The sequence below is a fragment of the Notechis scutatus genome, chromosome 6 (assembly GCF_049901735.1).
Source record: "Notechis scutatus isolate UNSWTSFEM ecotype Mainland chromosome 6, rNotScu1.2, whole genome shotgun sequence".
In the NCBI taxonomy this organism is placed as follows: domain Eukaryota; kingdom Metazoa; phylum Chordata; class Lepidosauria; order Squamata; family Elapidae; genus Notechis; species Notechis scutatus.
Window position 1 is genome coordinate 61154111 of NC_142014.1, and position 450138 is coordinate 61604248.

General features: G+C 38.7%; 11 protein-coding genes and 2 long non-coding RNA genes across 36 annotated transcripts; 7 read left to right on the forward strand and 6 right to left on the reverse strand.

Annotated features, from left to right (window-relative positions):
- Positions 1 to 14565: 14565 nt before the first annotated feature.
- Positions 14566 to 43161, forward strand: LOC113432832 (cystine/glutamate transporter-like). Of its 2 annotated transcripts, XR_015750141.1 has the most exons (13): positions 14570 to 15054; positions 17094 to 17220; positions 18705 to 18820; positions 23173 to 23298; positions 25758 to 25857; positions 26526 to 26570; positions 29150 to 29273; positions 31982 to 32085; positions 32821 to 32917; positions 33302 to 33451; positions 34152 to 34329; positions 39326 to 39463; positions 39567 to 39688. XR_015750141.1 is itself a non-coding variant. In XM_026695051.2 (12 exons), exons 1-12 carry the CDS (start codon positions 14841 to 14843, stop codon positions 39388 to 39390), a joined length of 1446 nt encoding a protein of 481 aa, XP_026550836.1. In that variant the 5' UTR covers positions 14566 to 14840; the 3' UTR covers positions 39391 to 43161. The 2 variants fall into 2 exon arrangements, 1 of the variants encoding a protein (XP_026550836.1); XM_026695051.2 differs by having other exon boundaries at positions 14566 to 15054; positions 39326 to 43161.
- On the reverse strand, positions 40973 to 97527 carry KDM7A (lysine demethylase 7A). The gene is made up of 20 exons (XM_087968496.1): positions 97342 to 97527; positions 74594 to 74679; positions 70011 to 70128; positions 68627 to 68787; positions 68125 to 68266; positions 66358 to 66544; positions 65795 to 65957; positions 64173 to 64260; positions 61905 to 62011; positions 58352 to 58443; positions 58155 to 58244; positions 57469 to 57675; positions 56466 to 56590; positions 55182 to 55324; positions 54323 to 54420; positions 52709 to 52857; positions 52374 to 52579; positions 48594 to 48676; positions 47457 to 47730; positions 40973 to 45570 (listed from the first exon to the last, which is right to left on the reverse strand). The coding sequence occupies exons 1-20, from the start codon at positions 97455 to 97457 to the stop codon at positions 45476 to 45478; spliced, it is 2730 nt and encodes a 909-aa protein (XP_087824622.1). The 5' UTR covers positions 97458 to 97527; the 3' UTR covers positions 40973 to 45475.
- A 113-nt stretch (positions 97528 to 97640) lies between these two features.
- On the forward strand, positions 97641 to 139555 carry LOC148130236 (uncharacterized). Of its 3 annotated transcripts, XR_015750143.1 has the most exons (5): positions 97678 to 97782; positions 101200 to 101334; positions 109475 to 109527; positions 131327 to 131643; positions 138057 to 139555. It is a non-coding gene; the product is annotated as an uncharacterized LOC148130236 (long non-coding RNA). The 3 variants fall into 3 exon arrangements; XR_015750144.1 differs by lacking the exon at positions 131327 to 131643 and having other exon boundaries at positions 97641 to 97782; positions 138057 to 138140; XR_015750145.1 differs by lacking the exon at positions 131327 to 131643 and having other exon boundaries at positions 138731 to 138824.
- An 803-nt stretch (positions 139556 to 140358) lies between these two features.
- SLC37A3 (solute carrier family 37 member 3) lies at positions 140359 to 175273 on the reverse strand. 3 transcript variants are annotated; one of them, XM_087968493.1, is made up of 15 exons: positions 175240 to 175273; positions 171311 to 171491; positions 169665 to 169779; positions 166784 to 166876; positions 164854 to 164937; positions 163915 to 164060; positions 161920 to 162016; positions 161595 to 161679; positions 160354 to 160550; positions 158604 to 158745; positions 157307 to 157408; positions 155910 to 155957; positions 154639 to 154790; positions 147924 to 147989; positions 140359 to 144874 (listed from the first exon to the last, which is right to left on the reverse strand). In XM_087968493.1, the coding sequence occupies exons 2-15, from the start codon at positions 171403 to 171405 to the stop codon at positions 144782 to 144784; spliced, it is 1515 nt and encodes a 504-aa protein (XP_087824619.1). In that variant the 5' UTR covers positions 171406 to 171491; positions 175240 to 175273; the 3' UTR covers positions 140359 to 144781. The 3 variants fall into 3 exon arrangements, with proteins under 3 accessions (XP_087824619.1, XP_087824620.1, XP_087824621.1); XM_087968494.1 differs by having other exon boundaries at positions 175060 to 175273; XM_087968495.1 differs by having other exon boundaries at positions 174351 to 175273.
- Positions 175274 to 179035: 3762 nt separating this feature from the next.
- RAB19 (RAB19, member RAS oncogene family) lies at positions 179036 to 187965 on the forward strand. 3 transcript variants are annotated; one of them, XM_026695052.2, is made up of 4 exons: positions 179036 to 179117; positions 183511 to 183734; positions 184409 to 184592; positions 186672 to 187965. In XM_026695052.2, the coding sequence occupies exons 2-4, from the start codon at positions 183540 to 183542 to the stop codon at positions 186935 to 186937; spliced, it is 645 nt and encodes a 214-aa protein (XP_026550837.2). In that variant the 5' UTR covers positions 179036 to 179117; positions 183511 to 183539; the 3' UTR covers positions 186938 to 187965. The 3 variants fall into 3 exon arrangements, with proteins under 3 accessions (XP_026550837.2, XP_026550839.2, XP_087824623.1); XM_026695054.2 differs by having other exon boundaries at positions 179116 to 179391; XM_087968497.1 differs by lacking the exon at positions 179036 to 179117 and adding an exon at positions 182283 to 182360.
- Positions 187966 to 190978: 3013 nt separating this feature from the next.
- On the reverse strand, positions 190979 to 215798 carry MKRN1 (makorin ring finger protein 1). 3 transcript variants are annotated; one of them, XM_026695057.2, is made up of 8 exons: positions 215564 to 215798; positions 203129 to 203257; positions 201503 to 201723; positions 198508 to 198734; positions 194800 to 195014; positions 194054 to 194097; positions 193389 to 193527; positions 190979 to 191941 (listed from the first exon to the last, which is right to left on the reverse strand). In XM_026695057.2, the coding sequence occupies exons 1-8, from the start codon at positions 215767 to 215769 to the stop codon at positions 191857 to 191859; spliced, it is 1266 nt and encodes a 421-aa protein (XP_026550842.1). In that variant the 5' UTR covers positions 215770 to 215798; the 3' UTR covers positions 190979 to 191856. The 3 variants fall into 3 exon arrangements, with proteins under 3 accessions (XP_026550842.1, XP_026550840.1, XP_026550841.1); XM_026695055.2 differs by having other exon boundaries at positions 193987 to 194097; XM_026695056.2 differs by lacking the exon at positions 194054 to 194097.
- A 1816-nt stretch (positions 215799 to 217614) lies between these two features.
- On the forward strand, positions 217615 to 267717 carry LOC113432839 (uncharacterized). Of its 4 annotated transcripts, none has more exons than XM_087968503.1 (19): positions 217615 to 217745; positions 221634 to 221755; positions 225628 to 225742; positions 228673 to 228847; positions 230521 to 230632; positions 232117 to 232223; positions 233339 to 233465; positions 236530 to 236650; positions 238442 to 238527; positions 240327 to 240457; positions 241111 to 241170; positions 249646 to 249712; positions 251628 to 251722; positions 252739 to 252867; positions 259744 to 259858; positions 260913 to 261050; positions 262407 to 262573; positions 263395 to 263483; positions 267563 to 267717. In XM_087968503.1, the coding sequence occupies exons 1-19, from the start codon at positions 217720 to 217722 to the stop codon at positions 267576 to 267578; spliced, it is 1998 nt and encodes a 665-aa protein (XP_087824629.1). In that variant the 5' UTR covers positions 217615 to 217719; the 3' UTR covers positions 267579 to 267717. The 4 variants fall into 4 exon arrangements, with proteins under 4 accessions (XP_087824629.1, XP_087824628.1, XP_087824630.1 ...); XM_087968502.1 differs by lacking the exon at positions 267563 to 267717 and adding an exon at positions 265687 to 266316; XM_026695060.2 differs by lacking the exons at positions 217615 to 217745; positions 267563 to 267717 and adding exons at positions 221058 to 221186; positions 265687 to 266316.
- A 2405-nt stretch (positions 267718 to 270122) lies between these two features.
- On the forward strand, positions 270123 to 273353 carry LOC148130237 (uncharacterized). Its single transcript, XR_015750149.1, has 2 exons — positions 270123 to 270245; positions 273238 to 273353. It is a non-coding gene; the product is annotated as an uncharacterized LOC148130237 (long non-coding RNA).
- A 1106-nt stretch (positions 273354 to 274459) lies between these two features.
- On the reverse strand, positions 274460 to 341684 carry DENND2A (DENN domain containing 2A). 4 transcript variants are annotated; one of them, XM_087968500.1, is made up of 20 exons: positions 341324 to 341684; positions 311481 to 311579; positions 307617 to 308810; positions 306937 to 307064; positions 303454 to 303572; positions 299562 to 299759; positions 298345 to 298438; positions 297435 to 297485; positions 296179 to 296366; positions 294885 to 294994; positions 293332 to 293401; positions 292254 to 292331; positions 290617 to 290757; positions 289874 to 290022; positions 281829 to 282006; positions 280158 to 280199; positions 278309 to 278426; positions 276398 to 276637; positions 275917 to 276003; positions 274460 to 275188 (listed from the first exon to the last, which is right to left on the reverse strand). In XM_087968500.1, exons 2-20 carry the CDS (start codon positions 311564 to 311566, stop codon positions 275157 to 275159), a joined length of 3303 nt encoding a protein of 1100 aa, XP_087824626.1. In that variant the 5' UTR covers positions 311567 to 311579; positions 341324 to 341684; the 3' UTR covers positions 274460 to 275156. The 4 variants fall into 4 exon arrangements, with proteins under 4 accessions (XP_087824626.1, XP_087824627.1, XP_087824624.1 ...); XM_087968501.1 differs by having other exon boundaries at positions 293332 to 293397; positions 294881 to 294994; XM_087968498.1 differs by having other exon boundaries at positions 298345 to 298441.
- A 10817-nt stretch (positions 341685 to 352501) lies between these two features.
- On the forward strand, positions 352502 to 363487 carry ADCK2 (aarF domain containing kinase 2). 2 transcript variants are annotated; one of them, XM_026695063.2, is made up of 8 exons: positions 352502 to 354336; positions 355812 to 355958; positions 357028 to 357156; positions 359003 to 359098; positions 359799 to 360050; positions 360748 to 360876; positions 362090 to 362143; positions 362690 to 363487. In XM_026695063.2, the coding sequence occupies exons 1-8, from the start codon at positions 353386 to 353388 to the stop codon at positions 362819 to 362821; spliced, it is 1890 nt and encodes a 629-aa protein (XP_026550848.1). In that variant the 5' UTR covers positions 352502 to 353385; the 3' UTR covers positions 362822 to 363487. The 2 variants fall into 2 exon arrangements, with proteins under 2 accessions (XP_026550848.1, XP_087824631.1); XM_087968505.1 differs by lacking the exon at positions 359003 to 359098 and having other exon boundaries at positions 352707 to 354336.
- A 2151-nt stretch (positions 363488 to 365638) lies between these two features.
- LOC113430591 (uncharacterized) lies at positions 365639 to 378938 on the reverse strand. Of its 5 annotated transcripts, none has more exons than XM_087968508.1 (12): positions 378678 to 378933; positions 376123 to 376235; positions 374846 to 375205; positions 374107 to 374198; positions 373758 to 373929; positions 372160 to 372388; positions 370521 to 371083; positions 370221 to 370323; positions 368806 to 369002; positions 368456 to 368619; positions 367457 to 367706; positions 365639 to 365997 (listed from the first exon to the last, which is right to left on the reverse strand). In XM_087968508.1, exons 1-12 carry the CDS (start codon positions 378835 to 378837, stop codon positions 365773 to 365775), a joined length of 2628 nt encoding a protein of 875 aa, XP_087824634.1. In that variant the 5' UTR covers positions 378838 to 378933; the 3' UTR covers positions 365639 to 365772. The 5 variants fall into 5 exon arrangements, with proteins under 5 accessions (XP_087824634.1, XP_087824633.1, XP_087824635.1 ...); XM_087968507.1 differs by having other exon boundaries at positions 373752 to 373929; XM_087968509.1 differs by having other exon boundaries at positions 373752 to 373929; positions 376123 to 376318; positions 378678 to 378796.
- On the forward strand, positions 378871 to 383592 carry NDUFB2 (NADH:ubiquinone oxidoreductase subunit B2). Its single transcript, XM_026695065.2, has 3 exons — positions 378871 to 379570; positions 381453 to 381597; positions 383405 to 383592. The coding sequence occupies exons 1-3, from the start codon at positions 379473 to 379475 to the stop codon at positions 383474 to 383476; spliced, it is 315 nt and encodes a 104-aa protein (XP_026550850.1). The 5' UTR covers positions 378871 to 379472; the 3' UTR covers positions 383477 to 383592.
- Positions 383593 to 391890: 8298 nt separating this feature from the next.
- On the reverse strand, positions 391891 to 449224 carry BRAF (B-Raf proto-oncogene, serine/threonine kinase). 4 transcript variants are annotated; one of them, XM_087968513.1, is made up of 20 exons: positions 448790 to 449224; positions 439318 to 439419; positions 429886 to 430149; positions 422557 to 422660; positions 421933 to 422035; positions 420299 to 420447; positions 418277 to 418396; positions 410638 to 410797; positions 409803 to 409839; positions 407972 to 408091; positions 405359 to 405495; positions 404934 to 405051; positions 404669 to 404753; positions 403737 to 403913; positions 402883 to 402929; positions 402065 to 402183; positions 401438 to 401569; positions 399386 to 399520; positions 397803 to 397956; positions 391891 to 393184 (listed from the first exon to the last, which is right to left on the reverse strand). In XM_087968513.1, the coding sequence occupies exons 1-20, from the start codon at positions 448928 to 448930 to the stop codon at positions 393180 to 393182; spliced, it is 2409 nt and encodes an 802-aa protein (XP_087824639.1). In that variant the 5' UTR covers positions 448931 to 449224; the 3' UTR covers positions 391891 to 393179. The 4 variants fall into 4 exon arrangements, with proteins under 4 accessions (XP_087824639.1, XP_087824638.1, XP_087824640.1 ...); XM_087968512.1 differs by having other exon boundaries at positions 391891 to 394681; XM_087968514.1 differs by lacking the exon at positions 407972 to 408091.
- Positions 449225 to 450138: the final 914 nt, after the last annotated feature.

The window sequence follows — 450138 nt, forward strand, 5'->3', positions numbered from 1 at the left end:
CCAAAAAAGCAAAAAAAACAGCTTTAGGCTGCATTAACAGAAGGATAGAATCAAGATCACGTGAAGTATTAATACAGCTTTATAATGCCTTGGTTAACACCACACTTGGAATACTGAATCCAGTTTTGGTCACCACAATGTAAAAAAGATGTTGAGACTCTAGAAAGAGTACACAGAAGAGCAACAAAGATGATTAAAGGACTGGAGGCTAAAAAAAATAAAGAACAGTTGCTGGAATTGGGTACTAGTTTAGTTTAATGAAAAGAAGGACTATGGGGAAGAAGGCGGAGCCTCCTCGCTGACAGACCGTAGATCGCATCTCTCTGCGGCTATGGTCCGTGCTCTTTCGTTGGAGAGCCCCGATCATTACGATTAGGGGCTGAAGCTGCCTTGGAGGGGCGGTGGAGTAAGGGGAAGCCAGGTTAAGGGGAGCTGCATCTCCCCTCCTGGGCCTGGTCTTTTTCCCCCCAAAGACGACTGCAGAGGTGGTTTAAAATGGCCACCCCGAAGAGGAGGACTTAGCTGGATTAAGATTTGTGCAGGAGGGAAGAAAGAGGTGGATAACGTCTGAACCGGGACAATTGGGTGATACAACTAAACAAAAGTACCCCGGGATTAAGGTAACATGGAATTTTTAAGAAAAGAAAAGTGAGCGGCGAAATTACAAAGAGACAGGAAAAAAATATATATATTTCTGACAGCTAAGCCGGGCTTCAAACCAGGAAAGGAAGAAGCCAGAACTAAAGATTTAACTAAATTGTACTAAAATATTTTGGCAATAAACAGGCATAAAATAAAGCTGGACTTAAGATTGTCAAAAAATAATAATAATACAGTTTACAAATTGGAGACTGGACTGTGTTGGAATATTGAGGTTCGAAAAACCCTAAATAAAAAAATAGGGGAAAAAGGTGAAGACTTTGTATAATGGAGAGTGCCACCTTTTGACAAAAACTTGAGCTCAAACAAGGGAAAGCATCCTGGTTCTGAATGAACTTGTGTGGATATAACATTAAAGAAATATTGAAACAAAGTAAGAATCTTAGAAAGTGAAAGCAGAACTAGAATAAAGAAAAAAGCAAGGAAAGACTGATTATGGGATTGATTGATGCTTTTGGTATAGGCTCGGGGCTGGAATAATTGAGAACTTTAGAAAATTGAAAGAAGAAAGAAGGAAAGTAAAAGTGGTTTTTTTTGTGGACTTTAACGATCATAAAATACAAGAGTGTGCGATGATGATATCTCTTCGGGAATTAAAAATGGAACTTAAAAATATGAGAGAATTACTACAGGAAAGAGGCGAATCACTTTGTTCTGTGTTAGAAAAAAATGGAAATTGCGATCGAAGAACAAGAAGAAAGAGCTTCAGAGGAGGAGGAGTCGACTCAAGGAGAAGACATCTTAAATAGACAATTAACACAAAGAACACTACAAAGAAGTGGGGAAAGAAGGAAGGTTAAAAAGTTGAGACTTAAGAAGGCAATCAAAAGGGGGAATACCTGTGAAGTTGGGAAAGACAGAAAGACCCAGCAGAAAAGGAGAAAGGAAGATATTAAGAAAGAGAGGGATATAAATTGGAATGAGAAAAAATATGGGGAAAAGAGGGGGAGGAGAAGCAGTAAGAAACAGGTGCATGAAATAAAGAAATACAGAAATAGTAAAATGTTGAAAAGAAATTGTTTTTTCAGAGATAATGGTTGATGAATTAAAAAGGGGATTCTGCAGGTTGACAAGGGGTAATAAGAATATTTCTGCAATTAAAAATATTTAGAAAATAGGGTAATATAGATATTGATAACTCTTATTAAAAATTAGGGGGGGGGAATATACCGCAGAATCCAAATGAAAAGATGTAATGTTTATTATTGTAACTTCTTAAAAATAATGGTTTTTTGGGAATCAAGACGAGGGATAAAGGTATATTTTAACCACTGAGGTGTCACACTCAAAGCTGTAAAAGGGGAGAAACCTATACTTGTTTTTTTCTTTAGTGTTAAAACTTGTATTAATTTAGAATTTAGAAAAAGAATGTGTAATGGAAAGGGAATATGACAGACTAAAGAATCAACTAAATTAATAAGTCAATATAGACTATTAAAAGCAAGGAGAGACATTGGCAACTTTATTATTATTATTATTATTATTATTATTATTATTATTATTATTATTATTATTATTATTATTAGGCAAACACATATTGTTTATCTTTATTTTTAAAATAAATATTAAAGGATTATATTTGAAATAATTGAAATGAAACAAAAAGATGGTTCGATTGAGATTAATGAAAGAGGCTAGAATTAATGTGTTTGTTTCTCACCTTATTGAAAATTTGGAATGGAAAAGGTAATAATAGAATTAAGTATGCATACATGAATGTATAATTGCTGTCATATTTGTATGTAAAGGTGATGACCCGGAAATATGTTGTCCACTAAAAAGAGATTTTTGTTTTTATGTGAAAAACTGAATAAAATTTATTTAAAAAAAAAAAAGAAGAAGGACTACAGGTGACGTGATAGCAATGTTCCAATATCTCAGGGGCTGCCACAAAGAAGTGGGGGTCAACGTATTCTCCAAAGCACCTGAGGGTAAGACAATAAGCAATGGATGGAAACTAATCAAGGAGAGAAGCAACCTAGAACTAAGGAGAAATTTCCTGACAGTTAGAACAATTAATCAGTGGAACAATTTGCCTCCAGAAGTTGTGAATGCTTCAACACTGGAAGTTTTTAAGAAGAGATTGGACAACCATTTGTCTGAAATGGTATAAGGCTGTGATGGCAAACTTAAGTGGCACACAGAGCCATTTGTGCTGGCACATGAGCCACAGGCAAACTTCCCTCACTGCACATGCGCACGCCTCACAGCTGATTTTTGGTCTTTTTGAGGCCTTTTTCGGCTTGAGGAAAGCCTTTGCCTGCCGAAAAATAGGCCCGTTTCATCACTTCCTGTATTTCCGGAAATACTGGAAGCGACGAAATGAGCCCATTTTTCAGCCTGCAAAGTTTGCAGAGGCTTTCCTCAAGCCTCTGGGAGGTCAAAAAAGGCCTCAAATGGGCCAAAAATCAGCTGGGAGGTGCAATGCAGGTAAGGGGGAGGCATGGGAGGGAGGTATTGCATGCGCATGCGCAGTGGGTGGAGGGGCTCTGTGCGCATTGCTTTCTGGGTGCTGGCATGTGAGCGCACTAGCACAAGCGCAGACACGATTTTTGACACAGGAGCCCATAAAGGTTAGCCACCACTAACCTATAAGGTTTCCTGCCTGAGCAGGGAATTGGACTAGAAGACCTCCAAGATCCCTTCCAACTCTGTTATTCTGTTCTGTTCTATTCTATTGTCAATGGGGAAATCAGATTCAATTAACAGCATGTTACTAATTTAAGAACCGCAATGATTCACAAATGGGGCAAGCAAAGTCGTAAATTGGGGCAAAAGTCACTGAACAAATGTCTCATTTAGCAACATAAATTTTGGGCTCAATTGTTGTTGTACATCAAGGACTACCTGTAAAATCCTCCCAGCAACAAAAACTAGAAAACCTTCAAGCAAATGAGAGGTCTCTTAGGTAGAGTCCTCCTAGCTCCTAATTAGAAGGAAGCAGCCACGTGCTGCCTTCCATGAAATCCCTACCATACTCACACATACAGTACTAAGTTGTCTTGAAATTCATTTGTCACCTAAAGGAGTCACCTGGTGGCTCGCATTTCATTACTGTGGCATACGCTGCCAGAGCGCAACATTATTATTGTAATAATTACATTGGTAGGAATCGCACTTGGAGATTGTTTTTTAATCAGCTTTGTTTCTAGAAGGAAAGGTTTTGCATAAGGGAGCATTTGGTAAGGCAAAGCAACACAGTCATAGGTGCCTAATTGCCTTGGGTGAGATCTACAGAAGCTTCCAAAAGCTGTTACCAAATTGTAGTTTTTAATGGAAGGAAAGGGGAAAATATTATATATGTGATAAGAGAATCATCATATTGGTTATATTTAATTTAATTTTTTTTATTCTTGTTCCACTCATTGCATTCGCTATTTTTTAAATTGGGAATCCTGGCTTATCCGTTAAAGTCCAAGTATGGTTTTCGGCTTAAGGAAAAAAGAAATTGCACTCCACTATTATAAGGAATGCAGTGATTGAATGATTCAGGGGTTCAATTATTCAAACCATGTAATTGCTGAACTGAGAGAGCCTGGAGAAGGAACATATAATTTGTTTATAATCCATCAGTCTTTTAAATAAGCCTATAAATGTTTGTAGCCTGTAATTTAATTTAAATCTATTTATTTATTTTGCCAGCCTGCTGAGGGCTAAAAGAAAATGATTAGACAGTTCTGAATCTTCTGGCTATTAGTTGTTCTTCCACATTAGTGCAGAAGATACTTCTATTTTTAGACAATCTGCTTAGTGTTTATGCTAAATGCAAATGTACCACAGATCAATCACTCCATCAAATTCTCTGATATAAATGAGACATGTCCGTAACCTAAATACTGTACACAGAAGGGAACATTCACATCAATAACAAGGATCCTGGTAGCACCTTTTCCTATGAACAAATTCTATTAAAAGCTATAATCTTTTGTGAACTGCGGGTTTGGTTTTTGGCTTCTGGGGATTTTTTGCATTTCAAATACAAATTTGTATCTAATGATGAGAGCTGTCACTCAAGGAAGCTTATGCCTTTTATTTAAATTTGTTAGTGGGAAAAGGTGTAACTAGCCTCTGCTTTTCAGCTCTGATTTTGTTAAATCGAATCATATTTGAATTGCAAATATCCTGCTAGCCATTGGATGGCAGAAGAGACTTATGATTTCTTTGCTGCTATCTAGCCAATGATTGGTGTTTTGTAATCCAGCTCTGGTACTCCTAGTAGCATTCTTGCATTCCTGCATTCTTGTCACTTTTTTATGCACATGTAATTAACATTTCTGAGGATCTACTTTCTTGCAACAGATGGAGATTCTTTTCCTTGTTGATTGTTGTTGCTAGCACATTTGGAGGCTACATTGAAGTGTTGTTATTTGGATGATTTATATTAATTTAATATGCTAATTTTAGAGCTCTTCTTTCTGTTTAATATTCATATTTTCTTTCTACGAAAAAAATCAAGGGGCATTCCATCCCTATGTGTAAGAATACAATTTTTCACATTTTGTGAAAAAAGAAAAGTATACATAATTATCTATGGAGATTCTCAGTCATCCAGGTCATGGGTGTTGCAAAGGTGCTTTTTCAAGAGGGACTTTCTAGTTTTTCTTTGAAGACGTTTTGCTTCTCATCCAAGAAGCTTCTTCATCTCTGACTGAAGAAATTGCAGAAGCTTCTTGGATGAGAAGTAAAATGTCTTCAAAGAAAAAAACAGAAAGCCCAGTTGCCTCTTGAAAAAGCACCTTTGAGATATACATAATTTTGTAATATCTAATTTGTTTCTGTATTGTTACATATTATTATTATGAACTGGCAAAACGTAATTTTGAAAATTAAAAATATGAAAGGAGTTAAAATTCTTTACTGCAAAATAAAAAACACCGTTCAGGTCAGGGACTGGGGATGGAGGAAAGGAAATCAACACACCTCTGTACCAGTATTTCTGTGTCGAAATGTAAAGGTCTTTTCAGTTAAACTTTGCTTAAGTAATGAAATATATTGGAAAACACTTCCCTGTAAAACACTTCCTCGTAAAAGTTGATGACAGTCAGAAGGTCATCATCTTAACTTCCCTATTAGATTTTAGGTCTGCTCAATTTCAGTTTTCTACAATAGCTGGGCTCTTTTATTGACACTGAGTTAAAATGTTCCTGCTTTCCCGATCTTTGGAAATAAGGATGAATTCAAGTCTTTTCAATATCTTCTTCTTAAAGCATTTTTAAATATCAGTTGTAAAAAAATATAAAAGATCTAGCTTACACAGATATTGAATTGTATGCCCACCGCAGAGAATGTTAGACAGAGCAGAGCAGAAAATGTTAGACTAGATGATATGTGTTCTCTATGATTGTTCCAGTTTTGTGGAACATGGGCTCTCCCAAAAAAATCATTGTCCCCTAGTTGTTGACTTTATGGAAGGCCTTGAAGATACTTGAAGCTGGCATTTGATATTTGATATGCCACCAGACTTGAAATTCTAGACCTAGAAAACCTAGAACTACGCCGCCTTCGGTCCAATCTAAGTATAGTATATAAAATCATACATTGTAATGTCCTACCAGTCAATGTATACTTCAGCTTCAACCATAACAATACAAGAGCAAATAATAGATACAAACTCAAGGTTAATCGCACCAAACTTGGAAATGCGACTTCAGCAACAGAGTGGTCAATGTCTGGAATACTCTACCTGACTCTGTGGTTTCTTCCCCAAACCCCAAAAACTTTAACCTTAGACTGTCTACTATTGACCTCACCCCTTTCCTAAGAGGTCTGTAGGGGGCGTGCATAAGTGCACCAATGTGCCTACCATCCCTGTCCTATTGTTTCTTTTTTTATTTTTCTTATATGTATCCATGTATTCATAACTATGTTTTTACTTATTCCTATTATCTTGTAAGCAATTGACAAACTAAATAAAATAAAATAAAAATAAAATATTGAAGTCTCATGGTGACAGGATATAGCCTTTGTTGATTATGTTTAAATGTGTTTTTATGCTGGGAGGAATTGATGGGCTGCTTTGGGAAGGGGACAAGGGGTGATTGTTAAGGAATGGTTGCTTTAACTTTATGTTCGATCAGGGGTATTTTAGATTTAGGCTGCTCATTCTGAAGGGAAAGTCCGAAATTTCATAAAATAAGTGAGAATATGGAAACAGATTCATTCTACTTACATCAACATTCAGTTGAGGGGAAGGCAGAGAATACCCTGAATCTCTGATATAATATATAATGCAGGGGTGGGCTACTGGGGGTTCGCAGGGGTTCGGGAGAGCCCCTAGCTAAGATTCTGTGCAGTTTGGAGAACCCCCAAATCCCACTCCTGGATGGCCCCACCCACCCTCCCAGGAGTCCCAATGTGGCCCATTTTGGATGTGCAGGGCAGGTGCAGAGGCTCGGGGAGAGAGAATAACAGGCCTCCTGGAAGTTTGAGAAGACCAGAAATGGGCCCATTTTCAGCTTCCACAGAGCCTCTAGAGCCTGGGGAGGCTGTTTTCACCCTCTCGGAGGCTCCAGGAAAGCCTCTGAAGCCCAGGGAGAGCAAAAACGCCCCTCCACACCATGGTGCAGGAGACCGACTAGGCCACGCCCACCATGGCCACGCCCACCCAGCAACTGGGCAAAGAACCCATTGGTAACATTTTTGAAGTCCACCCCGATATAATGCCTAAGAACATAATAGTGTTTTCTTTTATAGATTTGTGCCTTCAAGTCAGGGAGGGAGGGAGGGAGGCAGAGAGGTAGAGAGAGAGAGAGAGAGAGAGAAACAGAGACAGAGAGACAGATTGAATTGAATGGTAGCATACATCCTCTTCTGGTTTTTTATTTTGCTTTGTTTTGTTGTTTTGTTTTATCCATCTGAAGTCCACTGTCAGGAAAACTGTTCTTAGATGGTGGCATGAAAACAAAATGAAAAATTAATTAGTTTTTCTTCTCTGACCTCATAGTTTTCTCTCTAATCTCAGAGCTAGATAGCCTATTTATCCAACCAAAATGAAGGCAACAACACAAAGAAAAAAAATGATGACCAACATTTCCTGCCTTCTTAATTTCCACAATTTAAAAAAAACCAGTGCAAATGAATGAATAGTAAGCCATCTAGATACTTCTGTCAAAGTTGTGTTCCTCTGTTTTTGGAAGAAATCCTGAACTTTAAACACACACAAAAAGGCATGTGTTTAGAAGAAGAAAAAATAATGGGAAGATTAAGCTTTTTCTGAAAAAGCCATGCCATGACCTATTTCTGTAGGCCACTACGCTTGAATTCCAAGTAATTCTGTCTGTCTCTTTGTCTGATTCCTGTATTTATTTTGAAATTTCTCCCTCGTCCCCTGTCCCCCCGGACTTTGAGACTTCTCCATCTCTGTTGTTTGTGAACATAGTGATATCATTAACGGAAGATACTCCGAGAATAAATAAAACAGAACATGATGTAAATAATAGAGCCCGACAGGTTGGAATGAAGCTTGCATGATCTAAAGATGGAAGTATTGATTGCCACGGGAGAGCACTGGTGGTGGTTGAGTTTAATAAATTTTACATTATTTTCATTACTTTGTTAAGATACAAGCTGTTGTGTTGCATGTTGTGGAAATAATATGATCTCCATAGCACCAACCAAGAAATCTGTTCTTATTTCTTCTGTTATTTGAAATAACAGGATAGGTCAGCTTTGCAAAATCCCAGGAATTCAAGACAAATATTTTTTTTCTGATATGCTTTTTTATCCCCATGTCCAGTTATGCCTGGTATAATCTTGAACAGGTAAGGATCCCTTGCAAACCACTCAGCATTTTTATTTTGTCGATAAAAAACAATAATGAAGAATGTAATAATAAACAGAAACAGGACAGATGCACAGGTTTAACTGTGCTATTTTTGTTTATGAGGACAAGGCTGACAAATACAATGTGGCATCATTCGATAATTTCTTACCTTCTGATGTGTGAAAGAATTTTCTAAATAGGTATTTGCACCTGCACTTAGAAAGAATTGCATTTTTGCACATTTGCACACTACAGCTAGTCCCAAAATTCAAGAAAGAGTAGTATTATTTCAGAAACTAAATTTCAGTGGACATGAGATTTTCTGTACAAACATTTTTTTTTCTTTTCAGATTTTGTTCTATTGTACTTTATTAATTTATTTGATTATTTCTATTAGTTGTTATTGTTTTTTGTTTTAAATATGGTTTTACATTCTGTGAGCCGCCTTGAGTCGCCATGGGCAAATAGGCGGCAATATAAATTCAATAAATAAATAAAATAATAAACATTTAGTTAGCGTATTGTTTTTATTTTTAAGAATACAGGTAGTCCTCAACTTATGACCAAAATTGAACCCAATTTTTTTCTTGTTAAATGAGACATTTGTTAAGTGAGTTTTGTCCCATTTTACAATTTTTCTTGCCACGCCTGTTAAGTGAATCACTGCAGTTGATAAATGAGTAATCCGGTTGTTAAATGAGTCTGGCTTCCCCATTGACTTTGCTTGTCAGAAGGTCGTAAAAGGGGATCCCATGACCTTGGGACCAGGGGTGTGTTTCTACAGGTTCTGTCCACCTCTGTAGAACCGGTAGCTCTGAAGAGCAGCAGACATAGAACCGGTTCTATGTCTGCTGATGTTTTTTCCCACCCACCCACCCAGGCTCTTACCTGACCTTTATTTCCTGATTTTTCAACTTCAGCTGCCGTGTAAGGCACAGCTGCAGTTAAAAAAGCAGGAGAAGAGGGCTGTTTCAAAGGCTGCTTCTCTGCATGCAGCGTGCTGATGACGATTTACAGGCACATGCGCAGCATGCAGAAAAGCATATCATAAATCACCGAACCTCATAAATCACCAAACCGGTAGTTAACCCTGTTGTATCCCACCCCTGCTTGGGACACAGCAATGGTCCTAAATATGAACCAGCAGCCAAGCATCTGAATTTTGATTGCATGTTTATGGGGATGCTGCAAAGGTCATAACTGTGAAAAACAATCGTAAGCCACATTTTTCAATGTCGTTGTAAATGAACCATTGTAGGTCGAGGACTTCCTGTATGGCCTCCCCTTCATTGTGAATGAGCAGGATGTGAGGCAGACAATGAAGGCGGTTAATTCCAGAAAGTCAGCTGGGCCCAACTCAATTCCTGGTCGGGTGGTAAAAGATTGTGCTGATCAGTTAGCTGGGGTATGGACTGAAATTTTTAATCGATCCTTGATACAATGCGTGGTTCCTGTTTGTCTCAAGGCTTCCACCATCGTTCCACTGCCTAAAAAGATGCCCACAAATGGTCCGAGCGACTATAGGCCGGTGGCACTAACTTCTATCTTAATGAAGTGCTTTGAGCAGCTAGTTCGAAATTATATTATCTCCTGCCTTCCCGATTCCTTTGATGGGCTTCAGTTTGCTTACAAAGAAAACAGATCAACCGAGGATGCAATTATTACTGTGCTTCACATGGCCTTATCCCATTTGGAAACACCGGGGAATTATGTAAGAATGTTGTTCGCAGATTTTAGTTCTGCTTTCAATACCATCATACCGCACAGATTAATAGCCAAGCTCAAAGATCTAGATCTTCCAGATTCTATTTGTTTATGGATATTGGATTTTTTAACAAATTGTCCACAAAGAGTTAAACTGAATGATTATATTTCTACTGTCAAGACACTTAGCATTGGCACTCCACAAGGTTGTGTCCTTAGTCCACTACTGTTCTCCATCTATTCATCTGATTGCACAAATAAACATCCCAACAATAGGATAATGAAATTTGCAGACGATACTACGCTTGTAGGACTTATTTCTGGGGATGATGAGTCTGCATATCGGGATGAGGTACTACAGCTATCCCGCTGGTGCAAGAATAATATATCTTCTATTTAATATTAAGAAGACCAAGGAGGTTATAGTGGACTATAGGAAAAAAAGAGCAGACATTCAGCCACTGTATATAGAGGGAGTTCGTGTGGAACAGGTGGTTGAATGTAAGTTTCTCGGGACCATCATTACAAATAACCTGACCTGGAGTGCAAACACCGCTGCTTTAATTAAGAAGGCACAACAACGGTTGTATTTACTAAGGATTCTTAGGAAACAACAACTGGCTGAGAGTCTACTGACTACCTTCTATCGGAGTTCAATTGAGAGTATATTATCCTACTGTCTCTGTGTATGGTTCTCGAGCTGCACAGTGGCAGAGAAAAAGGCAATTCAGAGGGTGATCAAGACGGCCCAAAACATCATTGGCTGCTCACTCCCCTCTTTGGAAGAACTGTATAGGAATAGATGTAAGAGGAAGATACTTACCGTATATACTCGAGTATAAGCCGAGTTTTTCAGCCCATTTTTTGTGCTGAAAAAATCCCCCTCGGCTTATACTCGAGTCAGATTCCCTCTGAAAAAAAATGGTGTGGAGTCGCTGCCGCCGGGCGCCCAGTCCCGCCGCCTCGGGAAGGGAAAGGCAAAGTGCTTTTGCCTTTCCCTTCCCAGCTGGGGCTGTTGGGAGTCGCTGCCGCCGGCGCGGCCCCAGTCCGGCCGCCTCGAGAAGGGAAAGGGAAAGCGCTTTTTGCCTTTCCCTTCCCGGCTGGGGCTGTTGGGAGTCGCTGCCGCCTGCCTTTCCCTTCCCGGCTGGGGCTGTTGGGAGTCGCTGCCGCCTGCCTTTCCCTTCCTGTCTGCCCACAGATGTCAGCGGAGCTTTGCCGCTGCTTCGTCCAGGGTCTCTGGGCAAACACGTCCACCCGAGCGGGGCTTGTCGCCTCCGGCACGCAACGAGCGCTGCCCTCGGATTCCCTGTCCGGTTGCCCCCCTTTTGAGGGCAATGGCAGTAAACTGTTCCCGTAGCAGCGGCTGCTCCACTGACATCCGCGGGCAGACAGGCGACGCGGGACCTTCTCCTCCAAGGCGCCCGGCGCCTTTCTACCCACCCCGGCCCGTCTTTTTCAAGCGGCGGCGACTGCGGGCGGGGGTCGTCCTGCGGGGACACCGGTGGGCGCGGAAAGAGGGGCAGGCGGGAGAAGCTCCTCTCCCTGCCCCGCCCGGGGGTCTTCCCCTTCTCCCGGTACAGGGAGCTCCGCGGCACTGGGCGGGCGCCAAAGACGACGCTCGGGGCTCGGTCGGAACCGTCCGGCGCACCCGATCCGATGCTAGCGCAGCGACTGCGCGCAGCTTCGCTCCAGCGGCGGCCTTCCAAGCCATGGCCTTTCCCTTCCCGGCGACGCGGGACTGGGGCCACTCCGGCGGCAGCGACTCCCAACAGCCCCAGCCGGGAAGGGAAAGGCAGGCAGCAGCGACTCCCAACAGCCCCAGCCGGGAAGGGAAAGGCAGGCAACAGTGACTCCCAACAGCCCCAGCCGGAAGGGAAAGGCAAAAGCGCTTTGCCTTTCCCTTCCCGGCGACGTGAGATAGTGAGATCGTTTCCCAAATTAATTATTTTTATTTTTGAAATTTACCAGTAGCTGCTGCATTTCCCACCCTCGGCTTATACTCGAGTCAATAAGTTTTCCCAGTTTTTTGTGTAAAATTATGTGCCTCGGCTTATATTCGGGGTAATATATTGAATGACTCCTCTCATCCGGGACATCAGCTCTTTGAACTATTACCATCGAGAAGGAGATTTAGGGTATTAAGAACAAGGACGACCAGATTTAAGAACAGTTTTTATCCAAGTGCAGTTTTGAGTTTGAATGCAGGGTCATAAGATTTTTGTGGAATTTAAATGGCTGAGAGTAATGGGGTATTTACATTTTTAAATTGCATAGAGATTATTGTATGGTTGGTTGTGTTTAGTTCAATTTTTTTCTTTTAGTGGTGTTTGTCCAGTTTTACTTTGTGGAAGAGCACCTCATTTCGTTGCACCCGCTAGCGAGTGTAATGACAAATAAATTCTTATGTCTTATGTCTTATGTGTTTTGAGATGAAAAATATGTTTATTGATGTCATAACAAGTATCAGTTATATTCCCCCCCCCCAAAATCGGACTCCAACAGTAGGTACAAAAAAGGCAACCACAGGATTAACAGAGTTGGAAGGGACCTTGTAGGTCATCTAGTCCAACCCCCTGCTCAAGCAGTAGACCCTACACCATTTCTGACAAATGGCAGTCCAATCTCTTCTTGAAACTCTCAAGTGATGATGCTCCCAACAACAATGCAAGCTGTGTCATTGGATGATTGTTCTCACTGTCAGAAAGTTTCTCTTTATTTCCAGGTTGAATCTCTCCTTGTTCAATTTCCATCCATTATTCTTTGTCTGGCCTTCAGGTGCGTTGGAAAATAGCTTGACCCCTTCTGCTCTGCGGCAGCCCCTCAAATAGTGGGTGGGTGGGTGGGTGGGTATAGGTGTGGGTGTATTTGTTACAAATGATAAATGCAGCATTGCAATGATGCAACAGATGCCCACTTATTCATGCATCATGTCACTATACCAACCCTTGGATAGATGAAGTTTGCATCACAACAGCACAACACCGCTTTTGTTCACGGTGACAAATAAAACTGGATCGGGTGGATTTCTCTGGTGCCACCCTATACAGAATCTGTCACCTTGCAGCTCTTTCTGGAATCTTTGTAACTGATTTCAGAATGCAACAGGCTCTAACTTCACTCCAAGAACTATTTTGTTCCAATTCATAACCTGGTTTCTGAACTATGTTCTTAATTGACCTCTAATCCATCTGTGGAATCTTTACCAGCAGCAGCAGCAGCAACATCCATCCCCATGTCTAACTGTTGGTTCACACTCATATTTTCTCCAATTATTACCACTCTAACTTAATTTGATTAGCAATTATGGGAATTCCGATCCTCCTTACGCCTTGAACCATCAGCATAATATTTAAAATATGTGGGAAATATGTGTTCCTCTAAGTAATTCTCATTTAAATACAGGTAGTCCTTGACTTGCGATCACACTTGAACCCAAAATTTCTTTTGCTAACTGAAACATTTGTTAAGTGAGTCTTGTCTCATTTTATGACTTTTCTTGCCAGATGTTAAGTGAATCACCACAGTTGTTAAGAGAGTAACATGGTTGTTAAGTGAATTGGGCTTCCCCATTGACTTTGCTTATCAGGATCACAAAAAGTGCTCACATGACTGCAGGACACAGCAGCCATCATAAATACGAGTCAGTTGGCCAAGCATATGAATTTTGATCACGTGACCATGGGGGGTACTGCAATGGTCGTAAGTGTGAAAAACGTCATAAGTCACTTTGTTCAGTGCCATTGTAATTTTGAACCGTCACTAAATAAACTGTCGTAAACCGAGGATTATCTATATGGGTAACATTTTTTTCCCTATTCCTAATGTTCCTATAGTGGGACGCGGTGGCTCAGTGGTTAAGACACTGAGTTTGTCAATCAGAAAGGTCTGCAGTTTGGCGGTTTGAATCCCTAGCGCCACATAATGGAGTGAGCTCCTGTTACTTGTCCCAGCTTCTGCCAACCTAGCAGTTTGAAAGCATGTAAAAATGCAAGTAGAAAAATAGGAACCACTTGGTGGGAAAGTAACAGCGTTCCATGCGCCTTCGGCATTTAGTCATGCCAGCCACATGACCACGGAGACATCTTCAGACAGCTCTGGCTCTTCGGCTTTTTAATGGAGATGAGAACCGGCCCCTAGAGCCGGAAATGACTCGCATGTATGTGTGAGGGGAACTTTTACCTTTACCTTTAATGTTCATATGGCTTATCCTCAAAATGAACTGGGCACATCTTGTTAAAGATAAACCTCTGGAACCATGTTTTAAAACTGTGTACTACCCTGTTTAAGTTAAGGTATGGAATGATTTTGTAATCTGACTGAAGTTTCTTTGAAATATGCCCGTTATCAATAAAACTTGGGGTCAATACCCTATCTGGGAGTTTGGCCTTGTACATACTGTAAATGAAGCCAAGGAGAGTACATGCTGCCCAAACCAAATTCTTTGGATGCAAAATTGAGAATTGGACTTGCACGTGTTTATCACCGACTGCAGTGAAAGCACCAGCATATATTGTTCTTTAGGATTTTGGCCCCTACTTCCTATCCCACATGATATTTTTATTTAAATATTTGTTTACTTTATGCTCCCATTATTCCACAGGATTCCCAGCCAAACTGTGCTCTTCGCTAAGTAAAGAGCAGAATTGCCAGACAAATCAGTAACCCAAGTGGTGCCTGACAGCTGAGACTTTGGAAGAAACAGAGAGGTGAAAAGATGGGAGCCTGTCGGAAGAGAAAAGCTTTCGTGGAGGAGAACAGCGCTGTTTTTCTGAGGAGAAAGATCACTCTTACTCGGGCCATTGCGTTGGCTGTAGGCTCCATGGTGGGCAGTGGGATCTTCATTTCTCCTAAAGGAGTGTTGCAAAACTCAGGCAATGTAGGGGTCTCGTTACTTTTATGGCTCGCTTGTGGGATTCTGTCTCTGTTTGGTGAGTTGTGTAGCTTTCATTTTTTAAAAAAAAAATGTTGATTTTTTTTTAATATTTGAAAAACTCAAAATATTAGAAAATATCTAGATTAGAGGTCTCCAAACTTGGCAACTTTAAGACTTGTGGAGTCTTAATGGCTGGAGAATTCTGGGAGTTGAAGTCCACAAGTCTTAAAGTTGCCAAGTTTGGGGACCCCTGATCTAGATGATAGATGCATTAGATAGATAGATAGATGATAGATAGATAGATAGATAGATAGATAGATAGATAGATAGATAGATAGATAGATAGATAGATAGAAAGAAAATGATAGATATAGATGATAGATAGAAAATGATAGATATAGATGATAGATAGCTGATGATTTTTTACAAAAAATGGGGCTCCAGTGGGAAGAAGGATAATCTAATATTTGAATTGAGATGAGGAATATGTGGCTTTTACTGGCTTCCAATTATCACTTTGGGCCAGTGAAGCAGCAGGGGGCCATTATGGACCACAGGGCAGTGAGAAACTATTGCTAGCAGAATGGGGAGGAAATGCATGCATGTCTATCACGGAAACAGGCCTGTTTATGCCTGTCAGCTATAGCTTTCTTCTGCCCTACAGAAAAGCTTCTTTTCTTCTCAATCTATCTCTTTCATATTAAACATGGGGGGGGGAGAGGGGAGGGAGAAATGACAGTGTGTATGCCAAATAATTACTCTCTATTCCCTGCTAATTCTTCCCAAATGAACATTCATGTCCCTACCTCCTCTTTGCCTGTCACGTGTTGAAGACTTAATGTGTTTTGGATGGTATAGATTAAGAGGCTCACTCCCTTCAGATGGGCACTGTATGCCTTGTTCCCTGAATTTCTGTTTGCATATGAGGTTTCTCTTTTCTTTGGCTCAAAACAACTCCCTCTTTTTTGCATCTATATGCCTCAGGGGTCTATGCTGCTTATCATCGCCAAAGAAAGAGGATGAAAGAGGGTAGCAATTTTCTAAATGTTTACATTTACCGATATATGTCTTTTGATGTAAACTTAGCAGCTCTTCTATCTTTAAATAGAGATAAAATGCATTTTACTATGGGGAGGAAGAGGCTACGTGTGCTCAAATGCTAAGCTTTGATGAACCAGGCTCCTGCTCCCCATTTGTGTGGTTCTTCTTTTTTTAAAAAATCACAAATTGCTAGGTATCCCTTCAAATAAAAGGACATGCTCCAATAGAAGCTTATCCTGTGAAAAGTAAAGCAGATGGGCAGCCTTGTACACCTTGTAATAAGTCAGACTGGTGTAGCCCTATAAAATTGCACACCGTACACCAGGGGTGGTTCGGACCAGTTCTATAGAATTGATTGTTATGATTTTGCGCAGTTCAGAGAACCGGCAAATCATGCCCCTGGCTGGCCCCGCCCTCTCCGCCCACCCCTCCCCTCCCTGCCCAGTCAGTCCTTATCCCGCATGAGCAACATCGCATGCATGCCCGACATCGCTCACTGCGTTCTTCCTCTCCTTGGGGGGAAATATATTCACAGTGATAATTACTGCATCTTTCCAGAAATCAATTTCATCTCATTGTGTTCAGTTAGTTATTCACTTGGGTGAAAATTATTGTCCAATCTTTTCTGGTCCAAGGGTCACTTTTGCTCTTGTATTAGTTTACTGGTGAATCATTTCCAAAACTGGGATGCCGATAAATTCAAACAACCAAATAAACAAAATAGAAACCGAGGGACTATCTCAGGGCCAAAATACCCTCTGGATTTGATTTCATTTACTTTGAAGCATAACAAATTATTAAGGATTGTGCCCCAGTTGTTTTATATCACTCTGTGTTGCATTAAACATTACAGGTACTAATAGTCTCAACACAAAGATATCCCTAGTTTAAAATGTGGCAGTGGTAAACAAGATAAGGTGTTAGGACCAAATATGGCTCAACATGGCCTCAAATGTTTACATTACATGTGGAGAAAGATCCATTGACTTCAGTGGAACTTTGTCCCAGGATGATGGATATGACTTACAACTCAGTTTTTTGGTTGATTTCCAGGTGCTCTGTCCTATGCAGATCTCGGAACATGTATTACAAAGTCAGGCGGGCATTATATTTATCTTTTAGAGACTCTTGGACCATTGCCGGCTTTCCTCCGATTGTGGGCTGAATTTATTATGATACGGTAAGGACAGCTTTTCTTTCCCTTCCTTGTCTAAAAAAAGGAAGGAATGCCAGATGATGGGAAGATTTATTGGGAGCTTTGTCTCTTTAAATCTCTCAATGGGGCATGTTCCAGCTGTGTTTTTAAAGGCAGACAGCTGGTGAATGGAGCACCACTGAGATCTAACAAATGTTTGGAAGGAGGGAGGGAGGAAAGCCTCTGAGAATGACAAGGAACAGTGGGGAAGAACGAAGAATGGAAGCAATAATAGAGAAAGCTCTAGGGAAACTCCAGATCAAAAACAATCACAAACCAAAGACCTCTCCCTTTCAGTCATAAGATGGATGGTTTTCTTCATTTCTTACGGGGCAGTTACCGCTGCCCTGCTTGCAATAAACTAAAGGCCTGCCTCTCTGGCTCTATAAAAATCAATTTGGGATTGATTGAATGACATTGTCCGCCCCTTCCAAGCCAGATCGCTCCTCGATCAACTGAACTGTCTTCCAGGGAACATCTGGGAGCTGCAGACTTGAAAGAGATTCCTGCAGCTGGTGGATGACAAGTCTTGCATCTATAGATCCACTCCTATTTCAGGCCAAGACAATGATTCTGCAAGAATCTTACCTCACCGTGATCAGAACAACCAATCCAGATTTATTTCCTTTCAGCAGAATTCACAGAGAGAGTATGGTAAAAAACAAAACAAAAAACAAGATGGTGATTGTGATGTTGCATCAAAACTTGAGCTTTTTTTATATGCAATGTATACAAAAATGGATGGAGCTATAATCCCAGTCATCTTGACTCGTTTGGCCATATACTATGGACAATCTTGCTCCTTTTCTTTTTGTTATTATATTATCGTAAAAATCATAAGCCAGAAGAGAATAGCACACATTGTAAAAAACTATTATTAATATGTTAAAATTATTAGTTTGTTATAATAATGTCGGCTGAACCTAATGACTTGGGCTTTGTATTTAGTTATGTGATTTATCTACTGACTGAAACCTGCTAGGCTCTAGGTAGCTTATAGAATTCACAATATAAACTAAAATATAAAAGCAATATTTAAACATTAAATGATATAGTATTTTTAATTTAAATATTAAGAACAATAAAAAATGACTAAAGCCAGAAGTAGTTTATTCCACTGTAACTGAACCAAACCATGACTTGGAGCAACGTGTGGACCAAGTCCACCATTTTGATTAAATGATAAGCTTTGGTCTGCCACACATTAGAAGTAGACATTTCTCATTGTCTCATTCTCCTCATAGAGGAGAAAGGATGAGAAAGATCTTGAGTTCTCCTCATGTTCTATCCAATCTTCCAGATGGATATTTCTGAAAGCAGACACTATTTTCACTATTTTCACTTCATTTCACTTACGGATTTTTCACAAGTGAAAATCCACAAGCCCTCAACAGAAGCAAAGTTGAGAGAAACAAAAAAGCAAAATATTTGTATCTGATATTCTGTCATTTCTGATTTTTATATTCCAGTCCTGCAAATATGGCTGTGGTGTCTTTGGCATTTGGTCGATACCTCATTGAGCCTTTCTTTGCTTCTTGCCATGTCCCTCCTCTGGCTGTGAAATTGGTCACGATGGCAGGAATTAGTGAGTATTAGTGATTGCAAGATCAAAGACCTTGTAGTTTATTATCAATAAACAGGTATTTACTACCCAGTCTTTAGTATCATTGTTTTTTTTTTAAGTATCTTTGCTCTGTAGTAAGATAAACAACTGGAAGATTTAATAAATAATTAATAATTTAATGCCACCAAACTCAAAATTCTAGAGCTAGAAAACCTAGAACTATGCCACCTTTGGTCCGATCTAAGTATAGTATATAAAATCATACATTGCAATGTCCTACCTGTCAATGAATACCTTCAGCTTCAACCATAACAACACAAGAGCAAACAATAGATACAAACTCAAGGTTAATCGCACCAAACTTGATTGCAGGAAATACGACTTCAGCAACAGAGTGGTCAATGTCTGGAATACTCTACCTGACTCTGTGGTTTCTTCCCCAAACCCCAAAAACTTTAACCTTAGACTGTCTACTATTGACCTCACCCCTTTCCTAAGAGGTCTGTAGGGGGCGTGCATAAGCGCACCAACGTGCCTACCATCCCTGTCCTATTATTTCTTTTTTTATTTTTCTTATATGTATCCATGTATTCATAACTATGTTTTTATTTATACCTATTATCTTATAAGCAATTGACAAAAATAAATATAAATAAATAAATAAAAATAACTACTTACTGCAGAATGATTCTGATCATATCTATGAAGCTAGATTTGTACAGGAATAGTTCATGTACAGGAATAGTTGATGAACATAGAATCCAAAATTTGCTAAGTTGATATCCCACTTTCTATTTCTAACATGTAACTCGGGCAGGGCAGAGTGAAAATCCTGTAGCAATGATTAATACAAACCTAGCTCATTTATTTTGATGAAGGGTTAACACACATGATGAACGATGATATGGTTTGTTTGGTTTTGGTTTATCATATGGTGTGAACACAAGCTTTGGAGATTTGTAAACCAGGTTTTCTACTTCATGTTTTATCTGTATTCAGCCAATAGTGGTTTGTTCAACCAACTATCGTTTAGCATGATTTGTGAACTCAGTGGTTTTTCTCAGTCCTCAGGGTTTTTCTCAACCCTAGCTGTTGGGGACGGTAGGGTTGTGGTTTGTCTAGAAGTTCATATTTTTTTTCTTTTCTTTTAAAGTACAAGCTGCCTATTATCACTCTGAAATCAGGCGGTCTCCAAATATAATAAATAAAAAGAAATATAAATCCCTTTGTTAATAGAAATATCTATCATTTTCCCAGATATCAATAATTTCATGCAGATGCTTCAAACTGTGCAGTCTCTCAAATACTCAGAATTGTCATATAATTTCCTTAAACTCATTCCATCTACACACATAACTGGGTATATTCAAATCACACATTAGAGCCAAATTCACCCAGCTAATTTATTCAAGGATGCAATTACTTTTTGTTCAGCCCCAATGTTAGAACTCTATTTAGCGTTGTAAGCCAATATTTTTGTGATTTTATGAGCCCTGGTGGCATAGTGGTTAAAATGCAGTATTGCAGGCTAACTGTGCCCACAGTCTGGAGTTCAATCCTGATGGGGCTTGAGATTGATTCAACCTTCCATCCTTCTGAGGTAAAATAAGGGCCCTGATTGTTGGGGGTAATATGCTTATTTTGCAAACCACCTAGAGAGTGGTGTAAAACAGTATGGGGTAGTAAATAAATCTAAGTGCTTTTGCTATTCGTGAAATCTTCCAATCCAACAAGCTCCCAACCCAACAAGACCCATATGAACAGAGGTTCACCAAAAGTTAATTAAATCCTCTAATTATTCTACATTAGAGGAAAGCTATGCTGAGCTCTAATTTCGCCTACCTGATGTTAATTTCTATATAATTATTTTCCATTCTTTGTATTTCATCTTTTTTATTTATTTCCTATTTCCAGTGTTATGAAACAACACTGAACATTTTATAATTACCAGTCATCCTGTAAGTCCCTAATGCCAGAAAATCTTTTCTTACTCTATCTTCCTCTTTAAAATATATATTTGTTCTTTAAGCATCATATCTGTTAATACTTCATACATTCTTTATAAAATAGTCTTGTTAAAATTCTATTCATCTCTAGAAGCATAGAAGCTGTTACTCTTTCTTGTGGTTGAAAGGAACTTCCATTTATACCTTATTCCACTTTTTTATAGTTTTTCTGTGAAAGATTTGAAGGCTTTTCTTCTTTGTAATATGGCCAGATTATAACGTTTAGAGATAAAATATACAGTTAATCAGTCTTTTCTACAAGTTCCAAAATCATTTCTTTTATTCTGATCCTGGGTATCGTTTTAATGTCTGTAATATCTTTTTGAACTCTTATAATATCAAACACATTTTTTGTAGAGGCAACAGAAGTCTGGGCAACTTCTGAAACTTGAGAAGAAAATTATTTTCACTGAATTTATTAGCAACATATCTACTGTCATCTGTTGGATCATATTAGCTAACTTACCACATTCCACCTTAATATCTGTTCAGTTGCTTAATTAGTTTTCCTATCAAATCAGTTTAGAGTTTCATCCTGAACAGTGATTAATTTTTGTGCACTCTTTCAGAACATTCTCCCCCATCAAATCTTCATTACTAGAGCGGAGTGCACTTCAACTACTTTTAAATCAATTGTGTAAGCTTCTGTCTTTTGTGAATTATCTTCGTAAGTTATCTTTTTTATTACAAATATTGCCAATCAGTTGGATAGTAATCAAATACAAACAGTGAAAATTATTAGAAAAGCTGGATTGGTAACACAATCAGTTCAATACACCATCTTCTCCAGAGGCTAACCATCCCTCATCTCCACCAACAACGTAATCCTAAATTTATATTTCCTCCTCTAAAGGAAAGTTAGACAGAAAATTATTTAGTAATCCATGATTGAAGCAAACCATGGCTTAGTAGTGCAATGTGTGAGTAAGAAAGTAATTTGAATTCAGCTTCTTCCTTTGCTCAGCTTAACAGCTACTATTTGACACCATTAAAATCTTAGCATATACTAAATCCTTGTTTGTTCAGGAATTCTAATAGTTGCATTCATGCTACAAAAACATGCTCTGCACTATCAACACCCTATAATGTGGTACCTTTGCCCATCAGAGTTTACTGCATGGAAAGTCCCCTCAAATTGGTATAGAAGTTGTGGAACAGACAACATATATATAAGTACCTTGATGGATCATTATATTCAGTAAGTGAAAAAAGTCATGTTAACTCTCTGGAATGTGGTTGCTTATTCAAGGCAGATCAAAGACATCTCTTTGCATAAATCTATTAAACAACATTGGAAAGATCAGTCAACCAATATGCAGCAACATATTTTTGTTATGTATAGCTAGCTAATATTTTCATTAGTGTTTTTTTTAAATTACAGTAAACAGGAAATAAGAATTTCAAGCAATCTGATTAATGTTTAATTATTTTGTTAACCATTTAGGCCATTTTCTTTTATTTCCTATTTCTTATTCTATCATGTTGACCCAGTATCCATCCTTTTCTATTAGTTAGCTTAATATAATAGTTTCAAAGATCTCACTTGCATATTTTTTAAGATTAAATTATTTGCTGCAAGGGAATCTGGCTTGCTTTCAGGCTTACGGAGTGCTCCTATCCAAATTTATTGTAGAGATGCTCAGTCATCCATGTCACGGTTGTCCCAAAGGTGCTTTTTCAGGAGGCAAGTGGACTTTCTTATTTTTTCTTTTGAAGATGAAAAAAACCAAGAAAGTTTAGTTGCTTCCTGAAAAAGCACTTTTGGGACAACCATGACCTGGATAACTGAGGATCTCTACAGACTTTTAGCTATACAATTTCAGATGAACACCCTGGTATGGGAGTAGGAATGGATTTTCAGAGGAAAAATTGACTACAGGAACCAGGATCGCTACTCAAGTGACCCTGAGGACACAGATAAACCTCCAAGTCCTTCAATGACCCTCTAAAACAAGGGTGTGAAACTCACGGCGGGCTGGCAGGATGCATCATGCGCTGGCCACATCCGGTTTAGTGAAGGGGGGGAAGTCACAATACATCATGTGACAATGCTGTGATGATGCGAGTTTGACACCCCTGCTCTAGAAGGATGCTAATGACCAGCTGTCTGCAAGGAATATAAATCCTTCCACTCCCCACTATCCTGTCAGAGCTGAAGAAGCTTCTTGGATGAGAAGCGAAATGTCTTTTAACAGAAAAAACAAGGAAGTCCAGTTGCCTGCTGAAAAAGCACCTTTGGGATCCAAACTGATTGTTATCACTTTATTTAGTTTTGCAATTATGATATAGGAAAGGCCTAATTGAAAGTATTATTAAATCGCCCTACGAAGCTCTGATTGTTTTCTCTCTCTCTCTCTCCCAATTCAGCCGTAGCAGTAGCCCTGAACTGTTGGAGCGTGAGTTGGGCTGCCAAAGTACAGACGGGGCTCACTGTCCTGAAGATGATTACTGTGGGTCTAATTATTGTGCCTGGGATCTTGGCTCTTGGAAATGGTAAGACTAATCAGAAATCTCATGAGGAATGAGATTAAAGGGAGCATTAGAAGAAACGGAGAATGCCAAAATTATAACAGACAGCAACAACAAAAACTCCAAAGAGCTATTGGAAAGATAAAGACCATAGGAAAGAGAGATAGAAGACACCTAGGGACTGACCATTCTCAGAAACACTTGAATGTTTGCTTTTTGATCCTTTATTTGAAGGGTTATCTTATCCAAATTAGACTTAATTAGTCTAATTAGTTAGTCTAAGGCAGGGGTGTCAAACTCAAATTCATCGAGGTCTGCATCACGGTTGTGTTTGACCTGGGTGGGATGGGGGGTGTGGCCAGGGGGCGTGACCAGCTCGATATCCCTCGTGTGATCAAATGCCACTTTGCTAGTAGTTTGCTTTGCTAGCATTCTGCCAGTGAAAACAGAGCTTGTGCATGGCTCCATTTTTGCTCGCAGAGGCACTGTTTTCACTGTTTCCAGGGCAGCCCTTTGGGCCAAATCTAAGCACCCTGCGGGCTGGATTCAGCTTATGGGCCTTGAGTATGACACCCCTGGTCTAAGGGGCCAAGAGCCTTTTTGTTGTTCTTAAAGATTCATGCATACATTGAACTAATGTAGTTTCAGCTAGCTCAGCTTTCTTGTTCTTTTCCAGAGATATACATCTACAACCCCCAGAATTCCACAAAGCTGTATTATTAGATTCCAGTTTTTAGTCTCTACTAATAGGGTCACTGTTAAGGGTTTTTAAGAAGAGACTAGACAGTATAGGTTATCCTGCTTGAGCAGGGGGCTGGACTAGATGGCCTCCAAGGTCCCTTCCAGCTCTATTCTATTCTAAAGCATGGCTGACTGTGAGTAAGGGAACTGGAACTCTGTAACATTTAGTCTCAATGAAGTTGTCAAAGCAGGACCCAAAGGGCAAGGATCCTTCACACATGCTTCTGAGATTCCACCAGCAATTCTTTCTCCCCTTGTTTCCTGTTCTGGGCAAATAAATATGATATGAAATGGAAAGTTCTTCTATTGTTTAATTTCCTTGCCAGACATTGATGTTGATACTCTCTTCCTCTCTCTCTCTCTCTCTCTCCCTCCCTCCCCCCCTCTCTCTCTCTCTCTCTCACACACACACACACACATACACACACACATTTACTCTACAAGCAGATTGAAATATTGTCATGCACAACAACTTCATTTCTTGAAGGATTATCCATAGATATGCTAAAAAAAAAGTCAAGATGATGGCTACAATGATGAGACTGGAGCTCTATCTATTTATGTGCAACACAATACTAAAAAATATACATGATTTTGACTGCACCATCATCAGGTTTTTTTTAAAAAAATCATACCTTGTGGATACTCCGATAAGGCCTATGGGAGAAGGAGAGGGAAAACACTAGAAGAGAATAAGAATATTTCTACGGTGTTGTTTTTTTAAAAGAAGAGTGCTATTGATTTAGCTAGCCCTTAAATTCCAAGAATCTTAGATTTTTACCTGGTTCTCTTGTTCATTACATTAGAAAGGTTTTCTATTTTATTTATTTATTCATTTATTGAATTTATATTGCCGCCCATTCTCTCATGGTGACTCGAGGCGACTTACAGAATGTAAAACCATATTTAAAATAAAAACAATAAAAACTAACAAAAAGAATCAAATTAATAAAATACAATAGAACAAAATCTGGAAAAAAAATCACCCTCAATTCCCACTCCCCCACCCTGAGGACAGCAGACCACACCAGCCATTTGATGGGCTCCATCCCCCTCTGGGTTCCTCAGGCCCGCTGGCAGAACCAGGTCTTCAGTGCCTTCTGGAAGAGTGTTAGAGTGGGGGCCATTCTAATCTCTGGGGGAATGATATTCCAGAGGGAGGGAGCCACCACAGAGAAGGCCCTTCTTCTGGGTCCCACCAGGTGTATCTCCCTCAGAGATGGGACCCGCAACATTCCCTGACTCCCTGCTCTAATGGGTTGGATAGATGTGACTGGCAAGAGACGGTCCCTCAGATAACCTGATAGTTCTTGACCTACCTTATAATTTACTGACCATTCAAAGTTACAACAGCAGTGAAAAAGGTGACCTATGACCATTTTTCACACTTATGACTGTTGCAGCATCCCTATGGTCACATGATCAAAATTCAGATGCTTGGCAAACTGACTCACACTTATGATAGTTGCAGTATCCCAGAGTTATGTGATCCCAGTTTGCAACCATCTGACAAGCAGTCAATGGGAAAGCCGGATTTACTTAACAATAGTGTTACTAATTTAACAACTGCAGTGATTCACTTAACTGTGACAAGAAAGGTCATAAAATGGGACAAAATTCATTTAACAAATGTTTACTTAACAACAGAAATGTTGAGCTCAGTTGTAGTCATAAGCTGAGGACTATCTGTATTGCTTGTTACAAGAAAGAGGAAAAATATGTTCCCCCTTTTTTTAATCTAGGTCATAATGAAAATTTCCAGGATAGTTTTGACACAAGTTCCTTAACACTTGAAAAGCTACCTCTTGCTTTTTATTCCGGGATGTTTGCCTATGGGGGATGGTAAGTTTCTAAATTATGGACTTTTAAACTTTTTACTTCTGCAAAGGATAGAAGGGACATTGATGCACCCTCAATGTTATAACTGAATATTTTAAAAAAAATATTTACTTGGAAATCATTACATGTAATTAATTTTCACAAAATTCATAGCAGGATGCAAATATCATGTTAAGCCATATGATTGGTTTGTTTTGTTTTTAAATTATGTATGTTGACATTCCAAAAAGAATTTTCCTGGGATTTGAATTTAGCATATTTTATGAGCAACCAGCATTGTTTGTATACTAGGGTTTGAGTTCATGCAATATATCAGCTCAAGCAGTAGTTGGGCAATGCATTAGTAACCTTAATGTGCTCTAGTGCAGTATGTCTGCTATTTTTCCTTAAATGTATCTCAAACTTTAAAAAAAAAAAAAAAAGCTATGAGCTGCCTTTTTAAAGTTGACAGAGCTAGCTGAATGAACTGTGAATTCCATTTCTGAAGACAGAAACCTGACTTTAAATTATAAAGGCATTTTTTGTAATTGGCTTGCTGCTGTTTATGTGGTTAGACAACAATTATGGCTCTCCTTTAAGATAAAATGCAAAATCTGTACTAGCACAACCTATTTGAAGTGAATCCAAACATGTTTTGACTCTTGACTCTTTTATTTGTTTGCTTGTTTCAGGTTCTATATAAACTTTGTAACTGAAGAAATTGTAAATCCTAAAAAGTGAGTGTGCTGGAATAATCAGCCATTTGCATTTATTGTTGTTATCACATGTGACATCTAGAGGGTGTTCTTGCCAAGGAAATTCAGTAGCTACGGATGATACAAACTACAGTCTCAACCCAGGAGAGAATTAAACAATTAAAGAGGGGAAAGAAAGACTAGATGACCCAGAAGTTTCTCAAAAATATTATGTTGTATCTTTATATAATATATTGGAGATCTCTCTCTCTCTCTCTCTCTCTCTCTCTCTCTCTCTCTCTCTCTCTCTCTCTCCCCCTCTCTTTCTCTCCCTCCCTCCCCTTCTCTCTATACATATACGAGAGAGAGAGAGAGAGAGAGAGAGAGAGAGAGAGAGAGAGAGAGAGAGAGAGAGAGAGAGATGCTAATATGTATAAAAATATGGAGTGGATTTATATGCCAATCCAAAAATGCTTGTCATCCACTTCGTGATGGGAGATGGGGGGGGACTTGCTACTGGTAACAAGTCCACTTCCAAGATTTTTTTGAAAAACTTTGGTACTAAGGTCAGGAAACAGAGGGTTGCAGACAGGACAAAATCTGAACTCAAAACAAGGAGCTGGATGACAAAGAACTGCCAAGCCCAGTACAACACTAACACATCCATCTGGTTTTCTTATCCTTTTTACCAAAGGACTAGGATGAACCCAAAGGAACTAGTTATTGGGGCTTAATTGAAGAAAGCCCATGCCTAACAGCTCCTATGTCTTGATTGTCTGCTCAAATCTGCAATCAGTCTATCAAGTTTACCTGCCAACTTTGTTCAGTACTACAACCAAGAGTTAATGCCATCTAGAGCTATCTTAGAGTGCCATCCATTAACTTCTTCCATCAAAGATCTCTTTTTTCTTTCCAGAGTTCTGATTTTGAAGACTCTATTATTTTTTGTCACTTCAGCAGTTCAGCTGAGTAAACTCCTATTCTCAGGTTTTATTTATAACCTCACTAAGACAAAGTGATTATTAGGGATCCTGGACTGTCTTTATGTCAGATTCACAGAAAAGTGTGGCCTCCTGTAGCTGAACTTGGACATTGTTTAATTTGATGCCATTTTTCTTCTTGTACTTAACAGTCTTTCCAGTCTGCTTAATAGGGTGAGTTGACCAGATTAGTAAGAAAAATCTATTGGCATCACCAAAATTGCCATAATTGCCAAGAGCTGTTTCAGTGGAGGCAGTCAGGAAAATAACAGAACTTATTTGGGAGCATCAGGAAGAAAAGGGGAAAATAACAGGTTATGTTAACTGGTTTGGTTGCCTTCTGCTTCTATACAGCTAAGACTAATAGTTTAATGTAGACTACAGTTTAGGCTGCTACACAGTAGGCATGAAATTATGCTGCCAAAAGGGTTGAACTTTTTTGTTGATTCCAAATCTCCTGTTTATGTAGCATGCCTCATAGTTCAACACACTCACCCTTCCTATTTACCATCTACATGAGGCCACTCACTGGGTAAGGTCGCCTGTTGGAATCCAGAATAACAGAGTTGGAAGGGACCTTGGAGGTCTTCTAGTCCAACCACCTGTTCGAGCAGGAAACACTATTCTATTTCAAACAAATAATTCTTAATCTCTTAAAAAAATCTCTTCTTAAAAACCTCCAGTGTTGGAGCACCCACAACTTCTAGTGGCAAGTCGTTCCACTTATTCTGTCAGGAAATTTCTCCTTAGTTCTAGGTTGGTTCTCTCCTTGATTAGTTTCCATCCATTGATTCTTGTCCTGCCTTCAGGTGCTTTGAGAATTGGAACACTGCTATCATGTCATCCTCAGTCCTTCTTTTCATTAAACTAGGTATACCCAATTTCCGCAACCATTCTTCATGTTTTAGCCTCCATGCCCCTAATTATCTTTGTGGTTCTTGCAGAGTGTCATCTTTTTCAATATCCAGTATCATCAACATATCCCAGTGCCAGCCAGGAAATTCTATCAAGTGTTTTACCCCAATGCATGGAGGCTTTATGGGTTTGGAACCAGAGGAACCCATAAGCTCAAGTCTGAGTGGCTGTGGATATTTGTATACCTCCTGCATCTGGAGTGGTTACATTTTTAATACTAAATGGGAATTGCACTTCCCTTTTCAGGACTAGTATACAATTTGGGGAGGGGGGATCTCTTACTCACAGATCCTGCTCAAGCAGCAGATAGGAGCTATAGCATTGAGGGCTTTTACACAAATGCATGTCGTGCACCAATTATTCCCATACCAAAATTGTCACAATTCATAAGTTGATCATCTTGTGGTTGGAGTGTTGCAACACACTTTATATGGGATATCCTTGAAGACTACTAGTTGTAGTAGCAAGTAGTAGCTGTAGCAAGTCCAGATTGCAGGAGCACAATTGCAAGCAGCCTCAACCTATGTAACACCTCTGCTCCGTGCTTTGCACCAGTTGGCAATAGGCTTGTAGGAGCAATTCTGTTTATATACAGCTTAAATAATGGTTACCATGTATAAAGCCCATCATGGCATATGGGCTGGTTAATCTGATGCTGGACATAGTCAAAAGATAACATACAATTATTGCTGGACTGTATTAAAATTAAGTTGTTGTTTTTTTCAGGAACATTCCTCGGGCAGTAATTGTTTCCTTAACTGTTGTTACAGTCTGTTATGTCCTTACTAATGTATCTTACTATGCTGTCTTGACACCTCAAGAAATTCTCAGTTCAGATGCAGTAGCTGTGGTGAGTGTACTTTACTCATTATTTGCAATTCTTTAAGTGCTGTTAGTAAAATCAGAAGAAAACTCATTGGGGAAAAAAATCAGGTTTAATCCAAAAAAATAACTAATTGAATGCCTAAAGTAAACACTGGTTTCATGGACCATGAAACAAGCACACAAAGGGTTCAGTAAAAAATGTTTTGTGCACCTGAAAATAATTAAAATCAAATGGTTTCCATAATATTAGTGAATACATTGCTTCTTGTGGAATCAAAACTCAGGACACCCCCCCAAAAAAATAAAAATAAAAAATAAAATAAAAGCTCACTGCTGTGTTTATTAGATGGTAACATCTTGGAGGGCTTTTCTCCAAATCATGGAAGGAAGACACATTCTGCAGATAAAGAAATGCAGTCATGTTTATACATTTCAGAAAGGGCGGGGGAATGATATAAGCACATATATGCATAAGTAATACAGATTCATAAGTAGTAATGAATAGATTTCAGGCTACTTTCTGAGTCTGAGTGAAGAAATTTGCATTCTGAGTTTCTTATAAAAACTTACAATAGACTGTTGTGAGCTAGAAGTTGCAAGGTCACATTCTTTATGTCTCCTTTTGTCTATTAAGTAGTCATTCATCTGAAAATTGATTTGCCCCATACTCTTCAAAGTAAAGTAATTACATCTCTTTAGTTGTCAAAATGATGGACATGTATATCTTTGATATTTTAACTGTAAGCCTTTGAAAATGCCTTAAATCTCTACCACTTTACTACTCTGGAAAACATCTAGAAATTAACTGCTACAAAACAAAAGTACAAGTATTCTCTAAGAAACACCTTAAGGCTCCATTAAATGAACAATTAATAGCAAACTCAAGCAGGTAAAATCCTTTAAATATCCAGATCTCTATTTTCAATGTTCTTCTACTGATCTATTCAAACAAGAAAGCTTCTACTAAAAGTCTCCAAAGTGTCTTTCGCAATTAAAACACGCAGGTCAATTTGGTAACCATCATGTCCCAGCAGCTATTAAACTATTTAAAGCTCTGGATTTGATGTTATATGGTACTCAGTTGTGTATTTATAAGAAAGCCCCTAATTTAAAGTAGTCCAATCAAAATTCTTGAAAAGCTTACAAGTTTATTCCATTTCTCATCCCCTGACACAATTAGAATTAAGCTGCATTTCCCTTGGAGCTCGATTAAGACTTTGTTTTCCTAAATTTTGGTTGAAGCAAGTCTCCTGGGGAATTTTCTTAGTTCATTTCATCATGCTTGATAGTTTCTCTTCCAATATAAGAAGGCAAATTAATGACAATTTGACATGTCTTGTCAACACTACATGCTTTGGGACTTGACAGAGGATTTGGAATCTAGATATCCAAAATGCCAGAGCCAAACTCTCCCATCCCTTTCATAGCACAAATATTCCTCTTCCCCAGTCTACCCATACATATTTCTGTCACATCTTATGTAATTTCAAGATAGTTCCTTTTAGGAAACAACTGGTAGATACAGGGCTGGGCTGCTAGGGGTTTGCAGCAATTCGGGAGAGCCCCTAGCTAAGATTCTGTGCAGTTTAGAGCAGGGGTCTCCAACCTTGGCAACTGTAAGACTAGCAGACTTCAACTCCCAGAGTTGAAGTCCGCTAGTCTTAAAGTTGCTAAGGTTGGAGACCCCTGGTTTAGAGAACCCTCAAATCCCACTCCTGGCTGCCCCTGCCCACCCTGCCCCTCCCAGGAGTCCCCACGCAGCCTGTTTTGGATGCAGGTAAGTGTAGGGAGCGTGCAGAGGCTCAGGGAGGGTGAAAAACGGGTCTCCTGGAAGTTCAGGAAGGCCGGAAATGGGCCCGTTTCTGGCTTCCAGAGAGCCTCTGGAGCTCAGGGAGGCTGTTTTCGCCCTCTGCAGGAGGCCAATTAGGCCACACCCACCATGGCCATGCCCACCCAGCAACTGGGCAGAGAACCCGTTGCTGAAATTTTTGAAGCCCACCCCTGGGTAGATATATAAATATCCCATCTGAAAGTTGAACTTGTTTCTGTTCAGATTCAGATATAAAAAATTGTCTCACATATACATGAAAATATCCATTGTACACCCAAAGGTGAACACATTAATACTGCCAACAATGCTTGCCCATTGTAACCAGCGTCCTTCTCCTGGGTGACCACTCTTCAGATGGCCTTGCAAAATTCTTGTCAATATCTGTAGCTATTTAAAAATGTCTGGTTCTTCCCTCATGGTAATGATTCTTAGCTGCTTTAGGATTTTATTGCAATTTTAAATTTTCCTTTTATATTTATTTTATGTGTTGTAGTCTTCTGATTGTATTTGATCTTGGACAATAAATAATTTTTAACCGATGGATATGTGATTTATTATTTGTTATTGTTACCCATTATACTGAATTAATTTCATGATTATTATGTGAACAATTGTAAACTAGGCCTTACAGTTACTAGAACTGAAGCAATGAATAAATGATATTTTTAAAAAAGAAATATCAATAAAATAAATTAAATAATACATTTGGAGATGTCCATTAACAATTTTTTAAAAAGTTAATAAAATGAGCAATATATTTGTCTTGCCTTTTATTACTGTGCTAGCTCTCTTGAAAGATACCTATAGAAAGAAAAAAATATGTAAAATAAAAGAGTAATAATTTCTTCTTCTAAATGTTATACAAATATATAAAAAATAAAGATTCTTCATTTTTTTCCTAGAGTTTCACTGATAAAGTTTTCAAGAACATTTCCCCTGCAATTCTAATCCTTGTAGCTCTCTCATGTTTTGGTGCTTTGAATGGAGGAATATTTGCTGCATCCAGGTAAAATCTTGAAAGCATTTTGAGGAAATTGGATTCTGACTTTGGTTCCTGATCTATCAAAATAATATAAAGGTATAAAATTAATTAAAAAATAAGAAGGGAAAGAGTCACTGATATATATAAGAGGTATTAGGAATATACATTTTGGTTCCTTTTTTTCAAATTTTATAGGAAAACTTAAACTCTAATAAAGTATAGGAAAAACAAGCCATCATGATAAATCCTTAATATAAATAAAACACATATATATGTATCCACATTCTTTAAAGAGATGAGATGGCTATAAAAAGAAAGATATGAATTTATGTAACGTTCTGATACACTTTAAAGAAAAACTTAATATAGCATTGAACACACTATAGTTCTTATACTGCAAGTTTTTAAAAATCCAGCAAACAGATACATATAATAAGTTTACATGTGCCACAAACCAGAGATGGTTGGATTCCAACAACATGTAATTTAAAACAAAACACTTTAAAAAAAATCACTAGCATTGCAGTGAGCATTTTAACAAATCTTGCATTGTTCCAACTTTCAAGAAGCAAAATATAATTCAACCACTAGACTTATGAGGATACTATTGGGTTTTTTAAAGCATAGTGTGATGAACAAGTGATAGTTAGCACTTAACTATGGTTTACAGACAACAGTGAAATTAATTTTTGTGACTTCACTGTAACCAATACTACAAAACATTGGCTCTATTTAAAAGCTATCCTCATTATTTTGTAGGATGTTGTTTGCAGCTGCACGAGAAGGACAGTGGCCAGCTCTCTTTTCAATGATACACCTAGAAAGACACACTCCTGTCCCAGCTTTGATATTAATGGTATGATCTTCAGTCTCCCTGTTCTTAAATGAAGAAACTAAGAATTTGAGAATGAAGTCTACATATATCCTTTCTTTAAAGCAAAATTCTATGTATAATCACAGATGTTTCATCTTTCTAAATAACTCCCTCTCAAAAAAGCACTTCAGCTAACATTTGGTACATGTTCTCATAATTGATTTCCCCATCACTCAGATAATTCAATTTAGAATTTGTGCTTACCAAGTAATCAACCTAAATCGGTTTCTCTGACCTGACCTATAATCAGGTTGAAATATCTGTATTGAAAGAAATTTGTTTTGTACTGTTCAATTTTGTTGGGTAAAAGGAACAAAAATAAATGTTGATATGTCCTGTTTTTTTTTTCTTTCTTTCTTGACCCAGTTACCTATGGTCTACTTGATGGTGTCCATTGGTGACCTTTATGGACTTTTGAACTTCTATAGCTTCTCCCGCTGGTTCTTCATAGGACTTACCACACTGGGGTTCATGATACATTGCTTTCGACATCCAACAATACTAAGACCTTTTAAGGTAGGATCAATATCGAATTAGAAACCAGAGTTGTGCTTCTAATTTTCTGCAAGAAAGACATTAACATAGGAACATAGGAAGATATAGGAAGAAAAATAAAACACTGATTCAGCTAAGACATAATGCAAACAAATTGTTTCTTATCCAACACTCTTTCTAGTAATTCAGTGTTGTATCTTTATCTATATTCATGACCATCCTCATTCATTCATAATTATTTATCCTTTCCTTTCTTTCTGGATTGAAGCACAGAAGTAGAGATCCCTAAATCTTGACTGTAGTTTGCTAATGAAATATTTAAAACATAAAGTTCCATCATTCTAGTTTACAATTGATTTTGAATCGTAGAATATACATTGTTTAATATTTAATCAGGATTAAATATAACAATCATAATTACATACATTGTAATTGTGCATTGTCAACAGAAACATCAATTTATGTTCTCATTTGAATCCCCATGTTCTCTGGAAATCAAAGTAAACCAAGGATTCATAAAACCACACAAAATAGAAAATCCAAAAATAGAAAATAGAACAATAGAACAATAGAACAACAAAATAGAAAATGAATAATTTATTGGTCGTTTGATTGGCAGGATTATATAAATATATTTTGATTCTTCTTCATGTTGTAAACATTATAATTGCTTGCATGTTTAAAGATGGCCTGTTGATTACCTTCTGACTCGTTCCTTTAGGTGCCTCTATTCTTCCCACTGGTATTCACAGTAGCCTGTTTCTTCATTGTGGGGACATCACTATATTCAGATCCTGTGAACACCAGTATTGGATGCGCTTTAACTTTATCTGGCTTACCTGTCTACTATCTGGTGGTTCAGAAAACTAGAATACCAGGCTGCTGTACATCAAAGTTCAGTAAGTATAGCCAGGAATACTACTATATTGGGGAGGTACCAGTTCATATGCTCACTACTCTGGCTACTTCATTGCGTAGTTTTTACCCCCATACTCCATGCCATTCTGTCCATGTGCTTCTTTGCATTCTACTTCACCAGTATAGGGCAGTATAAGGAAAGGGGCATAGGTAGGGTTGGGATCCGACAGGGTTAACTACCGGTTTGGTGATTTACGAGGTTCGGTGATTTGAGATGTGCTTCCTTGCATGCTGCACGTGCACCTGTAAATCATCATCAGCCTGGTGCCTGGACAGCTGAGCAGCACTGCATGCCAAGAAGCAGCCTTTTTGGAAAAGTATTTTTTTCCTGCTTTTTAAACTGCAGCTGTGCCTCGCATGGCAGCTGAAGTTGAAAAAGCAGGAAATAAAGGTCAGGAAGAGCCCAGGCAGGCAGATGGGCAAAAACATCAGCAGACATAGAATCGGTTCTATGTCTGCTGCTCTTCAGAGGTACCGGTTCTACAGAGGTGGACAGAACTGGTAGAAACCCACCCCTGGGCCTAGGGTCAGGTTACCTACAGAACAGGCTTCACACTATCTCATCAGCCAGTCTCAATCGATCAGGGAGTGAAAGTATCTATAGACTCCATCAGTCAAACAATTTTGACCGGCGGGATCTAGGAAAAGAGCCTTCTCTGCCACTGCCCCCACATTGTGCCCCACATCCTTCCCTCAGAAGTGAGGAAAGCCCCCAATCTCTTGGCCTTCCACAAAGGGATCAAATCTTGGCTCTGAATCCTTGTGGGGGAGGAACACAGAGGACCATTTAACTGTGTGGCTGACTAATCCCATGAGAGCACCACCACCCCTTGTAATAACCAATGTGAAATCTTAGGATTTTTACATTTGATGTTTGTCATTAATATTTAATTTTAAAATTTGTAATCCTAAATTGTTAAACATTAAATTGTAATGTTAATTTTTATACATTGTTTTATTTATCAATTATATTCATTGTAACACAGCACAGCATCTTCTTTAAGAGAGATGGGCAATTTAGAAAAATGAATTATAAACAAACATGTGAAACAGCAAAAGCCAGCAGAAATATATATATGCTAAAGCCCCTTCTCAGACTTTTTACTGAGTATTTATCTTATTTGACCCAGTCACTCCACCAGTCACAAAATGAGCAATAGATGTAGCAATAACTCACCCACCCCAAGACAGACCAGATAACTTGTGATGCTAAGTTTCACTAGTCTTCATTATCTAAAGATCATATAGACCAGTGGTCGCCAACCGGTAGGCCGTGGCCCACTGGTGGGCTGTGAGAAAATGTTGGTGGGCTGCAGAGAAATGCCCCCCAAAGCCTGCCTACCTGCTGGCTCCCACCCTTTGGCCGAGCACAAACCTGCAAAAAGCAATGCAGTCCTCGCTGGGCAGGACGAGGTAATGGCGCTGTTGCAGCAAGAGGGAGCTGGCGGCACAGGCGGGCTGAAGTGGTAATGGAGATGGCTGGAAGGTGCAGGAGCGCCGTGCTACTTGCATTTGCGCGGCACTCCCGCAACTTCCAGTTTGCCTCTCCTGGCCTGGGCTCTTCCTCAATGGCTGCGGGCTGTAGGGATGGCCTGGGGCATGAAAAGTACTGGCTGGTGGTGGTGGGAGGGGACGGAGTGAGCAAGTCTGTGCTCACCATCCAGTTCAGAGGTCCAAAATGGGGTGGCGGGAGGCGGCATCAGTTTCCTCGTCCCTCTCGGCGCTCTGCTTTCCTGCCGCTCCCCCCCCCCCCATGGCCCAAGCCATCGCTGCCCGGGGAAAGCACAAGAAAAGCGAGCAGAAACAGCTCTCACCGGGGCAAAAGAGCTGAGGTTGAGTAAGGCACAGGCAAGAGAAGACAGAAGCTGCTGCCTTTGAAAAGCGCCACTTTCTGTTGCCTATGCCTTCCGATCTCTGCTCCTTCGTCCCAGCGAGAGCTGTTTCTGCTTGCTTTCTTTTCCTGGGGGAGGGCAGCAGAGATGTCAGGGCTGCTCTTCCCCCTCAGCAAGCCAGGCCTGAAGGAACATGAAGAATTGCAAGCAAGAGCCATAGAAAGGCATGTTGGAAAAGCCAGCACACATTTCCAGTGCCCAGTCCTCTGTCCCGAAGTAAGATTGAGTGGGGGGAAGGGAAGGAGGGAAGGAGAAGCCCGGCTGGCTTTCCTTTGGCATGGGGGAGAGGGAGAGACCAAATGCCCAGATGAAAAAAAGCGCTGAGGAAGACGGGCTCCTAATAACCAGCCTGTTTGTGCAGGCGAGAGCTCCAGCTTTTCTGGACTCGACACCCCACCCCTCTTCAGCCTCCACACAGGGAGAGATCCTTCTCTGCTTGGAAGTGACAGGAGAAACTGGGAGCTTAGCCTCGGGGAGTCCTCTTCTTATGTGGAGGCTGAAGTGGGGGGTGTTGCCTGGTTATTAGGAGCCCATTGGTGATTCCAGCCCAGCCCTCCTTCCCTCCCCCAACTAACTCCAGGCAGCCACACCTGGCAAAGGAGAGAGAGGTTTCCTCTGACTTGGGGGAGATATGAGATGGCTCTGCTTTTCTTCTGTTTGAGGGGGAGCCGGTTCCTCCCCATCTAGATCTTCCCAGCCTCCAGGCACCATGTGGCTTCTTAAATCCTCCCTCTTTCCACCCCCAAGGATGAGGCCCCTCCTTTCCCTTCGCTCTGCCCCAGTTATAATTAAGCATTTATGATTTTGTTATAACAAGCATTTGTGTGTGTGTGTGTGTGTGTGTGTGTGTGTGTGTCTGTATGTATGTATGTATGTATAGTAGGTTTTTGTAGATTTTCACGGGTACAGGTATGCAGGTCTTGGCGTGATCGGGTCTTTTCCCATGCAAGATTGACAGTATCTTGATGACATTTCGACGCCTGAAGATGGCGAGTGGGATCTCATCGAAACGTCAAGATACTCTCAATCTTACACAGAAAAGGACCCGAACACGCCAAGAGCTGCATGTATGTATGTATGTATGTATGTATGCATGTATGGTATTCAGCTTTGTTCGGGTATTTTCCCATGTCATTATAGTTGTACTTTTAAACTTGTAGCAATGTTTCGGCAGAATCTCATCTGCCATCATCAGGCTTCTGTATTGTGTTCGTCTGTGAGTCAGACTTTTACAGTTGTTTCAGTTTTAAATTTGGGGCTAGCCTACTGCTGTGCCAGAATGTTTTTTTCTTCATCCTGATTGGTTGGGAGTCTTGGTCTGTGTTTATTGGTCTTGGAGTTTGCTGTGTTCTGCTTGATTGGTGTTTCTAATATCTTCTGTCTGTTTTGTGGCTTTTTTTGTCTTGGTTGGCTGGCAACATTGTGTTCCTGTATTGGAGGTGTTTAGTGCAGCTTGGCTCCGAGTAAATGGACGGCTATCATTTGTTAGGAAGCTAGGTTTCATCTGGGTGCCTGGTTGGGGTGTGTTTGAGCTGGAGGTATCAGGGGGGATCTGTACCCGCCTGGATGAACACAAAAATGCAGTAAAAAAGCTGGAACACACTTCCTCACTAGTCCAACACATGAAAGCCACAGGTCATAGCATCAACTTCAATGGCACCAAAACCCTAGCCACTAGAGAAAACCCCAGCCACAGAATTATCAGAGAAGCCATAGAGATTGAAAAAAGACCTGAAAGCATGAATAGAAGAGATGATTCCACCAGACTGTCAATCATTTGGAAGCCTGCACTCACAAACAAACAAATCTCCACACCACAAGCCAGGCAAACACCTGGGCACAAACAGATCCCCCCTGATGCCCCAAATTTAAATCTGAAACCACTGTAAAAGTCTGACTCACAAATGAACACTATACAGAAGCCTGATGATGGCAGATGAGATTCTGCCGAAACGTTGCTACAACTTTAAAAGCACAACTACAATGACGTGGGAAAATACCCGAACAAAGCTGAATGCCATACATGTAAGTACCCGCGAAAACTTAAGAATATATATATATATATATATGTGTGTGTGTGTGTGTGTGTGTGTGTGTATAATTTTAATATTAAATTTATATTTAATATAAAAAATAAAAAAAAATATTAAATATATTATCTTTTTTTAAAAATTCATATTAGTGGTCCTCGGGATTTAAAATTGTGAGTTTGTTGGTCCCCGAGGTCGAAAAAGTTGGCGACCCCTGATATAGACCACGGGTGGGGAACGATGGCCCCTTTAAGACTTGTGGACTTCAACTCCCAGAATTCCTGAGCTAGCATGACTGGCTCAGGAATTCTGGAAGTTGAAGTCCACAAGTCATAAAAGAGCCATCATTCCCCACCCCTGATATAGACCAACAAAGTTCATCCAGGGTAAAGAAGTATGCCAGTGCAACACTAAAATTGTTGCTACATTTTTGTCATTTGTTGATCTGACAGATGCTTTGTGTTTCAGTTGCAATTTGCCAGTGAGCACAGCATCGATTATAACAGATAAAAAAATTTACTGAAAATTTCAACACTAACAGTGACATCATTCATTATTATGCTGATGCTTGCAGTCAAGGAATGAAGATAAAGATGGTATCTTTATATAGTCTAGAACTACTGAATATATATACAATAGAAATAAGTTATTAATATTCAATCTATATAGTTCTAGAGAAAATAAAGAATATGTGCCGCAAAAAAAAAACACAAGGAATTCTTGTGAACATTTTTCAGAACCTCTTCACCAACACGCCTATACATGAATATTGTGTTGCTGAAATTCAAATAAGCCATAAGCAACTAATTGCATTAAAATTTAATTGCAAAAAGATAATACCAAACAACATAGGAATATATTCACAAGGAAATATATGGTTCAAGAAAGCTGTAGCTCATAAAAACGTATGTCTTTTAATAAAACGTGCTAGTGTGAGAAGATGCCACCAAGCCAATATTTGAAGCAATCTAATTATTCTTTTTTAATGGAAGAACATCAAATGATAGTTCTCTCTGAAAGGAAATCTTTTATTGTTTCCTCTTTGAACTATTTAGACTCCATGACTGTGAAACTACAGATCCTGATGAAGGTGACTCTTCAGGAAGTCCAGATGTATTGAAGGAGTTGTGTGTTGGAATAAGGAAAACAATATTTAGACTGCAAGGAACCCACAAATTCCTCACACTACTACTGTAAGGAACATACCATTTTAAAGCAAGCAGCAAGTGATACAATATGTGAGAATCCTTTTTCATGAGCTACCCCATATTTCATTTTGTCTTTTAAAGGTGTAAGACTGATCTTCTTCTGCCCAGAAGCTTGAACAAGCAGTTTATAAGGAATGAAAATAAATCAAAGCTCTTTATGAAAAACCCAACAGCAATATCTGCAGAATCTTAAGCAAGTCTTAGTTCAGTATATACAGTAACCATAATATTCTTGTCCAGTACAGCACTTCCTTCTTATGACCACAATAAGGAATCTATTGTCATAGGAAATGTGGGATTGCTCACCCTAAAAGTGTTGGGATACTTCTGATGAGACTGATGTTTCTGAAATCTGGCAATTTAAATCTTGAAATGATCTGCACATTGCTGCTACAGAGACATATTCCAAGTAAATATTCTACATATATGGCCCTAAAAATTTAGGGAAAGTGTTGCAATGATTTGTTTTAAAGTTTGTTCTATTCGTTTCTTTAAAAGTATACTTGTAAGTAATTTCTGTCATGGAGGTCCTCAGATTTTTTAATTCCTTGACAATAATAAATTGTAACTGTGCATTCTACTGTAAATAATTGCTTCTAAGCCTTAAAGAGAGCTGAAGCACTAGCAAGTCATGTGTAAATTAAAAAAAAACACAAAGCAAACAAGATGCTTGTATGGAAAATCTGTATCTTAAGAAATGTAGTTGGGAGTATGCTATCATGGCCTAATAGAAAGAGAAACTGCACAACTTTTGAGCAGTGATTTTTGAATACTACACCAATGGCCCCCAACCTTTTGGGCTCCTGGGCCCGGTTCTGTGGAGAGAAGCTTTTCCGTGGACCAGAGGGGCATGGTTTTGTCTACTGCCTGCATCCTGTGGATGGAGGCGCTGTTTGTTTGCATGGCCTGGTTTCTGGCATGCCGCAGCCCAGTGCGAATCCACAGACTGGGGGCTGGGGGGCCCTGCACTTGAGCATGTAGTCATATTACTAGTTATGTATGGAGATTCACTAAAATCTAAACTTTCACCTTTTTGCTAGTAAATGTCTGCAGGCCCAAATAGCCATCTACCACAGTAAAGTCTATGAACAGTAGCTGAATTTTAACAACCTGAGAAAAGGAAAAAAAAACAGTTTTAAAAATTTTATTGATACAATTGTTCAATTGTTTGCCACATTTGTGGCAAATCAGTCTTCAGATGTTGTTACTTTCAAGACCTCCTTTATATGTTTAAGCAAGTTATTAATAGTTTACGAGCTAATAAATTAAGCTAATAAAGGTGAAGCTGCTTATCCACCATTTTTGAATTAATTACAGTATAACTACTTCTATTATTTTGGGGATATAGTCTGATTTAAATCCTTGCTCAAAATGAGAAATGGTAAAATTGCCAAAACAAAAGTTGCAGAAATAGAAAAGATGGAATTAAGCAATACTTGTATCTTTATCCGAGTAAGCAAACAAAAAAAGAAATTAAACACTTGAATGCGAAGATCAAAAACATAAGTAATACATATTTTAATTTCCATATTATAAAGTACAGAAAGTGAAACCTATGATCAAATACAAATTTAAACAAGCCACTTGTCCTTCCAAACAGTAAATCAGTAAGCTACCTATAAAAACAAATTTTAAAGTAAAATTGAAATAAAATAAATACTGTACATACACTTTCCCTGCCTGCAGGCAAAAATGGAATGGGAAACTTGAGTAAATTGGGTGGGGGGCACTCTTAAAGCTGCAGCCTCCCATTTTCCAACCGAAAACTCCACATAGAAGTGTGTTTGTATAAAAAGGAGCAAGGAACACACAACTCTCTATTCAGAAAGACAGCTATTTCACCACACTGATAAAATTGAGAATTTAGATTGACAGTAGAAAAAGGTATTGGGAAACAGACACATCAGCAAAACTACTACTACAAAACTAGCAAATATAGCCAAGACTTATCCCCTTTTTGCAAATGTAATGAATATCTTAAAAATGCCAAAGCACTGGCAAAGTTAAACTTTTCCCAGCAGAAGTGATAATTCCTATTAATATAATCTCTTAAAGTGAATTATTTCATTCCCTTCTTACATCAAGAAACTATTATGGCTTAAAATTTATATTCAAAGTTTTCTTCCAGGCAAAAAATGCAGCTTTATCAGCAGCTGCATTTTGTAATCAGTGCTAATTTCATTACCATCCTGTTCTGCACAATACAGTCATTTTATTGTAATACAGAATGTTGCTCTTTTGGGGGAAAATGGAATTGCAGCTTTTAATCCAGTTTAAACTACAAAGTGTAAGGCCTTTAAATTCAATTTATATTTCTTTCACAAAATGCAATTGCTCTGGGTTCACCTGCTTAAGTCAATGAACAAATTTTTATGGTCTGGAAGTATGAATGCATGTTAATATAAAAAAGTGAAAGGGGAGAGGTGTTTCTGTTTGTTTATTGCAGCACAGAAATTGTGATTGTGAAGAGGCACTATGCAAGGAATTGTGTAGAAAGTAATCCCTCTCAATTTCCTTCCAGTTACACCAGCTATAAAGTTGGCAAAATCTGGAAGAAAGACTGGAGTTGCTTTCTAACCTAATATTCCTAAATTTAATAATGGAAAATTCTGGTGAATCAAAGTAATCTGAATTATATAAAAAACTTCAGTGAAATAATATATCTTTAATTTGATTATGACATGTGTTGTTACACTGAAGAACATTAATGTATTTTAACTTTGCCTGTATTATTCAATCCTATCAAAATTATTTGAAATGCGTACATCAATTACAATGATTGCATAGGTAAATCTACCACAGAGATCATTTGAGGCTACATTGCAGCCTGAATTCAATAAGCAAAGACTATTGGACAATGAGACATGTGGCTTAGAATGATGCTGCTAAAATTGCTGCTCTAAAATTCGGTTTTCCTTCTGTCTTCAACATAATCCAAAATACTTTATTTTACCCTATTGGTTTAGGGAGGAAGAGGTCTAAACTAATTCTAACCTATAGCTGAAATACTAATGCCTACTTTTATAAAAGAATCTTTCTCTGAATACACATTCTACTGAGGATAGAGCAAAGTTATATCAAATTTGACTTCAATATTCTTTTTGCCCTCAAGAACATAAAACAAGTAAGGGGCTACATAAAGAAATTCAGACATCTGATACAAATGTAAAATCTGGTGCAACAGTGATTTGTATAAATAAAGCAACTAGCATACAAATGAGATGGCCCACTGTAATTTCATTATATTACTACAATAATTTATTTGCTTTTTCAAAACCATTAATTTCTTAATTTGGATATAGATATTTAACTTTGCCTTCCTCAAATCATTCAAAGTCTAAGAAATAGCCTTACTGAGGTGGTAACAAAAGATTTGCTTCAAATTGTGTTTGAAACATGAAAATCCAGAAATTTATCAGCATCTTTATTTTAGTAATCTAAGAAGAGATATCTCTATGCTCATAACAACAGAGAACAATTTATGGGCATGGGCGTCTGGGAAGAAAATGAGAAAAATGGAATAGAAAATAGTCTATCTGAAACCTACTCCTTCTCTCCCTCACTATCTCTCTTCTGCAGGTATGCATTTTAATGATTATTATTCTCAGAGAAATCAGACCAGTTGTGACACTTATCAGTTATTCTGATCAATAAAAATATAATTTTAATGTTTTTATCATTCAGTTAATTGTAGCCTCAATGTTTTTTGCATAACAGATGATGCTAGAATATCACAAGAAGAAATAAACCTCTTAAAAATATGGCTTATGATAATTGGAACTAAATCAAAACCAGTTTTTTTCTAACAGTTTTTCTGCCTAAAAAAAAAGGACAGAATGCAGTTTAAAACACATGGAAAATACACAGTACAAGCACATATTTTAATGTACCATAGCCCAGTTAGAAGATATGACTCTTGAAACTCTCATTTTTTATTATGATAAAAAATGTGATTTGTATAAATATTATTATGATAAAAATGAGTTAAAACTGATTAGTAAATCTGTTCTTTTTCCAATGTTGAGTTTTCACCCTGTAATCAATTCTCTTGGCAATGCCAGCAGTCAAGAGATTCTTCCAGTCTTGTTTTTTTCCTACATTTGACATTTGTATGCTAAGAAAACTGAAGAAGGAAGGAAGGCCAAGAAAAACAGACTTTTTTTCAAAACCTCAGATATATTGTATCTGTTTGATTTTTGTTCCTTTATTCTTCAGTTTCATTCAGTGTATTCTTAAATCTTTTTTATTTATTGTGACAGAGCTTACTTCCTAAAGGAAGGTGAAATCTATTATTACCCAAATGCAATACACTCATGCAATTGAACTTCCCTCTTAACTTCCCCATCTGTTTTAGAAATTATCCTCAGCCCTCCAAAATGATTTGAAAGAGACCTGCTGCATGTGGGATAGAGAATCAGCCTACTTTTCCTTAACGAAAAAAAAATACTTCTTCAGATTTCATTCTAGGAATATTAGCTTAAATTTTTGGCTATCACTCCCTCACAGTTATAGAAACAATCTATTCATTTAAATGGGGCAATGGCAATGTCACTGAGGACTACAACCTTGAAATTCAGCTAAGTCCTCGTACCTGCAGTGACTAGTTTGATATGCAACAAAAAGTATAATTAGTTTAATTCAGATACATTGCACACAAATGCAGAAAATACTGAATATAAAACTATAGAGCACAGAAAGGTCCTACTTCGGGACATCTAGAGATGTTATTTTAGGTAGGCCCGGAAGGCTGGGAAGTTTATTTCAGAAAGTCAAGAGGCTGAGTAGCTTTGGCCATGCTTTAACTCTTGATCAATAAGAAAACCAAACTACTAAAGCAGTATCCCTAATATTCCTCCTCTGGTACTGAATAGCCCTCTTAGTAAAGTGGTAGTCGGATGCTTTCCCATTTTTCCCCAAAAGAGCTTAAATATTCAACTTTATCTTACAAAAATATGATTTTTCATCTAGGTTATATACATGCATTTTAGAATTGGCATTTACTATCAGATCTTTGCCAAGCATGACATAAAATATGTCATACTAAACTTCAAAAGCTATCAAACATATTTACATATTTACAAAAATGACTTAAGACCTTAATCAGCTGGCATGTGTAGACAATAAAACAATACTCTGCCACTATAACAGTCTTTCTTCACAAAATGTATTTAAATGTCTATACTTAAATCATTACCTGTAGTCCTACGTGGGTGACGGCTATGGATTAATTTCCACACCATGGAAATAAAATAAGGGGAAGGGATAAAGCAAATGTTGCTTATGTTATGCTAATTTATAATCCAGAATAAATGGTGAAACAGGAAGAGGAAATGGAAGTAATGAGGGAAGACATTTCAATGGACTAAACTACCAGAGACTTCGTACTTTAGGAGTTAGTAAAAAAGCCATCCATGATGATGTATGGAAACAACAGAATCTAAGATGTGATTTCATGTCCTTAACTTAATAAATCATATAATATATCATGTCCATGTTTTAAATCTATTATCTTTATATCAAATGCTTGAATTAAAAACAAACAATGCAGCTCTCTCCACTTGCAGACAGACATTAAAGACAAATAAAACCTTCACATTTTGACATTTTAAAATTAAAATAATTCCCCCAAAAGGTTTCTAAATAAATAGCTTAAAATGAATTCAATCCTTGACAATATCTGACAAATAAATTATTGATTACCACTTTCATCACTCTTCTGTTCATGAATTAGCTCCGACACTACCAAAGCATCAAAATGAGCCCTGAAAAACAGACCATTTTCCAATTCATAGTCTTTTCAAATATTTTCATTTCCCAAAAGTTATTGCTCAGCAGATGTGGCACAGTGAAAATGCAGCATTGGGTTTTTGTTCATCAGGCAATGTTCAAATAAGATACATGCATTCTGCTTCAAGCAGAGGAATAAAACAGAAGCTCCAGGCACTGTTATCCTCAATACTGGTCTATGTGTGAAGAAGAGCAGAAGCAGCTACTACATCAAACTAAGTATCGTACATGGCCATTTCGGTTCAGTTTTAGAATTTTCCCGAGCCGTTGTTTGGCAGTTGCCATTCCTTTCTTTGGACGCTTGCCTGAAAGAGGAAAGAAATTTATGAACATTATATTATAGTCCATACATATAATTTCAAAACTTAAGAAAACAATCTTGTGGAATCATAAAGTTTAAAGTAGAGATCATCTAGTCAGCCCCTTGCTCAATGTAATATCCACAATAGTATCGCTGATAGATGAGCATCCAGATTGTTTGAAGAGCTCTAGAAAAAAAGAACTCACAACTTTATGTGGCAGTCTGTTCCACTGGCTGACAGCTCATACTGCCAGAGGTTTCTCCATGTTAACCCATTGGTTCTGCATCTGCCTTGTCCTGTGTGAAAATGGGATCTGACCAAACCAGAGTACAGTGAGACAATTCCCTCACCTCACTGCCAGTTATCTTGATTCTATACTTCTGTACCCCAAGAGAGCATTTGCCTTTTTAGTAGCTGCTTTACGCTGGTGGTTCTGCCTTATATTTTTCATTCCATATATAGAACTTTACATTTCTCCGGGTTCAATTTCATCCTTTTTATTTCATCTGAAGGCTCAAGCCTGTGTGGATCTTTTTGTCTACATTTCTTTCTTTCATCTAAGATATTAGTCGTCCTCCTAGCTTTGAATGCTATATAAGCATTTCCCTCAACTCCCTCATCCAATAACTACTAAAAATGCACAACATAAAAACACCATAGAATCCAAGAAACAGTTTTGTGGCACATGTTGAAATTAAAGAAGAATAAATGAAGAGAGATGACACAGACTGTCCATCATCTAGTTACATTCAGTCCTGACATCATATAGCAAAAACACCAAATACTCCTGCAGTAGTGCTGGTCAGCTGTTTATTTAGTGGATTTATATGCTATCAGCCAAGCAGGCCCATGGAAATTTCCAGTGACTGTATTACAAGTAGTACAATGATAAAATATATCATTCTGTTTTTATTGGTTGTTCTTGTGAGCTATCTAGGATCAATGTGTATAGGACAGAGGCACCCATATAAATGTAATAAACAAACAAACGAACATTTAAAACATTATAAATGAACAAATGATCAATATATTCATACACAGTTTATAAAGAATGATAATATCAAAAAAAAAAGTCTACACAGCAAAATTAAAACAGCCAATATAGTTTTTAAACTTCTAAAAAACCTTGCTGAAGGAGCAACAGGAAGGGTTGGGTGGGTATGTGATGGATGGATGGATGGATGGATGGATGTAAGCGGGAGGGAGGGAGGGAAGGAAGGAAGAAAGGAAAAAAGAAAGAGAGAAAGAAAGAAAGACAGACAGTCAGTCAGTGGTTGTCAGGGTGGTCTGTTCTTCTGGGCAGCTATGGCCAAAATCGTCATGGAAGCTGGGGAGGTAGCAGACCTGCCGCAGGCCAACCTGAGCCCTTTGGGTTGCTGACCTCAACAAGGCTGCTTCTTATGAACCAGAATGTTTTCATAGGAGGTTGTGTTATGCTTTTTAATGGAAAATAAACACCACTTTTCAGCTTCAGAAAAGAGTCTCTATTGTTGGAGACAGTAAATTATCTCAGAACTGGGACAAAGAAGATGCATGGATGAAGCCTGGGGCTAAGAATTTATTTCTAATTTATTTAGGAAATTTTCATTGAGGCAAGATCTGAACTGGTGATTTTTCCAACATTATGTCAGTGTTTACATTGTTAAAGAAATTTGCAATGTGATAGCTTTGAAGTTTGAGCATGATAAAAAAACTTTTCCATAAAATAATCCCCTGGGTAAAAAATACTGAAGTTGAAAATTTCAAATCACATTTGAATGGACAGAAATGTTTACATGGATGTACAATGAATCCATTTTCTGAATATTCACATTTTAAGATAAAAATGTGGTACAAATGGCAACAGCAAGTAAATTGGTTGCCAAAAAGAACACAGTTGATTACACTACCTTTTGTTGCCTGGTTGCTAATGGGGGGTGGATTTGATGCTGGCCGCTTGGTTGGATGAAGAGGTACAGTGGATGCTTCACCATATGGTCGGTCGGAGCTGAGATCGCTATCACTTAATCTGCACTCCTCGTCAATTAAGTTGCAGTCCTGCATACATTTGCTATGCTGAAAGTTTATTCCATTATTTTGCACAGGATTCCTGTTTTCTTGAATTCTGTAACAGGTTTCAGATGCAACTTCTTTCTTAACATGTTTCTGAGTTTTACCTGCCTCCTATATATGTAGAAAAGCATTTAAATCCATTATGCTTTTAATAAAATGTTGAATGTATATTTGTAGAGTTAAGCAAACAGCACCAACATTTATTATAAGACACTTAACGTGATTGCTTGTAACTTGATTTATCTACACTCAAAGTTATATGCTGGAAGGGTTATACAAACTAAATAAAATAACATATTTACTATATAAAGTGATGCAAAAGAAATGTAATTAGGAATACTAAACGCATTACATCTTTCAATAGATATTAAAATAAAACTATAAAATTTAGTTTCATATATTTTACTAAACATCATTACAGTGCATTTTCGGAGGTTTGCAAGCTATAATCAGAACAAATTGTTTATATCTGAACTTATTTGTTATTTCATTACTGGTATTAACACAACGGATCTCTAAAAATGGTTAAATCTCCTACTTCATACCTACATTTGCATCTATAGTTTAGTACTGTATACAACAGCACAACACAGAACTCTGTGCCCTATTATAATCCCATTGAGTGTTCTACAGCTTAACTACATTGCAGAAACACCCACATTCTTTCAGTTAATGTAGCAAGATTCACAATGTGTACATTCATATTAAACAGAAATGGATAATCTTATAGTTTTCAATTATACTCAGTCTCAGCTTTGGCAATCCCAGTGGATTATGAGAATTTTAAACCAAAGCATCTACAGATCAGAACCTTGGTTGATGCAGAGATACTTTTTTACATATTTTATGAGGGAAGAGATACATATTTTATCAGGGAAGAACTAAAGAGTTATAATTAGTGAATATGCAAAAAGTGGCATACACATTTTAAAAAGTCAATTTTTTGAACATTCAGTAAATATACTGTATCTCACCTGAGGACTGATTTTAGAAACTGCATGTAATGGTGTAAGAAATACTGAATCTCCCATTTCTTTTTCATCTTTTATGTGCTTGCCTGTATGGAAATTTAAAATGTTCAGAAACATTTCAAGAATTCTGATTTTAAAAAAGAAAAGAATTCTCTCCCGTTTTCCCTACAGTGATAACAATTGTTATGATTCATAGAGTTTTGTTTACTCTATTTCCTATCCACAGTTCAGATACAAATAATCCTCAACTTACAATAGCTCATTTAATGACTGTTCGAAATTACAATGGCACTGCAAAAAATGACTTATGACCGTTTTTATAACCTCTGTAGCATCCCCATGATCATGTGATCAAAATCCAGATGCTTGGCAATGACCTATATGTATGACCTTTGCTGTGTCCCAAAGTCATGTGATCACCTCTGGCAACCTTTTGGCAAGCAAAATCAATGAGGAACGCAGATTCATTTAACAACCCATGTTACTAATTTATCAACTGTGGTGATTTATTTAACTGTGGAAAGAAAGGTCATAAAATGGGGAAAAATGGGGAAAGTTTTGGCCTCAACTGTGTCTGTAAGTCCAAGGCTATCTGTACTGTTATATACAGTAGAGCTTAAATATTAATAATAATAATAATAATATATTCAATATTAATAATAATATTGAATTGTCAATATTTCTGCATATATATGATCTAAAACATGAACTGTTCTTTATGTATGTTCTAAAACTAAATAGAGAAAATATAGAACTAGTATTTACAATATAACAAGGATCTGATTTTAAGACTATCCTAAGTGGCAAATACACCACTCTTTTCTGATCAACAGGTTAGGACTCCCCAAGTCAAATGATATATATGATATATATGAACCATGTTTGGATATTTGGAAGCCAAAATGATATCTGCTGTCATTGCAGGAAGTCCTTAGGATTTGGCTTTGTTTCATGTTCCATGTACTGAGATAAAGCTATTCTACATCTATATGCTAAATCTGACCCTGGTTCAAGATGCCTAGATACACTGAAAGGTGTCACTGTTCCTCAAAGCTCATTTCAAGTCCTCTGAACCAAAAGGGAATGATCCCCATCATTTGCACACTGAGCTTGCATACTGGGCTACAAGCATACTGCACAGTTCACAGTTCTTATATTATTATTCATATAAATGTTTATGGAGATACCGTTTGCACAGATCATAATATGATGGCATTCAATCAGAGGAAAGCTTTTAATATAAGGTGAATTGGCCTCATCTCCAACAGACTAATTGAAAGAATGTATTCCTCTCGAGACCAAGCCCTTGAATTTAATTATTCTGGAAAAAAATTCCCCAGCCCAACATGTTTGTATCCATGGCAATACGGACCTTATAAGATTCTCTCTAGGGCAGATAACAGATAATCAGAGTTGGAAGGGATCTTGTAGGTCATCTAGTCCAACCCACTGCCCAAGCGGGAGACCCTACACCATTTCTGACAAATGGCAGTCCAATCTCTTCTTGAAAGTCTCAAGTGATGGTGCTCCCACAACTTCCGAGGGCAAGCTGTTCCATTGGTTGATTGTTCTCACTGTCAGAAAAATTCTCCTTATTTCCAGGTTAAATCTCTCCTTGTTCAGTTTCCATCCATTATTCCTTGTCTGGCCTTCGGGTGCTTTAGAAAATAGCTTGACCCCCTCCCCCCCTGTGGCAGCCCCTCAAATATTGTCAGACTGCTATCATGTCTCCCCTGGTCCTTCTCTTTACTAGACTAGCCAAGCCCAGTTCCTGCAACCGTTCGTTGTATGTTTTAGCCTCCAGTCCCCTAACCATCCTGGTTGCTCATCTCTGTACTTTTTCTAGTCTCAACATCTTTTTTATAATGTGGTGAACAAAACTGGATGCAGTACTCTAGGTGTGGTCTTACTAAGGCTTTATAGAGTGGTATTAGTACTTCCCTTGATCTTGACTGTATCCCTCTGTTAATGCAACTTAGGATTGCATTACCTTTTTTGGCTGCTGCTGCTGCATACTGCTGGCTCATATTTAGCTGGTTGTCCACTAAGACTCCAAGATCCCGCTCACAGTTCCTGCTATTGAGCCTGGTTTCACCCAGTCTATGTGTACTTTTGGTTTTTCTTGCCTAAGAGTAGGACTTTACTTTTCTCTACATTGAATTTCATTTTGTTAGATATGGCCCAGTGTTCTAGTCTGTCAAGATCCATCGGGATCTTGAGCCTATCTTCTTGGGTGTTAGCTATTCCTGCCAGCTTAGTATCATCTGCAAATTTGGTAAGTTCCCCTTCTATTCCCTCATCTAAGTCGTTAATGAAGATATTGAAGAGTACTGGGCCTAAGACGGAACCTTGTGGCACCCCACTGCTTACTTCCCTCCATGCAGACTTAGACCCATTAAGGACTACTTGTTGAGTATGGTTTGTCAGCCAGTTGCGAATCCATCTAGTGGTGGTGCTATCTATTGAGATATCTATTATTGTATTGGCATTCACCAATACAAGTTGGTTGCTACCACCCCTACTGCAAAAAATGAAATGTGACATTAATGCACTACTTTCTTTTAATGAAAGAAGAAATCAGGGTATTGTCCTTGCATACAATCATACCAAGTCCTGAACTATAGTCATATTCTGCATCTTTATCTGCGCTATAAGTGATTGCTACATATTAACACTTCCTGAATCACAATCTGGATCATTAGTCTTCACTCTTGAGACAGAAAAGCCTTTTTCCACTAAGTGCCTATTATGATTCTCAAAGAACTTTTCTCCCTACTTATCACAAATGAATAGTCACAAACACAAACACTGAAAAGTCTGATCAATAGTCCTGACTGCTTCTACCATGGAGAAAGTTTTGTCTGTCTGTCTGTGTACTTCCTGAGTTTTTAGGTATTGTACCCAACCAAAGATGATGTCTGTGAAGACTCTTTAAGAGTCAAGGATGAATGGAAGAGTTCTGAATTGAAAGTCCTCCTTCCTGTAAATAATACTGAAACACTTTAAGGGTATACGATGGTTTGATTTGGACAGACCTATTGATGCTAGGAAATTCTTGAGGAGGATCAGTTTTGCCATAGAGATCAGTTTCCATTCTGAATAATCAATGACAGATGAATTTTCCTCCTGGCCACAGTTGCCACCTGCTTTTTCAACACAAGCTGTGACTCCAATAGCATCTTCAAATTGTGCAGAAGACTCAAATGAGGAAATGCAACCTTCACTGAAAACTAGCAGCAAAGTAAGCCAGAACTACAAGGCCAAAATAAAAACTGTCATTTGGTCTTGTAAGGACAAAGCCCAAATCTGTTCTGCCTCCTCCAAAGTCACAAAACTTCAAAATACTGAGCTAAGACTTTAAGGGGAACACTCAGTTGGCTTAAGGTAAAGTTACACAACAGGCTATTAATGATACCAATATTATTGAAGACCAAAATTGGAATAGATATATGTCCCCAAATTAGACAGATTATTGGCTTTCAGGATATGCTGAATTGTTTCCTTTTCACTTACAAGTACTGGAGCCTGGTCAAAAGACACAGACTTACAATAAAAAATATTGAACTCAGGCTTTGAGAACCAGGATGGAATTCTTTTATGTATGAAATCCACAATCTGAAAATTATGTAGCTAGAGCAATATCATTTTGTAAATGGAAACTGTCTTGTTTCTATTATCATTAAACAAATGGGAGTTACAAAAACCTTATTAATCCATTGCAAATCACCAAGTTAGAATTTATCTTCAAGCCACCCTGAAATATCCAGCAACAGGACAACTTACCATGTTCTGGTTTATAACTCTGAGAAAACATTTTATCTTTATGCCTATTTTTGGAATAGCTTCTGTGATCTGGAACAAAGCTTCTTCGTTCAGTGCTGTCTGTGGTCTGAGTATGACTTGGTAAACAAGTGGTATAGTGCAATCCTGCCATTGACAGCATGCCCTGAATAGCTTCTTCCTCCATACTTGTTGAGGTAGGACATTCCCTAAAAAAGAGCAGAAAAGTACAGCTACATACATGTGTGTATGTGTGTATTCCTGTTCAATATCATTTGTTCAAATTATCTCCAATATTTTTTGTACCACAGACCTCCTATACAATTACAATTACTCACATTTTATTTGCATTTTCATTCCTAGATGGCTTCTCTGTGATTTGAAACAGGTCCTTTGTTATTTTATTTTCCTCTTTAAAATTTGAAGTTACTTCTTGTTTTTCATCATCTCCTGAGCTTTCTGATTCCTCTAGTGAGGAGTCTTTTTGCTGCAGGGAGAGAAAATTATTTAAGTATTCCACTGACTAAATATAATCAGTGATTTAAACTGTAGTTAAGGGTCATCAAAAAGATAAGTAACAGGGTTTTTTTCATTCAAATAATACTGTAGTAAATGTGAATAGATTGCTGAAATGCCTAAGTGTGAAATCTTAGCTTTAACACTGTTATTTGGGACAACCCATTCAAGAGTAGTCAGCAATTTAAGAATGTTCTTGAACTCACAGTGCGATCAAACATGTGACAGCTATGGCCTAGAGGGCCTTTTCCCAGTTTCATTTGATATACCAGTTCTGCTCTTTCTTTGATCAGAAGACCCTTAGAACAATTGTTCATGCTCTAGTCATCTCATGGTTTGACTACTGCAAAACACTCTATGTGAAGCTGCTCTTGAAAGCAACTCAAAAGTTCCAATAGGTCCAGAATTCAATAGCATAAACAGCAATAGGCATGACTTTGTATTCCTATGTGACACATCTTTTTAAATTAGACTGGTTGCCTTGATGAGTCCAGGTGCGATTACAGGTACCAATCCTACATATAGGACATATAAAGCCCTACATGGCATAGGGCCAGATTATTTGTGGGACCACCTGTCTTCTATAGTTTCTGCCTTGCCAGTTGGTGCTGAAGACTACACATGCTCCACATCTCTTCAGTTAAATAGTGCTTTTTATCAGGACCCAGGAAGCATGCCTTCTCTGTCACAGCTGTCACACTCTGTTACCCTCTGCAACAAGATCTTCCCTGAAATCCATATGGCTTTCACCTTGTTAGCATTTCATAAGGTCTTGAAAAACCTCCCCCAAGCCTTGAGTTAAGATGGCTGGATTCCTTTGTTAGATGTATTTTTGCCTACGTTTTTGCAGTGAGAGATTGAATAGTATTTTGTTTTTGTTTTATATTTTTATTACTTGATATATTGTGAACTATTTAATCAATTTAGAGTTGGGCAGTCCTAAATTTAAATAAATGAATATAAAGGTCAAGTATGATGGAAAATAAGATAAAAATATCCCCATATACATGACTAATCCATATTGAATAACAATTGAGGTGGAGTACCTTGCATTTGGTACAAATGGATTTAATTAAAGAGAGCATCCACCCACTACAGACCCTTACTTGTTATTCAGTATGGATTAGTCATATTTTAAATCATGGTCATATGTTATGATCAGTTAAGAATCAAGAACATTTGAACAGGAAGGAAACCATTTACAGTAAGAAAAGAAAGAAAAGCAGAAACTTAGATTCAGGGGGGAAAAGCAAGGGTTATTTTGTAAAACTCCTGATATTGTATATGTATTCAGTCTAACTCGCTAATCTTTATTTTGTTAGTCATACACAGAAGTATTCTTCAGTATTTTTTCCATATTTCATTTGAAACAAATATTCTTTGGACATTAAAAATATAATTCTTCATTTATTACTATTTTAAAACATGTTATTTACCTGGTTAGTGCAATCAGGTTCAGATTCTTCTGAATCAGAAATATCAGAATATTCTGAGCTGCCATTCCTGAGTTCTGACTTCACACTTTCAAAAAACACTGGAAAGAAAAAGAGGGACATTACCTTTTTCATTATATACATTATCTTTTTTTTCTTGCCAATCTTTTAATCCCACAACAGTTCATTGCTTAGAAGCAAATAGAATTTGATGTCAGAATAAACTGCAGTGCTTGAATTTCTTTTCTAATTTACTCTCTTGCCCCATTCCCATAAGTTCAAACTCAGATCCATTTCCCTACATGTGGATGAATTCACACATCTATACGAGTTAGTATTTAGAAACACTATATCTGCCTAGGTTTAGGTAGAATGTAAAAATCTTAACTTTTGGTTATGTTCTAATGCAGGGGTCTCCAACCGTGTCAACTTTAAGACTTGTGGAACCCTGGGAGATGAAGTCCACAAGTCATAAAGTTGACAAGGTTGGAGACCCCTGTTCTAATGGATTTTAAATTCTACAGATTTGTGTTTAGAATTCTTGATTTTCACTGCTGGTACCCATTTTAGAACTAAAATGATAAAAAAATAAATATTAAATTGTTTTGAAATCCTAAATAATCAAAATATAAAAATTAAAAATAGCTCCTTTAAAACCTTTGCAGCATTTAGTATAGGATATTTCTAATAAATATATGGACACAGTCTTGCTCAGCATATGTAAAAAATATATGTCAGATATAACAAATTCAATGTTCCTCTATTTGGTATATGAAAGAATTAATGTTCTCCTGTTTAATATGTGAAAAAGTACTAAAAAGAAAAAAGTATGAATTACTAATTCAAGAAAAAATAGACATACTGTTCAGTGGTTTCTGTGTATCTGCATGGCCATCTGCTTCCTGGGACTTCGGTTCTTCTGTCTTAATAGTTATTTTCTTCTCACCCTCATCTTCACTGTCTGCTGTGTATAGACTTGGATCTCTGAAGGGTTGCCGTTCATCTCTGTCAGAAAATAATCAGTTGTAAAAGATATCCATTGGAGTTTTTCCTTTATTATTTTCTTATCTTTTAAAAGAGTGATATCTAATGTTCACTATAAATATTAAAAACTCTAAACTAAAAATCAACTGAAATATTTTTCTCCTGTATCAGGTCATACTGTATTTTTGTTGATGAATCTCTGAAGAGAATGCAGAATTGTTAGGGTTTTTTTTTAAATAAAAGGTTGATTTAAGTCCTTTTAAATCACTTTAAAGCACTATCATATCAGTAACATTAGTACTCACACTTGGTATACTGAGTAGCTATCAGAACCTTTACTTGTGTCTTCTCTGAGCCAATATTTTTTCTGAACACAGCACTCCATACAGCATAAACTATCTGGATTTAGCTTCCCTTTTATAACCAAATCTACACAGTACTTCCTTACTTGGCATGGAAACAATAACTTCCATTATTGTTTCCATGCCAAAGTTCATTAATAGAGAAGCAGGGTCCTCCACAAACCTGAATCTGGCCTTACAAGTTAAAAGCACATTTCCTGTCCCACATTCTTTCCCTTTAAAAAATTACATATAAACTACCTGTGCTCCCCCCAAAATAAGACCCTGCCACCAAAAAAGCCACCAGGTCTTACTTTTGAGGGGGGGGGAATGTTGCCCACTGACTCACCTTACTTGCATGCGTCACCCCCGGCATCCTTTTCGCTGTCAGAGGCCTTCAGGAACTTCTTCAGCTTCAGATAGTTGCAGCCAGGCCTTGCACACCTCTGGAGCTCTGTTATCGCCTACAGAGGCCTTTAGGAAAGCCCTGCTGGCTACAGAAGAAATGGGCCAAGGTGTGCGAGGCCTGGCTGCAACTATCCAAAGATACAGTAAGTAGTAGGGCAGCTTCACTCTCCCATCCACATGCTAGCCTAATTTTACCCATGCACCCTGGTGTGGGTGGGGTCTTAATTAGGGTTTATTTTGGGGGTAGGGCTTATATTGGATGCATGTGTAAAAATCAAGTTAGGACTTTCTGAGTAGGTCGTATTTTCAGGGAAACACAGTATATCCATTTCTCACCTCAATTGATCAATTGAAAAGTGAACAGAATTAGCAAAATTCAATAAAGCAAAAGTCATGTAACATTTATTTAGTACCTAATTATTCTTCCATTTGATAACAAAAGCCGTAAATCATTGTCTTTTGTTCTCCATTCTGGAACAGTGGAAGATGGTTGAAGTGGCTTGTTAAACCTTCCATTCAATTTATAATTGGTTGTGTCCTAAAGCAAGAAACAAAACAAGATTCCATTTTAAAAATCTCTATGTAATCCACATTAGTGGTGATGCAAAGTTTGTCTAAAGTAGAAATAATGCATTGCGAATAATAATTATAACACAGGTTTATATGTACAAATTATCATGCCCAAATAGGAAATTATTAAATTCTGTACCTCATAATACCTGATTCTACTTCCATTCTCTAGATTAATGAGGCTTAGCACACATAATTATACATATTGCATCAACATGTCAAGGAGGATATTGAATTAAGGTAAGACAAGACCAACATGCTCAAGTGGAAGTTGCTGGCAGCTAGCAATATGCTGTGAGAATATAAAAAGCAAGCCCTTTTGTTGATCTGTTGATTGAATGCACCGAAAGTGATTTGTTTCTGGCCAATGATAAAGCCAAAAAGGAACCATCATTCTGGCAGTTTAGTTTGATATGGACACAAATTAAATAAAACATGTCAAGAAGATAGCCAATACAAGTACAGCTGGAATTGATGGCCTCTAGCATTATTGCACAATGAGGAACTATAAAAACAACTTTAAGAACTCACATACAGAAAATATTACCGTAGCAAGACTTGATCTAGATATCAGAGTTTTTCATTATTTTCTTAGCATCCTAATGGTAAGTAATAATATGAAACAGTAATGGTATATTGAGGTATCCAATTGACAGAGATGGAACTGGAAATTTATAACATAATCTTTAATACTAATCTCTTATATTTCTTTTAATCTATATTTGCTAAATTATTTGAGCTGATATATTATGCAAGCACACAATATTTTAGCAGCAATAAATTACAATCAGTATTTTGTACCCAAGCCTTTTAGTATTTTATTTCATTCTAACTTGTAATACTTGCCTCTTCCCATGGGCACATTTCTAATCTCTTAAGAACTTCCCTTGTGTGGAGCTCCAGAATATCCAAATTAGAAGGTGTTTTGATAGACTGATCTCGTAGCTTCCTTGCTCTTCTTCTGGAATGATGAATGGAGGCCAATTCACTTGATGACCGTGAAACTTGACACACACCAGTTCCCTGAGTTTTGATTGGTTTGTTGTTCTCTTCCTTTAAGTAAAATAAAGTCATTTAGAATGGATCATTACAATTACAATTTCACATTCAGATAATGATGTACCAAGATAAGAAGGGAAAGATATTGGAAAGGGCTATTCCTTCTTCTTCTTTCACTGTAACAGTGGACAATCATTACAGCAGCAATGCTCCAAGAGGAAGGGCAAGATACAATTGTAGAGCCCTTGAAAATCCAGAATCCTGGCACACCTTGTATTATATCTTGCCCGGTATAACTCTTATCTCATCCCAAATGTACCCTTTGGATGCCAAAAGGATATCCCTACTGTAATGTGTCTTGTAAAACTGCATTTTTCAGACTGTATGCAGTATGAAATAATAGAATATTTAACAATCCAGCTCATTAAACTAATTTCCATTTGATTCAAACCATTATTCAATCCCACCCTAATTGTTTCCCTATAAAATGATGCAAATTTCCACCATCACAATTAAATGTCTTTTATTCATACCTCTACAGATCGAATTACTTTAGAAAGTTGCTTAATTAGCTGTCCAGGCCTAATATTGTCTGGAATTTCAAAGGCATGTTCTGTTACAAGCTGTAAGCAAAATAAAAGAAAATCAGCTAAATTCTAAATATAAATGAGAAATGCTACTGCATTATGAAAAATAAAAATGCTACTGCGTTTTTAGAAGTAAAACTTACATCTTTTTTCATCCATAGCTTTAAAGCAGTAAGTAAAGCTTTCACTCCTTGTATTAAGAACGTTTGGGGCTGAAAACCATCTTCTTTCAGCTCTAGAAATGAGAATTTAAGATTAAGTTAATATTGTTTCAGTAATGTTCCATCAAGCAGTATCTATTGTATCTCAGCCTTTGGAAAAATCTGACCCAAAATTTAAAATTATTATGAAAATAAAATGGGACTTTTTTGCACCAATGCAGGCTAATCAAAACATGGAGTAAAACCAGAAACGTACTGCAATTGAAGTATAAAGTACTTTCAAACTACAGAGGAAGGACAGAGCTCTTACTGCAAACAGATGGTTATTTAAATATAACATTTTAAAGGTTATCTTAAAAACTGAACAGCAATTCTTTTTCTTCTAAATAGCTTTAAATGGGATATTCCAGAACTGCATGCTTCAGAAATTTGGTACCTTCTGTGAAATTTTCATACTATATATAGCCATTATATTTTAATTCGTTTCCATATAATGATAAACTGACGCAGTGCTTGTATACAGTGTTAAATTACTATGTTGTTACAATTACACCTGCTATTTATTATTATAGCCCAAATGGAATTCCTGACTTGTTTTTCTATCAACAGAGTTTAAAAATAAACAACAACACATTTGAAAGAGCCAACATTAGAAGAATTAGGCACTGAAAGGCTTTTTAAAACCCTACAAAGTAGCTTAGTATCAATATATACATGATCTAATCTGCCATTAATTCAAAACTGTCCTAAAGAGAAAAGTTGATAACTGTTTTACTTTAGTAATTCAAACAATACTGAAGGGTTGGTTATGTGTGGCCCCGTAAAATGAAAAACCATAATTGCATGTGCAGTTCTATCTGCATGTCATACAGTATATAATCCATTAAAGCTTATGCAAATTGGTTAATATAGCATAAAATTCTGCTGGTTTTATACAATAAATAGGTAGCTCTCCAGAAATTACAGCAATGAGTAAATACAGATGTTCCATTTCATTAGTTAGATAACACTACTAATGTGAATGAGCCCCTATTCTCAGTAGATTCCAGTTCTTTGGCACAAGCTGTCAGAAAGGACATAGGGCCAATTTGTTTCACCTGCAAATGAAAATGCTTCTCAATTTGGTTTTTAAATTGAACCTAAATTGGGCATGGCTGCCTGATTCAGTTCTGAAGAACAGATGGTAGCCAGATTCATTGTTTAGAAATTTGCATGTTTACAAGAGTATCTCTTCCATATCATAGTACTAAACAATTTTGGTTTAGAAGTAAATTTGACACAAGACTTCCTATTATTCTTCCTTTTTGATGATCAATTTATTTTGTTTTTACCCAGACTACTGCTATCTTGATATTTACCCTGGTGAAACAAACCAGATATCTGAAGTTTTCCTTACTTTTTCTCAGCGACTTGAATTTGGGATAAATATATTTACTATTTGACCTATATTGATATTGTTGTTGGTTTTATTTACACTTCCTACTAGATAATTCTAAATGTACTGTTAAGTATCAGAACCTTCCCAAGGATCTAGGACAGTTAAGATACCATTGTAAGATACCAGTATGTTTTGTAGTGATTATCTTCATTCAGAGCTTACTTTCACAAGAAATCTTGATTCCTTAAGTTTTTACTATTTTTTTCCATCTTGATGGTATGTCTGCCACATTTTGTCCAATCAAAATACCACTGCAATATCTTGGCTGTTTATTATGGACAGTGCTGAGCAGAAATTTTATTTCAGGCAAAGTTTTATCATAATCAGATTGTCCATGAAAAAGAGATGGGATAAACTGGCAGATGTTTTTGATGTCTGATAGCCATGGCCTAGGTTATTCAGTATCATTGGCAGAGTAATCAGTGTCATGACAAACAATGGTGGTGATGGTGAATCTCTTTGAAAGATTCCTCTCTTGATATTAACCTCTCCAATATCACTACTGACTAGGAACCATATTTTTTGTTGTGCCATTTGATCCTTGAAAAAACCTTCTGATGTTTCTATTGACTCCTTCGAGGCACTTTATTATCCAATCATGTGGCAGGGAGTTCAATGCCTTCTTTAATCAATCTATGCTAGATTCAAGTTGGCCTTCCTTCTCTTGTAGTTTTGCAGAATCATCTTGTCAATTAGAAATTGTTTTTTGTTCCTCTGCTGTTTGGGCATTTTGATTCTTCTACTGCTTTAGTTAGAAAGCTCTGTTCTTTCTGAGGAAAAGAGGGTACCTGGTTTTGGAATGAAAACAATTAAATAGCTCTGCTGGCTTCCTCTACAGCCAACTCTCCCTGGTTTACCTTTACAGTCTGAGCTGCTTCTTTTGCAAGGCTTTCTTTGCCCGCGGTAGAGCTTTGCAAATCTTGTAATTCTGCTTCCATTGATACTTTACTTTGTATTATAAATCAATGCTGATTTACTAGCCTCTGTTCTGTTATTTCTGATTCTGGATAGTGCTCTTTCCAGTTCTGGTGCATTCATTTCAAGTATTTTCTTCTTGTTGGACTTGATCTATAACAACATATTATTATTTCTTTGTTTTCTATCTCGGTATGTTTGTGACAGATAAACATCTTTCCTTCTAATAGTTCTGCAGCTGCTGGTCCTAATTGCTCAGCCAACAGTCTTGAGTCCTGCAACCTATCCAAATGTCCAGGAACTCTAACACCCAGCACAGTCTTTGTTGACTTAAGTGACAACTGAGCTAGTATGAGCTTCTGTAAATTACATTTCACAATATCATTTATGGGAGAGACATGCTTTGTCTGACTCTCAAGAGCTGTCCAGAATAGTTGAACCTCTGGCATAGCTCTCATTTTTCTCAATGCACACAAGCCCCACAACCATGCCAAGTTTTATTATTATTACTATCATCAACATGGAAAAGCTAAAGGGATTGGCTAGAACTCTAAATCATGCATGGGCAATCCTGCAACTATGGGAAGCCATCTGTGCAGCCATCTGTGCCAGCACTATAGGTGTACAAATCACTAAAATTGTGCACGGTAGGATAATCTGCAGGGATAGCTATTCCACAGAGTATCTTCACTGTGAATCATGTGCTAGCCAAACTGTTACCTAGCAAGCTTGAGGATCAGGATTTACATCGTAATAACAGCATAATCAAACCTTCCAGAAAGAGAATGGTGTAGAAGAGGTGAAAATGAGTAGGTACTTAAGGAAAAATAGTGGGAATTAAACAGCAGTCAGTTTAGAGTGGGAAAATGTTTATTTTCATATCCATAAAACTGTACATATCCCAAAGGGGAAAAATGCATTTACTTCCATTTTCAAAGCCTTTGAATGTAAGTGCAAAGGATGATATATGAAGGGTTGTTACTATTTGTTCAAGTGCAAACATTTAAATTAATATAGCTTGCATAATATTTTAAGACTGAATAAACTGGCTACCCTGATTTTTCTTAATTGCAAAGTATAAATAACTTGCTACTCTGGCTATGATGTGCTCATAGATCTATTAAATCATTGTAAAGAAAAAAAGCTTACTCTCAAATCCTTCTTAAAATATTAATTAGTTACCTTTCAAAGTTTCCATTAAGTTTTTGGCCACAAACCAACAGATGGCTTCAAAGAAAGGGAATTTGAACAGATCTGGAGTTTTTAATCTTTTCTCCATTTCATAACACCTAAATAAACAATTCAGAAGGATTATTTTATATAAATATATAATTACTGTTCACTTTGTTCATGAAGTATAGCAAAATGAAATATTCCCTAACAAAAAGTTCCATCCACTGCATTCAGATATATGAAGTATGTTTTTATAAATTCCTTGAATTCAACCATTAAGAGACAGATGTTTGCTATTAGAAGTAGTCCTTGCCTGTTGACCAATGATTTAATGACTGTTCATAGTCACAATAGCCCAGGAAGTGCTTTACTACCCATAAAACAGGAGTGTCAAACTCGCAGTCACGTTATCGTCACATGCCGTATTGTGACTTTCCTCCCCCTTTGCAAAAATTGGGGTGGGCGTGGCCAGCGCGTTACGCATCCAGCCCACGGGCGGCGAGTTTGACACCCCTGCTATAAAGCATTTCTAGACATTGTAAAACATTATGCCATCTCTGCTTCCCCCAATCACAGGATTATTTTGGGTGTTTGGAAATCTGTTCACATGTATGACTTATTGACTAAGTACCTTGAAATCATATGATCGCCATATGCTATCTTCTCTGCTGGCTTTCTCAGAAAGTTAATGGGGAAGTTGGCAGGGAAGGTTGCAAGTAGAGTGGACATTCCACTCCATTTTCCCAATACACTAGGAGATTTCTCTTTTCCATGTAGGGAGGGAAATCGTCCCACATGGAAGAATGGAACAGAATGCTAGCATTTGCTAGTATTTTCCTGATCCCTCTGGAAGTGTTCTGAAATGGGTCGTAGGTGAGGTGAAAACACTAGCAAACACTAGGTTCTCATGATTATCTTGGGAGGAGGAAGCAGAAAGAGGGCCCGAGTCTCCCAGGTATGCTTGGAAGTCAAAGTCCTCTCCCTGCCTCATGAAGCCCAGGAGGTTCAGGCCCTCTTCCCAACAGCCAGCTTAATAACCACAACTGGGAGAATTTGGATTGTGGTTGTTGAGTGAAGTGATCATGTGACCACTTCACTCAACAACCAAGGTTCTAGGGCCAATTCTAGTCATGAGTGAAGGACTATCCTTAGTCACAAGTGGAGGACTATCAATAACTTAAATAATATTTTCAGTAATGCTAGTTTATTATTTACTATTATTTAGTGTATGACAACATGACAGAAGAGAAGTAACATATATACAAAGTCCACATAACTATATATAAATTTCTATAGGGGTATGGCAGTTGCCTCATAACTGGATGTCCAATTCAGGTTATTGCCTCTGGAGTTGCTTTGTGCAGAGAACCAGGGAATGCATGTCATGGGCAATCTTGTCCAATATGTTTAACAGTTTACATATCAGTATCACAATCGCAACAAGAGGAATCTTTCCATCCCCACTGATACTGGGCAGGCACTTCTTCCAGTATTCCACCTAATTCTGTTCAATTTCAACCAGACAGTGCAAGAGGGCAAAACTAGGTGGTTTGGTAGAGGGATCACTTATGATCAGGCCACAAGGAGATACCTTGGACCATTCCCCACTCCATACATTCTCAGGGTTAAGCTGGGTAGATGTTAAATGAATAGCTGTTTTCCATGCTCGGCTATGGGATTTCAATCTTGTGATGGGCTGCACATTGTCTTGATGAATAGGGAGGACCTTGTTGTTCAGCACCCTTGACCATAGCCAAATGAGAGCTTGTTGTCTTCTAAAGTGGGGAGATACGATATTGCTAAGTATTGGTAATCAATGCACAGGAATGGAATGCAATGTACCAGAGATAATACGCATTGTCTCATGAAGTTGGACATCGACCATTTGGGCATAGGCACTGTTAAGCCACATACTGGTACAATATTCAGCTGTGGAATAAACCAAAGCCAAGGCTGTTGTTCATAGGGTGTTTGCATCAGCACCCCAGGATATTCCAGCCTTCAATTAACTTTAATTAAAAAATATATATTCCTCTTTCATACCTGTTTAACCAATTTGTTTTTAATGTAATTTTGTTTTTAAAAAAGGCAAGCAATTCAGAACAATCTATTCATTTTAACTGGAGATCAAATAATGATAATCCCTCTATTCTTTGCAAAATATGAGCATGTTGTCTTTACAAAACTAGAAAATGATTTAATACCAATTTAACAAAGACATGTGTCTACATTTGTAGAAGCAAATAGTTGGATAAAAGAGGAAATTTCAACTCTAACCTGAGCTGCATGCCAATATTGAGGTTGTGCAAGAAGTTTCCTCCAAAAGCCATACAGTCCTGAGAAGTGAGTACAGCATGAATCCATCCTGAAACAAAAAGTTAAGCCTATATATCCACAATATTTTGTTCCCAAAAGCACAACAGAGGAAAATTATTTTAACAACCCACATATTGTTCAAATCAAAGTTTTACCATCATATTACTGTTATTTTATTGGACTATTAACATATCAATATCAGTATTGGTTTGCTGTCTCAAAAGCATAACTAAAAATCTCTAAAATCAAATCAACAGCCAATTTCATTTAATGGTTAAGGCACCTGGCCAGAAAGTGGTAGACTGTGAATTCAAGTCCTGCCTTAGTCATGAAAACCAGCTGGTTGACTTTGGGCTAGTCATTCTCTCTCAGCCCAAACCACCTGACAGGGTTGTTGTGGTGGGAAAAATAGGATAGAATATTCAGTATGTTTGCCACCTGGAATTACTTATAAAGTAATAAAGGTGGGATAAACATCTAATGTAAATAAATAAACAACTCTTCCTTCCATAACTAAGTATTAATTTGAAAGCCAAATTCATTTTTCTATCTAGTTTTATCTCAAAACTTCAAAAGTTTTTGGACTACCGAATATACTGAAATATTTCATCATTTTGTATCCTTTCATAAATCTTGCTGGAGGACAGGGATATCCAACTTTGGTGACTTTACGTGTTGTGGAATCCCAAGATTGGAGTTGCCAAAGTTGGAGACAGAGGTCAACTCACTTACAACCACCTCACTTAGCAATGGAAATTCTGGTCCCAATTGTGGTCATAAATTGAGGTCTACATGCATTTTGTTTCATTAACCTTAGCTGCTTTTTGTTCTATATGTATTACTAGTATTACAGGTTATTTATTCAACAGGAAATCTGTCTCATATATAGCAGAGGTCTCCAACCTTGGCAATTTTAATACTTGTGGACTTCAGCTCCCAGAATTCCCCAGCATGGCTATGTCCACAAAATCTCAAAAATTAACTTTTTTCTGAAGAACACACCTGCCAAACTGTATTACAGATGGAACTAAACTGGCAATTAAATTCAATATAACCAATGCCCTATTATATTATCAATGATTATACTAACTTGACGAATTAATAATTCTCCCTATGATATTAGAATAAACAAACATACATTTTTGTAAAAATTAATGTATGTATGTATGTATGTATTTATTTATGTATGTATGTATGTATTTTTTATTTATTTATTTATTTATTTATTTATTTAGCCTATATGCCACCTATTTCACCAAAGGTGACTCTACAATAAATATAATTACTGTATACATTAATAGAGCATGGAATAACAAACAGCAGTATTAAAATTCTTTTACAGGCTTCAATACACAATTATTGAAAATGTGATAGGAAATGAATAGACAAATAAATAATTCCTCAGCTATCTTCTTTTTCAAATTCTTTATCGTCTCAACTTCTATCTCTATAAATGCTTAGTAATATCTGAGTCTGCCTTCTAAATTTAAACTTAATTGTTAAATTAATTAAAAATTCTCTGAACATTAGTTATTAAGTTCCAATACATCGATATGTTAATGGACAGGGAAAGAACTTTTTACCTGTTGGAACAAATAAGGTATGTCCTTGCTTCACTACACATTTATAACATTTGTCAACTTTATCTCCAAAATACACTTCACTCTGGGTAACAGATGAACTCCAGGATTCATAAATTGCCAGATTATCATTAGTAGGTTTGATCAAGTAGAAGATCTTTTCACCCTATGCACAGAAGACATTTCATTACATGTGGTACATCTTTGCAATTTTGTATTACAACCATTAATATCACATAGAACTACAATATAATGAAAGTATAGAACTGTATTGCTATTTAAAAGAAAATTACTGCAGTTAGGAAAAAATGATAGAATGGGAGAAAAATTCTCAAATTTAACCAGTTGGCTAAACAAAATCAGAAATCTATGCAATTTTCCTTGTGAATAGCAAAACAAGCAATTCAATAAGTGAGAAACATGTATTATTTTGTCCAATCATTATTCACACACACACACACACACACACACACACACATCCAGAGATATGTAAAAGAAAACATTCAAAAATTTTAAAATAAGAATGCAGTACTTTTGTACATTAAGGAAATTAATAGTTTTCTTACCCAAAGAACATGATACCAAACAGAAGTGCCTCCAAAATCAATATGAAAATCTGTGTAGCTATCTTGAACTCCCATTAAGCAATACTTCTGAACAAAAGGCTTAGGGAAGACCGAGTCATCTGGCCAGTAATTTTCAACCCATGAAAGTTTTCTGGCAATTTCAGGAACTTCCACTAATTCAGACATCCTTTAAAATTCAAAACAGGAAATGCAATTTGAATATGACTAATGATTTCTTAATATATACAAATACAAAAAATATTTCCTCTAGTAATATTTTGACTCATACTACTATTTAGATTGAACTGTTAACACCAAAGACAGAGAATTAGTCCAATATATGACTTATTTAATTATGCTACACATTCTCTGAAGTGGAACGTATATGGACTATAATGAGATTTGAATGAAGAAAAAAATAGAATGAAAGTCTTCATCTAAATCCAAATTTTAAATTATTATATATCAACACTATAAAATAATTACCGTGTTTCTCATATAATAAGGCGGGTCTTATTTTTTTGAGCCCGAAAAAATGGCTGGCCGTCTTTTTCGGGGTGACTTAATTCCCCCCTTGCATCTTCGGGCAGGCAGGCGGCGGCTTGGATGTTGACCTCGGCGTTGGTGGGGCACTTTCGTATCAGGGTCAACGCAGGCAGCACCATATCTGGGTGTGCAACAAAAGTACTTCCTAACGGCAAGCCCCCACCATTCCCCCATTTCACATGTTTTAATATAGGCCTTAATTTGGGGGGAGGGGCTTAATTTCATTTCATGCCTATAAAACATGCTGGGACTTCCTATTGGGGGAGGCCATATTGTTGGAGAAACAGGGTATATAGAAAAATTGATGGTCTCTTATTTCAAATTAGAACTATTTTACTAGTTGAAATGTTCAAGAAGAGATTATTAGTTAATTCAATCAACTATTTTTGTATATTTTAAACAACTGGTTCATAAGAATATGGTTATGACTACATATGTGTTTGTGTATGTGATTTCAAATTGGGAATTAGAAGTCATGCAAGAGTATGAAATTACAAGGTAGCTTTAGCGGATTATCTTTCTAAAATACAGAATATCCCACATGTTGATCTCTATGCAGAACTACAATATTAAATACAATGTGTTTAGTAGTTAGCATTTGCTAATAGATTAGGTTTAGAGGCATAAACCCAGGCATATTTTCATTTTTTAATTAAAAAATAAACACTATTTTTAAAGTAATGTAACCTCTAACAAACTTTTGAAAAATATTTTTATTCATCTTGCATATATTTGTCAGCCGTCTCAGATAAGCTGGATAGGAAACACAACTAGATGAACTGAATTTTACTTTATTCTAAAGCTACATTAACAGAATCTTGCAAGTTTGAAAGTACAAAAGTTCCCACCATATCTTTTAACTGTTCCATCCATGAGGAAATATCTTTTCTAAGTTGCTTTCTCTGACCTTTAAAGCTACTGGGGGTTCCTGCCTCTCTTGTCTGATTATTTCCTAAATTGTATCTCTTCCCCACTTTCCCAAAGGTCATTCCCACAGTCCACTAAACATATAAGAAAAATATGTAGATAAGCCCTTTCCAAAGAAAAAGCAATTGCATTATTCATCCTTTCAACCTAAGTTATTTAGGATAACCCCAAGCTTTAAGTACATATCAACTTCATATTTCGTTATTGAAACTATTCAGAAAATCTGCAATTATTGTTATATACTACAGTTTTAAATATAAGCATTTTATACATATATGAAAATTGTATACTCACTTTGTGTCTGAGAATTCAAGGCTTATCACATTTAATACTTTTGGTCTCTCAGGGTTTGTAAAATACTTGATGTAATTATGGAGCTTTATTTTGCTATCTGCTTGTCTTGCCACATCAATAACATCAATCACTTTTTCACCACCTGTAAAAATGAAAAAGTTAAATCACTGCATAAACCAGTCAACAAAGGTCTATAGAAATTACAACTCAGGATTATGGGAATATAGTAATATATGCTTACGTAACTATCATTTTTTTCTGAAAATCCTGAAACTGTTAAAGAGAAAATATAGCTAAACATTAATGTTTTGAGTATTCCATTCATTCAGGTTAGATTAATCTCAAGACATGATATATTTAAAGCTTACAACTGAAACCAAAGCTTTCAAGAATTAATCAAGTGTTCTCAGAAAATGTCACAACCATAAAATATTTCAGAAAAAGAATATTTAAACCCGTTTACTTTTCCTTGCCCTTTTGTGTTTGAACCAACAGTCCATACCTACATAATGTTCCACATCTAGAACAGAAAACGTAGAAGGTGGAAGTCTGAGACCTAAGCCATCTAATTTAGGTACCATAATGGGAACGTCAAACCCATGCTTTTCCAGGTATCTTTGTGTCAATTGGCTTCCATGCATTTTCAAAATGATTTCATCAGCACTAGAAAGAAAAAAATATATATGTATATATACATATACATGTATTATTTTTAAAATAGAAGCAGAATTTTTAAAAACCCTGTGAGTGAATGTTGCAGCAGTAGAAATATTTTTGAAGTGAAATATAAAGTTTCTGTCCTTCCCAACATTTATTATATCTGATCATTTTCAGCAACTTGTTTTAACTAATCATAATGTTAACATCTGACACTGAAACAATTCTGCCTTGGTAAGGCCACACGTGGAATACTGTATCCAATTTTGGTCGCCATGATGTAAAAAAGATGTTGAGACTCTAGAAAGAGTACAGAGAAGAAAGAGCAACAAAGATAATTAGGAGACTGGAGGCTAAAACATATAAAGAACAGTGCTGGAACTGAATATGTCTAGTCTTATGAAAAGAAGGACTAGGGGTGACATGATAGCAGTGTTCCAATATCTAAGGGGCTGCCACAAAGAAGAGGGAGTCAAACTATTCTCCAAAGAACAAGAAACAAGGAGAGAAGCAACTTAGAACTAAGGAGAAATTTCCTGACAGTTAGAACAATTAATCAATGGAACAACTTGCCTCTGAAAGTTGTAAATGCTCCAACTGGAAGTTTTTAAAATTAGATAACCATTTGTTCTGAAGTGGTGTAGGGTTTCCTGCCTAAGCAGGGGTTGGACTAGAAAACCTCCAAGGTCTCTTCCAACTCTGTTATTCTAACCTGATTCTAATTCTTCCAGAATGTCTTTAATATTATTGGATATCTAGTTTTAACTTCCGCAAATAAACACTGAAATCCTGATGACATTGATATCCTCTAGAGCAGGGGTAGGGAAACTTGGCTCTTTTATCACTTATGGACTTCAACTCCCAGAATTCTTGAGTGAGCCATAAAGGTTCCCCATCCCTGGCCTACTGGTTTTTCAGTTGTGGGGGAAATCAATTTTTGACCTGAATGGGACTGTTTAACATACAAATGTAGAACGGACTACATCTGTATATTAAACAGTCCCATTAAAGTCAAAAATTGATTTCCCCCACAACTGAAAAACCAGTAAGCCAGGGATGGGGAACCTTTTATGGCTCACTCAGGAATTCTAGGAGTTGAAGTCCTAAGTGATAAAAGAGCCAAGTTTCCCTACCCCTGCTCTAGAGTGATATAGTTAAAGCATGAATTCAGAATCACTATTTGAAGCAATTACTTATACTTTTAAATTTTCAAATTCAACTGATCTTACCTTGGGAATGAACGGGCACGTAGCTGTTTAACAAATGTTCGGGTTCCAGCTTGAACTGGTTTTGAACCATCATCATATTCTGTATAGTCATGTCTGTGCCAGTTCCTCCTCTTCTTCACTACATGGTGAAAAATGTAACCGTCAATTTAAGATAGAAGAGAATCAAATCACATTTAGCTATGAAATTCTCCAGGAGCCTGTCAAAACTATTTCTCTATTAGTAATGAATTATTCAGGGTTTTTGCTAGGATCACATTGGAAGGGGAAAAGAATGAGAAAAGAGGAAAATGTACAATACACTAAACTTTTTGGAGAATAAGGGCATTACCATGACACATAATACAAATGTGCATTCTACCCTTTCTTCAATATACTATAGTCAGATGAGTTCCTCTGTTATTTTCTAACTATTCCCAAGATGTTATTTTTAGCACGTATAATTGGCTCAAGGTCGTTGAGAGAATTTTTTTGTTGAATGGGGATTTGAATTAAGGCTCCGCTTCCTCTCAGCAAATGTAAATGAATTTCAGATCTGATCCTGCCACCAGTAAATTATTATTAAAATCTTTCTTTTTCTTCATCCAGAATTAAAGGAAATATTTTTAAAGATATAAGAAAAACTCTGTACACCTTCATTCAAATGAATGCAGTTTTATAAGCATCCTAAATTGAAACTTTATAATACATAAAAAAATGTTAAATGACAAGATTCAGTATCATGCCAAACGGAATATATTCCAGAGATACACTTTTAATCATTTGCAGTCTGCAGTGTTCATGCAAGACATTTGGTATGGTAACATGTAGCTGTAGGCTTTGAACTATTCCACTTAAATGTTTCTTGCTCACTAAAGCATCCATTATTTCCGAACACATAAATTCTATTGCTACAATTATCTCAATGAACAGAATTGTATTACAAAGTTTAAACTTTCCTTTCAAATGTACTGGTTAAATTTTACTATACAAAGTAATTCTAAAACCTTAATTTGAAAATCCATACTGAGCAAATTCTGCTTGCCAATGTTGTGAACACAACTTTAGAGTAATTGGAGCCTAGCAATAAAGATTTACATTTGCCTGGATATGTCTATAAAAGACCAATATTACAAGATTGTCTGTGCTGAAAACTGTTTTTAATATTTTCAAATAAAGTTGTCCTCATAGTGTAAACCAATTTATTTAACAGCTTGCCATGAGAACTGCAGGATTTTCTGTATATCACAACAGATGGGGATGAATGCCACACCTTCAAGAACTCAAACAGTTTATATTCAATAGCAGTTGCAGAAGAAACATTTAGGCATAGCCCTGTGATATCCATGTTGTATTTTCCAATTTTCAGTATGCATATTTGTATGTAAACTACCCCTATCATTTTATTCAAATGTATACAACTGTTTCTTCAAATTCAACCACCAGTTTAGATGGTGGTAGATAATAGCCAATGGCATCTGACAGTTTTTTAGACAGGCAGCTGAACTACAGAAAATGTCAGACAAAGACTTTGAGGTAACTGATTCCAGCTAAAAATATCTATTAACAGCCACAAATAATCGCAGCTAGAAAATATATCTTTATCTATCTATCTATCTATCTATCTATCTATCTATCTATCTATCTATCTATATTAAAAGGTAAATTATTACCTCATACAAGGTGCTCAATATTTACACTAAAAAGATTTGAGTGGATTTAATAAGCACCATTTCAACATCAAACTAATAAACTAGATTACTAGAGTCTAGTAGGTTTGAATACATCTGTTGCACAGATGAGCATAACATACATTAATCAGCATTATATTGTTTTTGTATTTGAATAGTGATTTCAATTTGAGATTTAGATGGCAATATAAATAGGTGAATTATGTATATAAAATCATATTGGCTTTATCTCCATAGTAGATTTGTTCAGGCAGATCTTGCATACTAGATAGCATACTAAAAACATCACCTAGACGACAAAGGTCTGTATAGTCAAAGATCCCTTTCAACTCTGTTATTTTGTTCTTTCTCGTAGGCCAACTTGGTATCTCCAGTACTCAGTAAGCCTTTATGGTATACTAGTTTCATTGCCCTTCTTCATTGTCCTTCAGATATTCAATGCCCTTTTTTATCTTTAAGTCTCTGGTATACTTGCAACATTCCACAGTCACCCCATTTTGGTTGGTAAGTAGAGTCTGACATGCCTCTCAACCCATCTTTTTACAATTGATTCAGTCTGATTAATGGGATGGAATCAATGGGTCAAGAAGATAAGTGTCAGACTACCTAGAAATGACAAAATGTCCACTTCTCAAGAAACTCACTCTGGATGTTACAATTCATAACAGTTACTGAATAACTACTGGTTAGTCACAATGTCTCTTTCTTATGAAAATTGTTTGAGAAAAGAATAACTATAATTTCAGATACTCATTAAAAACCATTCATTTGGCCCTATTTTAAACAGGATTCAGGACCAGTGCAATTTGATATAACTGATCATGCTAACCCTGTGAATCAACTCACTGTATTAGAAGTGGGGGACACCTAACTTCAAGACAAAATATAAAACATTTTTAAGGGAGTAGGATCATCTTACCTTAGTCTCATCACAACAAAGCTATAAGAATAAATATTATTTATGGGGATACAAACCATTTCCATGCCAAGGGCTACATTAAGAATTCAATGGTATCATGTCAAGCTTTCAAAACATTGGATCTCAAACTGGATGAATCCGTTTCTTCTGCCTATATTTTTTCCCCCGTAAACTCAAAAACTGGGTGAGTGATTCCCAAATTACTTTTGGCATCAGGGAATTACCTTTGTGAAGACTACGATGGCAAATATACTTTATTCAGCATATAAAGATAATTTTTATGAATATTTGCAAAAATAAAAGAATAATTTGATTTTGCCATTAAGCAGTCATGTATTCCTTCATACTCCATACCAAGGTATGATCAAGATAAAGCAATAGGTAATCTGTAATATTTTTATGGCCAGAGTAATAAGTAGATTGAAAGGGAGGAGGAGGAGGAAGAGGAGGAGGAAGATTGCTATTATAATTATTTTTAAAAATCAGCTTTTTAAGTGGCAGTATACATGGCTGTCACATCTTCAGATGGACAATGATGAAAACTAGGGCACTTTGGGGGAGGGGATGGAGAGATGATAAAATGTGTTGTTATATTTGACAAAAATCAAACGGTGTTTTTTTTTTTTAAAAAAAATCTGCTTCTGAATTTTAGTTGTGCATTTGAGATGGTAAAAGAAAAAAATGTAATTATCTTTGATTTTATCCTTCCGGTCTCTTTGCATTTAAGAAAGATGAACAAAGAAAAAGGAACAAAAGACAGTTCACTTGGCTTGAATCCCAGAAGATAACCAGCTATCTGACCAAACAAGTCACTTAAGAAATAAGAAGAGAAACTCTAATTTTTATTACTTAAATATTGATAGATACTATTCAGTTTGCAAAAAAAAAAAAAAAAATCTTAGCTACATTATTGTTCTGAAATGTAGACAATGACAACAGCTGCTAAATTGCAGGAGTACAACAAAGAAGGACAGCAAAATTGTTGTAAGCTTATCTGAAATAAGCTTACAACTATTTGGAAGATCATGTGATTTTATTTTAATGAAACTTCTTTTATTTTTCTGATGTGATATATTTCTGACTGTTTTGAACATTATGAGTGGGCTGCAACAAGAGGAGGAGCAACTTATAACCTTTACCTTTCAGCTTCTCCATTGACTGCCTGTGAGAAGCCAGCAGGGCAAGTCACAAACCACTATAAGCGCAAGCTGGTTGCCATGCATGAAAATCACATGATCACGGTGTTGCAGCAATGGCCATATTTTTAGTTACATGCTTTAATTATATATTCTGCCATACAAATGTTGTAGATAAATCATATTCAACATAATCTCTCAAGTCTTTAAAATCCTATTAGAAATCAAGTGATCTGAAGAACAGCTCTCTTGTTTAGCTCAAGCATTCTGGAAAAATATCTTCCATTCTATTTTCAGAGTTGGGGTTAACACTAGGTTTTATCTACTGAAATTGCATCTATACATGTAGACATATTTCACCAAACATATTGTGATATGTTTCCCAAGTATGTTATTGCCGTGATGGTTAGAATGCAGTGTTGAAGGCTAATTCTGCTGACTGCCAGCAGTTCAATCCTTACCGGCTCAAGGTTGACTCAACCTTCCATCCTTCCAAGGTTGATAAAATGAGGGCCTAGAGTGCTGAGGGCAATATGCTAACTCTGTAAACCACTTAGAGAGGGCTGCAAAGCACTATGAAGCGGTATATAAGTCTAAGTGCTATTGCTAGTATTATACAGCTTAATCTCTTACAATAATCAATAGATATAGTAGATTCCAAAGGGGCATACTTCTTTGTTAATGATGCAAACAGTTAAAGGTAAAATCAGAGTATAAACAACTTTGAAATATAACTTCAAAATAACATTGCATAATTATCTAGGATAACCATTATATCATCAGCTATAAAAATAATTTATATTCAGTATTGAGTCCACCTTAACCTTAATTGTGCAAAATGCTTTAAAATTCATCACTTACTTAAGGAGGGTCCATGTAGAACTGCACAATTGGGACAGTGGTAAAGATCAATATCAACAGCATGGTGTTCTTCTACTCTGACACAACTAAAAAAGAGAGAAGAAACAAATTTCAGGAAACTTTATTTTAGTATCAGCCTTCCGGAACTTATACCAGCAATTTCTTATTTTGTTTACTCTTCAATATCTTCATTAACGACTTAGATGAGGGAATAGAAGGGGAACTTACCAAATTTGCAGATGATACTAAACTGGCAAGAATAGCTAACACCCAGGAAGATAGGCTCAAGATCCAGATGGATCTTGACAGACTAGAACACTGGGCCATATCTAACAAAATGAAATTCAATGTAGAGAAAAGTAAAGTCCTACTCTTAGGCAAGAAAAACCAAAAGTACACATATAGACTGTGTGAAACCAGGCTCAATAGCAGGAACTGTGAGAGGGATCTTGGAGTCTTAGTGGACAACCAGCTAAATATGAGCCAGCAGTATGCAGCAGCAGCAGCCAAAAAAGCTAATGCAATCCTAAATTGCATTAACAGAGGGATACAATCGAGATCAAGGGAGGTACTAATACCACTCTATAAAGCCTTAGTAAAACCACAGTTTTGTTCACATTATAAAAAAGATGTTGAGACTCTAGAAAAAGTACAGAGAAGAGCAACCAGGATGATTAGGGGACTGGAGACTAAACATATGAAGAACGGTTACAGGAACTGGGCATGGCTAGTCTAGTAAAGAGAAGGACCAGGGGAGACATGACAGCAGTCTGCCAATATTTGAGGGGCTGCCACAGAGAGGAAGGGATCAAGCTATTTCCTAAAGCACCCAAAGGCCAGACAAGGAATAATGGATGGAAACTGGACAAGGAGAGATTTAACCTGGAAATAAGGAGAAACTTTCTGACAGTGAGAACAATCAACCAATGGAACAGCTTGTCCTCGGAAGTTGTGGGAGTGCCATCACTTGAGACTTTCAAGAAGAGATTGGACTGCCATTTGTCAGAAATGGTGTAGGGTCTCCTACTTTGGTGGGGGGTTGGACTAGATGATCTATAAGGTCCCTTCCAACACTGATTATCTGTTATCTGTTTTATTTTTACCATATCCAGGATGACAGAGACAGAAATATATTTTCTGGGCAACTAAGACCATATAAAAAATATGATTTACTCATATTCTGCTGGATAGAATGTACTGCAAAATGGAGCTTTTGTACCATTTTGTACCATTTTGTACCACTTTTGTGCTTTTGTACCATTGAAATTAGTTCAAATGATTTTAACTAATTTAAGCACAATTATCTTAAACTAGAGCTAATCCCTTAAATCAGGGGTGTCAAACTCGATTTCATTGAGGGCCACATCAGGGTTGTGCTTGACCTTGGGGAGCCAGGGTGGGCATGGCCAGATCAATGTCATTCGTGTCGGGGGGCCCTAGCGCTCTGCAAGTGAAACCGGGTCCTGAGCTCCATTTTCAGTTGCAACGGCCTCCTGCAACCTTTTGCCAATGAAAATGGAGCTGGCAGAGAGGCACCACAGACCAGTTCTTCGCTGTTTCCAGAGCAGCCTCACGGGCCAGGTCTAAGCACCCCACATGCTGGATCCGGCCCACGGGCCTTGATTTTGACACCTCTGCTCTAAATCAAAACAGAATGATTTAGATTCAAATATAATTTCACTAATTAGTTCAAATGGTGATTTGAGGAAGATCACTATCTTACAGTCTGGCCTTGTAGAGTGGGATTTTTACAATGGTTTTGACTCCAGTGGACTTTGAGTAGATTGTATTTTTAAAAAAAATCTGATCAGTCAGGTGGCAGTAATGCAGGAACACTACCAAAACTCCTATAGTAATCCAGTCATTTATGTAATGATATATGTAGTTCAGGGTTGAACTACTGAGTCTTTGTTGCTCTCTGAGCTTGGTTGTTTGCTTGCAGACATTTCCTTACACAATTAGGTAACACTATCAGTGCTCTTCAGCGTGGGGTTTGTTCCCTGTTTATATACAACAGTTTGCCCTGTCAGTGTTAGTACAGGTGTGGTTTTGTCCTTTTGTTTCTTTCTTAACTTGAAACTTGACTTAGTTTTACTTAATTAAATATTTTAAGTAAACCAAAAGAACCAGCAGCCCAAGAATTAAAAAAAACAGGAGAATTACAGAGTCATACAGAACATACGGTGTAAGGATGTTAACAGCCACTATATTGGACAGACAGACAGAGCATTTGCAGAGCACATCCATGGATACCAACTAGCAGTCAGAAAACATGATGAAAAATATTTATCCTGCGACACATGACAGACTCATCCACTGTTTCAATTGGGAAATTGTGAGCAACCTAGACCAAGCTAAATCCAAAAACACTAAGGAATTCCTGGAAGTTTGACATTCAGACAAATCAGCCATTAATAGACACATAGAGATAAAACATGTTTACCTACTACAAATGAACAATTAAAAAACAAAGAAGGAAACAAAAAGACCAGAGCACAGTATCTGCAGCAGCCTACACCCAGATAAGCAGGGATTAACACCAGACATCAACATCAAACAATATCCTAATCAAGGAACTACCAAGGAGAAAACCACACCTCCAACAACTGGTAGGGCAAGCAACAGTATGTAAGCAGGAAGCAAACACCACATACTTATTAGCACTGATATTACCTAATTGGGTAATGAAATGTCTGCAAACAACCAAGGTGAGAGAGCATCAAGGAGTCTGCCAGTAATCCCCCAGAGGCAGTGGTGGGATTATTATTTTTTTACTACCGGTTCTGTGGGAGTGGCTTGGTGGGCATGGCAGGGGAAGGATACTATAAAATCTCCAGTCAGAGGGGGTATTTGCCAGTTCTCAGAACTACTCAAAATTTCTGCTACTGGTTCTCTAGAACTGGTCAGAACCTGCTGAATACCTGCTGGATCAGTTATACAGTAGGTGGACCTTGTGATCATTGGTAGGTATTAGAGGTTAGAGCAAGTTTGAAAAATGGATAAAATGGATAAATCCATGAATCTAAACATGTATCAAAACTATCCACCAAGCACAGTAACCTATTATTGAAATTCAATACCAGTTTGATCAATAAGTAAATATTCTTTAAATTTAAAGGCTAGAAGTTTAAATTTCTAGTCTTCAAATCCAGAAAATTTTTCCTTAGGTGTTAAGATAAATGTGAAAGATTCCTTCCTTCCCTCCCTCCCTCCTTCCCTTCCATTCTGCTTGCTTAACATAATTATGTTTAATTTCAGTGGGAAAAATGTTCCATAAGGCAGGCCAATGACAGAAAAGGCACATCTCCTGGGACCCATCAAACATAGGTCCCTAAGCTGATATAGTATTCCCCCAGAGTCACCTTGTGGTTGAAATGGGTGACGAATAAATTTAATCAACAAATGCCTTCTCTAGCAGATCTATTTGGGCAGACTGCTGTAACTGGGGACAAGCTATCTCTTAAATAGCCTATGAAATGCCCTGAAAAGTTTTAAAGGTAAAAAATACAACACCTTGAATTGTACTCAGAACCAAATTGGCAACCAATACAGATCACAGAGCAGAGGTATAACATGCACTGTTGTAGGAGTGCATGTAACTGCCCCACCACCATTGTAGCTTGTCCACATTAAAGTTCTTCAACATTGAAGTTCTTCAAGTGCAACCCATGTACAACACATTGCAATAGTCCAATATGGAAGTGACTAGGGTATGAGTAACCCATGAGTAGGGCCTGCCTATTCAAGAGCATTTGCAATTGGTACACATGACAAAGCTGTGCAAAGGCCCTTTTAAACATGACTGCTACCTGCTCAATCAGCAGGAGTTGTGAGTCTAAAAGGATCCCCAGATTGGACACCAGGTCTGTCTGAAGCAGCGTAACCCCATCTAGCAGTAAATAACAAAAATTGTAGCCATCATGAAACATGGTAAAGAGGGGAATTCTGTGGAAGATTTTAGACCTATAGTGCTCTTAAGCGTTTCTTACAAATTACTTATCTTAAACAGTATTAAACCCCCGGCCGAGGAACATATACTTGTAAAACAGTATGCTTTCAAACAGATACATTGAAGTACAGCTAGAGGGTCAAATTAGCCAGAAGTATAGGAAAATGACGGCTTGCCATATTTTATGCTGGCTCCACTATTTTTAATATATAAACATCAATCTACCACGTATGCTGCAAGAATATGTTGATGACATCATGCTGATAAAACAATCTGAAGACTAATACTTCTGAAAGGGCCCTCAAAAATGGTTTTTTTAAAATGGGTAAGTTTTTTTTTGAAATCCGGAGGCTGAAACCCAACATTAACAAAAGCAAAGTTGCCTGTTTTCACTTGAACAACAGACAAGCTAACTATACACCAAAAGTGGAATTTAGGAACCAGTTGTTGAAGTTTAATCGTAATCCAAAGTATTCAGGAGTGACTTTTGACTGGTCCTTAACCTCTAGGGAACACTTAAGAGAAACAATGGATAAAATAAAAACCAGGAACAAGACCCTACATAAACTTTCTGCAAGTGTTACAGCTTGCAGGATATCAGTTCTTGCTTTGGTATATTCAGTGGTTGAATATTATCCTAACACTGTATGGTTAAATAGTGTTCACACAAAAGCAATGGACACCCAGCTTAATCATACTATCAGGCTCATACCAGGAACTCTTGAACTGACACCTTCCAAATGGTTACCTTACTATCTAACACATGAATCCCACACCTTAGAAGAAAATCAGCCTTAAACGGGGAGTGACAGAAACGCGAGGCAAATCAATTATTATCTAGACACAAGGACTGTCATGATCAAATACTCAAGACTCAAATCTTGGGACCTGTGGTGGAAACTTCTACAGCAATTAGTCAGAGAAGGCTTTGGATATTGAGAGTATGGCACAAGGAATGGACAACTTCTAACCAGGTCTGTTTAATTTGTGTCTGATCCAGTACAATGCCCCTCCAGCTTTGATCCTCCAAGGAAAAACTGGACAACAGATCCAATCTAACCATGGCAGGTGCCAATATTGGAAATATAAATGGGAGCTGGCTTGACTAACTGTGACTGTAGGAACATCCCACAAACTTTTCATTATATTGATCCCTTCAAGAATTACATCATCTAGAGGGCACTGTTGTCAAATGACTAAATGATCTACATATCCAGCCATAAGCTTAGCCACTCTATAACTGCCCATACATAATTTAATTTTATTCATTTTTATTATGCATTTTAAAATAATTCACTTTTTTGGTTTATATTTTCATACACATTTTATATGTTGTTTTTGTGAATTTTATGCACTAACACTGTATTCTGTTATGCCTTATGAAATAAACAAATAAACAAACAAAGATGGTATAGCCCTTGAACCAGCGTGCCTCGAAATCCAGAGTCATCCAGCCTTGTCAAGGTTCAGCTGAAGATTTCTATTTCTGATCCAGAATCTCAGAGCCTCTAAGTACTGGGATAAGATGAAAAAATTATCTGAGTACTGATAAAAGTAAACCTTAGTCAGGAAAGTATAATGTGATAGAACATTTAATAAATAATTTATTTCTTGCCCAACTCTTCCTTCCATGAAATCATTAGTTTTATGGAGGGAGGAGGGGTGTTTGCACATATTTTTTTTGATATATGGTTTTTGCAAAGACCAAAACCTCCTGACTGTGCTTCCTGAAGAACATATGTAGATAAACCCAATAAATCATAATAATGTGAATTACTCTAGAAATTAAAAACTACAAATCTGCAATACTTGTACAGAATCACATTACAGGAATAGGAAACTGTTTGAAATGAAGTATATATACTAATTTGTGCTGTACAATTTAAGTAGTTTGAAGGTGATAACTGACCAATATCAGTATCACCAATTTCAGCTGAAGGAAAGCTCAAGCTACTAAGTAGAAAGAACGACAGCCAATTCAATGCTACCACTACTAAATCTAGAAAATATATACTAATTATACCTATTATCTATATCTATTATTGGGTTGTTATGATTCCCATACTGTACTGTAAATTGCCAGAGTTTTAATATTGTGCAGTGTACACATTTCTCCAATAAATAAATTAATATAACTTCTTTCAGGACCCAATCTAGGAAAACAATTGCTATGAACACAAATTCATGTGAGGCTTTTATGATACATCAAAAGTAATGAAACATGATGTGGGCAAAGGGATTTTTAAAAAAATGAAACTGAATATGTGAAGCACTGTATGATTCAATGGGCAAAATCTTTGGGTATAATATAATACTTGAACAATAATAAAACATATGGATGAAGCGTTTAAAAATTACATTGAATATAATTTACAAGAATTTTTATAAAATGAAACTGTTGGTATTTAACACCTAATTATTTGTCAAAAATGTATAAAGGTATTTCAACTATATGTTGGAAATGTAAATGTAAAGAAGAAACTTTTATCATGTTTCATGGACTTCTGATAAGGCAAAGGGATACTTGTGTAAGATTCATATTTTAATATAGAAATTCTCAAAATGATTATAAAAGTCAAACCAGATACTTTTTTTTAAGGTTTAATGGATAAAGAACTTGAAAAAAATTTGGAACTTTGTTGTTATACATGTTGGCAGCAATAAGAATACTTTGTGGAAAAATATCCTAATTCCCACAATGGAAGATGGCTAGATAAACTGATGGAACTAGCAAGATTAACAGAAAATAATACATCCAATTTCATTTCTACTTGGAAAACTTTTCTATCTAGATGTTATGCTTGAGACAGAAAAAATTAAAGTCTGACTTTGGCATTTGCTGAGAAGCTTATTGTTATAAAAAAAACTAGCATACATCAAGCACACAAAAGTAAAAAGTTGAAGCTGGAGTCTTATTGCCATTGTTCTACTGCACTGAAGAGTTGAAAGTTAATGCTTTCTTTCTTGTTTCCCCTTCACCCTACACTTCTCTCTTCCCCTTTTCTCCCTTATCCACTTTCCCACTATCCTTATTTTCACTTGTATTTTACAGTTTGATAAGTTTAATAAAATATATGTTTGTTTTAAAAATCCATATTTATCCTGGTCAGTTTTTTAATCATTAAAATACTTATACTTCACCCATCAAAGGAATATTTTCACTATTACATATTTTATAACACAACTTCACTCTTCTATTTCAATGTACAGAATTAGTACAATACAGCATTCTAAATCTATATTAGCCCAAGGGGCTATTGAGAATCTCTCAAACAAGATCAAACTGAGACAATCTGCTATATTGACAATACACTTCAGTGATCACTCTCTGAATGTTGTTTACTAAAGAGTAGCTCAGATAATGCCTAGACCTTTGAAAGCAAAGTCAGTTTGCCTTTAATAGAGCTTGAAATAAAGAACACTGGACCATTTTTGGAATAGTATTGTACAATATATATCAGGAATGGAAATAATGCTTAAGTGGAAACATATTTACTACAGCACCACCAAGTGACTACATTTAAAGCATCACATGCAGATGTTGGGAATAAATCAGACAGGGCAAAACTGCTCAGTTGAATATAAATTTAAAAGACAGGATTGAACCCAAGTGAACTGTGAAGCTTTGGTGAACTATCTTCCATATAAAATAAACCAGATGCTACATTAAACTCTTTTATTTAAACGACAAAAATATTTCCTTATAGTGAGCTAACAGACTTTGCTTGAGAAACAAGGGAACAAGGTAAGAAAAAAATAGGTGAGATGTATCTTTCCAAACCCGAGAATTTACAAAAACCTATTTGCTTTTATTTTCCCTGCAGATTTTGGAAGCGCTACTAATGCAATCTGTACGATAACCTAGTATGACTCTATCTGCATATTTAAAGTTTCTTTTGTTAGTTCATCAGACTAGTAAGTACAGGGATGGCTCTAATATCATTTGTATTTTTTTCTTTTTCTTACCCTGTTTTTCCCCCTAAGCTACTCTGTTTGAAAAACTTTTGAAACTTATTTTGCCATAACTATAACTTCAGTTAGCATAAATGGGGGTACTGTTCCTATGGATTAAGGCGTGCTTTCCTTTTAGATTTCACAGCTGTTGCTTTTTATATGAATGTTAAAGTATTGCAAGCATGAAATGCAAGTATGTAAGAGTCTTGCTAGATTAAAACAAGGTCCCAACTAGATGATGAGGATGTTCAGTGCAATATCATGTGATTGCATTACTTAACAGTGGCAATCCTAGCAGTCATGATTGCCATCATATAACCCCAGGACCACATGTAGCTCATTAAGCAGGAAGAGAGGGGAGTAGTCCCAGGCAAAGAGCAGGGCAGACTGTGCGTGTGCCTGGGGAGGGGGAGGGGAGAGGATGTTGTGGGCAGGTGCTAGGGAGCCCAGGCAGGCTGGCATCCAGGTCATACTTGTCTCAAAGGTGCTTTTTCAAAAGCAACTGGACTGTTTTTCCCTTGAGGAAAAAGAACAAAACATTTTGCTCTCCGTCCAAAAAGCTTGGGATGGTGGTTGGGGGCGGGGGGGGGAGGGTTGAAAGATAGGTACTGACAATTGAGATGGGATGGTGGGGGAAGGGATGAAAGGATTGTATTTCTTTGCTGTCATCTAGTCATTAGCACTCTCCTTAAGAGCTCTTGAGAGTTCTTGGGGGGGGGGGGTTATCTTTGCCCTGCTTGGTAGTTTTTTCTGCTTGATAGTTCCTTGATTACAATATTGTTTCTTGCTTGTTTGTCTGGTGTTAATCCCTGCTTATCTGGGTGCAGGCTGCTGGAGAGGATGTGTTCTGGTTATTTCTGATCAAAATTACAGAATCTGACTAAACTTAAATCAACTATCAACTGATGCACCTTTACACAGCATTCAGAACAGACAATAAAAAGCTAAGGAAATAAAAGACTAGAGCACAAGCATACTTTGAGGTAGCCTTCAGAGAAGAGCTACTGGGATTGCCCTCTGCCATGATGCCAAGAATATTAGGCAACACAAAAAAAGGCGGTTGGCACGCCAAGGAGTTCAGCCTACCACGTAAACCGGTTTTCCTAAAGTTGGGCCACGTCCCCCTTTTGGAATAATTTTTTTACTTATTTATTATAATTATTAATATTAATATTAATATTAATTTTTTTATAACTATCTACTTAATCTCTATGCCCTAAAAAATTCGCCAAATATTATTAATATTTATTGATTTATTTTATTTATATATTTATTATTATTATTATTATTTTTTTTTGTGGGGGTGGACCCCAAAAAGAAAATCCAATCAAGCACCAAGGAATGTCTATCTAATTGAACCTAAAAAGCCCAAACAAACCAAATGAACGCAGAGGCCAGAACAAGAAACTTATATGCCTAGGAAAAAAGCACAAGGAAAAGGCCTCCTGAGGCAGCCTCCCAGCAACAATGGGAAGTACGTGCCTGCGCCTCTGAGCGAGCTGCGGGCAAAGAAAAAATTACAAACAATGGCAAAAGGAGGAGAAAAACAGGGCACGGAACCACAGTGTCCTCAAAGCCTGGCTCCATGCGGCCTGCCGGTCCTGCTAAGGGCCTCTACTAACGTCGCAGCCCTAATAAATTAAATTCAAAATGGCGCCGGCCATGAGGCGTGCCCAAAATGGCCGCCCGTATCGGCGCGAGAAGCTCAGAGACGCACCAGCCCTGAAAACAGTAAAAAAGTTCAATCGGAAAGCAAGGGCTGGGAGAAGAAGCAGCGCTTCTTCTAAGGGCGTTCGTGGGGGGAAGACGCAACGTAGCGCTAAAAATAGCGCAGAGTTAAGCTGCTGGCTGCAATAGCGCGGCTTGGAGCAAGGCAGAGGAAGAAAGGAGGGGGAGTGGGGGGGGGCAAAAAGCTCCGAAGCCCCGTATCTCCCCCCTGAGGGCGAAAAAATTCGCTCTTAGGTTAATTTGGGACACACTAATTACACAGGGACAAGGAGTAAGGAGAAAAAGGCAAACCTGAACTGAAAATTCAGAAGAAACCTGGATCGGCCAAGGAACAATGAAAAAGCTGCCTGTCAGTCTCGAAGGCTGAGCTAAAACTGGGGGAAACGCATGGGGGAGTCACGTGGAGGAGGAGGAGCGTCCCTTCAATTATAGCTCAGCCTGTAAGAGTGAAGACTAGAGCACCTCCCACTCTCTGGATGCTCGGAGCAGTTCTACGGAGAACATTTGAGTTCCTACAAAATGAATTTGGGTTATCTAAAATGAAAATTGAAGTATATTCAATTAAATTATCTCTTGATTTCACAGTTTGATCCAGATGCATTAGCAACTTTTTAAATTTCTACTTGCTGAGAGTGGCCCACAGCATAGAAAAATGTTTACCAGTGTTTGAAAAATAGTGTAATCCAATTTTACAGCCGTAGATCTAAAATGATATGTGATCAGTTTGCATTTATAAACAGGGTCTCTATTGATGTAATGGGAAGATTGATCAATATCAGTCCATGTGGTCAAGATTTAATGATATATTTAAAAACTGAGATTATTTTAATAACCAATACATTTGTTTCCTTTTCTCTTGTTCATGTTTCTTTTTACTTTTTTTTCTTTCCTGCTTTGTATAAGTAGTACAATAATAAAAAAAAAGTTAAGTACTGGTTCTCAAAGTTCCATCTGCCACAGCACTCTCATAGTCTTATGGTTACAATTCAGAGGCCCAACAACTGGCTCACACTTATGATAGTTGTAGTGGCCCAGTTACATAATCACCATTTGCAACTTCCCTGTCAGCTTCTCTCAAGCCACATCAATGAAGAAACCAGTAGGGAAAGTTGTAAACACTTCCATAAATTGTTCTTACAGGTTCCCAGGGATCTTGTATCCCATAGCACTCTCCTCTCCCTGGCACTCTGTAGTGTGTGCCTGCCTGCACTCTCCTGGGCCCATCCCAGCTTTGCCAGCTCACCTCCACTCCTTAGTATCTATTGGCAACACACACACACACACATACACACACCCAATGGCACACACATCTTCTTGCTCCTTTCCTGAGACTCCCATCTATTCCCACATAAGCAGCAATGTGGTCCTGGGGTTATGACGGCAATTGGGACTGTTGGAATTGCCATCACTAAGTGAAGCAGTCACATGACATGACATTTTACAATTGCATCACGTAGTAATGGCAGTCCCAATTGTAATTGTAACCTGAGGACCAAGTGCAACTGAGTCCATTCACTTGCTGCAAGTCACTCTCTTATTTTCTTTCTTTTTCCCTTTCTGAGCATTATAGATAAGTCTTTGCATCATAGCAATAGCATTAGACTTACATACCGCTTCACAGTGCTTTACAGCCCGCTCTAAGCAGTTTATAGAGTCAGCATATTCCAACAATCTGGGTCCAATATGATAATTTGAGCTTGGTCATGTGCGCCTTAGGTGAGAACTCTGGATTGATTTGTTCTATAACCAACACAAGCTGTGGAAAGGATAACACTGCCATAAATGATATAACCAACAGATTATTACAACCTCATGGCATCACCATAGCACACAAACAAACTTAGAAATCACCAACAGACTATTACAACCTCATGGCATCACCACAGCACACAAACCAACTAAAGCATCCTAAATAAACCAAAAACCCAGCAGCTCCAAAAGAAAAACAGGAGTCATCTACAACATAAAGTGTAAGGACTGCAACAGCTACTATGTAGGGTAAATAGGCACAACACTAGCAGAGCGTATCCATGGACACCAACTAGCAGTCAGAACACATGATGAAAACTCCTTAATATCACAATACATGGACAGATTGAACCATAGTTTTAACTGAAACTGTGAATATCCTAGACCAAGCCATTTCCAAAAATGCTAAAGAATTCCTGGAAATCTGGCACTGAGATCAATTAGCCATCAACAGGAACATAGAGACAAACACACACACACACACACACGTGTGTGTGTGTGTACACACCATTCAAAAAAGATAATAAAAAAGCCAAAATGCCCCCTCACCAGCAATCAATGCCCAGATGAGCAAAGATTAACACCAAGATTAACATTAGACTAATGATCAAGAAGCAAACAATACCCTAATCTAGGAGTTACCAACTTGGACAAACAAGGTAACAATAAACAACAGCCCAATCAAGGAACCTCCAAGACCACTCCCACCAACACTGACAAGGAAAGCCAATAGTATATAAAATGACAGCAAACCTTACCCCCTACTAGCAGTGATGTTACCTAGTTTGGTAATGAAATGTTTGCAAGAAAACAACCAAGCCCAGAGAGCACCAGGGATCCCACAAATCTTGCAAAAGATTGCCTTAATTATTTGGAATACAAAGAGAATTAAGAATTGGTTCTGAACCATTTTCCTCTTCTACCCATTTCTTTTCTCCTTGAATGTGATAAACAAGAACAAGAGCTGTTTTATTACCAATTACAATAAAACAATGATTGAACAGCAATTGAAAGGAGTGCCTATTATTCCTGATTATCCATTCAACACTGAGGGACTTTATTTAATATAATTCATAGTAGTTTTTATAAGGATCCCATTACAAAATTTTGTTAATTTTTTTACCATCTCAATCATTTTCAGTTGTGTAAAACAGGATCTCCAACTTCCAGGCTGTGGATGGGTCTAGTCCATGGACCGTTGGGAACCAGTCTATGCAAGTGCACGAAGCTTTATTTGTTCATGCAGGGGATTAGGTTGCACTCACAAAACCATATCCTTCCCCCAGCCCCGCTGGCACTGTTGCTGCCAGTCCACAGAGCCAAAAAGATTAGGGACTGCTGGTGTAGAAGGCAATAAAATATCATAGATGTGGTACAATTAATAAGCTTAACTGCCTTGCCTAGATTATTTTGGGTACAATAGCCTTGTCTATTATTTTAGGGGACGTTGGTACAGAAATCTGGTCCTTTTGAGTTCTGCTAAATGGGAAATAAAAGCATCTAATCAAAATTTTATTGAAAATTGATTGAAAAATATGGTAAAACGTTTTCAATTACAGAACATGATTCTATTTCACAAGTGAGGCAAATGTAGTGTTTAATTTAAAAAATACAATATACAAACATGAGCTTTTTAGTGGTATGAGATTTTTTTAATATCTCCAGTATTGATATTACTCTCAATTAACATATTTCTTGCAACCTTAAGTAGAATAAAAGTGGAGATGACATAAAGGCAATGTAGAAATACTTTGAGAAGGATACAAGAGGGAAAATAATGAGTCAGGAATGCAAATAATATGTATGTCAACTCCAATTCCAAAAGAGCTGGGAAGAGGGGCAAATGATATTGAGACAGCCTATTGTTTAACAGCCTGATATAATTTAAAAAATGGGCTGGCATCTATTAAAGACATATAGGCCTCACAATGGGAAATAAAAGCATCTAATCAAAATTTATAGTCATAGTCATAGTATCTGACTATGTACAGCTGTTTAATAATCAAGCCAGATTATTGCCTAGCATTCCATCCTTACAGCTCTGTAATAGAACATAAACTTTCATTTAAAAATTCTAGGCTCAATCTCTGGCATCTCCATATATAATCAAGAAAGACACCTGTCTGAAATATTTGAGAATCAAGATCTAGTCAATCCTCATAACACTAAATGAGATGAACCACTGACATTATTGTGTAAGAAAGCTTTTATGTCCTACTATATCTCTCTCACTGTCTTTTTAAGGAGTCAATAATTTGCTGGGCATATGATTAGGATTTTCAACAAGCTTTCTCTGATATTTTAGATAATAAGCTAGTAAAATATAGAGTAGATTATATTTTTTGTGCCTGCGCTGATAAACAATGTTCATTAATGGTGTCCAACATGAAAGACGGAAGATGCATAAAATATGATATGAAAATGACCTTCAAGTATAAAAAGGCTATCATATATGATTATATTAGCAAGTTTATTTTAAACTGTTCATAAGACATTTTTCAAATTATCTTCAGGAAAAACTTACTGATAATACAAGCTGATAACTATAGAAAAAACCAACTAACTTAGAAAGTGATACGGGTTCACCTTGACTTATGACTGGTCACTAAACAATTTGGTAGCAGACACGAAGGGCTTGGAAGTGGTGTTTTATCGCTCATAATCACTTCATAAATCATTGTGCTGTGAGCCCCCTGGTCACAGAACCACATTTCAGACACTTAGCAACCTGTTCACATTTATGACTTTTTGTCAAGTGTCCTGCAATCTTCTTTGCCCTCTCCCTAACAAGCCACTTAATGACCACAACTGAGAGCTCAGATTGTGGTGAGCCCCATCACGGTAGCAAGTGAAGGACTACCTGTAATACTTACTGAGTTTATTACCAGGCTGGAGGGCCACATGACTAGACAATAGAAATACTGAATTTTCCACACTAGCAAGATTAAATGAATTTTGGAGTCATTCCCAAATTCTATGGATTTCAAAGTGCATTTAAGTAACTCATATTTTCTGAATGTGTTGCTTCCAAAACTGTTCAATTAAAACTACCATCATGCCTATGTTGCCCGCAGTAATGAAAACTGCCACCTCAAAAATGCCAAGTTGGGGAATCATGAATGATGTTAATACAATATTCTCTGTTAGTATGTGTGTTATAAACCAAGCAGTAAATCTGCCAATCAAATTGTAAAAAGGAAATGCTATTCACAGTTAAATATTTTATTCTTCTAATTTAAATTGTTGCCTATGCTATCTAATTTCGGACTAGTCTACCAAAGAACTAGAAAACATTCTGTTACGAATTTGGTTCAACAACTATCCAAACCAAACCATTCAAAGTCTTATAAGTGTTAGGTACAGATTAAACAAGATCTCTGGCCTTGTAACCAGATTATTATTATTTTTAATAAAGTTTTATTTGGGTTTTCACACATACAAAATACACTGCTCAAAAAAATAAAGGGAACACTTAAACAACACAATGTAACTCCAAGTCAATCACACTTCTGTGAAATCAAACTGTCCACTTAGGTAGCAACACTGATTGACAATCAATTTCACATGCTGTTGTGCGAATGGAATAGACAAGAGGTCGAAAGCATAGGCAGTTAGCAAGACATCCCCAATAAAGGAGTGGTTCTGCAGGTGGTGACCACAGACCACTTCTCAGTTCCTATGCTTTCTGGCTGGTGGTTTGGTCACTTTTGAATGCTGGCGGTGCTTTCACTCTAGTGGTAGCATGAGACGGAGTCTACAACCCACACAAGTGGCTCAGGTAGTGCAGCTCATCCAGGATGGCACATCAATGCGAGCTGTAGCAAGGTTTGCTGTGTCTGTCAGCGCAGTGTCCAGAGCATGGAGGCGCTACCAGGAGACAGGCCAGTACATCAGGAGACGTGGAGGAGGCCGGAGGAGGGCAACAACGCAGCATCAGGACCGCTACCTCCACCTTTGTGCAAGGAGGGACAGGAGGGGCACTGCCAGAGCCCTGCAAAATGACCTCCAGCGGGCCACAAATGTGCATGTGGCTGCTCAAATGGTCAGAAACAGACTCCATGAGGGTGGTATGAGGGCCCGACGTCCACAGGTGGGGTTTGTGCTTACAGCCCAACACCGTGCAGGACGTTTGGTATTTGCCAGAGAACACCAAGATTGGCAAATTCGCCACTGGCGCCCTGTGCTCTTCAGAGATGAAAGCAGGTTCACACTGAGCACGTGACAGACATGACAGGGTCTGGACACGCCATGGAGAATGTTCTGCTGCCTGCAACATCCTCCAGCATGACCGTTTTGGCAGTGGGTCAGTAATGGTGTGGGGTGGCATTTCTTTTGGAGGCCGCACAGCCCTCCATGTGCTCGCCAGAGGTAGCCTGACTGCCATTAGGTAACGAGATGAGGTCCTCAGACCCTTTGTGAGACCATACGCTTGTGCGGTTGGCCCTGGGTTCCCCCTAATGCACGACAGTGCTAGACCTCATGTGGCTGGAGTGTGTCAGCAGTTCCTGCAAGACGAAGGCATTGATGCTGTGGACTGGCCCGCCCATTCCCCAGACCTGAATCCAATTGAGCACATCTGGGACATCATGTCTCACCCCATCCACCAATGCCACATTGCACCACAGACTGTCCAGGAGTTGGAGGATGCTTTAGTCCAGGTGTGGGAGGAGATCCCTCAGGAGACCATCCGCCACCTCATCAGGAGCATGCCCAGGCATTGTAGGGCGGTCATACAGGCACGTGGAGGCCACACACATGACTGAGCCTCATTTTGCCTTGTTTTAAGGACATTACATCAAAGTTGGATCACCCTGTAGTGTTTTTTTCCACTTTAATTTTGAGGGTAACTCCAAATCCAGACCTCCATGGGTTGCTAAATTTGATTTCCATTGATAATTTTTGTGTGATTTTGTTGTCAGCACATTCAACTATGTAATGAACAAAGTATTTAATAAGAATAGGACATCTTATTTTTGTGTTCCCTTTATTTTTTTGAGCAGTGTACAAGTAAAACATCTTTTTTGAAAAAAGCATGGTCCCGGGTTGAACTTCTTTATACAGACACAAAACTCAATTTCATGCTCCTTTTTGTATTCTATTCCATATCTTATACTATTCTACATTTTCTATATAGTTTTTCCCCTTTCAATTTTCTCAATTTTATTTTGATTATCTCATCTCAATTCAAATCATTATATTTATACTTTTGTCTGTTCTGTTTCAATTTCATATTATCTTTTCTCATTAAACAAATTTTCTCCTGTAGTTACTAATTGGAGTATGACACCTTTATATCTTTTAATTACATCCATTCAGCTCTTATTTAAACTTCAATATATACCTTAAGTTTATGACCTTCAATATAATACATAATACATAACTTCCAATCTAATTCTGCTTGGTACATTCTTATAATACACACTATATGCTTTTTTAAAAAAAGAAAGATTGTAAATATATGTAATTATAAACCCTCATTCCATTCCAGTTCAGTTCTATCATTAATAATCATTAAAATCTTAATATCTTTAACACTTCTTTTCAATTAAATATCATACTTCCTTAAAAACACATATAATCACCATAATTAATTTTTCCTTTATTTCTCTTCACATGTTTTATAAATCATTAAATATACCTTTTGTTACATTTATTTATTGACAAGCATTCCACTGAATTACAATAGCTATTTTATCAGACATTTTAATCATAGTTTCATATTTTCTAAAATTATTTCTGCTTCTAATATAACCATACTATCTTATGTACCTTTGCAGAATCCCTTTTTCCATTAAGTTTTCACCCATTATCTCTAAATAAGCCCTGTTTCTCTATATTTTGCTTCTATCCTTTATAACTTCTTTTCCTTTCTTTCTTCCCTCTCATCTTTTCCCTCCCCTTTTCACCCCCTTGTCTCTCTAGTTCTAATTTTCTCTTCTGCATTTCCCTCTTCTGTTGCTTTCTGATTTTATACTTATTTTTCACTCTATTTTTGGGGGGAGTTGTTTTTCCCAATCTTAAACTTTCCATTCTCTTTCCCCCCTTTCCTTTTTTCCCCCAATCTAAGATTACTTGTTCATTAAAGATGGCTTCTTCTTTGTCGCAATCTTCTTGTTCTGCAGGCATTTCTTGTTGTTTCTCATAATTCCAAATCTCCATTTCTAAAAACTGAAATACAAAGCCAAAAGAACCTCTCCCTTCTTGTGCATCTTCTTTGTACTTTTTAAGTTTCATTTTCAGTTCTTCTAAAAGTGGAGCCATTTTAAACAGTTTTAAACAATCACCCGATTGATTTTAGTCATTCAAAACAATAACCAAGAATCCAGAAATCATCAAGTAATCCAGATAGTCCCGAGTTATATCTTCTTATTTCTTTTTTGACTTTCTCTTCCTGGGGTTTTTGTTGCGATATTTCAGTTAGAATGTATCTTTTGGAAGTCTTGTTGAGATTTTGCTATAAGTTCTTTTTTTAATTCCAGGCAGTCTCCTCCCTTCCAGATCCTGCCCTTTTATTCTTCCTCTCCTTTCCTGTTTTCAAAAGCTTTTAATTATCCAGAAATCTTTATTATCCCTTTGACTTTTTATTTTCAGCATTAAATGCCTATTGATGTCAAAGTGGATTTTTTTCCAATTTCTTGCTTAAGTCTCTTAGCTGTCAGTATAGGAAAAGGAGAAAACCAAATCCTTTCCCTTTTCTCTCTCCTTCACAGCTTAAAAATCTTCTTAGGGAACAATGTTATTGTTTTTTAAGTTTCAATTCCAGGGTACCTTATTTGTTGCTTTTGCTGTTTGACCCAGTCAACCAAAACTTTCACTTCTTGTCTTCCTCCTGCACATTCTTTTCCGGTCGAGTTCTTCTTTGTGGTGGCCATTTCTGACCACCGCTGCAACCGCCTTTGGGAAAGGGAGTAATGGCCAGCTGGGGAGGAGAGATGCGGCTCTCCTCAACCCTGCTGCCAGTCTCCCCCCTCTTTACCACCTCTACGGGGTGGCTTAGCTCTGAAACCAGCCGGCTCGGGGCGTTCCAGCGGCGCACACAGATCGAAACCTCGCAGAGACGAGGTTTCAGTCTGTCGCTGAAGAAGCTCAAACCGGAAGTCCCTTGTAACCAGATTATTAACCAAGCTTTATAGTCACTAAAAGCACATCTGTTTTCAAAGGCAATTATTATTACTGTAGTTATTCAGACATAATATTATTAAAGCAGGATCACTGACATCAGTTATCTGTAGATGACCAGGCTGAGCCCAAGGGTGAGGTCAAACACATCATCAGTTTGGAGTCTTTATACTCCTACAAGAGACTTAAATCCAATCCCCCTTGAATTCTGTTGACTCTTATGTAGGCCCAACTTATCTTGATTATTAGATCAGATTATTGTGTATAGATAGAGCATGTGCTTTAAGTACTTTGAACTAACTCTTCCTGGTTACTTGCACCTGACAGTATCCCAACTGAGGAAAAGCACATTGCTAGCAAACTAGAAATAAGTTTCTTAGCACTGTGGCCAACAACAAAGATATATCTAGGTACATGCTAAAATACAAATGTGACAATTCATAGGGACAGATTATCTGTTCACATTCTGGAATAAGGATATGTCTAATAAAGCCCTTCTATTTTGTCAGAATCCATTTTCAGTTGCATGGTGAAGTGATGTGCTAATATACTTATGGTACAATAACTGACACTTAAGTAGGCATATACAGTGGATTGTGTTTCCTATGTAAGAAGTTTTGTTCCACTACCCCAAAATGCAAGTTCTTGCTGAAATCTTTATGTTACCATTTTCTATACATTTAATGTGGAATAAATAATCTGATTGTAAGACGCCATATTAAGAAGTTGTGCAGCCTACTAAATTAAAAACTTCCCAGTTTAATTCTCTAGAAAAAAATCTAGACTACCTGCTAATTGCAGAAAACATAGACAAAAAGTACTGCATGATTAAAGAAATATTAGAACCAGAACTATTAAGAACAGAACATTTAAGAAAACATAATTTTTCATGTGTATATGAATGGCAATATGCATTGCTCCCAACTGAAACTAGATTTGTATTTCCCAAATTCAACATTCCTAGGAATAATGTTGAGAAAGACAAATGATTGTCAATGTAAACAATAGAGTTCATAAATAATGACAGAAAATGGAGAGGGAATTTGTGGTAGGTGTTGGCCTAGAAACCAGGAGACAGCAAGTTCTATTCCCATTTTAGGTGTGAAAACTAGCTGGGTGATGTTGGGCCCCCCATTCTTCCTAAATCCAACCCACCTCACAGGGTTGTTACTGTGGAGAAAAGAGGAGGAAGAAATATTATGTAAATTTGCTGCCTTGATTTAAAGTAATAAAAGTAGGATTAGAATTAGAATTAGAATAATAGAGTTGAAAGGGACCTTGGAGGTCTTCTAACCCAACCCCTGCTTAGGCAGGAAATCCTACACCACTTCGGACAAATGGTTATCCAATCTCTTCTTAAAAACTTCCAGTGTTGGAGCATTCACAACTTCTGGAGGATAAAAATCTCATAAATATATAAATACTACAATAAGTTAGACAATTCAAACTTCTACCTGTACATACATGAATTATCAAGTAACATGCATGCTTGAAGCCCAGTAGACATGTTGGAGTTTTCTTTTAAAAAATAGCATAGTGGGATGCAATATTGGGTCATGGAGATCATGAAATGAATAAAATTATTGCTTAAAGTGAGACACTTAAAATACTTGCGGATTTGATGAATTACTGTCACTAATACATTATGAACTAAATACTTGATACTTCATGATTTATTTATTCATCTGATTTATTTAAAATATTTATACAGCTGCCCATCTTGAACCAAACTCTGGATAGCTCACAAATCAAATTATGCACAAATGTCTTGCAGGAATAGCAAAACTCATTTACACTCAGATGGGCCATTTTAAACATAATACTAACATAAGAACTTTGTAAATACACTATTCAACACACTTTTTGAATAAATAAGCAGTCTCAAAAATTGTGTGGCATGTTATGCATAGATTATATAACACAGTAGCCAGAGAATAATATATTAAATAAATGACCATGGGATCCATCTGCAAAAATATGCCAATTAATGTAATTTAAATAAATCAATAATTTGTAAATTGCTATATATTTAAATATTTTTATCTACTGATTTTTTAAAGAAGGCATATGTCTTCCTCTGTCTTGTATACAGGCTACTGCAGCTACCTCTGCTGCAGATAACACAGCAGGAGGGAGATAAAATATCTTTGTTAAGGAGTAAAGGTACAATTCCTAGCCTAATCTAACATTTTGCATGTTAAAGTGCTAAGTAAAATGTTAAAATTTAGAGCAGTTAAAGACACTGTAGATAAACACATGAAATGATTAATGATCATAATGCAAACATTTACAATAAGTACAATAAGTACAAGACATATATAGAAAGGTCATATGCTCTTTTGGCTAATTTAAATACATTAATTAGAAAATAATTGTTTACAATTACACTTGTTTCCAGATAATATGCCTAGGAGTATATTACAGTGAAAGAAAACATCATGAAGTATATAAAAACATGTTAGATGTTTATTAATTTGGAAATACAAATTTAGCAGAGATGCAACATTATTAGTTCTTGTTACATAAATTTAAACTAACAGCAATTTTCTTATTGGTCTAGTTGCCAACTATTCTAATGTCAGGAACTAATTATGTGTGAAAGCATATAATAAAATATATACAAGTTACTTAGAATATGCTCCTATATATGTTTATGCAGAATTAAACTCCATTGATTCAACTAAAACTTGCAGGTAATATTTTAGTTTAACTGCACAGAACCGAAGTAGCTGTCTCTACAGTCAAATACATATTGGATGTATGCCAATTACTGTATCACATTATCCATAATGAATTTACAGAAAAACACTAAAGAATGGTTTTTCTGCAAGAACTAACCCCTTCTTTAAAAAAAGCCTTACTGTACTTATTTTCTCAATACAGCAACCATTAATTGACAATACCATCTCACGCATACCTATTTCAGAAGCCTGAACACTACTACATTCACGTAAATGGTAGAGTTGCACCTTTCTACCGTCGCAGACAAACGCATAACCCAGCAGGGAAGCCGCATCTGCAGGAGCAAGCCGGGTGCATTCTGAACTAGGGCTCGTCAGAACGGTAGCAAAGCGTGAACAATGCAACCGCAATAAAGACTGGAGCCTAAGCACCGCTGCAAGACCTGTTCGGTGCCCGCTTTATTTATTTATTTTTAAGGTGCTCCAGGACCTCCTCTCCCACTCTGGCTGCATCTGAATTTCGGGCTCTGCCCCTTTAAAATTAATTTCCCACCGAACGCCAGCAGAGGGAGATTGAGACCGTCTCGCCACTTCCATCGTGACTCTTGTTTTTGTTAAATGGGGGGTATTTAAATGTCGTGCTGTCAATCAAAGAGCACTTCCCCTGAAAGCCGCGACAGCAGCGAGGGCTTCCTCGGCTAAATACTCTCCGAAAAACTGCCTCTCCTGCCAAAACTTCAGCGCCGACGCCCGCCAGCGACGGGTTCCAGCCCGGTAGTCGGAAGATCAAAGCCGAAAGGAGACACAAGAAGTCCCCCGCGTCACCAGCGAGGCAGCCCTGAAACTTGTTCCTTTGTTTCAAGGTCCGTGGATACCACCACTACCCCGCGCTCCCTTCTCCGGGCAGAAGCGACCCAGCCTTTTGAAGCGTCGCGGCGCTCGCATTTGGGAGGGCGCTTCTCTCTCCCGCGGGACGCGCCCACGCAAAAAAAGACACGCGCCTCCGCGGAGGACAAGGTCCCGCGTCCGAAAGACCCCAGAAGCCCACGAAACTCGGGCACCGTGAGCTCAGAAGTCCCCTCGAAGCCCACACACCTAGGTAGCGGAGGACGGAGGCACTAACCCTAACCTCGCTACTCGTTACTCACGCACAAAAGACACGAGAACACAGTCACGGCTCCCCAGCGTTGTTACGTGAAACTGAATGAGGGCACCTAACTTTTCCGCACCCTCTCAAACTCCACCGAAAGCCCCACCGAAAGCTCTTCGTTAACCTCAGTTCCGGAGTCCTTATATAACTCCACACCGAAGGGGGGGGGCTGGGGGAAAGAGAGACAAGAGAACAGGAGGGCGACCGCTGCTTAAACGCCACTGCTTCCTGGTTAGCTGAAAAGCCCCGAGCCGCCTCTTTCCTCATTGTCCTCCGTTGTTCGTTGTTTCCTTCCCCCTCAGCGCACACCGAAGGTCTCCCTCTCACGAGAAAGTGGAAGGGACAGTGTTTTTGTTTTTTGTTTTCGTCGTCTCCCCCGAAAATAAAAGGACGCGTGGCTGCCAGCCAGACCCTTTACCTGCCATGGAACCAGTCCTTGCATATGTCGCACTCGATCATGAAGCGGTTCACATCGTAGGGTTCCCGGCACACGCAATACACAGGGGTCGCGTTCGCCGCCGCCGTTCCGGCCATCTTTAAAGAACTCGCTCACTCTCTTGAGTGACTGCCTCAGCCACCCTGCTCTCCCTTCTCGCGCCCCCCCGCCTTCTCCTCCCCTCCCCACCGCCACCACGAGCCCCAACCAACAGCCGCCGCCGGCCCAGCCAGTCAAGACGGCAGCACCAATAACAACAGCGCGCGTGCGGAACGCCGGCCCTTGACGCGCGCGCGCGCGCCCTCCCGCGCGCGCCCTAATCTCCCACATTGAGAGAGAGAGAGAGATCGCGCCCGCCCCTTCTTCCTGGCCAGCGAACAAACGGGCGAGGGCACGCGCGATGAAAAGGAACCGTCACGTAAGGTACATCTTGGAGCATGCGCTCTAAAGAGACTATACAGCGGTGGAGAAAATGACACTGACGGGGAACGCGGATCCCGGCGGGGCGGGAGGGAAGAGCCGCAGAGGGAGAGATCCTAGGGAAACACCTCGGAAACGTAGAAGGGTTTGTGCGTCTCTTTCGGCTCGAAGAGACGCGCGCGCGAAGAAAAGCAGAGGAAGCGCGGGGGGTTGCGTGAATGAAGGGGCGCGCGCATCGTTGCCGGAAGTATGTACAGTAAACTCTTTTTTCGGACTTGAACAGACAGCAGAGGAAAGCACGTGTCACCACACCACCCTCCCTTCTGGTTTTTTTGGGGGTGGGTGGGCGGGGCTCCAGCTCGTTGGAACAAACGGATAATGAAGTCTCGAGCACATGCTGGCTCCGCCCCATTCCGCCTAGTCCTGCTTGAAAGTCGTCACGTGATGAGGGAAGGAAGGTGCCGCGAGGACATAGAACGTTGAAAAAAAACAAAACAAAAAAAAGCAGGCTCTGTCACCGCGTCGGTCGCTCGGTCCCTCCCTCCCTCTTATGCAACCGTGCGAGGACGGGCGTAAGGGAGCGCCATACCGAAACTGCGCTCTTGACTTTGTCTCTCGGGTCTCGGGAGGCTGAAAGATCTCTGACAGCAATAGCTGAGCGAGCATGTCTCCCGCCTCGGTGACTGATCGCTCAAAACTGAGCCGAAAGACAACCGCTCACTGGGTTGTAAATAAGATTCCGCTGGTGTGTGGCGGGCTGCCTTCCAGCCAAACGTCGTTTTTAAAAACAAAAACAAAAACAAGACAAAACACTGCATTACATTTTGGTCCGTCCGTTCACTTTCACTGCCCCTTAAGATATGTCGTTACACAATTTGGATGGGGTTTCCCCATCTCGTCAGTATTTTTAAGGCACTCTGGAGATGATGATGCTTAATTTTGAACGCCTCGATGATAAATTTGCCCTTGTAGTTTTATGCGGCGATCTCTTGGCAGGTGAGGGGATTCGGTACCCCAAGCGCAGACTGATGACTCGAAGCATTAGATAAAAGAGGGAGGGGGTGAGATTTAGAATTTCCATTCAATCTTTATTTATTTTTTCCTGTTTAGTGCATATTGGGGGTGGAGACCCTTTGAGATGCAATGAAATTTTAATGTATGCCGATTAGTGTGCATTGAGAGTGACAGTTATTTTTAGTTCTATGTTCTGTCTTGTACTACAGAGTCAAAGGGATACCTTGTCAGCTTTTTAGAAATATATTCTGAAAAAAGAATGGAGGTACTACTAATCCACCACATATTATGAAGTGATGATTATATATATAAAAGCAAAATACCACTCATGCATCATCACAAAATCTCCAGAACCGTAAAGCCTGCATACTTGAAATCTGACACGTATGTTCCTCTTGGCTTCTAGGTGCTCACTAAGAAAGGATTTTTCAAAATGACCATCAGAGCATTAGTATTTTGTATATTATTATTAACACACTCTGATGCTAAGGAGTTCTACTCCCCCTCCCCACCTGAAAAGAAATCTGTTCCAAATGCAAAACACAAGCAGAGGAGAGGAGTTTCAGTTTTAGTTTCACAGCACCAAGCAGCTTTAGTACAAAACAGTTGAGCTAAGCCACGCTCAGGCTCCTTGCTGTCTCCTTCTTGCTCACGCAGCAAATACTGTTTCAGTTTCCAAACAGCCTCACACTGACAGGATGCTAGCCAGATGAATACCAATGGATGCTGGTAAGCAGAGGCAGAAATTTTTTCCCCCTTATTTTCCTCCCCAAAAACTAAGCCTCACTACATAGTTCTGTAACAAAGCACGGGTATCGAGCTAGTTTAAATATAAATACCAATGCTTTAGAATAAGGGACAATTGTTATTCGGGACAATCTAATAATTTTAAAGTCCTTAACACTTTTAGGCCTATAGATTTCAGTGAGATTTAAATATCTTTGCAAATAAAGTCTCTTTATTTTACATATTTTACAATGAATGAATGCAGTGGTGGGGTTCAATTTTTTTTACTACCGGTTCTGTGGGCGTGGCTTGGCAGGGGAAGGATAAAATCTCCAGTCAGAGGTGGTATTTGCTGGTACTCCAAATTACTCAAAATTTCCGCTACCGGTTCTCCAGAACTGGTCAGAACCTGCTGAATACCACCTCTGAATGAATGCACTGTGAACATGAATAGAAGGAGATACTCCTTTAAATCAGTGATCCCCAACCTTTTTGACGCCGCGGCCCGGTACCGGCATCAGCTGGGCGCCGCGCCCGGTACCGGCATCAGCTGGGCGCCGCCATTTTTGATGAAAAAGTGCTTCCGTGACCTCACCGGAAGCACGTTTTCATCAAAAATGATGGTGGCGCAGCGCTCGTGAGCTTTTCCGGGTAGAAATGGCTTTCTACCCAGAAAAGCTCACCGAAATCACTAGCGCCGCCATCTTCTTTTTATGAAAACATGCTTCCGGTGAGCTTTCTACCCGGAAAAGCTCACCGGAAGCACTTTCATGAAAAAGATGGCGGCGCCCAGCAAGCGCGCCCGGTAGGAGTTGTTCCGCGGATCGGTACGGTCCGCGGACCGGTGGTTGGGGACCCCTGCTTTAAATTAAAGCAAAGAACTTTCATAAAAAGTTAAAAATAATGCTTTGGGAAACTTTGAATGTCATAAATGAGCTACTGTCCAGCTTGGCGATCAGTCCTGCTTACCAGCATTGAAATTTCAATAGTAAAAGCATAGAAAGTTGGGCTAACGTAGATCTCTCAATGTGATAACTGTTCAAAATGTAAATCCAAGAACGAACTTACATTAGTGCTATCATAACAATGCTGCAAAAATCCAGATGACCAATAGATAGTTATCAAAAACTTTCTGCATATCTTTGTTGCTATGTATCTGGATTTTTTGCAGCACAAATACAGAAACCCTGGACTAAAGTTACAAGGAAATTATTTGAAGATAGAACACCACCAAGCTTTATATCCAGCTAAACAGTATGAATATTCAGTGGACAAAGTGGCTAATATATCTTTGTAGCTTATTTTGTTGGACATACTTCTTTGTTCTAGAAATGACTATAATGCCTGCAAATATTATAAGTTTCATCGATGAAATAGCTTCAAATTTCCTAAAGCTCTCAAGCTATCACCTTGTCTTATTTTTAAACGAAAACTTATTGATTCTCCCACTCAGGATTCAGGAGCAGAAAAAGAAAACTCAAGAGTTCTCACAGATATCAACATCTTAATCTGTGAGCTCTGAAGGAGGGAGGGTTGCACTGTTGAGACCACAACCTGCAGAGTATTTGATTCCTAAAGTTTATTTAAAGTGGCTTGTTGTTCAGTGAAATGATGGCTCTTGCACTTGTAGTATTATTCAGTTAAGAAAAAACAACCTCTAACAGTGTTCTGCCATTTTAGATGATGACTGACAGCCTGCCTCTGAGACCAGTCCTCTCTTTGCAATGTGACAAGTCCCAGCTGCAAGGAACTCACCATCTCATAAACCAAAACCTGCTGTTCAATAAGGCCAGCTGCAATCTGCTCCATTTTATGGTAATTAAAAATAGCATTTGTGCACCTGGTAGGCTGCCAGTGCAGCTGCTGCAGATATGTACTAAATTTGAATGCCTAGATGCCATACATATCATCCTTTGGTTCATCTGGAATATGCAATAGAGCAAATGTCTCTGGCTACCATTTACAAATTGTGTCAAGTTCTGTAATAAGTGATTTTGTAGTAGAAATTTTAGTGGAAATTCAAAATGGTTGTATTTTTATTCTGAGGAATATGCTGTGAATTTATTTTTGTGTAAATGTTGGATCTCGCTATCTTTTGCATGAGTTGTGTTTCAGGTTTTGAAAATCAAGTTCACTGAATTCCATTGGGTTGAACTCCATGGGATAAGCATATAGCCTTTGTGTATCATTTCTTTAGCCTTAGTTATTAGAATAAACTAATTTTCCAGACAAATATATTTCTTTATTCCTTTTGACTCTTACTAGTAGTTGTTCATTGCCTAATTTTTTTTATCATCCGATGACTTGCCTCATTTCTAATTAAGCAAATGTTGCATGTTTCATAATACTACAAAAACTTGTAAAACCTGTGAACAATGATGATACATAGATGAATATTCTACCCATAGGCATGATTGACTGTATTGTATCAGCACATCTAAATAAGCTGTTGCTCACATTTACATGTCTACTATTATAATAAGATGGCTAACAAATGAAACACATTGTAGCTTCTGTCAGCAGCAGGAGTACCACGTATTCCATCTATGGTTTATCATCCTTAAGCATGTCATCTGAACACAACAAACTCTAATTCTGGCGTGGCTTATTAACGATCAATTAATGTCCCATAAACCAAAAGTAGCACACATCCTGTGTTTGAATTAAGTTTAATCTTTAGAATTCATTAAGAGATCAAGGAAGGAAGCAATGCTATTTGACAGGAAATTCAGCATGCCTAGAAGAAACAATCAGACTAAGCAATGCAAGCAGGTGCCCCACATGAATATTTTCTCTATTATTATTCTTTGCGTCTACTAGGGTCTCCCATCTTTCCAGTCTCTTCATTGAAAGGTGTTTTTTGGTCTCAGATGTTGAACTAGTTTTTCAGTATGTCCTTCTGGTGTTTTGTAAACAACATAGCAATTAGTTACTAAGCCAAGTTCAAAATGCTTTTGCTGTATAAGCCTCTAGATACCTTGAGATAATAATACCTGTCACCTTAGTTGCAAAGCTAAAACATCAGTTGATTTTTAAGATAATAAGATGGTACCTTGCTTGTGTGTCCAACTGATATAATCTTGTGATCAGTTCACTGGTGGGATTCCATTTTTTTTACTACCAAAGGATACTGTAAAATCTCCAGTCAGAGATTTGCTGGTTCTCTGAACTACTCAAAATTTCCACTACCGGTTTTCCAGAACTGGTCAGAACCTGCTGAATGTCACCTCTGGATCAGTTATACAGTAGGTGGACCTTGTGATCATTGGTAGGTGTTACCTCAGCTGGCATTGTCACAGTTTGGCACCTGTTCTCTGGAATGCACTCTGTTCTGAAATCCATGCAGCACCATTATTTTACAAAACTGTTGACAATTTATCTTTACTCAGAACATTCCTGACTAAATTATACATTGTTCAGGCTTCATTTGTTTTTTGTTTCTTTTCCTTCAGACCCACTAACACACACACACACACACACACACACACACACCTTCCCCTTCAATGTTATCATACTCTCAAATAATAGTTCTGTCTACTCCTGAAGACTGCACAACTTACTCTTTCACACTGAATGTCTCCAAAAGTATACAGTAAATGCACAACTGTGGCTGTGAAGTTCTATGGTGCTTTGTATATATTCTGATTAATGTAACAACTGAAAGTTCTTTATAATTAGAGATGACATAATCTGTATTTGAATAATGTTGCCAAATTAAATAGAAATGAATGTAGGTGAAGATGGGAAAAGTAAACTTGGTTGTGCTTGTGCAGGTAAAGTTCTTGATGCTTGAAGATCGAGGAACAGCTTAAGAACAAGAAACTCTTGCCAACATCATTGCCGTATTGCTGTTCCTATTATTAAATTTGTGAGTGATGATCTATGTAATATATTAGAAAAAATATAATGTAATAATAAACCAAATATTAGAACATAACAGAAACAGAATAAATAAAACACAGATTACTAAAGGAGAAAATTATATCAGTTATAAAAAAAAACATATCACTTGGTGAGTCTTAAAATCTGATTGTTAATATTGTTGTAAAAACAAATGTAATAAAGGTCTACCATTAGGATCACATTTAAACAATAAAACATGACCAAACTTACCTATGATTGCTACAAACAAAGCAAAATAGGACAATTAAAAGTCTGTAACTAGACCTGCACAATTCATAAAGGGGGAAAGGCTAGACTGATACCCTAAAATAATTGTGAGCACAAAGGAATCCTGATGTACCAATCATTTGGTGGTACGGCAGAAGCACTGAAGCTGGCAATGCCCATAAGGCCTAGAGACAGTGTGTCTTTCAGAATGGAAATAGTTATGAAAATGGCAGCAGTGTCCCTTTCCTAGTGGCTGTGAAGTTGGCAGCAATGGATTATTTTTTAAAAAGTACCAGCACCTTGCACAAGATTACTTAGTGGTACACATGTTGTACAAACCTGGTCTAGAAGATGTTTCAAATTTGGTAAGCAATCTGTCAGAGATATATTGAGAGTGGATTTCATGGCTGCTGAAAAAAAATGTAGTTACTAAGTGCGTAACATTGGCCCAGAGGTCTGAAAGAGCAAGATGTGTATTTCATTTTTTCCATATGATAGATCTTTTTACAGAAAGAAATAAAGTGCATCAACAAATCTGATCATTCAGAAAGAGCACAACACTTTCCAAAATCCTTGAGACAGATTTTGCAATGATTAAAAGCAAGTGTTTTTCATCTGTATTTAATCTTTTTTTGTCATCTTAAAAAGTATAAAACTATCTACTATAGCTCTCTGGTTTCTCTACCACATGCCAATTATAAGACTCATTTAATGATCTTAGGAGAACTACAGTTTTATCCCATTGTACATTGTTAAATTAAATTTATGTATCATGCAGACCAAAAGATTTGATATAATTTTTCTATTTTGAGATTTCCCAACTCCCCAACGACTCTGATGGTTTCCCATGAAAAAAGCATTTAAAAGAAAGCAATGTGTATCAAAGAAGAAGGAATACAACAACCAAAAACCTGATCTTATAACACAGAAAGAACAAATGACACCAAAATCCCAAGACGGCTCAGTGATCATCCTAACCCAAAGCCTAGGAGAATAACCAAGTTTTTAACAATTTGTGAAAAAACAGTACTGTGGTAGCAGTAGAGATCTCTAGGGAGACACTATGCCAGAGGCTGCTAACAAGAAAACAGACTTAAAGTTGTAAAAGTTTGTTACTCCAGGTTATACATATCCAAGATGACGGCTATTTTTATTTTGCACAATGTGCTAAGGCACAAACCTCAATTAAAGATCCATGAACAACTAGATTTTCTCCTCATTCCTGTTGCCTCCACCACCCCATAGAAAAAAAAACATACAGTAAGTCAGTATGACTGCATAAAAAGGTAGAGGAGATGTGAAAACAAATACAAGCGGAGAAGGGACAGAAAGGAGGCCAAGGAACAAAACAATGCATATAGATTGCCTGGAATTGTAGAACTGGTTCTGAGTTTATTTAGATATGTTACAAATGAAAATAATCAGTATACCAGGTATGTAGTGAACATAGGTGCTAACTGATAACAAAATACACAGCTGTTTTGGTTTAGTCTTTTCCCACAAAAAGTGAAGTTCTACCAGGTATGTGAATTGTAGGATGAAAGAAGAAGATTAAACCTAGGGACTGATACAAATATGGACAGGGATTGTTGTATTTTAGAGTACTGAAGGAATTAGCTGTTGGTTTCACTGATACTTTAGGTATCATTGTTGATAAATTATAGAACTAGTGACATGCCAGGTGTCTGGAGGAAAGGAGTGAGCCAGCAAGCTACAAACTAATTAATCTGCCATTGATATTTTGGAAAATTCAAAAAGGTTGATCTATAAACACTTAGGAAACAATGTGGGGATTGATAGAAGTCTATCTGAATTTTTCAAGAACAAATCTTGCCAGATTTACATACTGTAGTTCATTGGAAATGTAATAAATCTTGACTTTCAACAAAACATTTGACAAAGTACCTCATGACACGTTGATTATGTGTGACGTAGCTAGAATAACAAATTGATACACAGATGGCTCAAAACTATAACCAAAGACTATTCATTAATGGTTTTTCATCAAATTAGAGGGCAATATCATATGAGGTACTACAAGAATTAGCCTTGGATCCTATATTTCAATATTTTTACTAATACATTAGTGATGAGAAGTAAAAATTGCTTATCAAATTTGCAAATGATACAAAATCGGGGATACATTACACACATAACAAATAGATTTCAAAATTATCACTTACAAACACATGCTGAAATTTAGCTGCGGTAATAGCAAAGTTTTTCAATTAAAATAATTAATGAATGAATAATGGTTGGTTATGGTGTGAGAGATACTTGGTTTGGTAAGTACATGGGGGAGAAATCTTGGAATACAGCTTATTGTAAACTGAATGTGAGCCAATAATTCATACTACATAGATCAGACTCCATCTGGAATACTATGTCCAGTTCTGGAGTCCATACTTTGCATTTAAAAAAAATTTGGAAAGATTCAGAAATGGGCAATGGGAATGATAAATGGAGTAGAATCTAAATGAAAAGAGGTTAAAAGTGTTGGGCATGTCTAGCCTTTAAAAAGACAGCTGAGGGAGCCTGCAATAATATTCTTCAAATAACTGAAAGGATGTCCTAGATTCCTAGAAGCAGGTCAAGACTGTTTTCTTCCATCCTAGAATACATGATATGAAATAATGAAATATAAGTAACATAATGAAACAGTGCTCATCTCCGTTTCTTAGTTGAGGGAGCCTATGCTGTCCAAGGACATTTCTGTGGTTATGTGGCCGGTATGAATCTTCACCAAAGTGCACTCAACACCGTTACCTTCCCACCAAAGTGGTACCTATTTATCTACTCTCATATGCATGTTTTCAGACTGCTAGGTGGGCAGGAGCTCACCAGCATATTTAATTTCTGAGCCATTTTTATGAGCATTTTTTTGAGGTGAGGATATCGCCTCATAAAGACCAGTTGGAGTGGCCTAGTTCACAGGTTAGGTTAGAAATAGAGCCTTCTTACTGATAGCATCCTATTTTAGATTTAAACAATTCATAAGCAATTTACAGCCTGTTATTAGGGAACTTTGTCTCTAGAAGAGTTCAACTGCTTCCATGCTTTCTTCTTATAGAAAATAATTGACATATCTGTTCATCCTGACATGCAGACTAACAAGTACTTTTAGACCCATGTGATTGTCATGTTTGTTTTTGTATTTTACAAAGAACATTACAGTATTTTCACTTTTATTGTTTTATGATGGCTTTTATTATTCTTTTGTTAACTGCTCTCAACTCTTCTAGGAGGAAGATCATATGGAAATTGAAATAGGTGTGCTAGTTAAACAAGTGTAATAGTTAATATGTCATACAAACAACTTTCAAGTAAGCAAACTTCATAAGTATTCCCCATTTGTTACATTAACAACAGATTGCTTAGACCAGGAGTGTCAAACTCAAGGCCCATGGGCCAGATTCGGCCCATGGGGTGCTTAGATCTGACCCGCAGGGCCCTCTTGGAAATAATGAAGGACCGGCCCGTGGTGCCTCTGCCAGTGAAAACAGAGCTCAGGAGGGCTGCACGTGTCCCTCCCAGGCTCCGTTTTCAGCTGCAGTGGCCTCCTGCAGCTCTCTGCCAGTGAAAACAGAGCCTGTGGAGGCCATCACAGCTGAAAATGGAGCCTCAATTAGTGATGTCAAGCCGGCTATGCCCACCCCGGTCATGCCCACCTGGTCCCCCAAGGTTAAAACTCTGATGTGGCCCTCAATGAAATCAAGTTTGACACCCCTGGCTTAGACCCTCTGAAGTCAGGTTTTAAGTATGGAAAAAGTTTGGATTGAATTTTGGATTGATTTTCCTTCTCAAAAAAGGAAGCCAAGGAAGTAGAACTGTTTGGGACAAGACTAATGTAAATTATTTAAATAATAATAATAATGTGTAACTGAGTGGTGGGTGGGAGATATGAGCCAATAATATCAACAAAGTCCTCTGATGGCAATTTCCCCTTACTTGTAATTTAGCTTCAAAGCTAATCTTTCAATTGTCAAAGAATATATAGCAAAGAAATTAGCCCAAACCTTGTTGCATATACTGAATATACAGTACATAGCTGTGTCAAGGTCATTCAAGGCTAACATTTAAATAAATAACATAAAAGTGACTTTAAACCTTTTAGAAAGAGAAGTGAAGGTATCAAGGTATCTTTAATAAATATGTAAGTATTCGTATCTTATTTAGTTAAGTTGTAAATGACATAAGCTTTCCTCTATTAAAAAGACAAGATTAGAAATAAAGGAAATAAAGATCAGCTAAAAACATTCAAAACTCAGCTATGATGTCTATCTATGGAGCAAAATACTGAGTCATATTTTTCCACCCACGTATTCCTCACAAAAATAAAAAAGCTGAAATTTTTCAAGATTCACCCACATGTTGGTGAAGAAGAAAAAAAAGAGTAAGTTTCACAGTTTTGTCCCCATGCTGCTGATTGCGCTTAGCAAATACTTAATTATAATGAAAGAAATTCTCTCCCACACATGGCCTACACATAGATGTTATTGAAAATAACTCTGCATAGTCTAATTCAACAGCACGTCTTGATTGCGCATTAGTAGAGGAGGCAAGGAAGGGGCAAGAAATAACCACTTTTGTTTAACAACATCAGAAAAGACTCCACTGATCTCAGAAATGGAAATGACATCATAAAAGTTTAAAATGGGAACTAGGACTGAAACTGCCAGTTTTAAAAAGAAGCAGCATCAAAGGGCAACACTCAACTACAATACCAGGAAGCAAAAGTAAAAAAGAAAGAAAATACAAAGATTCTTGCTTAAACAGTATGTTTTCATTCTATTTGTATCATTTACCTGTTCAACAGATCTCTTTGGACATTAAGACACTGTTCAATAAATAGCTGTAAAGAAATTGAAACAATTATGCACAGCTTTGCATATCCTTGTTACCTAGTAATGACTTTCTTTTATGAACAATATCTTCTGTAACATTTAAATAATATGAACATCCCCTGTAATGAATGTTATTTTCAGGAGGACTAACAACTTTGTGATATCCTAAAGACTAATAAATTTATAAGACATTCATTTTATTCAGATGCTTGGAATGTATCTTGAATTACACACATCTTTCCCGAAGTCATAATGGTGGTGGCAGTAGTAGAACTGTCCATAACAAGATCAGAGATAAATGAAAATATGAAGAGCAATGGTTACATTATTGACAAAGACTGTTTACAAAAACATTAGGTAATGATTCACTGGCACATACAGAAACATTTTATCCTAGAAATACCAATTTTCTTTCAATACCATTTTTCTTCCAAAGTATGAAACTGAACCTCTCAATGAATATCAATCTAGTGAATGTATCTTGCATTCTCTCACTGAAATTCATTTGTTTCAGAATAATTGCTCTAAATTTAGATGCACAGAATCCTAGATTATTGAAATGTTATGCTAACAAATATTAAGTAATTATTAATCATGATGACAATGAGAGAGAAAAGATACTTAAAATTCTTATCCGTAGTATGACAATTGAGGTTTTCTCTGTGTGAAATGGTAGTAGATATGCAATGCAGAATTGGAAACTAGAATTTGCTAGACAAACCGTGACCTCTTGGGTCATTGTTTCGGAGATATCAGATTCTTTGCCAGATTCCTCAATGCCTTCAACAATGACAGAACTTCTAATATACGGAAAAAGTTCTTTAAAAATTCAGGGAGATATTCAGAGATGTATCTGCTTTGAAAGTAGCCCATGTTAAACTGCATAGCATAGTCAAACATCAGGAAATGTTTTATGATATATTGTATTATTGCATAAAATGCTTTATGATAATTCTTATGTCAAAAGATGTTTCATAAAATTTGCCAAATTTCCATTCCAGGGGAGTGATGAGTCCCAGATTCTGGATGCACTCTGTAAGTTGGCCTATTTGAGGTAAGGTATCTTGGTTCAAAACATTCTGTCCTATAATACACCATTTCACCAAATTAAAGCTTACAGGCATGAGAGTTTTAGTAATATATAGTATATAGATTGCTTCAGTGGTGGGATTCAAAAAATTTTACTACCAGTTCTATGGGTGTGGCTTGGTGGGCGTGGCAGTAGAAGGATACTGTAAAATCTCCAGTCAGAGATTTGCCAGTTCTCTGAACTACTCAAAATTTCCACTACCGGTTCTCCAGAACTGGTCGGGACCTGCTGAATACCACCTCTGGATTACTTGGGCCATTATTATTATATTCATAGGCACCATAATGGCCCCAGACACACATTTTGGTCCCTATTCAATATCTACTGGGTTTTTAAAAAAATATTTCAACTTTCAAAAATATATAAATAAATGGAAAGCTAATATGATCCAAGCAAAACTTCATGTCCAGCATTATCTTTATTTCCAAGAATATCCCTAGACTTCACATGATCCCAACAGCCTTTCTGTGGCTATATTTTGGCAAATACTTTGCTTGGTAGAGTCCAGAGACAAACAATAAGTGACAGCAGGGAGGAGAACTTCTTCAGGTGCTAGAGTGGACTAGACAACCCACACCCCGTTGAGTCATTGTTTCAAACTTATTTTCTTACTTACACAGATAAACAGAATGACTATGAATAGGCAAAAAAAAAAAAAAAAGCAGTGGGAGCGGGAGTGACTTCTGATTTCCTTCCAGCTTCCCCATTGACTTTCCTTATGGGAAGCTGTCAGAAAGTATTGGAAACAATGACCATGTGATCATGACTGAGGACAGCAGCACTGCAGCAGCTACAACTTTGTCAAATTTCTGCCAGGAACCTATATTTGGTGGGTCCCGGGTAGAAGGCCTTCTCTGCTGTGGTACCTGCCATATGGAACATTTTTCTCCCAGATATGAAGTTATCTCTATCCCTCTGGATGTTCCAAAAGTCCCTCAAGTCCTGATTATGCCATCCGACCTTAGTGTACCAAGGAACCAAAGACTCATTTAGATGGCTCCACCGTTGAGATGGATGTACTCTCTTGGGTGTGCTTGAGGTTTGTACCTACTTTAGTTTTAATCATCTCCACTTCTAATGCTGATTTTTCTATATCTATTTTTTATATGTGTATTGTTTTAATTGACTATTGCAGGCCACCCAGAGTCTCTTCTTATGAAATGGGTGGCTATATAAATTTGATAATAATAAATAAATTTCAATCCCAAGGAAGTAATATAGATAACCAGATTTTGGGTATATTATTTAAGTTAGCCCATTTGAAGTATGCTGACTCAAAAGTTGTAGTCTTATAATGCACCGTTAGCCCAAATGAATGTGACAAACAGACAAACAGGAGAATTTTAGTACTATGTAGCTAAATACCAGGAAATATCTTCATCACTTTGCCTAATGTCTTTGGCTAGCTTTATCCCTCAAAATAGCCATTGTGTAAGGTTGCCAGTAGCACACTCGCAAAATCCCAGATCTGCTATTCAGACTCAGCGGGTTAGAGACCTTTGTCTTACAACTTAACTTAAAGACTTTTATTTCATAGTCCTACTAAATGATATGTTCATGAAAACAGCAAGATTTGTCTGCTACCTTAAAAAAAAAAACAGAGAAAATAGTTATTTCTTTTTCTCCCAATTCTTTTCCCTGGTGAAACTATTTCATTAATTACATTATCTTATCAAGTGCAAAATCACTTTCTTCTTGTTCAGGCTTGGCTGACCAAATGAACCGTTTACTTCTTATAATGGCAGGTGTTTACTGAAAGATTAATGAGCAAGCACAACTGTGTGTAAGTGACTTTCCTGCTGTTCTTTCAGAGGCTTGCTAGTGATGCTTAAATAATTGGTACTCTTAGTATAGTTATGTTACACAACAAACAAGAATGAAGAAACTGTAGATCTTTATTTTAAATCAAGTTTTTAACCTAGGACTTTCTGTTCCTCCAAATTTAAAACAAGATTCCAATTTTCCTATAATTCCAAGCTGTACAGACTACAGTTCACAGTGGCTTCAACATGTATTGAGGACTTGAGGGCAACAGATTAGCTTAGGAGTCAAACAGTATGTAAGACATCTACACTCTGTCCTCAGTGTACAACTTCTTGTGTTTCACACCCCCTACATTGCTTACCTGGTGGCCCTTGCCTCATTCTGCCCAATGGCAGAATTGACCATATAAACTTTTAATAAAATGCAGGAGTTTATTGTAAATCACCCAGAAAACTTTGGCTGCTGTCAGTTTATTTATTTTAAAGAAATAAGATTGAAATATATCTAAATATATTATATCAGAATAGCTATATTTCTCCTCAACAAATGTATTATATAGCTGAAGATATTTGTATAAACAGTTAAGTGGCCTTATGTCATGCATATCAAAAACAAAAAATGATTTCATGTCCATCAGAGAATCAATAACCTACTGTTAAGCTAATAGCATTGCTATTAGTATTATGAAATATCAAAAACTAAAGCCACTGGATTTTAATCTTATTAACTTGATAGCGCACATATCCAGCTGTTGCCCTTCAAACCTTACCAAATATTTCTGCTCCTTTTTATTAAAATTGCCTTGCTGAACTGCATCATATTGCTGAAATGCATAACAAATTGTGAATTAAAAGGTCCCATCCAGTATTTGTCTCTCTCTGAAAAAGGCATTGTTGATATACAAGTAGTTCTCATTTAGCAACTACACTTTTATTGGTGTCAACAACTTGGTTGTTTAGTAAAGTGGACACTAAGTGAAACTGTGATTCGTAGCTTATGCTCTTACTTCAAGTTTCCTTTGCTTTACAGATATGCAAAGGGCGCAAAATGTCAGGTGCAAGCAACCAGATTCACACATGTAGGGTTCAGATTTATTGTATTCTGCCTATATTACAGGAATCTCCCAACACTGTTTGCCTTCCCTTGGGAACAGTCAGATAAGGTTCCATGGAGTTTGTCAGGGAGGGTCATTCCTGGATCTCTTGTGGCTGTGCAATAATTCAAGGCTAATTGCCCACTTGATCCCTGTTGCACGCAAATGTGAGGACTGGTTGTGAAGTTAAATTTTTCAACACCATTATAACTGCAAATGTTGGTCACTAAATGAGAGAGTTGCTAAACAAGGACTAGCTATACTGTGCATCTGTATGTAGTTCTGCTTTTGTTTTACATATACACACAATCCAGAAAAATCCCTCTCTGGGTTTCTAAAGCTAAAATTCTGTCCAATCAGAGTTTTAATACATGTTGTTCAAAAAAGAGAGTGAAAGGCTGCCTTCTTTTTCGATGGATATATGCCTAGGGAAGGAACAAAATAGCACTATGTTGCGGTCTAGCTTCCTTAGCTAAAAAGTTCTGCAAAGCCTTACATCAATTCAATTCAATCCAATCTTTACGGATTGGCCCTTAGGCCACATCAAAGTGCAGAATTCCAGAAACAAAATTACAAAACAAAAATTGATAAAAGCAATTTAAAATGGAATTGGATAAAATACAATTTTAAATGAAATTGGAATAAAATACAAATTGAAATGAAATTGGAATAAAATACAATGATTTAAGAAGATATAGATAAAATATGATAAAATTATATTTCGGTGTCACCCCTGTAATCTGCCCCAATCAGTCCCCCATATGCAGATCTCAACTGAACCATTTTGCTTAAGTATTTTGCTGCGTTAAATGTTATTTTCAGATTCTGGCCACACATAAGGTAAGTTGTTTTGATATGGGGGTCCCAATGGGTCATTCATTTGGTATATAGACTGAGGTACCTGTCTCTCACTCTCTTATATAGGAAAGAATCAAATAGAATGTAAGCTAGGTCTTCTACTTGTGCCGCTCCGCAAATGCAGAGACGTTCATTGTAAGGTATAGAATGGAAGCTCCCATATCTGACCATTGTGTTGAGCTGTTCAAATCTTGCTCACGTAAATATCTCCCTAAGGCATTTTGGCAGTTGTAGCTTCTTTAGCTAAAAAGTTCTGCAAAGCCTTACACCAATATGCTCAGATGCATTTCTTTTCTGGCAAGCAGGTAGTAGCTCTGTTCATCCTCCTCCTAATCCCAATAATCTGATTAGCTAGTAGCAATAAAATGCAGTTGCAGAACTCCAGGTCTCCTCCACCCCCATACACACACATACCTTCCCTGGTAAACCAAAGTTTGGCACTGTGATAAGAATTCCTTATTTAAGAGCATGGGCTGTCCTTGGAAGGCTTTTTAATTTCCAAAGGATTGGGTATAGTAATTGGAAAGAATGAATGACAATTGCTTACAAAACACAAGGTAACCTTAAGTATCTGAAAGGCAACTCTGTACACCATAAATTCCACACCTGGTGTCTGTATGTGTATGTGTTTGTGTGTCTGTCTTTGTGTATTTGCCTGTGTCTTTATGTATCTGTGTGCGTTCTCTCTCTCTCTCTCTCTCTCTCTCTCTCTCTCTCTCTGTGTGTGTGTGTGTGAGAGAGAGAGAGAGAGAGAGAGAGAGAAGGCTGAATGTGCACTGGTTCACACTTTAGCAGGTTTAACACAGGATCAGTTTTTTCCCCTCGACAGTTACCTGCTCGATTAAAGGCAAACAGCAGATTTGTTTCCAAACACAGTAATTCCCTAAGGAGGAGGGGGAAGACAAGGAGGGAAGTGACAAAGCAGAGAGCAAAGTAGCAGATCGCTTACTATTGTTCCAATGATGTATTTCACAGCCAGCATTTTATATAGCCCCAAACAATCTTTTTTTTTTTTAATGCAGCAGTTTGCAATCATCCTCGGATTTGCTTTGTTACATCTCAGAATGTTCTTCAAAGATTGGCCGTCTCAGTATTGTCTGACTTCTAGAATTTCAGTTCCTTTAAAAAAAAATGTTTTGTAATCTGGGTAGGAAAAACCCTGAGAAGGTTTCCAAGGACAGTATATGAAGTTAAATTGAGAAGAAGAAGAAAAAAATGAAGACCTAATATTGGATTGATTGTAACATAAACTGTCCTCTTTTAACACAAGGAAAGAGAATAACTTGGTTTTCATAGAGGGAAGCCATTTATTATGCGCCCTGAATCCATCTCTTTCCTTGAAAACAGCTCCTTCCAGAAAATTGTGATATGTGGAATTCATTGCCCCAGATGAAAAATGTGTGGCACGTGCATTGTATAGTGATTGGCAGGCTCTTTTTCCTATTGCCGTGGAAACCTAGACACCTCAATTAGACAAGAAGTTCAGGCAGCATGGCAAAGGTGCAAATTGCTTAGACGGAGGAAGAAGCATCGCATCCCAAATCCAACAATCAACAATAGACAAAGTCATCTTGACCCATCTTCCTCCCAAAAGGCACCAATATTTATTATTTATTACTACATGGGGAGAAGAAGTAAATTAAGCCAAATCTTTTATTACTTTTCCAGGACCTTTTGTACAAGTGCAGCAGCTGAGCTACGTTAGCATCATTCCATCTCTCTCTCTCTCTCTCTCCTCTCCCCCTCTCTCTTTCTCTCCCTCCCTCCCTCCCCCCGCAAGTAATGCTGCATAATGAAGGTCATATTGGACTTGTCTTCTCCAGCGCAGGATGGTTTTAAAAATTGAACTTTCCACCAGGTCGGCTTTGCATTCCTGTTTAATTCCTATCGGAAACAAAGGATAGGGAAAAGGCCCCCATGGATTAGCTAAAGGCCAGGCGTTGAAGGGAGGCGGGTTCAAGAAACCGTGTGTTAGCTGAAAGAGGTTTCAAGGATGATGTCTTCTTATGTTGTTTTAATTATTTTGTCCTGCCAAATTAAATTTGTGACATAGCTGCTGGAAAGGGTTTTTAGAACCAGATGAAAAATAGGGCTTCAGATAGTTTCTTGCTGCAGAAATATTGATATTAGAAGACAGAGGGAACAAGAGCAAATGAATGTAAATCTATGCAAGATTTTGTTTAAGCATAAGAGGATCAAGAATGCTACAAAGGATTGCGACTGTTTGTTGTTACACTGCCTTACCCCATGGTGCTCTGAAAATAATTCATACAACATATAGAAATTAACTAGCAGAATATGTAGAATATATACTGTCTACAATATATACAGAATATATAGTATATATATGTGTGTGTGTGTGTGTGTGTGTGTATAAACAGACAGTATAAAAGTTTCAATATTTATATTTTTGGTGTAACTCTTATAAGCTCAAAAAATAAAAACAAAAAAGCCACAAACAAGAACAAACATGCTTAAATGATATAAAAGAATGCTGATATTCAAGCTACAAAAGTAAATTGTTCTAATATCATAATTAAATCATCCAGTTTTTAATTAAGATTTGGCATTATTCACCATGGAGGAATGGTTGGTGAAACTGACAGAACTTGATGAGATGGACAATCTGAATCTGACTTTTTTGATTCGAGAAAAGATTATAGAATAGAATAACAGAGTTGGAAGGGACCTTGGAGGTCTTCTAGTCCAATCCCCTGCTTATGCAGGAAACCCTAATACCATTTCAGACAAATGATTGTCCAATCTCTTCTTAAAAACTTCCATTAATCAATTAACTGATTAATTGTTTAAACTTTTATCTACATTTATTGTGTAATAATATCTAGATTTATTGGTGACTGGAAACCCCTTATGGACTTTTTGTGTAACTATAAAAAAACAAATTAGTACTTTATCGTTTTGATGATTAGTCAGAGATTACAGGAAGAAGAGGATCATGATGTAACTTCAAACAGAGAGTTTAAAATAAAATTTGCACTTAAAACTGCTGTTAAGAATATCAGAAGCTACTTCTTTATACCTTTACATCTTTCTTTATATCTTTTTCTCTATTTTTCAATCTTTTATATTTTCTGCTTTTATTTTCTGTTATTTTTCTCTTTTTCATTTTCTCTATTCTAATTAACTTGTATTCTTATTGCTCGTAAAGTTTTCAACATTTTTTAAACAAACATATTTTTTAAAAAATATTTTAATTTACCTACAATTCAGTGTCAACTCTTATTGTTTGGCACTTAATCATTTTTGTGATTCTCTTTCTTTTAAGGCTGGTGAGTGTATAAATTTCTCCAAATATTGAATTTAAGAACTGAAGGCCAACAGAAACCAAAATGGGGGCAAAGAAAGTACTAGAATACTGGAAGAATCATGTATAGTACTACCTATGAATGGCAAAGATTCCTCAAAGTCACACTGGGTAGTCACAGACATTTCTGATACATCTGTGTGTAAGTTTCTCAGCAACAATTTAAAATTGGTTGCAACTACTGTTTTCTGAGTTATGGCCTTGACTGGCTAGTCTAGCCTATAGTCCTGATGTTCCCTCTTGGTCTCTCATCAATGGTCCAGCTCTAGTTATCTTCTGCTAATTCAGCCAAAGTCATTGAACAGAAATGGCTTACACAAGTATTATTTATGATAAACTGTTGGTGGTAGAAGGAAAATTGTTCCCACCAAAAGCTGAACATGTTCAATGGCTGTCATCAGTAAGAAAAATACTGTAGGGAAGTCCAAAGATGGGAGAAAGAATGTCTTCCTTGAAGATAATCATATTAGAATCCTAAACAAGAGTTTTCCTTTCCAGTTTACTCTTATTTTGTAACTGAGACCCAGAGTGGCTAATGGTTAAGGACCAGGAAATCCCAGTAATAGCTTTTTCTCAGTTGTAGAAGCTCACAGGATGTACACTGCTCAAAAAAATAAAGGGAACACAAAAATAAGACATCCTAGATCTGAATGAATGAAATATTCTTATTAAATACTTTGTTCATTACATAGTTGAATGTGCTGACAACAAAATCACACAAAAATTATCAATGGAAATCAAATTTAGCAACCCATGGAGGTCTGGATTTGGAGTTACACTCAAAATTAAAGTGGAAAAAAACACTACAGGCTGATCCAACTTTGATGTAATGTCCTTAAAACAAGGCAAAATGAGGCTCAGTAGTGTGTGTGGCCTCCACGTGCCTGTATGACCTCCCTACAATGCCTGGGCATGCTCCTGATGAAGGTGGTGGATGGTCTCCTGAGGGATCTCCTCCCACAACTGGACTAAAGCATCCCCCAACTCCTGGACAGTCTGTGGTGCAATGTGGCATTGGTGGATGGAGCGAGACATGATGTCCCAGATGTGCTCAATTGGATTCAGGTCTGGGGAACGGGCGGGCCAGTCCATAGCATCAATGCCTTCGTCTTGCAGGAACTGCTGACACACTCCAGCCACATGAGGTCTAGCATTGTCGTGCATTAGGAGGAACTCAGGGCCAACTGCACCAGTATATGGTCTCACAAGGACTCTGAGGATCTCATCTCGGTACCTAATGCCAGTCAGGCTACCTCTGGCGAGCACATGGAGGGCTGTGCGGCCCCCTAAAGAAATGCCACCCTACACCATTACTGACCCACTGCCAAACCGGTCATGCTGGAGGATGTTGCAGGCAGCAGAACGTTCTCCACGGCGTCTCTAGACCCTGTCACGTCTGTCACATGTGCTCAGTGTGAACCTGCTTTCATCTGTGAAGAGCACAGGGTGCCAGTGGTGAATTTGCCAATCTTGGTGTTCTCTGGCAAATACCAAACGTCCTGCACGGTGTTGGGCTGTAAGCACAACCCCCACCTGTGGACGTCGGGCCCTCATACCACCCTCATGGAGTCTGTTTCTCACCGTTTGAGCAGCCACATGCACATTTGTGGCCCGCTGGAGGTCATTTTGCAGGGCTCTGGCAGTAATCCTCCTGTCCCTCCTTGCACAAAGGTGGAGGTAGTGGTCCTGATGCTGCGTTGTTGCCCTCCTATGGCCTCCTCCACGTCTCCTGATGTACTGGCCTGTCCTGGTAGCACCTCCATGCTCTGGACACTACGCTGACAGACACAGCAAACCTTGCCACAGCTCGCATTGATGTACCATCCTGGATGAGCTGCACTACCTGAGCCACTTGTGTGGGTTGTAGACTCCATCTCATGCTAGCACTAGAGTGAAAGCACCGCCAGCATTCAAAAGTGACCAAACCATCAGCCAGAAAGCATGCCTATGCTTTCCACCTGTTGTCTATTCCATTTGCACAACAGCATGTGAAATTGATTGTCAATCAGTGTTGCTACCTAAGTGGACAGTTTGATTTCACAGAAGTGTGATTGACTTGGAGTTACATTGTGTTGTTTAAGTGTTCCCTTTATTTTTTTGAGCAGTGTATTTAAATCAGTCACTGTTGTATAGCCAGGTATATCCCATTGGAGAGGGATAATAGAGGAAATGTCACTGGGTTTGCCACCCTGAGCTTCTGGAGAATACAAATCTATCAGATAAATGAATAAATATAGTAAAGATGCTTACAAGTTGACTGGTTTTACGGACAGCATAAGGGAGGTGCTTTGCCATTGCCTCACAACAGCTCAACTCTGGCTTAATCTTCAGATCCAGACAAAGCCAGCCTGATGCTACCACATGCTATGACCATGAAAATACATAAATAGCAGTTCATGTAAAACCAGCTTTTACATTCTATTTCAGTGACCTGATATGAATTACGGACAGCTTGCATTACAATCAGCTAAAATTACTATCACTAGAACAAGTCTTTGGAAGATACAGGATAGGAAGGACAGGGGAAGATTTAAAAAGGTACATGGCACACAGAAAGCTGTTTGCATATTATCAGTCATCCACAGCATCAAGCAGGGTTTAAAAAGACATCTCTCCACATATTTACTATCTCATTATCCCTGATTCTAACAGCCACAATGGAATGGCATGTCTAAATCACATCCCATGTGTATTCATCCTCCCAAGGTACAAATCTTGTTTGTAGATTTGAGAACTGCTAATGCTCTTTTAGTCTTTAGGTACTTGATTTTATGTATACATACATATGTAAACATACATACATACATACACACACAATCTTAAATAAATAAATTCAATCTTCCAAAACAGTATTTCTCAAACTGTGGTCCTACAACCCCTGGAGTCCTCCAAAATCTACTCAGGGGTCTGCAAAATCAAAATTATTTGCCAGTCTACATTGAAAAATAATACAATATTAAAATCTCAACAAATAAGTGTGAGATTTACTGTTGCTATTAACTTGCAAGTCTCTGAAGTGTGGCTATTTCTCTGGATATTTGGGCCAGGAAGGTAAGTGAAAATCTGTGAAACACATATGAGTTGTATTTGTAGAACATGTTAAAGGTGATTAGTTTTAACCTTGGGTGGTTCATTTGTGGTCTAATAGGTTTTACTAACTGAACTCATTTTGTCAGCTTATGAACCGCTGTATGGTTCAAACTTAAAAAATGGCTTAATAATAAAGATTAGTAAGTTCAGTTTTGGGTAAATTCAAATATGACTCTAAACCCAACTGCTATATTCACAGAATACTATATGTTACAATGTTCCATGACAAATAAATCAAATTATGGCTAAAACAATGGCTGAATTATCCAATGCCAACCCTTTTCACCTAGTCTATTATGTATTATGTCATAAAACTTACAGGTTCTGTTATAGCTAATCTCAATAGAAGTAGTTCTGCTCTTCCTGTGGAGTTAATTTCCTGATCGGGTTTTACTTACTGAGATTGACATGAAGCACAAGTACATTTTCCTCCCTCAGATTTTCTCACCATTCCCAGGGACAGTTGGTCCAACCAATTCTAGAGTAGTGGTGGTGGTGGTAGTGGTAGTAGTAGTAGTAGTAGTAGTAGTAGTAGTAGAGAACAGAACAGAACAGAACAGAACAGAATAGAATAGAATAGAATAGAATAGAATAGAATAGAAAACAGAGTTGGAAGGGACCTTGGAGGTCTTCTAGTCCAACCCCCTGATTAGGCAGGAAATCCTACACTATTTCAGTCAAATGGTTGTCCAATCTCTTCTTAAAAACTTCCAGTGTTCTTGTCCTTCCCTCAGGTGCTTCGGAGAATAGCTTGACTCCCTCTTCTTTGTGGCAGACGCTGAGATATCAGAACACTGCTATCATATCGTCCCCAGTCCTTCTTTTCATTAGACTAGACATACCCAATTCCAGCAACCATTCTTTATATGTTTTAGCCTCCAGTCCCCTAATCATCTTAGTCTCTGATCTTCTTGGTTTTCCCCTTCCAAATAAATCCCAAGGAAAATCATCAGGCAGGGAGGGACTCACAACAGTGGTGGTATTCGACCGGTTCTGACCGGTTCTGGTAAGCCGGTAGGAGTGATGAGCAGCGGAGACTGAACCAATTCTCTTCGCCACTCTGCTGTTGGGCCCACTCGCCAGCCGGGCTCCCATACTCACTTTTATCCGCTGAATTTGAAGTGCAGCTGCTTTGCACGGCACAGAATAGTGCCACGCGGCAGCTGCTGAAGCGATCGGGATCATGCAGGCTTGTAGGAGGAGAGTTAAAACACCTCTGCGCCTGCACAAATGCCTCTGCGCCTGCGCATAGTGCACATTTGGTGCGTGCGTGCACGCAAAGTGTGTGCATGCATGCAAAGCACGCCCACCAAGCCACGCCCACTGAACCGGTGGCAACAATATTTGAATCCCACCACTGACTCACAAGTATTTTTTAGATCAGCAAATAGAAGTTTCAGCTTGGCAGAAATAAAAATTAATACACAGCAATCTCCCTTCACGATGGTGGAATAAACTCAAAAACATCACCCAAAGACATGCAACACTCCTTATAACTGAAATAGAACTTAAGGGATTTGTGTGTGTGTGTGTGAAAGACATACTATCATAAAACTGGAAGGTGAATTTTACTTTACAGTTTCCTTAAGCACTCTTTTTGGCTTCTTGTTGTCTAACTAAAGAACTATTGGTGGGATACTAAGTTTAGATGAGTTCCATCTTTATTGAAAATCAGTGGAGAAAGACAGTCCACTCACTATAAGTCAGATCTCACCCATTTAAGTTAACTGAGAAGATGCAGCTAACTTTTCCTAGATCTGTATCAGTATATACTGAGATAAACAAAATTTCACCGCGAACAGCAGCGATGATTTTAACACTACAATTATATCATCAGCATAGTTAAGGAGCTTGAAATACAAATACTAAGCCCAGAAGGTCCTGTCAATGGCCTAAGTGGCTTGTCAGAAAAATGCTAATATAGCAGAGTCATTCACATGAAACTTGATCACACTCGGAAGTATCTGAAAGCAAGCTTGCAAAGGCTATCAGTGTGCATCACATCAGTCAAACACTCATCAATAAAAAAGAAATATTTTCTAGGGGATAAAAAAACCCTGATCCCGGTGGACATCTTTGATTTACTGTCTGCTCTCTGTGTGCTGTAAATTGATCCTACTGACTTCCCACCTCCTCTTAGATGTAACCCGCTTCCGCCTGGGTGCTACAAGAATCATTTACATTGACAAATGGATCCAGCCCAGGCATCAGTGAATCCCTTTTTCTCTCCCACAACAAAACAGCTTTTGTCCCTTTAAGGCCTGTAGCAATCTATGATTTCAGCAGGAGACGTTCTGTCTCAAAGTCAGCTCTGCTTGAGTTTGTGAATGAGAGGAGTGGATCTGTCCAGACAGAAAACACAGCATTTCTTTTGTGCCTGGAAGTTGCCAAGGCATTGACGCACATTTCCTTCCAACATCCTATTTCCCCCACTCCCCCAAGAATTAATGTCCCTTGAAAAATTAATTTATCTGGTGTTACTCAGTGGGTTCAAAGGCCTGAACTGAGCAACATTGATCTGTGCAAGATGTGCCAAGAGCAGAGAAATGGCTGTATTTTCTTTAGCTGGTAATGTATCTTGTTGCAAAACCATAGCCACAATGACACCTGTGGTAGCCTGAGTCTTCTGTAAGGATCAGGATAAACCCTATCATTAAACAGAGAAAGTTGCCTCGGATAGGAAATAGGAGAGAGGCAGGCATGTGCCTAGCATACTCTAATCTAGGCTGCTGGCCACAGGTGCAATGGAGTTTATTATTCTTCCATCAGTGTTGAAAAAATATCCAATTACCAGTATCCATTCTGCATGTGGAATGGAAAGGGGGGCAATAGTGATGCATGTGGAATGTATGTTTTACTTTAAAATTGATTAATGTCTTGATAAAAACATAGAATAACAGAGTTGGAAGAGAGCTTGCAGGTCATTTCGTCCAACCCCATTTAAGCAGGAGAGTCTATACCATTTCAGACAAATGGCTGTCCAATCTCTTCTTGAAAGTCTCTAGTGACGGAGCACCCACAACTTCTGAAGGCAAGCATTCCATTGGTTAATTGTTCGCACTGTTAAGAAATTCCTTCTTAGTTTTAGATTGCTTTTCTCCTTGATTAGTTTCCATCCATTGCTTCTTGTCCTACCTTCAGGTGCTTTGGAGAATAGATTGACCCCCTCTTCTTTGTGGCAGCCCCTCAAATTTTAGAACACACTTCAATGTCTTCATAAAAACTGCTAAGCCCTTTCTCTAAATTTACAGTTTTAAAACTCTCTCTCTCTCTCTGTGTGTGTGTGTGTGTGTGTATGTGTGTGTGTGTATTCCTACTATACCCAGAAATATAAAGCAAAGTCTGCAAGATATATTTAAGTCCATTCCTGTTATGTTCTCACCTTTTCTATGGTTTGGCCAATAAATGCAAAAGTACTAATAAAGGAGAATATTTGTAGCTCAGGTTTTGCAAGAAAATAAGCAAGTTCAGAGAGCACCAAGAAACCCCTCAAATGCAAAAGTACTGTCGTTACTGAGAATGTAAATATACATTTGAAATGGTTATGAAATTATGTTATGGTTATTGTGCATTCTCGTTGATGAAATAACAAAGAAGTGACATGCATATTAACTTAAACACAATGAGGACAACAGAATGAAGTGAAATGCAAATGGAGTGGACAAAATTTGTTGATGCTACTGTGATTAGCTGACAGTTAATACTGATTTGTCCTATTCTTGCATTTATTGTATTATAAGGTAGCCAAGTATATATATCGATTGCCTCTCTTATTATAATACAGACAGCTTTCCTATAGTTCAGGGCCTCCTATTAATAGACTTAGAGAGACAAAATTTCTCCCATAGAACTTTTTTAGGTTAGAAAGAGAAGGCAGCCAAGGAAGCTGCAGAGTCATCTAAAAGCATACTACAGAAAACAGCAACGACTTTAGTTTTGTTCATTGATTTATTTCTTAATAATTTGTAATGATGTTTACAGATACAAGGATATAAAAACTAATACAAACTAGGAAAAATATAAAAAGAAAAAAGTGCAGAGAAAAAGAAAAAATTAAAGAGAAAAGATAAATGATTTTGCCCTTTATCAATAGAAGTCCAAAAAATTTCAGTAACTTATGACCTCTGATATTTCAACAAAAAATATCTTCTTTCCATATCTCATTCCTTAAAACCGCATCATTCAGTCCTAATCAGCAAAAGTTCATTAAGAGTTATCAGAAACAACAATATATATAATTTTGATCAAATAAAACAACTTTGTGTTCCTTTGGTTAACTTTTTTAAATCTTGATTTTTAATCCCTTTAACTGGTGTCCCAAAAGTCCATTTCTTTTCATTTTCTTTTTTGCGTCTTCTCAAAAACTTATTTATACTATATACCTAGTAAATCTAAAATAAGAAAATTATTCATGTCACTCTTCTGATTTACTGTGTATATAACCCTTTTAGCTAGTAAGGCCTCAACCAATTTCATTTGTATATTCAGTGTAACAGTTTTTCAGTATTATTCTTGTAGCCTGACAATTTAAATAACAGATATTCAGAGTTGGAAGGGATCTTGTTAGGTCATCTAGTCCAACAATTTTATATCCATTTTTAGATCCACATTGAATCAGTCTGTTTTATCCAGTAAAAGTTGTTTCTCTACTATAATTTATTTTAAAGCTATATTTATAAATAGCAGACAATCTTAAGAGTAACTAATAAATACATAATTCTCAAATATCCTTGAATTCAAAGTCAGATTATTTTGCTCCGTTCTGTATTTAACTATAATCTTTAGTTCTTTCTGGTTTCCTTTAGTGACATTTCAAAATCCCCTCTTATCGTTTTAAAAAAAAACATTTTCACACACAGAAGTTTCTTACACTTAATTTCAAAATCTTCATAGGAAGGATTCTTGTAATTCACTTTAATAACTTAATTCAAGTCCTTCTATAGCCTCTTAAACTGTTTACAAGTTTACAAAATTGATGTTCTAATTATCCTTTTGCCAGGTTTTTTTTTTTTTCAAATCCTTAAACTTGCATGAAACTTCTTTCATCAAGGATAAAAAGAAACTCACCTGGTTTAATGAAACGTGCCTTTCTGATTCTGAAGGTACTTAATATCCAAAAAGCCATTAACAAGCAATTTCCAGAAGAGATTAAGAAAGGAAATGTGCAAACCAAAAATTTGTTTGGAGGTATTGTAGGAAGTTATCACCCACCCCTCTCCTAAAAAAATGAAATATTCTAGGAAATATTAAAAAAACAGAATATTTCTCTAAAAAGTAGAAAATCAGAAGCAGAAACTCAGCCCCCCCACCTTTGCTAATGGGCCATTACTCTGGCCTAGGCCAGCCTACTTTATATAACAAAGATCTCCAGGTAGAGTTATAGGAATTGCCCAAAGTCCTTTCATTATATCATCATCCAGCAAGGTTCAACCAAGCCTGGGACTCAGGACAGCCTACAGAGTTGCTCCTGCATGGCCCCATGGGAGTCTGACAACCAATCAGAATACAAGCTCAAATTCAAATCCCAACAGAGGGTATAAAACCCAGGCACACTCAGCACATCAGGCCTTCCTTCTTTTCCTTCATCTTGAAGCATGTGATTGTTCTTTTCACTTTGCTCCAAGCCATATGGTCTTGTCCACCATTAAACCATTTTTCCAAGCAGTCACCATGTTTCCAATGTCTTTGTTCCCCACTTGGAACTGAACCCAGAAAGATAATTCTTCCAACAGTACCAAGCTGCAGCTCGGGCAAAATGGCAGTGTTTCAACTCCTAGAACTCTAAAACCTTCCAGAGACGTACAACTCTCCTCATGGGGACCCCACTGTATGGAATGCTTGTGGATAATCCTGGTTCTCTCCTTGCTCTGGAGAGGAAATCAGAGGAGTTGATCCAGTAACAGCTCCTCCTTCTGCTACAGTCATTAGTCTGCTCTTACAGAGCCATCTTCAGCTCACTGTTGCTTTCCCAAGAGTCAGTTTCATTGACTGATTGATTGGCTTGATTCAGTTTGTCACTGCCCAATTCTAAACTGACTCTAGCCAGTTCTTTTGTCAGCAAAGAAAACTTTTCAGAAATTTTGTCAACCAGCAAAATATGCATTGCCACCTGAGTTTGCTGCCAAGAGGGCTTATTCTGAGTAATAATAGCTTACAGTTAACTCAGCTGATTTTGGTAGAAAATAGATAGTATTATGATAGTCACTACATACTCACTGCATCCAAAAAAGGTCTATAATACTCAAAAACACAATAACTTGACATTCATTTCAGTCACATCAATGTATACTTATGATATGGAAAGGTTGTTGCAGGAGTAATTCAGTTCAAAAGAAATCCAATGACATTATTTCTAAGATACATTTTCTTATGAAAAGAAAAAACAAAGAAAAGACTGCTATCTTCCACATCCTCAGTATCTCAGAGTTTTTCTGGCTCTTAAAAATGTGCAAGAGGCACTATCCACACAAAACATTTGGATTGTTTATTTTAAGGAGGTGATGGACAAGTAATACCATCTATTCTTAAGTTGATTTTCAACTGAAAGAACTGAAAGAAAAAGCTAGAATATGCCCCTTGGACTGGTTTTGTACATGATTAGTGTTGGGTGGCAATAACAAAGAATGAAGTCTTGGATAATGTTGCAAAGTAAACACCTTCAAGGTATCCACCTGGAATGTGTCAAACAAACAAGGACATTAATTTGATCATAAAGAAGGCCTTCAAGAGAGTCAGCAAGAAGTTGCTGTCCTTACTACTGATACTCCTACATAGACTTAGGACCACTGTTGAGCCCAAAATCTCTGTTGCTAAGTAAGACAGTTGTTAAATGAATTTTGCCCCATTTTACAACCTTTCTTGCCACACTTGTTAAATGAATCACACCATTCAAGATCCACATCTCTGGTAATTTATAGGGTATTAGTTAACATATAGTTCTACTAACAGAAACTGCTTCTGAAGGGGAATTCTCTTTTCTTTGCATTTGTCTGCCTGAGCTATTTTAGAGTGCAAGATGATCAGAAGATAAGCAGTCTTCTCATGTTTGTATCTTGTCTGTAGTTACTCCAAGATCCTTTATATTCCCTGATAGACTACAAGTACAATCATGTTTTTAAAGTGCAAGGAGAAGGGGTCTACACCCCTTCATGAAGTTACACCCCTAGCATGAAGTTAGAGAAGATTAGATAATTGGCTTTGGTCTAATTCCCATATCTTTTTATTGTTCAGTCTGGCAGACAGCACAAGTTCCTAAGAGATTTGTTCCTAACGTTCCTTCTCCCACTTCCACCCCACCCGTCACCATCCTTTCTTTTTGCTCTGAGGAGCTGGTTGGTCTGTTTGCTTACTTTTAAAAAAAATGTCTAAGTTCACTTCAAAATGCAGCATTAATGCTAAGGGAAGGAATTGTGATGGTATTAAATAAGCTGTTGTTTAGGGAACAAAGAGAGACAACTTTTAAGAATGGAGGAGTGTTGGGACAAGCTATTATTGTTTACAGCTAATTTCAATAAGAAAAACCAGATCCTCTCTATGTTTTACCATAATTAAAATATGTAACCATGGGCTGGGAGTTTGACAGTCCTGCTCTACAATATTCAGTCTCAAAACATGAGAACATAGGTAGTTATGGCAAGCTTGGAGCCATACAAACTCCTGATCACTGCTAATGCCTGAAGTTTCACAATCCAAAAGGATCCTAAAGTTTGCACTTGGTCTTTCAGGGAGAATGCACCTTCATTAAGAGCTGAAAATATCCATCCAGAATAGTTGAATTCCTTACCTAAAACACCTCTATCTTATTCAGCAATAAGTTTTAACCTGTTTCTTTCATCCATCCAACTTGAACTTCATACTACATAGGCTTTTTGAGATGGAAATGAGATGGAATTGAGTAGCATCTGTATACTGAAAATGCTTCCATATAAAACATCAAGAATGGTCTGTCCAATGTTTGCATACAAATGATGACAAGCAAGGGGGCAGGATGAAAACTTGGGATAACCCATGAATTAATGGCCATGAGAAGTATCTCAGCAGTTCCTTCTGAGATATATAACTAGGAAAGAGTCGAACCTCTTTACACCATGATCAATAATACAGAAATATACCATGGTTCAGAAGTATACCAAAACTTAGGAGAACCAATAAGAACACACTTCTCCCAGCACATTATCTATTGTGGAGTCCAGGGCTGTTTCCAGTCTAACTCCAGACTGGAATAAATGAAAGAATTTTGCACCATCCAATACTACCTGGAACTGACCAGGAAGATTTCTGATAATTCCAGAAACTACCAGAACTAAAAGGTTTCTTTCTAGCAGGCTCATTTCAACTTCCTTTAAGTAAATGGAAATCACAATATTAGTCCAGGAGGCATTGGCTACCTCAGAAATCCAGCTGTCTAATCCAATCTTGACAACTTCCACAAGCCAGAAAGAATAACTGTTTGGTGAACAAGTGGGAGGATTCCAATTCTCCAATATCAACTTAATAGTTATACATTCTGTCATTTTGTAGTTTATACTTAATGGATTGGCTCCCAGTGATTAGTATGATCTGAACTTTTTTTCATTTTAGATATTTTATACCAGTCTATGCCGTTCTGATGTTTGAAGACAGACTTTCCTATTATGTCACTAATAGGCAAAGTTTTAGGAACAGTTTCTCAAGTCACAATCTTAGCATGAAACTCCCTACCTTTGAGGATGTATCTTCACCATTAAACTTTGTCAATATATTTAATTTCAGTAATTTGTTTATGCTTTTGTGTGGACATTTTTCACTGTTATTTTATTTCATGAATTGGTCTATGAATTATATTATTTCCCTTTTCTAAACAGCAGGAATTGTAACACACAGTAGTAGGAAGTCTCTCTCTCTCTCTCTAAAAGATACTTAAGCAGTCAGACTGATCTTTGTTCAGCTAGATAGGTGTTAAATTCTGGATAATCAGCTACACTACAGAACAGAACAGATGGGGGGAAGAGAGAATTCTATACCTTATCAGTTCAAATTTGCTGGGGTCACTGTTCAAGCTTTTACTCTGGCTACAGACAAACTGCCCTCTTGTCATTACCTCTGCTTGTGTAAACTCCAAAGTTAAACAAAACCTAGAGCTGCAGACAACATTTATTACCTACTTTAAAAGCAGGCTTATCGTGTGTCAGTGTCTGCTCCCCAACACATTTTCAGGTACTCCTGACCTGCTCTATCCTCATGCAGAACTTTCCATCCAAAAAGGTTGAAGATTTACAGAAAAGCAACATAAATCGCGTAATAAGTGGGAATGTGCTTTTTTCCTGCACTAAAAGGTCCATGAAAGTGCCTGCCCCAGCCACCCCTAGTTTTTCCTCTTAAGTTAGTTTGCTTTATTGTCATTGCACCTAGTACAACGAAATTAAATACCATCTTCAGTGTACATCATACATAAGAAAACTATAAGAATAACACAAAACACACATCCTTTATATTCTAGACACCCCAATGAAAAGCTTTGTCCCCGTTTGAGGTTCCTCTGATGGCTGCCTCCAGTTTCAATCGTCTGAGCTTTTACTGGGCGCTGGTTGTTTGTCTTCATAACTCATCCTCTTTCCTCCCCCACCCCCAGTCATTCCTACTCCCGATTACAAATTCTATATAATACAATTTAGAAGAAGCCCAAGGCTTTACTTGCTTAAGACCTGAGAGTTGATAGCAATTGGATCTGTGCTGTTAATGTAGGTTCCCTTTAGGCAAGTCGCTTAGCTTTGCTTTCCCCAATTCTTTGTTCTTTGCTTCATTTATGTCACAGAATAAAGCCTAGCCCATCATGTTTTCTGCTGGTCTCTGAAACCAGTTAGATGCATATGCATTTTCCCCCAAGGAGCTTTGTTTCTTTGTTGGCAGACGTCCCTGCCAGTAGAGTCTCTGCATTATTTTCTGTTTGCAGAAGCTGCTATTGTCAGATACATGCCATGGTTCCCATATGAAAGAGTGCAGATGCATAATATCATAACTGATAAGCGTGTTCCTGGATATCTGGCACTTTCTGAAAGGAGGAAGTTGCATACATCAGGTGGGACAGGCTCTGGAGAAAGCATGTTAAAATGGCATGACCCACAATTTAATTGACTGAAGGTGTGTGTGATATGTGATATGAAGGTGTGTGTGATATTCCAGCTAGCCAGATACCGCCTTCTCTGACTAATAATTGCGGGCCCTTCATCAGTGAATCAATCAGGAAATCCTTTCCTGGGTTAGATTTTATAATCCAGATGGTGTTACTCAGATTACGTATCGCCTTAGGTGGAGTTCCAACTTCAGTGAGAAAATTACTGCTTTACTAAATACTCAGCAGATGCTGAATCAGAGGCATTTCCCAGTTGCAAAATTCAATTGTGTTTTTTTATTTATTTCCAGCACACCCAATCATGTGCTACATTCTTACCTGGCCATTATATGCCAACTCAGAAAGACCAAAATAAAACAGCGATGGTTTCATTATAACTGTAGACTTCAGAGGCAAGCTTTTTAATTGAGCTATTGATCCAATTCCAATTCCAGAATAAGAAATTATTAAAATCAAAGGTGTTTTTATTATATGGGTCAATGGAGAGAGTTCGTCCTCACTATAATGTCCCCCCACAAAACAATGAGAGAAGTTTTGGGGAATTAGTGGCTCACAACATGCATACATATAGTAAGGTTGGGGATCCCTGCACTACCAGATACATACCCAGCACATAATTGGATTCAATGTTTCTCCTCTGTATATAGCTGCCCCTTTGTGCATCAACAGCAGCTCCCATAGAACTCAGAATACCCCCACAGAGGCCAGCTAACTGAAAGGGAAAATATAGTACAACCAGCTGGTGGTTTTTTTTAAGCTACAGCCCTTAGAAAAGCCCTTAGAGAATATACAGCCAGGTGTGTAGAAACAGAATCTCCATTGGTGGATCCCTACTCTGAGTAGACTCTTAGAAATGGACAAAGCATGTTTACATCTAATAGGAAAAAAGTGCAGTATTATGTATCACATTTTATAAAAAGGGGAATAAGCAAGAACGTTCCAGTGACTTTTAGACATTTCTTCCAAGTTTTATGCCAAATATGATGTTATGTGCATAAAACAATACTGTTCTACAAACTTCCCTGGCTGCTGTTGGGCTTCCAGGTGTAAGCCAAAGTGCTAGTTATCATCTTGAATATCCTACATGTCAGGCTCAGCCCAAGAATGACAGAACAATCTAGCCAAAGTTCAAGATAGAAGTGGGATTACTCTTAACCTTTGTTAGAATTCACCTTCCACTTCTAAGGTGCTATAAGAAATTAGAAAGCCTTCAAGATCTCCACTTAAGCTGCGGTTTTGCATTATATGTAGAAATAAGTGGACAAGATTTCTGTTTCCTGTCCTACAGTACAATTGTATTCCCTGACCCTTCATGGGAATGTAGTTGCTGGAGCTATGAAAAAAAAAACCAGAGATGAATGTTTTGAATGAGATGTCTGTAGAGTTGCTATTGTGGTACAATCTTCTTTTTTCTTTTTTAATTTTGGTGGCACCATTATAAGAAACATAAAAGCTTCTGCCAGTATAAGTCAACATCAGAAATGCTTCATTCAGGAAGGCTGTTATATATCTCTGCTTTCAGACCATGCCCGCCATATACCTTGGTGGGAAACTTGGTAAACATCCAATGGAACCTCCAAGTGCTTCAATGACCTGCTAAAAGGATGCAAATGACCAACTGTTTGCAAGGAATATAAATCCTTCCATTCCCCACTATCCTGTCAGAGCTGAAGAAGCTTCTTGGATGAGAAGAAAAATGTCTTCAAAAGAAAAACCAGGAAGTTCAATTACCTTCCTGAAAAAGCACCTTTGGGACAACCATGACCTGGATGACTGAGAATCTCTACAGACATCCAATGGAATTGCATCTCTGCCTTTGCAGTGTCAGCTAAGTAGAAGGTATCATCCCTTACATCCTCTACTGCCCTAAGAAGGATGAAATTAGGGAGAAATACTATGTAATGTTGTTATGATCTTTGGTCAACATGATAAACTGGCTGATAAATCTGTGAGCCAATTGGTGGAGAGCCTCTAAGAACAACCAGTTACCGAACTATTTATAAGGCGAATTCAGCTGCTCGGGAAAGATTAAAGCACCATTCTCAGTGAAGAGAGCTGGAGACCAGCTGAGCCAAAGCACAGCAGGAATAAGAACCTCGGATAGCTCCAAATGTTCTGCCAGCAGGAATATCGTTACATCACTCTGAAGTCTTAAGTAGGGAGTCAGGATTTATATTGTAGTCAGATATACTGACTGTTATATACTATTAGAACTGTCAAGAACCCTCCTCTGATTTTGTTATCTTACATCTCTGTAAGATCAGACCAGAGGGGTGGAAATGGGGACACACGGTTTAAGTTTGATGGCTATGCCCTGCAGCTAGGAGATTCTTATCTGTGGGGGATTGGCTTCCATTATCCTTCTGCCACATGCTGCAAAGCCTAAGAGACAGGGATCAAAACAGTCTCCCCATTTGAAACATCTTACGTGGCTCAGCGTTTGCAGGGGCACAGTATTCCCAGCATGTCATCATTCTCAGAGTATTATGGGAAATGAAAAGGGTGTCCACTGCCCTGTTCCAGGATTGCCTATTGCTGAACAAACCTGCCAGTCCTGGACAGCAGTAGTCCAACAATAGACTTCCTAATTGTACTTAGAATAACTTCTTGCAATTATCTTTGAGTAAATTGTTTTTGCTCCCTTATGGTGCTTACTAATTTCTGCTTCGTGGGGATTTGACTTCAGCATGAAAAACCTGTGAGCAAATTATATAATTGCTGGGCTTTTCTATTGAGGTCTAATATCTAAATTTAGATCATCCAGTCCCATATTAAAGGAACAGTATGACACAGCCTTATACATATTTCTTTAGTAAATCAAGAATCACCCCTAGCCACCCCCTTATTCCCCAGTAACTGGACTTTAGAATTGAAATTTAATTGCTTATTTCTCAGAGGCAACCTTTGATCATTTCATGTTCACAATCCCAGTCATAAAAAATGGCTCCTCCCCTTTTCTTCTTATCTCACTAATCCATACCTAAATTTGCATTCATTGTTTATTTCCTAGTTTGTTCTGGCATACAATCAAAAGCATTACAAAATGAAGTATATTTCTTGCATCTTCAGTGCATAAATTAGGAATGTGACTGGCCTTCTTACATATGTGGGTGCTTTCCCAAGAGCAGTTTCACAAAGGAAGATTTCAGATTTGAAGACATGCAAATATCAAAGGACTGTAGTCTGTAAAAGCTAAATCTGCCTGGTTGTAAATTCAGTCTTAATACTAGTAATAGTATAGGCCATTTTCACCCTCCTGGAGGCTTGAAGAAAGCCTCTGGAACCCAGGGAGGGCAAAAATGCTCCTCTCTGGCGTGGTGCAGGAGGCCGACTAGTCCAGAGGTCTCCAAACTTGGCAACTTTAAGACTTGTGGACTTCAACTCCCAGAATTCTCCAGCCAGCAGAGCTGGCTGGAGAATTCTGGGAGTTGAAGTCCACAAGTCTTAAAGTTGCCAAGTTTGGAGACCTCTGGACTAGGCAATGCCTACCATGGCCACACCCACCCAGCAACCGGGCAGAGCACCCTTTACTCAATGGTGGTATTCGACCGGTTCTGCCCGGTTCTGGACAACCGGTAGCAGCGATGAGCAGTGGAGACCAAACCGGTTCTCTTCACTGCTCTGTGGTTGGCCCACCTGCCCACCCGGGCTCCCATACTCACTTTTATGGCCAGAATTCAAAGTGCAGCTGCTTTGCGCGGCACAGAATAGCACCACGCGGCAGCTGCTGCAGCGACCACCATCGTGCAGGCTTGCAGGAGGCAAGTTAGAACGCCTCTGCACCTGCGCAAAGTGCGTGTTTGGCGCGCGTGTGCACGCAAAGTGTGCGCAGGCGCGCAAAGCGCGGCCACCAAGCCACACCCACCGAACCGGTGGCAACTTTATTTGAATACCACCACTGCCTTTGCTAAAAATTTTGAAGCCCACCCTTGGTTACAATGGCACTGAATGAAGGGATTTATGACTTGTCTTTTGACTTTTAACCATTGCAGTGCCCCTGCAGTCATGCAGACAAAATTTGGGCACTTGGCAACCAAAGTTATTACCTAACTACCTGTGGTCATGTGATCACCATTTATGGCTTTTCCTGCCAATGCCCCACAACCAATGTCAATAGGAAAAGTTGCAAGTTGACAAAGTCTTTCCCACCAGCCTTTCTTCTCTGACACACATCCTTTGCCTTCTTTTGTTGGCCTCACATACTAATACACCCCCTCCACACACACTTTCTCTGGCTCTTTTTACTTATGCACACACACACACACCTTCCCCTCCCCCTTTCCCCAGTTCCCCTATACTCACCTCCACCTTGAGTTCCCCACTGCAGTACCACCACCACCTGAGTTGCGAGCAGCCAACGATAGGCCTCCAAGGCCTCTCCCACACTCCCTGCAGCACCCCATATTCCCTACCTGGGACTTCCTCCACTTCCTGCTTAACAACCTGTAGATCTTGAGTTATGATGACAACCAGGCCAGGATTGAATTGTCAGAAAGCGGTGAGGTCACACAACATCACCCTTACAACTGCAACACCTAGTGATGGCAATGCCTGTCCCAACTATATTTGTAACTTGAGAATTCACCTCAATGTCCTCCATCTTGCATTCATTATGGTGTTTGCTTGCTCCCTTCTTGGGTTTTCTAATCAGTGGAGCACAAACTCTCCAATCTAGCTTAAGGAATATAGAATGAATAAGATTCTGTGAAACAATGCTTTAAAAATAAATCTGGCTTCATCAGATGTGATAGGATTGCCTGGTTCAAGTAGCAAAGAGAAGCAAGCAACAAATACCATAGTGACAAGAAAAAGTTCTTCCAAAGATTTAAAAAGAGAGAGACAGAAGCACCAAAATTTAGAAAACAGCTCAGCAACAGCACAGTGTATGAGGAAGAAGTAAAGTCCCAAATATCCAGGAATGCAACATCAAAACATAGAGCTGGAGCTGAACAAACAGAATGCAACAATATCCTAACTTGCCTGGCATATTAATTTTGATGTTCTGCAGAACCAACCATTATATTTTCTAATTCACGGGTTATGGCTTAGCATGTTGTGTGCAATTAGTTGATTGTGGCTTATTAAATGAACCATGGCTTTGTCTGCTGCCTTGCATTCCAAATCACAACAGTTCTGTTGTGCCTTTTAAGGCATTTTCTAAGAACTTGGCACAAACAACTGCTTGTGAAACAACAATTTTACTGACAATGCTACAGCACTTTGGGTCAGGTTGACATTGCCAAACCCGCTGATGAATGTTTTAGGCCAAACAAAAGCACTGTGTTAACAGAGACTTTGAAATGGTCAACACTAAGCTGGGTCAGACCCCAAGCAGCTTGGTTCTTGCAACATCATACTGATATTCTGAGAGTAATCTATGTTTCCAAGCAGTTGATCACTGTTTAGCTTAGCTTGTTTTGTGGCAATACCACAATTAACCATTCAAAATGAGCTATTCTTCTCTTCTTGCAATTGTCATTGATTCCCCCCACCCACCCGCCATTGATTTAATGGTATTTGGAAGATTAGACTTGGTAAGAAATGGGGACCACATTCATCACTCTTGTGAAACAGCATCAGGCTATTTTCAAAAGACATGTTACAGAGAGTTCTACACCTTCCTTTAAAAGAATAAAATCTGTTTTTAAAAACAAGATTGTCTACACAGACAGTCAGTTTCACAGGAATCTGATTTGTTGCTAATCACAATTATATATCTTCTGTGGCTTCCCACCAACTTTTTGAGCCACAATGGCGCAGTGGTTAGAGTGCAGTACTGCAGACTATTTCTGCTGACTGCTGATTGCAATTTGACAGTTCAAATTTCACCAGACTCAAGGTTGACTCAGCCTTCCATTCTTCCAAGGTGGGTAAAATGAGGAGCTAGATTGTTGGGAGTAAGATGCTGATCCTTTAAACCATTTAGAGGGGGCTGTAAAGGGGTATACCGTATAAGTCTGAGTGCTATTGTTATTGCTATATCTGGCTACTTCTATTTCTTGGAGGGGGGGAGGGCCTCTGTAGTTTTTCCCCCTACTTGCCTCTCTCCAATGGTCTCTTCCCCTTCAATCTCTATGGTAACCAACATCTGGCTACCTTACCATAGAGTTGAAAGAGAACAGAATGGCAAGATTTGTATGAAGATTCCGAGCAAGGTCAACAAAGATTCACTCATTGCTGATCACTTTTGTTTTCTGCAGTGTGAGCAATGATGGATATTGGTCTTTATAACAATGTGGCCTGCAATACTTGATAATCTGTCAAAAATGGCATCCTACAGGTTGAAGCAGGAGAGAGTCCAGATGGTATTTACCATTTCATCCTGCGCGCAACCTCTGCTTCACCAAGCTATCAAACTGGCATGCTGGGAGATAGGCAGGGCTGTCTTAACGCATGGGCCTGATGGTCACTTGCCCGTGGGCCCCGTGAGCATAGGGGCCCCATACTAATCTGTGTAGGTTAACCCTTCAATGCACCTTGTATCATATAAATATATTATACATATATTATGCAAATATATGTTCAATTTTGTTGACCATTTGCATTTTTATTCCTGTGAGTAGTTGTCGTGGGGGCCCCAGTACACTGCTTTGCCTGGGGCCCATAATGCTGTTAAGACAGCCCTGAAGATAGGTTGACATGTGTTCACTGCATTCCCAAAAAAATGCCACATACAGGTTTAGAATTAATCTATTACTTGGGCAACTTGATGCCGAATAGAGGCCATCTGTCAGGGCACAGCAATGTACAGTATGGTAGCATATTTTCCTTTCACTGGAGGAAAGCATGTTAAGCCAGCTGTCCGGATGAGCCATTACAGCAGTGTTCCCCAATTTTGACAACTTTAAGACGTGTGGACTTCAATTCCCATGCTGGCTGGAGAATTCTAAGAGAATCCAAACATCTTAAAGTTGCCAAGGTTGAGAAATACTGCCTTAGAGTGATCAGACTCTGTGTAAAGCTAACTATGTATGTTAGCAAACACTACTCAGCATTGATTTTTGCAAACTATAGCAAATTTCATCTTGTCTCCTGTTTGTTGTCATATTCAAAAAGCAGAACCCAAAGAACCTATGAATGTATGAAGGGAGGAGACCGAGGCTAATTCCAAAATATGTAAGCCCACCTTTACATACTCTCCATTTGCAAAGGGACTTTCCGCTATGCATTACAGGCATCTATTCAACTCTAATGTATAAGTCATACTCTAGAAGCTTACTGCAAAGCTTAATTATCTAACTACAGCTAATTGCAGAGGCTTTATAGTATGTTGAAACTCAAAAGGTGGAGAGACTGGAATGAAGCAATAACTTCCACATTTTGGCAGAAAGAAGAAAGTGACACAATTGAGATAGAAGCTATTGCTCTTTAAAATGATACTGGATTCAACAACTTTCTGCAAAGCTTAATTATCTAACTACAGCTATTGCAGAGCTTTTATAGTATATTGAAACTCAAAGGTGGAGAGACTGGAATGAAGTAATAACTTCCATTTGCAGAAAGAAGAAAGACACAATTGAGATAGAAGCTATTTCTTTTTTTTTTTTTTAAAAATGATACTGGATTCAACAACTTTCTGTTTGGTAACTCCACTCCAGTTAAATTTATTGACCATTTTGGAATACGGCACATCTTCCTATCCACAAACCACCGTGTTAAGTTTTTCAAAGTACTGCTATTTGAAAAAGTATCAAAGAATATCTGAATGTATTTTCTTCTCACTTCCCACATTTGGTATTTGAAAGTTAAAGCCAGTTTTCACCAATTTGATATTCTTCACAGGATTAGAACTAAAAGTCCAAATCAATAAATTTGCTAGTAGGAATTCTGGGAATTGTCCCAAAATCTTTGGATGGTTGATTACATTGCTTGTTGTTTTTTTAACTAAAAATCTCCACAAGTGTTTTGTAGAAATGCAGTTTGAAACTAGTGTTAATAAATTAAGGACTAAGAAATACAAATACACAAAGAATTCTGGAAATTACATCTTGTTCAGATTTTGCTCTGGATTATTTTGTAGGTCTCCAGACATAAAATCAGTGCAGAGATAAAGTATAGATATGACCAAAAGATTCTGTATGATAAGCCACAATGTGGTTTGCTGGGTTTCAGCTTAATGTGTGGTATAAATCTAGCCAATTGTGGTTTATTCAACAAACAAATGATCAAGCAAAGCATGGCTTATAATGTGCAAACTCAATTGTTCCATCACGAAGTATATATTTCTCCACTTTTCTTTTCCTCTAACACAGATGGTCTAAGCTGGTAATGGAAAGAAAAAGGATCTTTTATTACCCTTAACAGTTTGAGATACATATTTTCATCTATGCCAAGGTCAAATGAGTGCTTCTTCAATTTGCAGTGTAGTATGTCTTGTCATTCAAAATATCTAGGTGATGGACAAAAGTAAACTCTGGCTAAGAATTTGCTCTTGTGAGAAGACTCCTAGTTACATTATTCTCTGGTCCAATTCTATGCCAGGTTTTCCTAACAATCAAGTGTTTTCTAATAAATGTTGGATTTATAACATGAACATCTACTGATCAGAAACAATGTAATTCCTTGTTGGACCCGAGAAGGATCCAAGTTAAATAAAGTATGTTGAGGAAAAGCTTAGAACAGAAGAAAACATAACAGGCTCTGTAAAAGTTACTCCATTCCACCAGATTATTTAATTTTATCTCTTACTCTCCCTTGTTTCTTCTAAGACCAAGGGTCCAAAGTTGCATGCAATCCTTTGTCTCAAACAGTGGTGGGATTCAACATTTTTTACTACCGGTTCTGTGGGCATGACTTAGTGGGCGTGGCAGGGAAAGGATACTGTAAAATCTCCATTCCCACCCCACTCCTCGTGGAAGGTTACTGCAAAATCCCCATTCCGTCCCCACCCCACTAACCTGCTTTCTAGCTCCATTCTGCTGTGCAGGGCAACAAAAGAAGACCCAGCCAATCAGCTGGGACTCAGGAGGCAGAGAATAGATGGGGACGGAGCCAGTCAGAGGTGGTTTTTGCCGGTTCTCCGAACTGCTCAAAATTTCCACTACCGGTTCTCCAGAACCAGTCAGAACCTGCTGAATGCCACCTCTGGTCTCAAGAGCACTGAATGGTAGATCTCTGCTTTCTTTTCCTGTGGTCCAGAGCCTGTCTTCCTATTGCCAAAGCAGTAGTATAAAGAAACCTTTGGTGATTGTGGGGGGAGAGAGACCAACCCAAAAGGTTCCTGTTCTAAGTGACTTTGCTTTAAATCACTGGATTAAACCTAATAACCTGCAAGCGTCTTTCTAGGACAAGGGTCTTCAAACTTGGCAAGTTTTAAGACTTGTGGACTTCAGCTCCCAGAATTCCTGAGCTAACACAACTGGAGGAGGAATTCTGGGATTTGAAGTCCACAAGTCTTAAAGTTGCCAAGGTTGGAGACCCCTGTCTGATAGTGTTTGGAACTAAAAAGGCTTCCCCATCCTTACATCCTTTTTCATCCTTTACAATAATTCTGTGAAGGTAGTATGAAGAATAATGATTGTCCAAGATCACCCTTTGTAGATGACTGAAAATTAGTGAACATTATGCTTATTATTCTTTGTTCCAGTTCTGAACTCATCTGGATTGAGCTCTTACAAAGAAGATGTAAAATATAGTTGCTGTGAAAAAGAACATCTGATGTTCTTAAAGACCCACCAATTAGATCAACTCCTCCCAGGTGAACCAGCAACAGAAAGGAGTTCCACCAGAGCTGGCTGGCCGGGCCGGGGGAGGTGAGAAGATTAAGCCTCTTGATGTTATATTTCACGGGCTGCCCGTATATTGTCAGAACAACAGATGGGGAATTACATTTGCCAGTTCTGTAGATGAAAGGTTCCTTAAATGCAAGATTAGATAAGCTACACTGTAAATAGAAATCATCATTCCTCCTCCTCTTCCTCCTCCTCTTGGATTGCTACAGCAATAAAAGAAAAAGTAGGAATGTTGAAAAACTGTTTACTCTTTGGGGTCCTGGACATTGCCATCTTATAATCATAAAGCTAAAAGGGACAGTTGAATCCAAATCCTTGCTCAGTTAAAAAAAAAAAAGTTTAATAAAAACATCCCACAGATAGATTCTGGCTTTCCGCTAGTGTTTGACTTCCTGTAACTTAAATCCATCATTCTATATCCTGCATTCTAGAGAGAGAAAATAAGCTCCTTTGGATTCTCTGAGACCTAAGGAGTGCTATCATGTCCCTGTTGGTCATCTTTTCCCAAGATTTTATATATATCCTTTCATGTCTCTCCACAGGATTTAATTTTTAGTTCTTGATCATCTCCTCAGATGCCCCTCTTTTAATACATTCTACTGTATATATGCTCCTTCAATATTTAGGGGTACTGAGCATAAACTATTATAGAGAATGATCCCAATCTCTCAACCACCCTCTGTAGAAAAATATCTATTTATGGAAAGTGTTCCTTTTACAACTTTTAAAAAATACTTTGCTTTATGGTCAACTTAACACAACTCCCGAGATGAGGGAAAGCAACATCCATTATACGTCCAAAATAAAAAGCATGTACAGAATCTTTCTGTTGCCAAAAATAATTTAATAAAATCAAACTCAATTGGACAGTTGACAGCATGTCTTTTTCCCCTACATACTTTCAGAGAATTTAAGTGGAAATATATAAGATAGAAAGAGAAACTATTACCAAGAACAGAACGTTTCATAGCACCCCATGAAGAATTTGTTATTGACAGCATTTAATTTTCATTCATTTGTTCATTCATTCATTCGTTCATTCATTCACATGGCTGCCCATCTCAAATACATGACTCTGAGCAGCAAAATTGGCTCTTTGCAAAGAAAATTCTGTATATGTTTTTATTGTGTTTGCTAAGATGAACAATTTCTATTTAAGTTAACAGCTACCCAGGCAAAAGGCAAACAAGCATTCCCAATGCAGTAGACATGGTTTGAACATACGTGAGTTGCCATTCCTCGCACATAACAGTATTTCAAACGAAGACAATCTGCATTAAAACCAATTCTACCATACCCTGGAACAGACTTTGGCAAACCTGGAACCTTCCATACTGTATGTATTGAACTGCAGTTTCAGCTATGCTGGCTGGAGACAATGGGAGACACAGTCTAACAGTTCAAAGGTGCCAGATCGGGTGATTGCTTCTTCAGAGTGTTGGCTCGTCTTCACCTTCAGCCAGCCAAGAAATCCATAGACTGAGCTCTCACATTTTGATTCAAGGATGTGATTATAAAGTTTCCTGTTATTCTCTCATGGTGAAAATATGCAGGAAGGGTGGTCTTTCTGGCTGCCTCCCATCAAGCTAATCAGAAGTGAGAAAAGTGATTATGTCCTCAAATCTGGAAAAGCTTCTTTAACTAGGGCAGAATTCAACACACATGATTTCGTGCTTAATTCAAATCATTTAAGCATATTTTCAAAGAAAGTACTTTCATGATTAAAAACAAAAGTCAACAGTTGAGAGCATCTCTTTTCAAAGTAAACCATGAAAGAGTTGATGCCACAAATCACGTGGAAAAGGACAGCAAGAAAGAAAAAAGAGAGAAAGTAAAATTTGCTTTTACTGTACTTTTTTTCCTACTCTTGGAGTAGATTTCTAATTTAAAAGTAAAGATGTTGGGAAATGTTCTTTTTTTTAAATGCTCATAAATTAGGCTATTGTGTATTGTGAACAGTGGAATGGAGCAGCATGGCAGGAAAAGAACACACAAAACAGTAAACCAACACAATTAAGAGACTCTTAACTTATCAAAAAATTTCACTTACAGCAGCCACAACACGATTTTTAAAATCTACATGAACATATACATTTTTAAAAGAAACTAACCATTAAGCACATACAAAATATTTAAAACAAATAATTTCTTCCCCTCAAATTCACAATTTGCTTAGTGTTCTTTTTTTATCTCAATCTCAATAACAACCAACATTAGAAATGTAAGGTCAAGATGACATTTAAGTCAGCAGGTAAAAAGCAGTTTTGAAAATTGAGTTGAGGATCCCAACACCCTAAAGAAACTCATTTTGTAGCATTAATCTAATTTTCAGTTCTTGAAGGCGGGATTTGCATTTAAAAAACTACTTCATTTTTAAATTAACTGGTTTTCTGAGTTCCCACAATATACTGAACCGTGAACTAACTAAAAGGGCTATGTTTGCACAACACATTGACTCAGAAAAATGAAGTTTCAGCTGCATGCATGCAATGGCACGGTGCACTTTCAGAAAAAGGTTAACACTGGGATACTTTCATCATTCGCAGACATGTTTGAAACTGGATAAGTGTGCTGTTTGAACCCAGTTACTGTGGTCTGTCAGCCTGTGCTGAAGATTACATGTCCATTCCCCCCCCACCCACCCCGTTTTGAACTAGAGTCACCAGCTAGATCTGAAATAATGCTGAAAAAATCCATCCCTTCTGTAGGAAGCCAGAGCATGCCCTGTTTATTAAACATTCAAGTGGGGGCATAATGAATAAGGCCTGCAGGTACGCGATTGAGGAATACATAAACACGGGATAACACCAGTTATTCCACATAAAAAAATAAAAATTGGAATCTGACTGCTTGATGCACATCAGTTTGCACAAGTAATAGAGTTAGCAAGTTTTTTTAAGCTGGAGGTATTATCCCAAGAACAAGTGCTGCGTCAGAGGTGCTAAAAATAATGTTTTTAAAATGCCCAGAATCTTACATCTTTTGACCCCAAAAAAGACCAAGATCTTACACGATTTGATGATTTCTCAAGATTTGGGCTATTTAAAATCAAACGTTTTGCATTTAATTTTGGGGTATCATAAATGCCACTGAGTACAGCACTTGTTAATATATTCCTGTTTGGAAATTTCCGAAATCTGTAAAAATGGCATCTTGGATAGATTGATTGTATAGTTCAGGGGCCCACAACCCCCGGTGGACTGGCTGTGGCATGCCAGAAAGCAGGCTGCACAAACAAGCAAAGCCCTATTTGCAGGATGCTGGCAGCACATGAAACCACGCCTCCTCCGGTACACGGAAAAACCTCTCTCCATGGAACCGGTCCCTAGCGATCCAAAGGTTGGGGGCCGCTGGTATTGTTATAGGGTCTTAAGGAAGAAAAGATCAGCTTTGGTGGAATCCTTAAAAAGAAATCTGCTTATCTGTAGGCGACAGTGATCTCCAGTAAAGGAGACGTAGTAAACAATCTCAAACGATGATAATTATTCCCTTTTATTTCCCTTATCATTTTCTCAAACCTATTTAAAAAAAAATATTAACAAAAATATAAGGATCCTAATAAAACTGTGATTACTACCCCTCCATATAAAATAGTTGGCTCTGTGCACCTCCAGAGACTTCGCTTGTTTTCACATATTAGACAGTTAAGAGAAGATAAAAATCAAGTACGGAATGCAGTTGCTCTGCTAGAGAGAGAGAGAGAGAGAAGGTTAAATTAACATGAACATCTGGATAGGACAAATATTTGGAGATCAAACAAACACCCTAACAAATGTTCTTTTTACATAAGGACACCAAGGATTTCAGAGCTGCTTTAATAGTAGTACCCTGTTGTATATTTTTTTTAATTAAAAAAAAATACGCAGTTAGGGAGCTACCAAAAAGCTTGCAAAAACCAGCAGCGGATTGGCCCAGGTTGCTCTGAAACGCTCTTTTGATACTAAATAGTTGGAAATGCCTTTCCTCTTCACCAAAGTAAAATGCAAAGAGCGCTGTCCATTTCCTCCATTTGGCAGCTTTTTTTTTTTTTTTTTGGTGCCTGGATTACAACACAAAGATCCAAACTTATTACAGTACAAAGAAATATACAAGGGACGGTTTGTGTAAAGGCACCAGCCATCAGCTGGAGAAGCTTTTTGCTTGATGATTCCACTCTGGTTTGCAAGTGGGGGAAGACAAGGTATCCGAAGGATTTCTCCCTTTGTGAATAACATTATCTTTGTGAATAACATTACATAATAACATTATTATATTGGCATCAGGGCAGGTAAAGTGGCTGTCCTCTTGCCGCTGAACTCCAATTCCCATCAGCCCTAGCCAGCAGAGCCAATGGGGAGACACAAAGGAACCTCAAGTTTAAAAACGTCTGGAAGATTGCCACCAATAAATGAGCACAATAGGAAGAAAGCAAGTATAGTAAGTCCTCTGTTTAATGGATCTTGAATGCAGTAGACAAAATAGGTTGGATCTGGATTTTTGTCTGAATTTCAGGCAGTATCAGAATTCATCCCAAACAATGGATCAAATCAGGTGAGGCAATGTTTTCTGCTGCTGCACATGCATAATTTGTTTTTTAAAAAATAGTTCATAAATAATTCCCTGGTCAGTTAGTGCCTGTCTCAAGCTCTTTTACAAGATTTGGTGACTATGTCTTGTAAGAAAGGGTAGAAATGTTTGTACTTTTAGGTATACCATTTACCTATGGCTTCATAGGTAAAGGCGACACCGAACACTTATGATTATTAAAGTAATTTCATGTATGGGTACATTTTGGCCTTGAACCATCTCATTCAGCTTTAATAGATACCCCTTTCCCCTGCCCGGGTCCCTAATCCATTAAATCAAGGGTTTACTATACAAACGCTTTTTCTAGGCACAATCACTTTCTGCTTTCAAGAAACCTTTCTCCCACACACAAACCCAATGTTTTTATCATTTGATCTTGATAATCGCACAAACAAGCCTTGGGAACAAGGGATAAAAATCAAAAGACGTAACGTCTCTCACGGTTACACTCAACTAAGCCTTCCAAGCATACAGCCAGCTCTTTCCCAGTTGTGGGTTTCCATAGCATTATCTTCAGATGGGATTCAGATGACAATCTTTCAGCGATGAACGTGTTGGTGGCCATTTCTCAGCAAATCCGATCTTTGTGGATGTAAATCAAGAAATGAATGCAAAAGGCCTGAAGTGCCAAGTTCCCTCTTGGAAAAACAAAAGTCCACTCAACAGAAAAGAGAAGAGGGTCAGCCAGCCAACCTGCGCGAGCGCCTCTGCGTAAGGAGCATATTGGTTTCTTTCACGATCAACGGCATGATGAAGACCACTGTTAAACTGGTCTGCAAAAAGAAAGATATGAATAGCTTTGAAGCAGGGGTGGGATTCAATTTTTTTAACAACTGGTTCTGTGGGCGTGGCTTAGGTGGTGGGCATGGCTTGATAGTCATGTGACTGGGTGGACATGGCTTGGTGGTCATGTTATTGGCTGGGTATGGCCAACTCAATATCACTCACATCGAGGCACGTATCTCCTCCCCTGGCCTCTCATGACTGTGGGGATGCTGCAATAGTTGTAAGTGTGAAAAATGGTCATAAGTCACTTTTTTCAGTGCCATTGTAACTTTGAATGGTCACTCCACACAAGCAAAGTACCAGCAAAGGAGGGAAAAAAAACTCCAGAGACGTTCCTGAGACAGGAAGTCTAGTCCTGCCAAGAATGTAATAAGGGTTAACGGAGAGGCAGTTTTTGTAAGCAATACCAGAATGTTTCCTTCCTGCCTTCCTTACAGGATTAGGCCAGTAATTTCTTCTAACAACCGGTTCTCTGAACTGCTTAGAATGTTAACAACCGGTTCTAGCGAATAAGTGTGAACTGGTAGAATCCCACCCCTGCAATTATGGCATTAGCTCTAGAGCAGTGATGGCTAACCTTTTCCGAATGGACTGCCCAAAGCACGTGAATGTGCATGTGTGTGCCCGAACCTGCAAAATGCAATGTGTGCCACGCCCCTGTGCATGTGCCCCACCCCTGTGTGTGTGGCTCCCTGCACATGTGCTCCCGTGCATGTGCCCTCCCATGCATTCCCCACCCCCCATGCATGCGCAGCAGAGACCCGACGACCAGCTGGCTGGTGGGAGGCGTGCGCGCATGCGCAGTGGAGCTAAACCAGAGCAACGGCTCACATGCCCACATGCGTGCCATAGGTTCGCCATCACGGCTCTAGAGGGTATCAAACGTTAAACAGAGGCAGATCCAGATTTGCCGCCCCGTGTACACTTAGAAGGACTTTGGGCCTGTTCTGTCTGTTTGCCCAAATGGCCCAATATTGCTTATTTTGATGGAAGCAGCATCTATCTGAGGCATTTTCTACTGGAAGAGGAGCCAAAATCAGATCTACTTTGATCATGCCTTATATAGGTGATCTATATAAGAAGTGAAGATGAAGTGGCTAGAAGCCATCCTATGCTGTCCTCTATTTGGCAAGACAAAGCATACTTGAGTACAGAATACAGAACAACCGAATTGGAAGGGGCCTTAAGGCAATCTTCTAAGTCCAACCGCCTGCTCAGATAGGAAACCCTACACCACTTCATACAAAGGTTGTCCAATCTCTTCTTTAAAACTTCCAACGTTGGAGCATTCACAACTCCTGGAGGCAAGTTGTTCCACTGATTAATTGTTCTAAATGTCAAGAAATGTCTTCTTAGTTCTAGGTTGCTTCTCTCCTTGATTAGTTTCCATCCATTGCTTCTTATCCTGCCTTCAGGTGCTTTGGAGAATAGCTTGACTCCCTTTTCTTTGTGGCAGCCCGTTAAGATATCGGAACACTGGTATTGTGTCAGCCCTAGTCCTTCTTTTCATTAAACTAGACATATTCAATTCCAGCAACCCTTCTTTATATGTTTTAACCTCCAGTCCTCTAATCATCTTTGTTGCTCTTCTCTGCACTCTTTCTAGAATCTCAACATCCTTTTTTACCTTGTGGCGACCAAAACTGGATGTAGTTTTCCAAGTGTGGCCTGACCAAGGCATTATAAAGTGGGATTAACATTTCACGTGATCTTGATTCTATCCCTCTATTTATGCAGCCTAGAACTGCGTTGGCTTTTTTGGCAGCTGCAGCACACTGCTGGCTTATATTTAAACGGTTGTCCGCTAGGACTCCAAGATCCCTCTAGTTTCTGCAACTTGTCCCTGATGATAGAAGGCATGCACTTGTCAAACTATATAGCCCCTCATGGAAGAAATAGTTAAGATAAGGAAAAAAGAGGGTTCTCCAATTAAAATCCACATGTGTGTTTGCTGAATGACTAGCGCAAGTGAAAACTGCCTCCGACTCTAGTCTACATTCAATTTCCCACCCTTAGTTTAATTGATGGCCTTTCCCCATAAAGGAACAGCCGTACATATTTCTGCTGGGTGAACTTCCATGATAGTCCCCCTTCACATTGAGCCCAGCTTTTCCAATCCAAATATGTGGACTACAGCTCAAAGAATGCCCCCATCAGCTCACGGCTACTGCAGAGAATTCTAATAGTTGAAATCCATGCTTTGCATCCATATGAAGAAAGGATGTTTAGCTCTTAAGAGATGTTATTATACAGTCCCGTATACATTTACTCAAAGTTCTACCTAACCTACTTACTCTAAACGAGTTCAGGATTGCAGCTTCCCTATGAGGCACATTCTTCAAATGCAGGCCGTTGAGACGGCAGACCAATTACAGACTGAAAATTACACCCATTATCAATGATACAGATCAGACCCTAACAATCTCAATTTCACGTGAGAGCTATTTCATATTGAATGTCATGCAACCTATGAAGAAATTATATTCAATGTGTTACAGTTGTCAATCAGATGATTCATACATAATGCCATCTTCTGTGAAATTGAAGAAATGTAATCCTTCCAGGATTAAAAAAGTTAAAATACATTGAAACTACACTGAAAACTTCTATAAGGTTTGATTGCCCTTCATCTTCTTTAGATGAATTTTAGCTAAGAAACGATGTGTTTCGTTCTCCTTATTCAAAATGTTTAAATATTCACCTGCAATTGTTTCCGGTCGAGAGATGGCATCAGAAGGGGGACCAAGGGGCTGGATACCAGCCAGCTATTAGCAATTCAACAGTGAAAAGATTGAGCCATCAATCAAGACATTATCTCATTGGGGCCACAATCCTTTTTTTTTTAACTGAGAAGAAACCCCCATTGATCTCAACTGGATAATGTATAGACTTGTACTCTAGCACTGCAATTTAAGATAATGCTAACCCAGGAGTTTTCATCTGCTTGCTTAACAATTTCATATCTGGATTTTTTTTTTCTTGCTGCTTGGTAGGAAAGGGTATAATCTAAAACTGTAAAAACAAATGTCTTCTTACCATCAGAATGAAGAAATAGAAAACTTGCATCCATCCCAACTTCTCCTGGATCAAAGATACTAAGTACTAGAAGGAAAGGAAATGTAAATGAATTTTAAATCCTAAAAGGAATGCATACGAGTTTTATTTTTCTATTACTGTTTATGCATACAAATATATATTCATCTCTAATACACACACACACAGTTTCCCTGAATAATAAGACCTATCCCAAAAATAAGCCCTAGCATGTTTTTACACATGCACCTTATATATGCCCTACCCCTCCCAAATAAGCCCGACTTATGAGCCTGTGCAGGTGCCCAGCCGCCCATTCAGTCTCGTTGCTTATGGTGCCACAGCCGGAAGGCAGAGGAGTGGAGCTGTCTCTTGTGCCCCAAACCGGCTTACCTCAGGGCCCCCGCAGCCAGGCCATCCATGCCCCGACACCTGCCTCACAGTGGCAGCACCAGCACCCATGTGCAGCAGGAGCTACATGGCCACTGGCTCACTTCTTCTGCTTGCTCACAGCCACAACTGAACAGGAGGCCGAGTGGTGTGCTGATGCCATGGCTGTGAGGCAAGGCAGGTGTCAGGGCATGGATGGCCTGGCTGCAGGGGCCCTGAGACAAGCTGGTGCTGGGTGCATGAGGAAGCTCCACCCTCTGCCTTGTCTCATGGCTGCGGCACTGGCACGTTGCTTGGCCTCCTGCTCTGTTGCGGCCATATGTAAGCAGCAGTGGGCCAGCTGCCATGCAGGGTACTGCTCTTCCGTGAGCAAGCAGAAGTGGGCCTCCTGTACATGGGGAAAAAATAAGATTACCACCCCCCAAGTAAGTCCTAGTGCTTATTTTGGGTCCCAAAAGAAAATAAGACCCGGTCTTATTTTCAGGGAAATACGGGTATATTTCTATGCCTATACATGCATACTGCACGTACAAGGAAATACAAACTTATACAAAGACACACACAGAGGCTCCTTATATACACCTTTCCCTTGCCCTCCCCTTTGTCTAAGTAATTTTTTCAATATTAAGCCACGCTTCACACACAGTTCTTTTCGGAGGTGGACAACGCAAGCTCTGCTCCATCATATCTGAAGCACAGCAGGTAGGAGAAAATGGGCACGCAAATCTAAATCTTTACGAGAGTATCAAACAGCATGCTTGAAAATGCTGTCTTATAATCCCCAAAGCAGGGGAAAGGTGCTCCTTCTCCTGAAAATCCTTTTGCAAATCTAAGCATAAGAAAGGATATAGCAGCAGAGCTACACAAACACAAATTCTCCAAAGGCAGAAGTTGCTAAAGAAATCCACATTTCTTCTCCTCACATCTGAACCTAGCAGGGAGAGAGAACAGGACAGAGACTGAAAAGGAAGCCTAAGAGAGGAAATGGTCCTTAAGATGCCCCAGCCAGGAGCTGATGAGATTTCTAAACGAAAAGCAGTCGAACTTTAATTGCAGCGCTGCAATGCTGCTTCGATTTTAAATGCTGATGGATAAATGTTCTGCTGCTGAGGTCTGCACATTTCATAAGGTTTATTATTCTATTGCATTATGTTTTCATTGGGTTTTTATTGTGGCAACCCTCCTGTGGGACAGCTTCTGCCCTTCAAAGGTGGCCTTGCAAAAAAACAACCAATACACTGTTCGGTCTAAGTCCAACACTGCCTTCTTTGACTTCCACAAGATCAGAGCAATGATCTCACACTGGAAATCTCTTCCAAATGCCGCCTCCTCTAATGAGAGAGCGACATCGTCACTCTGGCAAAGCGCTGCTCTCTTCCTATACTATCTCCACATTCCTCCACATTCCTGTTTTAATTAAAAAAAGAGAGACGGAAAAAAATAGCACAAATTAAATCACAGTGGGGGAAAAAACTCCCACCACTTCACATAACTGCTGACTGGAATCAGGCAGCCTCTAAATTATATATATATATTTATTTATTTAATTTATTTATTTATTTTGTTTTGTTTGTCAAGCATGTATGAGAAAACAAATATAAGTATGAACATAAGATGTAAACATATACGTATAAATAGGTATAAGTATATGCATAATAAATGAGTACGAATCTAGAGGAGAATCTTAAGGAGATATATATATATATATATATATACTGTATGTGTATGTATACACACACACACACACACACACACGTACTCATTTATTATACATACACAAATATATATATATATATTTTAAATATATATATTTAAAAGCACAACTATAATGACATGGGAAAATACCCGAACAAAGCTGAATACCATACATATATTAAAATATTATACATATACATATACATATATGGGAATCCAAGAGTTAATAATGAGAAACTTAATAGGCCCTGAAAGTTAAACAGGCTAGGCAGCTCATAGTGGACAAACTAGCTTAAAACATAGTCATGTTTACTTTTGCATGGAAATTACATTTTCACTTGGGACATTTTGTGCATCAATAAATAATGTTTCTGCTTTTTATCCTCTTCCATAAATCACTTCAAATGGTTCTGGAGAGATTTGGTCCAAAGTGCCCTTGTTTCTACCGCTGGAATAAACCTTAGCGTGTTTATGTTTCACATGCTGGCTTCTTTAAGGCTCTTCTTTTTCTGACAAGTTCAACGTATTTCTGATGCTGACTTCCCACTAGGGGAGACAGCCCAGTTTGTGGAATCTCAGCTGGTTGCTATGGTGATGTACTGTCACAGATAACAGCAATCTTAGGTAGAGAAGGAAGTAGAGGATACAATTTGTCAGACACAAAGCCCTCGTGAATAAAGGAAGTTCGAAAAATTGGAGAATGGCAATGGCTAGGAATAATGAATTTTACAGAAGGTACGCCATTGTTATCTTCACACAATGGCCGGTCTTACAGCTTTGAAAAGCACTGTGTTGCTTCCTGAGGTCATGCAGCAAAGGATTAGTAATTTCTTCGAGCAAAACCACTCCAGAGTCAGAAGAAAGCCGAGAGGAATTCCACACTGCTTATGCTCCCTCAAATCAGACTGGCCAAAGCATTATTGTAACATTCCCCCAAAACCAAGTTTTAAAGATACCCTTTCCAGCCCCAGCACTTTTCTATAGTAGCCAACACTTTTGCCAAATCATTAAGTGCATTCCTACATTGCACTCACATCTCTTCCAAGTTTGTCCTGTATTTCCTTGTGTGAACACGTCTGCGACCTATCGAAAACTCTACAACAGAAGGGATGCTGCTTGCAGCTCTGACACTGGTCAAGAGAAACAAACATAATGAACGTCTGTAGAGATTCTCAGTCATCCTGAGGATGACTGAGGATCTCTACAGAACTTTAGCTATACAATTTGGGATGAACACCCTTTGAATGGTGTGGGAGTAGGAATGGATTTCCAGAGGGGGGAAAAAACTGCAGACTACAGGAACCAGGAGTGAACCTGAGGACACAGATAAATCTCCAAGTGGCCTCAACAACCCTTTAAAAAGATGCAAATGACCAGCTGTCTGCAAGGAGTATAAATCCTTCCATTCCCCACTATCCTGTCAGAGCTGAAGAAGCTTCTTGGATGAGAAGTGACACATCTTCAAAGAAAAACAAACAAGAAAGTCCAGTTGCCTCCAGAAGAAGCACCTTTGGGACAAACATAATGAATTTTGCTTTAGCCTAAAAGCCCACAGAAGAGATTTGTAAATATTAAATGGTTGTTTACACATAAAAGGAGCCAATGGGAAAAGGAACTCAGACAACCGTTCTTGTGAGCCATTTTGCAAGTGAGCAATGCAGCAGGCTAGTAAAGCAGGTAAATAGTTCCTACAGTCAACCCATGTGGGTTCTCGGAAGGTACACAAAAGCCTACAAACTTGAAATTTGGCACATGTGTTCCTCTTGGCTTCTAGACCATCAGAGCTTTAGTATTTCATATATTATTATTAACATGCTCTGATGCTAAGGAGTTCAACTCCCCCACCCTGCCTGAAAAGAAATCTGTTCTAAATACAAAACACAGGCAGAAGAGAGGCGTTTCAGTTTCAGTTTCATAGCAGCAAGCAGCTTTAGTACAGAACAGTTGAGCTAAGCATATCCAGGCTCCTTGCTGTCACCTTGCTCACACAGCAAATACTGTTTCAGTTTCCAAACAGCCCTCAACTCTCTCAGACCCTGACAGGACGCTAGCCAGATGAATACTGATGGATGCTGGTAGGCAGAGGCCCAATTTCCCCCCCTTATTTTCCTCCCCAAAAACTAAGCCCGATCATATAGTTTTGTAGTAAAGCATGGGTATTAAGCTAGTAAGGCAATAAATAAAAATAAATAAGAACAGCTTTTATTCTTGTATTTACGTTTTTGTTCATGTGTTTACATTTTTATTCATTTCCAGTTCTTTACAGCCCACCCCATTCTCCCCAGACTTGCTTGGCCATTGTAGGAAATGACATCCAAAGTGGGGTCAGCAGCCTGGTTGGGCCTACTGCATTGGGATATAATTCTACACACTTCTGATCTTCTTCACAAAGCACGAAATCACACTGGGACTTGCTTGTCCTTGGTTTCATGTCATGCGTGAACTCATCCATTACGGCTTTATATTTTGCATGAAGCAGGCCACTGATGCAACAGAGCATAAGTTGCTGTTTTTTAAAAAAAGTACCTTCATGTCCTATCTATGTAACAGAAATATGACTTGTGAATTGTCACCTTACATTTGCTAAGATGCTGTTAAAAGAAAGGAGCAGAATTTGGAACTGGCTGAAGGCATTACTGCTGAAAAATTTATACCTTTAATTTTGAGAAAGGCTGGTTGATTTTAATTCTATTTATAATATTTAAATATGGCATCCTTCCCTGTCCAGTTACATCTCTCTCTCTCTCTCTCTCCTTTCTCCATAAAGAGTTAGTCTTCCTTTTTCCTACTTTACCAAAATAGCTACCAATTGTTCTTTTGTTCTCTGTATCCTGTTTTTTTTAGTTCTGCTTTTGCTATTTCTGCTAGATTTATTTATGTATTTATATCCTGCCTTTACTATTTTTTATAAATAACTTAAGGTGCCAAACATACCTAGCGCTCCTTCCTCCTCCTATTTTCCCTATAACAACAACAACCCTGTGAGATAGGTAGGGCTGAAAGAAAGTGAGTGGTCAAAAAAACCAACCAACTGGCTTTCATGCCTAAGAGGAGACTAGAACTCTCTGTTTCCTGGTTTCTAACCTGGTGTAAGTACTACACAAACCAGTGAAACCTGGTGTAAGTACTACACAAACCACAAACCAGTACTTTGCAAGTACTACACAAACCAGTGAAAATCATGCACTGGGCTCTTCCTTCCCCCTGCAGAAACAGGGAAGAAAGATGCTCTCTTCTAGGTGACACGGAAATGAATAAGGAAAGGCATAAGCATAGAAATACAGTAGAAAGTGAAATTATTTATATCTCCATCTTCCTAGACAGCAACATTGCTAGATATGCAAAGTCGGCTCTCATTGTGCATTATCCTCCCCATTACACCCCCACATAATGCCTTAATAGTCTGAAAAGGTGAAAGGGAAAGAAAAGAGAGACAGTTTAAGGCAGGGGTCTCCAACCTTGGCCACTTTAAGACTTGTGGACTTCAACTCCCAGAATTCGTTTGTATTAATTCTGGGAGTTGAAATCCACAGGTCTTAAAGTGGCCAAGGTTGGAGACCCCTGGTTTAAGGCACAAGACTAGAAACCAGGAAACTGTGACTTCTAGTCCTGCCTTAGGCACAAAAACTGATTGGGTGACTTTGAGCCAGTCACTCTCTCTCTCTCTCTCAGGTCCCCTCAGGGTTGTTGTTGTGGGGAAAATGAGAGGAAGAAATAGTACTGGCTATTTACCAACATTGAGGTTATTTATAAAAGTAATAAAGGCAAGATTTTAAAAAAATCTTTTAAAAATGCTATTTGCCATAGGGAAGATCTGCCAAACAGCAGGCTTTCAAACACATAAGTTAGCAGCACCACAAAAGATGCTGTTTGTATGAAAAAGTCAGCAGGAGCTCAGGATTGGAATTTGACTGCAGCTGTTTGAATGTCCTCTAGATACGCTGAAAGCATATTTTTCTAAACAAAAAGTCCCCAATAAGTTATGTTTTCTCTAAGGAGAGTTCACCCTTTTTTCTTATCCCTTCTGAAATGTAACGAATATTACTACTAAAACAACCTTTAGTGAAATGTTGCTGAAAAGAAAAGCCTGCCAGATCTTAAAATTTCAATTTAAGAAACCTTCGCTTCGGTATTAGTCGTTCTCCTCCAGTTGCTTAGTGACTGAAGTTACAAGAGATTCCAAAACACCAACCCCCCCAGGGCACTTGCAACCCAATTCCAAAATTTGGACTGCTCTCCCCCCCCCAGGGTCACATGACTGCATTTTGAGCGCTGAGCAAATTTATGGCCATTTGCAGCATCCTGTGGTCAACGTGGCCACAAGCTGTTTTAACAAATCTGGCATTTACTTACTTCATTTCAGCAAAAATGGCCCATAGCAACCAATGGGTATATTTAATGATCGCCACATTTGCTTAACAACGGCAGCTTCACCTGTTAACCGTACTGATTTGCTTAATGAGTGCTACAAAAATAGATCGTAAAATTGGGCCTGTAGAGTGATGATTGCCTTATGACTATCGACGCTTCCAATCAGAATGAGCAGGTTTCATTATGGTCATTAGTCAAGGACCAGCTATATGAGTTCCTTCATTGCTATAACGATCCTGATTGCTTTTCCGATCTGTCTCACCTGACCCACAGCGGCCCCAATACTGCCGGTGCCATCCACAATCCCTGTCACGGTTGCAAGAGCTTCGCTATTTCCTTTGATCGCGTCCTGATGCCCCAGGTCTGCAGAAATGGCAGAGCTGATCATGTTGGAAGGGCCTCCAATAAAAAACCCTATGAAACATCAAAAGAAAAATGCAGGTAAGAATGAGAAAACAGAGGAGGCGGGGCTGTTTCCAATGCCAAGCAAGGTGGTCTTCATCTGAACCAGCAATCTTGCCCCTTAACCAAAGAAAACTATCGAAAAGTCAGACCAGCCATGCATCCAGACATCAGTGGAAATATTAAAATGTGCTGATTTAGTTTAGAGTAATCGTTAGTTTGCAATCAATCACTCCCCATTGGCTGGGGAATCCTGGGAGTTGAAATCTACACATCTTCAAGCTCCCATGGTTGAGAAACACTGGTATAGACTATTGCCCATTTGCTCATCATTAAGTTTGCATGGTTTAATGCAGGGGTTCCCAGCCTCCGGTCTGTGGACCAGCATCGATCCGTGGCATACCAGCAACTGGGCCACGCAAATAAGTGAAGCTCCATCCACGGGATGCAGGCAGCATGCGAAACCACGCCCACTCTGTGGAACCGGTCCTGGTCTGCGGAAGAACCTCTCTCTGTGGAACCAGTCGCTGGTGCTCATAAGGTTGGGGGCCACTGGTCTAGTGTCCCACTAGTAAATAGAAATTATATATCCACAAATGTGTTTGCTTCCCTCTCCCAAAGGTGCTGATTGTGAACTTCTGGAAGAAGGAAAAACAAAATGTACAGTATTCCCTAAATGCTATGGCAGTAGACCCAAGGGTGTTTTTTCAAGAGGCAATTGGACTTTCTGGTTTTTCTTTGAAGATGCTTGGCTTCTCATCCAAGAAGCTTATTCAGCTCTGGCTGGAATCCCCACCAGAGCTGAAGGAGCTTCTTACTTGAGAAGCCATCTTGAAAAAGCACCTTTGGAACAACCAGGACCTGCATGACTGAGAATCTACGTCGATGGCAGTAGAGTTTTGTAACAGACTAGACTTTAAATGATTGCTTCATACATTGCAGTAAACCATGATTTTAGCATTGAATAACCCATTTGGTTATAGAGCATGCTGTTATAAATCTGCTGGGTTACAAATAAAAGTGGGAAAAACCCACAAGCCAGATTATGGCTGGAACAAAACATTGAAACAAGCGATGACATTATGAAAACAGATCTCCTTTACTGTCCCTGAAAATACGTTGATCTTTTACCTGTAATTGCCATGATAACTGCATTGATAGGTTTGTTATTTGGGGAACCTATGGAAACAAAGAAAAGAAAAAGGTCATAATTCTTTTTGCCACAGATAAAAAGTTCAAGATGAGATGAAAAGCTGATTATAAGAAACCCTTTTCAAGCTTATGCATTGGCACGATATGTGTGCTGCAATCTTCTGCTGCGATAGAGTGTTTCTTTAACTTTGGCTTCACTGATGGTTAAGTATGCTTCCCTCTCAAAACCAGGGGAGAAAGATGAGGAAGGCAAGAGGAGCTCTGGGCTTAGCTATATTTGGTTTAGTCCATAGTTGAATTGCTGGAGCAATTTTGGATCAATAAAAGTTGATTTGTTTGAATCTCCCTGAACTGGAATAGAACATTTAGCAAGGCAGCCAAGAACACTGAACTGACAGGACTTTAGCCTCTCATAAGATGAACCTACAAAACTGAAGGGAACTGCGTGTTCCCAACCTTACTGAAACCAAGAATTCAGCACAAGTGTTTTGCCAAGCACTGATCTAATCAAGCGATATGGCCAAGAGTGAGCGAAGGCTGCTGCTAGTGCAATATTTCAACATCTATATCAGGAAGAGCAGATTGGGGAGACTCTCCACGAAATCTCTGAGATACATTATTCCAAAATAATAACAAGCTTTGCTTTTTTGCTCACTGCTCTCACCCAGATTCTGATTTTGAAAAAAATCAAATTTTAAAGATTTTGAAATCGTTTGATTTCACCCAGAAAGAGGAAATCAAAAGAAATAAACTGAGAGGGCAACCTCCGGGAGCTCAATTCTAGAAATTATAGGGTTCCCAGCAAAATGATAGAAGCAATGGATTTCAATTAAAGCTTAGGACAGGGGTGTCCAACCTTGGCCACTTTAAGACTTGTGGACTTCAACTCCCAGAATTCCTCAGCCAGCTTTGCTGGCTGAGGAATTCTGGGAGTTGAAGTCCACAAGTCTTAAAGTGGCCAAAGTTGGACACCCCTGGCTTAGGATATTCAAAGCTGTAATTACCCTAACAACTCTCACTTGTGCCTGTGGCCTAAACACAGGCAATGCTCCAATAAAGGTACATCTGCACAAGTGCAGATAGTGCCCTCTACTGGAAAAGAATGTTCTCCTTTTCCTGTTCATTCCAGCACACAATGGAACGCTCAGTTTGTGGGTCTCCCAGAAGCACCTGGCTCACCACTTTCATTAGTAAGATGTTAGCTGCCCAGCTTATTGAGCAGGTTTCTTGTAACTGACTTTTTTTAAGGTTACTGAGAATTCTATCTCTTATTAAACTCAAAAGCTGAGTTGATTGTAACCCATTTCAACTGCTGATTTAATATGGTAAAGAAAACAGCTCATGCCACAAAACCTACTGTGCAGGAAAGTACTCACGGCTGTATCCAAAGAGAGATCCAATAGCCAAGATGAGGCTAATTGCTAATACAGGAGCTCTTCTTTGCAGCACATCAGAGATAAAACCTTGGATGGTACCACCTGTAGAAATAAAAGGAATAAAGACTTATCACAACAGATCATAATCATTATAAGAAAAAATGCACAACAAGAATCGGCATTTATTACTTTACTATTTTTACAATGTTGGAAGCTATCCAAAATCATTGGATAGTGAGATGGGAAGCATATAAATTTAACTGATTAATTTTTAAAAAAGCACAATTGGCTACAAATTTAGCTGTCTGTCTTTCATACATTGTGTTAACTGGAAGATTCTCCAGCCACTATTCTAAACCATCTTTTTCCCATTTTGGTTTTCTCCAAAGTGAGACTTAAACTTTCCAGATAGCCCAGACAAGCAACACTAATGCTAAGAATTCTGGGAGTTGGAGATGGGGCAGTGCCCAAGTGTGTTGGGAAGCTGCTGTAGGCAATTAGATTGTTATAGTGCCAGTTTAGTGTAGTGGTTAAGGTGTGACCTAGAAACCAGGAAACGTAGGCATGAAAGTACACTGGAGGATGTTGGGCCAATCACTAGGAGACTGTGAGTTCTAGTCCCACCTTAGGCATGAAAACCAGCCAGGCGGTTTTGGGCTAGTCACTTTCTCTCAGTCCATCTACCTTATAAGATTGTTATTATGAGGTGTGAGGAAGAAGTATTATGTAAGCTCAATGCTTTGAGTGTTTTTCTTTTTGTGTGTGTTGAATTTATATTTTACTGACAAAGAAATAAATGGAGACTAGTATAGTTCTATTTCAAGCTATTTAGCTCTCATCAGCTAGCCATACCCTTTCTGGGATTCGAACCCTGGGTACTTGCATATTAAGTAGATGTATTAACCTCTAAGCCACGGGCTCTCCTCACTTTGTCAGCTGTACCAGGAGAGAGATTAAGTGTTTTTTTCTGGTGGGACCAGTCTATCGGGGCAACCTGGTTTACCCAAATATGGGACGGAGCATACTGCTTCCACTTCACTGTTTTGAGTTACTTATAAAATAATGAAGACAGGATAAATTCTAATAAATACATACATTTGACATCCTGCAGATCCTTTGGCCTATTACATCCATCATCACTTTGCATGCCAGTCACTAATTGGTAGACAAGTGGTGTCTACTTAGTTTTAAACTAGCATTCTCACCCACACCCAGCCACATCCTGTTCTAATCCCACAATGAACAGAAAATGAAACATAACAACAAAAAGAATTTGTCTTTTGCTCCATAGCCATACCTATAATGCCTCCAACATCATACCAGATTGAGAGCTGGTCGGCTTCTGCCTCCTTCCAACCAAAATTGTTGCTGAGGTAGAAGGGCAGCCAGAAGAAGAAGGAGTAATTCACTAGCTTCAGGCAAGCATAGGCCAAGGAATACTGAAACAAATAAATACCATCCCCCAAAAAAAGCTATTAGAATCAAAACAATCCTAGCTGAGTCAGCATGGCTTGGTAATTCTATAATGCATAGAGCAGGGATGTTCAGTCTTGGCAACTTTAAGGCAGGGGTCCCCAACCACGGTCCACGGACCGGTACCGGTCCGTGGAACAAGTCCTACCGGCCCGCTGGTTTGTTGGCGCGCCATCTTTTTGATGAAAAAGTGCTTCCGGTGAGCTTTTCCGGTAGAAAGCTCACCGGAAGCACTTTTTCATCAAAAAGATGGTGGCGCCAGCGCTCGGTGAGCTTTTCCGGTAGAAAGCCATTTCTACCCGGAAAGCTCATCGAGCGCTAGCGCCGCCTTCATTTGATGAAAAAGTGCTTCCGGTGAGGTCACCGGAAGCACTTTTCATCAAAAAGATGGCGGCGCCTAGCTAATGCCGTACCGGGCCGCGCCATAAAAAAGGTTGGGGATACCGGGTCGCGGCATAAGAAAGGTTGGGGATCACTGCTTTAAGGCTTGTGGATTTCAACTCCCAGAATTCCCCCAGCCAGCAGATATACCTTTATTAAAGCTGTAGGATGGGCACAAGTAAGAGTAATGGTATTGCTACTGTTAAGTTGTTAGGGTAATTATGACGAATCATAAGCTTTAGTTGAAATTTCTTGCTTCTGTCATTTCTATAATTCAGCTTCTGGAAGTGGCCGTCTTGATTTGGATTTCTTAAAAGTTGACAAGGTTGGCCAACTTAAAAGGGAATCAGGTTCAGATTTTTCTATTCAAGAGCTGACACTCTATGTCAGGGATGCCTGGCATAGACTATCAGATCTTGAATAGAAGAATCTGAATCTGATCCATTAGAAAACATGTTGGATGAACTGGAGATCAGTTATTGCCTGTCAAATGCACCAGTATGAGAGGAAAAAATGGGAAGCACTGCCCGGCTTTCTTAAAAATGCAAAATGATGCTGTCTCTTCTTGTTCTGACCCTACGCAGCATTATTTAATATTGACTAGGTCAGTCAATCTCAGCAACTTTAAGATAGGTGGACAATTCCCCAGATTTCTGGCTGGGGAATTCTGGGAGTTAGAGACCCACACATCTTAAAATTGCCAAGATTGAGAAATATTGGAATAAGCAAACATACTCAAGGGTAATGTGCACACAGCCAGTCACAAACCACACACTGATAAGGAAGCAAACTTAATTAGGCTGCTCCTCACCACCCCAAGATGTTGTCTATCACTTCACTTACTTCTGTCCTTCTTTTTTTTTTTTTTTGGGGGGAGGGGGGTTGCAGGTTGGCAGATTGCTAAGCTAAGAATTGGGCTGAAGCTGTCCATTGTTCCTTTACTTCGATTTCCTCTTACCCCATGTGAGCTCTAAAGATATTCCTAGAAATAAATTGATGCTTTGCAGCATGCCAGCTTCTGTTTTTATTTAAGTAAAACTTTCTTGATTAAAAATACCGGAGGATAAAAGGATATTGGGAGGGGAGAACCAAGACAGTGTCCTTAAAAATACTTGTGCCTATAGATCTCATGCGACCTTGTTTCTTAGTGCAAAAAATATATCACTGTAAGGGGATGATAACAACAACCTTACCAATAAGACGCCAGGCAGACAACATGCCTGAAAAAATCCAATGGCCTGGGATGGAGCATTTGCACTGCTTAGGTTGGATGCCTGAATAGTGTAATTCTGTTCGTCAAAATCTTCATTCTCATGGCTGCTAATTAATGGCTCAGTGGCATCTTCTTCAGCAGTTTCACCCTTCCCTTCTTTGCCAATTTCAGGGAGGCCTAGGAGAAATCACAGAAAGACAACTTAAAAAGAGCAAAGGAAGGGAAAAATCCCCTCGGCTCATGCCTGCTCTTTTGAGCGCTTGTTCCTCCCTTCTGAATCGGCTCCCTTGCTCCCTCCTGCTCTTCCCCTTTGGCTTAGAAATGCTTCTACTCTTGGAGGTATTATGACCAAAACTGAACCCTTAAGGAAGTTGCTGTGAAGAACTCAGGTGTAATAAAATGTGAATCCACTTTGAAGTAATCTACCAGGCCACAACACTCCCATTAAAAGTTAATTCTGTACTGTGAGTCATCAGCCTGGTTTCAGATGCAGCATTGCAGACATTTTGTCAAGTGAAATATTGGTACCGTTTTATTACTGCCATATTATTGTTGTTGCCTTTTTAATTATGAAGTTCAGAAATGTCGTTCTTTCGTAGGTGCACACCATTTTGTTTGTCTGTTGACCAATTTAGACTTGTGATAAAGGCAGGATATACAGTACAGATAATCCTTGACTTATGACCACAATTGAGCCCAAAATTTATGTGGTCAAGCAACACATAAATTTTGCCCTGTTTTATGACCTTTCTTGCCTTGGTTGTTAAGTGAATCATTGTCATTTATAAGTTAGTAACCCAGTTGTTAAGTGAATCTGGCTTCCCCATTGACTTTGCTTGTCAGAAGGTCGCAAAAGGTGATCACATGACCCTGGGACACTGCAACGGTCATAAGTATGAACCAGTTGCCAAGCGTCTGAATTTTGATCACATGATTATGGGAGGCTGCAAAGGTCGTAACTTTGAAAAACGGTCATAAGTCACATTTTTTTCAGTGCCACTGTACCTTTGAACGATCACCAACTGTTGTAAATCGAGGACTACTTGTTAATGTTTAAAATTGGGGAAAAAATCTTACCCCTAATGCCAGCATCTAATGAGGTTTTCAATATTTAATATGGATTTTGAGTGGTGTACGAAGTCAAAAATTAACTATGCACCACTTGCAATTTGGGATTGCAAGCAGCAAAGAAAAAACAAGTGAAAGGGTGCTTCTACTTACCTATCTCTTTGGGAGAAATCACAAGGCCAAAAAAGACAATAACTCCTCCAGCAAACTGTACTGATGCAGTCACCAAGAAGGCATACTGAAAGGGGGAAAAAAAAACCAATGAAGCTATTTTATGGGTGTCTCTTGGATTTTCTCATCTTAAGTCTAGCAATTAATCCTCCCGGTATTTCATTTTTGCTTGTATATAAAGTCCCAACATATTTTATTGGAAGACACAGAGAAACGCTAATAAGTTCAATAAATAAAAACACACAATTCATGCTCAAATATCCCTGGCTCCAATCCAAGTAGGATAATGGCAGGAAGCCTCACCCACCTCATAGCCATACTGCAGAACCGATGAGGCAAGAAACGCTCCAAGGATATTACCCACTGATGCACAGGCACTCCAGAGTCCAAAAACAAATCCTCTCCTGAATGTGAAATTTTTAAAAAAAAAAAAAGTTGGGTAATAACTCGGAGTCAAGCAAAAAAAAAAAATCTAAAGCAGTTAGTCCCTTTTAACAATTTGAACAAGGCAGTTAAAAGACGAATGGAAATAGATGAAAGCATTTTGTATTGACTCGTCAAAAAAACATTTTAAAATTCACTTCCCTCAAACAACACTGCATGCACGAGTTCAGTTTTACAAGTTAATTTATTAGGACTTTCACAACATTGCTACTATAAAGGAGCCAGGGTGGTGCAGTGGTTAGAATGCAATATTGCAGGCTAATTCTGCTGACTGACAATTGCCAGCAGTTCGAGTCTCACCAGCTCAAGGTTGACTCAGCCTTCCATCTTTCCGACATCAGTAAAATAAGGACCCAGATTGTTGGGGGCAATATGTTGGCTCTGTAAACTGCTTAGAACGGGCCGTAAAGAACTGTGAAGCGGTATATAAGTCTAAGTGCTATGGCTATTGCTGTAAAAAGTTACACCATAAACAGTGAAGAACTTTCTAATGGAAAGCTTCTGATACCAAGCACCTCAAAGTACTCTGGGCAGGATGGTACAGCAAGTATGTTATCATGCTGTGCATGTCTTGTCTGTTTGAGCATACACACTTTTCAGACCCAGAAAAGGACAACTGAAAATAATGGATTTAAGAATTACAGAAGAATAAGAAGCCATCGTTTAGATTAAAAAAAAACTTTGAATAACTGAAATGCATTTATTTGATTTAAAAAGCAAATATGTAAAATAACATATGCTGTATGAAAAAAGAAAGTTCTACCCAAAAATTAAAAGACGTAACATAACCTGAGGATGATGCACAGCATGTAGCTAGATCTTAATGTACAGAGATAGTCTATGCATGACAAGAATATACAGATACGTTTTTCTGATCACTCATGATCCTAGAGGTAAGCGATTAAGAAAAGAAGAAGAGATACGAGACACAGTGGCTTTGAAGCCATAGATAGCACCCTGCATTTAGTTGCTCTTCAGGTAGCTATTTCTAAACATTCTGGAACAGCAGGCTCTACGAGTGGTTGCTCATGCTCCTGTTCTCTCCCAGTCACATTCACATTCACCCATCCAGATCATCCAGAAACTTCAACTAGAATAGCAGTTCTCATGTTCAATGGCCAGCTTTGGTACTGCCAAGTTGTATCACTTCTGCGCGAGGTGCTTGAGTGTTTCTGAATGCAATTCAAGATGCTGGCTGATACTTTTAAAATCTGAAATGGTTCCAAGCCTGAGCATCGAAGATACCACCTTTCTCATATGGATTCCTTCCAATCAGCCCAGGTGGCCAGAGGGGCCTTATCTAACAGAGGCCGAGGAGAGTGGGCTCAACAGTTAACCTTCTCAACAGCAGTTCCTCTCCTAAGGAATAGCTTGTCCCCTGACATAAGGATAGTTCTTACACATATTCATAGAGATATTTTCTTGCGTATTTATCACATTAGCATGCAAGACATACTTCTGTTGTAATCCTTTATATTCTTAATAGTATGCTATCTGTTGCTGCTATCATAACATCTATAAACCTAGAGTCCGTGAGACAGTAATAAACCCTATACTTAAATAATCGAACACTACCAGCCAAATCCTTGTTAAATATTACTGCTTCTTTTCTAAAAGGACAACCAGCCTTTGTCCTTATAAATAAGATAAAGTAAAATTTCACATTTTCATCTTGGCAGGAATGCAGCTCAACCAACTATGATCAATCACATGGCCAGGACTAGTGTGTTCAGTAAACAAAACAATGTGGACACACAGGCAACACATGTTTAACAGGAACATTGCACAATAACCACACAGAGGAGAGGAAAGCCGCTAAAAAAACATGTGCAAGGGAGAGAAATTTTTTTTTGCATACCCAGCTTTGCCAAACCAGTTTCCCATGACAGCTACCACACAGGGCCAGCCCGTGGACTGCAGCAAGCCATTCACAATCCACAGGCAGCAGTAGAACCACTTGTTGTAGAAATGCAGCCATTCGGTGACAGTGCCAAACACAAACACCTAAAAAACAACAACAAGAAGAAAATGTAGTGTTGATCCCGAATTAGTCTGGCAAATAAATCCGTAATGCTTTCTAGCCATGCTCTATATTATTTATAGGCTACAAGTTAAGATCTATCTGGGTACCTTGAAATTATTTTAACTCATTACAGGAAATAGCTATTCACAATTCTGGGGATAGCAACCAAATGCGTTCTGAGAATGTAAGGCAGAAGGGAAAATCATCCATAATTCAAATAAGGCCTGGCTTAAAAGAAAGAAGGAATTTCACTCACATGGTACTCGTTAATAACTTAGGCATTTAAAAACAACATCTCTAATTACTACAGCAAGAAAACGTATTTTAGTAATTTTTTCCTATGTCTGTTACCAAACAGAAAACTGCATTTGTCCAAGCACAAGCTTCAGTGTACAGAACTTGCACATTATTAATTTTAAAAAAATTAAAATTACCCCACACAATAACAACTATAATTTGCAATAAAATGGATTCAACAAGAAGTATCCTAGTCCATTTCCTGTTTTTGCTCTGAAAAATATTTTAACAAGCTGAAATCTCAAGAATATTTTATCAAATTAATGAATCATTCGGCTATGAAATGCAATCTCCAGCACTAATACATCAAAATGTTCGGTCCATGGATTCTTTTATAAAGCTGAAGATCCTACTGAGTTTCTTGAATGTAATATCTTCATTTACTTAGAAGTGATTTCTGAGGAAACTGTTACAGATATTCAAAGTCAAACATTACCCAGGACAGCATACTTTCCCAACTTTAATTTTCCAACTTACCACTAAGGCAGAGGAGCACATCCCAAATGCCAGAACCCAGCGCATGTTCAAACGATCCCCAATAATACCACTAACAAACAGGCCCTAAAATAATAATAATAAAAATTGTTATTCAGTAAGAATCAGCTGAAGAAAGTTGTGATAGTCAATAAAACATATTATTCTTTTTAAGGTCATATTTGTCATAAAGTTGTACAATTCAGATGAGGCTGATTTCAAGCCCTGTAAAATTAATAACTAAACTATGCAATATCTTGCCTTCCATTGAGCCAGTGTCAGAATGCAGTATTGCAGGCTACTTCTGCTGACTGCCGGCTGACTGCAGTTTTGCAGTTCGATTCTGAAGTTGACTCAGCTTTCCATCCTTCCAGGGTTGGTAAAATGAGGATCCAGATTGTTGGGGGGGCAATATGCACTCTGTAAACCACTTAGAAGCACTGTGAAGTGGTATACAAGTCTAAGTGCTATTGCTATTGGAACAACACAGATCCTGTCATCTCTGACAGAAGGATGCTAAAATCTGAGAAAAATAGCAGCAGGGAAAAAAATGCTGAAGGAACAATTTTTCACATTTCATGTGTTCTGAGAACATGATCACCAGCACAAAAAAATGGAAAATACCTCATAACTGTAAAATGTTTGGCAGCCGGGGGGGAAGGGGGGGGAGATGAGGCAATATATGATTTTGCCCGCTTGAAAGATGCGTTAAGATTTTTATATAAGATAATGAGAGAACTCAAAAATTACTGTTCCTGTAGATTACCATAGGTTTTTCAAAACGGATTACCTATCCAAAATAGGAGTCTGTCCTCCTGGCAGCAAATGGTGGAGTTGTAACCAATTTGGAATATGGTTAAGTTGTTGGATTGAACAAGTGAAACAACTTCAAATCCATGTTCTGTTGTGAAAACTCACTGGGATTGTTATTGTGGGAACAATAGGAGGAAAGAGCACTGGGTATGCTTCCTGAATAAAAAGTGGGATATAAACTAGCAAATAAATAAGCTCATCTAGAAGGAATGGATCAGGAAAGGCTGCTGCAGGCAGCCTAGAGATTGCTGCTCTCTTTTCATGTCTGTTTTTTTTTTTAGCACAGCATAAGAAATCAATACTGTACCATTTTGTTATACTCAAAGACTATGCAATATTAACTAGATTTTGGCTGGATTCACATATGGTAGTATGCTATAAAATGGTTTCTTTGGCTCTGGCATATTGTGTGATGGAAACCTAACAACTGCGCAAGCCTTGTTTTGTAGTTCAATGTGTTACACAAAGCTAATCCGTTGCAGTTTATTGAGCAAACTATGATGAAACAACCTGGGGGTTGACACCATGAGCTAATAAGAAACAATAAATACAGCAGGATCCAATCTGGGTCGGTCAGGGAACTTCTCTCTCACCATAATGTGAGAGAGAAATTCTCTGAGCATGGGATCCAGCACGAGTCCAAAAGCTCAGAATACTAAACCTCTGGTCCCAGTGACTGACCCGAACCGGAGCCTGCAACATTATCTTGGGACAACTTATTTGCCTTCTTTTGTGACAATAACTATGCCAGCTTTCTAATAAAGTTTTCTAATGTCATGGAATCTTTGCTCAGTGGTGAAGCATGCGAATGATCCCATTTTCAATTATTTCTTTGTAAAGCTAAGAAAGGGTTAATCCAGCTCCCATCAATTCTAGCAATGCAGAATCTTCTAGGCTGAAGTCCAGCTGCCATAAATCCCAGCCAGTGTGTGTCTAATAGTGAAAGGTGATGGATGGAAAAACACCTGGAGAGCTTGGTAGATGATACTGAGCCGCATAGATTGATGCTAATCTACATCAAGTTGTCCTATAAAATTATAGGCTATATTGAATCTGATGGATTTAACCTTCCTCTTTCTTCAAAATTCAAGAACTATTCAAAGAAGGAGAATTTTCTCACCACAGCATAAGAAAAGAGGAAGATGGTGTCCAATGTTCCAAGAAATAATGTAGCTTCTTCAGCATTAGGAAATAGATGACTGCTGTTCCAAAGCTACGAAGAAAAGTCAGAATACTATAAAATGAGATGGCAAATATGTAGCTAATACAACATAGCCCCATAAATATTAAACAATGCCCCACTTAATGTCTTTAGTCCCTAGATTCCAGCCATGGTTATTTCTGAAGCCATGTAATCCAAATCATCACACTAAAGTCTAGGAGATGAAGTGTTAATTTTATCATCCCACTCAAGCTATTTAAGACACACAGAAACACACCAATCCTGACTCATCATATTCATAGTAATTTCTAGTAAAACAGAATTTAAAAAGACCCCTCTCTAGTTTCATTTCTCCAAAAATGAAAGATTTCTAGTTTCTGAAACAGAGAAGTTCCTTCGGTAAGAACTAGGTCTGTCTGGGTTCCTTTCTGTTATCTCAGCTGTATCCAAGTAAAGGTCTTCATTAACTAATTTGCTAGACAGAACTTCACCGGAACTTGACCATTTCTCACGAATGAGTCAGGCTATCTCGCAAAGTGAAAAGAAGAAAGCCTGAAAACACCGAAACTGGGATATCTAATTTACAGTGCAGCATCATAGATGCTTCCTTTAATTCTCATAGGACCACCTCTTAATCAGTAATCAGGGACCACAGCAGCTTGCCCTGCTACTTCTTCTTAATGGAAAACGCCAGTGTTTACAGAGTAAAGCAGGGGTCTCCAACCTTGGCAACTTTAAGACTTGTGGACTTCAACTCCCAGAATTCCTCAGCCAGCAAAGCTGGCTGAGGAATTCTGGGAGTTGAAGTCCACAAGTCTTAAAGTTGCCAAGGTTGGAGACCCCTGGAGTAAAGAATACTCCTAGAAAGCATATCACTAGAAAAAGAAGACATCACACAATTCCCTTTCCCTGGTTTGCCGAAGCTATCTAGCACCAATCCTCAGTAAATATTTAATGGAGACAAGATTACCTCTGAATGCCTGTGTGTGTGTGTGTGTGTGTGTGTGTGTGTATAAATATAAATATAAAAATCCGGCATGATATCAGTCTAATGAGATCGGATCTTGAAAGCCAGTTCTTCACATTAGAGATGTAAGAAAGAGAATTAATGACTTTCACGCTCCTGCTGCATTACAATCCCTACAAGCCCCAGATAAAAAGACCAGATACTTTTTCCTGCTTTTGATTTCTATTCCCAGAAGCCAATGTAATATCTAGAAATTTGCAGGTTACATGTGTCTAGAATATAGATCAGACCAAGAAACGAACCCCACATTAAGATCGTACAAGCCTACTTAACTCAATGTTTCTCAACCTTGGCCACATGAAGATGTGGGGGGAGGGGAGGGGGAAATTCAACTCCCCAGAATGCTGGATGGGGAATTCTGGGGGTTGAAGCCCACCTATCTTCAAGTGGCCAAGGTTGAAAAACACTGGTTGATCTCTTCCTAATATAAATTAAAAAGAGATCTACCTGTTTTTTGGTGAGGTTTTTTTTTTTTTGCATTCCTCCTTCATTGTTTGGGCTTAAGCAACATTTCCCTCGTTATTATGTTAATAAAACTTCCTCTCTCTCCATCAAAGCCATCCTCTTTTCTTTCTACATCATAGATCTGGAAGGGGATGCCTTTTCTTTCCAGCAGACCCTTCTTCTAAGCCCCACAACTACACATCAGTGAAGAAATACAACAGACTACCACAATTCTGACTGAATGTTGTGGCACTCCTAGCCTGGCCAATTGAAGAATTTATCAAAGTGTCTTGCCTTCGCTAAATTCTATAAAATACTAGGGGGTAATTTGGATTTTTCTTGCCAGAAGCTCAAGATGACAAAATTCATTGAAACCCTCTAAAATCATGCAAGCACAAGGATAGATAGGCAATTATATGGTCCTGTACACAAGGAGTTGTTTTAAATCCCCTTTTAAAACAGTACAAAATACTAGCCATAAAGTGGGATGTGTTGTGAAAACCAGGAAGAATATGAGAATAAACTCCTAGCCTTTGAATTTTAATCTGATTTATTTTCACAACTTGATTTTAAGCTACACTTTTCTTCATGCATTTATGTTTTTTTAATGTTGTTGTAAACCAGAGTCACTTAGGTGGGATGGACAGTATAGAAATTTAATAAATACACAAACAACAATGGTGACTCTAAATAAGCTACATACTAGGCTTTATTCAAATTATGCAGTAGAGGTAGTCCTCAACCTACGACCACAACTGAGCCCAGAATTTCTGTTGCTAAGTGAGACAGTTGTTAATTGAGTCCTCAGTGAACAATCATTAATTCTCATCGCTCCTCGTTGTATTTCTTCAATGCAGAGGCAGGAATCCTTCCGTTTGCAAAGCCTATAGAATCCTCCTCAGTCCTTGAGACTTGTGGCAGCTGCTCTTTAGGGATCTCCAAACATCTCAACAGCAAAACTTTGGAATCTATTCTGAAGCTCCAGAGTATAAAAGAGTATAAGAGTTCTTCCAAACATTAGGGTTTCATATCATATTACATGCTTCTATCATGTCACTTCTTGATGCCTAATTTAAGATTTCTCTTCTTTCCTAAAGAGAGGTTTAGCCTCTGTCTTTTCATGTCCAAGATAGCCTGCACAGATAGCAAAGATAATTCTTGCCATCTCCAAATACCCTTCCACGTCCTAAGGCCAGTTCCTTTGACCTCTGTGTTACTCTGATGAAGAAGAAACAATTTCAAGAAGTCTTCCTTCCTTGATTTTCCTCAGCAAGCTCTTCTGGCTTGCTTGTTCTGTAGGCCAACCCTCTGGGGAGATGTTAACTTGAGCAGGGCTTTAAAAAAATCAGTAAATGTAAACACCCTTACCTCGTATGGTTGAAGAATGAAGGCAGAGTCATTAAAGCAAGAGGGGGTCCATTGGCTGGAGATGCTGACCTTGACATTGCTAAAGGTCTTTCGGGAAGCATGGAGAAGAGAGTAGCTAGGAATTTTAAAAAGAAGAATTTAGTAGAGTACTGTCTTATGTCTAAAGATTTTTTTTTTAACAAATTTTATTAATTTTCAAAAACAACACACAGACAAACAAAACATAAAACGTAAGAACATAGAATATCTTTTCTAAGAACTGCTTAACAAAACAAATAAAACATCTTATTTAAGTACAACATAATTCCAAATTATCACATTTCCATACAAACACAATTTAAATGCATCTTATGTATTCAACTTCATATCTTATTACTCTTTTTCCAACTTCTCACTGTTTCTTCCTTTACTTCTGTTCAATTTTATTCATTAAACTTATACTTTCGTCTATTTCATATTACTATATTTCATATTATTACTGTTTCATATGTTCTTATCCAACATTATTAATTCTCAATAAACAAACATAAACAAACAAAACACATAACATAAAGACGTAAAACTTCTTTTTAGAAAGCGGCTTAACCCCGGGTTACAACTTTTTGTACAGACATAAATCAAATTCATGCTCACCTTATATACTATTTCATATCTTATTTAACATTCTATATTTTCTATATGTCTTCCCCTCTTTTCACTCTCTTAATTCTATTTTATTTATTTAATCTCAATTTAAATCATTATACTTGTATCTTTTGTCTATTCTTTTTCAATTATCTATTTATCTTTTCTCTTTAATAACTTTTTCTTGTAATCACTGGTTGAAGTATGACATTTTTCTATCTTTCCCCCAAATTTAACACTTAAAATAATACATAATTTCCATTTATGTCTAAAGATATTTTTACCCATGTAGTAAGGGCTATTATCCCTCTCATTTTATCCTACTATCTTCTCCTATTGATATCTTATGATTATATTACTTTGTTGTTTGTAAGTACACTGAGATCTTATGTACCGGAGACAAAGTCCTTGTGTGTCCAATCACCCTTGTTCAATAAAGTATTCTAATTTAATACAGTATTCTAATCATAGCACATTGTGAATTTTCGTCTTTATGGTCTCTACTGAATGACATTGCCTAGCTCAGGGGTCCCCAAACTTGGCAACTTTAAGACTTCAATTCCCAGAATTTTCTAGCTAGCTATGCTGGCTGAAGAATTCTGGAAGTTGAAGTCCACAAGTCTTAAAATTGTCAAGGTGGGAGACCTCTGGCCTACCTTATTAATGTAACCCATGCCAGAAACACTGTAATGTCATTTACATTAGCTATGCTGTTGGGTCTAATGGATACCATGGCATGATGGACATTCACAAAGGGCCTTAGGGATCAGACCAAATACCTATCTAAATACAGCATTCTGTTTTCCTCATCAACTAGATAGCTATAATTGGTAGACTTATCTTTCAGGAATTAAAAAATGGGTGAGATACAACTATAGTTGATGAGAAGCTTGTATGTAACATTTGTTCTGCATCAACATATTGATTCTACCACATAAAAGGAAACTTTTAGTGCTCTATTTTCATCCCAGGTCGCTCAAGAATTCAGATGAGTCCATGCAGTTTCAGCTACAATCACCTACCTGAAGAAAGTGAGGAGGAACACGGCAACATGATGATGTGTGAACTGTGACACAAGGCTTTTGTTGGTAGACTGCCTCCTCTGAGTAATAGGCATAGCTCCCTTTCAGGTTTCTCCAACTTCTTCCCCCAGTTTTCTTTGCCCCCAAAGGCTGGAATGTAAATTATGTCATTTCTCTTCACCTTTTAAAAATAAAATAAAAGCAAAATAAGATCAAGGAATTTTGAAACAGCAAAGCACAAAAATTTTAAGTCCTAATTTTAAGCAAATATATTCAATCACATCCATGTGCACATATAATCTATTTGAAATATCAGGGAAATTAATGTTTCACATTTCCTGACATATCAGAAGGAATTTTAAAAATGAATGGTTAGATGTCTGTATTACTGGAGACGCATTTGGGAAATTGGTATATTAACTTATATGGTTTTGGTTTGTTTTACTACTGCTAATATTAGACTGAAACTCATAAAAATATTGACATGATTTTGCAAATGCTGATGATCAAACATACATGATCCCCTATAAAACATTATACCTGCTTACCTCTTATCTTTTTGGTGGGATTTAAAATGCAAAATTCTTACAGTGGCTTAAAAGTTCTTGAACAAAGGTAGCTTGTTCCCTTTTAGGGTTTTTTTTTTTTGTGTGTGTGTGTGTAGGGGGAAATTAAACACCTCTAAGGGGCAACATGCAGGAGACTTTAATCTCTCTAAATTGAAAAGAGTCCCATATTCTCAGCTCTGCTGTCTCTAGAGATCACATACACCCTACTTATAGATTATAGGTTGCTCAGGTCTTCTTGCCTAGTCTTATCCTGACTGCCATACCTCCAAAAGCCTTTCCTGAACATGCAGTGATTGAACTTGGAACTTTCTCATGTGAAGTCTATGTTCCAGAAGGAAGCTATGGCCTCTTCCCTTGTGTACGTCATGCTAATTTTGCATCATAGGGAGGTTATGGGGCCTCCCTCTCAATTTTACAATATTCACTCAGTAGGTCATCTACAGAGAATAAAAGAAGCACTTAGCTGCTAGCTATTGTTCAATTCTTCAAGCATAGCACATTAATTAGAGCATACTGCTATGTTTTCCAGGTTACAGTATATGTGTCTCTTGTTACAGGTTTCAGTAACTGCATGAAACCCGATTATTTCTAAGTCAGGAATTCACTATTCGAACTCTGAAGGGTCTGCTAGGACTTGCTAGAGATACTCTGGGGGTAAGAGTAGATAAACACCTACGGTATGGCAATATGCTGACTACTATTCTTCCTATGGTTTATCAGTACTTATCTTATCTATCCTTTATCTGGCTAATTTTCTTAGGAACCAGGAGAGGGAAGGGGCAAAGAAAATTATCTGCTAAGTCGAAAGATAAGATAAAAGGTAAGTAGCAGTCTACAGATAGAGGGTCCTCTTATATGCATACTTTAATTTGTAAACTCCAGTTGTTTATGAATACAAAATCTCTGCATTTCTCAATCAGGATAGCAAAACTGTTGTCACATGATGGAAATCCTCAGTAGCGACTCTCCTTCCAAGGGTACACATTCACATGTGCATAATGAACCGAGAAGTGGCAATCCCTGGTGGCAATTCTTCCTATAACTGTACATTTGGCATTAGAAAATGATCCAATCTCTACTCCCTGAAAAGGAAGTTTTAAATTCTCATCGACATACATGCAATTTTCCTTTATCAACAATTAGGACCCTCAATTCAATTGTTAAGTGCAGCAGTCGCACTAAGTGAAACTGTCTATGCACTTATTTCAGCTTTCCTTTGCTTTACAGACCTGCAAAGTTCATGTATGCGGAGATTGGTCATAAAGTTACTTTTATATTATTTTTAACATTTTCATCACTGTTTTAACTGCAAAAAGTCACCAAACAAGGTGATTGCTAAATAAGGACTGTGTTAGATTTGCCTTCTTTCTTTTAGAATTCTACAGAGAAGATAATGAGATGTAATCAAGGAAGTATGCAATTCAAGGAATGTATCTGGTATGTAACAAATCAGTATTCCTTCAGCATGTCCTATCCCATCTTTAAAAAAAATAGAAATCCACATTGTACCTTATGCTTGTAAAGATAGCTGACATTACGTATGTTGGGGGCTTTGCATACATGAAATTATTATTAGATCTTAATCTTTCCTCCAGGATCTAATGCTCCCTGATCCACATATTTCCTTGACAACAACCTTATGAGATTGGGGGGTGGGAGTGGAGGCAACCTTAGAGAACCTCAAAATGGTAAGTTAATGATTGGTACTTGGCCTGATTAATACTCAGGTTGAAGACTATCACAAAATCCCAAGGCTGAAAGTTTCTTAAAAAAACACAGGAATAGCAAATCATTTTCAAATCTTTGCCAAGAAATATATAAAGGCATGTCTTATTAGTGAGGAAGAAAACAATTAATGTTCAATTGAACTTAACATTTTGGATGGCAGCGTCTATCACAAAGTTCTGTATTTTGTACAGCCCTCTCTACCATTAGAACTAATTTAATCATAGACAATGAGAATTTTCATCAGATAGCATCAATTATACAGTCACTTCTGACATTTTCTGATTAATTACCATGCAATTAAGGAACAAAAAACATTGATTATAGAGATATTTTTGTGCCCAGTTATTGAGAGGGCTATATTTTTGCAGCATTTAAAGCCCTCAATAATTATCTGTAAAGGTACTATGTACAACATCCCTGATCAAATTGATCAACACATCTTACTGCAGTGTATAATTCCATAGTCCAAGGAGAAAAAAACAGAGAACAAATAATCAGAATCTCTTAAACAGATTGAATATATTGCAGGTACAAACACTTTTAATTCCAGAAATTCTCAGTCACATTCCCAAAGGAATTTCAAGAAAGGACAGAAAGGTATTTTCCAGTTTGAGAAGTGTGTGATTTGTAAATGGATTTATTTTATGAACCCCATTAACAATCATGTCACTGTTTGAATATCATATTTTCACATTACCTCTAGGATTAGAATAAACCTAACCTTGAGATTCTTCCAAACATACCTTCGAAATCTAGGCTTGATATGGATTTGCAATTATGACTTGCTGTGGGAGGCAGTTTTGACTTTGCCTCAAGCACTGTTAACCCAGATGTCAATAAAACATAAACAAATGATCTCTAAAATCATAGGAAAAAACAAGTCCATTCTAGTTCATCAGCAAATGATGAAATTAAGATTACATCCACAGGAAATATAAACTAAATAATAAATTCCTGGCTACAGTTTTAAATGCAGATCATTTGGAAAAGGCATTCTTGTACTGTGTTAAGTCAGTTTGGAGAGAAATCTTCTTATATTTGTGCCAAGGTTTTTCTTATATCCCCAAGGTTTTAAGCCACTCATGTGTGTGTGTGTGCGCGTGTGCATATGTGTGCATGTATGTACGTACATACATACATACATACATACAGAAAAAGAAGAAAAAACCCAAGGTTTTAAACCATGCATGCACACCCACACTCATTTAAGAAAAAGAAAGAAAGGTATGCAGTGAGCCCTTGATCAAGGTTTTGCAACGACGGGGAAGATGTCCCTAGTTCAACTGCTACGTGGCAGAAAGTTGCCGTCCAAGGCACCGCGGTGACAGACAAGAGCAGAAAGCGCAAGCCGCGGAATCAGCGGGCGAATCTCGGAGGAAACGGGCCATCCTTGAAAATAAAGCGGGAGGGAAGCCTGGGAGCCGACTTGGCATGCCCATGCTGCAAACCAACCCAGTTAACACGGTATCGAGCAAGGATGCGAGACAGCCGCCCACTCGCGCTCTAATCGCCCCATCTGTCTCGGGATAGCCGCTCCTCATCCCGCGCCGACAAAACCACCCCGCGCTCCTCATTCCACCGCCTTAATTACACCCCCGCCCCCCACAGAACCTCCACGCAAACACCGCTCACCTGTCCGCATTTCCAAGGCAACTTCCTGGAAGTCACATGACCTCCGCCTCTTCCGAGCTCGCGCTCCACTTCTCCCTCCCGCCTTCCCCCCCTCTCCCCCCGTTTCGTCTCCCTTTCCTCGTGGTGCACTCTGGGAATTGCAGTCCCCTGGAATTCTCAATGCACCTCCGAACTAGTCCTGCCCCGGAGTCCGAAGGAAAAAGGGTAAACGGGCTGCTAACAAGGAAGCTCGTGGCTTTCGGTAGCGCGACCGACTGGTTGTGGGAGGCCATACGACGCAGGCTGTGCCGGCTTATTTCTAGAGGAGCGCTACCGAGCAATAGGTTCTTTGCTTCTGAGTAAACGTGAATACGACCGGGCTGTTTTCAGACTTGCAATCCACTGAGTTGCACTGCAAAGCTAAACTCCGGCGATGACTGAGTGCTAGTTCCAGTGTGTGCTGGGCTTCCTTCGAGTCCCCGTAATTTTCTCGATAAGATTTCATGAGTGGTTTGCCACGTCCTCTTTTCTAAGGCTGAGAGAGAGGGATTCATTGGCCCAAGCAGGGCCGTCTTAACAGCATTATGGGTCCCGGGCAAAGCAGTGTACTGGGGCCCCTACGAGGACTACTCACGGGAATAAAAATGCAAATGGTCGATAAAATTAAACATATACTTATTGTATTGGCACGTGTAACAAAATCGAATCAGTGTTAATTTCTATTAATGCATGTTAGTATTAATAAAATGCAGTAAAATGTAATATGTTGCTGTATTTGTATGATAAAAGGTGCATTGAAGGATTAACAAACAGATTAGTATGGGGCCCCTATGCTCATGGGCCCCAAGGGCAAGTGCCCATCAGCCCATGCATTAAGACAGATCTGGGCCAAAGATTACTTCAAGGCGTGAGAACTCACCATTTCCTGATTTCTAGGCTGGTACCTTAACCACTTCACCAAACTGGCTCTAGGTTTCAGTTTAGTGGGAAGTAATTCATATTTAAATCATACATGTGCCCAGAGTAAACAGAAATAAATTGGGCTTCGGTTTCACTGACTACACCAGATTATTAGCCTGTCCTTCCAAACTAACCTCTGACACATTTGTACTGAGGCGTGTCAAAAAAACCCTTCAAAAAGTAACTTCAGACATCACTACATCTCCATGTCTGCTGAAGGCAGTTCTGTAAGATACCTCTTATCAGAACTTATCATGTGGGTCAACTATTTTTGCCTTATATTGTTCTCACTGACCAGCAACAGTTTTCCAGTTCAGAGCACAATTCTTTTTTGTATCTAGAGGTTCTTGGATTTGTGTGTGTGTGAACTCTGAAAATACTTAAGGTGTATTCTTTCTAACCTGATACATGCCCTATACCAGGGATGTCAAACTCAAAATCCGCAGGCCAGATCCGGCCCACGAAGATACTTAGATCTGGCCCATGGGGCCACCCCGGAAACAGTGAAGGATTGGCCCACGGTCCCTCTGCCAGTGAAAACAGCTCGGGAGGGGCTCGGGTTCCATTTTCATTGGCAGGGGGTTGCAGGAGGCCATCGCAGCTGAAAACGGAGCTCGGGAGCCCGTTTTCACTGACAGAGCATTAGGGCCACCACAGGCGCCCCTGACATAAGTGACGTCGAGCTGGCCACGCCTACCCCAGCCTCCCAAGGTCAAACACAACCCTGATGTGGCCCTCAATGAAATCAAGTTTGACACCCCTGCCCTATAGGAGGATCTCTTTGTGTGCATTCCCTTGCCAAGTTCCTGCAGTTTTCTTGGCAAGGTTTTCGGAAGCAGTTTGCCATTGCCGCCGCCTTCCTAGGGCTGAAAGAATAACTAGGCCAAGGTCGCCTAGAATGACTTTGTGCCTAAGGCAGGACTAGAACTCATGGTCTCCCCTTTCTAGACTAGTGCCTAGACTAGTAACTATAACACCAAACTGGCTCTCGTAGAAGCTATACTGTAGTGTAATGAGAAAAGGCAAGCTATAGATTCCTGAGGTCTTTACCAATAAGAAAAGGAGAATAATGACTGAATAGATAATTACTGGGAAATAGCTATCAATTCCTACCTGCTACTAACTGAAATCTACTTGTATGAGAGAATTTTAATCTGTATAAGTAAAAGCCTCACACTAGAGGGGATATCTTCATTACTTTTTCAGTTCCAGAGAGTTGTGGGAGGTTCTATGTTTCTAAAAGGGGTAAAATGGCAGAAGTTTCACAGGTATAGCTTTTCCTGCCAGAGATGCAGTAATGGGAATAGCTTCTCGTGCCACCAGACAATTCTAATTGCCAAATTACATCTCTTATGGGTATGACATTCATGTATTTAAAAGCTAAATCCTGGTTTTACCATGCCAACTTTTAAAAGTGCACTTTACCCATGTATTTTCAACAGCTACAGGACAGGAAGGAAATAGATAGCAAAAGAATGCCTGTTTAACTTCTACATGTCACGTTACTTAGGGGATTAAAGCACCAAGACATTACAAATGGGATAGCTGTAAGCCCATATCCTTAATGCATAAAATATTGATAACAGAAAAACCCTCAAGTGTGTGGAAGAAATGGAAATAGATAAACAGATTTTGTTGCAAAGTTTGAACAATTATTTTCTTAGAGCCACTAGAATAGGGCTATCAAACTCGTGGCCCGCAGGCTTGATGTGGCTATGCCCATGCTCAGTTTAGCAAAGGGGAAAAGTCGTGATACGTCACGTGATGATGCCATGACGATGCGAGTTTGACACCCCTGCACTAGAACAAAATTGTTGATAGTTGGCTCTTTTTAAGAAGCCTGGAGAACTTTATTCTTGCATTAAAGGAAAAAATAAAAAGAATGGTTTGCAGAAATTCAATACTTCAAGTTTTACATTGGTAACTTTATGTACTATTTGCAACTATGTGAATTTGCAACTATGTGAATGCCAATACTATACACTAGTCTTATCTTGAAAGCAATATCTATCCACATATAATTGATATCACATATTATGGGATCCTACAAACAGATCTGCTTGTAAGAGCATAGTCCTGTTACTCTATGGTAGTAAAAACAAAACAAACAAAAAACAAAAACTACCCAAAGTCTGGGATCATCTTACAACTCACACATTTTATTAAAAACATAAGGCTTCATGATTTGCAGCTCACTTCATCAGTTGTTCATGCTTATGCCTTTTCATAAAATTTATTAGCTGGAAAAGATACCATACACCTGCTGACATTTTTATTATAATTAATAAATGTATTTAGAAAGAGTTGAACTGGATTATTTAATCCAGGTTGGCATCTAATAAAGGTTTGGCATTGAGATTTTACTTTTAGGATATCTGACTTGAAGTTTGCTTCTCCTTTTCCGTTTAGAATTTCAAATATATATTCAAAATTATCACATAGAATGTTAAGCTTCTTAACAAAATTACCATAATTTAATTAATGCAGCAGTTCTTTTGTCTCCTCTATGCTTAGTCTCTTTCAAAAGTGTGTGCTCTCCTATATTATTATGTAATGCAATTCTTTGTATATTTATTTACAAGAAACCCCATGCAATTCAGCAGGATTTACTCATATGTAAGGACATGCCAGCTTGCACTTTCTGCCTTGTGTCACCTGAGGATATACACATAATAAGCATGCAATAAGGCAACATTTTTTTTGCAGACATAGTAAAGTTTAAATGAGGAAGTGATTTTTTCCCCGGTTCTAATCTGGTAACATTTCTTTATGCGGTGTTTCTTTAAAAAAAAACAAACAAGGTTTGAATGGGTCAGGTTCATTTCACCAGCAGGAGACCGAAAGACGCTGAATTTATGGAACTACATTTCCCATCAGGCGGTAAGAAAACTAGAAAAGGTGGGAGGAGAATAGAAAGAAAGCTGTACCTGTTCATGCAGGTAAGACAAAAGGGTGAATAAGGGGTGAATTGGTGCTTAAAGAAGCAAGAATTCTTGTGCTTTGGGATATAACTTGAGTACTTAAAGTTTTACTTTGTTGTTGATATTTGTTGGGTTTTGCTGGGTTTTGCGGGGGAAATTTTTTCGTGAAAACAGGTTGCTGAAAACAGGAAAGGTAGAAAAAGGAAACGAGGATCGTTTCGATAGTTAAGATCTGTTGATAATGGGAAACGGTCTGCTGTGTTTATTTTTGGCTGGCTAGAGACTGAAGTCAGTAAGTATATACTGTATATATCAGCATATGACAAACCTACAAAAGAAAGACGCCGGAAGGAAAGAAGTGAAAACCTATTCTCTTTTTCTGCCATTAATGGTGATTTATGTTTGTGCCCTTTTAACCAGCTGTCTTTTACACATGCAAAAATTTTACTGAAGTATGGAGTAGCAAGAAAGCAATCTCTTTTCCAAAACTTTGAAGAATAAATTATCTGTTTGGATAGATATTGCAGCTATGCAGTAAATGTTGTTATTCAGAGGCCAGCATGGTTTGCTTTTTATTTGGCTTAATGTACTATTTATTTCGCTGTGAGAGGAGTATCTTTTTAAAAAGTTTTAGAAGCTCAAGCAGTTGCAGCTCAGTGCACAATTGTATCTGATAATTAAATAGTTAAATTGCTTGCTGTATCGCCATCAAAAGCTTGGGTAAGAGACAATCTACTCTTACATTCAGAGTTCAAATGATTAGAGGAAAGATAGTCATTTTTGTGAAACTTTCTATCTGATTTCCCCATTTTAACCACTTGTGGTTTCCCAATATTCTTTTAATAAGCTTCTCATATCCAAGCATCTAACCACAATCAACTCAGGTAGGGATAGACAGCTTAGGACCCACAACCAACTTTGGTATAGCATCGCTGGTTTTCTTCTCAGAATGCCTTTCCAATAATACCCCATATTCGTCAAGTAAAAATGATGAGTCACAGTGGTTAAATACTTTTAATTCACAACGTGTCAAAGTAGACTCAAGTGTGTGCTAAGGGGATAGAGAATGTGAGGGGAAATAACCAGGTGTGGGATTCAAATTTTTAACAATCGGTTCTGTGGGTGTGGCTTAGGTGGTGGGTGTGGCTTGGTGGTCATGTGGCTGGGTGGACATGGCTTGGTGGTCATGTTATTAGCTGGGTGCGGCCAACTCAATATCACTCACATCGAGGCACGCATCTCCTCGCCTGGCCTCTCATAACTGTGGGGATGCTGCAACAGTCCTAAGTGTGAAAATGGTCATAAGTCACTTTTTTCAGTGCCATTGTAACTTTGAATGGTCACCCCACACAAGCAAAGTACCAGCAAAGGAAGGAAAAAAACTCCAGAGAAGTTCCTGCCAAGAATGTAATAAGGGTTAATGGAGTGACAGTTTCTGTAAGCAACACCAGAATGTTTCCTTCCTGCCTTCCTTACAGGATTAAGCCAGTAATTTCTTCTAACAACCGGTTCTCCGAACTGCTTAGAATGTTAACGGGTTCTAGCAAATAGGTGCAAACTGGTAGAATCCCACCCCTGGAAATAACTTTACCTATTAGCTTTCTAGTCCATATGTTTTTTCCTGATGAGGCCATTTTTCTACTGTGATTGTATAAGCCTTAATTGGCTACCATTTTTGAGCATTTTTGATGGCCTAAATTTGCCCACTGTGGCCACCAATTGAAAAGATCTTCCAACTCTAACAGAGTTGGAAGGGACCTTGAAGGTCTTCTAGTCCAACCCTTTGCCTATGTAGGAAACTATCATTTCAGACAAATGGTTGTCTAATCTCCAGTGATGGAACAAACACCCACAGCTTCTAGAGGCAAGTTGTTCCACCAAGTACTTGTTGTGTCAGGAAATTTCTCCTTAGTTCTAGGTTGGTTCTGTCCTTGATTAGTTTCCATCCGTTGCTTCTTGTCCTGCCTTCAAGTGCTTTGGAGAATAGGTCGACCCCCTAACTCTGCAGTACTGATGCAACATCTGACTGAAAGTGGATTACCATTCTTCTATTACATGTTGAGATGGAGGTATTGAGAGCAGCTGCTTATACACCTCACAGTACCTGGCCGTAGTTTGCAGACAGGATTCTTGTAATATGTTTTAAGTAGGACCACAGTATTAGTTGGTCCCAAATAGCATTGCAGTCTCTGGCTGTGTATAAGTGTTTTTAAACAGAGTGTCCACAGTGCTACAGGAAACCTTAAGGAACAGCATCTGTTCTTTTGATTCTGATGTATAGGCAGGGAAAGAAAAAGGGAAGCAGTTGTGCAAAATCAGAGGTTGGCTACAGAGTTATGAAGTGAATAATATCTCAGCTTTCTAAATATCTGAGGTAGAATGATTGTACGGTATCTCTGTGGATGCACTCTCACTTTGATCTTGTTCAGTCCCCCAAGGTCAGTCAACAGAGTTACTTTCACCTTCCCTTTTAAGGTTTTGTGATTCTCTATAATGCAGACCAGAGTCTGTTTCCTTTAAAAAACTACAGGCAAGCAACTATTTCTATACCACTTAAAGAAGCGAAAGCCAAATAGACAATAAAAGAATCTCTAGGACCACTTTTCTGATTGGTTAATTATATTGACCAATAATAACAATAGCAGCAGCATTAGGGCCTTTTAAACTTTTCATTATCTTGCTATCGCACTCAAAATAAAGTATTTTTGAGTTATCTTTCTCAAAGATCTTTCCCTATTGTTGAGGTGAAATAGTATTCACCTATCCTGGAACTAGTTTGTGAGAATTCTTTGGAGGATACATGCAAAAAAGAAAAAGCAATCTGAGTATCTCTTCTTGAAATATCTTTAAAATGGGTCCTGCTTCAGTTTCCACTATGAAAGAGAATAAGGAGCAGGACCTCTTAAGTGGTGGCAGTGGCACCAGTATAGTATACTATTCTCATCTAATAATTTTATTTTTCTGTTAAAATGGTTTCTAAAATGTTCTGATTGATTGAGAGCGGTTTTTTTTTCAACTATATGTTAAGAGAAATATTGCTTCTCCTTTTCTAGCTGTATTTCTGATGGTGAATTTGAAAAATAAATACTGGAGTTTTTTATTTTCCCCAAAAATGATTTTTTTTTTCTTTCTTCTTTATTTTTTTCATTTCTCTCTCTCTCCCTTCCTTTCTTCCTTCCTGTTAGTACAAGATTTTAATATTAACATGAAATACATATGATAGAGAACCAATTTGATGTTAAGGCACCAGGCTTGAAACCTGTGAGTTCTAATTTTTTCTTTAGGCACAAAGCCTTTTAGTTGACCTTGGGCCAGTTGCTTTCTCTCAGCCCTAGGAAGGAGACAGTGGTGAACCACTTCCGAAATCTTGCCAAGTTATATACAAACTGTGGAGATTTCAGAGCATAGTCCAGTTCAACACTGATTTGAAGGCACAAAACAAAAATCCTGATGTATTTAATATATGATGGGGATGAGAAGTTTGTCCAATTGTATTAATTCATTTGCCTTAAAACTGCGATCTTATTTAAAGGTTCTTATTAAAGACAAGTTTAAATCTTGATAAGCTTTAGATTTCGTAAGTATTGGTTTCAGCAGTAGGCTAAAAGGCTCAGCTTCTTCAACATACCACTGCAGTAGCCTGTATGGCCTCTTTCTAAAGAAGATGGATTTCAACAAAAGAGTTGAATTGCCACACAATTTTGTAGCTAGGAAAACTACAATACTGGAAGAATGGTGGAAACCCTCTGGCAAACTTCATTTTTGCTACAAGTGCTTCTGAATTTTTCTATTGACTTTAGGAATAGCGATAAATCCTTGGTTAACAATGATAAATTATAATCAGATTTTCTGTTGCTAAGTGATGCAGTCATAAAACGTGATATCACATAGCCATGCTACTTTGTTATGGCAGTTCCAGCAGAGCCTGGTTACTGTTGTTAAGTGAGAACCATGTGGATCTTTGAGTGAAGACCTCGTCATGGTGACTTCCAGGTTTCTGCCATCTTCCCCATTGAATTTGCTTGTGGGAAGCTGCAAGGAAGGTTGCAAGTAGCATTCACATGACTGGGAGAAATCTGAGCTGGTTGCTGGGCACCTGGATCAAAATCATGTAACCACAAGGGTGTTCCAGTGGCCGGACCTTCAAGGATTAGTCATAACTATCACTTGTTCATCATTCTCAAATGTTTGAAGTGTTGTTGAACTAGTGGCTGTTTAACAAGGACCATCTGTAGTAGCTAGGAAGTCTACTTGTTTTACAAAAGCACTGAAACTGTTAAATCAGAAGAATGCATCACTTGGATGCAACACCAAAGGATCAAAACCATTCAAGTGATTTGTAATTTAATTAGGTTTTAAAATTTACGTTGATTTGCATTTTTGCATTCATTTCCTTCCCCCATTAATCTAGGGCCAAAGTTCTCAAAACTCTAGAATATCATGGCTTTCACCAATGTGGAGATAGACGATGCATTTGACTACTTGTTCAAGATCATTCTGATTGGAGACTCGAATGTGGGAAAGACATGTGTGGTCCATCGTTTCAAGTCAGGACAATACCATACGAAGCAGCAGAACACTATTGGGGTTGACTTTACAGTGCGTTCCCTGGAAATCGATGGCAAGAAGGTGAAGGTGAGTGATACAGTTCTCTACTGTGTCTTTTCATGATTGGTAGGATTTTTCCACCTAGCCATTAGCCTCATGCTTCTCGTCTTTCCTGCACTTCATGCCATTGTATGAATGTCCCTATAGCTGGTCCCTGGGCTTTGGGTAATGAGAAAGGAAATGAGGCAGTTTAACTGGGCAGCGGAGGAAAGATAAAACTTGAATTTTAGGCAGTGCCTCATCCTCATCCTTATTATAACCTTATGTTCAATGACTGGGCTAAGCAAACAGTAAAGTATACATCCAAGCATTTCTAAAGACAAGGGAAGGGAATAAGTCCTGGCTGCATCATATCTTGGAATGAGGAAAATCCCAGTAGTTGAAAAATCATATGAGGCAGGAGTTCCAGGCAAGTTTTCCAGATCCAGAGAAGGGTATAATTTGGCAGCATCTTTTCTACAGCAACAGTTGAGATAACACTGGGTCATTCCTAAAGATCTGAAGTACCCAAGCCAGGAAAAGCTTTGAAATACAGTTATGCATCACTTGCCTGAGAATAGCTGTGTTATAAATTTTACTGTAAATATAATTACACAAGGCTAAGATAGAGAAGTCAGTGGCAGAGCAACAATTTCTAGCATTTAGGTGTTTTGAGAAACCATTTGTATTTCTGCCTCTATTAAATTTCCTTCGAATTTCAGATACAAGTGTGGGATACAGCAGGCCAAGAACGCTTCCGGACAATAACTCAAAGTTATTATCGCAGTGCCCATGGTGCTATTCTCGCCTACGATATAACCAGAAAATCTACATTTGAATCTATTCCTCATTGGATTTATGAAATTGAAAAATATGGCGCAGCAAACTTGGTCTTAATGTTGATTGGTAAGTTCTGAAGTCTATCCCATCTTTGCCCCTCTTATAGTTGGAAAGTTTGAGAATTACTTTTAAAACAAGAGGGGGGGGGGATAGTACTGATTTTACTGAAACAGAATTGGTGGGCAAGAAATATGGAAGAGCTTGTATAAATATCTTAAGAGAAAATTTATTTCCCAGTTATTGACTTTGTGTTTTAAGAGATGCAATTCTAAGTTTACCTTATTAGCACATGAATCTTCTTAGCTACATGGTAATAAATTCTAGGTAAAATACTACAATCAAGTTAATGCATTGTCAAAACATTAAGAATTAGAATGAGACTGTCGTTCAATCTAGACAATTGAGGAAAAAAATAACAGCATCTTTTGTGATAAAATATGAATATCATAGGGCTAAGACAATTAAATTATCAATAATTATTGTATGAATTGCCCAGGGGCAGCCCTAATATTAGATAGAATGAGGTCATTTTGGTAGATAAATCAGGACAGTAAAATAAAAATAAAATATTGTTAATCTGAAACCAGAAATCTTCAGGGAAGAGAATAAAACTTCCTTAAATGCATTACATACTATACCTGTCTTGTGGCTAAAACAGGGGTACCCAGCCCCTGGTCTGTGGACCAGCATGCCAAAAACCAGTCTGTGCAAACAAGCGAAGTCCCATCCATGGGATGCAGGCAGCATGTGAAACCATGCCCTCTCCGGTCTGCGGGAAAACCTCTCTCCACGGAACTGGTCTCTGGTGCCCAAAAGTTTGGAGGCTGCTAAGCTAAGGGAACAAATGTTGCTGTATGAAATACACAGGGCTAGCCTTCCGTTTTATGAAGTAAGCAGCTGCTTGAACTGATCAGCTGAGATAGCTAATGAATTGGGAGAAATATCTACCCTCTGTTCTTCCAACTAGCCTCTAGAGAAGTCCATTGTATTTTAAAAAGGTACAGCTCTCTGAAGTACAGGCAGTCCTCGACTTACAATAGTTCATTTAGTGACCTTTTGAAGTTACAATGGCACTTTAAAAAGTGACTTGTGATTGTTTTTAATAATCATGACTATTGCAGCATCCCTAGGGTCACATGATTAAAATTCAGATGCTTTGCAACTGGCTCATATTTATGATGGTTGTGTCAGGATTCCGGCAATTGCCCTAATTAAATGATGAGCCTCAAGTGTTCTTTTGCAACCTTCTGACAAGCAAAGGCAATGGGGAAGCCAGATTCACTTAACTATGTTACTAGAGCCCTGGTGGCACAGTGGTTAGAATGCTGTATTGCAGTCTACTTCTGCTGACTGCCAGCTGCCAGCTGTCCGGTAGTTCGATTCTCACCAGGTTGAGTCAAGGTTGACTCAGCCTTCCATCCTTCCGAGGTGGGTAAAATGAGGATCCAGATTGTTGGGGGCAAGATGCTGACTCTGTAAACTGCTTAGAGAGGGCTGTAAAAGCACTGTGAAGAGGTATATAAGTCTAAGTGCTATTGCTACTAAGTTAGCAACTGCAGTGATTCACTTGACAAATATGGCAAGAAAGTGGCAAAATTCACTTACCAAATATCTTGCTTAGCAACAGAAATTGTGGGCTCAATTGTGCTCCTCAGTCAAGGACTACTGTACCTGTACCTTATACAGCCACCCATTTTTGTTGGCTCTAAAGTGGTCCTCAGCATACGACAGGTTATTGCCATGATTATTCAGTGTGTCCTCTTGAGAATTCAACATAGATAGCTGTGGGACTGGGAGCTTAAAACGGTAGTATGTGTGTCATGCTACAATAATGCACACACTGTAAATTTGCATCAGTTGCGTACATAGCTGCTTATGAAATTTGTATCATTCATGCAATAATTTTATGACGTGTCAGTGAGATTTGTGCCACTTATGATCCTCAGAGTAATGCTATTAGAGCTGCCAGGGTGCTGAGCAACAAGAGACAAAAATGTGAGGAGTAAGACCACTGTGGAAGGAGGACCAAGGAGATGGCACAAGAATGCTCTGCTTCTTGGTTTCCTGCATAGTTTTACCTCTGCTCCATTTATTTGCCCCAATTATCCACTGGAAATCTAAAAATGGTTATAATTCAATTTAAAGGGAACAAATCAGACGAATCGGAGAAACGGCAAGTCCTGTTTGAAGATGCTTGCACATTGGCCGAGAAACACAGTCTTCTGGCTGTACTGGAGACTTCAGCCAAGGAGGCCCAGAATATTGATGAGGTTTTTATCTTGATGGCTAAGGAACTGATGGCTAGGAATACCTTACAACTTCACGGGGAGAATGGATCTTCATTCAACATCCATCTGGACGCTAGGCCAGTGATGGTTTCACAGACTGAGACATCCAACTGCTCCTGTTGAGCAAAGGCAACGTATCCCAATGCTCTCTTCCCTTACAAGAACTTTCCATGTGTGATTCCACTGTATCATCCTAATGCCATGCCATCATTGCTGAATGTCGTTCTTTGGAAATAGAAGGCTTCTTGTTTCCACTGATCAGCAACAAAGACTGGATGAAGGACTTTCTTTGGCAGACATGAGCCGATACAGAGAAGATTGTCTGTGAATACTTCTGATAAGCCACTTTCTATCAACCTTCACTGGTGGCTATGAAAAATATGGTGGGTTTCTTCTACTGTATATATACTGTGTTTAGTTCAGGGATGATAAGAGTTGTTGGTAGCAATTGAGTCAAATTATTAATGGGTAAATACAGAATCTTTTTTTTAAAGAAATAGAAATCTAAGCAAGTACAAAACAAGTTCTGCAGGATTTTTCTGCCTATCTAAGAAATGCCCCCGTTTAGTCAGTTTCCTATCTCGGATTACTATAACAATGTCTGTTTAAATTTATGTTTAACAAGGTAATCTTATTTAGTGTGTATTTTGGCTTCCTTAACTGTTTGATTTTGTGCAGCCCATAGATTACCAGGGAATGATTGTGATGCTCAAGAGATATACTTGAAAGAGTGTATGGAGAATACCCTGTAGTGAAATTAAATGCTGATTTCAGTTATGTCATTTTTCCCCAACATGTGTAACAACTACTTAAGAGATGGTTCCACAAAACAAAGACTTATAGACCATTCCAGAAATATACTGAAACTACAAGCACTAAAGTAGTGCATTTTTAATCAGTTACCATAAATATGATAAACTATATACCGTACTGTAGCTGTTTTTTAATAATAGCACTTAGTAGCTTTTAATATTTATCATTTATTGCTAGTATTTTTTCAGTAAGTCAAAAGTCAATATAGCAACATTTCAAAATTACTGGAAGGCATTTGTCAGCATCACAATATTTAATTAATTTTTTTACTACTTGATTATGAGAAAGCTGATCTCACTGACCATGGTATTAATAATCAAAGAACTGAGTCCTCTTTTTTTAGGTGTTTGTGAGTTCTTTGTCTTGCATTCCCAAGCAAATAATTCTAAATTTATTTCTTAAAGTAGAGAGACAGACTGTGAGTTTTCTATTTTGATTAAGTGCTTTTTCTGCTTGCCAACTTGATAAAAAAGCTTTGGGGGAAGAAATGAAATAGTCACTAAATCACCTCTCCAGATATGCTAGGCAGGGCATTCTGGGACTTATAGTCCCAATGCATCTGGAAGATATGGGTTTGGGGAAGTCCTGCCTCAGTACAGTGTTGGTGCTTTAATCTTTGGTTTAAAGTCAGATTCCTCAGATTTACATTTTTATAATATAAGAAAATTTAGTATGTATTTATTGATGTTTTATTTCTTATTATCCATGCCCAAGGGTTTGTTGCTGAATTGCCTAGTTTTAAAGGGAAAGGTTGGTTCTCTAATTAGCACTGAATATTGATATATATTTAAAAGCCTTTCCTTTTTACATTATTTTAAGGTAAAATGAAGATTCTAATAAATAAGGGATTTTTCCATTATTGCTGAAGTAATGTATTGTTATGGAAATAAACTAGACAGAATGAAATTCAACATTTTTTAAAAAAAACTTAACATGGACCAGATACTCAAATACATGGTACTTGTGTGGATTTACACATTATGCTAAGTGATGATTTTTATTACATGCTTTGTTAAATAAGATATAATTGATTGGTCTATAAAATGAGCTAAATAAAAATATAATTGGCTAGTGTGTGTTGTATAAACCTAGCCAGTTTGGTTAGCTTATGACTGAATATGCAGTGTGAGCTCAACTAACTGGGTTAAATCAGTAAACCTCAATTCATGAATTAAGAGTGTACTGCATGGCCCTAGTATAGTTATCAATAGTGGTTTCAAATACGCGTGAACCAGGCCACCTGAATATGCAACAAACATGGTTATTAATTGTATCTAGGTTGAGGTCCTATTTTTGGTCAGATAGGAAAGAAAACTGTGAGGATCAGCTTCCAGAGCCAATGTATTAACCAAGAAAAAAAAAACAGCTGCTTTATGAACTCAAAAATAGGTGCTCTGTATCTCTTTTATCCATTCCAAAGTATTTCTTCAAAGGATTTGTACAGGTATAGTGCCTACTCCTTCTTATTTAATATATTTACTTCCAAGTCATGATAAGACAAGATATGGTTATGGTTTCCAAATATATAGGGAGTCACTCCTGTAATCCTTTCTAGAATCCAAAGATGCTGCTTCCAAATAGTACAATATAGGTTTAGAATGTTTTATGTAATCTCACAGCTCAGAAATCATTTCATAGATCTCATCCGAGTATTTCAGCCCTGCATAGTTCTATTACTATTTTATTTCAAATTCAGATTTTTTAAAAAAAATGGTGATAGGAATTTGGCAAATGTTCTCTGAGTGCATTGGTCTGATAATATGAGATAGCTGTAATCCTTGTTCTATCAGATACATTAAATTAATGATGCATTATTAAACCAGAGCATGGAACTACATAGAAAGAAGATAGAAGTGTGTGAGCCAGACACTCACTTTCTTGAAATCCACGTGGCAGTATTTATTCTCAAATAGGGGTGTTGCATCCCCCGCTTCTACTACAACCACAATCAGAGCAAGTGAGTAGAAAAACCTCTCTGATGACTCAGACTTGTTTGGCCATTGTTGGAGTAACTTTCTATAATTCCTAGCCATAGAGACCATTATCTTTTTAGATGTCCATATCTAAAGCAAAAACCTTTCTTACGAGGTTATTCAGCCCTAAAATGATGAAATGTGAATAAGAAAATAATTCTTTAATGGCTATTTACATTAACAGAAGCATGGTAAAAGGCTCGAAGAAATCAGGTTTGGAATGCACTAGATATCACTGGATCAATTCGTCTTAATAACTTACAAAGATCAGATCTGAGCACAAATATAATGAGCAAGATCATTTATTTTAATTCACTGAGAGGACAACATTGCATTTTCTGCCAGTTTGTCTCTACTTAAAGTAGGTCTCCCAAAAGCTGTTAATTGTTTTGAACAAAATAAATTAGATCCATTAATGCCATCTGATTCATTCAGAAATAATAAGGCTGATGTCTCACAGTGACTACTTGGAAGATCCATACATAAAATTGTCAATCTAATAATCCAGGCAGATTTATGGTAGGCTACCTTAGATTACTGCAATTATTATAGCATTTAAATAGAAATTGAAGCTGATACTCAAGTTGCTGCAAAATTTTTAAAAAAAGCAAGCCATTTTCTCCTCCCGAATGGATTTCCCCCCATCCCAATGAAATCTCAAGAATACAAGAGATCATTCTTTTTTCTTTTTTATTTGGGAAAAGTGCTTCTTACAAAAGGCAGCTGCAAAGTAACACAGACTTCAGCAACATATTTTGATTCCATTTAAAAGTGAAAGGAAATGCAATCTAAAAGGACATAAGCAGAACAATTCAAGGACAACCCAGCAGCATTAAATGTAATGAAAGTTAAAATTCCCTTGAAGAGGGGAGAGGAAAAGAGGAAAAAAGACTTTGATGACCTCAGGAGTTCTTCCTGGTAGAACTGGAGCCTACTTAGCCAACTCAGGTGTTCTGCAAGGCATCAAGGATCCTTCTAAGAGAGGCAGGGATTTCGTGGTTTTAACTGATTAATTTATCACTGTTCTACAACTTTGCGAAGATGAAGAGAGTACAAGAACCCCAATATGGTGATACCCTAGTGGATAATTTGGTCCAAATTCTGGCTAACAATATTCTTACACCTGTGTGACTCAGATACACCCAAAAGGAGTAGAAGGATGACTAGGAAGAGAATGGAGTGCTGGTGTCAATAAGGAAGTGTCTACTCTATTAGTTGTTTCAAAGACAATTTCCACAGAATTTGCTGAGACCACAACATTCATTTCAAAATCCAGTTGAATGTTAAGATATCATGCACCAAAAGGTTTGTGTAAAGAAGGGGATGAGAGACTAGAGGGAAAGGGTTTAATACACACATATACCAAGTTGCCCAGCCCTTGGGATACAACTCTGTATTTTATTTGTATATACATACATAGAAAGTTCTCCTTTCACACACAAACACATTTGCCTTTCATGCCAAACAGTAAAAACCGGAACATTCGCACCTGGTTCTGGTTACACAGTAGTAAATAGTAAATGTGCAAGTAAACAAGAGACCAAAACCACAAATGAACACATGTACATGAGGGGGGTTTGGAATGGAGCTAAAGCCAGCCAAGAAAATATGAGCTGGCCTGAAATCTGAAGTAGGAAAATTGGTTTTCAGAGTCTCTTATTGTGGAACAAGGCAGTTGGCCAACATCTGCCCATCCCCCCGCCGTACAGCCAGTGTTCTCAGGTTTGTATCTGGGCTCTTAAAGATGAGTGTGGAAGTCCTGTAAACATTTGAACCCTGGAACTGGGTGAATCCTGTCAGGAACACAGATATAAAGCAACAAGTCTAATCTGTCTGTCAGTTAAATTCATTTTTACAAAAAAAACTTAACGCTTTAAAGGTTTATTTCATGTCATTTGTTTAACAGAAAAAGAAACACACTCCTAGGGCTTGGAAGAAGGGGACAGGTGGGAGGGGAGGAAAAAGGAGACAGATCTTGGGGTGGGGGAGTTATAACAGCAGCACCTGGAATTGATAGGCCTGCCTAGGAGAAAAACACAGGCACTGCCACAACACCACAGGAAAAAGAGCTACTGCCTGGGAGGGTGGGGGGGAATGGAGCAGACAGTCCAAACACCACAAAGATGTGCTATAGGTCCAAGTCATAATAGTCTTCCAGCTCATCATGAAACAAGTCCCATTCATCCTCGGAGTCTGTTAGGTCATCATCGCCTCCTGCCGCCAGCAACATGAGAAGCATTTCACCCAGCTCAAAGGTCACCACCTCATCCTCATCATTCTCAAAGGGATCGCTGCTCTCCCTCTCTTCAATGAATTCCCAGAACCGGTTTCTCCGCTGAGCCTACAAGTAGAGCAGAATTACTGGCCTCACGTGAGCGCCATTCCCCAAACAAACCTAGTCTTCCAGGGTAGATGATTCCTACAGCTGGTGTTCCAATATTCCTTGTTCCTCAAAAAAAAAAAAGCTTAAGAGAGAAAGCTTGGTCAAAGGGGGATTAATTAGGACAGGGGTGTCAAACTTGACTTCATTGAGGGCCGCTTCAGGTTGTGTTTGACCATGGGGGAGTGGGGTGGGAGTGGCCAAGGTGGGCGTGGCCAGCTGAACGTCACTCATGTCGGGGGTGCTGAGCGCTCTGCAAGTGAAAACGGAGCTCAGGAAGGCCACATGTGACCCTCTTGAGCTTCGTTTTTGCTGGTGGAGGCACCATGGGCCAGTCTAAGCACCCTTTGGGCTGGATCCAGATCACGGTTTCCGGGGCGGCCCCTTGGGCCAGATCTAAGCACTGTGTGGGCCGGATCCGGCCCTTGGGTCTTGAGTTTGACACCCCTGATTTAGGTCAAGATTGCCTCTCTAATGCTACCAGTATCTGAAAATCAAAGAAAATCTCCACAGATACCCATGCAAGGAATTAGGATCATGAAAAATATAATCATAATCCTGACATTTTTTTACAACTTTTTTTCTGTTGGGCAGACATTTTGCATACTTGCATTTGAGGTGTATCTCTGTGTCAAAGATGTAGCCTGAAAACAGACAAACACCACAGCATTATAACAAGCCTGCAAATTGCACTCTACCTAACAGGAGGTACCTTTGGATACTATCCATTTTCTGCACGTTCAAGAAACTTCAAACAAGAGATGATAGAAAGGGATAATTAAGCTCTATTAGAGGGCTAATAGTCTTGAGGGGGTCGGCTACAGCCAGGCCTTCATTAATATTTCTTACTAATTTAGATTTGGTGGGAAGACTCTCTTGCTAATGCTAATACAATTTCATTCCAGGGAGGGCTACTTGATCATTCTTAAAATAAAAAAATATTAAAGCTACATCGTTATCCCCCATTTTATAATTAAAGTAGACAAAGGGGACTAGATACATTATTCTAAGTAGCACTAAGCGAACGTTTATGTAGAACAATGCATGTTTCACAAAAATCAGCTATTCTTACCAAGTCATCCTACAAGAAACGTTTGTTCATTCAACATAAAAATATAGTATTGGCATTGCTCTGATTTGGCTACGTTACATTTAATCATGCCCATTACATGATCCCGGACTTTAAGTTGATTAACCTTTCATGATTAAAAAATGTCAAAAAACGGTGCAGGAAAAAAATTATAAGAGGATATGAAGTTTTTGCTTCTATAAAGTTATTCTTTTGATGCCCCTTCCCCATCCTGTAGGTCAAAATAGTTTTTATTCAACTATCTTCAGAAGTCTAATTCAAAACTTATTTTTCTATTGCAAAGGGAAAAAAAAAGTCAACAAAAGCAGTGGGACTTACTCTGTATCTACTTGAAGTTCCCACTTTCTGCCTTTGGGGTTCCTCTCGGCGACCATCAGGATATGCGTGTTTGTAAAAACAGTTCCCTCCAAATGGGCAGCTCCCACGGCCTTCATCAAAATACCTGCATGGCTTGTTGCTGGAAAGGAAAATATCGCAACCCTTACTCACAGCATAGCCAATCAGATTTCAGTATTGTATTTGCTTTATAAGCCAGGTGACTTTTTCTTTAAAAAAGAAAGACTGCTTGTTGCGGAAACCATGTTAAATTAATTAACATATGTAACACAGTGGATTACGTGGATGTGCATACTGAAAAGGTGTGCGTATGGATAGGTGCATGCAGAGGAAACACTCCAGTATAAAATGTGCTATAATTTATGACTAAATTGTAAACCGGGTGGACAAGGGAACAGCACATGAGGCTATTTGGCACAAAGGTTACTTGTGTACGCAGCATGCATCTGCTCGTGGTTAAAGATGCATCTCATGGGGTGGGGTGGGAAGGAGGCATGAGAGGACTTCAGGTAACACTTTTCTCCATGTACGCCCTTTAACCTCTGCAGTCAAACTCGGTCCGAGGCTGCAATGCTCATACCTCATTGCCTCCTTGTATTTCTGAATGAGTTTCTGCTTCTCTTCCTTCTCCTCCACCCAGTACTCACTTGGAATGACAAAGTTAGAAGTGATCCGACATTCTGGGCAGGACCTGGGAAACGAACAGACTGCACTGCAAAATTCTACATGACAGGGGCGCACCATTCCCAGCACAGACATACAACCACCTTTACAAGCAGTCTATCGTATCTCTGTCCGGTCTATTGCATTTTTTTAAACAATGTAAAACTCCTCCCCCTCCCCCCCCAAAAAACCCCCCAACCCAAGGCATTTATCGAGGTTTTCAAAGAACATGAAGGGGAAAAACATTTCACACACAGACTCATTTTTCTTTAGATATAAATAAATTTATTTTTGTAACTTTTGTTTTCTTGGATGTCCATATTGGTTTGGTTTGGTTTTTCCAAGCAGATTTTAAAAAGGAATGGGCCACTGGCTCAGTAATGAACGAGAAAAGACTTAAGAAACACATGTTTGGAGTTTCTGTCTCTTGCACCACTTGATCCCAAGTGATTTTGTATAGAAACCAACCAACAGAACAGCAGGTTGCTTCCATTTAACAACAACAAAAAAGTATGACTTAACATTCAAACTCAGTGGACCTTGCTGACCAGTCAAGAATACTGAAGTCAGAAAATTGATCCAAAAAACCCCCCCACTCAATGCTGAATTATAACATTACTTATGTATTAAATGCAGTCTTGGGATGAAAGAGGGACGAAGTTGCCAGTTCACACAAAATACTAATTCTCCCCAAGAAACAAAGCACAACGGACATGGGGAAGTGCCTCACTTTATGATCTTGCTCTCAAATTGTTTAGCACTCCTCCACTTGCGAATGCACTTGAGACAGTAAGTATGATTGCAGTTGGATAGAATCCCAAATCGACGCTCGCTGGGATTGGCTTTTTCATATACCACCTCCATGCAGATTCCACACACCATGTCTTTACTACGCTGAACTGCAAAGGAGAGCTCCATGTCTTTCTCATGTGCTTCGATGCAAGACTGTGAAGGAAAGGAGAAGAAACTGACACTATTGATCATAAAGTTGAAGTGAGAGAGAGAAAAAAACCCATCATGAAAGCATTTAGTGATCTATAACTTCTGCAATGCTCTACTCTGTCAACTTCAAATGTAATTTTTTCCTTAAGGGTTTCAGATTATAAAACTCCCCCTGGGCATGGAAAGAATGAGAACGGGTGATGTTTTACTTTTTATACTGATTTCTTGGCGCCTTGTCTTTGTTTTTTTAAAATTCTTCTGACAGAAAGAACTAAAATACTGAAATAAAATACAGTTTTACTATAAGTGGGTTAGTTTTCAGCAAAAACAAGACTGGTAATATATAAATAAAATGCATGTAACGTAACAACCCCATGGTATCTGCCCACAATTAAGTTCTATTAGTATCTACTAGAAGCAATTGTAAATGTCAAAATGGCAACAGGTAATCAAACTATCTCATATTCAGAAATAGTTGGACTATTTAATCCTTTACCCCTCCAAATCCATGGAAATAAAATGTAACTACCCAATTCCAGTGAGTAAGCTGAAAATATGCATCCTGTGTACAAGAATATTGTATCTTCTTTCTGTGTTGTGTCTTCTCTACAATTGAGGACAGTGATTTTAATATAAATCTTGAAACTCACTTCATTCATTCATTTTTATTTGAAGCCCAGTACTGTAAAACAGTGATCCCCAACCTTTTTGACGCCGCCTGGACCGGCCAATACGCTTAAAGTGCCGGCATCAGCTGGGCGCCGCGTAGAATGACCCAGTAAAAGCTCACTGGCGCCGCCATCTTTTTGATGAAAAAGTGCTTCCGGTGAGCTTTCTACCCGGAAAAGCTCACCGGAAGCACTTTTTACCAAAAAGATGGCGGCGCCAGCAACCAGCTGCCCGGTAAGACTTGTTCGCTGGACGGTACCGTCCGTGGACCGGTTGGGGACCCCTGCTGTAAAAGGTATAATCATGTATTTCATCCGTCTAGGTATGAACTAACCTGAACTGGATAATCACATTTAACATTTACTGACCATAATAATATAATGACATATAGTAATAGGGAGAAGCTGGATAAAATATGCTATTAGCCATTTCAGAAGGATATTCAGAATCCTATCATTTCTCACAAACATTTATTATTGGTAAGTTTTATCTGTAATTCCATTTTTTTAAAGTTGGTCCTTTCTATTACCATTGAAATTCACTTTATATAATTCCCACTAAAGTTTAAAATGAAATAATGATAAATACATTGTCATCTGTAAAGAGTTTCTCATATTTTAAAGTCTGTGGTTAACTTAAAATACATATTTTCCCAATTATTGCTCCAATGTATTTCAAAGGGGAAACATAGCATCATGTATCCCACACAGATGGCAGGCTCTGAAAATATTTCATTTTCTAAGAATTCATCTCTTAGAAAGCAAAATAACACCAAGTAGTTTATCTCACCTCCTCAAAGGAACAGTTAGGAAAACGATAATTATCAAGTGCAGAAACCATCTTGTTGCTTGGATATTCTGGATCAGATGGTTTATCTGGAATTCTTTCAGTTGGATTCAGGCCTGCATACAGCGTGGAAGCAACCTTAATCGCTTTGCAACAGACCTAAAGGGTGCTTCTCTCTTAGTCCTGTTGGACCACTTAGTGCAGGGGTGTCAAACTCATGTCACAGCAGCATGATATGACGTATCGGGACTTCCCCCCCCTTGCTAAACTGGGCGTGGACATGGCCAGCGCGTGACGCATCCGGCCCATGGGCCAGGAGTTTGATAGCCTTTCTTAGTGGCATTTAATGTCATGCATCATAGCATTCTTTTGGATCTTCTCTGAAGGTTGGCGACTAGGAGCACATTTTGGCAGCAGTTCTTCTTCTGCCTTAGTGGCCAGGTCCAATTCTTTTTTGGGAAAGACATATCAAGCTTTGGCATTTCACTGCAGGACACCTAAGGACTGTCCCTCTCCCCCATCTTGCTTAATATTTACCTGAAGTTATTGGGAAACACAATCCATTGGTTTGTGGTTCCATATCATCCATATGCTGATGATACTCAAACTTACCCCAGTCTATGGACAGACTAAGACTGAATCCCAGTAGACAAAAATACTGTAAGTACAGAAACATTTGGGATCTATAGATATTGTTCTGGACAGAATTTGTTTCCCAAAAGAGCAGGCACACAATCTGGGAGTGTTCTTGGACCAATCACTCCTACTATAGCAGCATCATGAGCCGTGGTGGTGCAGTGGTTAGTATGCATATCGCAAGCTAATTCTGCTGACTGCCAGGAGTTCGATCCTGATCGGCTCAAGGTTGACTCAGCCTTCTATCCTTCCAAGGTCAGTAAAATGAGGACCCAGATTGTTGGAGGCAATATGCTGACTCTGTAAACCGCTTAGAGAGGGGCGATAAGGAATATGAAGCTGTATATAAGTCTAAATGCTATTGCTATTGTTATGACCAGGAAAGCCTTTAATCGGCTTTGTCTGGCCTGCCAGTTATGATCTTACCTAAATCAGAATGCATTGAAAACGGGGACCTGTACAGTCATCATCTTCCAGTTTGCTTTACATGGGGCTCTTGTTGAGGAAGATCCACAAACTGTCATTGGCTGTCCATTTGCTAACCTGCATTATCAAGTTTAGTGAAATGATCCCTATCCTTCAGGGAAACAGTACTGGGTGCCAGTCGCTTCCAGACTCAATTCAAAATGCTAGTTATTACGTCTTAAGACTCTTTATTACCTTTGGTGCCATTTTCTGCAGGTAAAATTTCCCTATTATTTGCTCTAACTAAGAAGAGATGCTCTGGGAGACGGGTGGGGATGGAGACTTGGAGTTGACTGCTCTAGTTTTCTTTGTTTTGGCCCCAGTTAACACTAAAGCATTCTGCCCAAATTCTGCATAGCAGCATAACCAGGCCATCAGCCACTTGCTTGGACCTATGATAAGAAAGATTTAGAACACAAAATAAAACATAGAATAATAGAGTTGGGAGACACCTTGGAGGTCTTCTAGTCCAACCCCCTGCTCAAGCAGGAGATCCTGTATCATTTTAGACAAATGGTTTTCCAGTCCCTTTTTAAAAGCCTTCAGTGACAGAACACCCAGAACTTCTGAAGGCAAGCTATTCTGTTGGTTAATTGCTCTCACCATTCAGAAATTTCTCCTTAGTTCTAGGTTGATTTTCTCCTTAGTTTCCAACCTTTGTTTCTTGTCTTGTTTTTTGGTGCTTTGGGAAATAGTTTCCCCCCTCATCTTTGTAGGAGCCCCTCAAATATTGGAAAGGTGCTATCATCTCTCCCCATGTCCTTGTTTTCATTAGAGTACACATACACAATTCCTGTAGCCGTTCTTCATACGTTTTAGCCTCCAGCCCTCCAATCATTTTTGTTGCTCTTCTCTGGACCTGAGAAACCCTTTGCAATAACTCAAAAATTTTCTGTGGTTTTTCTAGCCAACTACTTATTTCACTTATTTTCCCACTTACCTTTATATGTAATGATCTCTGTGCAGCATCAGCGGGATGGAGGACTTGCAAGCCACACATGTCGCAAATATCCCCATGAATATATACGCAGTTTTCTCCATAACGACATTCTCCTACTGCAGCATAGGGACATAGCTGTTTCTTCATCTCTAAGCTGGTTTGCTGTTTTTCATATTCCTCTTCAATTACCATTCCCTGCAGAGGAGTTTCAGTGCAGGAAGGAGCAGCTGGAGCAATCAGAATGAAGACACAGAGCATTTGATTTTTGAATGGCAAAACTTGAGTAGCCTTTTTAAAAAAAAATGTAATCATACAAAATATTTTACTTAAGGAAAATAGCTACAGGTTAGTCCTCTATCACTCTTTCTTGTTTTCCACACAAAATATCATCTTACAAATTATTTGAAACCACATAAAACATCTTTTTAATGTATTTCAAAAACATGGACAGGAAAAAACACTTATTTAATTCAGTAGTCCATTCCAAGTGAAACATTTAAGAACGTACATACTGTACAGCAGGTGGGGGGGGGGTTTTGTTGGGGGGGGTGTTAAAGTGTGGTGTTGTTTTTTTTCACGTTACAAGAGGGGGGGGGGGGGAACCGGGGGGGGGGGTGGGGGGGGTGGGGGGGGGGGGGGGGGGGGGGGGGGGGAGAAAGCATGGAGGTATGCTAATGTGCACATTTTGCATGCATGCAGACTGACGTGTAAAAGAACCACCTTTTAAACATTTAGCCAACTACTAAAGGTAAAGGACAACCACGGGGAGGTAAGTATTGACAATTATTACTAATTTTAATTATTATGATATTCAGATTTTGGTATCTGGTAGTAGAAAGCCAGAGAATGAAGCATTTCAGTTGTCTTTTCCCAAGTTAACACAAATCAGCTTAATAGTGAACCCTGCTCATATAGCACGGCTCATAGAAGAATGGCAGCTGCTTCACAGTGCTGATTTTTCCAAATAATATTTCACATCCAGGAGAAATGTTAAGAAAACTTCTGTGTAAATCAGGTTCCATCATAGCAGGTTTCATGGCAAGGATAAATCTATATGAATGATTTAGTTCACAGCATGCATGTTTGTGTTATTTTGGTTGTGTCCAGGACTTGAGCAGTAATATGTAACAAATTATGGCTAGGTTCCTCCCTAAACATGTCATTAGAGAAGTAAACATATTATTAAAGAAGTGCTGACAACTGGAAATGTATACAGAGCAATAGAGAGAGTTATTCATCAACAGCTTGACTGGATTAGAAGAGAAATTACTTGAACAAAGAACAAGATCTGCACACCAAAAACAAAAAGCTGAGTCACAAGAAGCAAGCTGAACAATTTAGGCCCTGTGCTCTTATTAGCATCTCTGAGTAATGCTATAATCATTTGAACAACGTAAACGTAGTACACAAAGTCCTGAACAATACAAACACAATTGGGATTGGAATTTCCATCATAAATTGTGATCAGACCCAATTTGATGACCATATTTACCATTGTTGTAAGAAAAGTCATATGGGCATACAATAAGTATAAATCCATCTTAACTGATAATATATTTTCCCAGGTTTTTTTGTTTTTGTCAGAAACTGGCAAAAAAACCCTCACAAATTGTGATTACATGAGCCAGTTAACCAGTTCCAAGTGCCCAAATTGCAACCACATGACCGCAGTCAACAATTGTAAGTTCAAATTTGGGTTGTAACTGATTTTTTTCAGAGGCTGTCATTGAATTCAAGCCCTAGTTAAACTAACGGTTGTAAATCAAGGACAACCTGTACTTACTGAAAGTTTAAAATAACCTAAAAAACAATCACAGCTATGTTTAAGAGCCGTGGTGGTGCAGTGGTTAGAATGCAGTACTGCAAGCTAATAATTCTGCTGACTGATGATTGTAGCAGTTTGGTTCTCACAGCTCAAGATTGATTCAGCCTTCCATCCTTCTGAGGTCGGTAAAATGAGGACCCAGATTGTTGGGGAAAATATGCTGACTCTATAAACCACTTAGAGAGGGCGGTAAAGCGGTAAATAAGTCTCAAGTGCTATTGCTATACATGTGGCAAAAAATCCAAAAGTTACATTTGAATGGTGATAATTTATTAGAACCAACTAAAATATTTAGAACTAACTAAAATAATACAAAGGCCAAGCATGTGTGTTTGCCATATTTTTAGTTAAGCAAGGCACTACAAAAATTGGGCATAGGGAAGAATCAAGGAAGCCTAACTCTCAGAACTGATATTTTAAAAGATACAATTTGAAGTACAAATGAATAATTCTGCATTCAGTCCATAAACTGTATCAGATATTGCTGTTATCAGATTACACTTAAACTTCAGGAGAAGAAATGGTGGTTTGCTGAGGTTCTAAAGATAAAAAGTGATCTTCAGAGGCTACAGTGTTTTTCACTTCACACACAAAAAGAACCAACTTCAGTCTGAAAAAGAACATTTATCACTTGGATAAGGAAAATATTCCTAATAAAAGGAAGGATAAATTACTTGGACAAATTTATATTCTCTTATTTAACTCTAAACTATGGAAAGGCAAATGATACGGAAAAAGGCAAATCAAATTCTGGAGACTGCAGCAGCATTTTGCATATACAACTTCCTCTTGCCTGCCCGCACTCCTCATTTGTTATTATATTAGGTATGATTTTTTTAGGTGAGCGAGTTCAGTGGACCTTCCTTCAATGAATATGCAATTTAAAAGCCTCCCTAGAATATTTGGCACTTTCAGACCACAACAGATGGCTGGCCAATTGTGCTCAACTAAATGGACCATAGAGAGGCACTGCTCTCAGTGGCAAGACTGGGAAGAAACCCCATAAATCAGTGTTTGATTTATTATAAGGCGGGCTATAACACAAAGCAGAACAACTGTTCAAATGAATACAGCTCTTGCTTAGATATTAAGTCTAGGGAGACTCCCCCTCCAAAAACAGCCCCCGTTGGCAATAAAACATTTATCACTTATTACAACGAATCAGCTTACCACGACCAAAATACGGCTGCCCAGGAATAAACTCCACAGCATTCACCCAATCTTCAGCCCCAGCTCCTGCAGCTGCCAGTTCTTTGTCTTCAGTTTCACCGCTGCTCACTTCAAGTGTTCCAGGAGATGGGGTTACATCCGTTGAGGCCGAAGGATAGGTTTTTGCAACTGGACTCACAGTAGTTGTGTCTTCTCTTTTCAATGGCTTGGTATGTTCATATCTGATAAGGAGCAAAGACAGAAATTGCAAAAACAACACTATGTGAACTCCAGTTAAAAGAAATTGCTTCAAGGAATCAGAAATGCATTGTATGGAAGGGGGGTGGGAAAGGGAACCCATTAAGATACTTGAAGTGGCCTTAAACAGTTACTTGACAGTGTATTTTGAAGTGACTTGTTAAGCTTCACTGAGGTAAATATTTTCTCTAGCACTCTGTACTGCTGGAAGAGCCATCAGATGATATAAGTGCCCTTGTGAGAGATATAAGCCACTTATCAACTTGTTTGATCAGTAAGAGAAAGCAATTATTGGGAAATCAAACTCTGTTCTAAAAAGTCTCTAAAGCAGATTTTGAAGGTCAGTGAGAGAAAAGGAATCTGCATTCCCATATTTGTGGACTTCCATTCATTACAGTACTGGATTATATCCTAGGAATTCTCTTTCTTCCGATTATTTCATCTTTACATTTCCGCATCCAGTGTGTGTGTGTGTGTGTGTGTTTGTAAAATCAGAAAATAAAAAACAGGAAGAAGAAATTAAACTGCATGCATGTAGGAGTACTATATATCATTCTCCCTGAGCCCTTTGCATATGTATTAAAATATATATATACTTTATTACTCTACATGTAGACTGCTCACCCATGGATAATCTGGAAACAAAAACAAAATAACTTCACTGTTTTGGGGCTTTAATATGGTTGTTGAATTAGACATGTGAACTTTTGAGAGATGGTCTGTTCTCTCTCTCCACATATTTTGCAGCCTGGAACATGCATTTACATTTGTGGATGATGGGGATTAGAGTGACTTTAGAGAGGCATCCAAATGGAAGGTATCGGGTTAGTCAAAGCTAGAATGAAATGGGAGACAGCAGTAAAATATTTATTTTGTTATGGTCCTGCCTCCTAAATGGCTTCTATAAAAGTTTTGCACTGTTCGAAGAATGGCAATTAGTAAGCAGTTATAAACACAATAGCTACTACTGTCTCAAATTGACATTATATTTCCAAGTTCAGTTTATGATTAAAATTCTACCTAACAGTCCTTTTTCTCAGTATCTGCACAAGCTTCTGTAGAAAACAAAATATATCAGTATAACACACTACATGAAGATTCCCAGTGATGCGAAACCATTTGATGGTAGCACCACAAATCACAATCCTGTTCTTTGCTTACAAATATAATAGTACTGGCTGCTTCCACTATACCGAGTAACATTGCTACTACATTAGCACTGATATTTACACCTGAAACGGGTAATGTGCAACTTCCATGATCAGGCTTGCCCATGTTTTATCACATTCATTAAACTAAAACTTGTTTATTTCTTTAAAAGTCACTGAGGATAACTAGCCATAAATATAGGGAATTTGCTCCTGGTAAAAATATAGAGCATTTCTATACCTGCAACGATCTCCATAAGCACAGCATCCTCGCTGAAAATACCTACACACCATGCCAGAGTGAGTAGTGTAGAGGTCATGGGAATAACGGCAGTTGTCCCCTTCCTTGCAAACACCATGCATGAAATATCTGAAAGACATAAATTGGTAAATATGGCTGAACCAGAAAGAATATTGTGATGGAATTCCATCATGCCTGCTGGAAATACATTACAAACACACCTGAATAATAATCCCAATGTTCTGGAGTGCTAAACTCAACACTCTAGTCATTAAGAGCTCTAGTGTTGATAATTAGTGTATCATGGATTTTTCTAACTACATTTTGCAGCTACCTAAACTAATAGCCACCACTGCTGAAAACTCCATAAACATATACTGTAATCATGTGAACGTGATATCCAATGTTCCTTGCTGGCAAGTAAAGTCAATTCGGAAGCCAGCAGGAAGTTGGAAGCTGCTCCCTCTCCCACTGCTTGTTCACCTGCCTGCACTTAATAGGGGCATGCCAAAAGGATTCTCCTGCCTATAGAATTGCTTGTGCTTCACAGTTCCTGCCTGGAACTGCTGGGATTGCAATTGCTAAGTAATGAGTGTACATGTCACAATTAGCAATACAAATTCCAGCCTCAATTGCTATAACTCAAGAACTACCTGTAGTTTAAGATAGAAACATTCTGCCCTAGAGAGAGATTTATACTTATCTGAATAAAATGCATGCTCTTTTATTGCAGGATTTATATTATTATAAAATGGAGCAGCAAAGCAGCACTTAATTCAAACTTTGAAAATCCCTTTTTAAGAAAAGTATACAAAATAAACAACAGTAAGAATAAAGTGGGATGCCACACTGAATTAAAAAGGAAGTGTGTAAACCAGATGAGCATGGTCAAATTAGAAAAAAAAACTACCACAAAAGGTAATAAGCTTTATTCAGAAATTAACAACCCAAGAGTAAACTATAACAGGGTTCCTTCCGAACCAGCTTCCAATAAGCAAAGTCAATTGGGGAAGCCAGATACACTTAATGACTGTCACAAAAAAAGGTCATAAAATTGAGCATGGTCACATGATGACTTAACAACCCATCGCTTAGTGATGGACGTTCGAGTCCCAACCATGTTTATAAGTCAAAGAATAGAATAGAATAGAATAGAATAGAATAGAATAGAATAGAATAGAATAGAATAGAATAGGATAGGATAGGACAGGATAGAATAGAATAGCTTTGTCACTCTGCACGTACACTAATCAGCATACATTAAAATGAAATTTCGTTGCATACAGCTCTCAAAGGGTCTCCACCTCCAATATACACTATATAAACATGACAAAACAAATAAATACAAAATTATGCATATACCATTTTTATCTTTGGTTTTGGCTGCTTATAGGTTCTTTAGTTGAACAGATCACCAGAGAACCTTTTAACGTGAACTGAAGCTGTAACTGATCAGTCAAGCCTATGTCTACATAATCTGATTCTTGTTTTTTATTCTTCTGGCAATTTTGCCCTTCCACCCTAAACTGTAATTTGTATGCTTTTAAATGCAGGTTTGCATTTTATTAAAGTCATTCATGTCATGTGCAGTCTGTCTTAACAGTCACCATTATTTTGTTAAAATACAGCTACTTGCAAAATCAATAAATGAAAAGCTAATAGAAATGAATATATCATGTTTTAATCCAGCCAGAAAAAAGAAAACTATGGAATAGCACAGATGTGCAAAATATTTCAAGCTTGACACACATTCTCCCAAACCTATCGGAAGCACTTTGACAGTATTTGAGCTTGAAATACTTCTGTATTTGAGCTTGAAATACTTCTACTAAGATTGCACAGTACTGAAATACTTATCAGGTTGAAACAGCATATTTTGAATTTAAAATATGTAAGACAGCTGTACACAATAGTATCAATATTATATAACAGAGAATAAGTACAGCTTCAGTTCCTAAAAATCAGTTGAAACACTTAATTTCCCCAAGTCTGAAAAATACTCTATTTTTAAAAAATTGCCTGCCTATCTTATAGAAAGCCAAAAAGTCTTCTCAATTAAAGAAGTGGGAAAACTATAAAATCCAGACCTATAGTAAAATACTCTCCTTTCATGCAGCAAAACAAATTTTGCCATCAATTAAAAATACATTTGCTCAAGGCAGTAAATATTCCCAACAGCAAATATTGCAGCACTTTTTTCAATACTCCTGAATGTATTGGCATTCTTAAATATCTATCTGCAATTCGAAGAAATGCACAAAGAGATAAATTTGAGACCGAATTTTAATATACCAGACAAAAAGTTTTAATATATCAATATTTAATTCATTTTTATCAATGTTACCCAAAGAATAATTTGATTGCATATCTAAAATTAACCAATTATAAAGACAGCATAACCACTTTTTAAATAAAAAATTTACAAATATTAAAAAACAAGTGAAAGGAAATGGGAAAGGATTCATTTCAGATTGCTAATCAAATGACATCTTAATCTGATGAGGTTGAAATCTTTATGATTTCAGAATATCCCATTAAATTTCAGTTTTTACAAGATTACTACAGAAATTTATATACTGCCTAATCTCAAAACTCAGTTTACAGCGCATGAAACATAATCCCTCTAAAATTCAAATTATGCCAGTTAAAACATTCATAATAAAGTTAAACCCAGTCCCTGAAAAAAAAAATAAACAAAAGGCTATTCAAACACTGCTTTATTTCTAAACTGGGCTTTATATATAAACACTGGCACATTAAATTTGAGTGGACCATCATTTAACAAGTGATGAAGCACCCTAAAAGAAGCGTCATATTGTTAAAGTGGTTCTTCACTCAGCAGAAATGGGCAGATAACATTTTATACCAACTGAAATTTATACGCAGCCTTCAAAGGCATCCCCAGGCAGAAAAACACTGCAATATCCAAGCTTCAAATGATGAGCGCCTGAGTCATTCTCAGCTCGATTCCATTGGAAATTTACTGAGTACTGTGTGAATTTAAAAAATACACTGCTCAAAAAAATAAAGGGAACGCTTAAACAACACAATGTAACTCCAAGTCAATCACACTTCTGTGAAATCAAACTGTCCACTTAGGTAGCAACACTGATTGACAATCAATTTCACATACTGTTGTGCAAATGGAATAGACAACAGGTGGAAAGCATAGGCAGTTAGCAAGACATCCCCAATAAAGGAGTGGTTCTGCAGGTGGTGACCACAGACCACTTCTCAGTTCCTATGCTTTCTGGCTGATGGTTTGGTCACTTTTGAATGCTGGCAGTGCTGTCACTCTAGTGGTAGCATGAGAAGTCTACAACCCACACAAGTGGCTCAGGTAGTGCAGCTCATCCAGGATGGCACATCAATGCGAGCTGTGGCTAGACGGTTTGCTTTGTCTGGAGGCGCTACCAGGAGACAGGCCAGTACATCAGGAGACGTGGAGGAGGCCGTAGGAGGGCAACAACCCAGCATCAGGACCGCTACCTCTGCCTTTGTGCAAGGAGGGACAGGAGGAGCACTGACAGAGCCTTGCAAAATGACCTCCAGCGGGCCACAAATGTGCATGTGGCTGCTCAAATGGTCAGAAACAGACTCCATGAGGGTGGTATGAGGGCCCGACGTCCACAGGTGGGGGTTGTGTTTACAGCCCAACACCATGTAGGACGTTTGGCATTTCCCAGAGAACACCAAGATTGGCAAATTCGCCACTGGCGCCCTATGCTCTTCACAGATGAAAGCAGGTTCACACTGAGCACATGTGACAGATGTGACAGGGTCTGGAGACGCCGTGGAGAACGTTCTGCTGCCTGCAACATCCTCCAGCATGACCGGTTTAGCAGTGGGTCAGTAATGGTGTGGGGTGGCATTTCTTTAGGGGGCTGCACAGCCCTCCATGTGCTTGCCAGAGGTAGCCTGACTGGCATTAGGTACCGAGATGAGATCCTCAGAGCCCTTGTGAGACCATATGCTGGTGCGGTTGGCCCTGAGTTCCTCCTAATGCAAGACAATGCTAGACCTCATGTGGCTGGAGTGTGTCAGCAGTTCCTGCAAGACGAAGGCATTGATGCTATGGAGTGGCCCGCCCGTTCCCCAGACCTGAATCCAATTGAGCACATCTGGGATATCATGTCTCGCTCCATCCACTAATGCCACGTTGCACCACAGACTGTCCAGGAGTTGGGGGATGCTTTAGTCCAGGTGTGGGAGGAGATCCCTCAGACGACCATCCGCCACCTCATCAGGAGCATGCCCAGGCGTTGTAGGGAGGTCATACAGGCACGTGGAGGCCACACACACTACTGAGCCTCATTTTGCCTTGTTTTAAGGACATTACATCAAAGTTGGATCAGCCTGTAGTGTTTTTTTCCACTTTAATTTTGAGTGTAACTCCAAATCCAGACCTCCATGGGTTGCTAAATTTGATTTCCATTGATAATTTTTATGTGATTTTGTTGTCAGCACATTCAACTATGTAATGAACAAAGTATTTAATAAGAATATTTCATTCATTCAGATCTAGGATGTCTTATTTTTGTGTTCTCTTTATTTTTTTGAGCAGTGTATAATAATCAAGGAATCGGACAAATTCTCCCAAAACTAGTTTGCCTGCCTAATATGGGAGACACAGTGTCTGCTGGAATAATTCTTCCTCTTTCACCTACAGGTGCACTCTTGAAATCATGACCCATGTGCAGAGTTTCTTACTACTTCTTTAGCAGTTGAGTTGCTAGGAAATATTCCATTAAGCTAGGATGCAATATTCCAAATAATTCCATTAAGCTAGGATGTTTTAAAGCCACTGCTTAATAGATTTGCATTAATCCTAAATGTGTTTCTTCCCTTAATTACATTTGACCATTGTTAAAAATGCATTTTGTACAGCACATCTAACTAACGATTGCACCTTGATAGTATTTCACATGTGCCTGTCAGATTTTAATTCAAATGCACATATAGAAAGAATTTTAAAGATTAATATTAAATATTCAAAATACAGTGGTTTTTTGTTGCTGTTGGGACTAATGAACAGACTGGAAAAGGCCTATGGAAGTTTTTTGTACATAGTATTTGCAGTGAGATTATTATAGGCACAATGATCGAAAAATTGTGAAATACCCACAGCAGAGGAATGGTGGGTGAAAATGAGAGAGGGTAAAATCGACTTGGCTGATTAGGGAAAAGATAACAACTACATATATCAGTTATTTTACAGACTTTTTTCCTGAACAGAGATAAAATATAATTTTGATATCAAAAAGGGTGGGATATGGAAAGGTACCATGGTATAACTACAGAGACTGATAGGATAATATAAATGCATTTATAACTGCTGTAAAGAAGATCAAAAGCTGCTTCTCTATATCTTTCTTTTCTTTTGCCTGTTTATTTGCTTGTTTATTCACTTACCACTTTTCTTTAGTTTTTTTTAATCTTTAAATTTGTATTGGTTTTGCTCTCTAAAAAATCTCTTCCATGAAAATTAATTGAGAAATAATAGTAAATTTTATCCTACTTCAGACTCATTATGTGAAGACTTAGCTCCCTGGAAAAGGTTTTAATTCTAAAAAAGAGTGGAAGGAAAGAAAAGAAACAAGACAGCCAGCAGCAAAGTGGATGGATTCAGTGGCAAGAGTGATGAAAGGCCTAAAAGACCACCTTAAGGATAGACCAGTGCTGTCAAACTTTTTATTTATTTATGTATTTATTTATTTATTGTTTGTTTGTTTGTAAAATATGTACAAGATGTATAGGTATGAACATAACATGAACAAAGGAAGTAAATACAATAAATGGGGACAGTAAGACAGGGACGGTAGGCACGCTGGTGTGCTTATGCACACCCCCTTTAAGGACCTCTTAAGAATGAGGTGAGGTCCCCCTGCTCTTCATATTATCACTAGAAGCATTATTAACGCAAATTAGAACCCAGACATAAAAAGATTAAAAGTTAAGAAAGAAGAATATAAGTTGCAAGCGTTTGTGGATGATATGATTTTTTTCATTGAAGAACCAATAGAAATAGGACAAAAATTGATGAATGAATTAGAACAATTTGGAGCAGTAGCAGGACTAAAAATTAATAGGAAAAAAACAAAATTAATGACCAAAAATTTAACAGAAAAACAGAAATTAGAACTAGAAGTTATGGGAATACAAGTGATAAAGAAAGTTAAATATTTAGGAATATGGTTGATAGCACATTGTAAGACACTTAAGGAAAATAATTATGATAAATTAATGCAACAGGTAAAGAAGGATTTAGAAACATGGGGCAAGCTGCAACTTTCATTATTAGGCAGGATTGCTGCTATTAAAATGAACATTCTTCCAAAATTCCTCTATATATTTCAGACGATTCCAATCAAAGTACATAAAAAGTTTTTTGAAGAACTTAATAAAACAACTGCAAAATTCATCTGGCAAGGGAAAAAACCTAGAATAAAACCTAGATTAAAGGCAATGCAGGATATGAAGAACAGGGGAGGGCTGGCACTTCCAAATTGGGAGCTGTATTATAGTGCAGCCTCTTTAATATGGTTGAAGGAATGGGTGAATTTAACTAATAAGAGAATATTATTCTTAGAAGGCCATGCTTTTTTATGGGATATTGGGAAAACTAGCCAGAAATATTTTCACAGACACCTAATCAGAGATTCATTATTGATTAATTGGAAGAAAATATGGAAAAAAACACTACTTAAAGATACCAATCTGGATCTCAACAATGGAGGCAATGATCCACCCAAATAATTTGGATATTACTAAAATGATTAAATATAAGGACCTATTGGATACACAAGGAAATATGAAATCGTGGCAAGACCTTCAAGATCAGGGATTAAAAATTGATTGGTGGGTATATCTTCAAATCCAAAGTAGATACAAACAGGACAAGAAAGAATTTGGAATTAATAATAAACTCCAGCAATTAGATAAAATTTTATAAGGATCAGGCAATATATATATATATATATATATATATATATATATATATATATATATATATATATATATATATATATATATATATATATATATATATATATATATAATTATTTATTAGAGGTAGAATTAGAGGAAGAAATTGTTAAAGGGAACATGATATATAATTATTTATTAGAGGTAGAATTAGAGGAAGAAATTGTTAAAGGGAACATGATAGCCTGGAGTAGGAACATAGGGCGTAGTATCACCTTAACAGAATGAGAAAAGGTCTGTAATAAAAAAAGGGTAGAAATAATAAAATTGGTAACGTACAAAGAAAATGCCTATAAAATGTTTTACAGCTGGCACCTTCCTCCTTCGAGATTAGCGAAGATGCACCCCAATATGAATCCAAACTGTTGGAAATGCAAAAAAAAAGAGGGAACTTTCTTCCATATGTGGTGGTCTTGTACAGAAGCTCAAAAATATTGGCAGAAAATTAGAAATTCGTTGGAGGAAATGACAACAGAACAGATCGAATTTAAACCAGAGTCCTTTCTATTAGGGATCTTTGATAAAGAACTACCAAAAAAAGTAAAATATATATTAATACATATTTTGACAGCAGCCAGATTGGCTTTTGCACAATGTTGGAAACAGCCTCATGTTCCATCAGAGGAGATGATTATCCAAAAAAATTCAAGTTGCGCAGAAATGGACAAATTAACCTTGGCATTAAAAGATAAAGACACTTCAATATATTATGACAGCTGGAACTGCTGGTACAAATGGATAGCTCAAAGATAGGTTTCACACTAAAAGGCAAAAGAAGATATGATAGAATCATAGTAGTGATATACAGATATATGTAAGGATTAATTGTGTATATGGTATAAAATAAAGATAAAAAGGAGGTCTCACAAACGGTTGAAGATGAAAATGTTTTTAACTGTTTTCTATCTTTTTCTTTCTATTTTTTTTTCTCTTTCTAGTCTCCTTTTTCTCTCTTGCATTTATGTATGTGTTGTTGGTCTATTTTAATTGTAAAATCAATAATGTATATTTAAAAAAAAAAAAGAATGGGGTGAGGTCCACGGTAGACAGTTTGAGATTGAAGCTGTGAGGGTTTGAGGCTGTAGTAACGGAATTGGGTAGAGCATTCCAACTTGTAGGCACGAGCTGGATGTGTCACATGCTGGCCACACCCACTCCCGATTTAGTAAAGGGGGGAAAGCTGCAATATGTCATGTGATGACGCAAGTTTGGCAGCCCTGGGATAGACTATCATGGAGAAAAATCTGTCTATGTAGTCACTAGAAGTCAAGAATAACTTGATGGCATATAATCAATAAAAAAAAAGTTTGCAGCAGCTTACCATAACATTTGCTATGCTCCTATCCCTTTGTGGTTATGCACAACCACAAAGTAGATGGGCACGAAGGGATTATTGGGAGCTGTGAAGCACAAGGTCGGAATGAAATAAAGTGGGACACTAGCAGTTAAAATGTATTACATATAGATGTGTCACTTAAACCCATCCTAGCCATCCATTTAAAAAAAAAATCCATATACACAGTAAGCTATGTTCACACATCAGTACAATGAAATAATCTTATATGGATTTAGACAGTGCACAAAATGCCTGTTTTACCTCTTCAGGTACTACAAACAGTTTGATTGCCCAAAGGTTATCTATTAAAAGAGCTGCTGCCTAATTTGCAAACTTAAAATGGCAATCTCCAGCCCATAAAAAACTAGGACCTGCCTTTCATTGAATCAAAACATTATGCCAAACTTGCTACATTATTATTAAGTTACATTCCTCTGTGGAAACAAGTATCAAAACAATTATAGCAATAACCGGTCTGGGATTTTAAAATACACAATACATCCAAGGATGAAAGGCACTTCATTGTTTCTAATTTGTATTTAATTGAAACATTAACTTGGATTATGTGCTGCCTGCAGAGGTTTCATTACTTTAATCTGATCATGCACATTTGCTGCTAGGTTCTACAATGACCTCAATAATGTACAGTAAAGCTCTTTTGTTAACAGATAAGCAATGGGGGGGAACAGATGTGCTTGGGAAGGGGAAAGTTAGAAATAAGATGAGATAGTAATAAAGCAAATAATTTATAATAAAAATATACTAATTATGAATATAAAACTGAACAAATGTAAATAGTTTTAATTATTTTCACCTCACATTCTTTGAAGATGGACTTTCCCAGCATTTTTCATATAGTGTTTGAGTACAATGAGACAAATACACACAAGGCCAGACTCCGTAAATGTTACAATTGTCAAATATGAAGTGAACAGTGAATCTTTTGTGCAGTACAATTTGACCTGTACAGATTGAGTTTCAACGCCTACTCCAAACCTGATCATGTATTCAGTACAGATGCTTTAGGCCAGCTGGTTAAATCCACTTCATTTTAACAACAGCCTCAAGTGAACCTATAACATAGCAAAATCTCATGTTTTTAACAATTTCACTGATAGGAGATCTTTAGCCTGAGGTGATGCAGCATAATTAACCTGTTTCTTATCCTCTGTTCGTTAGATGTAGTCATTTTAATTTAAATCAATTGCATCTGATTTTATGTTTCTAAAAAAAGCAATTTTGAAGAGTAGTGAAATAGATTCCGATTCTATACTTTTTAATTAGCTGTGACCCATTTTAGCTACCTGACTATTATGCATTCACTGGAGCATGGAAAAGCTGCCCTGCTATTTACATCAGGGAATTGTATCCAATTCAGTCTGTAATAAACACCCATAGGAAATTATGCTTAAGATGTTGAAATTATATTATTTCCTGAGTTAATTATTACATATTGTTCTTTATTCAGATTCACACTGGGTAACTACTTCAAATCAGAAACCAACTCATGTTATACAAGCCACTAGAAACTGAGAGACCACAACCACTGAGAATTTAACCTAATAATTTAAGAGCAGAAAAAAAGTATGAAGTCTACAGTATGCTCAGTTTTAGAATATCTACTCAATATAAATTTAAATATATTTTAGCTAAAAGATTCAGGATCAGCATCAAAAGGGATACTTTCCAAAATTTATTAGAGCCAAAGCCATCTTAATAATAGAACAGCTATTATTCCAAAATATTCCATCCTTAGTTTATTCAGCTTGGACAGAAGTGAGGAGGAAAATCTCTAAATGCATGTTTAAACCTATACTTTATGAATAAGAGAAACTGTGAAAATTCTGTGTCTCATTAACCAGATTTCCTATGAAATGAAGTTTTCTAGCCATAGAAAGCACTGAAATGATATTTTTGTGTATTCTGAAAAAGAGAAAAACACCTGCAGTATTATCACATTATCAAAGAACAAAATGGAACCCAGATTAAACTTCTTCCCTCTGATATTGTGCATGCATATTCTTACATTTAGATTTTTTAACTTGGCACATCAACAGTGAGGCTAGCAACAAAGTTTCATATATTTTACAGTTGCATATTCATAACATTTTCAGGTGACCTTCATAGGACAAATACCATTTACTAACTGACAGTAAGCAAATTCATATATAATCCAGAATACCAGTTAAAATATATAATTATGTCCAATTCCCACAATTACAAAAACATATAAATAAGTTAAGAAGTAGGATGAGATACTTGTTTTCGGTACAATTTCTCCATTTATATCCCATTCCCGGAAGTTAAAAATATCAGTTTCTCTTTTGTGGCAAAATCATATTTAATCCATTCAAATCGACAAATAGCAAGGATAAAATACTCAACTATTTATTCTAAGATAAACTATTATAAACTGGATTGGATCCATTGATGACTTAAAAGTTGCAAAAGCTTACACAACAATTTTATACAGATTCTGGGAGTTCTCCCAAATTATTTTATGTGTTCTTGTTTCAAAAATAAAAAAGGATATGGTCCATACTGATGTGAGTTCTGCAGCTAATACTCATTATTTCCTTGAATATATTAATTTCTTATTTTGAAATCTTACTGATTGTTCAAACCTTATCTTATTAGATTATGCATTTATTTAAAACATTTATAAAGCTCTCATAATTTGTGGCAAGTAATTCAAAAATCAAAATCAAGAAAAAAATATACTATCCAAAGCCAAAATAAACAATAAAAAGCAACAGATAATTAACACTTATTCAAGGCTAACAATAATAATATACATTAATATAATAGGCTTTTGGTACTTGGCAATTTTATTAGATTCTGCAACAAGAAGTGACAGAAAATAGGAAGAAAGGGAGGGAGGGAAGGAAGTGGAGAGAAGAAATAAAATGACTGATTTTCTTTTAATAGTTAGTCCCTTTTGGACTTTTTGCACAAAACAGGAAAAAAATAAAGATACATGACTTTCAGTAGAAAAAATAATAGTAAAAAATGAAGGTGATGTTGTAACCATAAAGAGTTTAATTTAAATTTATACTTATAAGAGGGCTTTGGCACTTCTGAACAACATGAAACTGGGGAGCAAAATGCACAGTATACTATTCTTTGAGAATACAATACTACACGAGTCAGAATTATACACCACTTCTATCCAAGATCAAAACCTAAAAATGAACTCATTTTTAATACATTCCTATATACATACGATAGCCATTTGAACGCATTCCAAGTAGAACTTTCAAACACACCAGGCAATTCTTTTTTTTACACAAAGCCCATCACAAAGCAGCTTGCACAATCCGATTACTATAACGTTAAGTTTCCACGTAATAAAACATCCTGATTGCAGCTACCCTGTCAAAGAGAAACAGCATCAAAGAAGAAAAAAGAAAAACCGAAGACCTTAATGCTAAAACTCAAAAGGCGGTGCAGTACTGTAGGTTGTTGGCAGACACCAACAATGGCAACAAGGAAAGATTACACTTGTAGTGATGCCTACGAATACATAGCGGTACTTTTAAGAAGGGCTGATGAGGAGAGAGAGAAATAAATACAAAGACTCCAGAGAGGGCAGGGAATATTTGCTGTAGTGAAGTAGTAACCAAAACAAAAGGTCGCGGAGGCCAACGTGATAATAGTAAGAAAAACAACCCAGCCAGCTCCAAAAGGGGGGAAAGGCACCGAGAGAAACAAAAAAGGCAAACCCAGCTTCCCTCCAGTCTCCACCGCGATCGCAGCCCCCTTTTGCCTGGGCTTTGTGCGGGTGTCAGCTTGGCTTCATTAACTACCCACTGCAAAAATAAAAAATAAAAGTCAAGCCAGCCAAGACACGCAGGGAAGGGAGCGCAACAGCGATCTAAAGCAGCTTTTTATATGCCAGAGACAAGAGGGACAAAATATCCCAGGGAAGCCAGCCAGCCAGCCAGCCAGGTAGGAGATGACCTTAAGCGAGGGCGAAGTCTGGTTTTATCTTCAGGGCGAGAGAAACGGGAAAGAAAGCGTCGACGGCCTCTCAGAAAGGCGAGTCGGGACCGGGAATGGTTGGGATGAAAGAGGAACCGGAGGCGCCATCAGCCGCCCTCGTCTCAGCACGTTACCTGCAGGCGACTTGCTTAGTCCAACAGCTGATGCTTCCCCCTCCGGCTCCGGCGGACGGTGGTTGAGGCTCGGCTGTGGGGAGGCTGGAGGCCGTGGTGGTGAGGGTGGTGGCGGAGTCGCCAGCGCTGGAAGCCGTGACAACCGCTGCCGTGGCTGTCGCTCCCGCTACTCCGCCACCACCGGGGGCCACCGCAGCCTCCGCCATTATTGTTTACCCCACACAGCGACGGCCCCACCGGAACTTCCGGGAACGCATCCTTCCGGCTGGTTGCACGGGGCGGGGCAAAGCTCGAGGGGCGGAGTGAAAAGGACGGGAGGCGGGTTTTACTTCCCTGGTTTCGCCTGGGGCGGGGTTGGGGGGGAAATGAGGCGAGAGTCCTGCTCTTTGGCGCTCTTCGATAAGCCCCGCCCACTGCGATAGAGGAGGGTCTGCGGATAGCGATTGGAGGAGGAGGAGAAGGAGCCGCGAATTGGGGGCGGGGAAGAAAACATTGGAAAACCGTCACGGGCTGTACGGTTGATGTGCTGAAAATAAAAGCGCGTGGTGTGTTGTTTCTGTTGCCCTTCGGGTTATGCGCTGCATGTACACGTGGGGAAGGGATTCTCATTCAGGCAATAGAAACAAGCACCTCAAAGCCGGCCTTTATTGACGTTTTCGGCTTCGGCAATGCACTTAAGCAGATTCTGTGTATGCAGCCAGTGCCTTTATATGCATAGTTAGGATACGTGTAGAAATAAAAATGCAGATCTTTGGGTCATTCTTGACTCAGGGTGACTTCACACGCAGGGTTATGTTGCTGCTACTTGTTGCTGCTACTTGTCACAGCAAGGACCATCCTAAAGTGCAGGAAATAATGTTATAATGGAATACCGTTATGAGTTCTAAGAACATTAAAAACTAAATTAAATGTCTGGAGATTCTCAATCATCCAGGTCATGGTTGTCCCAAAAGTAACTGGACTTTCTGATTTTTCTTTGAAGATGTTTCGTTGCTCATCCAAGAAGCTTCAGCTCTGACTGGATTCCCCACCAGAGCTGAAGAAGCTTCTTAGATGACAAGCGAAATATCTTCAAATAATAATCAGAAGACCTCTTGAAAAAGCACCTTTGGGGTAAATTATTAAATGTAAAATAAATAGTACAATAAACATGACATCTGTTCCACTTTAATGAATTCAATCTATATTTTCAGTGAAAATGAGTGTTTAATTTGCTATTTTAAGTAATATTGAAAAAAACTAGGATTTTTGTGTTAAGGAATGACATACAACTCTTCAACTAAAACAAGTTTCACTAATTTGTGACTCATTGTGTTAACTCAATGTTGATTTATGGTCTAATGAAAATGCAAACTCGGGAAGCTGGACAATGCTATTGTGTCTTAAATAATTATTAAATAATTGATTTTGAACATATTCTGTGAATTCAGATATTGTAGTTTTTAAACATTTTATAACTTAGCATGTTGTGTAAACCTAGCTATGACTTATTTGATAAAATGATTAAATTACAATTTAAGATAATATATGAATCAGTTGATCAACATATAAAAAGACACTTATCACCAGCAGAAATATAACTTCATCTGTCCTTCTGTCCTTAACATGGAGAGTTGTTTTTATTAGTTTATATCTGAAAAGTAAGATTATTTCTAAACATTCCATCAAAGCTCTTTGACTGAGCAGATGGTGAGGGACTCATTTCAATCAACTAAAATTTAAACCCTCACAGCTAATAGTGGCAGAAGTTTCAAATAATAATGAATAGCCAGGGTGGATGTAAGTCAGGTGTCTAGACAGAGGCAAGCTTATCTTATTTTGGATGATAAATTGACAAAACTACTCTTTGCAATACTGTTATCTTTTGTACTTTTATTTAACTTTTCTGAAAATACAATGCCTCAGAGATTTATTCAAATCTGCTTTTAATTTCTCAAAAGGAAATTTCTCAATTGATGCTGGAAATTTGATATTTTAGTCTCCCCTTCCTTCAGGGCATTGAATGGTTCCAGCCTGCCACCTGTTTTTTTCTGTTAATGTTAATGATAAATAGAGTTGGTCAACACTAGTATGGAGCTGAAATGCAGCACAGCTGAAGCCTCCAAGATTCTTCTGTTGCAATTCCACCCAGCCCCCATTAAAATTTCAGTCAGCGTATGATCGCGAGAAACACATGCCAGAGGTAAGGAGTTGGCTATATGACCATCTTTTTCTCAGAACAAAGATTAATATTCTTCAAATATTAGATCACTGCATGGATGGTAAACAAAAACTTCTCACCATGAAAATCCAAAATAGTTTACTGAGAATACTGTACAGTATTGGCTGAGATAGACAGGAAGGTTTTAAAACACACTGGTGAAACTTGCTTAATTTTTAAAGTAAGAATGGACACAGGTTTAAGTTGATTTGAAATTAAAACCAAACAGTATTTGATTGAGAGGCATATTAATTTAATCTTCCTCCTTGGCATCTGAACTAGAGTCACAAGCCTTTAAACTGCAAGGCCAAAGATACCTTTTGCAATGCTGAAGTGGAAGAATAGATACAAGGCTGTAATTAAAATCGATGTGGTTAAAACTGATTACAAGAAATAATCCTACAAAATGTTTTCAATTATTTTTAATAGAAGCAGAAACAAAAATGTTACAAGATTTTTAAAAAAGCTGTCCTTCCCCCAAACCTGCAGAGCTATTTGTTATTTTGTATAGTCTGCTGAAATAGTTTTTGCTATTTTGTACAATGTTAGTGGAGATCCCAAGGAAACAGACTGAAGTGGGGTTGTGCTTCTGAAAGTGTTTACATTTACATTTTATTTGATTTGTCAATCGCTTACAAGATACAGGTATAAGAATAAATATAGTTTTGAATACATGAGATAGATACTTATAAGAAAAATAAAAAACAATAGGACAGGGACGGTAGGCACAACTGGTGCGCTTATGCACGCCCTCTACAGGCCTTTTAGGAAGGGGGTGAGGTCAATAGTAGACAGTCTAAGGTTAAAGTATTTGGGGTTTGGGGAAGAAACCACAGAGTCAGGTAGAGTATTCCAAACCACTTTGTTGCTGAAGTCATATTTTCTGCAGTCAAGTTTGGTGCGGTTATCCTTGAGTTTGTATCTATTGTGTGCTCTTGTGCTGTTATGGTTGAAGCTGAAGTATTCATTGACAGGTAGGACATTGCAATGTATGATTTTATATACTATATTTAGATCGGACCAGAGGCGGCGTAGTTCTAGGTTTTTTAGGTCTAGAGTTTCAAATCTGGTGGCATAAGGTATTCTGCAATGAGTAGAGGAGTGGAGAACTCTTCTTGTGAAATCTTTCTGGACTTTTTCAATTGTGTTAATATCAGATACATGATATGGGTTCCAGACTGATGAGCTGTATTCAAGTATAGGTCTAGCAAATGTTTTGTATGCTCTAGTTAGTAGTGTGATGTTACCAGAGAAGAAGCGATGTAGGATTAGATTAACAACTCTTAATGCCTTTTTGGCTATGTAGTTACAGTGGGCTCTAGCCCTTAGATAATTTGAGATGAGTACTCCAAGGTCCTTGACAAAGTTTGGATCCTAAACAAGGTCTTGGCTATTTAGTTTGTATTTTATTTTCTGATTTTTTCTGCCAATATGTAAGATAGAACATTTATTTGTTGAGATTTGAAGTTGCCATTTGTTTGACCATTCTGATACATAGTCAAGGTCTTTTTGGAGGATAGTAGTATAGTCTGTGGTGTTGAATAGCTTAACATCATCAGCGAAGAGAACACAATTGCTCTTAATATGATCACAGAGGTCATTTATGTAGAGTATGAAGAGAGTTGGTCCTAAAACACTGCCTTGGGGGACACCACTGTTGACAGGTACAGAATTTGATAGGACGCTCCCAATTTTGACCATTTGTTGTCTGTTTGACAGGAATGCTTGTATCCAGTTATGTAGGTGTCCAGAGATACCATAAGATTTTAGTTTTAGTAGTAGTTTGTCATGTACCACTGAATCAAAGGCTTTACCGAAGACTATGTAGATTGCGTCTATTGCTTTGCCCTGATGGAGTTGTGTAATCCATATGTTTTTGCAGTGTAAGAGTTGCAGATTACAGGATAGTTTTTGTCTGAAACCAAATTGTTTATTAGAGAGTAGGTTGTTTGTCTCTAAGTGGAGGATAATGGATTGGTTAATAATTGATTCCATGACTTTACAGGTGACGCAGCATAAGGAGATTGGTCTGTAATTTTTAAGTCGGCTGGGGTCTTCCTTTTTGAAGATGGGGATGACCGTGGCTTGTGACCATAGTTTTGGCAAGGAGCTGGTCCTGAAAGATTTTTCAAAGATTATGCTTAGAGGTTCGGCTGTGGAAGTGGATAGCTTTTTTAAGAAGTAGGCACATATTCCTTCCAGTCCAATAGAAAGGGGTGGTTTTAAATTGCGCAGTGCTTTTTCAACAATGTCTTCTGTAAAATCGATATGTATTAGATCATTGTAGTTGTCTGTGGTTCGACTAGGAAGTACTGGGCTTGATCCATTGCTGTTTACAAATACTGAGCCAAAGAATGTGTTAAAGAGGTTTGCCTTGATGGTGTCGTCGTTGCAGTCTTTGCCATTAGGCCCTTTCAGGGGTGGAATGGACCTTGAGTCTTTTAGTTTTTTGTTTACAAATTGTAGAAAGCACGGGTGGAATATGTGCATAGAAGGTTTTCCTCTTGTTTAATGTGATAATTAGTGCATTCAGTTTTAATCTGGTGGCATAGATTTTTGTAACGGCTTTTGAAGTTGGCAACGTGACCAGATTTGTTTTTTTGCCAAAGTGATCTCTTTTTGGATTGAAATTTCCTTAAAATCTGTTTTTCCTGGTTTTGGGAGTTGTTATTGGTACATATAGTTTGATGGCTCTTTTGATTTCTAGTAAGAATATGTTGTAATGGTCTTCAACAGTATTGCATCCAGTGAATAGAAATTGCCAATCAAGGGAAGAGAGATCGTTGATTATAAGATCATAGTTGCCTTTTTTGAAGTTATAATTGGGGATTTTGTCGTTGTGATGATTTTTGTGTGGACGTATGTTGAGACAAAAGTCAATCATGTTGTGGTCACTGTTGGAAAAGGGTTCTTTAATTTGTATTCCATAAATTGAATTCAAACTATTGCAGAAGATGAGATCGAGGCAGTTGTTAAGCCTAGTATTGTTTGTTACTAGTTGTTCCAGACCCAGCTTTGGAATTGTGCTTTTAAAATACAACATAGACATAGCACAACACAGATGTTTAACTTTTTGTCTACATTAATCTTTTTAAGTATAGAAGGACACAACTCACCTGCTCCTTTGCTGCACAAAGCGGCAATTTAAAATACTCTACTACAGTTAAATATACCACTATTCTACTATTTTTGAACCATGCACAGATAATTTACCTCAAAGAACTTTTTAGCCTAGTGAAAAGAATTGGTATATTGCAGAATTCAAACTCTATACACACATTTCAGATGGTAGAGAGAAATTCCCTGGGAATTGGACTCTAGCACAAGCCTGAAGACTAAACCTCTGGTCCTGGTGAATGACCCAAATTAGATCCTGCAACATTATCCCGGGACACATATATTTGCCTTCATTCATGAGAATTGGTATGTAATATACAAATTTTACAGATTCCTTTAATGTGTTCCTGTTTTTACAGATTCATTTCAGGTTGCAATGTAATAATAGAATGTATTCACCTATTACTCAAACCATGTGGTTAAATAGAATTGGGTCAAAGGAGAATTAAATAATAATTTAATCAGTTTCAGTCCCAATGCCACTAGAATGTTTTCAGTTCTATTACAGATCTGAATGGAGATGATAATACCTCATTATCTTGGGTTCACATTCCACAAAACCATGCTATGAATTACACGGTTACAAAGCATCTTATGGCTAGATTTGCAATCAAAGTGACAAACAAGTTGTGTTACTGATTAATCTTTGAGCCTGAACCCTGTCTGGAATTTTTTACACATTCTTCCATAACACAAATATTTTTTATTTTGTGTATCGCATTTACCACCATTTCATTTTATTTTTTTTCGCAGATCTGCACTCATGAATTGGTTTTCTATTCTGGCAAAAAATGATTGGAAGACCACTTTTGTATTGTGGAATAGCAATGCTGCATTGGCTCATTATCTACCCTGTTTGAGAAGATCTTTGCATAGTGAGTATATCCTGAAAAGGTTTACTCCTTTTTTTTTTGGAGGCTGGGGTGATCAAATGTGAAAAACACAGGCATAATTTAACTTGCGTGAAGTTTTGTATCTGGACTGTAGATTTAAAGAATTTCGTTTGCTTTCCATTTCAAGTGAATGGACCAAATTCTACACTGCTCAAAAAAATAAAGGGAACACTTAAACAACACAATGTAACTCCAAGTCAATCACACTTCTGTGAAATCACTTAAGTAGCAACACTGATTAACAATCAATTTCACATGCTGTTGTGCAAATGGAATAGACAACAGGTGGAAAGCATAGGCAGTTAGCAAGACATCCCCAATAAAGGAGTGGTTCTGCAGGTGGTGACCACAGACCACTTCTCAGTTCCTATGCTTTTTGGATGATGGTTTGGTCACTTTTGAATGCTGGCGGTGCTTTCACTCTAGTGGTAGCATGAGACGGAGTCTACAATCCACACAAGTGGCTCAAGTAGTGCAGCTCATCCAGGATGGCACATCAACGCGAGCTGTGGCAAGAAGGTTTGCTGTGTCTGTCAGCTTACTATCCAGAGCATGGAGGCGCTACCAGGAGACAGGCCAGTACATCAGGAGACGTGGAGGAGGCCGTAGGAGGGCAACAACCCAGCATCAGGACTGCTACCTCTGCCTTTGTACAAGGAGGGACAGGAGGAGCACTGCCAGAGTCCTGCAAAATGACCTCCAGCGGGCCACAAATGTGCATGGGGCTGCTCAAACGATCAAAAAAAGACTCCATGAGGGTTGTATGAGGGCCTGACGTGCACAGGTGGAGGTTGTGTTTACAGCCCAACACCGTGCAGGACGTTTGGCATTTGCCAGAGAACACCAAGATTGGCAAATTCGCCACTGGCGCCCTATGCTCTTCACAGATGAAAGCAGGTTCACACTGAGCACATGTGACAGACATGACAGGGTCTGGAGACGCCGTGGAGAACGTTCTGCTGCCTGTAACATCCTCCAGCATGACCAGTTTAGCAGTGGGTCAGTAATGGTGTGGGGTGGCATTTCTTTAGGGGGCTGCACAGCCCTCCATGTGCTAGCCAGAGATAGCCTGACTGGCATTAGGTACCGAGATGAGATCCTCAGAGCCCTTGTGAGACCATATGCTGGTGTGGTTGGCTCTGGGTTCCTCCTAATGCAAGACAATGCTAGACCTCATGTGGCTGGAGTGTGTCATCAGTTCCTGCAAGACAAAGGCATTGATGCTATGGAGTGGCCCGCCCGTTCCCCAGACCTGAATCCAATTGAGCACATCTGGGACATCATGTCTCGCTCCCTCCACCAATGCCACGTTGCACCACAGACTGTCCAGGAGTTGGGGGATGCTTTAGTCCAGGTGTGGGAGGAGATCCCTCAGGAGACCATCCACCATCTCATTAGGAGCATGCCCAGGCATTGTAGGGAGGTCATACAGGCACGTGGAGGCCACACACACTACTGAACCTCATTTTGACTTGTTTTAAGGACATTACATCAAAGTTGGATCAGCCTGTAGTGTTTTTTTCCACTTTAATTTTGAGTGTAGCTCCAAATCCAGACCTCCATGGGTTGCCAAATTTGATTTCCATTGATAATTTTTGTGTGATTTTGTTGTCAGCACATTCAACTATGTAATGAACAAAGTATTTAATAAGAATATTTCATTCATTCAGATCTAGGATGTCTTATTTTTGTGTTCCCTTTATTTTTTTGAGCAGTGTATTTTCTTTATTAAAGTTCCAGCTTTAATCATCACAGAGCCTTTGAATAACATTTGTTAATCAGGAAAGTTGCTACCAGGCTCTTGCTTTTCACAAACATTTCTTTCAACATCACCCACCTCCTGATGAAAATATATTGATAAGATATCAGTGCAGTAAAGAATAAAATATATAATATTAAGCCAAATTAAGCAACACAAAATCATTATGTATATTTGTAGAGTAAAACTGAGAGGTGGCAAAAAGAAATGCCGTTAACTTAATTCTAGATTTTCAAATGGAAAAACAGTTTTCTAGACTGTAGACTATAAAGGCTTCAGGCTATCATGAAAATACCTCTGTTTTTGAAAGAAATGATGATTTATGGATTTAAAGATTTAAGAAAGATGTGATTAAATTAGAGGCCAAAGGGATTTGTATGATATCTAAGAGGGAGTGGGGATAATAAGATTGTCTGTTAAAAAGGTTGGCAGTTATTCATATATTCTAAAGTTATTTTATTTTCTCTCTTTATTTTCTTGCATTTCTTCATTCTATGTAAAAAAAAAACTTAAATAATTAAAAAAAAAGAAAATATCTCTGTTTTAAACTCAAGTTTGTGATATCTGGATGGTTTGAAATTATTTTGTGGGGTGTTTTTTTTAATTGTCAGCTACTATTTCTTCTTTGGGTTGTATTTTATGTTTTAACAGTTACCTATATTGTGCTTCTATATTTTAAAACTTTGTTCTAATAAGAACCACTGTAACGAGATGGGTAGTCAAATAAATCTAAATAAATATTCTCTGATCTTTTGAATAAGTGGACAATTATATTCTGTAGATAGTATAGGAGATTTTTCTAACTGATTGTTATAATAACAGAAACCTAATAAAATAAAATGGCTTATAGCTCCCCTATAATGCAGCAGATGGAGATATTACATAATATTACAAAATAATACCCAATTTTCATAAAATATTTGTCGAATATAAAAAAACTATGTCTGAGTCTAGGGTTTCTGTTTTAATTATTATACCAGGAAGGTGTGTTTATCCTACTTAATAAGGAAAAATCAAACTTTAACGACACATCTTTGATTCTCTATTCAAATTGTACATTTGCCTGATTTGTTCACATTGTAAGAAATACGACTTAGAGAAATTAAATTTTTGAATTACAATTTGTAAAATAATTTTGAATTACTCTTTAAATAATGACAAAAAAGGAACAAAACACAAAACACATGATCAATTAAAAAAACTATATAAGTGCTTAAACATGAGTAAAAATATACAGCAGAAAAATGTAAAATGTAACATAAATTCAATAGATAATTATTTAATGTAAATATGCAATTTCATTTCCAATATTTATATAACTATTTTTAACCTACTGTATTTTGTATAAATGAATTTCATTATATTTATCCATGCTTTCTGAGGTAAGATTGTTATTTGTACTGACCAGAATTATTTTATGGGCTTACATAAGTCATAGATAATAATTTATGTAGCCTATATTCTGTATATTATGTAGCCATAGGAGTTAGTTTTACGTAGTAGCTAATGTGTTGATATGCTGGAAAAAACAATGGTTATGTCCTTATTTCCATCCTCAAATAGTTTAAGTACTTTTTAGCATCCATAAAACCATTTAAAGATTATTGTTGGAAGATATATAATTGATCAAGTTAATATAAACCTTATATTTTCATCCCATATAATATCTGGAATTGTAATTTGTGCTTTAATAACCTGAGAATAAGGCACACCTGTCTGCTTCCAGGCTTGGTCCAGAATCTTAAGGAACCATTATTGTTTGGACCAGCCAAACAATGATCTTAATCATTCAGCTTGAAATATTAAATTTCAAGTTAGTATTAAGAGAAAACCAGATCAATTTCTGTTTGTCAGACAAGTCATTTGTGGGCTTTTCCCCCCTGCCTAACTCTAAACATGACTACTTTATATTTATCACTATTAAATGTTAACATATTATTCTGGCAATAACATCTAAGTCCTGTCTAGTCATAAGAAAATAAAACCATACCAATTGCATGGCATAAACATGACATTTTTCTTCATTAAATGGATGAAAGAAAGAAATTGAATCATTCTTGAATCATTAATAATGAGTAAATTTATTTTATTTTAGATGGTGACTTCAACATTCATCCCTTGGTAAAAGAAGCTATGGAGAGTAGAAAACCAGTTGTTGCCTTGGAAAGCACCATAGTCACACATGGCATGCCGTATCCACAGAATCTGAGGTGGGCTACTTCAAGCTTTTACCCGATGCTTCAATTAATCTTAGGTGGATGGGCTTTCTAGATAATCTTCGACATTCTCCTACTTGCACCTAGCGAAGTAATAACATGCTCTGGAAGTTTTTTTTTTCCTGCTATGTCCTCTAGGACAGGGGTCCCCAACTCCCAGTCTGTGGACCAGTACTAGGCTGCAGCAGGCCAGAAACTGGGCCACACAAATGAGCAAAACCTCATCCATGCAGGTAGCACACGAAACCATGCCCCCTCTGGTCCACGGAGAAACCTCTCTTCCATGGAACTGGTCCCTGATGCCCAAAATGTTGGGGGTTGCTGCTCTAGGAAATCATTCAGTTTATTCCCATTCATGATTGAGACATGCTTAAGTCATTCTTACATATAGTGTGTGTGTGTGTGTGTGTGTGTGTGTATAGCTTTGTTCGGGTATTTTCCCACGTCATTGTAGTTGTGCTTTTAAAGTTGTAGCAACGTTTCGGCAGAATCTCATCTGCCATCAGAAGCCTGATGATGGCAGATGAGATTCTGCCAAACGCTGCTACAACTTTAAAAGCACAACTACAATGACGTGGGAAAATACCCGAACAAAGCTGAATGCCATACATGTAAGTACCATAAAAACTTAAGAAAACAATATATATATATATATAGTTTCTTGACTGACATCAAAGTGATGTCAACATAAGCATTTTATCCAGTTGTCATTGCTGATACTTTCTGCCCTCAACAGATTTCTAGTGAATGAATATGCCACCTTGTATTAAAGGATAAGACTCCAGGACCCAACCACTCAATTTTATTGATAATAAGTGGTTTTTTCCATTGCTTCCATCTTGGATGATTTTCTACTTCCCCATGTAACTAGCTATCTCCATTTTTCTGTCAGAGCAATTCCAAAGCATGTGGTTTATTTCCATAACATTCACATTTTCTGGGTAGACATTCGCTGCCTTTCTTAAAATTTCCTCCCCTTTCAACAAAGGCCAACAAATCAAAGGGGTTCTCCCTCACCATCCTTCCCCCTCTGTCCCTTTCGTACCTCTCAAAGTTGAGATAGGACCCCTAGTTCTCTAATTGTCAAGATCTCAGTGGGAAAAACACCCATGCCTTCTTTCTCTAAAGTGAAATTGATTTATTAACACACAAATTTTAAGGTACATATTAATATGGAATGGAACACATTACATAATAGTCCAAATGAACATGAAATGTTCACTCTGACAATCTCATCCTCTCACATCCACCCCATTCACTATATACATATGTGGACCTCACCCCATTCCTAAGAGGTCCTTAAAGGGGGCGTGCATAAGTGCACCAGCATGCCTACTGTCTCTGTCTTGCTGTCCCCATTTATCTGTATTTACTTCCTTTGTTCTTGTTTATGTTCATACTTATACTTGTTATCTTGTACATGTTTGACAAGCAAATAAATAAATAAAATAAAATAAAATAAAAACATCAGCATTAATGTGCTGTTTTCCCTCTTAAGCTAAGAACATTTGATGATAGCAGCAGGATGTGAGATATATTTGCTGTTCATTACATGAGAGGCAAAATCAGATGATCAGTTGTGCATGGGATCAGAGAGTTATTCATTGTGACCATCCTAAATTAAAACAAATCCAAAGATGCTAAGGAATTCCTGGAAGCGTGGCACTCTGACAATATGGCCATCAGTAGATACATAGATATAAACAACATCTACTTAGTGTACAAAAGAGATAATCAACAAGCCAAAAATGGCACAAAATGATGAAAACACCTCTCTACCAGCAATCAGCAACTAGATGAGCATAGATTAGCAAGATTAATATCAGAGCAGCAATCAAGTAATCAATATCCCAATCAACTGCCAAACAAGCTAATTGTAAACAACCCAACCGAAGAACCTCCAAGACCACTCCAACACTGACAGGTCAAACCACTAGTAAATTATGAGCAAATCTCATTCCTTGCTAGCACTGATGATGTTACCTAGTTTGGGTAATGAATCGTCTGCAAGAAAATCAAGCTCAGAGAGCACAAGGACCCCTCATTTCAACTCTGGCCTACAAATATTCTCCAGTTTCAGACTGATGCAGACATGTGTCCGCTTCCCACAAGCCCTGTGAGAAACTGGGGAGCAGGTGGAGGGGAGAAGTTTTTGCGCATGCATGCGCAAAACGTAATCACCGAATTGCTAGTAATGCCAATTGAATCCCACCCCTGCTGTGAAGCGGTATATAAGTCGAAGTGCTATTGCTGTTACAATTGCCTCTCAGAGAACGTGATAGATCTGAAAGTTATAATTTGTTGCTTATATAAAGAAAAGAGAGAAAGCAGAGAGAAATCCTAAAAAAGAGCTGTTTGTGACTCAGCCAGCTTTGTGACGCTGATCTTTTCTATTTTTTACTTTTTAGACTTAACTCAGCTTTGTCTATAACAGAATAAGATGTTAGAGAAAAAAAATACAGGGAGACATCTATAGTCAAAAAACTCCCCTTTCATGTTGGAGTGCTATGACTGATAGATGTTTTTACCAGCACCAACATCTTTGAAACTATTTTATGAATAGAAGAGCCATTTTCCTTTTTTAACTGCAAGGAAGTCTTTTTTTCTGTTGGAAGGTTGCCTGTTTCAAGTCACTGGAACCACTGAATTGTGGTTTCACCAATAAATTATGTTAACTGAAAGCTAACCAGTCCTTTGTATGTTTTATAAGGGACCATATGCTAACAGTGTAACATTTATGCATGTAGACAGAGCTAAATCTGTATATTAAGAGCAAGAGTTTTAGATTGTGCAGAAAAAATAAACTGAATAAAATGAAGTATAAACAGAGCCCATGCATCAGTTCTCTCTTCTCTTAAATATTTTGTTTTTTACCCTTTTCATTTTTCTTTCTTTGTCTGTGTTGCCATATATTGAATTTTCAGCATGGGCAGAGAAGTGGAAGAAATTGTCAGAGCAAATGGGTGTGTGCCAGCAACTATTGGCATATTAAATGGCCGCATTCATGTAGGCTTCCAAGATGAAGAACTTGAAATCCTTGCAACAGCCAAGGACATAATGAAGGTCTCTCGCAGAGACTTCCCCTATGTTCTCAGCCAGGTACTTGATGGATTTCCTCATTATTCTAATTTGCTTGTGCTACCTAAATAATTCAGGGGTAAGGGTCAGTTGGTGGAAGTTTTCCTGTGAGTTAATATGCAAAACAAGTACTCAAACAGATGAGTGAGTGTTTTTTTTGACAGGGTTAAGCAAATTATCTCCAGTTGGCTAGAGTTTGGTGAATTTGCCTTGGGCTTTTGAAACTTTGGAAATGCTATTTCCAAGCAAATATTTGTCATTTCATGTTGAGATACACTTGAATTTCATTTATGGACTTGCTACTCTCTACTGTTTAAGGAAACTAATTATCAGAAGTGCAGTCAGACACAGACAAGCAATAATGTCTACAGAAAAGTTGAAAATAATCAGTACAATTTGTTTCTTAGTTGAGAATGGTCTCTGTCTACAAAGAGATTGAAGTCTCCTTTATACCATAAGCCAGGTTATTTTTTTAGTTGTTTTGTGACCAGACATCTTGGCATTCTTCTGTAAATAAGTAAGCCACTTATAGAAGCTATTTGATGACATGCCTTATGAATGTACTCTCAGCATTCCAGATGTATCCACCAGCCCAAGCAGTTGCCTTTTCCACCCTTCTCACATTCAGCACAACGTTTTCAAAGAGTGCCTTCATTTTCTAGGGAATCTAAGCAGCCCAAGAGCAAGCTTTTTACACTGGAGTCAGCAACATTGGCATTGCCACCCTGATTTTCATCCAGCCTATAAAAAGGAGGCAAAAGGCTGCTTGACTCCATGTGAGTATGAAAAGGAACATTAGTTCTCAGTCTATCTGTTTTGTTTATGCTTGGAAGTTACCATACATCCTGTAACCTCATGTTTGCTTTTCAATTCAATAGAGTCATAAAACCTTAAGAGTTGGAGAAAGGGCTCAGGTACCCTTTCAGCATCTTGAATCTGACTGGCAATGAAGGAGTTCTTTTCACTTCTGAGTAGTACCTACTATTCAGAGGTTTCTCCTAATGTTCCACAAGACAGGGCTTTTTCTGCAAATATTATTTATAAGTTTTAATCTCAGTGTCCAAGGCAACAGAGAACATGTCATTTGTGCAAGAGCTCTTCAAATATTTGAAGTCTTTATTATGACACCCTGTAATTTTTCCTCAGCTATTCTTCCCACACTATTTATTATCACCATTGCCTGAATGTCTAGGAGAAAAACATTTGGGAATAAAGGCAGGTCGTTGTTATCAAAGATAATGCCATAAGGCAAATACGAAGCATTGGGGTTTAAAAGTGCTTTGTTTAAAAAACGGAGCTTGACTGTTTTTGAGGAAGAAGATGCTTCACTTCTTCCTCAAAAAACAGTCCAGTTGCCTTTTTAAATAAAGCACTTTTGAGAAAACTATGATCTGGATAACTGAAAATCTTCATAGATGTATTGGAGTTTAACTGAATTTTTAGACTGAATTGGCATAGAATTCATTCACACATTGCACTAAACCATAATGTTATCTTTTTCTCTTCAGAATAATATAATAATCTAATGTTTTAGCTTAGCATTGTAAGTGAAAGCCATTACGGATTGTTCAACAAAGCATGATTTTAAAAATTCCCAACTTTATTTATGAAAACATTCCAACCATTCACACATATCACTTATTGCTTATTTGAAAAATGTGAAATCTGAATAATCGTTGGTTGTTCCATGACAGGGATTGTCTGGGGGAACTACTGTGGCGGGAACCATGATTGTGGCACACAAAGCAAGAATTCCAGTATTTGTAACTGGAGGAATTGGAGGGGTCCACCGGGGAGGAGAAAAGAGTAAGACAAACATCATTTTAATTACAAATCAAAGCCTTAATTCCAAAATGCTGTGTTACAAAACCATCTACCTTTTTGTTATCCCCTATTGATGGAGCCCTAGTAGGACACCAAATACTTATTTGTTATTGTGCTATTTCAGCATATATCCTTCTCTACAGCTGGCTGAGTAACTAATGTACATAAATGTAAATACATAAAAAGACATAAACTTCACTTCTTCAAAATGTTTAATATATTTTCCTTTGTTCGGTGTTTCTGTATAATGCATTTTTCACTGAACCTTGCATATAATATTTATAAAGATTTCCAGTTATGGGTTCCCAAATAATGAATGCTAAAAAAAGACTTCTGACAGAGCAGTGGGGAAATCCATTTCTACTTAAGCACCAAACTAAACAATGTATCAGATTTATTACATTTAAAGAGTGTAATAAATTTATTATTAATGCATTTATCTTTCAAAAACTGCTGCTTTCAGGGATGTAGGGAATCAGCAAAGAAGATGAACATGCAGATCTACTGTGATGGAAATTCTAATGGGAATCGGCCCCATGGTGATCAGTTTTATGACCGGGACTGCAATTGCAAAAAATCCCTGTATATCCCTATTCATTCCATAGATGGGGAACTTCATTTTTGCTTTGTCTGAAATTGACAATTCATTTAGAATAGGAGAGAACAAGCATCTTGGGCATTTGACCTCTTGTTCTCAGTCCAAGGAAAGGCGGCCTGTTTTGTTGATGGAGTAGCCCAGCTGCACTAACTTTTCAGCACTCCTCTACTCGTTGTAGAATACCTTATGCCACCAGACTTGAAATTCTAGAACTAGAAAACCTTGAATTACGCCGTCTTCGGTCTGACTTAAGCATGGTATATAAAATCATACATTGCAATGTCCTACCTGTCAATGAATACTTCAGCTTCAACCATAACAACACAAGAGCACACAATAGATACAAACTCAAAGTTAACCGCACCAAACTTGATGGAGTAGCCCAGCTGCACTAACTTTTCAGCAACTCTTTATTTCTAATCAGAACTTTAACCTTAGAATTTTGGAAGTCTTTTAAAGGTTTTGGCATACCCAGTCTACGTGCCAACTCTATTGTCTCTAGCCTGAAGCATTGTATCATTCGAAAAAAAAAAAAAAAAAAATTATATAATTGGTTTCTGACTGAGGGAAATGGATCATTAATAGAATAAGGCAACTTCATGTGGAAGGATAAAATAGATTCCTTCCATTCCCCACCATTCACTTAAAACTGAAGAAGTTTCTTGGATGAGAAGTGAAATTTTTTCAAGGAAAAAAAAACCAAGAAAGTTCGATTGCCTTTTACAAATGTACCTTTGGGGAAATTTCATATACTATTATTTCATTATAGCATTTTAATATTTTTCTCCTGAGAAGTGTGAAAATAATTGGGTAATATTTGAGAGGTTCCTTCAGAATTTGTATTTATATTTTATCCTATTTTTTTCAGCTTTGGATGTGAGTGCTGATCTGACTGAGTTAAGTCGTACTCCAGTTGCTGTAATTTCTGCAGGTGTTAAGTCTATACTTGATATCGGCAGGACACTGGAGTATTTGGTAAGCTATAAAATTATAGAATTTCAACATAATCATTGGCTCAATGTCTCAAAATGTCAGGCCTGGTATGTTAACAAGTAGGATCTTTGTCCATTTGAAGGAGAGATTGAAGTGATTTGTGGGTAATTGGAGTTTAAATATATTTTAAAATGCATAAAATGCTGGACAGTACTTTTTCTGTGGCAATGTTTTGTTGTGGAAACCTATTCTTGTTTAGTTTTAGAAGATGGCCAAACATTTTTGCTGAATGGTCTTAATCAATTTACAAGTCTGTAAATTTTAAATGAGATGTTTCCCTATTTTATTTGTTTAATTTGATATTTTATTGATCTTCATTTGTAATGCATTAGCTTTAAAGGGGGCAAATAAATACTGCTACTAAAAGTAATACATTATTTTAGTATAAAGTATAAAAATAAAATTAATATCCTTGTATTTCTTAGCAAATAGAGATGCAATTAATATTGTTTGCATGATTTGGTTATGGGAAGTGTTCCAGAATGCAGTGTTTAGACTATTGGAGGTTTGTTCCACCCTTGCAGGATACATATTAATTCTGAAGTTTTTGAATTGGTTGCCAAGACACATCTGGCCTAACTGAAAATGCTTGCTATTACTTGCAAAGCCTTTCACTGTACAGCTCCAAGATATATCAAGCACCTGCATCTATGGAGTCCCAGGAACAGAGGTGGTATTCAGCAGGTTCTGACCAGTTCTGGAGAACTGGTAGCAGAAATTTCAAGTAGTTCAGAGAACCGGCATATACCACCTCTGACTGGAGATTTTACAGTATCCTTCCCCTGCCATGCCCACCAAGCCATGCCAACAGAACCTGTAGTAAAAAAATTTGAATCCCACCACTGCCCAGGGAACAAGGTAAATATGTTCTATGTCTCATATAATTGAACTAAATAATAAATACACTGTAGTTCAATCACATTGTAATTTGTAGTCCAGGATAAACAATGTTGTACATGTAATAGAAGTAATGTTCCCAACATTAAGAGATTGTTGTTATCCAATTTTTAAAAGAAGAAACCTGCACTGGGTATCAGCTTTTCCTTCTACATGGCACTGTGTCCTTTCAGTCCACCTTTCTTGTCTTACTTCTGCAGGAAACTCAAGGAGTCTGTGTGGCCACCTTTGGAAAATCAAGAGAATTCCCAGCCTTCTTCTCTCACCGAAGTGGCTTCCAGGCACCATACCAGGTGCAGGATGAGAAAGCTGCTGCTCAACTAATTGGTGAGCTGTCAGTAGAATAAGATGCATCTTGGATAAGTGGAATCTGAATGGAAGTTCAGCTGAGAAGCTTTTCAATTTCTCTCAAAAACTGCAAAGCTTTACACGCCTGGTGGAGGTCAAAAGCTCACTGACCTCAATAAGGTTTTCTTCTACATTACTACACCTAGGATCAAGCTAAAGCCACCCCAAATTTCCCCTTTGTATCTTCAGCTGTTCTGTCTCTCTTTCTCCTTGACATCTTCTGTTCTATCCTTCTATAGGCTTCGAATCCTATACCCACAACTGCCATTTTCAGCAATTCCCAAGGCCCAATTTGTATATGCCACAAAATTAAGTGCTAAAAATGTTTCTGAACTGTACCACACTATTGCAGTGGAAGTTGACATGTTGACTGCTGACTCTGCCCCTCTCAACCAAAACCTACCCAATGCCCACCGCCAAAACCCCACTGAAGGCTGGTGTAGTTCACTTCTTGTTTTACTGTTTTTTTGGTATGCATTTTTTCTGATGTAAGCATTGAAGCATAAAAATTCTTATATGAAATCTAAAGTACTACAGAACATGTAGAGCATGTTGATTCTGTTGAACTGCAGCCTTTGAACACTCAGTTACTGTATGTTGTACAAAGCATGTGTTGTCTTTCTACAGACATCAAGGTCTCTTACTTCTACTGCTTTTATCTTTGCAATTCTCTAACCTATTGTTAGAATACCATTATATATTCCAATTTTATGTATTTTACAAGATCCCCATATCTATTCACTATTCCTTGTCCCAGTCAGGGTTTCTATTTTCATTTGATTTATATTCCACCCTTCTGGTCTGGCAAAGCTGTTAAAAAGATTTAAAACAAATAGAATATAAAAAATAACAATACAGATTCAATTAACAAATAAATACAATTAAAAAGAGGACAAAATAAATAAATTCAGATCTGTGAGTTGGAAGGGAGTTCAACTTTGAAGAGAATGCATTCCTTAGCATAAAAGAAATGCAGAAGAGGATTCCCTTCATGTTCCAGAAAGAAGAGTTTATGACATTTTCTTTCTTTAAAAGGTCTGTCCTAGTACTCTTCACATCTGTCAGGTTTATTGTTAAATTGGCGGTGCCAGGAATGTAGGCAAAACCTTTTAAACAGTTAACAGCGTTTATTCAACACAAACGGGTTACCCATGGCAGCCACAAGTTAACAAGTATGCGCGTGGTGGCAGGCAACAGCTGACGCCTTCTGACAGCTCTTTTTATATGGTAGCTGTCAGACCAGCCAGCCAATCAACAACGGCCCCAGCTCCCGCTTAAAATGCAGATGGAGGAGAGAGCCACATTGGAACGTAACATTTATCATGAGATAGACAATCTCTTAGAGACAGTTCTTCTCTTCTACCAAACGCAGACACTGCTTGATTAGGTAGAAAACTAGCATGAAATTTGCTAATCCCATGAATCATCATCCCCATCCTACCTCAACCTGTTGTAACTACTTGTATTTAGTATTTATTTGATTTGTCAATCGCTTACAAGATACATGTATATGAATAAATATAATTTTGAATACATGAGATAGATACTTATAAGAAAAATAAAAAACAATATGACAGGCACGATTGGTAGAGAGACACAAATACATCCTGGAGATTCCCCTTTGTCCCAAAATTAAAAAAAAAATATTGATACATCTAAGGAACTTAAAGCTATCTCACTTGTTGCCTAGGAAGTAGGAGGTGAGATGAAGGCAATTTAATAGGTGCATGACTGGAAAACACATTTGCTAAGACATGTTTATGTCTTATAGTAGTTAGGTACATGGTGGGGGGGAAATAATAGACCCTAAGCAGTTTAGGACTTTAAAATATAATACAAGGACTTTAAATTATTCCAGGTAATCAGTTTGTAGCTATTGCAGATTTTTCATACAGGAATCCTATGATCCCCTCTATCTTACACTGGTAAACACATTTTGTACCAACTGTAACTTCTGGATACTTTACAAAGGGAGAACATTTGTTTTGTACTCTTTAGACTCTGCTGAGACTTTCTGTTCACTATTGATCTACAGCAGCATCCAACCATCACCAACATATCAGTTATGGCTTTATATTACTATGACTTAGTGACATTATAAAGCGTTGTAATCAGTAGTGAGAAATAGTGCAGTACAATGGAGGTAGAATGTGGAGATAAGGGGTGGGATTCAAATTTTTTAACAACTGGTACTGTGGGTGTGGCTAGGTGGGCATGGCTAGGTGGATGTGGCCATGTGACTGGGTGGGCATGGCTTCTTTTTGTTTGCAGCATCCCCCCAACCTGGTTTTTTTTGCCTCGTGGGCCTCAGGGAAGCCTCCTGAGAGGGCATTTTTGCTCCCAGAAGGCTTCCCTTGGGCCCAGGAAGGCAAAAAATGGGGCGGGGGTGCAGCACCCACCCCCTCCCCCGCACACCCCTTTTTGCCTCCTCAGCCTCAGGGAAGCCTCCTGAGTGAAGCAGTAAGACAGCGAGGGGATCCTGACACAGCTGATCATCAGAACAGCTGATCGTGGGGAGGGGGGGAAAGAAATATCTTAAGGAGTGACTGGGTGGGGGAGAACGCAGTCAGCAATGTTGGGCATGCGCGCGATGTCATGTATGTGCAATAAGTACTGACTGGGCAGGGAGGGGGTGAGTGGAGAGGGGCGGATGGAGGGGCAGGTGGAGAGGGGTGGAGCCAACCAGGAGTATGGTTTGCCAGTTCTCCGAACTGCGCAGAATCATAACAACCGGTTCTATAGAACCAGTCCAAATTGGTAGAATCCCACCCCTGGTGGAGATCCATATTGTTTTCACTTTCAGCTGCAGTTCTGATTGGCCCAGTCTATCTCAGCCTTTTGTTCTTTGCGTTATGTGTGAGACACTTTTGTGTCATGTCTGTTTGTTTGCTTTTTTTTGTTTATTCGTTCAGTTTGTAGGGTCACCCATCTCAACAAATGATTCTGAATGGCTCCATATATCGTGCACGGGACATTAACCATTGATTGAATTGTTTAATAAAGATAAGGCCATGGTCCAACAAAGACTCTCTTTTTTTCTCAGCCAGGTCATTAACTTTGCAGCTGGGCAGTGGAGTCCTGATTGCCGTTCCCTGTCCTCCACATGAAGCTGCTTCTGGGCAGCTTATTGAACAAACAATCCAGCAAGCTTTGGATGAAGCTCAGTAAGATTATTTTTTAATACACTATCAATTCATGTATTAACAGCACAGTAATAGGCATGCAAAATCTCCAGTTCAGACCTATTCAAATGCAACAAAGGGGAAAAAAAGGAAAAGAAAAAATAACAACTAGCGGAGTGACATAACCCAGTTTTTCATATATATTTTTCTTTTTCTTCTGAAGAAGGCAGGGTTTTGGGGAGAAATAAAAATATGACAAAAACCAGATGGCACTATTAGCCTTAACAGGGATGGAAAAAACAACGGGGTGGGGCATAAGAGGGAGAAAAAAAGCAACTTACGTTTGACAAAGGAAATATGGTGACTGGATTTTTTTTTCTAATTCCAAATTTTTTAAAAAAAACAGCATGGGAAAAATATAGTACTGCTTTATAAAGCCTTAGTAACACTGCATCCAGTATTGGCCACCACATTACAAAAAAAGTGTTGCGACTTTGGAAAAAGTGCAGAGAAGAGCAACTAAGATGATCAAAGTCCTTCATAAAATGTACGAAGAACAGTTGCAGATTTTGAGCATGGCTAGCCTAGAGAAAAGAAAGACAAAGGAGGGCATGGTAGCATATTCCAGTATTTTAGAGGCTGCCACAAAGAGGAGGAGGTCAATTTATTTTCCAAAGCACCAGAGGGAAGGACAAGAAACAATGGATGAAAACTAATTAAGGACAGAAACAACCTGGAATTGAGGAGGAGCTTCCTAACAGTGAGGACAATGAACCAATGGAACAGCTTGCTTCAGAAGTTTTGGCTGCTTCATCCCTGGAGGTTTTTAAGAAGAGACTGGAGAGTCACTTGTCTGAAATAGAGTCTCCTACTGAAATAGGGGGCTGGACTAGAAGTCCTCCTAGGTCCCTTCCAGCTTTATTCTGATTGAAACTTACTTTGCACTATTCTGATTAATTAATAAGCCCATGAGACACCTTTTACATTTTATCTTTCATCACTTTGTCTCAACCCAACCTCCCAACTGTAACGTTGCGACTTGATCATTCTGATATTTGAGGTTAAATATATACTGTAGTGATTATATATAGGAGGTTCTTTGAGTATTCAGCATCAGAGCAATGTAAATTCTAGGAGTGTTAAATTTTAAACTAAACAGCAAAGGGGTCCAAATCTGTATAATGGCAGATTATGATTCATGATCTCAAAAGGAAAGGGATTGGATTGCAACGTTGTGTCCTATAGATTCAATACCATCACCCTACCCCCATGGACACCACTGCCTCCAAGGAAGATTGTTTTTGGGTGTTTACTTTTGTACATGCCCAGGAATATTTTCTAACTTTTTTCTAACTTCTGCAACAGTAGGCAAAGTTAAAGTAGTGGATTGTCTACTTTAGATCTCTTACTGTTTTGTTTAAAGACAATATTTGGGCCATAATACCGATAGAGGGCTAAATCTTTCTCCTTGGGACATTTCCCCACAATTCAAAACTTGCCAGCTTAATTCAAAGGAAGAGACACTCGTGCGTTTTCATTCATTGAACATTTCAGCTTCAGGGACAGGATGAACTAGGTAAATAATGCTGGGATCCCAGTTCAGATTGCTTTCCCCAATGTTCACAGTTTGAGCAGTTGCAATCACAAATCCCCTCCTGTGTTTCCTGTCAAAAATGTATCATCCTTGAGGAAACTTTTTTCAAGGTTCCTCCCAATCAGAAGTGTTTTGATAAGAGGTTTTTTTTCTTTTCTTTCTTTCTGCAAAATATCTAATTCTGTAAATGGATTAGCTATCAATCATGCAAGGCGCTATGCTTGTTGTTCCACTTACAGGAAAAAAAAGGTCAAAGGGAAGGAGCTCACACCCTTTTTGCTGCAGAGGGTAAATGAGTTATCTGGTGGAGAATCACTGAAGTCCAGTATCCTTTCCTAACCCCACAGCATCTTCTGCAGCTTTTCAATCTCTCCTCCCCTCAAATACAACTTCATGATTTCTTCTTGCTCTATCCATACAGGGTTCTGCAATATTGCTACCTGACCTGTCCTTCAAAAGTCACTGAGTCACACCCAAAGCATGTTTTTACTGATCTCAACTGAAGTTGGAGTAGCAAAACAGCTCAAATTGCTCTGAGGGTAGGCAACCAAGGGAAGCAATCAGAAAGCAAAGAATATTTTATTTTTTATTTATTTATTTATTTGATTTGTCAATTGTTTACAAGATAATAAGTATAAGTGTATACATAGTTATGAATACATGAAATGGGTACATATAAGAAAAATAAAATAAAAATAAAAGAAACAATAGGACAGGGACGGTAGGCACATTGGTGCGCTTATGCACGCCCCCTACAGACCTCTTAGGAAAGGGGTGAGGTCAATAGTAGACAGTCTAAGGTTAAAGTTTTTGGGGTTTGGGGAAGAAACTACAATAAGAATAGGGGCAGTATGGAAGCAGGCATGGTTCCTCCATCTGTGAGACACAAGACCATGAATCTAAATTGCTCCTTTAGGAAAGTCATAATTGAGAAGTTATTCCTATTTGCAGAATGTTTATGGTAATTTACAGCCAGATCGTGTCAATGGCAAAGGTATAGATAGGGTTTTCCACATTGGGCTTCCCAAAACACCAGTTTACCAGTTTGGTTTCTTTGTTGTTTATTTGCTGTAACAATAGAAATTGGTATTCGTTTTTTTCTAGAAGAGACTACCATAGAAACCTGACTCTCCTTGCCATTAGCAAAAATCCTTAGTCTCCCTTTTGGCTTGGAAGATATCTGTGTTTTAGGCAGAGTAGTTGGATTTTGGGGGTCAAGTAAGAGCATTTGTGAGAGGAAGAGGTTCATTTATGCAAAATACAAATTCATACTTCCCTGTTCATCTTGGAATCCAGAGTCCCTAGAAAGAATGTCTATGTGCAAATTTGAGCCAGTCTTTTGCAAAAAACAACATTTAGAAAATCTTCATTGGAAACAGAAACGATTAACTTGATCTGTGGCACTGTGTTGATAAGCAGCAGACCTTCCAACCTAGAGTCGATGAAAAGATTCCAGTGGAGTCCTTCATCCTCTACTAATAGGTATGCATGACTCAACTGTTTTGCTGTGGTGTTTGCAGAAATTGGACCAGATGGGAATTCAAAACTCTTTTTGATCTTAAATTCTTATGGCAATCATTTTTAAAATTCCAGTAAGCGTGTTTCATGATTGGTTGATATTTCATCCTGCATCGTAATAGTAGAATCAGAAGATACTAGGATGGCTATCTATGTTACATGACAAATATTGTGTATTTGTATAAATTGTCTTGTTTCGTTCTAGCTCAAGTTTAGCCTGTGTATATGTCAGTATATGTAAATTTTAATGCAAACGTTCCTTTTTTCTATAATATATTTTCTCTTTTGAAGTAATGTCTATATGGCCATCCCAGAAGGCATAAGAGTAGCTTTAGAAAACAGGGTGGGTTTTGAGGGTTTTGAGTTTTTCTTTTTCTTTCCTTGTTATTGTTAATTGCATAAATATCCCATCTTTTCTCTGAGAATGAAAGGTGATTTACACAAGAGTGAAACATTCCTTCTAATTTTATTCCTGTAACAATTACTCGGTGAGGTAGGATCCAATATAGGATCCCAGTATTCCACATTTGGCATCCTAATTACCATACCTTACTGTTTCAATTCTTGAGTTGTTATATTTTTCTTTCCTTTATCAATTGGTATCAGATATTGCATTGATCAAGAATAATGCCATAGTGGGCAGTCGTATTGCTGTAGCCCTGAATAAGCTCCAAAAAGGTCAGGGCAGGAGAGGCAGCTTGTCTCAAAATGAAAACACACCTGATGTGCCAAGACCAGTGAGTACTTATCCCTGTTTTTGCCTTTTTTTCAAGAGTTTTGGTGCGTGAATGATTGGCTGAGCTGGGCCATTCTAATTGTTAAAGTGTCTGAATCATTTAGGTGAAGGGTATCAATCTCAATTTAATTGAGGTCTGCATCAGGGCTGTGGTTGACCTTGGGGGGTTGTGGGGCATGGCTGACTGGGTGGCCAGGGCCAACTTGGTGGGCATGGCCAGCTTGACGCCACTCCTCAAGCTGCTGATATGTTTCCTCTTCACACTGGGTACACTGATCCGAAGTGATGCAGGCTGGCCCCTTACATTTTCCATCGTGGACCGGATACGGCCCGCGGGCATTGCATTTCACACCTCTGATTTAGGTCAATGTTTACTGTTTACTGTGTAGATGTCTTAGACTTAGACAAAGGATATTTCTACTGTCAACCAGCACTATTTACTGGACTATAGGCCATAGAAAAGCCTAAGATCTGATAGGAAAATAATTTTAGATAATGAGAGGCCCTGAGCAGCTAGTTGCTCTGCATTCTTGGAGCAATTTATCTGCTTAATTGAATATTCAATTTACACTTTAAAGTGGAAGAGCTGTAAAAGTCAAATAAAAGTCCAACTGAATGCTTGATAACATTTTCACATTTCTGTTTCCTTTTCAGGTAGTCATTGGTGGCATCAACATTGACATCATAGCCAAGGCAAAAGCTGCAACAATTAAAGTAATTGCAATTGCATTTAATAATATTCAGATTTTACTCTCCATTTGGTCTGTGACTTCAGAACTTACTATCTTCTTTTCTGAATAAGAAGTATGCAGGCTGGACTGAGACAATAATAGAACACGGAGACCAAGTTAAATTCAAACTGCTTGTAGAATAGCAAGTAAATTTGAAATGCAGATCACCCACTGCCAGCATAAGCAAAGGAAAAAAAAAAAACATTTTTTAGAGTCTTCAGTCAAAAGTGCATATTGCTGACTATCCTCATTCTGACCACCAAGGCCGCCTATTCTTTAAAAAGACTTATATACAGGGTTCAGCACTCACTCCTTATATCAGCCTTGAAGCTGATCTCTCAAATTTTCAGAGACATTAAAAAAAATTAACCACAGAATAACAAACCAACAACACAGCCGCAGAAGTCAAAAGTCAAGAAGTCAAAAGGTTGAGACCCTCAATTTTTGGCGCAAAAGCAGCCTTTGTGTTAGAAACAAAGGCAGGGAGAAGCAGAACTCTGTATGCAATTCTAAGTTCAGATTGCTTAGGATCTGAACAACCAGTAAGTGAGCCTGAAGATCTAGAGGTCCACCACAAAACAAAGCCGAGGTTGAAGTCTGTTGGTCCATTTTATCCCCTGGTCAATCTGTATCCATTTGTTGTGATGGTGCTACAGTGCACAGAGGTTTTGCTCCTGGAAATTCACAGCTGAGGTGCAGAAAGTAATTCCTATGACTTCTACCATCAAAAGCAATGAGTTGAGACCCTGGCCTCTTATGAAGAAAAACAAAACAAAACGGTGGGCCATCTTTTACAACGGATGGCAGCATTAAGTTAAACACCACATTGAAATGTATCGGCCAGGTTGATTGCAGGTTACAGATACTACTGATTCAAAAGTAATAGCTGCCCAGAAATCCCATCTAGTGGGAATATATTGCTAATAACATGAATCAAAAGCAGTGGAAATGTTTCATAGCAGATACTGCTTACCTAAGCAACGGCTTGAATAGAGATGTTTGCTTTGTTCTGTGCCTAGATGGAATATTTGGTGCCAGGTGATATAAAGACAACCTTTGGGAAAACCAACCATTGTTGCATTTCCAACTGTCAGTGATTTATCTGACAGGTGGCTCAACCGAAGAATAAAAGAGGTGCAGTAGTGAGATTTCATTAACATGAACTATGAAAAACCTTCCTAATGCTTAGAGACAGAAAGAAAACACACACTATGATAAATGAACCCAGATGAAGTGTTATACTATACAGGTAGTCATTGACTTACAACAGTTCATTTAGTGACCGGCTCTGCAACAGCTCTGAAAAAAGTGACAACCATTTTTCACACTTATGACCATTATAGCATCCCCATGATCACCCAATCAAAATTCAGATGCTTAGCAACTGACTCATATTTACAACGGTTCCAGTGTCCCAGGGTCATGTGAACCTTTTTGGTGACCTTCTGACAAGCAAAGTCAATCGGGAAGCCAGGTTCACTTAATGACCGTGTTACTAACTTAACATCTGCAGCGATTGGTCTGCAGGAAAGATTGCAAAATGGGGCAAAATTCACTTAACAAATGTCTCACTTAGCAACAGAAATTTTGGGTTTAATTGTAGTCGTAAGTCTTGGGCAACCTGTAGTTTATAAGACTTGCAAGGACTGACGCAGGTAAAAGAATCAGTTGAATAAAAAGCATCTGTAGGAATTCCTGATATCAGTCCAGGAGACAGAGACATATTGTAATAGGACCAAAAAGCGACATTCCTACATTAGATGTCTTAACTGAAATGTGTTGGACTATAGAAATTGTGGGAATTGCTATCTGTTTCCTCGCGCGCGTGCAAGGACAACGGGCCTTCTGGTAGTTGTTTGTAACACGAGGCGAGGGACAAGGTCGAAATGTTGCCACTTCTTACCCAGAATTGTAGCAAACTTAAACTTTACAGCTTTGTATTCTCATATGGTATTTTGTGTGATGTAATGAGTTTGTAACAACACACTAACAAAAAATTGCAAACGTTAACAAAGATTGCTTCTAATAAAAGAGGGTGTCAGAGCTTGCCCTGGGCTCTCATCCCGATTTGGCTTCAAGACGACTGCCTCAGTGTCTTCATTCATGAGAGACCACCATAACTGGTGACCCCGACGTGATCATCTGCGAGGTGGTACGTCTTTGGACCATCCATACTCATCGGCTGGCATAGCCTTGGTATACCTCATCCCTGATTCGATCGCAGGCGATCGCCGTGGACCCTTCGTGAGTATGGGTGGAGGATTCTCTCGGGACCAGAAATTGCACATTGAGGAACTAAGAGAATCAACCAAACGAAATTTTTCCTTTTTAAAAGAGGGGCTCTCTTGAAAAACCCCTCAGTAAAGCCTCTTTAGCCGAAATGACGGCTGCAGCTATCACCAGAGGTAATAAACCATCTGGTAACTGTCACAATTGTGGGAAGCCTGGTCATTTTAAATCACAATGTCTAGCCCCGCGGGGGGGCAGCAAAGCCCTCCGCCAGCAGAGATGCTCGACAGTAGAGGGGCCGGCAGCTAGCCCCTCTCCCAAGGCTGCCCATATACCATCCACTGTGTATGAATTATCAATGGCAGAAGATGTGTTCATATCCTTTCCCCATCTCTGTCAGCACACAGCTTCCTCCTTCTGCCTCCTTCTTCTCCGATAAAACTGCTCTTACAATCTCACCCTCATGCCCTTCTCATAGGAATCTCTGTGGTTCCCGTTCTGCTCTATCCTTCCTCAAAACTCTCAGCCTCTCTCTCTCTTTTTTTTAACAAACTTTGTTAATTTTTAAAGACATGCAGAACATGGATACACAGAAACACAAAACATAAAAGCATAAAAAATCTCTTTTCTGAAAGTTGCTTAGTCCCAGGTCAAAACTCTTGGTACAGACACAGATTCAGATTCATGTTCATTTTGCATACCATTGGCATTTTGCATACCATTGGCATTTTGCATACCATTGGCATTTTGCATACCATTGGCATCTTATTGGCATTTTCAATTTTCTACATAGCTTCTCCTCTCTTTTGAATTTTCTCGGTTTTATTTTTTTAATCTCCTCTCAATTCGAATCATAGTTTGTTATTCTTTGTTCTATTTCCAGTTTCTTCTTTGAAGAAAACTTCTCCTGTGCACTGAATGGAGTGTGATGCCTTTAACTCTTTCCCCTATATTTGTAATACTTAATATAGAACACATAATTTGCACTGGGATTCTATCTGGTGCATTCTGAAATTGTGCAGTATTGTTATTCATTAGTGTTGATGTTCATTTGTGTCTTGAACATTTGGTGCATTGCTTTTCAGTTAAACCACATCACATATTATAGATCATTATTTCATTGCAGTGTTCCCCCTTCTCCCACTTCAGGTCTCTCATTTCACAAAAGGTTTCGCTGGGATAACATAGTCTAATCATTGATGTTGACAATCATTTATGTCTTGAACATTTTACCCCTTTCGGTTAGATATCATGCCTTTGTGGAAATACTTATGCTTTCCGGGATTGTTTTCCCCCACATCCCATGTCTTAAATCATTGTTTCATTACAGTACTCCTTTTCTTGGCAAAGGTTTCACTAGATTATACTGAGTGTTTTGTCACATTTTGAATTGCATGTTGTTTCCAGTTTTCTATGGTTATTTCTGGATGCAGGTGTAGAAGTGCGGTCTTGTGTGCCTTTCTGAAATCCCTTTTTCAGTGGAATTTGTCTATTGTCTCTGGAGAACTTTTGCTTAAGGCCTCTCAGCTCTTCCTTTCTCCCTTGCTTCTCCTTGTAAAATATTGGAAAAGAGTGCCTAGGACACCTTTCCCTTCTTGCTTTTCTTTTTTAAATTTTGATATACAAGTTTCAGTCCATCCACACGTGATGCCATTGTGTAGACATCCCTCGTACAATTACAACAATATTTAGGGGCTATTAATTGGACCCGTCCCTATTTTGGCATCACTACACACATGCTCAACCCCTGTTTGAGGTGTTAAAGGGAGGAACCACTCCAGGGGATAAAATTACCATTACAGATCATCAATTAAAAATCACCCAGGACATATAGCACATTATGCAGAAAAGGTGGGTCAACCGATGTCACAACAATGCTCCTATTTCCTTAATCTTGCTAAATACACCCCCTCCTTACCTACTGCTGTATTAACCCAAAAGTCTCAGCACACTAGCAACCTCCTTATCTTAGAATGGATACATCTTTCTCAACACTCCTAAAAAAATCTCTTAGTCTGTTAAAACTGGTTGTTAAAAATGCAAATGAGGATTGAAAGAGGATTCTGCAGCCTCTAACTGCCCGAGGGGGGGCTTCCCTCTCGGACTATCTAAAGGCTTGCAGAATCGTGGGAACTGAGGACCATGATTGTTTGTTGCAAGTAGGTGGATGGGTCAAGCAGGGTTGAAGAAGGAAAGAGGAAATCAGGATTTGCAGTCATGATAGGAGCAGGGGAGGTCATAAAGGGCTCCCTCCCTTCCTTCATGGTCTGCGCAGAAATGTGAGTTGTTAGGATTGGAAACCTGAGGAAAAAGAGAAAGATGAGTTGGAAAACTGAGAAGGGGTGAAGGTGGTTTCTGTGAATGCAAAGTATGTTTGAAAGTAAACAAGAAAGTAGCAAGGAAAAAAGAAATGGGAGGGCGACCCCTGATGGGCTGGCCTTTCCAGACAACACCGATTGATTTCATCGAAATACTAACTCCATACGCATAAAATGCTTTCAACTACTGCCCATCCTTCACTTCAGTCTCTGTCTCTAAAAATCTTCTCTCTCTTTTTGTTACATTGCAACACCTTGTTGCACAGCACCAGCACCCGCTCTTTGTAGCACACATTCGCAGCCACCAACCCTTCCCAGGAATTCTCCAGGAAGGCAATGATATGGCTGATGCGGCAGCTGCAACCGCAGACAGCGCCATCTCTTGCATGATTCTTTCACAACAAACACCCTGGGACAGTCATAGTTATTTTCATCAAAAACAAAAAGTCTTGGCCAGACAGTTTAAATTCAAATTTAAAAATGTCACAGGGTTGCCAGGACTCCAGAATGCATTGAATGTTTGCTTGTTTACTCTTAACTTCCTCAATGAGTCCGGATCCCCCCATGCACAGCAGCATCACGTCATTTCGCTTCCTCGCCTCATCTTGAACCCAGACCAACGGTATATTTTCATCAGCATCATGCCAGATCCTCAGTGGAAAGGTCCTGCTGAACTTATAACCTGGGGGACGAGGGTACGCTGACAACAACAACACCATCCGGGTCCCTGGACGACACGTAAGGCCTTTTCTACCCAAACCAGCCTTGCCTACATCAGCATCATGAAGCTGCCCACTGCATTCATCATTTGCTTCCTGGGCTTCCACATCGTTCCTGCTGATACAACAACCACCCCATCCTCCTGCGATGCCTGCATCAAAACTACTCGCAGCAGAACAAAGACCCAGTCCACCCTGATCTATCATACTTTGAAGCCTGAATGCAACTCCACAACAGTCTCCCCTTGTCTGCATAACAACACTCAATATGCACGATGCTACACCAAACAAGGTATCCAATGCTACGAACCAAAGGCTGTGGGGCCCACTGTATGTCTATGCCTACAAAGGAGGATCCAGCTCTGACCTTGCCTCAATGTTCTCTACCAGTCAAGCAAAAAATGGGTACATTACCCATAATGTCACTCGGGGGTTACCAACACTTCTGTGTGTTTTGATGCTTGTTTTGCCATCAACAAAGGCCAAGGTCCTAACGACGCTGCAGGAGTCACCTGCGGCTCACACAGCTGGCAAAGATCTTATCTACAGGAAAAGAAATATCTCTTCCAAAAGGTGTCCGGGACTAATGTGGGGGCCACCACTGTTTACAACTACTGATACACCCCACCTATTGACTCTGCTCAAGTAAGAGGCCCTCAAAATATTAATATCACTGTTAAATCAAGCTCTACTTCATGTACCACTGACAAATGTAATCCTATTTGCTTGTACACTCACTTACCTGAAACAAGGGGTACCATACCCCACATATATATGCTCAATAGAATTATAAGGTTGCAAGCTGTATTAGAAATTATAACCAATGAAACTGCTCTTGCTTTGAAAACATTAGCTAAAGAAAGTGCATTGTCTAGAACATATATCATGCAAAATCGTTTAGCTTTAGATTATCTTCTTGCCAAAGAAGGAAGTGTGTGTGGAAAATTTAATCTTAGTAATTGTTGTATTGAAATAGATGATAGTGGAAAAGTTATTCAACAAATCACTGATAGAATGATCAAGATTGCGCATGTACCTGTACAAACATGGAATGGTCTTGATTTTAGAGACATGTTTGGATCCTGGTTCCCAAAATTACCTGGTTTGCAAACTATTGTAGCGCTTATTGGTATGATTGCTGCAGGATGTATTATATTGCCTTGTGTATTACCTATCTTTGTACGCACTATTTCTAACAGTTTATCCCTTTTGGCTGAGAAAAAAGCCACTGCACAGGTAATGGCTCTCTGGAATCAACAAATAACTAACACATATCCGAAGAAGAGATGGGAGAGCCAACCTGTGATGACCCAGACGAGGACAAGATGTTTGTGATGGTGAAGAAGTCACGAACGCCATGGATAACATCAGCATACACAGCACTCTTGCCTACGCGCCTGACAAAGGCTGCTGTTGGAACTAAAACACTCCCTGTTTTTAAAAAAAGAAAAACAGAGGAGATGTGGGAATTGCTATCTGTTTCCTCGGCGCGTGCAAGGACAACGGGCCTTCTGGTAGTTGTTTGTAACACGAGGCGAGGGACAAGGTCGAAATGTTGCCACTTCTTACCCAGAATTGTAGCAAACTTAAACTTTACAGCTTTGTATTCTCATATGGTATTTTGTGTGATGTAATGAGTTTGTAACAACACACTAACAAAAAATTGCAAACGTTAACAAAGATTGCTTCTAATAAAAGAGGGTGTCAGAGCTTGCCCTGGGCTCTCATCCCGATTTGGCTTCAAGACGACTGCCTCAGTGTCTTCATTCATGAGAGACCACCATAGAAATAATTTGAAATCCACTTTCTGCCTTGCTTTCATTTATGGCACTGACTTCCTTTTTAAATTCCCTTATTTATTTTAAAACTGGGTTTATCTAACATGCCAAAAAGCAGTGTGGCTTGCTTCATTTCAGCTTATTATACAATGAGGGTTTTTTTAAAAAGAGGTTTTTTGGACTTCTTTTTAAAGTTCCATATTTACCATAAGCAAAATGGGGAGAGATTAATTCAGATGCTGTTGCATGCAACTTGACAACTTCTTTGCAAAGTTGCCATCCCAGATGGTGGATTATAATTCATACTGTATCGGATCCAGCCTGCTTGTCAACATCTGGAGAGTGACAGATTCCTGAGTCCTGCTTCAATCCATTTATGCTAGAAGCTAAGAAATACCAAGGCATGTTTATTACCTTTACATAAAATTTTATCTTCTACCTCTGCTGTATTGCTTGACAATTATTATAGTGATTTGTTAGCTGAGCCTGTTCACAAAACTCACCTTCCCCAAGCTGCATTGCTTAAACCAGTTCCAAATGAGCACTGGTGAATTAGTTAAGTAGATACAGATGGAACCAAGGAATCTCCAACAATGTTTTCCTTCATTTAACAATGATCCTTTATCACAATATTTACTAACTCTTATACTTGTGATTGCATATAGAAGTGAAATATCCAGTTAGAAATGGCTAATAGTAATTAGTGAGAGTGGATACCACTAATATTATTCCATAATCTAAGGTAATAAAAAGAAATTAGCATCACATCTCTATTGGTATGAGTTAACTTTCTATTGGATTGAATGGGGTATACACAACCACAATTGAGACCAAAATTTCTGTGGCTAAGCAAGACATTTGTCCAGTGAGTTTTACCTCATTTTATGACTTTTTCCGCCACAGTTTTTAAGTGAATCATTGCAATTCTTAACTTAGTAGCATGGTGGTTAAGTGGATTGGGCTCCCCCATTGACTGAGTTGTCAGAAGGTCTCAAAAGGTCACCACATGACTCCAGGGCACTGCAGCTGCCATAAATATGACTCATTGCCAAGCATCTGAATTTTGATCACAAAATGAAACAAATAAAATGTTTAAAAGTTATGGTATTTATGTAGTTATCAAGCACATCTAAATTACATTAAAGTAACCAAAATATCTTTACAGTCCCCAAGCCATGTCACAACTTTTGAGCGCTGCTAATGTTTGGAAATTGAAAGTTGAAAAATTTGACATGCCTTAATTGGAGATGCTGTCATGGCCATGTGAAAAACGGTCATAAATTACTTTTTTTCAGTGCTAAATGAACTGTTGTACGTCGATAGGATAGGATAAAGAATTGTAATCCACCTAATCAAGATCCCAGTGAACTTCAATTTCTGCTTTACTTTATTGATGTATCTTCTGTACTTTCAGGATGGAGGGCAGACAAATCCATCCACAGTGAGACAATCTTTTGGCGGTGTTGGCAAAAATCTAGCAGGTAATTCATTCCAATTGTTTCCGCAGTGGGTGTCTACAATTTCTAGCATAGTTCCCTCTGACCAATCCAGATCTGCTGGACTACCTCTCCCATCCCTCTATTTAGCATGGCATCAGACTAGGAAAGGCTGTTTCATTGTATAATTCACTTTAAAGCTTGCCATTATAAAAATACAGATCATATTCAGTTTGTTTCATGTTCATGATATATACAGTTAGTGTAATGGTGTACCTCCAACCTGCAAGCATGCAGAGCATTGGGTATGGTTAGAAGAAAAATAGCAAGAGCAATAGCACTTAGACTTATATACTGCTTTACAGTGCTTTACAGCCCTCTCTAAGCAGTTTACAGAGTCAGCATATTCCCACAACAATCTGGCTCCTCATTTTACCGACCTTGGAAGGATGGAAGGTTGAGTCAACCTTGAGCCTGGTGAGATTTAAACTGCCAAATTGCAGGTAGCTGGCAATCAGCAGAAGTAGTCTGCAGTACTGCACTCTAACCACTGCACCACTACGGCTCAAAATGGCAGGAAAGATAGCTATGATGTGCTCAAAGAAGTTCATCAAATAATAATATAATTCAAACTATGCTGTTCAAGAGTCAGCCGCTTCACTCTCGCTCTCCACACATATACTGTACTATGCTTTCTCTCTCTTCATAGTGGCATTGTAGTTTAGTTTCAACTCTAACCCTAGCCCCAACCGTAACTTATGATACCCACTCTATTCTCCCAAACTCTATTCTTGAGTCACAGCAAGCAAAATTACTGGGATAAGAAAATAGGTTTTATAGAATTCTTTATACAATAGAGTTCTTTATTGGCCAAATTTGATCGGATACACAAGGAACTTGTCTTCAGTGCATAAGCTGTCAGTGTACATAAAAGCTATAAGTGATAAATCATAAGATACAACACTTAATGATAGTCATAGGATACTAAATAAGCGATCAATATAAATCATACTAGGAAACTAAATAAAACAATATAAAGAATAAAGATACAAGCAACAAAGTTATAGTCATAAGTAGAAAAGGAGATAAGAAATAGAAAGGATGAGAAGAAGAATAGTAACACAGCCTTACTAAATAGTTTGACAATGTTGTGGGAATTAGTTGTTTAGCAGAGTGCTCATTCATCTGTCCCTTATTAATTCAGCTGAAAAACACATATCATTTCCCTGATCAAATTACTCCTGACTGACTTGGGAAAGGCTCCATTTCTCTCTGATCCTCCCAAACTAAACCCTAAATGGGAGAGAATTGTAATTCAAGGCTAGACCATATGCTTTGCATCCAGAGGGTTTCAAATTCCATCTCCAGCATCTGTCTTAGCACCTTCCTTTCAAAAAACATCCTCTCCAGAGACAATCCTACAAATGTTTAAACAATCTTTGAAAAGCATAGGTCAAGGTGTGCAATGTCAGTGTTGGTTACATTATGTATTTTATCCCTATTATGTTTGCTGTTATGTTATTACTTCCTTTGCTTTTTGCTGTTGTATCTGTTTTAACCTGCATGCCATCTAGAGTGACTGTTGAACTGGATAACCTTATAAATGCAGACCATCCACCCATCCATCTGTCCATCTGCTAACCTATTATTTGGAATTTTAGTGGGAAAATGGTGAAGCATCCATCTAGTCTTATGGCTGAGCAGAAACTGTGGAATGACATCATTGTCCACAATGCACAGCAACCTCCCTTACAGTATACCATATGCTAATTTCTCTACATTACAATGGCACAAGACAAGGTGCCAATAGTTGCAGCTCTTCTTCCTCCTTGCTCCAGCTCAGTAAATGATAGGACACAGCGGATAAAGAGCAGGAAATCCCAAGAGCCTTTCACTTCGATATTCTGGTTCAAATATTCAACCAAGTTTAGCTTCATTTTACTTCTTCTTTTTTTTTTAGATTGCTTAAGTCGTCTTGGGAAGATGCCTGTTTTTATCTCAGTCATGGGGAAAGATGAGCATTCAGAATCTGTTCTGCAACACTGCAGGCATATGGTAGCTTAAACATTTGAAAATTGTTAACTTATGATCTTACAACATTTTAGTACAATATATGTACTTCCAATTTTCTCTTATTTATTTATTTGTCCGATTTATATAGCAGCCCATTTTATAAAACAAATAACTCTGGGCAGTGAATGTTTGCTTTTACACTGTTCTTTGTTTTCCTTTCTTTCAATTTTATAACTTTGAGTTTTAATTTTTATGTTTTGTTTGCCCAGTATTCATCAAACCAACACCTTCTTTTAAGTAACAGACTATATAGGCAATATACCGTGGAAGCTGTTATATTCAATCGTAGATTGCATAACTTAATTTGCAGGTTGGACATGGTGAACATGAAGTTTAAACATTTGCCCTCTGTATGGACAGAATCTAACCTGCAAATTATGTCCATCTTTTGTTTTTAATATCTTAAAAATATTACACTCATTACTGTTTATTAATTTGATTGTAAACCATTTAAAATAATGATAAGAAGTGGCATTTAATATAAATAAATGAAATTGTTAAGTGGTATAGGCTGCGCCATGGAAAAGCAGACTTTTTTTTTTTTTTTTTTTTTTTTTTTTTTTTTTTTTTTTTTTTTTTTTTTATTTTTTTGTTGTTAGGGGGGGGGGGGGGTTTTTTTTTTTTTTCCCCCCCTTTTTTTTAGGGGGGGGGGGGGTGTTTTTTTTTTTTTTTTTGGGTTGCAGAAGGTATCTCAGTGAAACCTTAAGTGTTCAGGAAAGACGTCCATGGAGACCCTCAGTCATCTAGGTCATGGTTGTCCCAAAGAATTTTTTTCAAAAGGCAACTGGACTTTCTTTGTTTTCTCTTGAAGGTGTTTCATTTCTTATCCAAGAAGCTTGTTCAGAACATCACTTTTGGAATGTTCAGGAAGGAGTCTATAGGAGTATGTAGTCCTGCAACTCAGTTGCTACACAGGGCTCAAAAAGGGAAGAGTAGAAAAGCAATTTCTGAAAACGAAATAAATGTTGCTGATGTTGTCTCTCTTGGTTTGCTTTAAGGATATGAGAGGAGTCTTACAACTGAAAGGACACAACACAGCAACTTACTGTGCTGTAATCACAGGCACTGGAGAACTTACCTTTGGTTTGGGAGACATGGAAATCCACCAGCAGATAACAGAGCAATATGTAAGGTCTTCCTATGTTCTTCTGATTACAGTGTCTCCTATTGATTGGATTTTCTTTTTCATTGTCATTGTTTGCTTTCTTAAGGGCAGAGTGCAGCTTTTTGATATTCAACATAGTTACTGTCCTCATTTATACTTTATCACAGTGTAGACAATATCAGTTGTCTTCTTTAATCACACAGTGTCGTCCTCACTGGTCCTAGTATCTCCTTCCCCCTCATCCCCTTGGTCTGTTATTATCCGATTTCTATGCTATCACTTTCATGATATCATATATTTTGGAAGTTTTACTAAATTGAAGTACAATCTGTCTTGCAGTTCATAGAGTGAAACTTCTATTTCTAGTATTTTGCAGCCAGGAACTTTAAATGACCACAGAGAACATGATTGATGATGACAGAACATCTATGGAATAAGCTGAAGCCATTTTTTCAGTTTGTTGCATCAGGGTTTTGGCAGATGAAACATGAAGGCTGAAGGCACTTGTGTCATCCCATTTTAGCCTGTTGTAATTTTCCCCCAAAACAAAAAGATCTAGCAAATATCAGTCCTGCTAACTCTTGGTGTGTTCTGACAGGTGTTGGGGTAGGGCATCTACAGTTTGTAGTTTACATTGTCCAACCTTCTCCTAAATAAAACAAAGAGTTGAAAAGATATACAGTATTATGCATTTGTGTTACCTTGGAGATTTGATCACATCTACATTTTATAATTAGCTACGTTTTCTTTATTTCTGTCTCATTTGCCCTCCAAAGATCTTAGGGTGGTAGAAATGATGTTTCCTAGTTCCAAGTTTGTTTTCCTACTGGAAAATCCCCATGCTGTGCCCCTGTGAATCATTACCCTCAAGGCTGGCCCAGGTAATCTGTAATTCTAGACACTTTTGCCTATAGTGGATTTGTTCTTCTGAGCTTATGATGGACTGCTGAAAGCCACTTTTTCAATTTTGCGGCCTCCACCCACAATTCCTTCCAGATGTTGATTTCTAATACGTGCCTACCTGTGGAGATATAAGTAATCGTGACTTGCTTGATGAGTGAGGCATATTTTAGGACTCTAATGGAAGAGGCGATTAAGAGTGATTCAGATGCAATTCCACCCTTTTCCTCATGAATGAAAACAGTTGAAAAAAAAAAAGCGAAGACCTTGCCCTTAACAGCTGATCATATTTTCTTAAGAAAGCATTATGCATGTCAGTAAATCACTTATTGCTAGACCTTTAAGAAACAAACATTCATTTTTGAAAGGAAAAATAGTGATCATTCTTCCCACGGCATCACCACACTCTTGAAATTCCCATTTGCTTTAATCAAAGAAATGGTTGATTTGATTATATGCCAACAGATCATTGTTGACTCTTAGCAACTACATAGATTTTTTTCTTCATGATGATCTGTTGCTGACTGGTCTTTACGTTCTTCCAATGGTGCTCCCACCACCATTATACCTATCTACTTTGCTGCTATCCCAAAGGTGCATTTTCCAAAGGCAACTGGACTTTGCTTTTCTTGAAGACATTTCACTTCTCATCCAAGAAGCGAAACATCTTCAAGAAAAAACAAAGTTCAGTTGCCTTTTGAAAAAAACATCTCTGGGACAGCCATGACCTGGATGATTGAGAACCTCCATAGACATTTACCTTGCTCCTAGTCATCCTCTTCTTTTTTTCCCCCTTCCAGTTTTCCAGCTTTTCCCTATAGAGCTATGTCTTCACATAATATATCTGAAGTAGGATAATTTGAACTTCATCATTTGTGCCTTGAGTGAAAACTCTGCGTTGAGTTGTTTGATAATTTATTGGTTTTTCAGTATTTTCCAGAGTGTTCTCCAATAGCAGAGTACAAAAGCATTAAACCAAAAAAATGAGGGTGGGGAGAGAGGAATAACCATTAAGTGATATATATTTTCTTATACAATAACAACAAAATTCCTCAGAATTTTTATCAACCTCAATCCACACAAGCACCAGGCTGTGTTTCCTCCTGTTCCTTTAACCCAAGATTTGAGATATAAGGAGGTTTCAGGGCAGGCAGGAAAACCTACATCAAAGGTGGGCTTGTATGGGTGCAGTGCAGATTTGTCACAGTGAATTCCAATCTGTGGAATTAGCAGTGAGCTGCTAATTTTGACAGTATGTTTTCTGAGCATCAGTAGCTCAGTTTTCTCAACTTTTAATGCAGAAACAAGAGACTGTTAGATGACCCCTAAAGAAAACTTAAGTCATTAAAAATAAGAAGAAAAAAAAGGGGGGGACCAGCTGTAAGACTAGCAGTGCATAGCATAGCCTTGTCCATTTTGCACTGTCACATTGCTCAGTTAGGCTCTCCTTGAGCAAGGTTAGATCTTTGTTACCAGCTGCTTACTCAAACATGACTAATGCAATATATTGAGCAAAATGTTCAGCTTGATTTGCTGTGTTAGCTCACTCATTTGCATGTCTGTATGGAAGCCAGCAAAGTTTACATCTGAGCGAACATACCAAGTGATTCCAGTGCACAGGTTATGTCATGCAAATATAGATTGTAGCAACGCTGCAAAGAAGCACTGCTCTTTGGGTAGGTCACATTGAAGAAGATGGACGTTGGCATTAGAAAACATAAGTTAAGCAACTTGGTTTTGGACTGCAAATCCCACTGTCTGAATTTCAAGTGTAAACATAGGAGGACATCTGATGTAAGGCAATTTCATACCCTCTCTCTTTTTCTTCCTAATATGTTTCTGACAGACAGATGGTGTGGGAATTAATTCTCAAGCAGTCAGAGAAGGACAACACAATGATGGATCAGACTGTTTTCTATTGAAGGAACAGATGGAATTTTCCTCTTTCCAAAGTGGAAGCCAAGTACACAAGGCAGCCAAAGAAGGGGGCATAAAGGGGCATGATAGTAATTCCATCAGTAGGATTTGTGCTTGAAACACCAGTTGCCCAAACTCTTCCATTATAATTCTAGCCTTTCTATAATAAGAACTACTGATTGGAAATGTTAGGATTCTTGTGTGCTTGCTTGGTGCATGCTGAACATTGACAGATGGGTAGGTGTTGCTGTTATATAGCAGAGGCAGAAAAACATACATCTAGCTTGAAACCATGGTACTTATTTTTATTCCATATGAAGTAGATTTTTCATTGCAGTAAAAGCTGCTACTTTTCAACTTAAGTATAGCCCACTTGAAAGCTGCTTTGCAGGTGACTTTTTTTTAATGGCTGAAGATTGCTTTGCCAATCCTAGAACATTCTGTCTGAGAGGTAAAAGAGACATATGTACATCTTCCTCTACTGAAGAGCAGAAGTGTAGTAGCTATGTTCATAAGGTGAGTTGTAACATCAGCCGATAACCCAGAAAAACTCAAAGAATGTGTATCTGTGCACCCAAACTTGGTAACTCTAAGATGTGTGGACTTCAATTCCCAGAATTCCCCAGTCAGCCATGGCTGGGAGTTGAAGTCCACACATTTTAGAACTGCCAAGATTGGGTGACACTGGTCTATACTACTATGCAATTAGTTGTTGTTGTATTTTCCTGCCACATTTAACCAGTTATTTGGCAGCTGGTGAAATTGACTTGAGTTCTGTCAGCTTATCATTGTAGCCAAAGTGGTAGCAAGAATGAGTCGTAAATCTGTAAGCAAAGAGAGCCCAGCTGATAGATGGATGTGAGAGAGGATAGGTCTGAGATGAAGCAGGAGAAAATTGTCTGGATGAACCCTATGGACCGCCCCCCCCATTTCTTCCTGTATTCTTTCTTTGCCCCATTGTCTGTCAGTCAAACTATTGGGGGGCACACACTATTGGTTTTTCAGAAGACTCATGGAACCCAGTTCAGAAAGAGCTCAAGTGGCAGGTTACCAATATGGAGCAACTCCGAATTAGGAATCTGTCACTAGCAATCTAACAATTTGAAAGATATCTAAAATCTCTGTTCCAGATACTAATCCAGATTTATTCAAGTTTTCCCTGATATACTTCTAAGAAGGAACAAAATGTAATTTTTGTCTTCATCAGTTGGTAATGGGTGAAAGCGGAAACAAAGACAGTATAATCTACAAACTTCTTGTAAGCTTCATTACCAAGGGAGATAAATTCAGATTGGCAGTACAAATTGTTGTGTCCCTGACTAGCTAAGTCTTCAACCTGGTCCGCATTTTGAGCGGGACCACCGACTGTTCCCATTGGTTGGTGCCGTTTGACAGCAGACTATATAAGGAGCTGTCAAACGGCATCAACTGGGGTTTTGGGGCTCCGGCTCCAGCCAGCCGGCTGCCAGCCCAGCTGGGCAGCCACGTTAATCTGTTACTGCTTCAAATAAAGAAACGTTATTCTTCAGCTCCTGTGTCTGCCTGGTGTGTCCGTCTAGACCAATACAACACTGGCGACGAGGGTGGGATGTCAGAAGAGACACCCAGGCAAGAAGCTAAGTCACTGAAGAAAGAGCTGAAGCCACAGAATGTCTGGAGCCACAGACAGTCTCTGCACGCGCCAAATTTAAAGAGCCTCCTGAGCTGAGAAAAAAAAAAAAAGTCTCCCTGAGCTGAGGAGAAAGTCTCCTGAGCTGAGGAGAAAGTCACTGCCTGACAGGCACTCTAGCCTCCCATGCGAAAGGCACCCCGTTGGCACTACCAAGAGCGCAGAAGTCTGAAAGCCTCCCCAGCCGAGGAACAGTCGTCGCCATCAAGGACCGTGAAGGCCAGCAAAACCCCGTTGGCGCTATCAAGAGCGCAGAAGTCTGAAAGCCTCCCCAGCCGAGGAACAGACGTCGCCATCAAGGCCTGTGAAGGCCGGCAAAACGCCCTAGAGCTGGCATAGAGCCGCCTCCTGTGCCAAGGGCACCCCGTTGGCGCTACAAGAGCGCAAAAGCCTACAATTCTAGCCGAGGACAGGCGTCGCCTCAAGGCCCGTGAAGACCGGCACGGCCTCCGCTGCCCCCTGACCCGGCCGCCGTTACCATCCTGCCGCCGCCCGCGCTTCCCGAGCTGCCGCCTCTGCCGCCTCGCTCCGCCGCCGCCGCCTCCACTGCGGCCGCTCCCGCTGAGGACGCCGAGCGCCTCTTCTGCCGCCGCCGCGGCCGCCGCTTGCCGCCGCCGTGGCCTCCGCTTCTTCTGCGCGCAGCCGCTGCCTCGCTCCGCCACCGCCGCGCGGCCTCCATTCTTCTGCCGCCGCGCGCGCCTCCGCTGCCGCCGCTGCGGCCTCCGCTTCTTCTACCGCTGCCGCGCGGCCTCCGCAGCCGCCGCCTCGTTCCGCTGCCGCCGCGTGGCCTCCGTTCTTCTGCCGCCGCCGCGTTTCCCGAGCTGTCGCCTCTGCCGCCTCGCTCGGCCGCGCCGCCGCCGCCAGCCGCTCCCGCCAAGGAAGCCGAGCGCCTCCGCTGCAGTCGCCTCCCGTCCCGGCCGTTGCTGCCGCCTCCGCCGCGCCGCCGACAGCCCAGCGCCTCCTCGACTCCACCGGCTGCCGAGTGATGGGCCACTGCCGGTGCAGCTCTTCACTATTGTGGACTGGGTTCAGCCATTGGCTCTGCAGATCTGCAGCCCCTCCGGGTTGAGCATGGCTGGTGTGCGTTTCCATGATTCACTGAGTTGTTTGAGACTTTTCTTCATTCTCTCACTTATGTTAACTAAAAATTCTCTCTGCACCCCTCCTTCCCAGTGACTCTGGGGATGGATCCGGTATTTAGGGGGTGTCAGGCGTTGAACAAGGAGGTGCGCACCCACCATTAGAGTCCTTCCATGCACCCACCTCCAGGGTCTCTCCCACCTGGGCTTGTCTCCTTGACAGTAGCACTACACTCCCCAGGGGGGCGAAAGCTAGGTAGGTGGGAGGTTGGATGTTCGTGTCCCAAGGGGGCCAGGAGAGCACAACGAGCCTCCATCCTTAGGGTTCAGGCACCTCTGCCCTACCCCATGCAGGCAGTCACCAGACATGTTTATTCACCATCTTATCTGGTTCCCTTCTCAGGCTCCTGCCTTGTGACAGGTGGGGTGCCATTTTTTGTAAGCCTAGTGGATAGGTGTGCAAAGCAGCTACTAGTTCAATTTCCTTGTTATACCATTGTATTCCCAAAAGGCTGGGCAGCGCATGCTCTTAGCTAGGGAAAGGGGTGTTGTGTCCCTGACTAGCTAAGTCTTCAACCTGGTCCGCATTTTGAGCGGGACCACCGACTGTTCCCATTGGTTGGTGCCGTTTGACAGCAGACTATATAAGGAGCTGTCAAACGGCATCAACTGGGGTTTTGGGGCTCCGGTTCCAGCCAGCCGGCTGCCAGCCCAGCTGGGCAGCCACGTTAATCTGTTACTGCTTCAAATAAAGAAACGTTATTCTTCAGCTCCTGTGTCTGCCTGGTGTGTCCGTCTAGACCAATACAACACAAATCATTCGGGCATACTTGTCTGTCCTTCAAGGACTTGAGGAGTGCATATGAATTTGGCCACAAGGAAGAGACCCTGATCCTTCAGATAAAGGAGTGATTTACACTCTGATTGCCAACTTTAATTTGTTCAGACAGTAGTAAATTTGTGGGATAATAAAAATATTAGCACATGGAGAGGAGAAATGTAAACATGAGACTATTGTGTTGTATAAGCTAAACAGGATGGGAGACCCCAGGGCTGTAGGTTAGATGCAGATGTCAAGCAACATCCTAGAAGACAGTGGCAAATTAATTCTATATTACTGTGAAAACTCTAAATTGAGCTTAATGCAAAGGAGACTTCATATTCATGCAAGTGACAATATTGATTTAGCATAGCATTCCTTCCAAAGGACCTGCTAGATTATTTTGCCCAAATGGGATATGACCAACCTACAAAATTCATATCCTGCATTTGTCACATTCATAGAATCTACTTGGTTTTTCCATTGCCAACTGTCTCCTGCCATTCCCTTCAGGTGTCACAGTTCAAGGAGAATCTGTGCTTGGCTCCAATAATATGCATTGATGGGAATGTGCCAGTTTCTACCATTGAGTACATCTGTCAGATTGCCAGAGAACATCACTTAGCAGGTAAGAAGAAACATGTTGGTACAGGCATGATATATATCACTCTACTTTTTTAATAGTTATCATTGCAAAGGAGCAGAATCTGGATGCTCCAATGCAGCTTCCAGAGCCCCCCAAATGATGCTATTTAAAATGCAATTTCATGGAAGCTGACATAATTAATCTCCCATCTGAACTATATTGTTGCTTCCTTCTAGACCAGGGGTGTCAAACTCACGTCATCATGGTGGCATCACGTGACGTATTGTAACTTTTTCCCACATCACTAAACTGGGCATGAGCGTGGCTAGTGTGTGATGCATCTGGCCCATGGGCTACGAGTTTGGCAGTCCTGCTCTAGACAATAGTATTCCTTTTTTTCCTTACTATTGATTGGTGGATTTTGGTAGTTATTCACTCAGCATTTGAGACCTTCATGCTTGTTAAACCTGCTTTTACAGGGAGAAGCTGTCCAAGACACTCCATTTGGCATATTGGCCCTGGATATCCCAGTGCTTGAAGTAGAATTGGATGTTGTCATATGGTTCCAACAATTTTGGTCACGGTGTTTGTATTTTAATTTTTATAGTGAAACTATAAAGCATTTATATTATCATTACCTGTAATCTGTCCTATTTTTCATTCTAACATTCAGCCAGTATTAGACAGCTAAGAAATATATTAGTTTGTTCACGGATTAAGGGAGAAATGTGTGTATCAAACTTGACACCCAGAACTCAACAGAGAAGAAAGTAGTTTTGTGGAAGAAAGTAATGCTAATCAGACAATTAGCAAGATAGGTGCATCTTATCCAGGCAAATTGATTTCAGCCTAATCCTTTTGAATGATCAGAACATAAGAAGCATCTCTGACTAAAACTTTAAAGTTGTGTTTTTATGTAGTGGCCAACAAGATGATGATGATGATGATGATGATGATGATGATGATGATGATTATTATTATTATTATTTTGCACTATTGACATTTTAACAAAAAATGCAAAGATAGAAGCGTTTTGACTAAATAGGATGCTTTATGTTTGTCCGAATCACTGACCAAATGCAATGCTTTTTTCAAGTGTACTATGAACCTACGGATGTGAACAAAGCTTCGAAGCCTTTTCTTTCAGAGAGTTGGAGAGGTCTGAGCTGCATATCTCCCAACCTTCGGGAACTCAGAGCCATCAGTCAGACCCTGGGAAATCCTGTGCCAACAGGTGAAGCACATTTGGGAATGACAGTAACAAAGAAGTATTTATAATTTATAGCTTGGAAATATTAAACTTACATTACACATTATTAGCCCCTGGTTAACAATTCAGTACCATCTTTCTACTTGGGAATTGCTAGTGGGAAAAATGTTTAGAGGTAACAAAGTTGGTTTCTGGAACTTTTAAGTATTTAAAACATGGAGTCTATCACTGAGCTATGTTCCCCTTTGAGACATGGTGGTGCAATAGTTAGAATACAGTACTGCAGGCTATTTCTGCTGACTATAGCTGCCTGCAATTTGGCAGTTCGAATCTCACCAGGTTCAAGGTTGACTTAGCCTTCCATCCTAGCATTTCTGCTAGTTTTGTCATCTTTATCAGCCATTCCTCTGTTGTGGGTGTTTTAGAGTTGTAATTACAATTTCTGATAATGACGGCAATCATCATCTTAACTATAAAATATTCTACTTAAATAAAGGAATAAACAAAAGAAAGAAAAAGTTAAAGAAAATCTAATGTTCTCAATAAGTCAAAGCCACAGATTCCTTATTTTCCTGCTTTCTAAAAACTGTTAACACAAGGGAAGGGGAAAAAGTGGAATAAAAAACTTTCATGGATTATTTATGTTTGAAATATACCAAAGTGACCAACCAGGCTAGTAAATTCTTTTTCGGTGGCCTATTTTCCATTGTAATCTGATATCAGCCTCCATTTGTTTGAGATAACTGGCAGCCACTTTCAGATTGTAGAATTTCTTCATGTCTTTGTCCAGGGCTTAACTAAAACGCATGATATGGGGGATGAAATGTCTATCCCAATAGATGTGTTCAGTTAAACAATTTACTCCTTTTTACCACTCCTGGGAGTCAATGTGGAAATATCATTGATTTTTTTCCATTGTATTCTAAAACTATTTCCTTCCTTTTATTGTGTTCAGACCTCTAAAAGAATTCCACCATGACAGATTTGAACTTCCAAAGGATTAAAACTTAGCGCATAGGAACCTCTAATAGGACAGTTCCTGGAGGGGGGGGGAATTACCATAGCAACTACAAGTTAACCTTAATACCCTTTGTCGATAGATTATTTGGAGCCAGTCATATATTTGCACTCCAATTTATCTCAAAGGTTTGTTATTGTGAAGATAATTATTGTCAGTGACACCATTCAGATATAATTACTGACATACTTCCTTTTACCATTCATTTCCATATTTCTTTTGAAATAGAAATATAGTAAATAATTAATTCTAATTTCTAGTTCCTCTTAGTGATATTAAAAAAAAAACTGTGAATGGTCAATTATGAATTCAATGCTATCTGACTGAGTTTCACTCTTACGTTTCTGGAATGGAACCTACAGATCTGCCATCAAAAGTGGAGGATATTATCAAGACTGCTACTGTTCTGGTTTACCCTTTATTGAGAGGGCTACACTGTGTGGTAGTAACTCTTGGTCAACATGGAGTCCTGCTGTGTGGCCGAAGCAAGGGTGGAAGTGTCTCTCTGCACCCTCAAACATGCTGTGAGGTAAAATATGTGAAAAACAGATGGAAAAATAGTGAAACTAGCATTTTCTTTGAAATACTACAGTTATAGGGACTGTCATATTAGTTATAGATGATTAATTTCCCGATATACAGAATAATTGAGAGAATGCCCTGTGATGGGTTGGAATGTGGCTGTGATTCTTTCTTCTTGTTGTTAGCATTGTGCATTAGCATGGTTAGCATGGTGAAGGTAATGATAGATCATCTCCTAGCTGCTTTTGAGCGATTTGGTGGTAGAAATGTTATGTGATAGAATGGCAATATGGAAACACCTTTAGGGATTTGTTATGGATAAGGAAATGAAACTACAAAGGCAAAGGAAAAAATTTAGAACACTAGTCCCTCTTTGGATTTGAGAGTTCAGAAGACCCTGCAGAAATCTTCCCTTCAATAGTGAGGACTTGCCTTTAAAAGATCAAACATGTAAGAATTCCTGAAAATGAAAAAGTCCATTCTCATCATTTTTAAATTATGGATTTGTGTTTGTAAACATGAAAATGGAGACTTGAATATGGGAAATAGTACCTCTTCTCATTGGTCCTTCCTTTTCAGTTGTTGATTACAGTCAATTCTCCTGCTCAATTCCCCTGTTTCAACTGTAATACTTGAGGGCTATGAGTTCAATTCATATTACCATCACTTTTCTCCAATTAGGCCTGATTAAATGAGTGAGGAAATTCTCATCTTGTGTCATGTTCACCTTTAGCTATCCAGAACATTAGTATTTATCAGAAGAGCAGGAAGGCATCTTATACTTGTCTCCAGGCCTAGCTCCTTGAATTCTCCCATTTCATTTTACAGAATGCTACAGAGGAATTACGTGCTGTTCACTACCCAGCGCTCCCTGTCCCCACTGAAGAGATAGTGAATGTCTCTGGAGCTGGTGATAGGTACTGTATATACTGCTAATTGTTCGTTGAATGTGTGCCATGGCTGTAGAGTGTTCCACCTCCCTCTGCTAGATCTTTGAAACTTAGGTTGCTGTGACAACACAACAATGCATGCAGATATGCCACATTGCTAAGGAAAGCACTAGCCTAACTATTTGTTTGGACATGATGAGAGATAGAAAGCTTGTTGTAAACTGTCACTGTTCTGCATTGTTGTGAAAGAAAAATACATGGAGTTATATTTTATGGTTATGTTTTGGGAAGATAATTGAAGCTTTGTTCCACATGCCTGGAGACACAACTATTGTAAAAAGACCACAAAACTTTTTAGGATATGTTCCCCAAGAGCATCAGGTACTTTTATTAATGTAGAGGGCAATTCTGGGCTGTCCAATTCAAGTCCGTTTCATGTATTGAATATTATTTTTATTGTTAATGTACCCAAGTTGTGTATATATTTTGTACTAACCTATTCATAGTTTTGGTACTAAGTTACCTAAATTGCTAGAAAACATAATATATCTCAGTGCAGGAAAGGCCAATAGAGAAGCATGTAAGAAAGTAGTTATGGCTCTGTAGATTTCTTCCTTGTCCAGTAGTGACAGAAACAATAGTACGTTATATGTCCCATTTACTGTGCCATGAAGATGCCTTGAGAAATATTTTAAAGTACACCTCCTTGCTACATTGCCTCCATCTCGCCCTCAGCCCATGGTAAAAGGAATCTAAAGCTGCCTTAGTTCTATTGTTAAACTAATTTTCCCTTGTGCCATGACAAATCATGTCTGCAACACCTCACTAGGATGGTTGATAAAATGGTCAAGGTTTGGGAATTGTCCAGCTGCAACTGACAACTCATTTGCTTCATTATATTTGGGCAATGCTCTGAGTTAGCACTTAGCAATAGCAGTTATATATTGCTTCATGGTGCTTTATAGCCCTCTCTAAGTAATTTACAGAGCCAACATATTGCCCCCAACAATGGAAGCTGGGTCAACCTCGAGCTCCATCAGGATCAAACTCCTGACTGTGGACAGAATTAGCCTGCAATATTGTGTTCTAACCACTATGCCACCACATCTCCCCTCTGGCTCCATTTTGACTTTGGCTGTAGAGAAACCATCAACTGACTTGTTCAGAGTGTACCAATCAGGCAGATTTCCCCCATTCCTTTTGTTTTGGGAGTAATTGTGAGACAATCCCATTAAAAAAATATTCTGGCTGACTGATTGGTGGGGTATAGGAGAGACACATGGTAAAGCACAAGGGAATTCTTTCTCACTGTGTGAAAACTCTGGGTAGGTTTTTGTGTTCCTTTTGTTTCTGACAGTAGAGTATCGAATTGCTTTTTTAAAAAATCTGTTAATAACTTGTGGCTGAACTTCCTACTGATTTCCTTAACTTAATTCCTTAATGGTAGATAAGAGTCCACACTGTATCTGTTCAAGCAAAAATTTCATCAGGCTTTGGTCTCAAATGCTTTGTTTTGGATTTTTACCCAGCAAAGAATTGAAATTGGTAACCCAACTGGCATTTTCCGCTCAGCAATCTTATTGCTGGCCGCAGGGGCTCACATGCCCTGCCCTAATGTCTGACTGTGGTGGAGAATAAGGGTGTCATCTCCTCACCTGGAAGGCTTTGAAAAGCAGTGGTCATACAGATCTTCCTGAATTGTAATTCCCTGCATGCACTTAGTTGCTCAGGAATGGTGAGCAGAGGTACCCCTTCCATATGCAAAGGCCATGCCGTTGTGATATTGTCAATGCCCCTCTGGACTCTTTGAGAAGTTGAATTGATGAAGAAGAAGCTCAGTTCCTCTTGCAAAAAAGATTTTGCAGTGTTCCGAATCTGTGGACCAGTTGGCTCCTGACAGATAGAAACTCCTACCTCTGCTTCCTAACATGAGTTTTCCCCTTTTCCATCTTCAAGTCAAAAGTCCACATCCTCCATTGTTATTCCAAGGGGAAGTTTTGCCATCTCCTTCCCCGTTCCACCAGAGTTATTGGTCATGAAATGAGACAGTAGGAGCACGCATGGTTCTTGCTGGGTAAACTTTTTTGGGGTGCTGCTGGTATATGCTGTGAAGTTACTTCAGAGAGTAGGGAGGAGTAAGGGTGGTGAAAATGTTCTTAATGCTCATATTCCATGCTTATCCCTTACCCTAGTTTATGGTCTAGTTCAGCCCACAATATCTCTTTTGCAGTTTAATGGCTGGAATCATCGCTGGGCTGCTTGCTGGGGAAGACACAGATAACTGCATCCAGATGGGCCTCCTCTTAGCCAGTCTTTCCCTCCGCTCTTATGAGCCTGTTTCTCCAGAGATCAACAGCACCAGTGTGAGCTTGGCAAGGCTCAAGGCTCAGAGATGGCCTGTGGCCAAGATATGGAAGTTGTCTTAGCTGGAGTTGAAGATTTTCTTCCATTTCTCCTCTAGTCTTCATAGATGGAGGGGGAAAAAGAGTGCCTGAATCTTCCTGTGGCCCATTCTATATTATTTTAACTCTGTTTACTATGTGTCATGCCCCAGCATATATTTTTTATATATAGTGTTGTTGCTTTCTAGCCCCATCTAGTGGCTGGAGGGACAAATACCAATCTATATTGTTTTGAAGCTGACCCAATGCCTTTACCCATCAGCTTGCACTCTCAAAACAAGTGCACGTTAGGAAGCCAGACTCCATTTTCCTTTAGCATTTGGAGGAGGCAGAAACACAAAAGAAGAATCCATCTTAAACTATGGCACATGTTCATCCAAGAACAAGCCCACATCCCACATACAGAGCATCGCTTTTCCACCATATCCTGGTCTTTCAATGAAGCATCCAGATCTACACACACGGTCTGTTTTGTTGGAGGATAGGTGGGTTTAGCTGCATGTTGAGCTGCACACAGACTAATGTGTTATGAGGACAGAAAACACTGTGTATTAATAAAAATTTTAAAAAAATCTATCGCAGAGCTCATCCTAAGCCTTGTACAGACACACACACACAAAAGAATTAAATCTACACTTGATCATGCACTTTTGCAGGTATTTTGTTAATCTGCATGGTTCCTACTTCTAATTGCTATGGGAATAAGCAATATATTAGGCAAAGCAGTGCAGCCTCCAGTTAGAGATGCTGTTATCAGGAGGAGGAATATTCCCATTTTTGTGTAGTCTTTCCAAAAGCTCTACCTAACTGGAGCTTGCATCCCAAATCTCATTTTACATATTGCTTATTTAAAATTGTACAGTATTGGAAGATATATTATCTTTGATGAGGTATATACCTAAAATGCCTTTACTCGTAATTCCAACAGAGCAAAAATGATTCAATGGTGTTGGAGAACTTGATTTAGGCTGTATTTTTAAACAAGTGTTTAAACGATCTCCCTAAATTAATGCACAAATTGAAACTCAAATATTCCTCAAAGTTCATGTTTTCTGAATTTAGAGGTGGCATGCTAGTCTCAAAAATACATAAAAAAATCATGTTTTAGAGGGAGAAATAATAGTTTCAGTAAAAACAGCGGGGCACAACGGATTATCACTGCCACTGACATGGACTGATCTGTTTCTAATTACAACAGTTGAACAACAAAAAATCAGGAATGATCAATACTTCTACAGAAGGACAGAGGGGAGATGTACTCATCACTTGCTCATTAGGCAGAATGTTTTCTTTCTTTCCTTCACCAGCAATGTTCTCAAAGTGCTTTCGAGCACCTGCTCATCCCCCCCCCCAAAAAAGGGAGGAGTAGGAAATGTTCCATTATCACAATGGAGGAGAAAGATGGCATTAGGCACATGTCTGAGTGGGAGTACATGCTTTGCAAAGAAGTTGGGTGTTACTGGGATGGAGCAGTGAGGGAGGGGAGGAAAGAGGAAGAAAATTTCCAAGGAGACGATACAAGCCATAAAATTGATATCATAACAAAGGGGGGGGGGAAGAGATGTGTATTTGTGTAAGAGAGGATGGGGTGGGGGGAGGGGATGAACTGGGACAGTGAAGGCATAAAAGGCTTCCACCATCCATGCATGGAAAAGAAGAGAGGCGCACTCAAATGTGTGTGGTTGTTTTAAATTGCTCCAGCAGGCTCCCAAGTCTTTAGATAGTTGGGCAAGAACAGTCAAGACAACAGTATGAAGGCATCTAGAATGACCATCCTCGCCCTTTCCATGCCGTTTTATTTTCTGATTCAAACTGGGAAAGGGCTGGCTGCTGATGTCGACCCGGCTGGAACTGTAAAATTTAGGAAGAACTTCCAGCCCAGTCACAGAGACATAGAGGTAGAAGAGAGGAAACAGCCTTCCCTTAGATTGTGGAAGGCTGCAGAAGGGAAAGCCCAGTTAGGTGATGGAGAGAACGACAAAGCAGCAAGCAATTTGCAACTGGGAACCAGTAAGCAGAGGCCAAGTGGCAAGAGGCCGTTTCTCCCACTGTCCCCTCCAAAGAGCAAGGGTCAAGGGCCTGAGGCCCACTTGGAAGGCCATGGGAACTTCAATACAGATACGGTGAGTAACATATATTTTTTTAAATTAATTTTGGTCTGATCCTGAAATGCTTTTCCCAAGTCTTGCTGGAAATAAAATTTTATTTGTAGTTGAGTTTTTGTCAGATTATCAGGGGGGTGGTGTTGTGGCACTTAAATGTGATGAAGGGACAAACTTCAGTTAGAAGATTATACAGAATATTTTTAAAATTTCATCAAGTTGCAGTATTCTGGAAATACAGATAGTCCTCCACTTACGACTATAACAGAGCCCAAAATTTCTTGCCTCCCTAATTCACTAGTCCTCAACTTATGACCACAGTTAAGGCCAACATTTCTGTTGCTAAACATTTATTAAATGATTTTTGCCCCATTTTACGAGCTTTCTTTCTGCAGTTGTTAAGTGTTAAGTGAACCACTGCAGTTGGTAAGTTAGTAACCTGGTTGTTAAGTGAATCTGGCTTCCCCGTGGACTTTGCTTGTCAGAAGGTCACAAAAGGGGCTCCCATGACCCCCCTGGGACACTGCAATGGTCATAAATATGAACCAGCTGCCAAGCACCTGAATTTTGATCATGTGATCATGGTGGATGCTGCAAAGGTTATAACTGAAAAACGGTCATAAGTCACTTTTTCCGGTGCCGTTGTAACTTTGAACGGTCACTAAATGAATTGTTGCAAGTTGCGGTCTTCTTGTACTTGCAAACTGGCATGCCTTAAATTAATCCTCATTCCTTAAAGCTGATAATGACTGTCATGCCCCTGGTGGAGACTGACTCTGAGGGAGAGGAGGAACAGCTGACAGGGAGTGGAAGTGTGGCTCTGGAGGTTGTGAAGGAGGCTGGGGAAGGGCAGAGGCCAGCTGAGCAGTCAGAGGAGGACCCAGGCCCATCCCCTATCCATCCTAGGGCACACAGGGAGGCGAGGATAAGGGAGAGATGTGGTCTACTCGGGAGGAGAGGGCCTTGATCTTCTTCATGGGCTGCAGTTGTGACAACTGAATAAGAGGACGGACTTGTGTATGGGTGAATGCTGGAAACAAAGCGTGGAAATATCTCTAGTTTATGGTTCCTCTCTGAGTTTGGCATCCTTTTCAGTGTGTGCTATCTGTGGACGTCCTCCAGCCCTCACCTTGCCTGGTTTGTGTTGCTTTTTCCTTTCTTCTTGTAACTGTTTGTGTGGGAGTTTTTTGTCTTCTGTCAAGAATAATCAGAGCTTGGAAGCAAAGCGAAGGAATAAAAGGAGCGTCACCTGTTTTCTGTGACTGTGTTTGTTTTGTATTCTACCCTGGATCATCACAATGACAGCCAAAAACCCAATAGATCAGGAATTACGCCTCCTCCTTTGACAAAAGCCAATGTAATAAGGTTTAGCTAATAAAAGTTACTGTTGGCCCCACTAGTAGGCCCGGCCAAGAAATCATTGCTACCAGAAAACTAAAACTACTTTTATTGAGATTGGCCATAAGTAAAATTTGCAACTCTAATTCTCTTAGGAGGAGGAAACATTCTTATACATGTAATCCTCGCCTTACAACAGTTCACTTAGAGACCACTTGAGGTTGCAACGGCACTGAAAAAAGTGATTTTTATGACCCAATTTTCACAATTGCAACCATTGGTCCTGTGATCAAAAAATTCAGACGCTTGGCAACTGACTCATACTTATGACCGTTGCTGTGTCCCGGGGGGTCATGGGGACCCCTTTTGTGACCTTCTGACAAGCAAAGTCCATGGGGAAGCCAGATTCACTTAACAACCAGGTTACTAACTTACCAACTGCAGTGGTTCACTTAACACTTAACAACTGCAGAAGGAAAGCTCGTAAAATGGGGCAAAATTCACTTAACAAATGTTTAGCAACAGAAATTTTGGCCTCAACTGTGGTCATAAGTTGAGGGCTAGTGAATTAGGGAGTGTCTAAGAGGCTTCTGAATACTATCTAAACATTGTAGACTTCGGGAAAGGTTTTATCCCTTGTCACCTTGGTGACAGAGTTTGTCTATTAACATCAACTTCCTTACTCTCTAGTTATACTAGTTTGTGATCACCATAAAAATATAAATCTAGCAAGAAACACCATACAAGTTAATTATTGAGAGAGAATTTCTTACTTTCCAAACAATGCTTGTTATCTGCAGTTTCTTTTATTTCCTTTCAGTATTCCTGCTCTGGTATCCAGTTGAAAGCCTGCCGAAAACCGTCTGATTGTGATGGCTGCTTGGGCCTCTATACTTGCAAACTTCCAAAAGGAAAGTGCGACTTCAAAGCAGTTTCCCGACAAACAGGTACCACATAAACCAAGCAGAACAACAAAATACAAGTGAATGAGACTCTTCTCCTGCTTTCAAATACTTCTTATAGAGATCAATACAGTGCTTGTTCTCACTGAGCACTAATGTGATGTAGAGGATAAAATATTGAACTAAGACTGACGGGCAGGGGAAGAACCAAAATAAAACTCAACTTCAGCAATAAAGCTCAGAGGGTTATCAATACAACAGAATGTTTGAAGCTCAGGGTTGAACTGTGGGCTCTTTGCTGTTCTCTGACCTTGGTTGTTTTCTTGCAGATGTTTCTAGTTTGGTAATGAAATGTCTGCAAGAAAATATCCAAGCTCAGAAAATACCAAAGGGCTCTCGATAGGATAGCCACTATTTCTCTCTCAACCTTCCTTGGAAGATTGTGTTATGGGGAAACATTGAAAGAACAAATTATGTATATTGCTTCCTACTTTTGAAGGAGCAGTAGTGACTAATCTGAATGTCTAAATAAACACCTCTACATCTGGATCGTTCCATGTAAGAAAATTACACATTACCATCCTTAATACAAAAAAGAAAATTAAATTTCCCACCGGAAATTAGAGATCAGTGAACGCTTTCTAGATATGTATAAATACAGTTTGTTTAGAACTACAGTAGATTTGACATAAGAAACTGCTAAACCAGGGTTTCAAATGCTGTTTTCGAGCAATAGGCAACAGAGGGCGCTGTAAGGTCATAGGGAATGAAAATCTGATAAGATTGAGACCACTTTTGCAATCTTTGTAAAGTACTCTTTAAAAAAAAGCTACATGTGAAAAGTTTTGCCATTGGCTTTGGCATCAGTTTCTCCTGCAATGGTTAAAAAACAAAAACAAACCGAGATCTAGTCCTTTAGAAATGCACCCACAATGTCCTTCCTTCCAGCCTTGATTGCAACAATCTAACTCATGTTTGATCTCATGGTGGCCACCCTATCCCTATCTAAAAATAATTTCCTGTTTAATTCAAGGCAGAGTCACTGTATATAAATTGTATTAATTGCAGTTCTCCATAGTTGTGTTCATGTGACTAGGCAGGAGATGCCTGTTAGGAAGGAGATTACCATTAGCCAAGTTTGGATCAAGCAATAGAGACAACATCTTTCTCTCCTTTACCAATAAGGACATTTTATTAGGCTCCTGGGATTTTTTTTAGGCTTATCACTATATTGAAAAAAAAAGCAAAGGCAGAGTTGTACTTGCACATTAAAAATGTGTGCAGGTATTTAAAAAAAATCCAAAGAGAAGAAAAAGCTATTAAATCAGTTTTAACATAGTCGCAAAATGTAAAATCAAAAGGCAACTCTAGGAAAGAATGTCATCATAACTGTGAACACTAACTGTTCATTGACAATTTGAGTATCTTTCCTATTCCAGGCTGTTGTTTTGAAGGTAAAATGAAAAACCTTAGCCTTGGGACCAGGAAGGAAGAAAAAAATGAAAAATAAAAGGAGAAAGTTTCCTTAACTCAATGCCCTCAAAGGTTTTCTGAACTTCCCAAATTCCCAGTGAGCTTTTGATCATGCTTTCTAGGGCTTGAGTTTCAACATAATTGGAGACCATCAAAATAGGAATTAAGAGAACATGGGCATTGTCTTCAAAGCTTGGGTAAAATGAGAAGCTTTGCATATCTGCGGAGATTCTCAGTCATCCACGTCATGGTTGTTCCAAAAGTGCTTTTCTAAAAGGCAACTGGACTTTGTTTTTTTCCCCTTCTTTGAGAACATTTTGCTTCTCATTCTCAACCGAAGAAGCTTCTTGAACGAGAAGCAAATCATTTTCAAGGAAAAGAAAAATAACCAAGTCCAGCTGCCTTTTGGAAAAGCATCTTAGGGATGAGCATCTTTGGGCCATGCAAAAGTTATCTATCCATGTTCTACCCATGTAATTAGCATGTCACTACTCATTGTTGGCTTTCTCCACTCAGCCCCAAATCTGAGTTTACACAGCCTGCAAGTTTCTGTAGACAATTTTAACTCGTCATGGACCACATGGTAGTTTCTAAACTATGGTTTATGCCTTAAAATATTGAGCAAATCCAAGTAGTTGTGGTTATCTCAAACTTGATTAAAATTGACAAGGTTTTACTGGCATAGAAATGCTCCAGGGTTGAAGATGGCAAGGGGAAGAGATATTGATAAGCTGGCATTCTAGTTTCTACCATGTAAGGCACTGGCATGTTTTTTTCCCCCCCACACAATCCATCATGCAGAACTTTTATTTTAAGGGATGCACTTTTATATTAGCAAGGTTGCCATTACACTTAATTTTTGAAAGACTTCCTTGCAGCAAGCCTATGGCACTCAGAGTCACCCCAAACTACAAAATGGGTGGCAAATGAATGTTATTAATGAATTTTAATAATAAAACTGTAGTTTGAAAGAGCCGATTTCCTAATTGTATTGGACCATACGAGAACCCATGTGCTACCATTTGCACTATGCTGTAGTCACTTGGGTGTTGCATTTTCTCGCTGCTTACAATGTGTTTTTGCTATTGTGGAAATTGGGGAATATGGACCTGGCCTGTAGTTCACACAACTGGCTGCATCCCATGTATCCAAGACAAATCATCACCTTGAGATGGTGACAAATAGGTTCAAGTGCTTAGGGATGCTTCAAATCAGGGACTTGTTGCAATTTTCTCACTTATCTTTAGCTTCTTTTATTGACATCCATTTGTAATCCTTCAGTGTTGCTCCAGTGGTGTTCCCATCTTTTGACTGGAGAAAGCCCAACTTTCTGAGGGAAGGATGGAAGGAAAAGGAATGCTCCCATGTGTTACTGTCCCCAGCCTTACTCTGATCTTTGAGGGGTGATTTAACGTATGCAATGACCTGTCATTGTTCACCATTGCAACACTACAATCCTTGGGCATATTCCAGCCAGATTTTTCCTATATCCATATAAGTGATAAGTTTACTCAGGAAGATGTGGCTGCTGATAACTCAACCAGACTGTATTTTTCCTTCCCAGGTGGCTTCCTCCGGAGTATCGAGGAAAGATTAAATATACAGTCTCGGTGAAAAGCTGATCCAAAACATTTCAGTGTATTTTGGGATGGAGATGAATTAAATAAATTATCTTGACCATGAAAACTGCTGCCAAATAAGCAACCTTTCCAAGCTATAGCTTACCTGCATTATTCAAGGTGTCATAAAGAAAGAGGATGCCTTTATCTTGATGATTTCACCTTGGAGGAGCAGTGAATCCCTCAAACAGATTTCCTTTTTTCTTACCATGTTCCTTTTATTTATTTTACTTATTACTTCTTGTTCTTTTTTATAACACTGTTTATTCTGAAAGGCAGCACCATGCAACAACAGGGGTTGTACCTATATGTGTTTCAGGGACTTTCTAAAAATATGTTTTCTCAGCTCTTAGACTCTGGAGTTGACTATATACCAAACTGTGTGCCCTATTCTTTAGCTACGTTTTTTTTTTTTATCACTAGGCTAAAGTTTACTGGAAGTAGGAGTGGAGTTTGTACACATGTAATATTTCAAGCAAGAGACCCACCAGTGGTCAGCCACCACTTCTCTCTCCAGGGCATTTACCCTTCAGTGCATTCTCATTAGTTGTCACATTTAAAGTAGGCACCCCACATCTGATGGCATCACAATGAACATCCTTCCTTAAAGTTGAGATTTCAAGATCACTTCTTACTCTCGGCAAGAGCAGAAACAGTTCTTTTTATTGAGATTTACAGAAAGAGAAAGGCGTGGATGAAAGCATAATCGTATCCCAGCACCTTTATGCTTTGTTGACTTCCAAGGTACAAACAGGTTGCCACAAATCCCGCATCACGGGTGTGAACTGTATGGCAGATATGGTACGTATCAATAGTGTCACTTTGGACACTGTTGTGTAAATAAATTTAACAAAATGATATCCTTGCATGTAGGAATCGCCGTGACAAGTGTAACAAACACTAAATAACCCAAGAGGAATGCAAGGACAGGAGGACACTGTTTCACAACTGTCCCCCTGGCCACTAGGGGGGCGCATACAATCCCATCATCGAAACCATCCCATCCATCCTTAAAAGCTTTCAGACATTTTTCTGTTGCTTGGGGGAAGGGGATGAACGGGAAGGTTCCTCAAAGGACTGATTCTGCCCATCGAATCACCCTCTGAACTTTGCTCCAGAAGATACACACAAACGAAACAAACCGCATAAAGTACTTGGAACTAAGCACATGCTTTTCTGTTTTAATAAACACATTGCAACAAATCAGACTTACTCCGAAGAAAGGTGTGGACATATATCCCAAAGTCCAGGAAGGGGCAGTAAGTCATCACATAGTGGTCAGTTGGATAAAGTTCTGAATGGATTCAGTAGTCCCCACCACCACCACCACCACACCTACTGGCGTATACAATATCTTCTTTTCCCATCTCTACGTGCCTCTTCTTTCTCTTTTATTGTTTCTGTATCACTTCATGTCTTTTTACAATCATACTATCCAAGTTAAGATGGCGCCTATCCTTGCCGTCATCTCTTGGGAGAGTAAATGGAACAAAGGTCTCTGCCTAATAAATCTTCCTAACCTCAGTATAAATAAGAAACATTTTTAAAAAATGTAATAGATAAAGGTCTCAAAATCGCCACAAAGGGTCCGAGAGGTTGGGGCATGCTTTGTCCAGTGCATGTTCTTCATCAAGCCACAGCCAGAGGCCCCTTCTGCACCATGCTGTATAGGAGGCCACAGATCAGCTATTCACCCAGGTGCAGCTTTTAAATGCTGCGTGTCTCTTGAGGTCTCTCCACCACTGGAGCAGGCTAAGCTGGACTTGGTTTTAAAATGGGAAAAAACAAACGGAGTCCATGTTGTGTTTGCTGAAATGCTTAGAAAATATACCCTTCTCTCCACTCCTGATGGTGCTCCACACACTTATTTCTTATGAAGAAATTTCATTCTGCTACCTAGAGTGGATTAATGGTGGGGAAGGAAAGAAAAAAATATTTATGGAAAGAAAAAGACTACTTCTTTACCTGCAGGGAAAAAAAAAACTACCTTTGAGTCACCAACCTTCCCATGTGAGAGGAAGGTGGAATCTCTGGGGAGCTGAGGCCAAACAGCAGAGGTCTAAGCTCTGCAATTTTTCAGGATGCCTTGATGGGAGATTGCAAAATGAAACCTCCTGCAATTGCAGAAATTATTCCCTGAGAATTTTGGACTGTTTTAGAAATGTCATGAGACAGAAGATAGAGGTGATTTTATAAAGATTATTAAACTTAATATGTTCCCATCAAATTATGTGCAAAGTATCCTTTCTTACTAAGCAGGGATGTGATGGGACAGGAAGTATTTTGGAAGGTAAGAAGCAAACGTTTACTATAGTTAATATTGGAAGACATTTCAGGTTAAAATGCTTTTTTATGTGACATTATCTAAAACGGGTCCCCAATCTGTTAGGAACCAGGCCGCACAAGCAAGCAAAGCTTCATCACATGCGTGGGATCTAGGTAGCATGGGAAACCATCCCCCACATCCCCAGTCCATGGAAAAATTGTTTTCCCCAGAACTGGTCCATGGTGGTCAAAAGGTTGGGGACCGCTGATGTACAACATTGGGAACAGGTGCACAATTGTGTGCACCTGGTAAAGTAAATATGATCATTGCAGCAGCTGCACTTGCTTGGATTCCTTACCTAATCCTTTCAAGAATTTATTAACTCCGCTCTGTTCTTCACTGGGAAGGGTCTCCAGATATTCCTGGGCGCGTACCTCAAACAAACCTAGAGAGATCAAGAACAATTACAATAACAAAAAAAGACTAACCACTAAGTTTTTTTTTTTTTTGTTTTGTTTCAGTTGCTACTACCAATTGGGGAACATTACTATGCTTAAAAAAGCAAAGCAGAAATCTACAAAAGTAAGGCTGTACTTAGATCCACCAAGTATCAGGAATCCATTGTAACTCAGTAGGACAATTCATGCTTTGTAGATTAAAGGTCTCAGTTCTATCCCGGGCATCTCCTAAAAGGATTGGAAAGTGCTATTCCAACATCCTGGAGAACTACTACCGGTATCAGGGATGATAAAGCTAAGGAGAGAGAGCAATAATATGACTTAGTGTAAAGAATCTGCTGGATTCTTTGCACTATCCTCTTGTCAAGAGGAACACCTCACCTTTGGCTCCCTGTTTTCGTAATTCTCGTTCTTGAATGAAGCCTCCAAACATCTGAGTCTCCATAAAAACTTCCAGGAATCTCCGAAGGCTCTTTGAAGAAACGGACTTCCGGAAAGCTTCCCGCTGGAGCGTCTTTTCTTCCTTCTCAGCAGGAATCATAAAAAGAGAGTAGTGTCCTACAATCTCCACAAAGAAACGGACAAAAGCTTCTGACACCACTTCATTCAAAGGGCTGGCTTCTGAGGGGACATTGTAGGGAAATTGAGGAAAGAATGAAACAAAGTCAGACGAAAAAAATATACTGGAGTTTAATGATCTTCCTTAACTGTTTCTGGATAACCTCCAGATCTATTCTTCCACATCAAGGAGGACCGAGCTCTCATGAACAGCAATTCTGCTTTGCATTCAAAAGATTTTTAGTGCTATCTTCAACACAGAATCACAGAACATAAGAGCTAGAAAGGATCGGGAATACCGTATTATCTACTCCAACTCCTGCCCAGAGCAAGTTTCCATTAATACAGCAACCCCAACAAATGGCCATTCAATCTCTGTTTAAACGCCCCTAGACAGCCCTACAGAATCTGCCATCTTTTATTATAAAACAATTATTAAGATATTGTAAAGATATTTTTTGCTCCTATCTTATAACTCATTATAACTTAAAGCCATCACTTCCTAGTCCATATTCTGGAACTATGAGCAGTACTGTCTTGACTTCTACATGACGGACTTTCAAATACTTGAAAACAACTAATGTGTCTTCCTGTATTCTTCTCTAGGTTAAATAGAGTCATGCCTCTGACCATTCCTCAAATATTTTTCCCTTCCAGGAACCTTGCTGTCTCAATAGCTCTATTTTGGACACCCTCCAATTTGTGAATGATCTAAGCTAAGGTGCCAGAACTGGATGGGATATCCCAGGTTGACCTGACCAAAGCAGAACACAAAAGATAATGATAATCATCCTTTCTTGAAAATATGGAGAGACAGTGCTAGTAAGCATACCAGGAGTAGGTAGCCTGCAACTCAGATGTTGCTTAAGTATCCCAAATCCTTCATAATTTGTCACAATGTTTGAGGTTGCTGCAAGCTGAAATTCAGGAACATTTGGCCCACACCCAAATACCTAATCAAATGTGCCTTAAATGTTACTTCACATAGTTTAAGGCAGTTGTATTCATGTAACATCAACCATGTTGTTAATCTATTTTTGCCATCTCCTTCACAACTACCAGAAGGGCCTCCAAAAGGTTAACCTCCAGAATTATCAACATTCCAATCAGAACTGGTATTCAGCAGGTTCTGACCAGTTCTGGAGAACCGGTATAGCGGAAATTTTGAGTCGCTCGGGGAACCAGCAAACACCACCTCTGACTGGAGATTTTACAGTATCCTTCCCCTGCCATGCCCACCAAGCCACACCCACAGAACCGGTGGTAAAAAAAATTGGATCCCACCACTGATTCCAATGGGGAAAAGTGGAGCAACTAAATGAAAACTAGCATTCTTCAGTCTTTTCAGTTTGTAAAGAAAAAGATAACTGAAAACAGGAGAATTATGCCTGCTATAGAGAAACTGAAGGTTTTTTTCCCCCTTCTCCGATAATGCTCAGAATTGCACAATGACTGTAGACTCAGACAGATGATTATGCTTCTTCACATAATACATGTAGCTTACACAACCAAAGGTTAAGAATATGGTGGGAACAAAGGTACATAGACAAAGTAATCATCTCTCCTTATTGGTCTCCCTCATAGAGCTTCTGATCTATAATATTTTGCGAGGGTGTCTTAAGCATAAAACTGTGGAAAGCTGTACTAAATACAAATGTCCTGAACTTATAAACAATCATTGTCAAAAAAAAAAAACCTACTAAGTGTTAAATTAAAAACAAAACAAAACCGAACCCTGTTTGCCATTGAGTGTGATTTCCTCCTTGTCATTTGCCAGTTCATTTCTCTGTTCCAGGATGTGTTCAAGCGCTCCTTGCAACTTCCGGGGCAAAATGGAATCTTCATCTTCCATCTAAAAAGAAAAGCATGCATTCAAAAAGCTTGCATGAAATCCGATCCTGCATGCAGGGAAACCAATCCGACAATCTACTTTTTTGTAAAAGGCCATACATATTTCACACACTCAAAGCTGTTTGGGCTTTAGACAGACTGAGGAAAAAATAATACAATATTTTTGGAGATTGATCTGTTTGATCCTTCATAGGCATCTGCAAAATCCCCACTTTCTATTAAATGTCTTTCCCCCTTGTGAATACGGTCAAGTTAAAAGGATAGGCATTAAATGGCATTTGGCTCCTATGAATGCTGAAGGATAGAATTATAATAGATTCCATCTTGGGCCATGGCTTCCATATAATTAGCGCCAGACTCAACCCTGAGGATAGAAATAGCTTCTAATTGGTCAGATCCTAATGCTACCAAGGGGTAAATCACTGAGAAAATATTCCACCCTTTCTCCTTATCTGGTTTCCTTTTGTCAGGAAAAAGGAGCAATAGGACACACAGGAAAATTGCCAATGAAAGACATCGCAGCAAACACCTGGAGTTGCAAACTACCCTTGCAATTTTCCATTGGCAATTATAACACAGAATTATATCTCTTTTTCTGATATCCTGAGCAGGGCTTTTGGTGGCCCCTGTTCTTCACTAAGAGTGTGTGTGTGTGTGTGTGTGTACATACAACTCAATGGAAAACATATCAATACTTCTTCGTCCTATTTTCCCCATAACCACCACTATGTGAGGTGAGTTTGGCTGAGAGAGAGTGACTGGCCCAAAATCACCCAGCTAGCTTTCATACCTGGATCTAAAAATACTTCTTTTTCAATGTACCACATGAGCATAGCTAACCAGCACATGCCATGCACATCCCAATTCACACCACTTCTTGGATATAAACCATGAAAGCTAGGCAAGATGGTTGACCAGTTGACATCATCCAATATTGACCTATTTTACAGGAGGGCCAGCTTCATGAAAGAGTAGAGCTGAGAAAAAATGCCACCTGGAGGATAGCAACTTAATTAGCAAGTGGGGGTGAGCTATTTTATATTTCCCACAATGCCCTAGGATACACCACATTCTAAAGAATTATAGGTAAGTTCAAAAACTAACTTCCAGCGTACAGTTGGCAAAAAGTTCATACAGAACCAGAATATTCAACACTGCTAGGGGCTTTGGAGGTTATCTGAAGTTGTTCCGGCTGATTCTGATGTGGAATTTTCTTTGTCTATTTTATAACTTTTATTTCTGAATTATTTTCCTGGGTTTCTAATACTACACTTACTGATCCAAAAAGAAAAGGAGAACACTCTTGAAAATATTCTCAAAGTACATGAATTCTGGCTGGAAGAGTAGACATGTAGTCAATCTTTCTTTCTCTCTCAAAGCCAAAGGTCACCATTTCAAATTATTTTCCTTTCTATACTTTCATTGGCAGCCAGTAACTCTGGCAGGCTTTAGGATGGTTTGAAGCTTCTGAAACTGCTGATCAGAAGAGACATCAGGATAAGACAATGTGCATGAAGACTGGGAAAAGCAATGCCACTTGTAAATTCTCAGCTTCTGATGGCTATTGTTTCTAATCTAGATTTCCCATGACTCTCTTCAGATCTTTCTTTGAATTAAGAAAGACAGGCTGTATCCAGTATCAGATGGCCTTCAGCAAGATTTCCCCATCCTTCCATTCCCCCTGAACAAATTAAAAAGAAAAAGAAAAGATTGAAAAATAAGTTATGCTTACCTGTCTAAGGAACCGGTTATTAACAAGGTCAACCACAAGGACCTGTCCACCAATAAATAGACATAAAAAAAGAGAGAGAGAGAACATTAGAGCAGAACAACTCTCTAGAAGTCTTGTATACAGAACTCAAAATCCCTCAAAAATTGTTAAGTAAAGTGTAATTCTAGGTGGGAGAAAAGGAAATTCTTGAAGAATTCCCTTAAGTATCTTACAAGTAAATAGAAGGGAAATTGAATTTACATTTTTGTCCCAATGCAACATTCCCAATGCACCCGTTAAAGGACACCTTCAGCATTATTTTTCTGCACTCCAGGGATAGAGGGAAGAAGTAGACTGGTGTTCTTGAGGAAAGGATTGTCTGCTTTGCAGCTTTCAGGAGAAAAAGGCTGCATCTCATCAATTTAATCCCATGAGCCACAAAAAGGTATGAAACCCAGTTTGATCACAGGGTGGTTTTATGAATTTCACCACAAAACCACAGTCTGACAACTGAAACACATGGAAGCTGCTCTTCACTTCTCTCTCTCCCTCTCCCTCCCTCCCTCCCTCCCTCCCACACAGAGAGGGAGAGGGGGGAGGGGAAGAGAGAGAGGAGAGCATGGGGGGGGATATTTCTCTCAGGAATTTTCCCTGCCTGAGCTGCCACACAACAGACAGCAGCAACGGGCTGGATTAAAATGAGAGATAGCTGCTTGCATTTAAATGATAGAAGCATAGGACTGTCAATGTGTGTTTAATTTGGTTATTTGTTTTAAAAATGGATCTGCTGCTTCTCAAAGCAATCCCCACCCAAAGGCATCTCATGTAAACATTTTCAAAACAACACCGAAAAAATCTACATTTCACCTTAGAACAAGAAGATAAAGCAAGTCGAAATATGGGCATTAAAAAAAAAAACAGCTTCATATAACCTTTAAAACCCCCTAGATTAAAAAAAAAAAAGACCAAAAGGGCTGGGAAAACAGAGAAGGCAGGCATTAGGGTAACTTCTTAAAGAAATAATTTCTACATATGTACCCCGATTTACTGTAGCACTGCGCTCTATTTACTTCTGTAGGCAACTTTAATACATGTTTTAAATCAGTGTTTTTCAAACTTGGCAATGTTATGATGTGCAGATTTCAACTCCAAAATTCCCCAGCCAGTGTACTGGGAATTTGGGGAGTTGAGGTCACATCTTAACAATGTCAAGTTTGAAAAGCGTTGCTTTAAAAAGGTCTCCCTCTTTCCAGCTGAAAACACGCACCCCGCAAAGATTAGTATGCGGCTAGCAGTGGTGGGTTTCAAAAAGTTTTCCTACTGGTTCGGTGTGAGTGCATGCTTTGCGCATGCGCAGCGTTGGCACCTCACCTTCTGCTGCAAGCCCTGTGTGTAAAACAGCTGACGCGTGGCAATCCGCTGTGCCGTGTGAAGCAGCGGAGGTTGAAAAGCAGGAAATAAAGGTGAGTATAGAGCCGGGACAGGTGGGAGGGCCCAGCAGCCGATTGTCGGAGTGAACTGGTTCAACACAGATGATTGTTGGAGCTACCAGTTAGGCCGAACCGGGCCGAACCAGTAGAATACCACCACTGGTGGCTAGTAAGGTACTGAAATATCCCATATTGGACTTCCTGCATGCAACTTAAAAGCCAAATTGAGGTTTAACACAACCATCGGCTCTTCTGATCTCACCTCTTCAACTGGCAACTCCTTGAGGCGGGGCAAGGAACTGGAGAGCAGGCCAATCAAAAAGGGGGTTGGTGAGCAGACAATGTCAATCATTGAAGGGGGAAGTACTGGGATGTAAGTGTGCTGCCAGGTAAAGGGGTAAAGAAGGGCCACTGTGGCATGGCAGCATTTGGACAAGGTACTAGAAGAAGAAGAAAAATGAAAGAAGCAATCAAGATTCCTTGATTCCAATCAAGCATTTAAAATCATTTAAAATCATTTAAAATCATAAACACAACTGGCTTTCCGACAATATAAAGTCTAATCCAAAAACTGACTTGTAAAAATCTAGTCTGTTTATTGTGTTTATACTACAGTATTCTAGGTGGCTTGTTAAACAGTTTTTTTAGGGGGGAAAAAAAGCAAAATCATTTTCATTCACAGTAGCATACATACATACATATTCAATTTTTTAAAATTGCAAATTGTTTTTAAAATGCTTTTTCTTTGAAAGTAATATTTCTCTTAGGGACACTTTTGAAACATTCATCACTCCGATGTTTTTTAAAAATTAGCTTTCAAAATAATTGCATGCTAAAAGTTTTTTGCACACTAGTATCCACCCCTTTTTGGATCATAGAAAGAGACAATGCCGGCAGCTTTTGTTCAGTGCTAGTGTCTGCATTCTCATGAATGCTTCTAGGAATAGAAGGCCCAACAGAACCCTGGAATTCCATTGCATCCATAAAACACACCTGATTAATTTAATCAGAAGTAGCTGAGTTCTTCCAGCAACCTACAGTGCAGACAAGATAATTTCTCAAAATAACATCCTGGGGTTCACATCTCAGTTTTAGGCCCATTTTCCCCCTGAGTACAAGGATTCCTGGAAATAGAGCATTAAGTAAACGCTCAGTTTTCACACTGTTGCCTTTTACACGTGGCAAGGCATGGAGCTGTCCCAAATTCCTAATACTTCTTCCTGCCAGCTAATGGAATTGCTATCAAAACCGAGCCTGCATTTCTGCTGAAATCAGCCATTTGTGGGAAGTTGGCATAAACAAAAAAAATCCCATGGAACCCTCTGACGTACATACAACTGGGAGCATTTTGGTATTAAAAAAAAAACCATTGTGGGATCAGCTTCAAAGCCCATCTAGTTAACTTCTGAATCATAGTGGCATGAGGCCAAAATGTACATGAGCAGGATCTTCTTCTCTTGCCACTCCTTAGAAGCTGTTCTCTCTCTCTGCCTGCCTGCCTGCCTGCCCGCCCCCCCTCTCTCTCTCTCACACACACACACAAACACACTTTTGATTCTGGAGTCAGAATCCAGTCATCTAAACCAATAGCCACTGACAACCAGCTCTTCCACTGATCTACCACAACCCATCATTTTTCCAAATTGCCCGGATTCTAAAACACCAAGATTGTGCCAATACAAATTCTTCCTGTTGATCAAATTGAAATACTGCTAATCAAAGGGGAATATAAGGAAAAGCATGGACTGTACAGCAAAGTTATAGAAACAGGAGCTGAAGATAAGATAAGATAAGAGATAAGATAAATTTATTGTCATTGTACTCAGAACCTGAGAACAACGAAATAAGGTGCTCTTTCACAACATACAACTGAACAACACCCAAAGACATATACAAATAACAATGCATTTTAACAATGCAAATAACAATGCAAGTCCAATGCATTTTAAATATATCTGGTTGAGAACAGTTGGCATAAAAAGAACTTTGCTGTTTCTATTTGGCAAAATTCATCAGTGTGCAATTAAATAATGGAGCCTTGATGATGATGATGACGATGATTTTCATGATTTTAAAAGAATCTTGTCAGCTGTCTTGTACTTTGAAAAAAATGCATTCAGAAAAATGAATAAATAGACAGGCAGAGAACTAATGCCATCATGGCAGGCTTTCTAGATATGTTTGGATGCAGTTTGGATATGGGTGACATGCAGCCTATGCTCAAATAGAGCCCCCAGGTTAGGAGAGACTTTGGGTCTTTCAGATTTTAGGAAAGGAACAGCCAGAAAACTGTCTTTATGCAAAAGGAGAGTATGTGGTAATGCTATTTTCATAATCAAAACCAACAGTTTTAAAACCCCACCCTCCAAGATAGGCAAGAGGACAAGCCACTCATCACTGTGGGCTCGAAATCTTCTAGAGCATCTGGAAGCTGCATATGTAACTCAAAGAGAGCCATAACCTCATTTGGTTTTTAAGCCAGGTCTTGAATGGATGGAGACGGGAGGAAGAGAAGGAGGAGGGAGATATACTGTGCTGCCTAAAGGAATCATATGGCCAGGAAACCACTTACAGCTGGCTTGAGTTAAGCACCATTAGAGAATGTATGCTGAGCAGGAGGGAAAAGGGGAAGGCTTGGTGAAGGAAGAATATTCCACGCCTGACAACAATTTTTGCAGCTATGTGAGGGAAAACGAAAGAAAAGGAGGAGGAGGAAGAGGAGGAGGACCGAAGCGCTATGCAGCAATTCTGGCTCACTAAGAATCTAAACAAACAAACAAACAAATAAATAAATAAAAATAAAATAAAATATAAAATAAAATAAAACAATTAATAAAGTTTCTATCCCTCATGGTTATAAAAACTAAAATTTATATGGGATGTGTAGTGTTGAATTCTAAACTTATTCCCCCCCCGTCCTTATCTTTCTGGTCTTAACTACACAGAAATGAACATCAGTTATTCTCCATTCCAGAAACCTGCCACCAAAACAGCAAGTCTAACTTGCTTTATCACTCATGTAAATTGTTCATCTAATAATATTTATTTATTAAATTTCCATGCTGCAGTACTACTATTTTACACTTTTGGTTCTCTTGGGATCCTGCCACTGCAAGCTTTCAGAAGCTTGTTAAATATCTTATTTTTAAAATAACAAAAACTAAAAACTTTCAAATAATCCAATAAAAGATTAAATATCACAGCTGTATTAAAGCAATTATTTCAAATTGTTTTGTGGGATATATCCCCATCCAAGTTTATATATACGGTATAATTAATTAAAATATGGAATGACATTAAAACAAAACCACCAAACCCTAAACAAGCTGCTGGCTTCTCTTTGTAAATGACAGTAAAAATTTGTCATTTTCACTCCAGGAAAAAATAAATTCTAAAAAAGAAAAGAAAGAAAATAGAAAGGCATTTTGGCTTCCAGAGTTCTTTTGAATTACCAATTATTGGATTCTTCCTATCTCAATGATAAGCTTTGTGCAAAAGAGTTGAGCGGTTCAAATTAATGTAATAGTTTGGGTTTTTTTTAATGGAAACATGCACATCCAAGTTTTTTTTTAGCTGACAAGATCAATTACTAGCGTTATTATGGGAAAGTGGGGGGGAGGGAGGAAGAAATAAGTTTTTTTCCCCTTTCCACTCTCAAGGTTCATAACAACAGAAAGGATTTTGAGAAGGGAAAGAAAAATAACTAGATATGCACTTTCTGCACGTAGCTTAAATTGGCATCTTTGTTCAGTTGTAGATGAGCTGTTAAAACTTTTTTTTCCTATTCTGCATGCCTTTTAAATAACTTCAAATGTATTCTCTTTGCTTCAAGGGAACTTTTTCCTATTGTTTTGCTTTGGTTGGTATCCTAGGTTTTCACATTGTTTTAAAGTTTTCTATTGTGAAGTTGCCTATAAAATGATCTTATTTGGATCAAAAGGCAACTCAGTAATTTATTTATGAATACATGTGCTTATTAAACCTGGTTTGGGCTTTGTTCAAAAATGCTTCACAACACGTACACTCAAGACTGGCCAAAGCCTCTTCCTTTCACAGAAAGCTACAGAAAGATGGAAGAAACCACATGAACCAAAACTGGCTCAAGACATTTTTCCAAAGTCAATGTTCTCCTTTCCATACTACCCCTCCCTTATAGTTAAAATAAACAACCAATAGAATTGGTTGCCAATTGAAAAGATCCTAAATCCACTACCCCAAATGTAAGCTCACTCCTGAGATGCCTAAAGTATATGTAGTTAGTAAATAGTTCTCTCAGTGAGCAAGTTAGACCTATATGAATATGACCGGCTGGAATAAGACTGTGATAAACCCAAACTCTCCTAAGTTTTTTAAAATCAGCATGCACACATTAAATACCTTCTGTTGAATGACTTGAAACATTCCAAACCATTGAACAATCTCAAACAGCTGCTTCAGGTCTGGTTTTTAACAAAGAAAGTGAGGGAAGAGGGAAACCAAATGAGAAACTACACAGACATTAAATCTCCCTTCAGAAACATAAAATAATCCCCATTTTCCCAAGCGAACTTTATTGTTTATGTATTATACTTGAGGATTTCTCCTTCAGTCCAATTCCAAAACTGTGTAGCATAATACCATTTCACATTTATAAAAGAAGATGAAAATAATACAAAATGCAGAGAAAGGATCCCTATGGCAAGTAGAACCTCTTTTATGATGATTCTGGAGTTATCCTACACTTTCTAAGGATGACCGCAGTTGCCAAATACGATACAGTCAAAGGAAAAAAAGATGAAAAATGCAGAGTGACAGGTTGCAAGAGAAAATGATTTCTCCACCCACTTAATAAAACATGTTTCCGACAAACTAAAGTAGTGACTATGATATCATCACTTGGTTCATATCCAAGTAATAATGATCTGTATAATGGATGATGCGATTTGTATATACAGTATCAGAGTAAACATCTCCTCTTCTGAATTCCAGCTGGAACATGCAAATCTCCATGGCTCTATGAATATAACTCATCCTTTGATTGGCCTTCCAGTTTTTGCTTAAACTTCTCAATGTAGTAAGCTTAACAAAGCTTAATTTGTCAGAAGAAAAACTTGCAATAGAAATATTTCGATTCCAGCACAGAACATATTTTTAAATCTTTCACATGTTAAAAATCAAACATTCCAGTAAGAGAATTTGAGCATATTTTCAAATTTTAGAATCACATACATTAAGATTGAACTTTAATATTCTCCCTAAATAAATAAAATCAAGTTCAGGCCTCAAGTGTACATGTTTTCTTGGAATCACAGAAATAATAATTCCATGGCTGTTAGTTTTCGTGATTGTGCCAAATGTTACACCTATTACTCAAGATCAAGAAAATCCACACAATTACTCTAACTAAAGCTGTATATACTTTACTTGTGTATATTTATTCATTTAAGCCAGGGCTGTCAAACTCCAGGCCTGTGGGCTGGATGCGCTGGCCATGCCTACGTCCATTTTAGTGAAGGGAAAAAAAATTCCGATATGTCACGTGATGCTACCGTGATGACGTGAGTTTGACACTCCGATGTAAGCAAAGTAACTTTTTTTAGCTAGAATGCTGCTGTTTTCACAAACTGAATAATCAAAGTAGCACATTTTCAACTTGCCTTTTAAAGCAGCTCTAACTTTTTTTTTGAGTTCACAAAAAATCTTGTGAAAAAAAAAGCGGGAGCTCTATTGCAGAGAGTTACAATACTTGCGGGAGGTTTAAAGTACTTCCTTCAAATTGTTTTTGAAGTATATATAAAACCCAGATTCTAAACACATTATTTACAATTTTGCAAACACTTCTACTATTTTCTAATCTTAAGACACTTAAAAGCAGGGTAACCTGATACCTTTTAGGTATTTGGAACTTCAGCTCCCACAAACTTGACTAAACAGGCAGCCCTTAATTTACAATCAAAATGTCTGTTGCTAAGCAAGACACTTGTTACGTGAATTTGCCCCATTTTATGACCTTTCTTGCCACAGTTATTAAGTAAATTGCTGCAATTAAGGTTGCAAAAGGTGATCACATGGTCTTGGGGCACTGTAACCATCATAAATATGAGTTAGTTGCATAGTGTCTGAATTTTGATTATGTGACCATGGGGATGTTGCAATGGTCAACACTGAAAAATGGGCATAAGTCACTTTTTTTCAGTACTGCTGTAACTTTGAATGGTCATTAAACGAACTGTTGTAAATCAAGGATTATCTATACTTTTCCACTAGCTAAGAGTTAAAATCCAAAATATCTAGAAGGCAGCAGACTACCTGTCCTCCTATAATTGACTTATAATAGAGATAGTTTATAATAAAAAATATTAAGACTTCAATTCACATTCAATGCAACAGATCTACTATATCCATTTGGTCTGTTCTTGTCTATTTTAAGAAACAACAACACAATGAATGAATGATTTCCCTCCCCCCCTTTTTAGGGGCACCATTCTTTCTCCTAGTCCTGTAGATGCAGCGGGACTTACTGGGAATTGTGAAAACAGGCAGGCTGCTGAAAGTTGAATAAGAATCATTACTCATCTGTTAAATTTTGCCTTTTCTGGTTGGGAGGGGAAAACTTGCTCTCCTCATCCTCCAACTTTTAAAAAATGGATGAGGGCCAGGCACCAGCTGCAGAAAATCTTAAAGAGATCTGGGCCCCCTTTTTCCCAAGGTGTGGGAGGAAGAAGTTTTTGTCCAAATAATTGGTGAGTGAATAACAAAGCCTATCTATTCAGGGGGATCAGAAGGTTTGCAAACTGCCTGCTCACAGAAGAACCCGAAACCTTATAGGCATAAGGACAAAGCACATGGCATAGGTCTGGCATTAAGGGGTATGCAAATATATAGGTACCCTGAGGCTTCGAGGCTAATAGATTTTGGTTGACAAAATGCTGTTAGCCTTCCTAACCCTTTTAACTTTGCCATTTAAGCTTATTAAGGGCCCCAAAACCACCTAAACCTTTGCTTATTTTCACTCAAAGCCCATTGTGAGCATATTTTAATTATTGCAGTGGATATAAGGCTACTAGTAACTAGGAAATTACAGTAAAGGTAGGGAGAGAATACTTATGTGTTCTGTATAGCCATGCAGATTATGTACAACTGACTGGGAACGAATCAAGAATCTGGTTATCTTTGAAGGGCTGAAAACTACAATAATTAGGCTTTAGAACAGAGAATTTTGATTTTGTTTTTTTAAAAAAGTGAAAGCTACTTTCTGCTTATTAACAGATTTCAGTACCATTTATATGTGTTTACTGCTTCAAAATGATGAGAACCCACTTTGAAATAGGGCAGAACACGTAAAACATACACTCAAGTACTTTTAAAGTTACAAATACTTAAGTCACACAAATCCTTAGAACAAAAAAGATGGAAGAGCAATCCTGCAAACACTTCCGTTTAGCTGTTCAGCAGCTGCATCATCTTTATGAACTTTAAAAGTTCAAAATGATATCCATTCCAATGTAAACAACTTAATATAGAAACACTCCTGTTCATCTTAAGTCCTTTTGTTATAAATAATATTAAACCATACATTTTAACACTACCTGGACATGCATTCATCGTGAGTTCCCAAGAGCAACATTTTCCTCCAAATGAACCCAGTAGTATAATCAGATAAAATTAAGACATGGACTTCATGATTTTATGGTACAGGACATGCGGTGTATCTGACTTTAGAAAGCCATGCCTTTTTGTTTATTCATCCAGGCAAAAGAGCAAGCATCTATAACAACATCTAGGTCATAGCTAGAAGTTTTTAACCATGAAACAGAAAGAACACGGAGGCGCAGCTGCTTTTGTTGTCTCCATCCTCTGATATATTCTGCTATTCATATGGGCCTTTTTTTGAGTTATTCAGCTCTGGAGTTCATCCACAAAGGCCAGCTATCATTACGTCTTGCACAAATTTGTCCCCAGGAATCTAGACTGACTGAAGCAGCCACTCCTCACTGTCCCAAAGCGATATCCATAGCTGGAGATCAACCAAGATGAGCCAGACACTCCTATTATTAAGGGATAACTGCATTTTTTTTACATGGAAAGCATTAACTTTTGAAGCCAACTTCAGTGGAAGCCAAGAAAGGAGAAATATACATCACAGATGTCTCAGCTCCAGAACTGTAATTGTGCAGAAGATACATTTCTGCCTTTTGAACCTAGGAAAAGAGACACAGCCACTACTGTAGGATTTAGGCAGCCGTTGAAAACTGGCTTTAAGGACAGATAGGTTGCATAATAGTTTGTCCACCAGGTAAGGCAGAGAAATAGAAGGTAGATAGTTACCTGAGTTTGTCTGCTATAAATATCACCCGTCTCTCCAACAGCAAGGAAGCAAAGACTCTGCTTAAGTGCCGGATGCTAAGTGAGGAGAACAAGGACTCAAAATCAACATGTTCAAGTCTTGAATCAAGTGGTCGACACAGCTCTATAACCTGAAACAAAGAATGCAGGAGATGTGCAAGATGTAAAACCAACTCAAAGTCAGTTCTGACCTGAGCAACCTATAAGCCCTATTATTAAATGTGTAAATAGGGAGACCAAGACTCTGAGAAAACCAATTGCAGGCTTTTCAGACCAATGGGCCACATTTGGAAATTTGTTTTGTAAATTCGCCTTATTGAAAAGCCTCTCCCTCATTTCATCTCTATGTTGAAATCTTCTCCCAGGAAGGTTACAAATGTGCTGATTCCTAATTATGATAGCTACATCCTCCAGTGAATGTCTCCTGCCCATTTACCTTGCCTTTTTTCCTCTGTACAAATCAGACTTGAAAGAAAAACACTATTTTCAATTTTTAAATGTGTCTGCAAGATTCAATTTGTTATGCAGTAAGCCTTCTTTCTTTTCTGGAAAAAAAATCTGCAGAAATCAATTAATCGAAGGACTCAAAGGGAAACATATACATGGGAACTTGCAAGCACGCAAGTTTAGCTACTTTATCTACTTCCGAAGGGTGGATCGATCTAGATCAGTGGCTTTTGTACTCGGCGGACTTCAACTCCCAGAATTCCCTAGCCAAACCTTACTTCTGTTCCAGAACCAGGCAGAAAGTTCTTGATGGAGATAGTCCGACCCAGGGCTGGAAAAGGGGCTTCCATGACACTCCTCATGAGTGGCTGGACCAAGGCAGGAGAGATGCCACGTCTTTTCTCAACCTCATCCAAGATCTGAAGGACAGAGAAGGGAGAAATAGAAGGGAAAAGACCATACTTCAGGGACCTACTCTTTTTGCTCCTCTTGCTCCTCTTTCATTGTTGTCATATCATTGTTTGATGCCACACACAAAAAATCAAGCATCAGAATCCCATTTTCATGGAACAGTTACTGGCGGGAAGGGTCCCTCTTTCATTTAGATGCCTAGTGCTGTTGTTGTGTTACTGCTGCTTCTTCAAGTTAAGTGGATAGATGGCAGGTAGGTATGGGAAAGACAATAGTACGCGTTTCTGTCCAGAAAATGTACCCTCGGGCAATATGTCCCCTTCCCAAACTGCTATTTGAAACTTATTTAGCTATCTAAGGGAAGTAACGAGCAGGTCTGGGAGCCATTTTAAAAATTGGAAATTGTACAAATAAAAAATGAGGAGATTATGATCTCCATCTCTCAGACAATACTTTTCTGATCCAAACTGCCTCTCTTCTCTAGGTCAGGAGTCTCCAACCTTGACAACTTTAAACCTGGCGGACTTCAACTCCCAGAATTCCTCAGCCAGCTGGCTGGGGAATTCTGGAAGTTGAAGTCCGCCAGGCTTAAAGTTGCCAAGGTTGGAGACCCCTGCTCTAAGTGACTATTTTCTTTCTTTCTTTTTTTTCTTTTTTAAATTTAATTTTTATTGCATTTTCCACCAATACAAACCATATTCACAGTTTCCACAGCAGTTTGACATCTACACACATTATTATTTTATAGTTTCTACAATATTTTACACATATCAACCAATAACTGTTATCCCTATGCATAATAATTTATCTATTTGTACTGTATATTTACATATCTACGCACTATTCTTTTAAGGACTTGTCTAGTTAATCTTTACCTTGTTTCTTAGCTCTATTTTCTAACCATTCGTACCATTTATGCCAAATCGAATAATAATTGGAATCCTCCTTTTCTTTCATTTTTAGGGTAAGCATGTCCATTTCCGCACATTCTATAATTTTTTTCTAGGACTAAGTTTTCTGTTGGAATAGTAGGTCTTTTCCACATTTGTGTGCATACACTATCCTGGCTGCTATCAGTATATGTAAAATAATGTATTTTATCTTTTTGGGATAGTGATTTCCAATTATTCCAAATAAGAAGAGTTCTGGTTTGGGTTCTTTCTTTTTTTAAAAAACAAAAACAAAAAACCAAAACCAAACACGGAAGGAAATCCTAATCACGTATCTCTTGTAGTATTTACTTTTCTGTGGCAAAAGAAGAAAAATGCATTTAACATGCTCCAAAGCAGAAACAACTGGCCCTTTTTAAAAGCACTTGGGTGATATTCTTATCTGACAACAGCAAACAACTGTACTGAATTGTCACTCGGGGCCAGGCTTTTCACCCTTGGTTTGAGTCGAACTTCCAGTGGTCAGTATGGACCGGAACTGGCCAGGGAAGGATTTCCTTCCTCCCCCGTCCCTACTCACTTTGGGGACCGTTTGCATGGTCCTTCTCCCTTACCTTCGAGAAGAGGCTGAAACACCCCAAGCGGCTCACAATGCAGTAAACTTCCGGAAGACGTTTCCCTTTCCCACTGGGCTTTCAAGAGAGACAGACACAACACAGATATACATAAACGGACAGTGATGAACAAGAAGAAACCAAAATCACGGTTAACTTTCCATTCCACGCACAAAGCAGTTCTTCCACTCTAACGTATTACCACAGATAGTCCTCAATTTAGGACCACAATTGAGCCCAAAATTTCAATTGCTGCCATTGTTAAGTGAGTCATGCCTCATTTTATGACTTTTTAAAACTACAGTGCTTAAGTGAATCACTACAGTTGTTAAATGAATCTGGCTTCCCCCACTAACTTTGATTATCCAAAGCCAACTGGAAATGTTACAAATGGCGATCATATGACCCCTGGGATAGTGCATTAACTACAGGCCAAATGCCAAGCAACCAAATTTTGATCACATGACCATAGATATGCTACAACAGTCATAAGTATGAAAAACCATCATAAGTCACTCTTTTGAGTGCTGTTGTAACTTCGAACCATCACTAAACGAGTGTTTACAAGTCAAGGATTATCTGTACCGGGGTGTCAAACTCGTGTCATTATGGCATTGTCACGTGACGCATCGCGACTTTTGCCCTCTTTGCTAAACTGGGCATGGCCAGCGTGTGACGCATCTGGCCTGTGGGCCGCGAGTTTGACAGCCCTAATCTGTACACTTCTGAGGCACCTATTTCCTGACTTAGTTATTATCCTTTTGTGCTAGATTGTTTCCCATAATCCTAATCCAAGGCCAATTTCTCTAAAAAGCAACAAATTCCAAAAGATTGACTAAGTTACAAAATAAAATACTGCATTAAAACAAAAACACCATTATTTTTCTTGCTACATGATTTCAGATATTCCATAACAGCAACGCGAAAGAGAAGAAAGCTTGGATTTGGCTACAAAAAGAAAATTATGATTCAGCAACAATAGCCACAAAGTGTGGGTCAAAGCCTTTTCTTCCCTCGCTACAAAGGAGGCCTGTGAGACCATCCTTCTTGATTTCTGAAGACGAAACTAGATAGTTACCAGTATTCTTCTGCAGTATCCGAATCTTCGGCTGCCATCTTCACTCGTCAAGACAAATGAAAATGTCTCACTGAAAAAGAGAAAGTTTTAAAGATACTTTTTTCAATGAAAAGGTCATCTTCAGTTCTAGAAAATACGCATATAGATATTAAAAAGAACGTATGTATTTTTTTAAGTATACATACATCTTTTTCTTTTTTACAAGCCTAAATAGAACAATATAAATTTCTGTGCTGCCCCTATACTTCACAACAAACATGCAGGATATATATGCTATCAGCCTAATTAAGATCTCGAATAGTTGAGATGAAGGAAAATAATTGTCGTTCATTCATCCCTTTGTTTCTTCTAAATAGGATCAAGATAATTACATGGCCCTCTATTTGTAAATGGGTATATTTTGGGTCAAAATAGTGGTTTTTGTTTTAGGGATTCTTTCATTTTTATTATTATTTCTTTATTATGATTACATTCTGCCTTTTTTCCAGGAACTCAAGATTAATTCTACTGTGCATCCCTACAAATTTGCCTTTTCCTACTAGCACTTAGTCACAGCATAAAATTGCCCTGACAACATTATTTTTCTGTCGTTTCACTATGTTATTTATTAAATTTTGATACTGCCCATCTCTGTTTTGGGCATCTCTAGCTGGCTGCTTTTGCTTCCATCTCATTTCCAGGCCATGAATGAGACCAGATTAAGTTGTCCTTATCTGTACCAATGCCAAGCACCCAAATTTTGATCCATGGCCACAGGGCTGCCGCAACAGCCATTACTGCTGCAACAGCCATTACTTTGGGAACTGGGTGTAAGTACCATTTCTGCAGTGCTGCTGTAACTCTGAATGGCCACTTAACGAACCCAGATTTGGGGTGGTGATGGCCAGATGTATTTGTTTTTAAAACTCATACCTTTAAAGTATTTTGGATAACTATATATTAAACACACTTTATGGTATATTTGTATACCCTTGCCTTCTTTTTAGAGCTGAGACATAGTGACTATCCCCAAAACACCTAGCTGGCTTCTGGGCCTAACGTAGGATTAGAACTCATGGTCTCCTGGTTTCTCACTCAATTCCTTTAACCTCTGAACCACTATTCCTTTGTTGGTGGTCATGTGTGCTTTCAAATCAATCTTGACCGCTGGCAACTACATGAACAAGTCCATGCAATTTTCTTGGCAACGTTTAGTTATATGTATGCAATTATAATTATTTAATACTCTAGTTCATTGTACAGATTATAAATAAGGACTACTTTAAAATTACAACTGCTAATTTTGTGGCTAATTCTGTAGCTTTCATGTTCCACCTTGCTTCGGTCAGAGACCAAATAAGAATTGATTGGATGACTGAACAAATGCATTGATTCCCTAAATATTTCCAACCACTAGTTTCGTGTTTATTCTTCAGTTGTTCCTGCTGAAGTCAAAATTGATTTCGACTGTTATCATAAAAAGCAATCTGGTACAAATAAAAGCTAGCATGATGCGTAATGGCAGGTTAGGAGCTGGCAAGAAGGGGTAGAAAGGGGGCCATCCTTCAACGTGCCTGCTAAACTGAGAAACAGGAGTCCAGTCTTTTGCATCAGGGAAGCAAAACTGCGGAATGGCCTTCAGCTGGTCCTCTGCCTCCCTCATGAATTTGAAGGAGCGTTCAAGCTAGCAGAAGAAAGGGAGGAGGAGATGTTTTTAATTATTTAGGTAGAAGTAAAATTGCATGAATTTTTCCCCCTCCCCTCTCCATCTACCTTGCTTCCTTAAATAAATGGAGAAGTGATGACAGAGAATACACATCCGCCTGGAGCAGGGGTGTCAAACTCGATTTCATTGAGGGCTGCTTCAGGGTTGTGCTTGACCTTGGGGGTGGGGGGGGTGCATGGCCAGGATGGGTGTGGCCAGCTCGACAACACTTGTGTCGGCGCCTGTGGTGGCCCGAGCGCCCTGCCAGCGAAAACACGCTCTCGTGCTCTGTTTCAGCTACAATGGCCTCCTGGAACCCTCTGCCAGCGAAAATGGAGCTCAAGAGGGCTGCATGCAGCTCTCCCAAGCTCCATTTTCATTGGCAGAGGCACTGAGAGCTGGTCCTTTGCTGTTTCCAGGGTGGCCCCACGGGCCAGATCTAAGCAGCCTGCAGGCAGGATCCGGCCCCCGGGTATTGAGTCTGACACCACTGGTCTGGAGGGTATTAACATAGCTAGCTCACCTGATCTTTTTCTAACAAATGTACATGTATGTCACTCAGCCCACCAGCCTCCCTCTCCTCTCCCTCCCATTTACAATGAAATCTTGAGAATTCCCTTATCTTGCAGATTTCCTCTATCTTTTAGCTACTTATTACACCAATGCTGATGCCCTTATTTTTAGAATTTCACCCTGTTGAGGGTTATCAACAGACAAAAGCAAATTGTCTCAGATCTGGTAGGGATTGAGCAATATAAAGCCATAGGCTGCATACAGTTCCCAGGGATTGTTCTGATTACAACTGCTTAAATCAGCAGCACAGATTTGCACCAGCCTCAGGAAAGAGACATAAAACCTGTAATTGAAATCCAAAAATAGACTCAGCATTGCTTTAAGAAAGTAGACAGCAAACAAACTTCACCTTAAAACATAGGGATAAATTGGAAAGTTGTAGCCCATTCACTTGCTTCACTGCCCTGTCTTCGGTGACTATCACTCTCCCTAAAAATGTTGTGGAGCCTTGGCTGCCCACCTCTGGGTAGGTCAACCTCCCTAATTATCCAGATGTGCGGAGTTTCAACTTCTAGAATTTTAAGCCAACAGAGCAGAGCAATCCTTCCTTTGCTTGTCTCTGAATAGGCTATCTCCATCGTATGTCCTACCTTTAATGGAAACTGCTGTGTAACTTCAGGGACATATGGCACGCAAGCTTGTTTCTTGTGTAATGACACTACAACAAAATATTCAAAGAGCTGCCTCTCTTGATACTCGATCAGATCTCTCTCCAAGGTGTGATACTTGGGGGCTTGCTTCAGGCGAGATTTTACATGAACAAGGCGTTGACTGTGAGCTACATAAAAGGTAAGCCAACAAAATCAACACAACTGTTTTGGGTGCAGTTCCCCCAGCAATAAGCAGTTCTGTCTTACTTCAAACTACATATTCACCGTGAACTCATCCAGCCTTTCTTAACCTGGTCATCCTCCAGATGTGTGAACATCAACATGAAGCATTCCCAAGGAAGGACCTTGTAGGATGATAATCGTAAGTGCTAAAATCCACCCAACTGAAGGGCACCAAAGTTCAGAAAGGTCAACCTAAATATCCTGGAATTACGTTGTGTTTGTAACCAGGACATCAAAACATTCTGAAATATTATGGAGAAAAAAATCAAGATAAAAATGCCGTGTTGTTAGTTGGTGGATATGACAAATTTTTTTTTGTAGAAAATGAGAAGGGAGAGCACATAGCCCAAGGGTTGGAAATCTGCTGATCATCTTGAAATGGCCAGACTTGAACAACCTTCAGTACAAAGAACACAGGCTAGAAAATAAGTGATATGTTCTAGAGTGATAACATATATCAATTATTAAATATAAGGATTTCAAACTTCACCAACTGATTGCAATTGCAGTCCATTCACACAATTGAAACACTTTAACACAGAGCCTTATTTTTATCTATAAAATCTATAGTCCTAAACACATTCACTTGAGCATTTTCCCTAAGCTGGAACTTATGTTTGGACTACAAATCCCAGAATTCCCAGCTACCATGGGTACTGGCTAAACTGACTGGGAATTGTAGGAATTGTGGTCTGACATCATCTGAAATGCTCCAGGTCTGGAAAAGCTGTATTAGGATATAAAACTCATTAAATATTGACTTCTAAGTACACATTTTAAGAATTGGGTTGTATGTTGGATAATGAACTTTTTTTAGGGATATGAATGTTCATGTAGCCATCATAACAGACAAACAATCGATAATTCACTTTTGCAATAATTGAAGGCCTCTACAGGCATAAAACATATCCTGTTATTTTGGGCAGGAAAAAAAAAAACTAGAAGGGGGAAAACCCACAACTGTCAAGCCAAAAATCAATAATCTTCTCTAAAGTTCATATCTCAATTGATACCTCTTTGTTTTTCTTCTGTATCACTGTCTGATTCACTGTTTTCATCTGTAACTAGGAGGAAATAGAAAAGAATGGTAAACATCACTTTAAAAAAAATAATTATTATTGTTTTCTGAATAGCAAACAAAATCTTGAATGGCTCATGGAATCAGTTCTCACAAGTTCTCTTATCCCCCCCAAAATATAGGATGCCTGGTTGGGGTGGCCAGAAGATAAGTTAGGGACTACTAAGAAATTTCTAGAACACTGCAGTAAATAATTCAGATTTTTGTTTACTGGGAGCAACTCCAAACATCACCAAAATTAAGTTGCGTAAATGGAGAAAGATCGGAAAATGGAGGGAGGAATCTTGTATAAAAGGACAATGAGCTCAGTTCCTAACTGAAAGATGCTCAGGGAGCATCCAAAAAGCTATGTTTTTTTGCACCTTGCTTTGGTGAATGAATGATGGATCCTATTGTAAAAGACCAAATAGAACAGTTAAGTCTGACAACTGAAATATACCATTTAATAGTACTAGGATATAAGGTGAATAGTACTAAATAGCTATAGCACTTAGACTTATATACCGCTTCATAGTGCTTTACAGTTCTCTCTAAGTGGTTTACAGAGTCAGCATATTGACCCCAACAATCTGGATCCTCATTTTACTGACTTTGGAAGGATGGAAGGATGAGCCAGTGAGACTCGAACTGCAAACTCCTGGCAGCTGGCAGTCAGCACAAGTAGCCTGCAGTACTGCATTCTGACCACTGCACCACCACTAATATAGAAAAGAGGCAACTGAGGCAGAAGCATCATGTCCTTTATAACTGGTTATTATTAAGGAAATCCCTTTAATATTGGACAATACTGAGTAGGCACAAAAGCTGCCTGCAAAACCATTGGTCCAGCAACAGTCTTTCCTTACCTCTCCCTGAGCTAGACTCTGTAGATTGTGACAGTCTCTTGACTCGTTTCTTCCCTCTTCGAGCCTCATAAATGGCATTGATTTTTAACACCAGCTGCTTAACGTAAAGAAGAAAAAGTAAATGCTTTCATCTTTCCACAAATCCAGTTTCTTTTTTAAATGATGCCCACATCATTTTATCTACCAAGGCAATTTACAGGTAGTCCTCAACATATAAAACTAGAGACTAAGGAAGTTGATGTTGATAGACAAACTCTGTCACCAAGGTGACAAGGAATAAAACTTTTCCCTAAGTCTGAAATGTTTAGATAATATTCAGAAGCATCTTAGACAGATGCCTTCCTAATTCACTAGAGTACAGCTAGTCCTCAACTTACAACCACAATTGAGCCCAAAATTTCTGTTGCTAAGTGAAACATTTAAGTGAATTTTGCCCCATTTTTTATAGGAAAAGAAAGCCTTGTTTCTCACCATATAACCTTCAGATGATGATTAATGTTACTGTTTATTAATTTTAATCATTTACTATCTACATCAAGGGTCTTCATACTTGACAAGTTTAAGACTTGTGGACTTCAACTCCCAGAATTCCTGAGCTAACATGACTGGAGGAGGAATTCTGGGAGTTGAAATCCATAAGTCTTAAAGTTGTCAAGTTTAAAGATCCCTGATCTACATAGCTCAATTTTGGAGGGTAATGTATATACCATATGTTTTGCTCCATAAGACACACAACCCACCCACCTCCCTAAAAAAGTGGGTGGAAATGTCTGTGCGTCGGTGCCAGTCCTTTGGTGAATAGCAGCTGGGCTGCGGTGGCAGGGTCATTTTACAGTGCTGAACCCCGCCTCTTCTGTCTTTGTCATTGCCCGCCTCTTCTGTCTCTTACACAGTGCAGGAGTCAATAGGCAGAGCTGGCACATGAGAGGACACCTATCTGTGGTCCTCTCAGGCTCCGCCTGATATATTTTTTCTTGTTTCCCTCTTCTAAACCTAGGTGTGCCATATGGTCAGGTGCGTCTTATGGTGTGAAAAATATGGTACTTAATTTTAAAAGGGCTCACCTATCAAGATTCAGATAATTTTCAGGACCGCAAACATGAAATTAATACTTAATTCCCTAGACAAGACTTAAAATAGCAATTTTTGAACACTGCTTCTAATCTTTCACAGTCCTAAATCAGCCAAAAAAAAAATATCTTTAAAGAAAAAAATACCTTGGAAATTTTTCTTCTTTTCTTGCCATTTTGAGAATCACCCAAGGAGAAGAAAGTATCATCAGGACTGCTAGGAGTGGAAGGGGGGCTGATTTTGGAAGGAGAGTAAGTTCCATCCCGGTTTGGTTTCCGTATGTCTAACAGTTTGAAACTTCTGCGTTCTGAGTTCTGCCTAAAGAAGATGGGCTTAGAGAGGACCTAAGGAGACAGACCACAATGGGGGAAATGGGGAACATCAGACACTACATTTCTCTACAATTAAAAACATTCAAAATAAGAAGCATTAAAACATTAGTTGCAAGAATTCTTGGCTTTAATTAAAAAGGTTTAACACTTGCTTAGACTATTTTTCACAGGATTCTCTAGCAGGTCAATAGGAAAAAATGATATATTTTCCACAAGTGTGCTAAGAAGTCTCATTAGCATGACAGAAACAGCTCTTACTGCTCGCACAACTAGCTTTCAGGAGCTCTATGGAACTGAGCCAACAAAACTAACCAGTGAAGCAACCACAGACACTTGGATTGGAAAAATAAGGAGCTGTTGTACCACATCAGACCCAGATGTTTACATGGTCCAATAGTCTGTCAGCCAATACTCATCACCAGTGGCTTCAGAAGCAAGTTTAAGCAACCATACAATTGCATATTTATGGACCGTGCATTCCCTGACCCTGTTATTTAGTTAGTGATTTTATCCAGTAGAACAACAGAATGGTCTGGCACTTGTTCATGAGCTTCTTAGGACACAGTAGGTCAAATCTTAGCTTTGGGCACAAGAACACCAATTTCAAATTCTGGCTCCTGGAAAAGCTGAAATAAAGTTGCGAGAGCATAAAGCAAAATCAACTCCAGGTATTGATTGCAACTACAGCAATTGTAAACTTTCTTTTTTAATTCTCAAAAGACCAACATGCTAAAATAAGTTCACTGTTGAATGACATTCTTCTCTCTTCAATGAGCAGTAGTAGAAAACTTATTAAGTGCTAACTATATAACGAATCAGATTACTAATTTGCTGGTTCCTGTTTGATTTTTTTAACAGAATGCAAGCAATAAATAAAACCCTTTTCCCATCTTTGTGAGATATAAAAAAAATCTCCTTGTAATGACCCAGTTGTAGTTCTAGATGCTTTTTAAAAATAAATCTGAGTTATGAGCTCTGATGTTACCTAGTTTGTGTAATGAAACATCTGCAAGAAAACAACCAAACTCAGAGAGCACCAAAGGCCCCTCAGACCACATTCTCATTCTGTTAATGGCATTAAAAAGAAAGTGGAAAGCACAAGTGTTCCCACAAAGGCATGACATTCAATTGAAATGGATAAAATGTTTAAGATATAAATGATTGTCAATATTAATAATTAGAAGATGGTATATTAGCAAACCTTTTGTGAAATGAGATTTGAAGTAGAAGAAGGAGGAACATTTCAATGAAATATTGAGCTATAATATGTGATGTGGGGGGGGGAAAATAATTTTGAAAAATAGGGCTCTCATAAAAGCATGTGATTTAATTGAAAAGTAATGAGTTAAATATCTAAGATATGAATGAATATCAATATTAATGAATAGATTTGTATTATTTTTGATAATATAGTATAATTTTAGAATGTACCAGACAGAATCCCAATGTAGGTTATGTATTTTATATTAAGTACTATAAATATAGGGGAAAAAGACAAAGGCATCATACTCCATATAGTGTATAGGAGAAGTACTTCTTCTTTTTTTTTTAAAGAAGAAAAATAAATGATTGGCTGGAATAGAACAGACAAAGAATAATAAATATTACGATATGAATTGAGAGGAGATAAAAAAATAAAAATGAAATAAAATTGAGAAAATTTAAAGGAGAGGAGAAGTTATATAGAAAATTGAAAATGCTAAGAAGATATGAAATGGTATGTAAAATGAATATGAAATTCAATTTGTGTCTGTACCAAGAGTTTTAACCCGGGACTAAGCAACTTTCAGAAAAGAGATTTTTTATACTTTTATGTTTTGTGTTTATGTGTATTTATGTATTGTTTGTCTTGAAAAATAAAACTTGTTTAAAAAAAAAGAAAGAAAGAAAGTGGCATGTATTAAGGTAGGAAACAATAAAAAAAATAATCCCCCATCACTTGGAAGATAAATATCAGCTCCCAGATACACTGAATCTTATCTCCAGACTAAATATCAAAAGTACAGTTTGCAGCTGCCACAATGAACTCCCTCCACAAATTCCCTCTCTGCACAAAACTCCCCTATACATCCCAAAAGACTAATATTTTTCCTGATTCATTCCTATATTATCTGGAGAACAATTAGGGATTAGTAGTCAGTAGTAACACCAGAGTGTTCTGTCTCTATACAGCAACTTAACCTATTAACACCTAAAAATTCTAAATAGGTTATCAAATACATATATATGCAGAGTCCTGCATAAATATTTGCAAGAACATTTCTGTTTAAATGCACAATTCTTCATTAATGGTGCCCCTTGTACTTTCCATATTAATCAACATTCTCTGTCTTTTGCTCTATTGATGGCCAGTCATCTTATTTTTATGTAGGAAATTTCAACTTCTGTTCTAACTTCATTCTTACCTTTCCTCCACTACCTCGAATATGAATAATGGTGGTAGTGAACAGGATAGTATTTTTCCTACCACCAAGTACTGAAAATCCCTGAAACTCTTCAAAGAACGGAGGTGTGAAATTCTGGGGCACACAAGCCATATGCTTACCTCCCAGTAATCCAAGATGCAGGTCCCAAAATGTGAAGGAAAAATCAGGATTTCCAAAAGTGGCTTGAGTTTTAACTGGAAACAGAAGAATTGCTCTCAATTCTTCTCATAAATAGCCTAAAATTTCACACTAAAATCCAGCTGTTCAACCATCATATTTTGATGTCCTGCTTCGTCACCTGAAGCAGGCAAGCGGTTTTAAAGTTGAGAATGGGTTGGCTGCCCAGCTGTCTCCCTATTCTCAGTCTTAATCTCCATAAAAAGCAGTGGTGGGATTAACATTTTTTTTACTACCAGTTCTGTGGGCGCGGCTTAGTAGGCGTGGTAGGGGAAGGGTACTGTAAAATCTCCATTCCCATCCCACTCTAGGGGAAGGATACTGTAAAATCCACATTCCCTTCCCACACCTGGGGAAAGGTTACTGCAAAATCCCATTCCCTCCCCACCCCACTAACCTTCTTTCCAGCTCCGTTCTCCTGTGCAGGGCAACAAAAGAAGACCCAGCTGACTAGCTGGGACTCAGGAGGCAGAGAATAGATGGGGGCGGGGCCAGTCAGAGGTGGTATTTGCTGGTTCTCTGAACTACTCAAAATTTCCGCTACCGGTTCTCCAGAACTGGTCAGAACCTGCTGAATACCACCTCTGATTAAAAAAAGATTGAGAAATGAATCCCACATCTTCTTATGAGGTCAACAGGTTAACAGGCTGCAAGACTGAGTTCTGGCCCCTGACTTTGCCCATACATAATTCAACAAGATCCCAGCCAAACCTCAGCAGCTCCTGTTCTTTCCAAATTTCCACTTGCCAGCCAGCCCTAGAAAAGTGGCATATGGTCTTACAGAATTTCTTTATGGTTTCGAATTGGCAAGAACTATCAACAAATGTCTACAGCAAGAATACGTCCAGAGTGTCCTATTTCTAAGTCCAGAAATCCATCGTGATTCAGAAAGCTTAGTTTTATTACTTTAAAGTCACCAAATTCAGTTAGCAGAAAAATAATCAACTTCCTTAGGGAGTTAATCCAAGATGGGAAACCAAGCTGAACAAAGGATTAGTCATTTTCTTCCCTGAAGGTATCAATTTTCTGACCACTGTATCTCCATAATAACCATCAAAATGTATAGCTTGGGGGCACTGACTGTTCAGATTAGACCAGGTTACCTTTGCGGGTGTGCCAGGAATAGAAGTAGGAGATGCTGGAAAGTTCAGGCCACATTTCTTCCCTAGGCAATGACTATTTGTCTCGATATCTTCATAGGGGTTTTCTTTTGCTGGTAAATCTGGAATTGAAAACCAAGGCAATAAATGCACATAAAACAAAATACAACTTTTTCCTAAGGATTTGGAAATGACATTTGTGGATGCCATTGAATGAATGAGGTTCCATATCATTCATAAACTACCACCGGCATATATAAGAGTCCTCAACTTACAATTACAATTGAGCCCAAAACTTTTGTTGCTAAGCGAGGCAGTTAAGTGAATTTTCCCTATTTTATGACCTTTCTTGCCACAGTTGTTAAGTGAATCACTTAGTAACACTGTTGTTGAGTGAATTCGGCTTTCCCATTGATTTAGCTTGTCAAAAGGTGGCAAAAGGTGAACACATGACCTCAGAACACTGCAACCGTCATAACTATGAGTTAGTTGCCAAGCGTCTGAATTTTGATCATGTAACAATGAGGAAACTGCAATGGTCATGTGAAAAAATGCTCATAAGTCACTTTTTTTAGTGCCATTGTAACTTTGAATGGTCACTAAACAAACTATTGTAAATCTAGGACTACCTGTATGCTGAACTATAAATTCAACCCTATGATCTGCAAATCAATCTATTTAAGTTGTATCAGGATTGGAATGATTGACTAATGCATTTATTAGACTTCCTCTTCCTCTAGGAGCTAAAAGCAGTGTACATAACAATTGGATGAAAAAAGTCAGTCACCCCTGGTTAATTATATGTTTCCATACATCCCTAAGTCATGTTGTGGTTAGCCGGCAGCAGGTGCAGACGGCTGAGGAGAGCGAGGACTCAGATGAGGGGCCAGGACGCTGCCTTCAGAGATTGTGAGGGCTGGCAGCAGCGATGAGGAGGTTCCTAAGGAGCCTGTGTCAAGTACGTGTGCGCGCAGGATTGCTCGCAGAAAAGAGCAGCTGCAATAGCACGGGTGACTTGGGAGTAAGGCTGCAAGGTAATGGCCCCTCCTTCAAGAAGATAAAAGCCAGCCATGAAGCAAACGTTCTTTGCAGGAAGCAAAGATGTTTTGAAATTCAGCATCATGGACATTACAGTATCTTAAGTTGGTATTTGAAGACTCTTGTGTTGTGAAATATTTCTTATCTGTGATTCTTGGCAGTCTCACACAGTTTTGATGAGGTTTGTGCTTATCAAAGTTAATTAGTTTGCAGCAGCCTTTTAACCGGGGATTCGTAAGACTCATTAAAAGATTTCTGTTTCCTTTGGTTATTGTTTGTTTTATTGGAAAAGGGTTTGGGTCAGAACAAGTCAAAACAATCTCCACATAATACAAATGTGAAGGATATGTTAGTAGTTAGTTGAATTCTTTCTTCTTTCCATCAACACAGTATTTCCTGTGCCACTGTTATCACCCAATCCCCAAACATAATCAGACCACCTCTATGCTTAACAGCTGGCAAAGTATTCTTTTTGTCTGAAAACGATTGTGTGGTTTAGACTTATCAAGGCTTTCTTTAATTTTTTAGACAAACCTGAACTCAGAGACAACAGTTTCCTTCTGAGAATGCTTTTGTGCAGGTACTTGTTATATAAGCAACACTGCATTGGGCACCTGAAGAGCTATTCCAGGATCACCTAATCTTTTCAGCAAGTTATTTGATCTGTGGATTCCGTTTTGCAGCTGTGACCATTTCCTGATATTTTGTTCTTTTGTGGTCTTCCATAATGTGCCTTGACTTCCATATATGTTCCATTCCTCGACACTATTTCCCCCAAGTAAAATCACTAACTGGAAGCATGTACAGATTTTTAGCACCTTCTCATGCTTTGTAAAAGTGAATTCTCTTCATTTTCAAATAGATATTCAGATGGCTACTTAGGGGAGCCTAAGGTGGTTGAAGGTCACAATCTGAGTGTTAGAACAATCAGGTTATTTGTTCACTTGTGGAATTGTTTCCACCTGCAGACTTAAGGAGGCATATCTCTGTGGACCTTACTGATAACTGTACATTAAAAAAGTAACAATAATTCAACCAGAAAGCTATTCAAACTTTTATACTACATTCATTACAGTATTTTCTTATTCTGAATGTGTAAACAGCTGCATCTAACAAATGTGTATCCATTCAACTTCTCAGAAAATTGGCTTTAATGCTATACCATGAGAAAGCAATGTCAGCTTCTATTCACTGAGAGAAACACAAAAAAATACAAAGGGCAAGGCTGTTGAAACCTGAGCTACAAAACTCCCTCTTCCAATGTTATCCACCTCCCCCCCCCCACCCCCGCCACCCCAAAAAAGAAAATCTCTGAGGAACATTAGGCTAAAAGAGAATTGACTGGTCTAAAATGAACTTTTAAACCAGGATCCAACAATTGTTCTTTGTTCATTTTTTTAAAAAGAGTGATGATCATACCTGAGCATCAATAGCCAATGCTAACATCATGACTGGATGGCATGAGGGGAAAAAGAAAGGAAAATTGAAGGATAGCTTTGGAAGAAAAGGTTAAAAATAAATTGCTGGAGTATGTTGAAAGTAGGAGTGTGCTGAAGGTGTGTTCTAAGCTGGAAATGTACAACTTCTCATAGGTACAATCGAACAAAGAAGTTAGATAATGCTATTTGTTTATTTTGGACTTTACTGCTACAAGCAAATCAGCCTATTCCAACTTATTCATCAAAGAATATTTTTTTAAAAAAATCTCTATTTAATATTATGAGAATCAGTAAAATGTGTGTCTTGCCTATTGATTTTCACATTTTATTCTATGTTGGATTGTGGCTATTACTTTAGTTTAAGGTGAGTATTAACAATTTTTTTAGAACTAATTAATTACTACATATTAGCAAAATGATGGATCACATTTGGATCAGGTTTTACTCAAGGAAGCAACATACATATACATGCTAATGTCTGCCTTGCTTTGACATATATAAACAACACTGAAATAATGTATTTTGTCCTTTTCTCATATTAGCTTGTGTTGGTTTCATCTACAGTTTTCTATTGACTTGCCATGGTTACATTTCTGTCATGCACTGTATATAATTCCTACAAATACATTCCATAAAAATCCGTTCTAACCTCAAAAATTATGTCTATACATGCACCAAGGAGATGTTACTTTAAACATGGAAACTAGCAACTCCCAGCTTTCCGGATGCCGAATTCTGATCAAACCAAATAGCATGGCAACACTCAGGTTTGCAGAAATTAAGAATTCAACATTACCAGGAAAACTGTTGGTTGCCCATCCTTATCCTTACAGAGAATTATTGTAATTTCTACCTCTTATCTTCTAGGGAACTATTCCATACTACTCCATATCAAAACCTTTGGTTTGAAAAACGCCACATACACTTGGCGCTAAATATTCACACATCTACAGAACAACTTACAAGCACTGAGGTCACAATAGTTGCTTTTCACCTCCAGAATGCCTACCTAGAATATCTTCATAGACGTTTTCCTCGGATAAAGTGCGAGTTAGAGCCATCTTGCTTTGAGCGTACCAATCCACTCGGCCATTCTCAGAAGAGGACTGCAACAAATCTTCAAATTCATAGGACTTCCTAGGGCATTTATTTAGAAAGAGCAGAAGAGGTGGTGGAGGGAAAAGGTGGATATCTCAAAAGAATACAATAAAGCAAATCACTCTAAGTATTACTGGAGAAAAAAAAATGTGTATTTTTATAGCTTTATGTCACACTAAGCAGCCCTCAAAAAGTTTTGCTTCAGATCTCAAACCTCCCAGGCAATCGGCCTTCCTTTCTCCAACATGTCAAGAGATTCTTACACAGGGCTTTAACTTTGTCTCTGACTATCTGAAAATTTCTGGCTGCTTTTAAGATTCCCTCCCCCACTTTCTCCCCTGTTCTTTAGACTTGGATCAATTCCCAGAATATCTGCATGAATCTACCTTTCATTCCTTCCAAATCCCTCTTCCAAATCTATCTGTTCATGAAATTTTTGGTTCATTCTCTTAGTCCCACTAGCATGATATAAGTAAATTTAATAGAAGTACACCCCCCATTTTATTCAGCAGAATACACAAAAGATTATATTGCCCATTAAGAACAAACCACACTGTAAGAGAAACAGATATAATCCATATATAGTAGTACCTGTGATCTGCGTTAGCCTTAAGCTTTCCGTTCCTCAGCCTTCTACTAATGGCTGACGGGGGAGGCGAGGAAGGCAGAGGAGGGGGTGGAATAGAAGGGAGAGGGGGTAGGAGTCTCTTATTCTGAGCAGGCGGAATCCACCCCTCTTCACCTTCATGTTTGAAAGTCCGCCGAGGCTTAGGAAGCGGATTGATAAAAGGTTTCTTCTCTGGCAAGCCAGGCTCCATGTACACATTTTCTTCATTGCGAGATCTGCATTTCACACAAGATGCTTTCACCTCTTCCAAAGTCCCAAAGATGGGCTCTCTGGCTTCAGTATCCAAGCCAAGAAGCCACTTACTTACTTCTAGGCGGTTGGTACTTTCCTGGCCGTCGGTTGGCTCCTGATCCTCACCGGTCTTCTCTTGCAGACAGTGTGGAGAATAGTAAGTACCTGGTAGCTGGGGTTGGGCTTCAGCTGACCCATACTTCAAGGCTTGTTCCAGCTTCTTGACCTGACTCAAGACAGATAGGTTCTCCTTCTGGACTTCCTTTTTACTGTCCTTCAACTCAGTACATTTACCCACATTGAAATTACATTCTTCCTCCCTTGATTTCACATCAACTTTCCTTGCAACATGCTGCCCAGCATTTTTAAAAGTTCCAACGTGCTTCTCATCCTCCTTACTTGGACCCTTGTAATTTGGGGGCCTCTTATTATCCACTTCTCTCATTGCAACATTATTCCTAGCTGTCTTCTCCATCACACCCAAAACTGGATTGGGTTCCTCTTTAACACTTTGGTCCTCCTCCTTCCACAGGGACACCGGAGATGGAATTTCCTTTTTTCCTTCCCATTCTGAAATCTTGTCCTTGATACTTAAAGGCTTGTTTTTCAAGCTGACTTTCCCAACAGACCGAAGATTCTGACAACCACCTATTTGCTTCCTTAGAATCCTGCCGCTTTCCCGCACTTTGAGATCTACTGAGGGATCTCCAATGATCATCTTGGGACTTAGCATATTCTGCTGAAAACAGTCCAGTCTGGGATCCAGCATCAATTTCTCTATGGTTTTCAGTGGCCTCTCTGCTACGGAATCTAGTTCTGGTTTTGGCAGTAGCTTGGGTGGGAAGGCAAAACTCTTCGACCAATTATGCTTTGAAAGCCCACTCCAAAATTCTGTTTTTGCAGCTGGATTATTTAGACTTGCAAACCTGATCCCAGGCAAAAAGGGCAAAGGTCAGAAGAATTGTACAGGTTGGCATTCATCGTTCAGTACAATGTCATGAGCTGGATTTAATATTTAGTTGAATATTAAATGTATAACACTTTAACTTAAAAGATACAGGAGTGCAGAATTATTAAACAGTTTTTTTCTGCAATTTTTTTACTGTCTTCCCACTAATCTAAACATATCTGCTAAGAGGAGTGCTTTTCTATCTTTTCAATAAAACATTAACATCTAGCACACCTCATTTATTTACCAGTGTCCAGTAACACCTTAAAGCAAAACGCATTTTTCTTGCATAAATCCATTTGTTTGAGCATACCAAAGCTTATGCCAAAATAAATACATTTCTCATTTGTTGACATAAAACTATTTGGTATTTTCCCCACTTTTCTGTATTAGCAGATTAACCTGAATGCGTCTGGAAAATATTCAAAATCCCTCTTTTCTTAAAAGCCATCCTAGATAAGTGTCATGCCCCTGTTGGAATCTGATTCCGAGGGGGAGGTTGAACAGCTGACAGGGAGTGGGAATTGTGGTTCCAGTGGCTGTGGAGGAAACTTGGGGAAGGGCACAATCCAGCTGGGCATTCAGAGTAAGACCCAGGCCCACCCCCTCTTCATCCTAGGGCACGCAGGGAGGAACGAATAAGGAAGCAACATGGATTACGGGGGAGAAAAAGGCCCTGATTCCCTTCTTTAGCTGCAGCTGGGAAAATTGGATATAAAAGGTATTTGCGCACAGCACCTTGCTGGAAGCAAAGTGTGCATTATCTTTGTTTGCCAAGTCTTATCTAGGTTCTGGCGTCCTCCCAACTGTGTATGTTTCGTTATCTTTTGAAGTCTGCAATTCCTTATCCTGCCTTGTCTCGTTAATTGCTGCAGTGTGGTTTGTATTGGTTTTTATTTATAATTTATATGTACTATGGGGTCAGACTGAATTTCTTCCCTTTAAAAACAGTTCTTGGGAGAGCTTTTTCTCCAGCTGATGATAACCGGACATTCCAAGTTGGAAGAATTAAAAGGACTTCAGCTACTTTTGTGACTTTGTTGTTTTGTGACATGCCCTGGATCATCACAGTAAGATCCTAGTTTTGAGGTCCTAGATGGGTTATCCATATTAAGAAAATATTTGTATGGACACTACTCATGTCTTTACTCAAATGTATATTTAAGCTAGACTGAAAACCTTTCTACTTAACAGTTATTATCTGAAGCTAAACTAATGATATGCAGCTCCAGAGATGAATACAGTTCTGAGAGTCTATGGAGATTCTCAGTTGTCCAGGTCATGGTTGTCCCAAAGGTGCTTTTTTTCAAGAGGCAACAGGACTTTGTTTTTCTTTGAAGACGTTTTACTTCTCATCCAAGAAGCTTCTTCAGCCACCATCCAATCAGAGCTTCTTGGATGAGAAGCGAAAAATTTTCAAAGAAAAACCCAGAAAGTCCAGTTACCTCTTGAAAAAAGCATATTTGGTACAGTGCTTAGAATTTCTTAAAATCTTATCCTCAAGTTAATATGATATTGGAAGGAGAGAATATTAAACAGAGGAATTTTAAATTGCAATTGATTACTTATTATTACATTTTTAAGATTTATGTGCTATTCATAGCATACAAAATTATATGCAAAGTGACTATTTTCACAGCTTACAATGTATGGATAAAGGGTTTGTTTCATATCTAAATATAAACAATAAAAGCTGCAGTCAGAGTAACAGAAAAAGATAAATTTAGCACATGTAATTAAAACATATTAATATAACAAAAGGCCTGAGACAGGCATTTGTTTGTCCAGTACTGAAATACTAGGACTTGTATTTCTAGCAAAGCTCCCAAAATCTAGATCAGGCTCTTGGTTCAAAAAAAATATTTATGAATAAATTTGACTGTCTCTTTTAAATTTCCCCTCTTCTCCCCTATTATATGTCCTGGTTAAGCTTCTAAAGCCACGATTAATGACAGTAAAACAGAAATAAATATGGAGATTAGATATTCCGTACCTCCAGAACAATAAAATAAATCCCCCACTAACTGCCTTAGTGAAAGTGAGGCCAACAGAACGCACTTGTAAAGTGCAGGAACCTATTCAATTATCTATGCATGTTTCTGGCAAAGTTTAAAATTTTGCTAAGTATCTTTGAACAACAGGAGGAGGAGGGAGGAAGTAAGTATCCCTTTGACTTAGAACCACAATCAAGCTTGGAACTTTAGTTGTAAGCCATTATGGTCATTAAGTGGGTCATGTGCCCGGACTCAGTTTTATGACCATTTTTACAATGGCTGTACCATGAGTCCCTGCAGGCATTAAGCAAACCACGATAGTTAAAGGGAATCCATTTTCTCAAATGGTCATTTTTCCCCTAGAAAAAAAACATTATAAGATGCTATCATGTGACCATGTGGTAATATAAATGGTTGCACATGTGAGCCACTTGTCAAGTACCAAAACATGACTACACGACTGCAGGGTGTGTGTGTGTGTGTGTGTTGTGTCAGTCATAACTTCGAAGAAAGGTTGTAACTAACAGTCAGGGAGTCTGTCGTAACTTCAAACAGTTGTTAAGTGACTAGGCATAAAGCTAGGATTTCCTAAATTCCAGCCTACCCTTCCCTCATTTTGAAATCAGCACAAATAGAATATTAAGAATATTTACCTCTCAATTTTTTTGCAAATAATGATTTCAGGCTTCTTCTCCACATTGGGGATGACACTCCCCGTCATCGTGTTAGCAACTGGCATGTCTGCAGGCCACCTAGGAGGAAATACACAAAACAGTACAAACCTTAAACCTGGGTGCTTTGTCTCGTGATTTGCAGTATGTATGTATATATATTACATATTTATACATTCAGACAATTGTGATATATTCAATAAAATAGGGCAAAAAATAAGATCCCTAAATTCATCCCTCTTCTTCGAAGAGCAGTTTTTGAGATGCTGTAATTATTCAGTAGTTGTTTATGTTGCTTTCTATGAAAACACTTTCCCCCAACTTGGTTTCTCCTGGGTGGTCCACTGTTTCATTCCCATAATCCTTAGTACAATCATATCTGGGGACACAGACTGGAAAAAATCTGTGTTAATTGAAAGCCAGAGATAGTGATTAGGCTCAGAAGAAACATTAGAAACAGAACTGTTAACTGTCCTGTCGATCATGTAGAAATTGTTTTTAGGAAACGGAGTGCCGTTTAAAACAATGACAATAAGACAGCAATCAACAATTGATTAGGACCATGTGATCTTTGAGAGCTTGTTTGTTAAAATCCAGTCTCCCTTCTCCCCATTGCTCTTGAATCCTATTACCCTTCTGGGGAGCATAGGAAAGTTTGCTGCCAATACTGACATAAAGTGGTCCCATTTCAATTATAGTTGTAAAACTATGTTCATAAGTTCAGTCAAACAGATTCTCAGCCTGCACTTTGGGAATTAACAGAAGAGGGTGCTTTGGGAAAAGGGGCACTCAAAGAGATATTGGTACAGGCTGGGTCAGTTGACCCAGAGCCCAACTTGAGCAGGAACCCATAACTCTGTCTGTCCTCTCCCTGAATTATCTGGTTGAACTACTTTACTGTACTCATGGATTTTTCCTCAACCTGTTACGGTAGTAGTTACCTCTCTAGGCTTTGGTTTTTGAAAAATTTAGGTCTTATGCCTTTGTTTTTCTGTATGTTTCAAGCAAAAATTTAATTTGAATTTTATTTATCTAATTTATCTGTCATCCATCTCATGGTTCAAGGTGATTCTTTGAGTCAGTAAATACCTCTAGGTCAGGGGTCCCCAAACTTGGCAACTTTAAGACTTGTGGACTTCAAACCCCAGAATTTTCCCAGCCAGCTATGCTATGCTGAAGCATTCTGGGCATATACAAAGGACTGGGCTACCTACAGTATATTGTCACCCCATAGTTCCATAGGCGGTAGTTGCCCTGTAAGCCAAAGATGCAACTGAACTCAAGACTTCTTTCTAAAAATGCTTGGAAGCGATGACTTGCATCTTGCCAGAATTTCCTCTTTGCAATTTTGACTGCGAACAGGGAATCCAAACAAAATGATGCTTAGAGATCCCATTAAAAGTGTAGGTACTCCTCGCTTACAGATGGTAATCGGGACCAAGGATTCTGTTGCTAAGCAATGTAATCATAAGGCATGATGGCAGTTCTGGTAGTCCCAGCTGCCACTGTTAGATGAATTCTATGTGGTTGCAGCATCCTACAGTAATGTGATCATCATTTGCAACCTCCTGATGGCTTTCCCCATTGGCTTTGTTTATGAGAAAGCAGGGAAAGGTGAAAATGGTGATCACATGACCGCAGGATGTTGTGATGTCATAATTGCAAACCATTCACTAAGAATCTGAATCACAACCATGTGATCATAGGGATGCTGCAAATATGAGGACCTTTTGGTTAGTGATGTGACAACATTCAGTTGCTGAATGAATCACTGTTAAACAAGAACTATCTGGATTTGTTAGAAGGAAAATAAATGCCAAAAACACAACTGTTCCAGCATCAATTGTGACATACAGACAATTTTAAGGCAGCAATTGTTATTGTCCATTTCTCCCAATTTTTCTCTGCAGAGGGTTGGGCCCTCTCTTCTTTTATATGGAAGGATCAGATTGCATCTATTCACTAACATAATAAATGACATCATATTAATCAGTGTGAAATGTATCTTTGTGGTGTTTTTCTACTTTCCTTACTAAAGAAAATAGAGTCTTTCCAGGCATCCTTTAGGGGGAGGAGATTGTAGACAAGTATGAATGTAAACTTCAGGAAAAAATGCCAGAGTAGCTATTATGAAAAGATTGGATTAGAATAAGAATAAGAATTAGAATAGAATAGAGCTGGAAGGAACCTTGCTCAAGCAGGAGATCCTATACTATTTCAGACAAGTGACTATCCAGTCTCTTCTTAAAAACTTCCCATGATTTCTGGAGGCAAGCTGTTCCACTGGTTAATTGTCCTCGCTGTTCGGAAGTTTCTCCTTAATTCCAGGTTGCTTCTCTCCTTGATCAGTTTCCAATCATTATTTCTTGTCCTGCCCTCTGATGCTTTGGAGAATAATTTGACCCCCTCTTCTTTCCCTCAAATACTGAAATACTGCTATCATGTTGCTCCTAATTCTTCTTTTCTTTAGACTAGCCAGGCCCAAATTCTGCTGTCGTTCTTTGTATGGATTAGCTGAGAAAGAGGTGAGGAAGAACCTCAAGCCTTGCCTTGAGTCTCTTTACTATAAGCAGGAAGGGGATCTTTCAGGCTTTAAAGACTTTATAACAATCGAGGAATGATAATTGTACCAACCTTCCAACACCCATTTATTTTACTCTCCCTGAAGGGCTGCAGAGATGGTTTAGTGAGTAAATCCAAATGTCCATTGAGACAGAGAGCCTAGGAAACTACATCTTTGCAGGACCTTGACAGAATTTCATCTCACTCATGGTTATTAGAAGGATCAGTTACTCTTCGGATAAGTAATTGGAGAGAACATGGGGGAGTTAATTTAGCTCAAACAAGCCCAGACCTTCCTGAAGCTAAATCTAATCTCTCAAGGTTAGATGATTGCCTCAGATAACTTGGTTTTGGAGTCCTGACTCTTGCTTTACCCCTCAGCCCCAAGACCTAGTTAACTATGTTGTATGAATGAACAGGGCCGTAATGTAGTAACAGTCCTTGTTATGAAGTCATGATTTGCTACTCTGAAGAGGCTACATATGTCTTCCTATTTTGTCAATGTTTGGAAAGCTGAACCTGGCAAGAAAACCTATTAAAATACCATCGATTGAAGGAATACTTTCTGTCCAAACAACAATACAATTCATAGCACAGTATCTTTTGCAGACCCAAACGTTGCTCAAAGGATAATTTATTTTGTGTGGATTTTCTGCCTGATTGCTGAAAGTGTGCCATGAATGTCTTTTAGCCACTGGCAGTAGGGACATACTGTTACGTTGAATTGGGAGAAAATGCTGCACTAACTTCTTCTGAAATCTTCTGAAACAAGAGGGCGATTGACAGACTCCAGAGAATACTTTAAAAGACATAATCAAATCAGAGCTGGGAGATCTTTCAACAACTATTGCAACCCCAAGAAACAGCAATCCCACTCTGGCTTCAAAATTTCTCAACAAAGGAAACAACACTATTTCCCAGGATAATCTTTTGCTGCATCTAACAATTCAAACTGTTCAGAACAGCCTTCTCCAATTTAGTGCTGTCCAGATGGGTTGGTATTACCCTCTACAGCCAGGGTACCAAGAAATCATACAAATGGATTCCCAACGTATTTATAGGGCATCATATCTTGAACCTTGTATTTGCAGAAAACATTTCCCAATTCAGCATTATTCTTATTGTCATAAAGTTAACAAAAACAAATCTTTCTCAATGACCTGCAGAAGAGCAAAAATCTGCTCTGCCATCCATCCATCAGCATTTCCAGGAACTTTATACACTGTCACCTCTTCCAGCCTTTCAATTAGAATTTTGGCAGTTTCCCAGATATACTTAGGAAAGCCAATCTCTGGTAATACTTGCATTCACACTTGCTACCTTTCCTTTTGGATAGGAGAACAATAACAGCATTCTTCCAATTGTCAGGCACAGATGCACAATTCACACAAATAATAAAGTCATACAGTTACACCCTTTGTACTCTATTTTACTCGCACAACATTTCCCTGGTATGTCATTTGTACTCCTACAATTTTTCAACATATTCACAATATTTGACTTTTGCATTTGTTCTGGTAGACTGTTACACTTGTAATTTCACTATAATTTCATTTACTTTTTCATTTTCTTTAATGCATACTTTTTTTATCTCAATGATTCACTTTTTCTACCCCAAATAATAGTCCATCTAACATTCAAAACCTCTCATTACACTTGTATCCTATACTAAATCTCTTAATTTTATTATTTTTATATCATTCTTCCTCCATGTGTGCACATAGAATCACACTCAAAGCATACATTCCGAACAAACCACAAAACAATGTGATTCTAAACAATCACCTTTTCTAAGCAGACATGTGCTAGTTATCTCTCCTATTCATTCTTGAGTTTCTGAAACACTTTTTCTAGTTCTCCTATATCCTTTCATGTCATGTAATGGGGTAAATTTTCCCTCATTCATTCACAATATTGTACAATTTTCTCCAAACTCATTCCTGATTTGTTCTTTATCATCATTCGCTGGAGAATAACATAAAATTATCAAGAGGCTTCAGACTCCTACTTTCCTATGCATTCACAAGTTATATTGCAACCATTTATACTTTTGACACATTTATTCTGAAATGTATATGCCATCAGTTTTACTTATATGCCACCAATTCATGTTAAATGAAAGCACCACAGAGATGGCCAGAGTCATTAGTTGAAATGGGTGGCTATAGAAACTGAATGAATGAATGAACAAACAAACAAACAGTTCAACAACAAAACACAACTCAGATTAAATAATGTAACAGTGAGATGATTGTTACAAAAGTTGTTCAGGAATAATTTTATCTTAACTTTCTTATGGAAGGCCAGCAAGATAGGATATACTCTAACACAGGGGTCCCCAACCACCAGGCCCCGGACCGGTACCAGTCCGTGGATCATTTTGTACCAGGCCGCAAAGAATGAATAATCGTGATTAAAATATATATAAAAATATGTTTTTGCTTCCGGGTGTCTTATTTTGAAAGACAACCGCTTCCGCCCTCACCTAACTTCCGCGCTTGACTCTTTGGTGCGTATTTATCCTGCATCAGCAATGCAAGCTAGCCCTCGCAAAATGAGCCAGAAACAGAGTTCACTGGAGAGTTTTTTTGGAAAGGGTAAGTTACAGGTTCATCGCTTATTTATTTACTGTTATTGGAACCTTCACGCCCCTACCCGGTCCTTGAAAAAGTGTTTCTGCGTGAAACTGGTCCCTGGTACAAAAAAGGTTGGGGACCACTGCTCTAATATATATTCTAGCATTGATGCTATAACATAAAACTATTGTCTTCTCACTTTAGCCCTCCTTATCTCAAGAAAACACTGGATTAGTAAAGATTTCAAACTCACAAAACTGATGTCAGCTTTGCAAGATAGTTCATATAAAAAGCAAATCCAGAAGAACCAGCTCTATTTTATTGATCTTATCTTACCACTATCATGGTGGGATCAATCCTTGGCTGCTCCAGAAATTGGTTTCTTTGCCAAGGGAATTTCCTTGGATGGTAAGCCCTTTCATTCACTTCCATGCCATATCTTCCACAAATATTAAAACAGAAGAGCAGTAATCTATACTATATGGCTATATATAGTAATTGAAATATACCATATTTGATCCACGTGCTGTTTTGTTTAGTTACATTTGCTTTTCTTTTTTCTTTCATTTTACAAAAAAAAAAAGCAAGCAAGCAAGTAAACAAAAACATTAAAAATGAGTTATCAAACCGGTAGAAATCAGCAAACCTCTGATTCTGAGATTATCAAAACATACAGTGTTTTGTTAAAAGCAATCTCTTGAAGCACAAGAGACAGTGGAGAGATTTTATGATGATGACAGTGGTGGACATTAATCAGAAAGCCTGAAGCATTTTGTGACATTGTTTGGCTCTTAATGAGCTTAGCTCATTCTCAGGACAACAGCAGGCAATCTGTGTTGCCGCAAAGGCCAAGGATGAATAGGGTCTCTAAAGATTTTCTAAGGAATAATTGGTGCTTGCTGAGATCACAGTTCCCTTGTTCTTGCTAAAGTAACTTCTACTAAAGGGCTTCTGCTCCACATTCACTGCAAACGAAGGGGGAAAGGTTCCTGCTGCCCACACTGCCCAAAGCAGCTCTCGGCCTCCCCCCTTTCACTGCTTCTTAAGGGGGCATTATGTTAAGCCCATAAGCCAAAAACTGGAGCGGGTGGGAGGGAGAGAAAGAGAGGGAGGGACTTTTCCATGGTAAGAAAAAAAAAGTCCATTGTCTCTTACACAATCCTTTTGGAAGGGAGGGTATGACCCTGAAGTCTCGGGAGACCATGAGATCTTGCAGAACCAATTTTACCAATCTGAAAGACAGGCAGGAAATAAAAGAGTGCAGCAAGTACTTCTTCAGGCATGTTTGGACACAAAAAGAAATAGGAGTCTCCTCTCGGGAGTCCAAGATCTGAAAGGGAGGAGGAGTGGGGATAAGGTGTGAACTTTCTTGAGGGTCTATTTCCCATGATACCTCACATCTCACGCGTGCCATAGGTTTGCCATCACAGACCTATGTGTAATCCCAGAACGACATGGCTCTGGGGCTGTTTTCCATAAAGAGGGGAAGCCACAGCCACCCCAGCCCAGTCCCAATTGTCCTTGCTACCCTGCACTCTAAAACCCAGAGAACAATAAAATCTACAAGCTGGCAATGAGATGGAACCCCCCTCCCCCTAGGCCAAATGACCAAGAGGACACCATAGAAATATATAATGAAGAACATTCATGGAAGACTCATAAGAGACCTAACTGTTTCAAATTCCCTTTTCTTGCTTGGTCTCTTCAAAATCATAATACATGAAGGGATTTGTTCCATGCAAGTTTACTATTTTTAAATGCTTTTTAGCATTGTGCCTGCTACTATTTCAGAATGTCTGCTTAGCTTTTACAGCTTCTTCATATGTCCTGACCACAGCCCTGAGATAAAACTCAGGACCAAGTAAACTCTCCCTCAGAGGTTTGGAAGGAAAACAATTTACAAAGGCAAAAACAGATGGTATCATGATGGGAACTCAGAGAAAGAGAAGAGAGGAAGCAAAGAGCCGTGATGGCGCAGTGGTCAGAATGCAGTACTGCAGGCTAATTTACTGCCCACTGCCAATAGTTCGATTCACACTGGTTCAAGGCAGTGAACCCACATTCTACCAATTTCCCTAACGGTTTGGTGATTGAGCACGTCACGCATGCGCCTAATAGGCACACCCAGCTTTCCAAACACCCGCTGAAGCTCTGCTGCGCCAAACAGTGGAGAGGATAAAGAAGAGGAAAAACCCAGGGGTGGGTGGGAGGGCCAATCCTGTGCTTTTTTCTTCTTTTTCCTCTCAGCTGATAGACGGAGCTACCAGTTCAGCCGAACCGGTAGCATTTCACTACTGGTTCAAGGTTGACTCAGCCTTCCATCCATCAGTAAAATGAGGATCCAATATGCTGACTCTTTAAGCCACTTAGAGAGAGCTGTAAAGCACTGTGAAATGGTATATAAGTCTAAGTGCTATTGCTATTACTACCACCTTTGGATGGTCCTGTGGTTAGCCTCCATGGGATTTCAACAGACAAGAGGGGGAAGAGGTCAAATCACAGCTGGGTCCCCTAAACAGCACAATAGCCTTAGGAATGTGAATCCCACCTTGACAAAAAGTAGGGTCACAAAGCGCAACCATCCATGGTGAAGACCATGGCAGCACAGTGGTTAGAATGCAGTACTGTAAGCTAATTCTGCTGACTGCTGACTGTTCTTTGATTGGTTGATTCTCATTGGCTCCAGGTTGACTCAGCTTTCCATCCTTCCGAGGTGGGCAAAATGAGAACCCAGATTGTTTGGGGGCAATATGCTGACTCTGTAAACCCCTTAGAGAGGGCTGTAAAGTGCTGTGAAGATATTATATAAGTCTAAGTGCTATTGCTATCCGAAGGAATACAAAAAGAAGCAAAGAAGCTCTTAGATAGATGGTGGGAAGGACACTAAAAAAAGAAAAGAAAACTTCAGAACGGCAAGTGGCTGAGCACATAGGCACGCCTGCTCTGGATTCCCAGGGCCCTGTGATCAAGCGCTTCCTCTTGCCAGGCAGAAGAAGACCCTGCGTTGACCCTTTCCTTCCACACATCAGCTCCTGCTTTGTTTTTCGTCCTTCTGAAGAGGCGTTTGTTTACTGTCCTATCGCTGGCATGCAGGAAATGGCCTTGAAATAAGCTGTAATCACCTTTCACCAGCAGCTGCTCTTTGACTGCTTTTCTAATTTCATTTTTTTCTTATCCTGAGGAACCAAATCTTGGATGGATTACTTTTCTTTCAAAGGGAAAAATTACCTTGGATGCTTCCTGAGGAAGCTTTTGGTATACTCCTGGCTTCATATTAGGTTATTACATTATTTTTCTCTACCTTTCCAATATGGGATTGAACGTCAAGCCCATCACCTCCAGTAAACATGGTTTTTGATGAGAACTGCATTACAATATATCAGGAAAACACCAAGTATAGGGGAAGGCTATGTGAAGTGTTCAGACTACAAAGCTGAGATTCTTTGAAGACAGCTTTATTTTCCCACCAGCTCAAGTTTTTTTTTAAACTAAGAAAAAATATTCAAGTACTGTATGTTTAAAAACAATAAAATAGGATCTCCTTTTTCTGTTGCTTGCTATGCATTTCTGATTGAGAAGCAACTATCTAATTTATGCTCCAAAGCAAAACTTTATTCAAACCATTTCAGCTTCACTGAGCAGAGAGATGTTGAGATGTTCCCTGCATTTTGTTATAAGAAAACATATAGCATGCCAGAATAAAGATACACAATCTTTAAAAATATATATTTACCTAAAAGCAAAATCATATTGAAATCAGGATTCTATGAAATTGCCCAAACTTATTTTAAAAAACAAAACTGGCATCTATCTCAGTTATTGCTAATCTTTCCTTCATCCCCCTCTCAAAAATAAATGAAAGAAACTTTTTTTATGATTTATTAATCAAATTTATGTAGCTGCCCATCTCACCAAAGACGACTTTTGGCTTTGCAAATTGAAGATCTCCTGCAAGTGGCATAATTAAACAGGCAGGAAATTCAAAGATCTTCTAAGTGCAGTGAAACTATGCACAATATTGCATCAGTTTTCATAGAAATCAGATTGATGGTCCAGAAAGGAACGCATTTTGTTTTCCATTGGTATGAATCCAAAGTAGTGCTGAACAGGAATAATACACTCCTTATCAACCATTAATAGTCCACTTAAACTGACAATTAAGTCAACAGGACTTGTGGGGCTGTATCATAAAACAAGTGGATATCCATCTGGAGAAGGCTGATAGCAGCATTTAAAAACAACAGTATATAGGCAATGTGAAACAGGAGTTTCAAGTGAAAAATAACACATGTATAACATATAGTTCACAATTAAAAGTTAAAGTCTCCTTTGAGTTATCCATATTGTTTTCTTGGCAACCGCAAGGAAGTTCTTTGTATTTCTCTTTTACGATCTTCCTACTCTTCTGCTATTTTGTGGTGATCGCCTATGCCTAACTCTGTTTTGCTTTCAAATCCTGTCCAGATCCACAATGACTGTGGCTTCTGAGAACTCCACATCCTGGAGTCTTTTCCAGTGGAAAGTATGGGTAGTTCATCTGAGCAATCTAAAATCCCCCATCATTTGACCTGCATCCTCTTTTTCAATTTGCAATGAATATAGCAATCACTATGTATGCTCGTGCATGTGTGTTTTCCATAACTACTAAAAATTACCAAAAATTATAAAATACTCTGGAAGATGAGTGTGTATAATGTCTCAGAAGTCAAGAAAATTAAGTGCTACAGAAAAAGCATTAAGGACATGTTGTGGATCTGAAAGGGCAAATTCTAAATTCTCTCTTCCCCCATAATTGTAACCCATATTATGGGTAGGTTAGTAGTATAGTTTTAATCAATTCTTATAAAACTGTAATTGAACTATAAAAAAAACACAGGAGGCAGAAGAATATCAAGGAGTATTTCAGTCAAAAGGATTAGCTCCATTTAATACTTTATTAAAGTATGTCATGAGATAAATGCAATTAGAAACAAAAGTCAGGAAAGATAAAACAGTGCAAAGAAAAAGAAAGAAAAATTGTTGAGTTCTGACTTTTTCAGTGCAGTAAAATACACCAACTACAACCTCAACCTTTTGCCTTACATTTCTATTTCAAACTATTTCTATAACAAAGTCAATCTAGTCATCAAAACCTAAAACCAAAGCTTCAGTTCTTCAATTTCAAGCACAAAGTCCAGAAGCAGTTCCAAGTAGAAACAAACCTAGATAAATTCTTCTATTTAATTAAAGCAGTCAATTTTGCCATTTCTGCCCACTCTTATCACCTTAGTCACAATTCTAACCAATGCTTTAGGATGCCTGTTGTTTATTTTTATTGATGGAGAACAGAATGTCTTTGTTCAGGTAGGGCTTCCCAATATCGTACCCTTAGGACCAACACACCAGTTGAACTGTTGGTTCCTGTCAGTTTTCCCATCCCTTTTACAAATATTAAATGGAAACATGGCAAGCCGCAAAGCAAAATCAGCATTCAAACTAATTTGTATTGAAGACTGTCTCTGGGACACATGGATAATATCAGAAAGTACAATCTGGAGGCTGTACAGGTAATCCTTGACTTATGACCACAATTGAGCCCAACATTTCTGTTGCTAAGCAAGACATTTGTTAAGTGAGTTTTGCCCTATTTAATGAACTTTCTTGCCACAATTGTTAAGTGAATCACTGTAGTAGTTAAGTTAGTAAGGACGATTGTGAAGTGAATCTGGCTTCACCATTGACTTGCTTGGCAGAAGGCTGGGGCGGGCGGAGGTGGTCTTGTAAAGGGATCACATGACCCTGGGACACTGCAACCGTCATAAATATGTCAGTTGCCAAGCATTCGAATTTTGATAATGTGACCATGGGGATGCTGCAAGTGTGAAAAACAGTCATAAGTCACTTTTTTCAATGCCATTGTAACTTTGGAGGTGACTAAGTGAACTGTTGTAAATTGAGGACCGCCTGTATGAAAATACTTAACTGAAAGTTGGTTCTTCTGACCAGCAATCAAGACCAAATTAGTTGGTGTTGTCATGCCCCAGCATATAACTTTTATATACTGTTGTTGTTCTCTAGCCCCATCTGGTGGCCGGAGGGACAAATATGTCCCAGCATACAATCTTTATATACTGTGGTTGCCCCATCTAGTGGCTGGAGAGACAAATACCAAGTATATTGTTTGAAGTTGACCCCATCTCTTTACCAATCAGCCTGCACTCTCAAAACAAGTGCATGCTGGGAAGCCAGATTCCATTTCCTTTAGCATTTGGAGAAGGCAGAAGCACAAAGAAGACTCCGTCTTAATCTGTGGCAAATGGTCATCTAAGGGCAAACCCACATCACACACACAGAGCATCACTAGTGAGATTTAGATTGCTTGTATTTATTAATTGTAACTCAATACTGCCTATCTTGTATTTGTTTCTCATTATATGTATTCCTATTTTCCCCAGTTTCACCATATCCTGTTCTTTCAATAAAGCATTCACATCTACGCACATGGTCTGTTTTATTGGTGAGTTTAGCTGCATGTCAAGCTTCACACAGACTAATGTGCAGTGAGGACAGAACAGGTGTGGTAGACAGCCTTTGGGTGTGTGTGAAGCAGATAGGGGAGAGGGAGCTAGAGACAGTGGCTGATAGAACATCAGCAGCTTTTCTTTTAATAAGTGGATATTTTATGAGTGATCATTTCCAGTTGTTACTGAACTCTAGAGGACTGCTATATTGAGACAGCCTCCCATGACATGCTCTCAGCGTTCCAAATATCTATCAGTCTAAAAAGGTATTTATTCTAGCATTTGTATTTGTATATCCATTTGTATATCCAAGGTTTCTCAAACTTTACGGTGCCAGAATCCCCTAAAAACAGTATATTAATGTGTGTGTGCATCGTGATTACACACTTAGGAGTGTTCAGTAGATGAATATCGGTGTACATCAATTTTGGCATTCACACTGTATTTCTGTAGATTTAAAATTGCAATTAATCAATCCCAGTATTTGTTTCATGTCTACTAAAAATGTATGGTGCTTTTCAGGGGTAAAAATGAAAAAAAATAATCAGATAACTGTTAGAAAAATTCAAAAGTGCATGAAATACAGGTAGTCCTTGTTTAGCCACCATTTTGTTTAGCAATTGTTCAGTTACAACTGCGATGAAATGTTAAGCCATTTCATTGCATCATCACTTGAATCCTACAGAAACAGATTTGTTTTCAACCTCAAGATTAACAAATAATGAAACTTTTTAAAAAGTGACAAACGAGACAACAATAAGCATCAATGAACAGGACGGATGTCCAGAAGACAAAACGCTAACAGGAAAACCAGGAGCAACCCTGGGTTCCCATCAGGGAAAACATAAGCCCAAACTCATTCTATCTCATCCTTTTCTCTATTTTCAGCACTTCCTGTGCCAGGGAAGCATACACAAAATATTACTATGTTCTGCGTGCAGAAAGTGGGGGCTTCCCCTTAGGAAACACACACATAGGTCAAAATATCCATTTCCTCTATTGTCACAACAAAAAAAGACTTGACCTGCATTGTATAGAATCAGAAGGGGCAGACCCAAAGTTTCCCAGATGAACAAATATTCTTGCGGATGGTGTAATGAGAGCTGTTGGTTTTAGGAAACGAAGAAAAGCAAAGCAAACATATGTATGTGCAGCAATTTTTTTCTTCAACCACAGGGAGAATTAGAATTTTAATCTATGGATTTATGCTGGGAAGAGACAAAAGATGTCAAACCACTATTTGGCTTAATCTATTTCATGACACCCATTATTACAATTATACAATCTGAATGTGTGCCTGGCCTCCAAATTCAGAGGGCTTGAAACACAAACCACCAAACATGACATCATGCATATTGATCACTGTAGCAGCGTCTAAATGGCTACCTAATGACTGGTATTCTTTGCAATATGATCAATTTAGCTTTTTACTTTGCAATTTCGAAGTGCAGAAAGGAAGACAATGATTGCAAATTAAGCAGTAGTAGCAGCCAAGAGACACAAAAAACCCCAAGCACAGGAAACACTTGGTTTAAACCAGGGGTGTCAAACTGGCAGCCCGTGGGCCAGTTGCATCACACCCAGGCCATGCTCACCCCAGCTCCGCAAATGGGAAAACGTCACAAAACGTCATGTGACAGCAATGTGACGCTGCATGTTTGACACCTGTGGTTTAAACAATAGCTTTATATTGTATCTTTATATTGTATTTTTATATTGTATCTCAGCTGGTTATTATAACTCTTCCCCAGCTGTTCTGTCCTAGTCCTCCCCAAAAAGCACTAAGTCAATTCTGAATCCCGGCAAAAACCTCTTTTATTACATTAATGGGAATTTATTTTAGTCACAGTCAGCCAACAGCTTGGCAAAGGTAGATTAATGAACTCAGACCTTTATCAATCCTGGAACGCTGCCTAGTAAATAGTTCCACACTCACTGGTTCAGCCAATACAAGGACAATTTAAAAGAAAAGATTCTGGAAATTGTTTAACATGGTGCTTGGAATCTACTCTTCAGGTATGAATTATGGTGAATTGTAAGCAATACAAGAAAAGTATTTGCCCAACCTTAAAAGATTGAATGTTTTCTGCTCCTAAAAACAGGCTCAGACATTGTCAGAAAGTGATTGGAAAACTTAAGCAAAGATTGTTAGCAGATGAAAAGATCTTAAATAATTAGGCACTCTTCCACCAGAAGCCCTCAATTAAAATTTTTAAACTTTATCCAGAACATAAACCGGTAGTAAATGAGATTGCTATTTGTCTATGGAGATTCTCAGTTATTCAGGTTATAGTTGTCCTAAAAGTGTTTTTTTCAAAATGCAATTATTTTTTTCCTTGAAGACTCTTTCAGTTCTCATTCAAGAAGCATCCTCCGAACTGAGGATGCTTCTTGGATGAGGAACGAAACGTCTTCAAGGAAAAAAACAAATTCCAGTTGCCTTTTGAAAAAACCCCTTTGGCAGGTTGCTATTTACACACACACACAACACAAACACCTCCCTAATTTACAAATCTGCACCATTGCAATGCAACTTAGCCAAAGCATGGGAGAAATGCTAATTTTGGGGAACACAACTATATGTGTATGGACAGGAAATACATCAACACTGAACTTCAGCTGGTCAGAAAGAGCGAACTATTGGCAACTACCAAAAGGACAACTCCCCCCACCCCAAAAGCAGCATACCACCAGAAGCATTGCACTGGAAGGAAATATGGGCATGTGAATCATGCCAGGGCAAATAAAATTTACATCATGAAAAATGCCAGGATGCTGCTGGTAATTGAACCATTTTGCTGGAACCCAACAAGGCAAAGCCATGTTCCTGACAAAAGGTGTGTGCTGTGAGTGGCTTTTTCCCTCCTCCTGTCTCAACGGGTAACAACATCTGGCAGACCTGATGTTAGTTAGCTTAGTTAGTGTGTGGATGTGTGGCTGCCAGAAAATCCTGGGGCTGGAACATTCACCGGGGAAATCACTGATTCTGATTTTGAAGTTTAATTTTTTCCTTTTAGCTTGAAACACTATTAAGGTAGTATGTCCTCCACAAGACAAAAGAAGAAATGACTCTTTCTCACGTGACTGTAAATCAAGTACAGGGAAATCAATGGTCATGTACTATATATATAAAATTTACCTATATGCTTTCCGTCCACATTTAGTAAACATAGATATAGCTGGGCAAATAGCAGGGATCTGCCCAGTGATATATGCCTGTTCAGTCTGTGATCTTTCAAATTTGATTTCAAGGCAGGAGTGCAGCTACAAATTATTAATTTCTCGAATTTATAAAGCTGCCTCTCTCACAAACATGACCCTAGGCAGTATATAGCAATAGCACTTAGGCTTACATACCGCTTTGTAGTGCTTTACAGCCCTCTCCAAGTGGTTTACAGAGTCAACATATTGTCCCCAACAATCTGGGTCCTCATTTTACTGACCTCGGAAGGATGGAAGGCCGAGTCAACCTTGAAATTGGTGGGATTCGATCTGCCAAATTGCAGGCAGCCAGCAGTCAGCAGAAGTAGCCTGCTTAATTTTTGCTCCAAAAGATGCATTTGGGCTTATTTTCTGGTTAGGTCCCATTTTCGGGACAATACAGTACTAAATGCATCCATCTGGCCGACAATCTTAACTGGAGCTTATTTTGGGGGTAGGGGTTATGTTATAAGCATCCTGAAAAATTATGCTAGGCCTTATTTTCCAATCGGGGAAACACAGTAGTAAAAGAAAACAAGAAAAAAAGTCTTAACAGCGTATGAATTAAACATAAATATAAACAAATTTTATTTAATCATTTGAGCTGGTAATAGCCACTTGTTACTTTTCTTATCTGATTATCCAGGACAAATTGTTGTTTGCTATTGGCAAACAATAGCAGTTGGGACCGGAATTATAGTTGCTGAGCATAAAGTGTGACCTCACATGACTATGTTGCTTAGTGACAGCAGTTCCAGTTGTCATTAAGTGAGGACTGTGTGGGACTCATGTGATTACAACTTCAGGCTTTCTGCCAGTTTTCTCACTAACTTTGCTTATGAGAAGCTGGCAGGGAACCTCAGAAATTGTGATCAGGTGATCTTGGCTGGCTGCAACATCATAGTTATGAGCTGAGTGCCAAACTCTTACCACGGAATCACATGATCACAGGGACAGTGCAATGGCCAGAAAACCAAGGACCGGTCACCAACACCATTCTATTCAGCACCATCGTAACTTTGAACAGTGGTTGAGTGAATAGAAATAACCAAAGGACTATCTGTATTAGTTCTCCATTCAAAAAACACCTAAATTGCAAAGCCGTTTCTTAAGTAGAAAAGCAGCTACATCCAGCACAACCATATCACGTCAACACTGGATTTCCATCTTCAGCATCAGAAACAATTCCGTCTTGTTATTTTTACATTGTTCTCCCAAATCCAGTCCACGAACATCTAGAGATAAGTGGAGATTCTAAAAAAAAAAGAAAAAAGAAATCTACAGCTTGCAGAAAAGTAGTACAGCTAAGTGTCAACTAGAAGTGCTAAATGACAACTCTGTGAATGAATATTCCTGTGGCTTCATAACCATTAAATAACACGGAAGAGAAAAATGGAATCACTCCCAGTTCCCAAGATTTTGTGTGCATATCTCTCAGTGTCACCTTCTGACAGCAACCAAATAAATAATAGAAGCAGTGCAAAGTAGGACTTCCTGTCTCTAACATTCAAGTGCTCGAAGGCAATGGGAACAAATGTCACTAAAATATCTAGGAATATCAACAAGGTTGTGCTCCCTGACTTTCCTCCAGAACCCTGGGTGACCAGAGCAATCTTCAGCCAAATATGGAACTGAATCCACATTAACAGGGGACTGGATTATTGTTTTCCAAACTTGGCAACTCAAAGATATGTGGACTTCAACTCCTGGATTTCCCCAACCAACCAATCTGGGACTTGAAGCAGGGATGGGATTCAATTTTTTTTTACTACCGGTTCTGTGGGTGTGGCTTAGTGGGCGTGGAGTGGCATGGCTTGGTGGGTGTGGCTTGGTGGGCGTGGCAGGGGAAGAATACTGCACAATCCCCATTCCCTCCCCACCCCACTAACCTGCTTTCTAGCTCTGTTCTCCTGTGCAGGGCAACAAAAGAAGACACAGCCAATCAGCTGGGACTAGAGAGGCGGAGAATAGATGGGGGTGGGGCCAGTCAGAGGTGGTATTTGCCGGTTCTCCGAACTACTCAAAATTTCTGTTACCAGTTGTCCAGAACTGGTCAGAACCTGCTGAATACCACCTCTGACTTGAAGCTCTATACATCTTAGAGTTGCTAAGGTTGAGAAACAGTGGTCTAGACCAGGAGTAGGGGGACTATGCCCCTTTTATGATTTGTGGGCTTCAACTCTCAGAAGTCCTGAGACAATCTCACTATGGTAGTTTGGGAATTCTGAGAGTTAAGGTCCACAGGTCATAAAGGGGCCATAGTTCCCTACCTCTGGTCTAGATCAGGGGTCTCCAACCTTGGCAACTTTAAGACTTGTGGACTTCAACTCCCAGTTAAAGTCCACAAGTCTTAAAAGTTGCCAAGGTTGGAGACCCCTGGTCTAGATGATCAAAATGAAATCAGTTAGAAAGGTTAGGAAAACATACAGATTGCAAAATTGAGCTTTTATCCAGGAATGTAAAGGATTTGATATTCCACAAAATATGTTGGCTTCCCAAAAATATGTATGTATATAAAAACTCAGTAAACATACCAATGAAAGTGCAAGAGAGAAACCAAGACTTTTATATTAAAGAACTGAACCTAGACATGTAATTCTAGCCAGCTGATCTTTAGTACTAGCAGAGAATGTTCTTTGTAGTGGATTCCAGATCATAACACAGACAGAAATACCCCCTTAATAAACACTTGGAAACAATTCCAAAGACAGGAGAAGGGAGAAAAGCTTTGCTGTTGCTTACAAGCATCTCTTTAAAAGCAGCCATCCTAAACTGATCCTCAGAGTTTGAAAAGGTGACACAGCATAAACATGTTCTCAGACTCTATCCGAGGGCTGACCACATTTTTTTCCAGCCCAGCTCTCTCCAATTATATCAGACTACAAATCCCATCACTTCTGGGCTGCTTGGCTCTGCTAAATTGATGGATTGTATATTCTGTTGTGACATTTCTGAGTCAGCCTCGTAGAGCCAGGGAATAAACTACCAGGGAGCGAGAATGATGCAATTCCATTTCATTCTGGTGGACTTTATAAAAAATGTGCTGTGGTAGTTTTGAAAATTATAGAGAATGATAGTATCTAAGTTCCTCCCTCCTCCTATTATGGCATGCACCTGCATGCATGTACACACACACACAAATACACACACACACAAATACATACACACAAGTGTGTGTGTGTGTATGTATGTGTGTGTGTGTGTGTGTGTGTGTGTGTGTGTGTGTGTGAAATACCACTCATGCATCATCACAAATCTCCAGAACCGTAAAGGCTACAAACTTGAAATCTGGCACGTATGTTCCTCTTGGCTTCTAGATGCTCACTAAGAAAGGATTTTTTGAAATGACCATCAGAGCATTAGTATTTCGTATATTATTATTAACACGCTCTGATGCTAAGGAGTTCTACTCCCCCTCCCCACCTGAAAAGAAATCTGTTTCAAATGCTAAACAGAAGCAGAGGAGAGGAGTTTCGGTTTCAGGTTTAGTTTCACAGCAGCAAGCAGCTTTGGTACAGAACAGTTGAGCTAAGCCACACCCAGGCTCCTTGCTGTCTCCTTCTTGCTCACACAGCAAATACTGTTTCAGTTTCCATGTTTCAGTTTCCAAACAGCCCTCAACTCTCTCACACACTGACAGGATGTTAGCCAGATGAATACCGATGGATGCTGGGAGGCAGAGGCACAATTCTTTCCCCTTATTTTCCTCCCCAAAAACTAAGCCCGATCACATAGTTTCGTAGTGAAGCACGGGTGTAGAGCTAGTATACACACACACACATGAGAAGGGGAGCGGGGAGAAAAAGAGAGAGAAAGAATTTTCACAATTACCCTGTGGCATGATAGTGTCCCGCTATCTTCCTGGTCCTGGTTCAACACTGCTTTTTGCAGTGTTGTCCTAAATCCTAAGACATAATATGCAGTTGAGGCTGGCCATTGAAGACACCTCCCTCAAACAACAACAACAACAACCCAACCTACAACACTGCTCCATGAAATTCCGCTCTGCTTCAAACAATAAATAGAAATATTGCTTTGTTTAAAATGCAGCAAAAACCATAAATCATTCCAAAGCATTACTCAAAGGATTTCCACCCTTCTTCCTTAGCTCTCCTATGCTATTCACAGATGTATACATCATATACTCCTCTCTTTATTACTGCTGCAGAATTTTTTTAAAAAAATCCTTGGCAAGAAAGCAACTGAACATCTGCAATATAGAAAGGGCGGGGGGGGGGGAGGAAAGGTTCTTTTCTGGATTGGCTTGAAGTGCTTGGATGTTAGAAAGGCTTGTCTCTCCTTTGGCACAGAAGCCCGTCCTCAAGACCAGCCAAACCCCCAACCAAGCTTCTCCCAGATGTGTCAGTCTGCAACTCCAGACGTGGCAACCTGGCTAGGCATCCAGTGGGTTGGTTATAAGGCAACCCACCAGACAACCAACAGGTTTAGCATCTAAGTCAGGGGTCTCCAACCTTGGCCACTTTAAGCCTGGAGGACTTCAACTCCCAGAATTCCCCAGCCAGCTTTGCTGGCTGGAGTCTGAAGTCCTCCAGGCTTAAAGTGGCCAAGGTTGGAGACCCTGATCTAAGTGACCATTCTATGCACAAACCAGCATCCTTGTGTCCTCCAGAGTGGGTGGAATTTGAGCCTTTTTTTTCCAATTTAAGAGGGAGAATGTTTTTTTTTTAAAGCCTTGTAAGGCATCAGGCCAACATCTGAGTGGTGATGTCTGCTCATTTTTCAGAGGGCTGCAGAAGGCCATGAGGAATGACTAATCTAACCTATTTTTTTCCCATGGGGTGGGGAAGGTGATTTTAAAGTTTTGAATGGCAAAGAGGAAGGAAGACAAGCTACTGTTCCTCCCCCCCCTCTTTTAAGTCCCTCTGCCCCACGGGTGGTTACTGACAACAAAACAAAACTGAACTCTGGGCACAATTTTGCACTGCTTCTCATGTCGGGGGGTTAAAGGGAGAAGATGGAAGGTTTCTGCCACCTGCTTCATTTTTATCTTTACGTTTTCACAAATTTTGATGCCAAATTTGGCCAGTACAATTTCAGATTTTTAAGGGGGATAGACATGAATTGGGGGGAGTCTCATGCAAACTCACAAGTTCTGAGTGATGCACACTGTCGAACATTAATGGCAAATGGCAAATTAAAGTTCATTTTTTTCCAGTTGAACTTTAATTTAATAGCTGGCTTTTTGCTTTAATTAATTAATGTGATAAGCACCTCAACTCTGGCAAAACTGATAGTGTATTCCACTCCAGACAAAACTGAGCACATTACAATTTCATTGCAGAATCCATTATCTTGCTTATCAGCCACCACTGACTTGGCCAAGAAAAGATGGTATTTCCCTGTATAAGCACCACTGCAAAAAAATGACAACAGCTGCTCAGATTGAGGGTGAAAGCTTGGAATAGCTAAAGCTAATAGCCTGCACCATCTGTAGAAAGCAAAGGTGGAATAAAAATGTATCTGCGTATCATCAAAAGGAATGAAAAATCTGCAGAATGGGCTCTAATTGTAGTAAAAAAAGGAGGTAATGCAGACCCCACCCCTGCCTCTTAGTCCAACATACTAACCAGCTGATGTAATCATTGCTGTTCCTATACAGTGCTGGCAAAGAAACCATCACGCTCACTCTAACAGCTTGCACTAATGAAGACTGCCATTGAAGATTTCAAGAAAGAGATGGAATCTGCAACCATGATTTTATCATGCTGACCATACATGCTGACCTTCAACATGTGTTGACTCTACAAAGGAAAGAACTTTGCCTATTCCTTAAAGGGCAAGGCTTCTTTTTTCCTTTCCTCAGAACTTACTGGGAATGATGAGAATTAAAGTCCATTACTAGTCTGATCTAAAGGGCATCAGTCTGGTTTTCACTAGTTTGTTTGGGTAGAGTCACCTGACAATGAAATGGGCAGCATATACATTTAATTAATAAATAAGAAAATAAAACTGATTTATATACCTTCCCCCTTGGCTTGCAATTCAGGGTAGCATGCACTATTATAAAATGCACTATTAGAACATATTACAACAGGGGCAACTTCAAAGACCCCCAAATAATGAGAAAGTCAAAATGAGTACAAAATCTCCTGCCCAGAGAAAACCATGTCTTTAAAGCCTTTTGATTGTCAGGTAAGGTCACAGCTATCCTAATATAGGTATTGCAGTAATCCAGATAGAGGAAGGCATGAGTGACTGTGAGTAGGGCCTCCTGATCCAGGAATGTGGGCAATTGGTACATAAGATGGATTTGTGTAAATGCCTTTTCAGTAACCAGAATCACGTGGAAAAGGCTATTTTTAGAAAACGAAAGTTGGGTTCCATCTACCCAGGCCTCTCAATAAATGGTCAATTAGTTGTATGCATTAAGAGTACTGTGGTGCCATATTAAAACAGGAAGAAAATTCCAGCAGCAGGCTATAGTATGGAAATATTTTGTTAGAAGCTCGTAAATTAAAAATAGGCCCACCCACCCAGCTGTAGTCATCTTTCCCAGCCACGATACCCTCTCCTTTTTATGGGCTATGCCAATGAATCCAATGGAATTCATATACATGAGGTCCTATCACTGAGCAAGATCATAATCATAAGAGCATTATGCATCAAGTTACAGAAGTGCACTTCTTGTGCCTTTTGCAATTCTGCAGCATGCATGTTTAGAAAATCATGTAAGGAAGACCACGTTTTAGTTAATTTTCAAAAATTTCCTTTCAAATGAGGTAGGGCAAGCATGCACAGCATAAATATGAAATTCTTTCCAAATGCTGTATAAGAGATCAGTTTGAATCATAGGACCAGGAGAAAACAAGAAGGGGGAGGAGTCAGCAGCATTCTGAATCAGTGCCATTAACCACTGAGATATATTGGGGAATCTGTCTTCTCAGCAACGCTCAGCCTCATTCAGCCTCAATTTTCCACCCAAGCTTGCTTTTACCAATTCTTTGCAGCAGATCAAACTTCATCCCATTTTTAAAATCTAATCTGGGAAGTCTACATAACACAATGTACAGCCTCATCATAATCTAAAGGATTGCTTGTACATTCTACAATCAATGAATTTCTCCAGTACTCCGGGCACCTTATTTAAAATGCAACCCACTCTTGAACATCCAAAACATCCACTATTGGCATATTTGAATGGAAAAAATATTTCTTTTGTTCTACTTAAGCCTTCATTACTTAAACGAAGGACAGCAATAAAAGCCCACTGCTTTCAAAAAGGAATGAAAAGACGAAGCAATATAAATACAAGAAGATTCAGAGATTACGTATCACACTTTGTCCCAAACACTGTAGGACAGTTCTTGCCCAAGATGGAGAAGAACCCACTAAATCCTGTGTCAGGATATATGATGATGGTGTGGCAAGAATATCTCCAATAACACTTGGAGTGCGGACAACCAATTATAATCCTGTAGACAGAGATCTCATCAGGTTTGTTGAGGTAATTCCCCGTTAGGAGAATGAGGGCATACAGGGAGACGTATAGAGAGTAGTGTTTGAATAATACACCCAGAGCACACAGATACACTGTACAGTAAATGTAGGTTTTTACTTCCAGAAACGTTAAGCAAAGTCCAAAATAGGCAGTCCAAAGTCATTCACAGGTAAAATCAGTCAGTTTTCATCCAGGGATAATCCAAATATCAAATTCCAGTGTCAAAAACAGTTCAGTATCAGACTTACATTAAATCCAGTAATATCAGTCAATCAGAAGAAATGGAGCAACGGCAATACTTTCCAACAGAAGGAAACAGAGATACACTCACACTCTCTTCTGAGACTCAGACTAAGACAAACCAGGTTTCTGGCTCCATCTTATGGCCGTTTGAGAAACCACACCTAATTACAGTTTTGCATTTTCTTAAAGTTACAGTTTTAAAATGTTTATCCTGGTTTATATATTTCTAACCCAAATAGCTGTTAGGTGACTCATATTCCTAACAAGGTTCTGAGATCTCAAGAGGCATACTTACTTCAAGTTCACGAGGCAGAGAGCTAAAGATAGAAAAGTGTTTGGCTACAATGGAGTAAGATGCCTAATGGCTGAGGAATGTGAGATTTTTGTGAATGTGAGATGTGAGGCCTGTGAGATTTTTTACTCCTGAATAGAAATAGCAGCTCAACCAGGGATATAGAATAAGAAGATATACAGCATCTTATTAGGAACAAACTAGTACAAGAGCATCATCTATGTCAGGTCTGTCAAACTGGCAGCCCATGGGCCGGATGCATCTCACACACACACAGGCCACACCCACCCCAGCTCTGCAAAGGCAAAAAAAGGTCACATACATCATGTAACCCAATCCAGTTTGACACACATGATTTATGACTTTGCTTTGTCTATTCCTGCATGACCTCATCAATTTGTGAACTAGAAATGTTTAATTCCTTTTGCATTTGCTAAAGATGTCCACTCACCATGTCTCTGATATCTGTGTCTACCACTACCCTAACATTCTAAACCAATTAACATTTGGTGATTGGATTCCACCTATGGCATTTGGGTAGTAATCCCAATCAAGGATAAGATATAGTTTTCCTAAGCTTTTGAAAAAGCCACGAAGATGCCTGCTTGTAATAACTGGATTCTATTAATAGGTACAATGAAGGAACTGCTTTGAATCATTTAGTCAAGTTAAGGATGATGCATGAATGTTAATGATGGCTTCAGTTGTCCAGAAGAATAAAAAAAAGCATGAGTCAAAGTTACAGTTCAGCAATGCCTGGAAAGCCATCAGTTTCTCATCTCTGTAAATAACTTAAAAGGAAGCCTTGATTTTTTTTCCAGGTGAACAAAGTCTGTATCTAGCATTTCTACTAAATTAAGCTAGACTAAATAATATTGCAAAAGACTGTCTAGTCTTGGTCACTCAAGGAAGAGCCAATGTGAAAAAGCAAATATTATCCAGAAGCGTTCGTTGCCGATTTAAACTTACAATGTAAAGTAATAAAGAGGGAGGAATAGGAAGGAGGGAAGTCCTCAGTAATACTTTTGTTGGAAGACCAATAGGATTAATCCGAATTCGTTATCAACACCATTTTTCTCAACAGAAGAGCTAAATATTAGTGGCAGAAGGCTTGTCTTAGGCTTTTTGGCAGCTTTCCATATGATGGCTGGATGAGGTTTCACAGAGTGAGAAATGTGCTCTCAAACTTAATTGTGGGGAAAAGGAAATCATCTCTCAGAGCAGAAGGAATCATTCACGGGGATCATTATCCCAACACATGTATTGTAATGCATTCTGGTTTGGTTCATGCAACCCACTAAGTCAAAATCCAATAAACCCGTTACAGCTTTATGCGTTGTATCAATCCAGACGGATTTTTTTTCACACAAAGAAGGAGGGAGGTTGCAGCCACACAAATAACTGAACAGAACACATGCTTTGTTATTTTTTTTAACATTACAGGCCCCTTTTTGGACCTATGGTTATATGGGTAACAAAGCTACTCTTTAATCATTGGAAGACTGCTAATCGATTATTATGCCTGAGGAAAAAATGCACAACCAAGGAGTCTATAAAAGCTTCTTGTCTCTAAAGATCTAAAGCATAAAGTATCACCAATAGAAATCAGGGCATGGCAATGCTTTGTAAGCATGCTCTGTAGGATTGAGTTTTCTCACACTTGACAGATCTTGGATCAGGGGTTTCTGCACCACATGACTGTGGCTGTCATCTTGATTTTTTTTTTTTGGTGGTCCTCCCTTGAAATGCCCTCTAAAAAGAAAAGAGTTCTTGGGATTTATGAAAAACAATTCTAGCATTTGCAGGAGAACTTGCACAAATTCAATTCTCCATCAGTTGCTGCAATCCTAACCCCACAAAAACAGTCATGCATGTTTTATTAAGACAGTAACACAAACTTCTCCTGAAGCACATTCATAACCACCAGGGAGCAAAAGAGTCACACAAGATAATCACAAAAGTGTCAACAAACATTCAGTTAAGTTGCCATTGTCCAGGTGCAACCTGGAGTACTTTTCTGTGGTTTATCACACTTACACAGGGGATTTTCAAGATGTATCAAGAACACCACAGATATAAACAGACTAAAGAAGCCACATCTGCTCCTTCCAAATATTGAAAACAGTAGGGGTTGGGTTTTTTTTTTGAACCAAGACCTTTAATACACCCACCAAGTTACTCCCAAGAATTAGGGGAGGGGGAGAAAAACACAGGAAAAGGAGCAAGCAGAAGGCACACTAACTTTTACAATAGTTATGTCACTCAAATCATTTAGTTAACCATCCCACTACAATTTCATCTTAAAGAAATTACAACCTTCAAAAGTCTTTTGAGGTTGAGCCTTTGAGGAAGACACAGCAAGCTGGTAATTTAACTTGCCATTGGAACAAACCAGATGCTACTGACTGTTATGTGGAATGTCTATGGAGGTGGGAGGAAGGGAAGAAGCTTTTTCATGAACCTTTTCCCTAAACGCTTCAAGATGCATTCTCAAAATGCTAGTGAGGTTTTCGATAAGCAGGAGTGGCAAGAAGAGGAGGGATTGGCTGCACAACTGTTTGTAATTGCACAGTTACACCCCAGATTACTGGATAAGGAAGGCAATGGATGAAAATATGTACTTGATTGGAAGAAATTTTGTGCAGGATTTCATTTTTATTATTAATTTTACACTGCTGGAGTTCCTTGTTTAGCTGTCTTCAGACACTTCCTAAACTCTTTTTATCTCCAGCAAAAGTGCCCTTGCATTTTCCATACCATTTAATTTTAACCATTCCTTGCTCTCTTTAATGACAATCTCTGCAACTGTATTTCTTCTCCATATATATTATAAATGTATAGGTAGTCCTTGACTTACGACCACAATTGAGTCCAAAATTTCTGTTGTTCAGTGAAAAGTTCTTAAGTGAATGTTGCCCCATTTTACGATCTTTGTCACAGGTATTAAGTGAATCACTGCAGTTGTTAACTTAGTAACACAGTTGTTAAGTGACTCTGGCTTCCCCAATGACTTTGCTTGTCAGAGGGTTGCAAAAGGTGATCACATAAATATGTGATAAACATAAATATGAATCAGTTGCCAAGCGTCCGAATTTTGATCATGTGACCATGGGGATACTGCAACAGTCGTAAATATGAAAAACAGTCATAAGTCACTTTTTCAGTGTGTTGTAACTTCAAATGGTCCCTAAATGAACTGTTGTAAGTCAAGGACTACCTGTATTACACGAGCAGAGTCGACCAGAGAAACAAGCATTTTACTGCAGCTACAACTTGGTTATACCAAGAATACTAAGCAAGAAAAAGGTTTTCTAGGTTAATTTCCCCACATAGATTTGAGATTGCAGCTCTCAAAACTCATAGAATGGAACTTCCAGAGTAGCACCCCAACATATCTGGGAGGCGCTACTATAGGTTAGAAAATGCTTCTTCAGATTGCAGGCAAACCCTACCTTCAAGAAAGAAATCACATGCACCCAACCTAGTACAACAGTATACACCAATTTCTTTGGGACAATGAGTTTATCTTTTTGATGACATACCAGAGCAGAAGTATTCACTAAAGAGTAGGACAGACTGGGACATAAAAAGATTGGGGGGGAAGGCAGAATGAAAACATGTAATTTGCATTACATTCATAAAACATGCTTGAAAATATGATTCTGTGTATTTAATAATCTCCCTTCTGTCACATTATTGCAATTTGTTGGCAACTGTTGAGGATCTAGTCCTTGGGGAAGGGGTGTGTGACTCATTTGGCATCTGGCTTGTGTATTTCTATGGTAGATTTCCTCTTTAAAATCATACATCAGAAGCAAATATTGAAGGATAATCAAAGACAGTATCTGCTGTAAGAGTACCATCTTTTCTTCAGTTCAAGCATCTAACGGACTTAACATCCTCACTATGTATTTTTAAAATAGCAATGCCTCCATCTTAAATTCAGTTCTGCCTCTAAATTGTCTAATGTTGACAGGGAGGATTAAAATTATATTCCAGGATTTTTATTTTTTTTTAAAGCACAAGGCATGTACCTGAAGATGAAAAAAAGAGGCAACTGAGACCTGTAGAAAGATAAAGATAGAAATGAGCCATTGCTACAGGTCTCAAATGTGTTGGCTTCTTCCTCCTCACCCTATCGCATCCCACCCCACCCCATTCACACACACACACACACACACTTTCCTGTAATGTTATAATTTAGTGGAAAAATGTGTGTCTCTGTTGCTCTACTTAGGCATCTGGTGCTAGAAATTTAAAACATTGCACAAAGTTATGGAACATTTCATAGCTACATCCAAAAAGCTCTGACACAATGCAACAATTATCACAATTTTCTAGTCAAAGAAAACCTGTCATTTCCAAACACACACAATATTGGGGATGGGGGGGACAAAAGATTGGAAGGGTATCTCAGATCAAAACACTGCCATATTTCCATTGCTTAAAAGCTAAATGGTAATTGCCAGATGGCAACTATTTACAAACAATAGTCTAATAATCAGCACCTTGAAATGAACCATCTCCCAACTATCCAGTGATTCTCCATTTCACTATGGAAGTATGACTCTAACTTAGATTTATCCTTACCTACCAACAGACAGCCTGATGAGGTGGTGAGCAAGAATAGGTGTGTCAGAATACCGATATGTGTGAATAAAGAAACAAAGAAAAAAATGTACAGGTGGCTCAAGTGGGAATAAAACTGTCACCACAAAACTTAGTTCTCCATCATTTTCCATCATTTTCCAGGATTGCATTGTTTATTTGTGGAGTCCTTAATGGTCTCTGAGCTTGATTACGTGCAGATATTTCACCCCTCAACTCGGCTACATCAGCAGTACAAATCAATGTGAGGTTTGCTCCTTGTTTATATGCAGTAGTTTGCCTTGTCATTATTGGTGAGGATGTGACTCAGGCATCAGGCTAGAAACTCAGAGGCCATGAGTCCTAGTCCCAGTTTGGCCACAAAAATCAACTGGGTGATCTTGAGCTAGTCACTTTCTCTTGTCCCTAGAAAGGAGGCAATGGCAAGCTACTTTGAAAACCTTTCTAAGAAAACTGCAGGGACTTGCACTGGAAGTCTCTCAGGATCAGACACATATGAAGGATTGAAGGAAGAAAAAAGTCCTTCATTGAAGTATTGCTTCCTGCTTGTTTGTCTGGTGTTTAATCCCTGCTTATGTTTATTGGCTGAACAAAGCAATAAAAAAAAATTCCCTGGCTAGCAGTGGTGGGATTCCAATTTTTTTTACTACTAGTTCTGTGGGCGTGGCTTGGTGGGCGTGGCAGGGGAAGGATACTGTAAAATCTCCAGTCAGAGGTGGTATTTGCTGGTTCTCTGAACTACTCAAAATTTCTGCTACCGGTTCTCCAGAACTGGTCAGAACCTGATGAATACCACCTCTTCTGGCTAGGGTATCTGTTGGGGGTTTCTTTTTTGCTTGTTTGCCTGGTGTTAATCTCTGTTTATCTAGGTGCTAGCTGCTGGAGCGGATGTACTGTGGTCTATTTCTTTCTTAGCTTTATTTCACTTGAGTGATACAGTAGAACCTCTGGTCACAACCATAATTTGTTCCAGAACTTTGGCGATTTCTTTGTCTTCTAATGTTTCATCTTCAGGAATTTCTGGGTCTGGGGTCATGTTTGATCACCACCTGAGTGAGTATGTGTTTGTGACCAGATTCAAATATTTTGTGAATTTTTTGGTCGGAACCCGATTTGGTCATGGTCAGAAGAGTTCGTGACCAGAGGTTCTACTGTATGTAAATGTGGTTTATTTCCATGTGTCTATTGACTCCACTAATACTGATTAAATTCCCTAGTCAGGTAATGAAATGTCTGCAAGCAACCAATCTCTGACTAGCAAGGGCTCCACCATTCAGTCCTGAGCTATGTACATTCCCTTCTATGAAATCATTTCCCTTAAGAAATAGAGAATTATCCAATAACCTTAACAATAAACAACCTAGGAATTTGTTATCAATTTTCCACTCTTGACACTTACTCTTTTCAAAGCAAAGCTTTATCCACCTTAAAGAATTATCTGATATTTTTTTTCACTACACTCCTTCAGTTCTTTGTGAAGCTTTTCTCCTTTTAAATTTAGATACACCATCACTCCTCCCTTCGTCTTCTTGAAAGCATCACAAAGGCCAAATAAATTATTTAATGCAGGCAGGGAAAGGGGAAAATTTTATAGAAAAGCATAGAATAACTCGACAGATGTGGCTCAGAAGCAAGTTCCATTCCGTGTGTGTGTGTGTGGGGGGGGTATTTTGATACCCGGAGGTACTGTAACAAAATACAAATGGACTCCCAATAGAGTTAAATTAAACAGGCCTGAAGCAAACCAGACAAACCCTGGAATTGCTTTTTAAAGAGATCCCTAGAAAGTTTTAGCATATTTGAGGGAGCTGTTTGGGGAAACACGGAATTGAGAGACACAAAGAGCCCCTCCCTCCCAAATCAACCAAATCCTTTCCATGTATCTCGTAGTAAAACTAACCATTTCCAACAGGAGCTCCCGCATCTTTTCGCAGCCAGTCACTCTTTCTCGCCTCTGGGGAATCCATTGCACCAAACCATCCTCTTTCTATCCCACGTTCCGCCCTTCCATCTCCGGAGAGGCCGGACACCCGTCAGTCCCGGAAAGGGGTACCCAAAGATCACCCCAACTTTACGAGCGCACCCCTGGTCCTTCCACCCGCGACCTTTCCCCCGTTATTCAAGCTCCTCCGTTCGCGCCATCCCGCGCGTAAAAACCTCGCTCGGCCGCTTCTCCAACGCGGCTCCACCCAGCAAAACACCTCCCCGCGCCGCATCGATCCCACCAGCCAAGCTTCCCCGCGCGGAGGAAATCACAAAATTCCCCCTTCCTCTTCTTTCCAAAAAGTCCGTGGGGAATTCCTCCGCCGCCCCCGCCCCTGCCTCCATCGACGTGGGCAGCTAGCGCAGAAGAGCGCGAGGTTGCAGCCCCGGCGCCGACCTACTTTGCTCCACGAGGGTCCGCGGGCTGCTCTCCGTCCTCATCTTGGGGCGCTCCAATCGCAGCGGGGCCGGGGCCGCGGCTGCCTCGGGTCGCATAGCTTGCTCGCCCCCCCTTTCCCTCCCTTTTGTTAGCCTTTTACGGCTCTGAAGGACGCGCCTCTCGCTCCCACGGTCGGCGAACTGGCCCTTCTCCACTAGGCGCTCTGCGAGGGTCCTGCTCCGCTTTCCGTCTCTCGCAACTGCTTCCTTGCCCGGATTTCTCTCGTCTTTCGGCGGCTGTTTCCTCCCCGCGACCATCGGCACTTGGGCTCCCCCCCCCCCAAGCCCCGAGCGTGCGGCGCGCTCTCGCTCCCTTTTCAAAGCTTAGGATGTTAATACCACCCTTTCTTTCCCCTCCGCCTCTTCCCCCGAAGCCTTTTCTTCCCACCCCTCCCCGGCCTGACCCATCTTGACTCCCTTCCAGTGAGCTAATCTACTGCTGGCTGAAAAACAGGCCCTGTTTCTATGGAAACCCCGGATACGGGAGAATTTGGGGAGGGGGTACTGTTGAGGCTGCGGAGACGTTTGGGGTCCCCTGAGTGAAAAAGTGAGGATGCACTGTAGAGGGGAAGCATCTCAATTCTGTTGGTTTTTCCTCTTTAAAAAAGAAAGAAAGAAAAATCATGTTTTTTAAAACATTCCCCCTGATTTTGCTATCAAAGGAGGTGTGTTTATGGTGAGTGCTTTGTGGAACTGAAAGCAGAAGAATTAAAATAATACAACATGGTAAGTTAGATTCACCACAGTTTGCTGAATAAACCATAACTGGCTGGGTTCACACAACATGCCTAGTCATAAACCATGTTTAGAGAAATCACATTGCTGAGTTTCAAGTTTTATTCAGCATTTTGGCTTAGTGTGCTATGTGAATCCTGTCCAAATGAATGTCACACAATTGCGCCCATACCTATTAACTTAGTGATTGTATTAAGATATTGTTTATCTAACAGTAGTTTCTTGTCAAAGTACAATTAGCTGGTTTTACAAATTGCACACAACCCAAATTTATACATTTGAGTGATTGAGATCACATCTGTCTTATTTGAATGTGTTTGAATCTAGTGCCTTCAGTGCTTCTGAGAGTGGCAAACCATGGCTTTTCAAGCAAGCACAATATGTTAACTAGTTACAACTAAGGCAACAATAAATAAATCATTTATTTATAGCTAAATAAATCATAGCTTACAAGAACATAGGAATTCAGCTTAACTGCTAGAGATATATGTTCATATAGCATTACAACTGTAGTCAGTGGTTTTTTTTATCAAAGCTTAGTAAAGTTAAGCACCAAATAATTTCTCCTCTTATCATTTACTTTCAAAATGCTGTAGCCACCTGTACAAGGAAGTTTGAAAGTAATTTTTCCAGTAACTATACAAAATAATGACTCTAGTTTCTACCAAAAAAGCCATGCCTTCTTTGGGGGAAGCAGAGGAGAGGGGATGGGAGATTTTTCCTTGGATTCATGAGGCCCAGATCTCTCTTTGCTCCCAAAAGTTTTTGAAGCATTTTCAGGGACCTTTCTCTTGTTTTGTTTTGATTTGATGTTGTTGTCTTTTTCTTCTCTTTGTAATGAATTGGTGTAGGCAACTGTTCTACCCATAATTCCAATTCATCCACCACTCATTGGCTAATAAGACATCTGGTGTTTTTATTTCTATATTTTATACTGTGTTGTTTTCTTTGTAAGTTGCCAAGACTTGTTTTGTCATTCAAATATAATTTCCAAAAGTCCCAAAGTCACCAAGCAACCCAAATACACACAAGCTGTTTCTTTTGACACTTTCTTCTTTTTTCACTTTCTCTTTCTGGGGTTACTGTTTAGTTACAAAGTTCCAGTTAAAATGTATCTTTTAGAAGTCTTGTTAGGATTTAATCAGATTCTTTTAAATTCTAGGCAGTCTCCTCCTTCCGAATCCTGCTTATTCTTTTCCTCTCCCTTCCCACTTACAGCAAGAAAAAAAGTTTTTTTTTTTTAATGTTCAGAAATCCTTATTATCCCCTTGACATTTAATTATCCAGTTTAATAACCTATTGATGCCAAAGCGGGTTTTTCTGATTTCTCATTCATTTCTGTTCGCTGTCAACATTAGGAAGGAGAGTAAAAAAAAAAACTTTTCCCTTTTCACTTTCATTCGCTGCTTCCGAATCTTCCTTGGGAGCGATGTATCTTTTTTAAAAATTTAAATTCCAGGACACCTTAGTTGTTGCTTCTTATCCCGGTCAGCCAAAACTTTCACTTCTTAACTTCCTCCTGCACTTTCTTTTCCGGCTGAGTGCTTCTTTGAGGTGGCCATTTCTGACCGCCGCTCTTACCGCCTTTAGGAAAGGGAGTTTTGCCAGCTGGGGAGGAAAGATGCGGCTTTCCTCGACCCTGCTGGAATCTGCCCCCTCTTTGCCACCTCTACGGGGTGGCTTAGCCCTGAAGCCAAACTGGCTCGGGACGCTCCAGCAAGCCCAGGCAGAAACTGTGCACGATCTTGGATTCCTGCCTGCTGCCGAAGCCCTGCAGACCGGAAGTTCCTGCCAATTGGTGTAGGCAACTGTTCTACCCATAATTCCAATTCATCCACCACTCATTGGCTAATAAGACATCTGGTGTTTTTATTTCTATATTTTATACTGTGTTGTTTTCTTTGTAAGTTGCCAAGACTTGTTTTGATTGTGGCTGCATAGAAATATGTTTAATAAATAAAGAGCCCTACTGGTGATACAAGGAAGGAATTTGACTCATTCATCAAATTGTCTTGCAGAACGCTTAATTTACCAGGTGGTATGTCTGAATTATCTTAGGGTTTTTTTTGTTTTGTTTTCTAGATGTTTGCGTCCAGTCCGTTTATAAAAATTGCTTGAATTTTACCCTGTGGCAGTTGGTTGTGGTGATGTATGTTCAGAGACACACAAACAAAAATATTTAATAAAAAAGAGATATAAATTTACCCAGTAATTGCATATATCCTATCAAAATTTTGGGGAGGGGGTGCCTTTGAGTTAGCTTTTGTCTTCTGACAACTGTTCTGGCAACTGCCTGATCTAATTCTTGCAATTTTCTTGGCTATATTTTAGAGATGAGTTGCCTTCTTCCTAGGGCTGAAAAAGTGACTGGCCCAAAGTCGCCAGCTGGCTTTCTGCCTAAGGCACAACTAGAACTCACCATCTCCCAGTTTTTAGCCTCATGCCTTAATCACTACACAAAACTGGCTCTCTGTGCAGGGGTGGGCTTCAAAAAAATTAGCAAAGGGTTCTCTGCCTGGTTGCTGGGTGGGCGTGGCCATGGTGGGTGTGACCTAGTCGGCCTCCTGCACCACAGCTGGGGGGCGTTTTTGCCCTCCCCTGGCTCAGGAGGCTCTCTGGAAGCCAGAAACTGGCCCATTTCTGGCCTTCCCGAACTTCCGGGAGGCCTGTTTTTCACCCTCCCCGAGCCTCCGGGCGTGACCTACACATACCTGCATCCAAAATGGGCCGTGTGGGGACTCCTGGGAGGGGAGCAGGGGTGGGATTCAATTTTCTTAATAACCGGTTCTGTGGGCGTGGCCTAATTTGTGGGTGTGGCTTGATGGTCATGTGGCTGGGTGAGCATGGTTTGCTGACTGGGTGTGGTTTTGTGATCATGTGACTGGCTGGGCGTGGCTTGTATGTAAATATTTATGTAAATATTTAATTTTTTATTTTAAAAAAAGCGTCTTTTACCCAAAATCAGGCAAAGCAGGCAGGCAGATTGAGTTCCTCACAGAATCACAGATTCACTTAGAGATCTATCTTTCTGCAATCTGCTACCTGAGTCTGCACTGAAAAATAGAAGCTTCAGTCCTAAAGAAGGTTCAGCTCTGCTTTTAGATTTGCTAGAAAGCAAGAAATCCAACCATTTCCTGCTTTCTAGCTAATTAAATCTTCCGGCACAGCAGAACAGCTGATGGTCGGTGGGGGGGGGGGGAGAAAGTAAAAATAGCAACTTAGCAGGCAAGTTTGATGGCACCCATACCAGGTAAGGTGTGAGTGGGTGAGGAGGGGAGGGGAGGAGCCATCCAGTGGCACGATTTGCCTGTTCTCTGAACTGGGCAGAATCATAACAACCGGTTCTATAGAACTGGTCCAACCAGGTAGAATCCCACCCCTGAAGGGGTGGGCGAGGCCATCCAGAAGTACACAGGGGCTAAGGGCTCTCCTGAACCCTAACCCTAACCTTTGCAGCCCACAACTGATCATTCAGTGACATTCAAAATCACAACTACACTAAAAAAGTGACTTACAATCACTACTCACACAATAATTGCAGCATCTCCATGGGTCATGTAATCAAAATTCAGTTGCTTGACAATTGACATGTTTTATGACATTTGCAGCATCCTAGAGTCATGTGATTACCCTTTGCAATCTTTTCAGCCACCTGACAATCCATCAATGGGAGAAGGTAGATTTGATTAAGATCATGTGGTTCACTTAAGTGCTATAATTCACTTAACCTTGGCAAAAATGGTAATGAAACTTCTGTTTTTTTTTTAACATATTGCCTCTTTCAACTATCAGGTGACAACTAAATAGAAATGCTGTTCCTTAAAAGTGGGAAATCATGACCCGAAGGAGGTTACTTCTATTCAATGAGAAGAGAGTTTGCTTAGACAATCTCCGTGTAAGTTCTATGACTGCCACCTACTGAGCAAAGAATAAATTACATAATCAGGGCCTGTGTCTTCCCATTTGGGCTGACCAACTGGCCTCTTTCTCAAGAAAAAATAAAAATTATTTTGTTCCTATGGCATGGAACACCCTACAATCTCAGTCACCAAAGTCCAGAAAGGCCTCCCTTGCATGCAGGTGATAAAAATACAATAGTAATGTTAAACATTTGTTGCAAGGATCTACAATCTTTTCCCAAGCACATGAGAGTTTGAACTGCACAAAACTACACTGTATTTGCATTGTAACTAAGGCAACATACATAGAATATCACAATGAATGTCTTATTGGGGAATGAATGCTTCTCACCTCTAACACCTGACACCTAAAAATACATCAATACAAGGTGTTATATATTGCAAAATGTATTTTTTTACCTAATTTCCAACATGCCACTGGATTGGCAAGAATAAAAAGGCAAAGTCTCCAGCAGATTAAGCTTGACTCCTGATGACTTCTTTTTAAATTAAACATGACGGGGGGGAAACAAATTCAGCCTAAAATAGGCTGAGCAGAAGGTCCATTTAGGGCTGAGGGAGGGAGGACTTTAAAATCCCTTCCTTTGTTCGTGAGGTATTCCTAATTTCAAGTCTGGGAAATGTTGGCAGGTAGAGGCATGTTTAACAATTATTATTATTTTTGCACAGATTCCTCTGAACTCATAGCAAACCTGTGGATTCTGTATTTTTCACATAAGAACAGGAGAGCTTTCTCAAATTGGAGGCTGCTAGATGGACTACAATGGCTGTTTTTTTTTAAAAAAATTGGGTTCCCAGCCAATTCAGAATATTCAGGGTGCAAACAAGAAGGCCATGAAAGGAGCTTCCAGAAACCATAAAACTGAATCATATTTATTAAAATTCTCCCATTTACTAAAAGCACCCGAGGTCTTTCTTCAATCTGCTGCAGTAGGCCTGAGCAATGGGGACAGTTTGGAATTCAGCTCACAAAGGGGATGCTTTTTGTTAAGGTATTTAGTAGCTGGAACAGTGAGTTGTGCAGTGAGCCACAAAAACACAGTTGTGGTTGGTTAGAGAGGGCTGGCTCTTACCTAACGCAATCTGCATTGTGATTGGTTACTGTGGTGTGGAGGGTTCCCCCCCTTTTTTTCTTCTGGGTGCCCTGTAATTTACCTCACGATGTCCCTGCTTTTTAATTTACCTGACAATGCTCCTGTTTGCCTGACTATCTTGTTTTATGTAAATATATTTATTTATATAAAACTACAAGTTTGTGTCAGGGTCTATGACTGCATTTGGATGCTGGCTGAACAAATTCCCTGACACTTTTGCTGGGCAAGATTTATAGCCCTTCCAAGCTCTGTCGTCTTCTCCGTCCGGAAGCTCTCAGTTTAGATATCAACAAGGGAAGGTTACATATTCCAGAGGATTAAGTGTCTAGCAGGCATTGGGCACCTCCTAAAACAAAAGAGAGAAGTAATTATCCCATTGACACTAGAGTAGAGCATTTGTTATCTCATAATTTACAACAGTAAATAGAGTTAGCTTGTCTAAGCTTCTAGTCTAGGTGTTAATTTAAAAAATGCATGTCTAGCACAGGATAGCTGCCAACACCCCCAATTTGCATAGCCAGATTTCATTCGATAATAGACCCAGGTTATCTGGATGGTACTAGACTAGCAAGGGCTGAATTGGAAAATGTTTGTTTGATTGTGGCTATCCTGTTTTTGGAACATAATGATATTTCTTCATGACTACAGGTGAAACTCAAAAAATTAGAATATCATGCAAAAGTTCATTTATTTCAATAATGCAACTTAAAAGGTGAAACTAATATATGAGATAGACTCATTACATGCAAAGCAAGATAGTTCAAGCTGTGATTTGTCATAATTGAGATGACTATGGCTTACAGCTCATGAAAACCCCAAATCAACAATCTCAGAAAATTAGAATAGTGTGAAAAGGTTCAATATTCTAGGCTCAAAGTGTCCCACTCTAATCAGCTAATTAAGCCATAACATCTGCAAAGGGTTCCTGAGCCTTTAAATGGTCTCTCAGTCTGGTTCAGTAGGAATCACAATCATGGGAAAGACTGCTGACCTGACAGTTGTGCAGAAAACCATCACTGATACCTTCCATAAGGAGGGAAAGCCTCAAAAGGTAATTGCAAAAGAAGTTGGATGTTCCCAAAGTGCTGTATCAAAGCACATTAATAGAAAGTTATGTGGAAGGGAAAAGTGTGGAAGAGAAAGGTGCACAAGCAGCAGGGATGACCGCAGACTGGAGAGGATTGTCAGGAAAAGGCCAATCAAAAGTGTTGGGGACTTTCACAAGGAGTGGACTGAGGCTGGAGTCAGTGCATCAAGAGCCATCACACACAGACGGATCCTAGACAAGGGCTTCAAATGTCGTATTCCTTTTGTCAAGCCGCTCCTGAACAACAAAAAACGTCAGAAGCGTCTTACCTGGACTAAAGAAAAACAGACCTGGTCTGTTGCTCAGTGGTCCAAAGTCCTCTTTTCTGATGAGAGCAACTTTTGCATCTCATTTGGAAACCAAGGACCCAGAGTCTGGAGGAAGAATGGAGAGGCTCACACTGCAAGATGCTTGAAGTCCAGTGTGAAGTTTCCACAGTCTATGTTGATTTGGGGAGCCATGTCATCTGCTGGTGTTGGTCCACTGTGCTTCATTAAGTCCAGGGTCAACACAGCCATCTACCAGGAGATTTTGGAGCATTTCATGCTTCCTTCCACAGACGAGCTTTATGGGGATGCTGACTTCATTTTCCAGCAGGACTTGGCACCTGCCCACACTGCCAAAAGCACCAAAACCTGGTTCAGTGACAGTGGGATTACTGTGCTTGATTGGCCAGCAAACTCACCTGACCTGAACCCCATAGAGAATCTATGGGACATTGCCAAGAGAAAGATGAGAGACATGAGACCGAACAATGCAGAAGAGCTGAAGGCCACTGTTGAAGCATCCTGGTCTTCCATAACACCACGGCAGTGCCACAGGCTGATAGCTTCCATGCCACACCGCATTGAGGCAGTAATTGCTGCAAAAGGGGCCCAAACTAAGTACTGAGTACATATGCATGCTTATACTTTTCAGAGGTCTGATATTGTTCTATGTACAATCCTTGTTTTATTGATTGCATATAATATTCTAATTTTCTGAGATTGTGGATTTGGGGTTTTCATAAGCTTTAAGTCATAATCATCACAATTATGACAAATCACAGCTTGAACTATCTTGCTTTGCATGTAATGAATCTATCTCATATATTCGTTTCACCTTTTAAGTTGCATTACTGAAATAAATGAACTTTTGCACGATATTCTAATTTTTCAAGTTTCACCTGTAGGTGATTTTTAAGCTCAGCCTGACAACATTTCAGACATATTTTAGGATAAAATATTAAACATCATAGACAAAAACTCATTGTGTCAAATAATTATAGTATGTTTGCCCCAAGGACCTTGGAGCTTTACAAAACATAAAACTAACTAGCCTTTCATAAAAAATGAATTATTTAAAAATAAACACAATAACTCAGGTCCTGCTACATGCTAAGCCAAGAAACACGGCTTACAAATCATGATAGCTAAGTTCCTACAATATGCTACACTGTATGCAATATTTAAACTCTAATGCCGCACATTGACTAACAATTGGTCGAGAAGAATAGTATAACAGAATTATTTCCATTGTATTTAGTTTGTGTAGAAATCTGGCACAAACTGCAACAATGCAAAGTGATAAAATTGGCAATACCATCATGCAAAGCCAAAGTTTCAACCCTCTTCCATTGATCTGTTTTACAACTGATATGGAAAAACTTGATAACAGACTTTGACTCAGACGAGCCCTACAATTTTTGACTTGTCTTTGTACAATAGCTACCAGATGCAAGTTTAACATGAGTTGGATTTATGAATTGTACAAATGTTTTATTAGAGTGGATTTGTACATTGCCTAAACTATGATTTTACATAATCCAGTTTTGTTATTAATTCCAAATGGTTACATTGATGCAATACAATAGTTTTCAAACAAGAACAATCTGAGAATTTGAAAACATTTTATCCCAGTCGTACAACCAGTCTAGAGGATATTTTAGCAATAGAGTATAGAGAAACATAATATTTATTTTACAGAGGGATAATTTTATTTATTTATTAGTTTTATACCACCTTTATTATTTTATAAGTAACTCAAGGCAGCAAAACCTACATAATACTATTTCCTCCTCCTATTTTTTCCCACATGAACAACCCTTGAGATGGACTGGGCTGAGGGAGAATTACTGACCCAAAGTCACCCAGCTGACTCATGTCCAAGGTGGGACTAGAACTCATAGTCTCCTGGTCTTTAGCTTGATGCCTTCACCACTAGACCACACAAGCTCTCCTTTTGCATATTTTAAAATTCTAAAATTGTGCATATTTTAAAGCATTCTAAAAATATAATTTTCTTCAAACACTGAACATTTAAAAGCTTTCTGATGTGGTAATTATTGCAGTTACCCAAATAGAAAAATCAGCTGAAACTAAAAAAGAAAAAATCCTTCTCTCCAAGCTGCAGCAGCTAATTTTTATATTTAATTGATAAGAAAAATGTCTCCTTTACCAGACTTTGTTTATTCCTTCAGACAAAAGAGGATCAAGAGATTATATTATAATTATATCAAAAAATAGTGCATTAGGCAACTACAGCATGTGGCATTTTCTTAAGAAAGAAAAGAGGCATAATGAGAAATCATTGCAATTAGACTTTAAGAAGCAGAGCAGGTTAATCCAGATAATTACACTTTATCTGCAGTTAAGTACATGGGAACAGGACTATAATTCTACATGGGCTTATTCAGAAGTAAATTACTTTGAGTTTAGCAGGACGTAGTCTAATATCAGGGTGCTTGTTTTGCAAAGTATTGATCTGGAGATCTAGTCCTCAATATTCAGCCTTGGTTCCAAGTGACTGGATCCTGTGAGGGCCCTAGTGTGAATGCCAGGTTGGTTTGAAACATGTCTGCCCTTGCCCTTGATTGTATTATGGATGAGAGTGCTGATCTGGCATGTGTAAGCTAAATCTGAGTTGGCTTAAAGGGAGGATGTTCCATTTCCCCATTTTAGCTTAGTGTACAACCTGGATATTCTCCTGGACATGCAGCTACTGCTCAAAGAAGAATGGCAGCTTTGACCAGGAAAAGCCTTTGCATCTTGTGTACCAATTGCAGTCCCTCTGAATTTCCTCAAATGGTAATTAAAAATTACTACAATTACTGAAATTAAAAGCGATTGTTTCTGGATGACATTCAAAGGCCAAGGGTGGGTTTTGCACAAAACTCCCAGTGAAGTCAACACATGAAGTCCTCGGCTTGTGGCCACAATTGAGCCCCAATTTCCTGTTGCTGAGACAGTTAAGTGAATTTTCCCGTTTTGTGACCTTTCTTGCCGTTGTTAAGGTGAAAGTGCCTTTCACCGTTAAGTGAATCACTGCAGCTGATTCACTTACTAACATGGTTGTTAAGTGGCATCCCTATTGACTTTGCTTGACCAGAAGACTGCAAAAGGTGATGACCAGAGGTGGTATTCAGCAGGTTCTGACCAGTTCTGGAGAACAGGTAGTGGAAATTTTGAGTAGTCTGGACAACTGGCAAATACCACCTCTGACTGAAGATTTTACAGTATACTTCCCCTGCCATGCCCACCAAACAACACCCACCAAACCAGTAGTAAAAAAATTTGAATCCCACCACTGGTGATGACATGACCACAACCATCATAAATAAGAGTCAGTTGCCAAGTGTCTAAATTTTGATCACAATGGGGATGCTGCAACAGTCATGTGTGAAAAGTGGTCATGTCACTTTTTTCAATGCTGCTGTAACTTCAAAATCGACACTAAATAAACGAGGACTACCTGTAGAATTTCCACTGAGAAATGTACTTAAAAACAACTAAGCACAAATTCCAATGAGCTGCCTGCCTTGATTGCAAGTAATAATCCTCTTATTATGGTGGCGTAAACTTTCTTAGCCTGATCTCCTCTGATAAGCTTATCTGCAATCATGGACTGTGGTTCCTTCAGCCTATTTTCTGAGTTATTGGGACACGTCGAACCCTAAGCATAGGGGACCATGGGGTTTGTCAAGAAAACATAAGGCCAAAACTACAGTTAACTCGTTCCATGTGCTATGTGGAAAAAGAAAACCAATCTCAGCATTGTTGCAATACCGGAACCAGACGTGCAATTCAGCAGGTTCTGACCAGTTCTGGAGAACCAGTAACCAGTAGCAGAAATGTTGAGTAGTTCAGAGAACCGGCATATACCACCTCTGACTGGAGATTTTACAGTATCCTTTCCCTGCCACACCCACCAAGCCATGCCAACAGAACCTGTAGTAAAAAAAAAATTGAATCCCACCACTGACCGGAACTAGACTTGACTTGCATTTTATGAGATCCTTAAATGACCTATTTCCACCTCGGTTTTCATCCTCTAGCTTCTAGGAGGATTTATCGCCTGTGCACATAAGATGGCCTGATACGCATTCGATTTTTTTAAAACCAAAACCCAGGGCCAAGCTCAAGATTTCTACCTTTTCTACACTTTCCCCAATTTCCCCCTCTTTTCCGCGCGTGGTGACGACCAACGTAGGCACTTCCGAAGGAGGATGTTCCTCTGCGAGCTTATCGTTCGCGGCCTGTCTCTTTAAGAGGCGGGAACCTCACCCGCCCGAAGCGCGGGGGGGAAATCCCGGAAACCTTTGGAATCGGAACGTTGTCGCTTGTTTTCGTTCCAACCTGCTGCCCTCCCGCCAGATTCGATGGAACGGCCGCTCCATTGAAGGCTACCTGAGCTTCTACAGGCGGCGTCCCCAACCCATCCGGGCAGCAACTGTAGGGGAAAATTCGCCGAGCCTATGAATCTTCTTTTTTTATCCCTCGAAAGAAGCCAGAGATGAAAACAGGAGCGCTTTGCAAATTACCGTAAAGAGAAAAGAAAACAACGATCGGGGGGAAAAAAACAACCCACCTTAGGTGAGCAATCGAAGACACGTGTATTCACAGCTGGCCAGGATTTCCAAACCCGCGGAGGAGATTGCATATACGCCGCCTTGTTCTGCTTGGGGGTGATACAAGGATGCAGGAGAGTCGAGGGCTGATGCTCCTTCCAGCAAAAGTCGTAGGCTCTCCGACGGGAAAGGCCAGTCCTCTAATCCTCCCGCGTTAGACGGCCTGCCTGCCTGCCTGCCTGCCTGCCTGCCTGCCTGCCGGAAAGCTGAGTGCTCCACCTTTACCTTCTCAGATGGTTTCCTCGAGTCCAGGAGATGAATCCGCCTTCTTTCCCAGATCCTTAATATCTCCACTTCTGGAAGGATGAGTATATTTTGTTACTGGACTGCCCGGAACTTCTTTCCCAGTGTCAGAATCCTCACTGTGAAGAAAACTCTGTGTTTTGTAAGAAAATGGAGGAAAACACGGGCGACTCGGTTCACTCGTGTTCATATTCAAAACTGGTCTGGATGCCAGGCGGTGGCAAAGATCTTATTTGTATGCTGGGGGATTGAAGGATTGTCTCGGAAGACAAAGTGCGAAGGTGTCGCTGGTCAAATTATCAACACCAACGTTGGTGGTGGTCTTAGTCAAGCAAGACTTTCTTCAGTGGCTTTCCTTCGGGATCTTGGATTTGCCTTCTCTGTAATTATTCGAGGTTTCATCTTGTTGTTGAAGTTTAGCCCTTTGGTTTGGCTTTATCCTTTTATCTATTTTTCTCCAAGCTTTGCTACACTCTGGCTCCACCTACTTCTTAAGTTTACAGAGTCCTCTGGTCCCACGTTCATCAAACTGGGGCAGTGGGCAAGCACCAGGCGGGACCTCTTTTCTGAAGAGTTTTGTGTCAAGTTCTCCAAGCTTCACATCAAAGTGATTCCTCACCCATGGGATTACACCAAACGCTCCTTAGATAAAGCCTTTGGAGAAGTCTGGGAGAAGATATTCATGTTTGAAAGCAGAGAACCTATTGGATCTGGGTGTGTGGCTCAAGTATACAAAGCGTATGTAGATAATTCCACTTTAAGAGACCCAGTGCTGAGTGAACGCACAAAGATTTCTGTGTTGGATTCTGCTCTGCAAGTCTGGAAGATCTCAGGTCTTAAAGGAGTTTTCAGATGGTTCTGGTGGAGGAAGCACAAAGATGTTTTGGGAAGTGATGGTCAACCACTTCACAAATATGATTTCTATGAAAGCATCGTACAGAATTCCAGCTCTGGAAGTCAAAGCCCACCCTTATTTTCCAAGGGGAACCATATTTTCCCAGTAGCCATTAAGGTAATATGGCTGCAGAACTATTCATTCTTACTTGGCAGCGCATAACAAAATGGATAGATGGATTTGGTTAAGGTTTAAAGCATAAAAACAATTTGCTAATTCCCCCCCCCCCCACCAAAATGCAAATTGTAGTAACAAGTTTAGCAGAACTTGGAGAGCTAAACAGGCTCAGGCCCTTTTTGGTGCCTGGTGGAGCTTAGCTATTGGAGGGGCTATCACATAATCCCAGAGTGATATTGGATTGGGAAATTCCAGAAATGGCAATTGGCAACAATTTTTGTTCCCAAGAAAACTACATGGATGTGTTCATGTAGTCACTGGATCTACTACTTTTAAAATAAATTGTAAGCATTTAAAGCAGGGCTGTCAAACTCGCAGCCTGCGAGCCGGATGCATCATGCGCTGGCCACGCCCCCACCCCGTTTAGCGAAGGGGGAAAAAGTCCAGATAAGTCACGTGATGCCATCACAAAAATACGAGTTTGATACCCCTGATTTAAAGCAAACATTAAAATGCAATAAAATGTCCACGGAGTACGTATAGCAAGAACCAAGGAGTAAGTTTCATTGAATATAAGTGGACTAATGTTAACATAAACTTGTATAGAACTGTTGTAACTTGCCCCTTGACTATCATTACTTTTCTCCATTATGAATCACAGATACTTTTGACCTTTCCTGAATAATGTAATACGTCTGCAACTAAAATAAACGTTACAGTTTTAGAATGTAATAATGTATTTAGTTGAATGGTGTGATTTCAAATACCTATTTCAAAATAAGTTATGATTTGATACTCTGTGTCTGTACTCAGAACTATGTTCTGTTGAATTCAGGAGTTTATATGCCCAGATCAATTGTAATATGAATAAAGCCTTAGTTCATTATCCCTTATGGATCAATTAAATATGCATATGAGTAAAAGGACAAGATGGCTGAGGAACAGAGAGAATATATTTGTTCCTCTGGTATGTTTCATTGTTTTCTCCAAACATTATCACTCCAGCAATATCTTTTGCACTGTTTTCTGAATGCCCAGCCATCAAAGCAACAGTATTTGTGCAGGTTGTTTATTCTAAAAATTTTGTGAGCATTGGTAGTTGTGTTGATTTTAAATAAGATATTCTTGAAATCTTCCCAGTTTATTCAGAGGGATCTTTTTAGCTCGTTTTAAACTTATAAATCTATTCCAATAATTCAGACCACTGTTTTTCAGCCTTCCATTGGCTGGACAATTCTGGGACAATTTTGGAAGTCCACACATCTTCAAATTGCCAAGGATGAGAGACTTTGTCCCACAGATAATAAAGACTAGAATTCACAAGAACAGAGAAACTTCCTGACGGCTTTACAATTATATTCCCCTACAATAAATAATAAAATCTGGAAGTATCGACTATATCATCACAATACCTGAATTGTTGCAATGAGTAGATGTTTGTTCATAAGAGATTGTTTGCCTTGTGTCTTACTTAGGTGCTGCATCCTGGATTAGTTCAGCAGGTCCAGATGGATTTATTTCTCATGAAAATTGGCAGTCGATTTCTTGAGCTTTTCCCTGGAATTAGGTGGCTCAGTGTGACTGAGATTGTGGAAGAGTTTGAGAAACTCATGATTCAGCAGGTAGAAATAGTTTGCCTTGAACTTTAGCTTATAGTTTTGTTTTATTATTTTATTTTCTGCACTTGTGCCTCTCTAATCCAGTGTTTCTCATTTTCAGGAACTTTAAGGTACGTGGATTTCAAATTGTGTTAAAGTTGCTGAGGTTGAGAAACACTAAATGAAGAATTATTTATACTTCACAACCTTCAATTTGTGGAGTTTAATTTTACATTATTGCAACTGACAGGATTAATATTTGTAATAAGTAGTGCCTATAAAGTTTTAGAAGAATTTTATGTTTGGTATTCCAATCTCTGTACTCCTTAATTTTGGTTTTCTTCATCTTCCCCATCAACCAGTACCTTGCATAGAATCAACTTTTTGGCTGTTCTTTCCACCCCTCTTTATTGGGGTTTTATTAGTAAATAATTACAAATTTGGCCTGCTGAAAATCTATAACTTCCCCCAGACTGGTTTTAAAACTGAATATTTTATTTCATGTAATTGTGTTTTGAACTTTCCATATTTTAAAAAAACATTTCTTAAGATTTCAGTGAGAAAATACGATCAAATGTTTTTTGTGTTTTGTGAGACCAAAACCAATATAAATGTCTCTAGAAAAGAGAAGGGAAGACATTTGGACAATTTGACACTTGTCATCCTGATGTCTCACAAGGCAGATTTTTTGTCGTGCTGCATATTGAATCCTTTTTGTCCTGCTGTAGATGGAAACAGAAGCCTATGAATCCAGCTAATGTATTCCACCTATTTAACCTTTTATCAAGGTGCATTCTGTTCAGCAATCTGTAAGATAATTCAGCTTTGTCATCCATTTTATTACTGATAGTATCACAAGAGAATACCGGTATTTGATCATAAGATTGTTTTATTTATTTTGTTATTTTTATTAAGTATGAAAGCCAACAATGTTCTAAAGAAGGTTAGACTATTAGGTAACATTGGCCCACAGCTCCTGCATAATTTTAAGACTAAATGAGGATTTGCATATGGTTATATATATGTATAATATATATAATATAATAAGAACGTGTAATCCTTGTACTTATCCTTTTTTCTTCACTTCTTTTAGATTGACTTGCGCTATGAAGCAAAAAACCTAGAACATTTCCATCTGAATTTCAAGAGTACAGATTATGTGAGGTTTCCCCTTCCTCTTCACCCATTTGTGACAAAAAATGTCCTAGTGGAAACTTTTGAGGTAAGAATACTGGTTAGATGAAGGAGGGAAAGGCCTCTACCCAGCCTAATAGAGACGCTGGGAGTTGTGGTTCAGCAACATCTGTAATTTCGACTGAGACTTTGGGTGATCAACTGTTCCATCTCAAAAATATATGTTAACCGATTTTATGAATAGTTAGAAACTGTTAATCTCATGAGTCGGGAAAGCTCATTACTGCATTGGTATCAGTGGATTCTCACTTCCCTTCCCCCCAAATTTTGTTACCTGCCTGAGGTAGGAAAGTTTGGCAGGATTGCAGAAAGTTGAGAAACTTAACAAACTTTCCTCTGTTTAAATACAAGAGTGCTGATTAAATGCCTTAACTGTTTCTGCATCCAACTTTGATGGAAGATCTCTCTAAGCTGGAGACTGTTACAAAAAAAGAGACAGCCTGAAAAATAACAGCAAAATAATAAAAAAAGGACAGAGAAAATGTTTAATTTAAATTAAGTTTAATCAAATGTGAATAGTGTCTCCCATTATTTAATACTTTTTCTTCTTCTGTCACTTTGATGGCTATTCAGTGGCAACCTTTTCAAAGATAAACCAGTGTTTTAATTAAGCTTTTGAAGGAAGCAAGGTATTCTTGGCCTCAAAGGGTATAACCTTGGCCCAAAGATCTTTCCCTGCCCCACAAAGGCAACTGGACTTTCTTGGCATTTTGTCTGAAAATGTTTAGCTTCTCACTCCAGAAGCTGCTTTTGAAGAATTGAAGCAGCTTATTGGAAGAGAAGTGAAACGTTTTCAAAGAAAACACCAGGAAAGTCCAATTTCCTTTTTTGGGAACAAAACAGGTTTGGGACAACCATGACCTGGATCAGGGGTCGCCAACCTTTTGGACCTCAGGGACCACCAAACTCATAATTTTAAATCCCACAGACCACTAATATGAATTTTGACTGACAGTGGCTTGCTGACGTTGGTGGGAAAGTGGGTCCTATATTCCAGAGCTGCAGTCGTCACAGGACTGACCCTTTGGTCATCCCGGAGCAGTTGCTCCTCCACCCGGGTGCACCAGCCTGCCATGGACTGGAGTAGCTGCTCCGGGATGACAAGGGCCAGTCCTGTGACTACTGCAGCTCTGCAATATGGGACCGACTTTCCCACCAATGTCAGCAAGCCACCCCGGGGTGGATTTCCCTTCCCCGCCATTGGTCTTACCTTCCAGTTCTAGCTTGAGTGGCTCTACTCAAGGTTTGTGCTTGGCCGAAGGGTGGGGGCCAGCAGGTGGGCGGGCCATGTGGGCGGCGCAGCCTTGTGTTCCCGTGCAGCTTTGGGGGGAGTGCTTTGGGGAGGACATTTCTCTGTGGACCACCAAAATTTTCTTGCAGACCACCAGTTGGTGACCACTGACCTGAATGATTGAGAATCTCCACAGATATTGGTGCACCCTTGGCTTACATAGACTTCATTATGTGTGATTGGGCATTGGGTGTCTTCAGGATGAAATAATTGTTTAGCTCCTTGAAAGAGGATCACAAGATTTAGGGATACATGAAAGAAAAACACTTCTGCAGAAGTAGATCTATAAACAACTGCATTCACTAAAGGTTCTTAAGCTTTTAAAGGCTACAAAACCACAGTGTGTTTCCACAGTGAAAATGAATGCCATTATAACTGCATATGTTTAGTGTTGAAAGGCAGCATCTCTGCAGTGCTGACAATTAATGACTTATATCTTGATGAAGAAGCCTGCAGCCCATAGTCAATGATGTTTATACTAGATGAGAGTTTTAGAGCTTATGTTGCATCATAGAGAATATTCTTGAAAGATTTGTTGGCAAGCGTGTACGGTTTTTCCTTATTTTCCTGATCTTTGTTTAAGGAGAGCAAACCCATATCCCACTATCTGCACATAGAAACCAAAAGGGAACTAAGGCAAAAAATAGCCAAGATGGGAATGGATATGCTTCTAAAGATGGTAAGAGAACATTGTTAAGTTAAGCTTGGGCAGTTGTTTTCAATTTAGCTTATATTGTAATAAAGTCATAGGTTGTATTTTAAAAAATCAAGTCACCCCAATGATGCAATCTGAATAAATTATATTGCATAATGAATTCTTCTCTTAAAATTGCTGGCAAGTACAAACCAGGCATGATATATCTTGTCTGGGAGCTGGCATGACAAAGCAGTAATTCCCTATTTGGGAAGGAAAACATTAAATGGATGTTAAAGAAGCAGCCCATTGACAATGAAACATGTTGTTGGATGGGGATAAACACTGAAAGGGCAGGGACTAAAAGAGCATTTGGAATCTAAAATGAAAATAGACATTTTTATGGCTCCCATTTGTTTCCTCTGCTACTCTTGCTTAAGTAGGTGTGTTCTTATGTTGCTAAACAACTCCACTTTTAAACCCACACTCACAAGATAAGAGATCAGAGACCTGGAGGAAACTGCTTAATTTCCCAAAGGAAATTTGCTTAAATACATTAAATATTTAGCAAAAAGCCTTAAGAGGAGACTCACCAAATCAACTAAAAAAAAAACAGCATTCAGTGGCAGTGGATGTTGTTGAAAACAGTGATTCTATGCTAGATAATGGCTTCTTAATATGATTTACTTGCCATGACAAGTTATACCTTTCTTTTTTTAATAAGGTATATTTTTCAATCATTCAGGTGTTTGTTGATAACTTTGTCCATGCTGATCTGCATCCTGGAAATATCCTGGTCCAGGGAGCAGAACATTTCGGTGATTATCCTGAAGAGGGGACAGTCATAGTGGATCTGTTGGATACGCTAATTGTAGAATTTCAACCTTCTCCCCCACCACTCCGATTAGTGCTTCTGGATGCAGGAATTGTGGCTGAGTTGCAGAGTACAGATCTAGAGAACTTCCGGGCAGTGTTCACTGGCATTGTATTAGGGCAGGTGAGTCCTGAGTTTAAATGTGACTTACAAAGTTTGGAAAGTTCAGAAGAAAATATCTAGTCTTTGAAAAGTACAGCATGCTTTTCATGATTCACCTCTCCACTGTTGTACCTCATAAAATTTTTATTATGTTAGAAGCATGGTTCACACGTTGTATTGAGACACAGGTTTTTGAATATATTATATTTTGCAGGGCTGGCACATGATAACTCCTGAGTGCCAGAATTATTAGTTGGATTTCCATAACATTCTAATGAAAAGCAAGCAAATAAATGCATGTTATAATTTACTAAAAGATGAGGATCCAACAAGTATTTGAATGAGTATTAATTATAGTTAAACTAACCAAAAACCCTTCAAGTAGAGTTAGAAATCATGAATTTTGGATCAGGATTTACTCCACAGTTTAAAAAAAAATCAAGGGTAGCTATGTTTGTACCAAAACTCTTTAGGTTCTAAAGGTGCTTTTTCAAGAGTTTTTGGTTTTTCTTTGAAGACGTTTTGCTTCTCATCCAAGAAGCTTCTTTGGCTCTACTTGGCCTGTTATATTTTGATCTATGTTGGAATAAGAACTCCAATAAAGACAAGTATTGGAGAGCAGCGGGGGCTGCAGGAGAAATTCCTTGAAAGTGGTAAGCTTTGCTTAGCAAACATCATGCCTTGAATCCACCTCCATAAAATCTGATTTATTCCATAGGGGGAAAAAGTGGCTGAGTTGATTCTCCATCACTCCCGAGCTAACCAGTGCAAAGATGTGGAAAAATTCAAGGCTGACATGGCAGAGCTGGTGACAAGGGCCAGAAACAATGCTGTTGCACTGGGGAAGGTCAGCTGTCTATTTCAGTGTGGTCTTTTGTTGAATGTATCTCTGAGCACAGTGCGTGGCCTGCACCATTATATATGGCAGAGAAGGCATGCTTTGGGTACAATCAGCCAGAAACCTAGAGTATATTTGGTGATTCCCAGGAGACATGCCTTTTCTGCTATGGAACATTTCCAGGGGTGGGATTCTACAGGTTCGGACCAGTTTGGGAGAACTGGTAGTTCCAGTGAACATTTGGCCCCACCAACCCGCCTCTACTCTTTCCTGTACTTTATTTCCTTGTTTGGAGCACAGCTGATTGGCATAGCAGAGTGGTTTTGCCACGCTTCAGATGTTTTACTAACCGGGCTGCGGTAGAAGGTAAGTATTATAGTTGAAAATGGGCCTTTTTAAATGGCGCATACGGTCACCGAACCGGTTGTTACAACGATTGAATTGCACCACTGAACATTTCCCATCCACCCCCCTCCCAAATTAATTAGCTCCATTCCTTTGGATATCCTGAAAGTCCCTGAAGACCTGATTGCATAATTAGGCTTGGGCTTCTCAGGGAAGCAGAGATAAGCTCAGATGGCTCCATTGCTAGGTGCCAATCCTTATCCTCATTTTGCCTAGGGTTGGTTAATTTGATTTCATATTTTTTTTTCATACTTTTTCATATTTTCCCCTCTCCCATCTTTTTCTCTTTTTGGCACTTTCTATTTTTTTCTTGGTTATAATCTTAGTTTATATTAATTTTTTATCTTCATAATTTTAAACTTCAATAAAAATATTTTTAAAAGGATCATTGCCAGTCAGTATCAGTCATACAGGAGTACACAGAACACAATCCGATAAGAGTGTACGGTAGCTTCCTATAATCTAAGTCAGGGATACACACCAGGAGTGCCACTTTAGAGTCAGACAATTGCCCATTTATTTATTTTTTTGCATTTGAGGAGGGGGATTTAAGGGCTTAACACACTCCTCCCCAAAGAAAATAAAGGCTATTTTGGGCCCTGCTCTGGGAGTTGAGTTCAGTTGGTCAGAATGATGCAGAAATCCTTCTTTGGCTCTTCACCTGATAAAAATTACACATACTTAATCTAAACACACTTCAATAATGCTGAAAATCTGCTACCCAGTTCTTGGCATGATTCTAAGCTATATTTGAACTGGTGATTCCTTGTTATGGTGCCTGATTAATTGAATTGTATTTTTAATTTTTTTCTATTAGTTTCAAGTTGGAAGCTTATTGTCCAGTGTTTTCAAGTTACTTATGACCCATCAGGTGAGATCATTTACATGTAAGAACTTTTTCACAGTGGCTTAAAGTCATGTAACAAGCAGGATGTGTATCTCTAACGTAAAGACTGCATATCCAGCATTTCTGGATGCTGTAATTCAAAATCTAAAAGTACCAGAAAATGTTGACTGTTGAAAATAATCAATACAGGTAGCCTTCAAATTATGACTGGTCATTTAATGACTATTCACAGTTATGATGGCCTGGAAAAGGATGCCTTAGAGGCCATAAAGCACTTGTGACTGGCATAAAATGTCACTGTACAGCCTCCATCCCATAGTCATGTGATTGAACAGGGAACCTGTTTGTGTCTAGGACAAGTCGCTAAGACCCCCACGATTATATAATTGCTATTTGCAATCTCCCCTGTTAGTTTCCCCAGAAAGTAATCTACAAGCTACTGTATTTGTTTTGATTCCTATTGTAAACATTTTTACAAAAAGCAGTCTGAACAATGTGAATATAATTTTTATTTATAACAAAGAGTTCCATTCCCCCCCACCTGTTTATTATCTTTATTTGTGCTTTTAGGTCAAGCTGGAAAGCAACTTTGCCTGTGTTGTTTTTGCCATAATGGTTTTGGAAGGTCTTGGTCGCTCCCTAGACCCTGATCTGGATGTTCTGAAGGCAGCTAAACCCCTTCTCATCAACCCACCAAATTAGAAAGAAGACTCCTCCCCTTAGGGAGAAGCTGCTTTCGGTGTTTACATTTGAAAACTGAGAACCTCTTCAGATGGCTAAGCACTTTGACCTTTGAATTTGGAAATTAAGGTCTAATCCTTTAAGGAATAGTCATCTGCTTCAGTTCGAAGGAATAGGACTGTTCTGGTCATCTGGTAAGAAAGAACTGCAAGAGTTTGATTCAGGATGCTGATATTAAATGCATCTCTAGGTGCATTCTACAAGTTTTTCTGTCAACAGATGATTTGTTCTGACTCCTGGTACACAGAAAAATCCCTTACGTTGCACCAATGTCAAGGAAATCAAACCCATTTACAGCTTCAATACTTGTCCGGCTCCCATTTCAAGACAATGGAAAACAAGATGGCATGTATCAATCATATCTCTCCCTCCCTCCCTCATTCCTATCAGCATTCTGCTTTCTTAGCTGTAGAGAGACTGGTCTGGAAAGCATCAAAGATTTAACATGGTTAAATGATTATTGTAATTTCCAGTGAATTAGTATGCAGTCATTTATGTTCCAAAATATTATTAGTTAAATTTGTTTTTACTAATAGACAGACATATTTTAGAAGGAAATATGTCTAACTCTTATCTACTGACGTTGGGAAAGTTGGATGAATTAATAAAATTTTGGGGGGCAAGAAATGATTTTTCACGGTGCTTCTGGTTTTGGGTAAATGAAAAAAAAAACAGACTTTCTAAATTTTTCCTTTTGAATTTTGCTTTTTCAGGTCAAAAGCATGACATTATAAACTCATTCCAGATATGGCAAGAAGTTAAGGAAATTAGTCTGATACATTTAAATATATGTATTTAAAATGAATATTCCACCTTTCTAACCAAATGTGCATATCTGGTAGACAATAGAAACCTAAAAATGCGCACCCATAAAAATAAGATTTAGTAAACTGCAATGAAAACAGTTATAACACGGATACACAGTCTAGTATAGGCCTTAGAACAGAGATTCCTAAACTTTATTTGCTATTACATCTCCCCTAAAAAGCCAAACCCAAAAATGGACACAAGTGAACAATGAAAGCACTCTAATGAAATTTTATGAACCGCTCTTGGGGACCTGCAGTCGAAGTCCAGGGAAGGCACCAATATAATTTATTTATTTATTTGATTTGCCAATTGTTTACAAGATAATAAGTATAAATGTATACATAGTTGTGAATACATGAAATGGGTACATATAAGAAAAATAAAAGAAGAATAAGAGAAACAATAGGACAGGGACGGTAGGCACGTTGGTGCGCTTATGCACGCCCCCTACAGACCTCTTAGGAAAGGGGTGAGGTCAATAGTAGACAGTCTAAGGTTAAAGTTTTTGGGGTTTGGGGAAGAAACTACAGAGTCGGGTAGAGTATTCCAGACATTGACCACTCTATTGCTGAAGTCGTATTTCCTGCAATCAAGTTTGGTGCGGTTAACTTTGAGTTTGTATCTATTGTGTGCTCTTGTGTTGTTATGGTTGAAGCTGAAGTATTCATTGACAGGTAGGACATTGCAATGTATGATTTTATATACCATGCTTAAATCAGACCGAAGACGGCGTAATTCAAGGTTTTCTAGTTCTAGAATTTCAAGTCTGGTGGCATAAGGTATTCACATTAGAAATCTTTAATCTAAATTTTGGCATTCAGGAAACTACTCCAAGGCCCAAAGGGCCTTGGAGTTGATAAGTCCAAACCAATATTACCCTGAAGAGACAATTGACAACCAGAGCAGCACAATTTCACCTAATTGCTAGGAAATGGCTCTTTATGCTGGCTGGGGAATTCTGTAAAAGTTACTAATACTGGTCTATAGAATGAGGGATAGGGCTATGTCTTTTTGCTCACAGTCAATCCTATTTGTGTAGAATTCTGTGTGCTTGGTGATCCTGCTCACAAGTATGGCATGCTCTCCCGTGACAGAGAAGATTTTACTTTTAGCGTAGAAAATAGAGAAAAAGATGAACACCATTAGAGATCTGTAACAATGAAGACAATTCCAACTCAAGAGGCAGCATAAAGCTTTGTTGCCAATAACAGCTTGAGTAATCTCCACATGCAGGGGCATTAGACTTATGTCTTGACAGGTGATGAAATTAGTCCATTAGGTGCTTCTAATCTCAAAACCATTAAGAACTTTGCAGGTTAGCATCAAGCATATGGCCTGGCATACCCTGTTAATTTTAGTACATTTTAAGGTTATCCTTTTTTATCTGCTGTTTGGTTGAGAGAAGTGAAACAGGCTTAAGGCTGCTTAATGCACTTAGTGATTGGAAGGGAATATTATTTTTAATCACCCAGTTTTATTCCAGGCAAGTTACTTTAAAATACCTTGATGATTAAAAGGATAATCTGAAGGGGAGAAATAACTTTAACATAGTGTGGGAAGGGAAAAGGAAATACATTTTTTAAAAAACTCTACCTGCACATGTATATATGATCATTCTTCCCAAAAGAATTTTAAAAAGGGGAAAACAGCTGAACTGTATTGGCAGCAAATAAATCTAGTCATATAAATCTGAAATATTTATTTTTAATTGGGATAAATTCTAGTCAAATACATCTGAAGAATTTATTTTTATATTGGGATACATTTGTAGACAAGACTAAATTTCAAGAGGTTGGTGCTATTCTACTTCCTAAATTTAATATGTATTTCAAAGGTGCTTCGGGTGGTATTGGAAAGAGCAGGAAGTTTTGCAGTTTTTCAAGAAGTAAGCTGAAGCAAAATTGAAATGAAATATGAAAATCAGAAAAAAAAGTGGCTTGAAAATAACTAAGATGAACCAGAAAATTAAAATTGGGGTGAAAAGCAATGATCATTTGATACATCCTCTCCAGTTCTTAAGCATCAGCTTCAGACTCAGAACTATTTCACAATGCATTGTCTGTGAACACTTTTAGTACCTTAGTTGCAGAAATTGGTTTATTCTATGGTAGCATAGAAGCACGGAGCAATAAGAGATCATGTTCCCTGAGATACTGTAGGAGTCCTTTCTTCATCTGCATCTCCTTTTCTTTATTCTGTAAAACCTGCTCTCGCTTATGGGACAACTGGCATTTGACAGCTTCCTTTTTCTTATTTTCTGCAATCTGTTCCTTCAGGGCAATTTCTGCATTCTTTTGCCTGACTTCTTTTCTGTTCCTGAGAAGTGCCTACAGAAAAGAACACAAGATTATTTAAGATAGATAGATAGAATTCTTTATTGGCCAGGTGTGGTTGGACGCACAAGGAATTTGTCTTGGTGCAAATACTCTCAGTATACATAAAAGAAAAGATACATTCGTACAACACTTGATAGTCATAGGGTACAATAAGCAATCAAATCATACTAGGAAACAGTCAATATAAATCGTAAGGATACAAGATTAATTATTCTACATACTTGCAGCTCTTCTATCACATCTTTTCAAAAATCATTTTATTGCATCAAACTTGTTAGCAAAATAATGTGATTTCATGAGAGGCATGGTTAAGGTGCTAGAAACCAAGAGACTGAATTCTAGTCCTATTTTAGGCATGAAAGCTGATTGAGCGACTTCAGCCAGCCTCTCTCTCTCAGTCCAACTAATCTCACATAATCCCTACAGAGGAAGGAATATTGGTATGATTGCCACATTGATTTGTATATAAAAAGGGCAGGATAAAAATCTTTTAAAAATTACTGAAAGAAAAATAAATGAAAAAAACATAGCATGGAAGCTTAACTGGTGAAGAAGACAACTCATCCCAAATCGGCTAAGCTGCTTCAACGTTCCAAATAATTCAAATGCTGCTAGAACATATAGAGTAGCAAATTTCAGTAATAAGGTACGCTTTGGAGTAGTAATTAAGCAGGAATTTGGTTATGCTTGCCGCGCTGTTCCTCCCTTCCTTCTCCTTTCTTTTCCCTTTCCTACCCAGCAGGGAAGTCATTTATCCCCAGCAGGGATTATCGGACTGGCTGGGAAACTCACAGGACTTTGAAAATGAAGATCACGTGACTCCAGCAGCAGCTTGTAGCATTGAAATAGCCACAACTGCCTCAGATTTCAATCCCTTGGGAGTCATGGGTCCTGGATTTTGGATGCATTCTTTAAATGAGTCTATTGGTTAATTTAGGTAGTTCGGTTCAAAAATTGTTGCCCTATGATGCACCATTTTGCCCAGTTAAAGGTCACGAGAATTAGAGTTTACAGATATTTATATACATATTTGTAGTTGTATATATGTGCATCTGTGGGTACACACACAGACACACACAAACAAAATTTGCTTAGTTCTGAATAATTAACCCTCAACATTTCCAAGCATGGGGTTCTGAGCAGAATTTCTGATTAGAAATTAAGAAAGCCACTTACTTCTTTAAATATTCATATCATTTAATTTCTTTCCAACATTTCAAATCCACTCCACTTTCAACTTCTGAGCCCTCAAATGCACTCAGATTGATCTATACGAATGTCTCTGATTCTCCATATATTTACATCATAACATTTATCTGAGCAGAGAGTTACATTTTCTTTGGCGAAGGTAGCAACTGTTCCTGATAATGCCTGGTCCCTAATTTATCCCCCCCCGCCCGAAGAAAATTTTCAGAATTTTGGAAAAGACAAAACAGACTTGTGCCCTCACCAGCCTCTTTTTTTCCTGACCATCAATCATTCGATTATGTTTTGCCAGCTGCTTCTCTCTCTGCTTGTGCTGTGCCTTTAAGAATTCTCTCCTTTGGTTTTCTTTCTTTCCTTCTTCTTCCTGAAAATGGGATTCCTGCCTTCTTCTCTCTGTCTTTGCCCCTCGGAGCTGCTCCAGATGCCGCTCAGCTCTGTCACTCTGCTCCTGAAGCCTTTGTGAGCCTTGCAATGTCCGCTGGAGAGATTGCTGCCTGTTTAAGAAATGAGCTAGCTTTTTTGTTTTGTTTTTTAAATAGATCCTATTTATAAACACATCCTAGCATGCTAAATAAAACAATGAGCTACGAAACTTTACTCCTGAATTCCCATTTTAAGTTTGCAAGTCTTTGTAGTGTTAGGCTCACATGAGATCATTTCAGAGAACATAATTATGTTTAATTTTTCACATGATCTAGATTCATGCAATCCCAGGAAAGCATGCATACATAGGAAAATACTAAATAGGAACAGATCAAATCTAACACCATTGGAACCATAGTAACCTTGTTCATGGACAGCAATTGAAACAACGGATTACTATTCCTTTAACAATTCTCCATTTTCATATATTTTTACCAACAAATGAATGATGTGTGATGAATACTGTTTCAAGTTTTACAATGAGGACTAAGAGATCTCAAGTTTTTGATTTAGGTAGAACTTAATCTCCCATTCTATGGCTGAAGAAAGAAAATACTATTTGTAAAGAATATTATCTCCCATAATATGTCACAAGAACTGAAAACAAAAGACACAGAACATCTATGTCAGGGCTGTCAAACTCCCGGCCTGCGGGCTGGATGTGTCATGCACTGGCCACGCCCACACCCAGTTTAGCAAAGGGAAAAAGTCCCGATATGTCACGTGACGCCACCATGATGCTGTGAGTTTGACACCCCTGATTTATGTAGCTTCAGTTTATTCTCTTCTACCCAATTTGGGAGTTACATTGCTCCATTACCTCTTATTTTCAATCCGCATCTCTCTTTTGAGATGGATTTCCTGTTGTTGTTGCTCTTTCCTAAGCTGTCTCTGCTCCCACTTCTGCCGTTTGAAGTCTATCTTAACTGGGTTGGCATCCACTTCTCTGGGACTATCCCAAGGGGCTTCCTTCTCCAGTAATTTCTGAAAAAAAAAGACCCTTTTATAGCAGGGTAAGTTTTTCCAAGTCTTAGTCTTCATCTCAAAGCAAAGCTGAGGTGTCCCTCAGACAGTTTAGGCCTAGTATTTCATAAATGAACTCTACACAATTGTGGTCTTCAAAAGTTGCCCTTCCCTGCAATATATAGATGAAAGGAAGAGTGTTCTCACCTGTCCAGATGGTGGTGCACTGTAGCTCCTTCTCATGTGCAAAACAGATTCAATAGCTACACGATCTTTCTTCAGTGACTTGTCCACCCAGTCAAGCTTTGCTTGGAGTTTGGAATTGTTGGCCAAGTAAGTTTTCTGAGAAGCATTTCTTTGGGAAAGCTGGGTTGAAGATCCACTCAAGTTGGGTTGTAAAAAAACTGACATAGAAAATAATTATATTCATTGCACAGGTAAATAACAATAATGGTGTAGATAATATGAAGACATTGATCTGAAAAGGGGAAACATCATGGAGCTATAGATGTCTACTTGGTCTAAGGTACGCTCCTTTTATGCGATTGATGTCTCTGAAGAGATGAAAAAACTCCTCAGATATTACTCTCGTAACAACCACCAGTATTCCTCCCCTTTGGTTTTGCTGTCTCAGGATTTAGTTGATAATTGAAGGTTGTGTGTCTCCCACTCTTGCTTATAGTAATCCCTTTAGTGTAGTTTCCCCTTTTTTTTAAAAAAATGAGAGTGCTTCTACAGTATTGGTTATTCTTGAATGTGTTGTGTTTTTAATGAAACATCCTTCCCTTGGTGTGTCTTAAAAAACATTGAGGTTAAGCACTGATTCAACAATAACCTTTTTCTCAGGGATAATCATATCTTATAATTCATCAGAAAAGAAAATGAGTACAAAAAGTATCACATAGGACAGCACTCCAGAGGGTTAACGTCATTGCCCAGAAGATCATTGGTTGCCCTCTCCCCTCTTTGGAAGAGCTTTATAGCTCCCACTGCCTTAAGAAAGTTCAAAACATTCTCAAAGATCCATCTCATCCTGGGAACCCCTTTTTTTTGAACTATTACCATCTGGCAGACGGTACAGAATAATAAAAACAATGACAAGTAGGCTGCAAAACAGCTTCTATCTCAGGGCAGTAGCTCTGTTGAATTCTACTGTATAGTGCAGTGTTGGTGCGGTGTCGGGGGTTTTCAATTCAATGTGTGCAGTATGAAGGATGTGTATTTGTGTTTATTTTCATGGTCATGATGTGCACTGAAGATGGTGCTTGATTTCGTTGTACGAGGTGCAATGAAACTAAACTAAACTAAACATCTGCATCAATATGTGATGTAGCCATGGCAACATTATAAGTGTACAAATCCAAAGACAAAGGGATGCTCAGGCTAGCATCCCTGGAGCCTCGATACTAGATACACAGAAATATTGTTCCCCTGAGAGAGGGCAATAGAAGCCCTTCTGATAATTAGTGACATCAACAGATCTCCTGACCTTCTCTTTATTATTGGCAGAAAAAAGCTGAACGAGTCCAAAAGATTAGAGTAAAATATGCTGATACGTTAGTTTCAATATCTATCAATAAGTCACCAAAACTCCCCACATCTTTTTCAATATAGTTGCACACATTTCTGGTTTTGTTGAGTCATCCATTTGCCTGCATTGGTCGTTATATCAACCATGGTTCCAGTATTGTTTGTTGTATCTTCTGAATCCATCACTTTCTGATCCTATCAAAAATTAAAAAGTCCCATTGAATATAGCAAAGTTGATAAGGATGGAAATACTTAACTATCCTAAGATGTTCAGCTTAGGAATTTTTTTTAACAATATCTGGCAATAGCTTATAATTGCTTTGGGGAATGGGGAAGTGGGGAGACTTCTTGCCGGAGAAGCGAGCTATAAGCTAATCAACATAATCTTGTACCTCACTGGGTTCTGCAACTTTGGTTTCATTCTCTTCCCAAGATTTGGCATCTGCTAAATTTGTTTCCTTCTTTAGTTTGCTGCAATCTCTTTTTGCATCCTTATCACTTTCCAAAGTGGGAGGTCTGCCTATTGAAAGTTGGTCTTCTAACTTCTTGCTCAGCTCCTCTTTTGATGAGCTGACTTTTGCTATCCAAGTATCATCTGCCCATGTTGAACTTGTTGAAGATGTACTATGATTCTGTAGTGGGCAGCAGAAAGACCAAGGAAGGAAATGGGTATTGCTCCCGCAGACTCCATTACAATGGGTTTTTTGAGTCTGAGGCCAAGGCATCCAAGTTAAATGCTTATGCCTGCAAGCTCCAGAAGCCCGGTATCCAGGTGGCACAACAGAAGGATAATCTGGATTCTGCTCCACCAACATCTGCCTGGCTCTCAATGGCATCTGAAGCTCAAGAACAATGCGCTCATATAACGGAAGAGAGATCCTCACAGCAACATCTGCTGATATTGTCTTGGTCCGGCCATTCCAGAAGTTAATCAGCACTTCGCTATGTTGGAAAGCTGTAAAGGGAAACACGGAGCCATATTTTAGAAGGAAACAACATCTGTCTCGTTACTAAGTTAGAGGTGGCCTCCAGGCGCTCCTATCAGTAGATATTACTCCTCTGTGTATTCATCTCTCAGTTGGCAGCTTTCCATGTGGAACTCTTTTAAAGCAGGGGTAGTCAACAAGGGAGAGACAGCTGTCTTGTACTGTAACCTTTTTTTCCCCCTACCCAAAATTGTGTCACCAGAATCAATGGGCAATTTGGGGGGAAGGGTTTTTTTTCAGAATGAATTGTTTAAGTTTTCACAAGTTTTAAGTTAACTGTTTCAATCATTGACTTGCCAACCCCTTCTCCTCAACAAGAAACAGGCTGAGTATTTTTGCCCTGGTGACTATCTACCACTATTTTAGAGTGTAATTATTTTATCATTGGTATTTCCTACCCAAGGATATATTTTCTTTATAATTAAATTATATAATAATAATAATATAATATAATAATAATAATAATAATAATAATAATAATAATAATAATAATAATAATAATAATAATAACAACAACAACAATAATAAAAGTCAGCTATTCTACAGTTGGCTATTTTAAAATCCATATAACATTTGCAAAGAAACACCACTGTCCTTTTCTTTCTTTTTTAAAATATATTTTTATTGTTTACACCTATAAATATCCAACAAGTGCAACCATTCTGGCATTTCTCGGCCATACATACAAAGATATTGCTAAACCATTAACATTCATATTATTGGTACAGTATTCACAGTCTAGGTCCGTTTCATCCTAACTATTTTTTGTTCCGACCTTCCCCTCTCTTTTGTAACCATTGATAAAACTTATTCCAAGTAACCGCTGTCCTTTTCTGAATGCTCTTGTAAACCGAATACATTTTGGATGCCTGCGAGGAAAAGTAACAGGAAAGAAAGTAGCAGTTGCAGTCCCATTTCCCTACCTTCCGCTAATTTATTTTTTCAAGCATACCCCTCCCCTTTTGGAAAGGAGGCAAGGGTAGTCATGGATTGTTAAAAAAATGCAATGGGTATTTAATGGAAAGAAGGCAAAATTTAGCCATACCTGAATAATCTGAACTTTCTGCTACTTGGAGAACGATGCCTGGGCCATATCGTTTGCCGTTCTTGTCCCATGGAGCAAGGGTCCCATCTCCTGCAGATAATGGCTGCCACCTGGCATCATCATAATGGATGATGTCATAGAGAGGTGTTTCTTGTCTTCGAAATGGAGCCTTACCTTTTCGTGATCGCTGGCATCTTTCAAACTCAACTAGGACATGTTCATTGGAATTCTGTGAAATGAAGCCAGAAATACCACCCTGTAGACCTGTATAAAGGTAAATGCTTCCCCTGTCCAGTCATGTCCAACTCTAGGGGAGCAATGCTCACCTTTTTTAGCCAAGGGAGTGAACATTGTCCAAAGACGCTTCCATGGTCATGTGGCCAGCATGACTATATGCTGAGGCACACAGAACATTGCTACCTTTCCGCTGAAGTGGTACCTATTCATCTACTTACATTTTCATGCTTTCAAACTGCTAGGTGGGTAGGAGCTGGGGCAAGTAATGGGAGCTCACCCTGTCATGCGGCACTCAGGTCTCAAATCTGGGCTTTCAGCTTTCCAGCATTTCTAACCATTGAGCCATCGTGCCCCTTAAGCCTGTATAGCATTATCTTATACTGACCACCTTCATTTTGAAGCACAAGTCTCCAATATATAAACAGAGATATTTATGATATTTCAGTTTCAAAGCAAAACACACACTAAGTTTATGTCTTTATAGTATATTATTCTTAAAGTGGTTTGCACAGCCCAACCATCAAACTGAAGAAATGTAAACAGAGTAGGTGACATTTCACCTGAGCCTTAGCAAATAACTTTATCCTGTAGTTTTTTCATTGTTGTTGAAGCACTTGGGGGTTTATCTGTGTCCTGTCTACTCAGGTGACCCTGAGGACACAGATAAACCTCCAAGTGCTTCAATGACCCTCTAAAAGGATGCAAATGACAAGCTGTCTGCAAGGAGTATACATCCTTCCATTCCCCACTATCCTGTCAAAGCTGAAGAAGCTTCCTGGATGAGAAGCAAAATGTCTTCAAAGAAAAAAAACAAGAAACTCCAGTTGTCTCCTGAAAAAAGCACCTTTGGGACAATCATGGCCTAGATGACTGAGTATCTCTATAGACTTTTTCTAGAAAGATTATTTCTCTTGAATGGCTCATGGCAGTTCGAGGAAGAGAAAATGTGCAACTTTCCTGTTTTTACCTTCCTCAGTAGTAGCAGAAGCTTTGTCTAGCTTGGCCTTTAATACAAATACAGTCCCCCAAAGCTTTTATGATATGCACTGTGTTTTATTCATTAGGTTGCTATCCCAAGAGCTCCCATTTCCAATTTGATTTCTATAGTGTCAGCCCTGTGAAGAAAGTTGTGCTGTAAAATAATGGCTAATCCAGCACCTTTTAAAATCATACCACCCTGGTTCAAAGAGACACCTATAAAATGGTACTCTTATATAAGACACAAGCCAAATAAATAATCATGTCTGGAAAAAGTGGAAGAAGTCAATGGAGCAGCATCTATAGGTCCTCAACAGAAAACCAATTATGTATTGAGATGATTAGTGAAAGATACTAATTCGGGCAAACCAGTTTACCTTCACCTTTTGGACAATGTGACTGAGATAGTAATAGCCATCTGTCTGTTTTCTGGCAAGAACTCGTGTCCCCCTCAGCAAATGATGGCTGTTTGTGGTACAGTCCCCTAAATTCTCTTGTATGGAACTTCTTAGACATGTGTTACAAGTATCTGGAGCCCACGCACCCAAAGGAAACCTGTCACAGAGGAAAGCAACAGGCATTAGAAAGTGCAAGATCACTCACCAGAGAATTGGGATTACTGATATAAATGGATTACTAATAAGTATCAACCCTATTGGCACTTACGGCTCCATTCTAACATTGGTAAAATGATTAATAATAACATTAAAATCCATTGGTGACTAAACTTACAGTTTTGTGCAATGATCCGTCAGCGGAGGGAAGCCGAGATGATTGCTGACGTTACCAGGATGATGAAAACCTAAATTACAACCAGTCTTATCCTAAAAGGATGGAAGACATTAGAGAGCAATAATTTTGCATTCTTCTGGGAACTGAGATTGGTAAAACTACACAGTATTTGAGTCCTTTCCAACTAATTGATTTCATGTGTTCATTCCTTCGTGACTAAGAATATCAAAGGCTCATATTATGAATGGCAAGACAATTCTTCTCTGCAATATGTCTGAATGCTTTCCTTTGACTCCCTGATGCTTATGAAGGATTTTCTATCACGATTCATAAGATTATTCCTTCAACCAGAGCTTCCTATGGTATGACCATTTTTGTCCTCCTCTTTCCCTCCCATCTTTTAATATACATACAGTATCTTTATATTTGTTTTTTAAATTAAATATGAATTTTATAGCTTTTACCTTTTTTCATTAATTATGATTTTATTTTCTATTTTAGTGATTATTTTTCTTCTTTATTTTTGTTCAGAAAAGCATCAAAATAAGTCAAGGAAAGAAAAAACAACAACGAACCTTTGTAGAACTAACTCAACAGATTAAATTTTAATGTTATCAAATGAATGGAGTTTAACAAGTCAGACTACTTTTCTTTCCCTAATCAAAGAGTCACAATAGTTATCACAGTTCCCCCAAATCAAGTCATCTGATTCAGAATGACCACCCCCTTATCTTTTTACCTCACAGGAAGCTCCATCAATTGCTTGGAGAGTACCACCAGACATCTTGGCTACTTTCTCCAATAGCTTTTGACCGCTAATTTTATTGCTGTCTCTATTTTCTATCAATTGCACAATATGCACTGGACACGATTGTTTTGTGTCTTTAAGGTGGCTACAGATTTCTTCCACAGAGCCTTCAGCCAATCCACTGGTGAACAGATATATTGCTTGGCAGCTGGGATTTTCTATTGCTTCTTCAATGGCATTCCAGGCATTGGCTTTTCCCTTGCTATTCATCTGCAGAGTTCTGATCCAAGAAGCTGCATCCATGATGTTGGTGAGGGAACATTCTACCAATTCATTCTGCCACTTGAATACCTGGAGAAGAAATTAGTTGCCTCTTCAATGGATCAAAACAGAAATGCTATTGCAAAGTTGCATCTTTCAAACATTACACCCTTGAATAAAATGTTGTTATATTTTGAACATATTTTTAAGCGACCCCCCCGGCCCTAACCAGAGCCGTAGTGGCGCAGCAGTTAGAATGCAGTACTGCAGGCTACTTCTGCTGACTGCCAGCTGCCTGCAATTTGGCAGTTCGAATCTCACTAGGATCAAGTTTGACTCAGCCTTCCATCCTTCTGAGATCGGTAAAATGAGGATCAAGATTGTTGGGGACAATATGCTGACTCAGTAAATGGCTGTAAAGCACTGTGAAGTGGTATATAAGTCTAAATGCTATTACTATTGCAGTATAAACCCACTTAGAGTAACAGTTATGTAGCAAATGAATTCACAGCACATCAGTATGCTTAGGAGGGCGCTCAGTTTTTCAGCACACTTTTTCTACCAGTTCATGTTATATACATGGCAAAATCCCATTGGAGGGTAAACCCGCTTAGGGTTAGAATTAGGTCTCCATGAACCGGGAGAGGAAAATGGATGTTGCCAATGAATTTGCAGCACATTGGCATACTTAGGAGGGGTTGAGATTTTCAGCCCACCTTATCAATCTGTTCTTCTTAAATACATTGAAAAATAGCATTAGAGCAGAGTTCCTCATCCTTTCCATCCTTGTGGACCAAGGAAGAAGAGAGGGGATAGTTATGCACGAGCGGTAACAGCCACACACATGCATTCCCCAAACTTCTTGAGCAAGTGGGGATGTGCGTGCATGTTCTGTGGCCCGGTTGTGAATGACTCAAGGCCCAGTAGTGATCTGTAGCCTAGGGGTTGGGGACCCCTGCTCTAGAATGAAAGAGCTATTTTGTTCCACTTCATAACTTTTACATTACCTTGCTGGAACACCAGATGATATTGAACATGGAATCCATTAGTCTGCTACCCAGTGAATATAGAGTTCTTATAAGAAGTTCTTTCATGATACATGGATTGCAAGGATTGCATTCTGAAGTATATATGACAAAAACCACATTATGTTCATGAATGCCAGCCAATAATGGTACAGTAGTGTGACAGAGATGAGGCATCCTACATCACAAACATTAATTACAGAAAATAAAAGTTAATGACAAATGTATAAATATGTAAACACTTCAATAATTTTTCAAATATTTGCACAATGTTTTTGCTTCCAAGAATGGGATGAATCCAGGCTTACTCAAGTTCTGTTGAAATTCATAGAATTTATTATAAATGTAACTTAGATTCTACTCATTTCTCTCTGCTCAATTTAAGATTAAATCTAACCCATTACTCTTAATTATCTTAAATTTCCTGCGTATTTATATTATTGTAAATTCTCCCTATTTCCCCTAATAGTTTCACTAAAAATTTAAATAGCATTCACATGCATTTTTCCTTCTTCTTCCAAAAAAGAGAATTCCTGTAAATCATTTCGAATACCCATAAAGTAAGGTAACTTGTAATACCAATAGTGATAAAAAATTGTCTCTTTTGAATTCATCTATGTAAATTATGGAAACATGGAATGATAAAATAAACTTGAAATTTATTGCCACAAGACAGTAAGATTTTATGTACTGATGTATTTTCAAGTCGGGGAGCAAGAACAGAATTATATTGGTTTAAGTCTGGTGTATTCATGCGGCATAGAAATAAAGCTTCTTCATCCATGCTGAACCATGGATGAAGTCAGCCTTGAATCTGCTGGGAGGGAGACCAGGTCTGTGCACCTCTACACATTCTCTGAAACTATTATAATTAATTTCCTTGTGTTTGGAAATTCTTATCCTGAGCAGCAGAAGCTCACGGGCTGTTTTTGGATCTGTCACTTGATTCTCTCTGTTAGGACTGCTCCATTCATCAGTCAATAACCATCAATCAAATAAGTGGAGCCTTAGAATCAGGGACAGGACTGCTGTGTGTCAATAGCAAAGAGGCATCTTTCATTATTGTGTCTTGTTTTAAAGCTTCTAAAAGCACCTGGCTGGATGCTTTTAAAATCACTGTGAAATAATCTTCACTGGTCCTGGGTGCTACCAACACCATAATCCATGACCATTTCTTCCACAGGGAAATGAGGGCCTATAAGTAGATTATACAAAGTAACTTCCATTTAAAGATAAAATAGAGATTAATTTTTTAAAATCCACCAAAAATCATTTCAGAATATACAAACATACTAAGTGTGTTTATACCCAGGATGGGGTATAAAATAAACACAGTCACAAAAAACAGGTAAATCCCCTTTTATTCCATCACTTTGCTTCCAAGCTCCAAATATCCTTGATTGAAGACAAAAAACTCCCACACAAGCAGTTACAAGAAGGAGGAAATGCAGTTTAAATTATAAAGAGTAAAAGACAACACAAACCAGGCAAGATAAGGGCTGGAAGACGTCCACAGATATCAGGACACACACTGGGAAGGACGCTAAACTCAGAGAGGAAACATAAACTAGAGATATTTCCACGCTTTGTTTCCAGCATTGGCCTGTTCGCATTTCCATCCTCTTATTGTCACAGCTGCAGCCCATGAAGAGGATCAAGGCCCTCTCCTCCTGAGTAGACCACATCTCTCCCTTATCCTCCCTGCGTGCCCTAGGATGGATAGGGGATGGGCCTGGGTCCTCTGATTGCCCAGCCAGCCTCTGCCCTTTCCCAGCCTCCTCCACAACCTCCGGAGCCACACTTCCACTCCCTATCGGCTGTTCCTCCTTTTCCTCAGAGTCAGTCTCCATCAGGGGCATGACACTAACTAACTAAGACAGTATAACAGAATTGGAAGGGACTTTGGAAGTCTTCTACTCCACCTCCCTGCTCAAGCAGGAGACCCCAAACCATTCTGGACAAATGGATGTCCCTCTTTTCTTCAAAACCTCCAGTGACAGAGCACCCATTGATTCATTGTTCTCACCGTCAAAATATTTCTCCTTAGTTCTATGTTCTCTCCTAGATAATTTTCCATCTGTTACTTCTTGTCTTGCACTCAGGTGTTTTGGAGAATAGGTCCACCCCCTTCTGCCTGTGACAGCTCCTCAGATCTTGAAAGACTCTGCTCTCAAGTCACTCCTAGTCTTTCTCTTAGACTAGCCATCCCTGGTTCCTGCAACCGTTCACCATGTTTCATCCTCCAGAATAACCGACTGACTGATTGACTGACTAAGTAAAATGCAATGCAGTACAGTACAGTACAATACAATACAATACAATACAGTACAGTACAGTACAATACAATACAATACAATACAATACAATAGCAAATGATACTATCACTTAAAAGAAGCTACTGGAAAGTTTCCCTATCCATAACGATTATATACCTATATCTGTATCTTTTTATTTCGAAGAAACAAACCGGTATCTTGTTCTACTGTGCTTACTGTTCACCCATCATATTTGCACATGGCACATTTAATGCTTCTCACCTTCTTGTAGGCTGCTGTTCTCGGTCACCCCTTTGCTTTGCCTGTCTCTCTCCCAACTCACCGGAATCCAAATCACAACCTCGCTGCCTAGCAACCGCCTGGCACCGCGGACTACTAAACCATTTCTAGCGCCTCTGCTGGGGAGGACAACCCGCTGCATGTTTTGCAACACGTCCCGCCCCGCTGCAGAACCAGCCTCTCGACGGATCCCCAGAAAAGCAAAGCCGAATCCAGGACCGGGTTAATGGTGGGATGGGAGGAAGTTCTAGGGCTAGATTGAAATCGTATTGAAATGCCTTCGAATATTAGTAGCTCGGGTTGGTAGTTTTGTTGTTGGTTGGCAATTTGGTTTTCGTGGAGAAGACCTCTTTCGGCGCGCTTTAAATTTTATTTAAAAAAAAAATGATCGGAGGTGGCTTTTAAAATTTTATTTACAGTAAAACGACTTGAGCTCCGGTGTAGACTTCAATGGAGTTTTGTATCCGTGCAGTTCCAGGGATCCAAGGCCAACTTGGAAAAAAATTTGCTTTACTTTCTATCACTTAGTTCCCCTGCTCCCTCCAGCGGGAGGGGGGGGGGGTAACCTCTTTTTCCTGGGCCAGGCTCGAAAAGACCCCGCGCCCAGTTCCGTCAGAGGAAAACCTTCCCTTCTCTGTTCCGGGACTCCCATTGGAGCGCGCGCTAAAGACGGGCAGTCCTTCCAGCCAATCAGAGCGAGGGTTACCGGGAGCTTCCGGCAACCTGGCCGCCGTAAAGTAACCTTGGCGGCAGTAGGAGGTCTCGGCGGCCTCCGGGATGGCCGGGCCTCTGTGCCGAGCGACGGGAGGCCTGAGCTTGCTGAGTCGACTGGTTCGCCCCGGAGGCAAGCTAAGCCCGCGCCCTGGAGTGCGGCGGTGAGTGGGGCAGTTTGGGGTTGGGCCAAGGTGAGAAAAGGGGAAAGGCTGGGGCCCGGCCGTCAGTTGCTCGGGGGCTTGAACGCGGAGGTGGATCCGATGCAGGGCGCCTGAGCTGCCCTTTCCCTAACCCTAACCCTGCATAAGCTTTTAAGGCAGATTCGCAATTCACTACTAAGGCATATAAAAAATGGCATAAAATGTCGTGGCTTTCATTAAGGAATGTTAAAAGGCATCTTTAAAACTTTCTATTAAAAAAAACTTAATGCCTTTTAATAAAAAGAGCTCGCTGGGCAAGCTGCTACTGGACTCTTACCTGATTTTTTTTTTGGTCTTCATAATAGACTAACGTGACCGTCCCTATAATTTTGAGAAAAGTCCTCGAGGTTTTCCCCAGGATCAAAATACCAGTGACGTTGCTATCATTCCCATTCTCCACCCCCATATTTTAAATATCTTGTTTCCCACTTTCAAAACATCTTGCTACTTTTTTTTAATTGCTAAGAATGCTAAGGAGATGCTGCCCTGTTGTAATTGGGCAGCTAATATATTCAAATACATTTATTCAACTTCTACCCTGCCCGTTTCATTGAAGCAACTCTAAATACCTATGGGCCCAGTTTTGTTGAAAAGGGGAGATGAGTGTTAATAATTTCAAATAAATAAATTATTTGAAATACATTAAAAGAAATACATATAAACTAGGCCTAGGGTTATTGTTGAAAAAAGAAAAACACAATGACAGTAGAGATCAGTGTGCTGCTTCATGGATTCTTCTTTTGTTTCTTGTAAGCATTTGAAGGGATTAATTTTTAACATTTCTGATGGGGAAGGAAAAAGCCAGAGTAGGGATTTCAGAAATGTATTGTAGATGGTAAACTTGGAAAGCAGGGGACCTGGTTTACTCCCCTTGAAAAAACTGTTTGTATTAAAAGAGGAGAACACCAGTTTTGTGCATGGTTAAAGCAACAGGCTAGAAACTGGGGGACCAAAAGTTTTAGTCCTGCCTTAGACACAAAGCCAGTTGGTTGACCATGCCAGTCACTTAGAGCTTAGGAATAGGAGTAGTACTATATTAATTTAATTTATTTGATTCTTTTTATTAGTTTTATTGTTTTAAATGTTTTATGTTCTGTAAGCCACCTTACAGTTGCCATAGGCGAATAGGTGGCAATATAAATTCAATAAATAAATAATAACTAGAATAGAGCTGGAAGGGACCTTTGAGGTCTTCTCGTCCAGTCCCTTGCTCAAGCAGACCTTATACCATTTCAGACAAGTGGTTGTCCAGTCTCTTAACCTCCAGTGATGAAGCACCCCAATTTCTGAAGGCAAGACCTTCTACTGATTAATTGTTTTCACTATTAGGAAGTTTCTCCTTAAGTCCAGGTTTCTTCTCTCCTTGATTAGTTTCCAACCTTTGTTTGTTGTCCTGCACTCTGATGCTTTGGAGAATAATTTTTAATCTCTTCTTTGTGGCAGCCCCTCAAATATTGAAATACTGCTATCATGTCACCCCTAGTTTTTATTTTCTGTAGACTAGCCAAACCCAAATCCTGCAACCCTTCATAAGTTTTAGTCTTCATGTTTTAGAGCTGACAATGGCAAGGCATTTCTGAAAAACCTTGTCAAAAAACCCTTCAGGAACTAGTCCAGGCAGTTGGCAGGAATCAAAGTTGGATTTGAAGGCGCGCATACACACACACAAATGCATCAATTAATGAATATTAAAAGGCATAAATGTTTTGGATGTCAGATTGTTTCTCTGCCAAAGTTATGGAGGGAAATATACATTTAGACCTCGTTATGCATCCAGGGCAGCCACAAAGTAGAAGAAACATCTTGGTTTGCACAAAGAAGTAACTTTATATTTGTCTTGTAGGGCAAGTGAAGGTGTACACGTTGATACTCACTACCGCCAATTTGTACCACCACCACTGTTCGCAGTAGTCCTTGGTGAAGCAACCCCTGGCCTCATGTGGTTCTGGATTTTGTGGCGCTTCTGGCATGACTCAGATGAAGTGCTGGTAAGAGCTCTTAGAATGGCTCTAAAGCATCTAAAGCAATAGCTTTCTTAACACAGAAAATATTGTAATATAATACTTGGGTGAAAAGCCATTCTATTTTACTTGTGTCACATGTTTATTTTAATACATATGAACCACAGGAGCATGTTCTATCTCTCAAGATGCAAGAGCTTTGTAGAATCCTGCTGCTCAGACTAGGAGTTCACTTAATGCAACATGTTATCTATTTAACCTTGTCTGGAGCATCAAGCTAATAATCATCCCTATGCACCTCCAATGTAACCTGATATATTCCTCACTAACAGTCGTTCTTAGGAGGATTTTTGGGGCATTAAAGACAATTTTCTAGTGAAGTTTACCCCAATTTAGACCATCTTTATATTCAAGTCTCATCAGCGTCAGCAAGGATTGTCTTTTTTGACAATTCTGTTGTCAAAAATTCTACAACAAACAAAGTTTGTTTTAACTGACATGTTGGTAACATGGTTAAGTGAATTTGGCTTCCCCATTCACTTTGCTTATAAGAAAGTCACAAAAGGTCCAGGTCACTTACGCTGGACACTGCAACTGTCATAAATGTGAATCTGTTGCCAAGCATTCAAATTTTGATCACATGACCATGGGGATGCTGCAATAGTTGTAAGTGTAAAAAACGGTCATAAGTCACTTTTCCCCAGTGCTGTTGTAATTGGTCACTAAATGAACTGTTGTAAGTCAACAACACTCAAGGACTACCTGTATGAGGTCCAGTCATCACTACATGTTCAATGCCATCTTAAGCTTGAATGGTCACCGAGTGAGTGGTCATTAAATGGGGATCACTTATGTACACACAAGAGTATAAGAAACAGTGACCTGAAGTATACAGAAAAAAAAATCCCAATCAGCTGAAGAGTTTTGTAGTTGCAGGGCATTCTCTTAAGAGATGGCACACAAGCAATTTATTGGTTTACGCACATAAGATTCCTTTTTCCTGCATATCTTATTACTAACAGTGTTAGATTTAGGAAAAATCTTTTCCTTGATTATATATGGATATTTCTTGCTTCTTTCTCTGGGAATTTGTGAAATACCAAAGCGTGGACAAAGTTTGTTTTCAAGTCTTGCACGCCATGTCTTCTTATTGTTATCCCCATACCAGCTAGTATTTTGTTTTATTCCTCCTCCTACAGTGATGGCTTCTAGCTTCTTCTCTGGTGTTCCTTACTTATGGCTTGGATTGTGTTTGCTAATTTTTATTAATGGGAGAATTCAGCAGATAGCATTCAGACTTGAACATTTAAATAATCGTTGCAATCCTAGTTTTTAGACACTTGCAATACTAATTGGAATCGGCCAATAATCCCATTCCACAGACTTTATGTAATGTAGTTTGTTCAGACCAAGACTGACTAAACAAGACCACATCTTAATGAGAGAACTGCTACTGAAACACAAGTTGGAGAATTGTTATGCTTATCCTAACAATGCTGAATATGGCTTTTTAAGATTATTTAGGCACCCTAAAATTGGAATGCAAAATAGATTTAGACTTTTTTCCTCAAGACGCCAATTTTGTCATACTGAGTGATCTTTTGACAGGAGTTCTAAAAAACCCAACTTTGGTTGGGAGGCTGTATTTGGAAGGGGAACAAAGCTGTATACAAGCTTTTATGGATCTTTGAAGTATTTTTGGATTATAGCGATGCTCCAAAGCTAGGACTATCTGATTTTGTCTGCTTGCAGAAGTGCTCGATTCAAGGCTGTGAAACAATTTTCTGTTTGAAAAATAACCTAAAATGTTAAACTTTCTATTTTTCCCTAACAGGGTCACTTTCCTTTCCCAGATCCTTCTTTGTGGACAGATGAAGAGCTAGGAATTCCTCCAGATGATGAATAATAAACATGTGATTTCAAAGTGGCTCTTAAAATAGGATACTTTGCTTAGTAAGAAAGCATTAAGATCTACTGTTGCAAAATAAGGAATATAACATTAAAATTGAACTACACCAGAAATGTCTGCAGTGCTATTTCTTATTTCCCACTTGTAGGGGCATATTTCACCATCTTGTTTCACCTTGTATTTTGTTTCAACCTATTTATTTTCCTAATAACACTAGGAATTAGTCAGATGTGGAACATCAACATTTTTTAAAAATTTAATAGCAGTAAGCAGACTTAAAAAATACTTGAATCAGTATTTAGAATCTGTCTCAAGAATGGAGTTGTGTCAGACTGTGCCTGTCTTGTTCAAATGTAGTTTGAATAGTTATTTAAATGTACTCAGAGATTCATCTAAATGTAGTTGCAAATTCTTTTATATTAATTATATGATTTCATGCAAAGTGTTCTCCATGCAGTCAATCTTTATTATAGCAGTATTCACATCAAATACATATAACTTTTAACCTTTTATATAATACAGAGTTCTTTAAATAACTTTACACAAATAATTCTTCAGTCTTAATTTTCAGCTGTCATTTTTTTTAATTGTATGTCTCCATGCTCGCTGAACCAAACTGGACAATATTTCCCACTGTACAAATTTACATGAGAGAAAAAAGCTCAAAATACAAATGAAAGGAATTTACGCTAGAGGATTCTAACAACTGAAATCTGTATAAGCTTTTACAGTCAACAACTGGAGAAAAGGAAAGGCTGGGTGATGGGAAAACGCTGCAGTGATCAATAAAACAAAGCTGAAAATATATTTCCCTGTGAATTAAAAATAAGTGCAGTCCTCATAAACATGGTTTTTAACTGTTACTTAAAAAAAAAAACACCCGAATATTGTCTCTTCAAGAGGAAAAGAGTCAAAATTGCAGTTTGGGAGGATGAAACATTGTGGTGGAAATTTTTTTGAAGTAATACAATGTTGAGATAAATTTTCACTGCACTAATTAAACACATTTCTCCTTTTCAGTAACTTGTTAGAATAACCTTGTTCAACATTTTTTTTTGGTTGATCTTTGCAGTCACTTCCATAGGATCTAACTTTACAGTATTTTAAGCTGGACAAATTCTACACAAAGGTTCTTGTTCATCACTTTAAAGGTTGTAAGAGAAAGCCTATGGAAAGAACTTAGTATCTATAACATCTCTACACTCCTGTATAGACATTTCCTATCAATACAACAGTCCTAATCATGAACAACTCTGTTTTCCATGACTGCAAATCCCTGAAGTGATGATTAACACAGAGAGAGAACACTTAGTGCAAGTGGTAAGAAGTCATTGGAATGAAATTCTCCAGTGATGCTCTCACCACCCAGTTAGTGCAATTTCCCTACCTAATTGAAGAGAAGCAGCACAGTTGAAAAGGGGGAAAGGTCAACCGACATAATCAAGCACTTAACAGTTTTTATATAAATTCTTTTAAGAAAATAGTGTAAAGAAGATAAAGCCTTTTTGTATTCCAGAGACAACAGAAAATCGGAGAATTTATGGTTTTCAGCTGCTTAGAAACTATCTTTTTACCCATCACTGGTCCCTAATAGCCCAAAGAGGTGCTGGTTAGAAAAGCAAACTTCCTCTATTTAGGCCAGAAGGGCTATTGCAGTCCAGTAGTTGGGCCTCTAGTGCTCAGTCTCAATGACTACGTAATTCAGTCACAATATAACCTCATATGCTCTGTACTGAATATAGAGCAACACTATTTAGGAATACAATATGCTCAATTTTATTCTGTAAAAATTGGGTGTTCAGCACATTCTTGACAACCAACAGGCAACACCAGCTTTAGCATATAGCAGTTATTTGGGACGATAGGTGCTGTCATACAGAAACAGATTTTATAAAAAAAAGTAAAAAGCAAGGATTATGGGTGAGCCAGAGTTTGGTTGTCATGAATGTATGAACTCTCCTCAAAGCCGGGAGAGAATGACCCTAAATAATATTGATCACTGCCACTTTAATCACAGAAAACAAAAGGAAAAAAACAATCTGGAAGGAATGAGGTTGATTTCTTTAACCTTTCACAGCTTTAAATTTCAAAGTACACTTATTGCACTTATGTTTTTATTTTTATCTTTTAGATCAAAAGTTATCTTAAACTCAGACTCTGAATGCGAATAATAGTTCCCACTGTTCCCATTCTTTCTCTATTGGTTCATTTTTCTTCCATTTCAGCACAGGCCTGAATGAATGTTTCCCTATCAACTTCCCTATCCTCTATGTAGATACTAACATTCTAGCAGAATCCCAACACACTACAGAAAAAAGTAGACAGCTATAACTAGGCTGAACATAAGTAGAATACAGAATCTGGGAAAGCCTAACAGTTCAAAACTGTCACCCATTTAATATTTTTCTAATCCAGAAAGGAAGCAGAAATAATTCTAACAGATTTACTTTTTAATATATTTTAACTGGACTATAATAAACATAATCACTCTGACATTTACAAAATAAATGTCCAGGTTCAGAATTCCATCTGTCAAAATAGGGATTGCAATACATAATTGCTGCAATTTATGCTAATTTATCTTGAAGTAGGTCCAAGAATAGTGGGTCTTACTTTCACATTTTAAGAAATGCTTAAGATTATGTGTCAGAAGGTTTATTTTGTTATTTTAAAATATTTTGGCCTGTTGATATTAAGTATTTGTAAAATTTAATATCCCAGTGGATTTAATATTTCTTAAACCCCAATAAGGGTGGGTAGGACCAATAAAAAAACCTGTGAAACCCCTGTCTTCACAAATATAAAATTTGGAACAGGATACCAAATCACATTAGCTCCTGTCCTGTTTCTTGGCTATTTATCCATATTTTTTCAAGTTTATTATCTCAAAATAGTAACTATATTTAGGTTGGGATTTTCAGATTTCCAGTTCAACAAGTTGCCTGAAGAACAAGTGAAGCAAATCTTTGATGCTTTTCTCACTAAGAGCCTTGACAACTTTCAGCTAGAGCAGGGGTCCCCAACCACCGGTCCGCGGACCGGTACCGGTCCGTGGAACAAGTCCTACCGGGCCGCTGGTTTGCTGGCGCCGCCATCTTTTTGATGAAAAAGTGCTTCCGGTGAGCTTTTCCGGGTAGAAAGCTCACCGAAAGCACTTTTTCATCAAAAAGATGGCGGCGCTGCGCTCGGTGAGCTTTTCTGGGTAGAAAGCCATTTCTACCCGGAAAAGCTCACGAAGCGCTGGCGCTGCCATCTTTTTGATGAAAAAGTGCTTCCGGTGAGGTCACCGGAAGCACTTTTTCATCAAAAAGATGGCGGCGCCCAGCTGATGCCAGTACTGGGCCGCGCCATAAAAAAGGTTGGGGATACCGGGCCACGGCATAAGAAAGGTTGGGGATCACTGAGCTAGAGTATAGTATTCTCCAGACCTCCTTTATTTTTGATCAACATAGTAAGAATTATAGCCCAACATATTTAGAGGGGTAATAGCACATATAACTGCATGAACTATTTCACCCTTCCTCAAAGGTACGCTTAATGTTCTTTCTTTATAAAATGTTTTTTATTTTTCCTACAGTGTTATAAATAATAAGTTTATTATTTCAATTAACTTTGGATATAGTACTGATTTGGGGAGCAAATACTACACAAACACAGTATATTTGGAACATTCCTGAAAAGACCAGTGGCAGTCATGGAGATCCAGTCGCTATTCATTTTATTGAGATTTAAACAGGAGATTTTGCTTTGTGCACAATTTCCTGTATTTCTACCGAAGTTTGAAACTGTAGTGTATTGGGAGTCAAAGTAAATTTGCTGTCCTGTAATATAAGCATCTCAATATTGTGGTCATTTTTTCTTGCTTTTTAAAAGGCACAACCATTTGGCAAATTGTTAAGGAAAATTTCCCAGATTAAACATGAAAGATCCATTATAAAGCAAAATGTATTTACTAACATTTGTGCAAGCATAGACAAGGCTGATACAATACAAAAATAAAGGCAAAATAAATGTTTTGCTGATCATCTAATTCTGCAAATAAAACTTACTGAAACTTCATGAAGAAACCAAGAATAATGCACCAAACATTTTTAGTTATGCCCACAGTTGGAAAATTGAATCAAACTTCAATAAAATAATTCACAATCTACGCACCATCCTGTTCTTTTTGAAAGGCTACTAACCATTTTACAGTTAATCTGAAAATTAATATATAACTTTCAGTTCTATGTGTCACTGAAATATGCAATGTTTTGATGAGGTTTCTTACTACAAATGAGGTGAAATAATGACATTCTAAAGGATAAAAAGCTGCCTGGTTTAGCGTACAGTAACTTTGTGGAAAAACTGGTGCCTTTCTCCTCCATATACAATTGGTGATTAAATGTGAATTATATTTAACAGTACAAATTCCTATCCAATGTGATATGCTTACAAAAGAAATGGAACTCATAGAATAATTAAACCTAGACTAGATTTAATTTCTCTAGTGAAATAAATTTAGATTGAATCCAGAATAAATTCTCTCAGGATCAGCTGTGCAGCATTCTCTCTGAGCGATAGTTCCTCTCTTCCAATGGATCAAAAGTTGCTTAGTCTTAGAATGATGTACTGAATTAATGGTTCAAAAAAGAATACAACGAGATAGAAGATGTGCATGCTTACCTAAACTGTTCGCCTCCTCCAAATCAAAGCAAAAACTGAAACATCGAATTTAAAAAAATAACTAAAAAAACAAAACATGATGAAGTTTCGCAGTGAAAATTGCAGCATAAGACTGGAGAGAAATTTCTTTTACAAAGACTACCAGCTGGATGTTAGGAGTGATAGCTGTCTAGTGTTTTTTGGTGAAGTACTGCCAGAAATAATATCATAATGTTGGAAAGCCTTTAAAATACAGTAAGGATGGTAGTCAGAAACATTAATTCACAACATATTAATCTAAGTATTTTCATAGCCAGTCTAAAAACGGTGCTGGGGCTTTGCTGTTTATGGCGTAAAAACAAAGGTCAGGTGAAGCCTAGGAATGTTATCATTCTATGATTTGTTGTGGAATTTCTCAACTGGATAAGCCTTTGTTGAGGTAAGTGCTGCCCCTGGGATGATTAGCTAATGAACACAATTTCAACACAGCATATTAAGAAAAAAATGAATTCTGGAATGGGTAGCCCTCCATTTTGTTCAGCCACAAGAAAATTTGTATAAGGACATATTCCTATGATCCTTTTGTTTCTTAAGAAATTTTAATTTGGAATTAACGTATTGAATGCAGTTATTCTCATTCAAAAGACCAAGATGATTTCTGTTTTAATGCAATAATGTTAAAATAAATTCTTACTCAGAAATCAGTTTTACTGTTCTTAACTGAACTAATTCTCAGGTTAAGCGTGTTTAGAATGGCATTTCTAATGGCAAATGCTAACAAAGGATTAAAACGATCTTTCAAATGTCAATTGACAGGATATTATAATGAATCTCTTGATTAAAGAATAAGATATAATATTATACTAAAATGATTTTACTGTGTACATTATTTACTGCGCCCAGAAAACAGGATCATATTGTGCTAGAAAATTAGAATTTCGTGTCTGAAGTAGATCTTTCTGGATGGACAATGATTTCTATAGGAGTTTAATTTACCAATCTGACCTAATTGCTTCAAACTACACTCTTTTTAAATGCAGGACCTGAATCATTCCCATATTCCCATTCCAATTTTGTGTTCAATTAGGTTAAGTTCATTCAGTAGAAGATAAACATTGGGGGGGGGAAATCAATGGCTTGCCTTATGCTTAGATGGACAAAATCAAAGCATACCCATGCTTATAACTCCCTGTTATAAGCAATGACTAAATGACTTGCAAGGCAGTATCTAGATTACAGCTCTTACCTTGCATTGGAGTAAACCTAGAATCTGGTTGCACTTCTGGCATGTATGTTTTGGTCAATATGACTGAAGTATTATGCAGAAAATGGTGCATGCTCTATCCGACTCCATTGATACAGCCTCAAACCCTCACAGCTTCAATCTCAAACTGTCTACTGTGGACCTCACCCCATTCTTAAGAGGTCCTTAAAGCGTACCAGCGTGCCTACGGTCCCTGTCTTACTGTCCCCATTTATCTGTATTTACTTCCTTTGGTCATGTTTATGTTCATACCTATACTTGTTATCTTGTACATGTTTGACAAATAAAATTTAAAAAATAAAAATAAAATATGACATGGGCACAATTAATACAGTTGATTTAGTCTTATTCTATCTCATTATAAAGCATCCTAGATTGTCCAATAACTATGAAGGGGATGAACTGCAACTTGGAATTAAGGAGTAAACTGTAAAGAGCATGAATTAATAAATGAAAAGAATGAAAAATAGGTATATTGTTATGTCTTAACAAAAATGGAAATGATATATTTTTGAGTAATCTGTGTGAACTTGTGGAGTTGATAAAGATGGATTTAATTATGAATTAAAGGGACTAGCACCATCTGGGTTATTGAAGATGTATATAAAACACGGATCCATAAATTTGTAATAACTCCAACTTATGTACCAGTGAATACTTGGAACCAAGGGGAACTGGAGGAGAATATATATTTTGGGTAGCATGAATGGAGGGTGAGAGAATATACAAAAGGGACATCCTTTCAGGATATCATAATGAATAAAAATGGTGAATATCTACTTAGAAAAAAATATGTTTTGAATATGAGATTTAAACAAAAATCTAAGATGTAGAAGTCATCTCAGATACCTAGCTAAAACAAGTATCTATGCCAGGGAGCAGCAATATAGTTAGATGCTAGAAATACACGAATGATTTAGTGAAAACAACAAACATAATTTCTTTATTATCTAGTTGTAGATGTTGCCACACAAGAAAGGAAAATCCAAAATTGTACAGACAGAATTTCAGTGAGAATATGGAATGTAAAAAGCATGAACATGGAAAAGCTCAACACAGAGTACACACTAAAATCCTAAGCATCAGTGAGTTAAAATGGACAAGAATTGGATTGCTTTAGTCAAAAGATCTATTTATCACCCAGGCCATGAAAAACAAAGAAGGAAAGCAAAGACAGTACTTGGATATAATGCAGTCAATGACTGAATAATACGAGTTAGTCTTCATAGACAGCCCTTTAATAATAAGATTATTAAACAGTGATGCAGAAAAAGATATTATGGAATTCCTGCTTGAGCAGTGGGTTGGACTAGAAGATGAGAACGTCCCAACTCTATTATTCTGTTAGAACATGCAAGAAAGTTGTGCTATTTATGGTTAGAACACCATAGTTGGCAACAGTGGGGAAAACTAAAGACGCTAATGGCCAAGAAAACTGAAAACAGAAAAATAATTTAGCAGTTTCTGACAGTCCAGTAATTTCTTTGCTGCTAAGACATTCTTCAAGGAACAAAATCCTCTCCTATGTTTAGGGACATAATTGGAGAGAACACAAAGAAATCAAACTGATTGCATTGCTGGCATAAGGAGGTGAATTAGCTCAGCAAAGACATGGCTAGGTGCTGACTACAGAACAAATCACAAACCGTTGCAAGCCAAGATAAAGTGGAAGAATAAAGACAGCCAGATTTGGAAAAATGATTTTGGGCATGTACCTATCATTTTCAAGGAGAATATTAGAAATTGCTTTGAAGTCCTGGACCTCATTGATATAGATCTAGAGGAATTGTGGAGTGAAATAAAGTTACTGAACATGAAAAGAAACTGCCACTCCCACCCCCGGGGAAAAAAAGGAAAAAAGAAAAAAAAGAGGAAGGGAACAAAGAACAAACATTTTTTTTTTAAAAAAAATGAAGTGTCAAAACAAATGGTGGACTTGCCAAGATAAGTCAAAGCCAAGATAAAAATCTCAGGAAACTTAACGAAGAATTTTAGAAAGCTTTTTTAAAAGATAAGGAGTGTTATTGCTATACTTGTAAAGACAATGAAGATGGAAACAAATACAAAAAATAAGAAAAGTTTTTCAAAGGATCTCTGAAATCAGGAGGAAGTTCGGACTCCAAATAGCTACACGTAAAAAATATCAGTGGCAGACAGTAATTTATTTAGAGAAGATCTAACAAGGATGGAAAGAATATACTGGAACCCTGTATAGAAGAGATGTCAACATCCAATATTTTAAAGAAGTTTATGGGAATGACATGGATATGCTACTTGGAGGAAGCAAAACAATTGCTATAAATCCTAGCACCTAAAGATGAAACAAAACACATAAATGCAGGAAAAGATAAGGCTGTAAGTACAGCCAGCCAAACCAACCAACCAACTGAAATGTGATTGGTTTACAGTGCTGCTTCTTTGTTTTTTTGATGCACATAGAATATCTAAAATCAAACCATTTGGGATTCAAGAGTGAAGAGGCATTGATAAATGTTATCTTAAATTTATTCTTTTGGAGCAATAATATAGTCAGTGTAATTAGAATTTTCATGAACTGCTTTTATCCTCTAACCCAACGTTGCATAATTTGATGAAGCAACTAGATTACTTATATTTTTCAGACTTCTTAATGGCATGTAAGCAAAACACGGGTATTTTTATTCATGCCAATATTTAATAACCCCCACAAATCATAAACCATAAACTACTGGACAGCTTTCCTTGGGAAACACAGAATATTTAAGGAGGAGGAGGAAAGAAGTCTGAAAGAATGTTGGTTTTGCCAGCCATCAATCAACAGAATATGAGTGGGCTGAATATTCTTTAGCAAATGATCCACACTGGTCTGTATTGAGTGTTATGGAGCCAAAAATGCTCTTTGTTACCCAGCATGCTATATGTCATCTTGAGCTGTACAAAATAAAAGTAGGATATAAATCTAATAATAAATAAATGTTATTGGGATCTGAGAAAAATTGGCTTCAAAGAGTTTACTACCTTATCATGTTTTCTCTGCATGAATTTAGGACAGCAAAGATTTCTTGTAGTTTTCCTCTCTTCAAAACACAATATACTGTACATGCTTCAACATACTGCATACGATGTTCACTCTTTAGGACAGATTACTGATGGTGGGGGGTGGTGAGGTGGGCTGAAAAGAGAATCTGTATTCTGAAAACTTAAAAATTACTGCAGACCATCATTAGAGTTGTGCTTTACATTTGTAACAAACCTTGTATACTTTTTGCGAGATGACACAAGTTGTTTTAAAAATCTCATTCTGAATAAATGCTTAGGAAGCTTCCTCAAAGCAGACCAATCACTGAAGTGAAAAGGAGTCATTCAAGAAAACATCTATAACTTCCTGCATCACTTCACTTCTTATGCAGAAATGCACCTTCCCTGAAATAATGACAAATAATTTTTCTCACTATCCTGTTAGTGTCTGAATTCACAGTATTTTTTCATTACGTTTCTTGCTCCCATTTCTTGGTTCAAAAATAAAAATAAAATACACTACATAGTGCCTTGACCATGAAGGTAATTTTTTTTTTAAAAAAACCCAAGTTTTATGAACAAAGCTTTACTAAAAAATATTTCATTGGCTTTTTTAGTAACAGATCTGCAGTATTGGAGAATCAAAATGTGATTTCTGAATTTTGACTTTTTCATAGATAATCTAGTTTCATCCATCAGAAACTATACTAGCACAGGGGCTGTTCCAGCCTCCTACAGGGCAGGACAGAGTAATAAGGCTTCTTTTCTTATGAATTTTCTTCCAGTGGCATGCAACTATCCTTTGCCAAAAAAAAAAAGAAAGAAAGAAAATCACCACACCATAGAGAATTCTGCTTACTTCATAATTCATACAGCTTCATAATTCTACTAGACATAACCTAATGTCTGATTTTTGTATCATTTTCTCTTGTTTGGATAACAACAAGAAGTGGAAACCATTTTGCAAATTAGATTTAAGGGCAAGGCATAAAGAGAAAAGCAAAATGCAATCACCAAGGATACAAAATAAGGGTAAGAAAAGAAATTGCATGGGAAAAGGTGAGGATAGGCAAGGTGAGTAGTGTTGATCCAGCAAGTACCATTTGTATAGAAAAACAACAACAAAAGAAACAGCAAACTGCCATTAAAGCCAATTTGCTGCATTTTCTCTCTCTCTCATGCACACAATGTTCATTCACAGTTTGCTGAGTTAACATGATTAAAAGTTCTGCTTTTTTTTAAAAAAAAGTACCAAAGCACATTTTTTTGGAATGTCTAATTTTTGGGAAGGTTGTGGCTGGGTTTCATTTTTGAAATGTATTCAATTCAACCTGAGAATGTCTGCTTATGAAACGTTAGGTACCTGTCACTACCTTGTACCCTTTAAAATAGGTACACTTGTTATTCATAGTCTGTATTAGACTTTCTGGGCATCCCCAAAAAGTTCAACACACATAACATAGATTCAGATTTGCAATACAAAATGAAAAGAAGCCACGCGTGTTGAGCTTTGCTACAGTTTTGTAAAAACATTTGTTGCTGGACCGACAAAAAAATAGCTCCTAACCCGTTCCAAAAGTATACAAAAAGGAAAAGATGTGGAAAAGGATGGCTCTGAATAGGAGGTTAAAGCAATTCTGGAAAGTGCAGAATCGCCTTTCCTTTTCAAATGACTCTGACTGACTCTTCTGAATTTTCATTTTGTGAAATCAAAAGAGCTAAGTTCAATTGAAAAGGAAACACCGCACTTATTTTGTTGATCAGTAAGCACACCAGGAAGGAAAAACACACACAAAATAAAATCAAACCAAAGGATGATTGTTTTGATTAGCTCTGTCTCATCAGACGTTCAGCCTCTGATGAATCGTAGTTAGAGGGAGAAAGCCGGCCAGCAGATCATTCCAAGCCTATGATGCAGAAGGAGTTCCAACTTCATCATGCCACAGCACCAGAAAGTCAAAGCGCAGCCCTCCCTCTTTCCTGGGAATGATGCCAACGGTACAGGCAGCCACTAGAGATCTTCAAATGCACATGACTTTTGTTGGAGCGGGACACAGAGGCAGCGGAAAGCACTTGTCCCAAACAAGAGCTTTTCCCTTCCACCCAAGGTTGGATTGGGAGCTCCCTTCTGATCTGATCTAAGTGTACAGATCTATAGTTTTTCTAAACTGCAGTGTTTAGAGGAGCACAAGCGAGTCTGAATATTCTAAAAAGAAATGGTTGGAACACAAGACTTTAAAAATAAGAGTGGATTTGCTGCCAGTGATGCTGTGGCTACTTGAACGCTGCAAATTCGCCTGTAGAGGGAGGATAAGAATCAAGTTTTAAAAGTTAGGTTTAATTCATCAGGAAGACAGAAACTTTATCCAGTATAAATTTGATGCCATACACCAGACATCTTGTTAGGGAGAAATGAAACTGTTAATAGTTAATTGTGCCAAAGGATCTTTTGGACTTATGGAATAAAAGCATACTCAAATAAAATCTTTTTAAAAATCAGTAAAATAAGCCTGGCCCATTTTACAAGAGTTTGTAAAAGAGGTTCTATTAATCAATTTGCAAGCAAACAATGTTAACCTATATATTTCTACGATTCCTATTCATGTGTTTTTAGCTTACAAAGTTAGGGGATTTAACATAATGGTAACTGAAGCCTAAAGCCCAAATATTAAAAGGAATAGTAGGAGCTCTCTAAAGTCCCAACATTTTGGTCAGTAATTTAGGAGTCAGAAAATAGATGGAATATCCCTTCATCTATATTTATGCAAACTTAGAAAGTGCACCTTTAATAGCTTGATTCCAGAATGGCAGTTACCTATTAGCATAAATGTAAATAGTTTGCAATGTTACTAGTCCATTAATAATACAAAAACACAAGAATGCTTTACATATACATGCTACTTTTTAGTTTATTACATGACTCCCTACTGCCATTTATCTTAAAAAAAGATAAATGTTCATAAGTAGATTTTGAATTTATTGCGTTAATAAGGAGCAAATAATATGGAACAAATAACATTTATGGTCTCCTACCCATTTCCACTGTATTTTTTCAGTCATCTTGAGTCTGGATAAAGGCTTATGGTTAACAATTAATTTATATTAATAATTTTGTTCCTGCTGCTCTTCTAAATTAACAATTCTGAATGGTGATAGGAAATGGTAACGGCAAGGTTGCAGAACAAAAAGCTTCATATTTCATCTAGTCATATAAGCGTGGCATGCAGTGTGTTCAGTTCCTCCTCTCAAAGCACGAGGGCCATTTCAAGTCATATTAAAAGCCATTTTGGTTTCAGATTCAAGAATAGAATATTTGAGAGTTTAATTTTATGGTTGTTCACAGATAATCAGACCACTGTATTCTGATATTTCCTGAACTATACAAGAAACAGTTTCTTAGAAACTCCTTCGGTTATCTAATGGTGTCCTACAGTAAGAATAACTTAACCCAATATTACCAAAATTTTGTACATCCTGTTCACTAAGCAGGCATAGGAAACTGCCCTGGAATCAAAAACTGCCAATACTTCAATACACATTTCTTAGGCGATATAAGAAAATGAAGAGCAACGTAAATTTAATATATGTTCTGTAAAATGTCATGAAAAAAAAAAGTTGGGTGACTGTTGCATGATTAGAAGCAGCCAAAATGTTGAGATACCAGACCTCTTGCTATTAAGTCCCAACAACTTCTTATAAACATACCAAGTTTCTTTCCTTTTATTCTTTGCTTAATTGCAATTGCACTTAACTGTTGTTTTGAACTTTCACTGTTCAATGTTGCTAAAGTATAAAGGTTTGCAACTGCCGAGAAAGATGATTTGCCACTTTAACTTTCTTTTATAAATTAAATAGATCCAACAAGGAAGGAACATGCTAGTGCATGCCATCGGTAATCCCAACCAGGTCATATAAGCTTTATTCTGCTATAGGATTTTTTAAAAAACAACCTTAAGCAACTTTTTACTACTATCTCAAACCAACCACATACAAAATAGAAGAAAGGGACAGAAAGGGGCATCAGGTCAGCAAATGTCTTAGACAGATGGCTCCAAGTCTAAGTGGCCATTTAATATGCCACAGAGGGCTGCCTACTATGGAAGACTTTCCCTCCTCCTAGCAAGCATGATGAGAAATCAACACTATTTTATTAGCACAAGGTCTACCTATCTCCCAGTCTCAGAGTAATGCTCACCTTATCCAAACCCCAGATTTTTTAGGATTGCAACTCTCAGAAATCCTAGCCAACATGATCACTGCTATATTATGTTGGAAAACCAAATGCTTCTGCTCGACAGAAAAAAAATAAGGCAGCTCTTAAGAGATATAGGAAGGTACCGAATTCTTTGTCATGAACAATAAAGTACAGCAAATATCAATCCACCTGGAACCTTTCTCAGTTTTCCTATCTCCAAGATTTATCCTGGAGATCTTAAGGGGGCACAAAATTAAGAAAGACAGATCTAGACAAAAAGTTCAATGCTGAAAATAATAAGGGTTATTATTTAAGCCAAGGGCAATGTAACAATGGCAATATGAGGGTTTACTTTTGGAGATAGATATTCCAGCACAAAATATCATTTAAAAAAAAAAAAAAAGGTGGGGAGGAGAAAAAAATGAAATAATTCTGTCCAAGAAATCGTGAATTACAATTTGCTTTACTGGAGATCTGAACTTAACTGGATAAATTCCATACAAAAGCATGAAACATTTTCTCCACAGAAAGGAGATTTCAGAGGAAACATTAACACACAAAATATTGAGCAGCAACAGCAAAGCCATTGACTTTTGAGAGAAAACTGGTGGTAAAGCTTTTGTATCCCACCTTTAAACAACTTTTAAAGTTTACTATTCTGCTTTTACAAGACTATTTTACCCCATTATGGGCATCATTGTTTTAATAAATAGCAGCCATTTCAACACACTTGTAGAGACAAAAACAAGACATATTTCTCTTTCTGCTTTTTAAAGCCCCTTTCAAGTATTTTAGCCTCATGATGCTCTACACTCTTTTATCTTACCGTTTTTTGCATTGCCATCAATATTGCTGATCTAAAATTGTTGCCATCGAATGACAAAATACTTTTAAGATGCAAACACAAAATTCTACTTAGAATCAAATTGAACTACAACAATGAAGCAAACAAAAAAGAAACATTTCACCTATAACCCAAACACAAATAGATACATATTAGTTTCTGAGAATCATTTTACTGAAGAGGCATTCATGAGCTTGTCTAGGATGGCAATTCTGAGGACCCTCTGTTGCCAGCAACAGATAGCTAATCTGAGCAAATTTAGCAAGCCCGGGATTAGATAAGCCCCTAGTCAGACAGTCTATCTTTGTCAATGATTTTAAATTGCTTAATGAAATTAGAAATCAATTCTCAATTTGTTTTCAGTTTACCAAAAACCCACCGTATCCCCCTGCCTGGATAGGTGTTTTTGGAGACGTGCAAGCATATAAGCTAAAATCTTCTGTTTGGAAACCAGCCCGGTTCAAGGAGGGTTCAGATGCGCTGCGGTGTATTTTTGGCAATGACCGGGCCAGAAGCTCAATAGAGGCAAGGATCTGAAAACAAAGGAAAACCTAGAATTACTTATATGGACACAATGTTCACAAATAATATTTAAAGTTGCAATCTGTTAGATGTACTGTATTTAATGAATCTTGTCAAATTTAATAAACAGAGAAGTTGCCATTTTAAGAATTAACTCCATTCTCCTACAAACATGATGGAGGTAATACGGCTAATTACCATATTTTTCGCACTATAAGATGCACCTAGGTTTAGAGGAGGAAAACAAGAAAAAAAAATATCAGGCAAAGCCTGAGAGGACCACAGATAGGTGTCCTCTCATGTGCCAGGTCTGCCTATTGACCCCTGCAAAAGAGACAGAAGAGGTGGAGTTCAGCAGTGTAAAAGGACCCCGTTGCCATGGTCCAGCTTCTTTCATCAAAGGACCAACACCAACACACAGATATTTCCACCCACTTTTTTTGGGGGGGGAGTGCATCTTATGGAGTGAAAAATATGATACTTTACTGCCTCTTTTCAATTAAAATCAAAGTCTTTTGAGACAGTGTACTGCCTAAAGCACAACTGGAATGCTACAAAGGCAAAACCCAAGGGAAGCACTAAAACCATTTAAAAGCTCATTCCAAATAACCTTGAAATTGTAACTGCTGCTTTTACAAGAATTTCAAGCACAAACATTTCACAGACTAAACTATAGTGGGGAATCCTCCCTCAGTCTCCTCTCCTGATGTCAGAAAGGCAAGGCATGAGTTGGAAGGTGCTATATTTTGCTGAAAATCTTGACTGAAAAAAAAAGGGGGGGCAGTTAAATTATTTAAATCTGATTGTTTTCTTCCTAACTCTGCAGGATTTCCAGTAAAATCTGAAAGATTCTAACCTGTGGTTTTTCACTTTGGGATTGATTGTCAAAATATCTGGATAAGAAACATACATTTTCAGAGTGGAGACAGATTTATTTATCAAAGCAGCCTCTTCTAAATAGAACAACACTTTAACTATCAAGGAGGGATTAGTCGAAGATTAAAGTCAAACCTTGGTTCCATTATCATGGAACCTCATACTTCACCATCACTGGACTAAAACTAGCCCTGTAACAATAGAATTATTTAAACTAGAAAGCCCTACCTCTATATATGTCTGTTACACCATTTTGTTTATGGGCCTAAGATTTCAAAGATTAGACTATTCTTGACTGGAGTTGCTGTGAGATGCAGAGGTAAATATGTATCTGATGTGCATACTCTAGGATGTAAGTATGAAGGCTCTCCTATTAGTATCATAGACAAAAGGGGTATGAGGTTGACATTTCAGTTGAGAAGAAAGTCTAGATAATGTGTGCCTGCTATTATCTTCTAACAGGCCAACCTAACTGGATGAAATCCAGCTGCATTGTCAACTTGCTCTTGTAATGCTCTTGTGCTACTGTTGCTAAATGCTAACTCAAATATGAGAAATTTTTACCTGGGGGAAGAGAGGCCTTTCATCTCTTTTTTTTTTCAAGCATTCTGCCATTAGTCTCTTCATGGCTTTGGGACAATTGCTTCGCACTCTGCTGAGATCCGGAGAAAGATAACCTCGTCCCACCATAAATATAATCTTTGTAGAAAGGAAGAGAGAGTGAAAAAGGGGAAACTAAATTTCATCTATTGTGATTTTTTTAAATAAAATATGGCTGCTTAATGCTTTGGATTTAAAAATCTCAAAAAAAAGTGCTTCAGAATGCATGGGACTGTGAGTTTGGCACCAAACTGTAACATCTTAAAGCAACTGCATCTTTTCCTGGGAAGTCTGTGTTGCTACATGTTGCAAAGCACTTTTCAGACACTGAATGTAAATGCTGCACAAACTTAATACTTTTAGGTATATTTCAAAAGTTTAATAGAACCCATTTAGTTCTTTTCCACACTGGAAGGTAAAAACATGTCTGTCAATTTTAGTTTTGCATCCATTGCATAATTCCCAAAGTGGCATTTGTATTAAATACATTGGTCCAATATCTCAATAATTCTAAATAAGCAAAGATAGACACCACATTAACCTATGCCTTCTCTACAGCAAGTACAATAATTGAAACAGGAAGGACCATTTAGGCAGTCAATACCCACCACCATTCACTACAGCACTCAGAAAAAATTACCAAATGTTACTAAGTCTCAAAATTATTGTTACAAATTAGGTGCCTACTTGGTACTATTACACAAAAGAAATACACTGTACTATATGTCAGCAACACTGGGATTCACATTTACTTAAAGCAAAATCTAACTTGAGCATACTCACTTGACTTTCAAGGTCTTATTTAAAAAGCAGGTAGCATGCCCAACATTGCTAATTATTTTGGAAATCTTCTCAATTTCAAAGACCATCATTTGGAATAGGATGGAAGTTGCTACTGTTACAAGTAAGCCACATTTCTTTCTCCTGGCACACTGAATTAATTGCTCTGTTCATTAAATCGGGAGATCATGTTGTTCGATTATCATACACTCAAAAGAAATCTACAATTCAGATTCCCCAGACCTCAGGATGACTGAAGTGTCCCAAGAACCAAGATCTCAATGCAAAAATATATTAAAAATCAATACTCCTTTTTTTTTATCAGCCTTCTGCAACTTGATACCAGATTCCAGCTAAAAATACTGAAGTTTTGGCTAACATATCTAGAAGGTACTAGTTGGGGATTTCATTTTTTGGTAACAGGATTACAGAGTTGCCTTAGTTATATTCAACTCTTATCCTTTTTCCCCAGAATATTTAAAAACTATTCTATTTTCTTTAAGTAGCCTTGAAACCTGTATATGTCTGAATAACCCAGATAATGTTACATAATTAACTATCGTGCCGATTCTCGAATGAAGAAAAAGTTCACTGAAAGTTTTCAAATAATTGCAATTTATCACATTATTTTGTACAAATGACATACTGATCTCTGAATGTAGATATTTAAGTCACCTAACATACCAGCAGATTACGCCACGCCTAAAAAAAAGTCCACCTCAAACTAAAAGCAGTGAAATATGTACAAGACAACATTGCAAAGGTTGAAATAATCTGTCAGTACCACAGTACTACAATATGAAAGGATGGGTACCAGTAATCCTCAATTTAAATAAACCATCTGTTTAGTATTCAAAGTTACAACAGCACTGAAAAAAAATACTTATGACCAATCCTCATACTTATCATGGTTGCAGCATCCCCAGAGTCATGTAATGAAAATTCAGGTGCTTGACAACCAGCATGTATTTATGATGATTGCAGCATTCTGGAGTCATGTGATCACCATTTGCAACCTTCCCAGGTGGCTTCCAACAAACAAAGTGAATGGGGAAGCTGGATTTGTTTAATGATCATATGATTTAATTAACCACTATGGCAAAAAAAGGTTGTAAAATTGGGCATATTCATTTAATAATCAACTTGCTTAGCAACAAAAATTCTGGGTCTAACTGTGGTCATAAGTCGAGAACTTCCTATAACTTAGAAATAACACCTTTCCCAACCCCAACTTACCTGGTCCCTATTGTTGATGTTGGAATATGGCAACTGCCCAGTCATCAGTTCATAAAGGACAATTCCAAATGCATACACATCTGATTGAAAGCTATATGGATTTTTATCTTGCATTCTAATAACCTCAGGTGCCTATGACATAGAAAACAAACTGCTTTAATCTGTTGCAATCGCAGGCTTTATCTATATATCTCAGATCCTCAAACATGAAGTTAGTATCTAAAAAGATAAATAAAAGGATAAATAAAAGCTATATATTTATCCTCACTGAATCCTCATTAATAGAAATTAAGTAATTTCTAAGCAGATACTGAGTTGGTCAAATTGTATGCAATACAGTCATGACCTCCTTGTAATGATTATGGTAGTTGATAGTCTTTCACTGACATTAAGGGGATTGATATTATGGGAAAAAACATAAGACAACTTGAGTAGTGATTGCATTCAAACGTTCAATGAGAGGACAAAGTCTTGGAATGAAAGCAAAAGGTTTCCAACCATTCCATCTGGGGTGATATTCTGCTACACATTTATTTCCATCCTAAAGATATTGGAAATGTTCCTTTCTCTGCAAAAGGCATTAGTGAAATTTTGGTGAACAATTTGGAAAAGACTCCCTTCACCTACCATCCATAGAATAGATCCAGACAACTGTTCAAACTGGTGGGATCCACTCCATCGTGACTTCACTGTTGCTAGACCAAAATCACCTATTTTTACCGTGAGGTCTTCATGAAGAAATATATCTGACAGGAAATGTAAAGGAAAAAAAAAAAACTAAGCAGGATCTGACCTGGCTAGCAGTTGGATGGGAGGCCACCAGGAATTGAAGTTTTATAGAAAAGATGGGGAAAAAAACCCATCCTGAAAAAAGACGACAACAAATCACTTCAATATTGTTACCAATGAATAAATGGCTATGGCTATGAAATCAACCAGCATTAAGCTTTCCTACGATAAACGTTTTAGTTTTAAAATCATGTTTCAGGCCATATGATATACCGATATACAGCTAAGAGGGCTTTTAGATTGCATTTCTAACATTGGTTAGTGATGATAAATTAAAGCAATGTGGTTACAAAATGGACGTCCATGCAGACACTGAGACTCCAAAGCTTCTGAAAGTTTCATACAGATCCCATATTTGTATGAGAGATAGCTGATTTTATATAATGAAATATATAAACTTGATTTAGGATAGATACGCCATTCACACTCTTTCCAAGACATATATGAATCTGGATGTCCATCTCCAAACATATTTAGATGTACAATAATTAGTTAAGCACAGAATATATATTTGCTTTCTTTAATAATTAAGGTTGACCCTACTCCAATATCTACATATGAATCTTCAACTGACCCCAACTATTACTTTCCCCCTTCTTTTACTCACTCTGAAAATAGGAAGGAGAATGATAAAAGTTAGTGTTTTTAAAGGATACTATTACTTTTGAGGTCTCTGTGGATGATAGACTTGGCATGCAAGTAACTGCAAAGTAACAAAACAGGCAGTGAATTGATCATGCCACTTACTTAAGGAATTATCAAAAAGCCAGGTGAAATTAAGTCGTAATATAGATAATTTGTTACAGCGAAGTAATCAGCACCTTCCACTCCTCACAATTTCAGACTTGGATTGTAATCCTATGTATATTTACCATGAACATATTTTGTGCTTTTTCTACAAACTCCTTTTGGAAGGAAGAACCTACAACTTGGATTAAGTTACAAAAGGTTGCCATATACACACTTCTACTCAACTAATACAATACTGCTTTTATCATGTGAAATTAGGATTTAAATTCCTATTGCCATTAGAAAACCTTTGGTATGTTTAACAATGAATAAAATTTAGACTCTGTTCTATACTTGCTTTTTATGAAGCCTAACCAATGTTGCCTACTTCAAAATTTCATTAATCCCCGTATAAGCTATTTGACTTGTCACAGCAATTCTCGCTAAAAGATAAAATTTATAGTTTTAGTTGTTTCTATATGTCTCTTATGTTGTATGAATTTTTATTTATCATCTATTTGGTCTTTGACCATCTAGCAATCAATCAACATATTGCACATATTAAAACTCTCAAGCACTTGTGTTTGTGTTCTATATTTATAGATCAATTTCCTTAAACTCAGCAATAATTTGAAAAATCAACATATTTGATTGTTTTTATATCATCTTGAACAAATATAATCTTCACTGGTCCATTGAAACGTCCTATGAATTATTTCAGTATAGAGAACTAGTTCAGGTTTCCTGGTCCATATTGCTCAGCAAATCATACCCAACTTACTCCATTCCTTGTGCTGTCTGGCGTGCAATATCAATCAGCTTGATCATTTCAAATTTAGTCTCAATGATGTGTAGATGGTGATAAAGACTGGACCCTTCACACCACTGCGTAACTATAGCCAGCTGTGGCTTTGTTGAATAACCCATGAAAAGTAATATATTCACATGTCGTGTTTTCCTATGGTGTTGGAAAAAAGGAAAACTTAAAATTACTTGGGGGGAATCCAGCAATAACATGCTATTTCTAGAGATTAAAACTTTACATCAGTGCTCACTTAAATATCAAATCAGATACAGTCTAACATTTTAGTCTTCATTAGACCGAATTAGATGCCACTAGAATGCCAGCAAACAAAGTATGGAAGAATAAAACTCTCCTACCGGTGGTTATAGAACTCTACCACTGTTGTTTTCAATGGTTTTCATTTCTGGGCATACTTGATCTGTTTTTCATTGTTCCTTGCTTTTAAAAGGTCACCACCCAAAAACCCATTTTTTCTTGTTCTAAGTAGCCCTGTTTTTACAAAGTACCTCAGTAATCGCCCCCTCAATTCACTGTTAAAAAAAAGTGATGGACCAGAAGGACAAGATCCATTATTAGTGAGTACATGTATGGAGCAATTGGGCAGGAAAGGCAGAGGTCATTTCTGATTAAGAGCTGTGGTGCCTCAGAGGTTAGAATGCAGTACTGCAGGCCAGTGGTTTGATTCTGAATGGCTCAAGCTTGACTCAGCCTTCCATCCTTCCAAGATGGGTAAAATGAGGACCCAGACCGTTGGGGGCAATATGCTGACTCTGTAAACCGCTTAAAGAGGGCTGTAATGCACTGTGAATCACTATATAAGTCTAAGTGCTATTGCTATTATCTAAATGAATTCTTAAGTTAGTGGTTTTTCTGGTTGTGTCATCTGTATTTAATTAATATAATCTTACCTGAGAACTCCTACTTCATTTTTAAAAGCCTGTAGCTGCTGAGGGGTGGGAGCCGTAACATTCAACATTTTCACTGCAACATCACCTTAAAAAAGAATTTCAAAAAGTGAACTATGGATATTTTGCTCAAAAATTAAAGTGAGTTAAGCATGCCACTTATAAAATGACTAAGTGTTTAGCATATAAGAGGGCAATACTGACTGTCCCATAAAATCTCATTATACACACACGTTAATGAAAAATAGTTGCTGTGGTAGTTACATACCATGCCATTTCCCTTTATAGACTGTCCCAAATGAACCGGAGCCTATCCTTTGTCCAACTGTGATCTGGCCATCTGGTATCTCCCAGTCATCACTTGAATCTCTTCGACCTAGGGTTTTCTGCAAGAAAAGCACATTTATAGTTCCATAAATCTTTTTAGTAAAAATTGTATCCATGGTGAATGTGAAATGGCCTTACCTTTACGTTTTTTAAAAGCCCCAATTAGCCCAAACCCATTTTATAAACATAGCACACTATGTTATATGACATCAAGATTTGAACATTTCAGGCGAATCTGCATACACAAAGAAGGAAAGGCTGTGGGCCCACTTTGATCTCCTATCCATACTTAAAGAGATCAAGAAACTTGGCTTACATGGTGAATCTCAAATGGGTGGTAGTTCAATAAGCTAATTTTGTCCTTACCATTCTAGTTCGGTCTTCAGAAGATGACGAGGACTTCCTCTCTCTCTGAGGCCCTGGGGATTTCTGTAATGCTTTCACATTAGTGAGAGATCCAGGTAAAGATGCAGGTGGTGTGGCAGACAATCCTGTAGTTGAGCCTATATTTGTAATTAAAGGTCAAAAAACAGCTCCAGGTTTTTAAGATACATTGACTTAATTAGCAAACAGTAATTGCAAAGGTTGTGTATAAGATGCAGTATTTTTAAACACAACAGACAATTAAGTGTAAGGATTAAGACTTGCAAACCAGGTGCATTTAATAAATATTACAGGGTGCAATTCTAGTTCAATTTAATTATAAAACTTTTGCCAAAAGATGGAGTTAGAATGTGACTTTAATTCATAAAAAGGGAAAGAACTAATTTGCACCGTATAGAGTTTTCAGAGGTTGCTGAATTATAGATACTGGATTCAGTATCTTTTTATAATTTAGCCACTTCTGAAAACTGTATAGTTCTTTACACTGTTTTTAAAGGGTTCTTACTTGTTATATTACTTTGCTTTTTCCTGAGCCTTGTTTTTATTTATTTCCTTGTTTAAAGTATTATAAACTCCAAAGAGGTATATATAATAAGCTAGGTGTATTAAAAGAAAATAATGTAAATTTTAAGACAACAGTGAAGAGATATTTTTGGTGGCTCCTATTGAAGGAGCTAAGTAGATCTCCTAAAACCTCAGACCTCTCTCTTATGCTTTTGACTGAACATTTGGAAAGCGATTTTTCACTGGTTTCCTCTCCTTTCCTTTTTCATCTTCTTTTAGCTTATTTTCCAAATGTCTATGTAGCAAAAAGGGAATTTTCTTTCGCCCCAGATATTTTCAGATTTCAAGAATATATCCTGCAATGCTTGTACAGATGTTAATTTGCATGTGTGTGCTTTTTATAATTGTAAAACAGGGTTTAGTGAAATTTAAAGCTTTAAAGGAATTGTAGGGAAGAAGAATTATCTTTCTCCTTTCCAAATCATTTAAGCTGGCAGTAGAACACAAGCTTAGTTTCCTAAGCAGCCATACTGATATTTCATGGAGAAAAGGATATAAATGTTGGAATAAGATACAGTACAGGTTTATCTATGCCACTTTTCCTCAAATGAGCATCTTCCAGATGTGCAGAAAGCATAACTACCAACATTTCTGGACAGTAGTGTTGGACCACACTTTTTGGAAATTCTTGGATACAGCTTCAATAAATCTGAAAGATGCTGTGTTAATAAAGTCATAGTCAAATGCTAAAACCAGTAAATAAAGACTACAGTAGCTGAAATCTGTTTATATTAATTTATTAAACAAAGCTGTATCTTTTCCAACAATATAAACCAGAAACATTTTAATCTATGACAAAACAAGAAAGTATGCTTACATAATGCCTGTTCTTGGTTTAATTGTGTAAGCTGGTTTGTTCTAAAAGGTATTTATTTATTTTTAATTATATAACTTATAAGGTGAATAGTTTCCTAGGAAATAAATTGTATAAATTGAAGAACTACATTTACAAGTCTTTCTTTGTACAAATTGTACTGCAGTGATGTATTGCAGTGAATCTTTGTATCAACATTTTATGCTTCAGTTTAATTTCTGGGCTATAATTCAGTCAAAGGGGGGGAAATTGTTTCTGTATCTAATTCCAATCCTGAATTGTGGTTCTGGTGTTTTGCCCAGAAGAAAATATTTTTTGTATCAATAATCTCAGGAAAAGTGGAATATTACTATATTTTAGTTCTCAAAGTGATCTTGACTTTAGCTGAACCATACTACACAATAATATATATCCTTTTAATTTACAGATTAGTCACAGCAGCAATATATATAATTGAGGTAAATCATATTCCAGATAATTAACAAAATTGCTAGCAGAATCATTAGCTCTGCAACAGATTTCTGAAAAACAGTGTTAAATAGGATTTTGCTCAAGCATTAAGTTAAAACTGACAGACAAGAAAATCAGGAATGTCAATCTACTCCAAAATCCTGAAAAGCCTCAAGATCATACACAACAGTATGGTCCTGCTGGAATCCAGGCAGAGTTGTCAACTTCTGCACTGAAGTTCACTTCAGGATCTATGAATTAATTGGTTGGAGGGCCAGCAAAATGGCATAAGTTTTATCTTACAAAATAAAGAAAGCTGGCCAATTTGATCCCCCCATTTTGCATCGGTTGGCAACCCTACTTCAGAAAAATCTGAATAAAGTTTTGCACAGATGTTAATTATCTGTAGGACTTGTCCTGTCCTTGTTTTTCATACTGTAACTCGAGACTTTGTAAAACAAGCAATACTTCGAAAGAAGATAGTCCAAAAAACCTTATCTCTATAACGTAATGCTCCAGCAGCTTTATGACAGATGTCCAACACAGAATAATTTGTGAGTTAAGAGTGAGTGACTATTAAGTGGAAAAAAGCACATTCAAAGCATTCCAGCCAGGCTAAGCCAAAAAATAAATAAAAAAATAAAAATGATAATGTTTTGATAAACTCACACACTTACATACACACGCTGTGAGGGTGAGGCACAAACAGCATCTGTGGTTTTATTTAGTTTGATTTGGGTGAAAATGAGAAAGAAGAGCCCAACTACCTCTGAACACTGGGCCAGGCTCAAAATCAAACACTATCTCACTGGGGACAGAATGGAGGAGGGGACTGGGAGTCCGGGATTGGTATTTCCGAAGGCAGCGCATCAGCTGGTTCATAGGGGCTGTTAGAGAGAAAGAGACGGGCAGGCAGAGACAGGAAGACAGACACACAGAAGAAATGAAAGTCATGGGACATAACTGAGGTGCTTAAGACTTCTATGCACAGACTGCTTATGATTTTGCAGGGCAGAAACTTGTGATTCCATTTCAAAAACAAAATACAGCATATTATTCAAAAGGCTGGGAATCGGTAAGCCCCAGAGAGAGCCTATTGACCAGAATTTAAAATGACATACTAGTACACAACACTTAAATGTTGGACAGAATGGGCAAAACAGTTCCAAAAGCCACAGCTCCCTAGACATATGCAATTATCAAATGGGCAATGTAATGGGCAGCATTCATGGCTTGAAGTCATACCTGTAGTCTCAGATTTGCAAAGTAGTAGCCAGTTTGTTAGATGTAACTGGGAAAGGAGGGGAGGGAGAAGAAACAAATCCTGACTAAAAACTGAGTCTCTCCTAAATGTTGTAGTGAAGGCATAGGTTGCAAATGTTTTAAAAAGAAAGAAAACAAACAAACAAATGTCATGGAAAGCCAAAGGGTCAGCTGATTAAGGAGACATGCTTTCCTGTACTGCATGGTACAGCCTGCACCATATATTCAAATGATAGTAGCCAAGTCAAAGCATTAAATGAAGCTTATCCTGAACAGGATCTGTAGCTATTGCAGCAACATCCACCAGGTAACATGGTGGGGAAAATACACAGTTCTGCAGTTATGACTTTTGCCAGTGACATTTCTCTTTACTAGAACTGCTGATAAAACTTGAAGTGACTTTTTCCAAATTGCCAAAGTTCCAGCATTGCCTGACCATGGATCCTGGCACTACAATCTGGAAGCTTCTTACACCATGGGAGCATCATACATGTCTACATATTTTAAGCATATCAAAGTCAGAGGGGACAGCAAACATGATGACTGGATTGAAGACTTCTGCATTAATTAACATTTATCATTCATTCTACAGATGAATGAATTCATAATCATAATTCATAATACCATTCATATCATTCATTCTATAAATTAAAAGCACAAAAAGTACAAGTGGATCTTTCTTTATCCTGCATACTTATTATTTGGTAAGCACCTGCAACTGATAAATGTTTGCTAGGGAGTCTCTTTGAAGAGTTGTTCAGAGTTGTTTTTCACTGATTAATTGGCCAGTTTAAGTAGTGGAATTTATCTAAAAATATGCAGTTTATACATATGTGTATACATGCACGCACACTCTAGTAGCCTGGCAATACCCAATTCTTTTTCAGCAAGAATGTACATAATATCCCCAGATGTTATGTTTTTGGGAAATATAGGTATTTTTCTAGATGCTCTTGTTGTATATTATGTTGTCAATTGAGAAATTGTGCTAGCTGACAGACATCTTAAAAAAGAATCAGATGGCAGTTTTAAGCTTTATATGGAACAAGGAGGAAGAGGATCAGCTGAAGGCCTATTGCCTTCTTTAATTTTAATTATTTGTTGTTGTTTAAAATACTGGCTACCACTTTGCATATTGTTTTCATCTTCCCTTCACCCACATTCAAATGGGAATTGGTGAATTTTTTATAAGACAATGCTAAATGTCATGGACAAGCAAGTTATATTTCTCTAGTTATATTTCTCTCCTGTGTCTGTATTTTGCATAAAGGAGGTTGTATAAAGGGGAGGAGGCAAAGCAATGCATTGAGTATGCAAGAGAACAAAGTAACTTACCTCCCTCTCCTCGCAACCCTTGATCTCTAATCAAGTCCTACAAACCAAAAACAAAAACTATATGCACCTTATTCATGCGTTATATATGTTGCTTGTCATTAGCAGGACTGGTGATATAGCACCTTTTTTTCATTTAACTAAGAAAAGCATACTGAAAGCAGCTGCAAAGATACAGCATACTTTACTAACAACCTATAAAAAATCCCCTTATCTGCCAATAACTGAGGCTTCTAATAAAGAGTGCTTGAGCTCTTTTGGGCCTGGAAGTGAACTATCAAGCAGCAATTTGGAGGAGGCTAGGTCTAATGGATACTTTAAACATTGTTTTAGAGAGGCAAGGAGGAAAATGAAGCCTACTGATTGGAGATACAGGGAAACAGTGATAATCAATTAGCAGTGTTAAATAGCCAAGGTGTTAGCATATGGACCAACTTCCATTAATGGAAAAGTAGCAAGCTTTTAAATAAAATACTGAACTATCAGGCAAAATAAAATCAATAGTTAACTTGGGGAGAGATACATATAGCATTTAATAATGCCAGACAAAGGTAACTCTTTACTCTTATTTTTTCAAAGAAGTCCTGTACTCTCACTAGCTAGATTGCATTTGAGAAACTACAATGATTGGTTGAAGTTGTTTAAATAAAAAATCATTATGATTCTTATAGTATGTGATGTATCAAAAGACATTCGCCCATATCAAGATATACTTGCAGTACTTTGAAGAAAGTACTCAGTTGTCTGTAGAATTTTTCTTGCTACACCTGCCTCTAAATGTTCGGGATAAAGAAATAAATACACTAATGATTTAAAAAATGGTTAGTTTGGGACTTACATCAATATTGACTGGCTCTATTGTATTGATGTGCACATTAGGGGCAGATGACGAGCGATCACGTTGACCAAACTGATTTCGATGGTCTTCATCTGCAGGTCGGAATGGCTGAGGTATTGGAATGGATTTTGAAGGAGATGGACTGGGGAGAATTGGTGGGCTGAGAAAGACATTAAAAAAACAAAACATAAGATCTACAGGGCTTCATTTCACAGATATGACAAAAACAATTCCGACGGATCCGTATCTTTTTTTTTTTTAAAACAAGTTTTATTAATTTTTAAAACACACAAATTGTCATTATTCATTACATGTTTAAACCTTTTTTCATTGTCAATTTAACAAGTCAGATAAATTATAATTCTGTTATAAACCATTTCCATACAACATACCAAAACCTCTTATTCAATTTCTCTTTACTTCTCTTTACTCTTATTCAATATCATTATTATTATTTCATCTGTTTCTTTCTGACTTAGTTACCATTATTCTCAATCTATATTTCTACAATTTTTAACTAATTCTCCCCCCAAAAAGACATATACACACAACACACAAAACATAAAAAAATCTTTTGGAAAGTAACTTGGACCCAGGTATCTCTCTCTTCATGGACTTCAATTATATTCATGCTCATCTTACATATCATTACTTATTTTATTTACCATTCTAAGCCTTCTATATTAACTTCCCCACATATTTCACACTTCTTAGAAGTAAGAAGTAAGAATTAATCATCTTAATTTGAATCATTATATTTATATCTTTTGTCCATTTTTTATCATCCCTTTGTCTCATTCCTTATAAAAAAAAAGAAAATAAGTTTCTCCTGAAATCATTAATCAGAGTATGATGCCTTTCTATCTCCCCCCTAAGTTAATCAAATTAATCTTTAAAATAATATCTAATACCCAATCCGATTTTGCTTGGTACATTCTATCTAACTAATACATCCAACATAATTAAGTACATAATTAGACAATAAATCCAAATATTAAAAAAAGATACTATAATAAAAATTTTATAATAACATCAATACCATAGTCTTATTAAACTCTTTAATTAAAACAATATTCTAAACCTCCCCTATTATTAAGTTTTAAAGCCAATCATTTTTAAACATTTTAACATTTTAATCTCTTATCAACTCTTAAATCATTACAATACTACCATCTCATCTTATGTACCTTGCAAAATCTTTTTTTTTTAAAAACATTATACTTTATCCATTATCCAAAAAAATTTCTTTTTTTCATTTAATTTCAAAACATTGTAGCTTTTCTCCACCTTTTCCCTTTCTTTCTTCTCCCAACAAACCTTTCTACCCCCTTCTTCTAGCCTCTGCCTTACCAGCTTCCCTTCTCTGTCGTATTCCTTTTCCCTTTTGTTTACTATCATCATATTGGTTTTGCACCTTATTTTTCCCTTTCTTAAATGTTTTTTTTAGATCTTAAGTCCTTAAGTCCTTTAATTTTCTTCTTTTCTCTTCTTTTCTTTTCTTTCTCTCTTCCTTCTTTCTGGATCAAGTTCTGAGATTCATTAAAAATGGCTCCTTTCTTTCTTTCTTGTTCCTCTGCTGTCTTCATCTGTTGTAATGTTTGTTGATAATTAATAAGCGCCATTTCTAAGAAAAGGAAAGCTTCTTCCACACCATCTTTACCATTTTTTTTTGCTTGTTCATATTCTTTTCTTAGTTCCTCAACAGAAAGAGCCATTATAAATCTTTTCTTTTCTTTTCCCCTTCTTTCTTCTTACAACAACCAGAATATTCAAAAGAAAATAAAAAAAATAAAACAGTCCCAAAGTTATCAGTCAGTCCAAACCAAGGCAGAGTTCTCACTTTCTCCTTCTGGGGTAATATCAATCCAAGAGAAAGAAAGTCCAAATCTGTTTAAAATCTTATTGCAATATATTCTAGTCTTCAAATCCTTAAGGCATCTGCTCCAACAAAGTCTTAGCATACAAATGTTTTCTTTTAATCCTCTCTCTTCCCACTCATCGCTTAAAACCAATTTTCACCTAAAAGAAATAGGTTTCTTAATATCCAGTTATTTATTCCGTAGGAAAAGAGGGAAAGCTATCCTTTCAGCACCTTCAAACAGCCGCTTTTTTCCTCTTCTGGCAGGTATTATTCAGAAAGTCATACTTTTCAGGAATTTTATTAGATATGTCTTAGAGTCCTAGGAGCCAAGAAAAACTTTCTCCTCTCAATCACTTTCTCCACTTCCTCCTGCGCATTCTTACCCGGCTGCCAGCTTCTTTGTGGCGGCCATTACAGACCGCCGCTGCACCGTCCTGGGAAAAGGGAGTTCTGCCGGCCAGGAGGGGGTCTGCAGCACCCCCAAACCCTTCTCCGGATCCCCCTACCTTCAGCTGCCCCTGCAGGGCAGCCTAGCTCCGCACCCGGCTGGGTCGGAGCCCCAAAACGGCTAGCGCGGCAGGGATCGCGCAGCTTCGCAAATCCCTGCCGCTCGCGAAGCCGACAAACCGGAAGTCCCGACGGATCCGTATCTTACAGCAACTGTAATAACCTTCCATGCATTTTACAGGCTTCTGACACAGGACTATGACCTGTGTACTACTTATTGTACATCATGAAATAGTTGGTGAACACTCCAGTGTAAGTTAACCTTATTCCTTCACCTGCTTAATTGTCTGACTAGAGATTTTAAGTATAGGATGCCCTAAAACACCAATATTCTTGCATCTTGTTCTAAGGAACAAATATTTACAAGCATATGATATACACAGATGTAAAACACAAATCCATAGGACATGAAATTTACTAGAAGCATGCTTTAGAAGTAGTCCAAAATGTGGAACCAAAGCACACATTAGTCAAAAGAGAGGTTACTGAGGGGCTTTACTGATGATTAATATGATTTGTTGAATTAACGGTGAAGAGAACATATATGGTAAAAACATTGTGTATTCTCTGATAAAGAGAAGTTATTAGGGAAGCACTTTTAGGTCTGAGAAAAGAGTTTTCTTCAGAAGTCAAATATTGTTTGATTATCAAAGTGGTGCATTTGATTGGAGATAAATTTTATCTTGAAAAGAAGCCATAACTGACGTTCAAGGTTACCTGTAACTTTGATTGTATATGGAATTAAAACAATAGGCGGAATTAAAAAAAAAAAAACTGGAACAGTATCTTAGTTATTTCATTCAGCAGGCCAATATATTATATGTTTTTTGATTCTGTGTATGAGAGACAGCAATAGCAGAACTCTAAAATCCAGCTTTTCTTTCTTTACATTCAGCTTCTACATAGTTATGATCTACATCGCCATTGCCTTTTTTGAGTGATGGGACTGAAGCAGGGGTGGGATTGTACTAGTTCTGACCGGTTCTATAGAACCCCTTGTTAACTTTCTAAGCAGTTCGGAGAACAGATAGTTAGAAGAAATCTCCTTTTGTTTTTTTCCACCCTTATTACATTCTTGGCAGACAGCCTAGACCAGCGGTCCACTGGTGGGCCGTGAGAAAATTTTGGTGGGCCGCAGCATGCTGAGGTTGGGAGGTGGGGCAATCCTGCAGTCTCCCTAGCAAACCCGTGTCGTGGCTGCTGCCTCCTGCCTCAGCGCATCGAGGAGGCCAAGCAGCAGCGGGAAGAGCGTGGACCTCCTGAGCCGCAGGAAGCAGCTGCCCACAGGTGAAGATGTTGTGAGGAGGAGGCTCGACCCCCTCTTCCTCCTTGCCAGAAATGCTCACATGCTCAGAGGGAAGGAGGTGACCTGTCGGGGCCACAGGGGCGGTGAGCGCTTTGTGTGTGAGCGCTTCTGCCAAGGAGGAACAGAAGCTCCAGGGTGGGGCAGATCGCACCCTCCCCTCGCAGGCCAGTAAACACTCAGGAAGTGCTCCGATGTCACAATCTTCCACGCCTCTGCCCTCAGGAACTTCTCTTCCTACTCGCCAGAAGTGCTCACACGCTCAGCTGGAAGGAGGCTTGTCGGGGGTCAGAGGGGCAGTGAGCGATTTGCATGTGAGCGCTGATTTGCATGTGAGGAGGAAGAGAAGCTCCTGGTTGGGGTGGAGCGTCCCCCTTGCAACATCTTCCCCTGAAGGCATCGCTGGCAGCCGCTCAACCTCCTCGATGCACGGAGGCAAGAGGCAGGAGGTAACACCAGTTCAGAGGTTCCTTTTCCCCCACCCCCACCCCCTCGCAGTACAGGCCTATGCCGCGATCTCTCGCGTGTATGAGTCATCCACAGCCAGTATCACCCCTATTGCCCCACTTTCCCAACAGCCATCTGGTCTTCAGCACGTGGCTCATCATCACAGAGTGGAGGTTGCCCGCTGTGCTGAACCGTCCGCACACTCTCAGATTGGACTCTGGGTTTGTGACTGGTATATCTTAACTGGGACCGGAATGACTTTGCCTTGCCCACAGGACCACCAAGTAACACCTGCCAGCTCCTTTCTCCACACACCAGTCGTACTACGGGAAAGAGAGCAGCTGAAGTATTAGTGTAGCCAAAAAAATTAGTTCATAATTGCCCTACCCGGAGAAGGAGGTGCTGGAGAAGGAGAAGGAGGCAGTAGTGGAGAAGCAAGCCAGGTGTTAAAGACCCAGGGTGGGGGTGAGGCTTCCAGGTGGAGGGAGGCTTCCAGCCTTCCTTCCCTCCCCCAACTCCAGGCAGCCACACCTGGCAAAGGAGGGAGATGTTTCCTCTGACTTGGGAGATATGAGATGTCAGGAGACCAGATTGTGTGTGGGGGCTCTGCTTTTCTTGTTATATATTTTTTGTTATAATTAAATAAGTATTTTTATATTTTATATATATATATATATATATATATATATATATATATATATATATATATATATATATATATATATATATATATATATATATATATATATATAATTTTTAAATAGTACATTTATATTTAATATAAAAAAATAAAAATTATATTAAATATATTATCTTTTTTAAAAAATTCATATTAGTGGTCCTCAGGATTTAAAAGTATGAGTTTGGTGGTCCCTGAGGATCAAAAGGTTGGTGACCCCTGGCCTAGACTTACTGTCTGTGAAGGAGATTTTTTTTTCCTTAAAGGGGAATGATTCTTTTAAGCTTTTTACACTGCTGTTGGGAGGAAATACTCCCCTGCAAAATACTTCTTCTTGGCTAGCTAGAAAGATTGACATTCAAACGTGAGTTTACATACCCTTTCGGAATTTTGGTCTAAAACTGGTTTTTGATGAAGTTTAATTCTGTGTTTATTGATGGATAATTTTCCCTATTCAGTTTTGTTTGAAAGGAAAAAGATTAATCTCTGTTCCTGAAAAGAAACTGTTTTGAGAAATCTGCTAGTTCCTGTGTCTGTTTGTTCTGGTAATTGGTTTAACAAGCAACAGCTACTGTTGTGATTTAATTATTTGTATTGTGTTTGAATTTTTTCCTGCCTCATGGTTTCTTCTTCTATCTGGGGAGGGGGGTCTTCCTTCACTGCTTTAGTGGTATCTGGAACTGTCCTTTTGGGGTGTTCTTTCAAGAGGCAGGATGCAAGCTTGGCACTGATTTTTTACTGCCTTTCCTGTGACCTTTCCTTAAATCTGGATGATTTCCTTAGGATATCTTGTGAGATGAGTGAGACCAGTTGGTCTGCTTAAGTGGTGCAAATGGATCTAAGGATTGCTTCTCCTGGGCGTGCTCTTTCTGGAGAGCTTAAATGACCTCTCTATTAAAGGGTTTCACTTTATGAGCAAGAGTTGGCTGCTGATAGTTATCACTGCATTTTAGCTATTTTAATTCCTCAAGGTGCTCTGGCACCCTGTCTGATTTGTAACTCTGGCTTGCAGGTATTTTTAATCTAATGATTGGTATTTAGGGCAGCTTTTTGCAAGCAAGTATTTTTGTACAGGTAATCCTTGACTTATGATAGTTCATTTAGTGACCATTCAAAGTTACAATGGCACTGAAAAAAGTGACTTATGACCGTTTTTCACACTTACAACCGTTGCAGCATCCCCACGGTCATGAGAGGCCAGGTGAGAAGCGCCCCTTGACGTGAGTGATGTCGAGTTGCCCACGCCCACCCATTCACATGACCACCAAGCCACACCCACCAACTAATCCACGCCCATAGAACCAGTTGAATCCCACCCCTTGACTGAAGTCTCTGTGTGTGTGCACATGCGCGCATTAGTATTTGGACAGGAAACATTTAAAGAAATAACAGAATTTCCTAAATAACGGAATCTTCTTTATATGAGTGTCTCGTGATGGTGTTTTCTCTCCTGTTGGAAAGATTTCTCCCATATGTGGAAATTGAATATGATTTAGATTCAGAAATACTCTGGGACATGCTTTCAGGTTTTTTTAAAAGAAGCTCAAGAATAAATCATTTTGTTGGGACAATAGGGTTAACTGAACCAACCAATATCTGAAAAGGGGCAGGGCTAATTAAAATGGATCATCTGATGGGTCCAACTGGCTTTCTAATAGAGCTTGGGGAGTTTCCCAATGATCTGAAAGGATGTTTTGTGGAACATATTGTTGACCTCTGGAATATGCAGGGAATTGTTGCAAACAGGCTGTTCAATAAGATTGACTATGATGTATCTCCTTATTTGGACCTCTAGGAAACAAAATGGGTGAAGAAACACCTAGAGTGATGCTGGTGGGAAACAAAAAACAAATGTGTGTCTGGATATGAGGAAGAGCTGAGATGAAAGCCTAACTCGTAACAATAAAAGCAATGAAGGGTAATTACTCCTCAACTCTTATTGTGCCTGCAGAATTTTAGACAGCTGCACTTTTTAAAAGGGTGCAGAAAACACTATGGGGGAAGGATGGAACATAAAATCCAATCAATTTAAGTAGTGATTGCCTGGCTGAACATTTGGTGGATTAAAACACTCACTTTTGAGACTGAGGATCCCAAGGAAATAGGCAAAGACCTCTGTGATCTTGGCTCTGCTATTTGGGAATTTGGATTCTGCCGTACCTGGTTACTAAAAGCAGCAGGGAAAGAGTGTAGAAACTGGATCCAAGGAGTGGTCAACAACTCTCTGAGAGAAGGGGAAGTGGTGGAGGTCAGGTCTGAATGCAACAAAACTGGAAAACTACTGTCCTATCTCTTAGGGAGAGGTAAGTTATTGAGAAAGGAGTGGAGATGCAGTTTCAGAGAGCTTAGTTGGAGATACCGTGACCACCTTTGTTCTCCTAGAACTCTCAGCAGCCTTTGATATAGTTGACTACAGTATTCTTTTGGACCTATAAGAGTTAGGAGTTGCGGGGGTTCTGCTTTTACCTGAACAGGCAAATCCACTTGATAATTGGGGAGGGCTGGGACAGGAAGAGGTCAGACTCCCAGGTACTTTGGTATGGAGTGCCTAAAAGTTCAGTCTTTTTCCCTAGCCTACTCAACATCTCCATGTAATCCTGGGAGAGGTCATCTAGATGTTCAGGGTGAGATATTAACCCATTTTCTCCTGCAACCTGAAGTTTTATTTTCAAAAATAACCATCTTCTGTAAAGTCCCCAATTTCAATCCAGATGCTCAACTTTTAAGTACAAAAGTAGCAAACCACAATCTACCAAATCAAGATGCAAAACAGGATTTTGAAACAGTCAACTTATAAATAAAATCTTAGTATGATTAGAATAGCCAAGATTTAAGAACGTACCTGGAAGAATCTGAAAGGGCCACTGAAAGATATGATCCAGATGCTGGTGTGGTCTCCCCTACAGAGGTCTCTTCTTGTGGTATTGGATGATGTTCAAAGAATTTGGAGACAAAAAGTAAACTGTGGAATAAGAATAATAACATAAGAGAAAGAAAATATTATAAATTTATTATCAAATCCCCCAAAGAATGCAATAAAAAATTATACCCAATTAGGTTAGGAAACTTAAATTTAAATAGTTTGGAATTCTCACTTTATTAAACTCCTTTTATTAGACAGAATAGTAGAGGTCTGGTTTCTGCTTGATCTAAGCAACTTTCTGCTTTTCTGTGTGATAGAAGTAAGGCTAAAATGTTACATCTGTAATGGAGATAAATTACCCCATGCACATTTTAAAGCTCTCTTTTGCCACACCAGCAAGTCTTTGGAATGATGTTATTGGTCTCAGCTTGATGGAGAACAAGATGTATAAGGTAAAGGAATCCATTCTGCCCAAGAATAAGCCAGCAACTGAATGGATATATGAGTTCATTATGGTATCCTTTTACTGTATACCTGTGTTTATTAAATCATTGAAATACCATCAATAAACATTTTGTTTTTTAAGCACTGCTTCTGATTTTTAAAGACTATTCCTCAGATTAATCTAAACAAAATGCATTCTTTTCATTAACAAATCTTTGTGCTCTAAGAATGAAAGTTAAGCTTTTCTCAGTATTTATATTAAGCCTTGTATTAAGACTTAGCATTTTCTGCCACAACAGTTTAAATCCTTTTATTTTACGATGTGGTGAATAAAGGTAGGATAGGAATTTTATAAATAAATAATTACATAAATTTTGCCAATGTAACTCTATTTTATACAAACTCTATTTTATACAGTAGTGCAAATGACAATTCTATTGTCTGGCCAGTCACGCATTATTGAATGCAAAATTTTATGGGCTTGTCATTTTGCCCTGGATTTTGGGACCACTGCATATGAAATATAGCTGGAGCAGAATGGATCCAACATAAATCTTTCCATGATACAACAACATGTATGCACTTGATCACTTCCTTTTAAATTAAGATTTGTATTCCTCTGCACCCTTGTTATTGTTATGATTCATTGCAGTCAGCCAGATATTTAGTATAAATTTATTTATATCCCATCTTTATTTTTTTTACAAACAACTCAAGGCGGCAAACTGATCTATTACTCCTCCTTCCTCCTATTTTCTCCACAGCAACAATCCTGTTAAATGAGTGGGGCTGAGAGACAGTGACTGATAGGACCCAAAGGTCCTTTTTTCAGGAGGCAACTGGACATTCTTGTTTTTTCTTTGAAGACGTTTCACTTCTCATCCAAGAAGCTTCTTCCATCTGACTAGATAGTGGGGAATGGAAGGATTTATATTCCTTGCAGACAGTTGGTCATTTGCATTCTTTTTAGAGATTTGTTGAGACCACTTGGGAGATTTACGTGTGTCCTCAGGGACACCTGAGTAGTGCAAATGTGTGCAGAGCCTTGTTGGCTGCAGGATGTTTTCTGCTGTGTCCCTTCAATTGTTGAAGACAGACTCAGGCAGTTGGGGATGAGAGTGTGTTGTCTGCATCTCAAACTGAAGTGCAAATGGTTCCTGTAGTCTGCAATTTTTCTGGAAAATCTATTCATATTCCCACACCATTCGAAAGGTGTTCATCCCAAAATGCATAGATAAAAGTCCATGGAGATTCTCAGGTCATGGTTGTCCCAAAGGTGCTTTTTTCAGGAGGCAACTGGATTTTCTTGGGTTTTTTTTTGGTAGGACTAGAACTTACAGTTCTTGGTTTCTAGTCTGATGCCTTAACACTAAACCAAATTGGCTCTCAGTTATATTGCAAGCACCTCTCTTTATGGAAAAGACATCAACAGAAGACATAGTTTATTTTTGTACTACAAAGGATGCCACTATATCCCATTCATTTTTCCTAGAGTTCTGCACTGGCAAACATCAATGCTTTAGGGCATTTAAATGCAATGAGGTTCCAGTTACTTACTCAAGCTGATCATAATTCACACACATTAGTGGCACTTCAGTACTGCAACGCTGGTGAAATTTGTAACCACAGGTCTGGCAACGGAATCCCTGGAAAAGCAACTTTCTGCAGAAGTCGCAAAATGCTAAAGTGAAGAATGTCTTCCGTACCTATAACATCAAAAAAAATAAGAGATAAAATGCTATTTTGTTCAATATGATCTTACCAAACAAGAACTGTCTACATTTTAATTTGATTATGGTTCTTTTCAATATTACTCTATAAGTAGTGTACTTGTGAAGATCATAGTTCGTTTTTGAAACACTGAAAGCAAAATCTAGAACATATCAGGTGTATTAGTTCACAACTCCAAAAATCTCATAGTCTTTCAGCATGTTGATTAGGCGATTCTAGCAACTATGACAACAAAGTTATGAAAAGTGCATTATGATGGCACGGTGCAAAGTTCATTCTTTTGTACTTGTATTGCAACATCACACAGAAGCATTTAGAGGAAAGAATTTGCATCATGCCCTCTCTTCCTTCCTGCCAGCAGATACCATTGGCATCAGGTTAGGAAAGCTGCTTTAGAAACAGAAGAATGTATGACTAAATAAAGCATGCTATTATCGTTAACAAAATTTAGAGCACATTTGCTTAAAGAAATGCTGTATCATTAAATGTTTATTTGCATTAAAGCAAAATACAATTTTCATTTATACAAGATAATGAGATATTCTCTCTTACCGTTAATTAGTTATTTGCCTTCAGGCGTAAACTAGCAACTTCATGTTCTGACTTTTTATTGTATTTTATTACAAGGTATTTTATTAAAGAAAATGGGTTCAAGAATTGAAGACAATCACCCATACAAAATAATTCAGTTAAACAGTTTAACTGCTGAAATTTTATTCAGACACTGAAGAAGTCATACAATGGTGGAAAAACAGGTATTCTTGCTATTCCTTTCTGTTCTAATGTAAACACTTTGCCTAGCCCTATTTCCTTCTACTTCTCTGTACAGAGGTGGATATCACTATTAAGAAATATGGGTTCTAAATGCTTAGTAGGACTTTAATTTATGCATATTAAAGCCTACACACCCACCCACTCATACACACACACAAATTTTTATGAAAGCAAAATGAGAGCGATTCCATATGCAATTCTAAATATATCTGTTTGAACTGCAATTATCTCGTAAATCAATGCAACCTAATTGTCAGGGAACTTGGTAAGAATTAGGGATGTCAAATTTTTGTAGATCAAGAACTGACCATGAATATCATACAGAAGTAGAATTACATTCTGCTAAATTTAAACACTACAAATTATTATATATCTAGATTATGTTAGCCAGATTGCAAGTAAATTGCAATGGTACATATTTCCACCAAATGTGGCAATTTCTAATTAGGGAGACCTGGTTGCAAATTTTAAAAGAAATTTGGGAAAAAATAATCCAATAATCTTTCACAATTAATTCTGCTGTCAGCTTTCTGGCTGTGCTTCCCAAGACATACAAATAAGAAACTGACACAATTTTGATCAAGAGTGTGCTATGACTGCAGTTTGCAAAAGTTACCAGAGAGAATGTAAATACTTTGCTTGGAAGAGTTAAGACCAATGTGGTTTTTAAAAGTTGCAAGACTTACAAAATTATGTGTCGTAAGAGGCACATTCTCCAAGACTTCCACATGAAGTTCTTCTCCCGTCAACCAGGATATGTCTGTGTCCCAACCAATGGGCTTCTTTTCCCTACAGTGTAAATAAGTTTTCTGAAGTTAAACACAATTTCTAAACTCCAATCTTAATGATGCAGATGTGCTTATCAGAGGACGGTGATACCAAATATTTGTTTTCCTGCCCTTTCGTCATAGAAACTTAATATAACTCTTTTTAAAGGAAACTTCGTTCTGATCACATGACAACTTCCAGAATGTCCAGAATGTCCCAGTTTAGTGCCAGAGTAGTCTCCACAGAAAGCCAGAGAGACAGAAACAATTTGAAAGCTGATACACTATAACGTAAAGGAGAGATCACATTAAACCATCCTCCAGTAAATCAACTAATGAATCCAGAGAATGAATTCTTCTTCTCTTCCTACCATTTGCCCTCCCACAGTCTGATCAGCTTTTACTGGGAGGCTCTCATATTTCTGAAGTTACTTGCTTTGAAATATTGAAAGCTAATATTCTCAGACACCTGGAAATAGACCCTTTAGTATTTTTCTCTCAAGTGATCACCGCCCATAAAGCCATATTGCAATCAAACCATACCCATCCTGTATACGGTAAACAGCACAGCACTCTGGGATAAGACCTCGCATCATCAAAGCTTTCTTTAGACTCTCCCGGACTGTTACTCCACATCGTGCTGGAACCTATAATTTTTTTAAAACAACAACAGCAACACTGCTTTAAATTTCAGTGTAGTATGATGCAAGATATTTTGAAACTAAAAAAAAAATGTACTCTCTTTAGATTTATATTTATTAATGTTTACAAGCTTTAAGAATTCTGCTGAAACAGACCAAGCAGTGTTTAGGAATCTGCTGGTTCGGAATATAAAGAATCAAAATCATTCTGTAATGGATAACAGATATTGGAAAAACTCCTCTGAGAATATACCAGATCTCAGCAGAGTTTTGTGAACTCCTTGGAATGCTTCCTGAAGATGGTTTACAACAAATCCCAAAGCATAATTATTGTCAATCAGTATAATTACTATTACATATGCATTTACCAAAGTTCTTAAATATTCCTGTAATACACATCAAATGATATGCCTGACATTTAATACAAACATCCTTTTAAGAGACTTGTGTCCATTTCTTTCCTTCTTACTTATAACATTAAAATAGATTAATAATCCTTACAATACTTTTTTCTTCAATTCTGCTGGAACACAAAATAACCAGAAACCATAATCCTGTCAACCATTTTGCAAACAAAACAAAACAAACACACTGTCATTATTATCACTTTCTATTTACATATTTTTGTTCGCAAGTTATTTTATTTATTCAGCAAAAAACAGCTGGGTGACTCTGAATGGAATTAAGGACTAAACAAGCTTCTTCTTGAGGAAAACAGAACATACTTGTATTCAGATGTCCTACATACATTCATGGGTTTTAAATGAAATCATGACACTAAATAAATAAATGGAGAAGATATGTTAATCTGAAAGCTTTGTTGTGAACAGGCATTTGCCTCTTTATATTAAAAATTGTGTAGTTATTGTTAACTGGAAACTGCTGAGAATGTGAGGAAAGAAAATAATTCTATGCAACTGTAGCAATAATCTTTTCATTCTTCTATACCTGTTCAAAAGGTTATTTTTCTTTAAATAGTTTCCTTAACTTTTAAAATTCCAAACACTTTTGCTCAATTTTTAAACTATTTGCTATAGAAAATAATATACATGCAATTATACAATAATAACACACATGCACATAAATATACAAATAGCATGAAAAAATACCTAAATGGACACATTGGTGTAGAAGAACATATGTTGTAAAGGATATAAAATATAGAGCATAATATGAAACAAGATGACTTCTTACTTCTGAGAAAAGATCTTTCCCTATCCATCTAGATTTTTCTTAATATTCTGAATCTAGTCTTTCATTAATGGAAGGATAAATTGTAAACATTTTATCTTTAATGCTTTACCTAAATTTTATTGTCATCTCTAAAGGCCCAGATGCAGCATGGCAAACTTTTAACATAATCAAGAGATTCCTAGGCTGCATATTTATGAATCAGAGTAGATTGTATGTTAGGACTTAAATTTTGTGTACTGTATACTTATTTACATAATTATGAAATAATATCCTGAAAAATAGATGCGCCTTGTAGAAGGTTTGCGAGAAGCCAGGATAGTAAGGATGACCCTTTCTGGAAGATCAGTCTCCTCTAGCCACTGCCGCTCAAATGCCACACGGTCAGCTTGAACCACTGGGGCTCTGGGTGGAGCAGGGACCCCTGGTGAAGGGAGATTAGATGGGCAGGGATCCTCCAAGGAGAAGCCACCGATAGGTTGACCAGGTCCGCAAATCAGGGCCTCCTTGGCTAATAGGGTGCCAGGAGGAGGAGCTCCGCTCGTTCCTCCAACATCTTCCGAATTACTGCCGGAATGATGGGAAGCAGGGGAAAGGCATAGAGGAGACCTTTGGGCCATCTGCACTAAAGAGCATTGGTCCCTTCCACTCCCTGGCAAGGAAACCTGGTGAAGAATCTGGTGACTTGGGCGTTTTGAGGAGTATAGAAAAGATCTACCTCCGGTGTTCCGAATTTGAGGGAAAGATCCCTGAATAGAGATGGAGGAATGGACCATTCTACCTGATCGACTAGGCTCCTGCTGAGCCAGTCGGCCTGGGAGTTGCCGACCCTGGAGATGTGGTCTGCCGAGATCGATAACAGGTGTTTCTCTGCCCATAACCCCAACCGTAGAGCCTCTCCCATGAGGGCTTTGGACCTCGTCCCCCCTTGCCGGTTGACATGAGCCTTTGCGGCCATGTTGTCCATAAGGACTAGAACATGAGAGCCGGTCACTGATTGCCTGAAATGCTTGAGAGCCAGAAAAATGGCTCTGAGCTCTAGCCAATTTATGGGAAGGGTCTGTTCGGATCTGGACCAAATGCCCTGAGCTATCTGGCCCTGCATATGGGAACCCCAACCCAGGAGGCTGGCATTGGTGGTTATCACTAGCCTGTCTGGGTCCCTGAACAGGAGTCCCCTCCAGATAGATGGGGAATGCCACCAATTGAGAGATCTCCAAATTTGTGGCAGGAGTGAGACCTTGATGGATGAGTGGCTGGTTCCTGCTTGTTGGTTGGGAAGCAGGAACCATTGGAGGGCTCAGGAGTGGAGCCGAGCCCACGGGACGATGCCAACCATCTCCCCCAGAAGTTTGGACAGCAGCAACAGGAGGACAATTTGATGTTGCTGGATCTGGCTGATGATCATGGGGACAGGAAAACCTGGCACGACATGGTATCGATGACTGCTCCCAAGTGTTGCAATTTGGTTGTAGGAGAGAGCTGGCTCTTTTTGGTGTTGATGGAAAATCCGTGGCTCTGGAGACATGACAGGGTAATTTGCAGATCCCGATGGGTCGCAAGGATGGAAGAGGAAAGAATCAAAATGTCGTCCAAGTAGCATTGGATCCGCACTGGAATAGAACGCAGAGATGCCACCAATGCTGCCAGAACCTTCGTGAAGACCCTTGGAGACGATGAGAGGCTGAGGGGAAGTGCTCGATACTGGTAATGGGTATTCTGATAACAGAAATGGAAAAACTGGTGATGATGAGGCCAAACTGGGAGGTGGAGGTAAGCCTCAGTGAGATCAATGGAAGAGAGGAGGTCGCCCTCCCGAACGCTCTCTAAAATAGAATGCAGAGTCTGCATTTTAAATCGCCTGTATTTTACAAATTGGTTGAGAAATTTTAGATAAAGTATGGCTCGCCACCCCCCTGAGGCTTTGGGAACGATGAAAAGGCGAGAGTAAAGCCTACGTCTCCGTTGAGATGAGGGAACAGGTTGAATAGCCCTGATTTCAAGAAGGTGCTGAATGGCCTGATTCATGAGAGCTTGCCTAGAAATGTCCCGAGACACGGGACAGATCAAAAAAATTTTTTGGGGGGGTGGGTAAGGAAGTCCAATTGTAACCCTGACCTAATAGTGCTGAGCACCCAGGCGTCCGTCGTTGACTCCTCCCATTTGGAGGCAAAGAAGGCTAGGCGACCTCCGATGGGTGGGGAGAATGAGGGATTACTTAGAGCGACGGAAAGAACAACCCCCTCCCCCCGAAAGGGCCGTTTACCAGTAGAAGGTTGTTCCCTGCCAGATGTTTCCGCCCATTGGTCTTGGCATTGGGAGTATGGCCTGTGAGAGCGGGGGAAGCGAGATGAGGTCTCCGCTCGGAAGGCAGGAGGGCGATAAGGAGCAGGGCGATAGTCTGCTTTCTTCCCAGAGGAAGAGATAATTTTATGTTTATCTCTGGTTTCGATGAGATAAGGTTCCAGAGCATTGCCAAAAAGCGTATCGCCTGCGAATGGAACTGAAGCCAGCTTCCATTTTCAGCGTGACTCCACCTGCCAATTTTGGAGCCATAAAAGTCTTCTTGCTGCTACAGAAGATGCCATGGCCTTGGATGCAAATTTGGTGGAATTGAGAGTGGCATCCGCAGTGAATTCCGCCGCTGCAATAATCTTATTAAGGTCTTGGTGAGACCGAAGGTCAGAAGCAGGCAATCTATTCTGGAGTTGGCGCAGCCACCATATGGATGCCCTGGTGAAGAAGGATGCTGCTGTTGAAGCCCGAACAACCCAAGCAGCAGCCTGGTGATTGCGCTTGAGGGCCTGTTCGGAACGTTTATCATCTGGTTTCAGGATATCTTCTGGCTCTGTGGGAGTGCCAGAAGATGAGAACGAGGCCAGAACCGGAATGTCAACAGAAGGCACTGCCAGGGCATTGTCCAGAGCTGCGCTGACATTATAGAAACGCTTATCTAGAGAAGATGGGCGAGGACCTGCCGAAGGAGAAGCGCACTGTTCCTTGACCATGTCCAGGAACAAAATGGGAGAAGGCAAAACCTCTGCATGCACTACAGGCTTGGAGAAGAGCGAATCCCCTTGGCTAGAGGGATTTCCTTGTGGCTCGGGAGCCACTTCCTCTGGCGACAGCTTGGCAGTGACCAAGGCCTTGCTGAGTAATGGTCTGAAGAGAGTAGGTATGAAGACCAATGCAGAGGATGTCAGCTCTGGGCGAGAATCCTCTTCCTCTGAAAGATTTTGGTCAAAAATCTCACCCTCTTCACACTCTGAATGCGAAGAGTAATTGTGTTCAGATGGTGAAGGCCTTCCTTCCGCATCAACCTCCTCCCATTCTGGTAGAGAAGAATGGACCCTAAGGTCCTGAGGCCTGTGTAAATCAGGATGATGAGGCAAGGAACTTATAGATTGAGAAGGGAGAAGGGCCTGAACCCTTTCCAGAGGTTGAAGAATTTGCTTGAAGTCTTCAGCCAATCCCTGCCTAATGGCTGATGAAACTACATCTTGGATATCCCATGGTCTATGCTCAAAGGTAGAGGCAGAAGGCCCACTGCTGTGGGAGTGAAGGTGGCTTCAGGCCTGAGCCTTATCTTGCTCCATTTGTAAAATAAAGGCTCTTGCGTTGGAAAGAAGCTGTTTAGAAATTTTTCTATTAAGCCCCTTAGGGTATAAATGGCCCCAGGCTTACAAAATGGCCGCTCACCTCGTGGTGGAAGGCTTGAATCCAAGATGGTCGCTGACTACAGGAAAACAGGCTCCAAGATTGAAGAATCGCTCCTTAGGCTATACAGAGCCCCGAGCGAAGTCAGCAAGGGAAAAACACAGCAACCAGCTACACGATCAGCTGGCTGGAGCTCTTATCAGTTTGCCGATCGTGTTTACGATCGCTCCAAACTGCAGGCGTGGGGGAGGTCTGCAGACGCTGCCCAGCTTGCCTGCACAGAGCTCTGTGACGCTGCTCCCAACATTGCAGGGCTCTCCTGAAAGAGCAGCTGCCCAGATCCCTGGGAGCTGCTTGAAGAGAGGAAAAAAGTACTGAAGATCGCTGGTAATTGCTATCTAACAGAACGCTTTCAGAGACACAGCTACTGACTGAAAGGAGCTGAGTCAAAAGCTGGGGTCTCTCCCGGGGGCTGGCTTTTATATCTTAGTACAGACTCAGCTATGACGTCATAGGAAGGAGTCAACCCATCCTGGGCTCTCGATGCAGCATGGAGGAGAATGTATGGGATCAATTCTCATACTAAGGAATTTTAGAGCATAATTCCCAAAGACTGGAGCAATCTTTCACTTGATTGCTTCTCTAGATACTTAGCTGGTTAGAAGTTTGATGTTAAAAAATTAGGTTAGACAGCAAAACTATTCTGTAACTTTATTACTTTTCCTTCTAATACAATGTGATATTTTAAAACCATTTTAAAATTCTGGTTAAGTTATTAAGGAGTTGTAAAAAAAACCCTCACCCTTTATTGTAAAATATAGCATTATATCTATCCCTCAAAAAACAGATCAAAATTTAACATGCACATGATATAAAATGAGATACATTAAAACTATAGCAGAAAACTAAAACAATTGACAATTAAATACAACAACTACAAATCCAATTTATATTATATTGCACATCTGAAATTCAATCTCACTAAATTGGGTGGATGCTACATTTGAATAGACATCTACAGGATTGTAGTACAGTCAAGTACTGCTAAGTTATCCTGATTTCAGGGAAAGGGTTAAACATGCTCAATTCTCCCACTGAAATGAACTAGAGGTAAAAGGTGCTTCTGCTAGACTGTGCTAAATTGAAATTTGCATTTTGAATTGCCTTTGCATTTAATATTCTTTCTGCCGTCCCCTTCTATTTTGTGCTGCTATGCTTAATTTTCTCATTCCTAAAATGACACTGTTTCTATACCACCCCCTTTAATTATGTGTTCTCCTGGTAATTATGCACACTCCTGGTAATTCCTGTTTCAGATCCTGTCATCTTATATTTTTAGTGTAGCCTGTCCTTCCTTCTCTTCCCACTGAGGAAAGAAACTACAATCTCTCTTAACTCCTCTCCCATGTTCCTAGTCTCCATGGTGTCCTTGGTAACAAGCCTAAATACGTGCAAGAAATTATTAGAAAGGAAGGTAAGATTATCACTGGGCATGATGTCATTGCTGTGTATAAAAACCACTTCCCATTTAATACTTAAAAGTCCAACACAGATATCCCAAGTGTGGCACCTTCAACATACATTGTATTACAACCCCTTCTTCCCACAAGCTGGCTCTCCGTTGTTCTGCTCAAGGTTATCAATGGTTAGGTTCTGCTCTAAAAAAATACTGTTATCCCATATGTTGGAGTTTGGGGTTAGTGAGCCATATTGGATTGCAGAACTCTTCAAAGATTTACAAATGCAGCAGTAACACATTTTTATAATATAGTCAGTCAGTCCATCCATCCATCCATCCATCCATCCATCCATCCATCCATCCATCTATCTATCTCACATCCCAGGAATGGAATACACATAATTTTTAATTGCTGGGCAGAGAGGCTTTAATCTCATCATCATCTAGGTACTATTGGAAGTACGATGATATTAAAAAGACAGCATGCAAATTTCCTCAACATCTTTTTTTCCAGCATACCGGGAGCAGAATATGACAAGAACTTTATAGTTTGGCCCTTTGAGCATACATACATTCATTCTACATGCTGCACAACACCATTATTGATCATAAGTAAACGAATAAATGAAAAATGAAAAAAAAACCAACATATACTGTACAAAATAGAAGTTGTTAATGTTGCCCCTTTTTCACAAATTTTTGCCAAGCTACCACTGATAATGTATTGCAGCCCTTTATTTGCATTTCTAATCCAGTACAATATTTGGGATTTTTTTGTGGACAATACTTTCCTTATTTGACTACGTAATGATCATCATTAGTACATGAATGACACATCACCAATCCTGTGATTCACTTTGTTTTAGCCATAGACATCTTTGGCAATATTAGAAAGAGAAATATTGACAGCTGTTCAGGTCTTACCACAGTCCTCTGTTTGTTGGGTAGGAAAACTCTAACAGTAGGCTTCTGAGGAGATTTAGGGTTACTCCGTGATAAATCTATAGGATTCTGATACACAGAGAGAGATGAAGGTGCTACAGAAAGACTAGAAGAAGAAGATGAAGTAACTGTTTCTGTTGAGGCAGAACTGGAGACTGAGAAATCAGTTCCATTTCCCATTGATTCCAATAACTGTTGCTCTCTTTGTTGTAATGCATCTAACTTGCTGGTGTATTCTTCGTATGCCTATAAGAAAAAAATTGAATAATTAAGTAATTCTCTAACCTAATTTGCAAACCGACTGCTAAACCTACGATAGTACTAACTCTTCTCAATTTGGCATCTTCATATGTGCTAGAACACAATTCTCATTATCTCCTAAGACCTGTTGACCACTTCTGTTGAAGTGATGACAGCAAAGTTGCCTGGCGTCTTGCACATCAGTCTAAAGAAGACAGTGCTATGCAATCCACACATGTAGTACAAAGCTTAATGGGAAACTCAGCCAATTAATCAGATATACATTTTATCCAATGCAAAATTATGTAGTACAATAATATGCAGATTTATTTTGTACACGACAACACAACACTAATTTAAGGGTGGATTAAGATGTTTTGGGGACAATAAAAGTTGATCAGTCCTTCCCAATCTCCTATTTTTTCCTTGCATATTTTATCTCCAGCCAAGTCCCATCACCCTGACTCCCGGTAGGCTTTGAGACTGAAAATAGATCCAGCTGGTAAAAATGTTGGTGTAGAAACCACTGGAAAGGATCACTTAAAAGGGAAAGGTGAAGCCCCTCTTCTATATATGAAAATTACATTACTATTATATAGTACAGATATTTGCTGAGGATTAATTTATTTTACCTTTTATAATTCTATTCTACCCAAGTGATGTACATGCACTAGAAAATTGGCTTAGAAGAATCAATAAGGATTAGAAATCATTACTTCTACTCACCTTTTGTCCCCTATTTAAAAAAATTATCTGCCCAAAGTTGACATTGTATTGCTTCCTTCTTTTTTTATGTTTTATAAAACCATGGGCATAAGCTACTCCGATTTAAGCCTCATAATCACATGCACCTTTCTACAACTGGAAATTGCAAATAGCATATTATGGTTTGAAAACTTCTACTCTGCTTGGAAAGCTGGGTGCATGGAGGGTAGGAGAAAATGTATGAGCTTAAATAGTTCATAATGGCAATATAAAGTCCTATATAAATGCAGTGTATCAACTAGGGAAAATCTGGATTGCAACACCAATGTGCAATCTAGCAAATAATTATGCATATATGGAAAATTAATTTGCCTAGAACTTTGGTGCTAAATAAGGAACAATGAGCCCTGTGAAAAACAAGTAATGTATACGGAATTCTTAACTGGATAAAACTAAGCATCTAGAAGCAATGAAGATGCAGTCCGCAATACGGCTTATCACAACAGAGCATCTTCTAGCACCTTCTCTACTTCTCTTAGCCACTGCAGTCACTGATATCCACATAACAAAAGGGGGAGGGGGGAACTCTATAACAAAATTTCCCTAATATTAAAAGAGTTATCACAATTTAGTGATTCCTACATCCTATTTTATTTTGTACACAGACTAGACTTTATGAAAGTTTTTAAAGGACCAACCTAAACTTACTCTTTTGTGCACCAGACAGCATATATAGAATGTTTTACAGAGAGAGGGGGGGGGGAGGGAGAGAGAGAGAGAGAGAAATAAGAAATATAGATTCAAGAAAATGAATTCTACAATTACATTTACTTTATACTAGCACCAGTTACTAAACTTCTTCATATTTTTCCAACATTGCCAAATAGTCAAAGTACATATGCTGATTCATACTACCTTTTTAAAAAAAACTTTAATTTCTCACTTTTTGAAGATCTCATTAAATTCATCCAACCTCAAGGTTTTTGAACTGCTATTTTTCCCAACCCATTTATCCTTCCATTTATTTAGTAATTCAGCCTCAATTCATCATTATTTACCTCAATACACTTATTTCATATTAGTAATTTATATTTAATATAAATTTACTGAGCACCCATTCTTTCTTGGTTTTATTCTTTTTGTTTAATTTCTTAAATGTTTGTTCAATTTCTTAAATAATTTCCATTGTATTCAACTTACTTTGTTTTTCCCCTGATTATATTCTTACCTATATTATAAAATGGGCAGAAACCTATTCTTACATACAACTATTTTCACTTCAGAATTTTTTTTTTTTTGTTACTATAGACTATATATAACCAGCGGTGGGATTCAAATAATTTAACAACCAGTTCTTTGCCCTAATGATTTCTTCCAACAACCAGTTCACCAAACTGCTCAGAAAGTTAACAACCGGTTCTCCTGAACTGGTGCGAACTGGCTGAATCCCACCACTGTATATAACCCACTACGACTCTAGAACTATTTGCATATCAGAATTAATTCATGAATGTACTTGTCTGTACTAAAAATTCATCTAATGTTCTAGCTTTTCACCATTTATGTATAACTCAATTTTGCCTTCCAAACACAATTGTTTTAGGATATCATATTTGCTCATATTCTTTGCCACATTATACATCACACACAATAAACCATTTGGGCTTTCAGCCTACAACTCAGCAATGTTTGCATGCTGCTTGCAAGTACATACACATTTATATTCCCAACCAACAAATTATAAGGTCACTACCAGCTTTACAAATCCTTGTCTTAGTGCTCAGTGCTGATGCATTCAACTAACCATTATTAAGCATCCATTTACCTTATTTATTTGCTCCTAACATAATTATTCTAAATCAACTATTTATTCCAAATTTTATACAAAAAGGTCCCTAATCCAACCTATTCATTTTATCACAAGCTTTGTCTTACTTTTCTTTTTCTATGCATACATTTATTAATAACTGATGCAGGCCAAAAACCTAATTTTCTGCCTCACATAAATCTATACCAAACAAACGTTATTGTCACTTTTTATGCACATTCAATGAGGTGCTACCAAACATCCTTCTCAAGCATGCTTAACAAATTAATATTTTTTGCCTTTACTGCCCTTTTGTACAAGGAAAGAATAATAGTATTCTTTCAATTGTCAGGCAGATAAAGTTTTAACACAAACATTAAACAAATCATTCACTCATTTTGTAAACAAACATTTGTAGTTTGATATTTTTCTATGTAATCTATAGTCTTTAACATTTCCAACATTCAGCATCTGAATCAATATTTTTCTTGCACCAGTAATACTTGCACCATTCTAAGTCCCTCAAATCCACACACTACTAAAAGCTTCTTCTAAGCATTTCCTGCTAGAATGAAGAGACTGATATGTGGGCTATTGTCACCAACTGTCAGACACCAGTAGGGGCATAAACAATTAAGAGATGTGTAGCTATTTTACGGCAGTCTTTCCTAGGCACTGAAAGTTGATTCCTGCTGCAAAAGCCCTGATTTATGCCAATGAATATTTGGGGGATATATACAGACTGCATTTTTAAAAATATATATTTTGGATTCAAGTCAAACACACACCACAGCTAAACAGATAAATGACTGATGATTTTCATTCTCTACTGCCTAAAACATTGTTAAATAGCTACCAACTCATACAACTGTTTTCCCAATAAACATTCTTTTTCCACCCAATTCCTGATTGTCTGTAACAACAACTAACTTACAAGCAACATATAAGAATACACCAATCAGAAGAATGAAATACCCAAACCAATACAACCCAGGCTCCACATTCACCTTATTCCCAAGGCCTGGGGAGAATAACCAGGTTTTCAATAATTTCTTCAACAACATTAGAGGGGGAAATTACATTAATTTCTGGGGTAAGATCATTCTAGAGAGCAGGAATTGCAACATAGCAGGCATGCTTTCTGGGTCCGGCAAAATGATATGCTTTAATTGATGGGACCAATTATTCATCCTGTTTGACCTTACCTGAAAGGCAGAGAAAACTGCAGATAGATAGTCCCTCAGGTAGCAAGATCCTTTGCCATGAAGGGTGCTAAAGGTGATAAACCTGAATTACGTCCAAGAAGCAAACTGCTAGCCACTATAACTCATGAAACAGTGGGGTGTCTCCAACATTTCCCACATTGCCACATTTTGGCCTAGCTGTAGTATCCAAATGATCTTCAAGGGCAGTCCCAGGTAAAGCGCATGGCAGTAATCCAATTGTGTGATGACTAGGGTAATATGTATACTACCTGGGTCTGTGCAAACCGTCTTGGTCACAGCTGCTACCTGCTCTATAAGTAGGAACTGAGGATCCAAGAGGAACCACAGACTGCACATGTCTCAAATGTGGAACTGTGCCCCGTAACGGTATGTTGGAATGACTTTGAAAGACAAGATAAAAGGCAGCTTAGCCCACATCAGGAATGTGGGTGGACCAAGAGGCTCAAAAGCGACCTTCCCTAGTGATGGCACAGTGGTTAGAATGAAGTATTGCAGACTAATTCTGCCGACTACCAGAAGTTCAGCATTTTGATCCTGACTAGCTCAAGGTTGACTCACCTTCCATCCTACCAAGGGCAGTAAAATGAGGACCCAGATTGTTGAGAGAAATATGCTGCCTTTGTAAACTGCTTAGAGAGGGCTGTAAAGATATAAATCTAAGTGCTATAGCTATCTGGGCTATAAAGGGGACAGGGGAAGGAAGTATTTTCAGACTTACAAGTTTCTATAAATATAATCTTACAATAAAGTAGAATTAGCTCATCTGGTCATGTTTCTATCTGGTCTATTTCATAAAGCTGATATCCCATTGAGAATAATCAATGGAGTGCCCTTGGGTTTAAGGGCTCAGATAGACATAGCCACTTAGTCTGATTGTGCTTTATCTCCTTTCCTACTTATACCCATGTGCAGTGTTTCTGAAAGTCTTCTCTGGACCCTAATTCATTTCTAAAAATTACTGAGGACCCTACAGAGCTCTTGTTTGCATGGGCTACATTTATCAATATTTACAGTACCATATTAAAAATTCAAACTGATATTATCTGTAGAATATTTATTGAATCATATAAAAATATTAAATAATTATTTTTCATAAAAAAACACAATACTTTTTTAACAAGAAACAATGAAAAGAGTTGAGATTTTTTTTAAAAAAATTGCAAATATTTACACTATTTGGTAAATAATTTTGATTTTTTTTGTGCTTCCTTGATAGGGTCTTGGGAGATCCCCAGGGGTCTTTGGCCCATACTTCAAGAAGAATCGGTGCCCTAGTGAATCAGGGAGGCATTTGTTAGACAAACTTCTGAATAAATATCTTGCCCCGCTGCCTCTCCCCCCACTCAGGACTTAAAGAATGTTTCAGCCTTCTTCACTTAGATAACAGTTGTTGCATATTTCTGTCAAGGTCATCTTCCTTACTCTCTACCAAAATGCACCATAGCTTCCTTCAACGCTGAGGGGATCACCATCTTCCTCGAAGAAGCTGATGTCACCACGTGGACCAGACTACAATAACGAAATGAAATGTGTGGATACCTTGAGGGACGAGGGGAAGAGATGTTGTCTAGGAAACAACCAGACAAGGGAGCCAGAAACCCTAGTGATTTAAGGGTCAGAGGAAGAAACTTAGGAAAAATTTGCCCTAATTATTAGGAGGTTCAAAATGGTTGTTTGCACCTTTAAACTTGCAGGATTCTGTTATGTAGCTGTACAATAAAGTAGAATTAGTTCATCTAATCATAGTTCCTGTATAGTTTATCTAGGAGGGACCTGGATCTAACAAGCAGTTGGCTTAGCTGACAGACTGAAAACTCCTGTCCATCTCCTTGAGAGTCACAGAATAAAACTTGCTCTCTTGTTTTGGGTACTGTCCAGTCAGAATCCAACTCTGAGTGAATCCAAGCAATTTTATCTGCCAAATAGCAAAAATATTCCTCACAATAACCCTGCATATGCTCTGCAATCTGTCCCTCCTCAGCAGGGATTTGTTCTCCCTGAACTGGGTTGCTGCGCAGCTACCAGCAAAAACAGTAAGAGCAAAGAAAACACATTTTTTCTGCCTTTACTGCCACAATGTAAGCCCTAATATAAGTTCTTACTCATGCTCAATCAGATTCACTCTTCGTCTTCCTCTACTAGTACTCCGGGCATTTCTTCTTTCTCCTTTGCAGAAACTATGGATTTTGCTGAAAGGCAATATCCACATCAGCAATTTATCTTCAAAACCAGGAACAAAATCAGAGCCTGAAATATTCTATCATGGTTTACCAGTTCAGATGATAAGAGTAAACAAGCACAAAAGAGCATTATCATATGTTAATTGGGGGAAAGAATGTACATTTTAGATCTTTGAACCATGATTGGATTGTCAGAAGCACATCTAGCATTAACATCATAACCTTCAGAAAACTCTCAGCATCCATCAAGATTTTGAGACAAACCACCTTAATAGGTCCACTGCTCTCACAAATATCCAGGATGTTCAAAATGTGCAGCCTGACCCAGGGATGGGATTCAACTGGTGTTACTACCAGTTCAGTAATGATGTTTTGCGCAGTTTCATCTGCCCTGGAGCAAAAACTAATTAAAGTGTGTATCTACCTTTGTGAGCTGGAACTAAGATTACCAGGACAAGTTCATGGTTGCCACTCTCAAGCTAATCCAAACTCCGTATCTAAAGGATGGAGGCTGAAGTCCCCCCAAAACATCAAGTGACCTCAGCATCAGTCCAGGAAGAAAGTCTAAAAGCTTCTGAAGGACAATTGCTAGATAGCAAAGCGGTCAGAACATGTACAGAAGGCTAAGCCCTGGCATGTACAGACACTCACATCCAGTTATTGCCAGAAGTGTGCTCTCACTCACTGCTAAAGTCTTCTGAATGATCACAGCAACACTTCTCCAGATCTTAGCATTGTGGCTACTACCGAAGGGGCCACTGGGAGAGGCTGCCCAAGGCAGTGATAGTGCCCACCTGTCCACAGACAGGGAGGCGAGGCAACAGCAGCACTGCTTCCCTGGCCGGCGGGTCCAGCAGAGAGAGCCCAAAGCCACCCGTCCTTCCCACCCTCTGCCCAGCCCATCCGTCCTCACGCATCTCCAAATGCGCCAGCAGCTCCAAACGCTGCAGCGGCACAGGCATCGGGCAGAGGCGCTCACTCAGCTCGGAGGAGTATGCGGTGCGGGCTGTTGCCTTGCCTTCCTGTCCACGGATGGATGGGCGCTATCACTGCTTCGGGGTCAGGCTGGAGGGACTTGGGAAGGAAGCCAAGCTCAGGTCGGCCCGGCTCTTTCGCTTGGCAGACAGGCGCGCACCCGTGGCTTGCTTTCCCAGCTCTGCCCAGCCGCCCGGCTCTGGCGCAGCTCTGGCGGGATGACCAAAGGGCCCGGCGGGGAGGAATTTGCTGCCTTGGCCAGAGCTCTGCCGCTGGGCAGGAGGGCCCGCCTGTCAGCTGCGCTGGGCGCCCCGGGCGAAGCTTTTTGCGCTCTGCCTGGTGCCAGGCAGGGATGGCAGCTGGGCGCTTCTCCCAGGGTGGGCCGATCCTGTGCTGCAGCCTCAGGAGATTTGCCTCACCATGTGGGGTTGGGCTGCCCTCTTGGGCAGGGGAGGCTTTGTTGTACCAGTAGTAGGGCGTCGTTTTTAAAAGAATGGGCTTTGCCTTCGAATGATGCCCGGGAAGGCGGTGACAGGAGCACCTGAAGCCGAGTGTCTCCTCTAGGCTCCGGTTGCAGGGAGGAGCCCTGGCTGGCCCCGCGTGGCTGCGCCAAATGCCGCGTGGCTGCACCAAATGCCGCGGCATTGCTCCAAACGCCGCGGCAGTATGGGGAGAAAGGAAAGCAACGGTGGCGGAAGGTCTCCCAATACGAAGTGCCCCACCAACGCCAAGGTCAACATCCAAGCCGTCGCCGCCTGCCCGAGGATGCAAGGGGGGGAATTAAGTCACACCCGAAAAGATGTCCTAGCCATTTTTTCGGGCTCAAAAAAAAAATAAGACCCGGCCTTATTATATGAGAAACACGGTAGTTCTGTCAGCCATACTTTCCTTTGTACAACATTGAATCAATGTGGTTTCCAGTTCCATCCCTCTTGCACTTGTATCTCTCTGCATTTGTATGCTCATCAGATCATAGTATGTGGACCAATTTTGCTACTCTACTGAACCCATCAAACCCAACAATTCTCTGAGTTCCCAGTCATACAATATATAAGCATTACCTTTATTCAATTTCAACAACTGCATTTTCAATTTCATTATTTAAAAAATCCTCCATGCTTCTCATTTGGAGGTTCCTTCCCCTATTGTCACAGTCCAAGAATCCATTCTCACTCAGTGTTTTTACATTGTATCCAGTTTGTTTTTGCTCCTGAACAGATCTTTTGGCCAACAGATTTGATGTTCTGTTTATGCTCTCTATGCACAACCTACAGATCAGGTTTGAGATAACTTTGCAGGCACAAAGTTTTCCAGCTAGCACACCTCCACTGTTCTTACATACATTCCAGGTCACCCATATCTGCCACGTCAATCACCTTTGTTTTTCTAACTAGCTTCTACTTCTGTTACTGCTTTTCACAAGACTCTCCAGTCCATGGCCTCCCTTCTCCAGCAGATGAGATAAAACAGCAGCCATTCAGCCACAAATGGCAGCTGCCACTTTATCTTATAGTTCCTAAAAGATACTGGCCAAAGGCAATAGTTATTTCTACTTCTGTGCCCTTGTCAATCTTTGCTGTTATGGAAGGACAACTCCATGTCAACCCCAAATCACATCACTCACCAGTTCTTCTTTTTTTTAACCATTTTAAAATTTTGTTCTTATCCTATTCCCCCACCTATAGAAATGGTTTTATACCATTTAACTTTCTCTCTATCCTTCCTTTTAATTCCAACTCATCCAATTCTTACTGCCTTCATTTTCTGTCCTATTTTTCTTTCATCATTCATTCTACACACTCATTTCAACATTTAAATCCCTTGGTAGGATGCCATTTCACAAGAAGAATAAACATGGGAAGTTGCCCAAAACCTGTAAATGCTCAGAATTCACTAGACAGTAGGAAAGAATTAGCCCGTGATAGTTGGCCTTGGAGATTTAGGCTAACCCAAACCTGAATCATATTTGAATCTTTTCTTATATCCTTTGGTGTGTGGAAGTCTCTTGCTAAACCTTAAACCAGGGGTCTTCAAACTTGACAGCTTTAAGACTTGTGGACTTCAACTCCCAGAATTCTTCCTCCGGTCATGTTAGCTCAGGAATTCTGGGATTAAACTTGCCAAGTCTGAAGACCCTGTTTTTAGGCTTTGTCTCCGTTTTATCAGTCATGCATACCCACCTCCTTTAACAATATAAACTTATAAGTACTCTGAAATTTTTTAATAAGCAGAAAATCTATGTAATAATAGCAACAATAATGATTTCCAACTTAGTACTTACCTCCAAATAAATCGAGGGTGGATTGTGTTCTCCTCCAAATTTGTCTAGCAGAGCTTCTATATGTTCTTGAGTTAACTTAATCATCTGTTTGATATTCCACACCTAGAAAAAAATGAGAAATATTTCAGTATTCTTAATAAAATATACTTAAAAGTTTTAAACTTAATATCTCAAATATATGCTGACAACCAATTCACTTACTAATGTTGTTAGCTATGATGTGTGTGCACCTATGCCTAGTCACTACATATATAATGCAACCTAAAACAACTGCTCAATAATTTTCTATCTCTCAAACTTCACTTGTATAGCACACAACAAAACCAGCAATATATTTAGTGGCTGAGAGCAAGACTCAATGCCTGCTCATAAAAGTGCATAATGCAAATGTGTGGCACAGATGATCAAGAGCATGAGTAACTATTGAAAGGTTATAGGGAGTAACTATTGGAAGGTTATAGGAAGAAGTAAAAATAAAACAAACAAACAAACAAAAACCCCAGAAAGTAACTTTGGCCAATTATTTCCCTGTTGCCAAGAAAACTATAGAGGTAGTCCTCGACGTACAACCACAACTGAACCCAAAATGTCTGTTACTAAGCAAGACAGTTGTTAAATTTCCCCATTACATGATTTTCTTGCCATAGTTGTTAAGTGAACCACTGTGGTTGTTAAGTTAATAAAATGGTTGTTAACTGAACCTAGCTTCCCACTGACACTGAAGGTCACAAAAGGTGATCACATGACTCCAGGACATAGCAGCCTTCATAAATTGTCAGACATCCAGATTTTGATATGTGACCACAGGGATGGTGCAATGGTCTTAAGTGTGAAAAATGGTCGTAAATCACTGCTTTCAGTGCTGTTGTAACTTTGACTGGTCACTAAATGAATGGTTGTAAGTTGAGGATTACCTATACAGATATATCCATGTAATCATTGAGACTAGATTTGAGAGTCCAAGGCATGGATAAATGTGTAACTGTGTTGCAAATAAATTTATGTAAGAAATAATGTAAACCATCTTATCATGTCTACTTCTATTCTCTTGTCAACTTTAATATGATTATTACTTTGGTACTCTAAAGGAACTATTTCTAAAATACATGTAAAAACAGTAACAATTAGCCAAAAAACAACACCTAAGAATTTAAGTACTTGCTTCTGGGGGAAAAAAAATGACAGTACACTGAATGTTCATGCAATCACCAGAGACTCAACCATCTGTCCAAATTATGGAGAACAGAACTCTAAAACTATTTATTTATTGGAATAACGTCTTATCCTTCAGTTCTGGTGAGCACTAAAGATGGTTAGTAATTATTTTAAAAGAAAACATAGCTTTAAACTGCGGATGAAAATTAATGGAAAAATCATACTAAAATCAATTATTTTAAAAAGCCTGGAGAAAGTACTAGCACTGGTGATGTTATCTAATTTGGTAGTTACCTAGATGATGTTACCTAGTGCAAGAAAACAACCAAACTCAGAGAACACCAAGGACCCCTCATTTCAACCCTGCGCTACAAATATTCTCCTTTATTGGTACTTTCCACATTTTCAAAACCCCGAGAGTGGCCTTCAAACCAAATTCCTGACAGAATGCCATCTCTAGTCCAAGTGCAATGCCTGAGGTTGTCCTCTCCTCCTATCGGGAAAACTGGCCACTGACAAGCAGCACACATCTTTCAGTACAGGAATTATTTTATTCATCTATCTTAGCAACATTTACTTAGTATTAACTTATCTACTACACACTCTACAACTATTCAACTTTTATATATTATTCATGACAACCTCACAGTTGCCACAGCTATCTCTTCTGTGGCACAGTGGTTAGAATGGGTACTTCTGCTGCCTGCCTGCAATTTGGCAGGTCACGGTTAACTCTGCTTTCCATACTTTTGAGGTCAGTAAAATGAGGACCCAGATTGTTGGGGCCAATATGCTGTCTCTGTAAACTGCTTAGATAGGGCTTAAAGCACTGTGAAGTGGTATATAAGTCTAAGTGCTATTGCTATTTTGAGTCTGGTATCAGCTGAGAATTAAAAAGTGCTTCCACACTAAGAACCATGCTTTTTTAGGACGAGTATAAGCCATCCTTGATCTTTGCGTTCAGTTTTCTATTTGTCAACCTCCATCTCATTCAGATTTAATATAATCTTGTCTTCTCTTCTCTGACGCATTAATGAGCTAAGGCAACTTTCAAGGGGGACAAATAGCTTCCTTGGAACTGAATGGGAAACCCAATAGAGCTGCTGTCATTAACATACCGATGGCATTGTTTACCAAACTACTCCAACAGCTTCATGTAGACATTAAAGAGCCTGAAGGATAAGTTGGAACCCTTTGCAAGACCATACCTCAATGTTCTAGGTATCAATTAATAGTCTCCTATTCTGGGGATGTGGCCCAACAAAAAGGACCAGAAGAATGGTAAAATTCTAGCGCACAGAATTTAGGGAGACCTGGAGAGAAGCCAGATCTTTGTGGTATATGAAAGTTCAATGATTTTACCATTGTTTAAATTCTGTATAATAGATGTTTTATCAGCAACTGGCTTAAAAAATAAGGTTAATAATGTGAGGGGTCACATTATTATTATCTTGACTTTTCTTAGATGGCATCTGAAAGGAAAGAAGATGAGCCACAAAAATACTTAAACATATTTTAAGTAGATTCATATTTATTCTTTCCTGGAAATCCACACTGAATAATATTTGATCTTCTTTTCAAATCACAATTTAAGAGCTAGGTTGTCATACTTCATATCACCACACCGTTATACTGAACTTAATGGTGAAAATGAAGGTTTATTGAAGTATGGCTGTAAGCTAAAGTAAATGTGTGAGAGCCTATAGATTTCCAGAATTTGCAGAAGTCCAGCTCCTAGTTTTGTTGTCCAATTCGATAATCAGTCAGAAGCATTATAAATTTTAAATGTTGCATATTGAGGCATTTTAATATAGCCAGAAAATATGTAAAACAAAATGCAGGGGGACTTTCCAATAATACTTTGAAAACGTAAACACTCACTTTTTACCTCAGTAACTAGCACTGTTCACTTCTACTGCAAGGACATGCCATGTGACACTCTTACCATGTTAACTTAGAAAGTAGTTATTTAAATGTCTATATTGCAGTAAATATCGATATCATTATGAGAAAATGTGGGCATCTAGAAAACGGAACAGCTGTTGCAGGAAGAAAAATACTTTAACCCTTAATTATACAAGTGTGGACTACATAACTTGCTTGTTTTGATTCACATGTTTTATTACTCTTTCTATATGCTAGGCAATTAGTGAAGCAAAGAAACCTTTAAAACGGAGACCTCAATAAATGTGTGGCCAGCAATTTTATCAAAACCTCAATAATTACTTTGTTCAGTGCAATTCATTCTGTTAGGAGTCTCAAATATGTTTAAAAGTATACATAAATATAATTTTGCTTGAATTTTACTGTAGCCACATTTACATTGCAAGGTATTTAGAGAAATCCAGAAATAATGCTTTCTATGAAAGGCACAAATATATATTCAGTAATGATTCATATTTTACCCCAGGAATAACATTTGAGCATGAAGAGTTACAGTAATTGGAAGCAGAACATTAAAGTATTAAAAATGGAAATTTATTACCTCCACTATATATCAATTTACAATAAACATCTTAGGTATCTTAAAGATTCAAGATTTTAGTGATCCATACCAATTCTGTTGCAAGAAACAAAAAGAGTTTACCACTCAGGACCTGTATGACAGGATATTTTTAAAACTAAACATTTTCTGTAAAGAATAAGAAACTCATATTTGAAACAAACTATGGAATTTGCTATGAAATAATGTGCACAGCTAATTGCATAATGAGGAAATGATGACAATCTGTACTGGGATAAGGATCTTAACATTTTCAAAACAAAGAATAACTTAACTACAACAAATAGCATTACGATTTTCTCAAGAAAACTTTATAGCATCCATAACACTGTATTTTTAAACCTGTTCTCCTTGATATTGAGATAGATACCAGTATTTTATATTCATCACCCTTATGTAAACCTGTTCTCCTTGAGATTTGAGATAGACATCAGTATTTTATATTCATCACCCTTATATACTATTTTTAGAATCAAAACTTAATCAGACCAAGCAAGATTCTTCTTTTCATAGGTGAACAATCAATGTACACACATAAACAAAGCATTCTGCCACATAACTATTCTACTATTTTCTACATTTCCATTGTCTTTGTAGAATGTGTATGTGAGAGACCATGCCAAATATTCTTGCATTTTACTAAAGTGAATAAGGAGTTAACTGGACACTTCCTAATATGGAAATTGGGGCATGGTTCTAGGAGAAAAGGAGAAGGTGTGAAAAAAGAAACAGTTGACATTTAGGGGAAAAAAAGGAAAGGAAAGGACCAAGACATCAACCGCTTTTGTGAAAAGATAACTTTCTTATTTCTATAGCTCTAAATTTCTATCCCATATTATTTGTTCACAGGTTATTATTAAAACTTTAACTGTTTATAAAAGGTTGTTAAATAAATGAGCAACACTACATTACACTCCCCTCCCCTGCGTATAACACTACCAGGAGGTGGAAAAAAAGACAAAATTGTAAAAGAACAGACTTCCATCATATGAGGATGGTGGCAATAATATTTAATATTTATATTTATCCCCAAAATAAATGTGGAAGAAATCATGTCAAAATAAGCACAGTCTCAAAACAGCTGGTATAAAAACATAAGTTGGACCAAGGGACTTACAGCCATTGCTATTTAGTCATCGAGAAACACCTGCTTTTTTCAAAAAGAGTACAACCCCTTCCCCAAACAAGTGTAATATTTTCAATATTGAATCAGTAGTTGTTATATTTTTATACGTTACCATTTATAGGAAGGGTATACAAGGCACAATGACAAGGTAGTCACGTTTTTATATTACATTCAAGTCTGATACAACAATCAAGAGTTTACTGAATTATTAGTTGACTGTTACATCTCCCCATCTAAAACACTCATTTTATTAAATAATCTGAATGAGATAAAGAGAATTTATATTTACACACATTTAGTTCAGATTAAGAATGGCTGCAGGAATTGGGTTTGTCTAATCTAATGAAAAGAAGGACTAGGGGTGAGATGATAGTGTTTCAATATTTGAAGGGCTGCCACAAAGAAGAGGGGGTCAACCTGTTTTCCAAAGCAACATAAGGCAAGGCAAGAAACAATGGATGGAAACTAATCAAGGAGAGAAGCAACCTAGAACTAAGGAGAAATTTCCTAACACTGAAAACAATTAACCAGTGGAATGGCTTTTAAAAAAGAGACTGGATAGCCACTTGTCCGGAATGGTATAGGGTCTCCTGCTAGAGCAGGAGGAGGCTTAGAAGGCCTCCAAGGTTCTTTCCAATTCTATTATTCTGTTCTCCAAAATATATATTTGAATCCTAGACGAAATTCAGTTAGAGAGAATTGCTAAGAAACAACTGTTCACTTTTAATGGCATGATGGACTAGCTCTATCCATTATAATTGCATGTAACAATAAATTAGTTCCCCCAATCATTGCAATAATTTCCATCATGTGCATGGCAGGTTTATTATGAAATAGTAACTGTATACTTGTTACTTGAATAATCCTACAGTATCAAGATGAGTTGGCAAGCTTTCAATTACCAACCCAGTTCAGACATTCTTCAGGTGGTGTTAACTAGAAGAAATTCATTCCAAGACATACAGTAGGTTATTGAATGCTCTTTGTCCTTCAATAACTGTCTGGCTGAGCTCAGTCAATTTCCAGCTGTATTCTGTTTAATAAAGGTTTCCCAAAGGAGACCATCATGGATACACTACTCATAACTATCAAGCTAAATGAAAACCACCAACAGAAGCATCCTGGAAACTTGATAAGCCTCCTGGCTTTGCTGACAAATCAGGGCTAATCAAGTAGATTATCAAACACCAGGCAGACAACATTCCATCAGTGGTACATGCAGACAGATTAATCCTTAGTTACACAGACTAGTTATAGAATCCACATGCAAACATTCTTTAGGCTCCAATCAAGATGTCCTTTTCAAATCATGTACTGCATGTTGTTCACTGTTAATCATATTGATAAATCAAGCCAAAAACAAACATATAACATCACTAAACATAACTAAAAAAGCAAAATTATCTGGAATCACATGCATTTATTACTCAAATAATCCACCCACAGCTTCAAAATAAAAGATTAGCTGAATTTATTTGAAAGGCATAATAACCCTGATATAGGGTCATATGGAAAGTATTTATGGATAATTATAAATTGTTTTACCAAAAAAAGCCCTACACTAGTCAATAGATTTTATCTCTAAAACAACATGAATCAATAGTTTTCCTCAGCCAACTAACATTTGAAATTATACACCTGTTAGTTTAACATCAAAAAACAAATAAGCTAGACACATAGAAAAGTCTTGCTTAAGGGAATCAGCATGGAATCTGCAAAACTAAATCTTGCCTTACCAATTTCTAATTTTTTTAAAGAATGAATATGATTTTGCAGACAAACATTGTGCACTTGGAATTTCAGAGACTCTTTGCAAAAGTTCCTCATCAAAGGCTGTTAAATAAACTTGGCACTCTGGATATAAGATGATTTGTTATTTTATAAATTTCTAAATGGATAAAACAAAGCCAAGAGGCAGGAAGAAATAGGCTTTTTTTTTTTCAAATGAGGGAATTAAGAGAGAATTTTTCAAGAATCTACATTGAGCAAATGCTTTTTAGCTAGTAGATAATTTTGACTGATGAGAAAGGAATGAGTTAGAAAATGATCGATCAAACAGCAAACATGATTCAATTTATCTGTAGAGTATGATACACATAGGGGCAAAAGCCAATTCATGTTTTCTGTTCTAAAAAACAGGAAAAAATCTTGAAGTAATGTTGGATATCTCAGTGAAGATGCTGATCAATTTGCAGCAAGTTTCCAGGCAAATTCCATATGGAAGAGTTCATCAGGAAAGGAACTGAAAACAAAACTATCAACAATATAGTGCAAATATACAGAAGGGTGGAATAATTTAAAAACATAACAAAGTGGAAAAAATGCAGAAGAAGGCAATGAAAATCATCAAGGAACTCAAGCATCTTCCTTACAAGAAAATCTAGATCATCTGGAACTTCAGTTTAGAGAGAAGATAACTAAGGGCAGACATGATTAGTTTGCTTATTACATTTGCGGGCCATCCATCTTCTTTAGAGACATGGTTGAATTGTATAAAATCATACATGTTATGGAGAACCTGGAAGGATGGACAGAAATTTTTTCTTCCTCTTTTAAAACACTTAGAAGCAGGGGTTATCCAATGAAACTTAAAGGAAGATATTTTGAACAGAAAAATTACTTTCCACAGTGCATAATTAACCTGTGTTTATAACCATTTATCAGATGACTTTAAAAATAGTTTGAATAAATTCAAGGAGGACAGGCCTACTGAGAGCTATTAGCCTTGAAGATTTAATGGGACCACTGGGCTGGGGCAGCATGGATCCAAATATTACTTTGCAGAAGAGAGATATGTCTGTTATTGTTTAGTACCTCAGAGGCTGGTAAGCTTCTGTGAGAAAATGCTGGATAAATATTGTCTTTAGCCTATTACAGTAGTTATTATTCTATTATTAAATTGTAATTAAAAATATCAAATATATAAAACCTGAAGTAATTCTTAGGGAACTGTATCACATCTAAAAAGATATTGTACTGCTTTATTATACCTTTATCTTCAGGTTGCTATTATTCCTATGGAAATGAAATAATTAGTACAGCAATTGTGGATATTCATTCAAAAAACCCTATTTAAACTTAATCTTTTTCCAACCACACTCTGCATATAATTTAAAAGCTATGTTGGGTTTCTCCAGAGAAACTTCACAGCACAATACAAAAATAACTGATGCATATTTGGAAAATGAAATTCATACTAAGTAGTTATGCAAAAAGTAAACTGTACCTAAAAATAATTCAGCAAATCACACTTGCATGTATTTATAAAACTATTTTCCTTTATTCCTGCCCCAGTATGTCATTTTAGAGCTAGGTAGTTAGTACTTAGTAAAAATATTCAGATGAATAAAGTATTAATCAACGTTTGCTTTAAAAGGAGCAATACAGGTTTTTGCACTGAATCCAGTTTTGGGTACTAAGAACAATCTGCTACATCTTTTGCCAACAAGAAACCAAATGCCAAGAGGTTTGTCCCATTTGTGCTAAGGTCCTGTTCAGAGGGCACCTGAGAATGCTTGCTTGTGGGGGGAAAATTACGCAATCCACTGGTAACTTTTAATGACTGAATTAGAAAGGTAGCAATTCCACCTTTTTTTTTTTAATTCCATAAATTGTTGACAGACAGCCCCTCCCCTGCCTGTTTATCTGAGACAGAGATACAGATACACAGAGCTGGAAGGGACCTTGTAGGTCATCTAGTCCAATCCCACCCAAGCAGGAGACCCTACACCATTTCTGATAAACGGCAGTCCAATCACTTCTGAAAAGTCTATACAAAACACAGACAGGTATCTCTTCTCTTCTTGCATTTTCTTGGGGTAATGCATTAGGGTCAAAAGAAGTCATTATGGCAAGTGTGGGGAAAAGGGATGAAGGATAATGTTGTTGACATAGTTCCTGCAGTTACATCTACCCTTGGCAGACAATTACTACTAAGAATCACGCAGGGGGAAGAAAAAAAAGTCTGAGACGACAAATCCAGAGCATTCTACTGTGTAGCAAACCAAACAAATCAGCAATATTTCACTTGGCCTGGTGACAAATTAAACTTTTTTAAGGGTTTCACTACTGTATTTTCACAAAGCAGCTTTTTTCCAAGGTTACCGGGGCCTATTGATGCTGCGCCTGTAGCAACAGTTCAGTGGGGGCAGCAACTAACTGCTGCCTTCCCCAACTTGATGCCCTCCTGTGAAACTGGACGACAGCTTCCACACATCCCTGTCATCCTGCAGACAGCTTAATGGAAACTGCAGTGCAATAAAAACGGGACGGCACCAGGTCAGGAAAAGCTTGTATTAGCCGGAGACGGTTTTTCCTGGCGACGGAGGTTCTGTAAATCAGGCCAGGGAAGTTTTGTCGCCCCCTCCCTCCGGGCAAGCGGGCAGCTTACGATATCGACCCCCCGCTCCCGTCTAAGCATCTCCGGCTGCCTTAACGTCTTGCTTTTGGCCCCATCGCCTCGCAGAGACGTCCGGGGCTTCGGACAAACATCCTTCCCCCGGGTTATAAACTCCGACTCGTTACGCCTTATCGCCGCTCGTCAGCTTAAGCCCCTGCAGACGGGCTTCCACTCTCGGGACTCCCCGAGCACAGAGAAAACGGCGCGTTGAGATGCCAAGCCCGGCCTTGCCTCTCCTCGCCTCCCCCTCCCCGCCACTCCGCGCACCTCACAGTAAGGGAGCCCTCACCTCCTCCGGGATGGCAGAGTCGCCTCCGGCGCTGCCGCTACCCCCGGCGTAGGAGGGTCCGGGCGGAGGCGGCTCGGGTTCCATGTCCCCGTTGAAAAGCGATGCCTCCTCAGCGCTGCCGCTGCTGCTCAGCGCCGCCATCTTGGATCGAAGCGCTGAGGGAGAGGAGGAGGAGGAGGCGGGGGCCAAGAGGGGGGACGGGGAGGAGGAGGGAGAAGGGGAGGCCCGGCCGTGTCGCTCCTCTCGACCCGGCCGCCCCCAGATGCGACCCGTAGCGGAAGGAAAGTGTGCGTGTGGGAGGGGAGAGGGTGGAACAAGGGGGGGGCAGAAGGACGGGGCAGAAGAAGCTCAACCAAGCCACCCAATCCTCCAGACAGGGAGGCAGCAGCAGCAGCAGCGCAACGTCACGCCCTGAGCGTGACGTCACCCAGAATCGCCGCGGCGCGGGTGCGCATGCCCAGCGGAACGTCACCAGGAAACACCCTGACATCACGACGCGCCCCCTCTTCTTACGTCATCAAGGGAAACCTTTAGATGCGAGGAACGGCTCCGCCACGCCCCCCTCCATCGGGGCACGTTTGTTAGGAGATAGGTGGCTTTTTTGTTTCTCCCATCGGCTGAATTACACCGTTTAAAAGCGAACTGTGGTAGAACTACCAGATCTGGACTGCGGAAATCTGGGCGACCCCCGGATGGCAGCAAGAGTTTTTGTGAGGTGTTCGTATCGTATCTCTTTGCTGCCATCTAGCGATCGTCCGAATCTTCGCAGCCCGCATCTAGTCACCCCAGATGCTGCTGGAAGTGAGGAATTCTGGAAGTGCTACTTTAGCTAACGTTTAACAAGTTAAAGCTAAGAAATGAGCATTCTCCCAAAACGTAGAATCGAAATAAGCATTGTTCTGAAACATGGCAATCAAATCTCCCACGCTCTGAAATGAGAATAATATTAGTGAGCAATCTGAGTTTTCTTATATATTGCCTCAACAGCCTCCTAGCCTAGTCTCCGTAATTTAAAGAACTGATTTTCAGCTATGTGGAAATAAAACATTTTAGATAGATTTCTGACATTTGTGTCCTATTCTTATGAATATTATAGTAATATATTATGTTTAAAAACATGAAAGTGTGAGAAAATAATTTAGTCACCTAGTTCATAATTATTTCTCATTTCTGTACTTGATTATCCTAGATGACTATAAACTATTTCGAGATGAATTGCTTATTTGAAAAAATACTGTGTTTGAGGTGATACTTTAAATACATTGCTAAGAAAGTATGCATGCATGCATGTACTGTATGTATTAGCATTTAGCAGATCTTACAGGCTACTCAAGATGCAAATGTCCCTG

Excerpts from the sequence above, each read along its gene's own strand:
- RAB19 (XM_026695052.2), top strand. The coding sequence starts at position 183,540 with ATGGCTTTCACCAATGTGGAGATAGACGATGCATTTGACTACTTGTTC. Across the intron at positions 183,735-184,408 it reads TCGATGGCAAGAAGGTGAAG|ATACAAGTGTGGGATACAGC; the intron begins GTGAGTGATACA and ends TTCGAATTTCAG. Across the intron at positions 184,593-186,671 it reads CTTGGTCTTAATGTTGATTG|GGAACAAATCAGACGAATCG; the intron begins GTAAGTTCTGAA and ends TTCAATTTAAAG.
- KDM7A (XM_087968496.1), bottom strand. The coding sequence starts at position 97,457 with ATGGCCGGAACGGCGGCGGCGAACGCGACCCCTGTGTATTGCGTGTGC. Across the intron at positions 58,444-61,904 it reads CTTAATGGAAACTTTGAAAG|AGCTGAAAGAAGATGGTTTT; the intron begins GTAACTAATTAA and ends TCTCATTTCTAG. Across the intron at positions 52,580-52,708 it reads AATGAAAATGCAAATAAAAT|GGAATGTCCTACCTCAACAA; the intron begins GTGAGTAATTGT and ends GCTCTTTTTTAG.
- LOC113432839 (XM_087968502.1), top strand. The coding sequence starts at position 217,720 with ATGATCGCGAGAAACACATGCCAGAG. Across the intron at positions 228,848-230,520 it reads TCCCCTATGTTCTCAGCCAG|GGATTGTCTGGGGGAACTAC; the intron begins GTACTTGATGGA and ends GTTCCATGACAG. Across the intron at positions 259,859-260,912 it reads CAGAGAACATCACTTAGCAG|TGTACTATGAACCTACGGAT; the intron begins GTAAGAAGAAAC and ends GCTTTTTTCAAG.
- SLC37A3 (XM_087968493.1), bottom strand. The coding sequence starts at position 171,405 with ATGCCTATTACTCAGAGGAGGCAGTCTACCAACAAAAGCCTTGTGTCA. Across the intron at positions 158,746-160,353 it reads GTCTGCCTGGCGTCTTATTG|TATTCCTTGGCCTATGCTTG; the intron begins GTAAGGTTGTTG and ends TATTTGTTTCAG. Across the intron at positions 144,875-147,923 it reads TCTATTTCTTCATTCTGATG|ACCAGTTTAACAGTGGTCTT; the intron begins GTAAGAAGACAT and ends TTCTTTTTGCAG.
- BRAF (XM_087968512.1), bottom strand. The coding sequence starts at position 448,930 with ATGGCGGCGCTGAGCAGCAGCGGCAGCGCTGAGGAGGCATCGCTTTTC. Across the intron at positions 439,420-448,789 it reads ACTCTGCCATCCCGGAGGAG|GTGTGGAATATCAAACAGAT; the intron begins GTGAGGGCTCCC and ends ATTTTTTTCTAG. Across the intron at positions 403,914-404,668 it reads AATGAAGTAGGAGTTCTCAG|GAAAACACGACATGTGAATA; the intron begins GTAAGATTATAT and ends CCAACACCATAG.
- LOC113432832 (XM_026695051.2), top strand. The coding sequence starts at position 14,841 with ATGGGAGCCTGTCGGAAGAGAAAAGCTTTCGTGGAGGAGAACAGCGCT. Across the intron at positions 15,055-17,093 it reads TGGGATTCTGTCTCTGTTTG|GTGCTCTGTCCTATGCAGAT; the intron begins GTGAGTTGTGTA and ends GTTGATTTCCAG. Across the intron at positions 34,330-39,325 it reads CTGCTGTACATCAAAGTTCA|ACTCCATGACTGTGAAACTA; the intron begins GTAAGTATAGCC and ends TGAACTATTTAG.
- LOC113430591 (XM_087968507.1), bottom strand. The coding sequence starts at position 378,837 with ATGCAGCGGGTTGTCCTCCCCAGCAGAGGCGCTAGAAATGGTTTAGTA. Across the intron at positions 367,707-368,455 it reads ATGCGGATTGAAAATAAGAG|GCAGCAATCTCTCCAGCGGA; the intron begins GTAATGGAGCAA and ends TTTCTTAAACAG. Across the intron at positions 365,998-367,456 it reads GTCAGGAAAAAAAGAGGCTG|GCACTTCTCAGGAACAGAAA; the intron begins GTGAGGGCACAA and ends TCTTTTCTGTAG.
- MKRN1 (XM_026695055.2), bottom strand. The coding sequence starts at position 215,769 with ATGGCGGAGGCTGCGGTGGCCCCCGGTGGTGGCGGAGTAGCGGGAGCG. Across the intron at positions 198,735-201,502 it reads GCAGCCGTATTTTGGTCGTG|CTGCTCCTTCCTGCACTGAA; the intron begins GTAAGCTGATTC and ends TGATTGCTCCAG. Across the intron at positions 191,942-193,388 it reads GAACTTCAAGTAGATACAGA|GCTCAGCGGAGAAACCGGTT; the intron begins GTAAGTCCCACT and ends CTCTACTTGTAG.
- NDUFB2 (XM_026695065.2), top strand. The coding sequence starts at position 379,473 with ATGGCCGGGCCTCTGTGCCGAGCGACGGGAGGCCTGAGCTTGCTGAGT. Across the intron at positions 379,571-381,452 it reads CCGCGCCCTGGAGTGCGGCG|GGCAAGTGAAGGTGTACACG; the intron begins GTGAGTGGGGCA and ends TTTGTCTTGTAG. Across the intron at positions 381,598-383,404 it reads ATGACTCAGATGAAGTGCTG|GGTCACTTTCCTTTCCCAGA; the intron begins GTAAGAGCTCTT and ends TTTCCCTAACAG.
- ADCK2 (XM_026695063.2), top strand. The coding sequence starts at position 353,386 with ATGAGTATATTTTGTTACTGGACTGCCCGGAACTTCTTTCCCAGTGTC. Across the intron at positions 360,051-360,747 it reads CTGGCATTGTATTAGGGCAG|GGGGAAAAAGTGGCTGAGTT; the intron begins GTGAGTCCTGAG and ends TTTATTCCATAG. Across the intron at positions 360,877-362,089 it reads ATGCTGTTGCACTGGGGAAG|TTTCAAGTTGGAAGCTTATT; the intron begins GTCAGCTGTCTA and ends TTTTTCTATTAG.
- DENND2A (XM_087968498.1), bottom strand. The coding sequence starts at position 311,566 with ATGCCAGTTGCTAACACGATGACGGGGAGTGTCATCCCCAATGTGGAG. Across the intron at positions 299,760-303,453 it reads TTCCTGGCACACCCGCAAAG|GTCCTCTCTAAGCCCATCTT; the intron begins GTAACCTGGTCT and ends CTGTCTCCTTAG. Across the intron at positions 276,004-276,397 it reads ACGAAAACAGGGAGCCAAAG|GTTTGTTTGAGGTACGCGCC; the intron begins GTGAGGTGTTCC and ends TGATCTCTCTAG.